This window comes from Equus asinus, chromosome 1 (genome assembly GCF_041296235.1).
Source record: "Equus asinus isolate D_3611 breed Donkey chromosome 1, EquAss-T2T_v2, whole genome shotgun sequence".
NCBI classification, from domain to species: domain Eukaryota; kingdom Metazoa; phylum Chordata; class Mammalia; order Perissodactyla; family Equidae; genus Equus; species Equus asinus.
This window is the reverse complement of record NC_091790.1, coordinates 203,469,524-203,953,624: the sequence shown is the minus strand read 5'-3', so window position 1 is coordinate 203,953,624 and position 484,101 is coordinate 203,469,524. Positions and strand designations below refer to the sequence as shown.

At 40.6% G+C, this 484,101-nt stretch overlaps 3 protein-coding genes and 2 long non-coding RNA genes across 19 annotated transcripts; 3 read left to right on the top strand and 2 right to left on the bottom strand.

The window, feature by feature from the left end:
* The first annotated feature begins 36,923 nt into the window (after positions 1–36,923).
* XRCC2 (X-ray repair cross complementing 2) lies at positions 36,924–70,230 on the top strand. 2 transcript variants are annotated; one of them, XM_044765686.2, is made up of 4 exons: positions 36,924–37,092; positions 58,482–58,565; positions 59,096–59,177; positions 69,217–70,230. In XM_044765686.2, exons 1-4 carry the CDS (start codon positions 37,054–37,056, stop codon positions 69,945–69,947), a joined length of 936 nt encoding a protein of 311 aa, XP_044621621.1. In that variant the 5' UTR covers positions 36,924–37,053; the 3' UTR covers positions 69,948–70,230. The 2 variants fall into 2 exon arrangements, with proteins under 2 accessions (XP_044621621.1, XP_014684506.1); XM_014829020.3 differs by lacking the exon at positions 58,482–58,565 and having other exon boundaries at positions 36,926–37,092.
* A 20,518-nt stretch (positions 70,231–90,748) lies between these two features.
* Positions 90,749–104,836, bottom strand: LOC139046001 (uncharacterized). The gene is made up of 3 exons (XR_011505605.1): positions 103,621–104,836; positions 102,944–103,021; positions 90,749–93,548 (listed from the first exon to the last, which is right to left on the bottom strand). It is a non-coding gene; the product is annotated as an uncharacterized lncRNA (long non-coding RNA).
* Positions 104,837–205,915: 101,079 nt separating this feature from the next.
* On the bottom strand, positions 205,916–208,158 carry CCT8L2 (chaperonin containing TCP1 subunit 8 like 2). The gene has a single exon (XM_014829024.3). It carries the CDS (start codon positions 208,023–208,025, stop codon positions 206,358–206,360), a length of 1,668 nt encoding a protein of 555 aa, XP_014684510.2. The 5' UTR covers positions 208,026–208,158; the 3' UTR covers positions 205,916–206,357.
* A 2,935-nt stretch (positions 208,159–211,093) lies between these two features.
* Positions 211,094–212,365, top strand: LOC139045999 (uncharacterized). The gene is made up of 3 exons (XR_011505602.1): positions 211,094–211,318; positions 211,751–211,879; positions 212,073–212,365. It is a non-coding gene; the product is annotated as an uncharacterized lncRNA (long non-coding RNA).
* Positions 212,366–215,049: 2,684 nt separating this feature from the next.
* On the top strand, positions 215,050–483,879 carry KMT2C (lysine methyltransferase 2C). Of its 14 annotated transcripts, XM_044765689.2 has the most exons (62): positions 215,050–215,099; positions 216,016–216,177; positions 285,907–285,995; positions 309,725–309,863; positions 314,286–314,486; positions 317,751–317,899; positions 318,896–319,005; positions 348,577–348,739; positions 355,761–355,932; positions 357,825–357,939; positions 368,978–369,147; positions 369,612–369,760; positions 370,574–370,687; positions 371,605–371,682; positions 373,419–374,134; positions 385,298–385,417; positions 387,639–387,755; positions 396,452–396,553; positions 396,765–396,869; positions 401,484–401,665; positions 401,928–402,092; positions 403,091–403,200; positions 403,682–403,747; positions 404,712–404,924; positions 411,001–411,129; positions 412,179–412,298; positions 414,872–415,002; positions 418,886–419,066; positions 423,535–423,639; positions 423,969–424,016; positions 424,997–425,176; positions 425,312–425,344; positions 425,443–425,568; positions 431,749–431,881; positions 432,109–432,323; positions 434,130–434,203; positions 435,611–435,793; positions 436,161–438,092; positions 438,546–438,838; positions 440,122–441,947; positions 443,062–443,173; positions 446,214–446,292; positions 447,837–447,900; positions 449,731–449,963; positions 453,504–455,228; positions 459,878–460,090; positions 460,797–460,961; positions 462,629–462,770; positions 462,913–463,060; positions 464,610–464,788; positions 464,930–465,066; positions 465,949–466,198; positions 467,232–467,371; positions 467,790–467,897; positions 469,572–470,691; positions 472,892–473,028; positions 474,279–474,421; positions 474,694–474,862; positions 479,159–479,275; positions 479,636–479,709; positions 479,955–480,063; positions 481,901–483,879. In XM_044765689.2, exons 2-62 carry the CDS (start codon positions 216,017–216,019, stop codon positions 481,991–481,993), a joined length of 15,072 nt encoding a protein of 5,023 aa, XP_044621624.1. In that variant the 5' UTR covers positions 215,050–215,099; position 216,016; the 3' UTR covers positions 481,994–483,879. The 14 variants fall into 14 exon arrangements, with proteins under 14 accessions (XP_044621624.1, XP_044621627.1, XP_044621630.1 ...); XM_044765692.2 differs by lacking the exon at positions 215,050–215,099 and having other exon boundaries at positions 215,769–216,177; positions 309,722–309,863; positions 411,004–411,129; XM_044765695.2 differs by lacking the exon at positions 215,050–215,099 and having other exon boundaries at positions 215,769–216,177; positions 309,722–309,863; positions 424,997–425,134.
* The last annotated feature ends 222 nt before the right edge of the window (positions 483,880–484,101 follow it).

The following is a 484,101-nucleotide window of genomic DNA, read 5'->3' as shown; positions in this document are numbered from 1 at the left end:
AGGAAGATGGGCATGGATGTTATGTTAGCTCAGGGCCAGGCTTCCTCAGCAAAAAAGAGGACTGGCAGTAGTTAGCTCAGGGCTAATCTTCCTCAAAAAAAAAAAAAAAAAACCTCACTCATCCTTCCAATTTCAATTCAAATCCACTTCATTTATTCATTCAACAAAACAGGATAATTGCTTCTTTGTACCTCTAATCAGAATCAATCATTAATTTTTTGTCGACCAGTCGGAATCTAGAAATGCAATCTGGAGCTATGCGTTTAAATAAGGTCTTCTTTTCTAAACAGTATTACGGTTTTATTTGTAACGATTTCCTATCCAATTCTTAGGGAGAACTGAATTACAATAATACCTTAGTCTACAAAGCATTTTCAGTACATCATCACATTTAATCTTCATAACAATCCCATCGGGTAGATATTATAAATACCTCTCAGTCAAATAAGAAAACTGAGGCTCTTACTTTTCAAGTTAGAATATATTAAAAATCTAGTTTTGTTCTGGGCACCTTCTTTAGGCCCTCTTGAGAAAACAGGAAAATGCTAAAGTGTTGCAAAACCAACATCTGAGAAGCATAGGTATGATGTATATTAGAGACAGAAGGAATCTCAGCTATTGGTCCTTCAGACAAACCCGGTCCTTTGATAATTTCAAAGATACTTTGAAAATTGTGAACTCTTCACCTTGAATGTTTTCTATTTCCAATAACAAATGCCCATGAACTCCCATTAGGCGATCACTATATATTCTAGAGACTGAGTGGTATCCAATAAAAATCTAATTCTTTTGCCAATAGGAATAAAACTGCTGAGTGTTGTAATTGGACGCCAGGCAATCTGGACAGAGCGTACTGCCAAAAGCCAGGTCCAAATGTTTTTTGCCATTGTGCAATCTCACAAGCAACAGGTCTTGGAGGAGTTGGCTTCCCAGGGGCCTCTCTTTTCCTTATTGATGTTCATTCTAGAACATTTTTTTAGAGCAGCACAGCAAGAACTCTTATGTAATTATAATAGAATGAATGAACCAAGACTGTGCCATTTCAAAATAGCATCACCGAATAATGACTTGGTCCTTTTGGACAGGAGAAATTGTGCAGGGAAACTCGAAGAGGTGGTGGCGAACGAGGTGGGACAGCTGAACAGTGACAGGCAGGAGGGTGGAGAGGGAGAACCCAGGCCTACTGAGCTCCAGTCTCTTCACCCAGCTGAAACTCGGGTTGCAACAATGTGCATCTGACAACTGGGTACAAAATTACAATGTTTCCACGCCTCAGCTTACTATTTCTTGTGCTTCCTTACTCATCAAGGTGCAAGATGAATTCTAAGCAAGAGTGGTTTGCAGAAAAACGTAGTCACTGTGTTCCTGATCATTGTAACTGAGGATAAATAGCTATCAGTTAGGCTAAAAATCACACTGCATTCTTGATCCAGGCATTTTGAGTTGTATTCATTTATACCAAAAAAAAAAAACTATAAAATTAATTTTACTTGTTTGGGTATGGAAAGTGCGCAGATTTTTAAGTCTTTCAGAACTGTGTTCAAATCCTGTCTCAGGAATTTAGATATGTTTCTGCATTAGTTAGTTAATATCTCAGAGCTTTAGTTTCCTTATGTGTATGGGTGGATTTTTCTGAGTTTTAAAGTTAGCTTATAAAAATACCAGGCACTGTAACATGGGAAGTGCTCAATCTCATTACTGCCTTGATTCTCAGCAGCTGCTTTCCTCTGATTAGTAATTCTCTTGACTTTAAAGATTTTATTTTTCCTTTTTCTCCCAAAACCCCCCGGGTGTGTATTTTTAGTTGTGGGTCCTTCTACTTGTGGCTCTCTTGACTTTAGATTTGTGTGGCCACAATCACATAGCTCTATTCTGACTATTTGAATTATAATTAAGGAATTTTTTCAATAAGGTTGAAATAGATCGATCCTTACTATTACTTAAGATTTGAGATGTTTTTCTGCTAGTGGAGGTGAGCTGTGTTGACTCATTCGTGTCCGCTTACCAGTTCTCCCTTGTGACCAAGGACTCTTAATTGTCATGTTGCTGAAGATTTTGTAATTCAGACCTAATTGGTCTCTATTGGTAAAAGGTACAGGCTTTGAAGCCAAACTGCCTGGGTTTGGATTTCAGCTCTGACTCTACACGTTTGTCATTAAGTACATTTCAGGTGGTGCCAGTGGGCTAAGTAATGGAGTGTAAGGACGAACCCCTGTAAGGGTGTGTAGAGGAGGGGGCCTGTGCAAGTCAGTCTGTAAACATGCTGGGACAGAGAGGGGACACTGGAGGGAGCAGAGAGGGGAGAAACATTAATTCTGACTACGAGACCCGGGATAAGCTCAACAGAGGGAGAAACATTTAAAAATAAAATAATGAGAAGTAGGAAAAGAAGAGCAGCATTTGCAAAGGCCCAGAGTTGAAGCAGGGTGCATTGGTTGAGAGGAAGTTAAGCAGAAGTGTTTGAGATCAAATTGGGTAAAAGCTTCAGCACTAACCTATGACACTTGTACTTTATTCTACGCAATAAATATCCAGAGATTTTTCGGGAGGGAAGTGTGTGTGTGTCTGATTGAAGGGAGTGGGCAGGGCGAGATTGGATGGGAGGAAATTAGTTAGAGGACACTGGAGGTTGTCCAAATAGAGAGTCACAATGGCAATAGGGATGGAAAAGACATGTCAGTGGTAGAAATACAGAAAGAAAAGCTCTCATGGACCAGTTGGATTAAAAAAAATATGAGGAAGACACAATAATTGCTACTTTTTGCTTGGATGGCTGTGTGCATGACGAAGCCATGATCTGAGATCAAACAAGGACCAGCAGGTTCCTTTTGAGTCCCTTCTAGCAACATCCAGGGAAAGACGCTCAAGAAGCAGTTGGAAACATTGGTCTGGAGCTGAGCAGAGAGGGCAGACACTGTTTGCTGGTCCAGGACCATAAAAAGGATGTTACAAACTCTCTGTCATGTTTGGAAGGGGCATGGTGAGCTGTTGGGTGTTCATCTTTGTCCTTGTCTGTGACACAGGGATATAGAAATGTCAAAACCCTTCCCGCTGCACTTGCAAGTCTCCTCTTTCCAGTTTGTCTGCCCAGCTCTTTCAGCTGCCGTATCTTTGGCAAGCATCCCAGTTTCAATTATTCAGTCCCATTGTCCCCATAAATTTATTTGTACTTGTCAGCTTATGTGTGACAATTTTTGGCTTGGACAATATGAGTACCTTAGTCATCAGTTATCCCTAACCCACACTTTCTGTTACTGGTTTGCACATACTTCTTGTTTCCTACAAATAATACACAACCCCTGACTTAGTCACTGAAAAGACACTTACCCAGCAGACATCCCAATTTTTACCAGAGTCCCTCCACCTTGCAACTATCTCTGAAAAAGTCCAAGGGCTTTTAGAAAAACTGGCCTAAGCAATGGAAGAAGGAAAGAAGTCACGAAGAAAACGAGATGAGCTTAAGAGAGATGATCCCAGGTCGAAGTTCCAGGTACAGCTGGTCTGCCTCAAAGCACCTTCGGCAGTAATGGTGTTCTGTAAGAAAACAGAGGGAGCAATTGGTCCTGTCTGAGGAGCACTTGAGTCTCAAAACAACGTTGTAAGAAGGGCGTTATTAACATCCCACTGGGACAGATTCTGGGATTGCTCTTGGGTTCACCGCCTGAAATTGTAGGTTCCATTTCTTTAAAATGTAAACGACTCAGGGAAGGTTAAGGGATTGAGGGCATTCACATATCATCATAAATTAGTGGTTGCTTTCCTGAGCCAGCTCCCGAGGAAATGGGGTGTTTGATGCAGGGCACAGAGGGCAAGGGTGACGGGGAGAAGGAGGCAGTTTGTTTTCGTAAGGTTTGGATGACGGCCAGAGGCACTGCGTGATGAATTACTGCTGCAGGAAGAGAACAAAGTTGAAGCAGAACACCTCCCCTAGAACGGGCACCGGATGCAGCTCGAGGCTCCAGACTCAGCGCCCGAGGAGAAAACCTGGGGCCATGGGAGGTTGTGCTGTGGCTCTGCTCCCTTCCCATCCTGCAGAGCGCCAGCCTCTGGGACACAAATCCAGGCCTGTCCTCTGTACTCGGTTGGCCACACTATAACAGTATTTGTGAGTAATCAAATAGAACGTCTGATATTCTTTACATGGACAACTATGTTTTGAGTTCAAACAACGGAATGTAAAATATACTTCTGGAACTCAATCCATGTTTAAGTTAAGAGCTGTCTAATAAAAATAGGTAACGTTATTAGACACTTACTAATCACTTTGCTAAATGCTTTATGTGGGCAATTTCATTTGATCCCCACAGTAGCTCTCTGAGATTCGTACTTTTTTTTTTTTGAGGAAGATTAGCCCTGAGCTAACATCTGCTGCCAATCCTCCTCTTTTTGCTGAGGAAGACTGGCCCTGAGCTAACATCCATGCCCATCTTCCTCTACTTTATATGTGGGACGCCTACCACAGCATGGCTTGCCAAGCAGTGCCATGTCTGCACCCGGGATCCAAACTGGTGAACGCTGGGCCGCCGAAGCAGAATGTGTGCACTTGACCCCTACGCCACCAGGCCAGTCTTAAAAGGATCTTTTCAGACACCATGTCTCCTCAGACAAGGGAAACAATAGAAAGAATAAACAAGTGGGACTTCATCAGACTAAAGAGCTTCTACAAGACAAGGGAAAACAGGATTGAAATGAAAAGACAACCCACCAAATGGGAAAAAATATTTACAAATCATATATCCAACAAAGGATTAATCTCCATAATATGCAAAGAACTCACATAACTCAACAACAAAAAATCAAACAACCCGATTGAAAAATGGGTAGGGGATATGAACAGACATTACTCGAAAGAAGATACACAGATGGCCAATAGGCATATGAAAAGATGCTCATCATCACTGATCATCAGGGAAATGCAAATCAAAACTACACTAAGATATCACCTTACACCCGTTAGAATGGCTATAATCACCAAAAATAATAATAATAAGTGTGGGAGAGGTCGTGGAGAAAAAGAAACCCTCATACACTGCTGGCGGGAGTGCAAACTGGTACAGCCTCTATGGAAAACAGTATGGAGATTTCTCAAAAAATTAAAAATAGAAATACCATGCGATGGGGCCAGCCCAGTGGTGCAGCAGTTAAGTTTGCACGTTCCACTTCTCAGCAGCCTGGGGTTCGCCAGTTCGGATCCCAGGTGTGGACACGGCACTGCTTGTCACACCATGCTGTGGTAGGCGTCCCACATATAAAGTAGAGGAAGATGGGCATGATGTTAGCTCAGGGCCAGGCTTCCTCAGCAAAAAAAGAGGAGGACTGGCAGTAGTTAGCTCAGGGCTAATCTTCCTCAAAAAAAAAAGAAAAGAAAAAAGAAATACCATGCAACCCAGCCATCCTGCTACTGGGTATCTATCCAAAGAACTTGAAATCAGCAATTCAAAGAGGCTCATGCATCTATCTGTTCATTGCAGCATTATTCACAATAGCCAAGACATGGAAGCAACCTAAATGCCCATCAAGTGATGAATGGATAAAGAAGATGTGGTATATATATATATATATATATATATATATATACATATACACACACAATGGAATACTACTCAGCCATGAAAAAGGACAAAATCATCCCATTTGCAACAACATAGATGGAACTTGAGGGTATTATGTTAAGCAAAATAAGCCAGACAAAGAAAGACAAACTCTGTATGATTCCACTCATATTTGGAAGATAAACACATGGACAGAGAGAACAGATTAGTGGTTACTGGGGGAAGGGAGGTGGGGGTTGGGCACAAAGGGTGAATGAGTGCACCTATAAGATGACTGACAAATAATAATGTACAACTGTAATTTCACAACGTTGTAAACTATCATAACCTCAATAAAAAAATTTTTTTAATGAGAAAACAGGCAAAAAACGAAAAAATGAAGGGTTAGACCGGGTGATTCTTCTCAAAAAATCCTTTAAGTCTACAAAATAAAAAGGTGATCAATACTAACTACCTCTGTAAATTCAGTATTATTCATAAATTTTATTTGTGCCTTCTTAATCTTTTATTTTAAAAAAGCGAAGAGAAAATATTTAATACTTTTCTATAGTCCTTTATTCATACCCTTTGGTTCTAGCCGCACTTCAGAATTCAGAACTGTGTGGATTTCGAGAGAAATGGTGCACACACAGACTGTCACGCCACGTCAGCAGGGCCTGGAGCAGCACCCTATCATCAATCACATTAATATGTCTGTGGTGAAACACGAATTTTCACGCTAGGTAGGATAAAGACTAAAAATAGTCTCACATCAGTTCAGGTCAAGCCAGAAAAGCTTGCCACGTACTTCACAAAAACCCTCCTGTTTTCAGAGCTCTTTTGGACTTCAGAATTGCTGCAAGGATTGTCCTCACTCATGCTAACTCCCCAGGTAATGTTTCTTCCGTGGTGTAAATCAACCTAACAGCAATAATTTCCAAGTATTTCACAACCTACTAGTACTTGTATTATTCAGAATTTAAAGGCAAAAGTTTGCTATAAATGACATCGCACACCTGTTCTCAGCTCTTCCAGTAATTAATCACTATTGTAGAAGAAAATTAGGGTCAGTGTGATGAAGAGGGTCCTTTATAAAACCAAGACTTTTGCAGGTGGCTTTCTGAACATGTTTAGAATTGAAGTTAAGTGGACGGGACCGTAATCTCTAGCTAGACCCTTTCTCCTCATTTTCTTAGTGTAAGCAGAGCATTTGTCTGTCAGCACCAACTCCTCCCACTTTGGGTTCCTAATAGCTAGCGTCCTGCAGCGTCTTGCACACCACAAGTTCCTGGCATGGAGTTAATGCAGAGCTGCCGCCAGAAACTCCACACGTCAACAGGAGGCGTAGGCATCTCACTCTGACGGGGCAAAAACAACCTGGGGAAGATGTGGACAAAGACATTCAAGTCTCTTTTCCTCTTCTCCTGAAAGAAAACTTCCCGAAGGCTCTGGTTTCATTTCTGCCCATAAACACTGAACAAGCAATCGTAGGTCTTTGCTCGAATGCTCCCTTCTACCAGGAATAAGTTCACACGTGTACAACCTTACAGCTCATTTTCCACTATCAACATGGAATGGTGGAGAAACATGCATTTTAACTGATCGCTTATTATAACCATCTGTTCTCAGAAATATTAAAAAGCAGCAAGATAAACTAAGGTTAATTTTCAATTACTTTTATTGTATTTTCTCAGCTCACGTTCAAGTGGAAGTCCTAATGGTTTTAGACTCTTACCCCGCGCTGGCTCTTAAGAGGAAGAGAAATGAGGAGCCTGAATCAGCCTCAAAATCAACAAGTGTAATTGTCAAGGGACCATTTACTCCCCTTACTTTATGATGCCATGACATCTAGAACAAAGAGATGTACCCGGAGGCATTTAATATGTATATTTTTTATTTATGCCTGCTGCTAACTGTGTTATTCAAAATATGAAACTTAAATGCTCCGTGAAAATCAAAATATTGCATGTCTGTTGCTTCACTATATCTAGCACTCGGAACTGTGTCACTCTGTTGGAGAAGAAAATTAAAAAGGACCTATGGGCCTTGTTCTCATAATTATGCTTTATAATTGATTGATTGACTGGTGTCAGCCATTGATATCACTCCACCGTCAGTCAACGTCTTAGAAGGATAAACGGAAAATTAGAAGATTTGATTAGTTAATATGAATACTTACAAGGATATAGTAAAATTCAACTAAAATAGTACAATATTTCCTTAATCACAAGGTGCGCCATCAATTTATAACAGCTTTTGGAAAAAAATAATAACTGCCTTAAGTAAAGTGTTTAGAAAATTTAATGAGTGAAAAAAATGATACCTTGAAATTGAAGAAAAATTTTAAGTGCACATTCCTGCAAAGTGCCAAACATTTATTACAGTGCCTCCTACTCAAGCGTAATCTATAGGAAGAATGAGTCAGAGAACATTCTCCTAGAAAACCCCTGGAAGAGTTTCTCCCCTTTGTGGCTTCAAAAGGACATGCCACTGCCTCTTGACCCTATTTCCAAGTTTTGGATGAGAGGTAGACATGGGAGTGAATCGTGAGCATTAACTATACACTTACTTGTAGAACTAAGACTAAATGTGAGTTGAAAAGGGAGGAATTCGGGAGACTTTTGGGATAGTCGAGGTTAAAAAAATTTCTTTACCGTTTTATTGATCATGATTGGTGGTAGAAGAATTATTGTTGTTTAGAGAGTGTTGTGTGTAATTATGAGGTATGTTGGTTCCAGGAGTAGATATGAGATATTCTAATTCCATCCGTCCCTTGAGAACCAAAATTCTCACTGTGGAAGAAATACAATACAAATGCAATATAGAAGAGATTAAGGGAAAACCCTGTAGTCCTGATTTTGAATTGGAAATACCAGTATGAACTCATAAGGTATTTTATCTTTAAATATATAATCTTAGCTCTGTCTGATGTAAAAGTCCAGAAACTGTGAACAACCCAGCAGCAAAGAGCATGCGTCTTTCTCATATCATAGTCTTCAAAAACCATTCCCTGTTAAAACCAATCAGAGCTTCGTGGAGAAATGCCTGGTTTAGGTGTGGGGCAGGAAATGTACAAGATCAGCCGCAGATAGTTTGTCATACTAGAAAGCAAAGAGGCTATCAAAGATTTTAGGGTTATGGCTAAAAGACTTAAAAGAGTCAATCTAAAGAGGCCCCCACTGGCCAGAGATGGGACAAGTTGAGTTTCAACAAAGATAGGAATTACAATGAATTAAAACCCATCAAATATGCTTAAATTCACGAGTTCATAATAATATTTAAAAAACAAATTGACTATCTTCTGAGGATGACAGGAAACCAGCTCATTATTTGGAAAATGAGTCAATAAAAGGAAATAAGCATTTATCCTGACGTTCCCGTATGAACTTTACTAATGGGTTACTTAATAGCAGATGAGGGGTGGCTTCTTACGAAAGCGGGTCAGCTTATAAATTAAAACGAAAGATAAAATTAGAATATCATCATTTTGCAACTTCTAAAGAATTAGTGGATCTAGGCATTGCATATTAATGGCTGCTAACAGGAAAGAAGAGTGAAAAGCAGAAATTTTGTGTGTCCTGATGAAAGAACACAACATCACCTCTAGTCTTGCCAAAGGGATCACATCTCAGTCAGATCAAGCATCTGGATCCAATTGTCAGTGTTGGGGAGGCTGCGCAACAACCAGAAATCTCATACATTGCTGGTATGAGTGTAAATTGGTACAGCCACTTTGGAAAACTGTTCAACAGTATTGATTAAAGTTTAACATATGTCTGCCCTGTGACCAACAATTCCATTCCTAAGTATACATCCAAGATTAGTAATACATATATCCTCCAAAGACATACAAAAATGGTCATGATGGCTTTGCTGTGATAACTAAAAACTGAAAATAACCCAAATGCCTATTTGCAGTAGAATGGATAAATTAATAATGGTGTAGTCATTCGGTGGAATACTACATAACAATTAACAAGTACCAACTATTGCTATACACAACATGGATTAATTTTACAGACATTATGTTGAGCAAAAGAAGCTCATCACAAAAAGTATGAACATAAGAGAACATTCTCGGATACTGGAAATAGTCTATACATCTTGTTTTGGGTGGTGATTACTCCACTGTACACATATGTAAAAATTCATCGAACTGTTTATACCGAATGTATGTTATATCCAAACAAGAAAGTATAAATCAAAACCAATGAATTTAAATATACATTCCCACAGTTTCCAATCCTCAGCTACCGTGCTAATACATTCTTACTCATTTCTTTATTATCATTTCATATTTACCCTACAAATTTGTCTACAAATTGGGTTAAAGTTCTGTTACAATTTGTCTTATCTTTCCCTTTGAAACAACAGTCTGCAATTTCCTCCCCGTCCCCTTAGGTATAAATGATCCCAGGACTAGCAAAGCAAACAAAACGAAAACATCCTTTCTAGGTGAAGCACCCAGGCCCTGGAAGTCGTAGACATGCTCATATTTTGGCATATCTTGGTGAATAACTGGCAAGTGGAGGCTTTAGCCAAGTGCCTTCATCCTGTGTGCCTCTCTCCTCCCAGGCCAGAGGGAGAGGGCAATAGCTACGCCGTCAACTTCTCTCAGAGGCGATGAGATTAAGTGGGGAAACGATTACAAACATGCTTTAGAAACCACTGACGCACTTGTCAAATGTAAGCTTTTATAACTAGTGCCTGTTACCACATAGAACACAAGATGAAATGTTCATCAGCAGCTGAATAATTGATTAACACTGGCCAGCTAGCTAGGCTGCTTCAGGAACCTCTAAAAAGACACCTAATGAGTAAAACTTATTTTAAACATTTCATTGTCAACACCAGTACCAAACTGTCGAGGTTGTTAAGGTTCCAAATCAACCTTAGAGTTTTTACATGAGAGGCAAACACACGATGAATTTATTGAACAGGGTGATGGGCCAGGACGCGCAGCATTAAGTCAGAGAGAAACAAGCTGGCACTGCCGTGTGGGTGGAAGGCTACTCTCGCCCCCACCGCAGGTTAGTACCAGCAGAGAAGAAAGAGATGGGAGCAGCCAGGGGTGCTGAAAGTCCGTGGATGGAACCCTAGGGAGCAGAGCAGCATTTTTCCCTTGAGGTCACTTGACTGGCTGTTGGACAGAGATGTTCTTTTGCCGTGTGCGGCTTTTGTCTCTTTGATTTCATACGTCTTAACTTTTAAAATAACCCCACCATTTAAATTCTTGCTGTTCTCTATGGTAATATTAACAGAATCCAGAAGTTTTCTGTAAAAAGAGAAGGTTGAAAATTTGAAACAACTGCCGCCCGTTAATTTCGTAAAACCAGCTGATATATTTCCTCTACTGGTTCACAGAGTTGAGATTTGACGTCATGAATAGAATTTTTTTCTCTCATCCATTCTCTCCTTCCGTTTTTCCCTCATTCCTCCTTTTCTTATCTCCTGTTTCCTCAGTTTCCCAGGATCACCAGTCCACTTAACAAAAATTTTAAGGTGTTACTTACTGATAATTAGAAAAATTTCTTAGTACTGACTTCTTCCTTAAGTAGAAGGAAGACTGGAGTTCTCCTTCTGCTACTCACTAGATAATTGACCCCATCAACGACTCATTCATCCTTGCCGTCAAGGAGGGGAGCTAACGATGCCTTCCCTACCCACCTGAAAGGATGATTGGAAGGTCAAATGAGATAATAAATGTGAAAGTGCTCTGACGAAATGAGAAGAGAGATACAAATGTCAGGTGTTATTATTAATAATTCATGAACTGAAACACCGACTAATACTCTCTAACCAGAGTAAATTGGTTCTTAGATTTAAGGTTTTTTTATTCCATTGAGTCTTATTAGAAGACGGCTTTTACTAAAAGCTGGAAATGTAAGGGTGGCTCACTCTCAACAAGTTGTTTGCATGCAAGACACTAAAAATTAAAGACTTAATATGTCAACAGAGACAATTAATTCAAGGCTAAAACCCATTGTACAACATCCAAAAAAAAAGAACAAAAGGCTTTTATGAATCTTCTCTGTTGAAGCTTTTGGGAAGGTGCTGATTGCCGTGGGGATCAACAGTCATTTAGCAGGATTTGATGACATCAGTCTGAGTCATGCTAGTATGTAAAACTGGTATGAGGTCATTTTAAGCTAATCAAATGGGTGGCTGGAGAAAGGTGCCATTCACTATTTATTACCTCAACTAGCAACAAAAGGACTGGATTTAGTTAATGGAACCCAAGGGCTTAATGAATCAGACTAAATAAGGAGGGTGGTGGTAATTGTGTCATTAAGACCCTAATACTGAGAATCTGTCTACTTCTTATATTGGCCCTAAGGCAGCTTTCCCAAAGGTGATTCTATGGTCATTAAAAAAGCTTTCCGCTTTCAACCACAGAGCTTTTCTTATTGCAGTCACTGAAAAGTGGTTTCTGGGTTACTGGGAGTTTGTTCTGGGTCATTGGGAATGTTTGTTATCGGTCTGCAAAAATGTTGGGAATGCCCATCAAATTCTCTTCCAATGGCAGATGTCTAATCAGCCAGTTGATGTGACCATACGAAAAAAACTGAAGCTGATTATATTGAACGGCTTCTGGAAACCAGTCTCATTTTCTTACTGTGTCATCACATCAGACAAGCACACAAATTATTATAATTCAAGGAAGGTGCCAGAAAGGAAGTATAAAGGGCTATGGGGGAGGGGAGAAACAAAAGACTGAAATTTTTTATGTCTGATTGGGGGGCTCAGGAACTGCTCTTTAGAAAGATGATTCTTATAGCTGTTTGTTACATTGATTAAAATAGAGACAGGAGGGAGAAGGCCAGAAGTAATGAGAACCTGAGAAAACTAGAAAACCATGCTATTAGAGCTGGAAGATTAGGGACGAATGAAAGAGATGTTTTAAGACGATCCACATGGAGCAGCAAAAGCAACAGAGTTAGAGAGAACTTCAGCTTTCAGTTTGGGCACATGAGAGAGAAATGAAATAATTAACCAAAATGCAGGAACCAGCGGGAGGGGCGTGTTTGAGGTGGGAAAAGACAGTTTGGGTTTGGGATATGTTACCTTGAAGAGGCGCGGACACCCAGGTAGAGAGAAGACAAACAGGCAGGGACGTGGACCCAGGGTCCAGTGTGCCCTCTGCAGTGGACGTGTCCTGATGTGAAGAGGGTGAAGAGGACGTGATTCAACTTAGGAGGCGTCTGAGGGTCCCAAATTTTGGTTGGCAATTCGAGGATGCAGAGAGGCGGGAAGGCAGACAGGAATGGGATGCGACATGCTGTAAAACAGTGGTTCTCAAACTCCAGCGTGCGTCAGAATCACCCAGAGGGCTTGCTCAGACCACGCGCTGGGCCCTACGCAAGGTCTCAGATTCAGGAGATCTGGAGCATGGGCTAGGATTCACATTTCTAACCAGTTCCCAGGCGCCGGTCTGGGATCACACTTCGAAAAACCCTGGTGTATGGGAGGAAGTATGAGCTCCTGATTCAGGAGAACCTGCGAGCGGTTTCCAGCACTGTCAAATCACCTAACCGATCTACAAGTTTCAGTTCTGCCAAGTGGAAAATGAAGAAACAAACCGTAACCTTGAAGATTAAAGGGTGTGTATGTATAGAACCTGTTAATAGTGTCTGGCACACAGTTGGTGTTCAACGTGTGATCTTATAGGCGGTCAGGTAGGAAGAAGATGGGACGGGAGACAGGTAGACAGTTAGGCAGGCAGCATGGTTGGTAGGTAGGTAGGTAAGAGACGGTCATATAGGAGAGCAGAAACCTGCCAGACACGGGCAGAGAGAGAAGATACGATGAGGAGTGCAAGGAAATTTGTGATCAAAAGGACGTGTGTCAGAATGATTCCCTAAGCCAAACAGCAATCAGCCCCAGGTTCTCTTGTACCTGATCCCTGGGCTTGCCAGCAGGGTTACTGACCAAAGATACAGCTGGGGAGCAAGAATAACCATGAGAGTGAGACAGGATCCAATAAGTGATAATAAAACAAACCATGATGAGGCTTGCGCCTCACCGTCCGGGGTGTGGAGTGACCACTGCAGGCGCCCTTCAAAAGACACTGTCGACGAAAATAAGCCATAAGCAATCTATAAATGAAAATTTGGGAGAGTTTATTCTGAGCTGAAATCTGAGGACCATAGCCAGGGGCCTTTCTTCCCAAAGGAAGAAAGGGCACCAAAGAAATGAGGTATACAGAGTGGTTATGTACCCCCAAACAGGACGTTTCACATATGATTGAAATGTCCCTCCCACAATAGTCACAAGATTGCCCTGTCAGCACAGAGCTTGATGGACACAGCAGGTAGTGGGTCGGCTATCTTGGTGAAAGTAGCAGGAGACAAATCTATTGTCTCGAGCTGGGTGGTCACAGGTGAGCGCAGCAATCAGTTTCTAGCCTAAGGAAAGATGCTTAATCCTTAAAGAAATGCCAACATTGGGAGGGGAGGGAAGTTACACCTTTATCTCAAGGGCCTTTGCTCTTGCCATAGGGAATCTCTAAAGCAGATATGCAATGCATGCTCAACGGCCTCGGTCAGGCCCTTTTGGAAAGACAAGGTCAGGCCGAATTAGGTTTACACAAAATGGCTTCCTCATATACACCAATATATCCTATTACTTGCCATTTTTATTTGTCAACACACACTCCTAGTCTCAGATGCTGGGGTCAGGAGGGACCCAAAAGATGGGTCCAGGCTACAGCCACCAAGACTTCTCTTTTTCTTGGCCAGATTCAGGGCATAGAATGACATCAAGAACATAGAGTATGCACAGGAAAGAGAGAGAAGAGAAAAGGGGCAAAGGTACAAATTCTATTAAATGAAGGACCAGCTACATAATTTTCAGGTCCCAGGGCAAAATGAAAATGTGAGGGACCTGGTTCAGAAAGTATTAAGGATTTCAAGATAGTGTCCACAGTGTTGAACCAAGTATGGGACCCCACCTAAGTGCAGGGCCCTGTTTGTACAGCTGTGCACCTGTGAAGCTGGCCGTGGCTACGGAACCACAGTCTTCCATATTGTGCTGTGGTATACACTCACTGGGAAAACAAGGAGCCTGTATTTGCAAGCTCTGTTGCCCAGTTCACTAGCTCTGACAACATCGTAGACTAAAAAAGAAACTCCAGGGGCTGGCCTGGTGGTGCAGTGGTTAAGTTCGCAAGTTCTGCTTCAGCAGCCCAGGGTTTGCCAGCCTTGATCCTGGGCGTGGACCTACTCATTGCTTACCAAGCCATGCTGTAGCAGGCATCCCACATGTAAAGTAGAGGAAGCTGGGCACGGATGTTAGCTCAGGGCTAATCTTTCTCAAAAAGAAAAGAAAAAAGAAACGCCAAGAGAAAGAAAATCTCTTTTCTCCCATTTAGAATCCTTTATGCAAACTGATGACTTAGAGTCTGATGTGGTCCTCAAACGTGTTTTTGGGCTCCCATGACATTTTAAAAATTGGGGAAAGTGAATGTCTTTATGAGGGGTGTGGCTTTGCCACAGCTCCCATGACCTCACTCCTACATGCCAGGCTCATGAAAGCATATCAGTTTGTAGACTTGGTTTGAATCCTGGTCATGAAAAGTCAAAAGTTCCTTGTTTAGAATTATTTTGTGATTCAACTTTTACATCCATAAGGTTTATGCTGACCGGTAAATACACACACCCCTACTCCAAAACCTCCCCTCCGACCCACCATGGTTTCGCGACCACATTTGTTAGGCAGTGTCTGTATTAGACACTAGGAGGCAGTGTTGTCTAGTTGTCTGTTTGTAAAGACGTTTCAGGGAATTTTTTTTCTATCTCAGTTCCGCTTGCTAAAGTGCTTTGAACGTTTGTTGTAAAGAGGTGTGGGGACACTCTTAATCGTCTACTTCATAGCAATTTAAATACGTTAGCTTTAGGAAGGACACTGCAAAAGAAAAATGCAAAGGTAATTTTGACAGCAGGGTGCCATTATTAACTGATTACAGAATTCATTCAATTTAAAACCACAGGGTCGAATTTCAGTTTGAAGACAGGCTGAAAAGAGATTCTAGTGAATAACTGTCTTGGAACTGAAGAAGAGCTCGGGGCTTTTTCCAGGTAAATTTGCAATGCAATGAAGCCCAAGCCACTGACTTTGACTAGAGGGAAGTTTCTACCTGATTCCTAAGGCCAGAGGCTTAACAGTTTTCCTTTGTTGCTAAAACAAAGTAGAATGAAGAAAGCTAGTAATAGTCTAGCTTCCAAGGCTATTCCTCAGAGCTTGGAGCAGGCTGCACTTCCACCCTCACAAGCACACAAACCCCTCCTGATCCCATTTCAGGGAAAAAGCCAGCCATCTGTGTCTGCTGGAAATACTTGAGTTCCTAGGATGGGTACAGAAGGAGCTATACATTGTTTCTTATCTTCTTGAGGGATATTAAAGGAGATAATTCACGTATACAAACAACTGTATCTGACGTTGTATTTTAGGAAATAATATGAATTGTACACTCCATGCCATAGGATTTCCAGGTGGGGTAGGGAGAGATCCCTTCAGACAGGAATAATGTGACTTCACAAAAGGGTGACACCTGAGAGACCAGAGGAAATGAACAGAAGAAAAAGCATAACTCATTAAAGGGGCAGTGGGAGGTAAAGCCCAGCTCTGTCTAGAAAGATGAGCTGTAGCATACTGTCAAAGGCATTGGATGTCAGTTTAGAAAATGTGGGGTTTAACGTGTGCAAGTCAAGAGCCAGTTAAGACTTTTAGAAAAGAAGTATCCGAGAAGTATCTTGTAGGAAGTTCTACAGAGGAAATAGAAGAAAATACAAGCAAGGAAACACTTTAAAAAAAAAAAAAGAAATATCCCCAAAACACAGCTGAGTCAGGGGAGAGAGGCTCAGGCTCTTTGCTGGTGAATTCCAAATCCCTCACTTTGGGCTGTGTGACTTAGGCAAGCTAGTCAACCCCTCTGAGCCTGTTGTTCATCTGAAAAACAGAGTTAATGAGAGCATGAACACCATACGGTTGATGCAGAGATTACATAGGTCGTCTATGTGAGGCACTTTGTACAGGGGTTGACATAGAGTAAACGCTCCTAAATATGCTCACGGCAGCCAAGACCATGGCACACCAGTCTGAGGGAAGAGGGGCTTTTATTGCACCATCAATTGGCAAGGAGACAGGAGGACCGGCTCTCAAATCTGTCTCCCGGGTGCAGGGAAGAGGGGAATCCTGGTTTAAGGGATGAAGGAGAGCCCACTGGTATGCGGAACCACTGGCTGGAGGAGTTTCAATTGGCAGATCAAAACTTTGTCTTCTGTGCACACTCCTAGCTGGCTCTCCGCCCTTGAAAGATAGCTTTAACATCACGTTGTTAAGATGGGGTCAGTTAGGGAGGTTACCAGGAAAAGCACGGTAAACCAGGCTAAAGTTGTTATGCAGATTTAAGTCATGCCTTCTCCGTTGATAAGAGTTTCTAGAGATTGAGTCATCCTCCTTTTCCTGGCACAGGGAGGGAGGCCCCCTTACAAATGGAGATTTCTTTTATAAATGTACATTTCCCTTACAAAAGGGTAACTTCTAGGTTTTCAGAGCTTTTCCTGTATCTGCTGTTTTTTTTAATAATTATCAGCTCAAGATAGCCCTATGCCAAAGAAGCATATTTTAGGGTGGCAAGTCCTTTACCTGGTCCTGTGGTTACATGATGATGAATTGCAGCTCAAACAGATCAAAAACTAACAAGAGGCAAATCTGGGACACAAACCGACGTCTTCTGACTCATCCAGTGTTTTTCATCCTTGCACATACATTTTAAGAATTTGGAAAAGTCCTCCCATCCTAAAATATCTCCTGTAATCCTGTGTTTTGATCTTTAAGTCAAAGCATAAATTCTTTCATAAATATAAATCCTGTAGTAGCTCCATTTTCATAACTCTGAGGAAGAAACCTAATTAATTATTACAGTTAACCAATTTCCAGTTAATAGAGATTTTATACAGCTGGGGATTTAAATCATCTTTCAGTTTAATCCCTTTATTTTCATTTCAATAGGTAAATTTGATAGTACCCAACAAGAGATTTTCACACGTTGAGGGATATGGGGTAAGTATTGGGGTTCACAGCTGATTTGGCTTGAAATGAAGAAGGCTGACTTATGGCCAATCAAACACACGGTGTGTCTGCTTTAACCATTAAAGAGTGCGCTCTCTCTAGATAAGAATGCAGACTGGCTTGGTCCCTTTCCCAACATCACGGTCGTGTTGACCTGCTAATTCGCACCTAAATACCTCTTTGAAACTTTGATGAAAATGTATCCTGGGTGTGTTTTTTGTTCTGAAACAATATAAGGCTGTATTGAAAACCACGCTTCTCCAGAATGTTTTCTAAGGCCTTCTCAGGTTATAATCCTCATTCTGGCTCAAGTAAAACTCACCTTATTTCTCTTATCTATAGAATGGTTATTGGTAATTTTGCATTGGCACATCTATAAACATGCTATACAATAAAATGCATTTAAACTTTTTTCCACTTTAGGAGATATACTGTACACATTTTTAAAAAGTTGTCTTGATTTTTAAACTTTACATTTCCAGCTGCAAATAAATTCATGTGAGTATCTGATCATCTTACTTATGCAAGTGTCGACGAAAATAATCCATAACCAATCTATAAATGAAAATTTGGGTGAGTTTATTCTGAGCTGAAATCTGTGGACCATGGCCCGGGGCCTTTCTTCCCAAAGGAAGAAAGGGCACCAAAGAAGTGGGGTGCACAGAGTGGTTATACACCCCCAAACAGGGTGTTTCACATATGATTGAAATGTCCCTCGCACAATAGTCACAAGATTGCCCTGTCAGCACAGCACTTGATGGACACAGCAGGTAGTGTGTCTGCTATCTCCGAGGGCGTAGCAGGAGACAAGTCTATTGTCTCGAGCTGGGTGGTCACAGGTGAGCGCAGCAATCAGTTCCTAGCCCAAGGAAAGATGCTTAATCCTTAAGGAGCCGCCAAGGTTGGGAGGGGGAGGGAAGTTGCACCTTTATCTCAAGGGCTTTTGTTCTTGCCTTAGGGAATCTCTAAAGCAGATATACAATGCATGCTCAACGGCCTCGGTCAGGCCCTTTTGGAAAGACAAGGTCAGGCCGAATTAGGTTTATACCAAATGGCTTCCTCACATTCTCCAATATATCCTATTGCTTGCCATTTTTACTTGTCACAAGTGAAATTCAGATAATTGAGATACATAAAGTTTTCATAAGGTAATCGTCTATAACCCAATGCTATAATAGCATAATATATACTATATAATGGCATACTGATGCTATAATAGCAAAAACAAGCAAACCAGACTTTCACCAGAAGTGTTTAACTTGTTTTGCTTAACTGAAAGCAAGCCTTCTACTCTCAATGCTATTCTTTGGCAAGAAATACATATAATTATTTTAATTCTACAATGCCACAGGAGAAAGAAAGAAAGTCACAATATTTTGGCCGGAAATGAATCGTGTGGTAAAGGGGTGGGTGATGGGAGAGATGGAGGGTTGGTGAAGATAAGTGATAGCTGTCTTGAAATTATTGTCGAACTATCATTGCGTAGAAGAGTTCAGCTCATTCTGTGAAGTTCTAGAAACCAAAACAAGGACTTCACCGTTTGAAATCCACAAAAATTCCAGTTCAGTTTTAGATAAAACTTTCTGTCAATTAGAGTGCTCAAAATGGAATGTAATACAGAATTGTGTTGTCGTTCGTATAAAAACGTGTGCGGTGCTGGTTGAAGGAAGGCTGCTACAGGCATATGAACACATGTACAAAACCCTCCCGTGACGATGCTTGGAAACTTAACAATGGTTGCCGCAGAGAGGACTGAAGCAGGATGGAGAATTACCCTGCTCGGCATACGCTTTTGTTCTGCACATGTTTTTTTTTTTTTTTTTTTTGGAGGAAGATTAGCCCTCAGCTAACTACTGCCAGTCCTCCTCTTTTTGCTGAGGAAGCCTGGCTCTGAGCTAACATCCGTGCCCATCTTCCTCTAGTTTATACGTGGGATGCCTACCACAGCATGGCTGCCAAGCAGTGCCATGTCCGCACCCGGGATCCGAACCAGCGAACCCCGGGCCGCCGAGAAGCGGAACATGCGAACTTAACTGCTGCGCCACCGGGCCGGCCCCTGTTCTGCACATGTTTTAATAGACAATAAAATGAAAATAAAAGGAATGCCCTAACAATTTTTCTGACAGTGATGGTGCTTATGCAGAGTCTTGTCAACCAGTTGATAACAATGTTTGGAAAGAATTGCTGCTTTGGGTAAGGACAGGATCACAACATGATCCCTAAGTTCCCTTTGAATTTAGAGATTCCAAGAATAGGTTAGTCGGTGGAGGTAGATGAGGTGAGAGAGCCAGGGAAAGCAGGGAGGGCTTGATCCACCCCCATTTCCTTCCAGGTTCCAGGAGGGAAGGGGCGTCAGCCTCTCAGATGCACAGCAACACAGAATCAGCCGTGGTTATCAGAGGCAGAGAGAAGCCCACAGGCCTGTCTTGATTTTTTCCTTATGCTTTTCTGCTTGTATATTTAATCCCTCGTTTAGTTTCAAATCAGCACAGTGGCAGATATTATCAACAACCATTATCCCTGTCCTGAGGTAGTTGTCAACCCGGGAGAGAAATAGGATCAACTCTGGGGAAATACCGCCTGGGCTTTGCTTCTGGTGGCTGTAATTGCCTCTGTCAGGAGAGGTATAAAATTCCGCTTCCCTCTCTGCCCACAGAAACCAGTGTGAAATTCTCTTCCCTTGCATTCCTCTGGGCTGATCCCCTTCCATAGGAGGCTGGCTCTGGACAAGAAGGAAATTAAAGCAGACTGCCCCAGTTATGGTGCCTCACCAGACCTTGCCAGCTGTTCCTGACCTGTTCAGGTCTGCCGACCTCCCCCAGGCACCGTGACCTGCTGACTGCCACTGCCATCTCACCTCCTTAGCGCATGTCTACCCTGTCTGACTTGCCCTGGCCCAGGCTTTGACTGATGTAGTTAGTATTGATCCCTGGCTTGGCTACAATCTTTCTTATGAGGTCACCTGCCTTGCTTGCCCCTTCAACCTGGTGCTGCCTATACTCCTGGCATGACATATGGTATGGACAACCCCAGGTCATCCAGGAAGTAAAAAACAAGTTCTGTCCTACTTGATGAAATACCTGATTACATTATGCTTTGTATAAAGATAAATTTGCTTCAGGGAACAAATAACACATAAATGCTGAAAATAGGATTGTCTTTTGAAAAGCAGAGTGTCTGTTCAACCTAATTTGGGGAATGTTTCTTTTATCTCCATTGTTCAGGTTAACTACACAGTTTGGAAACTAACCAGATCTTTTCCTTTATCTTCTTTGGCCATCTGCCTTGTGTCTCGGTTATTTATAAAGTGGTTTAATACATCTTTACCAATGAGTAAAGAAACAGAAAATGACATTTGGGGGGGGAAAAAAAATATATATATATATATATATCTATTACTATTAGCGTATCTGGTAAGAATAAAATTATAATAAAGATTGAATTATATATCTTCTGACCTAGCACCACACATCAGTCCCACACCAGAAGGACCTACAACTAGAATATACAACTATGTACAACTATGTACTGGGGGGCTTTGGGGAGAAGAAGAAAAAAAGGAGATTGGCAACAGATGTCAGCTCAGGTGCCAATCTTTAAAATAAATAAATAAATCAGGAGATAGGTCAGGAATAAATATCTAGTAGGAAGCACTGAGAGACAAAAGGATGGAAACCATAAAAGAGAAAGTAAGAGAGAGAGAGAGAAGGACTAAAATATGCGTAATTCTAGTACCAAGGGAGTGGAAAGAGAGAATGGGGATGAAGCAATATTTGAAGAAATAAAGGCTGAGAATTTTCCAAAATTGGTGAAAGATATCAGGCTACAGATACAAGCAGCTCTGTGAGCCCCAAGCAAGACAAACACAGAGAAAAAAATCCTACTTAGATACATCACAGTAGAACTTCTGAAAGCCAAAGACAAAAAGAAAAATATTAAGTGCAGACAGAGAAAAAAGGACTACCAAAAGAAAACAATAAGACTGACAGCAGAATTGTCCATAGAAATAATGGAATCCAGAAGAAATGAAATATCTTTGAGGTGGTAAAAAGAATAAATTAGAAACCATCTGATAAAAAGCAAACTTTATGAATTCTCTCAACCATCGTGCATCCATTATGTGCCAGGGAGCTAGCAGAGAAAAGGCACAGTGCTTCCCGCAAGAAGCTCAGTGAGGGTTCTCAACCTTTTCTTCAACAACTCTACTACACTTGAGCTGTATGACACATTCCCATCATTAACAGTGGTTTCCTTAGGGAGCTCCTCGACGAAGGTGGGAGTAGAGGGCACAAGTTAGAACTTGAAGTCTGTGTAGTTTGAAAAGCATCTCCCAAACGATAGGATACTCTCCCCTCGCCCCCTGAAGGACTTGAGAATTACTGATGGATCCGGAGAGAAGATGCAAACATTTGCACTGTGAAATAGTGAAGCCATAATCAATTAATTCACCCATTCACTCAACATTGTGCTGTGAGGACAAAGATAAATAAGTCCTGGTCACTGATCTCAAGATGTTTACAGTCAACGAGAGAAACAACCAAAAGAAATCACTAATTACAATGCAGTATCGGACCATCAAACCTCCCTACATCTCAGTGTTGCTGTGAAGATTCAGTGAATATATAGAAACACTTAGTACCATACAGAGCTTGGCATATTAACTAACTGCTTAATAAAAATTGGCTTTTTGATTACGAGTGCCAGAAATGAACTTTATGTAAATTGAGCAAAAAGAAAGTAGGACTTTTGTAAAGACACTGGCATATATCAAGGAACTCAAGGACAACAACGCATCTATTTTAAGCTATGGAAAAGGATTATGCCATGGAAAGCCATTGTGCATGGAAAACGATCAAAATAGAATAAAGGAAATTATTAGGAACCCACAAATTACTGTCTTTCCCTTTTCCTCATTAATTCTTCTATCCTTCTGAAGACTGATTTCTTTTTTCCAGTTACAAGGCCAATTGTGGCCACCCACTACCTTCTGAATTTACAGTTTATGGTCCAGCCATACACAGGGACTAAATGACAGTCTTACAGGTGCCAATTCTAAAATTCCTACTTGGGTCAGACATTCACTTCTGGTATGGTTAGTTTGGGGCAAATGGTGAGGTCAGGTAATACAAACATGATTGCTAGGAAATCAACCTTATAAATAATGAGGGGGGGCAGTTTGAAAGAAGAGGATATAGCTCAAGAACTGGGCATTCACTACAAATGAGAAAAGCGCTGTGATAGACGTGTACTCAGAAGGCTATGGGTGGAGCTAGGAGGGCTTTCTTCCAGACTTCTCAAAGCAGGAGTACCTCCCCACCACTTGGCACTTAACATATAGATAGATCACAATTATTCTTTACATTTGTGCCACTCCATATATTCTCTAAGATACTCAAGGATAAGAATAATGAAATAGTCCTCTTCAGATTCCTCCCTATGCCTTCAATTAAATCTCGCATTTGGTAGGCTAAGTATATACTTACTGATTGATGAATACAGGTCAATGATATGAGCTAGTCTAGTCTCCCTCCAGCACAACTAGAAAATAAGATTTTGCTTTAAAACTGCATAACAAGTCCTAGCTCTGCTCAAACTAGAATTCAGAGTACAGGTGAAGGTTGTCTGGAGCTTCCTCCTGGTGCTCTATTGGCATGAATTGGTGTGAACAGAGGCTTTAGTCTGTGAGGCTGATACGGGCACAAGGGTTGGGGGTGCATGGATGCCTTGGGAGAACAGGTAAAATGAGGATAAAGAGTAAGGGTAGGGGGCCGGCCTGGTGGCTCAGCGGTTAAGTTCGCACACTCTGCTTCTCAGCGGCCCAGGGTTTCCTGGATCGGATCCTGGGTGTGGACATGGCACCGCTTGGCACGCCATGCTGTGGTAGGCGTCCCACATATTAAAAAAAAAAGGTAGAGGAAGATGGGCATGGATGTTAGCTCAGGGCCAGTCTTCTTCAGCAAAACGAGGAGGATTGGCAGCAGTTAGCTCAGGGCTAATCCTCCTAAAAAAAAAAAGAGTAAGGGTGGCCCGGCACATGTCCCCAGCCACTACTGACTGAGGGGTTAGGCCCGAAAGTGGCAGAGATGTGTCCCAAAAGGCTCTAGCTGATAAAATTCTGGGTGAGAGCTATGTGGTCCTGAGGGCCAGCTGGCAGACTACAACGCAAAATTGGGAAGTCAATCCCCCGTGGTCTGCACATTCGGCCCTCTGAGGGCTCAGTGTGGCCACCTGCAGGGGACAGCTGGACCCAGTCAAGCTGTGCACTCAACAAAGGCACCCGTAGCAAAGGCAGGGCAAGATCCCTCAACAAGAACCTAGGCAGAAGAGCCTGACTGAACCCATTTCTGAGGACGTGACACAACCCTGAGAGATTCCAGAAATGTCCTGGGGAGTGGAGGTGGGAGGAATAAAAGATGCTTGGTTATTTCATGAGCATGTGGGAACTGAGGCTCATCCTATTTAAGGTATTCATAGCGTTACTTCAGTTACACCCTATTAGAGGAGGTCATCGAGAGGATGTGACCACCAATTGACCCCTGAGCTGGCCCTGGGCAATTGGAGGCTCCTCCCTGTCCTTGAAGTGTACTTTCTGCCCACTGTTGCCACAGTGGGAACCCTTTCAAGGACACAGCCTTGAGAGAACAATGTATGTTGACACCTTCTAGACGGTATACTTGCCTGAACTCGTTAAGGTCTCTATATGAACTTGTAAGATTCTGGCAGGCAGTGCAGAGATCTACTTGTCTTGTGGTCACTCAAGACAAACCTCACAAGTAAGTTTCCCTGCTTTTTAAACCTGCCACCTACCCCTCTGAGTGGGCTGACTTTCTTTGATCTCTCCTGGTATGGGGCCAGTTTGTAAACCAACACACCCTGGGTGGGGCCTGGGACTTTTGGAACTGAATAAAAAATAATTTTATGAATGAAAAATTTTCAGACAGATTCTTCTTTCATAAATGTATAGAAATTCAAGTTTTAAAAATTATCCTTTTTAAATTGGATTACTATTTTTTTGACTTTTCAGTTGTAGGAGTTCCTTATGTATTTTGGAAATTTACCCCTTGTCTGACATATGGTTTGCAAATATTTTCTCCCATTCTCTAGGCTGACTTTTCATTTTATCGATTGTTTCCTTTGCTGTGCAGAAGCTTTTTAGTTTAATATAATTCCACTTGTCTAGTTTGCTTTTGTTGCCTGTGCTCTTGGTGTCATATCCAAGAAATCATTGCCAAAAACAATGTTGCAGAGCTTTAAAAAATGAGCTGAAGATCTGAATAGACATTTCTCAAAAGAAGACATACAAATAGCCAACAGATATATGAAAAGATGCTCAACATCATTATTCATCAGGGAAATGCAAATCAAAACCGCAATGAGCTATCACCTCATGCTGTTAGGATGGTTATTATTAAAAAAACAGAGGATAAGTGTTGGTGAGAATGTGGAGAAAGGAAACGCTTAGACATATACTGTTGGTAGAAATGCAAAATAGTGCAGCCACTATGGAAAACAGTACGGAGACTCCTCAGAAAATTAAATATAGAATTACCATCTGACCCAGCAATCCTGCTTCTGGGTATTTATCCAAAAGAGTTGAAATCAGGATCTAGAAGATGTATGAGCATTCCAGTGTTCATTGCAGCATTACTCACAATAGCCAAGATGTGGAAACAACCTAAATGTCCATCGACGGATGAATGGATAGAGAAAATGTGGTGTATATATATATATACTGAAATATTATTCAACCTTAAAAAAGAAGGAAATTCTGAATATGTGACAACATGGATGAACCTTGAGAACACTATGCTAAGTGAAATAAGCCAGTCACAGAAGAACAAATACTTCATGATTCCACTTATATGTGGTATCTAAAATAGTCAAACTCATAGAATTGGAGAGCAGAATGGTGGATGCCAGAGGCTGCCAGGAGGAGGAAATGGAAAGTTGTTGATCAACAGACATGAAGTGTCAATTATGCAATATGAATAAATTCTTGAGCTCTGTAGTGCAATTGTCTCTTTTTTTTTTTTTTTTGAGGAAGATTAGCCCTGAGCTAACATCTGCTGCCAATCTTCCTCTTTTTGCTGAGGAAGACTGGCCCTGAGCTAACATCCGTGCCCATCTTCCTCTACTTTATATGTGGGATGCCTCCCACAGCATGACTTGCCAAGAGGTGCCATGTTCACACTCGGGATCCGAACCGTGAACCCGGGGCTGCCAAAGTGGAACCTGTGCACTTAACTGCTGTGCCACTGGGCCAGCCCCCGACATTGTCCCTATAATTAATAATACTGTACTGTACACATAAAAATGTGCTGAGAGTGAATCTCATGTTGGGTTATCATGATAAAATAATTTTTTTTAAATTATACTTCTTCAATTCATTTTGGAGTTTCTACTCTTAACCAGATGAAATTAGAAGGGAAGATTCTACCCTCAAAGGGGTTATGGTCTTACCAGAGAGACAGTTAGAGATTTTTTTTAATAGCAGGGTACATTGACTGTTTAACTAGCAGTGAAACTGACAACTGCTGTTCTTCTTCTTGCGTTTCACATTTCATAATTCTAATCCACAATGTCACTTCACTTCCCAATTCCAATTGACATCTTTTTGATGTACATTTTGGGCTGATGCCTAAGGACATTTAAAAACAGTTTAGTGCTGAGCAGAAGCTGAATATATTCCCAGAATTCCTGTGGTAATCAATTATTTATCCCTTACAAATGCTAAGATCAAAAATGAAGAAAAGTTATCTATTTCAACTTGACAGGAGGTTTGGGGAGACTAGCAGGAACAAAATACTTTTGAGTCTAAAGTGGGTAAAAATGAGCTTCCCAATTCTGTTACACTTTATCTAAACAAGGCAATGAATATTCTTTGCACTAATAGTTTAAAAATAAATTTATAAATTATGTGGAACTTACAATTTATATGGAATGTTTAACTTTTAGCACGAAAGTTATTGGGATTTTCTGATATAACTAGTAACCATACTGTGATATTTGTCACACTTTACCCCTTATTTTTTTTTAATATGAAAGGTGATAAAACACACTAAATTACCACTTCAGATACTATGTTTTTATCCATGAAATTCTCATCCTTGTATGCATGTATTTTTAAATAGGCTTTATTTTTTTTAATAAATTTACATTTATAGGAAAATTGAAAAATAGTACAAAGAGTTCCAATACATCCAGCACCCAGTTTCACCAATTATTATCTTACATTGGTTTGGTATATTTGCTGCATTTAATAAATCAATATTAAAATATTATTATTAAATAAAATCTATACTTTATTCAATTTTCCTTAGTTTTCCCTATTGTCCTCCTTCTGTTCCAGGAACTCGCCCAGGAAACCATGTCACATTTAGTCATCATGTCTCCTTAGGCTCTTCTAGGCTGTGACAGGTTTACAGACTTTCCTTGTTTTGGGTGACCTTAACAGTTTTGAGGAATCCTGGTCAGGAGTTTTGTAGAATGCCCTTCCACTGGAATTTGCCTGATGTTTTTCTCAGGATTAGACTGGGATTATGGGTTTTGTGGAGGAAGAACACAGAGGTAAAGCGCCATTCTCATCACGTCACATAAGGGTGCACACTATCAGCATGACATCACTGTTGATGTTGACTTTGACCACCTGGCTGAGGGCGTGTTTGTCAGGCTTCTCCACTGGAAAGTGACTCTTTTATTTCCCTCTTTCCTTACCGGCCTCTCAGAAGGGAGTCACTATGCACAGCCTCAAAAGGTGGGGAGATATGCTACAGCCTGAGAGAAGAGTATCTCCATAATTTATTTGGAATCCTTCTGTGCGGGAGATATGTCTTTTCCACTCCAATTATTAATTTATTCAATCACTTATTTATATCACTATGGAATCATGGCTATTTATTTTATACTTTGGGTTATAATCCAATACTACTTGTTTATGTTATCACTCAAACTGTTCCAGCTTGGGCCATGGGGAGCTTCTTCAGTTGGCTCTTGTACACCTTTCGCATAGCTCCATCAATGTGAGGATTTTTTTTTTTTTTTTTTTTTTAGCACTTCCTTACTGTTAACACTACAAGACACTCCAGGCTCATTTTGTATCTTTCCTGCTATAGTCCCAGAATCAGCCATTTCTCCAAGGAGCTCTGGTTCCTTTTACAGGAAAAGCAGATCTGGGTGCTATATGTTCTCATTGCTACCATAGTGTCATTTCTTTCAGACCTTCGTTTATGAGTATACTAATCTCTCTCTCTCTTCATATATGTATCTCCACACACATCTCTATAAATACTTATTTATCTTATCATCTGTATTTATATTAACCTAAACATGAGTTCTTACTAATGTCTCCAACTCTAATCCATTACCACATCAATCACTCCAACAATAAGAAACCTGGCTGCCACCATCTGCCATCCATTTACTTAACCATTCAATTCCAGTATATATACATTCATCTATAGCAGGACCATAAATTTAAACCAGACCCCTGTGGGAAACAATGTTATCAACTAGATGATACTCAAGTGCAGTACCCTTTGCTTTCAGTCTTAACAGATACTTCCAAAGTTACTAAGGGTGTACCTTTGCCCCAATCCCCTTCAGTGAGGTTGCTTTATACATTTGTAATTCACTTAGATTCTTTTGTCATAGTCTATATTCATTCCTGGGATTTTCCAACCTCACGGTTTTTTCTTGCCATTTAGTATGCCTTCTAATTTTTTATTGAAAGCTAGACGTGATATGTGGTGTTATAGGAACGGAGGTAAGTAGATTTTTAGTGTGAGTTTTTATTTAATCTGGCTAAGAATGCTTGCTGTTGTCATAGGTGACTGAGTCTTCGATTTCCTCTCGTGTCTTTGATTTTGTCTCCCCTGTTGGCTTTGGGTTTCCCTAGAGACTCCTTCTTGAAGTCTATTCCTGCAGCTCTTTCAGCTATTTCCACTGTTTTTCTACGGGAGCCTATTGACATGGTGGTAAGGTGTGGGGAAAGGGGAAGATTTCTATAGTCTTAAATGCTAGTCTTTTGGTGAACCTATGTCCTTGGGCTGTGGCATTCACATCTTTCTTAGCTTTCCTCTACTTAGTGAGACAGGAAGGCTAGAGGGGCCTGGAATTGGAAAAGGCCCTTCCCCAAGGCTGGATGAGGCCCTGGGAAAGACTTTTACCCCAAATGTAGGCCTTCATCATGGACAAGGCTCTGGCCCTACCTCACAATGGTTGCTTTTCCCCTTCCCCTGACCAGAACTGAAGGGGATCTTTCTTGGCTCTTCACCGTGAGAACCTAGTGGAATTGCTGGAGGCAAACCCCACAACTGTATGGGAGTCCTCTAGGACTGCAGCCCCTGGAGTTTCTCAGTCTCCTGCTCGTCCACACTCAGCCTCCAGCAATTCATCAAAATTACCATATAAGCGTTTCTGCCCATTTATGGGTCTGGCAGCTTCTGTTCCAGGCAAGCAGTCCTTGGCTGTGGCTCTGGTTTTGCTTGTTTCTCTAGATTTCAGAGTGATTTCCTCTGATGTTTTAGTTCTCTCATGGGTCTACAAGAGGTTGTTGATTTTCAATGTGTTCACCTTTTTTCTTGTTGTAAGGATAGGAGTGCTGACTTCTAAGAACTTTAGAAGTCAGACCTGAAACCGGAAGTTACACATGCAATTTTAAACCTGGATTACCATACATTTTCATGGAAGTTCTCTAAGCAATAAATGAAAGGTAGTGCATAATGAGTTACTAGAACACTGGAATTCAGAGTCCCAGATGTGGCACTGATTATGGGTTTCAGAGAAATCATTATCCCTAAGGCCTACCGTTAAGTAGCTGAACGTGAAAATAAAAGACGAGGCAACTCGAGGACTCATATCCTTTCTCTTTCTTCCAGCTAGGTCACACTAAAGCATTTCAGCCAAATAGAGGACAAGGACAATGTAGTGTGTACGTTTGTGTGTTAAGATTTTTTGGCTTACAAGTAAAAGAAAAGCAAACTCAAATTGACTTGGCTTATGTAACGGAAAGTCAAGATCTAGACTCAGGTGAGCTTATTCCAACGGTTCAGATGATGTCGTCCAGGATCCACCTTCTTTCCATCTCTCTCTGCCTTTAGGTGCTCAGTTCTGCCTCAGGCTCCACCTGATGCCGCCCTCCCTGTCGCCCGTCTTCAGCTCTCCCTTTGTGGTCACAGGCTGCTGTTGTTACAAGCTCAGACCTTCTGACCACACTGTGCTTTGCCTCTTGCTTTTCACCTGAATGATATTGTGTTCCTATCTTTTCCATACCCATATATAGAGCTACCTTCTACTATGAGTGCTATGTAATATTCCATGACATGAAATCACTGTATTTTATTAAACCAACCACCTATTTACACATATTTATATTGCTTCACTTTTTCTCTATTACACACAAACCTCCAGTATTTATCCCTGCACTTATTTCTTTATGTACCTGGGCTGGCATTTCTGAGGGATGGATTCCTGGAGGGGAATCGATAGGTCGAGGGAATTGGTTGTACTCTTAAACCTCCCGGAAACAAAGGTAGGACAGTCGTGACCCTGTTTTATCAGGCAGCTCTCATTTCTCCGTCATATTCACAAACTAAATGCTAAGTTTAACCAAAATATATCATGTCTATGACAGTTCCATGATATAAGGGACTTACTCATTTTTAGAGACTTATCTTCCTTTGGCTCTATTCTCTTTTAAATTGTCTACCCACAGGGTTATAGTTTTTTTTTTTCTCATCTGAAATTCTATTTTTAGGCCTAGGATATATCTGTCTGGACCCCATGTTTCCTCTAAGATAACATGGTCATTTTCCACTGCTGCCTTTCCACGTGGTCAGAATTAAGTTCTATATAAGAATTCCTGTCATTTAACATTTAAATTTGAACAATTTAATTTCCAATTAAGAAAGTAAAGGATGTGTCTGATGCTCTGCTTTCAACAGAATGAGACTTCCATCAATGAGCAAACAGTTCAATCCTCTCCATGTTTCCTGTCCTGGCTTTGCAGCTCATTTTGGGAAAGCATGACTCATTTTCTCCACGTGGCCTGGCAGTCTGTGGTCTACTCTCCCTACAACAAACCTTCTGCACCGCCCACACCCGTTTCTGCTTTCCTGAGCGCCTCCCACCATCTTCCCCACTAGTAAGTGTATTTCCACGGGAGGTGTACGTGTTTGGAGCCAGTTCACCTCTCTCCTTTAATATATGTGGTTCTTTGGAAAAGGTGTACTCCCTTATTTCCTTATTCATATCATGAATTTTACATCTCTGATTCTCCGTGACTTTTATAAGGTCATTTTTCATATCCATGTATGCAAAGTTCACTTTTTTTAGCACCCAGGTTATGTACTTGGCCATACCAACTGTTGCAACAATAAGGATTCATTTAGACCCTGTGATATTGTCCCAAGAATGACTGGAGCCAGTGTCCCTACTGGTCTTGCTCCTATATTACTGGCATCTGAACTGGCCTGGACTGAAACCTCCTTTTTTCCTGCTGCACTTTCAGTTTCTCACACAAGGCTTCAAAACCACTGGTAACACCTTCTAGCTTCTTTCCCGGCTTCTCAGTAGTTGAGGCTGCCAAAAAGGGTAGAAGCACAATACGTTCTGCATTTGCAGGCGTCAGCTGTAAGACCATCAGGTCGTTGTGAGAGATTTTCTTTTTCTGCTAGCCATTCCTCTCTGTTATTAACAGGGTTTCCATATTCTTACAGAGCAAAAGGAAATGTTTAGTTTTGAGGCACAGGTTTTTTACTTAATTTTTTTTCTGCTTTTTCTCCCCAAATACCCCCAGCACATAGTTGCATATTTTAGTTACGGGTCCTTCAAGTTGTGGCATGTGGGACACCAGCTCAGCGTGGCCTGATGAGTGGTGTCACGTCCGTGCCCAGGATTCGAACTGGTGAAAACCTGGGCTGCCAAAGTGTAGTGCACGAACTTAACCACTCGGACACGGGCCAGCCCCATGAGGCACAGGTTTTATTACTTAATCTTTGTACATATACCTAGACATCTGTGCACGTATTTTGAAATGTAATTATTAACTAATGATTCTATTAAAATGAAATGTGAAACCTAGTCAAAGGAACTGCTATCAGGAATTCCAGTGAACACTAAGCTGGCAGTTCACATGGTACCATCTAAAGACACCTGGGGATCCCCAAGACCTTTCAGGGGATTCATGAGATCAAAACTATTTCATGAAAATACTAAGATGTCATTTTCCTTTTTCATCGTGTTGGCATTCGCACTGAGCTGACATCACAACACATTGAATTCAGAAGCAGATATGAGATTCTCTGTGTCATTCAATTAAATCAACCATTAAAGAGATTTTTAAAAACGTAAAATGGGGGACGGTCCTGTGGCCCTACCGGTTAAATTCAGTGCACTCAGCTTCAGCAGCCTGGGTTTGGTTCCTATGTCCTTGGGCTGTGGCATTCACGTCTTTCTTAGCTTTCCTCTACTTAGAGAGACAGGAAGGCTAGAGGGGCCTGGAATTGGAAAAGGCCCTTCCCCAAGGCTGGATGAGGCCCTGGGAAAGACTTTTACCCCAAATGTAGGCCTTCATCATGGACAAGGCTCTGGCCCTACCTCACAATGGTTGCTTTTCCCCTTCCCCTGACCAGAACTGAAGGGGATCTTTCTTGGCTCTTCACCGTGAGAACCTAGTGGAATTGCTGGAGGCAAACCCCACAACTGTATGGGAGTCCTCTAGGACTGCAGCCCCTGGAGTTTCTCAGTCTCCTGCTCGTCCACACTCAGCCTCCAGCAATTCATCAAAATTACCATATAAGCGTTTCTGCCCATTTATGGGTCTGGCAGCTTCTGTTCCAGGCAAGCAGTCCTTGGCTGTGGCTCTGGTTTTGCTTGTTTCTCTAGATTCTTTTAAACTTAATAAATGCGTAGTTTTGTTAGATATTGCTAAATTCCCCTCTGAAAAGACTGTACGTGTTTGCATTTCTATCAGCAATTTATGAGCACCTCAAAGATTCTTTTAAAAGAGAAGTGATAGCTCTAGAGCATTAAAAGTGAAGTAATTTCAAAACCACGTTGTGCACGATGGCCCCCACAAACAGGTGTGCACTTAAAAACTAGCTCAGCTGACATGTCATCTTCATTAGGAACAGTGTGAGGACCAAGAAACTCATTTAGCGCAGAGCAGCTATTCAGTCGTAAAGCTTCTCAGATATTGATTTCCTTGCGTGTGAGGAAAGGTTTACTTTGTACAGAAGTGAGTGGAATGGAAAAGGGGGGTGACCTAGATATATGGCTCCGCATGCATGCGTACCCTCATTATGGAGGGTATACTGAGACAGTGGCTGCCTCCCCCGCACGCAGTCCTGCGTCTCCCCCTAACTGCTCTGATTTTGTTGTTGTCGTTATCGTTTACTGTTATCCAGACCTTTCCACAGAGCCTTTATACTTTGAAGGAATATACCTCCACCCCTGGATCTGGGGGTGGGGCTTGTGGCTCAGGCCTCAGCTAACCAGCCCAGTCTTATTCCCTGACTGTGTTAGTGTTTCAGGTGTGGACACACAGCCCTATAAGGGCCAAGAGAACAGGAATGTGACAAGAAAAAGAAAAAAAAAAGAAACCTAGATATTTATTGGCCTAGTTGAGCCCCTCAATTAAACTAACCTTGAAATCTGTCTTATCTCTGGACTTCCAACTGCATGACCCCCCAATAAATCCCATTTATTATTTAAATCAATAAGAGTTGGGTGTTCTGTGACTTGCAACCAAAAACATTCTAATTTACACAGTGAGCAACTTCAGTATTACCAATGAGAAATATCTCATAAGCACATGCTATTCCATAGGCTTTTTAAAGAATAAATGGGGGGGCTAGCCTGGTGGCACATCGGTTAAATGCCCACATTCTTCTGCTTCTCAGTGGCCCGGGGTTTGCCGGTTCAAATCCTGGGGGCAGACATGGCACCACTTGTCAAGCCATGCTGTGGTAGGCGTCCCAGGTATAAAGTAGAGGAAGATGGGCATGGATGTGAGCTCAGGGCCAGTCTTCCTCAGCAAAAAGAGGAGGATTGGCAGCAGTTAGCTCAGGGCTAATCTTCCTCAAAAAAAACAAAACAAACAAAAAAAACCAAAAAGAATAAATGGGTGAAAAATATGTATCTTTGCATGAAACTTTTTCATTCCACAAAACAGTTTATTTTTTATATTAGTGGCCAATTCTACTAGTCCCAAATTCTTGCCTCTTAGAACCCCAAATTGGACATTACTGTTACCAGACATAAATTTCTAGTTCCTCAAATCCTAAAAGTTTAGATCCAAACCTTTATCGAGAAAGCTTAACAAGGCATAAAAAGTTTTCAGGTCAGAATGAAAGACATTCTTCTATTTTGGCTGCACTTTGCCACCATTTCGAAATACAGTTTTCCTGCAATTACAATACAACCCTATTCCTGCTTCTCTGAGCTTCTGCTTTGCTCACTCAAAGCCTTTCATTTATCCTGTTACAGATTGTCTGGTGTGGGTTGTTAAGAACTGTAAAGAACCTGAGCTTTTATGCTTCCTGCAAGCTGAGTTGGCCTACAGCAATTTCATGGACGCTGACAGAAGACACAAAAGTGCAAGTCAGAGACAAAGGACTTTATTACTCACAGCAACAGGAGCAGCCAGAATATCAGGACCTTCTTGTACTGGTTACCGGAACTCCAGTAACCGCAGGGAATGCAAAGAGGGTAAGGTACACCTACACACGGAGTGGACTGCAGTACAGGAGAGGAAACTTCAGCTTGGGGAACCCACGTCTATTATAGTGGGCAGTAAGCATGACTTAGCTCCTGAGGGAGACACTATATCTATCTTCCACAGCTGCTCACTTTACAAATGTCTTTGACATCTTCTAGAATTAAAAAAAAGATAGACTTTACATTTCTAAGAGAGGAAATCCAGGACCCCAGTTCCAAACGGGTTATAGCTCAAGTCATCACTCATCAATGCCATCAGAATTGGGTTAAGATTTATCGACTTGCCTGGGGGAGCAAATAAGTTGGCACATCTTCTAAAGGATACATTTTAAATATTTGTCTATTTTTAGAGATCAGGTTCCTGCTTCTATGTACGGGAGGGGGTGAGAAGAAGGTGGAGTGGGTGAATGTTGGTGGTGGGAATGCATCAGCTTGCTCACCTCACCTTCGATCCCTGTCCACTAAACCTACACATGGGCACCAGCTGTCACTCAAGCATGTCTTTGCTGGTGTCTCTTTCACCCTCTTCGCAAGTGCCTTTTCTTCCTAACCACATACAGTGTTCTCCTTGAAAAGAGTTGCAATAAAAATAGTTTTTTCCATCTCATATTCTTGTGATATTTTAGTACATGGAGAGGTTTTAGCACCCTTTATAGGGTGCCACTCTCGACAACTGCTAGCCAGGCTCGTCTCTTAACCTGGCCATCGTGGTGAACAGGAGCTGTATACTGACTATTGGCTGTACCCTGGGCACTATGTTAAGTGATGGTCTAAGAAAGACTGGGAGGTAGGAAGGGAATCACTATTTTCTGCTAGGTGCTGTGCTAGCTGTTTTAAGTACATTATGTCATTTAGTCATCATAATACCATGATAACTAAGGTCCAGAGTGGTAATTAATGTGCATCGTGGTAATAAGTGACAGAAACAGGTTCAAAATTCTAGGTGTATGATATTAAAATCCATGGCGAGTTCAGAAAATTCATCTCGGAATTCAAGAAAACTGTAACTCAGGGAGAAAAGCTCTGTGCAATTAAAGAATAGTACTAACATCTGTTGAGTATTAAATGTGATTATTGACATTAAGTGCTAGAGGAAACTTCCTCTAGTTAAAATAATTACTGCCATACTCTATAATCTTAGGGGACTTCAGTTCTATCACCCACTGCTCCGTGTACTAGAAGGGACCACGAATGGTTTTGTGAGAAAGGTTTTAGCAGAGCCTGTAGCTGGGTAACACACGTTTAGGTACTTGACTTGGGTGCTCTCTTTAATTTTCACAAGAGGAATTAACTCGTCTTGGATTTCTACCACCTTGCTTTCTACTTCAAAGAAAAAGCATAAGCCCTCAGACTAGAACTTCCTCAACCTCTTTGAGGCCTCCCACCCCCAAATTTATCTGCATCTGCCCCCATTCTTGTCTCGTCTCTGTTCAAGTGGAAGAGACGCCCTCCCCCATCTAAAGGTGACCTCTACCCTCTTCCTCTCCAGGTCTGACTCCATCACATATTTCTCTCAGATCGTGTCTTTACCCATTAAGGCCCTATGGCTCTTTCCTATCAGCATAAAACATGCCCCAGACTTTGCCTTCTTAAAAGACTCTTCCTTGATCCTACATATTTTTTCTAGGTACCGTTATTTCCTTCCTTCACAGCCAAGTTTCTTTGAAGAGCTGCATGTATTTATGGTCTTTGCTTCCTACTTCCCATTAATGTGTCAACCCATTACAATGTGGTCAATGAAGTAATGTGGGCCAAAACTGTGCCTCAGTTTCTTCATCTGTAAAAATGGGGGTAATAACAGTTCCCCCCTCATAGGACTGTAAAGATTAAATGGATTATTATATATAAGGCACTTAGGACAGTGCCTGGCCCATACTAAGCACTAAAAGTGTTAACTATCATTACTATTATTATAATAATTACTTCTTAATTGCACAGCTGCAACTGTAAGGATAAGAAAAAAGAGAACCTGGAGACAGCCAACCTCACAGTTTTGCCCAATTAAACATCAGATAGAGCTGTTGGAAAGTGAGTTTTTAAAAAACACATTCCAGTAAATGACTTAATAGGTTGTAAACTCCACTCAGGCATGTCTCTTATCCTTTGTTGTGTGCCCAGAACTTGGCACAGGGTCTGGCATGTAGTAAATTCTCAGTATCCATCTATCTTGCTGTCATCTATGGATCTATCTATCTCAATGGATGGACACTTCATAACCAACAGTAAGAGAATTCTTCTACCGCCGAAAAGAAATTGATAAGTCTGCAGGCTCGGTAAAATTCTTTTAAATTTAGTGTACTTTTTTCCTTTCTTCAGAATTAACCATGCACAGCAGCTAAAGACTTTTAACCCAAGAACGTACAAAAAGGCCTGCTTGCTCAGTAAATGTTTTGTTAATAGTTAAAAAAAAAAAAGAAGTAGGTACATGCTGCCACTTTTACCTAATAAAAATAAATGCAAGTTTATGAGAGAGAAGAAAATAAAATCCCCAGCCGTCTCCCGGTCTCCTAGGAGACGGGGTCTGACGTCACCTGAGCGGGAGGGGGCTGGGGTGGGCGCGCACGCCCTACTGCGCATGCCCGCCGCCTCCCGGCCGAGGGCGGACGCAGTGCGCACGCTCGCGCCCGGGTCAGCGGGTCAGCGCGTCTGAGTGGCTGTGGGGTCGGCGCCGCCCGCGGTTAACGGCGCTGGTGGCGGGAAGCTTGAGTTCCTGGTGCGCCGAGCCGCCGCGGCGATGTGTAGTGCGTTCCATAGGGCTGAGTCTGGGACGGAGGTGAGAGCCGCCGGGGTGGGAGCGAGGGAGATGAGGGGAGGCGGGGCGCCCCGCCATGGGGCAGACGCCCTGCGCCCGGGGCCGTTCCCGCTGACCCGGGGCCCTCCGAGGTGGGCGGCCTAACGCGCGCTCTCCGAGCGCAGACGGAGAACGTTGTTCCCGTAGCTGCAGGACCTGCCGCGAGCACAGGCGGGGCCGAAATGCTGGCGTTGTGGTCCCGCCTGTCGCAAGCTCGCTGCCGTTAGAGGTGGTAAGCCGTGTCAGAGAAGCTGGGAACGGGGAGGGCTCGCCCCCTGGAGCGCTTGTGGACGCTTTTTAGGACGGGGGTCTTTGAGTAGGTTGCCTCCTCTTCTCCCGCTAGTCCACACGTCGCTGCCTGTGGCATCAAGCCCTCGATCCCACTTTACCATTCCGGCCTAAATACCTCCAGAGCCACACAGGCCGTTTCATGTCCTGTAAGACTTTATTTGGGAACTGAACCAACAGGTCACTAGTTAAGGAATAGGAGTAAGAAACAACTTCTGCCGTTAAAGAACGAGGAAGGGAGGCTGACTTAAAACTTAGAATAGTGTATGTAATAAATCATGCTCTCCAATAGAGGGACAGGCGTCCTGGAAAACTAACTGGGAGGAGACGATGACCGAACTGAAGTTTTTAAGGGCCGTTTGCCGTTGGTTTGGCAAGGAGGGGATGGCGCTCAAAGCAGAGAGAGAGCCTGGCAAATAAATTCTGCGTTTAGTGGAGAGCATGGCTCATTTAGGGGAGCTGCAAGAAGTTGTGTACAGTTGGAACAAAGCTAGTGGGAGAACGGGGTGGAGAAGTTAGCCCTGAGAAATAGGCCGGGGTGGGTTATGAAGGGTCTTTCATGCAGGTGAGGAGAGAAGCAATACTCCAGGAGTCAGCAGACTGTTCCTGTAAAGATCCACATAGTCAGTTTTGAGGCTTTGCAGGCCGTTTGGTCTCTGTTGCAACTCCGTACTCAACTGCAGTCCTGGTGTGAAGGCAGCCATAGATATGTAAACAAACGAGCGTGGGTGTGTTCCAGTAAAGCTTTCATTTTTCAAGCTTTTGGATTTGGCCCGCTGGCCATAGTTTGCCAAGCCCTGCTCCTTAAGGGTAGAGCCACTGCTTGGTACAAGAACTACTTCAGTTACAACATTACTTATTTAAATGATCATTTGAAACCCACCTTCAACTTGGATGACTTTTGCAGTTAGAACAAGCCTAGCATCCAAAAAATGGGATCCCAGCACCATCAAATCGTTGAACAAAGATTTTAGCATCAGGGCCAGCCTGGTGGCGTAGTGGTTAAGTTCGACTGCTTTGGTGGCCTCGGGCCTTGTGGGTTCTGATCCTGGATGTGGACGTGGTACTGCTTGGCGAGGCCATGCTGTGGCAGGTATCCCACATATAAAGTAGAGGAATATGGGCATGGATGTTAGCTCGAGGCCAGGCTTCCTCAGCAAAAAGGATTGCAGCAGATGTTTGCTCAGGGCTAATCTTCCTGAAGGAAAAAAAAAAAAGATTTTAGCATCATCCTTTGCCTGCCATGCCTGTCTGGAGATCCTAAGCCAGATTGCCTCGCTCAGGTTACTTCAGAGTGCAGTGGGTGGAGGGGGAAGAGTAGCGAGCTGGGCAACTGGTGCTTCTTTATCCTTTTCCTTTTTGTTCAAAACCGGCTAAGCAAGCCTCTCTGCCCTTAAGTGCTGGGCACTGTATGGCCATTGCTTAATTTGTTTGGATGGTGTTTTCTTTGTTCACACATTAGTCTACTTTGTGGGTTCTACTTCGAGGTATTGTGTTGAGGAGGATACCTGAAGTCACAAGCTATCCCCGGAAACTGAAATAAGCTGCTTTAAAATTGTAATTCACTAGAATTCCCACCATATAAAATAGCTGAGCTTTCCCACGTCTTGTGAGTGGGGAGAAGACATTTTATACAGGTTCTTCCGAGAAAACCAAGTTGCAAAGAATATTGTAACAGATTGAAGGGCTGCAGTTTGTGGTAGGTGAGAGCAAGGGGAAACTTGTATAGTAAGCCCTTGGTTTAGAGAAGACAAGCATTTGAATACAATTGACGAGAGGATAATCTGATTTTTACCTTGGTTTTGCACAGTAGCAATGGCATTTTTACTTTTATATCCCTCTGAAGATTAGAAAAGATTGAAGTGATTTTTTTTTTTAAAGGTTTGATTTTTTTTTTTTCCTTTTTCTCCCCGTTACCCCCCAGTACATAGTTGTATATCTTAGTTGTGGGTCCTTCTAGTTGTGGCATGTGGCACGCTGCCTCAGCGTGCCCTGACGAGTGGTGCCGTGTCCGCGCCCAGGATCCAAACCTGTGAAACCCTGGGCTGCGGAAGTAGAGTTCTCGAACTTAACCACTCAGCCACGGGGCGGCCCCTAGATTCAAGTGATTTTGGCAATATTTTGGTATCATCCACAAAATGGCTTCGTTTGCATATAGTTGTTAAATACTAGTTTATTATACGTTTTCTCAAAAATGCTGGTATGCCTTGAGTTTTAAAATAATGAATGGATAAAAAATAGAAAGTGTCTTGTTCAGTTTGGGTTGCCAGGTAGAACATACTGTTTGCTTTTTTCTTTAATTAATTAGTCCTATTTATTATTAAAGTAGTACATGCTGGTGATCGAAAATTCCAGAAGTGCTGAAGTAAAAAGTAGGAACCCCTCCCCCATTATCATTTCCCAAGGTGAATTTTTTTTGTACGTTCTTCCAGAAGTTCTCTAATGTCATAATTTTGGAGGCTGAGATGGAGAATGCTGCGTGAGAAGTTTGAAGACCTTGGTTCTAGTCTTGGCTCTGCCAAGAACAAGCTTTGTGATTTTGGATAAGTTCTTACAGCGTGGCTTCTACCTTTGTAAAAGGAGGGTGTAGACTCTGATTTCTCAGTTTCCCTTCAGCTCTGCCTCTAGGAGGGGGTCTGAGAGACTCCTTTCACTAAGCTCTGTAGTCGCTGCATAGTCAACACTTGATAAGTATTTATAGATAATAATGACTGGTTTTCTTTTCTTTGAAGAAAAGAGTAGAGTGGCCTTTTTGCCAGAGGCTAATATTAAATGAGACAAATATTTAATATTTATTGAATAATAATATTTTGGTTTTGTGTAATCGCAGACTTTTAGAACAACACTTATCCCCTCCATCTTTGCTTCGCTTCTTACCCAGAATGGAATCAGCGCTCCATCATTACCATTCCTCCATTATAGATACCATCAGCTTCCTTGCCTCTTCACACCTCTGACCTGCTCTCCTAATCGTGCTTCAGCCAGCTGTCTGCTTTTGCTGTCTCTACCCACTCGGCTGAATATTGCTGGGGAAAATCACCACTAGGCTGACGTTTCATTTTAAATTTCTAACCATCAACCTTGGATGGACTCCCAGGCCAACTAGATCTGCCTAGTAATTAGTTCCCTTTCTCACTGCAAAACATCTGTCATCAATCCGACCTTACCCCTAAGTTCCATACACGTTTGTTCCATTATCTCCTTGACATATCCACATGGATGCTTACTAGGCATCTCAAACTCAACATGTTCACTGTTGGTTGAATCCCAGATCCGGGGAAAATATAAGAAAGAGTATGTATTAAAGAAGAGTATTGTATTTATCAATCTTAAGTTTATGAGTGTGATAATTGTAGTAATGTATTTGTGCAGGAGGATACCTTTTTTCTTAGGAGATATAAAATATTTGAGAGGAAGTGGCTCAGCAAAAGAAAAATTTGGCCAAGTGTTAGCAATAGATGAATCTAGGCAAAGGTTTACTGGTGTTCACTCACTATTCTCTTTTGTTTGCATTTACCACATTTTATTTATCCATTCATCAGTTGGGGGACATTTGGGTTGTTTCCTCTAGTCTATTGCTTTAAAAAAATTTTTTTAAATTATTATTTCATTAAGGTCATATTGGCTTATAACATTGTGTAAATTTCAGATGTGTGTTATTAAATTTCAGTTTCTGTATAAACTGCGTGTTCTCCACCAATAGTCTAGTTTTTATCCATCGCTATCCATACTCCTTTACCCCTTTTGGCCTCCTCCCACCCCCTTCTCTGGTAGCCACTAATCTGTTCTCTGTGTGTTTATCTTCCACATATGAGTAAAATCATACAGTATTTGTCTCTCTCAGTCTGACTTACTTCGCTTAGCATAATACCCTCAAGGGCCATCCATTTTATTGGAAATAGTGCGATTTTGTCTTTTTTATGGCTGAGTAATATTCCATTGTGTGTATATACCACATGTTCTTTATCCACTCATCTGTTGATGGGCAATTGGCTTCCTTCCACGTCTTGACTATTATGAATATGAAACTGAAGTCTTGATTTACCACCACACGTGCACACCCATACCCCAACCTTCCTCCCAGGTCTTCCCTATCTTGTTAAATGGCGACTTTGTTCTACTTGTTCCCAAGCCAAAAACCTTGGAGTCATTCTTGAATCCTCTTTTTCTCTCCTGTCAACCCACATTCAATTCATTAGCAAATTCTGTCTGCTGTGCCCTCAGTATATATCAGGAATTTGCCCACATTTCACTGTCTTTATCGCAGCCATTCTTGTTCCTAGTTGCTGTCACCTCCTTTATTGCAATAGCCTCCTAACCGATCTCAGCTCCCACCCTTTCCATGCGTATTTACCCTGGTGTATGTTCCACATGGTATCCAGGGTGATCCATTTCAAACATAAGGAGAGGGGCCAGCCCAGTGGCTAGTGCTTAAGTTCACATGTTCTGCTTTGGCAGCTTGGGGTTCGCTGGGTCAGATCCCGGGTACGGACCTACACATGACTTAGCAAGCCATGCTGTGGCAGGTGTCCCACATATAAAGTAGAGGAAGATGGGCACAGATGTTAGCTCAGAGCCAGGCTTCCTCAGCAAAAAGAGGATTGGCAGCAGATGTTAGCTCAGGGCTAATCTTCAATAAATAAATAAATAAATAAGGAGACCGTACTGCTGAAAGCTTTCCAGAGGCTCTTGTATCATTTATAATAAAATCTAGAGTTCTTATTTCCTGCAATGATGCATGATTTGCACTTCTACATGATTTGCCCTTCAGCCCCACCCATACTCTGGTCTCCTCTCCTACTCTCCCTCACTTACTCTTCTTCAGTCTCACAGCCTTTTGCATTTCCTGTACACTCTGCCTGCATTACTGTGCCCTCAGAAATTCACAGGGCTCACTTCCTCGCTTGCTGCAGGTTTCTGCTCACAGGTCAACTTGGAAGCTTTTCCTGATCACCCAGTCTAAGGCAGTCCTTCCTGCTGTTAATTCTCTCCTTTAGTCTGTTTATTCTTCTTCTTAACACTTATCACACCTGACATTTTATATTGTTTATGTGTTGTCTTCCTCCCCGCCTCCCACTCTGCCATTTAAGGGGTCAAGAGAGCAGACTTTGTTGTCTTTTGGGTTTTCTCCTTTAGTCCCAGTGCCTAGAACAAGATTTAGCCCACAGTAGGCACTCATTAATTGTTTAGTGGATGAATTTCATACCTTCCTCCTCTTTTCTCCTCTCTTTCCACTTTGCCTCATATGTCATTGAGAAAAGAAATTGTTTTTCTGCTTTTTCTCTCCAAGTCCCCCCAGTATATAGTTGTATATTTTAGTTGTGGGTCCTTCTAGTTGTGGCACATGGGACGCCGCCTCAACATGGCCTGATGAGTGGTGCCATGTCCACGCCCAGGATCTGAACTGGTGAAACCCTGGGCCGCTGAAGCAGAGAGCACGGGCTTAACCACTTGGCCACGGGGCCAGCCCCAAGAAATATGACAAGAACTCCCTCATTTTTTCCTGTTGTCTTTCTGTTATGGTTTCTAGTTTGTTTCCATTATTGTCAGAGATCATACTCTGATTTCAGTTCTTTTAAATGTGTTGAGGTTTGTTTTATGGCCCAGGATGTGATCTTTTTTTTTTGGTAAAGATTTTATTTTTTTTTCTTTTTCTCCTCAAAGCCCCCTGGTACATAGTTGTGTATTTTTATTTATGGGTCCTTCCAGTTGTGGCATGTGGGACGCCGCCTCAGCATGGCTTGATGAGCAGTGCCATGTCTACACCCAGGAATCAAACTGGCAAAACCATGGGCTGCTGAAGCAGAGCACATGAACTTCACCACTCGGCCACTGGGCTGGCCCCATGATCTGTCTTGATAAATGTTCCATAGGCACTTTTAAAAAACGTATATTCTGCTATTGTTGGGTGGAATGTTCCATATGTGTCAATTAGATCCTGTAGGTTGTGTTGTTCACCTCTTCTGTATCCTTATGATTTTCTGTCTAGTGTATCAGTTGCTGAGAGGTGGGTGTTAAAGTCCCAGCTATGGGTTGGATTTGTCTGTTTCTCCTTTCAGTTGTGTTAGTTTTGCTTCATGTATTTTGAGGCTCTGTTTGATGTGTACACGTTTAGAATCATATGTCTTCGTGTTGGATTGATCCTTTTATCCTTATGTAATGTCTCTTTTTGTCTCTAGTAATTTTCTTTGCTCTGAAGTCTACTTTCTTTCTTTCTTTCTTTTTTTTTTTTTGAGGAAGATTAGCCCTGAGCTAACTACTGCCAATCCTCCTCTTTTTGCTGGGGAAGACTGGCCCTGAGCTAACATCCATGCCCATCTTCCTCTACCTTATACGTGGGATGCCTACCACAGCATGGCTTTTACCAAGTGGTGCCATGTCCACACCCAGGATCCGAACCGGCAAACCCCACGCCGCCAAGAAGCGGAATGTGCGCACTTAACTGCTGTGCCACTGGGCTGGCCCCTGAAGTCTACTTTCTTAAAGATTGGCACCTGAGCTAACATCTGTTGCCAATCTTTATTTTTTTTTCCTACTTCTCCCCGAAGCCCCCCAGTACATAGTTGTATATTCTAGTTGTAGGTCCTTCTAGTTGTGGCATGTGAGACGCCACCTCAGCATTGCCTGATGAGCAGTGCCATGTCCATGCCCAGGATCTGAACCGACAAAATCCCAGGCCGCCAAAGTGGAGTGCACAAACTAAACCACTCGGCTGCGGGGCCAGCCCCTGAAGTCTACTTTAATTGAATATTAATATAGCAACTCCTGCTTTTTCATTGTCTGTACTGATAATAATATATGTACTGATTTTCTCTGAATTCCCTCCTGTAAAATAGAATAAATATTTTTGCTTCTAAGGAAGGGCAACTTCTTGTGATGTGGATTCCGTCCATCCCATTCCTCTTCCTCAGGGACGTCACTCCTGCAGATATTCACACTCCTGTGGTCATTTTTCTCTCTTTTGTGCATCTTCAGTCTTTTCTACCAATCATTTCCCTCAGTACCCCAGCATAAAACACTAAAAACAAAACAAATACAAACCCTTAATCAGCCCCATTTGCTTACTCCTTAGCAGAGAAGAGAGGTGTTTGTACACTGTGCCTGTCCTTCCTTGTCTCCCATTCACTCTTTAGGCCGCTGCAGTCTGACATCTGTCTCCACTGTTCCACGAAAAGTGTTCTCGTCAAGGTTATCAGTGAACTTCATGTTGCCAAAGGCTCATTTCTAAATGCTGCTTGTACTAAAGTCTCGGAACCCAGCAGAATGTGTGCTTCCTGCAGGCAAGCTGTCAGCAGAGAGGAAGGGGCTGATCAGTGCGTGTGTAGTTCCCTCTCTCAAAATAACCTGTTAGAAAAATCTCTCCTTCCCTGGGGAAGAGAGCACGAGAGGATGCGAGAATACACCAGAAGTGTTTCCCCTCACACACGAGGGGGGAATGAGCATTCCGCCAACATTAAGCCCCTGCGGTTTAGGTTCTGTGCTTTACTGTCTCTTTCTGGGAGCTTGCATATACATAGTCGATTTTTCTGTCTAAATGAAATTTTGAAGCACAGTGATATAACTTCCTAATGAAATCTTAATTATGCATTTAATGGAATTACTAATTTGTTGGATTTTATAATTTAAAATTTAGTCCTTACGAATTCTGCTAGAAATTAATGCTGCTTAAATCGTCACATATATATAGGAGTTTTTGCTTGACTTTATATATTTATCTATTTTTCCTTTCCTCTTATAGGATTATTGCTTTAAAAAGCATTATAAAAGCAGCAACTCCTCAGGGAATATACTTGGAAACAATGGAATTTAACCATATAACATTTGGGTAACAGTTGACTTTTCTGTATAATTTAGACAAAGCTTTATGGAAGAGCCAGGCCTGGTACTCCGCCCTGAAAGGCTACTGAATTTTCACAGTGGCAGAGGAGCCTAATGTCAGATGTGAAGAAGAACTTCTCTAACTTGAGGGACTGCCATGAGAAGGGCCAGATTTTGTGTTGGCCCTAACACAGCTGCTGCAGTCTCTTGCCATTCTGCTCGTTCCAGCGTTGTAGTTACACACGTTTTTGCCTGGAGTGAATTTTCTCTGTCTATCAGTAGGAAAACTACTAAGCAGTGTACGTTTGTGAGTGGAAATCCAGCCTGTTAGAGGACAGGGGCAATATTTGGCTTAGAACGTTGGCTGCTCTAGGTAGCCTTTTGTACTTACCGGTTTGAAACCTTGCTGTTGGGTCCATCTGTAGACAGATTTTACTCACAGAAATCAGGGGAAATCAGCCTTTATCCAAATGAGTCTTACGTTCATGTTTGCCTTAATATCATTCATTGCTGATGAATTTGGTTTTTAAGCACGCCTTCCTGCTCTAGTGTGAACTCTTATAACTTACTAAATCAGTGTTTAAAAACATCGATAGCATATGTATTCTACTTAACAGCTATTGAAGGTATATGATTGCCTCTAACAAAATGAACTTTTGTTAGTGAGTGTTAAGAACTTAGGGGGCTGGCCCCGTGGCCGAGTAGCTAAATTCGGCACTCCACCACCTCGACCTAGGGTTTCACCACTTCAGATCCTGGGCGCAGTCATGGCACCGCTCATCAGGCCACGTGGAGGCAGCGTCCCACATGCCACAACTAGAAGGACTCACAACTAAAATATACAACTATGTACTGGGGGGCTTTGGGGAGAAGGAAAAATAAAAAATAAATAAAATCTTTAAAAAAAAAGAACTTTGATGATAGCCATAAGAATACTCATGGGCTTTTGTTTAGTAGAAGTTTGCATAGATTGTCCAAACATATGAAAATCTAAATAGTTTGAGGTTTTTTTCTACTCTCCTTCTTTCCCCCGATTCTACCTACCTATGCTGTTTACCTTCAATTGAACGGGCAGCTACCAAGTTCCTGCCAAATGTAAAGATTTTGGAATTGGTGGCAAGCTAGGATAGATCCCTTTCCGTTTAATCTTGAACATCGACATGCGGGAGACGGGCTGGTACTGTGTTCTTATGGATAGTAATAGCTTCATGAAAGGAAGTGACCCTGAAGAATGTGTAGAATTTTCCTTCGTTCAATAATCTAGGCCTTAGGGATTTTGATTACGAGAATAGGGAAAGGGCGTGCCAGGTAAAAAGGAAAAAAGCATTGCTCTATCAGTGCACATTCTGTATGTATCTGAGAAGACTATGTGCTAGGTCTCTCATTCAAAATTAAATATGCCTGTCACACGGATTAGAATTGACCATCCACATTTTATGCCTTCACAGCGCCCCGTGTGTATTTGTATTATAGCCCCTACAGTACTTTATTGCACTTTTTAAACCTTGTGACTCCCCCTCATTAAATTCTTAGAGGACAGGAACTTTGTCTGCTACATATGTATATCCCTAGCACCTCACTCAGTTCCTGGAACACGCTTGACTTGCCTGAAATGTTGATTAACGAATATCTGTGTATTATCTGTATACTTGGTCCAGTAAAGATGCTGCTATTGAAAACATTTGGGGCTGCTTGTTGCTGTTAGAGGGAATACTAAAAGAAATGGTTGAAAAAGGCCAGATTGGTTTGATCTTTAGCTTAGTAGATCCAAAAACTCTATTTCCTCCTTTCACTCAGATTTTATCAGACTCAGTGATACTGAGTCTACTAGTCTTTTCATCTTAAAAAGTAGAATAATAACAGAGTTAATGTAACAATTAAAAGAAATAATGTATATAAGTTATGTACTGCTGATACCACAGTAGGCACAAATAGTAGCTACTTTTATGATCATAAAATCTAGCAGGGGCCGGCCCTGTGGCCAAGTGATTAAGTTCGCATGCTCTGCTTCAGCGGCCCAGGGTTTCGCCAGTTCGGATCCTGGGCGCAGACTTGGCACCGCTCATCAAGCCATGCTGAGGCGACATCCCACGTGGCACAACTAGAAGGACCCACAATTAGAATATATGACTATGTACTAGGGGGCTTTGGGGAGAAGAGGGGAAAAAAAAGAAAATTGGCAACAGATGTTAGCTCAGGTGCCAATCTTTAAAGAAAAAATCTAGTGGGTACTGATTTACAAGCCAAATGCCAAATCTGTTAATTTACAGTATTAGTGAAGCTGTCAAATAGACTAAAATTATGTTGCCCACTGTGTCTTCTTTCCCAGTTAGGAAATTCAGTCTCAGAAAGGTTGCTTAGAGAATCAAGAGAAACAGTTGAATTATCTCAATGGTTACCATCACCAAACTCTGATTGCCTCATATGTGAGTCTTCACTAAAAGGATGAAATGGTCATGTCAAGCAGAAGTTATTTGGGTTCCCTTTACCCTGAACACTTAAACTCTTCTTTGCCCTTCTGAAACTCCAGATTGACTATTCCTTGCTTCTCTCAACTCATTCCTCAAATCTGGAAACATCATTTATTTTAATTTCTATAAGAGTCAATCACATTTGTCAGATTTTTAGGGTATTTTCTACTTGGGTTGTGAAGAGATCTTGTCCCATAAAGTGACTTCTGTAAGATGTTGATATTATCCGTGATTTTGTAAGGTTACGTCCAAGGGTAAATCTATTTCCAAGTTCTGGGTGGTACTTTCAATCGCTCTGTACTCAGTACACTCTGCTTCTGGCCTTACGAAACATTATTTTGAATATTCTCAATGTGGGAAGTTTTTGTCCTTTGAAAAAGAATTTGATTTTTTTTTATTAAGATTATGATAGATTACAACCTTGTGAGATTTCAGTTGTACATTATTGTTAGTCATGTTGTGGGTACACCACTTCCCCCTTTGTGCCCTCCCCCACCCCCCCTTTTCCCTAGTAACCACCGATCAGTTCTCCTTGTCTATATGTTAACTTCCACCTATAAGTGGAATCATATAGAGTTCGTCTTTCTTTGTCTGGCTTATTTCGCTTAACGTAATACCCTCAAGGTCCATCCATGTTGATGCGAATGGAACAATTTTGTCCTTTTTTATGGCTGAGTAGTATTCCATTGTGTATATTTACCATATCTTCTTTATCCAATCATCAGTCTCTGGGCATTTAGGTTGGTTCCACGTCTTAGCTATTGTAAATAATGCTGCAATGAACATAGGGGTGCATGGGACTCTTGGGATTTCTGATTTCAGGTTCTTAGGATAGATACCCAGTAGTGGGATGGCTGGGTCATAGGGTAGTTCTATTTTTAACTTTTTGAGAAATCTCCATACTGTTTTCCATAGTGGCTGCACTAGTTTGCATTCCCACCAACAGTGTATGAGGGTGCCTTTTTCTCCACAACTTCTCCAACATTTGTCACTCTTGGTTTTGGATATTTTTGCCAATCTAACGGGTGTAAGGTGATATCTTAGTGTAGTTTTGATTTGCATTTCCCTGATGGTTAGTAATGATGAACATCTTTTCATGTGTCTATTGGCCATACTTATATCTTCTTTGGAGAAATGTCTGTTCATGTCCTCTGCCCATTTTTTGATCGGGTTGTTTGTTTTTTTGTTGTAAAGCTGTGTGAGTTCTTTGTATATTATGGAGATTAACCCTTTGTCAGATAAGTAGCTTGTAAATATTTTTTCCCAATTAGTGGGCTGTTTTTTTGTTTCAATCCTGTTTTCCCTTGCCTTGAAGAAGCTCTTTAGTCTGATGAAGTCCCATTTGTTTATTCTTTCTATTGTTTCCCTCATCTGAGGAGTTATAGTGTCCGAAAAGATTCTTTTGAAACTGATGTCAAAGAATGTACTGCGTATATTCTCTTCTAGAAGACTTATTGTTTCAGGCCTAATCTTTAGGTCTTTGATCCATTTTGAGTTTATTTTTGTGAATGGTGAAAAAGAATGGTCAATTTTCATTCTTTTACATGTGGCTGTCCAGTTTTCCCAGCACCATTTGTTGAAGAGACTTTCTTTTCTCCATTGTATGCCCTCAGTTCCTTTGTCAAAGATTAGCTGTCCATAGATGTGTGGTTTTATCTCTGGGCTTTCAATTCTGTTCCATTTATCTTTGCACCTGTTTTTGTACCAGTACCATGCTGTTTTGATCACTGTAGCTTTGTAGTATGTTTTGAAATCAGGGATTGTGATGCCTCCGGCTTTGCTTTTCTTACTCAGGATTGCTTTAGCAATTTGCAGTCTTGTGTTGCCCCATATGAATTTTAGGATTCTTTGTTCAATTTCTGTAAAGAATGTCCTTGGGATTCTGATTGGGATAGCATTGAATCTGTAGATTGCTTTAGGTAGTATGGACATTTTAACTGTTTATTCTTCCAATCCATGTGCATGGAATGTCTTTCCATCTCTTTATGTCGTCGTCAGTTTCTTTCAAGAAAGTCTTGTAGTTTTCATCGTATAAATCTTTCACTTCCTTGGTTAAATTTATCCCAAGGTATTTTATTCTTTTCGTTGCGATTGTGAATGGGATTGAGTTCTTGAGTTCTTTTTCTGTTAGTTCATTGTTAGCATATAGAAATGCTACTGATTTATGTATGTTGATTTTATACCCTGCAACTTTGCTGTAGCTGTTGATTGTTTCTAATAGTTTTCCTATGGATTCTTTGGGGTTTTCTATATATAAGATCATGTCGTCTGCAAACAGCGAGAGTTTTACTTCTTCATTGCCTATTTGGATTGCTTTTATTTCTTTTTCCTGCCAAATTGCTCTGGCCAACGCCTCCAGTACTATGTTGAATAAGAGTGGTGAAAATGGGCACCCTTGTGTTGTTCCTGTCCTCAGAGGGATGGCTTTCAGTTTTTGTCTGTTGAGTATGATGTTGGCTGTGGGTTTGTCATATATGGCCTTTATTATGTTGAGGTACTTTCCTTCTATACCCATTTTATTGAGGGGTTTTTATCATAAATGGATGTTGGATCTTGTTGAATGCTTTCTCTGCATCTATTGAGATGATCATGTGGTTTTTGTTTCTCATTTTGTTAATGTAGTGTATCACGTTGATTGACTTGTGGATGTTGAACCATCCCTGTGTCCCTGGTATAAATCCCACTTGATCATGGTGTATAATCTTTTTTGATGTATTGCTGTATTCAGTTTGCCAGAATTTTGTTGAGGATTTTTGCATCTATGTTCATCAGTGATATAGGCCTGTAGTTCTCCTTCTTTATATTGTCCTTGTCAGGTTTGGGGATCAGAGTGATGTTGGCTTCATAGAATGTGTTAGGGAGTACTCCATCTTCCTCAGTTTTCTGGAATAGTTTGAGAAGGATAGGTACTAAATCTTCATTGAATGTTTGGTAGAATTCTCCAGAGAAGCCGTCTGGTCCTGGACTCTTATTTCTGGGGAGGTTTTTGATCACTGTTTCTATTTCTTTACTTGTGATTGGCCTATTCAGATTCTCCATTTCTTCCAGATTCAGTTTGGGGAGGTTGTAAGAGTCCAGGAATTTGTCCATTTCTTCTAGGTTGTAAGATTTGTTGGCATATAGTTTTTCATAGTATTCTCTTATGATCCCTTGTGTTTCTTTGGTATCTGTTGTGATTTCTCCTCTCTCATTCCTAATTTTATTTATTTGAGATTTCTCTCTTCTTTTCTTGGTGAGTCTGGCTAAGGGTTTGTTGATTTTGTTAATTTTTTCGAAGAACCAACTCTTTGTTTCATTGATCCTTTCTACTGTCTTTTTTGTTTCAATATCGTTTATTTCTGCTCTTTTTTTTATTTCCCTCCTTCTACTGACTCTGGGCTTTGTTCTTCTTTTTCTAATTCTGTTAGGTGTCGTTTGAGGTTGCTTATGTGAGCTTTTTCCTGTTTAGTGAGGTGAGCCTGTATTGCAATGAATTTCCCTCTTAGGACTGCTTTTGCTGCATCCCAAATGATTTGGTATGACATGTTCTCATTTTCATTTGTCTCCAGATAATATTTGATTTCTTCTTTAATTTCTTCAGTAATCCATTGTTTGTTCAGTAGCGTGTTGTTTAGTCTCCACATTTTTGCACCTTTCTCTGCTTTATTCTTGTAGTTGATTTCTTGTTTCATAGTATTATGATCAGAAAAGATGCTTGATCTTATTTCAACTCTCTTGTATTTATTGATGTTTGCTTTGTTTCCCAAAATATGGTCTATCCTTGGGAATGTTCCATGCGCACTTGAGAAGAATGTGTAACCTGCTGTTTTTGTATGAAGTGTTCTATATATATCTATTAAGTCCATCTGGTGTAATTTTTCATTTAATTCTATAATTTCCTTGTTGATTTTCTGTGTGGATGTTCTATCCATTGGTGTTAATGGGGTGTTGAGGTCCCCTACTATTATTGTATTATTGTTGATGTCTTCTTTTAGTTCTGTTAAGAGTTGCTTTACAAATTTTGGTGCTCCTGTGTTGGGTGCGTATATATTCATAAGTGTTATGTCTTCTTGGTGGAGAGTCCCTTTTATCATTATATGCTGTCCCTCTTTGTCTTTCTTTATCTGTTTTGCTTTGAAGTCTACTTTGTCTGATATTAGTATAGCGACACCTGCTTTCTTTTGTTCATTATTAGCTTGGAGTATTATCTTCCATCCCTTCACTCTAAGTCTGTGTTTGTCTTTGGAGCTGAGATGTGTTTCCTGGAGGCAGCATATTGTTGGGTCTTGTTCTTTGATCCATCCTGCCACTCTGTGTCTTTTGATTGGAGAGTTCAATCCATTTACATTTAGAGTGATTATTGAAATGTGGGGGCCTACTGCTGCCATTTTATGTCTTGTGTTCCGGTTCTTTTCAATTTCCTTTGTTTCTCATCCCATGGTTTAATCTCTTCTGATGGAGAGCTGCTACTCTCTGTTGTTGTCCTTCTACTTATCTCCTTTGCTCTTGGTTTTGTAGCCCCTTTCCTTTTTTTGATTTTTCAGGAATGAGGGTTTTCCTGAGCATTTCTTGAAGAGGAGGTTTTGTGGCAATGAACTCCCTTAATTTTTGTTTATCTGGGAAAGTTTTTATTTCTCCATCGTATTTGAAGGATATTTTCGCTGGGTAGAGAATTCTCGGCTGCAGGTTTTTGTCCTTCAGATTTTTGAATATATCATTCCACTCTCGTCTAGCCTGTAAAGTTTCTGCTGAGAAATCTGCTGATAGCCTGATGGTGGTTCCTTTGTAGGTTAATTTCTTCTGCCTGGCTGCCCTTAGTATTTTCTCCTTGTTGTTGACTTTTGCTAGCTTCACTACTATATGCCTTGGGTTTGGTCTTCTTGCATTGATAAAGTTTGGAGATCTATTGGCTTCTGTCACCTGAAGATCCATCTCTCTCACCAGGTTTGGGAAGTTCTCAGCCATTATTTCTTTGAATAGGCTTTCTGCCCCCTTCTCCCTCTCTTCTCCCTCTGGTATACCTATAATCCTTACGTTGCATCTCCTAATTGCATCAGATAATTCTCAGAGAGTTTCTTCATTTCTTTTTAGTCTTAGCTCTCTGTCCTCCTCTGCCTGCAGCATTTCTATATTCCTATCTTCCAAATTGCTAATTCTTTCCTCCATGTTATCGGCCCTACTGTTCAGTGCGTCTAGATATTTCTTAATCTCCTCTGTTGTGTTCTTCATTTCCAGTATTTCTGTTTGGTTCTTCTTTATAGTATCGAACTCTTTTGTGACATAGCTCCTGAAATCGTTGAGTTGTCTATCTGAATTCTCTTTTAGCTCACTGAGTTTTTTAATGATGGCTGTTTTGAAGTTGTCATCATTTAGGTTCTATATTTCATTGTCTTTGGGATTGTTTTCTGTGTATTTGTCATTTTCCTTCTGTTCTGGAGATTTAATATATTTTTTAATATTGCTTGATGGTGTAGATTTGTGCCTCCACATAGAGATAGAGTTCAGTTACTGCTTCCACTTGTTTCTACTGGTGTGGCGGGGGAACAAGGGTTTATACTTCACCAACCAGGAACCCTATCAGCTGTTGCTAACTGGGCCTGGGCCCCTCCTCGTAGTCACAGTGGCCCTGTGGGTTCCCTCTTCAGCTGTGGGGGCCATCACGGGGGCGCTTCAGGCTGCTGATGCCTACTGTTGCAGACCACCTAGATGTGCTCCCTCCTTAGGGTCTGCAGCAATGTTATGGGCTTTCCCAGCGGCCAGGGGCAGGATCACTTATATTTGCAGCTCCGTCACTGTCGGCACCCACAAAATCTCATTTGTCCACTATGGGTCACAGCAGAGCTATTGGCATCTTCTACAGTCTGTGGTTAGCTCACCTAGCTATGCTGCTTTTGTTCCAGGGTCTTCCAGCCTTGTGGTTGCTGGGTGGGTGCTCTCTACTAGTGCAGTGCAGAGGCTTTCGCTGAGGCTGCTGTGAGACTGTAGAGTTTCCCCCTGGGCCATGGAGCCGGGTCGCTGGAACTGCACCCAGCCCCAGTCCTCTCCCCCAGGATCTCGGGGAGCCTCTTGCCCTGTCTGGGGGATAGCCGGAGACCTTGAGTTCAGTGGCAGCTGGCTGACTGCTGCCCTGCCTGGGATTCTCCTCTTCAGGACCCTCCTGGCGTTGTGGGTGCTGGGCGGGGCCTCTCTGCTATTTGCGGGTAGAGGCTATGCCTGCTGCCAGGACGGAAGCCCAGAGTTTCCCCCTGGGCCGCGGTGCCGGCTGCCAGAACTCCACCCAGCCCCAGACCTCTCCCAGGAGATCTCCAGGAGCCCCGTGCCCAGACCAGGCGATAGCTGCAGTCAGTGGGGCCAGCGGTGGCAGCTGGCAGGCTGCTGCCTCGTTTGGGATTCTCTCCGGGAGCCTCCCAGCGTGTGGATGCTGGGCGGGCCCTCTCCGCTAATGGCAGGTAGAGACTTTGCCTGCTGCCCAGACGGAACTCTGGAGTTTCACCCCTAGGCCGCGGAGCCGGCCGCTGGAGCTCCACCCAGCCCCAGTCCTCTCCCAGGAGATCTCCAGTAGTCCCGAGTCCGGATCGGGCGACAGCTGCAGTCTGTGAGACTGACGGTGACAGCTGGCGGGTGCTGCCCCGTTGGGGATTCTCTCTGGGAGCCTCCCGGCGTTGTGGATGCTGGTCGGAGCCTCTCCGCTAATGGCGGGTAGGGCTTTTCCCCACCACCTCCGGTGTGTGACTCTGGAGCCTCCCTCTGGCCTTAGGTGTAATTGCGGGGGGCTTAGGTAGGGCTCTGGTCACCTGTTTCCACCGTCGCTCCTCTGGTGTGTGCTCCCTCCTGCCCGTGGTGTGTGGTGATGTTCTGGGGGCATCTGCTGGAAGAAAGCTGCTTGCAGGTACTGGGCTGTTCGTGGGTCGGGGTCAGAGAGTTTTCACCTATTTCCACCTCCTCCCGGAGGGAAGTCCGTCCGCCTTCCGATGTATAGCAGCGTGGGTCTCTTAGGCGTCCTGAGATGCTATATGGATATCCTTTGTTAAGTGATGAATGTCCAATTAGTTGTAGATTCGAAGGGGGAGAGACAAAGAAGACTACTCACGCCGCCATCTTGGATCTCCTCCCAAGAATTTGATTTTTTAAGAACAATGGAAAGTCAGATGCAACTTGGCTAAGTCAGCCAGTTTGGTACGAGGAGTAATACCATCTTTGTCCAAGAGTCATGTCAATAAAATGATAATACTTTCTTGTATACTATCTTACAAGGAAGTCTCAGAGGGAGGGTTCTAAAATATTTTGAGCAATGACAGAGTAAACAATTGGAGTAACTTCACAAGTTAGTCATTCTGATGAGGACGTTAGTCATTTGTGTACATGCTTTTGAAAACATTTTATAGTCATTTCATATGTTCCATCTTGGCCATGGAAGTCTCTGTCTTCTCCTTTAAGCTGGACTTTCAATCTTGTAACTCAGTAGTTCTCATTCTTTTTGGTCTTAGGACTGCATTACGTATGTAAAAATTATTGAGGATTCCAGAGAGCTTTTTTTAATTGAGGTATAATTGATATAACATTATATTAGCTTCAGATGTGCAACATAATGATTTGATATTTGTATATATTGTAAAATTATCACCACAATAAATCTAATTAACATCCATCACCAAAAGAGCTTTTGTTTATATGAGTTATATCCGTCAATGAAACTGAGAAATGTAAAATTTAAAATATTTACATTAATGTACAAGTGACAGTAGTAAACTTGTTGAATATTATCACAAATAACTTTTTTGAAAAATAGCTGTATTTTCCTAAATAAAAAATGTAGTAGTGAGGAGTGACACTGTTTTACATATTTGCAAATCTCTGTCTTTTTTTTGTGTGAAGAAGATTGGCCCTGAGCTAACGTCTGTTGCCAGTCTTCTTCAAAGAGACATTCCTCAAGCAATCTTCCTCTTTTTGCTTGAGAAAGATTGTTGCTGAGCTAACATCTGTGCTAATCTTCCTCTGTTTTGTATGTGGGACACCACCACAGCATGGCTTGATGAGTGGTGTGTAGGTCCACACCCAGGATCCAAACCTGTGAAACCCTGGGCTGCCAAAGCAGAGCACGTGAACTTAATCGCTACACCACCAGGCCAGCCCATGCAAATCTCTCAAATGTCTGGCTGAAGAGAAGTTAACTGGGTTTCCTTCTCTTCTGTATCCAGTCTATTACTGTATGTTGTTCTGGTTAAAGTGTATGAAGAATATCTGGCCTCTTATATAGTTGGAAAAGGAAAGATTTTTTTAAGATCTTTTGAGATAATTGTGGATAGTCTTCTTTGATATTATACCAAAACTTGACTAGTAGTAGTTTTCCTAAAAGTTAATTGTAATGTAGAGTATAGAATTGCATCAGTGAACTTTTCTGTCTTAGACTTAGAGAGAATCTTTTACCCAGGAATGATTTAACATCACGCCTTGGTCATTTGCAAATATTGGTCTGCTGAGTTATGTAGATCTTCCAAGTATTGACAGGTTTCCTTAAATAACTATCCCCACAAAAATCACATTCTTTAAAATCACCAGTGAGTTCACCAAAAAGGACCTAAAGTTTTGGGAAGCTATCACGCTCAAACAGTGGTGGATAAAAGTTTTCCAAAATTCAAATACTATCATTGGCAACAAATACTGTCAGTTATTTTCTTTGTTTTCAATAAAATGTCTGCCAGATACCAAAGTCTGGATAATCATAGTTTGTCTATCAGTTGTTCTTTCAAATAAAAGGATATTTCATGAATAAAAGCATCCAACTCAGATAATCACACAAGTGCTTTTCCTAGGGAAAAACCTTTGTACTTCAGTTTGGATCCTTATGTGTGTGTGGAGTTATGGAGAAGTCCCCAAGACTGTCTTCATTTGTGTCACCAACTGGAGAGTTCCAGGTCCCCAGGACCACCTTCAGGTGTAATAATTTCCTGGGACTCACAGAACTCGCTGAAAGCTGTCAGATTCATGGTTATGGTTTACTACTGTGAGAGGATGCGGATTAAAATCAGCCAGGGGAAGAGATGTAGTCAGACGAAGTCCAGGAGAATCCAAATGCAGAGGCTCCAGCTGTCCTCTCCCAGTGGAACTGTGGACAGTGCTGACTTCTCCCAGCAGCACTGTGGCGCTGTACCCACCAGGGAAACTCACCTCAACTTGGACGTCCACAGTCTCTGTGGGGCTCTCATTTAGACACGGTCACCTGCCCAAACAGCTACCTCATTCTCCAGCCCCTCTGGTCCCAGAGGTCAAGCTTCACAGAGTCCCCACCGTAAGTCACATTGTTAGACTGTCTGGTGTGGCTCAAGGCCCCAGGTGCATGAAGATGCTTTCATCAGGCAGGATATTCCAAGAGGTTTCCAGATGATCCCCCAGGAGCGAGGGCAAAGGCAGTACTTCTTCTTGGTCAACATGGAATTCTTTCCCACTAGTACGCTTTCCAGATCACCAAGAGTATTTTAAAAAGTACTCGAGTCATAATTTCATAGAACTAATACTTTTTACTCCCTCATCAGAGGCATTCTTCTGTAAACTAGTTTTGCTTGTTTGGGTGTCTTTCTGCCGGTGGTGAGGAGTCCCACGTGTGCTAACACAGCTTGATGCCGCTGCCTGATGGGCCGGGGCCAGCACTCTTACCCACCGTGGCAGCATCAGTGCAGGTGTCAACTTAGTGGAAAAGGCAAATAGTGTCTTCATATATGTGAAAATAGTCTTGACCTTACATGCGCCTTCAGAATCGCTGCTCTCGCACTTTCTTGTGTCATTAGCAGTCTTTACCTTGTTTTGTAATAAAATCTCATCTCCCGGAAGACCTAGACTGCTAGTTCTTTGAGGGCAGGTTGTCTTCCTCATCTTTGTAGTCTCCATTTTACCTGCCATAGTGTTTGTGGACGTAATAGAAATTCAGTACATGTTTGCTAAACTAATGTATAGAAGCTTTTCATCGCTTCAGGAAGTCTTTTCAAAACTTTGGCCTCAATAAAAAAACACGAAAGGTGACTGCTTTTCTTCCCATTTCTGATATGGTTTTTTTTCTTTTGTTGTATAGAAGGGTTGTCAAATCTGTGCTGATTTCCTTAGAGACTTGAGAATCAGCTTTGATTATGATTCCCTCATTGACATTTAAATCAGTACCCGAATTCTTGCTGTCCTCCTAACTAAAGACTGGCGGGCACTCCTCCAGGCTGGGTGAGACTCCAGCCTTGGCGTGGTTCTGGTCATACTCAAATCCATCCCCTACCAGCCACCAAGGTGATCTGTCTGAAATTCGGGTGATAATAGCTCAGCCTTACATAGTACTTGCTCTGTGCTAAGCACTCTTTTTTTTAAGATTTTATTTTTCCTTTTCTCCCCAAAGCCCCCCGGTACATAGTTGTGTATTTTTAGTTGTGGGTCCTTCTAGTTGTGACATGGGATGCTGCCTCAGCATGGCTTGTCAAGCCGTGCCATGTCCACACCCAGGATTTGAACCTGCAGAAACCCTGGGCCCTGAAGCAGAGCATGCGAACCCAACCACTCGCCCATGGGGCCAGCCCCTGTGCTAAGCACTCTTAACATATCAAATTCTCAGTGCCCTGTGAAGGACATACTGTTAGTTATCCTCACCTTACTGATGAGCCTCAGGCCCAGAGAAGTGAGCTGGCAGGTCTAGTTCTGGAGTCCCACTGTCTACTCTTAACTGTTCCAGACCGCTTCTCACTGTGTAGCTAAAACCCCTTGATCTTGTCTACAAGCCAAAGAGCAAGCTCCTAAACATGGCATCTAAGGCCTTCTGTGATCTGACTTCTGATCTTTTAGGTCTTCACTGTCACCTGCCTGTTTCGTGCTACAAGCTCCAGCACTTCAGCTCTGCTTATCGTTTGCCTACACACAGTGCTGTTGGTAACCTCCGCCCCTTGGCTGTGTGGTCCCCTCTACCTGGTGTGCCTGCCCCATTCACCTAACACATTCAGCTGGGAGTTCCTCAGGGAAGTTTTTCTCCACCTTTCTTTTTTGTCCCCTCCTCCCTACTAGATAAGGACAATATAATGGGCAGACAGATTAAAAGCTAATACCCGTATAACAAGTGTGGTAAGTATTGTGAGAAAGATAATTACGACACATAAGGAAGGTAAAAACTGCACTTAGCAGTTTGGTCCTGTATCTCAAACTACACTATCAATTCCGTTGAGGCCAGGGACTCATTTTGTACCGTCAGTATTTGGTACATAAACAAAAAATGAAATATTTTCTGAATAAGTGAACACAATTTTTTTTCCTAAATTATATTTTCTATTTCATAATTTCCTCCAAATCCTCAAAATTTTGAAAAGCTTTTTTATTGACTTTTGGAAAATTGTATAAATGTAGATTTCTAGGATTTTGTATTTTTCGGTAATGATTTTTCCTTCTCTCTTTTTTTCTTTTGCAAGCTCCTTGCCCGACTTGAAGGTAGAAGTTCCTTGAAAGAAATAGAACCCTATCTGTTTGCTAATGAAGATTCACCTGTGCTTGGTAAAAAACGATCTCAGATCAAAATATAGTGTCATAAGTTCTATAAAACATGTTTTTTATATACATATATTCCTAGCAAGAGACTATATAGGTTAAACTGTGAAATTAAAAACTGAGAAACAGATTGTAACAAAACCCTTGTAAGCCGTCCTTCTCTGTGTCAGATGGGGTAGAGTTTGGCTTGTCTGGTAAATCTTCAGAACAAACATTGACCCCTCTTATCCCAATACGATATTTGTGGGAGTCTTGTTATTATAATTTATGTTTCATGCTTCAGAAGTTAGAGAATCACAGGGAAGTCCTTAGCTGCCCTGTTGTTCTGTTGATGTTTCTACAGTAGAGAAAATACACGTCTCCTTGTTCTATTAGCACGTCCACGCTCGGGAAACCTTACAAAGCAGGTAGTGGGCTTAGGTGGTTTTTTCTTTTTTACTGTAACAGCTTTATAGAGATATAATTCACCCATTTAGGTGTACAATTCAGTGATGTTTAGTGTTCACACAGTTATGCAAACATCACCATAATCGATTTTAGAATATTTTCATCACCTCAAAAAGGCATGGCTATTAGTAGTCTCTCCCCATTTCCTCCCACATCTCTCAGCCCGAGGCAACTGCTAGTCTACTCTCTACTCTAGACTTGCCTTTGCTGGACTTTTCATATAATTGGAATCCTACAGGAAGTGGTCTTCTGTGACAACTGGCTTCTTTCGCTTTGTATAATCTTTTCAAGGTTCATCATATTGCAGCGTGCCTCAGTAGGTCATTCCTTTTTTACGGTTGAATAATATTCTATTGCATGGGTAGGTAGACCACATTTTGTTTATCTGTTCATCAGTTGATGGACAAATGGGTTGTTTCTACTTTTTGGCTGTTACAAGTAATGCTGCTATGATTATTTGTGTGCAGGTTTTTCTGTGGATATATGTTTTCAGTTCTCTTGGGTAATACCTACAAAAAGGACTGCTAGGTTTATGGTAACTGTGTTTAACCTGTTGTGGTACTGCCTATTTTCTAAAGCAGCTGCACATTTTACTTGCTACTAGCAGTGAAGCATATGATGGTTCCAATTTCCCCACATCCTGCAAACAAATGAGTATGAAGTGATTTCTCACTGTGGTTTTGGTTTACATTTCCCTTATGGCTAATGATGTTAAGCATTTTTGCATGTGCTTATTGGCAAGTTGTATATGTAATTTGGAGAAATGTCAGATCTATTGCCCATTTTCAAAACTGGCTTGTCTTTTTTATTATTGAGTTGAAAGAGTCCTTTATATAGTCTAGATACAAGTCCTTTATCAAATATATGATGCGCGGATACCCATTCATTCTGTGGCTTGTCATTTCACTATGTTATCCATTGAAGTGCAAAGTCATTAATTTTTTTTAATCCAAGACTTTATGTAATTATGACCCTGCACCAAGCCAAGGATGAGATGCATGTGGGAAAGTGAACCCCAGGATCCTCGGTCTCCATGCCCAGAACTGAGCCTTCTCTTCACTTCGCTGTCTCCTGCCCATCCCTCAGCCCTCACTATCACCTACACTCATCAACTGCAGTCCCCACAAAGTTATTAATTTTGATGAAGTCCAATTTATCTTTTGTTGTTCCTGCTTTTGGTATCATAGCTAAGAAGCCGTTACCTAATCCAAAGGCAAGAAGATTTATGGCTTTTTGTGGTGTTATTGACTTCTGTTTCCATTCTTTTCTGATCAGAGAACATACTTCTGTGATTTCAGTCTTTTTTTTTTTTCTTTTTTTGGTGAGGAAGATTGGCCCTCAGCTAATATGTGTTGCCAGTCTTCCTCCATTTTGTATGTGGGATGGCTCCACAGCATGGCCTGACAATTGGTGTGTAGGTCCATGGACGTGATCCGACCCCATGAACCCAAGGCCACCAAAGTGAAGCACATGAACTTAGCCACTGCACCACTGGGGCCAGCCCCTGTGAGAGAGTCTTTTAAAATTTATTGGGACTTGTTTTATGGCCACATATGTGATCCATCCTGAAGAATGTTCCATGTGCACTTGAGAAGAGTGTGTATTCTGCTGTAGTTGGGACTAGTGTTTTCCTAATGTCTCTTAGTTGTAGTTGGTTTTCAGTGTTGTTCAAGTCTTCTGTTTCCTTGCTGATCTTCTGTCTAGTTGTTCTGTCCACTGTTGAAAGTGCAGTCTTAAAGACTCCAACTATTACTGTCGAATTATTTCTCTCTCCCTTTTGTTCTGTCAGTTTTTGCTTCAGGTATTTTGGGGCTTCCTGTATTGTGGGGCACAAATAAGTTTATTATTATTACATCTGATTGATGGGTTGACTCACAATCATTATAAAATGTCCTTTCTCACCTCATACCCATTAGGATGGCCACTGTCGAAATAACCAGAAAAGAGCAAGTGTTGGTAAGAATGTGGAGAAATTAGAACCCTTGTGCCCTGTTGATGGGATTGTAGCATGGTAAAGCAACCCTGGAAAACAGTATGGAGGGTCCTAAAAAGATTAAAAATAGAACTCAATGCCACAACCAGAAGGACACACAACTAAATATACAACTACATACTGGAGGGGTTTGGGGAGAAAAAGAAGAAAAAAAGAATATTGGCAACAGTTGTTAGCTCAGGTGCCAATCTTTAAAAAGAAAAAAACAACTACTATACGATCTAACAATTCCGGGTACATAGCCAAAAAAATTGAAAGCAGGTTATTGAAGAGATATTTGCACACTCATGTTCACAGCAGCACTACTCACAATACCTAAGAGATGGAAGCAACCCAAGCGTTCATCAACAAATGAATGGATAAACAAAATGTGCTTTATTTATTTATTTATTTTTTTGAGGAAGATTAGCCCTGAGCTAACATCTGCTGCCAATCCTCCTCTTTTTGCAGAGGAAGACTGGCTCTGAGCTAACATCCATGCCCATCTTCCTCTACTTTATATGTGGGCTGCCTGCCACAGCGTGGCTTGACAAGCGGTCTGTAGGTGTGCACCCAGGATCCAAACTGGTGTGCCCCTGGCCGCCAAAGTGGAACGTGTGAACTTAACTGCTGCACCAGCCCCCAAAATGTGGTTTATATATATAATGGACTGTTATTCAGCCTTAAAAAGGAAGGAAATCCTGTCACATGCTGCAAGATGGATGAACCTTGAGGACATGCTGAGTGAAACAAGCCAGTCACAACAAGAAAAGTATTAGTATGAGTCCACTTAAGTGAGGAATCTAGAGTAGGCAAACTCATAGAAGCAGAAAGTAGAATGGTGGCTGCCAGCAGCTTGGGGGCAGGGAAAGGGGACGGGAGCTGTTGTTTAATAGGGACAGAGTTCAGTTTTCAGATGCAAAATTCTGGAGATCTGTTTTACAACAATATGTGTGTGTGTGTATATATATTTAAGACTGCTGAACTGTACACTTAAAAATGGTTAAGATGGTAAATTTTATGTTACGTGTCCTTTATCGCAATTTTTGTCTGAAAGTCTGTTTTGTCTGATACTAGTATGGCCATTTCAGCTCTCTTTTTAGTTACTGTTTGCGGAGTGTGTCTTTTTCTGTCAACCTATTTATGACTTGGAATGTCAAGCGTGCCCATTGCAGACAGCCTGTAGTTGGATCATGTTTTTTATTCCGTTCTGCCTATCTGCCCTTTGTTTAGACTGTTTAATCCATTTACAGTTAGTGAGTTACTGATAAGACAGGATTTATGGCTGCCATTTTGCTGTCTGTATTATATATGTCTTACGTCTTTTTTCTTTGTTCCTCCTTTACTATCTTCTTTTGTATTAAATAGAAATTTTCTAGTATACCATTTTAATTTCTTGTCATTATTTTTACTTTATTTTTCATGAATTTTTTTCCTGTTGGTTGCTCTGAGGATTACAATTAACATCTTAATTTATAACGATCTAGTTTGGATTAATACCATCTTAATTTGAATACTTTGTAAAAACTTTACTGCTGTATATCTCCATTTTTCCCCTTTGTGCTTTTACAAATTGCGTATTTATACGTTGTATGCCCATAAACACTTTTAAAATTATAACAATTAAAATTATTACTTAATGCAGTTCTTTCTTCTTTTTTTTTTAAAGATTTTATTTTTCCTTTTTCTCCCAAAGCCCCCTGGTACCTAGCTGTGTATTTTTAGTTGTAGATCCTTCCAGTTATGGCATGTGGGATGCCCCCCAGCATGGCCTGACGAGTGGTGCCATATCTGCGCCCAGGACTCGAACCTGCGAAACCCTGGGCAGCAGAAACAGAGCGCACAAACCCAACCACTCGGCCCCAGGGCTGGCCCCCTAATGCAGTTATTTCTTAAATCAGATAATGAAAAAAGTTACAAGTATAAAACACATTTATACTGTCTCTTACATTTACCTATGTAGTTATATTTACCTGTTCTTTATGAATTCATTTGTATTCAAGTTGCTGTCTATTGTCCTTTCATTCAGCCTGAAGGACTCCCTTTAATATTTCTTATAGAGAAGATCTGTTGGCAAAAAAAGTTCTAAACTATCAATAATAAAAGACAAATTTTGGGGGCTGCCCTGGTGGCACAGCGATTAAGTTTGCACGTTCCACTTCAGTGGCCTGGGGTTTGCCAGTTCGGATCCCGGGTGCAGACATGGCACCACTTGGCAAAAAAGCCATGCTGTGGTAGGCGTCCCACATATAAAGTAGAGGAAGACAGGCGTGGATGTTAGCTCAGGGCCAGTCTTCCTCAGCAAAAAGAGGAGGGTTGGCAGCAGTTAGCTCAGGGCTAATCTTCCATGATAGACAAAAGATTGAACTTTCTGGTCTTTCTGTCAGAAGGGATATTATTAAATTTAACTTTATGAAACTGACATTAAAACTTGGATTTGCAGCACAACTTACGTATTTGAATAGTACGTTTATAGAAACTTTAAAAACACCGTCGTGTTCAGTTAGTACCAAAGTTTACTTGAAACTATCCTAGATCTTATAGCTGTAAAGCTAGTTAGATGAATACTCGTTGGAGCAATAGCAGACGTAAGACTGGGATTATAAGGATCGTTTATCAACAACAGTTTATTAGAATTGTTATAGGGAAGCTCAGGTTGAAGCAGTAAGAAATTTAGGGGTTATAGGAGTCTCTAATGCTGTTGTAAACCTTTTTAATGCTTTTTTGCATAGTAGTTATTCAGTGCCATATACCAATTCATTGCCTCTTCAGTACTATAATGATTATAGTCTGTAAATTCAACCTATTTGTGACACAATTACTGGGTTGGTACCAAGATGGTGTATCTTTTGGCTTTTCTTTCTTGTCCTTATTTTGAAGGATCTTTAGATTCATAAACTTACTCTGACAATCTGTTACCCAGACCCCTTGCAGCATCCTAATTGTGAGAGTAACTATCAAGGCCAAACTTTCCAGATTTTTGTGATTTAGTTTAATTTGTCAAGTGCCAAACTTTAGAGGTTTTTTTGTTATTTTATTTATTTATTTTTTTTTACCACAAGTTGTCACGCTCAATCCTGTGGACTAGGCTGTGATTTTTTGTAACAACCCACAGAAACATATGAGATAGTGACTTCAGACAGTTAAAGGACTGTCTCCTCTGTAGAACACAATGTTGTTGTTTTAAAGGTTTTATTTTTCCTTTTTTTCCCAAAGCCCCCCGATACATAGTTGTGTATTTTCAGTTGTGGGTCCTTCCAGTTGTGGCACATGAGACACCGCCTCAGCGTGGCCTGATGAGTGGTGCCATGTCTGCACCCAGGATCTGAAGCGGCGAAACCCTGGGCCGCCAAAGCAGAGCACGGGAACTTAACCACTCAGCCACGGGGCGGGCTCCAGAACATAATGTTTGAATATTATTTTTGATCTTATGATTAGACAATAAATGTTTATAACATCAGTGAAACTGATTTCATTTCATCATTAAACATATTTCTAGGGAATCTAGTTCAAGCACCTTAGTGAAAATGTTCATGTGTAATTTGCAAGTTTGCTGATTTTACTTGCCCATTTGTTGTAAGTGACCTTTTAACCTGCCTTGCTATTAATCTGTGAGAGGGGCAGAGTGTTTTTATCTACCAGATCGTCTCTTAACCAGGGATTTGATCTTAAACTTGGCCCCAGTTTCTTTCTGTAGCCATGTAGTACATCAGCTGTTTCTTAGTGCTGCATGAATTTAGAAGGCCTTGGGAGACTGTAGGAAAGTGCCCTCAAAGACATATTCCTTTGAGTCCTGCTGGAAGATGTTTATGAGTACCACCTTTCTCTCCAAGAACATACTTGGCAGAGTTTTCATTTTTTCCTTATTCTGAGAATTCCCGAAATATCCAGAGATGTTTCAGTTGCCCTCTGACCAGTATCATGTATTTTTATCTCTCTGTGGAGTGCCTTCCCTTTTACCTCAGAATATGTTACATTTCTCTTACCTCAAATTATCTCCGTTTGACTCTCCAGCCTCACGAAACTGCTACTGAACTTTTTACTTACTAAATGAGCACAATCCGTTGTATCTTTCTTCCATTTCCTCACGTGCTCGCCACCTTCCTTCAGTGTGGTCTCCGTCCTTGCTGTTTCTCCAGAAGCGGTGACTGCTCCCGGTGGTGCCCTTTCAGGCTATCATCTGAGCGTCTCAGTTGTTGGCGTTTGGTTCATAAAATAGTATTTATATTAAATGTGCTTTTGTACGTTACTCATTTACTGCTGTAAGGTCACTATCCAGGACAATTCAATGATCTGTTATCTACCTCTCCCCCAGCATGTTTTCATTTTTAGAACTTTTCTGCTGTACTTAGTATTAGTACTATTTCATTTTCTTGAAACCTTCTTTTGTGCTCTGTGTCATTTTTCCTCTTGATCTTTCTATTAAATTTCTGTATCTTTGTGCTGACTTCTCTAACTCTGGATGTATCCCAAGAACTGAATTTTGGGCCTGTTATTCTTCATTCTAGATCCCCTCCCACCTGCCAAAGAGAGTTTTCTGTTCTCTCTTTCTGTGTTGCTTACTCCCAGATTGCTATATCCAGCCTCTCAGTACTGTCTTGACTCTTAAATCCTAGTGGCTGTAGGACATTTTTATTTTGTAACACCTAGAGATACATCTTTTTTTTTTTTTTTAAAGATTTTATTTTTCCTTTTTCTCCCCAAATCGTCCCAGTACACAGTTGTATATTCAAGTTGTGGGTCCCTCTAGTTGTGGCATGTGGGACATCACCTCAGTGTGGCCTGATGAGCGGTGCCATGTCCGCGCCCAGGATCCGAACCAGCGAAACCCTGGGCCGCCGAAGCAGAGCGTGCGCACTTACCACTGAGCCACGGGGCCAGCCCCGTAGAGATAGATCTTAACATACCATTTTGAAAGCTAAATTCTTTTTAGGATATTTACGTGAATTAAAAATCCCTGCTTTGCTCACGTATTTGATTTGTATGGGTACTTCTAAGCCTAACTCTTAGAACTTTTAAATCACTGCCTCAGGTTTACTCTTACCTTTGGAATCAGTGAAGGGGGCTGAAGACCTAACAGGAATTAAGTGTCAGAACTGCTTGGGCCGGGGCAGCAAGTAGGGCCTGGGCTAGCACTGGACAGTTTGTTCTTGTTCTTGCTTCTTTCCTGTCTCGGTCCCTTGCTCCAGGCCTTGGTCTCAGGCCAAAGACCTGCTGGACTCTGCTAACTGAAGCCCCCTACCTTTGACTCTCTACCAGACCTGCTCCCTTTCAAAATGCCATTTTCCAGAATTGACTTTTGGGCCTTTAACTCTCACCAAATCAGGACTTAGGTGTTTATTCTTTACATGTCTCTCAGGAAGTTCTTAGGAAGAAAGTAATCTGATGAAGTGTGTTCAGAAGATCCTGTGTGTTTGCTGGGGATGGATGGACTATTCAAGTCTCAACCTTAAAGTAGCTCCAGGAAATGTAATCGAGTAAATAGTCAAAATTATATGGCATGATAAATGTGATGATGGAAGATGATAAAGTTTGCTTTTCCTACCTCCAAGTCTTATTGTTGGGATCAAATGAGGTATTATAAAGCAGTCCCTTTTCACTTGTAAAGTACTATGGAAAGGCTAATGCTGCTCCTCAGCCTCTTCTGCTTGCGGGTCTGGGGAGAGGGGAGGGAGGGTTCGGTGCAGTCTCTCATCGCTTCCCGTGATGTTTCCGCATGGTCCGTGTGCCCACAGACCCCTTTCAGATTAATCCTGCTAACTGTTTTCAGCTTTCCTCCGCTCCCGTTCATGTTGGTTCTGTGTTAATGTCTCTTCATCTAGAGCGTGCAGTTTATTCTTTCTACAATACAGGGCGGTAAAAGACATGTATTTGGGGGCAAGGGGAAGCTTTCAGCTTAGCTCCTTAGTAATATAGTAGAAGAGAGTAAACTGAACATCTGGGTTTAATATAGTTTTAGTCATTATGTTGACTTTTAATAAGAGCATCCGTGAACAATTATTAGTGTGAAAATAGTTTCATTCCTTGAGGCTGGAATCTTTGGGGGCGGAAGGGGAATCTTTTTAATGTCAGTTTTGGACTGCAAATTATATATAAGATGGTAGTAGACATTGGCTGAAGTTTTATACTACCTTAAATATAGTATGGTGGCAGTTTGCTAGCTTAATTCTTCTCCATTATTTCTCCATTATTTCTCCATTATGTTCCAGCATACAGTGGTTGGTTAGTAATAACAAGAAATAAAGTAACTGGATTCTCAGATAGACTATGTACTTTGTTTGGGGCCTAAGAACAGGCATTTTTAACACAGTGTTTCCAGTTATGTGGTTCAGCCATAAATTAAATGGCAAACAAACTAGCAAGAATTGGAAGGCCACTGTTTAAAGTAGATTTTGAAAAGCTCTGGAGGCAGGACAATTTCCGCAGGTGTTTTATTTAATTTGTGTTGTCCTCAATGAAAGAGTTATTGAAACCTAAACAGAAAGAGATTTAACGTCTTTAAAGTTCAGAGTAGTTGACTTCGATTTATAATGCTAGGAATATGATTCACATTGCAGGTGTCTTTCCAGCTGGACGCAGTTTGAGAGAGTTTCATATAGCAAAGGATAACTGAAGGCGGTTTGGAAACATGTGGGGCTGTTTTCAGTTGAGGGATGCTGTTGGAATTTAGCGCCCGAGAGCTGTGGGCTCCACCCTGTGTGTGTGAAACTGCACAGTCAAGAATTGCTCTACCCATAATGCCAGTAACATTGAGAAACACCAGGGATTGTTTCAACTGCGAGTGGCAGAAGTCCAACCTAGTGGCTTGCCAGATCGTGGCTTATTTTCCTCACATCACAAGTGATATAGAGACAGGCTGTGCATAGCTGGTCTAGGGTTCCATATTTTGATCAAAGTCCTGGTTACTTCCTCTCTTCCTGCTCCACCATCCTTCGAGTCCACCTTCCTTAGGGTGTCCACCTTTCATCCTCACTATTTCAAGTTGGCAGTTTCATCTCCAGAGAACGGACCGGCAGAGTAGAACTGGTACCTGTATCTGGAAAGCAAAAGTTAGAAATCCCAACAGATGTCCCCTTGTGTCTCACTGGCTACAGCTATGATGCCTCGTGACTCCTCTTTGTAGGGAAGACTGAGAAAAATAGTTTTTAAGCTGGGCACATTCCCTTCCCCAGTTGAGGTGTTATGCTTAAAGGAAAAAGAGAGAATGGATTTGGGATAATCAATTACCAGACATAGTGTGTACCATAGTATTCAACAGTTTTGAAAGGCCCTAGACGTGTGGCACTTTATTCTTAACTCTCTAATATCACCAATTTAAGTGTGAGTGCATGTGGACTCAAGCCCAGGACATTGTTTTGGACCCCTTTCAACCTGGTTGTTCTGTTTTGGAAATTTTCTTCATGCTAATTAATAGCCAACTTCTTTCTCAGAGGTGAAACTTAATGATTTACTTTTAATTTCCTTATTTATTTGTATTTGCTTAACAGATCCATTTTGGCAAATGGATTTAGATCTTCTTTCACATTCTGTTGAATGTCTTTTTAAACATTTTTGCAGACTTTTCATTTTGTAGCCTGCTATTATTGTGCTGCTGCATTTTGATTGACATTTTTGAATTTTGCACAGGTGATATTCTTGAATTTCATGGTCCAGAAGGAACAGGAAAAACAGAAATGCTTTATCATTTAACAGCACGTTGTATACTTCCAAAATCAGAAGGTGGACTGGAAGTAGAAGTCTTGTTTATTGATACAGATTACCACTTTGATATGCTTCGGCTCGTTACAATTCTTGAGCATAGACTCTCCCAAAGTTGTGAAGAAGTAGTCAAACGTTGCCTTGGAAGATTTTTTTTGGTATATTGCAGTAGCAGCATCCAGTTACTTCTCACACTTCACTCACTAGAAGCTATGTTCTGTGGTCACCCCTCTCTCCGTCTTTTGATCGTGGATAGCCTGTCGGCTTTTTACTGGATAGACCGGGTCAATGGAGGCGAAAGTGTTAACTTACAGGAGTCCACTCTGAAGAAGTGTTCGCAGTTCTTAGAGAAACTTGTAAAGGAGTACCGCTTGGTTCTTTTTGCAACAACACAAAGTATAATGCGGAAAACCTCGCACTTAAGAGAAGGGCCTTCCTCTGCCTTCAGTCATCTGAGCGACGCGGGTGTGGACTACAGACCTTACCTCTGTAAGGCCTGGCAACAAGTGGTAAAGCACCGGATTTTCTTCTCCAAAGATGATTCTAAAACCAGCAACCAATTTTCTTTAGTTTCACGTCATTTAAAAAGTAACAATTTTAAAAAACATTTTTTTATTATTGGAGAAAGTGGGGTTGAGTTTTGTTCATATGTATCATAAAATGGTCTTTTTGCAGGATGGTGTGCAAGTTTTAAAAAGTCTTTAATAGGCTGAAGTGATTCCATTCTGAAGTTTTAAACCCCAGGGGAATTAGCATAACAGTGTTTCTACACAGAATGGATTTCTTATTCTAGCACAGTAAAACTTCAGACTATTCTGTACCTAGGTTATTGAAGATTAGTCAAAATTATATTGACAATTAAATTGTATGTTAAGCTTGTTTTTAAACTAAATAAATAATATACACATTTCAGCCTAAATAAAATGGACTTTTATAACTCTGTGTCACATTTCTGGAATTCACTTAAGCACTTATTTGTTTAGGAAGTTTAAATGCATTTCTAATTTCTCATGTATAACTCCTTTAGGAAGCTGTGACTTTGGAAAATGTTTCTGCAGAGCTATTATTTCTGTAAAGGGGATGAAAACGAGCTTACGCATCTGCCTTTCACACCAAAAACTATGGAAAATCAGAGCATTTTGATCTGTGACACTAAGTTCCAAGATGGAATTGCATTATGGTTGGGTTTCTATATAATTTTTTTTTTAAGATTTTATTTTTCTTTTTTCTCCCCAAAGCCCCCCAGTACATAGTTGTGTATTTTAGGTTGTGGGTCTTCTAGTTGTGGCATGTGGGATGCCGCCTCAGCGTGGCCTGATGAGTGGTGCCATATCCGCTCCCAGGATCTGAACCACCAAAACCCTGGGCCACTGAAGCAGAGCGTGCAAACTTAACCACTCAGCCACAGAGCCGGCCTCTCTGTATAATTTTTGAAACACAGGGAAATAAGATACGCATTCAAGGAGTTCTGTGAAGAATCTTATGAAATTTTTATCTCATCTTTGTTAAGTTATAGACAAATGCTAAAACTATATTAGAACTGTACGTTACTAGTATTACCCATTTAGAATAGTCCAGACATACCCTGAAATGAATCAAATCTTTCCCAGCTGAGAGTGGACAAGGCTCTGTGTACTTTGGTTCGGTGAGGGCCAGGATGGGGAGCACACGCCTCAAGGGATACACATGGTAATGTATTGTGGTGGAAGAAGAAAATTTTAGGACTTCTGTTTTTATATTTTAATCCAAGAAAAGATTAATTATATCAACATTTTGATAATTCAGATCGACCCTGGTACTCATTTAGTCTCTATGTAAGATTTTCTTATGTCACATACATATTTGAGGTATCCTGTAGGAAATGTGGAAAGAATTGACAGAGGTGTTCTCATTGGTATGTTTATTTATATGTTACCTATTTAGTTAAAACTATCTAATTGTAAATTCACTTATCTAACAAAGATTCTTTTTAAACTCTTAAAAAGAATCCTCCAAAGAAGCCAAGATTGAAGATAATATTCTTCATAATGCAAGCATAGCAGATGTAACATATGCTGTCTGTGCTCCCCCCATGTACCCTGGGCCTCCACTGGCTCACCATCAGTTTACAAAACCCGAGGACTTCTCAAGGTGTCTTCTGGATGCCAGGGCCTGCCGGGCTGCATGTGGGCTAGGCCGGGCAGTCCTAAACCAGTGAGGGTCGGGATTTGGTACATAAATACTCCAGCTTCCTCACCCCTCGGTGAGAGGACGCTAAGGTGTTTCTCAGAGTGGCCCAGTAGGATTGATTCCCAGTTGCTCACAGCAATAATTTATTCATTAACACACTGTTTATTGTCTTCCATCCTCCCTTTTACTTTCCCACTCTCATGGGGCCTCCTGGGATTGTCTCCCTAATGAATGACAAATCCTTGTCTAGGAACTACTTTAGTTTCAGGGTGAGGGAGAATGGAACTGTCAGCAGACAATAAAAAGTCTTCAGGCTGACAGCCCTTCCAGGCCCAATATTTGCTCTTCAGCCACATTATGAAATTAAAAATGACAGCAGTCTAATTGGCAATCAAGTTAAATTACATTGGATCACATTACAGTTTTACATCCACACACCTGTATGCCCTCAATAATGTTATTTTGCCATTAATTTAAAATATTATTTTAAAATATTGCATATTTTATCTATAGTTAATCCTTTTTCAATTTATATTTTTTGTGTATTACACACAGTGCATGTTACACATAAATGATTTATAAATATTTGTATTTTGGGAGGATATGCATGTTTTCCCCCCTGATAAGAGTATGTGATCATTATGATTGAGCATGTCCTGCTCTATTCTAGAGCACTCCTTTTAGCTGTTAAGAAAAGACAGCAGTTCAGTTACCTTCCCTGCCAAGCTCTGCAGTGTGGTCATGTCCGCCTTAGACGTGTATATGAAAAACTTAGCAACTCTTAGAATTCTAGCCTTGACTGTGATAGGATTCTTCATTTCTCCTCTGTATAAATGAAGTGTTAATTTAATGGACTGTTATTCACAGATTTATAACTTATTCTTTGGGAACATGATTAAAAAATAATGAACTTTTATATTAACTTAAATTATCAATTTTATATTAATGTGTCAGACCAAAGACTTAGTTATCTTAAAAAGATTTGTTATCTGACATGTTGGAAGGAATTACGATTCTTGGTTATTAAAAAATTCTTTTAAACTAAAAGTTATACCAATGGGATTTCTTAAACACTATAGAAATTTTAATACTTGTCAAAAGGATCAGACTTAAAGAGAGAGAAGTGGCACATCTTCAGTTAGATGGGCAGCAGATACCGGGGACGCTGCATGAAACCAGGAGAACGAGAGTGAGTGATTACACATCTTAGGATATCCCATTTGCCTGTAAAAAAAAAGGGGGGATTGTAAAATACTTCTTGTACAGGTGAACTTCTTAGGATTATTGTGAGAATCTAGTAAAACATGCGTATGAAAGATAGTTCAGACAATCATCTGATACATGCTATACTAAATTAAGATAATGCTTTATCACTTCCTTTATATGTATAAAGTTTTCAGCTTTCAACTATCAAATGCTATATTATTAATATAGTTCAAAAATTTTGATGTAGACCACTCTGCTATATGGATTATCTAAGAATGAGGGTGAAATAAAGACATTCTCAGGGGCTGGCCCCGTGGCTGAGTGGTTAAGTTTGTGCACTCTGCTTCAACAGCCCAGGGTTTTGCCAGTTCGATTCCTGGGCACAGACATGGCACTGCTCATCAAGCCGTGCTGAGGTGGTGTCCCACATGCCACAACTAGAAGGATCCACAACTGAAAATACACAACTCTGTCCAGGGGGCTTTGGGGAGGAAAAAGGAAAAAAATTAAATCTTTAAAAAAACCCAACATTTTCAGATCAACAAAACTGAGCATTTATCACCAAAATTGTCTCAATAAAGGAAGTTTTTTTTTTTTTTGGCTGAGGAAGATTCACCCAGAGCTAACATCTGTTGCCAGTCTTCCTCTTTTTTGTACGTGAGCTGCTGCCACAGCATGGCTACTGAGGAGTGGTGTAGATGTGTGCTCAGGAACCAAACCCAGGCTGCCAAAGTGGAGTGCACTGAACTTAACCACTAGGCCACCAGGGCTGGCTCCAGAACTTCTAAAAGATAGACTTCAAGGTGGAGGAAAATTATCCCAGAAAGTCTGAGATGTAGGAAGTAGTAGTGAGTACAGAAAATAGTACGCACTTGAGTAAATCTAAAGAAATGCTGGTAGTATAAAATAATAATACCTGATTTGTAGGAGGAAAAACAGTACAAAGTAAAAATTCTAGGTAACCTTTAGCCTCTAAGACTAGGGCATGTAAGGTTGGTAATTGCAGTTATATCACTCTAAAGATCTTGTATTATTCTGAGGGGCAATAAAGATACGGACCAACTTTCAACTTGATTAAGTATGAACCTGCCAATTTGAAGAGCTGCCTCTAAAAGAAACAAATTAATATATGTTCCAGTAGTGTATGTTAAGGAGGCAAAAGAGAAATGAGAAAAACAAAAAATGAACAGATAAAGACACTGGAGAAAAAGTGGATAGAACAAAAAGCACTCAATCCTAGGTACAGATAAATCCCATTGTCAATGGATGCACTCCTCTGTGAACATCTTGGGTCGTTAGACTAGATTTTTAACAATCCACTATAGACATGCTTTTTTCTTTTTAAGATTGGCACCTGACCTAATAACTGTTGCTGATCTTTTTTTTTTCTGCTTTTTCTCCCCAAATCCCCCCGGTACATAGTTGTATTTTTTTTTTATTAAGATTATGATAGTTTACAACCTTGTGAAATTTCAGTTGTACATTATTGTTACTCATGTTGTGGGTACACCACTTCCCCCTTTGTGCCCTTCCCCTCCGCCCCCTTTCCCCTGGTAACCACCAATCAGTTCTCTTTGTCTATATGTTAACTTCTACCTATGAGTGGAGTCATACAGAGTTCGTCTTTCTCTGGCTTATTTCGCTCAACATAATACCCTCAAGGTCCATCCATGTTGTTGTGAATGGGAGGATTTTGTCCTTTTTTATGGCTGAGTACTATTCCATTGTGTATATATACCATATCTTCTTTATCCAGCCATCAGTCGATGGGCACTTAGGTTGGTTCCACATCTTGGCTATTGTAAATAATGCTGCAATGAACATAGGGGTGCATGGGACCCATAGTTGTATATTTTGGTTGTGGGTCCTTCTAGTTGTGGCATGTGAGACGCCACCTCAAGGTGGCCTGATGAGCAGTGCCATGTCCTCGCCCAGGATTTGAACCAGTGAAACCCCGGGGCGACGAGGCACAACATGTGAACTTAACCACTCGGCCACAGGGCTGGCCCCTGTACATGCTTTTTGAAGAAATGCATCTAAAACAAAAATACAGAAATGTTGAGAGCCAAAAGATACCAGAGAAATATCAAAAGGAAGCTCTTGTAGCTGTCTAAGTCGACTTTTTTTACTGTTGTAACATTTTCTGTTTTAACAGAGATCACTACGTAATGATAGAAGGTTTGATTAATCATTTAATTTTTTTTAATTTATTTTTTTGAGGAAGATTAGCCCTGAGCTGACATCTGCTGTCAATCCTCCTCTTTTTGCTGAGGAAGACTGGCCCTGAGCTAACATCCGTGCTTATCTTCCTCTACTTTATGCGGGATGCCTGCCACAGCATGGCTTGACAAGCAGTGCATCAGTCCACACCCGGGATCCGAACTGGTGAACCCCAGGCTGCCGAACCGGAACATGTGAACTTAACTGCTGTGCCACTGGGCCAGCCCCCATCGTTTAAATTTATATGTCCTCAATAAGATAACTTCAAAAAATACAAAGCAGAAATCTAAAGAACTACACAGAGAAATTGACAAAGTCACCATTGTGGTAGTTGTTTTAATATGCCTGGGAGATCAAGTAGTTAAAAAAATCAGTTAAAGACCTAGAATCTGAACGTAAAATCAAGCTTGAGCTAATGACCATGTGTAGAACTCTGCATACACAATGAGAATGCATATTCTAAATACAAAAGCAAAACTGAGCACATGCTATGAGAAGACATAAGCAAATTTCAAAGAATCAGCAGCATGGAGACCATTTTTCTTGACTGTAATGCAATTGTCAGAAGTCAACAGCAAAAAGGATAACTAGAAAGTTTCCAAATTTAGGAAAAGATGTTTAAATTTTAAATAATAGTTCAAATAAGAAATCATTCTAAATTATGAGATACTAGCATGCAACTTAACTAGAAAAATAGAATAAACTCAAAAGGACATAGGAGAAAAACAGTAGAAATTAGTGAAATAGAGAGCAAAATAGGAATAACAAAGCCAAATGATCAAGAAGAGAAAGAGTTCAAATAAACAGTTACAGGAATCACCAAGCGGACATAACTATAAATAGAGCAGAGATTTTGCAGAATATTAATAATTTTATGTCAAAAAATTAGAAAAGTGAGATGGAAACATCTTACCAAAATCTCAAAACTACATATAAAGAGAAAAACTGAGAAATACTATAATTACTAGACTTGAATCCATAATTTGAACCGTCCCATAGTCATTTAGAGGGACTTCCAGTAATAGCAGAATATGTAATTAGACAAACCCCTGCTAAAGGTGGAAAAAAACTGGGTAAAATATGAACACATTTATAGTTAAAGCGTCAAAGAGTGAACGGGTTAGTGAAGAATCGCTAGGTCAAGACCCAGAAGAGGACGGGGACCCAGATGTCCTTGAAGCAGCTGAGGTAAGCTGTGCGTTTGTTGGTGGCACTGTGTTGGGGAACCTTAGTAAACTACACACCCCTTCACTAGGACCCTGAATGGTGGGACCCCAGGATCAGGGTGCAATTGAAGTAAACCAGCCCTTGCACACACTGCACTTAACCTCTCATCATCCAGGTGGCTCGAAAAAATCACAAACCTTAAAAAATAATTTTTAAAAGTGTATTTAGGGGCTGGCTCTGTGGCCGAGTGGTTAAGTTCATGCGCTCTGCTTCAGCAGCCCAGGGTTTCCCCAGTTCGGATCCTGGGCGCAGACATGGCACCGCTCATCAAGCCATGCTGAGGCAGCATCCCACATGCCACAACTAGAAGGACCCACAAGTAAAAATACACAACTACATACCAGGGGGCTCTGGGGAGAAAAAGGAAAAATAAAATCTTAAGAAATGGGCCGGCTCTGTGGCCAGGTGGTTCGCACACTCTGCTTCGGCGGCCCAGGGTTTCTCCAGTTTGGATCCTGGGCATGGACATGGCACCACTCGTCAAGCCACACTGAGGCGTCATCCCACATGCCACGACTAGAAGGACCCACAACTAACATATACAACTGTACTGGCGGGCTTTGGGGAGAAAAGGGAAAAATAAAATCTTTAAAAAAAAGTATTTAAAAAAATTTTTAAGTGGAAGGTATAGATGAAACAATAATAGTATTAAGTAAGGTGGTCTCAGACTTTTAGTGCCCCCATGTCCCTAGGAAAACAAGAATTGTCTCTGTAGGATGATATCATCATCCTAGGCCTCAAATTATTTCTAAAAGTGAATTTTTTTTTTTTTTAAGATTGGCACCTGGGCTAACATGCCCCCCCAGTAGATAGTACATTCCAGTTGAAGACCCTTCTGGCTTTGCTATGTGGGACACCGCCTCAGCATGGCCTGATGAGCGGTGCTGTGTCCGTGCCATGATCAGAACTGGTGAAACATGATTAGAACTGGTGAAACCCTGGGTCACCAAAGCAGAGTGGGCAAACTTAACCACTTGACCATGGGGCTGGCCCCTAAAAGGGAATTTTTAAATGCAATGTCCAAAATACAATCCATGATAACATGACACAAAAAGAGACGCCTCTCTGAGTGAGAAACCACAGAAACAAATGACCCCCAAAGAGGCACACAGAAATGCACACAACTCACACAGACTTAGAATACGTGGGAAGAACAACTTATGAGTTGAGAGTGCGGGTAAATGGACTTATTCGTGTTCTAAGTTCCTTACATTGAGAGAAGGAAAGGTACTAATTAACACTAGACACTGAAAAAGAGGTTGGATCTTACAATTTCTAGAATAACTACTCAAGAATGAAAAAAAGGATATAATGAAAATGAATGCAGGAAAACGGATAATTTAAAAACATGTAAAGAGGGAAAAGGAACATAGTACAGCAGGACAAATTGAAAGGACGTAAGATGGTATATTTAAAACCATGTATGCCGGTAATTACATCATATCTAAATGGACTAATCAGTACTCCCTTTAAAACAATTTCAGAGTGGATTTTAAAAATAGATATTCGCTATTTTAAAGAGACATGTAGAAGTAACAATACAGGAAACTTGACAGTAAGGAATGGAAAAAGATCCTCCACTGAACACGAATCGAGAAAGCTGATAGACGTGTAGTAAGACAGACGACAGATATTAAAGTGAGAAGCTGGAGGGTATCTTTACTAGAGATAAAGATAAAAAGCAAAGTTGATAAAACTTTGAATTCACTAGGATAATATAAAGTTCACAGAAATATATAAGGGGAAGAGGTAAATTCAGAATCATGGTTGGAGATTCTAACACCTGAGTAACTGGTAGAAGTAAACAAGGGCACTGAGGATTGAACAGCACCGTCAACAAACACCACCCAGCAAGTGCAGAATACATTGTTTTCCAGCATGTTAAATTTTGTTTTTAAGATCGACTCTGAGCTAAAATCTGTTGCCAACCCTCCTCTTTTGTTTTTTTCCCTCCCCAAAGCCCCAGTACATAGTGGTCTGTCCTAGCTGTAAGTCATTCTAGTTCTAAAGATCTCACAATGGGAAATATAAAATATTTTGAACTCACTAATGAAATTCATATCAAATTTGAGGAGTTTGGTTAAAACAGTGCTTAAGGAGAAATTTATAGCCTTAAACCCTTACATTAGATAAGAAGAAAGGCTAAAAAAATGAGCTAGATAAGCATTTACTTAAAGAAGAGAATGAATAGCAAATTAAATCTCCTTCCCCAAATAGAAGAAATGTAATAGAAGCAGAATTTAATAAAATAGAAAACAAATGAAAAAGAAAGTCAACAAAGCCAGTCTTTGGTTCTTTGAAACGACCGATAAAACTGATAACCCCCTGGATAGATCAATGAAGACAAAAGAGATAAAAGGCACAAATAACCAATATCGGAAATGAAAAAGCGGACACCACTAGAGTCTACTCACCTTCAAAAGATAAGTTATTAGGAATAATCTTATGCTGAAATTTTTTGAAAAATATTTAAATGGGCAAATTAATAGAAAAATATGGCTTATTAAAACCAGCAGAAGAAATTTTAAAAGCCTGAATGTCTATAACTATTACAGAACTAAGATCAGAAATTTAAGACCTAAGAAAATTCCAGGCTGTGATGGCTTTGCCAGTGAGTTCTAGCAAACATTTAAAGAAGAATGGTATCAATTCATTTTATCAGGCTACCAGCACTTTGATGCCAAAACTGGACAGAGACATTATAAGAAGGGAAAATAACCCATTCTTACTGATGAGCGTATTGTTACCAGCTCTTAGTTAATATCAGCCCTCATATTGGTTCCCCTACACTGAACCCAGCATATATGAGTTAAAACTAAAAGCACACATTTCCAGTTCCTTCATTCTTTACTTACACTCTATGTAAATGCTTGTTTCTTTAACCTCTGACGCCCTGAGCTATGGAGCCAAATAGAAGTTACAAATTGTTAAAGTCCAGAGGGCCTCAAACTGGGCTCCCACTAAAGTTGTAGCTAATCCCAGGACCTCTGAGTTCTTTTACAGAGAAACTAACGTCCGGAGAATATCAAGAAACTGAAGCTTCCTAGGCCCAACTTGGCTCCCTGACGTCAGAGTCTACCTTCCACCATGGAGATAAACAGCCAAGGACACTTGTCTGAGAAATCCTTTGTCTCCTCCGCTGGAAGCAGCCCCAGACACAGGCCGATGCGAAAATGCTGACCAAGAAGTCCACAGCCCCCTGCCCTAATTAAAACCCCTCCCCATTTCTTAATGGGGAGGAAACAACTTTTGGGGCACTGGCCTTTGCTTTGCTCCCTCTGCCTGGCAAAGTAAAGCCTTTCCTTTTTCTCCCAAGACTGTTCTCCTTATTTAGATTGGCATCGGGATCAGAGACTGAACTTTCGGTAACAATATATGCAAAAGTACTAAACATGATCAACAAACAATTCAACAAAATATAAATAGGTACTACCTCACGACCAGGGTGGACTTATTCCAGGAACACAAGGTTAGTTTAGCATTAGAAAATAAATCGATATAATTTAATTTGCCACATAAGCTAAAGTAAAGGGGAAACAGTTAAGATCATATCAAACAATGCAGAAAAAGTAAAAAAAAAGAAAAAAAACAACAAAGTATTTTTGTATTGCTTCACTTCACTTTGGAACCTAACAATCCGATTCTTAAATTTAGTAGAGCAAGGAACCAAGAATAGCCAAGACCTTTCTATCAGTTCAGATCTTCCAGGAGGCAGATGTCAAAATGTGGTTAGAAATCCAAGGTGTAAAAGATAAAGAGAAGAGGGAGCAGGATTAGGCAGGGAAAGCCTTCAGACTGTGATGCAGATCTGACACCTGTAGACAGAGGGAGGAGGGGGGAAGGATCGGCAAGAAGAATGCCGACTGGCAGCACAGCTCTGAGAAAAGCTTGGCCTGAACAACCGGTAGCTCCCGTGCAAAGATTGTCTGCAGAGGAGCCCCAGCCTGGGCAGCAGTGGCCGGCCTCAGTGCCCCTGCCTCGCTTGGGCGTTGGTTAGCTGCCTAGGAAGAGCGTTACCTCGGCGCAAATGCCGCAGCAGATCCAGGCGACGGTTCGCTGGAGGCTGCCGACTGACTCCACCCGTTGTGGCCGTTTCGCTCCTCGAAGGGAGATCTGAGCAGTGCGCCTACAGGGACGCCCTGTGTTCTCAAAGGACACTGAGGTAGGGAGGCTTACCCTGTTACATGGAAAGGTATGGAGCTCAAGTAATGAAGACAGCGTCTTGCTAGTACAAGGATAAACAAACAGAACAGAAGATTCCAGAAACCCAGGCATGTATGGAACTTAATATACGTCAGAAGTAGCAAATCATTGTGGAAAGGATGAACTCCTCAAATCATTTTAACAAGGAAGGATGATGCAAATGGAAAAATAAAACTGAATCTTTACATAATGTATATATATATTTCAAAATCCCTCCCATTGGTTGAAGACATAAATGTAAAAGCAAAACAGTAGAGGCTACAGTAGCCAGTAATGAGGATACATTTGTGATCTTGTAGTAGGGAAGTGCTTTCTCAGATACAAAAAGCAATAATCATAATGGAAAAGAGATAAATTTGGCCACATTAAAACTGAATTTTTATTCCTCAAAAGATACTGTAAACAAAAAGATAAGTTACAAACCAAAACTATATTTGCAAACCATGTGAACAAATGTTTAATATCCAAAACAATTTCTCTTTATATATAGCGTCCGTGTGTATATTCATGCGTGTGTGTATGTGTGTATATATGTATGTGAGGTACACACAAATCAGTAAGGAAAAATTAATGAATGGAAAAGTGGGCAAAACATTTGGAAGCCTCTTACAGAAGAAACAAGAGTGATCAAAAAACATGAAGTGAGGTTCAGTCTCATTGCAGTTGGAAATACAAATTAAGACTTCAATAAGATGTCATTTCACACACACTTGGATGACAGAAGCTTAGAGGCTGGCGATACCAGGTACGGAAGGGGATGTGCAACAAAGAGCCGCGCTTCAGTGCCGGCAGCAGCGTAAACCCACCGTGGGCAGCACTCGGGAAACTAATCCGGCGTTATCGCATGAAGTTAAACACACGTGTACCCTTTAATCTGATATGTATCCTTGAGAAATTCTTATATGCATATAAATATATTTATGTTAGCATGTTTGTCACAGCAAAAGCCAGAATCAACTAAAATATCCAGGGGCCGGCCCGGTGGTGCAGCAGTTAAATGAGCACGTTCCGCTTCGGCGGCCCGGGGTTCGCCGGTTCGGATCCCCAGTGTGGACATGGCACCGCTTGGTACACCATGCTGCGGTGGGCATCCCACATATAAAGTAGAGGAAGATGGGCGTGGATGTTAGCTCCGGGTCAGTCTTCCTCAGAGAAAAGAGGAGGATTTGCAGCAGCTAGCTCAGGGCTAATGTTGCTCAAAAAAGAAAAAGAAAAAAACAACTAAAACATCTATTCCTAAGAATGGATAAACAAATGGCGGTATGTTCACACTCTGAGGCACTCAACAGCATTAAAAACGAATGCACTACTGCTTGATGCATAAACATTAGATACGTCTTAGAAACATCATGTTGAATTCTCAAAAGATATTGTCAAAGAATACATTCAACACATTACCTTTTTTTGATAGCTTTATTGAGGTATAATTCACATTCCATAAAATTCACCCATTTGAAATATACTCTTTGGTGGTTTTAGTATATTCAGAGTTGTGCAACTATTTAATTTTAGAAGATTTTCATCACCCCCAAAAGGAAGCCTGTACCCATTAGCTGTCACTCCCCTACCCCACTCTCCCCAGCCCCTGGCAACCACTAATCTACTTTCTGTCTCTATGCGTTTGCCTGTTCTGGGCATTTTGTGTAAATGGAAGCATGCAATGTGTGGCATTTTGTGAGGCGTCTTTCACTTAGCATACGTTTTCAAGATTCATCCATGTTGCAACGTGTGTCCATACTTCATTTTTATTGCCATATAATATTCTGTTGTGGGAATACACCACTTTTTAAAAATCCATTCATTAGTTGATAGACATTTGGGTTATTTCCAATTTGGGGCTATCATGAATAATGCTGCTAGGAACATTCACCTATAATTTTTTATGTGGAGATTTTTTTTAAACAAGGTTCAAAACCAAGCAAAACAAAACATTAGATGCTAAAATTAGAAAAGCAAGGGGAAGCAGAATGACATTTGGGAATGTCCTCATTAGGTCATTAAGGTTCACTTTTAATATGACTCATAATTCGTTATCATATGTTACAGTAATCGCAACATATACACACAAACACATGTGGATAACGTGCGTGCTCTGGCCTCAACATTTTATAAAAATTCCATGATTGGACGTGGGAGGAACACTAATCTCCAAACACTGCAATCAAACATTGTGTTGCTATTGTCTCCTCTCCCCGTTTCTTTGTCTTTATGGGTTTGTACTTTTCCCCCTTGTCTGTAGTCTTAGTCAGGTTTCAGGAGGAACCAGAGATGAAAGGGCATGCTCAACTGCCATGGTGATCCAGGAATTTCACAGTTTATCCTGGGTCAGGCTTTTCTATTGCTTGCAGCTAAAAGCATCCTGATCTGACATGTTATCAACAGTATTTTCTCAGAGAAATATTCTACCATGTGCTATTCAATGGCTATGTAGTATTGCATCCTATGGAGACGTAATTATGTAAGCAATCATTCTTGAGTATTTAAGTAGTTTCCAATTTCCACAATTGCTTTTTAAAAATAGAATTGTAGAAGTAGATTTGCTGCAAGTTTTTCCTGTTATCAAATGTTATCAAAAGAAGGTTTATGGCAACTTACACTCCTGCCCTCAGTGGAGGAGAATATCAGTATCTTCACACGTGTAACAACAGACAGTACTTACTTTACACTTATACTTTATTTCCTAATTATATTTATTTGAAAAAACTCTAGGAAAGTGAAAAAGGAAGCCAGCCATACTCCCGCCATCCGGAGATCTCTACCATTAACATCTGCAGCACAGCCGGTCCCCAACTTAGGATGGTTCAACTTATGGTATTTTGATTTTGCGATGGTGCAAAAGTGATATGCATTCGGTAGAAGCCATACTTTGAATTTTGAATTTTGCTCATTTCCTGGGCTAGTGATATGCGATATGATCCTCCCTCGTGATGGTGGGCAGGGCAGCAGCCGCAGCCCCCGGTCAGCCCCTCTATCACAAGGATAAACACCCGATGCACTTACAACCGTTCTGCACCCACACAACCATTTTGTTTTCACTTTCAGTACAGAATTCAATAAATCACATGAGTCATTCAGCACTTTATTACAAAATAGGCTTTGTGTGAGATGATTTTGCTCAACAGCAGGCTAATGGAAGTGTTCTGGGCAGGTTTAAGGTAGGCTGTGCTAAACTAGGATGCTCGGGAGGTTAGGTGTATGAGATGCATTTTTGACTTACCATATTTTCAACCTATGATGGGTTTATCAGGATGTAACCCCATTGTAGGTCAAGGAAGATCACTGTGTTAGAATATTCTAGACTATTCTCTATACACCCATTCACATTGTTTTTTTGTTTTAAGATTTTATTTTTCCTTTTTTTCCCCAAAGCCCCCTGGTGCATAGTTGTATATTTTTAGCTGTGGGTCCTTCTAGTTGTGGCATGTGGGACGCCACCTCAGCGTGGCCTGATGAGCGGTGTCATGTCTGCACCCAGGATCCGAACCCGAGAGACCCTGGGCCACCGAAGCGGCGCACTTGAACTTAACCACTCGGCCCCGGGCCAGCCCCGACTTTGCTTTTGGTGTAGGGTTTTGCCTCTTTGTTTCGGGTTCTTCCTTACTGTACATACCACCTTGTACTTGCTTTGTTTACTTAACACTGTGCCGTGGACACCTTTCGACATCAATGTGTGCCGATTTTTCAAAGCTTTGTACACCATAGTTTGCTTACACCGCCCCTATTTATGGACATTGAGATTATTTATATTTTTTTCTAAATCCTTATACATATAGCTTTATAGGAGTCCAACTCTTTCCTTTAGATAAATCAAAAGATATTGCTTGGTGAAGGATATTTATTTTTTTGAGTTTTTGGTACGTTAATACGTACCACTGAAGATTGTAGAAAAAAGCAGAGACAATGTAAAGGTTGGGCATTGGCAGTATCATTTGATCTGATAACTCAAGTTCTGGACTTTTAACCTGTGTGAACTAATGAATTTACATCTGGCAGAATTTGTAATTTGTAATTTCAAACTCTTCCTAAACTAAAGAGAGAGGCACTTGACCAATACCTATATCAGTATTTCAGTAACATAAGGTTCAGATTTCAGCCGCAATGGGAACTGCAAAATGGTATGATTCATGTGAGTGCCAACAAATCATTCAAAATTTAGGAAGTGCACATCTGTTTTAAGCAGATATATCTAAATTAAGAATATGGGTTACTATTTAGAGTATTCTCACCCTGATGTATTATATTACATTGCATTTGAACTCTTAAATCGACATGAATTAACCTATACATCTTTAAATATTTGCAAAATTATATTTTATATGAGCCTGTAATAAATGACCATATTACAATTCAGAAGCTGAAAAGTGTAGTGAGAGTTGCCATGGGAACCTTAATGTGATATTCCCTTGCTTTCATTTAAATTTCATTTTTAATATTGCATTAACATTTTTGCATTTAATGGATAGATATTTGAATTAATATTGAAGTGTTCTCTCCAATATAAATAAAATATAAGAAATGAAAATGTGATTTTTCTTCCAGTGAACAAATGAACATATAATCCTAGATCTTGTAGAAATAACAGCACTTGAGTTTTAAATTATTGGATTCCATTCATTTATTTTGAAGTTTCCTAAAGGATCCCGTTTAAAAGATTAAGGAATATTTATGGGTAGTCACATAATTCATGTCTTTAACATTTCAAATGTGATCCAGAATTTTCAGAAGGCTATTTGGAGGCAATTTACTTCATGGTGCCTTAGTTTCTCCTTCTGCTTTTTTCTGACTAGATGACGTCTGAGGCCTCTCCTGCCGCTGTAAGTCCATATTACTGTGCTAGTCGTTTATAGGGTGATGCACTCAATCTTCCTTAAAACAAGATACTAACCATATTGCCAAATACAGGTTTGTCTATTTAAGTTCATTGTATAAAAATCTAACTTTTGCCAGAGATATAGGGTATTTTTTATGACAAAGGGTTCTTGACTTTACAAGGTATTCACACATAAGATTATATGTGAATAGTGTGTTTAAAATTGAAATAAATGTATAAAATTTGTGGACAACAAAACCTGTGATTGGAAGGACGCTTAGGTGTCAGGAGCCTTAGATTCTTTCTGATGCTCTACAGTCAACTAGGACTGTTGTGTAAGCAAATCATTTAATCTCTGATGTATAAAACAGAAGACAGAAGCAGGATCCCTGGGCTTCTTTTCTACTCAGATACTCCCTAAACGAAATTTGGAAAGTTATGTATCGCCTTACATCTTTTGAATTGACATTCAGATCTTTAATTCATAAGTTTAGATAGTGGCTAAAGGTTTGATTTCTGATATATTAACATTTTAAAACATTGGTTAAGTATATCCAGTGAAATCTACGTATGATAGCAATTTGATGCCCACTACCCATTTCTTAAAATGCAAAAGTAAAGCTGTATTAATCATGTATGATTCCACCTGTGGGGCTGAGTAGAGTAGTCCAACTCACAGAGACAGAAAGTAGCAGGGTGGTGGCCAGGGGCTGGCGGGAGGCGGAGAGGGGAATTGTTTTATGGGTACAGAGTTTCAGTTTTGCAAGACGAAGAGTTCTGGAGATCGGTTGCATAGCAGTGTGAATGTACTTAGCGTTACTGAACAGTACACCTAAAAAACGTTAAGATGGGGGGTTGGTCCAGCCCCGTGGCCTGGTGGTTAAGTTCGGCACGCTCCACTTTGGCGGCCCAGGTTCAGTTCCTGGGTGTGGACCTACACCATTCATCGATGACCACGCTGTGGCAGCATCCCACACACAAAATAGACGAAGACTGGCACAGATGTTAGCTCAGGGTGAATCTTCTCAAGCAAAAAGAGGAAGACTGGCACAGATGTTAGCTCAGGGCGAGTATTCCTCAGCAAAAGAGAAAAAAAGGTTAAGATGGTAAATTTTATGTTATGTGTATTTTACCACAATTTTTAAAAAACTAAAAATAGATTTTAAAAGGTAAAGCTTGTATTTAATAGTCAAAATTTTTACGTTATTACTAGTTTCCTGAATTTGTGTTTCCCTTCTCTTCCCCTACAGAATTTTAATCTAATATAGTATACTTTTTATATTTGAAAGTCCTTTTACTGACTTTGTTGGCTTCCCCAGTAACTGCCTAGACAGGCCAGGTAACACAACCTGGACATTTAGAGGCCTCATGCCCTTGAGCTGGCTTTGACTAATGAAAGTTCAGGAAAGGAAGGGAACCAGCATATAAGTTATTTTATTTTCTCTTCCTCCCCCTGAAGGGTCTGCTCCTACATGGAGTCCTTTATTGAACGCACTGAAGACATCCTGTGAGGCCAAGCCGAAGCTGTTAGCATGCCCCCCCGCCACCCCCCCCACCCCCCCCCTACCCCCCCCCCCCCCCGTGCATGCTCTCCCCTCCCCTCCCCGGTAAACTATCGGCATGCCATCTTTGCTTCACGTTCTCTTGCTGCGGAGCATGGGCTAAGACGGTGCTTGTACTGATGTTTTTCTGTATAACTATGATTAATTCTTTACACTAAATTCCTAGAAGTGTTATTGTTATTTAAAATAAGACCACTTTTTCAATTTGCAAATAATTGTATGTTTGATATTCTGATTTTAAAGTAATATTTGTTTGTTGCAGACATTTTACAGAATAAAGAAAATTAAAAGTTATATTAACTCTATTGGTATATATATCCTTTCAGATTTTCTTAAGCATTATAATAGTTTAAAAAATTATGTCACTAGTTGATTCCAGAGTTCCTCATAAGGAAAAAGAAAAATGTATTGGCTTAGAATTAAATCAATGTTAAATATGGGAGATGAGACCTAAAAGGCATAATCTGGAAAGAAACAGGAAAACAAAGACCCTTTTTTTCCTCTGTTTTTAGAATCAAAACTGGGATCATACTGACTGACAGACTTTTGCAACTTTTTTTTTTTTGAGGAAGATTAGCTCTGAGCTAACATCTGTCGCCAATCCTCCTCTTTTTTTGCTGAGGAAGACTGGCCCTGAGCTAACATCTGTGCCCATCTTCCTCTACTTTATATGTGGGATGCCTGCCACACCATGGCTTGACAACCAGTGCATAAGTCTGTACCTGGGATCCAAACCAGTGAACCCTGGGCCACCAAAGTGGAGCATGCAAACTTAACTGCTGCACCATCAGGCCAGCCCCCATAACATATTTTTTTGTCACTTAATATTTTGGGGTTTTTTTCACACCATTAAACTTTATGTGATTACAACTTTGTGTGTGCGTGTGAGGAAGATTGGCCCTGAGCTAATATCTGTGCCAATCTTCCTCCGTTTAATGTAGGATGCCTCCACAGCATGGCTTGATGAGTGGTGCTAGGTCCATGCCCGGGATCTGAAGCTGTGAACCCCAGGCAGCCAAAGTGGAGCATGTGAACTTAACCACTATGCCACCACTCTGGCCTCTGATTATGATTTTTAATGCCACATGATATTCATGGATCCATAATTTACCCAACCACTTCTCAATTGTTGAATATTTCTTTCCTTTTTCCTTTTAAAAATTGTTTTGAGTGTTTTGATGACATTCACATAGATAGAATCTTTGCACTACTGTCTAATTATTTTCATAGGATAAATTCTTCACAAAGGAAATGAATTTCTAAAGGAAAAATTGTACAGTTTAAATTCCTGGCAACTGTGTATGAGAGCATTAGTTTCTTTATGCACTTGCTAACCATGAGAAATTATCCCTCTCTTTGATCTTTGTCAGCCTGCTCTGTGCAAAGTGGATCTCATTTTACTTTGCATTTCTTTGGTTATTAGCAAGATCAAATACAATTTTGGATGTTCATTGGCCATTTCTATTTCTTTTGTGAATTTTCCACAATGTGGGTCTATTTCTCTTAATATTTTTATCTCAATTTGTCACTTGTCTTTGTTTATAGTATCACATATATTTTTCTACATAATTGCAGCCATTCTGAGAAAAAATGTAACAACTTTTCACTTATTCACAGTCATTCCTTTTAGAGAATTCTCTAGTCAAATGAATATTGAATCCTTCAAGGCCCAACTCAAGTGCTCCAGGAAGCCTTCCCTGACTTCCTCTGACTCACGTCTGAGTCACTCATTCTTTCCTCCGTGTTCCCACATGTACAGAGCTTCATTCAGACTTTCTTATGTTAACTGTGTTGTCAAAGACATCGCCCCTCTTTAAGTTTTTGAAAGCAGGAACAATACCTTATTCCTGTTAGTACAACTCAGGGCCCATTAAGGTATCCTGCACATAGTAGATATTCAATCCAAGGAGTTGAACTGATTTGTTAGTTTTTAAAATACCAATGCTTTTATATTTTCAAATATTTTTCAGAGCAGTATTTTTTCTTCTTCTTCTTCTTCTTCTTCTCCCCAAAGCCCCCCAGTACATAGTTGTATATTTAGTTATAGGTCCTTCTAGTTGTGGCACGTGGGACACCACCTCAACGTGGCTTGACGAGCAGTGCCCAACCAGTGAAACCCTGGGCCGGCAGGGCAGAGCACGTGAACTTAACCACTCGGCACGGGGCCCGCCCCAAGAGCAGCATTTTTGAATGAAATATTTGCATACTTTCTTGAGCAGTTCACTGAAAAACAACTTAGGATTTTTGATAACTTACACTTATGTAAAGATGATTTATAGGACTTCACTATAAGACACTGGCACCTTCAGAGGTTCGTAATGCTGTACCCTATTACTAAGTGTTTATTCCTGGGTGCTGATGGATTATGTGTTCCTCTCTAATGGCATCTCTCTGCTGACGGACAACTATGCCCAGCATTGTCCAGATGAGCCAATCTGTTAGAATTAAATTTAAACTTAGACTTAAAAACCTTTAAACTTATATCTAGGTTGGTTCCCAACTGGGTTCCAGGTCACTGAGGTTGCCATGTAGATAACCTCTGTACTCATTACTATTCACTGGAACATTTTTTGTGCCCTGCTTCTCTGAGTCTTGTCATTACATAAATCAAATCGTGTTTCCTCAGACTGTACGGAATGCACACCTGCTCTAACAGTGTTCTTTATAATTGGTACAATGTCGCCTGCATTATGAAGATCTACATCCTATTCTAGCCTCTTCTGAGTGTCAGGAAAATTATTCCAAACTTGGAATAGACACCAGAGATTCCTGGGTGCTCTTCCAGGGTGCTGCCGGGCTTGCACCTTTGCTGGACTATCTATTGACTGGGTGGCGTGATGGCTTTGTAGGAACAGAGATTAACTTGAAGATCCTTGTCCGGCTGGAGATGTAAATAGTTTCTGTCCAGTGGGAAACCCAGAGTTGTGGTTTGTGGCCCTGTTTTAACTAGTTTTATATCTTACCTGTAATCTTATCCTAACATTCCTTTATTAAATTATTATAAATACCAGCTCCTCAAATTCCCATTTGAGCCCCGTCTTTACCATTTCCCTCATTAGCTAATGAATTGAATAAAATCTTTGACCATGTGTTCTTTTTATATTTGTATGAGATCATGTTTGTAACCTTCCGAAAATTATTCTTTGGCATAATGTTAGAGACCACTTATTTTTACTTTAGCCTCTGAGTAGATTAGGTTGATTGGTAAAGAAAAAAATATTCTACTACTAATAAAAATAAGCCAAGTGGTAATGAAATCCAGCCTTCTTTTTTTCCTCCTTCTTTCACTGTTGAGTACTTTCTCTGCTTGTAACCTAGAAAAGATGGGCTAGAGAGCTTTGCCAGGATCATTCTTTTAGTTAATCCATCTGGCAGCAACATTTATTAAGCCCCTTGTGTGAAGAGTATGGCCCTGGAGGCCACAGTGAACACACAATGGAAAGGGGGATGTTGCTGCATAGTTTCATGTGATTGTTTTCAACTAGAATTCTGCTGGGCCGAAGCAGGAGGGAAAATCCACAAGGATAATGAAATAAAGCTAATACATTAGCATTTTGCCAGATACATAGACAAAGCTCCATGCAGCATTAGCTGGGTTATCATCCCAAAATGATCCTTTTCTTTACTGGATGGTTAATACCCTAGTAAGACTAATACATTTGGACCTTAGGATCAGATCTCTGACATGAGAGAATCCCAAGAAAATGTTTCTTTTGGGAAAAGCACAGTGAGAACTACGGCTGAGGGAGAATATTTCACTCAGGACAACTATTCATTCTATCATTTTGTTAAACTTAGATTGAGCTCTAATGCCCAGCTCCAATCCCACATGCTCTGCGCAGCTTCCCTCATCATCCAAGGCCAAGGGGAGCTCCTGCACACCTGTTTGCATCCCTCCTTTGAAACTTCTATGCTATCTTGACTATTATTTTTGTGTGTGTCTACTTTTTCTCCTGGACCAGACTGTAAATTCCTGGAGAACAAGTTTGTGTCCTATGCTTTTATATCGTTCATGGTGTTTGTTATATTGTAGCCACTCAAAAATCAATGGCCGTTGGTTGGTTCATTGGAGAGCAGATTTCTCGTGACCAATATAGACAGAAAGGGCACTATAGCCTGACTTTTTTAAAGACAATCAAATTCATTGGCAAATGATACAGTTATCCCTCTGGATGATCCTGAAGTGAGAGCACAGTCTTCTGTGCGGCATTTTCTCAGCTAAAAACCCATTATTGTTGTTTCCTTTGGATAGCACTATGCGTAAAGTTCTAGTTGTATTTCTTTAGCAGAGAGCTTCTGAAACTACTCTTGAATTTTCAATATAGTATCTAAATTTGATTCATCTAATGAAGAGCAATATGAGCACAGGGAAAGAACGAATCGAATTCCGTATAATTACATGCATTTTACATTTGGTTGAGTGAAACGTTTATTGAGGCAACATGCCTATTTCTCATGGCAGCTTGCTGGAGCCTGAAAAGGTCTCCCACATCAGAGTATTGGGGTAGAGTCTACCAGGATGATATCAGAATTAGTTCCTATTGTAAAGACAGCCTGTCTCCCCGTCACAAAAATTAAGGTTTTGTATAAGGGCTATATATCCTCCATAACACATGTCTTGGGACCTTGCTCACAGGAGTTTATGAAATATTCCTTGACTGAGCCGTTAGGTAAGCTGAGTACTGACACAGGGACAGCATCTGGGACCACGTTACCCCATGTGATCATGAACCCTCTCCCAAGTGCTTCCTCAGTCCAGGAACACTTTAGGGTGACTCTGTTGTAAAAGTCCTGAATAAGGCAAGATCATTATGGCATAAAAGGATAAAACTCTTGATGTTTTCACCAGTGCTTCTCAAACTTTAATGCATATACAAATTCCCAGGGCATTTTGTCAAAATGCGGGTTTTGCTTCCGTGTCTGGGGGCGGCCTGCAGTTCTGTGTCTGACGAGCTCCCAGGTGGTGCCGCTGGTGCTGGTCTGGGTTTGCAGTCGAATCGTCACTGCCTCAGAGCATCTGGGACTTTCAGACGTCCCGGAGCTGCCCTACGATCTCCCCTCTTCCTGGAACTCTTTTTCTCTTTCTCTTCTTTGTGTTCTAGCCCATAGGGCCATTGTGCCTTCTCCCTACCAGGTGTCCCTGTTATGTCACCCACGCAAAATAGGACTCAGCCCCCTTCCTCTCCAATAGTAAGACACGTGTGATGGAAAAATGGGGCAAGACTAGGAAGTGAAGTATCCGATGCTCCCCAGACAGGAACTCATTGCATTTGAGATCATGCACATGAAACAATGCTGGATCTTTCCCATCACAGGCAAGGCTTTACCTAAACCCATGGCGGAGTCTGACTGCAGCCGTCGGGCTGGAAGACCGAGCTGAAGCTGCGTCCCACAGGGTGGCTGCGTCCATTTGGAAGGTTGGAATTCTCAGAGGATGGCAACCAGAGGACTGTTTGTATGCTGATTTTCACTTGGAAAAGAACTCCCAACCACACTACAAAACATACAAATGGAGAAACTCCTTCATGCTTTTTAAAATTCTGGCTCCAAATATAAATTTCAAATATGTTTTAATGTGAGATAATGAAGAAAAACAAAAAGAATGAAAGAACAACACTAAATAGTCTTCCGCTAAGTAAGTACTTTCTAGCACAGATCCTGGGTTAATTTTAGGCCTCTGATGAGCGCCCCTGGTTACCTAAGACTGAGAAAGCTTTGTGAGGAGTTTGCACTGTGATCTTTATTTTGTCTTTATTAAGGAAAAAAATAAAAAGCTAAGAGCACTCCTGCACTGACATAAGGAACAACGCATCTGAATAAGAACTGGGAATCTCCCCGAGAAAATTCTCCTCAGCTGGCCTCATACTTCTTTGCTTTCCACAAGTCCTGAGGAACAGCCTCAGGTGATACTGCCATACTGAATGAGTACCCAGAGAATATGAGTAGGCAGAATGAAAGCCTTCTACGTTACCACTTCAGAACACAGTGGCAGTCTAGGAAAGAGAACTTGGACTTGGACTAAAGTAGGCTTGATGCGGACTTGCCACAGGTGGCAGACACGTCACACAACGGCAATGTCTTTACTTCTAGGTCTTAACAAGGCTGGGAGTGAGCATGGTTGTGCCTATGGGCGCGGCAAATTCCGTGCCCCCTTCATCTCACCTGCCTCTTACAACCGCAACCACTCACATCCGTTTCTCCCTTTCAAACATTCATTGTCCAAGCTAAAGCTTCTCCTGGTTACCACTTTCCCTCGCGTTACCACTAAGCGTGGTGAAGGAAGAGGTATGACATAAAGGTGTAGGAGATACTTTAGACGCATTTTTTATAGTCCCTCCCAACCCGCCCAGCAACCTTCTGCCAACAGTATCCTCTTTTAATAGTGACAATCTGACATCCAGAGATTAAGTAATTTACCCAAGAACAATAACTAATAAGTTGAGTTAAATCAAACATAGATCTGTTTAAGTGTGAGCCCTACCAGAAGAATGTGGCCGTCCACTTCTGACAGGATACAAACCCCTGGGCTAGATAGAAACATTTTTTCCTGACACGGTGCCTGTGTTGGCCCTCGCCAAGATGCTGTTCTGAGTCCTGTCACTGAGACGCTTTCCAGAAGCACACACTCAAAGACGTCACGTTCATATTCCTGCTGGTGTCAGCGCAAGGCTTCAGGGCAAGCGGATTCTGTTCCCATGGCCCCTCTCAGCCTCACCTCGCACCTGTTCCTCGAGTGAGGGGGACGCAAATTCCGTTTACCTCGAGGGTTTCGAAGGGCTCCATAAAGCGACGTCTGTTGGAGAGCAGAGCTCCCCAAAGTCCAGCTCTGAGTATGATGTCCGCTGTCTCTCCTAATTTGTCTCCTGCAGTTTGAGCAAATATATTTTTTAGAAGAGATTAATCTAATTATCCAGCTATATTAATCTATTCGTCCATCTATTTACTTTCTATCTATCTGTACTGAAAATAATAGTCTCATACACTGAATTATTCAGATCACATTTAGGTTTTTGCATTTAATTTAGGCCAATTTTATGAGACATTAAAAAAAGTGACTAGGATGTTTAGAGGTTCAGAAACTTCCTCATTTAAAGAAATATTAAAAGTTAATTACTTTTAAAAGAAAAGAGAAGGGCCAGTGCCGATAGCCTAGTGGTTAAGTTTGCTGCCCTCCACTTCAGTGGCCCAGGTGCACTTCCTGGCACAGACCTACACCACTTGTCAGTGGCCATGCTGTGGCGGTGGCTCACGCACAAAAAAGAGGAATATTGGCAATAGATGTTAGCTCAAGGTGAATCTTCCTCAGCAAAAAAAAGAAAAGAGTAGAGGGAGATTAGATGCCTGGTCTCAAATATTTGAAGGACTGTTTAATAAAAGAATCAGTTTATATGCTTTCAAAACTGTTACCAATTGCAGACATATTACAGGTCAAAATGAACTTCTATTAATTTAAGCTGCCCAGCATCAAACCAGTTGCCTGTGTAGGAAGTCATGAATTATTTGTCATCAAGGAGAGATTAAAGGACTATGATTCAAGCATGTTTATGTATGTCATTAATTGAGAGGTTGACCTTACTGACGTCAGAGGTCCCTTCCAAATCATAAGATACAATTTGTCCTAAATAGAACATGAGGTTTAAAAATAAATCTAATCTGAGGCCGCCCCATGGCTGAGTGGTTAAGTTTGTGCACTCCGCTTAGGCGGCCCAGGGTTTCGCTGGTTTAGATCCTGGCCGTGGACATGGCACTGCTCATCAAGCCATGCTGAGGCGGCGTGCCACATAGCATAACCAGAAGGACCTACAACTAGAATATACAACTATGTACTGGGGGGCTTTGGGGAAAAGAAGAAAAAAAAAAAGATTGGCAACAGATGTTAGCTCAGGTGCCAATCTTAAAAACACACACACACACAATAAATAAATCTAATCCATTGTGTTTTCTGGAATAGTGGCATGAGGAGCTCTGCAAACCCTCACCCTAGTGAAACAACTATAGCTGATAGAAATTACTTTGAAAAAACCAACTCTAGGGGCCGACCCCGTGGCTGAGTGGTTAGGTTCGTGTGCTGCACTTAGGCAGCCCAGGGTTTTGCTGGTTCGGATCCTGGGCGTGGACATGGCAACACTCCTCAAGCCACGCTGAGGCGGCGTTCCACATGCCACAACCAGAAGGACGCACAACTAGAATATACAACTATGTACCACGGTGCTTTGGGGAGAAAAAGGAAAAGGAAAATCTTTTTAAAAAACCCAACTCTTTAAAGTCTCTGAAAATGTGTTAAGGGCATACAGTAAATGAAGAAACATTGATTTAAGAAAATCTACATCTCGTAAGAGAATAGGGAGAATCTGTGTCATTTGAGGCACAACCTGCTGGCCTCCCCCTCTCTCCTCCCCAGCCCAGCTCAGTATGATGAAGCTCCACCCTGGGCAGATCCAGGCAAGAACATAGGGCTCTCTCCCTGGGTCCCAGCTGTGGGCTGTGGTATCTTCCCAGGAAGGACAAGCCACCAGCATCTCTCATTTTCTCCCAAATGCATGGTGAAGAATTTTGATTCCTGGCAAAAGCAGCTGAGAGATCTGGGTCTTTCTTCCTCCACTGAGTCCCCTCTCATCCGGTGGAAGCTCTACCCCCAGGTACAACAGCCCAAGAACACTGGGGCCCCAACAGCCCTTCCCTAGCTCATTCATAGTGCAGAGGATTCACGCCAGGAGAGAAAAGCCACGAAGGTCAGAGGCATGGCCCCCTCCCAGCACCCTGTTTATAAAGCAGGGGTGTCACTCCAAGAGAAGTAGGCACTGTCACTCTAAGAAAACTTCCAAAGCAGTGGCAGAGAAGCTATAAAAAGAGAGAGGGATCTGATTTTATTTGGAACAGAACGTGAGGAAGTCCAAGGCTAAGGGCACTCCCCAGAATAATGTGGCTTTTGGGGGTAAGCACTTAAAAGGAGGCTCGTGGATTCGGCAGGGAAGCGAGCCGAATTGAAAACCAGGCAGAAGCTCACCAGAGGGAACCAGGGAATGAGACAGCTGAAAAGAGCCCTTCTGGGGTCAGAACAAAATCCAAAGACCAGCCTCAAAGACTACTCCTGCAAAGGGGCCTGAATTTAATTGGATTACATTGTGGCAAAATGTACACCCCAAGGCATTACTGAAAACAATAGAGCAATTTGCAAGCAATTATTGAAGACTAGCAGGTAGGTGTGATACCAAAATGGGCAGACAGCTTAACAGAGATATCAGAAAGAGAGGCAACTGCATATGCCTAAGGCTTTGCCCCCTGATGAGCATCTTCAGAGGCTGCGCATAGGGAAGGAAAATAGATTTTAGTAAAATAGTCCAGCCAAGTTATGAAAAAAATAAGCAGATAGCTGTGGCAGACATCCCACATATAAAGTAGAGGAAGATGGGCACAGATGTTAGCTCAGGGCCAGTCTTCCTCTGCAAAAAGAGGAGGATTGGCAGCAGATGTTAGCTCAGGGCTAATCTTCCTCAAAAAACAAAACAAAACAAAACAAAACAGTTCTACCAAACATTTAAAGAATTAATACCAGTCCTTCTCAACTTATCCAAAAAATAGAAGAGGAGAGAACACTTCCATATTCATTTTATGAGACCAGCATTGCCTGATAACAAAACCAGACAAAGACATTACAAGAAAAGAAATTACAGGCCAAAATCCCTGATGAACACAGACGAAAAATCTTCAACAAAATATCAGCATACCAAATTCAACAACACATTAAAAGGATCATACACCATGATCTAGTGGGACTTATTTCAGGAATGCAAGGATGGTTCAACATGCCCAAATCAATCAGTGTGATACACCACATTAACAAAATGAAGGATAAAAATCACATGATCATCTCAGTAGATGCAGATAAAGCTTTTGATAAAATTCACCATCAACTCATGATAAAAACTCTCAACAGAGTGGGTACAGAAGGAACACACATCAATGTAATAAAGGCCATTTATGACAAGCCCACAGCTAACATCAGACTCAACTGTGAAAAGCTGAAAACATTTCTTCTAAGATCAGAAACGAGAGCGGATGCCCAGTCTTAACGCTTTTATTCAACATAGTACTAGAAGTCCTAGCCAAAGCAATTAGACAAGGAAAAGAAATAAAAGGCATCCAATTGGAAAGGAAGAAGCAGAACTGTCACTATTTGCAGACGACATGGTATTATATAGAGAAGACCCTAAAGATTCCACCGAAAAGCTGTTAGAACTAATAAACAAATCCAGTGAAGTTTCAAGATACAAAATCAATATGCAAAAACCTGTTGCATTTCTATACACTAACTATCAGAAGGAGAAATTAAGAAAAAAAATCCCATTTATAAGTGCATCAAAAAAAATAAAATATGTAGGAATAAATTTAACCAGGGAGGTAAAAGACTTGTACACTGAAAACTATAAGACATTAATGAAAGAAATTGAAGAAGACAAATAAATGGAAAAATAGTTCATGCTCATGGATTAGAAGAATTAATATTGTTAAAATACCCATACTACCAAAAACAGTCTGCAGAGTCAGTGCAATCCCAATCAAAATTCCAATGGCATTTTTCACAAAAACAGAACACATAATCCTAAAATTCGTATGGAACCCCAAAAGACCACAAATAGCCAAAGCAATCTTTAGAAAGAAGAACAACACTGGAGGCATCACACGCCCCGATTTCAAACTATATTACAAAGCTATAGTAATCAAAACAGTCTGATTTTATTGGCATAAAAGCATACACATAGATTAATGGAACAGAATACAAAGCCCAGAAATAAACCCACACATATATGGTCAATTTAATTTATGACAAAAAGGCAAAGAATGTACAAGGGGAAAGGAGAGTCTCTTCAATGACTCGTGTCGAGCAAACTGGACAGCCACATGCAAAAGAATGAAACTGACCCACTCTCTTACACCATACACAAAAATTAACTCAAAATGGATTAAAGACTTGAACATAAGACCTGAACCATAAAACTCTTAGGGTAAGCAGTAAGCTCCTTGACAGCATTGTCCTCAACAGGTCTTGACATTGATTTTCTGCATATGACACCAAAAGCTAAGGCAACAGACGTGAAAATAAACAAGTAGGACTACATCAAACTAAAAAGCTTCTGCACAGCCAAGGAAACTATCAACAAAATAAAAAGGCAACCTACTGAATGGGGGAAAAATTTGCAAATCATGAATCTGGTAAGGGATTGATATCCAAAATATATAAAGAACTCATACAACTCAATAGCAAAAAAACCAAACAATCCAATTAAAAAATGGGCAGAAGAACTGAACAGACATTTTTCCAAAGAAGACATACAGATGGCCAACAGGTACATAAAAAGATGCTCAACATCACTCATCATCAGGGAAATGCAAGTGAAAGCCACCATGAGATAGCACCTCACACCTGTCAGAATGGCTATTATTAAAAAGAGCAGCAATAACAAGAGTTGGCAAGGATGTGGAGAAAAGGGAACACTTGTGCACTGTTGGTGGGAATGTAAATTGGTGAAGCACTATGGAAAACTATGGAGAAGCATGGAGGTTCCTCAAAAAATTAAAAATAGAACTATGATCCAGCAATTCAATTTCTGGGTATTTATGGGAAGAAAACAAAAACACTAACTAGAAAAGATATGGGCACCCTCATCTTCATTGCAGCATTATTCACAATAGCCAAGATGTGGAAAGAAACTAAGTGTCCATCAATGAATGAAAGGATAAAGAAAATGCGGTATGTAAAAGTACCACGAAAAATGGAATATTATTCAGCCATAAAAAAGAATGAAACCTTGCCATTTGCAACAACATGGATGCACCTTGAGGGCATTATGCTAAGTGAAATAAGTCAAACAGAGAGAGACAAATACCACATGATCTCACTTACATGTGGAATCTCAAAAAAAAAAACCCCAAGCTCGTAGATGCTGAGAACAGATTGGTGGTTGCCAGAAGCAGGGCTGGCGGTGGGTGGGTGAAATGAGTGAAGCGGGTCAAAGGCACAAACTTCCAGTTATAAAACAATAAGTCCTGGGGATGCAATGTGCAGCCTGCTGAATGTAGTTAATGATGCTGTATTACATATTTGAAAGTTACGAAGAGAGTAGATTTTAAAAGTTCTCATCATAAGAAGAAAATATTTTTCTAACTATATATTGTAACCAATGTTAACTAGACTTATGGTGGTGGTCATTTCACAACGCATACAAATAGTGAATCATTATGTTGTACACCCAAGACTAATATAATGTTATATGTCAATTATACCTCAATTTAAAAAAATAATACGTAGCTACCCGAACATGATAGAAGTTTATTTATCATTCAATTGAATCCAAAGCAAGTTTTTTTGTAAAGGAAAAAAGAAAGAGAAAAAGAAGAAAAGAAAAGAAACTATGAGAAGATCTGAGGAACTGAAAAATAAGCCAATCAGAAGAGAGGCTAGAGTAAAACGGACCTTGAAGAATTAGCTTAGTCCCACCCATAACACAGCACTGGAGTGAAGACCCACGACTCCAGCAGCTGCTAGAGTTGCCTGGGATTCGGAAAGGCCTTCCGACTGCAGCTATCCTAACAGCCAGCTCCGTGGAGGCTTCTAGTCCTCTGAGGCCCGGCTGTTCCGTGTTTCCTAGGTGCTGGGGTACACACAGCCCTCCCAGAGAAGGTTCCTACTCATGTGAGGCCCACTAAATACCTACAATAACACAAAATAATATTTCCTTCAGTCTCCGCCCAAGAAATCAGCACTCAGTAAAAACACTGGATGTCAACAGTTTACTTTGATGCAAAGAGGAGAACTGAGTATTAGTTTGATTTTTCACAAATCTTAGCTTGTCCATCAAGCAATATTACCTTCCAGCTCCTTCATCCTGAGCAATTTCTTACTTTCCCAACATGTCAAACTTTTGGAATTAATACTACAAATAAACAATCAAATTTTTTTTTTAAGATTTTATTTTTTTTCCTTTTTCTCCCCAAAGCCCACCAGTACATAGTTGTATATTCTTAGTTGTGGGTCCTTCTAGTTGTGGCATGTGGGACGCCGCCTCAGCATGGTCTGATGAGCAGGGCCATGTCCGCGCCCAGGATTCGAACCAACGAAACACTGGGCTGCCTGCAGTGGAGCGCGTGAACTTAACCACTCGGCCACGGGGCCAGCCCCATAAACAATCAAATTTTTTAAAGTAGACATATAGAACAATGGGATATAATTGCGAATCCAGAAATAAACCTTCACCTTTTCGGTCAAATGAATTTTGACAGGGTGCCAAGATAATTCAATGGAGAAAGAATAGTCTTTCAGCAAATGGTGCTGAGATCACTGGACTGCCACATGCAAGAGAATGAAGTTGGATGCCTTCCTCACACCAATACCAAAAATAACTTATAATGGATCAGAGATCTAAATGTAAGAACTAAGACTCCAAGACTCTTAGAAGAAAACATACCTGTAATTACCCTCATGACCTTGGATTAGGCAATAGTTTTTTGAATATGACACCAGAAGCACAAGTAACAAAATAAAAGAATAGATAAGTTGAACTTCATCAAAATTAAGACTTTATGCTTCAACAGACACCCTCAAGAAAATGAAAAGACAACCTACCAAGTAGGAGAAATATTTGCAAGTAATATACCTAAGGGACTTGTATCTAGAATATATAAAGAACACTTAAAACTCAATAATAAAAAGATAACCCAATTAAAAAATAGGCAAAGGACCTGAATAGACATTTCTCCAAAGAAGGTATAAAAATGGCTAATAGTCCCATGAAAAGATGCTCAATGTCATTAGCCATCAGGGAAATGCAAATCAAAACCACAATGAGATGGCACTTCACGTCCTGTCGAAAAATAGAAACATTAATCACAAGTGTTGTGGAAGATGTGGAGAAATTGAAACCCTCATACATTGCTGGTGGCAATGTAAAATGATGCAGCTGCCGTGGAAAACAATTTGGCAGTTCCTCAGAAGGTTAAATATAGAGTGACCATAGGACTCAACAATTCGACTCCTAAGTGTATACCCCAAGGGAAATAAAAAGATGTGTCCCCGCAAAAACTTGCACACAGATGTTCACAGCAGCAGAATTCCTAATAGCCAATAAATGGAAACAATCCAAATGGCCATCAGCTGACGAAGGGATGAAGAAAATGTGCTCTGTCATGTAATGTGTATTTTTAGACAGTGAAGCGGAGGGAACTACTGATACGTGGCCCAACCTGCATGAACCTTGAAAACATTCAGCTAAGTGAAAGAAGCAAGTCACAAGAGTCCACATATCGTATGATTTCATTTACATGAAATGTCCAGAATGGGAAAATCTATAAGGATAGAAAATAGACTCAGGATTGACCAGAGGTGGGAGCTTGGGGGAAGCGGGGAGTGACTGCTTAATGGGTATGGAATTTCTTTTGGGGTTGGTAAAAATGTTGTAAAATTGATCCTGGTGATGCTTGCACCCCTCTCTGAATACAATAAAACTCACTGAATTGTATACTTTAAATGAGTAAATGCTATTTCTATAAAGTTGTTAAAAAATAAAATGAATATACTGTGTGAGAATGTTTAAACAGAAGGGAAAGTAGCACCTAATTTTTTAACACTATTCTGCTTTACTCGAATGTGAAAGATGAGTGTTTTGCCAGGATTTCAGACTTTTAATCTTGAAGTTGCCTTTCCTAGGACAGAGTCAAACCCTCTTTGTATTCATCTGAGAGCCGGCAGCACCTTCCCCGAGTCCTCTCCTTGGCTCCTTTAGTCCACTTCTTTTAATCTTTTGTTTCCCATTAACTCTGAGTCCATTGCTATCACTCAACCTCGTATGGTGGGCTGAATGTTTGTAAGCCTCGAGTCCTATTCACTGTGCAACTAAACCATGGCTTCAAGGACGATATTGGGATTCTTAGATAGAATGACAAGAGTTCAAATAAGGACAATAGAATCAGAGAGAAATTATAAGTAGCCAGCGAGCCCTGTTCTACTAAGCAAGGCAGGTACTCCTAAGAATGAGAGCAATTTAAATATCAGCTGTGTTTCAGAGGTCGTCACTTTAAACTAGAGCGCCAGAGCTCCTGAAATGAGGACTTCCTTTAAAAGTTACATACAAATAGAATGTGAAAGTTTAAGATCAAGACTTTTTAGCATCTGGATTTTTATTTTAAAGTTCTTCCTTATTAACTGCATAAAACTTAAGCATATGATCAAATACATAGAGTTTTGGATTCTAGTTACTAAATGGTAAATTTGTCCTGCAGTTTTGAGGTAGCAAAGTCTCTAACGCCTGATACCTTGGTTGACGCCTTTGTCAAGGCGTCCTCACACCCAGACTTCCAGGCAGCTCAACTACTCCTGGATTACAGGACGTTTACGTGGTTGAAAAGAAAAGGGACGAGAAAGTAGAGGGTAGAAATCAAAAGCATCCAACTGAGAAAAAGAACAAATGGGGAATGAAAGGAAAGGAAAGGAAGCAAAGAGGGGCCACTTTAGGAAAAAAACAGCCAGGTCAGAAGAGTAGTAAAGGCTCAGCGTTGGATTGGAAACTGAGAGAATCAGACGCGAGGACCAGCTGTGCTTTTAATACATTGTGTAATCTTGGGCAAAGCACTTTCCTTCCCGTCTCTGATTCCCGCTTCACTGGCCAACGTGGTTAGTTGTCTTCTTTTGGGTCAAATGACTAAGTATGAGTTCTGAGCACAGGACAACGAGATTTGTTTTCCTTTGTAGTTTATAAACTAGTCTCCTTACTCTATAATCAGGCTATTTTATGAAAACACTCTGAAAAAAAAATAGTATTTAAAAAAAGTAAATCTGGGGCTGGCCCCATGGCCAAGTGGTTAAGTTCATGCGCTCTGCTGCAGTGGCCCAGGGTTTCACCGGTTCGGATCCTGGGCATGGACTTAGCACTGCTCATCAGGCCATGCTGAGGCGGTGTCCCACATGCCACAGCTAGAAGGACCCACAACTAAGATACACAACTATGTACTGGGGGGTTTTAGGGAGAAGAAGGAAAAAATAAATAAATAAATAAATAGAATCTTTAAAAATAAATAAATAAATTTGCCCGTCACCAACAACTTCTATGCTCTTGATGGCTTCGAGCCCAGTCACTGAAATATATCTGTCTCTTTCAGGTCCCCGCATGCATGACCTCATCCCAATTCAGCAACACAAAATAATATATGAATTCACTCCCACCCAACAGTCCTCTAAACAAATAGTGTTTCGATAACCGGTAACCTTAGAGATGTAACCGCACAGCGTAATCCAGGTCATTCCAGCTGCAGTCTTTTCTGTTCGCCTTCTGCTGCACTTATCCTAAAAGAAAAGCCTCCAGGAAGTTTAAAGATTTCTCTATAATGCGGTGATGGCATCTGAAATAGTCGTATCAACTGAATAGCCATACTGTAACACTTGGGGAAAATCTGAATCTTAGAGTGTTTTAAGAGAAATGCAGGTTTATCCTTTCCTATATACACAGAGACTTTCCTGAGTTGCTGCTGCCTGACTTTCTTTAATAAATAGATTGTTCTTGTGATGAACCTGATTTTAAAGCAAATGAATACCCTTAAGTGCTTTAAAAAGTTGCTCTAGATTATATTTGGGATAAATAAATTAACACATCATAGAGCTTTTCTTACTTCACAATAGTTTCACTTTAATACTTTTCAGACTTCTTGTACTTTCAGTGCAAGAGGGACAAGAATGTCCCTGTGCACAAACTTGCAAAATAATGGTTCTCCCCTTATCTGATTTCCAGAAACTCTTAAAAAGATGCATGTTATTTCTGGGAAACAAACTCACAGCTTGGAATTTAATCTAGTCTTTACGTCTAATCTATGAAGGAACTTTCAGTTCCCGGACACCTGGTAAACAAGGCCTCTTTATGTGACTTGTGTCCTACTTGGGAAACTTACCTAAAGTGAGCTCACAAATGTATTTTCTCAAATAATACAATCCACATTTCGTTACAATATGTTTGAATTTCAAAATAGGTTAAAACTCAAAACTCCGTGTGTATGTGAGCGTGTGGTTCATTTTTGACAAAAAAAATCAATTAAAATTTGGTGGTCGTGGTGGTGTTAAAAATCCTATCTTGTTCTCAGAAGCAGTTTATATAGTCCTTCTGTCATCTCCTTTTTTTGAACTTGCATAGACCGTAGGATCCCTTGACGGCAAGTCCCAGATCTTACACCTCTTTGTATTCTCAGAACCAGCATACAGTTGGTTGAAATAGTTCCCATGAACACTGCCATCTTCTCTGGCACCCGGTCACAAATTTCAAACTGGCAAGGGTCTGAAGTAAGTTTTTTCAGCAGCTGCCAATGAGTCTGTGAACGAGTCTCCCTAATACAGAAGAACCGCCCGCACTCGAAGGCCCAGCCACAGCCCACACCTGGACCAAGCGTCCGAGGCGCCCAGGCATGTGCCCTCTGCACACTCCCCCGACACATTGCTTGGATCCCCAAGGAACGGTTGTCGTCATGCCATTCTTGGTAGAAACAGGCTTCTTTCAGTTATAGACCAAAACAGGGGGTAAAGAAGACTCTCTTTTGGGGTCAAAGGGAAACCACGAGAGTCCTTCTCAGCGTAACTGTCCAGTAACGCGGGCACGGGGAGCGCGTTCGGAGCACGCAGTCAATACGGGGCGTCTCCACGGACGTGCACGCTCGCCAGAAGGCAGGGTGTCCCTGCCCAGCCTTTCCCTAATGGATTTCCATTTCTATCGATCGGGACTTACATGCTGGCTAGCAATTAGTCCTCATCAGGCGGCAGGAGTTTCCTAAGGGGCCTGCCAGCCGGCCTAATTGCTGGCAGCTGTGGGGCTGCTCAGCTGCCAGGGACAGGCGTTAACCCCCGGTGTCCCAGGCTCCACGAAGATCTCTGACCTCGCAAAATTCCTCCGTGTGTGCGGTATGCGCTGGAGTAGATGGCGTGTCTTCATTTTGGAAAAGTCTGCTGAGACACTTGGGTTACTTTATCTCCAAAGATGCTCTGAGATAGAGTGACCTGCAGAGCCCTGCGCCGAAGCAGGAAGGACTTCATAGAGGAGAAACTGAAGCAGGATTTTACAAAAAGGTTCTGCTATGGAAATTCTGAAAGACTCACACAAGTAGAATAGTATAATAAGCCCCAAACATCCATCATCTAATTTTTTACATTCTGCCCTTCTTTTTAGTCTATCCCCTGCCTCCGTTGTTTTTTTTTTTTTCCTTTTCAATAGAGCATTTTAAAGCAACACTTATGAAATGTTTTAGTGTCTGCTTCTAATATAAAGATATTTTTAGGGGCCAGCCCCGTGGCCAAGTGGTTAAGTTCACGCGCTCCGCTGTGGCAGCCCAGGGTTTTGCTGGTTTGGATCCTCGGCATGGACGTGGCACTGCTCGTCAAGCCATGCTGAGGCGGCATCCCACATGCCACAACTGGAAGGACCCACAACTGAAAATATACAACTACGTACCGGGGAGCTTTGGGAGAAAAAGGAAAAAAAAAATCTAAAGATATTTTAAAAAATATAACCACAAGGACCCACAACTAAAAATACACAACTATGTACCGGAGGGCCTTGGGAGAAAAAGGAAAAAAAAAAAACTAAAGATATTTTTAAAAATATCACCACAACACTATTAATATACCCAACAAAATAAGTAATATTTCCTTTTTTTTTTTTTTGAGGAAGATTGGCCCTGAACTAACTACTGCCAATCCTCCTCTTTTTGCTGAGGAAGCCTGGGCCTGAGCTAACATCCGTGCCCATCTTCCTCTACTTTCTATGTGGGACGCCTACCACAGCATGGCATGCCAAGGAGTGCCATGTCTGCACCTGGGATCTAAACCAGTGAACCCCGGGCCGCCCAAGCGGAACGTGCACACTTAACTCCTGCACCGCTGGGCCGGCCCTGTAATACTTCCTTAATATCACCCAATATCTAGGCACATTCGCATTTCCACAATGCCTCAAAAATGTCTTTTTTGTTTGTTTGAATCAGGATCTAATCAAGGTTGCACGCTTGTATTTAGCTGTAAGTGAGTAAGTAGGTGGGCATTTGTTCTATAGAATTTCACATCCCACATTTGGCAGATTATATCCTTGTGGTGTTCTTTCATGTGTTCCTCTCCCATATTTTCTGTAAGATCTAAACGCTTCATGAGAATTAGATTTGAGTTTTTTTCAAGAAAACTTTATAGGTGGTGCTGTGAGCTTTCTTATTTATTTATTTTTTTGGTGAGGAAGTTTCGCTCTGAGCTAACATCTATTGCCAATCTTCCTCTTTTTTTGCTTGAGGAAGATTAGCCCTGAGCTAACATCTGTACCAATCTTCTACTTTGTATGTGGGATGCTGCCACAGCATGGCTGGTGAGTGGTGTAGGTCCGTGCTCGGGATCCAAACCCATGAACCCTGGCCCCTGAAGCAGAGTGGTGGAACTTTAACCACTCAGCCTCGGGGCCAGCCCCCTGTGAGCTATCTTTTGCTTCTTACTCAGGAGGCACAAAATGTCTAACTGTCTGATTTCGGTGATGTTAAAATTGATCAGTGAGTTCAAATACTGTCAACTTGATCCACCCGTTGTAAAGGTCCGTGTTAACATCTCACCTGACGCCCTCGGCAGACACTGATGATGGTTGCCTAGAATGATGATTTCACTAGGGGTTACTGAATGGTGGTGCTCTAATGTTTTCACTCCTTTGGCAAATATTAGCCATGATTCTTCTGCAGAGAATTTGCCCCCCAAGGTTAGAAAGGCAGGATAAAGACTTGACTCTTGCCCTTTATTTATCAGATTAATGAGTTGACTCCCTAAGCCACCTCATAATGTAATTGTGAAAAAAATGTTTGAGTATCGTTATGAACTCATGGATTTTGTATGTTTGATGTGTTTTAATTCCTTGCAGTCCTACTTTTTTAATGCTAAAATTATCCCAGGTTTAATCAGCAGTGCCTTTTCAAATTTGTTCTGTGCACTTTCAACTTGTCTCTGTTAGTCTTTGAAACTTCTCTGCTCCATGCTGGAATAACAGTTTTCGAAGAAGCCCTGGCTTCTTTTAGAAGAACTGGGCATTATGGGTATTCTTTGCTAACAGATCGTCATTGCTTCTAGTCCAACACATTATGTTTAAAGAGACAAAAGAAACCTGTATTGAATTCAGACTCGTATCAGCATCCTAGTGATGTAAATACATCTGCACTCATCTTAAACTTCCTCCTCTCTGGCCCCAAGGAGCAAGTGTCCCAAATATGCTTTTGATCTCTCCAGTTCCAGAACGAGCTCTGTCAGTGGCCCCCTCCACACCCCCTCTATCAGTGACCCTCTGTCAATGGCCACCATTGCTTTGCTGTCCCCTATCTTGTCTCTCAAAGTAGACTGCAAGCTTTTTGAGAGCAGGAATAGTTTCTGCTTATTTTGAATCCTCCACCATACTAAGCACAGAGTAGGTTTTCAATAAACTTTTGCACTGAGTTGTCAAAGGTCCCAATCTGTGCCACATACTCAGTGGTGACATTCCTTCCTCTGCTCGACAGCATTCTCTTATCCAGAGACTTTTTTTTTCAACACCAAAGAAGCATCATCCCACAGCCAATTTGTAGAGATGGAATAAAATAAAACTCTGTAATTGATTCTGTTCTGAAGAAGCCATGCATTAAGGAAGAAAAAACGTGCCTCGAGGAGCTCTCAGCTTCATTACGGAGTCCGCGGCAAGCCACGTGGGAAGACAGTCCAAGACTTTGTGAGAAGGAGCCAGTTAATGACCAACACCCCTCCCACAGCACACTTAAACCCCCACAGCTCCAGTGTGCTCACAGAAGCCAGGAGAGGGGAAGTCTTTCCCCAGTTCCTTAATATTTCAGAAACAATATACCGTTAATGATTTTTCACCTTTTCTAACTCCATATTTAAGGAAGATTACACATAGTACCTTGCCCAGGGCCCACCTCAGGTAACCACCTTTGCCTGTCTGTTTTCCTTTGTATCTTCAGCTATACATGGGCGTTCCTTAATTCCTAGACAAGAATTCTGTATTTGCTCCTTGTCTCCTGTGGCGCAACCACCAGCACACACCTCAGATGGGTCACTTCTCTCCCCGTGAGCAAGGAAGTTTGTCCCTGCGCAGTTTCTGGATTCGTTGTGGAGCCATGAGGGAAGGTTTTGATACAAACCTAACGTCCTGGGAGCCATGATCATGAGGGTGACTGTGAGCGTTTCTTCCGAGTCTGGAGGGAGGGTGGGGGCTGTGGCTCTCGCCAAGCTTGCGGCCCTGGCTCAGAGGCCCAGCAGCTCTGCATGAGGTCCCAGATTAGGACCCGCTTTTGAAGTCATCTTTCAGGGTATTTCGTAGTCTTTACTGTGCACTGGATGTGAATGTTCAATAAATTCTTGCTTGGATGTTGTTTAAAATGGAAAAAACCTTGGAAATAACATAAATGTCCCAAATAGGAGGTAGGCTAAATTTATTAGGTACATTTAGAGAATGTACTGTAGGCATCTGGCAGGTGGCAGAAACTTGGGGAACCGTCTGAAAGACATCATTCTAAATGGTTGCCTAATACTTGATTATATTGATAGAGCGTAACTTATTTATCTAATTTCTTATTTTTAAATACTAAGGTTGTTTTCAACTAAATTTGCTATTAAAATAGTAACTTAATGACAATTTTTATTTTTATTATTTTTTTTTCTTTCCGAGGAAGATTAGCCCTGAGCTAACATTTGCCAATCCTCCTCTTTTTGCTGAGGAAGCCTGGCCCTGAGCTAACATCCGTGCCCATCTTCCTCTACTTAATATGTGGGACGCCCACCACAGCATGGCTTGCCAAGTGGTGCCATGTCCGCACCTGGGATCCGAACCGGCGAACCCCGGGCCACCGAAGCGGAACGTGCGAACTTAACTGCTGCGCCATCAGGCCGGCCCCTAATGACAATTTTTTATATACAGTTTTCTATAATTTAAAAAACTTCCCTTGAGCTAGATTCCTAGAAGGGGAATTTCCAGATCAAAGGATATGGCTTTTAAGGATCTTGCCATGGATTTCCAAAGTGCTTCTCACAATGTTTGCACTGACTTTCCGTTCTACTGTAGTGCTGGAAAATTCAATTTCATTCTCTCCAAAATTATTATCTTTAATTGGCCAAAAATGATGTTTCATATTGTTTTAATTTGCGTTTCTGGATTACCGGTTAGGCTGACCATTTGTAATGATTTATGTGTGTACTTTCTGAGATACAATGTATCTGTTGATACATTGGGACCATTTCTCTACTGAGATTAGCGTTTTTCCCATTAATTTATGTAACCTCTTAACTAGGGCACTTTGTGCTCTGTGCACTCCCCAACCTGCCCGTGGGCCTTTGGAAACCCTTTGGTTCAGTCACAGCAAGTGACCACTGCCTTATCCCAAAGAGCTTTACTGCTAATCCCAAAGTAGAGACGTGGAGCTGGTGCATGCACAGAGACCTCATGCAAAGACTGTGTGGAACAAGAATGTATTTCCAAACAGTGTGAATAGCGTAAATGGCAATTCATTTACAATGCACTCCACTTCCATGGCTTGATATGTTAAGCCTGAAGGGATCAATAACATAAATTTACTTTTTGTGCAGTGATGTAACAAATCCATTTTATTTAGGCCATGGAATTGTAAATGATTTGTTGTTTTTGGAAAATGACAAAGTCCCAGAGCTACTATATCTATAATTTTGTCAGATTTGACATCAACAGGATATTTGGGGGATGTTTATTTGTGATAAACCACCAAAAAGTAGGGCAAGTAAGAGGCTGGACTGAAGATCGTGAGTGATCGTGCAGGGTGAATGGTGGCACCTCTCCATAAATGGTAGGATAGCTGAGAGTCTTGTCGCCACTCCAAGGCCCTAGGATAGCACGCGTGAAATATCAGTGGAGGTGCTGACCTCCATGGAAAATCTTGATTACTAAGTGGTGACTCTTAGAACCAATAAAATAATGCGGCATTGTTTAGGCAATGATTCGAAGGATCTAAAACTGATCTTTAAAAGGGGCCGTAGGATAAACACAAACTTAGACTTGAGTAGCGGTGCCTCCTTTTCCTGGTCAGCTCTCAGGAAGCATTAAGACGGAGGTGGGGCGGGTTCTTCAGTCTTCTCATTTACCTGAGTGAGCTTGCTTTTGCTTGTTGTGTACCTAACAGAAGATGCATAATACTTCCTGCTTCCTTTCTGCATTTTTCTTTTTATCATCCTCTTTGGGCAGATGCACACCATAATCATAATAACCTGCTTTTCATGCAGCCAGCTTTTTCTTACACTTCTTTTCCTGAGTAAATGCCAGCATCGTTTTACTCAGGTCAAAAACTCTGGAGTCATTGCTGACTGATCTTTCCTTTTCTCTCACATTCTACATCAAAATCATCAGCACAATATTAAAAATGTCTGCTGTATCCCACCGCTTCTCATCTTCTCCCGGCTGCCACCTGTCTCAGCCACCACTGCCTCTCATCTTTTCTGTAGCCCTTGCTTCCTAAGTGATCCTGTGACCACTCGTGCGCCTGGCAGTCTGTTCTCCACACAGCAGCCAGACTTAGCCTTCTAAAACACGAATCAGATAATGTCCCTGCCAGGCCGAAACTCTCCAATGACGTCTGATCAGTGAAAATATTATTTTAAGTCCCCCAATCCTCCCCCTCCTCCGAGACCCTCCAGGCCCCAGCCCTGACTCCTCGCTGGTTGGCCTCCTGGCACGCTCCCTTTGGCCCACCCACCCCGTCTTTGCTGTTCCCGGCGCATGCCAGCTCTTCTCCCCCTGGGGGGAGGACCTTTGCACTTGCTACTTCCTCTCCGTAGAATGTTCTTTCCCCAGATATTTACAAGACACTCTCGCACTATATTTAGGGCTCTGCTGAAACCTCACCACTCAGAGATGCTTTCCCGTACCACCTCATCTCAAATAGCAATTCCATCATCACCTGTGGCCTCTGTCGTCTTTAATTGTCCTCATAGCATTTGTCACCAGCTGATGTTATATTATATAACTCCTTATGTATTTGTTGTCGTCTGTGCACTGCTCCCCCTCCGTCTTGTTCACTGCTGTACCTACGCTGCCTAGGGCAGTATCTGGCCATATCATGGGCTCAATAAGTTCAGTATTAGTTGAATAAATGAATTTTTGAAACTGCTTATGCTTTTCACTTTTAAATCTCAGTGAATAGAAACTGGGTCAGCTATGGAGTGACCTAGGTGATAAGATGGATGGTAAGAGAATTTCATTTCAAAGAGCAGCATCCAAATGTGGGCTCTCACGGGCAGTGTATGGGACAAGAAAGGGAGTGGAGTTCAGATGAGTGGGCAGCGAGGGAATCAAAAGGAGAAAGGCAATTTGGAGAACTTTGGAATTAGGAACTGAGTTTTTAAATCTACATGTAGATGATGCCAGAGAGGTGAAGGGGATTGAGAAGGTTTAGATCATTTTGTTGATGTTAATGCCATTGAAGTCAACATTTCCATCAAGAGATTTTGTTAAGTACTTATTGGTATACAGTGTTTTTCTGTTTCACTGCAAAACACAAGCTAAACCAATATATTCATTAGATAACAGAATGAAGTGGAATTACCAAAGTGAGAGGGCAGGGGAATAAGGAAAATTCAATCCATGCAGCAAAGGGCAGGAGAGAAAAAAGCCAAAGCATGAAAAGCAAGATAAATAGAAAACATGAAGATGCTAAAAATTAAACCAGCCATGTCAAGGGTCATTAGAAATTTAAATAGACTAAGTAAAAAATTAAATAGACTACATTCTATTAAGATACAAAGAATCTTAGATTGCATTTTTTAAAAATTATATGCTTTTTGGGCTGGCCCCGTGGCCGAGTGGTTAAGTTCGCGCGCTCCGCTGCAGGCGGCCCAGTGTTTCGTTGGTTCGAATCCTGGGCGCGGACATGGCACTGCTCATCGAGCCACGCTGAGGCAGCGTCCCACATGCCACAACTAGAAGAACCCACAACGAAGAATACACAACTATGTGCCGGGGGGCTTTGGGGAGAAAAAGGAAAAAATAAACTCTTTAAAAAAAAAAAATTATATGCTTTTTACAAGAAGAACATCCAAAACAAAATTTCACAGGAGGGTTGAAATGTCACAAGGGTGGATAAAGGCAAGGAAAAATAAAGAAAGCAGAACTTGCAATAGTCAAGGCAAAAACCATTAATGGGACTAAAACAGATATTTATGTTAATAGAAGCTATTCATTAAAAAGATATAATAATAAGGATTCTTTTTTTTTTTTTAAGATTGGCGCCCGAGCTAACAACTGTTGCCTATCTTTTTTTTTCTGCTTTTCCTCCCCAAATCCCCCCAGTATATAGCTGTATATTCTAGCTGCAGATCCTTCTAGTTGTGGCATGTGGGACGCCGCCTCAGAGTGGTCTGATGAGCAGTGCCGTGTCCGCGCCCAGGATCCGAACCGGTGAAACCCTGGGCCACCGAAACGGAGCGAGCAAACTTAACCACTCAGCCACGGGGCCGGCCCCAATAATAAGCATTCTTTGTGAATTGTGCAACATAGCTTTAGAATCACAAAGTAAAAACTGTTAGAAAAGCTAGAATGTGACAGGGCAATGATAAATAGAGACGTGAAGTTCTTGAAAACAACTAAAAGATCAAGTAAATAAGGAAAAGAAATCTGTTGCAACTTTGTATCAATAAATTTGAAAATTACTTTTTAATTTTTTAATATTTTATTTTATTTATTATTTATTATTTTAATTTATAAGTTGATTTAATTTATAAGTTAATTCCAAAGTTTATTTGAAACAGTAGTGTGTGGGAGAACAGCCAAATATGTTTTAAAAAGAAGAATGATGGCAGAGAAGACTCTGAAATATCAAAATTTACTATAAAATCACAATAAATAAAACTAGTATAGAAAGAAATAAAGAATCCAACAGAAGAAATTAGAAGCAAGTCAGTTCACAGTAGGAATTTAGCATTTGATAAAGATTAAACTGCAAAGGAGTGGGAAAAAGATGGCAAAGTAAAGATTTTTCCCCCTCCTCTTTTTTTTCATTGAGATATAGTTGACATATAACATTATATTAGTTTCATGAAGTAAAGATTTAAACACTAGGAGCCAGCCCCGTGGCTGAGTGGTTAAGTTCATGCTCTGTTTTGGCAGCCCAGGGTTTTGCCGGTTCGGATCCTGGGCGCGGACATGGCACCACTCGTCAGGCCACGTTGAGGCAGCGTCCCACATAGCACAACCAGAAGGACCCACAACTAAAAATAATATACAACTATATACTGGGGGATTTGGGGAGCAAAAGTAGAAAAAATAAAGAAGATTGGCAACAGTTGTTGGCTCAGGCACAAATCTTAAAAAAAAAAAAAAGATTTAAACATTAAAAATAAAACTACAAAAATACCAGAAGGAAAAGTAAGAGGATATTTTTGTAATTCGGGGGTATAGGGAAGGCTTCTTTCTTTCAAGGCACTAAAGAAAAGAAGCCACAAAGAAAAGATTTTTCAATTTGGCTATAGAAAAAAAATTAAGGGAGATACATTCAACAGGAGAGACTGTTCAGTGGGAGATACCATAAATAAAATTAAAAGATGACCAAGGAAAAGCATATAATGATAAAAATAATAAGAGCCAACATTAATGTAGGGGTTAATATCTGTCGGGGATTATGCTAAGCGTTTTCCATGAATCATCTAATTACAACTGATAGGTATTATTATTACTATTATTCCTTTTTTTTTTTGAGGAAGATTAGCCCTGAGCTAACTACTGCCAGTCCTCCTCTTTTTGCTGAGGAAGACTGGCCCTGAGCTAACATCCATGCCCATCTTCCTCTACTTTATATGTGGGACGCCTACCACAGCATGGCTTGCCAAGCATTGCCAGGTCCACACCCGGGATCTGAACCAGCGAACCCCGGGCCGCAGAAGGAATGTGCTCACTTAACCGCTGTGCCACTGGGCCCCATTATTATTCCATTTTTACGAGTGGGGAAACTGAGGCTTAGAAAGGTCACATATGTGGTAAAAAGGTTACTATCTGTGATGCACACTTGTTGTTTTGGGTTGGTCAGGACCCCCATTCTCCGGCCCCATCACTCCTAGGACACGTGAACCAAGTCAGCTAATCAGAGTCTTCATGGCTTTGGAGCGAGAGGAGAAAGGTTCTTACCTTTGGACTTAGAAGGGCTGACGGATGTAAATTTCCTGTGGTTTCCTGTGGCCATTAACGTGGCTACATAAAAAAACCTAACTCCAGAAGGACCGAGTGGAGGCCCACAGACAAGCAGAGGTGAGAAGTAAGTGGGGAAAAGTCTGGATGTAATTGTTTGGGTCCCTGGATCCACTTGTGCTGAGTTTGGAGCTCCTCCTGGACTTCCAGTTATGGGAGTCAACGAGTTCCCTCCTTTCTTAAACTATCTCAGAAGGACCATCTGACCCTTAGAATACATATGCATAGTGCATAAAGACTCCTCTTAATAATTAAGGAGAAAAAAGACAACTCAATAGTACAATGGACAGAACATGTGATTCGAAACCTAACAAAGAAATACCAATGGGGGTTCATTCTGGAACTCCCATCTGAGGGGTCCGAGCCTCTCTGTGGTGGAGGGCCGGCTACGAATTCTCTCTGCTCCTCCTGAGGTCTCCCCAGCCTCAGGATCAAACGGGACACCCACAGTTAGTGTCCAGCGACTCTCTGGGTGTGCAGACGGTTTATCTTGGGATCACTTCTGCCTTATTTAATGGACCTCTTATTTGACTCTGCAAGATATAATAAAAACCAACTCTATGAGGGACAGGCTGGACTCTGAATGCGCTTACGGCTTAGAGGCGACAATGGGAGTGAGGGTTTAGCACGAGGAGAACTAGCTTCCTTTTGTGCGTGACTGTCTCTCGTCCGTCCGTCAGTCTGCTACAGGGTCTTCCAGCTCCATCAGGCAGAGAAGAGCGTCGGCTTCTGGGAAGGGGTGCTCAGTGGGCTGGGGCATTCAGTATACTCTGAGTCATTCAAATCTGCCCACGTGGCCCCATTCCCAGGCACAGGATCCTACTGTTTCCTGATGGGAGTCCTAACGCTCATGCAGTAACAGAGCTGTGCTTAGCCCAGGAGACGTCGTGAATGACAGGACAGGAGCCAAGGCTGCAGAGACTGAACAGCTCCGAGCTGCCATTGTTGGAGATTCCTACTCAGAATGGTCAGAAATACGCTAGTTCTGTGAAAATGCTTTAAGCCAAACTTTATGACTTTGAGTCTACAATCTCTTTCTCTCTTGTCTCCAGTGTATTTAAAAGCAACTGTACAACTTCACGGGATTTGACTATCTCGTTCCTATCACATTGTTCCATGGCTGTGGCCATTCATTTCCCCAAAGCCTTGCCTTCAATGGATGTCATTCCACTTAACCACAAAGTGATCATTGAATTAACTGATGCTGTGGGCTGACAGAGCCCCACCCTTTAACACTAAATGCGATCTCACAGTCTCAGGCCCACGCAGATCAGTTAACAAATCTTAGATCCCCATTTTCTCAAAGCTCTGTTGCCTGGCACCACTCCTGGTACCAATACTGTAAAGATCAGGATTTTAATTAACAAAATCAAAAAATAAAACAGAATCCACCATGGCTGATTTAAGCAGAAAAAGGCATGAGCAGAACAGGATTTACTAGAGATTTTAGGTAACTCACAGACTCATTGCGAGGGCCAGAGGAGTGGGTTTGAGACTGAACTTCCTAAAGCAACTCTCAAAGACACCCCACGGCCACAGCGCCTACTGAGAACCGAATGATGCAAACTCAACTTCCCCAGCGTAACAGCAGCCAACACGCTCGCACTTCCACATCCCGGCCTTGCTCTCGCCACGATGTCTGCCCCCGGAAGCCAGATGTCACAGCGCCCCCAGTGTCAGCAAAGCACAATCCCCACACACATAAATCCCCTATTTATCAACTGGTCACTGTCAAGGCAAAGCCTCGCACAGGTGCATCTGCTGGGTTCATCCCAGGAAATACGTCCATTTTTCCCAAAAGAGAGGCTAGAAATTTGAGTGTTGACTTTGGGGAGGAGACGCAGATTTCACAGTGTGGGAAGTTATCCAACCATAGAAACACATTCCAAGAGTGATGGGAGGTCCCAAATATGGTAACTGTCCACTCCCAGGACAGAATTGGAGTAGCGCATGTCAGCACTTTTGGGCTCCAGTTATGCCAGGACGTAGTGTCCTTTGGAAGACAGCGTGCTGGTGGGAAGTGCCTCAAGGTCCTGCTTCTCACCAGCAGTGCACTGGAAGGCACACTTGACCTCTCTGTCAGAGAGTTCATCTGTACATGAGAAATCTTTTTTTTTTTTTTAGGAAGATTAGCCCTGAGCTAACATCTGCTGCCAATCTTCCTCTTTTTGCTGAGGAAGACTGGCCCAGGGCCAACGTCCATGCTCATCTTCCTCTGCTTTATATGTGGGATGCCTATCACAGCATGGCTTTTGCAAAGCGGTGCCATGTCTGCACCCGGGATCCAAACCAGCGACCCCCGGGCGCTAAAGCTGAACGTTCGCACTTAACTGCTGCGCCACCGGGCCAGCCCCTATACATGAGGAATCTTAATTAGCTCATCTCCACCTACCAAAGTCCTAACGCTATACTCTCAGTGTAAACCCACCATACTGTAATTGCGAATGGAAGAAACATCAAGCCACTATTTGCACCTGTCACTGTCGCTGGAACTGTACAACTTGTCCAAAGAAAACATGGACCTTTCCCTCTAGAAGTTTATGTTCAAGGATCAACAAGAATTACTGGATAGGAACCCTTGGGAAATGCATTGTGCAAAGGTGTAAGGAAATAGACCACTCGTCATTAACATCACCTGAACAGAGCGTTTAATGACGGGATTTGCATGTTGAGGGGAAATAAGTACTTTTTTCCCCTCAGTTAATGGAGCATCACAGGTCATGTTAATGATGGAGGAACAACCTGGAACATTGAGCCAGCAATTTTTCTAGAGATGTCAGGGCTAGAATTCCAGCTATAGGTGTGTGACAAATGCATCAAGATAATATTAGATTTTTCTGGGAAGCATAAAAGAGGTGAGAGAGACAAATGCAAGAACACACAGAGGTGGGACGGGCCTGGTGGTGCGGCAGTGGTTAAGTTCGCATGTTCTGCTCCAGCGGCCCGGGGTTCGCCAGTTTGGATCCCAGGTGCGGACCTACACACCGCTTGGCAAGCCATGCTGTGGCAGGCACGCAACATGTACAGTAGAGGAAGATGGGCACAGATGTCAGCTCAGGGCCAGTCTTCCTCAGCAAAAAGAGGAGGATTGGCGGCAGATGTTAGCTCAGGGCTAATCTTCCTTTTTTTTTTTTTCCCAAAGATTAGCACATGAGCTAACAACTGTTGCCAATCTTTGTTTTTCCTGCTTTTTCTCCCCAAATCCCCCCAGTACATAGTTGCATATTTCAGTTGTGGGTCCTTCCAGTTGTGTTATGTGGGATGCTGCCTCAGCATGGCCTAATAAGCAGTGCCATGCCCACACCCGGGATCCGAACTGGCAAAACCCTGGGCTGTCGAAGTGGAGCACACAAACTTAACCACTCTGTCACCGGGCCGGCCCCTAATCTTCCTCAAAAAAAAAAAGAAAAGAAAAGAACACACAGAGGCAAGGGAAATTGAAGGGCACAGGTCAGTTTGGTGACTATCCAGAGCCATTGAGCAGGCCACTGGGGCGCCTTTACCTGAAAGGCCCTGGAAAACTCCACCTCCAAACAGCAGTCAGAGCAGCAAATGCGAAAACTGCCCGGGCGATCTCAGTACAGGGACATGGACAGTACTGGTCTGTGGCTCTAGCTTGCACTTTTAAAAGTCCTAATTAATCTCACTACATAAAAACGGGCAGGCCCGCTGGTACACATGAGGATCACAGCCTCCTTGCAATGCCGTGCGCCAGCTTCTCTGGGTCCCACGGTGATTTGCCTTCACTGTCTCAGCTCCATAAAGGGCCAATAATTAGCATTTGGAAGCTAAGCCACATTTTCCCACTGGATGCCATTTACTGATTGTTAGTTAATTAATTGATTGATTGATTGGCAGTCCTCTAACACTGGCTAGGAAAGGCCTCTTCAAGGCGTTCTCCCCCCAGCTCCCTTCCCGATGCCCTGGTGGGAGAAGGATTTCCAGAACCTCCTTGAAAGCAGAGCTACATCTTAGGCACTGTTTTGGTAGCTTGCGTGGTGTCCTGCACACAGAAGATACTTGTAGACTAACTGGTTGGATGCATGGATGAGTAGCCAGACACATGAACATAATGATATACTTCCTCCTTTTCTCTCATGTCATAAAAAATTTTCTAAACTTTAGATTGGGGACAGCCCCTGTGGCCTAGTGGTTAAGTCAGTGTACTCTACTTCGGCAGCCCAGGTTCAGTTCCCAGGCACAGAGCTTCACTGCTCTCTTAGCAGCCATGCTGTGCTGGCGGCCCACATACTAAAAACTAGAGGAAGACTGGCACAGATGTTAGCTCAGGGCGAATCTTCCTCAGCAAAAAAAAAAAAAAAAAAAACCACACACCCTTTAGATTGGAAGAGAACTTAATATCGCCCAATCTAATTTCATTTTAAGGATAAGAAAACAGATTAAGAGAATATATATATGACCTTGGCTATTAAGAATGTAGACTAGACCATAAATTCTGCTTTATTACACTAGAGAAAAGTGCGTGGTCTACTTCCCTTGAGCTCCTGCACAATTCTGTGTAGCTGATCCTAGCTGGATGCACTGAGACTCCTACAGGACATGACTGGAAAACGAACTAGAATAAGAAGTGCCTAGGAAGTGTGGGAAGATCATTTACGGAGGAGTGCCCTGGCTCGTGGGCAGCGCTGGCTGTGAGGAAATGAGAGACTTGCAACCCTTCAAAGAATTCTACAAGCCTTTCCCAGTAATAACGAAGCAGACGTGAGCACGGCCCCATCTGAGCACCATCCATACAGCCGCTCCTGCATTTGAGAGCCGCCCCAGAGGCATGTGGTCTATTTCTGTGTCTCTGGCTTTAGAATTTAATATGATCCTAGATTATTTAAAACCCATGAGGAAATTAATTTCAAGATGATGACTCTTCTTCAATGAAAAAAAAATTAAGGTTAAATTCAAATCAGCTCATTCAGGTTTCCTAGAAGATCACAAAGATTTCAAATTTTAAACTATTGGCCAAAAGAGGGAATGAGGCTGAGGATCATTTATCTTTGCTTTTCATGAGGCACAGATAATAACCCCTTAGATTTATGTTGCACTTTTAATATTTCAAATCTATTATCTTATTTGATTATCTGAGATGGGTACAGAAAGCGTCACTCTCCCGTTTTAACAGATAATGAAACTGAACTCTGGAAAGTGAAGTAAGTTCATCGTGAAATCACCAAGTTGGAATTGGATGGTTAGAATAGGAAGGGACCGTAGAAATTATCTATTCCAATACCTCTTTTTAGAGACAAGGAAACAAATTCCAATCCTATCTTTTACCTTAAAATAACATTTCTCTGGATGTCCTCATCTTCACCATTTACAGTAAATGACTTTGTATATTATTAGCAACTAACCAGCCTGATAACACTGGGATTAAACAAAGCTGGTACCATGAATTCTCATCATTCCGGTGTTAAAAAGATAATTTTAAAGGTAAAATTATTATTCTTGTGCAAGTATAAAATGAATACATGTCAAAGATTTAATTTAATTCATTAACTAATGAGGGAACCAGTAAGATGTTACAACTGCTTCAAAAGATAATTCAGCAAACAGGCAATGATATACAGTGATTTTACAGTATATGCAAAATTGGTCTGTCAGAGCGACTGTAAATTGCATTCCACCAGACACAATTAACTTGCATTTCTAGAGACAAGAATCGTTTGCATTGTTGTCAGTTTTCTACAATTTGCAGAGTTGTAAAACAGTTCAAAGACAAAGAAAGGCTGAGACAGCCTAGAAGCATGAGCTAGACAGGACATACCCGGTAAACTTTTGTGTCCATTTCAGTCTTTCACAATTTTCTCCTACACTTGTGAGAACTCACATTTGAATGCTACCAAATGTCAAAGGTAGAAATAATAGTAATTCTACACAAACTCTTCCAGAGAATCAAAAAGGAAGGAACACTTCCCAACTCATTCTATGAGGACAGCATTGCTCTGTTACCAAAACCAGACAAACACATTACAGAAGGAAAACTATTAACCAATATTCCTCATGAATATAGATGCAAAAATTCTTAACTAATCAAATATACCAATATATAAAAAGGACAATACATTATGACCAAGTGGAGTTTATCCCACGAGTACTAGACTGGTTTAAACATTTGAGAATCAATCAATGCAATTCACTATATTCACAGGCTCAAAAAAAACCCATCATCTCAATAGATGCAGAAAAGCATTTGACAAATCCATCCTCCCTTCCTAATAAAAACTCTCAGAGAACTAGGGCTGGAAGGGCACTCTTCAACCTGAAAAAGGGCATCTGTGAAAGACATACAGCTAACATCATGCTTCATGGTGAGAGACTGAATGCTTTCCTTCTAAGATCAGGAACAAAGCACGGATGTGTACTCCTGAATCACTTCAATTCAATTTTGTAGAAATTGACAAGCTGATTTTTTTTTTAGGAAGATTAGCCCTGAGCTAACTGCTACTAATCCTCCTCTTTTCGCTGAGGAAGACTGGCCCTGAGCTAACAGGGCTCGGCCGGAGCTCAGGGAAGTTTTCTGAAGCTCCAGGGATCTTAGAGGATGAAAATGACTTAGCCTGGCCTTCTTGTTGTTTGAGGTGGCCGTGGTTCCATCTACGTTGGAGAGGGGCAGCTGGGGGAAGGGACCAAGCGAAGTGATGAAGAGCCGAAACAGCATTTAGGTGCTGGAGAAGGGCTAACAGTTTGTTCCCAGGGGAAGGGTGAAGCAAGGAGCAGCAGGAATGAGGCTGGTTAAGACCCACTCATGGGGGCCGGCCTCGTGGCACAACGGTTAAGTGCGCACGTTCCCCGTAGGCGGCCTGGGGTTCCCCGGTTCGGATCCCAGGTGTGGACATGGCACCGCCTGGCAAACCATGCTGTGGCAGGCATCCCACATGTAAAGGAGAGAAAGATGGGCACGGATGTTAGCTCAGGGCCAGTGTTCCTCAAAAAAAGAAAAAGACCCACTCACGGAGGACCTTCTATACCCTGTTAAGCTCTTTTTCCCTAAGGGCAGGGGAAACCCTAAGAATTTTAAGCAAGGAAAAGCTTTGGGCAGATTTTTACTTTAACATTATCACTGTGTTGGCTGTGTAGAAAATCCACGGGAGAAAGACGAACTGGCCCCTGTGTGATTGGTGATGGAGGGAAAGAAAGTGGGTCTGACGGTGGTCAGGAGGATTGGTTGTCGAGAAGTGGGGACAGAAGCTTAAGACCTGTTTAGATTTGCAGGTGTTTCGGGGTGAGAGAGGCAGGGCCCCCAGACGCCTCCCCAGGCTGAGGCCGCACCCGTCCAGCTCTTGGCTCATTTCCTTGCAGGCCTTCCCGCACTGGCTTCTCCACTGCAGGAAGCACATGGTGGACGCTCAGAAATGCTACTGACTAGCTCAGTGAATGGAATAATTAATTGATTAATCACTCTGCTGAGTAAATTGCAGCTAAACATAGTCCTTTTTTTTCCTTTTCGCTGGAGTGGGAGTGGCGCAGGGAGAATCTGGGAGTCTGCTTCAGGTTGTTGTGACTGGAATTAAACATTTATGCGGTTCTCTGTGCTTGCAGAAAAGGGCTCACCCTGGGGTTGCAAGTAGGCGGGGCAGCAATGGACTCTCCCTCCCTATTGTCTGGAGCAAGTAAACCAGCCCAGGGCAGCCTTGTGCTCAGCTGTCAACCCCCGAAGCCAGGGAGCCAGGATTTGAACCCTCTGGGGCAGACGCGGGTGGAGGGTCCAAGGATGGTCCTTGGGGTCTAGGCGGTGCTTAAGTGTCTTAGACTGTTTTTCTGTTTGGCCTCAGAGGAATCATGGAACCACTGAATTTTAGATCCTCTGATAGGCTGACCCTTTCTTTTGTTTTGTTTTGTTTTGACGGATGAGGGACAGGAGGCCCAGAGGTTGACTAGCCCCAGGTCACAAAGCTGGTTAGTAAGGGAAAGCAGCCTAGACTCCAGGTGCAGCTTGACAGACTTTTCAGAGGCTGAGAGACAGGCTTTCCAGGATAGTGAGAGCTGCTCTGAGTAATGAAGAAAGATGGGACCCTGTGTGCACTTTATTCTGTGAACTCTGCAAAACCCACGACACTCCCCATTTGCAGGGAGGGGACGAAGCTCAGGCTGAGTGACTGAACACAGCTGCTCTGGGGCAGAGTGCCTCAATATTCCAGATCTTCTGCTCTGAACGGAGTTCACTGTGGCTCTGTTTTTCACTGTGTAAATTCCAGGCAATCTGGAAGACATCTCAAGGAAGGATACCTGATGGAAAGAGTAACCCTACCCATACACAGAGGCAGCTTCTGCAGCATTTTGATGGACTCCCGTGCAGCGTTTTTCTGTGGCCATACTCTTTTAGATCTATAAAAGGCCTCGGATATCCTGGGCTAATCCTCATTCTACAGATGAGCAGCTGAGGCCTCAGTAAGTGACACGGCCGGCCGTGGTCCCTTTTGCCTATAATGGCTGGCAAGGACCAGCATCATAGCACCTTGGAGGGAGAAGGAAACCTGCCATTTGGCCTTCTCCCGATGCAGGAATGCCCTGTAGCACGGATGAGACTGGCTGCTGTCCTTGCCGGGGCCTGTCTGAGCAGGGTGCCTAGTGGAGATGAGACGGTGATGGTTTAGGTTCAGTCCCACCCGGGAAAACATAGCATGTTCTCTTCCCTTCGCTTGAAACTCAGGCAAAATTAAAAATATAAAAGGTAACAGCCCCCACCTCCAAGAACCCTGAAATATGCCCCAGCATTTAGTTTCAACGTAATTTTCCATAGCTTCATAAAAATGACTTTTAGTAAACACAGAGGCTAATCAATAGATTGTTGGGAAGAGAGTTTAGTGACAGAAAACTGGGTGAGCTGTAACATAGCAAGTGCAAAAGCAGCCCCTCCGCCCCCACACCTTGTGCGCGACAGGAAGAGAACTTAAAGCCGACCGCTCCCATCCAGAGGGCCTCCGGACACAGCCCGCACTCAGAGCAACGCTGAGCAATTGGATGCAGAATCAGACGGGAGAAAATCTGATGGATGCATCTGGGGGGAAAGTTGACTTTTTTTTTTTTTTTTTTACAATTTCCCTGGAAAGAAATACTAAAGTTTTTAGCAAGCAACAGATGGTAAAGAGAAGTCTCGTCGTACATCAGCCACCATTAGTCATTTAAGATGTCGAAAATGTCATTGATATTCTCTTTACTTAAAGTGCTTCCTTTAATGCTTCATTTTAATGAAGGCAGAAAATTGTCGAAAGGTTCTACACAGCGTCGTCCGGAGTTTGCACCCCTCCTCTGCTTATTTTTGCTGCAAGTTGTAGAAACTGTAGAAGAGATAGTCTGCGTGAAATAAGGACAAGTGACAGAAAATCTCGAGTATCAGAGGGAGTTTGAAAATCGTCTTGCCCCTGTTGGCAACTGGGAGCGTTCTGAGTGGGCAGCGAAGGCATTGAAGCAACGTTTTAGGAAAATGTCATCAGCCTCAGTCTGACGGATGAATGGGTGAGGTGGGGAGCGGGAGAAACTAGAAGAGGAGCGCAGATCTGGAGGCCACTGCCACCGGGAGTGCCGCGTATTTTTTACTATTAGGGGACAATATATCATAACGGTGATGAGGACGGGCTTTGAAACCAAATAAAGCCTGGTTCCTAATCATGTGACCTCGAGTTAATTATTTAACCTAATGCTTTGGTTTCCTCCTTCACAAATGTGGGTTTATTACCTAAAACCCCTCTCCCAGGCTGGTTGTGAGAATACGCGTCAAAGCCTGAGCACAGCACTCGGAACACGGTCTATCCTAAACAGAAGGGACCTTTGGGGCCAGCCTGGTGGCGCAGCGGTTAAGTTTGCATGTTCCGCTTCTCGGCGGCCCGGGGTTCCCCGGTCCGGATCCCGGGTGAGGACATGGCACCATTTGGCATGCCATGCTGTGGTGGGCGTCCCACATACAAAGTAGAGGAAGATGGGCATGGATGTTAGCTCAGGGCCAGTCTTCCTCAGCAAAAAGAGGAAGACTGGCAGTAGTTACCTCAGGGCTAATCTTCCTCAAAGAAAAAAAAACAAAAACAGAGGGGAGCTTTTTATTATGGCTATTGTGTCACTTGTGACATTACGGAAAACCTTAGAAAAGTCTTTTCATGTGGCCAACAACAAGAACGAAAAGTCCCCAGATGCACCCACCTACGATCTCCTTTTTTCATACCAGCTCCCTGTCAGAAGGAAGCACAGATCTGCGTTGGTCGTGCCCTGGTTACCGCTAACCAAGCTCAGTCCTCCCCGACTCCGCGAGTTTGTCCCCGAGGAGACTCAAATAGCAGGCAGAGCAGCCCCCTGCACGGGCTGAAAACCAGCAGTCCCGAAGCACGGGGCCAGAAGCAGGGGTCAGGCCTGGACCCACGCTGGGCCGCTAGTCTCCCAGGAGCGCCCAGGAGAAAGCTTGTGCAATTGTGCTGGCTAGGAAAACTCAAACAGGGGTTCAGGTTTTCAGGCCCAGGGAGAAGGATGAAATCATTAGTTTCACAAACGTTTGAGGGTTGAGTGTCCATTCTCTCCCTGAATCTCAGAGCAATGGATGCAGATACCAGAGTCAGCTGCATCGATGACACAGCAGACACTCCGATCAGAAGCTCCGGGGCTGTTTGCAAAGCTGAAAAAGGTAACCATTTCTAATTCTAGCCGGAGGCTGGTTGACCTAGCACCAGGCTCTCAGATAAAAACCGGGGGAAAAGTCCGTTAAGAATCCAAATATCATTAAGTCATTTAAACCTAAATATCCAGACATTTAGTAACTTAAACAGTACAGTAATGTTTACTGGGTAAATATTTGCCCAAAATGATTGAAATTTGCCTTTGTTTATTTACTTCTGTTTTTAAAACTTGTTAGAAAACCACCACCATCGTATCAGAAGTGCCTGAAGAACAGACGGAAGAGGCTTGGGGCCCATGGACAAGTAGAAGACCCTCTCCTCAGGAAAGAGAAATACTTGGGCCTGGTGACCTCATAGTTCGGTTAATGCAGTGTGACTTCAAGCTAACTGTGGGCAGTCCCCGCATGCTGGCTCAAGTCAAAGAGAATCTGGCTCTGCTGTGGAGGGAGGCACTGGCGTCCTCAAACAATGGTCGGTGGAGGCCAGGCATTGCAGTGTAATCAAGCATTCATTCCCTCAACAATCGCGACTTAGTGGAAACTATCTGGCGGAAAGGCTGGGAGAAGGCAAGAACGTGGAGCACAGTCTTTGCTCCTCCCCTGGGCTCAGTCGGTAGGGCAAACAGGAATAGTTACAGCAGGAGGCTAAGGGACACGGGGGCACCACGGCTGGTCTGTAAAAACAGACCAGAAGCCAGATTTCCTCCCCCTCCCGCTTTATTTAAAGCTCTGGGAGTAAAAACCCTTTGAGCCTAAGGTCCCTCATCGGTGAAAGTGGAAATGAAATACCTAATCGGCCCAGTTACACTGAGTTCTGAAACGTGTCTAACACGTGGTGGGTGACTGCTCTGTCGTTTATAACGATTATTACAGCAGCAGAGCGGCGGACGAGGCCTGCAGAGGGCGTGGCTGCAGGAGCTGGAAAGGCTTAGTGGAGAAGGTAGTGTTTGAACTGAATCTCAAGTAAGATTTTAATGTCGGGTTCACGGGCCTCTGTGGAGTTCAGGTTACAGGCCTCAGGGAGTGTACGAAGCCTCTGAAATTGGGTTCCAAACTTTATGTCGTGTGCACTTGTAGTTCCGGAGGGGCAGAGGCTCCATCATTTTCAGCATGTTCTTAAAAGGATTAATGGTCACCTCCAAAGGTAAGAACCACCTATGCTGGTCTGGAAGTATAATTAGAAGTTTGCCAGGTGGGCAATGTCAGAAAGGTCATTTCAAGCAGAGCAAACGGTTTACAAAAAGCACGAACGTGATGCAGAAGCAAAGTGGCTCCGTGGAGGTGCAAGCTGTGCGGCCCCACAGAATCCCGCGCTCAGAAGGGCCCTGCACTCGGTTTAAGGCTGGCTATCACTGCCTTCAACTTCTTAATGATCTTTAACAAGAAGCCCTGCGGGTTTCCTTTTGCACTTGCAAATCAGATAGCCAGTGCCGAGAAGCATTTTCAGAGAATTCCCAACAGGTGGCGGGCATCGGAGCTGGAGGAGACTGGTGTGAGATGAAGTTAGAGGGAGAAGGACAGCCACGTGAAGGAGGTGACAGTCCAGCTAAGAAACTCAGAAATGGCTCCACAGGTGTGGACACAGGGAGGGACTTTACAAGTGAAGTGGCACGGCGTTTCACTGTTTCAAAGATCACTCTGGTGGCTTATAGAGGGTGGAGGGGGATTAACAGCTGTGGACAAGGAAACCAATGAGGCAGCTACCACAGTGGTCCAGGGAAAGAATAGGAGGGCCTGGATAAAACAGTAGCCGTGGGAAAGAGGAGGGGGCAGGTCAGGAGGCAGAACAACAGGACTTGGTGGCCGGTTGGATGCGGGCTTTATGGAGGCGGCCAGCATGGCTATTATAGAGCAAACGGGAGGAGGAGCAGATTTTGAAAGAAAGATCATTAATTCAGTTTGGGACCATGTTGGGGTATCTTTGGGTGTTCTAGGTCAGGAAGTCTGCTAGGCAGTCGATGTTTAAGGAGGGGCAGTGGGAGAGAGAGGGCGGGAGGGAGAGGTCTGAGCTGGAGTGGGAGAGTTCTGAGTCATCAGCAACGGTGGGAGCTCTCCTCCCAGGGAGTCAGAACGTCAAAGACCCAAGCCCGGAACTCTGGGGACACGAGCGGAGGGGAAGGAAGGAGAGCCTGAGAGAGACTGCGCCGTGAAGCCGAGGACCGAAGGGCTCAGGGGAAGCCAGAGGTGCACAGGGGCAGGGCACACTAAGGAGAAGCCCTTTCAGAAGAGACAGAGTGGCGGATTAGCCAGGGAGTTGAAATAAGATGAGAGCAGAGCCAAGTCCTGTGGGGCTAGTTATGGGATGGTCACTGGTGATCATTAGCAAGAGTGACGTCGGGAAAATCCAGGCGAGGAGTGAGGGAAGGGGAGAGCGGTGAAGACAGTGAGCGTGGACTCCTCTCTCAAGAGCCTCGGCTCTGAGAGAAGGGAGAGAGCGCACTGGAAAGAGACTCAGTCCAGGAAGCGGTTGTTGGTGTTCCGATTTGGGAGAAGGAGGAGGAGGAGGAGGGGGAGGAGGAGGGGGAGGAGGGGGAGGAGGGGGAGGAGGAGGAGAAGAAAACTGGCGATGGATATTAGCTCAGGTGCCAATCTTTAAGAAAAAAAAACAATATTCTTCCCCTGGATCTCCAATGTGTCTGCTTCCTTCTCACCAGTCAAATCTTCCCCCTAGTAGTTAATATGCCTAAAATTATTATCTTATTAAAATTAGACCTGTGTATCTATTTGTTTGTTTACACCTCTATCGTCTGTCTTCCCCCAGTGGAATGTGGGTTCCTTGCAGGCTGGGCCTCTACGTGCTTTGCTCCAGGTGTCACACTGCGTGGCACGTGATGGGCAGTAGATAAATATTTGGTGACTGGCGGCTGTGTAGGAATTGAGATGGCAGATGGTTTGGCTGAAGTAGGAACGTGGTTTGAAAGTAGCAGTGGAACGGTAGAATTTTTGCAAGAACCTATTCAGATATCACTTGTGTGCTTAAAAACGACTAAGTGCACAGGAGGGCAATGGGAAGCTAGGAAATATGCAGCCAAAATATGGTGAATCACACAATTTTAGAATTGGAAAGAAGCTTAAAGAGCATCGAATCACAATGGTCTCAGTAGACAGATTAGGAAATGGAGTCTTCTCCAGAAAGGTGACTGACGTGGCCCAGTCTCACTGGCAGTTAGTGACCCAGCCAGAGCAGACCTTCTATTGCCTTCCCCTGATTTTGAACTTTTTTGGAAACTCATTAGTTGTCTTAGAAATTAGTTGGGACATTCCAGATCTCTCTCTACGCTTTCTGAAGATTACAATGATCTCTTGCTGGGAAGTAATGCGTGGAATTTGCCCTCTCCTTGGCTCATGCCCCCCAACGTTGGAAGAGTGGGAGCGACGGAGTGCTTAGCTGTGCCTCGCATTGCAAAGCTTCTCTCCGTCTGAAACAATGGGGTCTAAGTGCCTCTCTGGGCTCCAGGTAATTATTTCCCTGTGAAGGCTCAGGTTCGGAGTGTCAGAACTGTATGAGGCGAGGAGGCACTGCATCAGACTTATGATTCCTTACCTTTTTTGGGGGTAAATCTTACAGAAAGCAGTGGTCTGTTTTGTAAAGGATCTAGACCCGATCTGGAATAGAGAGAGAGAATGCCCCACCTGGCACTCAGCAAACAGGACGGGTGTGCTCCCCAGCCGTGTGGCTGTCCTCTCCTGCTCTCACTCAGCAGCAGGCGATTGTTCAGGGCTTCTTGGCCTCAGACCCAAGGGCAGAGCTGCCAGACAGAGGCGTTTTTCCCAGAAGCCCTTGGAAGGAGCACAATCCAAACTTGTTTCTAGAATAGTGAGGCGGCGAAACCCTCCCTGGCTGCCCATCTCCCAGCTCACGGCTGAAGTGACCTCAGTGGATTCATGGAGGAGGTAAATCTCACTCTGTAAAAACGCTAATATTCCGGAAAGGCCACACACTGACGGGACCATCCATCCATCCATTCACTCATTCTTGCAGCAAGCAACTATTGAGCACTTGTTTTGTGTCGGGCCGATGCTGGATGCCGGGGAACAAAGGTCTACAAATGAGTGGTTAGATCTTGACTCTGAGTGAGCTACTCTTGCTCCCTAAGCCCCGGTTTCCTTCTGGTAACAGACTGTAATTCTAGAAGCTCAAAACAATTCGTAATCAATACTTATTACGCAATATCACTTTTGCTAATTTCTTTGCACACGTTGGCTTCTTGCAGCCCATTTTCTCTTCCAAGATTCATTTCTCTTCTTCTTGGAGAATGTCTTCTATTCATTCATTCTTTCAGAGTTTGTAGGTCATAAAGCGTCTCAGCCTTGGCAGCTCCAAAAATGTCTTTATTTTACTCCTGATACTGAACGGGAGATTGACTGAGAATACAATTCTAAGATCAGAGATGATTTCCTCAGCACTTTGATGATATCACTCCATTGTCTTCCTACGAGCCAGGTGGCTGATAAGCTGTTAGTCTATTCCTTGGTAGGCAATCTGCCGGTCTTTCTCCAATAGCTTTAGGATTTTCCCTTTATTTGTAACTATCACGTGTCTAGGCGTGGAGTTTTTTGTTTGGTTTTATTCTTTTCAAGACTCCACGGGCTCTTTTTTTTTTTAAGATTTTTTTTTTTTCCTTCTCCTCAAAGCCCCCCAGTACATAGTTGTGTATTTTTAGTTGTGGGTCCTTCCAGTTGTGGCATGTGGGATGCCGCCTCAGCATGGCCTGATCAGCGGTGCCGTGTCTGGGCCCAGGATCCCAAACTGGCGAAATCCTGGGCCTCCGAAGCAGAGCATGTGAACTTAACCACGCGGCCATGGGGCTGGCCCTCCATGGGCTCTTAATATAAGAACTATATGTTCTAGGACATTCTGAGGTCTTTATGTCTATACTTCCCACCCCTCCCTTCTCTCCTTCTAGAATTCCTATTAAAGGAATATTAGAACTTCTGTATCTTTCTTCTATGATTCTTACCTTCCATATGATAGTGATTTTATTTCATGCCGTAGTCTGAAAGAATACTTAAATGAAATCGTTCTAGGTCACTAATTCACTCTTCAGTCCTTCCAAATCTTTTATTTAGCCTATCTACTGAAATTTTAATTTTAAATTTGTATTTTTTATACTAAAGGTTTTTTAATTGGTTCTCTTTTTAATAGTAGGGTTTTTGTAACTTTTTGTTTTTGTTTATTGGCTGTGATTTCAACCTTTCAACATACTGACAAAATTAAATGTACTTGTTCTAGAATCCTCTTCCTATTGAGTTAACTCTTTTTCCTGGGGTTCCAATCTTCTATTTGTTGTATTTATTGTTTCTCTTTAATAGTGTTGATGTTCCCCAAAGTTGAGTGATTTGGGTGGAGTGGGGGGCTTATCTTGTACAGCAACAGTTCTCCCTGCGCAAAGCTTGTCCTGGCTGGGCACTCCTCGCTGGAACCCCAACAGCTTCCCTCTGTCGTCTTAGGAGTCTCCTGTCACCACCTCAACCTATTACTGTGGCCTCCTGTCTCCTTTCCTCCTTTTAGGGATCAGAAAGTATTCCCTTTCTCTTCAAGAGTGACTACACATGGGGCCGGCCCGGTGGTGCAGCGGTCAAGTTTGCATGTTCCGCTTCTCGGCGGCCTGGGGTTCACTGGTTCGGATCCCGGGTGCAAACATGGCACCACTTGGCAAAAAGCCATGCTGTGGTAGGCATCCCACACATAAAATAGAGGAAGATGGGTATGGATGTTAGCTCAGGGCCAGTCTTCCTCAGCGAAAAGAGGAGGATTGGCAGTAGTTAATTCAGGGCTAATCTTCCTCAGGAAAAAAAAAAAAGAGTGACTGCACACTTATTGATTTTTATCTCTTCTATTGTCTCTGTGTATAAGAAACAGAAAGGAGAGATTTCCGTGTGTGTTTACTCCACCTTCTTAAAACAGAAAGTCCACCATGGAGTTTGAGTTTTTTTCATCACAGAATTTTAAGCTGAGGAGGGAATGATCATATATGTGTTTTTGAAAAATTATTCATTTGGCATGGATGGTGAACTCAAGATAAGCATAAAGTCTTAAAATAGGAAGTTGTGGCAATGGCCTAGATAAAAAATGATGGTGGTCTGAATGAAGGCCGTGCCAATGGGATGGAGAGAAGGGAGCAGACTCAAAAACTGTAGAAAGACAGGACTGGGAGCTTGGTTGGGCAGGCAGGGGTGAGGGGGGATTGTATGATAAACATCAGGTTTCAGACTTGCCCCCAAAGCCAAAATGGGATTCCATCCTCTGGGAAAAATTATATAGAAGAAAAAGCAATGATGAGAGATGAATCCAGTTTTTGACATATTAAGTCTGAGTTTGAGGTGCCCATAAATACAGATATCCATCTGTAAATGTCTAATTGGCTCTTGGAAATAAGGATCTGAGCCAGAGATTGGAACTTGGGAATTATTAGTACACAAATAATAACTGAAGTCCTCAATATGGAGTCAGTCAACGAAGGAGAATATGTAGAGGGGAAAGAGAAGAGGACACAGGAGAGAAACTTGGGTACCAGCAACATTCAGTGAATGATTCAAGGAAAAGAAGGCAGAGGGCTTGACGACCAGGAAAGCGAATACTGAAAAATTCAAGGAAAGAGGTGTCGGGGAGGAAGACATTTCCTCTACCCACTCTAGGTCCTTCCGGCTGGACAACAGAGTAAATTGACATGAGACAGAATAACAGGAGAAAGTCAAACAAAGCTTTATAACATGTATACATGGGAGAGACCCAGAAAAACTGAGTAACTCACCAAAATGGCAGAGGTTCTCATCTTAAATACCCTCCTCAGCTAAAGGCAAAGGAGGATGTTGGGGGTGGGAGGAATGAGTTATGGGAGATCACCAGAAAAGCACAGTAAACAAGAGTAAGGTTGTTATGCAGATGTAAGTCCTTGTTTTCTGCATTGATGAGAGTGTCCAGAGGTAAGGTCATCCCCCCTTCTTCCTGGTACAGAGAGGGAGACACCTTTACAGATGGAGATTTCCTTTACAAATGTGAATGTCTCTTAACAAAGGGTAACTTCTGCTTTTCAGAGTTTCTCTCATGTCTGCAGTTTTTAAAAGTTACCAGCCCAAAATGATCCTCACGCCAAAGAGGTGCATCTTGGGGTGGCCAATTCCAGTCCCCCACAGAGGGATTTCAGGGAGGGAGGGACCAACATTGTCAGTGATGCAGAGAAAACAAATTGGATAAGGGCTGAAAATATGCATTGCATTTGGCCACTACAAGGCATTGACATCCTTAACAAGAATAGTTGTGCATTTTGGGAAGTAAAACCAAATTTTAGTGGGTTAAGTAAGAAATGGAAGTTGAAAATAGAGAACACAAGGGAGGGACACTCCAGAATCTGGGCAATGAAGGGAAAATGAGACAGGGTTAGAAGGCTAGAGAAGACAGGGTCAAAGGAGGACTTTTTAAGAAGGAGAAATCTGAACATATTTATAGTCTGATGGGAAGGCGGACTTTGAAGATCTAAGAGAAGAGGAGTAGTGATGGAGCAAGGTCGTTGAGGTTGTAGGGAACGACACTATGAGCAGGGGTCTAGGAGTTGGCCTTGGGAAGAGGGAGGAACACCTCTTCCTCTGAGCTGAGGTAAGAACAATTAACAAAGAGTTAGCAGTGGAAGCGTCAATGGGGATGGCCCTCTTCCGCGAAGGGGGAACCGGTGCCCTCCTTGCTTCCTGCGACGTCTTCCAACCATTTCTCCTCCCTCCTTCTTCAAAAACCCCAGCTCTTTAGAAATCCATCCTTTCCTCCTGTTGGATAAAATAACCCTCTCCGCTCCCACCAAAGGTGAACTCCCCCACATCTGTTGCGCATGGCCATGCAATCACTTCCTGTGGGGTTGCCACCCGTCGCCATCACACTAAAGTGATCCAGATGCTGACGACCATCAGTCCAACTCCAGCCGTAAACACTCCCCACTACCCCAGACTCACACACCTAACTGCTTCTCGATATCTCCGTGTGAATGTCTAATAAACAGCTCAGACTTGGCACGGGCAAGGCAGAATTCTTCACGCCCCACCCCCCCAACAACCTGCTCTTCTCCTGCTTATCCATGTTCTCTCACTTGCTCTCTTCCCCACACTTAATCCATCTACAAGCTGTATTAGTGCAAAGTTTAAGACAAATTCCAAGTCAATCCACTTCTCTCCCTCTCTTCTCACGTCTCCCTGGACAATTGCAAAGGCACCCTGACTGCTCTGCCTGCTCCCTCCCTTCCCTTTCCACAACCCCTGGGTCACATAGCAGCAAGTTACCTTTTAAGTATAAGTCAAAGTTTGTCACAACCACACTTAAAATATTCCAATGGCTTCCAGTCCCACTGGGAATAAAATCTAAACTTCGTACCTTAGATTACATAGCTCAACATAACCTGGCACCTGCCTACTTTTCCAGACTTAATGCTTGCTATTTCCCCCTCACCACTCTGCCTAGAACGCTCTTCCCTGGCCTTTGAAGAAGTAGACCTTTGGTTCATTCAGAACTCAGATTAAGCATCGTGAAACCATCTGATATGAAATAGCCACCAGCACTCTATCACGTCATCTTGTCCATTATCTTTCACCATCAACTTTTTACAGTGTGTCTGTTTGCCTGTTTGCTCTCTGGCTTCCCCCCAGCCTCCAGCAAGAATAGAAGCTTCTTAAGCTCAGGAGCCTCAGCCTGATGCACTGCTCTGACCACTGCCTCTGGAACGTCAGGTGCTTAGTGAATATTTGCTGCATGAAGATGGGTCTGCTGTGAAGAATGAGCTTGGGGGAAGGAGTAGAAAAGGAAAGGAGCATGAGGAGGACTGGGACATCACCTGAAGGAGAGCACGCTGGGCGGTGAGTGAAGGAAAATTAACAGGTTGCTGAATGGCGCAGGAGCGCTGAAGGCCCCTGGACTTGGCCCTCAACTTGGCAGTGACATCCATCTACTTTGCTCTGTGATTTTTTTCTCCCACAGGGTTCAAAAGTCCTGGGATAAGAGTGAAAAACACAGACGGCCTCTGTTTCTTCATTTGTAAAATGCAAGTGTTAACGTAGATAACCTTTAAGGTTGCTCCAGCTTTAAAAATCTGTGATAATTCAAACATACTCAGGAAGCCAGGTACTCAAAAAATCTTCTGTTAAGTGAATAATCAATGACTCCCCGTCTATTCTCTTGTCATTCTGAGTTTTACCCATTCAGTTTCCTTGATAGAATATCCCTTTTTACTTGTGGGTACACTTCCCCCCCAGCTTTATTGAGGTATAATTGACAATTAAGAATTGTATAAATTTGAGGCTGGCCCAGTAGCATAGTGGTTAAGATCGCATGCCCCGCTTAAGCAGCCTGGGGTTCGCAGGTTCAGATCCCACGCACAGACCTAGCACTGCTCATCAAGCCACGCTGTCGTGGCATCCCACATAAAATAGAGGAAGATTGGCACAGATGTTAGCTCAGGGCCAATCTTCCCACACACACACACACACACACAAAACTGTATAAATTTAAGATGTGCAGTAATGATGATTTGATACATTGTGAAATATTCATCACAACCAAGCTAATTAACATATCCATCCCCTCACAGTTATGATTTTCTTTCTTTTGTGTCTGTCTGTGGTGACAACGCTTAAGATTTACTTTCTTAGCAAATTTCAAATATGCAACACAATATTGCAAACTTTGTCACGTTGTTCCTGGCTCTACTTTTTAAATGTTTTCACATGCATCCGAAGTGTAGATGAGCTTACTTATATCTACATATTTTCATTTTGATTTGGCATAGATACACCTTCTTTTTCCCTTATAATGTAAATTCCTGAAGGGCATATTCTGTGTTTTAACTGTTTCATCAAACTTCCCCCGTGACCATAACAGCAATGTCACTCTGACAACTGGTACTCAGTGAAAAGAGGTTGATTATGTCAGACTCCATTAGTAGAAGAAGTGGTACAAGGGGCAGGGGCCCAAGGGGATGGTGTGTTATACAAATGGAAGGCATCTCCAGCCAGAACCCTTGGCACAGGAGAAGCTTAAGTTTGCAGATTAAGAGGTAGTGTTTAATGCGGCTGCTGGAGAGCAGCCTGGACTGCGCTCCTGATTTGGAGGGAACAAATATTCCAAACACCAGGCAGGTTCCTACTCTACAGTTATGCTGAACTTTTCTGTTTTTCAGTGCTATTGTATATAAATGCATGTATAACATATTCTCATATCTTTCATTGATTTATTCCCTTAATCTTTGTTAAATGTCTATAATATGCAAGACACTGTGGTAAGGGCTAAGGAGAATACAAACGAATGAAATACACATCCTGCCATCAAAAGCAAAAAGTACTAGGAGGAAGAAAAATGTCCACCAACCTCACAGCAGGCTGTGAGGTGCTTTGGAAGTTCAAAGGAGGGCGAGCTCACCTTCGGCTGGGAAAGGACTGGAATCACTTCACGGAGGAGCGGGTGTTGGGGTTGAGCCTTGAAGGAAGGATAAGCTTTCTAAAGGCACAAACGGAGAGGTGGGAAAGCTGCTCTGGGCTATGAGGGAATGGAAACTATCGCACAGGGGAGGGCTTCAGCTCCTCACCAGTGTCACTGCAGAGGATAAAACTAGGGCCAAGGATGAAAAATTTTAAATTTCAGTTTAATGTCAAACTTTTTGGCAAGTGGGTATCAAGCCCCTTGTGTGCCAGAAGCATTTCTTCAGTGGATGAAATGTTGGACCAGGTCTGTGTTTTCAAACTGAGTAGTGTATGGATTCATTTTAAAGGAAAAAAATTCTCACAAGTCACCAATATTATTTAATTAATTAATTTATTTAATTTCTTTTTTTTTCTTTTTTTTTTTTGCTGAGGAAGACTGGCCCTGAGCTAACATCTGTGCCCACCTTCTTCTACTTTATACATGGGATGCCTGGCACAGCATGGCTTGACAAGTGGCGCATAGATCCACACCTAGGGTCCAAAGTGGCGAACCCCAGGCTGCTGAAGCAGAACGTGTGAACTTAACCACTGCGCCACTGGGCTGGCCCATATTTTATAATAGTATTATTTTAAAATGGTAAATACGGGGGCAGGCCCTGTAGCCGAGTGGTTAAGTTCGAGCGCTCCGCTTCGTTGGCCCGGGGTTTCACTGGTTCGAATCCTGGGTGCGGACATGGCACCACTCATCAAGCCATGCTGAGGTGGCATCCCACATGCCACAACTAGAAGGACCTGCAACTAAAAATATACGGCTATGTACCGGGGGACTTTAGGTAGCAAAAGGAAAAATAAAATCTTTAAAAAACAAACGGTAAATACAAGCTTAGACGTAAACTCGTGACTATAAATCTTGTGCCACACGGAAACAAAGATAATTGCAAACATATACAAACACAAGTGCAAAGCAAATAAAAGTCAGATTAACAACTTTAATTGAATATAACACTTGGTTTCTTTTTTTTTTTTTTCCTTCTTCTCCCCAAAGCCCTCCAGTACATAGTTGTATATACTTTTTAGTTGTGGGTCCTTCTAGCTGTGGTACGTGGGACGCCGCCTCAGCATGGCCAGACAAGATGTGCTGTGTCCACACCCAGGATTCGAACTGGCAAAACCCTGGGCTGCCAAAGCAGAGCACACGAACTTAACCACTCAGCCACGGGGCCGGCCCCAGTTGGTATCATTTTGCTGAAACAAAATCACTCTTCACACAAGAATATAGTACAGCTGGCCCCTGCCTGGCATGTCCCGGCCACGGCTGTAAAAGGTCAGTTTTTCTGCTGCTTTTCTCGTTCAGACTTTATCTTTATGTGAACAGGCCAAGGCACAAGGTCCGTTGATGCTGAGCCTTCACTGGATGCGGATGATTCATTCCCAGATTCAGTCCATCTCTCTGCTAATTAGCCTGGGAAAGTGAGGCCCCCCCCACTCGCTGCCCGTAGCAGTCAGGACGCCGACAGAAGGCAGAGGGCACGCTCAGCCCGGCCAATCTGAGGACAACTCTCAGCTAAGCTGTGTGTTGGGGGGGGGGGGGTGGGCGGGGGCTGGTGCCAGGTGGGCTGTGTGGGGAATGACCGAGAAGGGCAGTTACCCACTCTGTCCGAGCAGTCTCGTTCCCCCTCCATCTCCATGCTGCGGCTCTGCTCTTGTGTCCAGCTTTGTGTCAGGGGCTCTGGGGAATAAGAGGGTTAGTGACGTATGGTGCCATTCTTGCACTTGGGGAATTGAGCTGAGGACACAGCACTAGCATCCATGAAATAATTGTAAAAACATTAAATAGGAAAGTATATATAGTGTGAAATACACGGTAAGTATTGCAGATCAAAGAAAGGCAAAGTCTTCTTGGGTTGAAGTATTCGGGAAGACTTCAGGGGAAATTTGAACTGGAATTTGAAGAATGGTTGGATGTAAACAGAAAGGAAAAGGGACAGCATTGCAGGACTGGGGACACTGTGTGTGAAGGGAGAGAAGTCAGGCTGAGTGGCGTGTGTTGAAACGACGAGACGATGAGCTGGCAGGATCAGGATAACTTGCTGAAGAATAGTGAGAGAGACGTGTTTGACGAGTACATGGTGGAAGGACTTGAGATTTATATGTCAGTGTTAATATATTTACTCTCAAAATGTACATGAGGGGCTGGCCCCGCGGCCGGACGGTCAAGTTCGCGCGCTCTGCTTCGGCGGTCCAGGGTTTTGCTGGCTCGGATCCTGGGTGTGGATATGGCACTGCTCATCAGGCCACGCTGAGGCGGCGTCCCACATAGCACAACTGGAAGGACCCACAACTAGAATATACAACTATGTACTGGGGGGATTTGGGGAGAAAAAGCAGGGAAAAAAAAAAAAAAGAAGATTGGCAACAGTTGTTAGCTCAGGTGCCAATCTTTAAAAACAAAAAATGTACGTGAGATGAATTAGGTGCCAGTAATTCAAAAGCTTCCTGCTTCCTGCCACGTGGAAACATGAGGACGAGTGTCTTAACCCCTGGAGAAGTGTTGGTCGAGACAGAAACTAAACATCCTTATTGTTCTCAAGGGGCTCCATCCTTGAGGAGGAAACTCGCACGAACATATCCAAGGAGGATGAACTTATTTCTACTTGCGATTCCCTCACCAACTCTCTCCTTTACAAGAAAATTGCTGCATTCTGATGGGATTTCTTTGTAATGGTGAGCCGCAACTATCATCATCGGATTTCAGAGGCCCCCTGTGGGTGATGATGCCTGCGAGGTACCACAGGGGAGAGCGGAGTCCCAACAGGTTCTTTATTATGGAGTTTCCTGCTTATCCTGCTTCTATTTTTAAGGAAAAATAACTTTTATTTTCCTATTACTAGATTTTTATGTGTTGAATTTGGAAAGAAACGTAATACAATAGACTCAAAGAAGAAAATTCAAATTATTCCATTGCTTAAGTTACCACTTGGTGGATATCTTTTCGCTCCTTTCCCACTGCATACATAAGCAATTGTCTTATTTACCAAAAGGAGACGATAGTGGTTTATTCTTATACTGAAACATGGATTTTTTTTCGCTTACATCATAAACATACTGCCATGGATTGAAAATTCGTTTGCACATTCTTCCCTTGGCTGCCTGGTATCCCACCCTGTGAATGTGTCCTTGCATTTAGTCAGTCTCCTAGGGTTGACAATGTGTATTCTTTCCTCTTTTCGATATCACAGCGACTCTACCATAACAACTCTGAATGTCTTTGCAACTAAAGCTTTGTGTGCGTTCTTATTTCCTCAGGATAAGTTCTTATAAAGAGCACTTCTGAATCAAAAAAACATGCACACTCTTTGGTGCCTGGTGCTAGCCTGCACTTCAGACAGGCTGCCGCCCGCTGTACACAGCAGAGTGCCTATTTCTCTGCGACTTCACAAGTCCTGGATTTTTTTCGGTTAAGGGTGAAAATAGATAGCGTCTCCGTGCCTCATTCCGCAGCTCCTGACTGCTGGGGAGCCGTCCCTCTCCCATCGGCCTCTCTTCTTGTCTGTCGCTGTTCACAAGAGGCCGCACGGGCAAGTGGTTGGGACGCTTGGTTCCACTCTGCCTAACTCATCGGCTGTTTGGTCTCAAGTAACAAGCTTAGGGTTAATCCTCCTCAAAAAACAAAAAACCAAAAATTTAAAAAATAATAAAATGACACTGTTTTCTCCAAATGTTATCACTATCAGTGTAATATTTGTGTCTCCAAAAGGAATTGTGTCAGGAAAGTGACCTCAAGACTGATAGGCTGGAGCTGTTCTCCTCGTGAGTGAGAGGCATGCCTCCGGCCAAGTGGACTCAGCGGGGCACTTTTTTCTTCCTGACTTTCCCTTCATCTGAGAAGAGATTGTCATAGGGACGAGTGACCATCTTCAACACTAGAGAGGCAACGATGTCGAAGGAAAGGAATATGTGGTTGCTTTTATTATCTGAAAGTGTAAAAGTTACCAGGAAGTAGGTTTAGGCCTATTCTAGGAAGGAACTTTTTTTTTCTTGAGGAAGATTAGCCCTGAGATAACATCTGCTGCCAATCATCCTCTTTTTGCTGAGGAAGACTGGCCCTGAGCTAACATCCGTGCCCATCTTCCTCTACTTTATATGTGGGATGCCTACCACAGCCTGGCTTGACAAGTGGTACCATGTCCACACCTGGGATCCAAACCGGCGAACCCCGGGCTGCGGAAGCGGAATGTGCCAACTTAACCGCTGAGCCACCAGGCGGCCCAGGAAGGAACTTTTTAACCACCAATGAGAGCTGTCTGGGAGGCCGTGACTCCCCTGCACAGACACAGTCGAGCAGGGTTGAACAGGAGCAGAGATTCCAGCAGCAGCTGGAAGCCTGGATTAAATGAACATGATGTCTCCTCATAACGTAAGATTTATTTTCCCCTAAATTCAATCTCTGCTGTAATATTCCTGGCTCTGTGCTGCCTGATCAGAAACTGTATCCACCTTATCTGGTCTCTCCCTCTTCCTTCCACCAGCCTACCAGACTCCCCAGGAGCTCCTGAGGCAGTGGGGTACCCAAGAAGGAAGAGGGGAGCGCTGGCTTCGCTTTCAGTCATTTGGACATGGCCACGTCGTTCCAGGCTCTTGTCTGCATAAGTCAGTTTCCCCCTTGTTATTCCGAAGAGCTCCCTTCCTACCATTGTTGAAACTCAATGATTTCAGTATTTGTCTGAAAAAAATGGCCACATAACAAGCCAAGTAATTTATTTGCAGAAACATTCAGAAAGGTTAGTTGGAGTAGTTACACACTCTGCAGGTGTACAGAGTTCCATTCTGTGTAAATGTGGCTAGAAATCCCAGACCCTAGATAGCATTCCATCCCTATCTCCGATTAGGATGACCTGAGAGTGAATAGGGAGCCACTCCTAAAACCTCACTATGGTGCACTCCAGGTGGGGTCGTGTCGCACGGTGACCCACCGCGGCTTTCAGGGCCTACTTGGAGATGGCTGTAGCTTGATATTTCTTACGCTATTTAGAACTCCTGAAAACGGATCGCATCTCAAGGCATGCATTACCTTCAGTCAGGCCCTAGGAAGGGCTGCTGGCAGAGCTCTCCCTGCTGTGAAGGAAACTGACGGGGTTGGAACCCACACGTGAGGCAGTGGACCAGGGAGCTGGGTACGAAAGTGAAAGGGAGCCCATGCGGGAGGAGATGGTGACAAATACTTCCCGCCCACAGCCACCCAGAGGTCCTGGCCAGCAGTCTCTCCCTCCCTTCCACAGTCCTTTTATCAAGGCCCTTCTGTAAATTTCTTCTTCCTTCTTTCTAAGCTGATCGTCTAAGTTGAAAGGGAGTTGGGAAGGGACAAAGCAAACAACGCTCCTCCCAGAGCCCCAGTCCCGAGGGAGAGCCGTACAAATGTAAATTGTCATCCTCTTAACTGCAATCACGGCTGTGGCCTAGAGCCCTGAGGCCCCCCAGGGCAGCCCTTCATCTGGTAAACAAGAGGATACAAACCCAAAAACATTCCTTGACTAATGGGAAACACTCCCAGAAAACAATCTCTTGGAAAAATGCCTCCTCAGCCAGGGGCATCCAGCCCTGGCCCGAGGCCTCCAGCTTCTCCTCTCCTGGCCTGTCTTTACGTCCCTCACACCCCCAGGTGGCCATCTTACGAGTTGAGAATAATTAGCCTTTGATCAGCACTGGTTGCATTTTCATCAGCTCCATTTCCAAATTCTTGTAATTTCCACTTCATCCAATTAGTATATTTTGGCCCATTCTCTTCCAGCAGACTGGGAACAGAGACATCACCCACACAGAAATAACAGCTGTTGGCGAAAATAATCCATAACGAATCTACAAATGAAAATTGGAGTTAGTTTATTCTGAGCCAGATCTGAGGGCTATCTTAGCCCGGGGCCCTCCTTCCCCAAGGAAGGAAGGGCACCAAAGAAGTGGGGTGTTCAGAGTGCTCATACACCCTCAAAAGGATGTTTCACATATGATTGAAATGTCCCTTTTACAATAGTCACAAGACTGCTCTGTCTGCACAGTGGTTGATGGACAGAGCAGGTAGTAGGTCTGCTGTCTCGGTGGACACAGCAGGGTGGCAGGTCTGCTGTCTCCAGCTGGGTGGTCACAGGGTGGGCACAGCAATCAGTTCCTAGTCTAGGGAGAGGCTTCTCCTTCAGGAAATGCCAATGTGGGGGAATCTGCACCTTTATCTTAAGGGCGTTTGTTCTTGTCCTTGGGACATAGCAAATGCTTAAAGCAGATATACAACGCATGCTCAAAGGCCACGTCAGGCCCTTTTGGAAAAGCAAGGTCAGGCTGAATTAGGTTTACACCAAACGGCTTCCTCATATCCTCCAACATATGCTATTGCTTATCATTTGTTTGTCACAGCCTTATTTCTAATAAATCAGATGACATTGACATTTAGGGTGAGCCCTGGCCCCATTTTTCCAAGGCCTTAAAAATTAACTTTAGGGGCCAGCCCCAAGGCTGAGTGGTTAAGTTCATGTGCTCCACTTTGGTGGCCTGGGGTTCTCAGGTTCAGATCTTGGGCGTGGACCCACACGGTGCTCATCAAGCCGTGCTGTGGCAGCGTCCCACACAGAAGAACTAGAATGACCTACAACTAGGATGTACAACTAGGTACTTGGGGCTTTGACGAGAAAAAAAAAAAGAGGAAGTTTGACAGCAGATGTTAGCTCAGGGCCAATCTTCCTCACCCCCCAGAAAGAAAACCATACAAGGAAGAGAAAAAAGTGAGATAAAAATTTTTTAAAAATATTAACTTTAGTTAACCTAGTATTCTAATTCTATCCTGAAATGGCTGCCATCTCAAGAAAGAGTTTACCTTAAATCAAGTTTCTGGGAAGAATATTTTGATGGAATTATAGTACTCTAATTCTAGTTCAGCTATTGAACGATACATTCATGAGCAGCTTTCTATTTCCCACACTCTGCCCCCCAACACTTACATTTTAAAGGGAGCTTCAGTCCTCTAACCCAAAGTGTGAACAGCATAACACTGATGCTATGAGCTCTTCCCCCAAAATAAGGTCCCCATGGCGAGAAGCTCTGCATGGCACGAGTCATATTACATGTTGATGAGCGTAAGAAGCCTCTGCTTCATCCAATCCAATATTTTCCACACTCCCTTGATGGTGGAACCTTTTGTGAAGGCAATCCTTAGCTAGGTACCCAGGCACTCCGTAAACATCTGTCGAATGAATAGCTGAACCTTCCGAAGAATGCACTCTGTGAGATGCTACTTTAGACCAGAGGATTAAGTAGCATGGGAATATTAAATTAAAAGTTCAGGAGCTATATTGTGGGATAGGTGGCCTCTTACAACTCCTCCCCATCACACTCAGAGGCCTGTGTGCACTGAGGGCAGCCCTGCTTTGGTACAGGCCCAGTCCCATTAGCCGGCCAACACATCCTTCCTTATCTATCCTAGCATGGAGCAGCGTGCCTGGTAGCTACTAGATGCTCTTAATAAATAAATGCTTAAAGGAATTAATAATTTAATTAATCAGTGCTTAGGGGATGAATAAATTAAATAAATATCACCCTTAGGATTAGAGACTCTCAGCTAAGAGAGAATTTCTTCTCAGAAATTCTTAAAAGTCAGGTATTCCAGCTCTTACTCTACAGCTGAAGGAACTGAGATCCATAGAGAATTGAGAGGTTTGCCCAAGGTCATGCGTTGAATTAGTCATGAAGGTGCTTTATGAGTACTCTTCCCAAAATAATACCTAATGCTGCGGCACTCGTCCAACCAGCTTGGGCTGTTTCAAACCGTCTACTGATACTGCGCCTCTTATTGCAAAGCAACTTCTTCAAGCAAGCCAACGCTGCATGCAGGCACCATCGTTAACCTATAATGAGAATACCAACAACTATATTACAAACATGTGTTTAATATTCTTAGCTGCAAGACCAGAAATGTTCAAATGTCTGAGGGATTTTTAACTTTGGTACCATCACTTTAACAATCGGATTATCCAGGAATTTTTCCCGTCAGTATTTCTTACTATTATGGAAGCCTTTTTTTTTTTGGCTCCCCATTAAATTCTTTGGAAGCTCAGAAGAGCTGTGTCTATTCCCTTCTGAAGCTGACTTCCTCTCCAGGGGATGGTGAGAGGTTTGTTTTGCTAGCAGAAGGATGAATGAGCCTTGACAAACTTCTGGCCTTTTCCTGGTAAAAAACTGAAGAGGGATAATTGTTTTGCTCACTGGAGTATTGAATTGGTCTACAGAAGGCCTGAGGGACTCTTTCTAACCTATCCATTCCAATTTTCTTACCTGCACAATCGCCAAATCCAAATAAATAAGAGATCCGGTGATATAATTTTAGGAGCAACAAATTGGCCCTTATGTCCAAAAATATTTCCTTCCTTATTTTCCTCAGTTGCTATATTCTAGAGTAAGATTTTAACAATTTGGATTAAAGCTTTGGCCACAGAAGTTTAGTGGTTAAGAGAACAAGCATTCAGCCAGACAGTAAAGAGTTTATATTCCAGCTCCGCCACTTATTAGAGGTGGAGCTACAGCCATATCGCATCAGCCTTTATTTCCTAACTTGCGAATGGGACTGATATAATATGCATCTCATAGAAATGTTGTGAAGACTACAAACAACAATGCGTGTAAAATCATCAACACAGTATCTAGCTCAATAAATAGCAGCTGCTATGATCCTATTATTATCTCCTTCCATCCCCTTATTTTGCCAAATTGAGAAAGGAAGCATTCAAAACTCCCAACTCCGTCTAGGACACATTACAGACCAGACACTCGAATGCTCTTCCAACCTTCAAGTGAAACCCATTTGTCATATGGTTTCTAACCTTGAGGACAAGCTGAGAACAAGCCCTTCTGAGAAGTGACTAGAATGTGAAAGGGTGTGTGGGGTGCCTGAATTTCTGAGAGAGCACCAAAAGCAAGGTAGGAAGCTTCCAAGACACATTTCAAAATGAAAGACAGATGTCACCAACCCTGCAATTTCACTGAGGGTCCACTCAGGCTACCTCTATACATGGCTCTTTTCTAATTGAGCCAATCAAGGATCAGTCAAACCAATCCACTTCCCATTATTAAAGCGAAAAAATCAGTAGATATATGGCATTGAGTTTGTGCCAATAGAGACTGCTTATCTTTCAGGTTCTTTCAATTACTATTGATTAAACAGGACTAGAGCACATTGATTAAGTTTACTACATGCCAGGCACTGGCTATCTTCTGGGAATACCAAGATTAACATGACATGAACCCTATCCTCACAGAGGTCACATCGAGAGATGAGACAGACCCATAAACAAATCATTGCAGTGTAACAGGGTAAGCACACTCAGGGAGAGAGGAAGAAAGGAAGTGCTGTGAGAACAAAAAAGAGAGGTCCTACTATTTCCTGAGCTCTTCCAGGAGACAAAGGACTCGTGAGTGTTTCTAGGTGAATCAGAAGCTTTTCTCAATTAAGACAGAGGAAAGGTATTATTGGAAGAGAGAAGAAAAATTGTCGGAATAGGCCATGTAGTCATGGTGAAGACCCAGGTTCTGGAGTGAGATTACCTAGTTGCGACACTAACTAGCTGAGTGACCTTAGGCAAATTACTTAATGTCATCATGCCTCAGTTTCTTCATCTGCAAAATGAGAACAATAAAGTGATGTTCTGGATCACAAACTTGGACAAGGAACCAAAATGAGCAGCAGGAAGGCTAGAGCTGACTCAAGGTAGATTATAGGAGGGGGTCAAACCCAAGTAACATCCAAGAGGATGTGGCCAAAAGAGAGCCAGGGCTGAAGTTGGGCTGATGCAGTGATGGCTCGAAATCCACAGTCATAGGAGCAAGGTGGCATATACAGAAGGATGAATTGCCATGTGTGAGCAAAACAAGCAAACAAGAAAACAGGCCATCATTAAGCATCAACAAAGCAGGCTAAAGTGGGAACAGAAGAGAAGCAAGAACTCCAAAGAAACTTTGATTCTGAAGCACATCCCAGGCCTGTCTAGATACTTCTTGAAGTCTTCCTGCCACGTCAGAAACTATCTAAAGACTTGGCCAGCCTCACAACTATGATCAAAGGCAAGAACTGCAATGGCATCTAGATACAGAAAGTACCTGGATTGAGAAATAGGGCAGACCCTCTACATTTCACAGACCAAGGGTGAGGCATCTGCTGAAATCTTTTGGAATGGGCCGCACCACATCAAGGAGGACCTGGAGGTTGAACCTTAGATACAGTAGTAAACAGAGCAGGCTCAGGGAAAGATAAGGTGAAAATGAGTCAAGAGCCACAAATAAAAGATAGATAAAAGTTCACAGTGAAAAGCTAAAACTTAGGAGCATTCATTTATTCACTCACGCAATAAATATTAACTGAACATCTTCTATGTACAAGGCATAGGTAATCCAAAGGCAAACAAGACATATTGTTCGTGACATCACAGGACTTTGAAGACTGGAAGATTCCTTTAAACATTGGAGGATTCCAACCAAAAAAATAAAAAATCATAACGCAATGTGGTAAGTGTCATAATTCAACATTCACAGACAAGGCTATGGTAATACAGAGGGGAATCATCTAACCCAAACTTAGGGCATTAGGGAAGTCTTCCTGGAAGAAGCAAGACTAAGCTGAGTCCTAAAGGATGAACAGGAGTTGGTCAGACAAAAAGCCTGGTGGGCGCAGTTGGAGGTGAAAGATAAATGGTTGGGTGAAGAGTGTTCTAATATTCCAGATATCCACAAATTTCAAAGGTGAGAGGCACACATTCTAAGACTCAAAAATGGAAAACTAATAAAGTAGACTTATGTCCTATACTTAAGTAAATAATTCAACAGAAGTACAAGGAGGAATAGTCAACTCTACTATTATCTTGGGAGATTCGAACACACCCCTCTTCAGTAACTAATAGAATAAGAAAAAAATCAGTAAGAATAGATATGATTTGAACAATAAGATGAAGAAGCTGACCTAATGAACATAAATAGAACACTCCACCCCAAAATTCCAGAATATATACTTTTTTCAAACTCACAGGGAACATTTACAGCAATTGATCATATCCGACCTCATGAAGAAAGTCTCAACAATTGTCAAATGACTGAAATAAACAGAATATTATGCTAGAAATCATTAATAAAAGTCTTAAATCTCTATATTGGTGGAAAGTAAGAAACATAATTCTACATAACTCATGTAGTAACAAAAAGAAAACAGTGTAAATTATAAAATATTTCACACTAAATGATAATGAAAATACTACACATAAATCTAGTGGGATACAGCTAAAGCACTATTCAGGGAAAATCCATAGCCTTAAATGCTGTATCATCAAAGAAGAAACACTGAGAGTTAATAAGTTGAGCGTCTGCCTCAAAAGTTAGAACAGGGGGCCAGCCCATGGGGGCAGCGGTTAAGTTTGCACGTTCTGCTTCTCGGTGGCCCGGGGTTCACCAGTTTGGATCCCAGGTACAGACATGGTACCACTTGGCACGCCATGCTGTGGTAGGCATCCCATGTATAAAGTAGAGGAAGATGGGCATGGATGTTAGCTCAGGGCTAGGCTTCCTCAGCAAAAGAGAGGAGGACTGGCAGTAGTTAGCTCGGGCTAATCTTCCTCAAAAAAAAAAAAACAGGAATAGCAGAAAACACCAAGTGAAAGTTGAAGGAAGAAAATAAAGTAGACAAGAATATACATTAATGAAATAGAAAATGAACATAAAATAGAGAAAATCAATAAAGCCAAACATTGATTCTTTAAGAATATTTGTTAAGGGGCTTGCCCTGTGGCATGGTGGTTAAGTTTGGCACACTCCATTTCGGTGGCCTGGGTTTGCAGGTTTGAATCCTGGGAGAAAACCCACAGCATTCGTCAGCCACGCTGTGGCGGGGACCCAAATATAAAATAGAGGAAGATTGGCATAAATATTAGCTAAGGGCTAATCTTCCTCAGGAAAAAAAATTATGAAGTTGATAAATCTCTGAAGAGACTCCTCAAGATGAAAAGAGGAACCAAAAAGTATATTTGGAATGAAAAAAGAGACATCACTACAGATCTTGCAAACATTTAAAAGATAATGAGTATACTACAAATAACTTCATGTAAAAGATTTGAAAATTTTGATGAAAAAACTGACACAAACAGAAATAGAAAACCTGAATAGTCCAACAACTGTAAAAGAAGTTAAATCTGTAATTTAAAACCTTCCCAAAGAAAACCACAAGCCCAATTGGCTTTTCCCATGAACTCTATCAACATGTAAGAAAGAAATAAAAACAATCTCACGCAAACTCTCCCGGATGACCAGAAAAGAGAAGACACTCTTCAACTCTTTATATGAGGCTATCCTAACGTTGTACCAAACCCTATCAAGGACATTACATGAAAAAAATAAAATAAAAAATTACAAGCCAATATCATTCATAAACATAGATGCAAAAATACCAAATAAAATATTTCCAAACTAATTCTAAAAATGTATAAAAAGCAAATACATCAGGGCCGGCCCGGTGGCTGAGTGGTTGAGTTTGTGCCCTCTGCTTTGGTGGCCCAGGGTTTCATTGGTTTGCATCCTGGGCATGGACATGGCAATGCTCATCAGGCCATGTTGAGGCGGTGTCCCATATGCCACAACTAGAAGAACCCACAACTAAAATATACAACTAAGTACTGGAGGGATTTGGGGGGGAAAAGCAAAAAAAAAAAAAAGAAGATTGGCAACAGGCAACAGTTGTTAGCTCAGGTGCCAATCTTTAAAAAAAAAGCAAAAACATTATAACTGATTTGAGTGTATACCATGAATGTAAAATTTGTTCACTAAAATACAGTGTAATTTACCACACTAACAAAATAAAGGAGAAAAATCATTTTAATAGATGCATTAAAATATTAGATAAAATTAACCTATGCAAATATACTTAATAGAGAAATGTTGTAAGTTTCCCCTTTGAAATTCGGAATGAGGAGAAATGCCCACTATCACCACACTATATTCAACATTTTACTGGCAGTGGTGGTGGTGGTCCCTCAGATAGATAGAAAGATAAGAAATTAGAGAGTAGCATTTCTGATAAGGATGCTATGTTCCAGGGATGGCAAGGTTCTGGCATACCATTGGAACAGGTACCTGGCTGAAAGAGAAAGGAGGCGAAGAAGACTATAGGAGTTGGAGGTGAAGGAACCTTGGGCTAGAATTTTATATAGATTATTCAGATGGGCACTAAAGTCACTCAGGATGACAGGACAGAGTATTAAACCTGTGCCAAAGCCTTCAGTGAATATGGAGGAATGGCCAGGATTTGAGTAGATGGCATGGAGGAGGGGTACAAAGTAACACAGCCGAAAGGTAAACCTTAGAGCACGAGGAGCTCACACTAGGGTAGAGGTGTAAAGATGTGGAAACACTGGTGGGTACCAGGAACCAAGAGAACACTGATCTCGAGTCCTTGTGACATGGGGTTTGCATAAACAAACCGCCTCTACCCACCACAGCTCTGCAGGGAGCCTTCCACTAAACAAGGAGGTAAAGAGTTTCCCGTGAGATGATGTACACAAAGCACCCTCGGCAGTGCCTGGCACGGAGGAGATGTTCCGTGTCAGCTAGAAGGCTCCACGGAAAGGGAGGAGGGTGGTGTGCAAACACAGGTCAGGGAGGGGCGGCCCTCATGGGAGGAGAATGAGAACACAGTCTTACACTTGGGTGGTGGTGGGATGACAGCGGTGTGAAACGCAGTGGAACTACGTGGCCTGATAGCAGGTTCCTAGCGTGTTCAGACTCTTTTGGGTTAATGGCTGGAAGAGGGACATTGGGGTCAGATTCTCTCTCTCTAAGGAGCTTGTGTGGGTCCCTAAGTTCAGTTGGTTGATAGGTTCTATAGTGTCTTCTTCCAGGATGTTTCTTATATCCCTTTTTCCTGTCTGTTTCCATTAACAATATCCCGATCCAGGCTCCTATCATCTCTTTTCTGGACTGCAGAGCCTGCCAACTGTTCTGTCTGCTTCCTATTACCTCTTATACACTACCTCAAAGTTAGTCTGCCATCATTTCCCTACTCAAAAATCCTCAGTGCCTCTCAACTAGAGTTGTCTCCTCACTTAAAGGTTGAGACCTTCCTCAATATGCTGATAACGTTTTCATCCTTGTCTTCTACCACGTCACCAGTTCCCACTCGCTGTTCCCCAAATCACTGTCTTATTTTGCTGCTTCTCTGCTTTCGTTCGTGTTGCTCCTGCCTGGAATGCCCTCTCCTGATTTTTACTTGTCAAAATCCCCTTCTTCTTGTCAGCTTCCCTCTTTCACCAGGAAGCTTATGAAGCCCCTTATCCCACGCACACACCCAGGCATGATATTGAAATATTTCACCACTGCCACACCATAGGTACCATCCAATCAGAACAAACTCTAGCCGTCGATAGAGGATGGGCTCTAGGACTCTGCCGGGATGGGCGTTAACCCTTTGTTGCTGGATTGGGGGTGATCTATGGGTTCCCCTGGAGGGAGACAAGGCAGGTGGAGTTGGGGGAGGACAGTGAGGGGCTCAGGGCAGAAGGATTTCAGTATTTAACAGTGGGCATAACAGTGCACAGCAGGTGAGCATCAGCTCCTTGCATGCCCTCATGCAATCATCCTCTTTTGGCAATTCCCAGTGTTCTTGGACTTCTGCAGCATCTAATGCACTCTGTTTTATATATAAGTTGTGCACATCTGTCCATCTCATTCATCCCAACTGCAACGAGACTATAAATCGCGTCAAAGCCTGTCCTGCTCATTGCTGTGCAATCATACCGCATCGTGCACATCGCAGACACTCGAACGTTCGTTCCTCTGAATTGAAGAAAGGAAGATTGCTAACTTTCAAATGTCAACAAAGTACGGTTCTAAGGGAAAAGATAAATAACGTTTAATGAATACCTACTCTGTAAATGTTATCTCATTCTATTCTCACAATAAACCCGAGAGGTTGGTTTTCTCATTCCCATTTTACAAATGAGTAAATCAAGGCTTACGCTTATTCATTGGTCCAGGGTCACCCAGCTGGAAGTGGCAGAAATGAGATTGCCGTCTTGTTTCTCTCACTCTAAGCTGAGTGTAGCTTTTTCGAAGCTTGTGTGTCTCTTCTGAAAGGTAATTGTTTTATTTCCTCTGTGGTACAAATCGGAGATTACATGAAATTTACAATGTGGTTGTAGTGGCTCTTTTCAAAGCTTGCTGGCTTCAGGTATAGATTTGAAAATAAGTGAATGAGAGCATTTCTCACTCTGGACTAGTAACCTAAATGAGACCTGATGATCGATTTAGTGGCAAGATACCTTTTATTTAGTCCTTTCAATTCTGTTATCGCCATTTTCTTTTTCACCAACTCACTTAACATTTGATAGGGATCTTTTGAAAGAGCTCTCCTTCTGAGTCTTTGCAAAAGGACAAATTTCAGCACAGCCAAAAAGTATAAAGGGAAACCATTTTAATTTTTTAATTCATGCCATTATTAGCTCCCCTTGCTCGCATCAGCTTCTTCTAATTATGCAGAAGTGCACACATCTGACAGAGTGCCTGGCCCTGACTCATGACTTACTAATGAGATCATATTTTTTATTACAATTCCAAAATCCCATCAATCTTTTCTTAATTATTTTTAAGCGAATCTGCTGCTTTAGAAAGGAAAGGGCGTATGTGGCACTAGCAGAAACTAGGAAAGTTTCATGCGATTTCAATTTCAGAAACTTTGTTGGCAGGATGGCCCGTAACTGTTGCCAATGTTAATAAATCAAATCTCAATGTCTAGGAATGGGTTTAATGCCACGGGCCCCCCATGTACCAGAACTCACTCGCAGATTCAATGAATCAGACCTTCAAGCATTGCCACACAGCAAAGCTTCTTCCAAATCTCTCTGCCAACACGTATTACAGTCATCAGTATAGCCAGGGGTGATACGCGAAATGTTTGACAACGGACGCTAGCTGTGACACTGAAACTGGGTCCTGGACGCCAGCTATGTCCAACTTAACCCTGTAGCAGCTGGATTTTAAGAAGCTCCAGGAGGTGCCTAGAGGGGGCCAGGAGCAGATTTTGGGGTGGGGGGAGAGTGGGAGTAGCTTCTACCTAACGGCTGGCACAGAAGTTTCAACAGTTTACTATGTGACCTGGTGCAGGTGCTTAGCCGCGTGCACCCCGCCTGGAGCAGCCCGGGCGTCTGAGCAGCCATCTCCTCAGCCTGGCTCCGAGCCACCTCCCAATCACGTCCTTGTTCGTTATGTCCAACACTCTGGGTGAGCTTTCGTTAACAGGATCGCACCTGGAAGTTTGCCCCCCACTTCCCCTCCACACCCTTACATCGCGTCAACTGCAAAATGAGCCGATGGTCTACTCCTCATCCCCGGGGGTCTATCCCGCAGATGCGCACTTGTCTGAGGTTTATGGAAATAAGGGGGAAACCACGTGGCCAGGGAATTTTGTCGGCCTTGCTAGCGCTGAACTTTGTTCTCCACACTAACTTTTATATTTTCCCCATGAAACCAAGGACCTCAAAAATGAAACTGCAGTTGTCTGATTACAAAGTTAAAGAGTTTAATTTAAAATTAAAAAAACATAAAGCAGATGTTCAATGTCAACGCCACCTCACGTAGCCCTTGGCAGTTCAGGAACTTGAAAAATGCGACTGGAGGAGGAAGTCAAATCTGTGAGCAGGAAGGGGGCCTGCCCGTCCCCACGACCAGGCCAGACTAACGGGGCTGGTTAGGGCGGAGGGGGACCACGAGCCGCGCGGAGGCTTCATCCACAGCTGCGACGCCCCCCGAGTTCCCTATCCTGGCAGCTCCGCCTTCACCCGCGCCCACGTCAATCCTTTGCCCTTCCTCGGAGCAGTTTTCTTTTCACGCGTCGGTCTACTGTGCACCTAGGCCAGGCCTCACTCACCCCTCACTCCAAATCAGTACTGTGGATAGAAATGTCAGAGGCTGGGGCAGCCAGAACCCCCTACCGGGAAGCTGGCTACCAGGAGACAGGCCCAGCCTCCACCCACTACCACAGAAGCAAGCCCGGGGAGGCGGGCCCAGGGAATGTGACCGATGACCTCCCGCTGATGTCACCCCAGGGCCAGGGAGCCCCACTCCCGCTCAGACTGCACTGCCAGGCCCGGCCTCCAGAGTCTTTCCTGCCCCCTTCTGTGTACTGTAATAACTAAGTCAACTGGAAAAGAAACACTGCAGAAAGACTAAGGGAAACAGCACACGGGCAGCCGTGGCCAGGAAGGAGAGCACGCAGCGAGGCACAAAGGGGCATTGTGCTGGGCGCCTGGGGCCGCCTAGGACTTGGCACCCCTAGTCAGCCAAGCCCACGATGATCCGCTTTCTCTGGAAGGGGCTCCTTGGGTCCCTGCTGAATGAACAGCAACGTGGGAGGAGGGCAGGGGAGGAGGGAGACGGCAGAGCAAAGTGGAAAGTTGAGTGAGAAGGAGGGCTGGGCCAGGGCTGGAGCACAGGGTGGGAACAGAGCCCTTCATCTTTTTGTTGTGTCCTCATGGCTGGGGTTGACCAGATTCCAATCATCTTGACCGCTGTCTACAGGGAGAGCAATTTGCCAAATGACCAGTTAACAAGTGTTAAAAGCATGCTCTTTCAGGAAAAGGGGGAATAGGAAAGAAATTTAGACCCCGCTGCTGCAATGGTCCGTTATGGGACCTTGACAAGGCTTTGCATTCCTGTATAAGACTGCAAGGAACGGGGAAGGGGGCAGAACAAAGGGGGCACGTCAGTTGTGGGATTTCTTTTTCATCTTGAATAACAGCAACTCCTCAACTTCCTGGTTTGGGTACCTGCTCCCTCCCTTCCTCCTGATTCTTGCCGGGGAAGGGAGAATAGAGCTGGGAACTGTCCTCCAAAAGTGACAACATTTGTTCAGGAAATTTGCTGAGGAAGTCAAGAGAAGCTCGGAGTCAAGGGCCCAAAGGGGCTTGGAACTTGAGCTCCCCTCGCGCGTGTCATCGCTCCTCAGCCCCTTACCACAGGAGTAGTCCACGGGGCTGCCATTCAGCCTCTCCTGCCTGTCCAGGGGAAAACCCAGCTCATCCTGGACCAATGGTTTGCCCTAAGAACAAGTTGGGGGTGGAGAAGACTGAGACGAAGCCAAAAAAAAAGTGTTAAGAGAGGAGGTAAAAGCTGGCACTGCCGAATGGAGAAAGGTTCCAGCAGCTCGAAGCATCTTGAACAGAATCATTAATCGGGTGCAAAACTCCTAAAAGGAGCAAAACCGGGACCGGCTCCTTCCAAGGGCAGCCTGCCAATCTCCGCCTTGCGCTTTCCTTTGCAAAGCCTTAGTGTCTTTGTATCAAGACTGATCCAAGAGCGCCTAGTCGGGAGCCACCTGTTCACGTCCCCTCCCACCTCCCTGACCTCGGAAGTGAGAGGAGAAACGATGGGAAACCCAGACAGCTGCTGCGACCCCCCCTCCCCCTCCCCCCCAAAACAAGCCTCCAGATTCTAGGAATTGGGCCAGACCCTGGCAGATGAATTACTCTCTGTGAGAAATGCTGCTGTAAGCACATTAACTCTTTCATTCACTAACTAACTCTCTCATTTAATAGAAGCTAAAATCAGGGCTAGGAGGAACCTCGTAGATCAAACCTAACCCTCCCCTCCTTGTTCCAGCCCAGAGAGTTCCAGTGACCTGCCCAAGGTCATGACACGGATTACCAGCAGAGTTATGGCAGCCAGCCTCCAAGATGGCCCCCAATGATTTCTGCCTCCCAGGACCCACAGCCTTGGAGTCCCCTCTTCCAGTGAATAGGGCTGGCCTGTGAAACCAATAGGATCCTGCAGAAGGGACAGTGTGACTTCCAGGGCTAGGTCACAAAAGACATTGCAGCTCCCACCTTCTCTATCTTCACTGTGTTGGGAGCCAGCTGCCACGTCACAAGGACACTCAAGCAGCTTTGTGGGGAGGCCCACATGGTGAAAGCCGAGGCCTCCTGCCAAAAGCCAGCACCAACTTGTCAGCCCTGCGAGGAAGCCGCCTTGGAACACTCTCCAGCTCCAGTCAGGCCTTCAGATGAGAACGGCCCCAGTCTCTATCGTGAGAGGCCTTGAGCCAGAAATTCCCGGCTGAGGCTCTCCTGAAGTCCTGGCCCACTGAGACTGTGTGAGCTAGTAAGAGTTTGTTACAGTGTCAGAGGGAAGCAGAGCAGCAGGGGAGAGAGACTTCCGCATAAACTGAGCTTGCTCCAATTTTTTTTTTGACGAAGATCAGCCCTAAGCTAACATCTGCTGCCAATCCTCCTCTTTTTGCTGAGGAAGACTGGCCCTGAGTTAACATCCATGCCCATCTTCCTCTACTTTATACATGGGATGCCTACCACAGCATGGCTTGCCAAGTGGTGCCATGTCTGTACCTGGGATCTGAATCGGCGAACCCCGGGGCAGCCAAAGCAGAACATGTGCCTTTAATCACTGTGCCACGGGGCCAGCCCTATTCATTTTTTTAAAGATTGGCACCTGAGGTAAATCTGTTGTCAATCTTCTTTTTTTTTTTTCTTTTTCTTCTTCTTCTCCCCAAAGTGCCCCAGTACAAGCTGTATATTCTAGTTGTGGGTCCTTCTGGTTCTGCTATGTGGGACGCTGCCTCAGTGTGGCCTGATGAGCGGTGCCATGTCCACGCCCAGCATCTGAACCAGCGAAACCCTGGGCCGCCGAAGCAGAGTGCGCGAACTTAACCGCTTGGCCACGGGGCCGGGCCCTGCTCCAGTCTTGATACCAGCCATCCCACATGTTACAGTGATTACAGAGCCTCAGCCAAAACACGCGAGACAGTTGGAGAGCAACCCCTGTCCGTGCCCTCGCTCCCATGATCACTCAGGGCCCAGCAGATAATTAATATACTTCCAGACTCAGCAGGCACAGCAGGTCCTTCCTCATTGCACACACCTCCCCAGGCAAAAGCCCTCCAAGTGGGTGTGTAATCTCACGTATGAAAGCAGTGACGCGCTAGTGTCAGGCATCAAGGTTCCATGTAACCAGCTTGCTGAGCATGTCCCACGTGTCAGGCAGGCTCTGACGACACAGAATGAGCATGCTCATCTCTGGCCTCCAGGAGCAGAGTTCTGGAGCCCAGTGGAAGCTTCTTATTTAGATTAGGTTTTAAGAGTCAGGGTTTGTCAAACGCAGCATGAATTCCTTCACCCATATTTTAAATGACTTTGCCCCCACTGAGCTGAGGGTCCCTTGGGAGCACAGTGGTTGCCAGAAACATTGATTCATTTCTTTAAGCAAAGGCCAGCATCATCATAACCATACACAGTCGAGGTGACGAGATGTTCACACACAGCCACCTGAATGGACTTCACCTTCTTTCTTTTAAGACATTGCAGACAGGTGTGTGCCCGCCATTTAGGACCAACTGGACGACTGATCAATACCATCAGCAATAGTCTACACCGGGGCGGCCATTCTTCTTAAAATGCAATCGGAGGCCCCTCGATAGACACTTGTTACTACAAACTTCTTAAAACCCATAAACATCCTTAACATCCATATTCAAGGCAGAGTGACAGTGGTGGTTACCCAGCAGCCTTAGAAAGCAGGGCCTTCAGCAAGACTCAGCGCAAGTACCACTTCCTTTTGGAAGTGTCCTCTAACCTCTTTGAGCAGAATTAAGTGTCCCCCTTCCGAGCTCAATGCCTTGTCATAACTCCTCTCCCCGCACAGCTCTAACTACTCGTCTCCATTCCACTGAACCTCTGATTTCAGGGACCCTGTGGTCCACCCGTGGACCTGGCGCTTGGAATAGTGGCTGGCAAGTAGTAAGCCCTTAACAATGAGTGTAGGATGAATGAATGAATTAAAAAAAATGTCCAGGAAGACAGCTAGTTATCCTTGAAGTAAATTCTAAATAGACAATAAAAAGTAGGCAGTTTCGAGGGCAGTCCACAAACTGTCAGAGTGATGGTCTAAAACTGAGGTCTAAGCCGTTTCTTCAATTTGGCCTGCATTTTCCCAAAGAAACACGGTAATGAAACCGTGGGCAGCGCAATGGTCAACCCACGAATCTGTTAGCCCACGATATCACATAATCACTATGTTTAGTACAGGTTCCAAACTACAAATGGACTTCATTCATTTGTTAATTTAGCAAAAAAAGAATATTATTCATAGGAGACACCTATTGTTTGCCAGGGACTAGTGCTAGATGGTGGAGACTCAGAGGTGAGAAGCAGAGTCTTGGGGCTGGCCCCATGGCCGAGTCGTTAAGTTCGTGCGCCCTGCTTTGGCGGCCCAGGGTTTTGCTGGTTCGAATCTTGGGCGCGGACATGGTCCCGCTCATCGAGCCACGCTGAGGCTGCATCCTGCATGCCACAACTAGAAGGACCCACAACTAAAAATACACAACTATGTACCTGGGGGAGCTTTGGGGAGAAAAAGGAAAAATAAAATCTTTAAAAAGTAGGCAGAGGACACAGCATTTTAAAAAGCACAGAGGTAAAAGGTGCTCAGTGATTTAAACAAACCTTTAGAGGCAGACAGACCGGGTTCCTGTAGGCCGCTATGCTGTCACGTTGTGCTGCTGTGGCTCTTTGGGCAAATTACTGAGCAATCTCCAATTAATTTTCCCAACTGTAAAGTGGGTAACACCGATCTCATGGGTTTTTTGTGAGCACAAAATGGGATAATGCATGTAAAATGCTCACTATATTACCTGACACGGGGTCTAGGCTGGATCAATTTCAGGGGAAAGCTCAGGGACAAGGGAAAAAATGGAAAAATGATTGCCACTCTGGGTAAGAATCAGGGTAGGTGCAGACCAGGAGGGAGTGAAGTGGGGTCAGTATGAGGGGGAGAAAGCAGCAGAGGCAGAGCTGTTAGGCAGCAGACAGGAAAGGGGAGATGGAAACAGAAGAGCGGGCATGTGATGTGGTGAAAATGAACAAGCACCCAACCCAGCGCCTGAAAAAGGAAGCTGTGGAAGCAGAGGAAGGTTCTGTGAATTGTGGTCCAAAACCTCAGCAGGAGAAACCGAGGCACTACTATTCCAGCTGCTTCTAATTTCAACTTCTCTGCACCTTTATTTTAGGTGCAAATTACCCAAGTGATTGGCAATTTTTCTTACAGCCATAGAGAATATGCCAAAAGTGGAAGAATTAAGCTTCAAAGACAAAAGATTTAATTAATTTTTAAGATCCCCAAATGGGCTCTTAAAAATGAAATGGGTCAAGAATACATTTAAACCAAAGTTAGATTTCAAAAGTCCTGGAATTGCAGAGGGGGACAGAGGGCACTGTCACGTGGAGCCTCGTGTGGAGCTGGGCCCCACCATCCAAACGCTGTCAGATCTGTCCTTAGCTGCTTTGGTCACCTTCTTAAAAATAGAAATGTCCAATTGCATTGTGAAAAAAAGTATACACAGGCATATATGTATGCGAACACAAAATTTGTATCAGTTAGCATCCTCAAACATCACAGTTTCTCCTGGGTGACACGGGACACTGACGGTGCCTCCTAGACAGCACTCTTGTGCAGACACACGTGCCTGGCACAGAAGAAACACGCAGGAACCATTGGCAATAAGAGTAACGTACCTCAAGCCTGTCCGTCTTGCCTCCCGAAGATCTCCTTCATCCAGCAGTTCTCCAAGCGGGTCCTGGGTCCCCGGGGGGAGGGGACGTTCCTGAGACCCTTTCAGGGTGTCCACAGGCCAAAACTCTTTTCATGCTAACACTAGGACGTGGTTTGCCTTTTTCGTTCTCATCCTCTCACGAGTGTGCAGCAGAGATGTGCAGAGGCTGCACGGCACGAGGTGCCGTGACAGACGACACACAGAAGCAGAGAGAAGAACCCAGCTGTCTGCTCATCGGCCAGACATCGCAGGGATTTGCAAAAATGTAAAACAATGGCACGTGTCCCCCTAAATTTTGTTTCTTTTGGGAAAACAGAGTTATTTCTCGTAAAAATTAACTTACTATATAATGGGCTTATTATTGCTTATTTAGAATCAATTAATAAAGATTTCTAAATTTTCTCAGTTTTAGTTTCTAATATGGTGCAACTTGAGAGCTATAACGGGCATAAACGAGTCATTCTGGCTCTCAGCAACTGTTCAGAGTGAGAGGGGCCTGAGACCAAAAGGCAGAGAAGTGCTGGTCACCCCCGCTCTCCTCTGGTCTTCACCAGAGTCAACCACAAGCGCCACCGCCCCCCACCACCGGCTGGGCCCCCCAACCTCCGGGAAGCTGCTCTGAGCCCAGTGCCCACCCTCCTTACAGAGCCACAGAAGGTGCCGCCCAGTACAGACACTGTGGGAGGAAGAGGAGATTCGAGGCAGCCATGGCCTTTCCCCCATGGAGCTTAAATGAGGACCATTAGAAACAAGCAAAACCAAGTCAAACAAATAACATCACTGCAGGTTGTAATAAGCACGATGAAGGAGGAAAGGATCACGGGGCTAAGACAGAACGAGAGGGAAAGCGTGGCTGGGCAGGCGCGAAGAGGAGATGCTTTCTGGTTCAGCCCTGGGAACCTGCCTGCACAGGGTGGGGAAAGAGCATCGCAGGCAGAGGGACCAGCTTGGGCAAAGGTCCCGTGGGAAAGGGCTTGAGGAGTGAGCCTGGGCTAAGCAGGGGCAGGTCACACAGCACCGTCCCTGCATGCCACACAGAGAGCGGTTTCATTTGCTCACATTGATTACCTCATTTCACTGGCTTCCTATTGTCCTTAGAATGAAGAGCAAGTCTTTAATGTGGCCTTCAAGGCCCTACAGATCTGATTCCTGACTATGCCACATCTAATCTCATCCTACTCTTTAGATTTCCCCTTCACTCAGGGGTGCTCACTCCTGCCTTCTTTCAGTTCCCAGTAGCCAAGTTCCCTTACACCACAGGGCCTTTGCACATGCTGTTCCCTGTGCCTTGAAAGTTTTCTCACCTCTTCTCCCCAAGTTGCCTAATTAAAGCTTTACCTAACCTTCACTAAGGCCAGGTGTTTAACACCCTGCACCTTTCCTTAAGAGCACTTAACACATTTTGTAATCAAAGATTTGTATAATCATATAATTAGTATATCTCCTCCACTAAACCACAAGCTTCTGGAGGACAGAGCTTATGTCTATTTTGCTTACCATCATATTCCCAGTACCTAGCATGGTGCCTGGTACATAATTAATGCTTAATACATATTTGTTGAACGAGTAAATGAATGAAAGCTTTTTTATACTGTCTTTAGAGATGCTTTTACAGTAAATTCACCCTTGAAAGCATTTAATCAATTGGATTGTGTGTCCCACCAAGACAAGAACACTCTATTCATCCTGGTATCACCAGAGTTTAATACTGTGCCTAGCACATAATAGCCAATAAATATTTACTGAATGAGTGAATGAAACACTATTAAATGTCTGCATGAAGTTGAATGAGGGGATACAAAAAGTTTAAGCCACGTTGGCGGTCCTCAAGCAGATGGCAGTACAGACCGGGGGAAATGTCGTGGGAGGAAGGGTTCCTGACCACGTACAGAAGGTAATAAAGGGTCCAGGTCACAGCCGAGGTCATTCAGTCCTCTGGGAGGTGAGGAAGGAGAGGAACTGAGGTGGCTCACGGAGGGAGAACGTCCCATCTGACAGCCAGCCCTGGGTGAGTGGCAGCAGCAGCCACGCCGACAGACAGGTGCAAGGAAAGAATCCAGAGACGCTTCCCTAACTTTGAGGCAAGAGTAGCAGAAGGAAGAAGACCATGCTGAGTGAGAACACAAGGAGCGATGGGAGGAACGGAGAAGACGGGAAGCACCGTGCTGGGCAAACTCAAGTACTCTTGAGGACAGTTGGAAGCCTGCTGAAAATGCAAATTTTCAGGGCCCACCAGCTGATTCTGGTTCTGTGGAATGAAGGTTGGGCCCAGGAATCTGCATTTTAAACCAATCTTGTAGGTGCTTCTGAAGAAGGTGTTCCACAGGTCATGCTTTGGGACACACCGACAGTTTTAGGTCGAGTCCTCATGGCTGGATGAGTGACCCAACCCAAGAACCCCATTCTGATACTGCTCCCGTCCAGCAGAGCCTGATGCAGGCATTCTGGCAGTGAGGCTTGTGGAGGGAGTGCACTTCAGGGAGCCCCTGTGAGGGAGAGAGTGACGCCCGGCAGGGAAGGAGAATGAGCTGGCAGAGATGTGATTTCGGGAAGTACAGTCTTGAGACAAGGGCAGCCCTCTGTGCCTCCACATCATGGCTGTGGGTTACCCTTGGGTAGGGGATGTGGGACAGCAAACACCCCTGGCCACCTGGCTCCCCTCAGTGGAGGACAATATCCCAGAGAAAGAGGCAGCTGGAAACTCCTGGCAACCACCTTCCTCACAGAGGCCGAGGTGGGTGCACTGGCCCAGAGAAGGGAACCTGGGGGGGTGCCTCACAGCTTCTAGCTCACTGCCTGGGAGAATAAAGTCCTCTGGAAATAAGACGGGAAAACTCTGAGGAAAGAGCGAACTAAAGCATATAAACAAAGCAGGGGGCTGTGTATGTCCAAAAGGATCTACACCCTTCACCATGTCCTGAGTGATGCAGATTCTGAGGTCCCCTTGAGGGTAACAGACCCCAGGTGACATCAGTCCCCCAACTTTTTTTTCCCCTGTCAGGACGACCTTCAGCCTCGGAGCTGAACCCCGACTTCAGTTCCTGCCTGGCAGCTTTGGGACAGACACCCTGTGCCACGTGCAGCTGACCCCCTACCTTCTCACACAGGCCAACCCTTAGCTAGCGTGCTTTGCATCTTCCATCCATCTTAACCTCCTTTTTCAACACCCTGGTTCTCACTGTTGCAAGCTTGTTGCTACTTCTCCAGCCCCTGGGCCAGCGCCAGACTTCTCAGAAGCAAGTACCAAGATGGAGTTCAAAGGCTGAGAGACTAACTGGGGGAAGGTCAGTGGAGGAGAAAGGGGAGAGGGGGCAGGAGTTGGCAGGAGGGGCTCCAGACCATGATGCAGGTCTGACAGCTGCGGCTGGAGGGAGGGAAGGAGCAATCAGGCTGCCAGGGAGCCCTGAGCATCTCCACAGGCTGGCAGTGAGCCGAGAGCCACAGGCCTCTGTGTACCCCATCTCCTCCACTCCTCCCACAGCCAGGTGACATGGGTGCAGTTCCTCCGCATTAAAGCTGAGAAAACAGAGGGTCCCCCAGGTTAAGGCATCCACCCACAGTCACACAACTCAGCTGGCACTGGCAGGGGCTCCAAACCCCAAACCTCGGCTAAATACTGGTTTCTCTTGTGTGTTCGTCTGTGGACGCCCTTCTCATATTACCATTGCTGATAAACTCCTTGAGTTTGGGCTCTGAATCCTACTTCCTTTTTAAATATACAAGTGCTTCATGGGGGCGGTGCCGTGGCGTAGTGGTTAAGTTCGTGCACTCGGCTTCGGCGGCCTGGGTTCACAGATTCTGATCCCACGCACAGACCTACACACCGCTCATCAGCCATGCTGTGGCGGCCTCCCACATACAAAATACAGGAAGACTGGCAGACGTTAGCTCAGGGACAATCTTCCTCAAGCAAAAAGAGGAAGAGTGGCAATGCATGTTGGCTTGGGGTGAATCTTCCTCAGAAAAAAAATATATAACTAAGTGATCCACACCATCCTCCACCCTATAGCTGGTTCGACCAGGCAGTGTAGGAGCAAGCCTGAGGAAGCCTCCTGTCCTGGCTGCTGACCAGCAAATAAATCATGGGTTAGTCCCCCCACGGCTATCAGCGGTGACCTTGCGGTGACCCCCCGGATCCTATTACTTGCGCCTAACCACCGCCACAACTCAGAGCACCCCAACTTCTCTGGTGTCCTCTCTTTCTTCCCGAGGCACATTAGCCTCCTGAACCAAGTGCAGTAACACAAAAATACCAGAAAACAAGCATCCAAAGAAAAAGTTGGCAGCATATCTGGGGAGAAGTTGCCAAGTGCAGCCTGGGTGGGTACGGGGTGCTCAGAGGAGAGGCAGTGCTGCTGGACCAGCTCCCGAGACCAAGGCTCGCTCTCACCCCAACATGCACTTGCCTCACAGATGCTTGTCTACATTTGGCTTTATGACTTGAGGGGAGTGGTTAGGGATAGACTCTGGATTCATCCTGCCTGGGTTTGAATCCCAGCTCCACCACTTACAAGCTGTGTGACCTTGGCCAAGTTCCTTCACCTCTCTCTGCTTCCGTTTCTCATCTGTGAAATGGGAATAAACAGAATCTTCCTCACTGGGTTGTTGTCAAGATTTCATGAGTTCATAAAGGTAAAATTATGTAAGACACAGCTTGCAATACAATAATAGTAATTTTATCATTATTATCAGGAAAATGTTCTCCTCCAAAACAAAACAAAGTTTTACACACGCAAATATGTATTTGTCGCTGTCCTGTAGTCTGCTGAAAATTGTAATCTCTTTGCACTGCTAGACAGACAGTTACACACTGGTTGTTATCATCAACTCTAACCTTTTTCTCCCATACGTGTTTTAAATTTTTTCCCTTTTTATTTTGCCTTGAGTATAGACATGAAATTATTCAAAATAGGAATAGGAAGGAAATCTTTAAAATTTCTGATGACCCTATTGTTTCACTGGTTATTTTATTATATATGCTTAATAATTCAAGAATTTCTGCTTTGGTTTGGATTTTCTAATTACAAGATAACATGAATCCACACATTCTTGTTGTAGAAGATTCAAACAGAACACAAGCCTGTGGACAAAAAATGTGACTGTCCTCTCTGCCACCCCCCCTTTGCACTGTCCCCAACTCCCCGAATTCATCACAGTCCTCACCTGAAGTGACCTGCAATCTGCGTTCTGTACCCTCACATCTATAGAGCTTTGCTTCTTTTCTATACATAAAACCATCTGTATACTGATTTTTCAACTTGCTTTTTTCCACTTCACATATCACAACAGCCTTCCATATCAGGACAAATTGAGCGGTCAGTAGACATTTCACTCCTGTCGGCAACGGCTGCTTTAACCGCCCTTCAATTCCTAGACATTTATTTCCAACTGTTGCTATTGCAAACAATGTTGCAGTAAATATCCTTGTACATATATATTTGCATCATTATGTTTTATATTTTCTTTATTTATACCCTGCTTACTACTAAAAAGGATTTTCAAAAGCTAAAAATTATTTTCTAAGTTGAATCCAAATCTAAAAGATGCCAGTTGTGATTTTAGATAACAAGAGTGGGGAAATCAAGCAAATGTCAGAAAATTCATAAGTGAATTAAGCTAAAATGCTAATTTGGAGAGGGTAAAACAGATGGGGCTTTGTAATATGGGATCCAAAGGTTTCTGGAGACACTTATGTTTGAATTAGAAGATGCAGCATGAGCTTTCCTGGCAGCAGAAATTGAAAGCAAAGTGATGTTAAATTGATTTTTTTCCCAAACAATTACTCCCACCAAATCATTCTTCATCATTCTATTTTTAAGTAGCAGTAAGAACATTATACACATTTAAAATCAGTGAATGTTATTTAATGAAGTTTTTATTTACGTACATTTTCCTTTTTTATATATATTTTCATACTTTTTCTATCTTTTCACTTCTTTTTTTTTTTTTTTTTGAGGAAGATTAGCCCTGAGCTAACTGCTGCCAATCCTCCTGTTTTTGCTGAGGAAGACTGGCCCTGAGCTAACATCCGTGCCCATTTCCTCTACTTTATATGTGGGACACCTACCACAGCATGGCTTGCCAAGCGGTGCCATGTCCTCACCCGGGATCCGAACTGGCGAACCCCGGCCAGTGAAGCAGAACGTGCACACTTAACTGCTGCGCCACCGGGCCGGCCCCTATATTTTCATTTCTAATGTTGCTACTCTCCTTGATATTAGAAGTTTTATGAGAACTTTGCCCTGTCCTCTGCACTAGCCCATTTGGAAAAAGGAATGGAGCTACCCTATGAGGTCATTGCCCACAGAGAGATGTACACCCATGAAAAATTGATCCAAGGGCAGAACAGAGCACTTCCAATGCGGGTCCCTTCCACCCGCTCCCAGACTCTGTAAGGAGGGACTGGGCAGAGATGGCACCGTAAGGGGAATCCTTCCAGGAGTTAGTGAGGCCGAGTCAGATTAAACTAAACTCCGGTGCTCCCAGGGTATACACCAGAAATACTAGTGAGGATGACCACAGCGGTAATGACGTTGTGGGAGGGGCGATGGGCAGAACACTGGAGAGAAATCCAGTTAGCAGTCAAATGGAATTTCAATACAAAGTAGGGACAAATCGGTTCTTTCACTATTCTACTTTTTCTACCACTCAATTAAATCATTTAAGTCCCCTGATTCTTTTTGCCAGCCTCCCCGCAGTTACTTCCCCTGAGCATCCTCAGAGGGCCCAGGCCCTATCCTTGCTCTGGGAGTCACTCCGCAACCTCCAAATCACACCGTCAGGCATCCAGTCACTACTGCCTCTTGTTCGCAAGGTCTTTCCTTCCTAAAGACTGTGGCCTCTAGGGCGGCAAACCTCAGCCGTCTCCAAGCCAGCTTCATCTGACACGACCGCGGCTGGACGCTGTCAACGTCACTGTCGTCTGAAGTCTGGGTCTTTGCTGGGGACTTGCAACAAAATGTTCCGTGTTGGAATCTTGGTTCCTTCCACCATAAACTAGATAGTACTGTACTGTAGCTCCTTTTCCTCGTTCCCCCATCGCTGTGACAATTAGGCCACTCACTTGAAGCGCTTCAGGATACTTGAGAGAAAGGCTGCGTCCACAGGTGAGCTGGAGCTGGAGGCGTGCTGGCTCTTCCAGCCCGCAAGAGCAGATGGTTACAATATTCTGCAAGCAGGTGCCTGTCGCACTGGCGGCCTGGAATCAGTCACGGCACAGTGTTTACTCCATGGAAATCAGCAAACACTACAAATCAGGGCCTTTTAATACATATATTCCGGAGAGCTGTTTACTAAACAATTACCAGCAAACCACGGGTCACTTTTAAGTTGTTGAGGCAGCTTTCTAACTGCGTCTCAACCAGAACTATGACGAATGGAAATGCAAATGGGTAAGGGGAGTCAGTAATTCTTCTGAGACTGTATTTTCAAAGATCCTACCCACTTTTTTTTTTTTTTTTTTTTACAGATTGGCACCTGACCTAACACTGTCGCCAATCTTTTTTTTTTCCGCTTTTTTTCCCTCCCCAAAGCCCCCCCAGTCTAGGAATCGAAGGGCAGTTAAAGCAGCCGTTGCCATGTCCGCGCCCAGGATTCGAACGGCCGAAACACTGGGCCACCTGCAGGAGAGCTCAAGAACTTAACCACTTGGCCTCGGGGCGGCCCCCCTACCCACTTTTCTTTTTTAATTGGCACCTGAGCTAACATCTGCTGCCAATCTTTTTTCTTCTCCTTCTTCTCCCTCTCTGGCCCCCTCCCCCCTCCGTCTCCCCCTCCCCCCTCCCCCTTCTTCTCCTCCCCAAAGCCCCCCAGTACATAGTTGTATATTCTAGTTGTAGGTCCTTCTGGCTCTGCTATGTGGGACGCCGCCTCAGCGTGGCCTGATGAGCGGTGCCATGTCGGCGCCCAGGACCCGGGCTGGCGAAACCCTGGGCCGCCCAAGCAGAGCCGCAAACTTAACCACTCACCCCGGGGCAGTCCCTGATCCTACCCACTTTCAATGAAATAAACTAGAAGCAAACTGGAAAGTGTGGGCGCTGAAAAGAACTGCTGTAATGCTCTAGAAGATTCTTCAAAGTCCTGGCTGACACTTGCACCTGCTTCTGAAGTCCTTTCTTAACACAACTGACCAGGATCTTCATTTGTGCCAGGCCATAAAACGCACAGGAGGAACAAAGTGTGCTTCTGGAGCTGGTTACGCAAGGCGAGGGGCAGAGGGCTGCTTCAAACCAGCCTCACTGGATCAGGGGACTCCACCGGCGGGGCAGAGGCGCTCCACTCCGGAACCGAGGCCTCACCTTGTTTAATGTTCCTACTTGTGCTTTGGAAGAGGATTAAGGAAACAGTTTTAGGTTGGAAAAAAAAGAAAAAAGAAAAAGAAAGGAACTACAGTGAGGTCAGCTGGACCTGAATGAGCCATAAATGTCTGGCTGGCTGTCCTGAATTTATACCTGTGGCACGGATGGCGTGCAGAACGCGGCTCGCAGTCAGCCTGCTTGGTTAGCGCCCCTCTCCCTGCACCACACTGTGTCCGCAGGCTATTTGCTCCCTCCGTGCCTCAACTTCTTCATCTGCAAAATGGGGACAAGAATAATCTCTAGCTTTACAGGCTTGTCTAAAGAGTAAAGAAGCAAATCCCACAAAAGGCGGGCTGCGCGGCGTGCAGGGAGGGCGGTGACGCAGGACCCGTGGGCAAGGGTCCACACTCGAATGAATGTTCTGCGGTCATCGTCTTGCAATTCTTAGTGTTATCTTTTGAATTTCTGTTTTGTAACTGAAGTCCCCTGGGACACGGGAGCTTGCTCCCGGGCTTGCAGGCTGCACTCATGCGTGGTCCCGCCTCCTGCCTCCCCCAGCAGGTTCTGGGCTGCCCGCTCCCAGGCCTCCGCCCCCGCCCGCCTGGCCGCCCTCCCCCACGCCTGGCCGCCCTCCACTTCCCCTCCCCCCTCCCCCTGCCCCTATCCCCTCCCCCTGCCCCTATCCCCACCCCGCCCCATCCACGCCCAGCCACCGTGCAGCGCTTCGCGAGGTTTGGCCGGGAGTGGGCCCAGGAGAGTTCAGGTCGGGAGTGTGGCCCGCGGCGTCTGTCCTGCCCAGCGCTGGCAGACCCCACCCCACCCCACCCCACCCCACCCCACCCCACCCTACCCGACCCCGCCCCACCCTCACCCCACCCCCCACCCCACCCCCACCCCTGACCAGCCACCCAGCAAGTCCAGGTGCAGATGTTGCAATGCCCTGGGAGGGGGGGTCCCTTGTCTGCCTGGGATTGGGTGGCAGGCTTCCTCACCCCCAGCCAGCACGTGATGCGCTGGTTTGGTGGCCTTGGGGAGAGGGATCCAGCAGCTGGTAGGTGTGGGTGTGAACATAGTCTGACAAGACAGGGCCCCCAGGCACCTGGGAGGGTCTGCACCCCCCGCCCAGGAGTATCCCTGTGCCCCCAGGGAGTGACAATAAGTAGAAAATAAAAATACCCTCCAGGTCCAGAGACAGACCGCAGAAGAAAGGAAAATACTTAATATTTCAGTACTTTTAGCAGCACTTTTTCTTTGGTTTTTGAACGTGGGGCCCCGTATCTTCATTTTGCGGGGCCCTGCGAATTATGTAGCCAGTCCTGCTGAGAACAGGAGCGCATACAAGTTGGCTCTTACAGTTGTTATAATCCGTATGTTCCTCCTGGAGTCGGGGGTCTGAAAGGCCTTTTCACATCTTGAGGGGCGAAGGTTGAGGGCGTGTCTGCTCAGGGTGCTACCAGGCCTGACACAGCCCTCTCCCACTGATATGGATGCCCACGGTGACAAAGCCCATCTCGGACATGACTATTACCATTGATTCTGACAGGTTAAACCACTGCTTTCTGTCAAATAGCCGAGCACTAAATCTTCATTGCATATCTACCTCAGGGAGCAGACTGTCTACCTGGATCTAGAGAGGGCAGCACACATGAATCCTTTAAAAGGAAACTCGCCCAAGTAATGGGCTGTGACCCCTCAGAGGGGTGGGAGTCTAGAGGCAGGAGAAAGCAGTGTGGCCTAGAGCCGTGACTGTGCGTCAGAGTCACTGAGCCCCCAGACACCAGTGGCTGGGCCCCCCTGCCCCTCCCCCCTCCCTCGCACCCCACCACCTCCGAATTTCCAACTTGGTAGGTCTGGGGTGGGACCTGACAGGTTCCAGGCCCTGGGGATGGGGGTAGGGGGTGCTGCTGTGCCCCATTTGAGAACTATGGGTTTAGACTAGAGAAGTCCTGAAGGCTTCTTGGAGGGGAATGTGGAGACTTGGGAATTAGCACAGTCAGGTGATGGGTGGGGGGAAGAAAGCAATTTCATACAGAAGGAATAAAGAAGAAAGGCACAAAACCCAAAATGAGAGCGGTCCTGGGAGGCATTCCGGGAGACTGGTGATGCACCCCTTCTGATGGACAGTAACAAGTAAATTGGTAAACTTTTATGGCTTATAAAACCTGTCATCAAACGCAGGGGATTGGACCCTCTGTGGATGTAATTAACCCCTTTCTTGTGTCTCAGAGCAGGTCAGAGCCCTGGACAGCAGAGGGGAAAAATCCCAGAGATCCACCCACTGGGATGTCCTAGTATTTTATTATTATGGTTGTACATTAAACGCAACTCTAAAACAATAGAGTTTCTACACAGATAAAATAAATGTTCCTTAATATCTAAAGTTATTAAAGTGTAGGGGTGGAAAAGCTTCCTTCTACCCTCCTAGGTTCTGTGGCTGCCCTAAGAATTAAAGTAACATTAAGACACATTAACAGGAGAAAAGCATAAAAGTTTATTTAATATTTTGATGTGTACACGGGAGTCTTCTGAAGGAAAATTAAGACCTGAATACTTCCCTGTTTTTGTTACCTATAACCAAATTATTTTGATAACCAGTGCATCACCCTGTCCTTAGCAATAAAAAAAAGCAGCCGGGCCGGCCCCGTGGCCAAGTGGTTAAAGGTCTGTGCACTCCGCTTTGGCGGCCTGGGTTCACAGTTTCCAATCCTGTGTTTAGACCGACTCTACTCATCAGCCATGCTGTTGGGGCATCCCACATATGAAGTAGAGGAAGATTGGCACAGATGTTAGCTCAGGGCCAATCTTCCTCACCAAAAAAAAAGTATGTATATTTCAAGTGGAAGCGTCATCCTGTGGGTTAAAAAATAGAGGTAAAGGTTTGTTTCTGACCAGCAGATACCTTGTGGTGGGAACAGCGAACAAGAGGTGGGTATGCAGCCCCTTTCACAGCCTGCACCTGTCACAGCACTTCCCTGAGAACTCTCCAGAATTATCCTCAACCCAGCACCCCGGACAGCCAACACCTGTCTGCTGTCAGAGCTGGTGCCCAAGATGAAGCTCATTGGCACTCTCTGCTCGTTGGCCTGGACAGCCATTCAGCCTCAGTTTTTTATTAGAAAATCGTGCCATGATAGTAGGATTTTTGACTTCCATTGTAAAACTGGTGTTATAAGCCGTAGAAGTAAATGCTATTTTTTCCTAACCCTTCTCACTAAACTGTGTATGTATAAAATATTAGATCACAAAGGACAAAAACACTTCTGAAATTAAAATATTGGTCCCTAAATGAGGTCAGCCCTGTGGCCTAGTGATTAAGTTGGGTGCACTCTGCTTTGGCAGCCTGAGTTTGGTTCCTGGGTAAGGACCTGTACCACTCCTCAGGGGCCATGCTGTGGCAGCAGCTCACATACAAAACAGAGGAAAGATTGGCACAGATGTTAGCTCAGGGTGAATCTTCCTCAGGGAAAAAAAAAAAAAAAATATATATATATATATATATATATATATATATATATAAGGCCAGCCCAGTGGTGTAGTGGTTAATTTCATGCTCTCTGCTTCAGCAGCCCAGGGTTCATAGGTTTGGATCCTGGGCACAGACCTGGCACTACTGGTCAAGCCACACTGTGGCAGCATCCCACATAGACTAGAGGAAGGTTGGCACAGATGTTAGCTCAATGACAATCTTCCTCAAGCAAAAAGAGGAACATTGGCAACAAATGTTAGCTCGGGGCCAATCTTCCTCACACACACACACAAAAGATACTTTCTCCTACATTTTGTGATTTTTTGAAAATTCAGTTTATATCACTGTTCTAATGTAAATATTCCCTTTAAAAGCCCTGTGTCTTTAGATGTTCTTAAATATTTATTCATCCGAGAGCTTCAGTTCAAGCTGTTAGTGGCTATTGATGTTTTGATTTAGTGCCCTTTGCAAGTCCTTTAATAGTCCAGCTGCCATCTTTCTAAACATTGATGGTAAGAAGAGTAATTTACTGAAAATAACAAGGGTTTTAGAGGAAGACCTGGTTCAAATCCAAGCTTTGCCACGTATTAGGAAATTGCTTAATGTCTCTGGAAAATAGAGATAATGACTCACATGTAGTCACGAGGGTGAGGTTCAGCTGCAAGTGAGAGCAGATGCCCCGGACAGTGGCTTCAGCAGGTGGAGGGTCACTTCTCTCTCAGGTCAAATCTTAGGCAGGTGGCTCAAGGCAGGTACGATGCTCTACGGGTGTTTGAGGCGGACTCCTTCTACCAGGTTCTCTGCTGAGCGTTACCCAGTTGGCCTCAACGGTCCAAGCTCGCTGCTTCAGCTCCTGCCTTCTCTTCTGCACCTTGGCTAGACAGAAGGAGAAAAAAGGCCAGGTTCCAGAAGCTGCGCACACTAGCTGTAAGAGGAACTGAGCATTGTGGTTTTCACAGCCACATACCCAGCAAAAAAACAGGGATTCTGTTGCTAGAGAAGAAAAGGAATACAGAAATTGGGGAGAACTCATTTAGATTATATTTGTAACATAGCAGCCACAGTGCTGTACAAAGACAGTCGCAAAACACTAATGATCATCATCACTGTATGTATTTCTGTTTCCCTTAAAAGGATCCTTGTCTAATTTCCACAAGTAAGAATTTCTCCAAAATGATTGACAGAAAATGTATCATTTCTTTCCTCTTGTGCTGTAGAACAACAAACAAAGAAGGGAAAATAAATAAAATATACATTCTACATAATTTACCAGATTGTATGCCAGAGATAGATAAAATACTCCTCCATCACTTAGGATGCTTTCTGCTCTCAGAAATGGAAAACCCAGTTAAATAACAAGTGAGCACATTGTCTTATTGTAACCCATTGTCTCATGTGACAAAATTTTGACAAGAAGTCACCTCTCATTCTTATTTTTCTTCCTTTGGACATATCATGTCATTGTCTCTCACAGTTCTTAAGATTTTCTCTTTAACACTAGTTTGATGCATGTCTATTACAATGTGCATTAGCGATGGTTTTTTGTTTCTTTTCCTTGGGGTTCATTACAGTTTTCATCAAATTCAGAAAAAATTTGGCCACTATTTCTTCCAATATTTTTGTTCCCTCCTCTCTGTCCCCTAATTCCATGTATATAAGGCCACTGAAGTTGCCCCACTTACTGAGGTTCTGTTCATTTTTTTAAGGCTTTTTTCTCTTTGTGTTTCATTTTGGATGGTTTCTATTGATATGGCTTCAAGGTCACTAATCTTTTCTTCTGCAGCATATAGTCTATTTATCTCATCCAGTGTGTTTTTCTTCTCAGACGTTGTAATTTTCATCTCTCTACATTCCACTTGAGTCTTTTTTATTTCTTTCATGTCTCTCCCTATGCTTTGATTTTTCTCAGCCTTCTTGAAGGTGTAGAACACTGTTAGAGTAACTGTTTTTTTATTTTTCTTTTCTGAGGAAGATTAGCCCTAAGCTAACATCTGCTGCCAATCCTCCTGTTTTTGCTGAGGAAGACTGGCCCTGTGCTAACATCCATGCCCATCTTCCTCTACTTGATATGTGGGATGCCTACCACAGCATGGTTTGCCAAACGGTGTCATGTCCGCACCCAGGAGCCAAACCGGCAAACCCCGGGCCACCAAAGCAGAATGTGCACACTCAACCGCTGCGCCACTGGGCCGGCCCCTAGAGTAACTGTTTTAATGTGCCTGTCTGCATCTGTGTCAGCATCATTGGTAATTTTCCCTTCAGCTGGCCATTTTACCCTTTCTTTGCATTCCTGGTAATTCTTTATTACATGCTAAACGTTGTGGATTTTACCTTCTTGGTGTTGGATATTCTTATATTTTTAAAAATATTCTTGAACTTTGTTCGGGACACAGGTAAGTCACTTGGGAATAGTTTGGTCCTTTTGAGGCTTGGTCAGAGAGGACCAGAGCAGCCTTTAGCCTCAGGCTGATCTTTCTCCACTGCTGAGGCAGTCTCTAGGTTCTCTACCTCATGCCTCTCGTATTACGATGTTTTCTCACTGGCTGATGGGAATACCGACTATCCTGGCCCTGTGTTGGCTTGGATTCCCCTGCCTGCTCCTTTCGGGTGGTTCCTTCCTGTTCCGTGGGCACTTGTGTCCCTGTGTGCACTGCTCAGATGAGGGGACTCTCTGCAGATCCCTGGAAGAGGTGCTCTGTGCAGCAAGCTTCTCTCCAGTGCTCTGTGTTGAAACTCTGTCTTGGCTTCTCTGGCCTTCCAACTCTATCTTCTCCTTTTAGGGAGACCTCCGAATTCTCCAGCTCCCGGGTCCAACAGCACTCACAGCAGGCTCTCGGCACATCTGACCCCTCTCTGGACATCTGCCCACCAGCCTCAGCTTGCCTGCATCTTGGAGATTGTCTTCCAGAGCCCTCCTGATGTGACGCCGGGCACTCCAGGCTTCCTGCTTTCAGCAGCACCCAGATCCCTGTGCATGCCCACCCCCTGTGCCCACCTGTGCACTCGCCTACCAGCACTGGCTCACTTGTGCCCCCCAGGGTTTCTTCTGCTTGCCTGGAAACTGGGACCAGCCCTGGCCCAGGCACCCAGGAACTTCTCTGCCATCCAGTGGGCTACAACTGCACCTTCTTCAGTGAGGTCTGAAACCTCTTTCCAAGTTGGTCCCTTAAGGCACCCTTTGGAGCTCTCTTTCCATTGTTACAGTTTACTCTCCCATCACAGCTTAACAATGCTTTACATTAAACTTTCCCTGTTTAATTTACTGTGTGGTTTCTGTCTCCTGGTGGAGCCTAGCGTGATACAGACACTAATTATCTTCATTTTTTGAACCTGGCACCATTGCTGAATCTCTCATTAGTTCCAATAGCTTTTTGATTTTGTTGGCTTTTTAACAGAGATGATTATATTATCTCAAATAGTGACAGATTTGATGCTCCTCTTCCTATTCTTATATCCCTTATATCGAGCTCCTCTCATTATATTGGCCAGGGCCTGCAATCCTGTGCCCAGTGTTGGAGATGATTGACAGCTCGGGTCCTTGTCATGTTCCCTTTCTTAAAGGAATGCATCTAAAATTTCTCTATCACCTATGATATCTGTGTCTAGATTTTTGATACCAGGTTAAGGGAATTTCTTTCTATTCCTAATTTTCTACTAATTTGTTATGATGAATGGGTGTTTAATTTTTTCCCATGCTTTTTTGGAAGCTTTTGAGATAATCCTGAAGCTTTTCTCCTTTGGACTACTGCAAATTTATTGATATATATTCCCCTAATCAGAGGATGGAGAAGGAGTACAATAAATTGTGGAGGAGATTCCAGTTAATATTTTAAAATATTGTCTTGTAACCTGTAGCTGTAGAATCTAGAAAATGTTAACCTATTCCAAGAAGAAAGAGATTCTGCTTTATATAGGATCCACACCTGCTCCAAGATCTGATTCTTGGTTGTAAAATATCAGCTAGGAATAGATTTTGTTCCCAAAAAGTCTCTAGTCTAACAATACAGCATAAGAGCTGGTGCTTTTAAGTTAAGAGTATTTTTTCCAGATATTGAGCAATGGGGAAAATTTTATTTTTTAATTAGAAAGTCTTAATGATGAAAGTAGCACATGCTTATCAAACAAAAATTAAGGCAATTTTCAAGGTACAAAGTAAACATAGAAGGTCTCAAACCGCCTCTTTCTTTCCCCATTCCTGTTACAGAGGGGTGGTTTATAATCCAGAACTTGGGAAAATAATTTTTTACTATCCCAATTTGGCAATATCACCCATCAATTTTCTGAAAACCAAACAGATAGTACGGCAAAGAATATATATTTGAAAAAACTAAGGAAAGCTCCATATAGTAATTCTCTAAAAGAATTTTAAGATATTATCATCTCTGTTGAATTCTTATTTTTATATGATAGCAGGAGCCCAGAGGAAGATAGAGAGGAGAGAAGTGTGCAATTGCCTCCTCTTGAAAAAATTCTTAATCATCTTTTCAGCCCCAGGGACATCTGAAAGACAGTCATTGTCATGTGAGATGAGTGGTACCTTGCATTGGTATGAGAGTTGACAGCTTTCCCCAGCTTGGAGAGGGCAGTGGGGAGGGGCTGAGCGGAGGGGTAAATTTGGGGAAATTCGACAGAACTCGAAGTCCTCCTGTATGAACCCGCCACATATGAGTTCATTCTTTTATCTGAAGTATTATCACATCCCCAAACTTCAGACGGGCCCAAATTCTTGTGTAATTACAAAGACTACCTTACAAGCCAATGATCAACAATTGTAGGATTAGTTGACACTTTGGGTTTACCCGTGCTGCTGTAAACGCTGCAATAAAAAAGAAGCCGGGATTTGTCAGCGAACGTTCTGAGTGGTATCAACCCCGATATAAACACTCAAACAAACGTTCAACGATAGCAGCAGCAGCAAACGACAGCCCGAGGACATCCACTCCACAGCCTCTAATTAATGATGAAACGGTAGCAGCATTAAGCCAGGAGGCAAGGCAAAGGGTTTAGAAAACATGCTGGATTTTGCCTTAGTCTCCATTATCCAGGCCCCTTCTTGTCATGATCAAAAAGAGGATAGAAAAATCCTTGGAAGGACAGCCAAAAGGATAGGAGCATGTTTAAAAGACTCCCAAACTGTAGTGGAGGATCCGCAAGATTAGTTTTAATTCCTGACCTGATGCCTTTCTAAATACACATTTCTTAAACTCACCTCAAATCGCTCACATGGAGTGCACCATGTTTTCCCACCAGGAACCTGACCAACACACAGTTCAGGTCAAAAATTTTATTCTTATCCTAAACACAATGGGGAGCCATTGAACGGTTTAAAGCTGAGAGGAGATGATCACATTTGCATTTCAGAGAGATCGTTCTGACTGCAGTGAGGAGAAGAGACTGGAAGAAGAAGTGGAGGAGCCTCATAGTCGTCAAGGAAAAGGGCGGTAGCTGGGACTTGAGAAGGTGGCAGATTGTATTTTCCAAAGATGAGGTTTGTGGTATTGCCCATCCTAGCAGTTCTTCTGCACTGTTGCTTGTCTGTTTCTTTCTCCACTCCCTAGACCCTAGGGGGGCAGTGGGATTGCTTTGACTAATACAATATGGTGGAAGGGACACTGCCATCAATAGGAAAAATCTTTAACTGGCCTGGCAGTGTCACAATTCCCACCTTTTGGAATACTTGCTCTTGGAACTCAGCTGCCATACCACGAGAGGCCCAAGTCGCATGGAGAGCCATATGTAAGGACTCCCACCGACAGCTGAGCTCCCAGCCCACAGCCATGTGAGTGGGCCAACCCAGACCAACCCTGCCAAGCTTTCAGATGACTGTAGCCCAAGCTGCTATCTGACTACAGCGGCATGAGCAAGAACCGCCCTGTTGAGCCCAGTCCACTCACGTGCCATGAGAGGTGAAAACTGTATTAGTTTCCCAGGGCTGCCATGACTAAGTACCACAAACTGGGCCGCTTAAACAACAGAAATTTATTGACTTACAGTTCTGGAGACTAGGAGTCTGAAACCAAGATGTCAGCAGGGTTAGTTCCTTCTGAGGGCTGCGAGAGAGACAGACTGCTCCAGCCCTCCCTCCTTGCCTTGTAGAGCGGCATCTTCTCCATCTCTTCATATCGTCTTCCCTCTATGTATGTCTCTGTGTCCAAATTCCCCTTTTTAATAGGACACTAGTCCTTGCGGATTAGGGCCCACCCTAATGACTCGGTTTAACTTGATTACATCTGTTAAGACCTTATTTCCAAATAAGGTCACATTCTGAGGTGCTGGGAGCTAGGACTTCAACATACGAATTTGAAGGGGACACAATTGAACACTTTTAGTATTTCTTAAGAGCTACCAAGTTTTGAGGTCGTTTGCTATGCTTCAAAATATAAGCAGAATAGTAGTGTGGAGACGGAAAGAAGTACACATTCCAGGAGACATTTAAAATCTCTACGGCGTAGCAGCTGGGTGGGTGTGGGGCTGCAGAGGAGCTGCACGCCTCCTACCCAGCAGCCATCCTTTTTGTTGTTGTTAATATCACTTCACTGGGTTCAGGTCTCCATTCTTTTCTGCTGGCCATGTGTTTCACTAAATTCTGGCCCCATTCACCTCTTAGAAGTTAAATCCTAATTAGCCTAAGCAAATCATGATAATTATATTCTTATTCTCAGTGACTGGATTAAGAAAAGACATGTGACTCAGTTCTATGAAATAGGAGAGAGAAGTCTGCTGAAGGTGCTCCCCTCTTAGAAGAGACACAAGGAAACAACAACCCTTTCTTTTCCTCTGGGTCTTGGTGTGTGAGGATGCCACGACTGGAGGGAGCCAGGCGATATATGGACAACGGCAGCAAAGAGTGACGGCGGCCCCCAGGTACATTTTTGAGTCACTGTATTAACCACCCTGGAGTCACCCCAGCTCAGGGCTTCTTGTTATGAGATTCTAAATCCTGTTGTTGTTTACGTCCTTTTGAGTTGAACCGTCTGTTCCTTACAGTTTGCACTTGTCTGTCAAGTAGGTAGTTGACTACTCAGGAGTTCAGAAGAAGTTTGGGAGGGAACCACTAGAAATTTTCTAGTCATTTAAATATGAATGGATATGGGTGCTTATAGGTAGATCATCAGGAAAAAGCAAACTTCAGTAGAACATAGGCCAAGGATATGTGGAGGAAGTTTCTATTCATTCACTTAACAAATATTTACTGAGTGCCTACTGTGTGCCAAGCACTTTTCTAGCCTCTGGGATAAAGCAACGAACAAAAGAATGCAGAAATCCCTGTTATCACCGAGCTTCATTCTAGCATTGGCGGACGGGGGAAATGCAAAAGGATAAGAACTGGAAAATGCTCCGCTTCAACCGTATTGAAGAGGTACACGTCACTTACATGTTTACACTCACTTGGCAAAATGTCAGCTCTTGACAGTACCTAGCACTGGCGATGGCATGTTGGTGAGACTACACCTCTGTGCAGCCTTACCGAGGATCAAGTGAGTAACAGTTATCGGGATTCCACCAGGACATTCACTGGAACAGGAAAACCCTGGACACTAGGAAAGATCCCTTGAGACGGCACTGCTCAGGTAGCATATGTGCAGTACACCTGAGCATGAAAGTACATCTGTATACGTTAACTTGGAAAAGCTTAAAGATACCTTATTAGATGATTAGCACAAAATGCAAAACATTATGTTTAGCATGATCTCTTTCTTGTTACAACTTCGTAAACATTGAAATTCGTATATAATAACATATATCTTAAAGTTTCCGGGGTTTTTTCTAGAAAGAATCACAAGAAAATGCTATTAGTGTTTATCCTTTAGGGACAGGAAATCACATCTATTTACTTTGTTTCTTAATTGTAGCAGACGCTGTTGATGGGTTCCCTGGTGTCATTCATGACCCCACCCCCTTGCCTCCCTCTCCTGGGACGGTGGGAAAGCAGAAATGCTCTCCTCCTCAGATCCCCTGCCACTGGGCCGGCCCTGTCGCTATGCAGGTATTCTCCCCAAGGACAGTAACGGAAGTCTCTGGGAAAGCCATTTAGAAGGGACTCACCTGAGCACACTGTAGCACCGCCCTGCCTTCTCCAGCAGCTGATGCAGGAGGAGGCTGGCCTTCGCTCCCATCGAGACTTCCCACACTAATTGAGACTGCAACCACATCAGAGCCTCTGGGAAAGAGCAGAAGGCACCCGAATCCTCGGCTGCTGCAGAGCCCACCCACCCGCCTTCGATGAGTCAGCCACAGAGGCCACCATCGAACTGACACCATCCAGGCAGAGAACAGTGGTGTGAAGATGGAGCAGTTGAAGGAACTAGAACTTATTCGAAAGAGCCAGTGACCAGAGCACCACAGGAACCAGCACCTCCAGGGAAGCATGGCCATCACCATGCTCATCCTGGAAATGAAGCAAGCGCTCCATTAGAGGGGCACTAGCCTGCTGCCCACAGCTTTCGAGAAGATTCCAAGGTTCAGAACCTGACATCTACACAAGAGAGTTGATTGTTTTAGAAAATTAGTGCAGTATTGCAGAATGGGGTTCCTAGCTGAGGGGACACATTTTTCAGCAATGCACCTATCCTGGAGAGGCTGGAGGGTAACTGACCTTTCCAAATTCTTGGGTGAGAGGGACATTTCCGGACTCTGTTGCACAAAGAGGCTCACCAAAAGTCTCTCTGCATTGGAGAGAGAGAAGCTTCCTGCACCTGCCTCCTTCCTCTGCCTTGAAACAAGGACACCGTAACTCAAGGTCCAGCAGCCAGAATACAGTCCTGAGGACAAAAGCCCAGTGCTGAGTATGACAGAGCAGGAGGTAGGAGCAGTTTGGAACTTGGTGACGTCCTGCACAACCACCTCCAGAACCTTTCATTGCGTGAGAAAAATAGACTTCTCTCTGTTTAAGACGTGTTGGTCTGGTTTTCTGTTGCTTTCAGCCAAACGTGATCCTAACGCCGCTAGATGTTTTCTATTTGCCTCTCCAGGTCCACATTCTGTCCTTCTCTACTGCTCAGGGCACCCGAGGATGGCTTGTCTGGACTGCATCAACAGGTTCACCTGCCCTCTGGCTTCTGGTTGGGCTTGGCCCAGAAATACTCCTGCTGCGAGTTACTCTGTTATATGCTTGCGAAAGTACGCCAAGATCATTTACAAGGACGGTCCCTGCAGTATTGTTTGTAATGGCAAAATTATGGAAACTGCTCATATATTCCTCAGTTGGAAGACTAGTTAAATAAAATAGTGTAGCATACCTTGGGACACTTTGTAAAAATGAAAAAGGGATGGCTCTGGAGGTGCTGACTTGGAAAGTTCTCCCAGATATATTTTAAATGAAAAAAGCTATGGTATGATCCAATTTATGTAAGTAAACAGGAGCGTATATGGATATATCTCTATATAGCTTTTCAGAAAGGATAAACAAACTGTGGCTACCTTTTTAAAATAATGTTTCTGAAATACTTAAATTTTCTTACCATGTTTGTGTTACTACTTTAATTTTTTTTTGTTTCTGGTGAGGAAGACTAGCCCTGAGCTCACATCTGTGCCAGTCTTCCTCTATTTGGTATGTGGGATGCCACCACAGCATGGCTTGATGAGTGATGTGTAGCCCGTGCCCAGGAGCACATGAACTTAACCACTATGCCACCGGACTGGCCCCCTACTTTAATTTTTATTATTATGTTGTTGAAATGTCAACAGGACTACCTGCCTAAGGCCTGTCCTCCCCTAGGTTCCCTGGAAAGTAGAGGCTGAAGCCAAGGCGTATATGGTCCTGCTTTAATAAGGAATGCAATGTCAGGAAAGTGGGCGCGAGGGACGGAGGAAGGAGGCAGGGAAGGAGGAGAGCCAATGGCAATGTGTGTCATCATGCTGACCACTAGGATGAGGGATTGTTCAATCTCACAGAACATTCTCTGAAAAGTGATATAACCTACCTTTCAGGATAATCTTCCCATGGCAGCAAGAGGGAAGAATTTGTTCGTTGAGTCCAGTATCCCAGTGCTCACAGGTTTGTCCTGAGAGACATTAACTGTTCCACTCTTGGGACTGTGTGTGTGTTTGATGCTGAGCAAGGCCACTCCACAGCATTAACAAGGAGCCCCTAGGACAGAAGCTGGGAAGTACCTGGTCAGCGCATAAAGTTGACCAGGGCCCTTGCAGACCTGGTGGTAGTAGCAGGAGCTGGTACGAGAAGCAGATAGGTCAGAAGGATTGGAGGCTGTGCACAAGTGTCTGATACATGAGTCTTCTTTAATTGTCTTCTCTCTTTTTTTTTTTCTGAAGAAGATTGGCCCTGAGCTAACATCTATTGCCAATCTTCCCCTACTTTGTATGTGGGATGCCACCACAGCATGGCTGCTGATGACTAGTGTAGGTGTGCGCCCAGGAACTGAACTTGGGCTGCCGAAGGGGACCAAACTTAACCACTAGGCCACGGGGCTGTCCCACTTGTCTTCTTGATATGTGTGTTAGTTTCCGAAGGCTGCCGTAACAAATTACCAAAAACTGGGTGATTTAAAATAGCAGGAATTAATTTTCTCACAGTTGAGAAGGCCAGAAGCCCAAAATCAAGGCGTCAGCAGGGTTGGCTCCTCCTAGAGGGCTGAGAGAGACTCTGTCCCATGCCTGTCTCCTGGTTCTGGCAGTTGCCGGCAATCCTGGCTGCTCCTTGGCTCGCAGGTGCATAAGTCCCGTCTCTGCTCTGTCATCGCGTGGCTGTATTCTCTCTGCGTCTGTCTTCATGTGGCCTTCTCCTCTTTGTGCGTGTCTGTCTCTCTGTCTCTTCTCCCCTTAGAAGGATGCCAGTCATACTGGATTAAGGGCCCGCCCTATTCCAGTATGACCCTATCTTAGTTTGACTAATTACATCTGCAATGACCCTGCCTGCAAATAAGGTCACATTCTGAGGTTCTGGGAAGAACATGAATTGAGGTCGGGGGTGGGGGGCACTATTCAACACAGCACAAATATGTTTTTGTATTTTAAAATTGAAATGAGGGGCCAGCCCAGAGGTGCAGTGTTTAAGTTCACACCTTCCGCTTCAGTGGCCCTGCGTTTGCCAGTTCAGATCACGGGTGCAGAGCTATGCACCACTTGTCAAGCCATGCTGTGGCAGGCGTCCCATATAAAGTAGAGAAAGATGAGCATGGATGTTAGCTCATGGCCTGTCTTCCTCAGGAAAAAGAAAAAGAGGGGGATTGGTGGCAGATGTTAGCTTAGGGCTAATCTTCTTCAAGAAAAAAACAAAAATAAAAAACAGTAAAATTGAAATGAAAAGAATGTTGCAGGGGCCAGCCCTGTGGCAGAGTGGTTAAGTTCGCTTGCTCTGGTTTGGCAGCCCAGGGTTTGGCCAGTTCAGATCCTGGGCATGGACATGGGACCGTTCATCAAGCCACGCTGAGGTGGCATCCCACATGCCATAACTAGAAGGACCTACAACTAAAAATACAAAACTATGTACCAGGGGGCTTTGGGAGAAAAAGGAAAAATAATATCTTTAAAAGAAAAAAAGACTAAAAAAAAGAATGTTGCAGAAACACAAGTCTCCCACAAAGAAATTCTCATTGGATGTGAGGGTGACTTGGTCACATCACCTGTCACCCACTGCTCACCTGGACAGCTTCGATCTGTCTGAAGGGACAGAAATCCCCCCTTCTCTTATCATTCCGTTTATAACCCCCATCATCAAGGATCTGTGAATGATTTAGTCTCCCACTAAAATGTCTGCTAAAATTTTGTTTCGGACTAATGTTTCAGATAAAAATTAGTTTACTTAGGGGCCGGCCCAGTGGCCCAGCTGTTAGGGTCACACATTCCGATTCTCAGTGGCCCGGGGTTCACTGATTCGGATCCCAGGTGCAGACATGGCACTGCTTGGCAAGCCATGCTGTGGTAGGCGTCCCACATATAAAGTAGAGGAAGATGGGCACAGATGTTATAGCTCAGGGCCAGTCTTCCTCAGCAAAAAGAGGAGGATTGGCAGCAGATGTTAGCTCAGGGCTAATCTTCCTCAAAAACAAAAAAATTCGTTTACTTAATGGAGTTGGCAAAATAGTTTGGAAAAAGATCCTAGAAGCAGTAACTTAGACCCGTGGTTCTGGACCGGCAGCATCAGTACCACCTGGAAACTTGTTAGAAATGCAAATTCAGGCCCATCAAAATCTATTGAATTGGAAAATTGGGTAGAACCAGTCCTGCAGGTGATTTGACGCATGCTCCAGTTTGAGAACCACCGGCCTAGGTCAACTGTGTACTTAACACCACCGCGGGAAGAAGTTTGAAGGCTGGAGAACTCTTCATTTGACAATTTTGACTTCTTTCCATCCAACGTGAAAACAATGTGCAATGTGGTATATGTTTCTGCTGGAGCCGAAAGTTCTCCACATAAAGTTTTCAAGTTTTTTGGTTTCAGAACAATTTTACACTCTTAAAAATTACTAAGCGTCCCCAAGGAGATTTGGTTGTGTAGGTTACATTTATCAACATCAGAAATTAAAATTGAGAAAATTTAAAAACATTTGTTTATTAATTCATTTTAAAGGGACAATAATAAATCCATTGCATGTTAATTTAAATAACACATTGTGTGAAGAATAATTATATTTTCCCAAACAAAAAACCATGAGGAGAGTGGCATTGTTTCACAGTTTTGTAAATCTCTTCTATCTGGTTTAACAGAAGACAGCTGGATTCTCATATCTGCATTCAGTCTACTGCAATATGATGTTTTGGGTGGAATTATCGGAAGAAAATCCGGCCTCACACGGACACGTAGTTGGAAGAGGGAGGGTCTCACAGACCCTCTCAAATGGTCCCCAGGATCCCAGGGCTCCTCTGACCACACACTGAGGACCGCTGTGCCGGAGCAGGGCACATCTTAACAAAGGTGGGACAGTGCTGGGGAATTAAAATGTTTACTCTGAGAACTTGGCATTAACGTGACACAGCTGTTCACAATTCAGTCATTTTCATGAGACTACAACTGGAGGTTGGAAAATTCTGTACCTGTCGATTCTTCCCCATATCCAACACGGCAGAAAAGTATAACTTAAATATCTTAAATAGTAAAATGAAATAAAGGGCTAAATGTGTAATTTAAAATACAGTTGTTGGTATTTCATGGAGAAAGAAACCGTATCCAATCATGTAAGTATTGAAAATATGAATAAATGTATAGATACATTTTTCCAATTTGTAAATTGGTAGGTAAGATATGTACCAGACACGTAAAAAACTGTGATTCATGGTTTAAATATTTATTTTTAAAATATATGAATTGAGTCATGAAAATAATAAAATTGTAGCATTAAACAGGATCTTAAAGATCAGATAGGGCAAGTTCTTTAGCAGATAAGGAAACTAGCTCAGCAAGGTTCAGATACTTGACCAATCTAATCTACAAATGAGTTGAAGCTCAGCTCATTTAAAAACAGTTGGCTTAATAAAAATCATTTTATTGCATAAAGGCTGAGGTAAGTAGAGCCAATGGGGAAAATCTTAAGTGAGAGAGTTTTATGAGGTTAATTTTGAACTCAATAACAATAATAGCTAATATTTAGTGGTGCCAGGAATCTTACATACAGCATATAATTCAGTTTGCACAAGAACCCAATTAATTTATGTTTTTGTCAATTCATGCTGCTATACCCTACAGCCTGGGTGGCTTAGATAGTTCTGGAAGCTGGAAGTCTGAGATCAGGGTGCCAACATGGTCAGGTTCTTGCGGGGACCCTCGCCCGGGTTGTGGATGGTAGTCTTCTAGTTGCGTCCTCACATGGTGGACAGACAGTGAGGGAGCTCTCTGAGGTCCCTGTAACAAAGGCAGGAATCCCATCCATGAGGGCTCCACCTTCATGACCTAGTGACCTCCCAAAGGCCCCACCTCCTAATACCGTCACATTGAGGGTAAGGATATCAATATAGGAATTTGGGGGGGGCACAAACAGTCCATAACAATATAGATATAGTCATCTCATTTCACAGATCAGAAAAGTGAATTTAAATAAGTTTAAGCAACTTCTCCACAGTCACACAGCCTGCAAGGGAAGAAGCCATGTCCCTCTGATTTCCAGGTCCTTACTCCGGACAACGCCTCACTGCCTCTCAGCAAAGCGCTCCTTTAGTTTCATGGTTTTAAAGTCATACAACTCACTTAACTTTTCAGGATCTCAGTTTTCACTTCTGTCAATTGAGAAGGTAGACCCATCTCTGAAAAAATTAGTAATTTATGAGATCCTGAAACGAGCTTGTCTCTTCACTTTTGTGGATTGCACGTATTAATTTATAAATGAGGTAATGTTGCATGTCATTTCTACAGCAAAGAAAAAAAGAACAAATATTTACTTCTATTTATACTTCAGTTACTAAATTGCTGGTTTAAGTCAGAGTTGCAAAGGCTGAATGGACTATATCCAGCCTCACAGTGTTTTAGCAACATAATCCGAAAATATCACATAGAAGTCTGGATTTCCAGCTTTATGGGAAAATTGAAAGATCAGGCGTTATTTGTTCCACGTTATGAAGTGGAAATAATGGGGGCCGACCCCGTGGCCAAATGATTAAGTTCTCGAGCTCTGCTTAGGCGGTCCAGGGTTTCGCTGGTTCGGATCTTGGGCACGGAGATGGCACCGCTCATCAAGCCATGCTGATGTGGTGTCCCACATAGCAGAGCCAGAAGGACCTACGACTAGAATATGCAGCTACGTACTGGGGTACTTTGGGGAGAAGAAGCAAAAAAAAAAGAAGAAGATTGGCAACAGATATTAGCTCAGATGCCAATCTGAAAAAAAAAAAAAAAGAAAGAAATGGAATTAATGACCCAGAGGTGACTAGCAGGGACCATCTGTAGTCCACTGTAGTTCCTGCCACTTTTCTGTGATCCCAACCCTGAGGACGAGTTTGGCCTGCTTCACTTATTTACTCAACTGGCCTGTCTTTATAGTCATGTGATTTTTTTCAATCCTTAGGGTAAGAAAAACTTTATACAGTTTTCAGGAATGATAACAATGTGCTATTATAGGCTGCACATGGATTTATATTATGAAATTCCAACAAGTCAATGTATTTGTGGATCCAACTGACATAAAATTAGAAAGAACTTCCTACCTCAATATTTCTCAAAGTGTGGCCTACAGGAACATCATTTGAAAAATATTTGCAGGTTAGTGTGTATTTCTGCTAGAGCATTAATTCTCAAACTTTGAGAATCTCTGGAAGTAGGCCGTTTTATTTTATTTTATTATTATTTTTTGGTGAGGAAGATTGGCCCTGAGCTAACATCTGTGTCAGTCTTCCTCTATTTTATATGTGAGATGCCACCACAGCATGGTTTGACGAGCAGTGTGTAGGTGCGCATCCGGGATCCAAACCCACGAACCAGGGGTTGCCAAAGCAGAGCCCTCACACTTAACCACTATGCCACCAGGCCGGCCCCAGGGATATGCATTTTAAACAAGTTCCCCAGGTGATCCTTATGTATGCTCAATTTTCAGCACCATTGTCCTTGTAAAGCAAGTAATTAGCTTTGACTATTAAAGTAAAAGCAGAAAAATAACTCATTAATTTGCAAATTGTTTTCCCTGCAGTAGCCCCCAACAGAACAGAAAAGAAAAGTTTGAAAATTCAGAGGAGAGAGAAATTACTCCTAGCTGGAAAGATCCGGGGAGTCTCTTGATGAATCTGTAGGATGCAGCCATGTGGAGAATGGAAGGAAGGGTGTTTCAGGGAGCAGAAGCTGCACGAGCAAAGGCACAGGGGCAAGAAAGTTGGGGCACGTATAGGCAAGGCAAGCAGTTGGCTTCGGTTGTCAGAAAGGTTCTTTAAAGAGAGTAGAGGGCATAAGCTTGGCAGAGCTGGAGCCTTATCATGGGCAGACATGACTGTGTGATTAAGGCACACGGCAGCAGGAGGGTGTCTGAAATGAGGGCTAAGGTGATCAGAACCGTGCATTGGGAGATCTGTCTAGCACGAGTAGAAGCAGAGAGCGCAAGAGGCCAAGAGGTGCTTTCATGATGCTTAAGCTGAAGAGAGGATACTGGGACCAGAAAGGAGATCCTTTAGGATAAGTCATAGACTGGACTTGTAGCTGCTTCGTTGCAAAGGGCAGAGTCGGGGATGGCCCCCAAGGCCTGGATAAGTAGTTTTCAACCTTGGCTGCGTGTTTGAATCACCCGGGAAGCTTTAAAAAATGCTGAGGGCTGGCTCTCACCCATATTCTGATGTCATTGGTCTGGGGTGAGGCCCGTGTTATCTTTTTATAAGGTTTCCCCCCATGCTGTTCCAGTGTGCAGCTGATGAGACCCACCTGCTGAAGGCCTGGGGGAACACCGGCAGTGTCACAAGTCCAGTCATGAACAGAAACAGAGAACACAGGAGATGTTGGTTTGGGAGGAAACAGAAAGTCCTCCTGGGCCCAGCGAGGCCAAGGTGCTGGTGGCACTTCCAGGTGGAAGCACCCAGTAAATGTTGGAAATGCAGACTAGGAGCCGTTGAGAAGGTGGGATTAGAAATGTAGATGTAAGAATTCACTGTGCAGAGGTGATCATTGAAAATGGCTGCTCTGCGTATTGCTTGAAAGTAGGTTGGGTATTTGGCAAACAGTAAGTGACAAAATCATCATGGGAGACAACGAGGGACAAAGATGGGCCAATGCTAGAAGCAGAGGACTGTCTAGAAGCAGGGACTCAAGAAAGGAGACCGTTTCAGTGTTCAACTCCCTTCCTTCCTTCCGCAGTGGAATTCCGTCTCATGTTGGGGCTTTGTATTTGTGCGTTAGGAAAAGTAGAATGTAGAGAGTGGTGAGTTATACACTTATATAATTAAATTCCCAATTTAGACCACTTTGGCCTCTATCCTGGGTTAGCTTTCCCAAAGCATTACACCATCCCTTAGAAAAAATCCTATAGGTGTGGGATTGACTGTGGGCATTGCCAGGTACGTTGGCCAGGAAAGGCTAGGACTCAACTGGAACTGATTAACTTCTCAGATGCACGGTAAAAAGAAATCCAACAAGTTCTTGGGCTTGATCACAGAGATCAGAATTCACTTCTTTTTGAGAAAACATTGGCTTATAAATTGTCTGTTAGCTATACAGTCAGTTCACTAACCCTCACTGAGAAGAGGCTCTCCCCCCGCTTCTCTGCTAGGTTTCCTGTTAGTACTGTGTTGGAGGGTATGCCAGACCTGGCCTCACACTCATGCTGTCCTTACTTTTACAGTGATTTCTTCATGGACAAACATCTTTATTAATTTTCTGCAAGGGGAGTTTCTTTCTTTTCTTTTCTTTTCTTTTTTTTTTTTTGAGGAAGATTAGTCCTGAGCTAACATCTGCCACCAATCCTCCTCTTTTAGCTGAGGAAGACTGGCCCTGAGCTAACATCCGTGCCCATCTTCCTCCACTTTTTAAATGCGAGATGCCTGCCACAGCATGGCTTGATAAGTAGTGCATAGGTCTGCACCTGGGATCTGAACTGGCAAACCCTGGGCTGCCAAAGCAGAACTTAACCACTGCACCACCGGGCCAGCCCCAGCAAGGGGAGTTTCTGAAGGGAGTGTGCCATCTTCAGCCATGGAGAAGGAGGTCTGCTTGCCACCTCGTCACCCTCTGAAGGGACAAAGGAGCACCTTTTGGCACCTTGGGGTCACAGGAGCCAACTCCGCCTGTGTAATGATTGTGAGGGAAGCAAGTCATGGCTGAAAAAAAGACAAGTTGGTTTTGCCAAAGGCTGACCTGGGTGCAGCAGTGAAAAGCACCATGAAGGACGACAGTATCTGATCCATTTCTGTCATGCCAAGGGACATTTGTGCCCTTTCTCTGGGACCCAGATAACAAGGTTAAGATTTCAGTGGTGGCTCATGTTGACAGACTTGTAATCCACCTGGATCAAATTTGTCATAAGATTGTAAAACTCTCTTATCTTGTGCTACCATCCCCATGCCCACCTCAGCCCTGAGATGTACGTAGCGCCGGTACTGTGTGCTCTCACCTAATAAAGAGAAAACCCACGTATGGAAAGTGGTGGTGATTAGCCCAAGTTCACACGGCCAGCTACAGCGAGATCCAAACTGGAGGGCAAATTTCCTGGATCCACGCCCCGCATGCTTTTCACAATGAACACTTAGCAAATTGCCATGTGCTCTGCCTGTCCACCACCACCATCCGTTGACAAGTGGAACCTATGGCCAGCCTTTGCACAGGTTCTCTTTTCTATCCAGGCTGCGCCTGTTCTGCAATAGAGAACCAGTTCAAGATAACCTCAACTTCTCAAATCAATAGGTTGATTGTGTAGGGGAGGAAGACATTTCCTCTACCTTCTCTGGGTTCTTCTGGCCGGAGAACAAATTAGATTCACATGAGACAGACTAGCAGGAGAAAATCAAACAAAGCTTTATAACACGTATACATGGGATAGGCTCAGGCAAGCTGAGCAACTCGCCAAAATGGCTGAAGCCCCCACCTTAAATATCATATCCAGCTCAAGACAAAGGAGGATGTTGGGGGTGGAGGGGTGCCGATCATGGGAGATTACCACACAAGCACAGTAAACAAACGCAGATTTAAGTCCTTGCCTTTGGCGTTGATTAAGAGTTTCTAGAGATAAGGTGATCCCCACCCTTTCTTCCTGGTACAGAGAGGGAGACACCTTTACAGATGGAGATTTCCCTTACAAATGTAAATGTCTCTTAACAAAAGGGCAAGCAAGTTCCACTCCTCAGAGCCTCCTTCCCATCCCAGTTTATTAAAAATAGCCAGCCCCAAATAATCCTCATGCCAAAGGGACATATCTTGGGGTGGCCAATGCCAGTCCCCCACAATTGCCTAATCTATGTTAGAAATATTCGCTACTGTCCTCAGTTACTAAATGTCCTCCATGGTGACTGGAAAACTGAAAAAAGTCCTCAGGCTCTTTTGCTCACCAAAATGGGCACAGCTGCAGTAAAACAGCACTTCCCTGTGCTGCCCACTGTGTGCCGGGCTTCTGCTTGGCAGTGGGACTTGAAGAGAGCAAGAGAGAGGGGCGTCCCTGTCTCATGAGTCCTTCCTCCTAGTGCGAGTGAAACTCAACAAGCAAACGAACAAACGCAGGCTGGGACGAACGCTTTTCTAAAAGTGCTGTGACCTGGAAACCGAGGGGCTTATTTTAGTCAGGGTGGATTGGGTGTAATTTCTTCAGAAAAGAAGGTCATAAAGAGGTAAATTTAGGTGCACACTGGGAGATGACAAGGGGACAGTCAGGTGCTTAGACAGGTCATTTGTATCAGTGGGCTTGGGCTGCCATACCATACTGCGACTTAAACAGACGGTTACTTCCTCACATTTGAGGGGTCTGGGAAGTCCAGGATCAAGGTGTCAGTGGATTCGGTGTCTGGTGACAGCTCACTTCCTGGTTTTCAGAAGGCTGCCTTCTTGCTGTGTCCTCACATGGTGGGGACAGAGCCAGCTCTCTGGTGTCTGTTCTTAGAAGGACACTAATCCTATCGCATCAGGGCTCCACCCTATGACCTCATTTCACCTTGGTTACTTCCCGAAGGCCCCCGCTCTGGATCCAGTCACGTTGGAGTTTAGGGCTGTGACCTATGAATTTGGGGATATAACTCAGTCCATAGCAGCATTGGAGATTTCCATGCCTCAGGACTTCCCCAAAATATAATTCCCATGAAGCCTAAATAAAAAGAAGTACAGTAGGAGAGAAAGTCAGTGTTGACCCAACGTCATTTGCTTATGCTGATTGATTTCCTTTGCGTTTCTACTAATGTGGATGTGGATGCCAAGCAGTTTTTTTACTTTTAAAGGTTTGCTTGAGTCCAACTAAGCAATTTAATATTGAAACAAGGAAGAGATTGTTGCTTGCACATGCAGGTTTCTTCTACTGAGGCAAAATATGGTGGTATTATTTATTCAATATATGTACCCTCACCTTTTCCAAAAGGGATCGGAGCCTGCCACAAAATGAAATGGAGAATTCTTTGGCTCAAATTCAAAATTCTCTTACTGCAGAAAAAGCCAAGGCAGGGTGGAATTTGTTTTATTGTTGTTTGTTTTTCCTATACTTGTCCTCGTTTTTTATTTTACCTTCCTAAGACTCTACTTCATCTTTCAATAGAGGCACTGCAAGAAATGTCCTAGGATGCATATTGTTTCTTTGCATTCTGACATATAGATGTTTATTCTTCACAATTGTTTTGTTGTAAACAATTGTAAACAGTTGTAAACGAAAGAATTCTTCATTCTTTACAATTCTTCGCAGTTGTTGGCTGGTGGCATAAATTTGCCTTCTAGTGGATCCCCTGGGTAGGCATAATATTACTCATATATCTTAAATTTTAAAAAGCATAAAAAAGCCCATTTAGGATATTCAACAGATCTGCTATTATCTTACCTCCTTTAGTTCTAATAATTTTTTAAGTAAGTTTTCATGACACTGTTGGAAAGTCCTATCCAGAGGTAGGCCTTAAAATTTTCAGTCCAGGGGCTGGCCCTGTGGCAGAGTGGTTAAGTTCGCGCACTCCGCTGCAGGCGGCCCAGTGTTTCATTGGTTCGAATCCTGGGCACGGACATGGCACTGCTCATCAGACCACGCTGAGGCAGCGTCCCACATGCCACAACTAGAAGGACCCACAACGAAGAATATACAACTATGTACTGGGGGGCTTTGGGGAGAAAAAGGAAAAAAACTTTTAAAAATCTAAAAAAAGAAAAAAATTTCAGTCCTACAAAATTTACATAGAGCCAACTGGACAAAAGTTTCTGAAAACACAGCTAACCACAGTTTATTAATTCTACTCTTGCCAAAGCTTTCCTTCTTTCCTCTTGAAAGCTGTTCATCTTTCTAGTCACACCACTTCTCTTACCAGTACCCCCAGCAACCTAGTCTCCATCCTTCCACTTTAAGAATAATCATACAAGATAAAGATTGCCACACTCCAAGAGCCACCTTCTCCACCAGCCCTCACCTTCTATTACGGGCTGCAATGTGTCCCCCAAAATTCACGTTGAAGTCCTAACCTCCAGCACCTCGGAATGTGACTGTATTAGGAGACAGGGGTCTTCAAAGAACTAAGTTAAAGTGAGGTCATTAGGGTGGGTCCTAATCCAATTAAGACAGGTGTCCTTACAAGAAGGGATTACGACACAGAGTCACAGAGGAAAGACCATGTGAGGACACATGAAGAAGGCAGCCATCCACCAGCCAAGGAGGATGGCCCCCTTCTGCAGATGCCTTGATCTCAGGTTTCTAGCCTTCAGAATTGTGAGAGGATAAACGTCTGCTGTCGAAGCCACTCATTCTGTGGGTCTTTGTTGTGGCATCCCCAGGAAACTGACACACCTTCTTATTTGCTGGGGATCCTATGCTTCTCCTTCCTCAAGGAAGTGGGGTACTAACAGGCTTCAAGGGCCGCAGTAGGGAAAATACTATATACCGTCCTTCTCTGCTCAAAGCTGACATCATGGATGTGGCATCTGTACGACGGGTACTTTGAGTTCCTTTTCCAGCACTGGGAGTAGGTTCTGCTCAGCCGTCTGTCCTCTCCTGCCCAGTCCCCTTGAGATCGTTGGAAAACACCTTCAAAATCTGGAGACGGTACCATCTGTAGCTGTAGTAGAATTTTGTAGTTTTTTCAAGGAACTAAAACTCTTTAAGTACATATTCTCAGCTTGATTTTTAGTTTTCCCCCTGGTTTTAATTATTTTATCTTCTTTTGATTTTATCAGTACTTTATGATCACCAGAAAATTTATGGAAATCCAGAACTACTACTGTTTTGCCATATTTTCTACTAGGCTTTTAAACATATTTATATAATACTTTAATAAAAAATATAAAACAGGGGTCGGCCTTGTGGCCGAGTGGTTAAGTTCGCGCGCTCTGCTTCTGTGGCCCAGGGTTTTGCCGGTTCCCATCCTGGGCGCAGACATGGCACCGCTTGTCAGGCCATGTTGAGGTGGCATCCCACATCCCACAACTAGAAGGACCTCCAACTAAAAATACACAACTATCTACTGGGGGGATTTGGGGAGAAAAAGTGAAAAAAATATATATATAAAACGATATTTTAACTGCTAAATATGTTTTTATACATAATTTTTTTTTAAAGATTTTATTTTTTTCCTTTTTTCTCCCCAGAGCCCCCTGGTACATAGTTGTATATTCTCAGTTGTGGATCCTTCTAGTTGTGGCATGTGGGACGCCGCCTCAGCGTGGTTTGATGAGCAGTGCCGTGTCCACGTCCAGGATTCAAACCAACGAAACACTGGGCCGCCTGCAGCGGAGCGCGTGAACTTAACCACTCGGCCATGGGGCCAGCCCCATTTATACATAATTTTATGTTTTGCTTTTTCTTCATTGAATACGGTATTGGGCCATCTTATTAAAACCTTCCTGAACATTCTATCATACAAAAGTACACGTTTTATCTAAACTTTCCCCCTTTGATGTATCTGGACTCTACCTGAATATAACTCTGCAGAGCTTGTCTACTTCACTCCCCGAACAAGCATCAACACCTAACCAGCTGGACACCAACAGGGAATCTTTTCTGGGTGGCTGCTGTTCTCCTTGGGCTTGTTGCTGATTTTGGTGACGATGTTGACAGGGGAGGAGAAGGTGGGCAGTGGCTGTTTCTGTGTCTGTCTCTGTCTATCTCTCCTTGGTGCAATTTAGCTTGCTTCTCTCTTTCTTCCAACTCCCTTTTTCTTCTTACCACATTTATTGCCTCAGTCTTGGCTGATTTTCTCTCTTCTCTGCCCTAGGAAGGGAACATTTCTTGCTGAGGCGAAAAGTCTGATGCCAATAGGAAAAGACACACAGACCATGTCAGGAAGAGGGCCAAGAGAGGACAAGCTTGAGGAACAGTCGGGAAAGGCAGGAAAGAATGAACATCTGGGCCCTTTTAGGACCAGAAACAGCCAAAGGTTGGTGCCAGGGTAAGGTACAGCAAATTACAGCACTCCCCTCAAGCCTGGGTTTTAGAGTGTCCAAGGCAGCTGCAGGAAGAAAAGGAAGGGGAGGTAGCCAAGAGGAAACTAAACTATAACAATGTTTCAGTTCAGAGGAAGCACTTAGAACAAGGTCCAGTTCACATTCATGGCTGCCATCATCCTTACCATTGTCATTCTGTAGCCCTTTGGGGAATCCTTGCTTCTTGTACATCTTTCACAATTGACTACTGTTCCTAGGTTCCATTAACCAAGACTTCCACTAATATCTACTGGAAACAAGGCAGCGACTTTCCAGGTAGAAAGTACAGCACAAAAACAGTATTTCCATTTTTTATTAAAGTTTTCACTTTTTTTTTTTTTTGAGGAAGATTAGCCCTGAGCTAACATCTGCTGCCAATCCTCCTCTTTTTGCTGAAGAAGACTGGCCCTGAGCTAACATCCATGCCCATCTTCCTCTACTTTATATGTGGGACGCCTACCACAGCATGGCTTGCCAAGCGGTGCCAGGTCCACACCCAGGATCTGAACCGGCAAACCCCAGGCCACCAAAGCGGAACATGTGCGCTTAACCACTGTGCCACCGGGTTGGCCCCTAAAGTTTTCACTTTGATACAGCCTGATCTTGCTAGGGGACTGATAAGAGAAATAATGGGATACATCCGGTTGCCATATACAATTCCAGTAACTTTCCATTTCTGAGCTCATCATATTTACTGACAACAAAAACCTAAGATCACCTCTTCTTTCTAAGTTTAACTTCTCTCTGTGATGAAGTCTTTCACGATTTTATAACCTAGAGCAGGTATTCCAAACACAGATTCCTCCAGGGGCCAGGCGGCTGAAATAAATAATTGCATTGAGCCCATGGATGGAGTGTACCCCTTGCCTGGAGGGGGCAGCAGCTAGTCAGCCACGGCAGCGTGGAACCAGGCAAGAAACGAGCCATATCTCTCCAGTTTTCAAGAGAAGCTACAATTGTGAATTTTTATCTGAAGTCTCCCATTTTTTAAATCTTGGAAACTAATTTTAAAATTTCTAAACATTGTGAGAGGCAAACAAAACACATCTGTAGACCACTGGTTTGCCACCTCTCACTCAAGGCACATTTATTTCCCATTCATAGAATCTTTTACCCCTTTAGGTTCAAGCTGAATTTCCAGTCACATAGCCCAGGCTGAGCTGCCACAAGGATGTCTTTACCCTGTGGTAAAGCCACCACCCTCCTCCCCAAAAGAAGTAAAGAGGTTGCCTGGTCTTTCCTTCCAGTCCAGGGAATGCACTACCAACTAAGAAATAAAACTGTGCCAAGACATTTTGGTAGGAATTATTAAAAGCCTCCGTACAGGAGGGAATTATACATGAAGTGTTTAGGCAAAACAGTAACTCCATTTATAAACGTAATTAATTCCCCAAATCTATTCCAAAAGAATTTGTTAGGAAGGGATACCACTGAGGAAATAATTAAGCCAGAATGTTTCTAATCTTCATATTTGAGGAGAAAAATGGAAGGAGTTAGCTTTCTCATGAAATTAGGAGTTAAAAAAAGATGTGACACACCATATGAAAACACTCCTTTTAGGAAACGCTGCCTTCTACCCTTTGTTAAAGGAGTGAAAATATACTCAGTAGTAGCAAGATGATAGTTTTAGTACTGCACTTTGTTTAAATTAAAAAGTCTCTTGTTTTACTTATTAATGTAATATAAGATATCTAGCGGCTAATTTCTAGCATGCAATTTTCGTGTGAGGATACACAATTCATTCTCATGTTTTGAGTGTTGACTTTCTGTTATTGACAATCTTGTGGTTTGTTTGTTGAAGTAAAACACTTATGGTTTTTGGGGTTTTTCTGTTTGTGAGAAACATTGGCCCTGAGCTAACATCTATTGCCGATCCTTCTCCTTTTGATTGAGGGAGATTGTCGTCGAGCTAACATCTGTGCCAATCTTCCTCTATTTTGTATGAGGGACCCTGTCAGAGCATGGCTCAATGAGCAATCCGATTAGGAATGGTGCTAGGTCTGGGACCAGGATGCGAACCCGCAAACCCCAGGCTTGGGAAGCAGAGGGCACTAACTTAACCATTGCCACCGGGCTGGCCCCTACACTTATGGTTTTATTGTCTTCTTAGTGAGTGTTAATTAACATTATAAGGATGGGGGGGGAAACTTTCAGTGGGAATTGATAACAAAACTTTCGAAATAAGATTTTTTTTTTATATCCCCGATGAGGGCTAAGAGCTTCTAACACTGCTGGGTTACCAATTGATCAAAACAGAACACTACTCTTTTTGGAAAACTAGCTGGCAGTAAGGAATTGACTATAATGAAACACATAAAAGGTCTTTTGTTGTTTTTCTAGATTTTAATTTTTATAATAAAGGTTGAACGTGTATCCCAACCCCTTTTATTGATAATTCCGTATTACAGAGTAATAAATATGGTAGTTCTTCAAGTTATTATGATGCTACTGCTAATCAATAAGTGAGCTCACGTTTATGTTGAATTTAAAGGACATTTTACTTTTTTTTTTTTACTTTATCCAGTTTGCTTTCTTGATGACCACGTTTCTTGAAAATGTAAAAAATTTACATCTGTATATTCTGACACAGATGATATAGTATATTGTTTTCTTCCCAATGCGGTAACTAAAATGCATTTAATTAAAGGCTGGACTTTAAAACGAAATAAAATTCTTTTACTGATGAATTACACATTTGGTAAAGTAATAAAAATGAGTACAATGCTTCGTGTATAAACACAAACAAATGTTTGAGCAGAATACTTGCATATACTATATTAAAGAAATAACATTTGTTATTTGAATGAAAATGAAATGTTTGTTCCATTTCACTGTAATATTGCAAAGAAACACTTCAAATAACTACTATGTCAAAAATTCAAATTTAGCATTCAAATTTTAGCGGCTTTAATCCACATTTTCCCTTCGATTTTTATACAATTTGGGAGAAGCGTACAGGAGTTGTCATTGTTAGTTAAAACAATGCATCACCTTTTTCTGGAGGAAAATTAACATAATTTGAATGGCCAAGTAGTAAAAACAAAAGCATTACATTTATAGTCTATTCAATACAAAAGTCCTAAGCAAATTTGCATCGAGAAATAATAAAGAACAGAATTAATATATTAAGGTAAGTATTGCTTAGAGATAGCACATCAACATCCATTTTGAAGACCTTAAAAAGACGGATAGAGCTCTATTATGGATCCACATTGAAGAGAATGGGCGCCTGGTCTAAGCAGAAGTAAGGGGCATAAATCCCACGAGGGGATGTTGGACCAATTCCACAACCCCGGGACTTGGATCAGCGCTGACTTCTAGCTGAGGCTTTCCCTGCCTTTCATTCGCCTGGAAACAATCCGAGAACTACGAGTCCAGCTGAAGTAGGGAGAAGTATCCGAAGGAGGAAGAGGCCGGGCCGGCGGGGGAGAGCTCCCCCCGCCCGTCACACGGCCGAGACACAAAGCGTCGCCCCAGCGCTCCCCCCCGGCCTGGCCCCTGGGCCCGTGCCCGCCGCCCACCGCGGGGGCCGCGCTCCTCTCCCGGGGAACAGGTGACGGGGAAGGAGGGACGCGGCGCGGCGGCCGCCTCCCCGCCTCCCCCCCGCCCCGCGGCCCCGCGGCCCCGCTCCCGCCGCCGCCGCCGCCGCCGCCGCCGCCGCGGGCTAGGACGGCTCTCGGCTCGGCGGCGCACGGGATCCCTCCGCCGCCCGCGGTCCTTCCGCGTCAAGTAGTGCGCGGCCGGCCGGCTTCCGCCAACGCGGGCCGGGGGGACGGGTCGCTGTCCCTCGGGAACCAGCGGCGTGCGGACGCCGAGGGTGTGGGGAGTTCTTTATTTTGAGGGACCGCTCGGGCGGGACATATTTTCAACTGCAAAGCCACGGTGGGCCCGGCTGTCAAGGAGAGACCGTGCGGCCGAGCGCCTGGGAGTCGCGGCGGGGCGGCGCGGCGCGGGGCCGCAGGGCGGGGAGGCAGGTGTCCCGGCCGGCCGGTCGCCCCGCCCCCACCGCTGGCAGGAAGAGGAAGCAGCCGGGCCAGGCCCGCGGGCCACCGCCGGGCCTCGCGGGGCGGGGGCGCCCTGGCTCCGGGAGGCGCGTGACCTAGTTCGTCCCAAAGTGGATTTGACAGGTTGTCAGCCCGGCTCCCCGCCCCCACTGCCTTCCGGGTCCCTTTCCCCCGGCGCCGGGCCGGCAGCCCGCCCGCGCTCGCTGGCTCAGCCTCCTATTGGTCTTCTCGCAACCTGGCACCCCGCCTCCGCCTCTGGCTCGGCCTCCCATTGGCCTCGAGTCGGCCGGCGCCCCGCCCCACTCGGCTCGCCTTCCCATTGGCCTCTCTCCTGGGGCCCCGCCCCACCCCGGCTCGCCCTCCCATTGGCCCGGCGCCCGGCGCCCCGCCTCTCCCGGGCCCCTCTAGGGAGCGGAGGCCGGCTGGGTGCCCGGCTCCGCGGCTCCCGGTGGCGGCCTCGGTCGCCGGCCTCCCCCCTCCCGCCGATCCTCGCTCCTGTGCCCCGCCTCTCCTCCGCTCCCAGCATTTACCATCTCTCTCCCCATCTTGATTCCGCCGCTCCGGGAGCACGACCCGCGGCACCCTGCGCCCCCGGCGCCGCCTTCCCCTGGGGCTCCGCGCCCAGCGCTGCCCACACGCTCGCTCCTGCTCCTTTCCTCCTCTTTGCATCACGTTGCATTTTCCTTTCTTCCTTGAAATAAGGGGCACGAATGCCTTCTCCAGGTTTCCTCCCGGTGTCCACTCTGGAGGTCCTGCTCCGACCTCCCCGCCCCTCTCCCCGGCTCCCCTCCCACCGGGTCTCCCTGAGCTCCTCGCACGACTGGGAGAGGGCAGGGCTAGACGTGAGAAATATCAACGTTAAGATGGCTATTGCTTTGGGGTTTTTGAAACAGAAAAGGAACTGGAACGCGCAGATTAACCCAGACGTAGGTTCAAGATTGAGTTCTGACAGGACCGAGTGAGACTGTAATGACAAAGTTGATTATTCCAGCAACATACGCGGTCTTTCCTGGGGAATGTATTCTTATATCGATTGTTTTTGCACTATTGTTATTCTAAGAGTTCAGCTTTCTTGTTTTAATTTATGCTACTTTTGTAAATGGCTGCTCATGGCTGTAAGGATAAATCGACTGATAAAGCTAAGGTTTGGAGCTAGTCCCCACACTAGTCTTTTGGCTTCAAATGCGAGATACCCTTGATTATTTAGATGAGGAAACTCAAGTTTCCCCAAGGTCATTAGAGTGGGAGAAATCAAATTTCAACCCAGGTCAGACTCCAGAGGTCCATCAGGGGACTCCATCAGGGCTTACTGATGTGTGTGGAAGAATGGCACACGGTATTTCTGGCTGCATTCCCAGCTAATACAGGGTCCTTACGGAGCCCCCAGCCCCACCCCCATGGCCTCCAAGCCCTGCCTTACAGGATTCCCCTGCCTCTCCAGCTCCCTCCCTGCACCCCAGGCACACTGACCACCTTCTCCCCTCCACCCCCACCCTCACCACCACCCCCCCGCCGCCCCCCCCCTCCCGCCCAGCACTTTTTGCCACAGAGGCTTTGCACCTGCTATTGTTTTCCAGCCTGTCTGGATCTGCTCTTCTTCTCGCATGGCTTAGCTCTCATGTCACCCCGGGGAGACATTCTGATACCCATGTAATCTAAAGTAGGACCCCTCCCACCTGACCAAGTACTTTCTATCAAATCCCCCTGTGATTTCCTTCAGAGCAGGCCCACAGTCCAAAATCATCTTGTTTATTTACTTGCTGTGATCTGCTCCCCTTCACCTCCCCTGGACCATTAAGATGTGAGCTCCTGGACACAGGGGCCTTTTCTATGTTTTCTCAGAGCTGTGTCTCCAGGTAGGTACTCAATAAATCCTTGATGAATAAGTGAATGGTACATTAGCTGTGATCAAATGGACTTCTCAAACTGTTCTTCATGGCTGATTCTACCAGAATTTTATAGACACACCCACAAGTAGGAGAATTGGAAAAATAACTATCCTCTTGGTAAATACTTTGTGTTTCTTTGATTCGTGTGCTTTATTTCTGGCTATTCTTTGACAAGGAGAGTGAGAAGCAAGGCCTGTTGCCCCAAGGCCACCCTCTTGCCCACCTCTTCTCCAGCTGCGGTCACTGCCTCGCCCTCACCCTGACCCCCGGCATGCAGATCCTTGGCAGGCAGCCATCCTTCCTCCAGGGCGGTCTTAGAGGTTCTTTGCTCCACAGAGGGTGGGGCTGGAGAAAGGAAGGAATCCTGACTCAGTGTTACCATCACGCTCAGTTGTGGCCATGTCCTCAGTTCTACCTTAGGCAGGAAAGCAGAACAGAAGGAAACTCCCTTCAGTTTCACCTTCTTCCCCCTCGGACATACTTCTCAGGTTCTGTGCAGCAGCCAGACCTCAGTCTGGTCTTTCTCAGGGATTCCTGTACCGGCTTGCATTCTCTATCTGCTGAGGCCAAGAGAACCCTGGGTCAGTTTCTGGAAAGCTGAAATCTAGTCCTAACCACCCTAAACAAGCAATGTGAGCCTGACCAAGTCTAGTAACTCTGTGGGTCTCAATTACCTCACTTATCTTTGCCTATATTTGTTCATAGTTTTAGGGATAGATTTTAGCTGCTAAAAACTATCAGCCCAACAAGAATCCTGTGGCTTCCCCTTGGGGCCACAGAGAGGCTGCCAGGAGCATTAAAGCCAATGCTTCCTAATTTATGTCCAGGAGGAGAGAACGCACTTCTGGTCCTGCATTCTAGGCCAGAATCTTCCAGTTCACCGTGGCTGGACCATTTGGGCCTGGGCCCAGCCTAGACCAGTGACTGTGGTCAAGAGAAGGTGAAGTGTTGATGAGATTAAACCAACCAGATCATCTCCTTAGAGCAGAGGTGGGTCAGCTCCTGATAAGTGTGTGTAGAACTGAAATCTAAATGCTTTCAGATGGGGAGGGGGAGGGTGCATGCAGAGGGCGTGGTCGGCAGTGCCCCTCTAAGTAATAGCACAGTGCATGGGAAATAGGGACAGTTACTAAATGTCAGCCAATGCTCTCGTCAGCAAGGATAACGTGGTGTGGGAGCATTAGCTTGGCACCAAAGGCATTCACCTGAGGCCTCTAATCTACTAACCACTAGCTTTGTGATTTCAGACAAATTATGGAAATTATAGTAATTTTAGAAGTGGAAGAGAACTTAGAGGTCATAGGGTTCAAGCCTTCATTGGACAGACTTGGAAACTGACACCGAGAGAGACTCATCTGGGTCTCAGTTTCTTCCTCTGTGAAGTGGGTCTAATAATGCTGGTGTTGTCCACATTCACAGTTATTATGTGGATCAGAGGAGGTAATGTTTCTACAAAGGGCTTGGAAAGTAACAAAAATGCTATTCTTATGCAAGGTATTTTATTTTTATTATCACTAAGGTAGTAATAATGCCTTATTAAGAGGAGAAAGGGAGAGCACATTCAAAGGGTAGCTGACTTGGTTCCCAGAAGTGAAGAATAACACTTGAGAAAGAGCAAAGTGTGTGTGTGTGTTCTTGTCAGGTGAGGTGGGGAAGGGGTGAGGCCGCAGTGCAGGTGTGGCCCTGCTGTACCATCAGGGAGTGGTGCAGGGAGTGGCTCTCCGGGTGGGAGGGAGGGTGTGGTAGCTGGTAATAAATTGAAGTTATCTCTCTGAGGGACTTTTGAGAAAAGGAGGGTCACTCACTGGAGAGGACAAATCTAGTGAAAGTGTAGGGGTCTGGAATTGGCCACCCCAACATATGTCTCTGTGGCATGATTATTTGAGGCTGGTTCCTTTGCAGACAGGAAAGCAACTGAAAAGTAGAACTTGCTTACCCTTTGTAAGAGACATTTACATTGTAAAGGAACTCTCCATCTGTAAAGATATCTCTAGAAACTCTTAATCAATGGGGGAGGCAAGGACTTAAATCTGCATTTGTTTATTGTGCTTGTCTGGTAACCTCCTGTGACTGACTTCCCTCCCCCTCCCAACCTTGGCATTTCCTTCGGGATTAAGCATCTTTCCTTAGGCTAGGAACTGATTGCTGCACTCACCTGTGACCACCCAGCTCAAGACAATAGACTTGCCTCCTGCTATGCCCTCCAAGATAGCAGACCCACTACCTGCTGTGTCCATCTTGTGACTATTGTGGGAGGGACATTTCAATGATATGTGAAATATCCTGTTTGGGGGTATATAACCACTCTGTGCACCCCACTTCTTCGGTGCCCTTTCTTTCTTCGGGAAGAAAGGCCCCGGGCCATGGGTCCTCATAAAGCTTTGTTTAATTTTCTCTTGCTATTCTGTCTCATGTGAATTTAATTCGTTCTCCAGCCAGACGAACCCACTTTGGATAGAGGAAAAGTCTTCCTCTCCTTCAAAAGGAAGAAGCAACCTGTTTCAGAGTAATCTTATACTTACATCTTCCCGTCCTGTGTTAGTACAGGTCCTCTGCAAAACAGAGGCTAAGATAAGACTGTCATGCAAGAGATTTATAGCAGGAAATATCTGTGAGGGAAGAAAGGGGACAGAATTGGAGGAGGCAGGGAGATCTGACCCCTGGGAAGCGGACGAGAGTGCAGAGTGGGTACGAAGGTCTCTGACCATGGGGCAGCTCTGAGATGGTTTTGGCTGGACTGACTAGAGTGATGAAGCCCAAATTCCCTTCCAAAGAATGTGGTGGTGGCTTCCGAGGATGGCAGCCAAGGCCCTCAGTCAATTACACTCCTTGCAGCAGATCTGAGCAGGGTATTTTCACAGTCCTATGTCAGGCAAGTTTGCCTGGTCAAGATTCGCTGCGCGTTGACCAAGTTGAATTCTGGTATATGGGTAGTTCTTTGGCCCTGAGCTAACATCCATTGCCAATCTTCCTCTTTTTGCTTGAGGAAGATTGTCACTGAGCTAACATCTGTACCATAACTCTATTTGTACATGGGATGCTGCCACAGCATGGCTTGATAAGCAGTGTGTACGTCTGTGCCTGCGATCCAAACTGGCAAACTCAGGGCTGCCAAAGCAGAGTGTCTGAACTTAACAACTACAGCACCAGGCCAGCCCTTGGATAGTTCTTAACACTGGGTTGGCACTTAATAAATGTGCAAATTGCAATAATAAATCCAACTGCACCCCACTATGACTTGAAACATAAACTTCCAGAACTCTCCACTCTCTACTATGCAGAAGGAGAGAAATTTTTAACTATCAGCACTTCTAAAAGCCCATTATTTGGATAAGTCCAAAATAGGAGTTTATGAGGGTTCAGTAGATAAAAGAAGAGGGAAACCTTTATGAAAGTAAAAAGCTGAAGAAATCAGAAAAGAGTGAAAAAAATGAAAGAAGAGAAATTTAATTTATGAAAAGGAAATCCAGATCTTGGGAAGAACATAGGGAATTATTGTTCTGAAACTGCCAGAAAAAAATAAACTTATCCAAGATGGAAAAGAATAAAGTTGAGCAGGCATAGGTGAAATAAAAGGCAAAGAAGATTAATCACTTATTGTAATAAGAACCAATAGAAATTGATGGAAAAGTAGAAACCATGGACAAAGAAATAAAGAAATGGATGAGAAAGATACAATTAGGAGTTTGAAATAAACCAGTGAAAAACACCAGCAGAAAATAAACTGTGGGAGGGAGGAGAAAAGCAATTTTACCTAATGAATTTCTAATACAGTAGAAAATGAAGTGAAATGTAATAAAGCGGCAAATAGGAATGTTTTCTCTGAGTATTCACTAATACTTCTATATTTTAAATTGTTAATGACATTATCAGTCTTTACTCCACAGTGCCTCTCATAGCTAGGGAGAAATAAACATTTACACAGAAATAGGAAAGCTTAACTTCTGACTGCAGCTTTAGCACATCAGTCTCTGCAGATCGTACCTTTGTGGTGTGCTGCTGAACATCTGAAAGGAGACTGTAAATGTCAATAAAGAACACATACAACTCAATAGCAAAAAATCCACAGACAATCCAATTGAAAAATGGGCAGAGGATCTGAAAAGATATTTTTCCAAAAAAGACATCAAATGGCAACAGGTGGATGAAAAGGTGCTCAGCATCACTAATCATCAGGGAAATGCAAATCAGAACCACAATGAGATGTCACCTCACATCTTATAGAATGGCTGTTCTCAAAAAGACGAGAGATAAGTGTTGGCAAGGATGTGGAGAAAAGGGAACCCTTGTGCACTGTTGGTGGAAATGTAAATTGGTGCAGCCACTATGGAAAACAGTTCCTCAAAAAATTAAAAATAGAACTACCATACAATCCAGCAATTCTACCTCTCGGTACTTATCCAAAGAAAACTAAATCACTAACTCGAAAAGATATCTGCACCCCTGCATTCATTGCAGTGTTATTTACAGTAGCCACGACATGGAAGCAACCGAAATGCACATCGATGGATGAGTAGATAAAGAAGATGTAGTATATGTATACAATGGAATATTATTCAGCCGTAAAAAGAAGGAGGGCTGGTCCAGTGGTACAGTGGTTATGTTTGCTGCTTCCCTTTCAGCACCCTGGGGTTTGTGGGTTCGGATCCCGTGCGCAGACCTACTCCACTCACCAGCCACACTATGGTGGTGTCCCACATACAAAAACATAGAGGAAGAGTAGCACAGATGTTAGCTCAGGGCCAAGCTTCCTCAGAAAAAAAAGGAAAGGAAGAGCTCCTGTCATAAGGGTCTCTCTTCATAAAGGACTCTTGGGAAGAGGTCCATACACACAAAGGATTAGAACAGACTGCTGACAACTCTTTCCTATTGTTTGAATCTTCTTTTCACAGTTTGGAATCACTGACTTTTTGTCCTTCAGAACTCCAGTATTTTTGCAGGTCCCAGTCTTGGGTCTGTGCTCTCTAGTGCCCAAAAGGATGATTGGTTCTCATAACTTAGCCCCGGCCTCCAACACCCAGGCCAGCACCCATCTCCTTCCTTCCCCAAGACTCAAAAGTTCTCATTTTCCTTCCCTATTTTCACCAGACCTTATTTCTTTTTTCTCTGCCTGCCAGATCAACTCAGAGCCCCATAAAACAATGTTGCTGAACTGCAAGGGATTTGGGATGGAAGAACAGACAAGTCCGCCAGCTGCAAGTTTCATAGAGAATGTGCTCTAGAAATGTTCCTTTCTGAAGTTCAGCTGCTTCTGGAGCACATCTTGGAGGAGAAATATGTAGCCAAGTTCGTGGGCATTTGGAGAACGTGAGACCCTGCTTACTAGGAAATTTTGGTCCTGTAACCTTGGAAGCAGGATCTGGATCCAGTAAAATTGAGGTCAAATTCTGGTCAACTTCTTCATAGTCAGTAGAAGAAAAGAAACAACTTGATGTCTGAGTCATATATTTTGATACAAACAGAATGCTTAAAGATGATATTAAAGAGGATACTTGATTTCTAGGCATAATCAAGATATAGCTTAATGGGATTATGGCTTAGGTCAGTGTTTCTCAAACTGTAATATGCACCCAGGCACCTCGGGATCTTGTTAAAGTGCAAATCCTGACATAGCAGGTCTGGGCTGCAGTAGGGGGTACCCTGAGATTGTGCATTTCTAACAAGCTCCTGAATGCTGCGATGCTGCTGGTGCATGGATCACACTTTAAGTAGCAAGAGCTTAGAAGGAAGGCTGTAGAAGAGGAGATGATCCTCAATGGATGCTAGAAGGAATTGAATAGCCAAACACTTTCAGCTTAAAATGAACTCTCCACGCTGGTTCTCTTCCCTAAGCCCTGTATGCTAGATGCCCCATGGTAGTCTCTTCAACTGTTGTGTGACATTTCCTTTCCTTCTGGAGCAGCTAATGCTCCTTGGATTACAGCTCTGGCTCACTCAAGGAGGTTTATTTGAAGGATACTTGGCAGTTCACAGCATTGAAGAACTGACCAACCAGTCTCAGGACAGATGGGAACCAAGTAGGGACATTCAGGGAGTCTCAGCACCCAAGCTCCAGAACCTCCCCAGCAAATCTCCTAAGATGCCTGAATCCTCTGTGTCTTCCGTGTCGTGTGGGTCAGGTGTCTTTACTTTTAAAGCCATCAGCATAGGCAAGTTAAAACTGTGTCTGCAGGGGCTGGCCTGGTGGTGCAGCAGTTAAGTACACACGTTCCACTTCGGGGGCCGGGATCAGGATTCCCCTGCCCGGATCCTGGGTGCGGACATGGCGCCACTTGGCAAGCCGTGCTGTGGCAGGCGTCCCACACATAAAGTAGAAGAAGATGGGCATGGATGTTAGCTCAGGGCCAGTCTTCCTCAGCAAAAAGTGGAGGGTTGGCAGCAGATGTTAGCTCAGGGCTAATCTTCCTCAAAAAAAAAACTGTCTCTGCCATACCTTTCTTTGTCCCTTGTAAGACTGTCCTTAATCATTTTAACTTGCATTTACATATATACAATTTTCTGTGTGCATCTGCCTGTCTAGGGGAAAAGGAGATGGTAATGAAATGTTACAATATGTTTTCTCCTCAAATAAATTACAAAAAAATCCCTTATGCATTTAGGACATTTAAAATATACTGTGTTACATTATTTGGCCTACGAATATCTTGAATCTATAACTAAAATATTCTCTGTGAGCAGGAACCATCTTTATTATTTTTTTTCACAAAATAAACATGGCTTTTTGTCTAATTTAAAAAACACTAATTGTAAATTTTCAAAGGGCCATTTTAAGACATGCTTTCTTCATAATCATATCTCTGAAAACATCACAACAGAGGAATTTATGATGGGGCAATAAAACAATGAATAAGAGAATGGGTTTTTCTCTTCTATTTACTATGTAACTTTGGCCAATTACTCAGTTTTTCTGAAGCTCAGCTGTGTCTCCTGCAACTGAGAGATAATCAAGCTTCTTATAAGTTTGTTTTGATGGTTAAATAAAATGTATATAAAGTGCTTTTGAACTACTTTATAAAGTTGACTGTTTCTATCATCATCACTATTGCTATGAAATTTGAGACTGCGAGAACAATAGGGAACTTGAGGGCAGGAGAGAAATATGAAAGCACTTAGTTATAGTCACTAAAATATAACGATGAAGACAAAACAAGGAAAGACACCTCCAGGGTGTTTGATAAATCTTAAATTAGTACTCGTGAGTATGGTTCTATATGTTTCCATTTGCTATCCTTGGTTTGCTAACAGCATTTCATGATTCACTTCTTCTGAGTTTCAAAAGAGTTTTTGCAAATTTGTTTTGCTTTGTTGCAGATACTATGCCCACTATAAGACATTTGTTTCTTGAGTCTGATTCTCTCTCCAAATGTTTAAAATTTTTTGTTTTGACTCTAAGAGATTGCAGCTTCCTGTCTCCCAGATTCTCCCCTAGGTTCCACTCTTTTCCCAGAGGCAAAGTAATTTGGGTGGATAAAGTGGAAAAGACTTTGGGTAAGGTGTGCTGCTCTGCTCCCAGCTCTGCTCAACCACCCTTGTTCATGCCCAGGGTATCCAGTCATAATTGGAGCCCCACCTGGAATATCTTGGTGCCGGGTGCTCCCCAGCTCTCTTTACCTACACAACCGCCTTAGGGCAGTTCTCAGGTGTGTGTTGTTATCTATGCCAAGGATACTTTTTAAAAAAAATTATATTTCTGCCTGCCTGCCAGCTCATTTTCCTTCCTTCTTTTTTTGCCTTAAAATATTATTCCCTTCTTTTTCTAAATAATCACAACAGGAAGGAGTGGCCACTCCTGCAAGTGGAAACTGAAATGTTTCAGATTGCTAAAGTGAGATCAAGACAGAAATTCACATATATTAGAATATCATGCGAGGAATACTCAAAGAGTTGGGAAGAGATTCCCGCACTGTTTTCCGCATCCCCAAAGCGCAAGTACTCAATTTAAAAATCTTCAATAGAATTGAATCCTGCTCTTATTGGAGGAAAGGAACAGAATCTGATGGAGAGAAACAGCAAACAACAAAAGCCAAGAATCTCAAAGGAAATAAAGCAATGAATAGGACTGTTATCATACAGTCTTTTACGTTGTTTTTATCAGAAGAAACGGACTCAGTACCAAAAATGGAGGGAATCACTAAGGCAAACATTCATTTTTGGGGTGTTTGTGCCCTCTGTGGCAATCCCCATTTTATTGAGGATGTTGCTTCTTATTTTTTCCGAGGACTTTGTTTTCTCACAGGAGATGGATGTTCCTTTGCCTTCTTAGGATAGGGACTCAAGTCCTCTTGAATTTTGGGACTTTTCTTGGCCACGATAATTTCATCTATGGTCAGGAGCTGCAGTGCCACATCAGCCGCGGCTCGGAGTCCTTGGGCTTTGGCTGTTAGGGTGTCCCACACCTCCTCCTCGACCACATTAATTATCCCTTCGGTTCCCACTCCTGTGAGGAAGTTCCCAGCTTGGTGAGCTCCATGCATTTCTGCCATCACTTCTGAGACAGCTAAGCCTGCGTTCTCTGCCAAGGTTTCGGGAAGAGACCTCAGAGCATGGGCAAATGCTAGGAATGCAGGACCCCTAGGCCCTTCCAATTTCCTTCCTTTATCTGAGAGTATTTTCACCAGAGCCATCTCTGTGGCCCCAGCTCCTGGAAGCAGCCTGGGATCCTGACACAACTGGAAATAGGCATCAATCCCATGGTAGGCAGCCTGCTCTGCACCACGCAGCCCCTCAGTCGTGGGCCCCCTGAGGACCAAGGTGAGGGCAGGGGTGCCTAGACACTCCCATTCAAAAACCGCAGCCAAACCTTCTCCCAGCTCCTGCCGGTACACCCTGTGGCACTTCCCTGGCTTCAGGGGAGGAAGCAGATAAGGCATCAAAGGTGTGCCCAGTACTTCACTCAGGTAAACCATCTCCCGCCGGGACTTCGCTTGAATCACCATGATGCCATGCTTATCAGCCTGTGGTAGGGTATTCTCGTCGACTTCCCCCCATACCACCGCCACGTTAATATCCGCGCTCGCCAGCTGGCCCACCTGCTTTTCCATCAATTTCTCGCTGCCTTCCCTGAACTGAGTTAGGTCGTCAGGACTGCAGAGACGGGCAGTTGCCGGTGCACTTGGACTGGCAGGACCGAAGGCGCAAGCGAAGAGAGCCACCCTGGCGCCTCTCGGCACCGCGGTCACCTTCCCGCAGGCCTTGCCGGCCACGGCCAGCCCCGGGAGCAGGCACGAGTCCTCCAGCCTTCCTCCGGGCAGCGCGCACACGCCCACGCGCTCGGGCTGGAAGCTGCCGTCCAGCTCCCTGGCCGCCCAGCAGGCCTGGGCCACCAGCTTGGTCAAGCAGGACGTCTGGCACGGAGTGTGGGTATTTATCGCCGAATAGAGGGCCCAAAACGGGTTTTCCAACGGCCCCAGAGAGCGGACGGCCAGGCCAGGCAGCTGGGCCAGCGTCTCCGCGGCGGCGGCGGCGTAGGCCTCCCGGAGCTGCGAGCGCGGCAGGCCGGCCCGCAGCAGCCGCTCGGCCCGCTCCAGCAGCGCCGAGGCCAGCAGGACCACGCAGGCCGCGCCGTCGCCGCTCTGCTCCGCCTGCGTTTGCGCGGCTTCCCGCAGCAGCCGGGCGGCCGGGTGCTCCAGCTCCAGGGCCCGGAGGATGGCCGCGGCGTACCCCGTGACCACGGTGTCTCCTCGGGCGGTCACCAGGAGCTTCTGCCGCCCGTGGGGGCCGTAGCAGGGCCGGATGACTCTGGCCACGGCCTGCGCCGCGGCCACGCTGCTGAGCACGTGCTGCTCCTCGGCTCCTGGACTCCTCGGGCGCTGCCCCGGGCCGGGCTCCAGCCGCTCGGGCAGCCCGGACGCCGAAGGGGCTCTGCTGCCCATGGCTCACGGAGAGGGGCACCACCAGGGCCGCAGGGGCGCAGTGGACTCTTTGAAAATGCTCAGGGGGTCTGTGGAAGGAGGAGCCAAACGGCCATCAGTTGGTATCTGGTGAAGCAGGTGCTCTGGGCTGGGGGCAACGATGTTCTGCTGAGAGCTCAGGACCAAACCAGCCCCGAACTGGTTTGTAAAGGAAGCCGGCTCCTGGGGCCTTGGAAGCTTGTAGCTGAAACATCTTATCTTGATGAAGTCACAGAGTGGCACGTGGAACTGGGGGCAGGTAATGAGGTCACAGAAGGGTGGTGTCTGGGAGGCCCGGGGCAGACAGAAGTCAGGCCTGGTTGTCCAGCAGCTGAGGGACACACGTGTGTGCCAGGCCGCAGAGTTTCCCTCAAACGTTGGAAACAGTGAAGAGGAAATCCGGAGAAAACACCTGCTGCTTCAAATTCCCCATGAAGCTGTGGCTCCTCTGTTGTTTGTTTCCGAGAGGGAAACAGAAATATGATGTCTGTGCTTTATTTTGTCTCATTTTCTTGTGCGGCACTGTAATACTAGCCATGTTTTGTTATCTCTCTGCCTTTGCCTCTTGCGCCACCTTATCCGTTTGTGCTGTTCATCAGGCTCCTTATGTGTCTACTGGTCTGTGTGTCTTTCAGGTTGCAGGTGTGCAAGGCTGCACGGTGTGCAAGGCTGCACGGTGTGCAACAACTGCTGCCAATGACTGTGATGTCACTGAGTTGGAAAAGGTAGGTTGAGACAAGGGAGGGAAGGATGCTGACCCCCTACAGACAGACTAATAGAAACGGATGCAGAGGGTGAAAGTGAGCAGCCTCCCAGTGGCCAGGAAGGTGGAAAACCAAAGTGAATGCAGTTGGTGTCCTCCCTCCCTTACCCTCACTCCTTAGAATTGAAGTTCCTTCCTTCCATTCTTCCTCCTTCCCTCCCTTCCTTGCTCCCTTCTTTCCTCACTGCAGGCTATTGGAGTCCCAGCTGCGTCTTTTTCAGTTTAACAAATATTTATTGAGCGCCCACTATGTTCATTTTGATGGGGATACAAAGATGACAAGAATACAGAGACTAGAGAGGGAATGTACCAAATGAACCCAACTGACTGCATCTGCTAAGATTAGGGAAAAGACATTCATTTTCATTTGGAAAAACCCTTTTTACCTTGTTTAATGGCAGGTGTCCCTAAGAAAAGAAATGGAACTCTGAAACTGATTACACCAGTTAGGAGTCATGATAGTATGGTGGGCATTGTTTTAATATTTCCACAGACAAGATGATAGCAAGAAGGAAAAGGAAAAAAATATCGCAGTGAAAGTTAAATATAATTAAGGCTAAAAAGGAGATGATTTTGGAGAAAAAGCCTTTGAACAACAACTTGATTGCTTTTGTAAAAATGATAGCTATTTATTATAAAAGTTAACAAGAAAAATACAAAGAAAGTAAATGTCACTTGGAATCCCAGCCCAGAGAGAATCATTGTTTATGTGTTGATGAACATTGTTACTTTACACATCTATGCATACATAGATAATTGTAGATTTACACAGTTTTACGTAAGCAGATTGTATGATATATATTGTATATGCTATTCTGTAATCATTTCCCCTCAACATTATCTGGGCTGAGACATTTCTAAGGACATATTATTTTGTCTGAAGACTGTGGACAACTATTTTGACCTCTTTTGATTTTGGAGACTCCATTAGAAACAGGTGTGATCCTCCATCCACGCCCAGGCTTCTGAAAGCTACTAACACAGAGAAGAGTGTCACATGGCAAATGTTTGCTTATAGGGGGCAAAGATGACTTGCCTGTTTCTTTATTGAAATGGCAAATGTAACGACCAACATAAACTGTAGCAAAGTATGAATGTATACATTGCCTATAAAGATACAGTTTCTTTTAAAAAATAAAAATAAACACTCCTGTAGAGGATCATCTTAGTTCTTTTTCTTACACCTAACATAGGTTTTCCCTTTATTTCATTATTCCACAACTGTTTTTTGAGCTGCTGCTGAATAATAGGGGTAAAGGGTGAATAAGGTAGACAGCAGTCGCTGTCTCCACTGAGCTTAGTGTGGGATACAGACAACTAACCAGCAGTTCATTACAGGCCATGAGAGCTGTGATGGGGAAAGCACAGGTGTTGTAGCAGCATCCAGGGGGACACATAACCGTCATCATGGAGAGAGCGGTGGTCAGGCATGGAAGTGAAGTCTAAAGTGAGAGCTGAAGAAAAAAAAGTAGTAAATGGCCAGGTGAAAAGAGAAGGGGGATTCTGAGAGCCCTGTCAATTTTGTGGTCCGCCAAAGGTAGTTCTGAAGGCTGGAGCTCGTGGGGAGGAGGAAGGGAAGCAGGGAGGGCAGCAGAGGAGCATTTTGTCTGAACGGTGGCAGGGGCTCTCCCAGACCTGGTGAGCCATGCCAAGGAATTTAGACTTCAACCTGAGGGGCGATGGATGGGACTGTAAGTTCCATTTCCATTGTAAAAGTGTATCATTTCAAGTTGTGAAATCCTCACCTGTTTGATCATGCAGTACAGGGGAAAGTGAGGATCTGATCATTGTCTTCGACCCCTAAAGACAGTCACTCTCATAAAACAGGCCCCACACAGTCCATTTGGGACTGAAATTTTTTGATCTACCTTTACATAGATCAAACTAACCAAGGAACTACTAAACTCAGTTTTACTTTTTACTGTGTGGACACCGTCATTGTTAAATTCACTTTGATTTTATTTATCCTTCAGATAAATTGATTAGATGTGAAATAAATGTAAATAAATTTTTGTGCCAAAAAGAGTTTGCATGCGGTTACCCATTATATACAATTTGCTAACAGTACACATTGTGATCTGTTGAAATGGGTAGGCATTCCTAGAGGCTGGTGGTAGTTATGTTGGGTTGAACACTGTCCCCCCAGCATTCACAGCCTTCCTGGAACCTCAGAATGTGAGCTGATTTGGAAATAGGATTGTTGCAGATGTAATTAATTAAGATGAGGTCACACTGGGGTAGGGTGGATCCTTCATCCAATATAACTGATGTCCTCACCAGAAAAGAAGAGACACACAGAGAACATCATGTGAGGACACAGACACACAGGGAAGACGGCCATGTGATGACGGAGGCCGAGATTGGAGGGATGTATCTACAAGCCAAGGAACGCCCAGGAATGTGGGCAACCCCCGGAAGCTGAGAGAGGCCCGGAATAGGTTGTTCCTCAGAGCTTGCCACAAGGAAGCAGCCCTGCTGACACCTTGATCGTGGACTGGTCGCTACCGGAACTGTGAGACAATAAATTTCTGTTGTTTGAAGCCCCCCAGTGTGTGGCAGTTTGCTGTGGCAGCCCTAGGGATCTAAAACAGGAGTCCTGCACGTGAATGAAGGAGAGGAACCTAAGAGAGTGTGTGTGTGTGTGTGTGTGTGTGTGTTTGTGAGAGAGGGAGAGAATGAGAGACGGAGGGAGGGAGGAAGGGGGGAGGAAGGGAGAGGTGGGGAGGGAGAGAGGGAGAAAGAGAATTTTTAGGTATTTATAACACTTCTGGCAGAATATTTTCCATGCCTCTTCTGAATAGACATAGCTGTCTGTGGACTTCTCCCACTCCTGCCCTTCCACCCAGATCCCCAGATGCATTTCTTTTAAAACTATGGTCTTGTACATAATGGATGTAAATATTTAATCTTTCTATTTGTACGTTTTTCCATGTTTGTTTTTCAGTTGCCTGTTGCCCTTTTCATGTTTATCTTGTTAAGTAGGGCCACGCTGAAAGTATAGACCCCCGAGGGCAAGATGCTATCTGTGTAAACGGAGCTGCCTCCTGCTCTTACACACAAGTTGTTTTTGAAGGTGATTGTTCTGTTTATTTCCTTCTTAGTTTTTTCCTTTAATTCCTCTGTCACACAGGTACACCGTATACACTACTGAAATAACATGTAAAGCAATATGAATTTTTAAAGCTAAAAATGCACTATAGACTAAATATGAACTAATTTTATTTTATTTTTTTTAAGATTTTATTTTTTCCTTTTTCTCCCCAAAGCCCCCTGGTACACAGTTGTATATTCTTCGTTGTCGGTCCTTCTAGTTGTGGCACGTGGAACGCTGCCTCAGTGTGGCTTGATGAGCAGTGCCATGTCCGCGCCCAGGATTTGAACCAACGAAACACTGGGCCGCCTGCAGCGGAGCGCGTGAACTTAACCACTCGGCCACGGGGCCAGCTCCTGAACTAATTTTAAATGATTGAAATTCTTTAAAAATTTTTTCCTACTGAAAAATAAAGGACAAAAAATGCTAGCCTATGACTGTAACTTTTTAAAGTGTAACTTTAATAGTAAAAATATGAACACAAAAATTATACGATCCAGAATTTATGTTTTCAGTGGTCCTTTTCCAACTGTAGAAATTTGGTTCCTAAAAAACCTTAAGGAATTTAAGACTTTATGGAAAAACAAAAAGAGAGGGACAACACTTAGTGAACCTATGGGAGAGCCTTAAAAATATTTTTACACTCACTAAAACAAAGCAATAGAGACACCCTCTAAATAAAGACCACATCGATGACATTACAGGCCTTCATTAGGAAGAATGGGTATTGGACGATGAATTTTTACTCACTGCCACTTGTTTGCTAGGCTCTTTGAGACTCCTTTGCTTAGTTTCATGAGACGTTGCTTTTTCTTTGTGGTAGATAGCAACCCTCACCCCCTACCCACATTTTAAAATATTTAATATATATTTTTGATTATACTACATGTGCTCTAATTCAAATACTATAGGAGAATGTAATATAGAAAGTGAAAGTCCCTTGTAATCCAGCCCTTCAGAGATGATTGCTGTTTATACTTTGGTACATAGCTACCATATTTTAAAAATACCTATGTAACGTGTGTACTTCTGGGGCCAGCTCCACGGCCCAGGGGGCTTGGGCGGCCCAGGGTCTCGCCGGTTCACATCCCAGGCCCGGACATGGCACTGCTGGTCAGGCCACACTGAGGTGGCACCCCACATGGCACAGCTAGAAGGACCTACAACTAGAATATACCACTATGGGGGCCTGCCCAGTGGTGCAGCGGTTAAGTTCGCATGTTCCGCTTCTCGGCAGCCTGGGGTTCACCAGTTCGGATCCATTGTGGACTCAGCGCTGTGAGATTTGGATAACGGAGATGTGAAAACCCTTTTTTATTTTGAATAAGTATTCCTTAACTACTTCCTCTGCATCCTGGGTTATATTTTATTTGCCCTGCCTATGATAACTTCATGCCGATGAGCCTATCAATCCTTTTAAAACAGATCCCATCTACTTGTCTGCTCTCAGTAGCCAAAGGAATGGAGATTTAAGGTTGGGCATCCTCACCTTCATCACCTTGTGTCTTGTATGCATCACTGCATAAACCTCTATTTCTACCCTTCCATTCATTCTACCCGCTTTTCTGTTCTCAGTCCCCAGTTGTTTCCTTTAAAAACTTCTCTCCAGCAGGAGTGACTTGCAATTTGCACATACTGACACTTTAAATTCTCCCAAGTGCTGAAGAAGTATACTGAAGGAAATTATCCTGATATATAATTTTGTGCATATGAAAGTCACAGTTGGAAATGACTATTCTAATTTCAGTACCGAACACAGATAAACATTCGGATCAATAATCCAACTTTTGAAAGTGTATTTTATTTAAAATGCAGAAAAAACGAAAGGGTGAGTAATAATAAACTTAAATATACCACTTCATAAATTTATCATTAGTCATGTATATATTTTATTTCTGTGTATAATAGTCAGACACTTTTAATCTACAGTTTGTATTTACCAAGCCAGCTTCTGTGCAATCTGAAAATTCCCATGGCTGGAAATATAGTCAACTTGAAAGAGCCGGCAGGGATTAAACCCTGAAGGAATTCAAATGACTGTCTTATTATAGTTCTCATTTCAGCCATTTCAAAAAACTATGCTTTTAGTCAGAATAGGCTCTGGAAATCAAACTGTGTGCATTTTGCCCAAATAGGAAACACAATTCAAAGTTTATATTCTGGTTGTTGGAAGGAAGGGAAGGTGAACAACATAGCTGGAAAAACCTGCATTTTTTTTTTTTTACCTTATACTAAAATTGTGTTGTAAACATTGAAAAAAAATCATAATCAGAAGGTGCCTAGTGTGACTGGCCTAGAACATTTGCTTATTAAATGATAGTTTATCCTAATCTTTTTGCAAATGGTCGAGAGGTCTTAAGACTCTCCTCCAATTCAAATCTATAATGTTTTCACTCCCGTACACTAATCAATAGTGGATGGAAAGGGAAGCACAGGAGAGCACCTCGTCTATTGGAATACGAAACCCAGAATTCCACGGTTGTCACTGTTCTTCCTGAGAAAGTGCCTATTTCAGATTTCTAATTCTAGCCTCATTTTTCTCTTCGCATTTTTACGTATTCTAAGGGGTGGCTTAGAAGTACTTCAGTTTTTGTCTCTTCATCACAACACACTGAACGTTAAAATCAAGTGGTTGGGTTTTTATTGGTTTATTATGTCTTTCAGCGTTTCTTCCCCAAAATGTCATGGTTCTTTTTGTCTGACAGCTTGCTAAGCCCCCTCTGGATCATTTTTTAAATGACGTTGTAACACCGAAACTCTCGCTGGAATTGGATTATAACGAAGTTGCACTCCATTTCTTTCTCCCCATAGACACGCAGGAAATCGAAAGCACACTGCTCGCAGCCTGGGGAAGTCCTCCGGCTCCGTCCACCCCGGGGGGCGGGCGTGGGGACCCGCCGAGGGCGCGCCGGGGGCGGCCTGCGCTCGACCCCCGCCGGAGCGTCCCGGGAGACCCAGCGCGTCTGGAGCGCGGACGCGGCCCTCCTCTTCCTCCCTCTCCCTCCGCGGAGTCCCTGGACCCCGATCCCGGATTCCCTCCTCCGCAGCTTGGCGCTCTCCCGAGCCGGAGCCGGAGCCCGAGCCGGAGTCGCGGCGCGGCCGGGCCGCCGCGTCAGAGGAGGAGGGAGCGGGGGCGGGGGAGGGGCGGTGAGGTCAGCGGCGGCGGCGCGGCCGCGGGCGGCGCATGCGCGGAGCGAGCCCCGTGAGTGGCAGGGGTGGCGCGCGGGGGGCGGCGGGGCCGGCGGGTGGGGGAGGGGGAGGGGGCGGGGGCGTCGGGCGGCCGTGTGTGGGCGAGACGGCGGCGAGCTCGTGAGGTCTGTGGTGCTGGGCGCCCGCGGCAGACCCGGCGCGGCCCTCGCGCGACGGCCACGCTCGTGTGTGTGTCTGTGTGTGGTACACGCACACCCGCAAAACTTCCTCCTCCCCTACCCGAGGGCGGCGCGGGCGGAGGGGCCGGCGCTCGCGCAGCCCGGAACCCACAACAACAACTGGAGCAGCTGTCAAAACTTCGCCGCCGCCGCCCGGCCTGACGCGGCCCGCACGGGGGAGGCGAGCCGGCGGGGACGCGACCCCGGCCCGCCCGCCCGCCCCGCGCCGGCCCGCGGGCCCTCCGCTCCCCGCGCCGCGGCCCCTTTCTCCTCCCCGCCGCGGGCGGGCGGGCGGGCGGGCGGTCAGGCAGGCGGCCGGCCGGGGGAGGGGCGCGCGGGGACCCCGGCCGGCGCCCTCGGCCCTCAGAGCCCCGCCCCGCGCGCCCGCCCGCCCGCACCGCGCGGCCCGCACCGCGCCCGGCCCCCGCCCGCGCCCCGCCCGCCGCCGCCCGCACCTCCCCGCCCCGGCCGGCCGGCCCCTCCCTCCGCGCCCCGCCCGCCGCCCCCCGCCCGGCCCCTGCGCGCCGAGGTGCGCGCGCCCGCGCCTATGTGTGTGAGTGCGTGTCCTGCTCGCTCCATGTTGCCGCCTCTCCCGGTACCTGCTGCTGCTCCCGGGGCTGCGGGAAATGCGAGAGACTGAGCCGGGGAGGAGGAACCCGAGCAGCAGCGGCGGCGGCGGCCGCGGCGGCGGCGGCGGGAGGAGCCCCCCCGGAGGAGGACCGGGATCCATGTGTCTTTCCTGGTGACTAGGATGTCGTCGGAGGAGGACAAGAGCGCGGAGCAGCCGCAGCCGCCGCCACCACCCCCCGAGGAGCCCGGAGCCCCGGCCCCGAGCCCCGCAGCCGCAGACAAAAGACCTCGGGGCCGGCCTCGCAAAGATGGCGCTTCCCCTTTCCAGAGAGCCAGAAAGAAGTAAGTTGAGTGTGAGGGAGCCAGGCCGGGAGCCAGCCGCGGCGCCGGGCCGGAGCTGTCACCGGCGCGCCCGCCCGCCGCCGCCGCCCCCGCGCGCCCGCCGCCCCCGCGGTGGGGGTGGGGCCGCCGCCGCGCGTCTCCGGCCCGGGCCCTCCCGCCGCCCGCCGCCCGGCCCCGCGCCGCCCGCCCGCCGCACTCCGCCCGCCGCCGCACTTTACTTTGGAGTTGGGCCCCGGCGCCGGGTTTCGCCGGGGCTGCGCTCTCCGGAGAAATTTCTTGTCGATCCCGCCCGGCCTAGCGAGCTGGGTCTCTCACCCCCGCCCCGCGCTCAGCCGGGCCGCCGGGTGGCCGCGCCGGGCCCGCGCGGAGCTGTCAAACGCCCGGCCAGGTGGGCGCGGGGCCGGGGGCGCGGGCGGCGCTTTGTCGGCGAGCGGCTGCCGTAACTTTCCTCGGCCCGGCCCGGGCTCGCCCCCCGGGATGGTGCGTTAGGAAGTCGTCGGACTTCCTCCTCTCCGCCCCCCGAGCCGCGCGGCCGCCCCCGAAAGCCCCGCTCCCGGGGGACCGCGCGGCCGGGGGCAGCGGGCGGGGGTCCCCCCGCAGGCCACGGTGGGGGACCACGCCGATCTGGATCGAGAGCAGACGGAACCGGGGCCGAGGCTACACTGCAGGCGTCGACTCCGAGCCGTGGCCGGGGCACGGATAGGTTTCGGTTGTTTTCGAGCGTGCCCCGGGTTATCCGGTGTCTAGAGCCGTCCTTTACAAAATGGTTATCCGGCAACTTTGCCTGGCCGTGGAGACGCCTCTCCGGGTCGCGGTCGCTCGGCTCCGGGGCCTCCGGAGGGTGCTGGGAAGGTCGGCGAGCGTCTTTCCAAGTTACAGAGTGGTGTGGATCGCTTACTCATTTCATTGTACGATCATCCCATTGAGCTGTTGGTGGCGGACGCGGAGGAAAGCAGCACATTTGTGGCTAGTCCGGGTTTTTTGTTGTTGTCCGGTGCATTCGTTCGGTAATGTGATTGTTGCGTTGGGAGATACATAGTAGAAATGAAGTGTTACTGAGGCAGAGCAGAGCAGGGTGTGGGAACCCCGTGGAGCCCTGCGCTGGGTAGGCTTCTTTGCTTGGCTGTCTTTTTACTATGAACATGATTCAGGCCTTCAACTTGCCTCCATATTTTGTTGCCAGCTCTTACTCAGCTGTGACAGACCGTGAGGGAAGCATGTACAGGATGTGTACGTTATTGCATTAGCTTCTTTGTGATACAAAGTTAGAGGGCATTATCTCACTTGGGTTATAATGTAACGGCCGGTAGAAAATGCCATTGTTTTTCCTGTATGAACTGAAATTTGGAGAAGGAAGGTGGAGTTTTAAGTAACTTTAAACTTCTTTGCCACTCTTTTGCGTCCTTTAAAGCAACACATATCAGGCCATATGATCGTTTTAATTTGATTGCTTCCCATTTTCACTATTTGGAAAGCGTTTCTTGGTTTCTTTCTAAACGTTACTTTGGGATTATCGTGTGTTTTAAATTCTTACTCTAGAAAGAGTAGACCTAGTTATGTTGTCACGCCCCTCACCCACTCACACCCACCCACCCACACACACACTCACACACACACTTCCCTTGAGATTCCTGGGTGCACTGAAAGAAAGGCTGATTTAGGGTATTACTACTTTATTTTAGTTTTTATCGTATTATGAACGAAGAAAATGGTAGCCATTTGAGAAGTTAAAAAATTTCTACACACTGCCACTGATCTAGCAATATAAAAACATCAACACTTTGGAAAAATGTTTAGAACAATTCTAAAGCTTAAGATTTGAGAGCTGGGACAGCATTCCTTATAGGAAATTAAGTCTAGTGGTAACTTTGATGGTCGCAGACTTTTCAGTGAATTCTTTAAAATTAGGAGTGTCTTTTGAAGGGAATGGAATCTCCAGTTGTTTTAGAAACATGTAAATGGGAACTAATATGTGAAATGGAAAGCGAAGAGAAGAGTTTTCAGTTGTGAGTCTCCACACGGTACTAGGATACACACAGGAAAAACCCTGTAGTTAGTTGGGTAGTCTAGACCCTGAAAGTGAAACTACTGTGTAACAAATGTAACTTAGATGTGTAAATGCGCAAGTTATGTGGAGTTGCAAGTAATTATTTAAGGAATGAAAATTTGTATTATTTGTGAAGTGCAATGGAGATAAAGGATTTTAAATTGTAGGTGTCATTTAGACGGTCACTAGGTGGGCTCTTTTACTGTGGGGAAGATGCGTTGTGAAGCTGTTCTTTTAAAAGCGGATTTGTGTGTGTGTCTTTGGGTTAAAAAAAAAGGTAACTGTGCACTGCTAGTTAGACTTTCTTTGAGTTTGAATTTTTGAGTTTTTAATAATTAAGTAAATAAGTTAAACATTTTCTTGTTTTGTAGTGTCATTTAGATAATTTTTATGTTTTAGCATATTTAAAAAGCATATGCTCTGTAGTTACTGGTTTTAAAGTGACTATTATTATTTTAAAATTACGTTTCCTATGTAAAGTCAAGAATTTTGAACCGAAGCTGTTAATCGTGGAGGTAGACTTTGGAAAGTAGATGTATAAATAGGGATTTCCTGTTGTACACATGTCAAGTGGAGCAGTGAAGTTTACATTTGTTTAGCAAGTCTCCTGAGCTCTAAGACTGTCTAATTATTTGGAGCAGCTCATAATCTTTATCAGAGGTACAGGTCTTCCCCGTGGTGAGGAAGCTTCTGCCGTGGAGTAGGCATGTACGAGGTCAATTTATTTTTCTATTAATGTTAAGGAAACTCTTCCTGAAGCTTTCATTTTAATTTTTCTTTCTTAAAATATGTATTCATGTTACTAAATTGGGGAGCCAAGGAAACGATCTACTGTATTTCTTACCAAGTCAACAAAGTTGCTGTTCGGGATGGGGTGGGTGTGGAGGGGGTGCAGAAGCAGCAGGTGGTAGGGATAGGATTTCTAAGGGACTGTCCTTGACCTTTTTTAAATGAACTTTGTACTCTGAACCGCTTTCTTTTCAGAGGGCTATTACTGTTGAAAGCCACGTTGAGCATTATTGTTGTAAAAAAATTAGGCACAACCAGTGATGTCATACAAGGGATCACCAAAAAATGGCTATGCCGCATGTGACTCTTGCTACTGTATATTTGTAAGCCCCTCCCCCAACAAAATTTCTCATTTCAATAGCTATGAACTGGAAGTAAGTAGGTAAAAAAAAAAACTGTTGCCTTATAATATATGCCGTTTCAGAAAACAGTGGTTTTAGTTGAGAGATATCATCATTATTCATGCTTTTTAAGATAATACAAATTTGTAATTTTTATGATAGTTTTATTTTTAAAGAAATTATATAAATGGATATTTTCTGTAATTACTGGTCTCTGGCACTGAAATGTTTTAATTTACTTGAAAAGCTTGTCCAGGAACGGCAGCCTCTCATCTGTTAGGTGGTTGTTCTCTAACCTGATCTCATTGTAGTTTGTTCTTGTACTGTTGTTGGTCTTATTCATGAAAACTCTAGTCTTTGAGAACGTGATGCTTTTAGTCTCATATACAATTTTATATTCAGTGTCTTGGTTACTGACATGTAAACTTGATAAACATAGATTTGCATGTAAATTTACAAGTATCAGAGCAGTTTATTTTTGCATTTTGAAAATAGTGATTTAATACATTTTTCTGTTAGCTCAGTTGATTCTACCATGTCAGGCTTGTAGTCAGTGTGCAGGGTGACCAGACACACTGCTTGACCCTCCCCCTCTCCTCCAACCTTTTTTGCAAAACTGCATGTTATTCCTCAGGCCACAATCAGATTTCCCTTGGGCAGATAGTGATTGTCCAACCGTGTATCCTTAAGCCACTTAGAGTTATGACTAAGGGGCTTCCATGAAACCCCACTGACCTTCCAAAATGAAAGTGGAACATAAACACTCTCTCTGTGCTCTTGCCTGATGGGGAGGTGTGAGATACTCTTGGTATGATTTGACGTAGTTTTTAATCTGTGAGGTGTCTGGACTGAAGACAATTTTTGGCTGCTATAGAATAAACTTGACAGTTATTGTATGTGTGTGTGTTTCCCTTTCTTACTTCTTCTTTTTTTTTTTTTTTGGAGGAAGATTAGCCCTGAGCTAACATCTGCTGCCAATCCTCCTCATTTTGCTGAGGAAGACTGGCCCTGAGCTGCCCATCTTCCTCTACTTTGTATGTGGGATGCTTACCACAGCATGGCTTGCCAAGCAGTGCCATGTCTGCACCCAGGATCTGAACCGGCAAACCCGTGCACTTAACTGCTGCGCCACTGGGCCAGCCCCCCCTTTCTTATTTCTTTATCGTTTTGGCTCATCTTTTAATTTCAACAAGCTGATTAATCCCTTCCTCTACTCTTAAAATTTTCTTTATTGTATTTGTGCTACAGCAGCTGTTTTCAAGGAGTTGCTTGGTAGCGTAAGTTGCAAAAGTTATGGAGTGAAATAAGAATGATTTCTTTTTTCTTTTGTGATGGCCTGTGTGTAAATATATGCTTGTGGTTAGTGTGAACATACAGTAGAAAGACCAACCTTGAATTTGTAATTGGAAGCGTCAGTCTATTTGCAGAATTTGAAGGATTTAAGAACACAAGAGAAGCAGGAATGACACAGCTCTTTTTGCACTTTCTCTAGAAAAAGCCTCATGTAAAATAGAGGAAAATTGTTTGACTTTGCTTCTGCTGTTAATTTTGTGACAGCAGTAACTACATGTGCTGCACAAATGCTGAAACTGGTTAAGAAGTCTGAGAAATAGACTCTTCTCTAACTTCTTAGATCTTTCGTTTGGCGCACGTTATTCCAAGAGCGTGTAAGTGCTGAATATATGCTGAGGTGGACCATCAACTCTGGACGAAGGTTCGCTGTGGCCAAGAGGGGTCCACGGTGACGTGGAGGAAGTAGTACTGGAATTAGACCTTGAAGGAGCGACCCGATTTAGCCAAGTAGTCACACGGTGAGAAGCGAGTGAGAGCGTGTTCTGAGGTAACAATATGAAGAAAATTATTGGGGAGAGAAGTGTAAAAGGTGTTTTCGTGGTGGAGTGTGACTAGGACAGAGGCTTAATGTGGGGGTTGGGGCCATGCTGTGAGGGTCCTCGAGTACCAGGCTAATGAGTTTTTCCTTTATAGTCCAGAGGTTATAAACTGTTTAAAGGGACCAGGCAGATAATTTAAATGAGTTATGGCAGCTTATAAGATCCTGGATGACACCTGACACTTAAGGCCTTGGTTGGGGAGAAAGTGGTGAGTAAAAACAGCCTGGAGATTCCTAGGGGTCTTTCTACTTTGCTTCGGTGCAACTGATAGACAATTCTGGCTGATGGTTGCCGTATGAGACTCTGAGATACTGTTTCTAGATACTCAGGTTTTTCAACAGAGGCAGCAAACTTGGATTTTTATGTGAAACCTCTGGGTTTTTAAGTATTTCCCATCACTTAAGATCTAAAACACTATTTGGGACTACGCCTTGTGGGCTAGGTTTAATCTGTGGATGACTAGTGGGCTGCAGGTCTTCAGCTTCTGCTTTATGCCCAGGTTATTTTATTTTATTATTTATTTATTTTAAAATGTTTTATTTTTCCTTCTTCTTCCCAAAGCCCCCCAGTGTATAGTTGTATATTTTTAGTTGTGGGTCCTTCTAGCTGTCGCATGTGGAATGCCGCCTCAGCGTGGCCTGACGAGTGGTGCCATGTCCGTGCCCATGATCTTTTTTTTTTTTTTTTTGGGGGTTTAAATTTTTTTTTTAATTGAGTTATTGATAGGTTACAATCTTGTGAAATTTCAATTGTACATTAATGTTTGTCAGTCATGTTGTAGGTGCACCACTTCACCCTTTGTGCCCACCCCCCACCCCACCTTTCCCCTGGTAGCCACTAAACTGTTCTTGGTCCATAGTTTTAAATTCCTCATATGAGTGGGGTCATACACAGATTATCTTTCTCTCGCTGGCTTATTTCACTTAACATAATTCTCTCAAGGTCCATCCATGTTATTGCAAATGGAATGATTTTGTTCTGTTTCGCAGCTGAGTAGTATTCCATTGTATATATGTACCACATCTTCTTTATCCATTCGTCTGTTGATGGGCAGTTAGGTTGCTTCCACGTCTTGGCTATTGTAAACAGTGCTCTGTGCCCAGGATCTTAACTGGCGAAACCCTAGGCTGCTGAAGTGGAGCGCATGAACTTAACCACTCGGCCACGGGGCCAGCCCGATTTTTATTTTATTTTTTAAATTAAAGTTTTAAAAGGAGGGGCTGGCCCCATGGCCGAGTGGTTAAGTTTGTGCGCCCCGCTGCAGGCGGCCCAGTATTTCGTTGGTTCGAATCTCCTGGGCGTGGACATGGCACTGCTCATCGAACCACGCTGAGGCAGCGTCCCGTATGCCACAACTAGAAGGACCCCCAATGAAGAATATACAACTATGTACCGGGGGGCTTTGGGGAGAAAAAGGAAAAAGTAAAATCTTTAAAAAAAAAAAAGTTTTAAAAGGAGATATTTGCAGTCTTCCTGAGGACAGAAATGTGATTAAATTACTTTGTATTCTGTGTTGCATTTTATACAGTTGAAAGTGGGTACTCTAATACTTGGTGACTTGATGATGGCTATTATAGGAAAATCACCCTGGTAATAATATAAAGAGAGGCGTTACCTGGAGGCAGAGATAAGAGGCTGTTGCAGTAGTCGAGCTGTGCAGTGATCAAGGAACAGGGTGGGTTTATAGTGTGGCTGGAAAGGAAGAGAGACTTCAGCCAGTGCAGAGGAGGAACTTTGGAGTTTCTAGCATAGATGTCTAGAAGATAGAAATGTCTAGGAGTATTTGGGGGATGTAGGATTGGGGTTTAGGAGCTAGATTAGGATATGCAGTTAAAGATGTGATTTACCCAAAATCGCTGAGAATATAGAGAGTGTGTGGAAAATAGTAAAAGGATTAGGCTGCTTACTTACCCTTTGGGAATGAAGGAAAAGAGACCAAGAAAGCCCATAAAAAGGAGAAAGGAAATCAGAATATATTCCCAGTACAAATGGGCAAGTATATACGTGAAAAGATGCTCATGGCAGCGAGAAAAATAGAAAACTAGTAGAGAAAAATTGGCAACAGCAAAGTACCAATCAGTGGCCTACCGTGTAGTTTCATCAGGACAGAGAGGTATACCTGTAGGTACCAAAGTGGGAGAATGTCTCTGGCACATTTGTTGACTTGAGGAAAAAATTTCCAAGAGTTGGAAAGTGTGTAAGTTTGGTACTAACTCTATTTTGTAAAAAGCATGCAAACCCAGAATATATATATAGTTTGTGCATAGAAAATGAGCTGGAGGGGCCGGCCCTGTGGCCGAGCGGTTAAGTTTGCGTGCTCAGCTTCGGTGGCCCAGGGCTTCATCGGTTCACGTCCTGGGTGTGAACATGGCACTGCTCATCAGGCCACGCTGAGGTGGCATCCCACATGCCACAACTAGAAGGACCCACAACTAAACTATACAACTATGTACTGGGGGGATGTGGGGAGAAAAAGCAGGGGAAAAAAAAGAGAAAATGAGTTGGAAGGATACATGGTAAATAATACTTCTGGGGAGTGTATACTTTCATGTGTACATCTATGCAGTTTTTAAAAAGCCAATAATTTAAAACCATAAACTTGTTTTACAAATGAGAAAACCAATTTCCGGGGACATCACGAATTCTGGGGTCAAGATTACCTGAATTCAAATCCAGCTTCCACTACTTATTAACTGTTTCACCTTGGATAGTTACTTAATTTTTTTGTGCCTTGTTACCTCTTCTGCAAACTGGGCGTAATAGCACCCCTAGCTTAGGATAGTTGTGAATTTATGTATGTGGAGAATTTTTTTCTTTTTGTTAAAGATTGGTACCTGAGTCAACATCCATTGCCAATCTTCTCTTTTTTTTCTTCTCTCCTCAAAGTCTCCCACTACACAGTTGTACATTCCAGCTGCAGGTCCCTCCTGCTGTGCCGTGCAGGACACCGCCCCACCGTGGCCAGATGAGCTGTACCATGTCCGTGCCCTGGATCCAACCCTGGGCCGCCGAAGCGGAGCACACGAACCCAACCACTCGGCCACAGGGCAGGCCCGTATATATATGTGTAGAATTTAAAACAATGTCTGGCACAAACTAAGTGCTATTAAGAGGTGCTGTTATAAGAATTTGCTGTTATTGTTATTGCCACTATCATCAATTATTGTCAGTCAAGCGTTTGACTGATAGAGAACTTGTTAGTGACAGACATATAATGAGATGCCAGACTCACTCTAAAAATACCATGGCATAAAATAAAGTAGTAGTCATTGGGGGTGATAAAGATTTCTTTTCTGTACAGATGTCCCTAATAAAGGGCAAAGAAGAAAGATAAAAAGGCTAAGTCAGCAGAAATCTCTATAGAATGTTTCTTATTATGAGTAACACATGAGAAACAACCAAAGCAATTCTCTAGAAGCTGTATATGTAGTAATGGTATTACAAAATCATTTAAAAAAATTTCATTACCCAGACTTGTGAATATTGTCATAGTGATCTTATTATATTACAACTCTGGTGACCACAGTTTTTTTTAGTAGGTCTCCCTAAATAAGACTTATTATTAGGTGATTTTAAAATAATTTCTTACATCTTTTATACTGGTTCACTTTTTTTTTCTGAGAAAGATTACCCCTGAGCTAACATCCATGCCCATCTTCCTCTACTTTATATGTGGGACGCCTCCCGTGGCCTGGCTTGACAAGCAGTGTGTAGGTCTGCACCTGGGATCCGAACCAGCAGACTCTGGGCTGCCGAAGCAGAATGTGTGTACTTAACTGCTGGGCCACTGGGCTGGCCCTATACTGGTTCACTTGTAATCTTTATGCCTCAGTGTAATCTATTTACATTAGAAGCAGCATAGTTGATGATCATAGTGAAGTCTGTGTGGTTTTGTTCTTAATTCCATCTTTTAGTGGAGCCTAGCAAAAAAAAACTTCCCCAATTTCCTGATCTTTGGGATCCTTATGACATACACCACATGCTTGGAGTAAGCACCCTGTTGCATATAAAATAACAATATGGAAAAAGAATAACCATATTCCTTTCCTTAAAGCTCACATCATTGAATTCTTCTACCAGGGTTGAAGCATTTGGTTAGTATGGCCGGGTTTTTCTCATATCAGACTTATGTACTTACAGAGTTAGAGAATATTAAAACAGGATGAGAATTCCAAGAAATTTAGTCTAATCCCTCATTCTACAGACAGCTGAGCCCCAGAAAGCCTGTAACATGCTAGAGGTCATGCATCAAGGTGCTAACCTGTATCGTAATTAAAGGGAGAGAAGGCAGCCTGTTCTATCGGTGACCCCCAGTGAATGTGCCTCCTGGCATTCATGCTGTTGTATAGTTACCTCCCCTTGTATCCTGGCTAACCTTATGACTCACTGTAACCAGCTGAATGCAGCAGAAATGAACGGTGCTAGTTTGGGGCCTAAGTTTTAGGCCTGGAAATTCTCCTTTTGCATGCTTGGGAGCCCTGAGTTGCCACACAAGAAGCTAGGTCGTCCCCTGCTGGAGAGACCACGTGGTGTGGGAGGGATCCTGAGAATGCATGGAAAGAGAGATGCCTGACTATCCCAGTGTCCCCGCTGAGTTCAGCCCTAGTCAACTTGCCTATTCAATACCGCTACAAAAGTGACTACCAGTAAGACTCGGAGAGGAACCAGCCAGGTGGGCCCAGCCCAGGTTGCAAAATTGTGAATAAATAAAATGGTGGTTGTCTTAATCTGTTAGAATTTGTGGTGGTTTGTTATACAGCAATATAGAGTAGAAGCAGTTTTGTGTATTAAGGGACTCTAACAAAAAATATTTGAGAAACAAATGATGAAAGTTGTTTTCTTTTTTCTTTTGATTTAAATTGTTTTTTATTTTTAGTGAGGAAGATTCACCCTGAGCTAACATCTGTTGCCAGTCTTCCTCTATTTTGTATGTGGGACATCACCATGGCATGGCTTGATGAGTGGTGTGTAGGTTCGTGCCCGGGATCTGAACCTCTGAACCCCAGGCCACTGAAGCTGAGTGTGCAAACTTAACTACTGTGCTACAGGGCCCGCCCCGTGTTATTGTTTTCTAACTTCTTTTATTGAGATAGTTAAATGAGGCTGCCCCTACCCTCTGCCTCTTACTTCACTAAGGTATTTTGAAATAGAGATGGAATTTTATTATTGGGGAATTTAAATGGTATTAAAAACATAGTTGTCACAGTGTAGATTGGACTATTGGACTATAATTAGATACTATATAATGGGAAAATAAAATAATTGATAATCAACCTTCAAAAAGGTATGATTTTTACTTTTTTGACTTATACAGAGATCTCATATATATTTGGAGTGTCATGGACTTTATGTCAGAATGCCTGGGTTCTATTCCTGGGCCTGGATTACATTTGTCTTTATGTGATAGAAAACCCCCAAATAATAATGACTTGAATAGGAGTGCTTATTTCTCTCATATCAAAGTCTGGAGGGCAGGTGCTTGGGCTGGTATGGTACCTCTGCACTGCAAAATCATGTAGGACTTGGCTCCTTTTATCTTGCTCTTCAGACTTCTCTAGGATACGGCCTTTGCTCTCAGATTCCATGATGGTTACTAGAGCCCTATCCATGTCCTATGAAGTAGAATGGAGGAACAGTATACCAAGGGAACAATCCCTCCCTTTAAAACACTCTTCTGAGAAGTACCATATGTTTCAGGTTATGTATAAACATGTAGCTGCAAAGGAGGCTGGGAATGTAATCCTTTAGCTGAGTACCTTGCTGCCTAGAACAGATTTAGAGTGTTGTTACTAAGGGTAGGAGTGGGCATTGTGGAAACAGCCAGTGGTTTCCACCACTTTGAGCAACCGGTTTATCCTCATAGGCCTAGATTGTCTTGTGTGTGAGAATGATGATATTGAACCACTTGGGGTGGCAGATAGATTTCATATTGAGGGCCGGCCCCAGCTGATTGGTAGTGACTGCTTGCAATGTGCTGTTGAAGGTTTTAAACAGAAGAGTCCCTAGGTTTTGGTCTCAGCAGGGTGCAAAAGTAGTAGAAGTATTTATTTTGGGAGTGATAGCATGCTGCCATTAATATACTACCCCTGTACCTTAGCCTTTTTGTGTGCCATTACTTCAATTTTTGAAATTTTTTCATTGAAAATATTTTGTTGTCCTGCTAACTGTTGAACTTTTTTCCCTCTTTAAAAATATTTGAAAATTCATACTCTGTTTAAAAAGTTTGCTAATAAACCTGAATCCTAACTTTGTGCAGAACATTCTCAAAACTAGAGATGGGGGTGATGTAGAGAAATACTAAATTCCTTTTTAGGTGTATGTCAGAATATCTAGAATAGGGCCAGCCCCGTGGCCAAGTGGTTAAGTTTACGAGCTCCCCTTCAGTGGCCCAGGGTTTCGCCGGTTCACATCCTGGGCGCGGACATGGCACTGCTCATCAGGCCATGCTGAGGCGGCATACCACATGCCACAAGTAGAAGGACCCACAACTAAAAATAGACAACTATGTACCGGGGGGCTTTGGGGAGAAAAAGGAAAAAATAAAGTCTTTAAAAAAAAATCTAGAATATGCAGGGGTAACAAACAACCTTGGTTCTTAGTGGCTTGAGTCAACAAAAGTTTATTTCTTGCTCATGCTACAAGTTCATCATGAGCTGGCTTGGGAGCTTTACTCCACAGCATCTCTACCCAGGCTGAGGGGGACAATCTCTTCCTTCCACAGTTGCCAAGGCAGGAAAAAGAGAACATGGTTGATAGTGCTCTGGCTCCTAAAGACTCTCCAGAAGTGGCATAAGCAGCTCTGTTTACATTTCATGGGCCCGGGGAAGTCGGGTGGTAGCACCTAACTTCAAGGGGGCAGGGAGAACTGGAAATATTTGGTGAAGAACACTAATGAACACCGCAGAGGGTCAGACCTATTTGAGCCCAAAAGTTCATCTTTGAATATGGAGTATGTTTTGTTACCTGTAATTGAATATCACCATCTGGTGCACTGTTGTACTACAACGTAATAATTTACGGGGTGTGTTTAATAATACTATTAGATAGAAAAACATTTGCCAGAGGGAGAAATAATATAGGAGGCATAGGGCTTGGCTTCCTGATTCTTTCTCTACTGTGTTTTGTGCTTTCTTTCTCCCACCCACATGAAAGGAGGGAAGGAATCAAATACTAAAATTGCTGTGTAATGTTAGTGAGATTAAGGGTGACAAAATCTTTTTTCAAAGTAAGTTATTAAAGCATGTGTTTTCTTTTCAGAGTTACTTTGTCCATTTGTTTTCTTATTAACCACCTAAGGAAGGTGTTACTGAGCATCTACTATGCATTATACACTGGAGAAACCAAAATAAGACACAGTCCCTACCCTCAGTTTCTGTCACTTCCATGCAAACTATAATGCACAACAACAAATGCTGCAGTGGAAGATTGCTCAAAGTACTGAAGAAGCTCAGAGAAGGAAGAACTTAAGACGGAGGAATTGAAAACACAAAACATCTAAGTTGAGTCTTGAAGCATGAAAACCAACTTCACTGAAGAGAATGGTGGGAGTGAGGAACTAGTACATGGCCCTTGTGGGTTAGGCACTCCTGTGTGTACGAGAAGTTAGCTCATTTGAGACTAAACAGTTACATGCAGTAGAATCTTTGGTTCCAGTTAGAGATGAAGGAGCCAAGCTTCAGGAAGATCACATAGCTGGTAAGTGATTGAGTCGCAATTGGAATCCACATGTGTCTGACTCTGGTCTTTGCTTTTTAAGAAATTCTAGTCCAACTTTTAGCTATGAAATGAATAATGTTTGAGGATATAATGTGAAACCTGGTGACTATAGTTGATAACATTGTATTATATAATTGAAATTTGCTAAGAAATAGAACTTAAATGTTCTCACCAAAAAAAAAAAGAAAAAGAAATATGTGAGGTGATGGATCTATTAATTAACTAGAGGGGAGGAATCCTTTCACAATGTGTGTGTGAAAGGATGATATCAAATCATCATGATGTACACTTCAAATATCTTAGAATTTTATTTGTCAATTATACCTCAGTAAAGCTGAAAAAAATAATAAAATGCTCGAGAGCCAAAAAACTAGAACCTCTAGTCCAGTATGTGAGAAAATGGGGAAGGGAAAATAAATTGGGAATTTTAAATTTTTATTGTAGGCAATAGGGAACCATTGAAGATTTTAAATAGAAGAGTAACCTTGTATTTGGGTTAGAAAAATCACCTGGGCAACAACTGGGAAGATGGTATGGAGGGAGTATATATCCCATTTGTCATGTCACAGGGACCAGAATGAGAACCCAAACTGATTGACTGTACTCTTTTTGTTTTTTTTTTTTGAGGAAGATTAGCCCTGAGCTAACTGCTACCAATCCTCCTCTTTACGCTGAGGAAGACTGGCCCTGAGCTAACATCCATGCCCTTCTTCCTCTACTTTATACGTCGGACGCCTGCCACAGCAGGGCTTGCCAAGTGGTGCCATGTCCGTACCCAGGATCCGAACCTGCCAACCCCGGGCTGCTGAAGCAGAACGTGCGGACTTTGCTGCGCCACCAGGCCGGCTACTGTACTCTTTTTCATCAAGAAATACTATTTGCCTCACTTTCATTTTCAAATTATTCAACCTGAGAACTAGAAAGAACCTCAGAGTCATGTATTCCAATGTTTTCTTTTCTTTTCTTTTTTTTTTGAGGAGGATTAGCCTTGAGCTAACATCTGCTGCCAATCCTCCTCTTTTTGTGGAGAAAGACTGGCCCTGAGCTAACATCCGTGCCCATCTTCCTCTACTTTATATGTGGGACGCTTACCACAGCATGGCTTGTCAAGTGGTGCCATGTCCGTACCCGGGATCCGAACCTGCGAACCCCGGACTGCTGAAGCAGAACGTGCCGACTTAACTGCTGTGCCACTGGGCTGGCCCCTATTCCAGTGTTTTCAATTTATGGATTAGGAAATTAAGTGCCAACAGGCAAGTTTGACATCTGAGATTACACTTTAAGATCAGGAGACATTAGTCTCTTTACCAATTACTGGTATTTATCCTAGGTTCCATTAGCTAACAACCGAATGTGAGACCTATGCCTGGAGGAGTGTCTGAGGTCTATCCATATTGTTGCTTGGAGCAACAGTTTGTTTCTTTATGTTGGCGAGTAGCATTCCATTGTCTGGATGTAGCACATTGTGTTTATTGATTCATTAGTTGATGGACATTGAGATTGTTTCCAGTTTTTTGTCCTCTGTGAATAATGCTGCTGTGAACGTTTGTGTCCGTGTCTTTGGATAACTGTTTTAATTTCTCTGGGTAGATACCAAGCAATAGAAATTGCTTGGTTGTATGATTAGTGTGTGTTTAACTTTTTCAGAAACTTCCAGTTTTCCAAGGTCCCTGTACCATTTTACGTTCTCATTAGCATTATATGAAAGTTCACATCCCTGCTAATGCTTGGAATTCTATCTTTTTGATTTTAGCCATTCTAGCTGGTATGTGTGGATATCTCATTGTGGTTTTAATTTGCATTTCCCGAATGATTATGATGTTGAGCATCATTTCAAATGCTTCTTTACCATTTCTTTGTCTTCTTTGGTGCAGTATCAATTCAAATCTTTACCCCATCTTGGGGGGTTTTATGTCTTGTTTTTGGGTGGTAAGAGTTCTTTTGTATTTCTATGTATACATTAGACTTTATTCTTTTTAGAGCAGTGTTAGGTTCACAGCAAAACTGAAAGGAAGATATAGAGATTTCTTACATACCTTCTGCTGCTGCGCCCCCTCAGGGCCCCCGTTATCAACGTACCTCACCAGAGTGGTACAGTTGTTACAGCTGATGAACCTGCCTTGACACATCATTATCACCCAAAGCCCATAGTTTACATTAGCGTTCACTCTTGGTGTTCTATGGGTTTGTTGTATGTCAGAACATGGGTTTTGACAAATGTATGATGTCATGTAACCACCGTTATAGAATACAGAGTAGTTTCGCTGCCCTAAAAATCCTCTTTGCTTCTCCTATTCATCCCTCCCTTTCCACTAAGCCCTGGCAACCACTGCCTTTTTTTTTTTTTTTTTTTTTTTTTTTTTTTACTTTTTCCGTAGTTTTGCCTCTTTAAGTATATTTTTGATACAAGTCCTTTATGAGTTATATGATTTGCAGGTATTTTCTTCCGGTTTGTGGCTTGTTCTTTTCATTTCTTAATTGAGTCTTTTGAAATGCTAAGGTTTCTAATTTTGGTGAAGTCCAGTGTATCATTTTTTTTCCATTATGGATTGTGCTTTTGGGGTCATATCTAAGAGCTCTTTGCCTATCACAAGATCGCAAAGATCTCCTGTGTTTACTTCTAGAAGCTTTTATAGTGTTGGGTTTTACATTAAGGTCAGTGATACACGTTGAGTTAATTTTTGTGTATGGTGTGAGGTAAGGTCTAAGTTAGTTATTTTGTATATGGATGTACAGTTGTTCCAGCACCATTTGTTGGAAAGACTGTCCTTTTTTCATTGAATTGTCATGGCACCTTGTTGAAAATCACTTGATTATAAATGTGTGGGTTTATTTCTGGACTTTGTTCTGTTCCATTGATCTGTGTGTTTATCCTTATGCCAGTACTACAGCTTTATTGTAAAAATCAGGTGGTGTAATTCCCCCAACTTTATCCTTCTTTTCCAAAATTGTTTTGCCTATTATAGGTCTTTTGCATTTCTGTACAAATTTTATGGTCAGTTTGCCAGTTCCTACAAAAAGTCCATCGGGATTTTTATAGGGATGACATCGAGTCTGTGGATCACGTTTGAGAGAATTGATAGCTTACTCTTCCAATCTATGAAATGACGCATCTCTTCGTTTTGGTCTTTAACTTCTTTCAGCAATATTTTATAGTTTTCATTGTATAGGTCTTATGCTTTTTTGTTGTTGTTAAATTTATTTAATTCTTTTTCATGCTGTTGTAAATGGAATTGTTTTCTTAATTTTTTGGTAAATTGTGGGTAGCATATAGAAATAAAACTTTTTTTAAAGATGATAAGACTTTATTTAGGGGTGCTACTACAGGGGGTTTTGCAGTAGGGGAGAGAGATTGGGCTCAACTCTTGAAGTATAATTGGTTTTGATATATGGGTCTTATACTCTATTCTCTTGATAAACTCACTTATTATAGTATTTCGTTTTTGTAGGCTCTTCAGGATTTTCTACATCCAAACATAACTTTTAACTAATCAGATACTTACCTTAAAAATCCCAAGCAAAGTCTTATCCTGGGACAAAGTGTCTTTCAAGTTCCTCTTTCAGCACTTGTGGTACTTAAGGTCTTTCTTGAATTGAGTGATTTATCTGTCTAATTGGCAGCCTGCAGAGAGTCTTTGACAGCAAAATCACGTAATTTTCTTTCCAACTAAAGTGAGGGTTCAGCAGAAAGACGTTAGCTAAGAGAAGTAGGAAATGTGCACACAAGCAAATAGCCATGTTTCATTTTGGGAAGTTTTACAATTTTTAAACAGAACAGCTGTGTGGCTTTTGGCAAATGGCTGCGTGGTGCTTTGGTTGTGTCCTCTACCAAGTGGGGTAGTAGTAGTACCTGTCTCATAGAGCTGTGAAAATTAAATCAATTAATGTGTTAGAGTGGCTAGAATGGAGTCTGGCGTGTAGTAATCACTTCATCAGTTCCTAAGTTTTATTAACATTAGATAGGCAGGAATCAAGCATGAGGATTAAGTGAGGAAAACTGCCTACCTGAGCTGAGTCAGATCATTGTAGTGTGAGTTCAGTTAGATCTTGGGTGGTTCTTAATCGATCTTTTGGGGCTACAGATCCCTTTGGATATAATAATGTGCACATCAATATAGATAGAGATTTTATATAATTTAAAGGAAGGAGTTCAGTGACCTCCTGAAGCTTGTCCAAAAGCTTTGTAGGGGTTCATAGCCCCCAGAATAAGAACGTTCCCTCTAAAAATACAGTGCCCTCTGAAGGAAACTGTCTTGGATGCAGAAGGGGATGGAGGTCTTTCTCCTCAAAGCTGAGTCCTTGAAGGGAACAGTTTAGGAAGTAAACACAGCATCACTGCTTTTTTCTTGTAGGAAATTACTTGACAGATGACCTTCAAGGGAAGGTACTCCCTTGTGAATAGGATCAGACTCCGGTAGAATGTGGGTAATGTGCATTTCAGAGTTATTTTATGATTGTACCGGAGAAAGCAGGCGGAAATACGAGTGGGTGGGAGGGAGGCTGTTACAGGGATAACCTTAAACTGCCCTAATTTATTTTTAAGTAAATTTTCACAAACTTCAGTAGTTCGAATATAATTAATAAGAAAGTACTTGTGACAAACCTTATGTTGCAGTGTTGAGACTGAAAACTGTTACTCAAAGTTCAAGATTTTGCAGGTAAACCAGGACACAGTTGAGGGAGATGGTAGACCAGACTTCACACCTCTTGAAGGTGGTGCCTATGGGTTTTCAACATTGTCTCCCCACTGAACAGAGTGCAAAGTTTTTGATACCCTTACATTTTTGTGGGGTTTGGTTTTTTAAAGAGTGATGAAAGCTGAGAACAAACCAAAGTATAGATTTTTCCCCCTCAAAGTAACTAATTTATATCAGGAATTATTATCCCTTTCTGTTGCTAGCCTCATTTCTTTGCTTTTATTTTTACTTTGTCTTTACCATCAACCCACTTATTAGCCTCTTTAGTGACCCTTTACTCTTTGAATTAACCCTTCTTTTTTAGCCCCTTTATCTTTTGGTTCATTCTTCCTATGGCAGGGAGGAACTGTTCATTAGAAGTAGCTGAGCTGTGGAAGCGTTGCAGTGGCATAGCGTTGGTGACAAGTGTGCTGAGATCTTTGATACTTGCCACTACTGCTATTGGAAAATGATGCTGGGTAAAGAAGTTAAGAACATTTCAGGTTTTAAAAAATTATTTTTAGGCTCTCATCATTGCCGGAATTCCATATTAAATACCTATTTCTGAGGTCTCTTATACTTTCTAGTCCTAATTTATTATTTTTTTTGAGGAAGACTGGCCCTGAGCTAACATCCATGCCCATCTTCCTCTACTTTATATGTGGGATGCCTGCCACAGCATGGCTTGCCAAGCAGTACCATGTCCGCACCCAGGATCTGAACCAGCGAACCCTGGGCCTCTGAAGTGGAGCGTTCGCACTTAACTGCTGCGCCACCGGGCCAGCCTCTAGTCCTAATATTTTTCAATCCTAATCTGGTTCATGGTACCTTTTATTTATTTGTGTTATTAAGAGGCTACTGTCAAATGTAGGCCTTTTCTTTCAATGTCTTCGGGATAATAGTGATAGGTTGACATTAATCCGAGTTTTGGTTAAAATAGAATTTGTTTAGTTTAAAATTAGCATGACTGGGATTATATTGTGATATAATTCTTTTCTAAAATTTTTGAAATATGACTAGATTATCCTTCTGCTTACTAAAACATGTCAAAACATTGTTGTCTTTTTGAGTTTGAGCCTGAATTTCTTATGCTATCATTATGTGACCTGTAGATTTCTATTGTGCAAATCTATTTCAAAAACTTAAATTTTATTTAAAATTATGTTTTTATTACAGAAAATGTAGAACATGGAGAAAAAGAAAAATTCACCTTTTTCACACCACTCTAACATAGACATACTATTATTTTGATCCCTTTTCTTTCTTTTTTCATGTGCATATTTTGTTTTCATTGTATTGGTGATGGTATATATAGAATTTTGTAGCTTACTTACCCCTTAACATGTAAAAGAAAATTTTCATGTTGTTAATCTTCATAACATTTTGAAAGGTGCTTAATTTTCCATTGAGTAAAGTTATGTAAACATCCCCCAATCACCCCTATTCCTCCACTTCTCTTAATATTATTATTATGATTTTGCTTATTATTACACCATGTAAAATCTCTGGCAGACATTTCTGTAGACAAAACCCTTTTCATATTTTGGATTATTTTTATAGGACAGATTTCCGTAGGCAAGATCACTAGGTTAAAAGAAAGAAGCAGGCCATCCTGGTGGCCCGGCGGTTAAGTTCACACGTTCTGCTTTGGCAGCCCAGGGTTTGCTAGTTTGGATCCTGGGTGCGGACTCATGTGCCGCTTGGCGAGCCATGCTGTGGTAGGTGTCCCACATATAAAGTAGAGGAAGATGGGTGCAGATGTTAGCTCAGGGCCAGTCCTCCTCAGCAAAAAGAGGAGGATTGGTGGCAGATGTTAGCTCAGGTCTAATCTTCCTCAAAAAAAAAAAGCATTTGATGATTCTTGATACAGACATTTAGAGGTAAGTGGGCTCTAAAGTCCAATTGCTGGGTCTCAAATTCTGGATCTATCACTTTCTAGTTGTTGGACTTTGTGTAAGTTATTTAATCTGTCTGTGTTTGTTTACTCACCTGTAATATGGGGATGATGATAAAAAGTCCCTGTCATGCGTTTATTGAGAAAATTAAAGAGGATGCATATTCAGAAAGCCTTTAGAACAGTGCCTATTACTCAGTAAGTTCCTACTAAATGAGAACTCATTTTTTAAAAAGTTTAAAATGTTCCCCAAAAGGACTGTTTCAAATTAGGTCAACAGCAATATGTTAGGACCAGTTACACTGAACTTTGGTCATGCATGGTATATTAAAACCCTTGTCTTACTTCTTAGTTTAATAATTGAAAAACAGTACTTCAGTTTTAAATTTTTATTTACTTGAGTTGTAGGACTATTGAACATTCTTGAATTTTACTAGTATTTCTATTTCTTGTGAATTACTCAGTCATGTTTTGTCCATAGTTTATTGGAGGAGGGGGAGCATTCTTAATGTTTTTCGTATTATTCATTTAATCTCTTTAAATAACATTTATTTTAAGACAGTTATTGTACGTATTTTGCCTCCTTTGCCTGTAAAGAAAATTATATTTTCTCTACTTAGGTTCTCTTAGTTTTTTTTAGTGCATTCAGGTTTTAATTCAGTTCTTGGTAGGAGAGAATTAAGAAAAATATTTGTAGATTAGGATGACAATGTATTAGGACTTTTGATTTTTTTTGAAAATCAAAGCCTTAGATTTAATGTCCTTTTTTGTTCAATCTCATTCTTTGTCTCATTAGTAGGGCATAGTACTGGGAGGAGAAAGTTCTTTAAATTTTAATCATGGTATTGTTTCTGGTTTTGTTTTCAATGACCTGGGACTATGAATCTTCTCTTTTATCAGTGAAAATATTGACAAGTTATTTCATAGTAATGAAAAATGGTCAGACATTTTGAGAGTCACAAATAACCATGTTATACAAAATCAGAGTGGTTCTATTTCTTTATTACTGTCACACGTCTCCTATTTTTCTTTAACTCTTACTGCTTTTCCTCCTTTAATATTTCTGTTGGCAGCTGCTAAAGAGCGCCCCCCCATGCTTCCACAGGGTGGTGGACTGCACTGTGCCTGTAATGTGTTAGCCCTTGTAGGTGATATTTAGGATTTTAGGGGAAGTCGTGGGGGAAGTAAGGGGAATCATGGAGTGGGGGAGGGGAAGTGATAAGTTAATTAAAGCCAGTAGTATTTGATTAATCTTACTGCTGCTGACAAGATTCTATTATACAGAATAAACCATTGTGCACATCTTTGTGTTTCGGTGGAAGGGCACAAAACCAAAATTGATTACGTGAAGGAAGTCTATTAATTGATGATAATAGAAATGCTTTCTCTAAATGCAGTATTTTTATTAAATGTTACTGAGTAGTTTTCACCATGGGCAAATCTTTGTGTATCATATAAATTTTCCAAAAGACTTTTGTAAATTTAATTAGAATAAAAACCTTGGGATTAAAATTTGTCTAGTATTTTATTCATGTTTGAAACTAAGTACTTCATTACAGAGGAAATAAAAACTAGAAACTATTTTGCATTGTGTCGTCTAAAACCATTTAAAATAATTTCACAGTTCATTATGGATGATTTTTTGGAATGACATTGTTTAACTTTGTTAGAATAAAAGAATAGACTTGTACTTTTCAGTTGTTTTCTTTTGACCAAAAAGCCTGGGTTTATCCCTAGTCTGTCAGTCTGCATACAAGCACCAATCATGCAGTCATTATTTTTGTGGAGGCTGCTTTCTTGGTTATGTCTTAAGTCTTAACTCCTTTAATTTTACTATTCTGAATTTTAGTGTAACTACTATAACATTTTAAGTTTTGAGAATATTGCATGTAAGATGATGATCTATAAATCAAGGTTCTGAGTTGGTAAGATTTTACAGGATACCAGATCTGCAAAAAGAAATTTCTTGACCTGGCCTCTATGGAATCAAGGGCAAGAACTTGACTCCCATTTACCCTGCTCTTCTCCCCCTCCCCCGACCCCCTGTTGAGAGTCTTTCACTGTTACATCATCATTTAAACTAGTTTATTAGAACAACAGAAGTGGACTACAGTTACATAATGTTTCTTTTTATTTGTTCAGTGCCGGGAGTAGAAAACACTTGACCAGTTTCATAGAGGATTAGAAAGTTTGAGGAGGAAAAGTAGAATTCTTTGTTTATTGAGCCGCAGGGTAATTGTCCATAATTACAGATGCGTGTTTTGAGGTTTGGGAAAGGTGGTTAAAAAAACTTACATTTAAATAAAAATCTGTGATAAACATCTATAAATAAAAGGAGGAAGAAAACTTTGGCAAAAATAGTTCTAGCATCTTAAGTAGTCTTGTTTCATGAAAAATTCCTTTTGTTAAATGGAAAAGCCCTGGTTTGGGAGAGAGAGACCTGAGTAGGACATTTTTGGTAAGCATTGAAGACCATTTTAGGTGGTTAATATTTCAGTTTTGACCTCCTCACTTCAGAGATATTAGATTAGGAAGGATTTGGAGGTTTACCGATAGGAATATCCAACATAAGGTTTTAACGTTGTGATGCAGAGTGATTCAAAATGTGTGTTTCCCTTTGTTTTAGATTCTCGGCTCCCAACAAAATTTCATGGAATGACATAAAATAATAAAATGTCCTTTGGTTTATTTGAAATTAAGCCTTAGAGGGGGAAGTTCCTGTAAACGGTTAGCAAAGAGTTAACCTCGGGGGCTTTCTCTGTCGGCGCTCTGCGGCGAGGTTCCGGATCTGGGCTTTGGAGAAATCCATCCCACCTTTTTGAGGCGCCTGCTACACACGGATCTACTTTCTCTGGTCTACTTCTCTGGTCGTGCTTTTTCCTCCTCCTACCTTCCCCCTCCTCTTTCTTGTAGGCTCCCCGGTGTGTGTCTGTGTGTGTGTGTTTGGTGGTGGGTGTGTGTGGCGGGAGGTTCTCAAAGCGTAGGAGATGGAAGCTCCGGGCTGGTTGGTTCTGTCTGGTCTGGGCGCTGCGGTGGGAGCGGGTTGGCAGCACCTGGGCGGGAGCTCGGGAGCCGGGAGCCGGGAGCCGGGAGCCTGCCCTACCGAGTCGAGCTGCCGGCGGTGGAGGGGGAAGCGGAAAGCGCTCTTATCCGGTGGCATTGGATCTGGCAGGGTCAGATGGCTGATCGAGCGGGGGTAGCAGCTTTTATAAGACGGTTTAGGTACAAAAATGTAAAGTGACAATAAAAAGAGCCAGAACCTCGAATGCCCTAAGGCTAAAAAGTGTTCGTTTCTTTTCAGAGGATCATGTTTTTGCATCTGGTTCCGGAGGGTGACTTGGCTTGGATTGTTACTGTTAAAAATAAACAAAGACAAGACTAACCGAAGTATTGTATTTCTCTATTATGTATTTAACTGTATTAAAACATTAAATGTGATGACACTAGATATTGAGATGTGTATTTTTATCATGGAATCAAATCTAGGTTTGGAAATAAGAAAAGAACAAAATGATCATAAAAGTTTTATATTCTGGATTTGGAAGTTGGTTGATAGAAGAGTAATGAGAATAAAGCAGTATCTTTAACCCCTCTCCCTCTAGTTCTCAAGATTTTTCACTTAATTTCTTAAGTGTTACATTAGCTAATTCTAGAATAATTCAGCATTTTGGTTCCAATTCTGTACTTAATATATACTTCTATAAAATATTTAAATGGTAATATGAATTTAACACATTTTGAAATATATAATGTGAAAACTCTCTGAAAAAACACTTTGACTCAAGTATCACAGGTTTGAGAATTTTCAACGTAGTTCTTCATGTGTGCTTAATTTCAGTTATAATTAGAAATGAAAAAAATGAGAAGTAAAATCTTTGGTCCCTTAACCAGTATTTAAACATGTCTCTTCTGGTAATCTGCTAGAATTTAATTAGATCAGAAGAAATTTAAAAAACTCAAAACTATTATGTAGCTAATGTGTTTTAGAGAACTTGTTTCAGGTTGAGAGAAAAACAGTTTGATAAATTAAGTACATGGCCTCTTTTTGTTAAGTGAAACTATGATTGTATAGGGTATAGTTAACCTCTTTATGTTCACAGTTAAACTCAGACTGTTACCTATTGTATTTAATATTTAGATACAATATTTACAGTTATGTTATTTGTTATATATAATATTTAGTATATTTAACCTTGTGGTATTAGTCACGTAGTTTTTTTATGAAACCTTGTAGTATATGTTAAGTATGATAGTTATCTCTTCTAGAATAATTTTTATTATATATTGAAGCAGCAGTGCTTAATTTATAAGTAGAAATATGTTTTCCTTTTTTTTTTTAACCAAGGTACAAAATCCTGTGTGGCCACTCTAAAAGTAAAGTTAAATAATGCTGAAGCATATGTTTTATTTGCTGTAGAGACTATTTATTTGGAAACAATGTATTGTAACAAGATAAATTAGAATTTTAACTGTTTGATAGTTTGTATTTCAGAATAAACAATTGCTGCTTCCAGTGTTCAGTGTCATATTTGTCATAAAATCATTATTGTTCTAGGGGCCGGCCGGGTGGCACAGCAGTTAAGTTTGCACGTTCTGCTTCTCGGCGACCCGGGGTTCGCTGGTTTGGACCCGGGGTGCGGACATGGCACTGCTTGGCAAAACTCATGCTGTGGTGGGCCTCCCATGTGTAAAGTAGAGGATGATGGGCAGAGATGTTGGGTCAGGGCTGGTCTTTCTCAGCAAAAAGAAGAGGATTGGCAGTAGTTAGCTCAGGGCTAATTTTCCTCAAAAAAAAAATCATTATTCTAGTTGTATAGTTTTTTTGTGCGTTTTTAACTTTTAGACCTATTTAAAATGTAAAATAAATAAAAGACTAATGTGATAGAGTTGTGTCCTTTGTAAACTACCTAATACCTTATTAAAGAACACCGAACCATTTTTTCTTTGCTGCATTTTAATGAGAACAAAAGTGTAATTTCTCTTAAGTGTTAAATTATGCAGTAGCTTTCTATATTTTGGTTTGAGAGGAGTTTGGTAAATTATTTTTTTAATGTTTCCTGGCTTTTTGTTATATTTCATGAATAATGGAAAAGTGAGTCTGACTTGACTGAAGTGTGCTGTCTGATGCATTCGTCTTGTGGCCATCACAGACACTTGGCTCTTAATGGGGAACTGAGACTGTTCTTCCTACGAACAGTTGCATTAATTCATGTTGTTTGACTGATATTGATGACACTCCATAATGTTAAAAAAAATAAAATGTTGTCATCATATGGGAGCTTCCTCACAATGTAGTTTTTTTTTTTTTTAAGATTTTATTTTTTCCTTTTTCTCCCCAAAGCCCCCCCGGTACATAGTTGTGTATTCTTCGCTGTGGGTTCTTCTAGTTGTGGCATGTGGGACGCTGCCTCAGCGTGGTCTGATGAGCAGTGCCATGTCCGCGCCCAGGATTCGAACTAACGAAACACTGGGCCGCCTGCAGCGGAGCGCATGAACTTAACCACTCGGCCACGGGGCCAGCCCCAATGTAGTTTGTTTTTAAATGTTTTATTAAAAAAAAAGCTCTGTTGAGTAGAATCTTGTTAAAATGGTTAACACTGTAAACCATAATGCTGTAGCATTTCCTGGCAGCTGCCTTCTCCCTACAAAAAAAAAAAAAAGCCACTGCCTCTAACAACAGAAAACAAAAACAAATACTCCTTTTTATCTGGGAAAACTAACGGCGTAAGATTTTCCTATAAGCAGTTTTGGTATCTCACTTGAATCTTCCGTCATAGGTTAAAATTGGATTATGTTTCTCCTACACTTTGGTTTTATTTTTGCCTTTGGTCCTGCTGAGAACCTATTACTCTGTAGTTTTGCATAAACATTCTTTGTTTTAACTAAATTGTCTGTTTTGAATAGTAATAAATGATAACTTGTTCCTTTTCGCATCTTGTGTTATATATAAACTTTAAGAAAGAGCTTTCCCCTTTCAGGTTCTGACAGATTAAGAAATAATGAAATAAACTTTATATTACCTAAAAGTGTCTTATGAAAAGTACAAAGGAAAAGATGGAATGAAAACTGAAGTAAATTTAGGTGTGTTGTATTCGAAATGCTGCTGTGTATACCACTCACACCGATAAAACCTAAAGCAGTCTAAAAAAATGGTGTTAAAGATACATTTCCGTATGTTAATATAAACATTAAAATTGAGAAACCATGGATGAATATGGGTGTTTTGTCTTGGTTGAAGTACTGTGAATTAAATTTGTAGTTATATTTTGCTTTAATGTGTGGAGTGATGATCCAATAATTTTGATGATAGTGATATATACATCCTGTGACTTGACTTATTGTCTGTAACTACCTCTAAAGATGGTTGAAAAGCCTCAGAAATTACCTGGTATTTAGGAATATTAGAAAAAAGAGGACGTTTTATCCATTATATTATGGGTAAACATTTAGGCAGGATGTATTATGCATTGTTTTTCATGAGGTCAGTATTCTTGGAGGTTTTTTCCTTAAGTCCATTTAAAAATTTTACAAAGTGGGGCCGGCCTTGTGGCCGAGTGGTTAAGTTCGCACGCTCTGCTTGGGTGGCCCAGGGTTTCCCCGGTTTGGATCCTGGGTGTGGATGTGGTAGCTTTCATCAAGCCATGCTGAGGCAGCGTCCTGCATGCCACAACTAGAAGGACCCACAACTAAAAATACACAACTGTGTACCAGGGGGCTTTGGGGAGAAAAAGGAAAAATAAAGTCTTTAAAAAAAATTTTTTTATAAAGTAATATATGTACATAGTTACTACATAGAAAGAAGTCAGGTAGCCCAGAATGCTTACAATAAAGATCAATAACCCTTCCTCACTCTTTAGTGCGACTTTCCAAAGGAAACGTTTTTTTTTGAGGAAGATTATCCCTGAGCTAACATCTGCTGCCAATCCTCCTCTTTTTCCTGAAGAATCCTGGCCCTGAGCTAACATCCGTGCCCATCTTCCTCTACTTTATATGTGGGATGCCTACCACAGCATGGTTTACCAAGTGGTGCCATGTCCACACCTGGGATCCAAACTGGCAACCCCCCGGGCTGCCAAAGTGGAACGTGCGCGCTTAACTGCTGCGCCACCGGGCCGGCCCCCCAAAGGAAACTTTTAAGTTGTTCTTTGTGTGGTGATATTGTGACTAAGTAATAAGCTTGTTTTATGATTTATCAATTTTAGATTGATTTCTGCTCTGATAAATGAGGATTTGGCTCCCTTATGTTTACTTCCCCAATAGATATATCACTTTTAGTTTCTCTGTCTTTTCAATTTATGTGATACAATAGACCTTTTCTTCATGACGATATGGGTGATGGCCAATCTTGATTTCCCAAGTAGTAAAATTGAGGATATTAGTACTTCTACTTTTCTTTTCACTTCCCCTTTTCCCTTTATGTCCTTATGTCTGTCATTTCTATTTTGGCCTTGTCAAAGTTGAGAACATTTATACTCAGTAGTGTGTTCCTTTATACTTTGCCTATGACTTGGTTTATTTTTTTTGAGGAAGATTAGCCCTGATCTAACTGCTGCCAATTCTCCTCTTTTTGCTGAGGAAGACTGGCCCTGAGCAAACATCCATGCCCATCTTCCTTTATTTTATATGTGGGACGGCAACCACAGCATGGGTTTTGCCAAGCAGTGCCATGGCTGCACCCGGGATCCAAACTGGCAAACCCCAGGCCGCTGAAGCCGAACGTGTGAACTTAACCACTGTGCCACTGGGCCAGCCCCTATGACTTGGTTTTAGTAGCTGAAAATCAATGAATAGTTTGTACATTATTGCGATGATATAAATATTGCTCACTGCAGAGACAAGGAGACTATGATTAGATTTCCTGTATTGTTTCTTGGCTTTTGGGTCTGTAATTGCCTTTTTTCTTGCCTTATTTATCACTATTCTTTCTTCCATGTTATCAGCTTTCCATGCAGTTTGTTTTTGTCACTATTATTTTCTACGTATGGATACTTTTCCCCCCCGAGGAAGGGCTTCTTTTGGTCCTTGTCCGGTTTGAACTGGATGTTATCTAGGCTGGTTGCCTATTGCTCTGGGTGCTGGACTTTGCTTCACTGATTTTGCACTTGGGTCTACTGTACTGGATCTGTATTTTTTCTTGAGTTGCTTCCTCGTTTTAATGCAGTACATCTTTATATAAAGTTCTAGGAAAGAGTATGAGGGAGATAAATTTTTGAATCCTAGCCTATCTGAAAAAGTCTTCACTAGCCCTTATAGTTGACTGGTATTATTTTATTCAAGCCAAATAAGTTGAAAATTAGTTCCCCTCAGAGCTCTGAAGGCGTTGCTCCGCTGTCTTCTAGTGTCCATTGTTGTTGAGGAAAAGTCTGATGCAGTGTGATTCTGGTTCCTTTGTGGGTGATGTGTTTTGTCTTCCCCCAGAGAAGCTCTTTAGAGTCTTCTTTTTATCCATTTTAAATGGACATTTCTCAAAGATGTCTAGCTGTGTAGCTTTTCCATTACTATTAAAGACTCATGTCTTTTAGTTCTTGGAAACCCTCTTATTATTGCTTTAATTATCTCTTTGGTCTCTCTATAACTTCTTTTAGTTGGTTATTGGACTTCTTGAATTAAGGACGCCCTCCCCCCGCCCCCCAACTCCCACTGGCCATCCTTTTGTCTTTTCCATCTATTCTTCTGGACATTTCCTCTACTTTATCCTTAGACTCTGTAATTTTACTTTGGCAGTCATATTTTAAATTTTCACGAATTCTTCTCTCCCCCCAAATCCTTTTCTCATTTTGTGGATTCATAATCTTCTTAAATCTCTCTGAAAATGTTAATAAAAGTTTTCTTTAAAGTCATCACCCTCCCCCAGTCTGTTTGCTCTAGGGTATTTTGTTGTTGATCTTGATTTCATTTATATTGTATGCTTTTTATCAAACATCTGCTGATCCTTGGTACCACTCAGATTTCAGAATTAGTAGAAGGACTCACAGGGAGCCTTTGGTGGGAATTAATGACTTAGGGTGACGCTGGTAATATTCGCTTGTATTCTGACATGTAGGAGTCCATCGTTTTACCCCAAATTGCCAGCACACACACTAGGTTCACTAGTTCTGTCTCCCCAGCCTGTGAGTTCTTTTCTTTAGAAGAGGTCTCTCCATTTTATTTTACTTTTTAAATAATTTTCCTTTTTCTTAAGAGTTCTTTTTACTACTATTTAAATAACCTTTTATTGAAGGGAGATAAATGTGTATGTTTGATCTGCTCTTTGAACTTGAAACTGGACTACACCAAAATCTGATAAATATTCAGGTATTCAGTTATCCAGTGTTTCGGAACGTGTTAGGTTGTGGAAATATAGTAGGAGCTTTAAGTTGTGTATGAGGTGTCCTAGGTGTTTAGAAAAGAGAGTACCCACTGTGTGTGTTTGGCTTTTTATAGCAGGTGGCAGATTGGGAAAGTTTCACAAAAAAGTTATGAATGTAATACATGCTGGCAAAAATATTCAAAGAACTCAGCAGAGCATAACTTAAAAAGTAAAAGGCCTTCTTCTCCCTCTTCTTCAGCCACATGTTTCAGGGAGAATTAGTTAACTCTTTATTTTGTATCCTTGTTGACTTTTCTGTGCATATACTTTTTGTATATAATGTGCTTATCACAGATGGGATTTTTTTGTGTCTATTGTTTCGTGATTTGCTTTTGCCACTTTAACAGTCTGTCTTGAACATTCTTCTGTTTTAGCATATACACATCACTCTCATTCTTTTCAAAAACTGCATTTATCCAGCTGATAGAAATCGAGTGCTTGCTTATGCCAAGGAGTGTTCTAGATTTTGAGGATTCAGTGGCGAACAAGAGAGACCAAGACCTTGCCTTCACTGGACCAATATTTCAATGGTGAGAGATATAAAATAAATGTATTCCTTGCAATTAATTTCAGATAGTGAGAAATGCTATAAAGAAAATAAACTATGGTAATGGTGTAGAGAGTATCTGCTAATGATTCTGAGAGAAAACAGTGCATGAGGTAGGGTAGTCAGGAAGGTCTTTCTGAAGTGATGACATTGAAATAGACCTGAATGATGAAGAGGAAGGTATGAGAAAAGTTAGGTAGAACATGGTTCATTGTGAGGCCTCCAAAACAAGAACGAGCATGTCATGCTCAAGGGACACTCCCTGCCTCCCAAAATAGAAGGCTGCGCTTACTGGACAATGAGGAGAGCTTCGGACTTGATGTCTGAAAGGTGAGCAGGGGCCTGATTGTATAGTGTCCTGCATGGTATGGTGAGGAGTAGGGTTTTATTCTCAGTGCAGTGGGAGCAATTGGAGGATTTTAACCCCGGGGACCAATAAGCCTGTTGAAGTCATCTTGGCAGATACAGCTCAGAGTAGGCTTGTAACCGAAAGGAGGTTAGGTTTCATGTGTTTTGAAAGCTACTCTCATAAGATCTGCTAAAAGACTTGATGAGAGGCATATGAGAAAAAGAATTAAAGTTGTCTTCTAGATTTTTGGCTTTCAGTAGCTTGGGTGGACCAGTAGTGTCATTTACTTATTAGATTAGAGAACCTGGTGGAGAAACAGGTTTTAAACTAGATTGGAGGTACCCTAAATTATTTAACTACCTTATTGATGGTAATTTAGTTGATTTCCAATTTTATTATTATCTTTGTAGCAAACATCCATGTGTTTGTGTAGTTATACGAGGGGGCATGTTCTAGAAGATCAATTTCTAGCTGTAGCGTTCTGTTATCAAAGAGTACGTATATTTTAAGTTTTGAGAGATGCTGACCAATTGCCCTTCTCTAAAAATGAGGTATTTACTTAGACTCCCGTAGCAGAGCATGTCTTTTCTCCTGGCACCCTCACCACCAGTGGATGCTGGGGGAAGAAGATGGGGACAGGGCATACCTTTCTGAAAATGGGAACGAAAGGTCTACTGGAACTTGTTCTTTCCTGAGTCATTTAAGCACGCTGTTCCCAGAATGAAAATCAGAGCTTGTCCTTTTCTGTATCCCTGAAGTCACGACACGTCTGTGGCTGGAGTTTCTTCCAGCTACTAGTCACACAGCTATTGGTCAGTCCTTCTAGCTTCTGTGACGTTTATGAAGTCCTTCATCGTAATTATGGCGATAACGATGAAAATACAAACTGTTGATTGTTTAGTGTATGCTGGGCTCTATCCTAGGTGCTGCACAGGTACTGTATTAATTTATTTAATCCTCACAACAATCGAAAAAGTAAATGTTAGTATTTCCAGTTTTTTCAGTTGAGAAAACTGAGACAAAGGACTTCTACCAATCTTTGTCTTTTCATTTCTATCTTTTTCTGTCAAAATGTTTCTTTCTGATAAGTTTGGCAGTGTCACTTGAATACCTTTTGTCAGAATCCAAACACAAAATAAATGGCAGATAAAAAGGCCCTGGAGGAGTAAAGAACACATTCAGTTTGGTAGAATACTCTGCTTCTTGGCCAGTAGTGTTTGCAGGATGTTGGGTTCTGGTGGTCAAAACTGCCTCGGTTCAAATCTAGCCTCGTAACTTAGTAGCTACTTGATTAGGGGCTGCTCATTGATTGTTTTTTGTAGCTCAGCTTCATCAACTTTGAAATGGGAGAACAATGGTACCTTTTTTGTGGGGTTGTTGTGGGCAGTAAATAATGCGTGTAACAGTGGATAGCACGTGGCCAGGTGCAGAGGAAGTACTTCATCAGAGTAAACTATTGTTTTTACATTATTGGCCAAGAGTGGACAGTCCTGGCTAGTGCTCAAAGTGTGGGGAAAACATACAGGCAATGGAATAATGTCAAGCTCTTTTGAGTTATATATGTTTATGTATATTAAAAAATACTAAATACCACTAGTGTGTTAATGAGTCATGTTGAATGGGATATACATATATTAAGCTTTTATGTTTTTGCTGGGTGACATTATTTTGACGCTGTTTTAATTTGCATGTCTTATGATTGAATTAAATTGAGTATATTTGCCACTAGTGTTTCTTTTTTTTGCAAACTGCCTACCTGTGTCCTGTATCCGGGTACTTTTTGGCTTTAAATAACAAAAATCTTAATTTAAAATGGCTAAAACAATGAGTAAAATTTGGCCTCTCATGACCAGAAGTCCAGATGTAATTCAGTAGCTCAGTGAAATCATCAGGGTCCCAGATGCTTTCCCTTTTCCTGCACTGTTATCTTCAGCTTGTTGGTGATGGTTGCTAGGTTAATCACTTAAATAATTATTCAGCACCTACAGTGTACCAGGCAATATTCTGTAAGTATGGGAAATAACAGCACTGAGCAAAACAGACCACGTTTATTGCCCTCAGGGAGCTTACGTTTTGGTGGGGGCGAGGGAGAGAGAAACAAGTAGGTAAAATGTGTAGTGTGTCAGAAGATGTTAAGTGTTATGGAGAAAAACAGAGCAGCAAAGAGGATGGCCAGGGCTGAGTTGGTTATTTTAAATGGGGTGTCGGAAGGCCTCAGTAAGGTGGCATTTGACCAACGTCTTTTTTTTTTAAATATCTTTATTTTTATTTTTATTTTTTTGGAGGAAGATTGGCTCAGAGCTAACATCCGTGCCCGTCTTCCTCTATTTTATATGTGGGACACGTGCCACAGCATGGCTTCCTAAGTGGTGCGTGGTTCTGAACTGCTGAGTGCTTGAACTTAACCACTGTGGCACCGGACCAGCCCCTGAGTAGAGTCTTAGGTGGTAAGAGTGCAAGGGCAGATGGGAAGGGGAGGAGCGTTGCAGACAGAGGGGATAGTGAGTGCACAGGCCCTGAGGCAGGAGTGTGCAGCACGTTCAGAGAACCAAAGGAGAGCCAGTGTGGCCCAAGCTGAGTGATGGCGGGACAGAGTAGCAGGGAGTCAGAGCATGCAGGGCCTGTGACCATCGTGAGATCTTGTTGGCTTTTATTCCGTGTCGGATGAGATACCTTTGGGGGCTTTTGAGCAGAGGACTGACCTTGTGACTGAGACTCTAAAAGGCTCATTATGCTGGCTGCTGTATTGCGTCTAGAATGAAGGGGATAAAGGCTGAAGCAGGCGTGCTAGTTAGTAGAATATCGCACGCAGCCAGGTGAGAGATGATTTGGAAAAAGATAGGAGTCAGAGAAGTGTTTCTGCATATGTTTGAAGGCAGAACTAAAAGGATTTGTTGAGTTGGATGTGGGATGTGAGAAAAAGAGAGGAGTCATAGTTCACATATCCAGTAGTCTGTCTGGCTACAGCTAGTAAAGACAAAGTATATTTGTTCATGTACATCTCTTTTATTTGGAACAAAACACCTTTCCTGGAGGCCCTCAGTGGATTTTTCCTCAGATCCTATTGGCTGTGGTTGACCATGCACTTATGTTGTAGGTACAAGTGGTGCCAGGAAAGCAAAAATCTGTTTTTTTCAGGCTTTATAATGGGAGGTGGCTTCTGACAGCAAGAACAAGTTGTGAAAGAGAGTGGCTGTTGGTTGAGTAAAGAATAGTGACTACTATATGTCATTGACCAACCACTTTTCTGTTAGGTTGGTCAACCTCTTATATTTTTCCCCCCAAGTGGTTTGTAAATACTCTTTGTATGTTAGGAAAATAAGCTCTTGTTATAATAGATTCTAAATATTTTCAAGCCATATATTTTAATGAAGTTTTTTACTCTCAGATCAGTTTTCTAGTTTTGAAATAAGCGAATCCTTTCAAAGTTACAAGTAGGGGGCAGGTGAAGGCAGAGTACGATGCATAATTTATGGTTTTTCCTACTCTGAGTGCAAGTGTCATTTTAACCTGAATGCTGGCTGGTCATTCTTTATAAAACTATCATTGTGGTCTTATATGGGCAGCACTGGGGTGGGTGCGAAAAACCAAGGCACCCTGATTCCTCTGTACCCCTTAGATCTCTCTTTGGTTACTGCCTCCTAGCGCTGAAGATGTGCGTTTTCACCTGAGGCCAATTCTTCTGTAAGACTTTCTATTCACAATTTTTTCCTGCTTCTCTTTTCAGTAGTCGTTATCTATTGACTTTCCTTCCTTTATTCCCTCCCTTCCTTCCTTCAGGTTGATAACTGAGTTATTATATAATAAGAGATTTTTGTTATATTGTACGACCAGTTGTTCATCCTTCAATTTCGAGATGGGAGTCAGTGTAGCTTTAAGATTCTGAGTGTGTTGTTTCTCTTCAGACATAGCAGAGCTTTTGAGCTTCAGCTCCACGGCTTAGCTGTGGGATCCAGACCACTTCATTGCATAGCTCCGTTCATGTTGTGCTGGGGATGGCCTTCACCTAAAATGCAATTCAGATGCTGCTTCCTGGAGTTGTACAATTTGATGGTTTTCATGTGACTTCAGGCAAGTTAGTTAAAGCCTGAGCTTTCAACCAGATAATGCATGGAGAATGCTAAGCACAGTGCATTTAAGACACTTATGGGGAAATGATGAACAGTTCCATAGCCTTTCATTTTTATCATTGACTAAGGGTTAGTTGCTGATAAATAACTAGATGAGCTACAAGTGGGGAGGTAGGGTCATTGTGAAGTAGCTGTGAGATATTATGGAAGGTGTGTTTAAAAAGTTGTATTTTTTCCTCCTCTAACTACTCACTTCATTGTTAAAGAAGAAATTGTGAGTTTATGAGTTTGGATCATTTCCACAGTTATACACGTGCTCTGAGGCCTTTCCAGGTCTCAGTTGTGTTGAAAACAGATAGGAATGCAGAGGCAAAGACAGGTGATAGACATTTGCAGTTTTTGCATGGTAGCTTATCAAGGCTTACGCAAGAGAGAGAATTCACTGGAGGCAAATAAAATATGTTCAGTTCTCTTTTTTCAAAGTGTTTGCTTTAATCTACTTTTGGTAGGATATTAGAATAATTTCTAAGTTCCAAGTTCTGTACTTAAAAACAGGGAATTCTCCAAGGAAGTCCTGGTTTAGTTTCTGTACCATGATGCGAATAGAGTTAGAATGCTGTTAAAGTAGTTGTTGGCTATCTAGAGTTATAGGGTTCAAAATAAATACACATTCACTGATGTGCTTTCTGTGCAGAATACTTTTTTTGTGAAGGTTGAAGTGTAGATTTAGGAGAAAATCAGTTTAGTATGTGTTATATGCACTGTATTCCTTCTGACCAAAATTTGCCAAGAGGAATGTTTCTCCAGGAGGTACAGAGAGGAGTGTAATGATAAATAAGATTGTTTTATTCTTTTTAAAATTTTATTGAGGTCATAATAGTTTATAACTTGAAATTTCAGTTGTACATTATTGTTTATCAGTCGCCATATATATGTGCTCCTTTACCCCATATGCCCACCCTCCAACCCCCTTTCCCCTCTGGTAACCACTAATCATTTTTCTTTGTCCATGTGTTTGTTTATCTTCCACATATGAGTGAACTCATACAGTGTTTGTCTTTTTCTGTCTGGCTTATGTTGCTTAACATAATACCCTCAAGTTCCATCCTTGTTGTTGCAAATGGCATGATTTTGTCTTTTTTTTTGAGGCTGAGTAGTATTTCGTTGTATGTATATACCACTTCATCTTTATCGATTCATCAGTCCATGGGCGCTTGTGTTACTTCCATATCTTGGCTATTGTGAATAGTGCTGCGGTGAATGTAGCAGTGCATAAGTCTTTCTGAATTGTTGATTTCAAGTTCTTTGGATATATACCCAATAATGGGATGGCTGGGTCATATGGTATTTCTATTTTTAATTTTTTGCGAAATCTCTACACAGTTTTCCATAGTTGCTGCACCAGTTTGCATTCCCACCAGCAGTGTATAAGGGTTCCCTTTTCTCCACATCCTCTCCAACATTTGTTGTTTTTTGTCTTGGTGATTATAGCCATTCTAACAGGTGTAAGGTGATATCTTGTTGTAGTTTTGATTTGCATTTCCCTAACAGTGATGCTGAACATCTTTTCATGTGCCTGTTGGCCATCTGTATATCTTCTTTGGAAAAATGTCTGTTTGTATCCTCTGCCCATCTTTTGATCTGGTTGTTTGTTTTTTTGTTGTTGAGTTGCATGAGTTCCTTATATATTTTGGAGATTAATCCCTTGTCAGATATATGATTTGCAAATATTTTCTCCCAGTTGTTGGGTTGTCTTTTCGTTTTGTTCATGGTTTCCTTTGCCTTGCAGAAGGTTGTTAGTCTGATGAAGTCCCATTTGTTTATTTTTGCTTTTGTTTCCCTTGCTCGACGAGACATGGCTTTCTCCATTGTGTGTTCTTAGCTCCTTTGATGAAGATTAGCTGTCCATAGATGTGTGGTTTTATTTCTGGGCTTTCAGTTATGTTCCATTGATCTGTGTGTTTGTTTTGTACCAGTACCATGCTGTTTTGATGACTGTAGCTTTGTAGCGTATATTTTGAAGTCAGGGATTGTGATGCATCCAACTTTGTTCTTTTTTCTCAGGATTGCTTTAGCTATTCAGGGTCTATTATTACCTCATGTGAATTTTAGCATTCTTTGTTCTGTTTCTGTGAAGAATGTCATGGGATTTGGGTTGAGATTGCATTGAATCTGTAGATTGCTTTAGGTAGCGTGGGCATTTTACTATGCTTATTCTTCCAATCCATGTGCATGGAATGTCTTTCCATCTCTTTATGTCGTCATTGATTTCTGTCAATAATGTCTTATGGTTTTCAGTGTATTGGTCTTTCACCTCCTTGGTTAAATTTATTCTTATATATTTTGTTTGTTTTGTTGCTATTGTAAACGGAATTGTATTCTTAAGTTCTCTTTCTGTTTGTTCATTATTAGAGTATGGAAATGCAACTGATTTTTATAAGTCGATTTTGTACCCTGCAACTTTGCTGTGGTTATTGATTATTTCTGATAGATTTCCAGTGGATGATATTGGTTATTGGTTTGTGATATATGGCCTTTATTATGTTGAGGTACTTTCCTTCTATACTCATTTTATTGAGAGTTTTTATCATAAATGGATATTGGATCTTGTCAAGTGCTTTCTTTGTGCCTCTTGAGATGATCATCTGGTTTCTATTCCTCATTTTGTTAATGTGGTGTATCACATTGATTGATTTGAGGATGTTGAACCCTCCCTGTGTCCGTGGTATAAATCCCTCTTGGACCATGGTGTATGATCCTTTCAGTGTGTTGCTGTGTTCAGTTTGCCAGTATTTTGTTGAGGACTTTTGCATCTATGTTCATCAGCAATATTGGCCTGTAATTTTCCTTCTTTGTGTTGTCCTTGTTTGGCTTTGGGATCAGGGTGATGTTGGCCTCATAGAATGTGTTAGGAAGTGTTCCGTCATCCTCAATCTTTTGAAATAGTTTGAGAAGGATAGGTATTAAATCTTGAATGTTTGGTAGAATTCTCGAGAGAAGCCATCTGGTTCTGGACTTTTTTTTTGTGGAGGCTTCTGATTACTCTTTCAATCTATTTGCTTGTGATTGGTCTATTCAGATTCTCTGTTTCCTCTTAATTCAGTTTTGGGACGTTGTATGAGTCTAAGAATTTATACATTTCTTCTAGATTGTCTAATTGTTGACATAATTTTTCATAGCATTCTCTTATAATCCTGTGTATTTCTGTTGTGTATGTTGTAATTTCTTTTCTTCCATTTCTAATTTTATTTATTTGAGCCTTCTCCCTTTTTTGTTAGTGAATCTGGGTAAGGGTTTGTCAATTTTGTTTATCTTCTGAGAGAACCAGCTCTTAGGTTCATTGATCCTTTCTACTGTGTTTTTGGTCTCCATTTATTTCTGCTCTTATTTTTGTTATTTTCCTACTTCTCCTGACTTTGGGCTTTGTTTGTTGTTCTTTTTTCTAGTTCTGGTAGGTATAATTTAAGATTGCTTATTTGAGATTTTTCTTGTTTGTTCAGGTGGGCCTGTCTTGCTATGAATGTCCCTCTTAGGACCACTTTTGCTGCATCCCATATGAGTTGGTATGGTATATTTTCATTTTCATTTGTCTCCAGATATTTTTTGATTTCTTCTTTAATTTCTTCAGTGATCCGTAGGTTGTTCAGTAGCATGTTGTTTAGTCTCAACGTATTTGTTACTTTCCCTGCTTTTTTCTTGTAGTTGATTTTAGTGTCATAGCATTATGGTCAGAAAAGATGCTTGATATGATTTCAGTCTTCTTAAATTTATTGAGACTTGCCTTGTTTCCCAACATGTGGTGTATCTTTGAGAGTCTTCCAACATGTGCACCTGAGAAGAATGTGTATTCTGCTGGTTTTGAATGGAGTGTTCTATATATGTCTATTAAGTCCATCTGGTCTGGTTTTTCATTTAATTCCACTATTTCCTTGTTGACTTTCTGTCGGGATGATCTATCCATTGATGTAAGTGGGGTGTTGAGGTCCCCTGCTGTTAATGTGTTCTTGTTAATTTCTCCTTTTAGATCTGGTAATAGTTGCTTTATGTAATCTGGTGCTCTTGTATTAGGTGCATATATATTTATAAGTGTTGTGTCCTCTTGGTAGAGTGTCCCTTTTATCATTATATGCTGCCTCTTTTTGTCTCTCACTGCCTTTTGTATCTTAAAGTTTCCTTTGTCTGATGTAAATGTGAGAACACCTGCTTTCTTTTGTTTGCCAGCAACTTGGAGTTAGCATCTTCCATCCCTTCATTCTGAGCCTGTGTTTGTCTTTGGAGCTGAGATGTGTTTCCTGGAGGCAGTATATTGTTAGGTCTTCTTTTTCAATCCATCCAGCGACTTTGTGTCTTTTGATTGGAGAATTCAATCCATTTACATTTAAAGTGATTATGATATATGAGAGCTTAATACTGCCATTTTCTCACTTATTTTCCAGTTGTTCTGTATTTCTCATTTCTTGTCCTGTGTATTTCTGACTGCCAACTCAATTTGGTGGTTCTCTGTGATGGTTTTCTCAGTTTTCTCTTTGTGTATCATTTGTGTCTCTCTCTCTCTCTCTTTTTTTTCTTTAAATTAGCCCTGAGCTAACATCTGCTGCCAATCTTCCTCTTTTTGCTGAGGAAGACTGGCCCTGAGCTAACATCCATGACCATCTTCCTCTACTTTATATGTGGGACACCTACCACAGCATGGCTTGCCAAGCAGTGCCATGTCCACACCTGGAATCCAAACCAGCAAACCCCGGGTCACCGAAGTGGAACGTGTTCACTTAACCGCTGCACCACCAGGCCAGCCCCTGTGTCTCTGTTCTGATTTTTTGTTAGTGGTTACTGTGAGGTTTGTATAAAAGATCTCATAGATGAGATTGTCTGTTTTGTGATAGCCTTTTATTTCCTTGGTCTAACCAGGTTCCATCCCTTTCCTCTTCCTCGTCTAAGTTATTGTCAACTTATTCTGTTTTGTGCTGTGATTTTGTGGTTAAAATGAAGGTGATTATGGTTATTTTTGATGTTTTCCCTCCCTTTTTCTTTAATATTATAATTGTTTGCTAAGGTGTTCTGATGGAGAGCTGCAATTTTCTATTTTGTCTGTCTCCTTGCTCAAGGCTTTTGTAAAACCTTTCTGTCTTTTTTTTTTTTTTTTTTTTTTTCAGATTTGAAGGCCTTCTTCATCATGTCTTATAGGGGATGTCTTGTGGTGATGAACTCCCTCAGCTTTTGTTTATCTGGAAAAGTTTTTATTTCTCTATCATATCTGAAGGATATTTTTGCTGGATAGAGTGTTCTTGGCTGCAGGTTTTTGTCTTTCAGAATTTTAAATCATTCCACTCTCTCCTAGCCTGTAAGGTTTCTGCTGAGAAATCTGTTGAAGGCCTGCTAGGGATTCCTTTTTGTAGGTTATTTTCTTCTGCCTTGCTGTTCTTAATATTTTTTCTTTGTCATTGATGTTTGCCAAATTTACTAATATATGCCTTGGAGAAGAGCCTTTTTACATTGGTGTAATTAGGAGTTCTATTAGCTTCATTTCCTTGTAATTCCAGCTCTTTCCCCAGGTTTGGGCAGTTCTCAGCCTATTATTTCTTTGAACAAGCTCTCTGCTCCTTTCTCCCTCTCTTCTCCTGTAATACCTATAATCCTTATGTTGCATTTCCTAATTGAGTCAGATATTTCTCAGAGAATTTCCTCATTTCTTTTTAGCTTAGTTCTCTCTCCTCCTCCATCTGAAGCATTTCTCTGTTTCTGTCCTCTAAAGTGCTAATTCTGTCCCCCATAGTATCTGCTCCAGATTTTTCTTTATTTCATTCATTGTCTTTCACCTCCAACATTTCTGATTTTTTTTATAGTTTCAATCTCTTTGATGAAGAATTCCCTTTGTTCATTAATTTTATTCCAGATTTCATTGGACTGTCTTTCTGAGTTTTCTTGTAACTCGTTGAATTTTTTATGATAGCTATTTTAAATTCTGTCATTTAGATTGTAAATTTCTGTGACTTTAGGATTGATTTCTGGGTACTTGTCATTTTCCTTCTGGTCTGGAGTGTTAATATAGCTCTGCCTGCTTTTTCATGGGGTTGATTTGTGCCATTGCATAGTGGTAGTATATGGTCGCAGATTTCACCTGCCACCAAGCGGAGAGTGGCAGGAGCTGTGTCTTCTGAGCCTGCTGTGATCCCTGGCAGCTGTACTTGTCCTTTGGAAGCTGTGCTGACAGGACATGTTTGCGTTTTCCCTCTGGCTACTGATGCTTTACACATGTGTGCGTGCGTGTGCTCTGGCAGGGATCCTTTGCTCTAGCTGACCCGCTGAGCTGGTGTGCTGGGGGAGAGCAGGGCACTTTCTTTCACGTGCGTGATCCTGGGTCCTCTCCTGCTCTCCACTCATTGTCTGCCCTCCTGGGCTGCTTGGCTTGGTGAAGATGCTGCCACGATTGCTTAGCTTCCTCAGTGTGGAGCATTTCCACAGGTTGGGAAGCAACTCCAAGAGTGAAGGCTTTCCCGTGGAGGGCTGTCCTTTCTCTCATCTATTCTCATGCATAGTCCTGTGCCCTAGATTGCTACCATTCGGGGAGGGAGAAGAGATCCCCTTACCTCCTTCCACTGCCTCTCAGGGGTTCCAGTATCTCCACCTTGAGACAGATGGCTGCTAGGGTCTCTCACATGTCTACTGTGTTGTATGAATGTGCTCTATTGGTTTATGAGTGTCCTTTTTGTTGTGTCTTAGCAGGGAAACACTAAGGGAAAAGCTCACTCCATCATAATGCTGATGTCACTCCTGTTTTATTCTTTTTTCCTTCTTTATTTATTTTTTTGCTAACATCTCTTGCTGATCTTCCTCTTTTTGCTTGAGGAAAATTTTGCTCTGAGCTAACATCTGTGCCAGTCCTCCTCTATTTTGTATGTTCATTGCTGCCATAGCATGGCCGCTGACGATTGGTGTAGGTCTGCACCTGGGAAGTGAACCTGGGCTGCCAAAGCAGAACTTGCCGAACTTAACCACTAGGTCATGGGGCCGGCCCAGGATTGTTTTATTCTTGATGAACTTATGTCTTAGAGCAAGAGAAAGATACCTAAATTTTCCTTATATTAGGCTTGTATTATAGTTTGACTTATAAACTCATAGCCTTAGATTTATAGAGTGGTTAGTAACCACCTGTCAGTTTGTGGATCTGGAAAGATGACAAGGTGAGATGAATGAATATTTGCTGAGAAAGATAGGAGTTATGTGTTAGCGGATGCCCAGACAGAAGGAACAGCTTAAGGATAGGTGGTGCAGAAGTGGAAAATTGCTAGGCCTATTTGTAGAGTGGTTCACTGTTAATAAAAATACGATGCATTGTATGTCGTTGCCATGTGGAACTTAACCATAACTAATGATATAATTGTAGCTCTACAGCAGCTGTCTCCAAACTTATATTTGAATTATGGCCCCATTAGTAAGAATTTGAAATGCAAGGCCTCAGCATTTATATGTTTTTTTCTTTTTGGTGAAGAAGATTCACCCTGAGCTAACATCTGTTGCTAATCTTCCTCTTTTATTTGCTTGAGGAAGGTTATCCCTGAGCTAACATTTGTGCCAGTCTTCCTCCACTTTTTCTATGTGGGATGCCTCCATGGTATGGCTGATGGATGAGTGGAGTAGGTCTGCACCTGGGATCTGAACCCATGAACCTGGGCCACCAAAGTGGAGCACACCGAACTGTAACCACTGTGCCACAAGGCTGGCCCCCATTTGTATCCTTTTAATTTTTCTTTTTGAAATAAATTGTATACATGTATCACAATCAAGCCTTGCAGTTAGTATGTATTGCCAAATTTTAGGAGAGCTAAATTTCGTATTCCTTATTATTGTTAATCTTAAATTCTAGTATTTTCAGGCCTATGATTAGGACATTTGTGTCTTGTGTGCAGTCCACTTTGGAGACCGGTACTGTAAAAGACCATGTTATAAAGAAGCTTCACAACGTTCATTTTTCTGCTTTGAGGGTTAAATAGTATGTAGTGTAGAAGAATGGGATAGAGTGAGTAGTGAGTGGGATCTTTGAATTCTGAAGAGGCCATTGGAGGAATCAGAGCATTGATGAAATAAAAAGTTCGTTTTCTGGGTCTGCCTAACTCTCTGAATGTTGTAAATGGATATGCGTATTTCATTAACATTCATTTAGTATCCACTGTGTGCTAGGCGCTGTTCCTGGCAATTTTCCATGTATTGCCTAATCCACAACCCTTTGATTGATTGATTGATTGAGGAAGGTTGGCCCTGAGCTAATATCTGTTGCCAATCTTCCTCTGTTTTTGTATGTGGGATGCTGCCACAGCATGACTTGATGAATGGTGTGTATGTGTCTATGCCTGTGATCTGAACCTGTGAACTGTGGGCTCCTGAAGTGGACCTCGTGAATTTAACCACTAAGCTACTGGGCCGGCCCCCTACAATCCTTTTATTAATGAGAAATCTAACTTGTAATTTTATGTAAATAAAACAGCCAGATTTTTTCCAGGTTTTTCACTGAAAGCTCTATGTTTTACCCTGTATAGTACAGCTCTTTTGAGGAGCTCTAAAATCTAGTTCTGGAGATAGGAGAAACATACATGCAACAGAATCTTTGAGGAGATTCCAAGTCCTTGAGAATAGTAACTGTTTCTTGGGTTATGACTCTATTGCATACATCCAGCAACATGCATATAGCAGATGTTTAATAAATGTTTGCTAAGCATTCAAGAGCTCTTAGCATCAAGCAGCATGGGATTTTAAGACATAGGGACCTGTGTTTCAGTCTCAGCACTTCTCCTTCCTGACTAGGACCTTGGCCAGTTACTTAATCTCTTTGACCATGAGATTCCTTGTTTGGAAATGGGGGAATCAGTCTCTGCTATGCTGGGTTGTTATGAGAATTAAATGATAACGTATATAAGATGCTTAACTCACAGGGTCTGATATGTGGTACCTAGTTGCTATAATGACTTTTTACCCCAATATGAGAAGGTTCAGTAGTTTGTAACTGTTCTCTAATCTCCAGAGAAGTGTTTAACAACAGAATTCTTCTCCGGTTTCTATCTCTGCCAGTTCCTTTGTGGAGCTGGTAAAAATTAAAAATATTTTATCATAGTCTGTTATTTTGTTTCAAATGATAAGTGGTAAGATCAGTGTATTTTTTGTGGCCAGATTATGGTAAACTTTTATGTCTAGCATATTCAACTGTATCAGTTAATGTAATAGCATTTCATTTTAGGTTTTTAAATACAGACCAACATGAAGTATAAAATGAAAATGTCCATAATCCCACTGTTCATGTTTAAGCTGGTTTAAGAGTAATTCCATGTACACGATTAGGACGTTTAAATACTATAAACTAAAAGTCCCCTGTATTAGTCAGCTTGGGCATCATAGCAGAATACCGCAGACTGGGGGGCTTAAATGACAGAAACTTATTTTTTCACAATTCTAGATGTTAAAAGTCCAAGATGAAGGTGTCGGCAGATTTAGTATCATCTGAGTCCTTTCTCCTTAGCTTGCAGATGGCTGCCTTCTTACTCCGTCCTTACCTAGCCATCCCTCTGTGTTGTCTGTGTCCTCACCTCCTGTTATAAGGACACCAGTCATACTGGATTAGGGCCCTCTCTAACAACCCAATTTTAACTTCATCACCTCTTGAAGGGCCCTGTCTCCGAGTACAGTCACATTCTGAAGTGCTGGCTGTTAAGGCTTCAACATAGGAATTTTGAGGGAACACAGTTAAGTCCATGACACTGCTCTACCCTTACAACCACTAATAACTTTTATTTTTTTTATTTTCAGAGAAACTTCCTGTCTCTACATCTGTAGGCATATGAATTTATATGCTTAGGGGTAATTAAGTTAGTTTCTTTGAACTCAACCTGATCCATATACATAGCAGCAAAGAATTACTCTAGGGTTGTGCCAGGTTGGGGAAATGAACTTCTTATATGGAACCAGACATGATGATGTATTTATGGGCGTGTGTGTGTATAGTATGTGTATGTAAATAGCAATATATTAAAGCCTCTTCAGTATAAAGTTGATTAGTTTCATCTGTCTTAAGTTTTTGATGGCAGTAAAACTTTTTGTGTGTGTCAATCTGTGAATTTGATTTGTTCATTCAGTACTTATTGAGCACCTACCACTGTGTCACGTACTCTGCTAGGCATTAGAAGTGTGCAGAATAAGTAGATGAGATCCCTGCCCATAAATCCTAAAGCTGGGCGAAGGGGCAAGGGTGGAGATATGTGCACACTTCTGAGTACTGAAAAGGAGGAGCTCGTTGTCCACTGAGGCTTGCGTGAAGCGTTTCTGGAAGTGGTAACACTTAAAACAGAAGCTTGTGAGGACTGTCCAAAAGGTATTTTAGGCAGAGGGAATAGCACATGTAAAGGCAAAGAATTTTGAAGGAGATGATCAAAGATTAAATAGGAATCAAGTATAACGTGTAGAGGAGTGACAACAGAGGAGGCTAAACTGGTTAGCATAAGTTGCATCATGAAGGGTCTTTTATGCTATATTAAGAAGTTTGTATTTCTGTCTCTGAGGCTTGGAGCATGTAACCAGTGAGGAATGAAGGGAGGGGAATGGCATCGTATTTGCCTTTTCAAAATCTCTCTCTGGCATTAGGATGAAGGATAAACGGAGGGAGATTGGAAGTTGTTGGGTGTTGGCAGGTGAGAGAGGAAAGAGTGCCTGAAATGAGACAATTTGAGGGATAATGAAGAGGAAACAGATTGAAGAGAGGTTTTAGAAGTAGGATTAATAGGAGTTATTGAGGAAGAGGAGAAAACTGAGATGATTGAAGTTTCTAGGCAGGTGGAACAAGTTTGGGTAGAAGCCGGATGATGACCGACTCAGTTTTGGATCAGTTGAAGTTAAAGTGCCTGTATCACATTCAGGGCAAGATGGTCACCGGGTGTTTGGATATTTGGATAGTGGGTGTGGACTGGAGAGCCGAGAGTCAGTGTGAAGGAGGAAGTTGAGGGCAGGAGAATGTGTCTAGTGAAGAGAGACATTGGGAACTTTACTGCAGGGAGCCTTAGTGTTTTCACACGTGGTCAGAAAGAAACACTATAAAGGAGGCTGAGAAGAACAGCCAGAGAAGCCGGGAGATAGAGATTTCTAGTGGGAAGGTGTCTAACGTGCAGTGTCAATTCTAGAGGTAAGTGTGGGGGAAGTAAAGACAACTTATAGAGTGGTAGATGTGACAGGCTGTCTGATATCAGTGAAATAGTGGGTTTGTTAATCAGACTGCAGAAGATTCGGTGGTGCGTTAGATAGAAGAGAAAGTACAGACATAAATGACTGATTAGACTTTCTGAAGGAGCTTTGCTCTGAACATGAAGCATGTGGTGTCTAGAGAGGAAGGAAGCAGGGTACAGGAATTATGGACGTTTAGTGGTAGATAAGGCTGTGGCTTATTTATAGATTTATGGGAGAGGACGGTGCAGGAATGGTGGTGTTGGGGAAACATTGAAGATAAACAAAAAAGGGAGGGCATTTTGGATAAGGGGTTGACTTGGGATCCAGAATGCATGCTGTGCTGTTGGTGAGTATGTAAGCACCTATAAGGATGGAATCCTCCATATTGCAGTCCTTTGATTTAAAAACGGTGCTACTGTGAATATTTTGGAGAGTTTTTATTCTTTATTTTTCATTTATTTTTTTTAAAGATTGGCACCTGAGCTAGCATCTATTGCCAATCTTGTGTTTTCTTTCTTCTTCTTCTCCCCAAAGCCCCCAGGTACATAGTTATATATTGTAGTTGTGAGTGCTTGTGGTTGCTACGTGGGAGCCACCTCAGTGTGGACTGATGAGCGGTGCCATGTCCACGCCCAGGATCTGAACCAGTGAAACCCCGGGCCCCCAAAATGAAGCGTGTGACCTTAACCACTCGGCCACAGGGCCGGCCCTATTTGTTTTTTCCTCCTCTGCTAAATGATTTCCTGAATAATCTCTAGAGTGTGAATTGGAAGATATTCCAAGGGACGAAGATATTCTGGTATCAGAAACTGGTTTCTTCTTTCATCTTCAATTGCACTTACATAGGAAGGGCTGAATTAATGAATCTGAAATGCTGAACTAATGAGTTTGGTACATAGTACTGAGACACTTTTCTGGTGATGGGGAAAGGAATCCAGCACTCTGAGTCAGCTTGTTACCCCGGGGAAGAGGGTAGTTGTCTTAGTTTCCTAGGGCTACTGTGACAGAGTACCAGAAACTGGGTGGCTGAAAACAAAAGGAAGTTTATTGTTTCCCAATTCTGGAGGCTAAAAATCCAAAATCAAGGTATTGGGAAGGCTGGGTCCTTCTGGAGGCTCTGATGGAGAATCTGTTCCATCCTCTCTCCTGGCTTCTCGTGGTTGCTGGCAGTCCTCGGTGTTCCTTGGCTTACAACTGCATCACTCCAGTCACTGTCTCCATTGTCACATGGCCTTCGCCCTGTCTATCTGTGTCTCTGTGTCCAAATTTCCTTCTTCTTAGAAAGACAGCAGTCATACTGGATTTAGGGCTTATCCTACTCCAGCATGACCTTATCTTAACTTGGTTATATCTGCAAGGACCTTATTTCCAAATGAGGTCATATTTCTCAGGTTCCAGATGGATATTAAGTTGGGGACACTATTCAACCCAATATGGTAGTTTTAGAAATGAAGTTCTGAAGTGAAATTTCATGCATCAGCTGAAGTTATATAGAAAGTTTTACTAATGCAATTGTTAAAGCAGACCAATTAGAGTTGTTTTAAGCTATTCAGGACTTAGGTCTCTCTGATTACAAGGTTTTAGTAATTTAAAAAATTGTATACCATTCGGATGAAATCTTGCCTAGAATCATCAATCTGAATTATAAATTAAAACTTCCTTAGTTTTATTATTTTTTTAAGGACAAGAATAGCATTGGTACCAAGGAGAGATCATTGAGGATTATCTTTTCTGATGAGAAATGTCATTGCATGCTTTTAAGTAGATGGTTGTAAAATGCTTGCTCTTGGATTCCCCTCTGCCCCCTAAAACCAGATTGGTTTGTTAAATAATAATACTTTTAATTCTAAATGTAGTAGAAAAAATAAATTTAACTCAGCCCGTACACGTATCACCTGAAGACGCAACCCTTCTCTTTTCCTGAGTTTCTTTGTATGTAATTTCTGCTTTTTGTTATGTTTTCAGTTTTCAGGGACGGTGGAGGGGTAGATTTTCGTCGTTACCCTGCGTTTTTTCAGAATTTGTCTCAGGCCTCGTCCAGGCCTCTCCGCTATGTTTCAGACCTCTGCTGTCCAAAGAACTTTGTGTACTGGTGGAAATGTTCTGTATCTTTGCCTTTCGATGCTGTGGTCACTGGAACGGAGCTGGTGGAACTGAAGAACTGAAATTTTAATAGTAATTAATTTTAATTAAGTTAAATTTAAATAGCCACATGTAGCTAGAGGCTGTTGTATTGCCCAGCGCAATTCTAGACTTTTCCCCTTTTTCTCTCTCTGGTCCTGCCTCCTTCTTCTCTCAGGTGGTCAGGTTATTAGTCTGGTGTCTCTTTGCCGATTTTTTTTGTCCATGTGCAAGAAATAAATGCACGTTTGAATATATACTGTTTTTAAAACAAAAAATGTAAACATTCTGTACATTGATCTGCAGCTTGTGTTTTTCACTTTGATATTTTCTGAACGTCTCCCTGGATCCATACAACTCCCTCATCCTTTTTAGTGGTTGCTCAGTATTATGGCTTGGATGGTTTGTTTTCTCAGTCAGTATTTTTCTTTGCCTCTAATACTTATTCATCACTTTTAGTGTATGGTGTGTATTAACTCGATCAGGTATGGAAGATCATTAGTTCCTATTAAAATCTAATAATGAAAGTAGAAATCGCTCATTTTAAGATGTGAACTTCTATTAGATTTAGTTAGATAAGTCAGCAGTAGTCCTCCCTGTTATATTTTGGCTTAGGTTTCCTCTCTCATCTTTGTCATTTCCTATGAGTTTACCTTTCTTTTGTTTTCTTTCTGTTTTGGTGAGGAAGATTGACCCTGAGCTAACATCTGCTGCCAATCCTCCCCTTTTTTGCTTGAGGAAGATTGTCCCTGAGCTAACATCTGTACCAGTCTTCTGTTTTGTATGTGGGATGCCTCCACAGTGTGGCTTGATGGGCAGTGTGTAGGTCTGCACTTGGGATCTGAACTCGCAAACCCTGGGCTGCCGAAGCAGAGTGCGTGCACTTAATCACCACACCACTGGACTGGCCCCATCCTCTCTTTTGGATTAAAAGTCACATCAAGGTTTATTACTTCTTTTCAGTGAAACTTAGTTTTGAGTGATGGCACTCAATTCTAATAACCAGGCTGATGGCTTTTCCTATTTACTTATAATAAAACCTTAAAGTTTAAAACTCCCAATCCTAGGTTAACTGTGGTTTTTGGAGAGAGGGGAGCAGGATGGAGGAGAATGGAAGCATGTAAAATTTTGTTTCTTTTTTCAAATAATTACTAGAATCAGAGAGACTGGGTTATGTTGATCCATATGAAATTGCCTTTTTTCTTTCTTTTTCTGTTTTGAGGAAGATCGGCCTGAGCTAACATCTGTACCCATCTTCCTCTACTTTATATGTGGGATGCCTGCCATAGCATGGCTTGATAAGCGGTGTGTTGGTCCACGCCTGGGATCTGAACTGGCGAAACCTGGGCTGCCAAAGTGGAGCATGTCAAGTCAACCACTATGCTGCTGGGCCGCCACCTGAAATTGCCTTTTTTTAAGGATAAAATAGTCAAATGTTGGCAAATTCATGAGAGTCAAACTAACTTATTTACTTTTTCCAGTTCACACAGGAAGCCTTCGCTCTCCTAACTCAAAGAAGGTTGCACAGGTAAACTGATTTCATATGGGGAAGCTCAGTTGAAGTTCGTGCATCAGTTCAGGGTTTGGTTACTTGAGCAGGGAGCAGGATCAGGACCATATTATAATTTGTACCTTTTCCTAAATCATCTTTTTTTCATAGTATGGCTTTATTTTTAGACATATTTTTATTTTGAATTTTCAAACTATCAGAAAGTTTCCCATACTTAAACAAGTAAATTTTAAAAACATTTTAAGGCCAAATATAATTTATTTTGAATGCTTGCTACTTTGGGTTATCTTTTCCATGATCTCCCCTCCATTCTGTTAACATGGGTAATAAAAATTTATTTACTGTTTCACTGTCATACAGTGGTATAAAATTCTAGGTTAGGGAAGCTTTATCTTAATATACTTTAATTACAATAACAACTAACTCGGGGCTCTTGACAAATGCTATTTTGATGAATGTGCTATAATCTTATATTAATCTAGACTAGTGCTTAGGACACAGTGAAGTCATTGATGAATGATATTTAATTTTGAATTGCTCTTTTCTGTTGAAAAGTCTGAAACATTTGAAGAGAGCCTCAAGACTAAAATAGTCCCCCAAACATTATAAAGTTTGAACCCAAAATGAGATCTGTCTTGTTAGCTTGGGGCTAATCTTCCTCAGCAAAAAAAAAAAAAAAAAAAAAAAAAAAGAAGAAAAGAAAAGAAATTGAGAAGTCTGTCTTAATATGTATTCTTATATATTGTTTTTCCTGATAAAATCCCAGGTGTTCTTTAGGTTAGGACTAAATTTCACAAAAAGGAATGTGCTTGATTAACTTGTCATCAAAATCCCCTGATTAGAACATGCTTATTTGTGTGCATGTGTATTTTATTTAAATAGGTTTACTTATAGAGGTATAAACACATGTATATATACACACATATGTGAGTGAAATTGGGCTACATTTATTTTCCCCAGCCCAGGTGCTTTGCTATATATCATGGTAATATGGGATTTGGGGAGTCGATCACTTGACTGTAAATCATAAATATATCTTTATTTTAAAGTATTTCTTATTATAAAAGCATACATGCTCGTTAGAAATTCAAACTATAACTAAAGGTATAAATCACAACCTCAGATCTGCTCCCTAGATGTGATCACTGGAAGCTTTCTTATGTTCTTTTCCTGATATATTTGGTTTGTAGATATGAGATGTATGTGCATGGAAAAAAAAATATAGACAACAGGTAGCTACGTTTTTTGAAAACAAATGGAATTATACTATAACCGCTGTTCTGTTAACTTGCTTCTTTTGCTTAACAGTATATCTTATGCGTCTTTTCATAGGTACATTTTGATTAATAAATAGGTGTAGTTCAGTGATGATTGGAATAAAATGAGTTTTCCGTTTATTGAATCCTGTTTTTAAAAATTACTAATATTAAAAAATTATTTTAGCTAATCATCAGTATATAAAGATGGCTCAGGTAAAGTCAAGGAGGAAAAGTTGGATTAAAAAATTAAGACTTGTGGGGCTGGCCTGGTTGTGTAGTGGTTAAATTTACATGCTCCGCTTCAGCAGCCTGGGGTTTGTGGGTTCACATGCTGGGTGCAGACCTACACACTTCTCATCAAGCCATGCTTTGGCAGCCTCCCATGTACAAAGTAGAGGAAGATCGGCACAGATGTTAGCTCAGGGCCAGTCTTCCTCACCAAACAAATAAATTAAAAAAAAAACACCTTGTACTACATGGCTGTTTGTGAGGACAAATTTGTGTTTGTAATGTATGTGGTATTTATTCTGATGTGTTTCTTGTCTGTTGTAAGACCCCACTTAAACTTTTGGGAGTCTATTCATATCTTTCTGTTTGAAGGTAACACTATTCCAGTGTTATTCTTCTGAGAGATTAAAGTGCTATTTTTAGGAGTACTTAACAAATTCTATATTAAATGTGTCTACTGTATAGAAATCCTGGTTCCACTCACAGGTCTTGAGCCTGCATTCTGTATTAAGCCAGTGCTGGTTCAGATCCTGGCGGCACCACTGACTAATCGTGTGACTGTGACGCTCTCCATGCCTCAGTTCTCCCCGTGTGAAATGAGCAGTGATGATTGTTGAGATGGGTCCATAAAGAGTACTGTGTTGGTTGAAGTTATGTCAGCTGCTTTAACAGATAAACCCTGAAATCTCAGGGGCTTAAGATATTAACAGTTTAGTCTCCTGGGACTTGTACTAATCTGTTCTCTGCTGTCTTTAACACGTGACTTCCAAGATTGCCCTGGGCATTGCTCTCCTGCTGGCAGATGGAGGAGAAAAGGGGTGCAGGAATGCATCGGAGGTTTTGGGGTGAAGCCTGAGGGTAGTGAAGAGGTATCTCTCACTTTTGCCCACATTTTGTTGTCTGGAACTGGGACACACGGAAGGGAAGTTGGGAAATGTAGCCAGGCTGCGAGCCCAGCACGAAATGTGAGTGGGGAATAGCCAGCTGGTCAGTCATAAGTACCCACCAGAGATGGTTCTAAAGTTGCTGCTAAGTCAGTCACTTCACCACCGCGGTCCGTTCCATCTGTAAAATGGGGAGGGTGACAAGGAGGAGGGGAACGGTTAGCGTTTATTGAGAACTTCTTTAAAGCCCTGGTTTAGGGGCACTGTATATTATAATTGTATTAACTCATTTAGTTCTCAGAAGTCCTCGGAAGTAAAGATGATTGTTATCCTCTTTTTCTTTTTTAACGTTTGAGGAAACTATGGCACAGAGTGAGTCAGAGAGCCAGGATTTGAACCCAGGCATTGTTCACTGCAGGGCCTGTGCTGCCGACACCGTGCTGAAAGCTGTCACACGTGGCCCCACTTAACCCCTGCACTCTGCTCTGTCCTGAATCTTCTTCTCGTGGTGTTTTTAGTTCAGCAGAGGTCTTCTTTGTGCTAAAATAATTTCTTCCAAGTTGCTGCCACCTCTGTCTCTGATCTTTTTTCCTTCTCTCCACTTGCCTTTATAGTCAGTAGACTTATGGTCACTCCTTTTTCCTTTTGGCTTTTTTTTCTTTTAACTTTCTGTTGTAGAAAATTTGCCCGTATACACATGTGTAGAGGACAGTATAATAACCCCCTGAGTGCTCATCACCTAGTTTAAACAGTTATCAGCACATGGCCAGCCTTGCTTCATTTATACCATTACCCACTTCTCTTGTGTTATTTTGAAACAGATTTCAGTCATAATGTAATTTCACTTATAAATATTTGAGAATGTATCTCTGAAAAACAGACAAAAAAAGAACAACACAAAACCTAGGGTCCGGCCCCATGACTGAGTGGTTAAGTTCGCGTGCTCTGCTTTGGCAGCCCAGAGTTTTGCTGCTTCGGATCCTGGTCGTGGACGTGGCACTGCTCATCAAGTCGTACTGAGGTGGCGTGCCTCATAGCATGTCCCACACAGCACAACCAGAAGGACCTGCAACCAGAATATACAACTGTATCCGAGGGGCTTTGGGGAGAGGAAGAAAAAAAAGATTGGCAACAGATGTTAGCTCAGGTGCCAGTCTTAACAACAAAAACAAAAACCTAGTGCCGCTGTCGTACCTAAAAATAATTAACAGTTAAATCCACAGTATCGTCAAATATTGTGTTCATATTAAGCAGGTGTCTCAGTTTTTTAAAAAAACTATTTATTTGAATCAGGATCTGAGAGAAGTTCTATGCATTGTGATTAAGTCTGTCTTAATCTCGAAGTTACCATCCTCTTCTTCTTGCAGTTTATTTGTGGGAGAAACAGGTCATTTGCCCCATAATTTCCCGTAGTCTGGGTGTTGTTGATTGTCTCCCTGAGGTTAAACATGTTTCTCTGTTCTCTGTATTTCCAAATCAGTAGTTGGAACTAGAGGCTTGATCCGATTCAGGTTCCCTTTTACTTTCATGCTGCTTCTGTGGTGGTGCATTCTTTATCAGGAGGCGCGTCATGTCTGCTTGTCTGTTTTTGTGATACTAGCAGCTACTGATGACCGGTGCTTAGATCTGTTGATTCAGTAGGGGTTGTAAAATGATGATGCTCTAATTCTGTTATTCCTTCGTTTTATTAGCTAGAATACTTTTTATAAAGAGAAAAATGGTCCTCACCTATTATTTGATTCCCCACTGTAACAGATTATATAGGAGAGGCAGGATAAATGTCTGATTCTTTCTTTTTCTCTACCATTTTGCAGTTAATTAGTTGGTTCACGAGCATTTCTCGACTATGATTGATAAGTTTTTATTTTTTTATGTTTCAGTCACTGTGCAGGAAAGTGTCTGGAAATTCACAGATAAAGGCACGACCCCTCCACAGCGTCACTGGCTGGTGGTGGAACGGTGCAGTGTGGCAGACGTAGTGTTGTGCACATAGTGGGGAGCACACAGCAGAGGTACATGGCTTCAAGGTCAGGAAAGGGCTCTGGAGCTGATCTTGAGCTGAAGGTTGAATGGCACTTGGTTTTTGCTGAAGGAGGTAGAGGTTCCTTTCCAGGCAGAGGGAGCAGCACAAAGACCCTGAGGAGTGAGTGGGTTTGTTATGGCCAGAAGCCAGGTGTGCTTGGTGTAAGAGTCAGGAGATGAGGCTGCAGAGGTAGTGTGGGTTTTAAGTCGGTTTAAGGAATAGTTTTGATTTAACTCTGAAGGCCATGGAGAGAGATTGAAAGGTTTTATCCAGGTGAGTGACATAGCAATGCGTTTTATGAAGATGGCTCTGGGCAGCACCGTGGAGAGTGGCTCAAGCTGCCCTTTTCTTGAACTGCTTATACAGGTTTGATCTTCTTTCTTGGTGTTACTCCCTGCCCGCCGCCACCCCCCTCTCCCCCCACCAGGCCCCAGGCCCCCTTCTAGAGTCCTGGCCCTTGTTCTTTTCAGAGCTTGGGTGACTGGCAAGGCTAGAAAGGATGCTGTCTAAAAGAAAGTGAGTGATGGTTGAGAAGTCACTGCTGCTGTCCTGGCAGCACAGCCCCTCATAGCGTAGTTGTAAGAGCAGTGATGGTAATAGCTGTAGATGACTGATGAGCACTTCACTGTAGAGCCCAGCTGTTCTCGGCATGCCCGCAGCCCCATTGTACAGATGAGCAGACTCGCAGGGGAAGTCAAGTGACTTGCTCAAGACTATACTTGTAGCAGAAGGTAGAGGTGATGTGGAAACTAAGCATTCGGCTTCTTCAGCTCATTCCCATAGCATTCCACTGTATTGCCTTTTTGGTTCGATGACACCCTTCTCATCTAAGTTCATGCTTTGTGCCCAGCGCACACAAAACGGTCCCCGTAGCTTGTGTCATATAACCCCTCCTCTCCCTGGGTTTCCTGGCATCTTTCCTTCCCCTTAGTCTTACATCAGCAGAGTCTTTCCTAGGGTTTCTGGTCTAGTAGCCGTCCTGCCTCTGTCAGTGAGGGAATCCTCAGTGTAGCTGATGACGATTTGATCATTCAACCATAGCGAGAGGTTTTAACATTCCTACTGAAAATGTTTTTCCCACAGATACATTAAACCAAGGTTTCTTAGGTTTTGTAAGATTCCCATTCAATTATAAATAGGCCTTAAAAATGTTTATTATATGAGAAAAAAATTAATACAGCTAAATTACAAATATTGATCCACAAAAGAAAATAAAAATATTTTATCCTATTATCTTAAGGTTTACAAACCTATTAGTGGTATGTTTGTTTTGCACATACCCACAAATTGTGTTTGTGTATACACGTGTGCAGAAAACATTCAGAAAAATGAAAAATTCATACTATATGAAGTCAGGTACATGGGATCATACTGTTTATATTTTTTCACTTAAGGAGGATAGTCATAAAAAGATTTCCATGTCGGGTGCTGGCCTGGTGGCGTAGTGGTTAAGTTCATGTCCTCTGCTTTGTCGGCCTGGGGTTTGCCGGTTCGGCTCCTGGGCACAGACATACATGCTGCTCATCAAGCCATGCTGTGTGGTGGCATCCCACATAGAGGAACTACAAGGACTTATAACTGGGTTATACAACTATGTACTGGGGCTTTGGGGAGAAAAAGAAAGAGTAAAATTGGCAACAAATGTTAGCTCAGGGCCAATCTTCCTCACTTAAAAAAAAATTTCATGTGAATAACCACGGTACTATGGGATTTTTAGTAGCTGCAGAGTATTACTTGCAGCTACTTAAATGCTGAAATAAATGGTTCATCTGAAGTCTTTTCTTGTTGGACAAGGACGTTTTTTTTTTCAGTCTTTGAGAGTTAGAAATAATGCGCAGATGAATATCCTTATATAGTTAAATTTTTATGCACTTTATAATTTACTCATGATAAATTCCCAAGTGGAATTCCTGGGCCAAAGGGTATATGGATTTTTAAAGACTTTTAATATTGACAAATATCACTATAACATAATTATATTGATTTATACTCTCACCAGTAATATATGAATATACCTGTTTATCTACTCACTTGCCAATTCTGGGAATTGTGATTTAAAAAAAATCTTTAGAAGAGCATTGAAGATTGCTTTGGGAATATAAACCCCGCCCCCCACCAGTCCCCATTCTGCCTACAAATGAATCAATCATACTTTTAGCTGTCTGCATATACAAGATAACTAGTAAAAATTAAATGACACATTCACTGCCAACAAGTAAAGTGGGCTGAGAGCCACCCTCTGGGGTAGTAGGGTGGGTGCGGTGGGCCAGGTGGTTGTGGTAGAGATGGCTGTTACGATGTTGTGAGAGTTGTTTGCAAAGATGGTAGATCTGAAGTGTAAGGCGAGTTCCTCGAGGTGGAAAGAGAAATAGGGGATGTTCTAAGTCAGAACAGTGGCGTGAGCTGAGGGATTGCCTCACGGGGAAGAGAACTGTGGGTAGATGAGGACTCCCTATGAGTTGATCCCTATGGCTCTTCTGAGTTTAAAGCATATCTTATCTGAATGAACTGTGAGTGGCTTTTGATTTCTCTAATTTGGAAAAGTTGTTTGTGTGCCCCAGAATAACTCATTTTTCTGAAAAAGGATATTCCTGAGGGGAACAGTGGGAAAAAGAATTGGAAAGGTGGATTGTGGTCATTTGTTGAAAACAGGCCTTGGATGCCAAGCTTCAGGACTGAGTTCTTATTTGGTATGTTGCAGGCAATCTTATGGAATTTTGAGCAGACGAGAAAACGCAGTGTCAGTGAGTAGCATAGCTTGGGAGGGAGGGAGACAGACACAGATATGCTGAGAGCTCCAGAGGAAACAGTGAGTAAAATATTTCAGGTGGTAGTATTGGGAGTAGGAAGGGATACACTGAGATGTGAGACGTTACGTGGAAAGAAGTGGCAGTATGTGGTGACTAACTGCTACAGGGACACAAAAGGAAAAGGAATAATCAGACATTCCCCTAAGCTTTAGCCTGAGCTTTTGAGAACACTAGACATCAGGAGAGGAAGACAATTTTATTTCTAAAAGTTACTGTAAAATTTAGCTTATAAAAATTTTTTAAACCAAATCTCAAGATTCATGGTATGTTTAGTTTCCCTTGCCAAATTTCGTGTTTGCATTTCTTTCTTTCTTTTTTTTTTTTTTTAAAGATTGGCACCTGAGCTAACAACTGTTGCCAATCTTTTTTGTTTTTCCTGCTTTTTCTCCCCAAGTCTCTCCAGTATATAGTTGTATATTTTACTTGTGGGTCCGTCTAGATGTGGCATGTGGGACGCCGCCTCAATGTGGCCTGATGAGTGGTGGCATGTCCGCTCCCAGGATCCAAACTGGCAAAACCCTGGGCCGCCGTAGCGGAGTGGCAAACTTAACCACTTGGCTGCGGGGCCAGCCCCCATGTTTGCATTTCTTAAGATATTTTAAGGCTTCTATTGTACAATAGAAATAGGAGAAAATAGAAGTAACATGTATTAAACAGTTACTTAGGAAGAGGGAATAGAATGTGCTGCTCTAGAGCTGTCTCTCATCCTTGGCACTGTTGACATTTTGGGCTGGCTAATTCCTTGCTGTGGGGGCCGTGCTGTGTGTTGAGGGATCTTTAGCAGCATCCCTGGACTCTTACCTGCTGGTGTCTTCAGACATTGCTAATTGTCCAGGGGCGGGGGGTGGGGGCAGGGGTAGGGGGTTGGAGGAGGCCTCTCCGGTTGAGATCCACTGCTCTAGAGTACAGAATCAGGACTACTAAATAAAAATTATTGGCGTGCCTACAACAGTGCCCAGCACATAGCCAGCACTCGAATATTTGCTGAGTAAATGAATAATCGGATTTTGCTTTTGAATTAAAAACAGGACAAAACTTGGTGACTGGCTGTTCAAGCTGCTTTACCACAGAATGGAATGTCCATTGAACAATTCTTTCAGGCCTCATCTTCTAACTGGATTATTAAATTGATGAGGTTATTTTTTCCAGTGTTTTCATTGGTTCAGATGCTTTTTTTTATTGAGTTAATGATAGGTTACAATCTTGTGAAATTTCATTTGTACAATAATGTTTGTCAGTCGTGTTGTAGGTGCACCACTTCACCCTTTGTGCCCACCCCCAACCCCACCTATCCCCTGGTAGCCACTAATCTGTTCTGTTTGTCTACATTTTTAAATTCCTCATATAAGTGGAGTCATACAGAGATTATCCTTCTCTAACTGGTTTATTTCACTTAACATAATTCCCTCAAGGTCCATCCACGTTGTTGCAAATGGAATGATTTTGTTCTGATTTACGGCTGAGTAGTATTCCATTGTATATATATACCACATCTTCTTTATCCATTCATCTGTTGATGGGCAGTTAGGTTGCTTCCATGTCTTGGCTACTGTAAATAATGCTGCAATAAACATCGGGGTGCACAGGACTCTTGGAATTGCTGACTTCAAGCTCTTTGGATAGATACCCAGTAGTGGTACCAGTACCATGCTGTTTTGGTTATTGTAGCTTTATAGTATGTTTTGAAGTCCCTCATTATGGTTTTAATGATCACTTTCCTAATGACTTACGATTATGTCTGTATGTGCTTGTCATCTTTACATCCTCTTTGGTGTGAAGTGTCTGTTCAAGTCCTTTGCCTAAAAAAATGTAAATTTCAAACTATTGTTGTTTTTATTGTTTTTTGTGAATTCTTTATATATTCTGGATGCAAGTTTGTTATTTGATTTGAAAATATTTTCACCTAATCTGTAGCTTGTATTTTCATTCTTTTTTTAAATGATGCCTTTCAGTGACTAAAAGTTTTAAATTTGGCTGCAGTCCAATTTCCTTTTTTCTTTTTTGGATTGTGTTGATTCATATGGATTGCTTTTGGTACGATGTGTAAGAACTCTTTGCCTAACCCTCATCATGATGGTTTCTTATGTTTTCTTCTAAAGGTTTTTTAGTATAATGTTTTCCACTTAGGTTTATAATCCATCTTGAGTTGTTATCGAAGATGTGAGGTTTTAGGTGAAGCTTCATTTTTGTGTGTCTGTGCATATGAATGTTTAATTTTTCCAACACCTTCTGTTGATAAGTCTAGTCTTATTCTTCCCTTGAATTTCTTTTACACTGTTGTCGAAAGACTCTGTTCCCTTGTTTGTACCTTCACTGGTGTCCTGCTGTCTTGATTACTATTTTATAGCAGACTTATATTCAAATAGTGAGATTCATTTAACTTTCCCAAGTTTTCCAGAATTGTTTTAGCTATTCTAGTTCCATTTGCTCTTTATGAACATTTTAGAATCAATTTGTCCACGTATTAAAAAATCTTCCTGGGATTTTGATTGGTATTACATTAAACCTACAGATGAATTTGAGGAAGAACTGAGGTCTTTGCTATGTTCAGTATTCCAATCTAAGAACACGGCACGTCTCTCCACTTAGTTAGACTTCTTTGATTTCTTTCATCAGTGGTTAGTAGTTTTTGACACGCACTCTGTATCTCTTTTGTTAGATTTATAATCAGATGTTTCATTTTAGTTGTAACTATTGTAAATGGAATTGTTTTTTAAGTTTCACTGTTCAATTGTCCATTGCTAATATTTACAAATATGCTTGGTTTTTGAACATAGACTTTGTATCCTAGGGCCTTGTTAAACTTACTTATGAGAAATAGGAGCTTTTCTGTAGACTTTTTGGGATTTTCTATATAAACAATTACGTTGCTTGAGAATAAGAACGATGTTATTTTTTCCTTCCCAATTTGTTTGCCTTTCTTTTCTTTTCTTGCCTGATTTACACTAGCTAAAATGCTGTTAATGAAAATAAACGTAGTGAAAGTGGGCATTCTTGCCTTCTTCCCCATCTTAGGTGAAGACATGCAGTCTTTCACCATCAAGTATGATTTTAGCTGTAGATTTTTTGTGGATCCCTTTTATTAGATTGAGGAAGTTCTCCTCTATTCCTATTTTGCTCAGAGTTTTTATCATAAGTAGTTGTTATATTTTGTCAAATGCTTTTTTTCTGTGTCTGTTGATATGATCATGTGATTTCTCTTGTCTAGACCAGAAGTCAGGACATTTTTTGGCAAAGGGATCAAATAGTAAATATTTTAGGCTTTGCATGCTATATAGTCTCTGTTGTAACTACTTATATCTGCTATTGTAGCATGAAAGCAGATGTAGACAATATGCAAATTAAGTGTGCATGGCTATATTCCAATAAAATTATTTCCAAAAGCAGGCACAGAGCTGGATTTGGCCTGTGGGTCATAGTTTGCTGACTTGTGATTTAGATTGTTAGAATGGCTAATTACATTGATTGATTTTTGAATATTGAACAAGCACCACCTTCCTGGGATAAAACCCATATGGTTGTGGTGTATTGTTCTTTTTATGTTCCAGAATTTGAATTGCTAATGTATTCTTATTTCTATGCCACTGTTGATTTGGGGTATTGGTCTGTAGTTTTGTTTCTTTGTACTGTCTGTCTGGTTTTGGTATCAGGGTAATGCTGACCTCATAAAATGAATGGGGAAGTGTTCCCTGTCTTCTGTTTTCTAGAAGAGATTCTGTAGAATTGGTGTTATCTCCTCCAATTCTGCAGGAGGAGGTTGGGTAGGATTAGCCATTGAAGCCCTCTGGGCCTGGAGATCCTTATTTCAAAAGATTTTATACTGTGAATTCAATTTCTTTAATAGTTATAATGCTCTTCAGTTATTGTTTCATCTCGGGTGAGTTTTGGTAGTTTATCTTTGAGGTCCATTTCATCTGAAGATGTCAAACTTATGTATGTGGAGTTGTTCATAATATTCTTTTATTTTCCTTTAATGTCTGTGGGGTCTATAGTGAAATCCCTTTTTCATTCCTGATATTTGTAGTTCGTGTCTTCTCTTGTCAGTTTTGCTAAAAGTTTATCAATTTTATCAATCTTTTCAAAGAGTCAGATTTTGCTTTCATTGATTAAAAAAAGTGGTAAAGTATATGTAACATAAAACTTACTATTTTAACTATTTTTTAGGTGTACAGTTCAGTGGCATAACTGCATTCCCATTGTTGTATAGCCACCACTACCTTCCATCTCCACAAATTTTTTTATCTTCCCCAAACTGAAACTTTATATCCATTAAACAGTAACTGTCCATTTCTGCCCTCCCCTCAGTCCCTGGCAGCCACCATTCTATTTTCTGCCTCTATGAATTTGACTACTCTGGACACCTCATTTAAGTAAAATCGTAGTGTTTGTCTTTTTGTGACTGGCGTATTTCACTTAGCATAACGTCTTCAAGCTTCATCCATATTGTAACATGGATCAGAATCCTTCCTTTTTAAGGCTGCATAGTATTGGTTGCATGTATATACCACATTTCATTTATCCATTCATCTGTCAGTGGACTGTTGGGTTGCTTCCACCTCTTGTTTATTCTAAATACTGCTGCTGTAAACATGGGTGTACAAATACTTCTGTTTGAGTTCCTCCTTTCAGCCTCTTGTCTTTTGAGAGTATGCAGCTTATTGTGTCCCAGGCCAGTGGAGTGAAATTCTGAGATGCTTAGAGGAGAGATGAACTCTGAGCTTACAAGATTCTTTCTCTTGCCCACTTTGATATGTGAGGGGCTGAGTAGTGAGGTTCTGACTAAAATTATGGTTTTTGGTAGCAAACATACACACTGCTCTAGATAGCTAGCTCACCCACCTCCAAAAAATGTTTTTTTAATTGAAATTTAGGAGGAATCAGTAGTTTTACAGACCTTAGCAGGGGGAGTTCATGGATATTCTCCCCAGTATGTTGCCCTCAATGTGATTTTTAGCTCCGGCCAATTAAGTGACTGTGGGTGACTTATTTAACCTTTCTGAATTACAATTTCCTTATCTGTAAAATGGGAACAATAATACCTACTTCAGTGGGATAGTTAAGAGGATTCAGTGAGAATAATGTACTTGAGTGTTTTTCAGCTTCATGTATTTTGAAGTTTTGTTGTTACGTGCACACACATTTATAATTAGAATTATGTGTTGTTGGTGAATTGACCCTTTTATCAATATGTCCTGTCCTTCTTTATCCCTGGTAATTTTTTTTTGTTTTGAAGTCTGCTTTGTATGATATTAGCATAGGCATTCCAGTTTAACTTTGATTACTGTTGTATCATATAGCTGTTTCCTTAACTGTCATTATATTCACATTGAGTTTCATATGGGCAGCATATAGTTGGGTCATGTTTTCTTACTCACTTCTGACAATCTCTGTATTTTAACTGGGGTGTTTAGACCACTTAGGTCTAATGTAATTCATCTGTTTTGATTTAGGCTTACCATTTAGTATTTGTTTTTACTGAGTTTTAGTTTTTGTAATTTTTATTTCTAAAATTTCTGCTTGGTTCTTCTCTATATCCTCTATTTGTTGACACTTTCTGTTTTAAATTTTGTTTTAAAAGTGTTCAAAATTGCTCATTTGATCATTTTATAATAGTTGCCTTAATGTGCTCATCAGATAATTCCAACCTCTGTGTTACACTGGCTTTTTGTTCATTGTATTTTTTCATGTGATTTGATATTTTTGTGGTTCTTTGTGTCCCAAGTAATTCTGGATTATTTCCTAAACATTTTGAAAATGATGAGACTGGGTTTTAAAAACACCGCCTGGAGAATGTTGATGTTTTTGATTCAGCAGGCACTTGGCCTAGATAGGTACAAGCTATAGGTTTCAGCCCGTCTTTTGTGGGATATGGTAAGGTCAGTTTAGTTTTCAAAGCCCCTGCAGTGCTGTTTCTGTCTGTGCTGTGTGTAGGATTAAGTGGTCAGTGTGGGACTGGGCCAGAAGTCTGTTAGCTCAGTTCTCAAAGTCCTTGTTACACTAATTAGGATCAGATCTACCCATGGGTACGTTGCACGCTAGCTCAGGTGAGCGCTCTTTCAGGACCTCAGCACTGCTGGGTTTCAGACTGCTCTGAGTTCAGGCCAGGGGATCCTGGAGAGGTAAAAAATAGTAAATTTAGTGACACTTTGGCAGTACTTTGAATTTTAGTGTCTGTTCCTGACCAATGTGCTTTTAGATATTTTTAAGGAAACTCAAATAGTTGTTTTATGCATTATTACTATGTTTTATACTTGCATTCAGTGAGAGAAAAAGTTTGGCATAATTCCCCCATGTCATCCAGAACTGGCACCCCTTGATAATCTTTTGTTTGAGATTTTTTATGTTTTTTTTTTAAAGTGAAAAACAGGCTGTAATTTTATTTCCTTTCATTATCGATTTTTTGGTTTGGGATGACAATTGTATCTGCAAAAAATGAGTGCTGGAGTGTTCCTCTTTTACTTCTGCAGAGTGGGTCAATGTTTATGATGGATATTGATTTTATATAATGTCTTTGATTTTGCTGTCAATGTAATGTTGCCCTCATAGAATGAGTTGGTAAGTGTTCCTCCATTGTTTCCTAAAGATAGTGCAGGGTTAGTATTATTTCTTAAAAGTTTGATAGAATTCATCAATAAAGTTATCTGGGGCTGGGGTTTTCTTTGGGAAGGTTTATACTTACAAATTCAATTTTTTAAGTAGACTTTTGGCTATTCACATTTTCTGTTTCTAGTCTTGAGTCACTTTTGGTAATTTGTGACTTCTAAGGATTTTGTTCATTTCGTCTGAGTTGTTGATTTATTGACAAAGTTATTTGTAATATTTTTTCTTTGTCCTTTAATTTATACAGTCTCTCTAGTGATGAACTTTCAGTTTTTCTCTTGGTAGTTTGTGTTTTTTTCTCTTGATTATACTTTTGCTCGAGACTCATCTATTTTAATGTTTTTCAAAGAACCATCTTTTAGTTTCATTCACTAAAAAATTCTCTTATTATTATTTTCCTTTTGAGGAAGCTTGGCCCTGAGCTAACATCTGTACCCATCTTCCTCTACTTTATATGTAGGGTGCCTGCCACAGCATGGCTTGATAAGTGGTACATAGGTCTGCGCTCGGGATCCAAATCGGCGAACCCCGGGCTGCTTAAGTGGAGCGCTCAAACTTGACTACACCACCAGGCCAGCCCCCTTATTTTCTGCTATATCTACTTAAATTTCCCTTTATTCACTGCTTACTTGAATTTTACAAATTTTGAAATGCTCTGTTTTCATTTTCATTTTCATTTAGTTAAGCTGTTTTCTAATTTCCTTGTCATTGCTTTATTGACTAATGGGTTATTTAGAACTGTGGGTTTTTTTTTTTTTTAACCATAGTTATAGTGGAGTATATTGCTTATATCTTTTTCATTTGTTTGTTTCCAGTTTAATTCCATTATGGCCAGAGAACATATTCTGTATGATTTCACTCTTTTAAAATTTGTTGAACTTTGTTTTAAGGCCTACAGTATGGTCTTCTCTGGGGATTGTGTGCTGGAAAAGAATAGGTATTCTGTTGTCATTAGGTGGGGTGTTCTCTGTCAGTTAGGTCTACTTGGTTGTTAGTAGTCTTAAGTCTGCTGTGTCGTTATTGAATTTTGTGTCTACCTATGTCAGTTATTGAGCAGAGTGATGTCATATCCAAGTGTAATTGTGGGTTTAAAAATTTCTCCTTTCAATTATCATGTATTTTGAAGCTTTGCTATTGAGTGCATACGTATTTAGGATTATTGTCTCTTTGATGAATTGACACTTTTATCATTATGAAATGTCCATCTTTAGATCTTATAATATTCCTTGTTTGAAGTCTATTTTGTTTAATTATATAGTTTCTGAAGCTTTCTTTTGATTACTGTTGTCATGTTGTGTCTTTGTGTCTCTTTGTTCTTTATTAGTGTGTATGTCATAGACGGCATATAGTTGGGTCTTGCTTTTTAAATTTGATCTGTTAATCTCTGCCTTTTAATCGTAGTGTTTAGACCATTTGCACTTAACATAATTATTGATGTGGATGGGTTTAAATCTGTCTTCTTGCTCTTTGTTTTGTATTTATTCCTTCTCTGTCCCATTGGTTTTCCTTTGTTCCTTTGTCTTTTCTGTCTTTTTTTTTTTTGGTTACTTGAAATATTTTTTAGGATTCTGTTTTATTGTCGCTTGACGCATAAGCTATAGATTGTTTTGTGTGTGTGTTTATGAAGGAGTTGCTCTAGGGTTTGCATTGTGAATTTTTAACTCATCAGAGTCTACCTTCAAGTAACATTTTATCACTTTGGAGGTAATATAAAACCTGTACATCACTATACTTTCACTTTGACCAACTGTGTTTTGAACTATTTTAATTTTATATTTATTATGAACTCCACAATAAATTATTAGTTTTTCTTTAAACAGTGAGTTAACTTTTTTTTTTAAAGATATTTTGTTTTATTTTTCCTTTTTCTCCCAAGGCCCCCAGTACATAGTTGTCTATTTTCAGTTGTGGGTCCTTCTAGTTGTGGCATATGGGACGCCGCCTCAGCATGGCCTCATGAGCAGTGCCATGTCCACGCCCAGGATCCGAACCAGTGAAACCCTGGGCCACCGAAGCAGAGCATGCGAACTTAACCACTCAGCCATGGGGCTGGCCCCCGTGAGTTAACTTTTAAAGAGATTAAAAAGGAGAAAAAATATCTTTTATATTTACTTACGTATTATCACTTGTATCACTCTTTTTTCCTTTCCTTGCAGGAATTTTGATCCAGATTTTTATTGAATATCATTTTCCTTTTGTCTGAAGAATTTTCTTAACGTATCTTGTAATGGAGATTTGTTGGTGAGAATTTGTTCAGCATGTTTGTTTGAAAAAGTTTTTAGGTTAATTTTGTTTTCCAAGGATGCTTTTGGCTGCATGTTTTGTTCATAGTTGACAGATTTCTTTAATTTTCTCCAAGCACTTTAAATATGTTGTTTGACTGTCCTCTGGCTCACAAAGTTTCAGAAGAAGCTTGTAGTCATTCTTATCTTTTGTTCCTCTTAAGTAATATGTCTTCTCTTTGGCTGCTTTTAAGATGTTCTTTTTATTACTCTGTCAGCAAATTGACTCTCAAGTGCCTTGTTGATGTGAGGTTGTGGTGTGTGTGTTTGGCATTTTGTTGATGTGAGGTTGTGGTGTGTGTGTTTGGCATTTTGTTGATGTGAGGTCGTGGTGTGTGTGTTTGGCATTTTGTTGGGCTTCTTGGATCTGTGGGTTTATGATTATACAGTTTGCAAGATTTACAGCTATTATTTCACTAAATGTTTTTTCTGTTCCCTTCCCTTCAACTCAGACCTCATGTGTGTTAGACTGGGTGCTCTTGTCCCACAGGGCACTGCAGCTGGATTTGTCTTTTTTTGTCTTGTCCTTTCTTTTGGATAGATTTTTTTTTTTGCAATGTCTTTAAGGTCAGTCATTTTATCTTTTGCTATTTCTAATCAGATGTTAATCTTTCAAAGTCAGATTTTCATTTGATATCATCTTTTACTGTTACCTCTATGAATTTCATTTTATTTTTCTAATATCTTCAATTTCTCTCCTCTCATTTGTTTTCGGTTACATTCTTGAGCATGTGAGGCATCTTGATAAAAGTTGGTTTAATGGCCGTGCCTGTCACTTCTGTTATCTCTGTTTCTATTCTTTGATTTTTCTTCTAGTTATGACTCACGTTTTCTTGCTTCTTTGTATTCCTTGTAAATTTTTATTGGATGCCACATGTGAATTTTTTTGTTTTTCCTGAGAGCTGAGTTTTGTTGTAATGCTTTAACAAGTGTTGAACTTTATTTTCCCAGCAGTTAAATTAGTTGTGGATCATTTCATTCTGTTGAGATTACTCGTTAGGTCTTTTAGAGATGGTCTAGAGTCTTATTTGTTCTAGGCTTCATTTAGCCCCATTCTTAAAGGTGTGTTCTACTCTGGGCTCTGTTGAGTGTGTTATGTTGTCAAGGAGGGCTTGGCACTGTGTCTGGAGGGAACATGTTTGATTCTTGGCTCACTGTAAGCTCTGGAATTTGTTCCTATTGCAACTCTTCTGTAATTGTTTTTTCCTTGGAAGCTGTACTTGTTCAGCCTGATGGGTTTTACACCACAATTATAAGGGTTGATAGTCAGATAAAAACTTGAGGTTACTCTTATGCAGATTTCTGGAACTCTTTCCTGCACAGTTCCTTCCTCTTGTGTTCTGTCCCACGGTTTCTAGCCTCCTTTAGCCTCCTGAGCTGATAATTTCTGTCTCCTTCTTTCAGCACAATTGCCAGTCTCTGAGTTCCCCCTCTCTGTGCTACAGTTGTAGATTAACTCCATGCAGGAAGCCTTTGTGATGGTAGGGTTCACCTTGTTTGTTTCCTTTTGTTCAGGGATTACAGTCCTGTGCCTACCTTTTGACCAATGTCTGATAATGGTGGTTTCTTATATTTTGTCTGTTTTTCTAGTTGTTTATGGCTGGAAGGTAATTTTGAACCCCCTTACTCCCATGTGGCTTTAAGTAGATGTCTTCTGTTATTTTAGGAACTCAAATTAGTTTTAACTTATAAGATTAATATGGAACATTGAATGTTTGGTGGAAAGTTTTCTCAAGTAAAGTTAGTGGTATTATTTTACTTCAGATTTCTTTGTAACAAATTGAATCCAAGAAAACTAAAATGAAAAGGTTAAGAGATACAAAGGAAAAAGAGAAAATAAGGAAAACCAAGGAAAGATTAAATAATCTTTATGCTGTCATTTATAATTAGACTTCAAAGTTCTATTGAAAACCAAAACTAGGAATATCTGAATGAAGAATGGAAATATAAAATGTATGCATCCGTTTTTCCATTTAAATATGGAAATTGGCAACTGATGTCCGTTTGACAAGTATGACCATTATCTTTTACATTCAGAGAAAACAAATTCAGTGTTTGATTAGTCAGAACAATCACTACCAGAAGCCTGTGAGCAGCAATAAAAAGATGTGATGAAATGTGGGAAATTTGAAAATGACATGATGTTGGTAAGTTGGTTCATTGACCAGAAGGAAAAGAATTCTCTATGTTCTCTCTCTTCTTTTTAAAAACAAGATTGGCACCTGACCTAACATCTGTTGCCAATCTTTTTATTATCTTTTTCTTCTTCTTCCCAAAGCTCTTTAGTACATAGTTGTATATTCTAGATGTAGGTCCTTCTGGCTCTGCTGTGTGGGATGCTGCCCCTGCGTGGCTTGATGAGTGGTTCTAGGTCCGTACGCAGAATCCGAACCAGCAAAACCCTGAGGTTACACCGCAGAGTGTGCGAACTTAACTACTCAGCCACGGGGCCGACCCCAGGAAAGGAATTCTGATGGATTGGTGAATGTAAAAACCATGTCTTATTGGTACCAAAACCAAGAATAGGAGAAATAAGAAGGAAAGAAAAAAGCAAAGCAAAAATTAAAAATTTTTTTGTAAGGGATAAGTACCATAATGCAGACAACCAATAGATTGAGATATTGATATTGATATATCTATAAAATAGATTTAACAAGTTTGAAATAAAGCCAGTTGTGCCAAAAAATGATAACTTAGTCATGGTCAGGATAGTGGAGAGAGAAACTTAAAATAGGGTAGACATTAGTTTGGAAAATTAAGTGACAAAGCCCAGCTAAGCTTGCAGTTTCTTCAGTAATGAGAATATGATAAGAATACTTCAGGTCTCTATTGAAGTGTCTCCTACTCATATAAAATTTTATTTTATAAAGTTTATTTTATAAATCTCTTATTTAAAATGGTAGCTAGTCCTTCATTCTTTGCTTTATTTTCTTTCCTTAGTATTTTCTTCATGTTATGTGTGTTTTTATTTGTTTACAAGAGTAACAAATATTTCTTCTCATTAGGATGTAGTTTCCTAAAGGCAGGGATTTTGTTTTGTTTACCTCTGAATCCTGTAGTTTAACAGAGCGCACAGGAGGCTTGACTGAGTCATCTAAAGAAGCTTGTTAAATATGTTCTCCACGTACTTGCTTAAAATGCTTTTAACTACAGTTTTTTATCTCTTAGTTTCTGAGAGTGGGATGTTAAAATCTCCCATAATGATTGTGAATCTCTCATTTTGTGTTTGTTGTTCTCTAAATGTTTGCTTTATGTAATCTGAAGTTCTGTTGACTTATGTTATCCTGGTGAATTAGTCTTTTTATCATTAAATAATGATGGCCAAGTTTAAGCCATTTATATTTACTGTGAAAACTCATATTTGTATTTATTTTTTATCTTATATTCTATTTACCATGTATTTAATTCTGTCCTTTACTGCCTGCTGTTGATTTGGTCAAACTTTTCTCATCCTTTCTTTTCCCTTTGATTATTTTAAAATTTTCTTTTAAATTTAAACATAACTACTTGACTTAAATTCTAAACGTAATAATTCTCTCTCTTTGTCCATGAACAATAAAATCAACCTTAGAATGCTTTAGTCCTGATCACCCTTTCCCCAGGGCTTCGTCTTCTCTTATTTAGTTCTGCTTCCCCCCGACCCCCTGAAGTTGGAAATGGTACTATTTTGACTGATGTGTATGTTATATTGACAAATTTCTGATATTAAATCATACCTGCATTCTGATTATATTTACTAATATTTAGTTTAGTGTTTTTTTTTTTTTGTTTGTTTGAGGAAGATTAGCCCTGAGCTAACTGCTGCCAATCCTCCTCTTTTTGCTGAGGAAGACTGGCCCTGAGCTAACATCAGTGCCCATCTTCCTCTACTTTATATGTGGGACGCCTACCACAGCATGGCGTGCCGAGCACTACCATGTCCGTACCTGGTATCCGAACTGGCGAACCCCAGGCTGCCGAAGTGGAACGTGCGAAGTTTACCCCTGTGCCACCAGGCCAGCCCCTGGATTTTTTTCATCCATAATTTTTTGGATGTATTTGTTAGAATTTTGGTTCAAATGTTTCTTTTTAATATTTTAAGGGGTAGGGATGACTTATTGACAGTTTGCAGTTGTTCACCTATAAAAACATTTGGACTTTAACCACTTTAACTAAAAATTCTTATGTCTCCTTTATTGGTTTTGATTGATTAAAATATACTTTAAAAAATGTGATTTAAATGGATTTTCTAATGTTTAAAACAGCTTTTTGCCTAATTTTTTATATTGTTAAGCCTTTGTTTCTTATTTTCTGTTCTTTCAGTGTTTTTCAACTAAATACTGAGTTCATTTCTATCCTTTCAAGTAATGAAATAATTTAAAGCTCTGAAATTATCTGAATATTGCTTTTTCAATTTCTAAGTTTTTAAAATATATAATGTCTTGTTTTTTATTATTTTATATGTTTTTAATTTCTTTTTGTTGACTCATTTCTCTCCCTTATTTATGAGGCTTCAAAAATTTAAAGGCATTAGTTTTGTTCTTTGTAACTGCCTTGGGTTAAAGAATCTCACTTTTCTATGATTCTTATGTTTATTTTATTTTACTGAAGTGTTTGTAAAGTAAATTTCATTACACTTGTAAGGTGGGTATGACTAGATCATGTTTAATATTTAGAATTCCTTTTTGCGTGATCTGAGGGGTGTGCATCACTTTCACCTGTGTAAGCATCTTAAAAATACATACATCTGGGCATCACTCCTATCACTCCTCAATTTCCTTAGATACAGTGGTATAACCTGATGTGTACACTTTGAAAAACCCCGTTAGATGGAAAAACCACTACTCTTGACAGAGGGAGTCATCTCAAGGTCAGCTAAAAGAGGGACAAAGCCTAAAATGAAGAGTACTTAAAGAAGTGAGTTATGATGACACAGATATGTTAATGTGGGCCTGTCCTCACATTTATGTGTAAGGAAGGGCTGGATTTGAGGGAAAAATGATTATGAATTGTGATATTTACTATTTGATATGGTAAAACGTAGGAAAAATGGCCTAAATTATTTTGTTCTGTATACCTTTAACTTGTGCTTTGTGTTGAATATAATTCTAAGCCTTAAAATTTAACATTTAAATATATGTGTTTATTTCTTTGTCTGTAGGCCTCGAAGTAGAGGAAAATCTACAGTTGAAGATGAGGACAGCATGGATGGCCTGGAGACAACAGAAACAGAAAATATTGTGGAAACAGGTATCAACACTTCAAAAAAATTTTAATACATAATAATTTTCTCAGTTAGCATTTGTCTATATACTGAGTTCTAAAATTTCCATCTATTGAAATAGTTTAAGTAATGACAAACTGAAAAAACAGAGTTCTTTTTTCCTCCCTAAAGCCCAGATATAGTATAAATTATTTAATGTCTGTGGAGAAACGTTTTGTTAAAATTAAAACTGGAATGGATAGTAATTCCAGGCCGTTAGTATGATAGCTCATGGTATATTTCTGGCTTACACACCATGTAGTGTTTGTTTAAGGCTTATTGTGTTAGCGTGTGTGTGAGGTAAAAAATATGTCCCATTAGTGAATAATATTGTGAAATGCTGGGTTAAACCAGACCAAATACTTTCTGGTCTCCTGGACTTTTAGGTGCCTTAAATAAGCTAATGTGTATTTGGCACCTCCAAAGGGAAGATAGAGTAGGTTGCCCAAAGTAGTTTCCAAAATTTCCATAAAGTTAGTGATTTAATAATTTATCAAAGGAAGTAGGTTTCATCTTCTATTCAGAGCATATCTATACGAGATGGTCTCTCATTGGCAATATTTTTAACAGTTGTTGGATAGAGTTTAGTCATAGTGATAGAACTTTTCTCTGAAGTTGAATGTCTTCTTCATGCTTACCGAATGTCATATAGTTTTTAGAGAAGAGTTAGAAATTGCCATATCTTTCAAAATATAATTTTCCATAAAATATTTTTGATTGTTAAATGTTTTGCTGTTATACAGCTATGATTCTTAGAAAGCCTTCAAATGTCTACAATTCTCACCCCTCTTTCCAACAGGATCTAGGTAGCTAGAATGACAAGAGTGTAGCTTGGAAGTTCAGAATTCTACATTTCGCCCTTTGGTGCACATTCTTTACCACGTCACTTTGAACTTGAATTTATATATAAGTTCCCCACTAGTTCTTTTTTATGTGATGTTTTTCCTTCATTTAAATTTTTTCTGAAGTGTATACTGTTACTTCCTAGTGAAAAGCCTTTCAAGTTTCAAGTGACGTTTTTCAACTTAGTGATTATTTACAAGTTCCTTTCGACCAGTGTCCTCAGACCGTACCACAGGTCCCTTTTTGTTGCACTTAGCAGCTGTCTTCTTGAGTACTCTCCCTCATTCTCTAAGATTCAGCCCCTGCCTTTCTGTTGTCCTCTGCTTCTCCCATTGTCAATTTTAATAATCTATTCAATAGCCAGACCTCTTGCCTCCTTGATTTCCTCAAAAATCTTATTCCCCAGCCCACTTCAGCCATTCATTCTTATGCTCATGATTTAACCTTTGTCATTGTATCACTTACTAGGACAATTGCTTTTTCACTTCCAACATCTCAGTTTCAACTATCCTACCCTCTGACTACTACCTTTTCTTTTCCCAGCTCACTTTCTGCTAATATCTACACCACAGTAATTCTTCAACCATATCCCATCCTCCAATCCAGTGATCTGACTGATGAGGTTTGTCACTGTCCTTTTCCAGCTCAAATTATACGACCTGTCATTGCAGTCATTCTCTTAGACACCCTGAACTTCCTCTGCCTTCCTCCCACTGTTTTGTTTTCATATCAAAAGCCAAAGTCTGCATTTTAGCAGCTGAAAAACATCAACTCGCTGACTGATTTCTCTTTTACCACCTTCTCTTCTCTCGGCAAACTTCAGACACCTCCCATTTTTCATTCTTTAGTTGATGATCTTGCTTTCAGTGAAAAAAGAAAAAATAGAAGCAAGCAGGAAAGAAATTCCACGTTCACCCACCATCAAATCTTCTTGCCTGCTTGCATCTCTGCCCATATATCCTACCTTCCCTACTGTTAAAATGGGATGAAAAGTCTCTGTGGTTATCTAAGGGCAGCACTTCTGCTCGTGTCCTGGATTCTGTCCCCTTTCATCCGCAGTCGTGTGCAGCATGACGACGTTTCGGTCAGTGATGGGCTGCATATATGATGGCGGTCCTGTAAGGAGAGTACCATATAGCCCAGGTGTATAGTAGGCTAAACCATCCAGGTTTGTGCAAGTACACGCTCTGCTGTTTGCACAATGATGAAATTCCCTGACAGTGCATTTCTCAGAATGTATCCCTGTCATTAGGTGATGCATGGCTGTATTGTGGACCTCGTGCCTTCAGTTTTCCTTGGTTTCCTGCATCATGAATTTCCTCTTTCAGGGAATCATTTCCATTAGCATTGAACGTGCTGCAGCACCACCCTTCTTATGCACAAAGAACTCTTGATCTGACATCCCCTTTCAGCTACTGTATTGCTTCTGTGCTCATCTTAGAGCAAAAATCCTTGAAAGAGTTGTCCATGCTCATTGTCGGTAGTTATTTTTGACCACTTTTTCCGTGAACCTACTTTAATCAAGCTTTCTTCCTCCTGCTGTACTGAAATTGTTCTTGTCATGTCATCCATAATCGTATATTACCAAAACCAGCTTTTATTCTTTGTCCACGTTAACTATCCCATATCATTTCATAGAGCTAACCACTTTCAAGAGTGAAACTCTTTTTTTTTATGGTAAGGAAGATTCACCCTGAGCCAGGATCCATTGCCAATTTTCCTCCTCCTTTGCTTGAGGAAGATTAACCCTGAGCTAACGTCTCTGCCAGTCCTCCTCTATTTCGTATGTAGGATGCCTCCACAGCATGGCCGATAAGTGGAGTAGGTCCATGCCCCAGATCCAAACCCGCGAACCCAGGCTGCCAAAGTGGAGCGCAGAACTTTAATCATTTAGCCCTGGGGCCGACCCCTGTGAAACTCTTCTTTTTGCTGGACTTTTAGGACACCATATTCTCTTGGTTTTCTTCTCACCTCACTGGTTTCTCTCCATTCTCTTTTGCTCATCTTCTCACACATTAGGTAGTCTCATTCAGTTTAATTGCTCTGAATATTATCTATGTGCTGGTGACTCTAAAAATTTATATTGCCAGCTCTTTTCTTGCTTTGAACACAACCTGTATCTCCAGCTTCCTTAATAACAACTCCTCTGAGATGTCTAAAGGGGATCTCAAACGTAATGTGTTTTCTATGGAGCTGTTTATTGTTATCCTGAAACTTTCTCCGCTTCCAGTGTTCCCACCTCAGTAAATGACATCATGTATTGTTTTGGCTAAAAATATGGAGCCCGTTAGAAAATGCTTTGGCCTTTACCCTCATAGTATATGCTCATTTCAAACCCTTTTCTTCTCCTCCACTGCTGTCACTCCAGAACTTGCCTCCTTCGTCCTTGGGTGGACTGCTGCAAGAGCCTCCTAACTGGTGCCCCTGCTTTTACTCCTGCCCCATTCTAGTCTTATTCTCCATAGTAGCCAGCGTGGTCTTTTCAGACCCAAAGGAAGAGTCTTTTACCTCACTTCTGTCAATCATCCACAGCCTCCGGTGATACTTAAAATGCAATCCGAAGTCCATACCATGACTACTAATCTGACCTTGGGTACCTGTCCAGCCACATCTTCTGTCCGTCCTGTCTCCTCCTGCTCCCTCCACTGGGCTCCACCCATACGACCTCCCTGCTATTCCCAGAGTTCATAACTGTGTTCGTTTCTCAGGCATTTACACTTTCTGTCATCTTTGCTTGGAACACCTTTCTCGCAGTTATTCATATAGCTTATTCACCTTACTTCAGTCAAATCTCTGGTTGCTCTCTCCTCAGAGGCCTTTCTTGACTAACCTGCCCAAAAAGCAACACTTGTCACTCTCTCCTTCTGCTTTACTTCCTCTGTTAGTATTTAACAAATAGGACATTACATTATGTATTTGTTTATTGTGTGCCTTCTGCTTTAGAATGTAAGCTTCATGAGGTCAGGGATTTATCTTGTTCATTGATTCATTCCTTGTGCCTAGAATACTTCCAGGCACCTAGTAGGCATCAATTCACTAATTGAAGCAGTGTTTATGTTCTTATAGTTTCCTTTTTATGTTTTCTTTTGGTGAGGAAGATTGGCCCTGAGCTAACGTCTGTTGCCAATCTTCCTCTTTTTCCTTGAGGAAGATTGGCCCTGAGCTAACATCCGTGCCAGTCTTCCTCTATTTTGTGTGTGGGATGCCTCCACAGTATGGCTTGATAAGCAATGTGTAGGTCCACACCCAGGAATCAAATCCACGAACCCTAGGCAGCTGAAAGTGGAGCATGCAAACTTAACCACTACGCCACTGGGATGGCCCCTCCTTTTTGTATTTTCTAAGCTACTGCTGTTCTTGCAGTATCACCACAAAACTGAAATTCTGGCATTTAAGTTTTTCTTACTTGAAGAATAGGAAACTTCTGAGTCCTTTTTCACATCATCTCAGAATATTTCAAAGCTCATTACTCTTTGGCAGCAGTAGTGTTGAGGCTCGTCTTTAATGCTCTCTGCCCCAAGATATGAGATCACCTGTTCTCTGAGGACTCCCAGTTCTTTTAGTGGAGAATAGCATTTAAGATAAGAATCTGGGCTCTAGGGATGCGTGTCATGTTGTTTCTGTTGGGAATTAGCTGTGCCAGTCCATTTTAGGGATATGCTGGCAATTACATAGGTGGGATGTATACTTGTGCTTATAAATACGAGTGCATATTGATAGTCTCAGTTTACCTCTAGCTTAATTTCTGTTTAATAGACATTAGTTTTTAGAGCAGTTATAGGTTCACAGCAAAATGGAGTGGAAGGCACAGATATTTTCCGTATACCTCCTGCCCCCACACATGTGTAGCCTGTCAATTATCAACATCCCTCACCAGCATGGTTCATTTGTTACGACTGAGGAAACTATATTGACACATCATTATCACTGTAAGTCCATACATTTAACTTTGGGCTCACTCCTGGTGATGTACCTTCTTTGGGTTTGGACAAAAGTATAATGACATGTATCCATCATTACAGTGTCATACAAAGTAGGTTTCACTGCAGTAAACATCTGCTGGCTCCACCTGTTCATCCTCCTTCCCCTCTACCCCCTGGCAACCATTGTTCCTTTTCCTGTCTCCGTAGTTGGCCTTTTTCAGAATCCCATGCAGTATGTCGCCTTTTCATACTGGCTCCTTTCACTCAGTAATATGCATTTAAGCTTCTTTTCATGGCTTGCTAGCTCATTTCTTTTATTGCTGAATAATATTCTGTCGTATGTATGTACAACAGTTTGTTTGTCCATTCTCCTGCTGAAGGACTTCTTGGTTGCTTCCAAGTTTTGGCAGTTATGAATAAAGCTGCTATAAACATCTGTGTGCAGGTTTTTGTGTGGACATAAGTTTTCAGCTTCTTCTGGTAAATATCAAGGAATGTGATTACTGGATCATATGGTAAGAGTATGTTTACTTTTGTAAGAAACTGCCAAACTGTCTGCACCATTTTGTATTCTTACCAGCAGTCTGTGAAAGTTCCTATTGCTCCACAGCCTCACCAGCATTTGGAGTTGTCAGTGTTCTGGATTGTAGTAGTATCTCATTGTTTTAATTTACATTGCCTGATAAACATGTTATGTGGAGCATCTTTCTTTCTTTCTTTCTTATTTATTTATTTATTTTTTTGGTGAGGAAGATTGGCCCTGAGCTAACATCTGTTGCCAATCTCCCTCCTTTCTTTTCCCCTCCCTCAAGCCCCAGTACATAGTTGTATCCTAGGTGTAGATCATTCTAGTTCATCTTTATGGGTTGCCGTCACAGCATGGCTTGATGAGCAGTGTGTAGTTCCGTGCTCAGGATTCAAGCCAGCAAACCCTGGGCTGCTGAAGTGGAGTGTGAACTTAACCACTCAGCCATGGGGCCAGCCCCTGGAGCATCATTCACCTGCTTATTTGCCATCTGTTTATCTTCTTTGGTGAGGTGTCTGTTAAAGGCTTGGCTTGCTTTTTAATTAAGTTGTTTATTTTCTTATTGTTGTGTTTTAAGAGTTCTTTATATATTTTGGATCAAAGTCCTTTATCAGATACATGTTTTGCAAATATTTTCTCCCAGTCTGTAGGCTTCTCTTTTTATCCTCTTGACAATGTTTTTCACAGCACAGAAATTTTATTTATGTTTTTTTTTTTTTGAGGAAGATTAGCCCTGAGCTAACTGCTGCCAATCCTCCTCTTTTTTGCTGAGGAAGACTGGCCCTGAGCTAACATCTGTGTCCATCTTCCTTTAGTTTATATGTGGGACACCTGCCACAGCATGGTTTGCCACGCAGTGCCGTGTCCCACCTGGGGTCTGAACCGGGGAACCCTGGGCCACCGAAGTGGAATGTGTGTACTTAAGTGCTGTGTCACCGGGCTGGCCCCAACAGAACAGAAATTTTTAATTTTAATGAAGTCTAGTTTATCAGTTGTTTCTTTCATGTATCATGCCTTTGGTCTCGTATCTAAAAAGTCATTGCCAAACCCAAGGTCACCTAGGTTTTCTCCTTTGTTATCTTCTAGGAGTTTTATAGTTTTGCATTTCACATTTAGGTCTGTGGTTCATTTGGAGTTAGTTTTTGTGAAGGGTGTAAGGTCTGTGTCTTGATTGATTTGTGTGTGTGCGTGTGTGTGTATGTCCAGTTATTCTAGCACTGTTTGTTGGAAAGACTCTCTTCTCTCCATTGTATTGCCATTGCTGCTTTCTCAGAGATCAGTTACGTATATTTATGTGGGTCTATTTCTAGGCTCTGTTCTGTTCCGTTGATGTACTTGTCTGTTCCTTTGCCAATACTATACAGGCATACCGTGTTTTATTGTGCTTCACATTATTGTGCTTTGCAGATATTGCATTTTTTACAAATTGAAGGTTTGTGACAACCCTATGTTGAACAAGTCTATCAGTGCCATTTTTCTAACAGCATTTGCATTTTTTAGTAATAAAGGATTTTCAAATTAAGATATATACATTGTTCTTTTAGACATAATGCTATTGTATAGTTAATAGACTATGGTATAGTGCAAACGTAACTTTTATATGCACTGGGAAAGCCAAAAGTTTGTGTGACTTGTTCATTTTATTGTGATACTGACTTGACTGCAGTGCTCTGGAAGTGAACCCACACTATCTCCGAGGTATACAATCTTGATTACTGTAGCTTTTTAGTAAGTCTTGAAGTCAGATAGTGTCAGTTCTCCAACTTTGTTCTTCTCCTTCAATATTGTGTTGGCTATTCTGGATCTTTTGCTTCTCCTATAAATTTTAGAATTAGTTTGTCAATATCTACAAAATAACTTGCTGGGATTTTGGTTAGCATTGCATCAAATCTATAGATCAAATTAGGAAGAACTGATGTCTTGACAATATGGAGTCTTCCAATCCATGAATGTGGAATATCTCTCCATTTATTTAGTTATTCTTTGATTTCTTTCATCAGTTTTGTAATTTTCATCAGATAGATCTTATACATGTTTTGTTAGATTATACCTAAGTATTTCATTTTGTGGGGGTGCTAATGGAAATGGTGTTTTTTCTTTTTTAAATTTCAAATTCCACTTGTTCATTGCTGGTGTATAGGAAAGTGATTGACTTTTGAATATTAACCTTGTATCCTGAAGCCTTGCTATAATTGCTTATTAGTTCCAGAAGTTGTTTTTGTCCGTTCTTTCGGATTTCTACATAGATAATCAAGAAATCTGTGAAGAAAGATAGTTTCATTTCACTCTTCCTACTCAGTATACCTTTTATTTCCTTTTCTGGTCTTACTGCAATAGCTAGAACTTCCAGTATGATGTTGAAAAAGGAATGGTAAGAGGGGGAAATCTTTGCCTTGTTCCTCATCTCAATGGGAAAGCTTCTAGTTGCTCACCATTAAATATGATGTTGGCTGTAGGTTTTTTGTAGCAACTCTATCAAGTTGAGGAAGTTCCCCTCTATTCTTAGTTTCCTGAGGATTCTTTTATCATGAATGTGTGTTGGATTTTGTCAAGTGCTTTTTCTGCATCTATTGATATGATTATTGTTTTTTAATCTATTGATGTGATGGATTACTTTAATTGATTTTCAAATGCTGAACCAGCCTTGCCTACTTGGGATAAATCTCACTTATTCGTTTTGTATAATTCTTTTTATACATTTTTTGATTTTATTTGCTAATATTTTGTTGAGGATTTTTACATCTATGGTCATGAGAGAGATTGGTGTGTAGTTTTGTGGGGTTTTTTTGTTTGTCTTATAATGTTTTGTTTTTTGTGTTAGGAGAAAGCAGAGCTCATAGAATGAGTTAGGAAGCGTACCCTCTGTTTCTGTCTTCCGGAAGAGGTTGTAGAGAATTAGTATAATATGTTTCTGAAGTGTTTGGTAGAATTCACCAGTGAAGCCAAATGGGCTGGTGCTTTCTGTTTAGAAGGTTATTAATTATTGGTTCAATTTCTTTTTACAGATATAGGCATATTCAGATTGTCCCTTTCTTTTTGTGATGGGTGTTGGCAAAGTGTGTCTTTCAACGAATTGGTCCGTTTCATCTAGGCTATCAAATTTGTGGGCAGAGAGTTGTTGATAGTATTCCTTTATCATTCTTTTAATGTCCATGGGACCTGTAGTGATGCTCCTTCTTTAATTTCTGATATTAGTAATTTGTGTCCTCTCTCCTTTTTTGTTAGTTAACTTGGCTAGAGGCTTATTGATTCAGAGAGCCAGCTTTTGGTTTAGTTGATATTTCTCTCTTGATTTTCTCTTTTCAGTTTCATTGATTTCTGCTCTAATTTTTATTTCTTTTCTTCTGCTTGCTTTGGATTTAATTTGCTCTTATTTTTCTAGTTTCAAAAATGGAAACTTAGCTGACTGATTTTAGATCTTTCTTGTTTTCTCATATGTGCATTCAATGCTATAAATTTCCCTCAAAGCACTGTTTTCACTGCATTCCGCAGATTTTGATAAATTGTTTTCGTTATCATTTACTTCGAAATATTTAAAATTTCTCTTGAAATTTCTTATTTGACCCATGTGTTACTTAGAATTCTTTCGCTTAACCTCCAGATGTCTTGGGTTTTCCAGCTAGCTTTCTGTTTGTAGTTTAATTCCACTGTGATCTGAGAGCAGACATTGTATGATTTCTGTTAGTTCAAATTCGTTTCATGGCACAGAATGTGGTCTATTGGTGAATATTCCGTGTGAGCTGGAGAAGAATGTGTATTCATTCTGCTGTTGTTGGATCAAATAGTCTATAGAGGTCTATTATATCCAGTTGATTATTTGATGGTGTTGATTTTAACTGTGTCCTTAAGATTGTCTGCCTACTGGATCTGTTTATTTCTGATAGATGAATCCTCATATATAGTAGTGGATTCATATATTTGTACTTGTAGTTCTATTAGTTTTTCCTAATATATTTTGACACTCTATTGTTAGGTGCATATGTGTTAAGGATAGTTCTTGGAGAATTGATTCCTTTCTCATTATGTAATGCTCCTCTGTATCCCTGATAACTTTGCTTGCTATGAAATCTGCTGTGTCTGAATTTAATATAGCTTCTCCTGCTTTCTTGTGATCTGAAATCTACACTCTTAGCAAATTTCCAGTATTCAATATAGTATTATTAATTATAGTCATCATGCCAGTACATTAGGTCTCTAGACTTATTCGTCCTATATAACTGCAACTTCATACCCTTTGACCAACATCTCCTCATTTCCCCCATCACCAGCCCCTGGTAGAACTACTGTGCTACTCTCTGCCCAACTTTACTTTTTTTTATTATAACTTTGACTGGTTTGTTAGTTTCTCTAGGCTATAGATTTTTCAAATTCCCACTGGGGGGAGCTTTTCACAAATTATCCGTGGTACATCACTTCCATTTTCAACAATCTAAAGAGTTGGTGAGCATTTGCTTGAATCCTTCCTTCCATATTTTAATTAATACAAGGTTAGACAACATCTTCAGCCTATACCGTCAACAGTTTTATCCAGCACTCTTAATTCATACTAGATGTGAGGCTTGCTCAGGGGACCTCATTTCTCACAAAGGAAGGGCATACTCAAACTGAGTGTGTGCCTGTGTCTTGGCTTTCACTTTGTATAGACCAATCTCTCAATCACTCAAGTCTTTTTCTAAGAATCACCTCTTCTCCTTGTCTCTCTGAATACCTACCCCATCCTCCTTTTCAGAAGTTCGGCCTGGGTCATTAGACTTGACTAAGCCTATTTGTCTAGAGTTTTTACGTAGCCTGAAGTGTCTGTACCTTACTTCTATGGGGAGACATTTTGAATGGGTATTGTTTCACCTTTAAGTCTAGACGTGATAGTTAATCATTCTTTATCTCTGGAAGAGTCTAGCAGATCAGGAAGCAAAGCTTGTCACTAAAAGCCCTAACAAGTTTTTGTTGTTGTTGGCCCTGAGCAAACATCTGTTGCCAATCTTCCTCTTTTTGCTTGAGGAAGATTGTCCCTGACTAACACCTGTGCCGTTCTTCCACGGTTTTGTATGTGGGATGCTGCTACAGCATGGCTTGATGAGTGGTGTGTGTAGGTTTGTACTCAGGATCTGAATTGGCGAACCCCGGGCTGCTGAAGCAGAGTGTGTGAACTTAACCACTGTGCCACCTGGCTGGCTCCCTAACAGGTTTTTGTTTGTTTAGCCTTGTTTGCTTTTTCCATTACCCTCAAAACTCCTTTGTGCTATCCCTTTAAAGTCACATCTTCCCCTCCCTAACCCCTGGCAACCACTGATGTGTTCTCTCTCACTATAATTTTGTCTCTGAGAATGCTGTATAAATGAAATCATATAAAATGTAACCTTCTGAAACTGGCTTCTTTCATTCAGTTTAATATCTAGGAGGTTTATCCAGATTGTTATATGTATCAATATAGGTTATTTCTATTTATTGCTGAGTGCTGTTACTTTGTATAGATGTACCACAATTTGTTGAACCATTCACCTGTTGAAGGACAGCTGAGTAGTTCCTAGTTTTTGGCTATCCGGAAAAGCTATGAACATTCATGTATAGGTTTTTCTGTAGAAATAGGTTTTTCTAAGTGTTAGTCTCCCAACTTTATTTTTTTTCGAAGCTGTTTTAGCCATTCGTTTTCCTTTGCCCTTTCATATAAATTTTAGAATCAGCTTGTCTTTAATTACAAATAATCCTACTGGCATTTTCATTGAAATGGTGTTTAAGCCTGCAGGTCATTTTGGGGAGAATTGCATCTTTACTGTGTTGAGTCTTCCATTCTGTGAACTTGAGAAGTCTCTCCATTTGGGGGCTTCTTTGATTTCTTTCTTTCATTGGTGTTTTGTAATTTTCATTATATGGATCCTGTTCATGTTTTGTTAGAGTTACACCAATTATTTCATGTCTTGGGGAGCTATTGTAAATGATACATTTTTAAAAAGTTATTTCCAGTTATACATTGCTAATATATAAAAATTTGATTTATTTTTGTATGTTTGCCTTGTACTTTGCAATCTTGATAAATTTACTTATTTGTCTCATGTTAGCTGTTGAAATTTTTGTGGATGTCCTTTCCAGCCTCTGGAGTAAATGTTTAATTCTTTAATTTTCTTTATTTACTAAAATGGGAAAAAAAAGTGTTTAAGGCTGGAGTCATCTTTTCTCCTAATAAGTTTTCTAGTGTTTTATGTAGGTTTGGATATTAATTATTTTTATTATCCTTAATTTCTAAATGCTTTTCAGTTGTACTTTTGATCACTTCCCTGACTTGGGAGGTGTTTGGGAAAGTTTCCAAGTATTTGTGTGGATTTTCTCCTTGTTTTTGTTACTAATTTCTATTCCTTTGTTTTTTTGCTGAGGAAGATTCGCCCTGAGCTTACATCTGTGTTAATCTTCCTCTGTTTTGTATGTGGGTTGCTGCTACTGCATGGCTGCTGACGAATGGTGTAGATAAGTGCCCCAGAACCAAACCCAGGCCGCCGAAGCAGAGTGCACTGAACTTAACCACTAGGCCACGGGGCCGGCCCCATTCATTTCTAATTTTATTATATTATGTTGGCTTTGTACACTTCTTACATTTTGGAATTTGAGGTTTCTTGAAGTCTTCATTAGTTTTGGAAAACTCTCAGCTATTGTATATTTAGATACTACTTTTGCATCATTCTTTCCTTCTTCTCTCTAGTTAAATGCTCTTTAGACTGTATCACTGTGTATGTTGCCATTTACCCTCTTTTTTGTATTTTTTATCTTTGCGTCCCTCTGTCTTTTATTCTAGGCAGATCATTTTAGCTAGATGTTCCAGTTTACTTATCCCCTTTTGGCTTTGTCTCGTCTGCTGTTAAACATATTACCTAAGTCCATTTACTATATTTTAAAATTTATTATTCTTTTAAAAATTTGCAGCATTATTATTATTTTTTAAGATTGGCACTTGAGCTAATGTCTGTTGCCAATCTTTAATTTTTCCTTCTTCTTCTCCCCAAAGAGCCCCAGTACATAGCTGTATATTCTAGTTGTATGTCCTTCTGGTTCTGCTCTGTGGGACGCTGCCTCAGCATGGCCTGATGAGTGGTGCCATGTCCATGTCCAGGATCTGAACCAGCAAAACCCTGGGCCGCTGAAACAGAGCATGCCAACTTAACCACTCGGCTACAGGGCCAGCCCTGCAGCATTACTTTTTATAGTTTCTAGTTCCCTCTGGAAAATGTTAATGTTTGGGTTTTATTACCTTTAACACAGTAAATACAGTTGGTTTAAAGTTTTTGTTTGATTATTCCAGTGTCTGGATTCTTTTGGCTCTGTTGTATTTGTTTTGCTCATTCTTGCTCATGTCTTCTTGTCTCCTCATGTAACTGGTTATCTGTGCTTGTGTGCTTGATAGTGTATTTGACAGTTTATTTGTAGAAGTAAATTGGTGTTTTTTTCCCCTCCAAAGACAGTTTTTCTCTGATTTTTTCCAGGTACCTAAGGGCACTAGTAATCTAGGACCACCTCCGTTCAGTTTCATGGCTGTAGTTTCTGTTCTAAGCATGTGACTTGAAGCTGTGCAACAGTCCTTGCAAGGATTGGTTTGTTTCTGGTTCACTCTTACTCTTACTGTCCAGCCTTTTGTGGTTCCTGCCATCCCTGAGCCCCTACCCCTGGATGGTTGTAGACTTCTGGGACCAGTTATGAGTCTGTCAAAAGTCAAGTGCAGTCTCTTTGTTGCCTCTTCCTGTGTGGCTGACACCCCCATGGGAATTGCAGCCCTGAATGCCCACCTCACGTTCCTCTCTGCTTGTGTCCATGAGCTTTGTCTGGCAACTCCTTATTACCTTGTTAGTTTTTTGATGCTTTGAAGACTTATTTACTTCTTAAAATATTTCACTCAACTTTCTTATTTGTCTTCAGTGGGAGGGTTGTTCCAAAGTACCTAGTCTGCTATTAGTGGAAATAGATGTTCTCTGGAGTTTTGTTTGAATCCTAATATGTGGTTAATTTACATAAATGTTTTCTGGGCACTTGAATATATAGCCCATTTTGTCCCCTTGGATAGTGTATGAAACTTGATATCCATTTATTAGATTTAGTCAGTTAGGATATTGTTATTAAAAGTAAAATAACTCAAATTCCAAGAAAGAAGGAAATGTATGGGTCATGTATTGTCATGTTCAGGGTGAGATGGGTTTGAGTTGGCTTAATTCAGGCTCACTGTTGTCACAAAGTGCTTGGTTTGTTGCAACTCTGGACCTTTTTTTTTTTTTTTTTGTGGCTGGCTCCTCTTGATGGAAGATGGTTGCCTGCAGTCTTGGGTGTTATATGATTTCCTGTCCGTATCCAAGCAGAGGGAGCATGTCTCTATCAGCTAAACAGGATTCTTGGACCAGTTTAGATTGTATGTCTGTCTCTTACTCAGTCCTTTCAAAGTAAACCAATCTGTGGAATCTCAGTGCAATAGTGAGAGCTCACTCCTGGAGACAGGAATAGGAGCAGCACGATGGCTTCAATGGCAGAAGCGGAGAGTGGATGCCAAGAGGCAACCTTGGTGTTTACTACATAGGTCATACTTAGAGATTATATTGTGGAGATCCTGCATCTGCTCCCTTCCCTTTTACCTGCTTTCTCTGTTAAGGGATGGGGCAGGTGGGCAGCTCATTTTTTCTGCTGCTTTGATTGATCTGCTTTGACCTGCAGATTTGATTTGTAGATTCCATCTTTATTTGTTTCAAGAATGTTTCCTTCCATAGACTCTTTGAATATTTTTTTCCATTCAGTGTGTTTTCTTGGTCAAGTAATAGCAATCATGCATATTTGTTGTGTGTTATTCATCTCCCTTGACTAATCTTCTTTCATTACTTCCACTGTTTTAGATTCTTCTATATATTTTTTCTAGTCCATCCTCCACATCACCAACATTGTTTTCAGAATTATTGTCGTTGCTTCATGTGGTTCCTCTTATTTTCAGTTCTGTAATTATTTTGTTTTCTTTAATTTCTTCACTTCAGCTCACACTTTTCACACTCTTCAACTAAGAGTGGTTAGCAGTTTAAAGATTTTATTTTTCCTTTTTCTTCTCAAAGCCCCCCTGTACATAGTTGCATATCTTTAGTTGTGGGTCCTTCTAGTTGTAGCATGTAGGACGCCGCCTCAGTGTGGCCTGACGAGCAGTGCCCTCTCCATGCCCAGGATCTGAACCAGTGAAACCCTGGGCCGCCGAAGCGGAGTGCATGAACTTAACCACTCGGCCACGGGTGCAATTAGCAATTTAGACTCTGGAGCCAGACCGTCTGTGTTTGAATCCAGGCTCCTCTACTAATTGTGTTCTTGAGCAAAGTTCCTTAACCTCTTACCTTGTTTCCTCCTGTATAAAATGGAGATGATGATAGTAGCTACTTTTGGGAGATAGTCTTCCATGGATCTCTTGCACCCTACACATCCTATTGGGTAAGGTGAGAATGGAAGGCCTTGACTGCTCTTCCTCTGGGCCATTTCTCAGGGTTGTGTTTGCCGTGAGCAGCCTTAAAGAATGAAGCAATGTCTTCCTCTGGGACCAAGAGCAGGCTTGTTTAATGCTCACTGCAAAAGTAGCGGGTTCCCCACGCTCTTTGTTCCTTCCTTGTAATGCAGTTCAGTGTGAGTATAGGCATTCATTTGGGCCCATGGTGATGCTCCCATGAGACTCGGGGGCCAATTGGGAACTGACAGTAATATTTTTATGCTTGTGCTGCTTGCTGTGTGATGAGTAATACAATCCTTAGTCTTTGATCCGGGAGTCTTGTGTCTTCTGCTAGCATCTGTGAAACAGTAACAGACTAACATAAGCTTGTGTAAAATCCCAGGTCTGGCAGCCACCTTCATAAGGTTGTTGTGAAGTTAGAGTTAATGCTTGTTAACCACTTAAAACATTGCCTAGGATATAGTAAACACTTACTCAAAGTTAGCCATGAAGATTCCTCTTTAAATATTCTTTTCATATTATTTGCTTTGAATTTTTAGGCCTAAATAAAGATAAGGCTCAGAAGAAGATTAAGATTACTATAAATAACTGTTATCATATGGTGAAGATTTATATTTTAATTTGTTGGTTTTAATTTAATCTTTCATTAATTGCAAAAAAAAAAAATGTCCATTAAAAATATTTTTTAAATGTCACATAGAAAAACTAAAGGAACTACTTTAAATAGTTAAACATCCAGAGAGCAGTTGACTTTTAACAATTCCTATTTCAGTTAATGTTGGTGTGTTTTTTCGCTCTTGATAAGTATTGGATTCTTATTCTTAATCCTTTTGTGCTTGCATTTAAAAAAATCACATTAAAAGTTATAAAAATAATGCCTGTTTGTGAAAATGTATGGAACTATGGATAAGTGTACAGTAGCCCTCCGTTATCCATGAGAAATACGTTCCAAGACGCCCAGTGGATGCCTGAAACTGGCTAGTACTGAGCCCTATTTATACTGTTGTTTCCTACGCATACATACCTGTGATAAAGTTTAATTTATAAAGTAGGCACAGTAAGAGATTAACAACAACAATAATAAAATAGAACAATTATAACAATAAACTGTAGTAAAAGTTATGTGATTGTGGTCTCTTTCTCTTTCAAAATATCTTAGTGTGCTGTACTCACCCTTCTTCTTGTGATTATGTGAGATGATAAAATGCCAGTGTGATTCCATGAGGTGAGGTCAGTGATGTCGGCCTCGTGATGTATCGTTAGGCTAGTACTGACCTTTTGATGACAGGTCAGAAGGGGATCATCTGCTTCCAGACCATGTTTGACCACAGGTAACTGAAACCACAGAAAGCAAAACCACAGATAAGGGGGACTACTATAAAGAGAGTAAGTTAGCTGTAAAAGTGTTAACTCCTAGAAAAAACCAATGTTTCACATTTTTGTGTGTTTATTTTTGGTTGCTTACGTTTTAAAGTCTGTACATGCTCTGTGAAAGTAGTGACTATCTTCATATTATTAATCAGTGTCAATATTTTAAGTCGTTTAGTGAAGAAAGATAGGGTAAATAAAATGATCGCTGTTTCTAGTGTAGTGCTAATTCTTTGGCTTTACACTGCATTTTGGATGTGTGGATGTAGTGAATTTTGGATGTAGTAAATAGACTAGCTTCAGTAGCATGCAAACACAACCAGAAAATGTAACTGTCAGAACGCAGACTTTTTTTGACCACTGCTATTCAAAAGAAGGAAAGGACGTGATTACACAATTTTTTAGGTATGTTTTCTTCTGTAGTCTTAGTATAAAGGAAGCATGAAAAATATTGCCATTCTGTGGAGGTAAAGGAAGTTAGGAAAGAGAAAAGTAAATTTTAGCCTACTTAATAGTTGACTAAAGCGTGGAAGTGTGTAAAATGTTTGGCTAACTAGTAGAAAATGAATGCCCGTTTTAACTAACATGATTAGTAAATACTAGCCCATTTAAAATATTTTGTGTATTTTCTCTGTGCTTTTTGTATATGTATGTAATGAGATTTATTCGCTTTCTTTATATTACATAGTATATAATTAATTAACTAATTAAACAATTACTGAACATCATCCAGGCTTTGTGATAGGCCGTGGTTTGTAAAACAGATATAGCACCTGCTGTTGTAGAGCACACAGTCCAGTGGAGTGCTGTCTCCTCTGAATATTACACTTTTGTGTGACATTGACCCCTTTGGCAGACTCTTCCAAAGAATGTTTTTAAATGACTGAAGCAAAATACATGAGCTGGCAAAAATAAAGTTATATTGAAATATTATCAAAATAGTAAAAAGCCAATTTTGTAATGTTTCTTTTTTTAAATTTACACTTAAATTGTAAAATCTAATTTAATAATTACTGTAATTTTGAAGTAGTGATGAGGGTAAGTGATATTTTGGAATATCTGCAAACACCTGAGTGTGATAAGAAATGATTTGCTTTCCAGTGGTGACAGAGACACAAGTATTGCTGTAGCACTCTATGTACATATTCACAATGAAATTAGTTGTTAGAATTCTAAATCTCAACGGTTATTAAAAATAAACATGCAATTTCTCCCACCAAGATCCTAGAGCCCCTGATTAAATACATTAAAATATTTATTAGAAGATAGGGTACTTTGAAAGAATGTACTATGTGTTGGTAAAGGGAGGCCATAATTGGACTCTGGAATTTTTGTTGACCTCTTATAGTTTATTATGCTGTCATGTTGGTGAGTTTGCTGAATATATTTGTAGGATTCATAGAGCCCTTTCAAAGAATTATTTAACCTTTGAGGGAAATAATTTCGTAATTGTCCAAATCAAAATGTTTCATTTCCATGAGCTTGGCTGTGAGGTGAATGTTCTCTCTACTTTTTAATGTTATTCAGTAGTGCTTATACAATAAAGAGAAAAACTCTGTATTTTCAGTTTTCATCTCATATTCTTCATAGTCAACAAATGATTTCTCAGTAACGTAGAGTCCTAGTAAAATATTAACATTTCTCTTTAACGTCAGTTTATTCATAGACCTTATGCGTGCAGTCGTGTGTCGTGCCAGCAGCGTGCAGCGGAGGAAGGAGCACCGTGGGCTTTGGAGTTATCCAAACCTGATTTCACTCCCAGCTTGGCTTCCTGTTAGCTGTGTGATCTTGAGCTTGTTGTTTAACTTTCAGACTTTAGTTTCTTCATCTTTTAAATGAGGATAAAATGTCAGATATTAGAATTCTTCTTTTAGGAGAGAAGTAGTAAGTGGGAGAACTGTCAGGCACGCTTCGATGTGTCCTTTTGGTTTAGCTGGGCTTGTGAGCTGCCGTCGCCACGTCTTCCCTGAACTCCCACCGTCCTTGGTACCTTCATCATGACAGTCACTGTAACCTGTTGTCATCATTGCAGTCTCCTGACTAGGTCCATTAAGGGTGGGGATCCTGACTATTTTTTTGTGCTACCATTGGAGTAGAATGTATGGTACATAGTAGGTAGTCAAAACTTTGTTTGGTAAAAAAATCATTCTAATATCATGATTTAGGGGCTGGCCCTGTGGCCAAGTGGTTAAGTTCGCGTGCTCTGCTTCCGTGGCCCAGGGTTTCGCCATTTCGAATCCTGGGCGTGGACGTGGCACCGCTCATCAAGCCATGCTGAGGTGGCGTCCCACATGCCACAACTGGAAGGACCCACAACTAAAAATACGCAACTATGTACCAGGGGGCTTTGGGGAGAGAAAGACAAAATAAAATCTTTGAAAAAATATAATAAAATAGAATAACGATTTAACTCCTCAGCGCAGAGTCATGAAGTACTAAATAAATGTTCTCTTTATTTCTATTACTTCCCTCAATACAATTTAATAATGTGTGATCTGACATCAAGAGTTCGATTTTTCCCAGCTAGATGGGAAAGTAAATACATAGTTAGAATATAGTCTGTGAATGTGGATAGTCAGAATAGCAGCCACATACCTTCACTTACTATGTACTTAAAGCATTAAGGGCTTTACGTCTATTATCTTTTTTGATCCCAAAGGCAGTGTTATACTAAGTGTTGTATGGTATCTTTCAAATGATTAGCAAACTGAGGTTGAGATGAGGTCAAGTAACTTGCCAAGGTCGCATTGCTAGCAAGTGACTGAGCTAGGATACACGTTCTGGACCATTTGATTACAAGCCTTTGTTTTTAACTAACGCAGCAAAACAGCCTTTGCTGTTAATTTTAAACTTTTTTGTGTCATGGAATCAACTATTTAGGATTCAGTGAGAGTCATGGGAGGTGGAATGGTGGCGTGTAAGGGCAGGCTTAGAGCTAATTTAGCACTGTATCCCATTTACCTTTGTGTCCTTGCAGATTTGCCCAGTGCATAGGCTATACCATTGAATGAAGTGTACGGGCTATCCGAGTTCTCTTGGGAACCTCTTACACATGACTAGGTTCTTTAGTATAGTTCCTACCACACATGCGCCACCTAGTGGTTCGAGATTAAGCACTAGGTGCTACGGATACCCCCCGCCAGCATCCCCAGGGTTGGAGCGGACTCTGCCTTTCTGGCTTTAGAGCGTTTAGTGACCAAGTGGCAGTGTCTGTATTTTAGGTCAGGCTCAAAGTAAGAAGAAAGATACACTGGGGATTTTATAGCGAAGAAAAATACAACACTGAAATGTTTAAAATATAAAAATTATCTGCCTGCTCCAGTTTCCACAGTTTTGGACTGTAGACATTTGAATGAATAGAAGCTCATGAAAGGCAAAAACTCTGCTAAGTAGCAGAGTAGCAGAGCCTGGGCTATTTTATTGTTGAATGGCCAGCTTCCTTGCTTTAGGTACGAGCATAGGATGGTGTTCAAGAGTGCATTCTTAGTAGTAGCCTGCAGATAATCAAGTACTGGCATTAGAACTGTTCCCTCAGTTGTCACCGGGTTCACAGTCATTTCATTTGGAGTATCTCTAGTTGACATCTCTGGATGGCATCTTTGGTTGGATGTTTGGATATTGTTTTCAACCAGAGCGGTTTGTTTCACATCCTGCTGCCAAACCCTGACAGTCACTTGAAGACCTGGGCTAGGAGAAGAGAGAGTCGTAAAGACCAGGTCAGTCGTCCTGCCTTGACTTTGATGGACAGTGATATTCAACTTATTCTGCTAAATGAAGACTGGCAGGTAAAAAGGAGAGGTCCTATTATGTGTAGTTTCATATGTTTAGGTATATCTTTTTCTGTTTCTGTTTGGTGGAACTGCTTCCTAGGAAGCAGTCGTAAGAGTCCTCCTTATTTTTTAAAGAACAAATCACCAAAACAACAAAATCTAAGCCAAAAAATAAAACCAAAACCAAATCCTGCCAATCCCTACTGTTTCTTTAGCAGATCCAGGTTAGGATCATGGGCAGAGCCAGTAGTGATAATAGCTGGAGGAGAAAGGAGAGAACAGAATGAACTCTTACAGCCTTTGTCCTTAGTGCTGTGGAGTCAGTTCCAGCTCGTAGGACCTTGTGGACAGCAGAGCAGAACTCTGCCTGCCCTCTCGTCTTCCAGTAAGCCTGCCTTACTATTATCCTCTTCGGGGATCAGGCCTGTTCCTGATCCTATTTCAAAAAAACAGTTTCTTGTGGTCTGAATCTATTTTTTTCCCCTCAGAAATGGAAGGAGCGTAATTTCAAAAGGGTGTACACCTGAAAACCTACCAAGCTACCATTAACATTCATGTTTAACCTTCACATTTCTTTCTAGGTCTATTTTGAGAGAAAAAGACAGAGACAAACAGACTATCCTCTGCCTATTTCCTCTTAGTTATAAGCAATTAAAAAGCCCCTAAAAATGTTGAAAGTGTTACGTATTTTATTTTTGAGGGTGACAAATATGGGAGTAACTGGGATTGTACTACAATTTGCCAGAAGAAGAGAAATTTTGACTAAAGGCCCTAAGTGGTAGATGGCAGCATAATCAGAGGGAGCAGACAGGTCGTTCCTACCGAGGGAACAGTTTGGGGTGGAGGCTAAATGGAGCTGGCTCTCAGGAGGAGGGTGTTCCGGCAGGGTAATGGCATGCGACCCTGGGCCATTTGGCTCATGTTTGTCAGCTTCTGAGGCACTCTTCTTATTCTTTCTTTAAAGTTCTCATCTCTTCTCTTGACTCTTACCCTTTCTTGTTACCTGGTAATAAGAGTAGTACAAAAAAGCATATCTCACACGTGCTCTGGGTATCTCTGGGTAGAAATGAAATACTCCCTTAGAGATATTTTTTATATGGTCATTTTATGGTACTTTGAATGCAGCAGACAAAGAGAATCTCTTTAGCAGAACTGTATTTCTTTTTCCCTTTGGTTGTAAAAGCACTTACAGGGCAGGCAACACAAAATAACTCTGGCTCTTCCTGATACTTTCCCTTAGAGCTACAGGCTCTGTAGGTACCTGGTCTGCTTTCCAAGTTATTGCAGCTCACAGTTCTACCAAATATTTTGATACAGCATAAAGAAGTTCAGTTGATTTCCAGACTCCAGTATCACTATTCTCATCCTCTGATCACCAATCTACCTATTTTAAGTTTTTGTTATGGCAGTTCCCCACCCCTGATCCTAGTTTCTGTGTTAATTAGGGCATGAATTAAACTGCTGTAACAGAGACCCCGAAGTACAGCAGTGACTTAAATAAAACAAATTTATTGTTCTTTCATGCGTTATTTCTGAGAATGAAAGGTCCTGGCTGAGGAGGTATCTTTGCTCCCTGTGGTGGTTTATGGACCGAAGTTCCTTCCATCTTGTTTCTCTGGCCTCTCCTAGAGTGTTGTTCTCATCTGTGTCGTTGCAGCTGGGTTGCTGACAAGTCAATTTTCCAATCCAAAGGAAAGAGGGAACATAATTTAGTCCAGAGCAAATCCTTCCTTTTAAATGATGTAGAAGTTGCTTCTGGTCATATTCTGTTGAGAGACTTGACATGCTTAGCTGCAAAGAAGGTTGGGAAATACAATCTGTACCTGAGCAGTTATGTTCTCTACTAAAACCTGGATAGTATAAAAGAAAGAGAGTATGGATTTTGTCTTTCGTCCATTTTTCTACAGGGTTGTGTGCCTTGTTTGTGGAGTTCATTGTATATTCTGGATTTGAATATCTTTCTGGGAGTACAAATATTTTCTTTCAATTTGTGACATATTTTTTCATTTTGTTCATGGGATCTTTTGTCATATGTATAGAAATTTAATATTTTAATATAGTAAAATTTGTAAATCTTTTTATAATCTTTCTTTGATACAAACGTATTTTATATTTGTAGATTTGATTCAGGGGTACTCCATATCAATTTTTTGTGACTTAGGGCAGACACTGTGATTGATAGGGTCCACAACCACTTAATTTATGGTCAACTTTTCTAATTCAGTTTAAAAAAGAAACATGTTATTTTAAATAGGAAAACCAAAACCATCTGTTTGCCTCATCTCATCATTAATTTTATGATTTGACAGGATTCACAATTATTTGTAGTTTTTCTAACTAAACGATTAATAGTTCTCAAAATTATTCGTCAAAATAGTTCCCTAAAATTCATTTTGAGTCTAGGAGACTTTTGATAGTCATAGAAATAGGGAAGTCAGATTGAAGTGCTAATCTGAGAGATGAGATCAAATTTGGTGTGAAAGTTGGCATTCAAGCTGTTAGATATGTCTGGTACGCAGTTAAAATAAGGTCTGAAACTCAAGAGAGGAGTTAGGGCTAGAGATGTTGATTTGAACATCAATAAGTCCGAAGGAGATTGTTGAAACCTGGATAATAATTAAGTTCATCAAATAAGAGCACAAAAGGACATACAGAAGGCTCTACATTGAGAGGTCTAAAAGATACAGCTGAAGAGACAGGTATTAGACCATTTAATCTTTGTTAGCAACCTCATGAGATAGATGGTAGTTTTCTAATTTTACAAGCTAGTAAATCGAGGCTGAGAGAGAGGACTTCACATAAAGTTGTATAGTTAGTAGAACTGATACTTGAGACCAGTCTTTATGACTTCAAGCCTCTAGTAACCCATTATATCTCCCAGCTTACAAAGGATAGAAGAGCATTTCACTAAGGAGGAGGTAGTTTCTGGTGCCAGACGAATTTCTAGAATGTTCGAGGGCCTGCATGTGGCCCCTGGATTATTCTATTGTGATCAGTGGTGGTGGAGAGAACAGTGCTGTAGTGGGAGGATGATGCCCCGTAGGAAGGGTTAGTTGAGGGGAAAGGTCATGGAGTCCAGTCACTCCAAAGTCCTGTTTCATGAAGTTTGGTGGTAAGAGGAAGGAAAGACAGAGAGGAGGAGCGTGAAGGACTCTAAGTTGGTTTTTTTGGTTATTTTGTTTTTTGGTTTGTGGATGGTGCAGGAAAGGTCGAAGTAAACTTCAAGTTAGGAAAGAATCCAGCTATGTCATTTTTATTCAAAGAGAAGAATGATATTAGGGGTGACAGTGTTTGAAAATCCTCTCAGCAGTGCGGTTGCCTCTTAAGAAGAAAGTGTTTGAGATGTTTGGAGTTGGAGTCTTGAGGATAAGTGAAAAAGGCAATGGAGTCAAGGTGTGTTCTTTCCAATAACTTAGCTTTTAGAATGGCTGGTAATTAGAGGGTGTAATGAATGTTTTAAATTAATGATAATTTCAATTTAAAAATAAGGAACTTTTTTTAAATGTCACATTGAAATACGTTTGTTCTGTCGATGAACTGATATAATCCTGAAAATAAGGTTGTTAACAGTTATTACTAAGATGAACTTCTCTGAGTCAATTGTAATTTGGGGACAAGGAAAAGTATGCCACGTTTTACAGTATTTTGATTGTCATTTTACAATACAGAATAAATATAAACAGTGCCATTAATTATGTACATACGTTTCCTGTATCAGTGAAGTATTGTCATTTGTTGTTTCATTCTTTTTCCTTTGTGACGTATACTTTATAGATTAGTTCACCAAAGATTGATGTAAATCTAAAAATGACTTTGTATTCTCTTGTTTACTGTTAAGCAGAAATCAAAGAACAGTCTGCAGAAGAGGATGCTGAAGGAGAAGCGGACAGCAGCAAACAGCCGATGCCAGCCCTTCAGCGTTCTGTGTCTGAGGAATCTGCGAGCTCCCTGGTCTCTGTTGGTGTAGAAGCCAAAATCAGGTTAGAGAACGAAGGCAGCTGCATTGGAGTTAGTGACAAGAGGAAGCGCAGTGAATTGACCATAGAGAAAATCCAGAGTACAAGCTCAGGACGTAAATCTGGATGGAATTTTATTATTTAGCAGCTTTAGGTTTGAGGCTGATAGCTCTGTGTGTAGTTGGGATAGAGCGTCTGTGTGGGCTCAGGTGATGTAGAACTGAGTGATAGCCTCGCGTGTTGCTCTACTCTCCTCAGCCCACAACAGAATATGACCAGTGTGCTGTTCCTACTAGGGGAAATAACTCTGAACTTTTAGCATAAGGATTGATTTTTGACATTTACCTGTAAACTTAAGTTTATACACTTGCTCCTTACCCTCTCTTCATTCTCTAAAAAAAGAAATACAGGACGTTATAACCCATCTGTGTATAATTCAGCTTTGAAGTCTTGTAGTTTTTAGACCTTATTTGAAAGACGTGAATAAAACTGTGAAATCATCCATAGTTGAATATTCCCATCTTCTTGAAATGTTTTCTCTTTTGCTTTTGGCACAGCTCCCTCCTTGTTTTGTCTTTTGATGGCTTCTTTGAGACTCCCCACCTTTATGATGTTGGAGTCCTCAGGCCAAAGTCTTCAGCATGTCTGCTTTTATCTCTAGACTCACTCCCTGGGAGCACTCGTTCAATTTGATAGCTAAATCCCGTCTGTATGCTGATGAACCCCACATTTATACTTCCAGGGCGCACCTTCCTCTGAACCACCAGACTTTCCTATCCCTCTGTCTGCTTGACATCTCCATTTGAAAGTATACTAGACACCTCACCCATAACATGTCCAAAACCACTCTTGATTTTGACATCACCCGTGCCCCAAATCTCCCCAGAATTTCTCCATTTCAATAGATAATACCAATATTCACCCAGTTGCTTATGCCAAAACCTTTTGAGTTAATCCTTGGTTTCTATCTTTTCTCATATCTTATATCCTAAAGTTCATAGCTCAGCTTAAGAAGATATCCCAAACAAGTCCCTACCCTCTTAACTTCCCTACCATCTTGGTTCAATCCCCTGTTAGCCTTAGGAGGCCATAGTTGCCTTTTAACTGGCCTCTCTGCTTCTTCCCTTTACTTCCACAGTCCAGATTGTTCTTAGCATAGTTGCAAAAATGATCATTCTAAAACGTAAATCAGGTCTCCCTGAACTCTCTTGAATGGCTGGCTGTTAAATTTAAATTAAATATGTAAATGATATTTGATATTTCAAATCCACACCATGTTTCACAGGTTGTGTTCTGACCTGGGCTACCTCTCTGACTTCACTTGTTACTTCCTGTGCTACCATCTGCCCACTGCTCCTCACACATGCAATTGTGATTCTGTTTGAGGGCCTTAGAGCTGGCTGTGCTCTCTGTCACATGGCTTACCTCCCCAGAGAGGCCTTCCCTAACATCCTCTTGTCTCAACTTAGTTTCAGTCAATTCAGGAAAAGAGAGCCCATGATGTGAACCTGGGGTAGGGGTATACAGGTGTTCTTATTACTGTTCTCTACTCCCCTCCCCCCATTTTGGAGAAGGTTTGAAAAGTTTCAAAATAAAAGAGGATGAAAAAAAAAGAAAACAGCAGGCCTCACCACATTTTACGCAGTAATCCCACTTTATTTTTCTTTGTGGCACCTATGATTTCCCAGCTCATTTGATTATTTCTCTCCCTTGCTGTCATGTGAGCTCTGTGAGTGCGATACTTTTTTCTGCTTTCTATTGGATTGATATTTTTTTTCTATTTATTATACATTATATTTTGTTTTTAAGAGGGTTTCCCTTAAGACTCAGACCTCATGTTTCTTTACCCTATGGAATTTAATTTTGAAAGAATTTCAGACCTACAGGTCTGATTGATTTCTTAGTCTTATTAGTACTTTATCATACTTTTCATGTCTCTTTGCATTTCTCATCTAGCATTCCATATTCTAGTAATTTTTTTTTATTTTATTTTTGAGGAAGATTAGCCCTGAGCTAACTACTGCCAGGGCTCCTCTTTTCACTGAGGTAGCCTGGCCCTGAGCTAACATCCGTGTCCATCTTCCTCTACTTTATACGTGGGACGCCTACCACAACATGGCATGCCAAGTAGTGCCATGTCTGCACCCGGGATCCTAACCGGTGAACTCCTGGCTGCCAAGAAGCGGACTGTGCGAACTTAACTCCTGCGCCACCGGGCCGGCCCCCATTTTCTAGTAATTTTAAATATATACTTCCTATTTCTGTTTTCTTTGTCTTGGTCCCCTAACTTTTTTTCCCATTTAAAAAAATTAAGCTTCAATTTACATAGAGTAAAATTCACCCATTTAGTAGTTTGGACAATTGTATACAGTCATATAACCACTATTATTATGATGATTATGATGTCAGTCTGATTGTTGCTCCTCATAGATAATGTTTCTAGGGGAAGAGACAAATCAGAAATGGGATTTGATGAAAGAAATGTAAGTTTAATAACGTAGAGAAAATTATAAATAAGAAAATTACAAAATTAGTAAGATACTAGCAAAGGATACTGGTGGTAGTATCTTTTAGGCAAGAAGAAAAAAAGCTTTTTTTCCTTTTTGGCCTTATTTTTCTCAAAATAGACCACATTTAATTATGTGTTGTTATATGTCTCAATATCAGTGGGCAACAGTTTATTATGAAATTGAAATAGGTAATATTGGAAAAATTTAAATAGGTAACTTTCGTAAACAGAAGATAATTAGTTGAAAGGCCCAATATGAATTTAGCTTAAGTTAAAAACAATCTCCTGAAAAGATTGTAGATTATTTCTATCACCTGTTAATGCAAGACATCATGAAAGTTTATGGGGTAAATAGTGCAGAGGTAATGGTGGAAACTTGAATACCTGAGAAGAAAGAGTTGGGTACCGCAGCCGTAAATGTGTTGTGAAGAGAAAATGTATCCAAGAGGAGTAGTTCTTTAAATTCTGTTTTTATAAGCATTCCTCGTTAGGCATATATCCTATAAATATATATTGGTTTTTTGTCCTTTAACTTTTTAAATGTTTTTTTAATTAATAGATTTTATTGTTTAGAACAATTTTGGGTTTACAGAAAAATTGAGCAGATGGTACAGAGGGTTTCCATTCCCCCCATCCCCCATTTCCGCTATTATTGACATTGTGCATTAGTGTGGTACATTTCTTACAGTTGATAAACCAGTATTGATATATTATTATTAACCGAAGTCCATAGTTTACACTAGAGTTCATTATTTGTGTTATATAGTTCTATGAGTTTTGATAAAGGCATAATGTCATGTGTCTGCCATTACAGTGTGTCATGTGAAATAGTTTCACTGCTCTAAAATCCTCTGCGCTCCACCCATTCATCCCTTTCCTACTCCTGTTAAACCCTTTCACTAACTTTCCCCCGTCACTAACTGCTTAACTCAGTAACTACTTGAATTTATATTTTGTGGATGTGTGTTTGGTATATGTATCATGCATGAAGGACGTTCCATCAAGTAGTTAAATAGAACTTTGTCACCACTTGTTTAGAGAGCTGGTACGGAACTGAGTATCCATTAAACCACCTTCTTCCCCAGCCTCAGCTTTACTTCCTTTATTCTCATTTATTTATTTATTTGGTGAGGAAGAGTCACCCTGAACTAACATCCATTGCCAGTCTTCCTCTTTTTTGCTTAAGGAAGATTGGCCCTGAGCTAACATCTGTGCCAGTCTTCCTCTATTTTGTATGTGGGATGCCACCACAGCATGGCTGGTGAGCGGAGTAGTAGGTCTGTGCCCGGGATCTGAACCCAGGAACCCAGGCTGCTGAAGAGGAGCACATGGAACTTTAACCACTCAGCCATGGGGTGGCCCCCTTACTCTTTTTTTTTTTCTCTTTGAGGAAGATTAGCCCTGAGCTAACGTGTGCTGCCAATCCTCCTCTTTTTGCTGAGGAAGACTGGCCCTGAGCTAACATCCATGCCCATCTTCCTCTACTTTATATGTGGGACGCCTACCACAGCATGGCTTGCCAAGCGGTGCCATGTCCACACCCGGGATCTGAACTGGTGAACCCTGGGCCGCCGAAGCGGAATGTGTGCACTTAACCACTGTGCCACTGGGCTGCCCCCCCCACTTATTCTTTTTAATGCTCTGTTTTCTTGAATCAGATTTAAATGAAAGTTGTTTTTATAAGTACAAACTAGAATTCTTTTAGTTTGCTATGTTTACTGCTTTACAAAATCATACTGTGGAAAAGTAGAATTTCAAATGTATAATTGTTACTAAACTTAATTGTTCTTATGGTATAGACGTTTAAAAAATTAGCTTGCACTATAGACATAATATTTAATTTTAAAGCACAAGTATCTGTAGTTGTCTGTCTCTTAAAATAGTTAAATAAAACTAGTTTTTCCTTTTCTGTCTTCCTTACATTTCATTTCTACCAGTGAACAACTCTGTGCTTTTTGTTACTGTGGTGAAAAAAGTTCCTTAGGACAAGGGGACTTGAAACAATTTAGAGTAACGCCTGGATTTATCTTGCCCTGGAAAAGCCAAACTTCTAACAAGAAGGACGTTGATGACAACAGCAATGGAACCTGTGAGAAAATACAAAACTCAGCACCACGAAAACAAAGAGGACAGAGAAAGTAAGCAATTTTGAAATTAAATGATTGGAATGCAGTAGAGTATATATAATTTATTTTCATTGCAATGTTTATGCATATTATAAACGGCGTTGTTAATGAACATTTTTCTCATGTTTTCAACATCTATAGGTTCATAGTAAAGCTTTATGACTCACCATTAACCCAGTAAACACTCCTTTTCTCAACATTTTCTTAGTTAAAAAAAAGTTTGTTTTACGTATATAAACAAAGTCACAAAAGTTAATTTTTACAGGAAAACTTTAAAGAACATAACATAAACCTAAAGGGAGTTCATGCAATTTACTATAAATGGAAAGAAAATAAAACAGGTTAATGGAGTCTTTCTTTTCTTCCTCTAAATTTTTAGTTGTTTGTAAGAAGATAACATAACAGAATAGCAAAACCAAAGTGTTTTTCACTATTCACATTCTTTGTGTCATTTATTTATTTATTTTTATGGTTCAGAAAATATTGATCTGTCCTGTAAACTCTTACCATAATAAATAACTTACTTTCTTTCTAAGTAAGTATATTCTGAGAATGCCTTTTCTAAAGCTAAAGAAGATACCCTTCTTTTAATGAAATAAGAATTTACTAATATATTTGTATTGACTATATACATTCATGGACATTATTGTTACCCAAAACGCTTGTCTAATGTGTTTGCTTTTGGAGTTAAATTCTTTTCTATGTTGTAGAATTTTGTTTGAAGGCCCTCTTAATGTGTGGACTGGCTCTGGTAGTTGAGGGCGTGGAAGTTTCTGTAGTCTATGAGAGACGTGTAAAAATTAATTTAGTTGGAAAGCTAACCAGCTCTGCTCCTTGAGGGTGATGATGTAATCATCCAAGTGGTTATGTGGCTTTTATCCAAATTTAAGTATTAAGGCATTGTTGTGTTGTACTGATTTGATTGGCTCCTTTGTTTGGACTGCTGCCAATGCCTTGAAGACCTGAAGTAGGAAATGAAACAATAACAAGAAAGATAATCTTTTAAAAGAATTTAAGGTGGAACAGCTCAAAAAGGTTTACAAGTACTATGTTTAGAGTCTTGGTGCTTTAAAGGCCGTAGCCAGATCAAATATAAGAGCTTTACCTTTTGTGATCAGCTCAATGCTTACATCGTAATAAAATATATCGAAAGTCCAGCAAACTTATAATGTCCATCAGTAATTAGCAAATTTAATGGATTAGATCAGGTTATATCTTATATCCTCATGCTCTGTCTTGAATAAAGGCAATTATATGTACTCGTGTTCTGGGAAATACAGTTTGGCTTCATTTACTTACTTATTTTATAAACTAAGTTAATTTTTTAGTGAGAACTTTTATAAGCTAAGATAATTATTTAAAAATAGCCTTTGTTTAATTAGTGTCTTTATATACACTTAGTGTTTACCAAGTTATTAAGTAATGATTACAAGCCAGTTAGTGGACCTTAGGAATAAAGCACATTTATAAAATTTGGAAATCATTTAGGGGTGGACAATTAGTTTAGCTTGGTAATGATTTTACATATTTATAAAATATTACTAGTGAATTATAAACCTAAATTATAAACTAGATAAACAGCTAGTTAAAATTTTTTTTTAACTTGAAAAGGAGGTTTTCAACATAGTTTTCCTCTCTTGGTGCACTAAATATAAGAATATATAATTAAGGATTCTTTTCCTCTTTTTGTTTTGGACTTAAAATTTGGGGGGTGTATATTTCAGCTGACTTCTCTTGATGATCTTTCCTAAGCTGGGTTGCTGTCATCCTTAGGATTGACAGCAGCATCTTACTGACATACAAACCAGCTGCAAAACCTGAAGGTAAAATTTGATTAAGCTGCTGGTTAGGAGCTGGTTAGTAATAGACTGGTTAATCATTTTATTGATTTTTTTTACCCATTCCCTCCATTAAATACTAGTGCAAAGAAGATATGTTAAAACAATACATTAGTCTTTGTAGATGAACTGTTAGCCTTTTTTTTCTCCCAATAAAATAACAATGATTAGTAATGAAGAATATATTCATAGGAATGGAAATTATATTTATAGGAAAGAGTTTGTTCTCATTTTACTGTGGGCCTTTATAAAAATGAGAATTTAAAGTTAGCATAGCATGCTAAACTTTTAGAAAAGTGAGTCTATGCATTTCTAATGCTGAACTTTAAAAATACTGGTTATTTTTAAATGGTTTGATATTTAAATGTACTTATTGAAATATGTTAATACTTTTTTTCTTTCAATGATTCCAGGTATAAAAAAGTTTAGTACCCTGGTCATTGTGCTGATTTTCTCTTAATAGGAATCATGATAAATATCCAGCATACAGAAGTGCAGTGAGTTATGATCTATATTCAATAGTGATTTAATCCAGAATTATGATCAGGTTAAATACTATGATATCAGGAGAAGATTAAAGTTTTAGTGCCAGTCATCTGATTTCCCATATTTAATGTTTAAACACAATAGTAGTCTTTGTTTACTTAATGATCTCAATTAATATCTGAAGTTGAAGGCCTTGAAGTCTGAAATCTCCCATATGTTGTATACTTTATTCAGTGTTCATTTTTATACTGTAGATTTTGCTGTTACACTATCTTCCTTATTCCCCAAGCCACTAGTAGCTACTTTGTTTCTGCTTTTTGCTTCTGATTGTGAGGTAGTCTTGGTAGAGAGTTCTTGCAACGTCATGTCACAGACCAGCTGTCCAGATTTGTCGAGGGGACCGTAAGAAAGCTCCAGCTGAGACATTGTGCTCCCACTACCTCCCTCTTCACACTTTGTAGTGGGTTTTCATTTCCCCTGGGAAATAACCTTTCTTTACATAAAATTAACTGCCAGATCTATTGTGGTAGTCCTCATGATAAAGTTAAAATTTCTGATTTGATTGGGTTATGTTTTTGTAAGCATTTCAACTAAGGCTAAAGGAAATATTCATTTTTTGTGATAAAATATGGCTCCTATTAGAATACTAGATGTCAATTTTTTAAAAAAAAATTATAGAATGGCAAAATAAATTTCCAACCATAATTTTTCATACTTCCTTATGGATTTGGAGACTTTTTTTTGTAGTTGTTGCTTACATGATAGACTATAGCAATCCAGTTTTACATTGTACTATGAATAATGACAGATGTATTCTAAAAGTTGTTTTATGACATTTGTGCCTAATAAATTAAAATTGATTTGGCAATTCATTATATTTAAGTTGTTATAAAACAAAACAGTTTTCTATTTATCACTTTTGCATCTATTTTATTTTGTTTTATTTTTCCAGAGAACGATCTCCTCAGCAGAATATAGTATCTTGTGTAAGTGTCAGCACGCAGACTGCTTCAGATGATCAGGCTGGTAAATTATGGGATGAACTCAGTCTGGTTGGCCTTCCAGATGCCATTGATGTCCAAGCCTTAGTTGATCCTACAGGTATGAACTGGTCTTGATTCTGTAAGCATTTTAAGTTTAGTGAATTCTCAACTAAATAGTAAATACTTTTCATCTAGAAATAATTATCACATTGTAAAAAATGTTGTTAAGTACGCCTGCTTAAAATAAATTGTGTAATTATGTTTATCTAATTTGTTTACCATCTGCATAGGGCCAGCACTGGACTGGATGCTTTATAAATATTTGCATTTACTCTTGTGTAGATAGCGATGCCATGGAGATCTGACAGTTGAGGAAAGAGAAGATTTTCAAGGGATCTGTGAGAACTTGGGGAACATGGCAGTCTAGGTCTGTTTAATGTAGGGATAAAGGACAATAGATCTTAGCCATGTGGGTATCCTGTTATAATGGGATAGTAACGCATACTCATGATGTGGTGCTGTTGGGAGTTTGAGTAAGTTTCGTTCTACAGTTGAACTGCATATTGATTGATAGTGGGTCAAGTGCCATGTGATAGAGAATTTAAACAAGCTTTTGGTGTGGGATGGAGCAGAATAGAGGTTTATATGTACATTATTTGCTATATATCCTCTTTGTCTTAAAGTATAAATAATGTTCTTTATATTTTATGTAAAGATACCAAATAAAATATCTTATAGTAATATTTAAATAAAATGACTAAAAACTAATTTTTTTTTGGTTGAAGAAATAATCACTAATTCAGTGATTTTCAAACTTTTATCTGCATCAGAATCACCTGGAGGGCTTGTTAAAACAGATTTCTGGATACCACTGCAAGAGTTTTTGATTCAGTACGTCTTGGTTTTGCATTTCTAACAAGTCCCAGATGATACTGATGCTGTGGTCCAGAGACTGGACCACATTTTGAGAAGGACTGCTTTAGTGATATCACAAATATAGGATACCATTGTGTATTTAGACATTAGAGTTAGTTCAGGGCTTTATGTCTTTACTTATTAGTGTTAATGTATTTAATGTTTATTCATTTGCTCCTTTTCACTTTAACCATTTTAGGCACTTGTTGGGCTCATCACCGTTGTGTGGAGTGGTCTCTGGGAGTATGCCAGATGGAAGAATCATTATTAGTGAACGTGGACAAAGCTGTTGTCTCAGGGAGCACAGAAGTAAGTTTAAGAAAGAAGTATTTAAACCACAGCTTTATAAATTTACTCTAGTCAACAAAAAGGTTCACTTGCAAGAACTATCTATTAAATGATTACTATAAAGTAAAAACTCTTAAAATAGGAAGTTATTAATTTATATCCAAGAATAGTTTGTGCAGATCACCAGAACATAATGTTAAGTTGTGCAGTAAATGTCAATCTTTAAAAATATTTTACATTCAAACCAGAAATTAAAATTTTTAGAACTGAAAATTCCTAATTAAGCTTATATGTCCATGTTGTTATTCTTTAAGACAGAACTATTTGATGAAGATTTAAAACGAGAGAGACAGATTTGACAGGTCTTTAGTCTACAATGTGGACTAGCTTTGTTTGATGTTTTAAAAATTGATTAAAATATTTCTTTTCAATCAAGTTGGCAGTTCAGTTCATCTCTTTGGCACTATCCCAAAGTAATATCATATACACACTCTCCCATCTTTTAAAGCTTTCACTGTGATTTTCATGTAATTTTGAAATGAGCACAAAAATAAATGCAATATTTACCTTCCTTCTATAAACCAACAAACGCTATGAAGTGAAATTGCTTTGCTGACTACAAATTCCCTTTGGTTTTTGACAAGTATATTTAGGAGAAATGAAACAGTCTTTCCAAAGGAATATTAAAAATAGAATTTTTGACTGTAGAAATTATATATATATAGATGGAATATAGGTAAAACTTTCAAAAATATAGTTGGGACAAGGACTTAGATTCAAGTAATTATTCAATTATTATAACATTAGCTTTACTCAAATTATCAAAATGATCTAATTTATATGGATGAGTACATCTCACCTCAAGATTAGTCACATTAGATAGAGTGCTTGTTTTGGAAAGGTGACATTACATTTAAATGCTTATGTTACCAAATTTTGAGCAATATAATGCATAATGGTAAATTCCACAGTCCGAACATACTGAGATGGCCAGATCCAGACTGTGATAGACCAACGAGCGCTATTTCTTCATGAACTACTTCAGAAGTAGCTTTGGATTATTTGGTGACGGTGAAAAGTTTTACAAGAAAGGCAATGAGCAAAGGCTAAAATGAGCTTTGTGGTGGCCGATTGCAATCAGAGGAATCAATATGAACTCATGGTTTTTAATATTTATACAAATACAGAAATATAGATCTATAGATGTGTGTATATGCTTGAGTCAGTATGTATACATGTATTTCCTAGCTTTCTTCACTAAGAAGATACATAAAAGAAAGCTTGCCTCATCCTGTCCTTTTTGGACAGAAGATACCATTTTAATTCTTTAAATACTTACTGAATAATATTTAAATGGAATTTAGAGATTAGGGCTATGCCCTAACTCTGACAGGAATCAAGGCCATGGAAGACATGCATTCTTTCACTTTATCTGGGTATTAGTATTGAGTGGGCCCAAGCAGGTAGAATGCAGATGGAGTACAGTCATGCGCTGCGTAATGATGTTCTGGTCAACGACAGACCACATATTTGATGGTGGTCCCATAAGATTAGTACCATATAGCCTAGGTATGCGTAGGCTATACCACCTAGGTTTGTGTAAGTGCTGTAGGGGAGGAAGAAATTTTCCTTTACCCTTCTAGGTTCTTCTGGCTGGTCTAAGAATTAAATTGACATGAGACATAGTAACAGGAGAAAGACAAAAGTTTAATAACGTGTATACATGGGAGAAACCCAGGAAAACTGAGTAACTTGCCAAAATGACCAAAGCCGTCACCTTAAATATCATCCTCAGCTAAAGACAAAAGAAGATGTTGGGCTGGGGAGAGGCAGGGACTTCAAGGGGAAGGGAGGAATTCACAGGAAGATGAAAAGGAGCAAACCTTTGGAAAACAAGTGTTTGGCCACACAGAAACAGAAGAGCACAGAGGGGAGCCAACAAACAGGCTTTTCTAGGTGCCTCCCTGTCTACCACCCAGATTGTGTTTTGCTAAGGTGATAGCTCTTCTCCTGAGGCAGGGTTTTTCATCTGAATCATTTTAGGCAGTTAAGGGTGAGATAAAAAGAAAAACTTTCTGAGTTTTTGTTTTTAAAAAATAATCAGCCTATTAAAATAATCCTCATGTTAAAGAGACACATTTTGGGATGGCAGATTTTGTTTCCCTTCAGTACACTCTGTGTTGTTCGCACAGTGACAGTTATTGCCTGATGATACATCTCTCAGAACGTGTCCCTATCATTAAGCGATGCACGACTGAGAGATGAGATTAGAAGGAAACTAGTGGCAGTATTGTCAGACCTTTCCTTCTCCACTACATTACTCAATCAAAACTTACAGTATTGTCAGTCTTTTGTTGCCATTTCTTCTGTTTTTCGGTTTTCTCCTTTATCAAATAGGCACAGGATAGATTACTTAGCTAGAACTATTTTAGTTTGCCCCTAAGAAAAGAAGAGTTTGTCTCACTGACAAAAATTCAGACATATAACAACACATTTGCTGATAAGGCTGTGGGGAAATAGGCACTATAGTTTGCTGGTGGGAATGCATATTGGTACATATCTTCTGGAGGGAAATTTAGCAATACCTAACAAACCCACATACGCATTTAGCTCTTGACCTTCCTGGGAATCTATCCTGAAAATGTACCTCCAGTAATACAAAATACTTGTGCTATTAAAAGTTAATAATTGCAGCAGTGCTTAGTTTGCAACATTCTGGAAACAACCTAAATGACTACACAGAGTAGAATGATTGAATAAACTATGGTATGGTTCACACAGTGGAATCCTGTGCAGCTGTAAAAATACGTTGAGGAGTATCTCTATGAACTGATGTGAAATGGTTTCCAATATATTTTTAAGTGGAACAAAAAAAGACTGCGAAAAGACCATTTATGGTGTGCAACCTTTTATGTAAGAAAGAATGAGATATAAGAAAATATACATGCATATGCTAGTTTTTGGAAAAGAAATACAAGAAAGATAAACTGGAAACTAAAGAGACTGGTTGTCTATGGAGGATGAGTGGGAAAGAGGTTAGAAGAAGACGATAGTGGGATTGTTGTAGCAGGGATGAAGTGTGACAGACACTTCTCAGATATATCTTTTTGCATAGCTCTGACTCTTAAAATGATAGAATTGTTTCACATACCCTCTAAATAAGCAGTTACAACCATCTAGAAAATGGAGAAACGCAAAAAGGAGTAGCAAAATTCACACTGAAGGGGATAGGGAGGAAAAGAGCTAACCTAAGTAACTGGAAAACAGTATCTTAACTGGGTACCCGTTGAGCTAAAGACAAGGAACTGCACATACTGTGTTATCTGGTGACACAGGTGTTTCTCACAGGGGTACGGGTTAGCAATTCTGAAACTACTTCATGTGTATACTGTAAGTGAGCAAATCAATGAATATATGGTAGACAATGAGAATTAGGTTTTTCAGTGTTGGAGAAAGGAGCTACAAATAAGGCTAAAATGAATTCTGTGGTTTTGGAATGGAATCAGAGGTATCAATATAAACTCATGGTTTTTAATATTTATGCAGACATACAGAAATGTAGATGTATGCACACGTGTGGGTTGGTGCGCATGCATATATTCCCCAGCTCTCTCTGCTGTGAAGGCCTGGAAGCAATGACCCCAGTAGCAGTGAGGACACCTTGTTCCCAGATCTTGGTTTCTAACCACTCTTCTCCAATAAAACGAACCTTGCTCGTTTTTTTTCTTTTGTTTTTTTTATTAAAAGATTGGCACCTGAGCTAACAACTGTTGCCAGTCCTTTCTTTTTTTCCCTTCTTCCCAAAGCCCCCCAGTGTATAGTTGTATATTCTAGTTGTGAGTGCCTTTGGTGGTTCTGTGTGGAACGCCGCCTCAGCATGCCCTGAAGAGCGGTGCCGTGTCTGTGCCCGGGATTCGAACCGGCGAAACCCCGGGCCGCTGAAGCGGAGCATGCAATCTTAACCACTCGGCCACGGGGCTGGCCCCCTGGCTCCTTGAGAAGTAGTTCATGCTGCAGGAAAAATAACAAGGTGAGGTGCCAGAAAGTAAGGAAGTGCTCAAAAAGATGGGGACTTGTTAGAAGCATAGGAGCCAACCTGAAGGAGATCCTAAGAGCTGTACCAATGTGAGCAACAATAAAAAATAATGATGAGGGCCTGGCCCAGTGGCCGAGTGGTTAAGTTCCTGTGCTTCGCTTCGGTGGTCCAGAGTTTTGCCAGTTTGGATCCTGGGCGCGGACATGGCACCACTCGTCAGGCCATGCTGAGGCGGCGTCCCACATAGCACAGAGACACTCACAACTAGAATATACAACTGTGTACTGGGGGGTATGGGGAGAAGAAGAAGAAGAAGAAGAAGAAGAAGAAGAAGAAGAAGAAAAAAAGATTGGCAACAGTTGTTAGCTCAGGAGCCAATCTTTAAAACAATGAAAAATAAATGATGATACTGGATTTTAATCCAAAGAATAAAATAAGTACTCTTGAGTCTGTATTGATATAAATAAATAAGCAGCATAAATCAAATCACATCACTCCTCTATCTAACACTCTTCAGTGACTTCCCATTTCATTCAGAGAAAAAAATGCCAGTCCTTCCTAACCGACAGGGCTCTCCATGATCTTCACCCCCCCCCACCATTACTAAGACATCACCCACTATACCTCTTACCCTCATTTGCTTCTTTCAGCCCCACTGACCTCCTTGGTCATCCTCAAATACACTAGACATAGATCCACCTCAGGGCCTTTGCAGTCCTTGTTCCCTCTTTGTTGAATATTCTTCTTAGATATATGCATGGCTTGCTCCCTCTTTTCCTTTAGGTATTTATTCAAGGGTTACCTTATCAGTGAGGGCTTTGCTGGGCTCCCTATTGAAAATGTCAAGTGCCTCCTCCTCCTCTAATGTCCCTGATAGATTCTTTCCTCCTTTGCACTTAGCACCATCTAACATAATGTATATTTACTAAATAATCTTGTTGATCTCCCCTCACTAGAATAGTAGTGCCATTGCAGCAAGGATCTTTTTCTGTTTTGGTCATTCCTCAATGAATATTTGTAGCCCAGAATAGCACTAAAGCACATTCATGCAATCGTTCATAATTATAAGAAAGAAGTCTGAAGTGCCAGAGTGTTAAAGCAGGTCACCAATATGGTTAATGTTATACAAGTTTATAAATTTATAATTGCCAAAAAATCTTAGACTAAATGTTTACAATTTTACATAAGCAGCTAGGGACAGGGGAGCAGTGACAGTGAAAATCTTTGAGATCTCGAAAGGTTCCCTAGGGGCAAAGTGTATAAAAGTGCTGTTGAACTTAGAATACTTTTTCATTTTGTTTTTTTCTTTATAAAAGCTTTATTGAAATATAATTCACACATTGTAAAACTCACCTTTTAAAAGTGTATATTTCAATGGATTTTAGTATATTCACAGAGTCGTGGAATTGTCACCATTATCTGTCTTTTGAATATTTTCATCATTCCAAAAAGAAACCCTGTACCCGTTTCTCCTTTCTCCTGGCACCTGGCAACAGCTCATCTATTTTCTGTCTCTGTGATTTGCCTGTTTTGGGCATTTCATATGTGAAATCATAGCATATGTAGTCGGCCTCCTTTCACCTCGCATGTTTTCAAGGTTCATCTGTGTGTAGCATGTATCAGTATTTTACAGTACATTTTTATTTTACCAAAAGACAGATGTTCTAAATTTGTTGACCTTTATTATGATATGTGGCCGAATGTATTATACCTTCCTCTGTTTTCAAAGAAAATAAACGTTTCATCTGCATCTTTAAGGTAAAGGTGACATTTCAACAATGAGAGTGTAATGACTTTTCAAAGAAACCTGTGCTGGAGGTTGAGTATTTTGAAAATGGCTGGTTGGAATTATTTCTTTTTTTTTTTTTTTTAAAGATTTTATTTTTTCCTTTTTCTCCCCAAAGCCCCCCCGGTACATAGTTGTGTATTCTTCGTTGTGGGTTCTTCTAGTTGTGGCATGTGGGACGCTGCCTCAGCGTGGTCTGATGAGCAGTGCCATGTCCGCGCCCAGGATTCGAACTAACGAAACACTGGGCCGCCTGCAGCGGAGCGCACGAACTTAACCACTCGGCCACGGGGCCAGCCCCTGGAATTATTTCTATTGATGTTTTATTGCCAGAAACAATGGAAGTCTGTAAAAAACAACCAGCTGACCAAAAAAATTGTTCTCATGTTTATTGCCAAAAAATTTTAGATATAGAATTCCCTGATCTGTTTAAAATTTTCTAAAAAGTTTTGGTATGTTTTACGCCATCTTGTTAAAAATTTAAAAAATGAATACTTTTTGATTACAGAAGGTGAAAATTTACTGGTTAAATTTCGATAATTTTGATTGGGATTGAAAAATGGTTGTGGAAATGATGCAGTACTTCTGTTTAGATCTATTTTTGTGAGAATCCTCTTTCTTTAAAAAAACCCCCAGACCTATGACAGACATTGAAATAAACTGAAGTTAGAATCAGGCCTTTCAGTCTAAGAAGGTGGAAGAGAACAAAGTACAAAGCTCATATGGAAGGGTTGCAGTATTCCCTAAACTTTCTGACTGTGCGCATCTTTCAATAAGAAATATTTGAGCATGCATGTATATTATACCTTCTCATTAGAATATGTATTTCTCCTTTATGTCACTTACCAACATTTGTAAATTTACATTGTGAGAGTCTTTTGTTAATTTTGGTCCCCCCCAACCAGGGCTGTAAGCACCATGAGGGCATGGATAATATCTGTTTTGGTTTATTATTTTGTCTCTAGTGCCTAACAAAGTACCTGGAACACAAGAGAGTCATTTACGGGATGAATGAGTGCATGAATGGAATTTACCAATGAAAGAGGATATGGAGTACATTAGCTTGAATGGAGCATGTGCTACTGGCACCTAGTGGCTGTTGTTAAACGTCCTGCAAGGCACAGAACAGCCTCCCACAACAAAGAATTACCCAGCTCAAAATGTCAGTAGTGCTGAGATTAAAAAATCTTGGTTTAATTAGTAATATTATTCCTATTATAAAATTAGTGTATTTAATATAATTTCCTCACATGTTAAATGGCATTCTTTATCAAGCAATTTAGTTTTTCTGGGATTTCCCTCAGATTGTTTTTCAGTTTTTCCAGGGGGGAACTGTATCTTTTGCTAGATGGAAGAATATGCTCACCTGTGAACCTCTGTTTCAGGAAGCGTTTTGGTGTTTTTCCTTTAATTTCCTCTTTGGAGCCCTGGGGGTGCTACCAACATCGTGGAAGTCTGGATAGTTTGAATATTACCAGGGGAGTAGTTTAATTCTGCATAGATGTTTGATCATTTATTTACCTGAAGCCCATCTTTCCTGCTCTCTGCTCATTGCCCCCCAGAAGAAATAACCCTTAAACCTCCAACTTGTGTTTCTGTTTCTTTAACTAGTTCTGAATCAAATGTTCTCTGCAAATAAAACATTGAAAAATTACTCATGTCATCTCCCTACTTAGAATTGAAAACTTTTTATGTTTTTCCACCCTCCTCTCCTGCCACCAGTCCATATTGAAATTCCATTGTATTACACTTATTTTGTGCCAGATGTCTGTGTAAAACCAACTGAGTTCTGTGAGAAGAGTTGTAAGCTTTTTATAGTTTGGGTTCTTTTTGTAGACTGTGAAAGAGAACAATATAAATAGCTTTTCTATAATAAAGTTGCGGTACACATTAAGAATGTAGATAAGCAATGTAGTATAAATGTAATTTTGGTAAAAAAAATTAATCAGTATACGGTAGAAGTCTCTCTCCACACCCCTCCTCTAACCAACTGACAGTAGGTTTGTATAAGATCATTTAAAATATTAGTCTGCCTCTTTATGTAAGGTGTGATTTGTAAGTCCCTATTTTAGCAATAATGTTGTCTAGTACTGTTTTTTATGTAATCCTAGTGTTTTGCAGTACAAATTAAAAAAAAATTATCAAAGTATGTATTATTCATTTTCTCCTGCAGTCTTTTAAGAGGAAGGAGCAAACATTCACAGGTCCGAATTCTCTTGTTTCTCTTGGGGGTTCACAAGACTGCCTCCACGCTGGAGGCTCACTAGAAGGACTCCTAGGGCTCCGCATAGAGTTACAGTTATGGCTGAGACTTACTGCTGGGATGTGGTAAGGATATGTAATGGAAGGGTTTCAATAGAAAAAGACATTGACAAGGTCTGGAAGAATCCAAGCGCAGACTTCCTTAGGCACTTTCCCTGCCATGAGGGGTCAAACAGAGCACCCTCTTCCCCCAGCAATGAAAATGCAGCAATGTGTGTGCAACGCTCCTGCCCCAAGAAGCTCAAGGTCTTTACTGGGGGCTTATCACATAGGTACCCTCTGCCTAGCACATACCAGAAGGAAAGCCACATTGTGTGCACAGATAGTCTAGGCACAGTAGACTGCCTTTGTCACTTAGGGAACTGTGGGAGCCCTTCTGAAATCCAAGTTCCCTGATGTCAGCTGTTCACGCAGGCCTTTCTAAGGAGAGGAGTCTCAGGCCTGCTATTGTTAACCCTTTTTTTGCACAGTACTAAAATTGGATTGTGTCTCAATTTCAATGTATTTCTGTCTACAGGACCGTAGTAGGTGGTTTTTACTATACAACATTGAATTATTCCCCATCATAGACAGGGTGTGATAAGTGTCATAGTGGTTGTGTAAAACAACTTTGTGACTTTGATTAGAGGAAAGATATTGATTAGGATACTTGTGACTGTGAGTAACAAAAAAATCCTGTATTTCACTCTGAAATCTGCTTTGTCTGATATTAATATATCCACTCCAGCTTTCTTTTGACTAGGGTAAGCATGGTATATATTCCATCCTTTTATTTTAACCTATTTATACTTTTATATTTAATGTGCATTTCTTTCAGGGACTGGTTTTGCTTTTTAAAATCTAATCCGGGAATCTCTGCTGTTTGATTGGAATGTTTCGGCCATGTACATTTAATGTGATTGTCTTCCTGTTTTTTTCTATTTGTCTCTGTTATTTGTTTCTTTTTTTCTTGCATTCTTTTGGATTGAGCATTTTTTATGATTTCACTTTATATCCTCTTTTGGATTATTACCTAGAAGCCTTTGTTTTGTTATTTCATTAGTTGCTTTAGGATTTGTAGTATACATCTTTCACTTATCATAGTCTACCTTCAAGTGATATTACATAGTTTCGTGTATGATAGAAATCTACTTCCATTTCCTTCCATTTTTAACCTCCTGGACTTTGTGCTATTGCTGTCATGCATTTGACTTTTTCATATGTTTTGTTAGTCTGTAAGATATTATTGTTAATTTTGATTAAACAGATATCTTTTAAATAGACTTAAATAATAAGAAAAAAATATATTTATCCATGTAGTTACCCCTTCTGGAGCTCCTCATTCCTTTGTGTAAATTCATATTTTCACCTGGTATCATTTTCTTTCTGCCTGAAGGATATTCTTTAACATTTCTTGCAGTACAGGTCTGCAGGTGATGAATTCTTTCAGCATTTATATTTCCAAAGTACCTTTATTTCACCTTCATTTTTGAAACATATTTTGCCAGGTATAGAACTCTCCTTGACTTTTTTCTTCCAGTTCTTTAAAGATGTTGTTCTGCAATCTTCTTATTTGCATTGTTCTGATGAACAATCTGGTGTCATCTCATCTTTGTTCCTCTATACATAACATGTCTTTTTATCTGAATACTTTTAATATTGTATCACTGATTTGGGACAATTTGATTATGTTATGCCTTAGTGTAATTTTTTGCATGTTTCTTGTGCTTGGGGTTTGTTGAGTTTCTTGGATCTGTGAGTTTATAGTTCTCATTATGGTTAGAAAGTTTTTGACAATTATTTCTTCAAATAATTTTCCTGTTCCTCCTTTCTTTCCTTTCTTTTGGGGATTCCAGTTACCTAAGTATTAGGCTATTTGAAGTTGTCTTGCTCCTCACTAATGCTTTTTTCACTTTTTTAGATTCTTTTTCCTCTTTGTGCCTAATTTTAGTTTCTGTTTTTATGTCTTCAAGACCACTGATCCTTTCCTCTGCAGTTTCTAATCTGCTGTTAATCATAGCCAATGTAATTTTCATTTCAGATATTGTTTTTATTTTATGCAGTTTGATTTGAGTCTCTTCCATGTGTTTACTTAACTTTTTGAACATATTGAATACACTTCTAATAACTGGTTTAATGTCCTTATCTGCTAATTTTAACATCTGTGTCAGTTTTGGTCATTTTCACTTTGGGTTGTGATTTCCTGCTTCTTTGTATGCCTGGTAATCTTTATTTGGAGTTTTACCTTGTTGGGTGCTGGATATTTTTCACAGTAGGAAATCAGGAGTTAGGTTGATGGGTAGTCTAGTGGCTTCATGATGCCAAGTTGATGGGTCCTTACTTTCTTTACATTGTGCATCCACAGTATACTGGTCTCTTCCTTGGTCCACTTCCTTTCATAGTCAAAAGATGTTTGCAGAAGCCCTAAGCATCATAGCCTCATAACATTTAGAGACAGAAAAAAAAAGAACCTTTTCTTTATTATTATTTTAATTAAGGAAAATTCTTTCCATACACTCTCCTCTACCCTAGCAGATTTCTCCTAACATCTCATTAACTAGCATTACCTCCTATGTTCATGCCGTAAACCAATCATCAGTGAAAGTGTTGGGACAACCACTGTTTGATTAGACTGTGATTCTCCTGTGGGGCTGGGAACAGTACCTACCCTTTCTGAAGCACATTGCTGCTTGGAGGAGGGGTGGATATCTGAATAAAACTGAGATCCTTAGGAAGAAAGGAGATGGGTTGGGTGTTTTGTAGGTAACTAACAGTGTCTATTATTGAAAACATATTTTGACTGAAAGGAACCTGAAAATACTTAAAAAGTAGGAAAGATTTAAGATGGTGCTTGGAGGATGGGTAAGTTTTGATAGGTTAACAGAGAGAGTCTAGAAAGGGTCATCTTGAACAAAATTTTAAAGTATGAGAGCATGTTGATTTTGGAAAAATAGCACATGTATGAGAATGAGTGGAGAATGAGTATGGGGGGAAGAGTGGGAAATAGGAATGGCTAAGGTTCCTATCTTTGCATGCCAAGGTGAGGAATTTCATTAATGAAGTTTCTTAGTAGGAAGAGCAGCATTAACAGATCTGAACTCTTCCAGCCTTTGTAGTTAAATTGGAAGAGGTGTATTTGAACACAAAAAGGTTTAGGATTACTGCTATAATTAAAGGTCAATGAATGTAAGTTTCTGAGTTTAGGTATCATGTGGGAGATGTAAAGATAGAGTGTTTTAGGGATGGAATGACGAGTATTGCATTCCTTATGAGTCAGATGGAGTTGCAGATGTCTGTAGTTTCAAGCCTGAGTATGTGGGAAAATTAAGAGTTTTGTTTTGCCTGTGCTGAACCTTAAACCCCACGAAACGTTGATGGAGCTAATGTTAGGGTTGGAATCATAGACAATTTCCTAACTAGCAGTGACAGCAGATCAAACTGCCAGTGGAGAACATTAAACAAGAGAAAAGAAGATGGAAGATTGACCCCTGTAGACAATGTTCAGAGGAAGAAGTACAGTGAAGAGATGGATGCGACATAGAATAAACGTTATAGGAAGTGTACTAGGAATTACTGAGTCTGGATTAATAGATTTAAGGAGGTAAGGTCAACGACTTCAAATGTGTATTTGTACTGTAAGCTTTTCTAAACAAAGCATAATTACATATTTAATGGGAGAGAATTAGGAATTTTGACTACTTCTTCTGTGTCTGACATTGTTAGCTAATGTCAGGTGACATATTCACCAAGTCATGCTACCTGTCTGTACTGTTTCTTCATTTGATATAGTAAGAAATTATATTGTCTCTTTCCTCTAAAATGCAAGGCTATAAGGAAGAAATCAAAGATCAATTATGGATTATTTTGTCAAAATACTAATTACAAAGTCTGGATACAGCAAGATAATCTAAGATTTGATCTTGGAATGCTGTGAGGTATACTGATACCTAAACATTGGTCTTTGTTTCCTTTTACCTTGTCAACTTGATTCTTAAATTTTTATTGGGAATTAAGTTGAGTGGAAGCTAAGAGGAAAACACAAATTTCTGTTTTGGAAGATTGAGTTTGATATGCCTATTTGGTAAAATAATAGTTAAATTTGGAAGGCTCATTCAGTGAAGATATCTTTGGCCTGACTTCTTTTCTCAGTAAATGTCATTCTTTTTAATCTTTCTTTTTAGTTTTAATTAAGTTTGTTTTAAAGAAATGAACTTACCTTTGTGATAAGGTAAGTGGTATTCTTTGATATTGTGAAGAATCCCTTTGATGTAAAGTGTAGGGGTTGGGGTGGAGAATAACATGAACTTACCTATGCATAAAATATCTTTTGAAGGCACATAAGAAACTGGTAAAATTCTTTGCCTCTAGGTAATTTATCCCGTGTGGCTACAAGATGACTTTTCATTGTATGCCCTTTAGAAAGTTTTGCATTTTGAATCATGATAATGTATTTATTTAAAGATTAAGACACTTAGTAGTTTCTAATGTGTCCCTGATCACATGGGAGTTCATTTCTATAGTTTTGCCATAACAGTTAAGTGTTTTTGATTTTTATGTATTCTGTCCTATAGGAGTCCAATTTTATCTTCTCACATATGGAGAGCCAATTGTTGCTATGTCATTTATTGAAACCTCTTTTCTTTTTTCCACTCATTTGAAATATAATTGTCATCTAACAAATGTTCAATATATGTGTGAATTGTTTCTAAGCTCTCTATTCTAGTTTTATATCCCAGTGACAATATCACACCATGGTCACTGTAGCTTTCTAATAAAATATAGCTTGATAGCTGGTAGCTCAAGTATTACTTCTGCTTCGACCTATAGCAGAAAAACTTCAACTAGAAAAGCTAGATAAAATGTTTTTTGAAAGAACTTCTTAAAGGTGTTAGAGGATAGACAGACAGGTGAAGACGTGAGGGAGTGAGAGCCCAGAGGGAAGACTTAGCTGAGTGATCAGCCTCATGTTAACTTTCGTTTTCTCCTTGAGGCGTTTGTTCAGTTCATAAAACACCAGCTGAGAAGAGTTTCTGGTAGTCCATAGAGGTAGGAAGACGAAACAGGTTTTAGGGGCCATTATTACTTAGACTTTCATTTGGGACCCCTAAAGGCTGCAGATTATGCCCTGTGGGTCAGATCCATCCCACTGCCTGTGTTTAAATGGCCCACAAGCCAAGGTGGCTTTTACATTTTCAAATGGTTAAAAAATTAAGAGAATATGTTTGATAACACATGAAAATCATGTGAAATTTAAAGTTTAGTATCCATAAATCAAGTTTTATTGGAACAAAGCCACACTCGCTCATTTGCATATTTTCTATGGCTTCTGTTGCACCACGGTGATAGAGTTGAGTTGTTGCTGGAGAGACAGCATATCCTTTGCACTCCTGTGGACATGCTACAAATCACAGTGACCAGTTATGAGTCATCAGTGTTTGATTACCACATGTATTGTCCTGGCATCTTACTTCTTTTATTGCAAACCTATCATGTTAAAACAAGAAAAGGAGAGAAAAGTGTACTTTATCTGTAGTGCTTTTGAGGCGTAATGGAGTGGATTCTGTTGTTATCAAATTAGGTGGCACATATATTTATTGTCGTGGGACTCTATAAGCTATACTAAAAGAATACAATGTATGTCAGCATTACCAGGCTGAACACTCATCACACTATTCCCAACTCACAGGAAAGTAACAATCAGAAAAAAAAGTAAATTAAAATGGACTATTTCATCACAGCAGAAGTTCTTTACAAAAGGGAAAAATGAAAATGAGGCTACAACTAAAGTAAGTTTGTGAGTGGCTCACTTATTAACCAAGCAAGGAAAGCTGTTTATCAGTGGTGAGTTAATTAAATCGTGTTTGACTACAGTTGTTGAAGAAATGTGTGCACAGAAAATAAACTTGTGTAAGGTTATTAGCCTTTCAACAAGAATAGTTGTTTCAAAAGTTGAGGACATTGTGAGCAGTATCAGTATTCATTGTAAAAACAAGGCAGGGGCTGGCCTGGTGGTGCAGCAGTTAAGTTCGCACGTTCCACTTCTCGGCGGCCCGGGGTTCACCAGTTTGGATCCTGGGTGCGGACGTGGTACCGCTTGGCAAAAGCCATGCTGTGATAGGCATCCCACGTATAAAATAGAGGAAGATGGGCACAGATGTTAGCTCAGGGCCAGTCTTCTTCAGGAAAAAGAGGAGGATTGGCAGCAGATGTTAGCTCAGGGCTAATCTTCCTCAAAAAAGAAAAAAATGCAAATGATTTCTGGTGGTTTTCCTAGGCTCCTGATGAGCCAATAGATGTTACTGCTCAGTTGTTGTTTACTCTAGGAGTCAGTGCGAAGTTTGAAGTGACTGAAGAATTAGTTTTGCTGAGTAGTCTGCAGGAAACAACTACAGAGAAAATATTTTCAGAGAAGTTAAGAATACACTAATAATTCAGTACAACCTGAAGTGGAATCTGCTAAGAGATGTTACAGCTAATGGTGCTAAAAATAAGTATGGAGCAGAAAAAGGCTTTAGTTGGACAAATTTACAAAGCTTGTTAAAACATAATGGTGTTTAAAAGTCTGTGCTTTTTCTTTGTATTCAGTTACCAGCAGGTACTTTGCAGAAGACATTTAAATCTGCCATGGATTATTAAACTAATAATGTCAATGATGAGTTTCATTCGAGGTTATGAATGTCACCATCCAAATTCTAAGAAGTTTTGTTAGAAACTGAAGCTGAATATACTGAGTTGCCCTATCATGCAGCAGTTTGATGTCTTAGCAGTGGTAAAGATTGGCGAATTTAGGGCTGAGATTAAAATTTTTCTGAATAAGAAGATTTTCGCCAACCCGTAAATCAAATATTTAATGGACTCGGAAGTTAACTTTTACTGAAGACTTTGTAACATTTCCTAATGAATGAACCTAAAATTACAAGGCAAAGCACTGCTTTTATGTGAAACTTATACTCTGTTAAAGTCATTTCTACAACTAGTGTTGTTTGAATCACAAGTCATGTCAAGCTGCTTCATAAACTTTTCATGTTATGAAAATTTAAAATAAAAAGTAAGATCTCCATTCCCACATAAATTTGGTACAGGTTTCCAAGCTCGAACTACAGTTTCAATGGCAGTTTTTGAACCTCAAGGCAAGTACAAAGGAAATTTACATATTTCAAATCCATTTGTGTGATTGAGGAGCTTCAGCCTGTCCTTGCATTGGAAGTGATTATCCTGCAATATAAGGACATACTAAAAGCAAAATCAAGAGAAGACTCCAATAAAGTTTTATAAATACCCTTCAAAGATGAATATGCTCAGATAAAATTATGTGCTTTTGAAGTGATATCTGTATTTGGCAGTACCTCTATGTGAAAAGATGTTTTTCAAAGGTGGATATGTAAAATTTCATTGTGTATCACAATGAACAAATGAACAGTTATTATAGTCCATGTTAATGGTAGTGAAGAGTAGCTTTCAACTCCAGTTAAGTGAAATGTTATCTTCTCTCCAGATTCCATTCTTTTGATTAATAGGCCTGTGTTACCCCCCCCAAAAAAATCGTACTTGATTATTACCATATCTTGAATAATAGTAGTTACAAGAAATTAGTGGAAATTTGTGTACTCTCTTGATAGATAAGTACTGATATAATATCCTTGATTTTGCCTCTTGAACCAGAAAGCCTAAAATATTTACTGTCTGGCCCTTTTCAGAAAACATTTGCTAATCCCTGGGCTGTACCCTCAGAATAAAGGAAAACTGGGGGAAAAACCTGTCTTCACAAGGACTTGAAACCCAGCTTCAAGTCAGCTCATGCGCAGATTGAATTAAAGTGATCTTTTCTGCCCTAAGTGCCTGTCTGAAGAAAAAAATAAATCCTTTCTTGTGGAAAATAATATGATCTAATGTCTCAAAATATTGCTACAGTTTTCCAAAGACAAACTTCAGCATTAAGTCCGAAATTACCAGGCATAGTATAAGATAAGACCAAATCACTGAAAATCAAGAGAAAGAACAAGTAATAGGGAGATGTCTTTGAGTTCTTTTTGGCCCTTTGCATTTCCACATAAAATTACAAAATTTTGAAAACATAATATAGGAGACTGCATTTTCAATGGAGTTCTTAAGACACAGCATTGACTATAAAGGAAAATATTGAAGGATTCAACTACATTAGAAGAGTTACTTCTGTTAATAAAAGATAAGAGTGAGAACACAAGCCCTAGAAAAGAAGAAGATAATAGCAACAAATATGGCCACAAAAGGAATCATTTCTAGAATATATAAAATAACTACAAATCAATAAGGAAAACAAAGACAACCCAATAGAGAAATAGCTAAAGGTCTTAAACAGGCAATTTAGAAAAGAGGTAATCCAAGCATATGAAAATGTGCACAATCCCATTAGTAATCATGAAATGCAAATTGAAACTGCACAGAGATAGCATTACATACCTATCAGATCAGCAAAAATTAAGTCTGAATGTAGTAGATGTTGGTGTGGATTTGGATCAGTGGGAACTCCTACACTCTACTGGTGAGACAGAGTGAAAATTGGAACAGTCATTTGGGAAAACAGATTGTAATTATCTAGTTAAGTTGAAGAGACATCTATTCTTTGACCCATCAGTTTCACTCATTTTTATATACCTTTATGACAGAATGTTCTCAAACTTTTTGTTCTGAGGACATGCACTCTTATTTTGAAACATTAGTGTCTACCTTAATAGTAGACAGCTGAATTCTCATATCTTCTTCCATATTGAGTATGTTGAAATAGGCTGTTTTGGTTGAAGCATATGAAAAAAATCCAGCCACAAAAAGATACATACTAGGAAAAGGGAAAATTATTTTAATGGCCATTTCAGATAATTATAAATATCCCTGTTTGATACTACACCAAAACTTGACAAGTAGTAGTTTCATAAAGGTTTGGTCCAATGTGGAATCTGAAACCTTATCAATGAATGTTTCTTTACTCTTTAATATTGTAATCCATTATCTTATAATTTCAATGTATCTTTTACCCACGTGTGATTTTATAACATTATTAATTGGTCTTTTGGAAAATATTGGTTCATTGAGTATTCTAGATGTTTTAAATATTGACACATTTTAATAAATAACAAAATTTACATTTGTTTTTATAACCCTGATCTCATCAGAAAAGTCTTGAAGTTTTGGGAGGCAATCAAACTTACTGTGGTAGATATAAGTTTTCTAAATTTTGTCATTGGCCACAAATGCTATCACTTATTTTCCTTGAGGTGACAGGGTCACTGTGTTCATTTTTGAAGAAATATCTGTCTCATAATCATACCTGAATAATCATTGTTTGGCAGTTTTTCTGTCATGTAAAAATGGGGTTCCATTGAGAAGCAGTTATTTCAGTTTACAAATCAAATGGCCATGGAAGTGCCATTCCTCAAGAAAACCTTCATAGTTTGGTGCAGCAGAATTACTTGGTGCTCTATTTCCCATTTTGTTGCACAAATATTTAAAAGGTATATTCATGGATTGAGATTTTAAAAATGAATAATGTTACTGCTTCATAAGTGATATTCTTAAATGAAACCAGCATTAGTTTTACTACACTTTTAGAGCTGGTTGAGAATGTAATAACTGCTAGTATAGCTTGGTGCCACTGCCTTGATGACTGCAAAGGCACCAGCAATTTTACCTACCATTTCTTTTGCACCATGTACAAATATCAGCACAGTGAAGATGGTAAATAATGTCTTATTATGAACATAGTTTTGGCTTGAAAAGGTGTCAGGGACCTATTCACCTCAGAGGTCTGTGGACCACTCTGAGAACTTCTGCTTAGGGAAATAGTTGTACGTGTGTGTCAGGATACATGTACAAGAATGTATAGGGTAGCAGTTTTTTTTCTTTTTAAATTATAGCTACAAACTGGAAGCAATGCAGATTTCTAGATAATTAGATTGTGATGTATTCATCCAGAGGAATGCTGTATAGCAATGAAAATGCATGGACTACAGCTACAGAAATTAAATGGTTGATTCCCACGAATGTATGTCGAATTGAAGCTAAGTCAAAAAAGAATTCCTGTGGTATGTTTCTATTTAAATGCAGCGGAAAACAAGCAAAATGTAATTATATTGTTTAGACATATATATGTAGTCAGTAAGAAATCTGAAAAAAAGCAAAAGATTAATTATCACAAAACCCATGATAGTGGTTACGTATGGAGAGCAGACAGGAATAATCATGTGAATGATTTCACTGGCCAGATTCCTTGTCTTATCCTATGTGTTGGTACACAGATGTTCTCTTGATAATACTTTAAATTGTAAAAACACACTCTTCTATGTGTCTGATATGCTTCACAATAAAGAAGCAAATAGAATTAAAAGCATACCATGTCCTTGGATAGGGAGTTGCTAATATCCCCTAACTTAATCTATAACCTTAATGCAATTTTTGTAAGATTTAAATTTCAATAGGCAACAAAGAATAAAAACAGCTGGAACTGTCCTTAAAGAAAAATGAAGGGGGAGTAGCTATGTGCATTAGGTTCCTGAATAAACAGATTGCTGGAACAGAATAGAAAGTCCAGGTGTAGACCAAATACATAATAAGAAGTTACTTTGTGGTCAAGATGTCCTTTCAAATCATTGTCAGTCTTATTTTCTCACTTGTTCAGGTTGGGTAATTTCTTCATTCCATTGTTAAGCCTTTTCAGTTAGTGCTTTAGTTAGCCTATTTGTCAGTTCTAAACTTTCCATTTGTTTCTTCATGATATCTTTAATTTCTTTGCCAAGACTTTGTTTCTTTACTGAAACTTTATTTCTTTTTTCATTTTCTTCAAGTTCATAATTTATTGTTGAAGCAGTTTTACATTGTATACTTTAAAATATTTGGCAGATGATTCTAACATCTGTCTTCTGAGTGTTCATATGTATTGGTTGTCTTTTCTCATTCCCATTGAGATTTTCCTGGTTCTTGTTACAGTGTAACAAGTTATTGTTTTGACTGAATCCTTTACATTTTGAGTATTATGTTATGAAACTTTGTATTTCATTTATCTTCCCCTTACCCCCTTTTACCAGGTTTTATCTGAAACTGTGCTTTTGGGGTAAAAAACAAAAGGGATGGTACCTCTTTGTTACTCTCAGGTGTGTGTATAAGTTTGTTCCGTAATTGGCTTCCATTGACATGTTGGGGAGGAGCCTCTAGTGAATGCTGAGCAAGAGTGAACATTTAGACTCTCTTCTGTGCCTCGCTGATATTACCCTGGCTCAGAAGGTTCCTGCTTTTCACTTGGCCCCCACTGACACTGCAGTTGGCGGGGGAGGGGTATGTTACCTCTGGGCAGTCGCTTAAGTTCTGATTCTCTAGTAGGCATCCCCTGCCACTACCCCAATGGGGAGGGGTAGGAGTAGGGGTACCTCACTATCATTGGGTGGATGTTGAATTCAGTCTCTCCCCACTTTTTCTCCAGTGGCACTGTGGAGGGAGGAGGCATTCTTGCTGTCCAGTGGGTATGAATGTCCTGGCTCCTCACCCAGCCGTCTGTGATACTGCCCTGTGTTGGGGGAAACAGGGGATGTCTTGGTTCTCCCTTTGGCCTTTGCTGATGAGTGTGGGTCTTCGGCTTCTGTGGTGTTTGGCTTGCATAGGTTGGTTATCGTCTAACAGTTTTCTGTCTTGCTAGCCTGCCACTTTCCTGCTCTTTTGGTTGGAGACAGCAGGTGTTTCTTAGGCTTTTTTTTGATGTGTTTACTTGTTAATGTTTCTGGGTTGTTGGCTTCTTCAGCAGCCCTTATTATCTATATCAATCATAAAGCAAACCTGCGGAATTTATGCTTTTTTAATTCTTCAGCACCTGAGGCCCTAGTTGGTCTGCTGCCTTCTCTCTACCTTTTAGTGTTTTCTTGTGTTTGTCTTGTGTGTCGTGTCCAAGGTTTTTAGCTGTAGTTAGTGTAAAATATAGGGAAAAGTGAATCTCCTTTATTTTGTCTAGAAATGGAAGTCTACATTTATTTTTGAAAGTGATTTTTCTTTTCTGAGTTTATAGTTGTGGATTGATGTGTTTTTCTTCTTTCAAACATTTAAAAGATGTTCTTGCATTGTTTCCTTTCTTCCATGGTTTCTGATGAGAAGTCAGGTGTCAATAGTATCATTATTCCTATGTATGTAATGTTCTGATATTCTCTGGGTACTTTCAGGATTTTCTCTTTATCTTTGGTTTTCAGCAGTCTGACTGTGATGTGCCTAGGTGTGATTTTCTTTGTATTCTTCATGCTTGGGGTTTGCTGATCTTCTTAAAACTGTAAGTTGATTCTTTTCACCAAATTTGTGAAAAGTTTGACTTTTGTTTCTTACTTTTTCTGTCCCATTTTCTCTCTCTTCTTCCTCTGCAACTCTAAATACATGCATCTTAGTGTTTGTTATTGTCCCATAGGTTACTGAGGCTCTGTTAATTTATTTTTCAGTAATTTTACTTTTAGTTCCTCAGAATGGATAAACAATTCATTTTTTTCAAGGTCATTGAACATTTCTTCTGTCATGTCCAAGCTCTTAAGCCCATCCACCGAAATTTTTAGTTTAAATTATTATAATTCCTGCTTGTAGAATTCCATTGGGTTTTACTTTGTAATTTTCATGTCTCTTCTGTTACTCTCCTCCTGCTTAGAGACTTTTTTTACCCTGTCATTTTGTGTTGAATGTTTTTTCCTTCATTGTAAGTCCCACTTTCCTATTTTTTCCCCATGTCTAGGAATTTTTAGTGAATACTGAACATTTTAGATGATAGGTTATAGATACCGGATTCTGTTACCTGGTTTTTATTCAATGTCAAGTTTTTTTTCTGGGAGGTTTGTATTATGGCTGGGCTGACTCTTCAAAGTATGTCATTCCAGCTGTCAGCAACACCAGAAATGTCTACTCAATTCTTTCAGCAGTTCAGCTGTTGCCTTCCCTGAGCTTCTTAGAGTCTGTGAAGGTATATTTTAGGGGTGTAACAAAGGTTTGAGAGTTTATTCAGATTTGGGAGCTCTCTTCTCTGTGGCTCTCTCCTTTCAAGGTTCGCCCTCAGTTTCCCACCTTTCTTGTATTGTTGAGCTTTATCTGTCCTCTCACACCTGTAAGGCTGAAGCTTTTCGTTTGAGGTCTAGTACTACCACTCTCCCCATTCCACGCACACTAGGAAATGCCATTAGTTGAAATCTGTTTAAACACAAATCTTAGTGATGTTCTTTTCCTTTTAAGGGTCCAATGTGCTTTGATTCCAGCCTACTTTTGGTTATTCACTAGTGACTTCAAGTAGTTGGGTTTTATGTCTTATTCAGGTTTTATATATTTTATTTTCAAGAGAGTTATTCTGATATTAGCCTGTCTGCCATTACCCAATAAATAAATAAATTTGTTTTCTTCTGTGTGAGTTATTCTTTTATTAAAGTGTATTTTACCTACAATATAATTCACCCATTCTAAGGGTACAGTTTAACATGTTTTGATAAATATGTACAGTCATGTATGTAACTATCATCATAGTCAAGAGATAGACTATTTCCTTCACCCCAGAAAGTTCTCTCATGACCATTTGAGGTCAGCCCTCCCACCACTCTAGCTCCTGGCAATCACTGATCTATTCCTCTCCCTATAGTTTTGCCTTTTCTAGACTGATATATAAATGGAATCATACAGTATGTTACCTTTTCTGTCTTTTGTACTTAGCATAATGGTTTTGAGAGTCATCCATTCACCAGTTGAGAGATTTCTTCCATTTTTGGCCATTATTTGTAAAGATACTATAAACATTTATGTAACATGATGTATCTGTTCATGTTTCTTATGCAGACATTTAGGGCTGGAATTGCTGATTTGTTGTAAAGTATATGTTTAACTTTGGAAAACAGTTTCTTCAAAACTGCCCATATTTTTTTCCATTTCCACCAGTAGGGTGTGAGAGTCCCATTTGTTCTACATAGTGGCTAGCACTGAATATTGTCATTGTTTCTAAATTTCACCTTTCTGGTTGGTGTTTAGTGATATTTCATTGTGGACTTCCTTTGCATTTCCTGATGAGTAGTGAAATGGAACTTCTTTATGTACTTATTTGCCAGTGTGTATCTTTAGTAAAGTGTCTGTTCAGATCTTTTGCCCCTAACCACCCACCTCAACTTCTTCCAATTGATTTGAGTTGTAAGTTTTTTTTTTAATATATTCTTCTACTACTGAGTAGAATATATGTATTCTATATGTTCTCCTTAGTATTGAGCTGTAAGAGTTTTTAAAATATATTCTTCATAGAAGCCATTTATTAGAGATGTAATTTGCAAATATTTTTGTCTAGTTAGTGTCTCATCTTCATTTTCATAGTGTTTTTTGAAGAGCAGGGGGTTTAATTTTGATGACATTTGTCATTTTTCAATTTTGTTTTATAGGTTATGCTCATTATAGCATATATAAAAAATCTTTGCATATTCCAAGGTTACTTTTAGGTTATTTATCCATTTTATAGTTAAATTATATGTATGATATGAGACTATGAGATGAGGTTCAAGGTTCTTTGTTTTCCATGTGGATATTAAGTTGTTCCAGCATTATTCTAAAAGACTAGTGTTCCTTTGAATTATTTTGTCTCATGGTCAAAAATAAATCTCACTTAGAAAAGAAATTTTTTTCAAAATCATGAGTTCATATTGTTTTTACTATTTATTTTTTTGAGGAAGATTAGCCCTGAGCTAACATCTGCTGCCAATCCTCCTCTTTTTGCTGAGGAAGACTGGCCCTGAGCTAACATTGGTGCCCATCTTTCTCTACTTTATATGTGGGATGCCTTCCACAGCATGGCTTGTCAAGTGGTGCCATGTCTGCAACCGGGATCTAAACTGGTGAACCCTGGGCCACCAAAGCAGAACGTGTGAACTTAACCACTGCACCACCAGGCTGGCCCCCATATTGTTATTTTTCAATTTAAGTCAATAGCACTTTTATAATATAACTTTAAAAAACTTTTACTCCTCTAACCAATCTATAATTGTATCTTTTATTTTTAATTAATTTTTCTTCTAACTTAAAAAGTTATTAAAAGAAAAATTACTGTTTATTTTGTGCAATTTAAAAGAAACCCAAAATAACTATACTAATATTAAATAATCAAAGCTAATAGATCAATAATGAAATTTAATATTTTCATTGCTTTTTGCCATCGTTTTCTGAGCCCAGTAGTGGTGTACAAGATACTTTGAGATATTTCAGTTATTTGCTGTGATTGTATAAATACTCTTGATACATAATTCAGCTGCTACAAGCATTTTAATTTATGGTATTAATGTTAATAATATTTTTCCTGATTGTACTTCTGTGATAATCATTTTTACCAGTAGTTCTTGCTTGGTAAGTAGGATTTTGTCAGTGAAGAGTAATGGAAGTCTGCTCTGGTAGTTCTCTCCGTGAGACAGGTGCAAAATGCAGTTTGGTTTTCAAAGTCATATACGGTAGTTTCGTTCATCCAGAATCTGGTTCACCTGCCTTGACTCCATGTGTAGACACATTTACTAGCTTTTCAAGTGTGTAATTTCTGTTTAGATAACCTCATTTTATCAGTGTACTGTTCCTAAGAATAGACGTTCTTGTATTATTACTGGAATCTTTTAAGCAGATGGGCACCCTTCTTTTAGTTTTAAATGTGGGCTAAATCTACCCGTTGACATCAAGGTTTTGGACCAAAAAGCATGCAAATATACCCATTTTTATGTTCTTAAAGGACGTGATTTAAATGCATCCAATTAAATTTGATTTTACTATGTCTGTGTTTACTTGTCCTCATGAAAGCTTTTAACTTCTTTCCCTGTTTTCTAAGTTTTTAACTCTTTTCTCTAATATGTGATGTTATCTTACTTTAATAGCATGTTAAACAAACATGTTTAAATTAAGATGTTTCATTTTTAAAAGCCCTAAGTTTCAAACAATCTTCTTGTTATAACGTAACTTGTGATTCATAATGTGTACCACTTCATTTTGTGCTTTTAGGAATAACCAAATAAGAGATGGTTCATGTGGTAGTTACCTGTGTTCATTTTGCTTTTTTGGCTAGGGACAAATATCTTGGAATTAGATTTACAGTGCATTCATCCATATGATTCTCCCAGTTAATATCTTAATATACCACACGTTACTTGAGAAGAATAAGAAATCTTGATCTACCTTTAGAAAGACAGCAGGTAGGGTACTAGTATTTATATAGAATTTCATATGAGAAAGAAAAGCATATATTTTCTTTCAAAAGTTTAGTCTTTATCTAAAATTCTCTTAATTTTCTGAAAAACTTCTTACAGAAGTATAATACATATACAGCAAAATGCATTTATTATAGATGTACCTTTCTAAGAATGCTTCTAAGATCAATACTCATAAACTGAAATCAGATTAGGAAACAAATCATAAGAGCACCCCAGAAATTCCTTTCCTGCCTCCTTTTGGTGAGTACTCATGCCTCCCCAGAGGCAAGTGCTGTTATCGCTGCTAACACCATAGACTGGGCTTGCCTGGTTTGTAGTCTGTGTAAGTGGACTCATGAAGTAAGTATTGTTTTCTATCTGTCTTTTTCCATACGCCATTATACTTGTGAGATTCATCCAAATTGTTGCTTACAATTGTTGTTGCTTGTAATTGTTGTTCATTAATTCTAATTTTTGTATACTATTTTGTTGTGAGAGAGTGGTTTATCCATTTTACTGTTGGGCATTTGAGGTCTTTTGAATTTGGGACTATTATTATGTTTTATGAATATTTCAGTATATTTCTTTTGGTAGGCATTGAAGATTAATATATCATGGAATTCTAATCCAAAAGTGGCTACCTTCTTTTCTTACAACCTAAGCAAAAGTGATTATGTAACCAAGACAAAATTCTCAGTATGTTCTTACAGTCAGTTAAAAGTGTCATTGTCTATTTTTAAGTTGTACTCATTTTTATAATTTATAAGCTTTACTTTTATATATCAGAATAGTAGACATTTGTAATTCAAATTGCAGGATATTTTTTATTTTTATTTTTATTTATTTATTTTTTTGAGGAAGATTAGCCCTGAGCTAACATCTGCCGCCAATCCTCTTTTTGCTGAGGAAGACTGGCCCTGAGCTAACATCCATTCCTATCTTCCTCTACTTTATATGTGGGACGCCTACCACATCATGGCTTGCCAAGTGGTGCCATGTCCGCTCGCGGGATCTGAATGGGCGAACCCTGGGCTGCTGAAGCAGAACGTGAACTTAACCACTGCGCCACTGGGCCGGCCGCCAGGACATTTTTGAAAGAAATTTTTTGTCATTTGATATTTTTTGAGATGTGTGAGTTTTCACCAGGTAAAAAAAGTTTTATGTAGTCAGATTTGTTCATGTTTTTATCATAGTTATGTTAAAGATTATGGCTATTAGGCAGCTGTTTGTTTAGGGCTTCTGATTCACGCACCTTGCTGTCAACTGGAGCGTTTACTATTTCCTTGACCCAGTAGGTAGAGGGCACATTTGTGGGCTTAGAATGCTTGGCTTAAGAAGGCTTATCTTAGGAAAGACTCTGAAGTTTTGCTTCTTCATTTCTAAAATGGAGTTTAAAGTATGTACCCTATTTACTTCATAGTATTGGGTGAGGAACATAGTGTGTAATGTAAGTATAATGTAAAAAAATTCTTAAAAATATAGTAATGATTTGGCAGAGACCAAACCATGGAGGGCCTTGAAATGCTCTGTTTGTTAGCTATTGCTGTCTAGCAAATTACCATAAATTTAATGGCTTAGAACAGCACCCATTTATTAGATGATACTTCTGTAGGTCAGAAGTTTGGGCAGACTCAACTGTGCTCTTTGTTTAGGATCTCACAAGGCTCAGATTAAGATGTCTGCCAGGCTGGGTGCTTATCGGGAGCCCTGCGGAAGAATCCTCTTCTAAGCTTGTTAGGTGATGGCAGAATTCAGTTCTGTGCAGTGGTAGCACTGAGGTCCCCATTTCTTTATTGGTGTTGGGCTGGGGTTGCTCTCAGCTCCTAGGGGCTGCCCCCTAGTCCTTGTTTTTGCTTCCTTTTATCCTCAAAGACAACAATGATTTTTTTTTTTTAATTTTCTTTTTTCTCCCAAAGCCCCCCAGTACCTAAGTGTGCATTTTTAGTTGTGGATCCTTCTAGTTGTGGCATATGGCATGCCGCCTCAGCATGGCTTGATGAGCAGTGCCATGTCCGCACCTGGGATCTGAACCAGCGAACCCCAGGCTGCCCACAAGCAGAACGTGCGAACTTAATCGCTGCGCCACCAGGCCCGCCCCCTCCGCTTTCTATTTTCATTCCTTATTACTGCATTCTGGGAGAATCCCAGCCGACTAATAAGAAATTTTTGGTAATTATTAAAGACAGTTTCATGTATGGGAAACCTAATAATGTTTCATATTTCTTAGAGCACTTAGCCCACTGTCATAGTTAATACCCAATAAATACTTGATAATTAATTGAACGAACCTTGGAATATCCGTAAACTTTTGTTACCATTTCATAACTCATCTGTTACCGCAATCTCTGAAATTTTGTTGCTTCTGTTTTGCTCTCTGTTACAGATTTATTTTGAGAGATCGTTTCTTATTTTAGTCTAGTGAAATAAGTTTTGGAAGTTCCTCAGACTCATTCTTAGAGTTGACAATATGAATTCTCATTGAGAGTTTTTTGTTTTGAATGTGTTCTTGGGCTAATGTCAAAGGATCTTATAACACTTTTTTTCTTCCTTTCCTTCACTTTTTACTTTAATAATTAAAACAAGTAGGAAAAAATGCTATTTAGTAGTTTTAAATATTCAGGTAAATTGTTTAGTTGATAAACCATTTAAGAGCTATTTACCTTCCCTTCCTCTCCCTGATTTGTAATATGTGGTATATGAAAGTGCTGATGTTACAGAAGTTCCCCATAGAAATTTATTCTTTGATATTTTCTACAATTTTACAAATGCTTTTTATTTGGTTCAAAAAGATATATTCCAGTCTGTATATAAAATACACATTTTCTTTCAATGCCAAGTGTCTGTCATTAGCTATGTAATTAGAACAGATGGCTGTGAAGCATTCATTTAAATGCAGTTAGTATTTTATTTTCCTTCCTTTACTCCCTGATATCTCTGTATGTTATTGTAAATTAGTATGTTGGATGCATTTCAGGACTTCTCATAGTAGTTTAGCTAATGTCATGTAATATTTTCCATTGCAAATGTGATTAAGAGAACATATTGATGTTTCTAAAATGATAGGGACATTGGGAAAAGGATCAATTTAAGTTATTTTGTTTCCTTATTATGCACTTAAATAAAAGTCATTATATTGTATTTGCCAAAATTATTTTTAGTGCTTCTGTGAAAGTTGACATATGCTGTAAAAATAAGTGTCTAAATTTTAACAGTTTAGCAGAAATTATTTTATGTTAATGAGTTAATATAAAAACTTCTCAGTGATTGATTAGACATATAAATGTACTTTCATCCCTCAACATTTTCTTGGCCTTCAGTAGCACAAAAGGATATCACGACTACCTGGATGTTATACATGTTGTCAATTCTGGGTTCTGTTAATATACTAAACATATTTAGGTACCTTGTGAATTTATAACATAAAAATGTATCCCATTTGCAAAAAGCTGGTCATTGCACTTTGTTACTGAAGAGAAGTAATGCTTTATTTCTTTTCTTCTGTCTTTTGTCCTTTTTTTTCCGTTTTTGAGGAAGATTAGCCCTAGCTAACACCTGCCAATCCTCCTCTTTTTTTCTGAGGAAGACTGGCCCTGAGCTAACATATGTGCCCATCTTCTTCTACTTTGGATGTGGGACGCCTACCACAGCATGGCTTGCCACTCAGTGCCATATCTGCACCTGGGATCTGAACTGGTGAACCCTGGGCTGCTGAAGCAGAACGTGTGCACTTAACTGCTGCACCGCTGGGCCGGCCCCCTTCTTCTGTCTTTTTAATGCAGTAACACCCTTGAGTACAAAAAGAGAACTGAAATGTGTGTTAGTCTGTGGTTTTGTGGACATTATATAATATTAAAATGCCACAAATATAACTAGTGTTTGTGAATTACTTAGAAGCTCCAGTGTTCTGTTAACTGCACTCAAAATTTGTAGAAGACACACCAAGAGAACTAAGCTTCTTTATGTTGATTCACTGTAATGGACTGGTGGTTGTGAGGAGGAGTTTGATGGCATGTGACAGATTTGTAGATTTACATGTGAAATGTTGAAGTTAATTATAATTTAAAAACTGTTGTATTCTTGGATTGACTAGCAGAAGATGGAATCAGTATATTAGTATCTGAAGGTATTCCTATTAATGTTAGCAACTCTCACTGTTACACGAGGCTCCATTTTACCAGATTGTCCCATTTGGCTTCGTTTGTTTCAGCTATGCTATTCCTGGCCACTCGTTCAAATGAGATTGCCAGAAGTGAAGTCTATTTAGTATATATAAATACGAACACCTGTTTATTGGGGTCTTTCTATGTCAGGCAGCACCATGGTGCTATGGATACAAAAATAGTTCAATCTGGTGCCTCTACTCAAGGATCTTGGACTAGAATGAAAAAAAGACAAATAAATAATTACTATGCAATGGCATAAATGCTAAAATAGAAGTATATACAAAATAGACAGCTAGGCATCTTCTGTAGAGAGAGAGATTTTATACTGTGTGATACAGGCCACCCAGCAAAGGCTGCACAAAGAGAATGATACCCAAAATGGACTTTGGAGGATAAGGAAGAGTTTATTAATCATCCTGAGGGAAAGCTGAGTACGTAAGTGTAGCATTGTCGAGAATTCATACTGACATTTTACACATTTAGTCATCCTTGACTTCCCCTGTGGTTCGTTTGGAGCTATTTCTTTGCTTGTAGCACTTGTTAAGAGAGTGGAGGCAGACTGGAATAGGAGGAGAAAATGGAGATACTCAGATGACTTCATTTTTCCACACATCCCAGCTTTTATTAAGAAACTTGAAACCGTTTGCTACAGTGAAGTGTGTAGATTTATATGTGTGCCTTTAAACCTAGAGATGTCCCTCATTAATTCACTCTGTGATCCACTAGTTTACTTCATGTTGATTTTTTTAGATAGGGTGAGAAATAGTAAGAGATTTTGTAAATAGTGTATACTTATATTGTCTGTCTTGGTGGAATTTAAATACTGTTAACCCTCAAAAAACTGCTTTTTAACAATATTACTACTTAAAAAAAATTGTGTGGTTTTGATGAAGTCCTCAGAAAAAAAGTGAATTGCTAACTTTCCAAACTTGAATGGAAGGATGAATCTGTATTATACCAAGCGCTGAACTGGGTATCTTAGTAGCTTTTATTATTTTTAACTGATCCGCGCTGAACTGGGTACCTTAGTAGCTTTTATTATTTTTAACTGATCCTTTATCTGGTATTCTGCAGGTTCAGATTGTTTTAGTAGTAATTTACAAAGATGTTTTTATAGCTTCCTAGCCCCGCCTTTGCATGTTCCTTTTCCAGGTTTTACAAAGCGCTTTCTTTCCCCTTTGCCCCCTTCAGCGATGTGCATTTTGTAAGCACCTTGGAGCCACTATCAAATGCTGTGAAGAGAAATGTACCCAGACGTACCATTATCCTTGTGCTGCTGGAGCCGGCACCTTCCAGGATTTCAGTCACTTCTTCCTTCTTTGTCCAGAACACATCGACCAAGCTCCTGAAAGATGTAAGTTCATACAGATATATTTTTATACATTTATCACTGTATTTGCTTAAAGTTACAAACATTGTAACTTCCATAAATGTTATTCTACTTATATTAAAAGGTGATGTTACATGACCTTAGTAATCTGTAGGATCTTTGCCAGAGTTCCTTGCGGGGAGTCTGTTATCAACGATATCGTTGAAGTTAAATCCAAAAAGTTAGTTCCTCAAAAAGTCAAAGATAGTTTGCATGTTTTTTATTCTTATTTAAAAAAATTTTAAACCACTGTAGAAAGATAGAAATACTGAGTATATGATATTTTAATATGTACTATAAAGTAAGTCATTTAACAAGTTAAACGGGGGCGGGCCCTGTGGCCGAGTGGTTAAGTTCGTGCACTCCGCTTCAGTGGCCCAGGGTTTTGCCAGTTTGGATCCTGGACTCAGACATGGCACCGCTCATCAGGCCATGCTGAGGTGGCGTCCCACATGCTACAACTAGGACCCACAACTAAAAATATCCAACTAGGTATTGGGGGGATTTGGAGAGAAAAAGGAAAACAAAAAGATTGGCAACAGATGTTAGCTCAGGTGCCAATCTTAAAAAAAAAAAAAAAAAAGCTAAACAGTATTCAGTGTCATTTACACTAAAAAGACACCCAGTTGGAGAATTAGAAGATGAATTACTCAGGTGTTATTTCAGGATGTACATTAATAGGATCACCATATACTTTTGGAATTCTTGGAAATTGTATAGCCCTCGAAGTCATGACGGAAACTTCTGTTAGTGCTTCTTCTTGATTCACGTGTCTTGGTTATCTATAATCCTCAGTTGTGCTTTTTTTTCTTTCTTTTCCAAACAATATTTTATAATTAGGTGAAAATGTTTAAGTGATGAAATTTATGTCATACAGAAAATTTTAACTTTTTCCTATCTTTATCGTTAAATAGGGATCTTACCTTTTTGTTACTACCGTCAGGCACCACATTGCTTGTTTCAGTCAACAACAGACCACACATATGAGAGTGGTCCCATAAGATTAGTACCATAGAGCCTAGGTGTGTAGTAGGCTATACCATCTAGGTTTGTGTAAGTACATACTATAATGTTCACACAATGACAAAATTGTCTAACAATGCATTTCTCAGAACGTATCCCCGTCTTTAAGTGACGTGTTTCTGTATATAGATTTCCTTTGAGCATGTATGCTTTGGCATCTTTTTCCTCCAATAAATTTAATTTCCAATCTTGTCAAATTTCTGTGATGCTTTATTCAGTCCTTTTGATGTCACCTCTTACTTACATAATTGTTAGCTTTTATCTGTTTCTTAGCAATGTTGATAAAGGCTTTTTTTCTGTCTTTTCCAGCTCTGTGAAACATAAATATAGCTACCTCAGACTTAAACTAATCTCAAATACTGTTGGGTTTCATAATCATTATTTTTTTATCTTTGCTCAGTACCATAATTTCATCTTCAGTTAAAATTATTTTGTTTTCGTGTATAATGGTGTGTATATATATATACACACTATATACTGCAGTGAAAAGTTGTCTTTACGTAGCTGCCTTGCAGTATAAAAAACAAATCCCACGGGGCTGGCCCTGTGGCCGAGTGGTTGAATTCGCGCGCTCCGCTGCAGGCGGCCCAGTGTTTTCGTTGGTTCGAATCCTGGGCGCGGACATGGCACTGCTCATCAAACCACGCTGAGGCAGCGTCCCACATGCCACAACTAGAAGGACCCACAACGAAGAATATACAATTATGTACAGGGGGCCTTTGGGGAGAGAAAAGGAAAAACAAAAACAAAAACAAATCCCACAAGGCAATTCCTTGTAACAGCCCTCAAAATCAGCTAGTGGTATAGAACCAAAGCCCCATTGAGTAAATTCTGTTTCTTGGGAATCTTAAACAATGCAGTCTAAATACACAGCTTTCTGACCATCTGTTCTAACCCAAGGACATGGAGACTATTGCAGATAGAATGTACCACAATAATGTAATATTATTAATATAATTATATTATAACATATTAATATTATAATATTGATGTAATTGTTAATTAACTATTAGAATAGTCTTCATTAAATCTTTCATAAGTATTTATAGCTGTCCTAATTGTGTGTCATAGCACAAGGAACTTTTTATGTTTTAAAAATCGGGATATCTTAAACGACAGCGTTATTATGAGGGTTAAATGACAATTAATGAAAATCATGTAGCATTGTACCTTGTATTCTCTCATTTGTCACTTAACAACTGGGTTATGTGCTGAGGAATACGTCATTAGGTGATTTTTTTGTCGTGTGAACATCATAGAGTGTACTTACACAAACTTAGATGGTATATAACCTACTATGCTTCTAGGCTCTATGGTACAAATCTTATGGGACCACTGTTGTGTATGAGGTCTGTCATTGACTGAAACATCATTATGCAGTCCATGACTGTATATTAATTGCTTTATAACAATGTAATTATTTTAGCTCTTATCTAAATCTCAAGTTATATGTATACATTGAGTATAATACTTCATGCTGCTGGTTAAGTAGATAGTAATGTGCTGTGATAGTTAGCTGAGTAAGGTTGACATCTTTTTATGAAAGTTGAAAAAATCTGAACAAAAACACAGACCTCATTAGAAAGAAACCCCAGCAAAGAGAGCATCTGTGAACAAGGGCAAGATTTTCCTTAGAAACAATTTTAGCGTGCTCTGTCATAGATAATTGCTGGTCATGGCTCCAACATTATTTTCATGTTGATGCAAGTGTATAGTAACCTGGTCTGGAAATTTTACAGTAAATATCCATCTAGGAGACATAGTCAGATATACTGTCTAAATAGTGTTTTGCCTCTCAGGGGAAGCTGAATGGCAGGGAGCCAACCATGCAAGATCAGATGAAAAAACATTCCAGTCATAGTGAACAACTACTGCACAGGCCTTGAGGAATGAGCTTTGCAAGATTGTGGGACAGATAGCTAGTCATTGTCCCTGGAACATAGTGTCTACTAGATGGATAGTAGAGACAACATCAAGGTGAACAAAGACTGGATCACGTAGGCCTTGTAAATGAGGGAAGAGGTTTGGATTTTATTCTGCCTGTAGTGAGAAGTCTTTGCAGGGTTGAAACCTTACCATTATGGGAATGCTGTATCTCTTAATCCATTCCCCTCCCCCAATATATTTACTTTCATTACTCAGCTTTAACTCCTTTTACTTCATTTAAGCTTTTACCATTAACCCCGTTTTCTGGGTTGTCTTTTTATCTCTTGACACCAGGTCCTGCTGCTTTTCTGTTACTCTAAATTCTGTCAGCCCCCTGGCCTGCCTTTCTTACCTACCTGCCTACTATATGGGCCAGCCTCTCTGGACAACATCCATGCCTTTCTTTTTCTTTCTAGAGATTCCATTTGATAGGCAAATCACCCAGCACAGTGTCTTGCCAATAATGAAAACACAGATGATAGGTACTGTGATGTTGATGGAAGTTACAAAGCTGTGTGATTTAGTCCTTCTGAAATTGACGTTGTCCAACAACAGTCTGACTTTCCTTGCTCTTCACCAGTGCTTTCATTCTTACGTGCTATGTGGATTTTCTTAAGTAGTAGTGTCACCTTGCAACTTGACCAAGTGTAAGGATCTGTGATATGCTTCCTTCTAATTTAAGCTCAATGTTTTTGTCTTTCCCTCCATCTCTTCTCTTGTCACAGCTGTCACTTAGGAAGTGACCTTGTCCAAAGCTTATTTTTCTATTTCTCCTGCTCTCTTCTTGCTCCTCCTACATCATTTAGCTTTTTTATTCTGTGCCTCTGCTGGCACTTTCCTTTCTACTTTTTTTTACATACTCAGATATTCTTCACCTTCTTTGCCCTTCCATTGGGAGTCAATATTGAGATTAGTAGTGACGAGCATGGACTTTGGAACCAAATTGTCCTGGATTTGGCACCTGTCCTCTCAGATTATCTTTAGCTTTGGTCTTTCACTCAATCTCTTTTGCTTTTCCAACTGCTTAAAGAAAAAATTCACTTAATTGTTTAATTATTGTTTCAAGCTGAATGTCTCTGTGGCTTGCACATGTTATGTATGTATATCTACATATGCTTATCCCTGACATGACACTTAAGCTGTCCAGTAATAGCATCTTAGGTATGACCTGCAAAAGGCTGTTTTAGTATTTCTACATCTGTCTTCTCCGTGTTTGGGGATATGGTTGGAAGCAACCTTGTTTCTTTATGTAGTACTTTTTTCTTTGATTATTTTTACGTAATGCATAGTAAATGTTTTTGGACCAAATGTATCATGTGGATGTTTTTCTTTGCCTAATTTATTAGGAGTGATCCATACTAATCAAACAACATGTTGGTATTGTCATTAAAGAATTGCTGGAAACTGTCGTAGAATAAAAAGTAATCTCTGCCATAGTGATAGACACAGTTCCGTAGTCACAGATTGGGCTTTGCGGTATAGAGCAGTGCTGTGCAATAGAAGTATGATGTGAGCAACAGAAGTAATTTTAATTTTTCTAGTAGTCATGTTAAAGTAAAAAAATGTAAAATTAATTTAAAAAATATTTATTTAACCCATTATATCCAAAATATTAACATTTCAACATGTAGTTAATAAAAAATCTTTGAATATTTGACATTATTTTTTTCCTAGTAAGTCTTTGGAATTTGGGGTGCATTTTATACATACAGCACATCTCAATTTGGACTAATCATATTTCCAGTGTTCAAAAGCCACTAGTGTGGCTAGTAGCTGCCATGGCAAGCTGAAGTGTCAAGAGTAGAAAACTGTGGAAAGTTTCACAGAAGCGTTTTCGACAGTGTTCTGGCAAATTACAGTAGAAAGATGAACCGAGTGTCTAATAATGAGTTCAGTATTTGCCCCAGTTTCTCTAAGTTTTGAAAAATCAAGAATTAGTTTTTAAATGTGCATAGCTTGAATGAGTATTAAGTAAATATAGTTCAAAAATGATCTAATTTATGACATATCCATTTTTAAATGAATGATTTATTTTAAATGCCTATCAATTAGGAAGCCATTTTAAAGTGATTTTAGAAGTAAGTCTTTCATTTAAGATATGTTTAATAAGACTTGATTTGTACTAGACAATTGAGGATACAAAGCTGAAAAAGACAAGGTGTCCCTATCCTTCAAGGGTTTACAGTATTGTGTTACAATTAATTGATTATATAACATTTTCTTCTAAGCATATGGAAAAAGGAATATTCAACAACTAAAGGGGTATTTACTTGTGGCAACATTAGATATTCGGGGAATGTGTTTCAGCAGTTTTGAAGGCCTCTTTGGAAAGGGCTCAAAGCACAACAAAGGAACAAAATTTTAAGCAGAGGGAACAGAGTGTGTCCATGCATGCAGGCATTGAATAGCGTGTTGTGTTGTGTGCACAGCAAACTTCTTGATACGAACAGGAAATTGTGAGTGGTTCTGAGATTCAGTTGGAAAGGGAGGCAAGGGCCTTTAGGGGTTTTCTTTTTGCCTCATACTAGAAAATTTGATTTTTTTCTTTTAGGTGAAAAGGGAGGTACTGATGAAGTTTTAATTTAAGCTGGGCAGGACAGTTAGATCCACAATTTTGAAAAATTGCTCTGCACGTGTAGAAGATGATTTAGGAAGGAGATCAGAACCGTAAGCAGGGACTGCATTCAGAAGACACTGCAGTTGCCAAGACTAAGTGTGATGGACTGAACTGCACAAATGGAAGGAAGAGCGATGTATAGAAAGTTTACTCAAGAAGAATTGGTGTCTGGTTGGCCTTGGGTCAGGGAAGAGCTAAGAGTCAACAGTGATACTAAAGTTTCTGCCTTTACCCAGCTGGTTGAGAAAAAAGGGAGAGGTTTAGGTTTAACAAACAGTTCTATTTTAGAGGTGTTGAGTTGGAATATTTTTAGAACATCTGGCTATTGAGGTCCACTAAGACTTGAAAGTAATGTTTTGTGGTTTAGAAGGAAGTTTGGGGCTGGTGATACAGATTTGGGAATTGTGGTGGTATTTTATGACATGGGATCACAAAGAGAAACCATGAGGAGTTAGAAAAGAAGGAACAGGACAAAATCCTAAGAGACTCCAGCGTTTAGAGGGATTGTGGAGGCACAAAAGCTAACACAATTTAAAACAGTCCCAAGATAATTGGCTAATCAAACTCGTTGAGAACATAAGCCTCAGATAGAGGCATATTTCTATAGATCATCCAATTGGTATGACTTTAGAATATAGTATTTTCCTTCTTATATTATAATATGCATGAATTTGGCAAGGCAGTTTATTCTTAGTTTTATTTTTTGTTTTAGATGATAAAAGAACTGTTAAAAAGTGCTGTTTCTATCCACATTTAGGGATAGATGGTGTCCATAATTATGTAGATTTTAATGCTTTTTTACTACTGGCAGTTGATATAGGTGAATGCAGAATTAGTATATGAAGTATTGTATTTGTGTATGAATATGTAGCTTCTAGCTTTAACATTCTCCCTCATGTGATATCTTCCAGTGTTAAAAAACCCTTATTTGATGTAAATAAAAATTAGCCTGTTTATGCTTAAGAAGCATCTTAATCTAATTGATATTAACATTTCTTAATTTTTCCTCTTATCTGATTTCATTAATTTCAAAACATATTTAACATCCAAATAAAATGTTTACTTTTGTATTGCAAAGCGTCTCTCAGTTGTTATTTTCCTGTTTGGTTCTTTTCAGCAAGGATATGCTGAGCATTAACTAGGTGCCCTGCATTATCATTGGTATTAGGGATATAAAATTAAATAAGAACTGCTGTGGTCTCAAGTAGATGTAGGCACAGATAATTGCAAAACTATATGATGAAATTTAATGTGATTAAATTTAGATGAAGTATATTACAGTGTTTTTATTGAGACCTTATTCTGATTGGATATCAATGTGGATAACTTCGTGTCTGAAAGATTTATCATGCAGATTCCCTTCAAGTGATTTTTAAACTGTAAAGTCAGAAAAATATTAAATTCTTATACAACGATTTCATGTTTTACTGTTAATTATAGCAAAGGAAGATGCAAACTGTGCAGTGTGCGACAGCCCGGGAGACCTCTTAGATCAGTTCTTTTGTACTACTTGTGGTCAGCACTATCATGGAATGTGCCTGGATATAGCGGTTACTCCATTAAAACGGGCAGGTTGGCAATGTCCTGAGTGCAAAGTGTGCCAGAACTGCAAGTAAGTTTTAATTTCAACTCAAAGGTGTGTATTGAGTTTGAGAGACCCTATTATTAGGTCCTAAAGGTTTGTGTAATATGATAAAGGTTCATACTGCAGCTGTATTCACTCGCACTGACTTCAATTAAAAAAAGATTATTAGATACTTATTAACATTTATATTACTTTGAAACACGTCTAAACAAAAATTAATTTTAATAATTTAAATTCTTCTGGTTGCCTGAAAAGCTAACTTAAATTTGCCAACAATTTTTAAATGAATGATATTAATAATTTAAAATAAATAAACATTAGAAAAATAAAGCAGCTTTTTTTGAGGGAGACTGGGGGCGAGTGTTAATAGGAGAATAAACCTCTAACTACGGAAAGGGGTTATTAGAGTGAGCCGAAGAACTGGTGATATGTTTGAATTTCCACTCAGGAAGAACAATTTATACTAAGAATACTGTTTTTAAAAAATGTTTATATCTATCTGAAAGAAAGTCACCTTTGATAGATCTTTGTCACCATAATACTGAAACAAAGTATTGTATGGCATTGAAACATTTGTAATGGGGTTATCTTCTCCTATTTGTGTATTCCATCTTTTGGTCATTTCTCTAGTCTTTTCTGTGATTTTTTTTTTCTTCATGCTATTAATTAGCATGATAATTTGGGACTATTACCTGCATCTACATTAGTCTTCAAATTGTTTACAAGCTGAGGACAGAAATTATGCCCAACAGTGTCATGATCAGTCTGTTTTATTGGTAATTTAATTTGATAATAATCATCAATATCTTAGAATTATGTGGAATAAATAGGACCATATGCTTTTATATTTTTGTAAGAATTAAGGAAAATACCAGTAAACATTTATTTGATACCCTGTATCTGTGCTTACTTTCTTGGTAAGGAATAAGAGAACTTGAAGAGTGTTTTTCTTCCAAGATCTTTCCATGTAGCTAAAGTGATAAAATATGCAATTTTGTATGTAAAATTTGTTAAACTGAATAAGAAATAACTGGAGGCCAACTAACCCATCTTCCTTTTTACTTCTGTTTATCCCCAGGTTTTATTCGGCAGTTCCTCTCTTAGCTCTTCTTGCATCACCCAGTTTTTCTTTTCCCCTCCTCTTGAATTAAATTCTTAGTATCTGCGAGTGGTTGATAGCCCACAATCAAGGCAGAGAGATCATGCTGTAGGGCAGGGGCCACATCTTTGGGGCAGAAGAGTGTTCAGGGAAAGATTTTAGGTTTTCGACTACAATTCTTAATAATTATGACAAGATTATTATTCTTACACGTACTTAGCACTTACTGTTTAATGGATATTATAAGCTCTTCAACCAGAATTAGAATTCTCACCGTAATCTTTGATTATAATTCACATTATAAATCTGAAACTAAGAGGACTGAAGTCTAAGGTAGTCAGGAGTCACGTAGCTAGAAAAAGAGCAGTCTGAATACAAATACAGGTCTGATGCCACATTTGATCCCCTTTTTATTATATGATGTCTTTCCAGTACACTGTGCCAAGATTTGTTCCTTTCCATGTAGCATCACCTATCAGTTATAGCATTTCCCCCAAGAAAGGATGGGTATGAGATGTTTAAAAAGTGAAGAATCAGAGTCATTCATCTTGTCTTAACCCCTCCTCCTTTGCAGGAATCCTAAAATGACTAAACGAGGTTCACCATAGGTGAGCGTTCACTAAGGATAATTCCTTAGGGACCTTTGGGTGTCTCTCTCATCCTCTAGGGGATTACCTCTATCATTATCTGTGTGTAGACAAAACAGACACTGAGGTATTTATGAACTGGGCAGTTCCCAGGACTGATTCTTTTCATGATTACTTATGTTGCAAACATAAGTTTAAAGATAAGGCATCATTAATGCTATCTTATTTTTTAGACAATCGGGAGAAGATAGCAAGATGCTAGTGTGTGATACGTGTGACAAAGGGTATCATACTTTTTGTCTTCAACCAGTTATGAAATCAGTACCAACCAATGGCTGGAAATGCAAAGTAAGTTGTTTATTTTTTTAAGAAAAATATCATCACCTGTATGTTTTTTATATAGAGCAGACAAATTGGATACCTATTCAAATCTATACATTACCATCAACTTTTTTAAAAAAACAGCTTTATTGATGTATAATTGGTATACACTAAACTGCACATATTTAAAGTCTGTAATTTAATTTGACACATGTATTCACTCATGAAACCATCATCACATTCAAAACAATGGACATATTCATCACCCTGGCAGTCTGCTGGTGCCCCTGGGGAACCCTCCTTGCCCGCTGCTCGCCTGCTCCTCCCCCAGTCTTCCAGGCAGTCTGCTTCCGCGCACGTGCATCAGTTTGCACATTCTAGAATTTTCTATAAATGATGTCACATAGTATATACTTCTCATATTGGTCTCGCTTTTTAAACTCAGCGTAATTATTTGGAGACTCACCTATTTTGCTGTGGGTACCTGTAGTGATTCCTTTTTATTGCCGAGTACTGGAGATACCACAGTTTATTGAATCACCTGTGGGTGAACTTTTGGGTTGTTTACAGTTTTAGGCTGTTATAAAAAATGCTGCTAGAAACTGTTAACTAATATATGTATAGTGCTGTATGGCTTAGATGTTGTTTTTAAATGATTTATCTTTAATCTTTCCAGAAACTCTCTGAAATAGGTAGTATGCCCCTTTGAGGACACTGAAACACAGAGATATATTTTTAAATCCATTAATTTAAAATCCAGAGATGAAATACATTACATTTTGATTGATTGATTTTAGGTGATTTAATGGTGATTTTATATGTACGTATATTTATGTGTGTGTGTATTTATGTTTATATTATATTAAATATTTGGAATCACATTGTATTTGCATATGTATTATGTATATTGTACCTCCCCTGTGGTAGTTTTAGTAAGTGATTATTGACATTTATTTTTTAGATGCTGTTTAAAGTTTCTCTTGGTTTTGAGAGAGATGATCTATAGATATTTTCCCACTTTTTCATTGCTTAAGATATCAATCTTTCTGTTTGGTGGGACACTTTTAAGATGTATTTCCAGTTATTGTTTTATCTTTTCTGGGTATTTTAGTCAGTGATTCTCCCTTCTTCCATTTATTTTGGTATTTGCATCTTTATGAACCTGAGGTGTTCCATGCTGGTCTCTTTAAGCTTCCTGAGGAACTTACTGAGGCTCTATCGTCTGTATCTCTAAACCCTGTAGGTTGGCTGGCAACTCTACCTTCTGGGCAGAGTCAGTATAGTAAGTACCAGGTAAACAACAACAAATTTTAGAATTATTTGTCCATGGAAACACCAAATATTTAAATCTTAAAATGATAGTAGAAGGTAAGAATAACTCGTTTACCTTTAATTCTCAAATGACTCAGTAGAATTTTTTTCTATTTACAAACAATATTTACTATGACCTTTCTTTGAATGTTCTCTAGAATGAATCAATCATAAAAATAGTTCATGTGATTCTTTTGAAATCTACATAAGTAAACTAACAAATTGTAGATTGATAGCTGGTGAGAACTTAGTGGTTAAGTAAATTGTCCATGTTTACTTATTTGTAGAAGCAGAATAGGGACAAAAACTCGGGTTTCCTGTCTTATAATGTAATGTTTATCTAATACATCACGCTTTCTCCCTGTGCTGTCATGCTGTACTTAACTTGAGTAACAGGGCTTTTCTCCCTAGACTAATTTAAGAAATATTTACTGATCTAATTTTCATTTCATATTAGATTGTATGTGCTAAGAAACTAAAGACTCTAGATCCATAGGCCATCTCTACACATTCCCCAGGTTATTTTTTTATTATAATCTTAATTTTATAGAACAGACATGAAGGGAGGCATAAACTTCATCTACAGTAGTTACACTGGCTTTTTAAAAATAAAACTAAATAGAATTTATAAAGTAAATATTAATCTAACAAATAATTTTGCTTTGAAACTAAATTGCCAACACTGTGTTTACTAGAAAGATATTTTCGCAGGTTCAGTTTAGTTCAGTGTGTAAGCTTTTTCTTTGGCTTTAATAATGTTGATACAGAGAATGCCTTTTGTGTAAATAAGTATTTGTATAAAAATAGTACTGATAATGCCATGACCATGTTTACTAGTTGAGTAATCAGACCTCAGAGTTTCAACAAGCAGTCCTTGAAGATTCGATGTAATGAAGTGTCACTTAGTAACTCTAGAAGGCTTTTTGTACACAGGTGCACCATTGTGGCACAGTTGACATCTGTAATAAGTGCTGTATCAATCCAATTATTTCTAAAATACGGAACAGAAGTTCCTCACTGTGTTACCGGTCTGCTGTGCAGTGAACTGTTGTTAGTTGTTGTGTGTGGAGATGAGAGTCCTGTGCTTGCTTTGTGGGTGCAGCTGCTGACTGCTGCGGTGCATATCCCTGTGCCATCCAGACATCTCGTTCTTCTGACCACGATTTTACCATGTAAAATATTGCATCTTACCGATGTCTTTGACAGCACTTGGGACTAAAAATAATAAACACAATGCTGAATGCAGGTATTAAAAAATGCATTATGGCATCCTTGAAGGCCAGTTAAATTGTATATTAATTTTTTTCGGTTAGCATTTCTATGAACACTTCTTTGGTCCCCTGCATCCTCACATTCTTGTCCCATTGGCACAGAAACGCGCCGCTGGTCCCTCTGCTCTGGCCCTTCTATTTGCCACCTGGTGTGTCGCGTTCTCGCCTTCTTCTGGGGCGGCCTTCCGGAGGGGTGGAGTGGAGATGGTCCCTGGAATCCGAGGCGCGCAGCAGCCTCCCGGCGGAGGCCTCCCGGGCTGCTGTGGGGCTGCTGGGCTCGCAGATTGCGAGGTGGTGGCCGCCCGAGGCTCCTTCCTGGAGCTGGAAAAGCGTGGCGGCCTGCGCAAGGGAGGCGTGGACCGGGGGTGAGGCGGCGGGGCTCGTTTGCCCTCTAGGGAGGGTCCTGGAAATGGGCGCGGTCTCACCGGGAGGTCCCCAGGGATGTGGTTCCGCAGATAGGGTGGCAGGAGACGCGGAGGGAGCCGAGCACCTGCGCCCCGCCCCAGGTGAGGCGCGGCACCTGGTTCTAGGGCGGCGGGCGGTGAGTCCCGTCCGGCCGCGGCCCGAGGGTGGGTCCGCGAGGGGAGGGGCCTCCCCCGGAACGGAGCGCCCCCGGGTAACTGCCCTCAGGTTGGCGGCCGGGGAGGAGGGGCCTGGGGCTGTGTGGGAGCTGCGGCCGGCCTCTCGCCGGTTCCCGTTCCTTCCCGTCCGCGGGACGAGGTGGTTTCGCCTGTTCTCACTTAGCTTGATTATTGGGCTAAGGAAAAAACCTGCCGTCGGACAGATTTGTATGTTTATACCACTTTTATCTCTACTACCATGCTTCTTACTTGCGTTTTTACTTTTCTGAAATAGGAAGTTGAATTTGTAATTCGTTTTCTTTACTTTCCTAAGGGAAAAAGGGGTATTTAAGACTATAAATTTACCTTTGATTATAGCATTGGCTGTACCCAAATTTGTTGTATTTGTAACTTTATATCTGTGTACGTCTGACCTGATAACTTTATCTTTCTTTTTTAGGTTGTGCTTAAGCAGTTTCTGCTTTAATTGTATTTAATCAGATGGTTTAATCAATGTAGTTTTCTTTTAAAAATATTTTGATACTGAAATAGTGAGTTTTTAAAGTGTAGTGTTTGTGTTTAGTTAGTTAGATGAAGTCCTTTTTCCTTATTTTTTGACAAGTTGATTCAACAACGTATTGGAATGTAGATAAAAATTGACCTCTGTAATTTTTCATAGCAATTTCTGCTTGTATTTTACTTGCCGTTTTTCTTTTGTCTGTTTTTTACAAAACTGATTTTGTGGCTGTTATTTAGCAAGTAGGTCAGGCCAGTGTTGATGTATTGTGCCTTTTATCAATGTAAAACCATGCTCTTTATCCTGTGTATTGCTTTTTTGTTTGTTTGTTTTAACCAGATATTTTGTTTTGCCTGACAATGTGGCCATGTGGCCACAAGAGGTTTTAGTTTACCAGTTGAATGTGATCTTTTCAAATCTTTTTATTTTGGATCCTTCTGTCATTTTAAATGTATCTTTTGAAAGGTTTAATAGAGTTAACTGTTTAAATTGATGGTAGTAATTGAAATGCTTGGCTATTTTAAGAGAAACTTGCTCTTTTGACTTCCTTTTTGTTTTTCTCTTCCTTTTATTTTCTGCACTGATTTGCAATTCAGAGTCTTATGAATGTTGTTATAAATACTGAAAATATAAATGTTTCTTATCCCATTTCCCATCGAAAATGAAGAAATGAGAAATTTTCCTTTTCCTTTCTCCTAAGTTAACCCGAACTATAAACCTTGTCACTTTTTCTTTGCAAAGAATTACTTCCTCTGTTAATTCCAATCTCATTTCAACCCCAATCTTTTGGACTTTTGTAAATTATCTGAAATTCTATGCATCTGAAAGTGACTGTTCCTTCAGACTACCACAAGGACTTGGTTTGGTATAGTTTAGCATTATGACTTTTTAATACTCTAACAGATTTTTTTTTTTCACCCCCAGAGTCTTCCCAGCTTGTGGTACCACAGAAGAGAAAATCTTTCTTTTCTTTTTTTTCATGGTTTACTTAGTTAAAATCCTTTTTTCTGCTTGAAAGCTTTGGGATCTTTATTTCTGTCTGTTCTCTGGATCTGCTTCCAGGATGTATCTGTAGTGTTCTCCAGAACACAGTGGTCACTGTCAGTCTCCAGTTGGGCTCATGGAAAGGTCCAGAGAAGTGTTGGTTTAAGTTTGCCTCTTTTCTTTTTTAAATAACTACCTTTTTACAGTCTCTTTAATAATCTTTAGTAATATCTAGATAATTTTGTTCTTACTCTTAATTCATTATCTTCTTTGTTATGTTTTTCGTTGTGTTGGAGAATGTCTTCAGAATTCCAGGTTTATTTCTCCAGGTGGTTCTCTGGCTTCCCTTTGTCCTGCTTTCTTACTAGTTTGCTCTCTATAAAGTCTGCTGTTCTCTTTCACAGTGACAGAGTCATTTATAATATTGCCAAGAATATGATTGAAGACTGTTGTTTTTTAAAAACTATTCTTTTCTATGGTGGTATTTATAATACAGTTAAGATTAGGCTGTGGAGTAAAATCTCAGCTTTTCTGGTTACTGAATACAGAATCTTTGGCAAATTCTTTGACTACCCTAAGCCAATTTTCCTCATGCAGAGAATGTTAATAGTACTTACTTCACAGGGGTTTTAGATTTAGTGAGATAATGCCTATAAAGTGCCCAGTGCGATGCCTGAAATAAGTACCCAAATAATCATCATGGACTTTTTCATGGGAAGGCTTATCCTCCGAGCAGTTTGAAGAGTGATTCTCTTTCTCTCCTGTTAAATTCTTTCATAGATCTCTACAGCCTTTTGTCATAATTCATTCATATGTTTAACATTTGAAGGCCTACTGTGTGTCAGACACTGTGGGGGAAGCTGGAGATGCAGGGGCAAACAGGTGTGCCCCACGGGAGTGAGTCTGGTGAGACTGCTCACACTGAAGTCAGGGTGACCAGTTCAGGAGCCACCATTGTCAGCTAGGTTTCTTTTCCCTGTTTCTCTTTCAAGAATGCTTGTGTATGTTTTTAAGTACTTTATTTGGAAATAATTTCAAACTTTAAAAGCTGGAAAAATAAAAATAATACCCATAGGCCATCTGCTTAGATTCACTGAGGTTCCAGCATCGTTGTGTATTCCCTTTCTCCCTCCTCCCCACCCCGACTCCCGTATGTATTTTTTTGCCCTGAACCATTTGAGGGTAAGTTATGTGCACTGTGACCCCCTTACCCCTAAACACTTCAGTGTGTGTTTCCTAATAATCGGGACACTCTTACATAATCACAGCACTGTTACCAGCTTCATAAGTTTACATCAATATAGTATTTTCATCTCATCTACCATCTATATTTCAGTTTTGTCGTCCCCCCCCCTCCACCCGGCCCCATGTAGGTTCCAAGCTCTAGCCTAGGATTAGGTGTTCCATTTAGTTGTCACGTCTGCTTTGACTCCTTTAATCTGGAAAATTTTCTAAGCTCTTCTCCGACTTTTTGATATTGACTTTTTTTCTTCATTTAAGAATGCTTGTTGCATACCCCTATGATTCACACACTCTTCCAGGCAAAAGGGGACATAGCAATGAAAAAAACATACAAAGTCTCTGTCCTCATGGCCTTACTTTTCAGGGGCTTCTGTTGTAGTATTGACAATTTTGAAGAATAGAGTTCTTCCCCACATTTCCTGGGTTTTTCTTTTTTTCCTCAAATAGAACTTTCTTAATTTTGTCTTTGACGTTTCCTTGTGATTATATAGAGTTATGCATTGTTGGCCAGAATACTACATAAGTGATTATGTGCCTTTGTTGGGGTATCACTGCTGAGTGCAGCTGATGCTTTGCTCTCCCTCACAGGTGATGTGAATTCTGATAATCTGATCAAGTTGCTGTCCAATTTCTTCACTGTTTTTCTTTTTCTCCCTTGTATCTAATAAGGCAGTATGTGAGGAGACACTTTAAGACCATGCGAATATCTTGCTCCTCCTCAAAATTTCCTCTAAGAACTTAGGAACTGTTGCCTGATGCAGTTTTTTGTTTGTTTTGTTTGTTTTTGAGGAAGATCAGCCCTGAGCTAACAACTGCTGCCAGTCCTCCTCTTTTCACTGAGGAGGACTGGCCCTGAGCTAACATCCATGCCCATCTTCCTCCACATTATATGTGGGACGCCTACCACAGCATGGCTTGCCAAGCAGTGCCATGTCTGCACCCGGGATGCAAATTGGCAAACCCCGGGCCGCCGAAGCAGAATGTGTGAACTTAACCACTGCGCCACAGGGCTGGCCCCCTGTTGCGGGTTTTACCTGTTGGTTGTAAAATGATGCTTTTCTAACTCTAGCACTCCCTTCACGTTTACCAGTCAGCCCTTTGTATTCTATTGTGAGCATTCTATTGTAACTCTCCCTTCTTTCAGATGTTAAAATTATTTATCTTATTTACTGCAATATTGACTCATAAATTCCTATTATTTTCAATAACTTATAATTCATTACTGTACCTAATTCTTTTTGTGCTCAGATTGTCCGATATTTGCCTTTATAGGCTCTTCATGCTGACCTCTATGTCCTTGACATGCCCTCATCATGTGTTTGAGCACTTCATTACATTTTGGCGTCCTAAGATGTTCCAAGCTCATCTTATACCTCCCCTGCCCCAGCCCTGGAATCAGTCCTCTTCTCTGTAAATCTGGGCTGGGTTCCTTCAGTGGAGAATGGCCACGAGTGTGTTCATTGCGACTGGAGTGTTTGCTTCTTTGCCCTTTCAGCAGATGGGGGCGGGAAATGCCTGCATATATATGTATACTTGCATACATACATAAATATATGTATATTCATACATATACCTAGTTTATAAATAATGAATTTACACCTGTATGTCCAATTCCCATCTCTCCCACCAAGTTTTTGCCTTCTTCCATTCTTGCACATCCATTCTTCTATAGTAAGAATCCTGGGTCCAGCAACACCAACACGTTTACTCAATTGCTCAATACAGTAAACAAACCAACTTCAATTTGTTCTCAGTAATAGATTTTATTCCCCTTTTCTTATTGATTTAATTTAAAAAATATATAGGGTATTAACATGCTTTCAAAAGTCAAAGTTATATAAAAACTCCTAGTCAGAGAATTGTCATTTCCTCTTGTATGACTTCTACCCCATTTCCTCCTGTAGGTAACTAACTTGTTTTCTGATTTATCCTTCCTGAATTTTTTTGTAATGATAAGCAGATGTATATGTTATTGTCCCTTTCCTACACTGGGTAGCGCATTATGTATGTTCTTTTGCATGTTGCTTTTTTCACTCAATAAAATCTGGACATCACTTCATAGAGATCTTCCTCATTACTCTTTATTTATTTATCCCACCCCTCCATTTTGTATCTGTACACAATACACAATACACAATATTGGTTGAATAGTTTATTCAACCAATGTCCTATACTTGGAAATTTAGGTATTTCCAGTATTTTACATTACAAGTGATTCTGTAGTCAGTAACTTTGTGCATACAGTTTTTTGAATTGTTGGGAGTAAATCTCCAGGGTAAATTCCCAGAAGTGGGATTAGTGGCATGGGGGGGGGGGTTAAATGCATATATGTAGTTTTACTGGATATTTTTAAATTCCCTTGGGCCTTGTGGCAGTTCTCGTTGCCACCAGTAATGTATGAGGGAACTTCTTTTCCTACATCCTTGCCGACAGATGTTTAGCTTTTGAATTTTTGCCTGTCTTATGGGTGAAAAATGGTATCTCGGTGTAATTTAATTTTTATTTGTCTTTTGAATGAAGTTGATCATTTTTTCAAATGTTTAAGGGTCACTTTTACCTCTTTTTTGTGAGATGTCTGTTCATGTTTTTTGCCTATTCTTGAAGATTTTACTCCCCAATTTAAGAGTTTCTATATGGGGGATATAAGCCCTTTGTCTGTATTATAGGAGGTACATACTTGCCTTTTGTCTTTGCCTGTGTTATTTTTTGCCGTGGAAAAAGTTTAATTTTTATGTAGTCAGATTAATCAGTCTTCTGTTGTTTCAGGGTTTTTGAGTTAAATGCACAAAGCCCTTCCCTACACTGAGGTTATAGACGTGTTCATATTTTCTTTAGTTTTTACATCATTCTGTCTTTTACGTTTAGCTCTCTAATCCATTTGGAGTTAATGCTTGTGTATGGTATGAAGTATTTTTTTTCCAATTGACTATCCAGTTGTCCAAAAACCATTCACTAAAAAGACCGTCTTTGCCGCAGTGACCTGAGATTCCAGACTAGAGTTTTAGATTCGGTTGGGTTTATTTCTGGAATTTCTTGTGTATTCCATTGATCTGTCTTTCTGTTCATTAACCAATACCATACTGTATTAATTTTAGAGGCTTTTGCAGTATCTGGTAGTGTTGGTCCCCCTTCAGAGCTTTTCCGTTTCGCATTTTTCCTAGCTGTTCTTCTGTATTTATTTTTCCATATGAACTCTGGGGTCAGCTTATCTAGCTCCATGAAAAACCTCATTGGGATTGCTCTAAATGTGTTAATTGATTTAGGGAGAAATGACATCTTGATGATATTAAGACATCCTAAATAAGAACAAGATATGTGGGCCGGCCTGGTGGTGTAGCAGTAAAGTTCGCACGTTCCACTTCATTGGCCCAGGGTTCTCCCGTTCAGACCCCAGATGCGGACCTGTGCACCACTTATCAAGCCATGCTGTGGCAGGTGTCCCACATATAAAATAGAGGAGGATGGGCACGGATGTTAGCTCGGGGCCAGTCTTCCTCAGCAAAAAGAAGACGATTGGCAGCGGATGTTAGCTCAGAGCTAGTCTTCCTCAAAAAAAAAGAAAACAAGATATGCTTTACATTTGTTCATTTCTAGTGTAGTGTCTTCTAGGAGAGTCTTATAATTTTCTTTGTATAGATTTTGGACATTTCTTAAGTTTATTTTTAAATATTTTATCTATTTTGTTGCTGTTATAAAATAGGATTTTCTCATTTATTATATCTTTAAACTGGTTATTTGTGTATGTGAATTCTATTGACCTTTCATTGCTAATTTTGCATCCTGCTACTTGCTTAAATTCTTTTCTTGAATTTATGATTCTGTAGGATTTTCCAAGTATACTATCTTGTCATCTACAGAGTTTTGTTTCTTCTTTCCGTATACTTCGTCCTGTGTTTTCATTTATTTCAGTGTTTTTACACTGGCTTCAGAACCACTTTAAATAGTACTAGAGATAGTAGGCATCCTTACTTTGTTCCTAACCTTGTTGGGAATGCCTCTAGGGTTCCTCAATTAAATAAAATGCTGACTTTAAAGGTATGTGTGTGTATATACATCACATTAAGGAAATACTCACCCTTTTTTATTTTCTCAACCATTTTTTATTAGGAATGAGTTTTGATTTTTTCCCAAAGGAAAAAGCAGCTATTTTTGAGCATCTAATGAAATAATTTATTTTTTCTCCTCAAACCTAATAGTACGTTAAATTTTATTAAAATGTTTTCTAATATTTAACCATCCTTGCCTTTCTTGTATAAATGCCACTTGAACATGACTTACTGTTTTCTTAATTTGTTACTGGGTTCTATTTGCTAGTAATATTTTATTCAGAATTTTTGTATCAATATTTATGAGTGCATCTGTTTTAAATCTGTAAGACTTTAGCAGATCTATGGTTCATGCTAGTTTCTGTCTTTTGATGAGCAAATCTTTCATATCAACCCAGCAGCTCAAAAAGATATCTGTTTTGTTGGTGTATTAGTTTGGAAAGTTGGGGTGGGTAGTGAGAGCCCCACGAGTTGTTAGCCTTTTGCTCAGGATTTTAAGGCATGCTAGCTCACAGGCACAGAAGAGGATTTTGGCGGGCCTCTGGCAGGTCTTGCACTTCCTAAACAGTTCTCCATTGATGTGGATAGTGCCATTCTTTGTTCTGAAAATCTGACAAGCCATAGTTGGGCTTTGATGTGGAGTGATTATTTTCACAATTTCAGACACCAAGTCATTTGGAGTGGGTCATGATGTTTCTTTAGTGCAAATTCTTCTTTTCATTTCCTAAGCTACCTATTAGCAAATGGAACACCCTATCAGCACCGTTTAGCTTTCTTCGGTAGGAGTTGAGTAGACTTACTCTACACAAGCTACTTCCTGATTTGGGATATGTTTCTTATTTTAAATTTGGGTTGCTATGTTCTCAGTTTCTTCTTCCCTATTTATGTTTTCTTGGATGTGTCTATCCCCTATTTACATTTTCCTGGAGATTTTATTGTAAATTGAGTGATATCTCATCAGATTGGTTCAAAACAAACTGCTTTTTCAAAAACATGTATTTTAAATTAGTGTCATGAAAATTAAAGTTTAATGTATAATCTACAAATGTTTCACTGATTTCAAAGAGGTTTTCACCAGAATTGCTATGCAAATGCATACCAAACTGTTTTTGTTTCATTTTTCCTGGTGTTTAGAATTGCAGAATATGTGTAGAGTGTGGCACACGATCTAGTTCTCAGTGGCACCACAATTGCCTGGTATGTGACAGTTGTTACCAACAGCAGGATAACTTATGTCCTTTCTGTGGGAAGTGCTACCATCCAGAACTGCAGAAAGACATGCTTCATTGTAATATGTGCAAAAGGTAAGAAGATACAATTATTCCATTTAAGTGTTTCGTCAGTTCTTCTATCCTTCTGGTCATTTACTCTTGTCATTTATCTTTGAGCTCTAACCTTTCATCACTCCAGTAATTCTTTTAGTACGGAGTACTTTTATAGATGGAATTAAATTACTTTTCTTTCAATCTGAATGGCATTAGAAAGTGATTGGACAAGAGATAATAAGACTAGAAATGAGCATTAAAAGGGAGCATTAAGAGAAAATAGTTTAAAAATATGGAAGTAAAAATAGGTCAACATCTCTAATGACATCCCAAAATGCCATTTCTTTTTCTAGAACCTTCACCAATTGCCAACCCCTGTAACCTGTCTTCTGCCCTCCTTAACCCTTCCTGTATCCAGTTTTCCAGCAATTCCCTCCCTTTTCCATAGATATTAACTTGACTTTAAGTTAGAGAATTTTATTTAAATATGTTTATCACTGCAGATGGGTTCACTTAGAATGTGACAAACCAACAGATCCCGACCTGGACTCTCAGTTCAAAGAAGAGTATATCTGCATGTATTGTAAGCATTTAGCAGCTGCTCTGGATCCATTACAGCCTGGTGAAGTGGAGATGGCTGTAGTCACTACAGGTAAACTGGAGATTTTTTTTAATGATTCTGTGCCAGCCAGTCACGTATATATTACTTTAGCACTAATGAGGGAATCCTGTGTATCAGATCCCATCTTATTCTCAATTTCTCGACTGTTAAATATACATGTGATCTTGTCATCTCTGAATCTGACGGCTAACATCTCATCTAGCTTCTTTCCGACCATTCTCCTAATACTTGAATTCCAGGACTAGTGTGCTTTACTCCAGTTTGTTCTTTGAGCCATTAGTGGAAGTTACTCAGTATTTGGCCATATGACCTAGTTTGCCCTTAATAATCTCAGTTGTTTCACTCCATACAAGTTTTAGTTTTATAATATCCTTCTTAAATGTTAATTCTCACCTTTGGAGCCCAAGATTTTGTTTAGGTATTTTTAATAGTGTACTGTTGATTCTTAGATGGTAAAGAAAACAGACCTGCTTACCAGATTGTTTCTCATTTTCATTAATATGAATGGCAACTTCAATAAAGGTGTTATTTTATCATCCAAAAAGGCTTCAAGTAGACATATCTTAATTACTAATATTTTGTTTCTAAGATACTGTCAGTATCCAGTTGTGGAATAGCCTTTTAAAATAATAATAATGCCAGTTACCTTTTAATTCATTATACTTTTCATGTTTTATAAAATGTAAATGTATATTTGGTTCAAAAAAAAGAATGTGAAGAATAATTTATGGCCTTTTTGGTGATAATTTACCCTCACTATATCAAAGGAATAATTGCTGACTTAGTTATTAACAAAAACAGAAAAACTCATTTGAGCTAAAGAATAAATAATTTTCTGTTAAGATTATAACAACGAAATGGAAGTTGAAGGACTTGAAGACCATATAGTATTTCTGGAGCAAGCAGTTAATAAAGATGTCGATGGTCAGGAATCCACACCTGGAATTGTTCCAGATGGTAAGAAGGTTTTTGATGATGAATATAGTGTATTTTCTGAAGAAGATGTGTATATACAGTGAATAGGTGAACAGCTGCTAAAACTTGAGTACCCATAAATGAAAATGAGCCAAGATACAGTCACTTAGGGAATTGTTTAGAGAGGAACGTTTTGGTAAAATAAACTTAGACAGAAATTAATAGGGGAAAGCGCATGTAGATATTTGTAGTTCAGCTGTAATCTAGACTTAATCATAAATAACTATTTTGTTTAGGGATTAAGTGATTTTCATTAATAAGCAATTTGTTATTTTCTCTTTCAGTATGCTTGTAATTACTAACTAGAGCTGTGGCTAATTGTGAGGTGTTTCATGCTGAGAGCAGGAAGAATTTATTGTTTTAGCGTCTCAGGAGTCCTATTGAGGATTATTTCAGTTATTTAAGTGATCTTTCAACTAAGTTTTTTGCAATATTGATAATACCTATTACTATACTTGAAGATCTGAAATTAATGAAAGACCAGGTTGGAGCAAAACTACTTATTAAATTTATTCTTGGGCTCATCTGACAGTCTGTGAGATTTTATGTGAAATTGTGTTATGTAGATTGAGTATATACAGAAAAAGCCTCTGAGATTTTTTGAGATTGTTTATATTTAACAACTCTCATTAAAAGCTATACATCATAAAGATGTAAAGTGAAGAAAAATAAGACAAAGTTATCTATAATAATAAATCTTATCATAGTGTATAATCAGATTCCTAATTTAATCTTCATATGCTACTTACTAATCCATAGTAACAGTATGTTTTGGGCTTTTATTGGAAATTGGCATTTGGCAGTGGGATAAAAATCTTACTCAAATTACTGTTGAGAGAGCTGTGCTTTAGAGAAATTTTGACTCCTTGCTGGAGATTCCATAAATGTGTTATTCACAGCAGTTCAAATACACGCTGGAGAGCAGCAGAGGAGTAATCCACCAGAAGGTCTTGACACACACAGTCTTCTCATTTCTGGTAAGCAATATGTTCATATTGTCTTAATTTGAGTTACAACATAATGCCTTTATGATTGCTCTGCACATTCGAATCACTATTAAGTTAGCTTTTCAAATTATTCCAAAGAATTGTTTACTATTACTATATACACATTACAGCAAGGAAATCTTTGAGTTAAGTGATCCTTTTCTTGAAAAGAATTGGCAATGGATTTCTAAAGTAGGTTACATTCTCTATAAAAAGTTGCTAAATCAAAGTGTTGATTATTAGGCAAGTTGAAAATCGTTGTGTAAGACTATGTAGTAGTTGACTGTAATTGAACTGCTTAGGCTGTAGTGTGTATTTACACTGTTATCTTAATACTTCTTGCCTGGCATAGAACAGAAACAATATACTCATGGTCTCTATGTGTATTGCACGTATTCCTCTTTGCCACTGAGAGTTGAGGTAATTGGTCTTCTATTAGCACATAATTTAGGCTTCATGTAGTTAGGATAAGTTTGTTTCCCTTGAGTCACTCAAATGATGGTACTTTCAGATTTGAACCATTGTGTTCACTCTAGACTTATGTGTATTTAATTTTCTGTTTTAAAAATCTATTTTTGTCATTCTTTTTTTACGTTAAATATTTTTGAAACATTTTTGTGTTTAGAAATATTTAGTGTGATCAGATCCTAATATTTGTTGTTATTTGATGTTTTTTCCTTTATCCTCAACTGTATTCTTTCAATAACGCAGCAATGAGAAGTGAGATTCATTTTGATATCAGAACATAAATAAATTTCAGTCACCATGGTAAATAGCAAATGAGGAAATTAGTGTCTCTATGAATGTAACTTAGAACTTACCTTGATGGTATTTGAAATAAGTGCTTTTATCTTCAGTAGTCTTACCTTGTATATAAAGCCATTTAAGGCTCATGTCAGTTGGACCTGTAGCTTAGTCTTAAGTAAGATAGGATTAAAGGTTAAAGACACTGGTACCTGGATTTAAAATTTACTAGTCAGTGGTTATATATATTTCTGATATCTAATCATGTTTATTGACTTGCTAAGATTTGTCTCTTTGGTTATAGATGATGAGGAAGAGCAAGGATTATATCCCAAAAATGTATTGAGTATGTTAGTAAGTGCAGCGAAGCAAAATAAGTCTTTTCTATCTGTGGTCATTACTCATTTGAGTCTATAGATGCTTTGATTACATCTGGGGTGTCTGCTATTGCAAACTATCTTTACATTCTAGACTAGTCTTTGCTCTTTAACTTGGGCAGCTCATGTAACATCACTGAGCCTCATTTTCCTAGCAGTAAAATGAATATAACTTTACCTACAAAATTTTAAATCTTTTTGTAAGTGCTCAGATTGCAAAACATCATGTATGCATAATAGAATTATATTAGGAATTAATTCTAATTTAATATTCTTACCAGAAATTACTGTAAACTCTGGGAATCCAGTAAGGCGATGTTTTTGTAGGTTTTTCTGGTCTGATCTGTGACTGATTATAATCCATAAACCCTGGTGTATTTTGGCCTTTATTAACTTAATAATTGCCTTTCTTGATGAATACCTTCTGATTTAAGAAATAGTTTAACTAAAGGTTAGTTTGAGGACCCTGGCCTTCCCCATTTTTTGCCCAAGCCTACTATTTTCAAGCCACAAAGTTATAGACATTAGTGTCTTATACCTACTCGTAGTTAGAGGTTTTTAAAATTCGTATGTAGATTAACATAACAAATATTCCAAATTTTGTAGAATCATCCCAAGATAAAATGAATCCTGAATTGGAAAATAAGATTTCTCATGAAGCTGATGGTGAAAAAATGGAAATGCCTTCTAAAGGGTTGCATATTGGTGATGATCAAAATGAAAACAAAATGGAAGTGTCAGAAAATGTTGAAGTCCTCGCACACCAGGTTGATGTGTCGCCAGAGGCGCTGCAGTTGTTGGCGGAACCTAAAGTGCTGGCGTCCACGGAAGAGTCAAAGCCTCCCACATTACTCAGTGAACCTGTCACTGTTCCACCAGAAACGTTAGTGTCCCTGTGCGCGGAAAGTACTTCTGCATGTTCGAAGGAACAGTTGTCTTTCGAAAGGGTGCAAGAAAAAGTGGAACAGACAGAAAATTCTGAATCTTCCACTGCATGTATGGACTTGGAAATGACTCCTGCAGTTGAGAGTTGTGTGAAAGATAGTTTATGCCAAGAAGACAAATCTATAAAATTACCATCTGAGACAGAGTCATCATTTCCATCCTCAGCAGACATAAGCAAGGCAAATGTGTCTTCCTCTCCGCCACTGTCTTCAGACTTGCCTTCCCATGACGTGCTGCCAACTTACCCTTCAGCTCTCCAGGCTTCTGTTGGAAACATCATGCCTACAACTTACATCTCAGTCACTCCAAAAATTGGCATGGGTAAACCAGCTATTACCAAAAGAAAATTTTCTCCTGGTAGACCTCGATCCAAACAGGTAGGGTGATTTTAATGAGGTTGACAGAAAAGAGTTGGAGCGATTATCTAAAATGAGAAGGTGTGTGTGCAGCTTTGATTTGGAGGACAGCTTTTTCTGTCTTGAAGTAGAACGTAGATGTGATGTTGACTTATGTTTTGGCCATTAAAAAAAGTGCTGTTAATGTAATTTATTAAACTTGAAGTGATCTTATTTGGAATTTTAGCCTGATTGGGACGTACAAATGAAATCTATAGCTGTATTGTGTAGTTTGATTATAGTTTCTGATAGAAAACACTTAAAAAATTCTTTTAGTTCTGTGACACAGTAAAATAGTCTTTAAAAAAAAAAGTAAAGTTTTGAGTATACTATAACTAACATTTATTTTTTTCCCTCTAATATATTTGTTTATTGATATTATTCATTGTATATATTTTTAACTGCTTAAGCATCAAAATTTTCTCAGGGAATTTTTCATGCTGGGAGATTTTTCATTTTGATTTTTCTATTTGCTAACTTTTTTGTGGGATTTTTTTCAAGTTAGGACTTATTTCAGTGGTTTAATGGAAAAATCTTAGACTCGTATTGTTGATCTTCAGGAAGTGAAGGGAGCTTTTTCTATGATTGTTTTAAGTAGTGTAGATTCTCCCCTTCAGGGGTGAGTTTCACTTCTTTTTAAGTGGGACTTAAGTGAAACTATGAGGCAAAGTGAAGACACAGTAGCTAAGAATGATTTTTTCCTACAAAATTCCTACTTTCTGAAGTTTTTATAAAATGATAGGATATCAAACCATGCAGAAGGTTTAGTCACAGTAATAATTTGGAGTTTCAAGTCTTGTAATTTAAATTGCTTTCAGGGATTAAAGTTTGACTTTTTATAGGAATAATAATATCTTTATCATCTAATTTTGGGATTGTAAGCTCAGAAGAAAAATAAAATCAAATTTTATTTTAATGTGAAAATTAGTTCCCTCAAAATAAAATCCAGATATATTTTATTCTCTAAAGACAATACTTTACACCAAAGGCAGAGTAATTTCCACTTGGGACTTAACTATTTCTCTATGGTAAAGACATTTGCAATAAACTAAAACACTCTATATATACCTTTCTCTAAGTATTTTCCTTGATATTTATTTTCTATTCTACCAAGAGGATTTTTCTTTTTTTAGCAATGGAAATTTGAATCTCAAATTTATTTTAGTTGAGCTATTTACCTTCTTTAAGGATACTGTATCATAAATGTTTCTGTTAAATTTTACTGTCTCTCCCCTTAGAGACTTCTGTTCAAACTGAGAAACTCTTAGGATTATTTCTCTGTTGACTTATGTTCCAAAATATTGTGTGTATGTATGTATGTGTTTGTATCTGAGTGTGTGTACTTGTGTATGTGTATGAAAGTGTGTATTTTTTCCCCCAGGTTCATCCACTTTTATATGAGTCATGTCCTAAACATTTGCTGTTGCTGCTGCTGTGTTCTCTTTCAATTCCCAATTCTGGTAGTATTCTACTTTCTATTTAGCTGCCCCTGTCGCTTTGCTGCTGATCTCATCAGCAGTTTGTAGGCCATGTTTCCCCCCCCATTAGCTTGGTTTTAGTTGTGTAGCAAACAACCTTCACTTGGTGATTCATAGCTTGCTAATATACTGCCATTTTTGTGGGGAGTAGGAATTGGATAGAACAAGGTAGCTCTTTCATTGTTTTAATCGCTGCTGAGGTAATGGGATCATAACACCAAGGAACATTCTATACCTAAACAGGGATGTGTGTATACTTATATTCTATTATGTGAATTTCTTTGATTTCAGGCATTTCTGTGTTATATTTTTTGTTTTATTTAGTGTTTATTTTGCATATTCTTGGCAGTAGGGACTGACTATAGAATGAAATGACTTTTCATGGCAGTGATTGTGATGTGAGTAAGATTCTTTGGTTTCCAGCTGTCGCTTTGATTAACATGACTGGTATTTCCATATTTTATTGAATATCATCAGTTCTATGATCTTTACCAGTATAGTGAATACCTTCCTAACCAAAGAACTGCACATTTCGTGGGTTAAAATTTTGTTTCACACTGGTCAAATCTTTATTTTTATCTTAACCTTTTCTAATATTACATGAGTTTTTCTGAGAATTCACTTAGAAATTAAATGAATACTTTAATTAGAAACAGAAAATCTGAAAGCTTTAAAGTTAGATGTGACAGTTAGCGACTGGAGTATTATCTGGAGATATGAGTTAGCCAGTCCAAGGGTAAGCCAGTGCTGCCCAGTAGAAATATAATGTAAGCCTCCTTATCTAATTTAAAATTTTCTAGTAGTCCCACTTAAACATTAAGAAGCAGGTGAAATAAATTTTAATACTTTTTTTTTTTAAAGATTTGTAAAATTTTTTTCTTCCCCAAAGTCCCCCAGTACATAGTTGTGTATTTTTAGTTGTGGGTCCTTCTAGTTGTGGCATGTGGGATGCTGCCTCAGCATGGCTTGATGAGCGGTGCCATGTCCGCGCCCAGGATTCGAACCAGCGCAACCTTGGGCCGCCAAAACAGAGCCCACGAACTTAACCACTCGGCCACGGGACCAGCCCCTAATAGTTTTATTTAACCCAATATATTCAAAATATTTTAGCTCTTAATATTTATAAAATTATTAATGGGATATTTTTACATTCACTTTTCATGCTAAGTGTTCGAAATCTGGTTTCAGACCAACTACATTAGAAGTGATCAGTAGCCTCATAAGATGAGTGGCTACTTTATTGGACAATGCAAGGCAAAAACATCTTTAAAAATATGAAAGCTTTAACTCCAGAGTTATTGATGAAATTAAAAGAAATACCAAATAAATTTAAGATTGATAAACTAAGAATGTTGCTGTGCTTTCACTGTTTCTTAAAAATGTTTTATTAACCAGAATGTTCTTCTTTCTTTCTTTTTTTTTTGCTGGGAAAGATCGGCCCTGAGCTAACATCTGTTGCCAATCTCCCCCCTCTCCCCTCCGCCAGCCCCAAGCCCCAGTACGTGGTTGTATATTCTAGTTATAAGTCCTTCTGGTTCTTATATGTGAGCCACTGACACAGCATGGCTACTGATAAGTGGTGTGGTTCTGCATCTGGGAACTAAACCCAGGCTGCTGAAGCAGAGCATGCCAAACCTTAACCACTTTGCCCCAGGGCCAGCAACTACTTTCACTGAGTTTTTAAAGATTGCAGTAGAAATACTTCAATTCCTCCAATTATTCATAGGACTCTTCTTAAAACAGATGATAATGAAACCGTTTGTTGTAGTAACACATCACTCCATGTACTTTCAATGTATATTAGTCAATATGCAATCCGTATATATACACTCTCACACTCATAGGTATTCATATGTACGTATATACACGCACATGAGTACATATGTACATGCACATACTTACACGCAGGTCTGTGTGTACTGATAGCAAGGTATGGATGGGTATATATTTATGTGTATATATTTCACTATTCTGAATCTGTAACATCAGGACACAGAATGGAATCTATATCTCAAGTATTGGAAGTCTGTTATCAAATGTCAAATTGTATAGGAGTATTTTCCCTTTAGAAGAGGTTGGTAACTGAAGTTTGACGTTTTATATTGTGCCTTTTATATGGAAGATTTTAAGTGTTATTTAGCAAGAAATATGCCATTTTCTTATGAGACGTTTCAAATATATCTCTAATGTGTGCTTCAAAACCTTACTAACTCCAGGAATAGTAATAAGTTTTTTTCTGATGGTTGTGGATAGAAAAAGATTCTTTCTTGCTTTCTTGCTCACTTCAGACACAGAATTTCACAAAGATAAGGAGGAAGAATTTAGACATGATGGGTAGTAGGAGAAGGAAATTGGTGGGAGTAGTGACAGGCAGCAAATTGGACATGGTTTCATACAAATTGTCCCAATGAATCCATTGTCTTTTCTCTCATCTTTTATTGAAGTTATGTGTTTATGTATGTTTTAGTATTTTACTTTCCATTATTTTTATAAGTATACCCACATTTGGCCTTGGGTTTAGAAAAGCGGTTATTGACTTTACAATATAACATAATCACCTTGGGAGCTTTTAAAACTTACAGTGCACTGACTCTGCCCTTCACCAATTAAAACCCAGCCTCTGACAGTCTTCTTTTACCTTAACCTTGGAAGGAGAGTCCAGGGCTAGAGAAATGTGTTACTCATTGTTTTGTTACTTTTATGCATTAAACATAGTAGTCTGAGAAATGCTCTTAAAAAGCAGTGGAAAACAGAATGGAACACTTTTTTATCATATCAAATCATTTGTGTTTTTTGGTTTCTATTCCATTTTTCTCACCCACATTTGTATTTATCCATTCTGATTTGGAAATTCTGACGTAATAGTAATCTTAGCTCCTCTTCTGTTATTTACCCTATTGGTGTCATGTCATTTTATGGGAAAATATTTAATGTATTCACACAACTGTGATCTACTTCAGACACTCATGTACTAATTGCTTTAATGATAGTATTGGAAGAGTTTTTATTAGACCTATGAAATATGTTTTCTTAGAAATGTTTTCATGAAACATTGCTAAAATATTTCAAGGAAACTTCATAAAACATAAGTACTCTTAACAATATTTAGAGTACTTTCAAATTCTGAGGATTTTTGTCTTCATTTTTGATTTTACCTTTCCACCGTTTTTTGTTGCTAGCATCGTATACAGTCATGCATCGCCTAATGAAGGGTGCATTCTGAGAAATGCATCATCCGGTTATTTCATCGTTGTGTGAATATCACAGAGTGCGCTTAGACAAACCTAGGTTGTGTAGCCTACTACACACCTGGGTTATATGATACTAATCCTATGGGACCACCGTCATATATGCAATCTGTCATTGACCAAAACGTTGTTATAGGGTACGTGTCTGTATATAGAAAGCTTAGGACTTACCATAATTGTAAGACTGATATCCTTTGAGAGGTACTCATAGAGAAGATGAAATTTCTTCATTATAGTATGTTTCCAAAGGTAGTACTTCATTAGATCATAACTGCTTTCCCGTTACATTGTGAATTAAATTTATTTTTCATCAATTTAAGTAATTTCACTATGAACCATAGAATTTTATAACATACTTGTGTACTGCAATAGCATTTTAAATGTGTTTCAAATTAACATATCAATTTCATAATCTATTCCTGTGAGAGAAAAGCAGGCCTCTAGAGTGGTGAGCTACAGAGGATCGTAGTTTTGTTAACAATTAATTATAAGTAAGCAATTTTTTTTAATAGTGGACACCATTTCTGGTTTGTAAATGCAAATCCATTAAGCAAGAAGCACTGTTGACATTTTTTGGGTTTTGTTTTTAGGATAAAAAAGGCAGATCTGTAAATCATATTGTTTAATTAATGAGTTTCAGTTCTTGATAAATTATTTCATATCCAGCTTTTAATTAAAATGTTTGAACTTTGAAATGTTGCTTTATGTAATGTACACACAATGGTATTGATTGAAGGAAAAGAAATTTTGCAGGTAGTTGTCATTGTCCATTCTTGAATACCTGCCAGGTAGAACCTACATATCTGAAACCTTGTCTTAGAACCTAAAGAAGATTTCATTAGTAAATGATGTATATTCTCTATTTTTTATGAGGAATAAAAGATGCAACGTGGATGCCAACAGTGATTTTTTCACATGCATTTTAGTCTAACTGCTATGCTGCCTTTTAAAAAAATGACTTTTAAGAAGTATTTTATATTGTTTATATCTATTTGTACTATAGTTACTTGTCACTAGAAAAGACTGATTAGTATATATTCAGCATGAACATTTCCATAGTGCAGTTGCTGGGATGCAAACCCTTGTTCGTCCTTTATTGTCTGTGTGACACTCAGCAAGTTCCTAGTGAACTGTCTTGATTTCTTCATCTGTTAAACTACATCATATGGTGGTTGTAGGAATTTAACAGTAACACCTGTAAAGCACCTGACACATAGCCGATGGTAAGTGCTGCCCTGCTTTCTTTCTTGAACTGCAGAATAACGCAGATATTCTGTGAAAATGGAGACTTGAGAAAGACGTAATAACCATGTATTAAATGCAGTTCTGGAGTGGTGTTCCTAAAACCAAACAGATTGACTAATAGCTGCTTGTACTAAAATGGGCCAATGAAAATAACTGCAGGCCTTGACTGAGTCAGACACTGGTCACAGTAAATACCATACATAGTAGGTTTCTTGCATTCAAAGCCAAATAATGGTTGCCCAGATTTTAGATCTCAGCAGCCCATTACCTATACTGTGTGCGGTATGTGTTGCAGTAGAAGACACCACAGGTGCTGCGGGAAAGCTGAGGGGGCCAGAGGGAAAGCTCACCTCGGGCTAGCAGTCCTAGGCGTGTTTTCTAGAAATGAAGACTAAACCCTTGCTACTCAAAGTGTGACCTGCACACCTACAGGAATACCAGAGTCACCTGGGAGTTTGTTAGGTGGAATCTCAGGCTCCACTTAACTTGAACGAAAATGCACATTTGAAGAAGACCCCCATGCAGGCATTCCTCTAAACCATTGGAAAACTGTCGTTTTAAACCTAAAAAATGTCTAGCCCTTTCGGTGTCAAGCTGCACACACATCAGATTAGAGGCCTCAGACTTTCCTCTTGTCTGTCATATTTCTGAAGCTATTACCAAAACCGTTGCAGCAGCAGCCAAATTCATATTCTTAAATTACTGAAGGCTAAGTCTGGTAACAGCTATTTCTGTACGTTTCTGTATCTTATCAAGTCACTGTCAGCAGTAAATTTCTTCTATTTGATGTTGAACTCAGTTTTGTTTATGAGATTTATTTATGTGAAAAGAATTCTGTAAGTCATAAGTGAGTTGTTTCCTGCTGTAGCTGTTACGTATGTGAGTTAATGTATGTACCAAAAAGACAAATGATACACTGTAATGTTTTCTGTTTCTCTCACTTGCTGTCCTCCTTTCTGCTCTACCTTCATTGTTTTTGCTTTCTCTAAATCAGACTCACCTTTTAATAGCAGTCTCGGTTTTCCGTAGTGTGTTGGGAGAGGCTGCGCCTGAGGCTGACTTAGGACTTGGAGGTGTGAGGTTTCCCAGGAGACATCAGCCCTTCCCTGGCCACTCTTAAACTGATTCGGTAGATTAGGATAGTCATGGGCTCTAATTGTGACATTGATCATATTTAACAGGATTTGACTTCTAACAGAAAGTTACCCATAATAGCCTATCCTCCACCTGCCATGATTGTTTCCATTTCCGTACCCTACAGTCCTTGTAACAGCTGTATAATTTACATGAGAAATTGGCCTCAAAGCAGAAAGAAGCTTAATGCTATGTTTAGATAGTTTTGGGGTTCAGTAGTTATTGTTGGAATCTAATTCAATCTCTGCCAAGTAGTATTTTTTAAAAGTTTCTATGTATAGGATTTAATAGCAAGTTGATTCCATTTAGCTCTCTTTACAGCTTAAAGTCTCCTGCTGGCTACATTTTGAATGCTTTGCTTTTAATTCAGTTTGTAGATTGTTTAAGAGTAACGGTGTTTTGAATAGCTTGGTAGTTTTTTTTTTTATAGCTGAGGAAATTGAAGATTCTAGGCTACGACTGGTGGGGGAATTAGTATTATTTCATATCGTAGGACAGTGTTTGTTGATGCATTTATGCATACATGCATGCAAAAAACAATATATGCTCAGTAGGAAAAAACAGATGTTCAGTATGCACTGAACAGAATACTTGACACAGCAGTGAACAAAAAGAGCATGGTTTCTGCTCATCAGGATTATAGGCCAATGGCAAGAAATAAATACAAGTGTAGTAAGTGTGAATTCAGGTGTAGCAATGATGTACAGCTGGTAGCAGGAGACGGGAGCTAACCTCTTCTGAATGATCTGTGTAAGTTCTTTTTGATCAAAGCTGAGATCTGATGGATAATTTATAACTAAAATGGATCATTACAGCTGTATTTTAGTTTTAAGGTCTAAGAATATATTAAATAATTTCGTCTCTGTCAAAACATCTAGGTGTAGTCATGATTTTTCTTTAGTTCCTATAAAATTGCACACTATCTTCCAATGTCTTATGATAATATACTTATTACAATTCATAATGTAGTTACCCAAGCTTTTATTATTTAAATCCTTCATAGTGGTTGAGTGCTTTTCTAATTAACTCAGAAATGGCATCCAAACATTCTTGATCTATAGAGCCCTTTGTTTTTTCGTCCATGTTATATGAAGTGTAAATGCTTTTTGAAGTGCTATATAATTTTGGCATCAAAGCCAACTTTTAAATTATGCTAAATAACATATTATCTTAGAGGATGACTTTTTTCTTTTTTTTTTTTGAAGATTTTATTTTTCCTTTTTCTCCTCAAAGCACCCCGGTACATAGTTGTGTATTTTTAGTTGTTGGTCCTTCTAGCTGTGGCATGTGGGATGCCGCCTCAGCATGGCCTGAGGAGCGGTGCCATGTCCGTGCCCAGGACCCAAACTGGTGAAACCGTGGGCCATGGAAGCGGAGCGCACAGACTTAACTATTCAGCCATGGGGCGGGTCCCAGAGCATGACTTTTTATGGAATGTTTTAAGAACTTTCTACTGACGTAACATCAAATGATCTATCAAAAGAAATTTAAGATATACACCAGCCAAATAGCCTCAGGGAAAAACCAGTGGAAATATTGGGAGAACTAAGTTTAGATATCTCTTGTCCCCACTCTCTACCCTAAATAATTATAAACAACAAAACATAAGACCCCAAATTGTGATGAATGAGAAGATGCAAAAAGTGTAGTAAGGGAGGTGATGGTTTTACTTGGAGTGCTGAGGAAGGGCCTTTCTGACGAGGAAATATTTAAGGCCGTACCTGGAGAGTCAGGAGTCAGCCAGCCATAAGCCAGGAGTTAGGTCGTTCTGAGTCAGTAGGGTCCCACTGGTGAATAACTGAACACGTGTGAAGGATCGCAAGGAAGCCAGAATAGCTAGGGCATACTGGCGGTGAGAGAGTGAGACAAGACGAAGCTGGAGAGAGGCAGTGGGAAAGGTTTGTATGCTAAGTGCAGTGAGGAGCTATTGAAGGATTTAGAACAGGGTAGTGACTTGGTCAGATTTACATTTTTGAAAAGTCCCTCTGGCTGCTTGATGAGGAGATGCAGTTGAGGAAGAAGCTTAAAGAGTGGTAGAGTGTTGCAGCGGGATAGGTGAGAGGTGATGTTGGTAGCCAAGACTGGTCCACTGGCATGGGAGTGCAGAAAAGTAGAATGATCAGAGGCAAAAGTTGAAGATAAAAGATACTGAGTTTACTGATGGTTTGGCTTGAAGGAGTGGAGGAGGAGAGGATTGAAGGGGCAGAAGGGAGTGATGAGGGAAAAGAGCAGATCAAATGACTCCCAGTTTTCTGACTTGAGGACTGGATCTGTTTCTAAAGATGGGGAAGATTATGAGATGGAACTGGTTAAGGGAGAGATTTTAGACATGGTAAACTTGAGAGGTTTTGTGTGACAAAATGGAAATGCTAAGAAAGAAGTTGAAAATCATGGTAACTTGGAGCTCTCAGAACTCGTTAGAACCAGAAATGTGACTTTGGGAGATAACAACATCCAATACAGTGTCATTATAGATAATCCCATTTAGCATGAGACTACATAGAGAAGGAGAGTTGTCCAGGCTTCAGCCCTGGGAAACACTGGGGCTTTAGAGGTCAGGTAGAGGAAGAAGTTGCTTGGGAGGCTGGGCAAGGTCAGCAAAGGAGGGCAGAGAAACATTCACAGGTGTCCTGCACCGAACCCGACAGAGTTGTATGTAGGTGTTTAGAGTTTGAGTAAAATAAGAACAGAGAAATGACTTTTGGCAGCAGAGAGGTACAGAAAACCCTGGATGCAGTAGGAAAGAAAACATAGGTATCGATGCAAGTTGATCTGATAGTGGAAAAGTGGGATAATTGACTTGTCAGTGAAATCACCATAGCCGTTAGCTCAGCTTGAGGATAGGTTAATTAAAAGTGAAACCATCTCTCCCTTGTGTAGTGTTTCTTAAAATACTGTGATTCCATTAACTATCTCCTCTGGAAAGGGTAGTCAAGCTCTTATTTCTGGCTGATTAAATTCCCAGTGGCATTTTTATGTGATTGATAAGCTACTACTTGTTAGTTTGATAATATTCTCGAAACCTGGTAAGTACTGCATTTCTTGTTTTAAGTTTTGGTCATGTAATTAGTAAAATTATAGCATGCATTGTTGAACTACCTAATTCAAAATAGGTTCTTTATTGTTTGAAATTTGTTTTGTGTTTTTCTTTAAAATGTTATCTTTGTGAGTAAACATTTTTCTTTATTCTGCTTAGCATCTTCATCAGATTAGTTCAGGTTATTGCTGAATGTGGTTATTTGGAAGTGAAATGTCTTAGTTTTGTTTTAACTGTTTTAATAAATACTATTTCTTGTGTAAATAATCAGGTACTTTAGGCATTTTAATTTGCAAATTTAGAACAATTTGCTTTAACAGTTTCTCACTTTTCAAATTAGTCCCTTAGATGTAATCTGGCTAAGGGAGAGATTTAGTATGAGTGTCCCATAAATAAAAATAAAAACCAAAACTCACAGCTAATGGTCACTGAAGGAAGGATTATAATGGTATTTGCATCTTAAGGTTACAAGCTAATTTTCCGCAGTTTAAAGTGAATGCATCTATTGATTGCTCGTATTTCTGATTGCATTTTTGGCTTACTGCTATGGTTGTTTATAGCAATAGGTATACATACATAACATTCTTTAAAGTTACCCATTTCTCCTTTCCAGTAGAATGATAATTGTTAGAAGAAAATAATCCCCAGATAGTTTCCTATGGTGTTACTTCTTAGAGTTTGATTGACTTTTTCAATTATATTTTCGTGCTATAATTGCAGTTTTTGAGCCAATGTCGATGTCATAGAAACCTTAACTTTTAGTATGTTTCATTGTACCAATGTTTCAACCAGAATAAAATATTTAATGTAAATTCTAACTGCAAACATTTAAGTATAAAGTCACTGTAAGTGATAAACTTATTTTCTCTACCTTGAAGCAATTTGTCCTAAATTTCCATACGTCTGCATTTGTTTTTGCTGTTCTAAAATTCCTTAGTTGCTGGCTTTGACCTTTTCCGTTGCTGAGTTTTATACATCTATTTTCTCACCTGCCATATCCTAGGGGGCTTGGAGTACCCATAATACAGTGAGCCCACCTTCCTGGTCCCCAGACATTTCAGAAGGTCGGGAAATTTTTAAACCCAGGCAGCTTCCTGGCAGTGCCATTTGGAGCATCAAAGTGGTAAATAAAATTGCATTTACATTCATACATCATTTCTTTCTGGTTGGTTTTGTCCAAGTAGAAGAGTTAAACCTTTCTTTTCTAGATAAATAGTTCAGCTTCCGCAGCCAGGTTTTTAATCTAACAATTTTGATGTGGAGCAGCAGCATGCTTGCACTTAAAGATCTGAGTTAGGAGGAGATTAAACTGCAATGCTACACGACTGATTTTAAGTATAAGTTTTCTTAATACGTTCTTTATGATTGCTTCCTTTTATGTTGTAATTACCAGTATTTCTATGGGTGGAAATCCTTGTCACACAGGCTATAAAGTAATTAAGGACTTGCTCATTTATGATATCATAAAATTTTGTTGCTTACAAAAGAATAAAAGAAAAACTACGCTAATCTTGTGTTCTAATGGACAAGAAATAGCAGAACTACAGGAGCTTTCACTGTCTGTGTTAATAACTTCAAAACATTAGGGCCTCTTTTCCATGTCATTGCTGGCTGACTCTGCTAGTCCTTGAAGTTAATAGTCCGGTTCATTTTGAAGGGTAAAAAATTAATTTGAAAAAGTGTTAATCATCTGAAAAGTTAACGTTTTTACTCATTAGAGAAGACAATTTTTATATATTTAATATAATTATGGAATGAGGCTGTTTAGACTACACTAATCAAGGATTTCAAGGGAGTTCTAGATTCCACTTTCTTATTTTCTGTCACCACTGGAAGAACTATTTGAAACTCACTCTAATATCATGCCAGGTGTTTAAAGTATAAATATTTGTTTTAAGAGTATAAAAGATGAGTTGTTTGACAATTTTGAAGCAAGTACTCTCGATTTTTACTTATTCTTATCTGTGTCATTGGATGTTGGGGAAAGATAAATTGAGAGATTACTATAGTCTTGATTTAATTTTTGGTTTAACTTTAAAAAAAAAACCAAGAACTATCCAGTTCAACCCTACTTTATCCCTTGTTCAAAGAAGCTCAAGAGATCTAAAAGAGAGGCCATCTGAAAACTGGAGGTTCGCTGTATTTGTTAAAACCAAAGGGGAAAATGGTCCCCCCTCCATTAAGTTATTGACTTAGAAACTATTTTGCTACATAGGTAACGAGCTCAGCATTTCAAACTATGATATGACATCAATTGAAGATATAACATACATTTAACTTGTTAAAGGAAAAACTATCAGAATTTTCTGAGTATTTTAATAAGTTTAAGTATACATAAAGTATGTGTAGATATCAGGACTTTTTAGGTAGTAAAAAGTTAGTCTGATTATAAACAAGAAAAAGACAACAACAAATAACCCTACTACTTATTTGTTAAAATATCAGGGAATTTAACATGTTTTCCCATGGAATTTTTGCTTGTGTTAGGTAAAAATTTAGAAATTATTTCCATTTCAAGTAACTATTATCTAGATGATTTAAACCACATCAACTTTCTTATAATCTTTAAATAAATTGTCCTCTAAATACTATGGTAGAATGAGGTACATGTTTAATTCAAATAGACAGCTATTGAATGGTAAAGGAAATTGACAATTTTAATGACAGGAAAAATACAGTTGTACACTACCAGAAATCAGCTTTCATACTATGTAGCAGTTCAGAATAGTGGTTAAGGATGTGGACACTGGAACCAGACTTGCTAGCTCTATGATTTTGGACAAGTTACTTAACTTTTTTATCCCTCAGAGTACTTATCTCTAGAATGGGGATAATAAAATGGTACTGACCTTATGAGATTGTTGAGAGTAAAAAGTGCTTGGAGCAGTACATAGCAAGTACTCAGTGTGTGTTAGCTATGACTGTAATTACTGAGAGACCAGTTAACAAGAGAGTCCTTCCTTCTGCTTGCTCTGTATTGAATACACATTGCTGCACATGCAGATACCTGGATGGGGTTGTGGTGGTTGTAGTTGCCTCGAATGTAGGATTAAGAAATGGGAAAATAATGCCAAAGTTTGCTGAGGCAAGGCATTCGCAATGATAGACCTGAAGTTTGAGTCTAAGGTTAAATGCTTTTTATGTTTATATATTTTTAAGTTGCAGAGTACATATTGAGAGAGACAAATAATAAGCCTGGTCTCTTAATATTTATCATCTGATCAAAATAAAAGAGAGAAGCAAGTATCTGTGTAACATTTAATAAGGCGTTTTATGTCACATTTGGATTTTAAAATTCTTATGGATGTTTTCAGAATGCTGACTTTTCCTTATCTGTTGTGTAGGGCCGTGGGTCGGGATTTCCAGGAAAGCGGAGACCTCGTGGTGCAGGACTGTCAGGACGAGGCGGCAGAGGCAGGTCCAAATTGAAAAGTGGAATTGGGGCAGTTGTCTTACCTGGGGTAAGGCTTGCTTCCTTTACCTCGGCTATAACCCTTCACATGTCGACTGATGGAGATATCTCATTTGTGGCAAATTAGGTAGATCGTAAGAGTCCTATAAGTAAGCTAAATAAATAAGTTAAAATTTTTATTTTATTTTATTCTCTCTCTACTTTGCACCTTTTTTAAACCTCTGGTCAGATTTTCTTTTGTATTTTCTACTTTCTCATCCTTTTTCTCTTTTCTTACCTTCCTTTTTGCCTCTTCTCTTTCTATCCCAATTGTTCCCCCAAGTTCAATGTGTAATATATTTGCTCTTTTATTTGAAAAAACAAAGTAAACTCCTGTTATATTCTTGAGTTTATTTAATAATTTTTAATTATGTTGGCTTTTTAAGTTTTTGATTGTAGTGGCTCTCAGTTTTATAATATGGCTAAAGAAGAAACTAGAAAGTTGCACATTAGTATGAACTCTGAAAACTTTGAAGATTTTATGATTATCTTTGACATATTTTAAAATTGATAAATATTTGCTCATTGGCATGTTAAGAGGTTTTATTTAAATGTGTATTGTAAAAGCTGTATTTGGCAAATAATGACAGATATTTCGTGCAGTAACTTTGCTATTTTACCAAAATCCTGTTTTTCAAATTCTCGTTGTCATTTAAAGTTCAAGAAACAGGTGGGTTTGTTCAGTTTTGCTACTAAAGGAGTAAAGAAACATGGATTCTGGTCCTTTTTTAAAAAAAGCAAATCCTCTCCCAAAACTGACATTGAGGTATAGTTGATATAAAATAAGGTACGAATATTTAAACTTTAGAGTTTTGTAGGTTTTGACATGTACACCCTTGAGAAGGACACCACAATCAAGACAGTAAACATATTCATCCCCAGAGCTTCTGTTCCTGCCCCGTCTGCTTGTGGTTGTCCCAATTGGCCGCCCTGTGTTTGCATGGGCCGGGCCACCGCGGCAGAGTGGGCGCCCCTGCGGACCGGGCTGACCCCGCGGACCAGGCTACCGCTGCGCAAGTGTGTGTGCCATCCCCCAAAGTTTCGTGTGCCCCTCCGAAATCCTTCTGCTTTCCTCCCTGCCTCCAGTCCTCACCCCCAGGTGCTGACTAATCTGACTTCCATTGCTGTCGATTAGCTTGCATTTTCTAGAGTTTATGTAGGTGGAATCATACAGAATGTACGCTTTTTGGTCTGATTTCATGCAACATAATTATTTTGAGATTAATCCATGCTCTTGCATATGTTAATAGTTCATTCCTTTTGTTGCTGAAGAGTATCCATATTATGGATGTGCCACACTTTGTATCTGTCTTCACTTGTTCAGTGACTTTGTGGTTACTTCCGTTTTGGCTGTTCGAAACAGAGCTGCTGTGAACTTTTATATTTGTCTTTCTATAGACGTATGCTTTCTTTTCTCATGGGTAAGTATCTAGGAGTGGAGTGGCTGGATATATAGTAGGCGTATGCTTAGCTTTTTAAGAAAAGGCTGTTTTTCAAGTTGGGTGTGATATTTTATGTTAGCAAGAGTGTGTGAGATTCCTCTTCCCTCCACGCACTCACCTACACTTGATATGGTCAGTCGTCTTAATTTTAGCCATGCAGCAGGTGTGTTAATGGCATCTCATTTGCATTTCTCTAGTGACTAATGATCTTGATCAGCTTTTTCATTGCTTATTTGCTCTCTGTATATCTTCTTTGATAAAGTTGCTCATCAAATCTTTAGTATATTTTTAAAAATTGAGTAGTTTTTTTAACTTGGTGAGTTTGGACATTTCTTTATGTATTCTGGACACAAATGCTTTATCGTATATATAATTTGCAAATATTTTCTTGGATTTTTTTTTGGTTTTTATTTTCTTAAGTATGTCTTTTGAAGAGCAGATGTTTTAATTTTGTTGAAGTCCAGTTTATTGTCCTTTTGGTGTCAGAGAAATATTTGTGTAACCCAGAGTCACAAATATATTCTGTTTTCTTCTAGAAGGTATATGGTTTAAGGTTTTGCATTGAGATCTGTGATCCTATTTGAGTTAATTTTTATGTGTGGTATGAATATGGATCAAAGTTTAGTTTTTTCCATACTGAATATCCAGTTGTTTTAGCACCATTTCTCTGAATTGCCCTTGAGTCATTCCTGAAAATTAGTTATTTGTATATTTGTGGATCTAATTTTGGAATCTCTGTGCTATACCATCGATCCATTTTTCCGTCTCTAGGCCAATACTGCACTATCTTGATTACTTCTACCCTGTAACTACCCTTGAGGGGCTGACCCTGTGGTGCAGCGGTTAAGTTCGCACACTCTGCTTCTGCATCCGAGGTTTGCCGGTTCGGATCCTGGTGTGGACCTACAGATTGCTTGTCAAGCCATGCTGTGGCAGGCATCCCACATATAAAGTAGAGGAAGATGTGCATGGATATTAGCTCAGGGCCAGTCTTCCTCCACAAAAAGGGGAGGATTGGCAGCAGATGTTAGCTCAGGGCTAATCTTCCTTAAAAAAAAAAAAAAAGTTTGTAACTACCCTTGAAATCAGACACTGTCTTCTGATTTTCTACTTTTGTCAGAGTTATTTTGGCTGTTCTAAATCCTTCATATTTCTATATGAATTAGCTTGTCAATTTCTACAATAAGCCTGCTAGGATTTTGACTGAGTTTGCATTCAAACAATAGATCAATTTGGGGAAAGTTCACGTTTTAACCATACTGAATTTTTCAAGCCATAAACATGTGAATCACTCCATTTTTTAGGTCTTTAAATTCTCTCAGTGATGTTCTTTAGTTTTCAACATACAGGTCTTTCACACAGTTTCTCAGATATCTCTCTTAAGTCTTCTATACTTTTTATGCTATGGTAAATGGTAGTGTTATCTTAATTTCAAATTTTGGTTGTTGGTTCCTCGTATCTAAAATACTACTCTTTTTTTTTTCCCTGAGGAAGATTTGCCCTGAGCTAACATCTGTTGCCAGTCTTCTTCTTTTTTTTTTTGGCTTTGATGTGAGCCGCCACAACAGCATGGCCACTAGCAGACAAGTCGTGTAGGTCTGCACCTGGGATCCGAACCCAGGCTGCAGAAGCAGAGTGCACCAAACTTAACTGGTAGGCCACCAGGTGCTACAAATATGATCCCAAAATGCTACATATATGATCATGTTGTCTGCGAATAAAGAAAGTTTTCTCTTTCTTTTAAATCTAGAGGCCTTTCATTTTTATTTTTTGTTGCATTTGCTATAACCTTCAGTACAGTATTGGATAGAAGTGATGAGGTCAGATAACTTGTGTTGTTTTTGATCTTGGGGAGAAAGCATTTAGTCTTTTATTTATTTCTTTATTTTTAAAAGACTTTATTTTTCCTTTTTCTCCCCAAAGCCCCCTGGTACATAGTTGTGTATTTTTAATTGTGGGTCCTTCTAGTTGTGGCATGCAGGACGCTGCCTCAGCATGGCTTGATGAGTGGTGCCATGTCCGAGCCCAGGATCCGAACCAGTGAAACCCTGGGCCGCCGAAGCAGAGCGCGTGAACTCAACCACTCAGCCATGGGGCTAGCCCCTTATTTATTATATTTGGTTTGTGGTAAAATTGGTTTATAACAGTATATAACTTTCAGGTGTACATCATTATATTTTGATTTCTATGTAAATTACATCATGTTCACCACTCAAAGATCAATTATAATCCGTCACCATATACATGTGCCTAATCACCCCTTTCGCCCTCCTGGTAACCACCTTCCCCTCTGGTAACCACCAATCCAATCTCTGCCTCTGTGTGTTTGTTCGTTGTTGTTTGTATCTCCTACCTATGAGTGAGATCAAACAGTAGTTGACTTTCTGCCTCTGACTTATTTCACTTAGCACAGTACCCTCAGGGTCCATTCATGTTGTCACAAATTTCATCATTTCTTATGGCTGAGTAGTATTCCTTTGTGTGTATATACCATATCTTCTTTATCCATTTATCCCTCGATGGGCACCTGGATTGCTTCCAAGTCTTGGCTATTGTGAATAATGCTGCCATGAACATAGGGGTGCATATATCTTTACACATGCATGTTTTCATGTTCTTCGGATAAGTACCCAGCAGTGGAATAGCTAGGTTGTATGTTAGTTCTATTCTTAATTTTCTGAGAAATCTTCATACTGTTTTCCATAGTGGCTGCATGAGTTTGCACTCCCACCAGTGCATGAGAGTTCCCTTTGCTCCACATCCTCTCCAACACTTGTTATTTCTTCTTTTATTAATTATAGCCATTCAGTCAGGTGTGTGGTAATATCTCATTGTAGTTTTGATTTGCATTTCTCTGATAGTGATGTTGAACATCTTTTCATATGTCTGTTGGCCATCTCTATATCTTCTTTGTAGAAATGCCTGTTCAGATCTTTTGCCCATTTTTTAATTGGGTTGTTAGTCTTTTTGTTGTTGAGATGTATGAGCTCTTTGTATATTTTGGATATTAACCCCTTTTCCCATATATGGCTTGCAAATATCTCCTCCAAATTGTTAGGTTGTCTTTTCGTTTTGTTGATGGTTTCCTTTGCTTTGCAGAACCTTTGCAGTTTGATGTCGTCCCATTTGTCTATTTTTTCTATTGTTTTCCTTGCCCAGGCAGCCATGGTACTTGTGAAAATATGCTGCTAAGACCGATGTCGAAGAGCGTACTGCCTATGTTTTCTTCTAGAAGTTTCATGGTTTTAGGCCTTACATTCAAGTCTTTAATCCATTTTGAGTTAATTTTTGTGTATGGTGTAAGATAATGGTCTACTTTCATTCTTCTGCAATTGGCTGTCCAGTTTTCCCAAACCATTTATTGAAGAGACTTTCCTTTCTCCATTGTATGTTCTTGGTTCCCTTGTTGAAAGTTAGCTGTGCATAGATGTGTGGGTTTACTTCTGGGCTCTTGATTCTGTTCCATTGATCTGTATCTGTTTTTGTGCCAGTACCATGCTGTTTTGGTTGCTGTAGCTTTGTAGTATATTTTGAAATCAGAGTGTGATACCTCTAGCTCTGCTCTTTTTTCTCAGGATTGCCTTGGCTATTCAGTGTCTTTTGTTGTTCCATATAAATTTTAGGATTCTTTGTTCTATTTCTGTGAAAAATGTTGTTGCGACTTTGATAGGGATTGTATTGAATCTGTAGCTTGCTTTAGGAAATATGGACATTTTAACTACATTAATTCTTCCAATCTAAGAGCACGGAATATCTTTCCATTTCTTTGTGTCTTCTTCGGTTTACTTTCAACAATCTTTTGTAGTTTTCAGTGCACAGATCTTTCACCTCTTTGGTTACATTTATTCCTGAGTATTTTATGCTTTTTGTTGCAATTGTAGATGAGATGATATTCTTAATTTCTCTTTCTGCTACTTCATTGTTAGTAGATTTAGTCTTTCATCATTAAGTATGGTGTTAACTCTAGTTTTGTTTTTTTAATAGACATGCTAAATCAGTTTGAGGAAGCTTCTTCCTAGTGATAGTTGGCTGAGATTTTTTCTTTTAATCAGGAGTAGATGTTGGATTTTGTCAAGTGGTTTTTCAGCCTTTACAGAGATGACCATATGGCTTTTGTTCGTATGGTGAACTAGTACATTGACTGGCTTTTGTGTATGCAAAAGGAATCTTGCATTCCTGGGATAAACTCTACATGGCGATAATATTTTATCTTTTTTACATATTGTTGGATTCAGTTTGCTAAAAATTTTAGGCTTTTCATGTCTGTGTTCATGAGGGATATTGGTCTATAGTCTTACTTTCTTATAATGTCTTTGGTTGAGGTAACAGCATAACATTGGCTTCGTAGAATGCGTTGGGAAATATATTCTCCTCTTCATTTTTCTGGAAAAGTTGTGTAGTATTGGTTGTATTTCTTCCTTCTATTATTTATAGAACCATTAGTGAAGCCATTTTGGCCTGAAGTTGTTTTTGTGACAAGATTTTTAACTACAGATTGAATTTCTTCCATAAAGTTTAGGGCTATTTAGGTTATCTGTTTGTTCTTGCATGAATTTATCTTGGAAGGAGTTTGTCCATTGTGTGTGAGTTTACAAATCTGTTGACCTAGAGTTGATCGTAAGTATTTCTTTATTGTCCTTTTAGTATGTGTAGAAGGTGTTGTGATGTCGTCTTTCTCATTCCTAATGTTGATAATTTGTGTTTTCTCTCTTTTTCTCATTGGTCTTTCTTGAGGTTTATCAATTTTATTGATCTTCTTGAGCCAACCTTTGCTTTCGTTAATTTAAAAAAATATTTTTTTCTAGTCTTTGTTTCACCGATTTCCACTTCGATCTGTATTATTTCCTTTCTTCTCACTGAAGTTAATTTGCGCTTCTTTTTCTGTTTACTTTTTTATGTTTCTGTTTGGAAATCCCTAACTTATCAAGTTTTAGTTAGATGTTTTGCTTATATCTGTGGTTCAGGAAAATAAAACTTCTGTCACCTTTAGGACAAATCAGACTACTACCTATGCAGGCAACAATAGCATATATTTTCTCAAAGATTGCCTTCTTCACCCTTGAGGTAGGTTTTATTTCAGTTTAAAGGTTATCAAATCATAAAGTGAAAATAATAGGTCACTAAGCTAGGTAACATTTTTCTTCTGTGTACAATTATCTGTTAAAAAAAAGTCTTGAGTTTTTTTCAGCACTTACATAATTTAAGTATGCTTCTCCACTCCCCACCCCCCACCTCCCCTGGTTGAATCTAGGGGATATTGCAGCTTTTTCTACAGACTTTGTTTCTGGTTTATACTAGGATGCTATATTCCACCTTGTTTTTCATTTTGAACAAAAGCATTTTCTGGTTAAAATTTCCTTTGAAAATAAGAATAATGTTTTTACCATTTCTTTTAGCTACTCACTATTTATCATCCAATTATAAAAGCTATTTTGTTTTCTGTGTTGGAGATGGGGAGATAGAAATGCATACTGTTTGTTTCAATATACTTGTGGTATCTATATTTTAGCCATTGCCACAGTTTTGTATTTTAATAATGTTCTCAGTGAATCATTAGTCCTCTGGTTGAATTACTGGTTACTTCACTCTTAGTAGGCACTTGATTATTCCTGATGGAATGACCATTCTACTTTTATGAATCATCTTGTTTGACTTGCTAAAATCTTAAAAAGCTGATTTTGAGATACACATATAATATATGAATAAATTTCCTGTATTAAAAACATTAAAACATTATATGTAGATCAGAATTTTCTCTACCACTGCTACCCCTTAAGTCCTGGTTTTCTCCCTGTTACCAGTTTGGTGCCTTTACGTATTAGGTTGATCTATATGAAATTGCCAACATTCAACCATTTTTGTCTGCGAAAGAGCAATTTCTTATGATTCAACTTGTTATATATGCCAGTAGACTACATATAATTGCTTTGTGTATTTTCATACCAGAATGCTCTACGTTACATATTATTCCACAGCTTATTTTTCTACTCAACAATGTAGCTTGGTGATATTTTTCATGGAAATTCATACAAGTTTCCACCTTGCTGTTTTTGAAGTACTGCATAATTTTCCAAAGTTTGAATTTGCCGTAGTATTAGTCTTTCCCCAGTGATGACTGTTTAGGTTGTTTACAGTTTTCTCTTGTAGTCTTTAGACTTTTTATTACTGTAAATTGTTCTCATTGTTGGCTCTATCATAAAACAGTAGGACCGTCTACTAAAACCGCATTAAACTTAGTTACATTGGAAAATATTTGTCTTGTAATATATTCCTTCTATTTAGTTATTCTTCTTTCAGTCATTCTTCAAAAACAGTAATTCTCTTACTTTATATATCGACCATAACCTGTTGTGTTTCAGCTCTGTTCTTCTGGGTTAGACAGTAAGCTTCTTCAGGGAAGAGTATCATGTTTTATAATTTTGACATTGGCCTCCTTGTTCTCTTTTTTACCATCTAATTCAGAGGTTTTTTTCATCATAAGCACTCTGGAAATAATTATTAATAAAACAGTAGGTACTTAATTTGGTTTAACCAAGTCCAGAAATGAACATCTTTGGTTGATAATCCTTTGGCTAATACTGAAATTTTGATAAGTTATTCAAAATAATATTCTCAAGCAGTGCTTGTCTAGAAGAAATATAATGTGAACCACATATCCAATCAAAAACTTCCTAGTAGCTACATTAAAAAAGGAGAGAGGAACAGGTAAAATTTAACTTTAATGCAGTATGTCTTTTGGTTCAATATATTCAAAATATTACCATTTCACCATGTAATATATAAAATATACATGATTATTTATGAGCTATATTTACCTTCCTTTGTTTGCTACTAAGTCTTTGAAATCTGGTGTGTATTTTATACTTAGAGCACATCTCAATTTGCCCTAGCAGGCTTTCAGAGTCCCTAAAACAGAGTGATTGCTCATGTACCTCTATGTATATGTATATGTGTACACACACAATGTAAGATTTTGTTTCTTGATTAGAATGTGTGGGTAATCAAGTTTTACTAAAGGTGGGTTAATACTTTCTCATTACTTCCTGAGCTCTGGGACTAGTAGCTCTGAAGAAACAGGTGAATAAAAAATGTCGTGGCTTACACTTTTATGCTAGTCTCTTGGCAATAATAATCTGATTTGGAATGGTTAGTCTAGATCCTGGGAAAAGTTGTACTTTAAATATGAGTCTTCTCAAGCTTTCCAGTTAAGTATAATACAAGTGAAAAATATAACTTCACGTTTTATGTATTTTGCTTTTTATAGGTGTCTGCTGCAGATCTTTCATCAAATAAGGATGAAGAAGAAAACTCTATGCACAATACTGTTGTGTTGTTTTCTAGTAGTGACAAATTCACTTTGCATCAGGTTTGAACTAAATTATTATTGTCTTCCACTTTTGAATTCCTCCTTGCTCATTCCTGCTTTATCCCATATGCACAGAAGTCATCTAATATTTAGCTCTAGAGCTTTATTAGCTAAGAAGGTATTTTTTAAAAATTATGAAATTAGTATATTAGTGTATTCTTTCTTAGCTTAGTCTACAGTTTAAAATATATTCATGTATTCTTAATTTCAGGATATGTGTGTAGTTTGTGGCAGTTTTGGCCAAGGAGCAGAAGGAAGGTTACTTGCCTGTTCTCAGTGTGGTCAGTGTTACCATCCATACTGTGTCAGTATTAAGGTAAATACATTTGTTTAAATGAGTTAACAAGAATGTATTGAATTTTGATTTGATTTGAGTAGTATCATGCTGCTTCCACTTCTTATAATTAATCAAGTATTGTTTTTTAAGATTATTATATATATGTGATAATATTTAAGTACTTTAAATATTACCTTTAATGCATTACCTCGAGAAATTAACTCCTGTATAAATCTGTCATCTTAAATTGTAGTAATTATCCTGCTTCTGTCTTGAAAAAGTAAAACATAAAAATGTATGCATTTAATTTAAAAGATACTTTATACTATTATTTGCTAAGGTACAAGGTTTAGTTGATTCCTTCTTTCTGTTGATTATAAAGGTTGAGAACAACTAGAATAGTTAGGAAAAAATTTATTAGCCCACCCTGGTCTCTCCCCACATTCTCTTTTCTCAACCCGCACCCTATACAAAAGGGCATTTTCTAGGCTTTTTGCGTCAGTGGGTTGATACTTTTAATCAATTTTGGAGCACTTTTGGCTATTATTCAATTTTTTTTCTTCCTCTCCCTACCCCCCAAATCTCAGTTGTGTGTGTGCGCGCGAAATTACTTGATACTATCCCCAAATCATGGACACTTGGTTGATTATTTTTTTTCAGTTGTTTTTCTCTCTGTGCTTTAGTTTGTGTAGTTTCTATTACATTCCCCAACTCACTATTATTATGCAGTATCTAATTTATTTTGAAGTCTATCCAGTGGAGTTTTAACTCAGATAATTGTATTTTTTGATCTCAGTTTCATTTTATAGTTTATAGTTATCTTGTAGTTTCAATTTTTTCTCCATTATGTTTTTCTCTTTCAAGTCCTTGTATGTATAATTGTCTACTAATTCTATTACCTCTGACATTTCTCATTGTACTAATCAATCTTTCTCCTCATTAGGATAGGTTTTCCTGTTGTTTTCTTTTTTTACATCCAGTAATTTTTGATTGAATGTTGACACGGTGCATCGTGATAGTATATTGTTGGGAGTCTGGATTTTTGTTCCTTTAAAAGTATTGAGTTTTTGTTTGGCAGGTAGTTATTTGTGGATAAGTTTGAACCTTTTGCAGCTTCTTTTTAAGCTTTCTGGGGTAAGTCTGGAGAGCCTTCAGTCCGAGATAGCTAGTCTCAAACTTTTTGTTCTTAAACGTTAACACTCTTAAAAATTATTGAGGACCCCATAGAGTTTTTCTTTATGAGGATAATAATTATTGAATATTGACCATTTTAGAAATTAAAACTGAGGATATTTTAAAACAAAAATATATAAGCACAGCTTGTATGATGTCAATGTAGTGGTGTTTTACGTATTGCGTAGCCTTTGCAAAACATCACTGTGGGTGAATTAAAGTGAAAAAAGACAAATGACATCTTAGTATTATTATGAAAGTAGTTTTAACCTCACGGACCTGCTGGGGTTCCCCAGACCACCCTGTTCTAGCGCTAGCTTAATCTATGCTTGAGGCACGGCCTGTATGAGATCTCTACTGGAGTCTCCCCGCTGCTCCCCTTTGGCCCCAAATTCACCAGTGTCTTTTCACACTGACTGGTTGCAATTCAAATGTCTTCCAGCATTGTGCGAGCTCTGATTATTCAGTTTACAAATTCCCAATAGTTTTTCTTTGCTCTGATTGTGGGTACTGGTTTGGCCTCCCAGATGTGCTGCTTGGTATTCAGCCAAAGACTTCAGGGAAATCCTTTATAGATTTCTGGAGTTCTTACTATTTATTGCTTCATCCTTTCTAGTACTCTGTCCTGCACATTCCAACTGCCTCAACCTCCCTGAACTCCATCCTGTGTCCTAACCTCAGGGAGACCGTTGTGCTCTGCTGGGGTTCTCCCTCCCTGAGAAGCATTCTGGAAAATATCTGCAGGTGGAATATCGTAGGATGCTCTTCGCTTGGTTCCCTCCTCTCAGAAATCACAGTCCTGTACTACCTGTTGTGCAGTATCTGAAAACAAGTGTTTCATATGTTTTCCCCAGTTTTCTAGTATTTTATGATGGGAAAAAGATCTCATCCCACTTACTCCATCATGGTTGAAGCAGCTATTCGTTATAGACTATAAAACATGTCTGTTGCAACTTTGGACTTGGTACCATGGGTAGAACCCTGGATAATCCATTACTTGAAAGAGCTCTTGAAAATAAAGACTAAAGCAGTACAGTCGGAGAAAAAAGAGTTGATAGTAGAACCCTGAAATGTATGCTAAAAGGGAATTTTAATGGGGGAAAAATTGTTCAAATGTTGAAGAACTGCAGAGAAGTAGAATAACACACACTAACATGTCAACGAGATTTGGGAGTAAACAGATTTTGACTGACTGACCTGGGCAGTTTCAGTGGGGGTAGGCGTAGTGACCAGATTGTAGTGTGTTGAAGAGTGAATATAAACTGAGTAACTTGATATTTTGGCTGTAAGGGACCACAGGATAGGTTATCTGTGAAATAGGAAAACGTAGTAGGAATGGAGATATATTAAAAAAAATTTTCTGCTGCTAGATACCTTGGATGTGTCTCCCACTTTATCTTCATTTTACCTTTCCTCTAAGCTAGGGATTGGTAAACTGCAGCACACTGGCCAAATCTAGCCCGTTGCCTGTTTTTCTAAATAAACTTTTATTGGAACACTGCCATCCTCTTTTGTTAACATATCTACACTGAGCTTCACACTACGGTCGCACAGTTGCGTAGTTCCAACAGACCAGATGCCCTGCAAAATCTGGAATATTTACTGTCTGACCTTTTACAGAAAGAGTTTGTTGGCTCTTGCCCTAAGCCACCCTGCTCTCCCTACCCTAGGCTCTTTCCTCCATTTGCATAAATAATTATAATTTGATGATCTAAGACTAATTTAAAAGAATTGGTAGGCTAATCAAGGTAATGAATATACATGCTTAAAAATCAAATGACTGTAAAAGCCTTATATGACTGACCAACTCCTGTCTTGTCTTACTCTGCTTCCATATCTGAGTCCTCTTCCCCACAGGCAACCACTTTTGATCCTTTTAGGTCCTCCTTCTTATAGTTAACTCTATAGCTCTAAATAATGTGCTAGTGCTACTGGTTTATCCATGTTAGATTTCATTGACTTTCTGCTATGAGTAGATAAATACTGAGTTAACTCTTAAAAGAGTACACCCCTGCCTCCTCCTAGCATCCTCCCAACACACTGTTTTAGTACATTTAGTTAATAAGCAGTAATGGTTTGACTCAGTAAATGTTCACTGGAGATGTAAATAGTGTACTGTGACTTTCTTTTTTTGTTCATGGAGCTTTTAGTTGCAACAAGGAAATAATGATTCATGATTCTCCATTAGTTCTTGTTGTTTGCTTTTACCTATTGTAGAAGCACCATCATGTCAGATATTGTGGCGAGTACCTGGTTTCTGGGAAGCGTCCCACCCCTTCCCGCCCTCTCCTTTCCCTCTTCTAATCTGTGCTCTAGTAGCTTCTAGGTCTGTTGCTCAGCTCTCATCCTCATACTTCTCTGGGCTGGTGTCCTTTGTTGAGTTCCTTGCTTTCTGGATCCCACATCTTCCTTTTTATTGGGATACAATCTCATTTTGGTCCTCATATCTCCAAGTAACTTCATGAGAATGTGGGAGCTGAGTTTTGAGTCCTTATATGTCTAAAAGGTATTCTGCTTTCACTTTTAATTGCTTGTTTAGCTAGGTTAAGAGTTGTACCTTGAAAAATTTTGTCCTGTAGAACCAGAAATTATTACTCTACTTAGCATCTAGAGTTGCAAAGTTTGATCCCATTCTGATAGTTGTTCCTTTACTTAAGTCTTTTATTTTCCTCTCAGGTAGCTTTTAGACTTTCTTATTTCTCATGATCTGAATTTTTATTCTGTATCGTGATTGCTTACTATTTCATTATAACACAGACACTTTGCGGTCCTTTCTATCTGTAGACTCTAGTCTCTTGAGATCTTTAAGTTGGTTCCAAATTCTTAATATTACATTTTGTGTCTTCTTTGAGGAATTTATCAGAAGTATAGAGATTCTCAAACTTTCCTACTAACTTACACACTTCAGGCTGAGGAGAGTAAACAGAGGAGTGAGTGTGAGCTTCACAAGTTCTAGCTTCGTAGCCTGAAATCCTCCAAGACCATAACATATCCTTGAGAACTCATGTTTTACTTTTTATGTTTTTATATTGATTTTAATATGCAAGTCCCTATGCAATGTGCACAAATTTCAGAAGCATGATTCATAAAATGTTGTAGATGGAAAGAATGTCAGTACATTTTCAAATCCTGTATTAAGAATAATGGGGCAATTTACTTGATTTCTTTAAAATCCAGTCACCACATCTATAAAGTGCACATAAAATATATAGCACAAAGTAGTTATATGGATGGACTTAAAAAAGGCATTAAAATATGTACCACTTTCCATTTTTCTGTCCAGTAAGTGGACTTCTAAAAGTATATGGGTGTACCCACTCCAGTATTAGCCACTATTGGTGCTCAGTAAATGTTGGTTGCTTGCCTCTTTTCTGCTTCTAGGTACATAAGCACCATATTCATTTATATGGTTTGTTTGATCATGCAAAATGAGGTGTAGGTTAATGTATAAATCACATGGATTGGTTGTTTCTTTTACAGATCACTAAAGTGGTTCTTAGCAAAGGTTGGAGGTGTCTTGAGTGCACTGTATGTGAGGCCTGTGGGAAGGCGACTGACCCAGGAAGACTCCTGCTGTGTGATGATTGTGACATAAGTTATCACACCTACTGCCTAGACCCTCCATTGCAGACAGTTCCCAAAGGAGGCTGGAAGTGCAAATGGTACTCTAGGATTTACGTTTCCCTTGTTAGTCTTTCAAGTTCAGAACTTTCCCACGTTACTTTAGTTTTTAAAAATTAGCCACATCTGCTTAATTGCATAATACATGTTTACTATGATGGATATCACTAATCAGATTAGAAACATTTTCAAATATGCATTAAATAATTTTCCCCTATTCTGTTCATGTGTAGCTTCTTGAATTACAGTAACCAAGTAACTAAGTAAATAAAATTGAGACTTGTGGGGGGTATTGGATTTCAGGTGTGTTTGGTGCAGACACTGTGGAGCAACATCTGCAGGTCTAAGATGTGAATGGCAAAACAATTATACACAGTGTGCTCCCTGTGCAAGCTTATCTTCCTGCCCGGTCTGCTATCGAAACTATAGAGAAGAAGATCTTATTCTGCAATGTAGACAATGTGATAGGTATTGTGCTGTTTTTTTCATCTTTTGCAAACTTTTCTCTCTTAAATGTAGCAAAAGGAGATTGGAAAATGACTTTCTTCCATCTTAAATTTAAGAAACAAGACTTTTGCTTTCCAGACTAGAAATTTACAGAAGTTTTCTGTTTTGAATTCTCAATTCTAGACTAAGGATTTTTAACTTGGGGCTTTTTGACAGTTTATGAATCCCTTGAAATTAGATGCAGAATTATTGCCTGCGTATATGTATTTTTCTATGGAAGGTTTCTGAATCTTTTATTAGATTCTACAAAGGGTCTCACACATTCTGTGTTCCTTAAACTACTTTTTCTTCAAGCTCTAGATACAGAATATCTAGGTATCAGATACCAGCTCCCACCCTACCAAGTAGTATATGTGCAGCTTCACAATCATGAATGTTTTCTTTGGTTTCCATGGTGTATTGTTGTGCTCTGTTCACAGTTAAGCACTGTATGTGTAATATTAGTAATGTAGTCTATTTCATCAGTAGGGCAGGATTCTCAGGACTCTGCCTACCAGTTCTTTGTTCTAAGGCAGGATACCTCCTTGTATTTCCCCTTACCATTCACCATCACTCACATGAGCTGTGTCTACTCCACAGTAGACACGTCACATGGAGCACGTACCTACCACACCATTTGCACTCTTCGAATTCCTCTCTGCTTGCCCTGACTGGCTTCCTTGCTGTCTCTGAAATAGTCAGTATATGAACATAACACAGTTATCCCATCTTCCTCATATAATGTGATTGTGCTTCCTTCCTAGTACTTGTTCTCATTCCTTTTTCTTTCCTTCTCAGCTCTGAAAAGTTTTTGGGTGAATAGGACTGGTCAGGAGAAAGGGTAAAATTGCCTAGATAGGAGGAGCATGTGAGGCTTAGGGTTTTGAGTTTGGAGACTGTCAACTCTGTTGTAATTTTTAAAAGGAAACCACACTCAGTACATTTCTTTTTTTTTAAATGTACAAATATGGTCTTTTTAGATGGATGCATGCAGTTTGTCAAAACTTAAGTACTGAAGAGGAAGTGGAAAATGTAGCAGACATTGGTTTTGATTGTAGCATGTGCAGACCCTATATGCCTACGTCAAATGGTAAGGAAGCGATTCCAGCCGTGTCTGTCCCCTGAAGCTCACTGGGCCCTGCTGACCACGGCCAGTCAGTGGGCTTCCCTCTGAGGCTGTTTGTTTTTTGTGAAACTATTATTTGAACAAATATTTTCTGAAAAATAAGTTATTGTTTTTTATAAATTAACTCTTATTATCCAAACTTAATATATTAAAACAGTTTACTTCCAAAAAGAAAGTAAATTAAGCATATATTTTATATATAATGTAATTTTGCTTTCAAGACTCATATAATCTTAGTTATTAGCAATATGTAGAAATCCAGTTCTTTACCAGTTTTTCTTCCCTTATGTGTATTTCCTTCCCCTTCACCTTGTTTCAACTCTGTTTAGTGTTCAAGCATTTATTTCAGTAAAATGGGTACAAAATAGAAATTTTAATCATATGCAAATCTTTAAATACACTTTACCTTTTCTCTAAAAATTACGTGAATTTTTTTTCATTTTAGTGCCTTCCTCAGACTGCTGTGAATCTTCACTTGTAGCACAGATTGTCACAAAAGTGAAAGAGCTAGGTAAAATCTAAAATGCTTTATTTGACTGTTCTTTACAAAAAGCACATAAATGCTTAATTTTTTCTATGTTACTTGAAACCTGCCCTAATCATATAGGTGTTCAGTCTAAATTCTCTAATGTTGGTAATCATTTCTATAATTGATATATAAAATATTCATCTTAGGCAGCTTTAGTGAGACATTATTCCTATGAATCTCAGCAAATTGGCAATGAAAATAGCCACTTTTAAAATAGTGATTAACTCTATACTTGCTTTGGTTTCATTGATGTATTACTGTGCTTAGTTATCAGCAGAAAATAAGGCCCAGTTAGCGAACAGATTCCTTCAGAATTAATTCAGTCTCTTACTATTTAATCTGTAATAGATCAGCCTGGAATGGTGATTAATATGATACTCTTATCAAACTATCATTCTTTTGCCTACTTCTGTTTGATATCCTCTGGTACAAAAAACATTTGGATAGTACAAAAATTGTTCTAATGAACAGCAGTTTTGTACATTTAAAAATTTGAAGGATTTCTACTTATTTACTACCTCTTCCTGTAAGTGATTATATTGATATTTGATTTCCAGATGGGCTTCTGGAGTATTCTTGCTTCTTGTCAAAATTGATCCTCACTTTTTAATCTGAAAGGATATTCCAGGAAGATGCCTACAGTCAAGGAACTGAAGCACTGCTTGTAGCTTCATTGCTTTCTCTCTGAATTCTCATGTCGATCGATGAAAATATAAATTCCAGGAAGACTATCTTTTAAAAACTTGCAACCTGTCTGCCAAGGAAGTTTGACCAATTATTTTTAGTATTAATTGGCTGCTAAGTGAATTATTTTGTGCATTTCAGAGATGATTGCTTTATAGAAGTCACGTTCCCTTAACGTGGGTATTTTGGAGCGATAATCGACTTATCAATCAAATTTAAAGTGAGAATTTTAATTTGTATCCTTGGGATATTATAATTTTAGATCCACCCAAGACCTATACCCAGGATGGTGTGTGTTTGACCGAATCAGGGATGACTCAGTTACAGAGCCTCACAGTTACAGTTCCAAGAAGAAAACGGTCAAAACCAAAGTTGAAATTGAAGATTATAAATCAGAATAGCGTGGCTGTCCTTCAGACCCCTCCAGACATCCAATCAGAGCATTCAAGGGATGGTGAAATGGATGATAGTCGAGGTAATACTAATTTGTTTTCCATGGAGTATGTTTGCAAGAATTAAAGCATATAAAATAGCTTTTAAATAATGTATGATTTACTAAGGATAAATTCTACTGACTTAGATAACCCTTGATGTGACACTTGACCTTTCTAAGTGAATGGTCTTATTGGACCTAGCCTTTTCAGATTTTCTTCCGTTTATATATCTTTTTAGAACAGACCTGTATTACAGAAATTTCCAGGAGCCCCCATATCTTTGAGGATCACAGATGAGAAAATTAGGAAGGCTTAACTCTAGTTTGCTAGATAGCAGAATAAACCTTCTCAGATGCTGTGAGCTTGGATACCACAGTGAAGTTAAAACAGAACTTGAGGGGCCAGCCCCATGGCCGAGTGGTTAAGTTTGCGCACTGTGCTTTCATGGCCCAGGCTTTTGCTAGTTTGAATCCTGGGCGCGGACATGGCACTGCTTATCAGGCCAGACTGAGGCGGCGTCCCACATGCCCCAACTAGAAGTACCCACAGCTAAGAATGTACCACTATGTACTTTGGAAAAAAATAGAACTTGATTCATACATTTCAGAAATGGAAAAACCATCATTAATTTTCAAGTATAAATTTGTATTTACAGATGTTCATCATAAATTATTTGTTTATAAACATTTTCTTGATCAGAATAAATATCAAGATTTTTCTAGCTGAATTCTTGAGATAACAAAATAATTTTAGTAGCATTAAATTCAATATGAGTTATATTTTTGCTTATCTCTGAAGAAGATCACCATAGTTTGCTTATTTTTAGGGTGGTTATTTCTTTTCAGATGATTCAGAAATAAAGTAATAATTATTTTTGTTCCGTCACGTCTTGTCATTCAACAGTATTTATTGAATGCATAGTGTGTCCCAGATGTTGCAAGTCCTATCTGTGACCAAAGCAGATAAAATTCTCTGCTTGGGGCCAGCCTTGTGGCCCAGTAGTTAAAGTTCTGCATGCTCTGCTTCACTGGCCTGGGTTCACAGGTTCAGATCCTGGGTGCAGACCTACTCCACTCATCATCCATGTTGTGGAGGCATCCCACATTCAAAGTAGAGGAAGATTCGTACAGATGTTAGCTCAGGGCTAATCTTCCTCAAGCAAAAACAAGAGGAGGATTGGCAATGGATGTTAGCTCAGGGTGAATCTTCCTCACAAAAATAAATTCTCTGCTTATGGAACTTAGATTTTAATGTTAGGAGAAACAACTATTAAAAAAATATATTATTATTTATAATGTAATAAAAATATAAAAAATAAAAATAATGTAATTAAAACATAATTATATGTGTTTGGCAAGTGCTATGGATAAAATAGAGCTAGAGAAGAGAAATTGGGAGTGCATGCTAATGTGAAGGATCAAATGAACTGAAAATATCTGAGCACAGACTTCACAGAGATCAGTGAGTTACCCACTTGGTTGTCTGAGGGAAGAGCATCTCTATCAGTGAGAAAGCCAGTACAAAGGCCCTGGGTGGGAGTGTGCCTAGCGTTTTTGAGGAATGTTGTGGAGACCACTGTGTCCAGAAGAGTGAGCAAAGAGGGTAATGGGAGGGGATGAGGTGAGACAGGTGAGGAGTGGAGGGATGACTCAGTCGATCAGGCAGGACCTTAAGGTGATACTTAAGGAATTTGCATTTACTGTGAATGGAATGGTAAGTCGTTGGAGGTTTCTGAAGAGAAGAGTGGCATAATCTTATTTATGTTTTAAATAATAGAAATTTAATTTATATCATTATATATAATATATATTCATATTCATATATATTTATTCATATATATATGAGTAGACTATTAGGCCCAAGAGTTGTGGCAAGTAGATCAGGCCAGAGGCTATTGCAGTAGTCCCAGTGAGAGATAATCTTGGCTGAGAATGGCTATGTCTTTTGTATATTCCTGAAATTTTATCAGTTGATCTCACATTTCTTTTGTAGTAGTGTGTTTTTGGGTCCCTGTGGTTGGGAGAAAAGCTTTCTGATGCTCACATATAACTGATGTTTAAATACTGTTGAACAGAAAATTTGATTTTGAAGTTTTAAGTGATTTGGGGCTTGTGAAGAAATAGTCTGTGTATCTAGGAGGAATTGATTAGATTGCCATCAGCCAGAGTACAGTGAAGAATTCTAGTTTGTGAAGATAGTAGAAAATGTCTGGAAATGGTTCCATAGTCGCTTAAATCTGGGAAATGCTGTATTTGATAAAATTTGAAAAGTTTCTTGATAGTACACGTTAATTCCCAATGTCTGAGACTATAGAACCTTTTAAGACAAAACAAAACATCAACAAAAAGACCTGAGAGGGTTTTCCTTGTGACTGTTGTTCTTTAGAACAAGACTGTGAGAAATGGTAGATATTTTTTCAACTGTGCTCTTTCCCAGTTGAGGCTGTCAGAAGGTAAATCCACATAGAAGTAATATTATAAATTATATGCTTAAGTATACCTAATATGAGATTCCACAGGAGTCTACAAAGTCCTAACGAACTTGTGATGCTCCTAAAATAGTGTGAAAATACCAGTGGCTTTTTTGTTGATTTTTAACTCTTCTGATAGATGTTTCTTTAGGAAAATAAGTCGTAAACAACCGCCTTAGCATATCAGAAACAAATTCTTTGTGCAATAAAAGCAGACTTCTTCTAATTCTGCTAGTGGGATCTGGATACCCGGTTAGTACAAAAAAAATCCCAAGTCTAAAGAAAACAAAAACCCTCTGTGTCCCCAGAGTGGGAACACAGTGCCCTCCCTCTCAGTAGCTGCCCCAGCGCGGGAGGTGTGCAGTAGGAGTGCACGTAGGCTGCGGGCCTGGGCCGAGCATGGAGCCGAGTGGGGTTACTTAGACTAGGAGAGAGAGGGAGGTAAGGCGTGAGCAAGCAGTCAGGTGGATAGTTATCACCTCCTGTAATGTTAATGCTGCTTCCCTCAACTTTGTAAATTTGATTTTTGGACAAGGAATACATTCACATGGTTTAAAATTGAGAAGGAATAAGGGTAAACAGTGAAAAGTGTCCTATCTCCCCTGTCCCCATGCCAGTTCGCTTCTCCAGAGGCAGCCATTCTTGTATATCTTTCCAGAGGTGTTTTGTTCATGTACAAGCAAATGAGTATGCATTTTTTCATTCCTTTTGTCTTACTGTTCTTTTCCTTGCCTTAATACTGTTTTTCACTTTTAACGGCCTCATTTTTCGTATTCCTTTGTATAGTTCGTATATTGATAGACCTTTCATTTTTTTCAGTCTTTTACTGTGAATGTCACAGTGAATAACGTGGTATTTATATAATGATGGGCTGGCAAGATGAACTCCTTGCTGAATCAAAGGGTGCATGCATTTGTAACTATTTTTGGTAGGTAGGGAAAGTTTTTCAGTAGATAATGCTTGTGCCTAATGTGAAAAATGCAAAGGGTTCAAAGAGTAAACAGTGAAGTTAGTCTCCCTCCCAGCCATCTAGTTCCCCTCCCAGGAAGAACCACTGTTTTCTTTTAACCTTCCAGAGATTACTATCTATAAACAAGTATGTATTTATGGGAGAATTTCTCACATTTGGGGAATATCTGTAGGAATCAGAGGCCATTGTTAAGATATTGTTTAAAAGAGACCTTAGCTTTCAGTGACCCTTGTCATGTTTGGGCCACTTTAGTCTAGGGCAGTATAGTCTATTATAGACTTTTCATCAGATAATCCTTGACTGTCCATGCATGATTAAAAGTGAGGAACTGAAAGTGGTGATTGGCTAAATAAATTGGTAATCTTCTTTTCTTAACATGAAGAACAGGAGATTAAAAACTTGATGGAAAGCTTCGAGTATGTGGGTGGTATTTGTTGACTAAGGTTTTATGATCTGTGTTCACTGTTTGGGGAATCCTCTGGTGTCAGTATGTTTAGACATTTTGCTTGAACTGGTCAGGTTTCCCAGAAGAATCTTTTCAAGTCTCCTGCTTGGAGAGTAGAGGTTTAGCTGCTGGCTGTCTGGGAGTTGAGTGGGAAAGGGCCCCAGAGGAGTGACAGGGTCGGCGTTTCTCCTGCCTGTGGCCGTGTGATCCTGTTTTCAGTCCATTACCGCAGTGTTCAGCTAAGGTTGTCCAAGAGTCGTCCGACCATCCTCTGGTTAGAGGGGCAGCCTACTGGTGTGTGAAGTTGGTAAGAAGGTCCTAGGGAGTGTGACTTGTGTGGTTAATATAAATGAAGCTCTCTCTTTGTTGTAGCTTCCTCTTGCCTATTTCCAAAGATACCTGGGTCTGCCAGTGCCTCAGCCTTTTGAGGACTGTGTTATAAATTGGATTTTTTTTCTTGGTTACTTCCACTCTCAACTGAGAATTTTCATTTGCCAAGTCAGTTATTCATCTTTTTACTTTTTCCTTCCAAAATTGTGGCTTTTCTCCTTTCCTGTTTTCTCTGTCTTTGTGGGTTTATCTCTTAAAAATAGATTGCTTCACTGTGGTTTTAATAGGGTTTCGGGAGAGTGAAATTAGATACGTGAATTTAGTCTACCATCTTAACCCCAAATTCCCTCTCACTTGTTTCAGTGAGTTTATCTTAAGGTAAACAATTGGTATTTTGTTATCTTTGGTGCTTGCTAAGTTTCAGTAAGTAAACATTTCTTTTCATGACTTAGTCTTAGCTATAGAGAGCAGTTATCAGATTGTTAGGAAATTGGCCTCAAACATTGACCTAATATCATCAAAAACAAATACACTGTTCATGGTTTTACAGAAATATGTTGTATATAATACTTAGTGAAGAAGAGAGTTAACAATTGAATCTTAAATGTATTTGATAACTTTTTTTCTCTATGGCACAGTATAAAGCACACAGAACTTGCAAAGGTTTGATTACAGTAGTGTTAAAATAACTTTCTTTTCTAAGAATTGAGCTTCTGTATGCATTGCTTAATTTCATTGTTTACTTCATTCAGTGTAATATTTATTAAGTATTAGGTACCGTGCTAAGGATGCAGCTGTTAAGAGTCTTAATACCTGTTTTCACAGAAAATACAGTCTATCAAGGAGACAGACATTAAAAGAACCAATTAAAATGAAGCATAATGCTAATGTACAGGAGCATATAACTGTGGAATGTAACCTTGTCTAAATATCAGAAATTCTTGAAGAAATTGATGGTTAGAATAAATCCTGAAAGTAGATGGCAGGAAGAGGTTGGGGAGGTAGTGGAAGAAAGAGCTTGATGTGTTGAAGGAATTAAAAATAGCTCATAGTGTTTGGAGTGAGATGAAGCTGGAGAGTTTATAAGAGACTATTATAATGGGTCTTAAAATTTGAACTTCATTTTGAGGCCACTGGGAAGACATTAAAAGATTTTAAGTGAAAATTGATACATATTTATAGAAAGATCATTTTGGTTGCAATGTAAAGAACTGATTTAAGAGGAGGGCAGGCTTGGAGACAGGGAACCTAAATAGGAGGAGGATGTTGCAGTAGGTCAAGATTGGACCAAGATGGTGGTAGACAGAAATAAAATGCTTTTGAGAGATATTGAAGAGTCTTGATTGTGGGAAAGAAAAGATTAGGAATTGTGAAGGCTGTCCCCTAGGATTCTGGCTTTTTCAGGGTACATTTCCATGCCTTTTAATGATGACAGGTAACACATAGAAAGGGATAAGGTTTATCTTAAATCAGGAGTTCAATTTTAGATATAGAGTTTTCAGTAACTAGGTAATATCCAATTACAGCTTTGGTTGGAGCTCAGAAGAGAGTTCTAGGCTAGAGTGACAGCTTTGGGGGCCTGGACCTGACGACAGAGTTGAAAGCAAGGAAATGATTTATTAAGTGCAGATAGATTTGTAACTGTCTAAAATTTTGAGCCTCCTCTCTCTCTGTTTCCCCTTCTCTGATTCTTCTCTTTCATTTACTGAGAACAATACATTCAGTAGCATGAGTTCTATAGGCATTTTGGGGCCTTCCCCATTTCTTTCTATACTTTCCCTACCAACTGGGATGCATGATTAGAATGGCTCATTGGCCACTTGGCTTTGTATTTCCTATTACATAGGAATTATGTATTTGATAGGTTTTTCCAATTTTATCTGTACCTTTACTTTGTTCCAGAAGGAGAACTTATGGATTGTGATGGAAAATCAGAATCTAGTCCTGAACGAGAAGCTGTGGATGATGAAACTAAGGGAGTAGAAGGAACAGACGGTGTCAAAAAGAGAAAAAGGAAACCATACAGACCAGGTATAGTGCCTGAGCTAGACATTTTAATATAATCAAAGCTTAGTTAATTTAAGAAAAATATAATATTGAGGGCTTCAATTATGATTAAATAATCAAGATGAAAAATAGCTTCTTAACAATTCTCTAAACTAAACTTAATATATGTATAAGTTACAGGACTGAACTATTTGAATATACTTTTTAGGTGACAAATTCCTTGGGTTGAGTATGGGAATGTTTCCCAATAAATCATTATTTAATACTTTATCCCAAATGTTATCCATTTTATTAAATGCTTTACTAGATTGGCTTTTATTTGTACTTGGACATTTAAATCCATTTAAATATTTTCCCTTGATGTATACTTCTATAATTCTTTTAATTTTCAGCATTCACTTTCTAATATTTTTGTTTTTAAAAACTTATTTCATTTTTTACGCAGGAGTGCCTGTAAGTGGACAACATGAAAGTGACATGACAGGGTTCTTATGTCTCCTAAAATTTATAGTCCAGTTAATACTATGACTGATTAAACACTCTCTCTCTTGTTTTCTTTGAGGAAGATTAGCCCTGAGCTAACTGCTGCCACTCCTCCTCTTTTTGCTGAGGAAGACTGGCCCTGAGCTAACATCCATGCCCAACTTCCTCTACTTTATATATGGGACGCCTACCACAGTATGGCTTTTGCCAAGCAGTGCCACTCCCGCACCTGGGATCCGAACCAGCGAACCCCGGGCCGACGAGAACTGCAACGTGCGAACTTAATCGTTGCGCCACTGGGCCGGCCCTAAACACTCTCTTATTTCCTCTCTGCCTCAGGGGTAGAGAGAAAAAATGTCTTGCTTGTCAAATTTTATTTGCCTTATTGGAAAAAAAATTATTGAGTTGGTAATGAATTTATTTCCAAACTCTTATATATTGCATAAAAATGAGATTATTGATTTAAATTAGCCCGTATTGAATTTGGGAAATGCCTCGCTATTTAAGACTAAGCAATTTCACCTTTCTTGCTTTGGAAATATAGGGAGAAATTAGTTGTTTACGAGGTACCCACTTTTATTTTTGGATAGGTATTGGTGGATTTATGGTACGGCAAAGAAGTCGAACTGGGCAAGGAAAAACCAAAAGATCTGTGATCAGAAAAGATTCCTCAGGCTCTATGTCTGAGCAATTACCCAGCAGGGATGATGGTATGTACTGAGTCTGTTGGGTTTAACCCCTTTTTCTTGCTGTCCCATTGAATAATAATGCTCCATTTACTACTGTGTTGCTTCTTACTGATCAAAGGATTTGAGTGCCTGTAGAGTTCATACCTGTAATACAGAAATTAGGTTTGGAAAGGAAACGGTTTAAACCCAGTAGACTCTATTCCTTTGAGAGTTTTTAACAAGTTCCTGTTTTCCTGTGTTAAATATAGACAGTTGAGGGACTGAATTGTTTAGTCACGTCAGGTACTTTCTAGTCACAGAAGGCCCTGCTTTGCCTGCCTTAGCTGCTTGGCATAAAATTGGAAACTTTTAGACTATTTAGTTGAAAGTGACAGGGTACCCCAATAATTTTTGACAAAATTGTGTAATGTTTTAGAAATACGTCTTTCAGTTAATATTCTGTCATCCTCACTTACGGCTTCAAAGAAAGCTAAAGCATTGTACACGCCGTTGCTTAAGAGTTGGTGTGAATGAAGACTTTGCAATCAGTACAGCCGTGATCCGTATGCTTTCTGTATGGTAAATGCTGTGGGTAGGGTGTGAAGAAAACTGAGACGTCGTCAGTGTGTGCTCTACACAGAGTTCCTCTTTTACTATGGGATGGAATTTTGACTTGTGAATTAATAAAAACTAGAAATTGCTGCACATTTTAAAAAAGAAGCGCTGTAATGCTTTTAAAGAAGTTTCTAATGTGGCTATAATACCCCCTAAGTAAGGAATGTGATCGATTCAGTGAAACTGTTTTTCGTGTTTTCCATTTCTGTCTCTTTATTCGGTTCTCTAAATAATTTTAGTTCTATCTTTTAGTTCAATATTTCGTTCCTTCATCTGTGCCATCCAAAGTCATCTGTTGAGTTGTTAATGTATTCCTTTTGTAAACTGCTTTGTTGATATTTTAACACTGGGTAGTTTCTTTTTACACCTTGCTCCTAGTTTCAGTCGTCTTTAATTTTTCACCTATCTGATTGATTTAGAATGTCAAATATCTAAAGCGTTTGCACTTCTGATTTTACTCTGTCTCCTGGCCCTGTCTCCTATTGTGTGAAACAGAGAAACATATATATGAAACAATTTTTTTTTTTTATTGTGAGCTCATGTTCTTTAGAACGTTCTCTGAACCTTTTGAGCACTGAATTGAAGGTGCGTTCTTTCACAGAGTATTTGCCTTGATTACTGCCAGGAGCGTGAGGTATTACTATCCTAGGAGTTCTTTAAGCTAAATTCTTAGCCTGAAGTTTTTTGGTCCACCTGTGTTATATAAATTCAGGTTTCTTACTCATTGGGGCTATATTGAGTTTATTACCTTTCAGGGAAGATTTTCATTTTTTGCCTTTCTGCCCAGCAGTTTTCTTTGCTGTTGGTGCTGGGAAGGGGGAGGGGAGGGGAATGGAGGCTGTCTTTCTTGTTAAACCAACCTTCAGCATGGAGTCCTTCAGGTGCCACCTTTATCCAAGGCACCTCTAGTTAATCTCTCCATCCAGAGGAGAGGCCTTAAGCTTTGTCTTCTGTTCCCCATTCCTCATGAGGCTCCAAAAACTGGACTTCAGAGACACTGGATTTTAGCAAAATTTCAGAGAGCTTTATTTAGTTCTTTGCTTATTTCTGTGGTCCATGTTTTACCTTAATTTTTGATCTTTGACGATGCTTTATTTTCTGGTACATTACTGGTACATTTAAAAAGATTATTTAAAAAATGTTTTTCCGCCATTTTTAGTTGTTCTCAGAAGAGTCAGTCCACCTATGTAGTCTACCAACAGATGTGCCCACACTGATCTTTGGAAGGGAAGTATGATTTCCCATAAGAAGTATTAGAGAGTATCATTTGATTGTTCTCTTTCCTGCCTTAAGTAGTATATTTGTTTCTTTGATAATTTCATAGTGCAGCATTTTTTTTATTTCCATTTCTTTGATTGAGCTTAACATTGAGCATTCATCGCATATTTATGAGCATCTTGACAGGTAGTCACATATGATCACAATATGTATGTACTACAGATACCTAACTTGCAATAAATCCCTAAACTTGGAATTACTGGATTGAAGAACACACATTTTTAAAAAGACTTCTGTTGAATAGTGTCAACAAACTCTACAAAAAAGTTGTACCTGCTAAATTCCCTTTAGTGTAGTGTATAAGTGGTCATTTCCCCATACTTAGGAGCATTGAGTATTTTCATTTTTGTTAATCTTTACCAAAATGTTGTTAACAAAAACAAATTTCTGCTTTGTGAGTAGGAAATACTCATTAAGAGTCAATAAGAAACATGCTGATAGTAAATAGACGTGAAATGAAATTTTTATGATACTTAAAAATTTACTGATAAACTTGCTTTGAGATCTTTTTGTGAAAAAGCTTGTTTGTCAACTCATGCTGTACACCTTAAACTCATAGAGTGTTGTATGTCAATTATATCTCAATACAACTGGAAGAAAAAAATAAGAAAAAGCTTGTTTATATGGAACTGTGTGTGTATCGGTAAGCAATAAAATTCTTTGGGCATATTTGTCTGAAAATTTTAAATAACGTGTATTTATAAATGTGACTGTTGTTTCAGGGTGGAGTGAGCAGTTACCAGATAGTCTGGTTGATGAATCTGTTTCTGTTACTGAAAACACTGAAAAAATAAAGAAGAGATACCGGAAAAGGAAAAATAAACTTGAAGAAACTTTCCCTGCCTATTTACAAGTAATAGCTTGCTTTACATTATTTTATGTAGTTTGTTAATGAAAGGACTGTAACTTACTGAGTTTTGAAAAAGAGGTTTGTTATTTTTGTTAATTTTTTACTTGTTTTTAATTAGTCATCACAAATGCAATTTTTACCTTCCAGGGGTCCATAAAAATTAACATTTACCTTTTTTTGTGCTTTGATACAGTTCACAGAGTGCTTTTTTATCCCAGGTTTTCACTTCTAAATAATCTGTAAGACGTACAAGGACACTTTGAGCTGAGCAAACCTCCTTCTCTCAAACCAGTCCCACCTGTCTGCTCCCCAAACCCAAGTCCTCTGGACGGGTCCCTTTGCCAGCCCAGATTACAGTCATTCTGTTCACTGAATAGAGATGGGTTTTATCTGCCAGAGTTACAGTTTTAATAATCACTTACTGCTGTTGAGACCTAGTGAACCAAAGATTTAAGCAGAATTGATTATGTTTTCTAAAATACTACATTAGACAAATAACCCTCAATATGAAGAAACTATGTTTGATAGATGTCGACTATGTGAAAATAGAAGTCTTTCTAGTTTATCTTGTAAACGTTAAGCCACAGAAGAGTTCAAGGCCCTATGATACATTGGAAAGAACCCTGTGTTAGAAATATGACTGAGATTAAACATCTGGCTGTGCCACTAGCTAATTGGAGGTTCCTGAGCATGTTATTCATCCTTCCTGGACCTCTACATCTTCATATGTAAAAACTGACTTGGAACAGCCTATCATTGAGTGTTCATCCTCATTTCAGTGTTTGTGAGTATCCATCTCATCTATCCCTCCCACAGAACTATGGCCTATGTGGATACCTCTTTTTTTTTTTTTGAGGAAGATTAGCCCTCAGCTAACTACTGCCAGTCCTCCTCTTTTTTGCTGAGGAAGCCTGGCCCTGAGCTAACATCTGTGCCCATCTTCCTCTACTTTCTATGTGGGACACCTGCCACAGCATGGCGTGCCAAGCAGTGCCATGTCCACATCTGGGATCCGAACTGGCAAACCCCAAGAAGCGGAACGTGCGAACTTAACCGCTGCACCACCGGGCCGGCCCCTATGGATACCTCTTGATTGCTTGAATTGTACTAATTTTTGAACCTTAATTTTCGAGTTAGCTATTATAAGTTTAATTGGTTTCAAAATACATTTCCTTTTAGTTAACATACAACTTCTTCAGTTTTCTTTGTTAGTAATTAGAAGTATAAAAATCAAATACTCATTTGAGTAAAAAGTCATCTATATTTAATAAATAAGACTTCTAAGCAGAATGACTTAAGGATATAGTAATATTTATGAGGGTAAATTTTTTAGATGACCAACATCGTAAAGGCAGCGTCCACTGTAGAGTTCAGCCTTTGCAGTCAGAGTCCCGCGTTTAAACACTGCTCTGCTACCACTTAGCTGTGGTTTTCCTCTTTTTAACATCTGTGGGCCCCACTTCTCTCACCTATAAAACTGTGATACTGTCTGTGCCACAGAACTGTGGAGAGATGAAACAAGAATTATGATGTGAAGTGCTTAACTCTGTGCCTTACATACTATCTATCTTTTAATAAATGTTTTATTTTCCCCTTACTCCTTCAAATACCCATTCATTCTGGTTTTGTACCTTTTTTTAATATACAACAATAATTGTATTGGTCAGAAAATAGGCGCATTTATTGTTTGGATTACGTTTAATTGCCTCCTTTTTGTTGTTTGCTGTTGCCTTCACCTCCCTTCTTCCTAGTCCTTCCTGGAGTGTTGAGTGGGTGACGTGCCCCTCCTCCTCATTTGACTCTTCTTTCAAGTGTAATGCATATTTAGGAAGCTTTCTTTAGCTGTTTCTGAGAGTATGAAAACTGACCATTTCGTACTTTGTCAAGGGAGCCATTGAAAGTAGTGGATGTGATTTCCTGATTATTCCTATCATCTTACTCCGTTGAGCTGCATTGTTTCCTCTGGTGTACTCATGTAATTCCTCTGGTGTACGTCAGTAATGCCTGACTTTTCTATTTGGATGTGAAGGAAGCCTTTGTAATGGTACTGTCGTTGGACATCTTGTGATAGCATTTGTATTTTTTTTCCCCCATTGACTAGGGAAAATACATAGTGACGAAACCTGCTAAGAATTCAGTAGCAATTTTTTCCAGTTATTCTTTATTCATCACAGCAGTCTCAAGATAACCTGTAAATAGTTGTATAATCTAACCAGTCAGAATATTGGTGCAGCCTACTAGGGGCTCGTGGTCTTTTGTGACCTTGAGAACCCCTGTAGTAGATCGAGAGTCTCCAGCTGGTTCTGGGAATCACTGACAAGATTGTCAAGTTAGAAATCATGTGGAGCCACTCCCTTGTGTTAACTACAGGAGATGAAAAGCCAGCAAATTAATAAGAATGTTACAGTTTTTGATGAATACCACTAAAGTCATCATGAAAAAATTCTTGCTAATGGTAGTCTCAGATTTCTTAAATTTGTACTGAAGGCATTAAATAAAGGATCTCTAAAGTTCTGAGATCTTTCTGCTATTCAACATTTTTCTTAATGGTGAAAGCATTTCTGGAATAAAAACTAGCTTTGTGGCTTTTCAAATTTCTTTTTCTTAGTGAATCAAAATGTGAAAATTTCAAGTAAAATTTATCATCACCTCTATCAGACGTCACATACCTCCTCCCTATCCATTTTCAGAAGTTAGCATTGTTCATAGTGTGGTGTTTATCCTTTCAGACATTTTTTATAATCTGTTTTTGCTTAGTCATAATAGTCTTGGTTTGTATTTTATGTCTGCTGGACCTGTCAGTCACTTACTTACTTTTAATACTGTGTTTCAGAGCTTTTCTTTGACAGCATCGTTCTACATCCTTTTTAAAAAGTGCTGTATTGTATTTCATAGTATGGATGTCTACCATTTATTTAATCATATGCCTTTTGACAGATACTTGTTGGCATTATAAAAAGTGCCTCAGTGAACCTTCATTGTGTGTTTATCTTTGGCAAGAGAGTGTTAAATGTTGATAGTTATTACAAAATTGGTCCTACAATGGATCCCTTTTCCAGGCAGACCACGTTACAGAAAATAGACTAAAGCAGAGTTGTTGGGTTGAAGTAAGTGAAGGGGATCCCAAGAGCTTCCTTTTGTCCTCTTTATTGATCCTTGAGAAATTTTGGAGAGATCTTTGCATAGTAAGGAACCCAGCTTGAAACATTGTTCTCTAGAGTAGAGAAACTATATTGAAATGGAGAAATGGTAATATGAGTAAATGAATAAAAAGCTAAAAGCCTTTAATAGCAATAAATTTTGTACACACAGTAAGGTTAAAATGACTATAGAAAGTCTGTCAGATTTATAGCATGCTGAGTCTTCAATGTGGTTATGTGAATCAATGTGAGATTACTCAATCTACATGAAGTATTTGTAAGCATTAAAGCTGTAGATCGAACCCTTGTGCTCTCGTCTGCCAGTGATCTATAAATGTGGGTAATATTCATGAGGCTTCAGTTTTTCTTGTAGTATGAATTAAGGTGCCAATAGTATTGTGAATTTTTCAATGTTTAAATTTAAGTGTAACCTAATCCCCCGGAATTATTAAATTATATACTGCAGTTGCTACAAACATATTTGACAGAACTGTGTGGTTTTTATTTGCATAATTTTATTTGTCTCTAATAAATATACAAAAAAATCTTTTAAAGTAAGGGGAATCAACAAACTGACAGGATATTTCTGTATTGTTTATATATTTCTATATTCAGTTTCTAATTGTTAAATACCAAGCTTTTCTGTTATTTCTGCCTTCTTGTTAAAAAACAGTGACAGAATAATCTGTCATTTTAGAATTTTATAACTAAATCAATCTTTTTCTTATGTGCTTATCTTTATCTAGGAAGCTTTCTTTGGAAAAGATCTTCTGGATACAAGTAGACAAAACAGGCTAAGTTTAGATAATGTATCAGAAGATACATCTCAGCTTTCATATAAAACAAACATGAATACAAATTTCTTGGATCCTTCCTTGGATCCATTACTTAGTTCATCCTCAACTCCAGCAAAACCTGGAACTCACGGTATGTGGAATAATTCACAGATGCTTTCTTTATCATATGACTTTCATCTTTCTTTTAATTAAAGCTTTGAAATGCTTAAGTTTGGCCTCATATGCATTTTAACTTTATTAAAGCCTAACTTGCATTCAGTAAATGCAACTATTTTAAGTGGACAGGCCTATAAGAATTGGCAAATAAATATATCTGTGTGACTACCACCAAAATCAAGAGTTGCAAAGGAAAATGTTTGGTTTACGATTTGCTGAGGGTAATATAATAGGGAGTGTAGTTTGGCTATAGTTGGTGCGTTATAAATATAGTGGTCTTCAACTTAAGTAAGATAGATTTTTGTTAATTATATAGCTCAAAGAAATTAAAAAGAAGAACCAAAGAATGCTGTAGTTGAGAACTGGCTGACAGACTGTTAATAAAGTGAAATATATTGCCTTCAGTCACAGTTTCTCGATACTGACCAACGTGGGCCAGATAAATCTTTGTTGGAGGAGTGAGGCTGTCTTGTGCATGCTAGGATATTTAGCAGCATCTCTATCTTCATGACGTAATCATGATCACAAATGTCTCCAAATATTCCCGAATGTCCCAAACTGCCCCCAATTGAGAACCACTGCCCTAGATAGAGTGGATATGGGGACTACTTAGAATCAGAGAAAGGTATGAGAATGTAAAATGTTTATAAAGTAATATTAACGTCAATAAGTTTCCAGGAGTTTAACCAGTTCGGTATATAAGAGTTGTGATCAGAATTTTTCCCTCACTTCTAGATTTTTTTTGAGGAAGATTAGCCCTGAGCTAACATCTACAGCCAATCCTCCTCTTTTTGCTGGGGAAGACTGGCCTTGAGCCCATCTTCCTCTACTTTATATGCGGAATGTCTGCCACAGCCTGGCTTGCCAAGTGGTGCATAGGTCTGCACCCAGAATCCAAATGGGCAAACCCCAGGCCACTGAAGCAGAACATGCCAACTTAATGGCTGCGCCACTGGGCCAGTCCCTTCCCCCACTTCTAGATTTTTACCTTTTTTTTTTTTTTGAGGAAGCTTAGCCCTGAGCTAATTGCTGCCAATCCTCCTCTTTTTGCTGAGGAAGACTGGCCCTGAGCTAACAACATCTGTGCCCATCTTCCTCTTCTTTATACGTAGGATGCCTACCACAGCATGGCTTGCCAAGCGGTGCCATGTCCACACCTAGGATTTGAACCAGCAAACCCTGGGCCGCTGAGAAGCAGAATGTGCGAACTTAACCACTGCGCCACTGGGTTGGCCCCTAGATTTTTATCTTGCTGTCAGTTATAAATTACTGTTCTTCTGACAAGCTTCCTTTTTGCCATTGATTACATTTGTTGCTCAGTTAATTTTATAAACTCAATTTAGAAAATAATCTTAAGGCACCCTTCCACTGAAAGTTGACTTGATGTATTAAATAGTTACAGCTTCATAAAATTGGCGTTATCCTGAACTGTGAAATACTGGTTTTTGTTTTTGATGTTAACTTCCTGAAACAATTAGAAGCAGTCTGATCCCCTTCTCGCGTGCATGCACATGTCCAGTCTTCCTCACTGTCAGCAGTGAGGAATTAAAGCACTGGACCAAAGGCCGTGCTTTTTTTTTTTTAAAGATTTTATTTTTTCCTTTTTCTCCCCAAAGTGCCCGGTACATAGTTGTATATTCTTCGTTGTGGGTTCTTCTAGTTGTGGTATGTGGGACGCTGCCTCAGCGTGGTCTGATGAGCAGTGCCATGTCCACGCCCAGGATTCGAACCAACGAAACACTGGGCCACCTGCAGCGGAGCGCGTGAACTTAACCACTCGGCCACGGGGCCAGCCCCCGAAGGCTGTGCTTTTTGTCTGTTTAATCTTAGCAGATCATTTGACTTTGACTTTTATTCTGCTCTTTTAAGTACCTACCTGCTCTTATCCATGTCAATATGTTTTTGAAATAATGTACAGTGAAAGACCTGTGGGTCCTTCAAAGGATATCTTACTGTGAAGGATATCTTATTTTAAAAATTTTGACGAACCGATAAAGACTTAAATAGAGGTTACTTGCATTTGAGTTTTTATAAGGAAGAGAAGTTGGACAGAAAACATACTGTGACAGGAAAGACGTTGATTACTTTATTTTTAGTCTTGTTTCCTTTATTTGAAGTTGGTTTTTTTTTCATAAAACTGCTGAAGAGAGAATGGTTTAATGATAAAGCCAAAATGTGGAGGACTAGAATAACACCTGTTTCAAAACCTCAATTAAATGTCACGTTCTTCGCAGTTGAACCTCTCTTTTGCCTTTACAATGGGAAATTGATAAGTAACTGCTTTCATTTCTTTACATTGCATTCAATATAGTCCATTACATCGATTTTTAATGATTTGTTGATAAGATATAAAATCTCTTTCTTCAGGTAGTGGTGAACTTTTTAAACATGGTCTTTTAAAAAAAGTTATCTATAATTCATGTAGTAGAATTCCATTGGTTCAAAACAAACAAGTACACACACACTACGTGACACCTGGAAGAATTATTCAGAATTTTTTTCCTTCAAGTGTACTATTGTGTAGAAAATACATTATTGAAATAATTTTATTTCTCAAAAGCCTTGTGAATATTTGGACATACAAAATTTACATTACCTTTCAACTTGAAATATTATAATATTCTTAAGTATGTATGAATTCTATTTGAGAAGTATACGTTTAATGGGACAAGACTATTTCACAGAGATATTTGATCTGGAATCTGGATTATAAATTTTATGTCCTCCCTCCCCCTTTTTTTAAGTAAAAATACGGTTGAAATGGATTAAAAAATTCAGATGTTCCTTATCTTAAATGACTAATATAATTACTGAAGCTAGCCTCAATATTTTTTGCTTGATTAGGTCACAAGCACTTATGGAGTCTTCCTTGACTTTTCACTGTCTCACATTCCACCTCTAATACATTCTCAAATTTGTCTCTGCCTTCAAAATACATCCCAAAGCCAACCACTTCTTACCTCAACTCTCCCGACCATTATAGTTCAGGTTACCCTCAGCTCTCATTTGGACTGCAGCGGTAGCTTGCTGACTGATCTCCCGGTTTCCAGTCTTGTCAACACTCCCTACTGCCATGTGTACACCCCCAGTCTGTTCTACACATGGCAGCCAATGTGTTTCCTTTAAACTGTCAATCATATACCTCATAGCCGTCAACTTTCCAACAGCTTCCCATTGTACTTTAGAATAAAGCTCAGTCTTCACCATGACCCATAAGACCATACGTAATCTTGCTTAGCTGCCTTTTTTATTTCCTACCATTCTTTCCCTTTCTTACTACAGCCACACTGGTCCTTGTGTTGGCAAAGCCCTTCCTGCCCCAGTCTCTACTTCTGCTTTTCCCTTTGCCTGGAGTGTTCTCCATCTTTGTGAATATTACTCCCTTATTTTGTTTAGCTGTATGCTTGTCATGTCCTTTAGAAGGTCTTCCCTGACTGCTTTATCTAATACAGCATCCCCACATCTTGTTCTTAATCCTTGTTCCTTATTTTCCTATCTTTAGAGCACTTATACTGATGTCATTTCTTTACTGCATAAGTCCCTCTGAGAAAGGAAGCTCTGTGAGGGCGTACACTTTGTTTCAGTCTCAGCTGTATTTCCAGGGGCTGGGACAATGCCTGTTAACATGATTCAGAGACATGGTTCTGTGGGTACTCAAATATGTTTTGAATAATTAGGTGAAGGAGTAGTTAGTACTAAGAGCAAAGCTGAAAGTAGACTTTTTTTTTTTTTAAAGATTGGCACCTGAGCTAACAACTGTTGCCAATCTTTTTTTCTTTTTCCCCCTCGCCTTTTTTTTTCTCCCCAAATCCCCCCAGTACATAGTTGTATATTTTAGCTGTGGGTCATTCTAGTTGTGGCATGTGGGACGCCGCCTCAACATGGCCTAGTGAGCGGTGCCATGTCTGCGCCCAGGATCCAAACCCTGGGCCGCCGAAGTGGAGCATGTGAACTTAACTGCTCTGCTACAGGGCTGGCCCCTGAAAGTAGACTTTTAACTAGATGGTGGTATCTGGTTTATACTTTACAATGAATTTCTAAATAATGGATTTCTTTCATTTTATTTATCTTCTGTGTTTTATTTTCTAAATGTTATTTTTAGAGATACTGCTTTCTTAATGGATTGTTTTGCTTTATTTCTTAAAGCATTCTATTTCATTTTTATTGCCTGTAGGTCATAATTTTAAATTTTATTGTTTATATATTAACCACATAAAAATAGTCTTAATTTTTAATGTTTTGTTATTCAAAACATTGGAGTGCCTTTTCTATGAAAATCCCTTACTTCAGAAGTAATGATCTTAGCTTTTTATGATTCTGTCACTTACCTCAGCATCTGCTATACTCTAGATATTTAGTAAATGATTGAATGAGTGAGAGTGTTTTAGAATTTAATGTCTAGGAAAATATTGAGACTTAAAAAATATACTTACTGTATTTAGGTACTGCTGATGACCCTTTAGCTGATATTTCCGAAGTCTTAAACACAGATGATGACATTCTTGGAATAATTTCAGATGACCTTGCAAAATCAGTTGATCATTCAGGTATATGTGAATACTATTTGCCCAGTGTCTGTTTTATGATATGAATGAGAGGTGTATTTGTGTGGAATAAGTTGAGTCTTTTCTGTGAAACTGAAAACAAAATTTTTGGGCATTGTCAATGAACTCATTGTTTTATTTGATCTATTTGAGCTTTCCTGCTTTAGGAGGGGAAATAGCAAATGAGTTGATTTCTGTTGCCTTTCTAATTGCATCAAATTTAAGTCTTGTTGCCTTACAGCCTTGCTGTATCTTGTCTCTTCTTCTGTTTGCGTTGCCCCCACTTCCCGCCCTGTGGTGATCATCCATTTTATTTGGTTTGGGTCTTGTAGGTCTTGATTTATGCACTTTCCAGGTTGAGAGCTCACCTTTTCCATTTGGTAAGAAACTGAGCCATGGATGATGGCTGCCTAGAAGTAGTCTTCTTTTTAATAGTTATTTCAGCTGAAACAGCCTGTAGGTGCATGCATATTTGTTCTAGTGCTAATTTGTCACTAATCCGTACCTTGCTCTTCTCTTTGTGTGTGCAGCTGAAGTGTGGTACAGCTCCCTGTACTGTGCTTTGAATGACTTTCTCAGTAGTTCTTTTCGTTTTTTAATGAATGGTTTTGTTCTTGTTAATATGTAACTTATAATATTACCCAAATGTTGTAGAATTAGTTCCTAATATAAGATCAAATAAGAGCAAACTAAATTTTACTTTTAATAGTAGTAATGTTGAAAAAGCGTGATAAAGTAGATGATATACCACTTTTAAATGTGACTCTTGCTTAAAAACCAATTTGTGTGAAATAAAGCATGATATGTTATAAACATAATCTATATCTTGTTTTGTGATTACAGAATATTTTAAAAATATGATCTGTAGTTGAAATTATTCATAAAAGGATAATGTTTGCTAAGCATTGAGACTTTTAGAGCCTGTTATGGCTTTATGTGAAACTTATCCCTCCTGTTTCACTAATGCATGTGAGGGTTGAACTATACGTTTAAAACCACTGTTTTCCATTTGTATATTGAATATTGGATATTGAATCGTCTCATAGATTCCTATCTTAATAATATGGTGCTTATTTTTTGGAAATTAGCCATTTAGAACCAGGTGTGTTCTTTTCTTCCTCAGGAAATGTATTTACTAGTCAAAATGTAACTTTAAGTGGCACCAGAGTTTACAAATACATTGTGCCTAATTTTTACTGATTGACTATCCAAATTGTTGTAAGAATCCTGATTAATTCAGAATTACAGACTTTTCATTGCTCTATTTTAATAATATTTTGTATGTTAATGCAGGTAAATAGTGTTATGCATTTTGTATATTTCAGATTCACTTTTTAATGTGTTTACCTTGCTCCTCTAGCTGGAATAGATATTGGTCCTGTCGCTGATGATCCTTCCTCTTTGCCTCAACCAAGTGTCAATCAGAACTCACGACCATTAAGTGAAGAACAACTAGATGGAATCCTCAGTCCTGAACTAGACAAAATGGTCACAGATGGTAAAATATTTGCCCTACATCTAGGCTTTCTAAAAGACATGAGTAAATATGATTTTCAAAGATTTCTGCATGCTTATTTATAATTTAACTTCTGATAATTTCTGTGTCAAATGCTATTTTGTATCAGTATATTGAAATGGTAGTACTTAATATTTCTATCTCTTTATTTTATCCTAGGAGCAATTCTTGGAAAGTTATATAAAATTCCAGGTATTTGTGTTCTGATTTTTTAGTTTATGAAAATGGCATTCCCTATACTATGGCTTTAATAGTCTTTTAATCTTATTATCGTAATAATCTTATCTCAGAGCTTGGAGGAAAGGATGTTGAAGACTTGTTTACTGCTGTGCTCAGTCCTGCAACCACTCAGCCGACTCCATTGCCACAGCCTCCGCCTCCCCCTGCACCACAGCTGTTGCCCATGCACAATCAGGGTATGTCACCTTTAGAACAGTTTCATAAGTATGGTTCTGCAGTGTGTAAGTGCATTCAGCCCTGTCCCTTAGTAACAATGTCTACAAACTGATAGAGAAAACTCTCTTTTATGATGATGGAAACATACTAATCTCTGAATTTATCTCAATCAGAGACCTGCCTCCCTGAAATTTTCTGGAAATCTGGGATCCACTTTGTGACCGGAATTCGTTTGCTCACTCTCTTGGCAGTGGGGAGGACGTAGCAGTGCCTGCTCCACTCCCTTCCCCCAGCCAGTCCAGTCCCGTCCCTTGCCCTCAGCCCTTTCCGCATATGTGTTTGGAGAACTGCTCCCCCTCACCTGGCTGCCTGTCCTCATTGATGCGGTCTCAGGTTCACTGTCATTTCCCCAGTGGTTAGCAGATCACCACCTCACACCTAGTCCGTGCATTTCACGTGTAGCTTGTGGTGCACATATAAATACCTGTTTGGGTAATTACAGTTTTCCCTTTAGATTGCGAGCTCCTTGAAGGCTTGGGTCATGTCTGTCTTCACCACCGTATAACCCCCCTCAGAATATGTGCTTAGTATATATGTTGATAGTAAATCAGTGACCTTTCTACTGCCAGCTGTGAAATTTCTAATTTTATGGAGATTTGCCTATTTTGTTTGATCAGTTTTCTTCTACTTACTTGTAACTAGTTGCCGGATAAAATAAGTTTAATTTCTCCCTCTTTCTGGAGAGCTGAAATCATAGGGCCTAGAATTCAGATGTGTGGGAGCCGATCAGGAGATGGTGCTGAGGATAGGGGACCCTCCTTTAGGAGGGGCTTGGACTTCTGGGCCGTGTGTATTCTTGATCATTTGAACATAGGGTCATTTCTCTAAATCCTGTTAGCTCTGCTTCATGATTATATACTGAATTGAATAATTTAATGATACTTTATAAACAGTTTTTGTAGAAGTACTGAAATACACAATTCGTTTAATGTTATCTTTACTACCAATTTTTGGTATACATGAAAAATTCCATAAGGCACATAATTAAAATATTTTTGTTTCTACCAGTTTAACCTCTAAACATAAATTTACCTTGATTTCTGCTAGACTAAACCTGTGATTTACATTTGGATAAAATAGACTCATCATAAGTACCTCTTGCCTTAATTAGTCCCATATGCTTTCTTAATGATTAAGAATTCTTCGGTATTTCTCTTCTCAACATATAAAAAAAGATGTTCCTCTATGTTTTCTGAAAGTCAAAGTATGTATTTTAGAAATCAAATCAGTTCAAGATGTATTCCTTCATAAAAGGTTTTAGAATCATTTCAACCATTTCACTCTGCAGCCTATATGAAATTTATTTTTTTATTTTGAGGTCATATTGATTTATAACACTGTAATTTAAGGTGTACAATATTATATATCAGTTTCTGTATAGACTGCATTGTGCTCATCACTAGTAGCTAATTTTTAGCCATCACCATACATATGTGTCCATTACCCCTTTTGTCATCCCTCCCACCCCCTTTCCCTCTGGTAACCACTGATGTGTTGGTTTATCTTCCACACATGATTGAAGCCATGTGGTGTTTGTCTTTCTCTGTCTGGCTTATTTTGCTTAAAATAATACCCTCAAGTTCCATCCTTGTTGTTGTAAATGGGGACGATTCTGTCTTTTTTATGGCTGAGTAGTATTCCATTGTATACATATACCACATCTTTTTTATCCATTCATCCATTGGTGGGCTCATGGTTTGCCTCCATGTCTTGGCTATTCTGAGTAATGATGCAGCGAACATAGGGGTGCTTAAGTCTCTTTGAATTGTTGATTTCATGTTCTTTGGATAAATACCCAGTAGTGGGATAGCTGGACGTACGGTACTTGTATTTTTAATTTTTTGAGAAAGCTCCATACTGTTTTCCATAGTTCCTTCACCAGTTTGCATTCCCAATAGCAGTGTATGAGGATTCCCTTTTCTCCATATCCTCTCCAACATTTGTTACTTTTCTTGCTAATTATAGCCATTCAGCCTGATGTAAGGTGATATCGCATAGTTTTGATTTGCATTTTCCTAATAATTAGTGATGTTGAACACCTTTTCATATGCCTGTTGACCATCTGTATATCTTCTTTGGAAAAATATCTGTTCATATCTTCTGCCCATTTTTTGATCGGGTTGTTTGTTTGTTTGTTGTTGAGTTGTATGAGTTCTTCATATATTTTGGAGATTAACCCCTTGTTGGATATATGATTTGCAAATATTTTCTCCCAGTTGGTGGGTTGTCTTTTTGTTTTGTTCATGGCTTCCTCTTCCCTACAGAAGCTTTTTAGGCTGATGTTGTCCGATTTTTTTTCTTTTGTTTCCATTCCCTGAGTAGACATGATATTCAAAAAGATGCTGCTAAGACCAATGTCAAATAGTGTGCTGCCTATGTTTTTTCCTAAGTGTTTTTTGATTTTAGGTCTTACATTCAAGTCCTTAATCCATTTTGAGTTAATTTTTGTGTATGGTGTAAGATAAGGTCTACTTTCATTCTTTTGTACCTTGCAGCCTTGTTTATTTTAAAGTTTTTGAGGGGATGGCTTTTTTTGCTAGCTGCTTATGTGTAGATGGGTAAAGCTGCCTCTCCACCACAGGAGTTTATAGTCCTGGTATTGTAGACTTCCAGGTATACAACTGATAGAGTAGAGCATAATTCACATTGAGCCTTAAGATTCACTAAGATTTCAACATTCATGTTTGAAAGAATCATAATTCTAATTTAAGGATAAAGCATGATCAGGTCACATAAAGAATGACAGAGAGATATTTAAGAATGGGAACTTTAATGTTTTTCAAAGCAAAGGAGTAGTAAGTGGGCAGTGTTAAGGAGGCAAAACTAGAAAATGTACATTGCGGCACATAGATTGTAATTTAGATGGCTATGAAAAATAGGCAGTGGCAGTTGGTTTTTTTCCTCCTGGTTTCTGAGAGGCATTGAAGACCTTACACCAGTGAAATGACCTCGTGAGTTACATGTTTTGGCAAGGTAGCTCTGATGTCAATACAGTCATGAGCTGCTTAACGGTGAGAATACATTCTGGGAATGGGCTGGTAGACGATTCTGTCGTGCGGACGTCATAGTATGCACTTACACAAGCCTAGATGGTATAGCCTACTGCACACTTAGGCTCTATGGTACTAATCTTTTAGGACCACTGTCGTATATGTGGTCCATCATTGACAGAAACGTTGTTATGCAGTGGCATGATTGTATTGGAAGTGAATTTAAGATGAGAAGAGTCATACTAATGAGTTCATTGTGGTTGGGACTAAGTGAGAATTTGGGTTCCATGTAAATATGTCTGCAATGCTAATGGATATGAGAGACAGTGATGTTAGAATAAGTAGGATTGTGCTACTGAATGGATGTAAGGTGTGAGGAAAAAGCAGGAAATAAAGTGAATTACGTTATATTTCAGCCAGCTTTCCTAGAGGATAACCAATCATGCTATAAACTAAAAACATGGAACAGAGAATAGCGTGTGTGTGTGTCTGTGTGAGAGAGGGAGAGTGAGAGGGAGGGAGGGAGATAGAGAGGGTAGTGGAGGTATAATAAATTTAGTTTTAAACCATTTTTAGTTTGTTAGAAATGAGACATCTGCATTGTTCTGACTTACGGGCATTTGCAATCGTTCAAGGCTATAGATGAAAATTTAGGAGTTATGAATGTAGTGGTACTAATTGAAGTTGTGGGAAGGGTGAGATTTCTTAAAAGAGTATACTGCCAGTAGAGTACAGCATCTTGTAGAACATTAAATGTGATGAGTTATATGCTTAACTAATCTGATTTATATGAAGTGTGTAGTTATATGTTCCTTTTCTTTCTCATTTTTAAGAGTTAGGTGAAAGTGAGAAAAACAGACATAGAATGAGAGGTACAGGATCTTGCACATGATCATTAGAGACAGGTCGGAAAGTGAAGTGGGATGAGTATGATAAGATTGTTGGTAATCCTCCATAGAGTAACTTGAATGGGAGTGGTAAGGAAGGGCAGCAGTGTGTAATGTGTTGATAATAACACAGAAGGGCAGAAAGCAGAGAAGGGAAATTTCAAGATTGAGATAGAGTAACTTGAAATCACTTTACATAAAAGTTAAGTGAAGTAACTTTTCAATTCTTACCATGATTCATGCCTTGAAAAAGATTATTTTATAAACTCGCATAACCAGTTTGGGTAGGTATTGTAGACTTGTGAGGGAGAGGGGAAAAAAAGACCAACTCTTAATTAAAGAAAAAATGTGGGGCTGGCCCCGTGGCTGAGTGGTTAAGTTCATGCGCTCCACTTTGGTGGCCCGCGGTTTCCCTGGTTCAGATCCTGGGCGCGGACATGGCACCGCTCATCAGGTCATGCTGAGGCGGCATCCCACATGCCACAACTAGAAGGACCCATAACTAAAATTTACAACCATGTACGGAGGGGGCTTTGGGGAGAAAAAGGAAAAATAAAATCTTAGAAAAAAAATGCTTTGCATTTACTTACATATCCTTGAACAAGTCATTTAACTTCTCTGAGTCTTTCTACTTAAGTGGAGCTACATGTAATAACCCATTTCATAGGGTTGTTGTGAGGATCAAAGAATTAATACATGTAAAGCTTTTAGAACAGCGCTTGGCATATAGTAAAATGCTTAATAAGTAATAGTTATTACTATGAAAGGTTTCAATATGGTCATGTTATGTAGTCAGTGCTGACAGCTACAGAATGGATCACATTCTCATTACCAATGAAAAAGCTTTTGATTATTCTAATTACATGGAAGACATTTGATATTTTTCAATGAAATCTCATATTCCTTAATGGAACCTGCTTGCACTGAAGTTGAAAACAGAGGTAGCACTCTGCTTTGAGTAAAATCAGAAATCTTGCTTCTTAATCCAATCCTTGGAGTGAACTTGTGTGTCCTGAGACACTTGTTCTTGCAGAGTCCTGATCCACTGGGCCCAGCTCTGCCATTTAGTATGATAAGACCTAACCTGGAGTCAGATGGCTCTAGGAAGTCCTTGAGATAAAATGCTGAAAGCCTGCCAGCATCAGTCTCAGTGTCCTCACATAGGAACTGAAGCTCTGTGTGCTTTAGAGTTGTACCAGTCAGAGGGTCTGGTTTCGGTGAAAGGACGTTAAGCAGAGTAAAACGTTACGTGGGCGAGACATTGCTTTTGGTTAATCTTTTTCCTAACGGTTTAGCAGAGTGATCAGGTTAGAAGTTCTCTCCAGTTATAGCATGTATGCCAACTGTTAGCCAATTGTATTACTGTATTTCCGTCTGTGTAATTAATTGACGATGTGGATTTCCTAGTGTTGTGCTGAGTTGTTATAGCAATTCACAGAGGCCATGTATTTATTACTTTCAAATATGTCTCTAAATTGGGAGGAGTTTTTGAAGGTACACACAAAAAGTTTATTTGCTGAAAAATTTGCCTAATATCTGTCTAGAAAGATGATCAGGTATTTGAAGCTTGTGAATAAGCTGGAATGAGAGCTAAAATGTTTTGGGGGGTTGAAACTGCAAGTAATGAAAATTATATCAAAAACAGAATGTATATATTTTTAACAATAATCATCTTATTGATAATGGTAGGTGAAATATTGCTTATTCTTCCAAACTGTTTCACAGAAGTGCCAGTTTAAGAATCATAGACGGCTGTTTCTATTGACAGGAATAAAAGTAAAATATAAGGAACATGTGTTTGTAAATTTCGAATGAAGAAGAGAGTATCTGATAAAACTTACTCACGTTTACTGAGGTGCATCCTTTTTGTAGAGCTAATATGTAATGAATAGTTACAGCGTACCAGGCACCATGCTGAGAACTGTACATACGTTATGTCTGTCACATTACAGAATACCTTCATTTTGTAGAAATAGTAATTGATTTCTGCTTCTAACAAGTAACGGAATTAAGATTCAAGCTCAGGAGTGTCGGACTCCAAAACACACTATTTCCAGTATACCATGATGAAGTAAACAGAATTATACAGACTATAATTCAAAATTTTGGAACCAAAAGTTATTCCTGTGGCAGTATTTTACAATATAATATTGAAAAAAATCCTACTTTTAAATAGCATTACAAATTTTTATTTAGAAATATTTTAACTGCTTTCTTATTATTTATGAATAATATGCCACCTTACTTGTTCTCTTCTTCTAAGATGTTTTTTCACGGATGCCACTCATGAATGGGCTTATTGGACCCAGTCCTCATCTCCCACATAATTCTTTGCCTCCTGGAGGTGGATTAGGAACTTTCTCTGCTATAGCACAGCCACCTTACAGTGATGCCAGGTACTTCCAAGTCTTCACTTTCTGTGGAAACTTAAATTACACTAATTTTTGTTATATAAATGTTAATTAGTCTAAGTCATAATGCGTGATATTAGTGCTATATTACCTTTCTTTTGACCTTTGCTAAATATCATCAAACGTTTTAGCTTTTAATGAAGTTGTACTTGACTGTAGTATTTAGAAAGCTAGTTTATGTTTATGAAGTAAAGTTGTTTATTATTTGCCAGGGATAAAAATCCAGCTTTTAATCCAATGGCAAGTGATCCTAACAGCTCTTGGACATCATCAGCTCCCACTATGGAAGGAGAAAATGATACAATGTCAAATGCCCAGAGAAGTACACTGAAGTGGGAGAAAGAGGAGGCTCTGGGTGAAATGGCAACGGTAGCACCCGTTCTCTACACAAATATTAATTTCCCCAATTTAAAGGAAGAATTCCCTGGTAAGTCATGGATATATTACTGCTATTCATGTTACATTACCAGCTTTCTTGCACGTGTCATGACTGTTTTTTCTTGGTCCTTTTTTACTACAATAGACAGCTCATGTATCATTACTGATTTTCAGCTGGGACGACCATGCTCAGTGTGAAGACTCCCTAGAGAATAGACACGTCTTGCATTTGCTTAGTGGTAGGCCCTGTGCTCATTTGCGTATTTCTCAAAAATTAACTTCAATTAATGAAATGGTCCATTGTCAAGCTCCTGGCAGTGTATAAATATATGGAAGTCAGTGTCGTGTTACATGTATAATTCTACAGAAAAGTTCCTAGAACAGAAACTTATCATTTAATCGGAAGTATTAAGTTAGGCTAAATCAGACTCAATTCTAAGTATTGTTTGTGTGGAAACTAACTTGATATTATCTCCCTTTGTCCCTGCCTGTCCAGCTTGTTTCAAAAAAGCAGATGGTACAATGGTGCCATTTTTGAAAATTTTGATTAACCGGAGGATGAAACGTTTGGATTAATGAAATGTCATGTATACAATATTTGCAAGCAAATGCTGGTTTATTATCTTGAGTTCAGGTTGCAAGACAAACCAGGATTGAAAAGGTCATTTGGATTCTGTCTTGCGAGTTTCCCAGCTGTCAACACATAGCTCTTTTAAGTTACTAGATGGGGACCGAAAAGTGGGTCTTCTCATGCATGAGCCCTATCCTTTAGTGCCTTCTGGGGTCAGCCTCCCTGTAGAACTTTATTCATTATGTATAAAAACAAATGATACCTTATCCAATAATAGAAATCAGTGGTTTAGTGCAATCTTTTAAAGCAATATACTCATTCTTCAAATGTGGGGTTTTTTTACCATACTTTTATTTACTGTTTATAGATGAGCATATCTGGTTATATTAAGTTACTTTGTGCCAATGTAAATTGTCCTTAGAGCAGAACTTGTTTTTTTTTTTTTTTTTTTTAAGATTTTATTTTTTCCTTTTTCTCCCCAAAGCCCCCCGGTACACAGTTGTGTATTCTTCGCTGTGGGTTCCTCTAGTTGTGGCATGTGGGACGCTGCCTCAGCGTGGTCTGACGAGCAGTGCCATGTCCGCGCCCAGGATTCGAACCAACGAAACACTGGGCCTAATAATTTTACTGTATAATTCTAGAACCTCGTAAAATACCATGTTAAGGCTGTTGGTCTGTCAACTGATTTCCATTTTCATTGGCTTTTTTGAAAGCTTCCTTTTTTTTTAAAATATGGACTAAATCATTTCTACATTTATCACTCACTGTTGATCTTAGTCAAACTTCATTTTGTATACTGTCCTGACACTGCGAATTCCATAGAAGTGGCTTGAAATCGTTACTTTTCCATGTCTTCATTGTGCACAATGCCAGTGAGGTGGTTATTTGTATTTAGGATTACTTTCCTTTCGTGAAATTGATAGACCTCTCTTGAGTACAGATGTTTGACAAAACTTGTAGCTTTGTGTCTGGTAGCATCTTAGGTGATCACAGGAATTTGTTATCTTGGATTAAATTTGTCTTGGCTGCTTAGCCCATTTGATGTAGAATCTTCCCAACTCTGCCAGTGAGATTGTTGATAAGGCAGTACTTCATTCAGCAGATACTTGTTTGGCCTACTGTGTGCCAGGAACTTTGTAGTGTACAAGGAACTTAATACAGGACTACTCATTTATGAGAACATGGCCAGGCCAAATTTAATCGTCAGCAGTTCCTCAGCCTTTTTATTGGGACACGTCCTTACCGTGGCTCTGTCAGTGTGTATACTGTGTTCTTTCGTTGCAGACTGGACTACGAGAGTGAAGCAGATTGCTAAGCTGTGGAGAAAAGCAAGCTCACAGGAAAGAGCACCATATGTGGTATTTAAAAAAAGACTCCCTATGTGTTCTATCTTAAACACAATACCTGAACCTTATTTCTATTGTCTTAGGTCAATAAAAAGATTTTCCATTGCAGAAAACCTATCTTAATCCTTGTACAACTAATAAACAGCTTTGTTTTTGTAAAGATTTCCTAACTCATTATGTCTTCATATAGCGTGTGACGTTTTTATAAGCTAGTAAGAGAACCAGGATATTGAGGATTGAAATCAGTTGTTTTAGGAGTGTGTTTAATTTGTTTCATCTCTTTGAAAAAGTGCTAACTTTTGAGGCTGCGTTAGTGTGCCTCAGTTTCTTCCGTCATCAGCTCTTTTTGTATTCAGTTTAGTTAGAGAATCTTCATGTATCCTGAAAGAGACATATCTAGACACCTTTAAGAAGCTTTTGAGATAGGAACTTTGTGAAGTGTTAGTAGAGTATAAGATTCACAGTTCAGATGGTGAATTGTTTTCTCCCAAAGAGTCAAAATTGTCAACTGAATCCAAATACTTGCTTTCATTTTAAACCATAGCAAATCTACATTATCGTTTTGAAAAATATATAGAGTTATTTTCCAGCGTGATCGTCAGCACACGTGTTGTCAGTGATACCTATTCCTTGGATAAAGCGAAAGTTTTTTTGATGTGTTGATAGTGCCTTGTTTGGTTTTACCCTGAATATAGTTAGGTAATAGGAAGATCTTTTTAATATTTCTCAATAATTTTCTTACATGTTAAGCTTCAAATTCCAAATTCTAGATTTGGAGAATGGATTGGATATTTTCTTTCCTTGTTTCTTTCTCTTTTTTTTTTGAGGAAGATTTGCCCTGAGCTAACATCTGCCAATCCTCCTCTTTTTGCTGAGGAAGCCTGGCCCGGAGCTAACATCCGTGCCCATGTTCCTCTACTTTATATGTGGGACGCCTACCACAGCATGGCTTGATGAGCGGCGCCATGTCCGCACCCGGGATCCAAACTGGCGAATGCTGGGCCTCCGAAGCGGAACGTGTGCACTTAACTGCTGTGCCACCGGGCCGGCCCTGGATATTTTCCTTTCCTCTAAATTAAGAGATTAATTTTAATTTTTCATTTTTGAAGGGTCTTAAGAAAATTAGCTTTGATGAAATACTCGATTACAGCTGGGTTCTCTAGCCTGGCTCAGATAGAGAGATGGGAACATGTCCTCAGCTAAGGTCACATGCATTCTAAAAGGGAGAAGATGAGACAGTGTCCAGATCTTTTCACATATGAGGTTGTAAGTTCTAAAGGATCATAGTTCAAGTATTTTCAACTATTTGACCTGACTTCTTCTTACTTTTATATTGTAAAGTTCACTATGGTTTGGGTTTTTTTCCTTAAAACGTGTTAACATATACTGGGAAATAATTTTCTTCTCCTTTTTTCAAAGCAAAAAGCCAGAGATAACAGAGCTGCTTTACGCATTAATAAAGTACAGATGTCAAATGATTCCATGAAAAGGCAGCAACAGCAAGACAGCATTGATCCCAGCTCTCGTATTGATTCAGATCTTTTTAAAGATCCATTAAAGCAAAGAGAATCAGAACATGAACAGGAATGGAAATTTAGACAGGTATTTTTTTTTTTAATAATTTGCTTTGTTATTGCATTTTTGATTTTTGAGAAGAGGGCTATTTATGTTATTTCAGAATATAGTTCTTATTAGAATATAAAAATTTGATTAAAAATAGACTTTTTTCCTCAGTAAAATATATTTAAGTTGATTTGGGAAGTTTATTGAAGTATTATAAACAATATCAGTGTAAATGAGATATACTATGATGAATAATAATCTCTCCTCTTTAGGGATTATAATCTAATATGGGAGCAAGCTGGCAGCTGATGACATCAAACAAATTAATTTTCTGTTGCTTTTTTCTCCCATGACAGTTCTGTTCTTCCTTAACCATATGAGTGCTTTCTCTTTCCTATCGCAACAGCAAATGCGTCAGAAAAGTAAGCAGCAAGCTAAGATTGAAGCCACGCAAAAGCTTGAACAGGTCAAGAATGAGCAGCAGCAGCAGCAGCAGCAGCAGCAGCACCAACAGCAGCAGCAGCAGCACCAACAGCAACAGCAACAACAGTTTGCTTCTCAACCTCTCCTGGCACAGTCTGGCTCAGATACACCAAGTAGCGGGATACAGAGCCCCTTGACCCCTCAGCCTGGCAATGGAAATATGTCTCCTGCACAGTCATTCCATAAAGATCTGCTTACAAAGCAACTACCCAGCACCCCTACTTCTGCATCGTCAGATGATGTGTTTGTGAAACCACAAGCTCCTCCACCTCCTCCAACCCCATCTCGGATTTCCATTCAGGAGGGTCTGTCGCAGTCTCAGACTACTCAGCCGCCTTCACCACAGATGTTTTCACCTGGGTCTTCTAACTCCCGACCACCATCTCCAGTGGATCCTTATGCGAAAATGGTTGGTACCCCAAGACCACCTCCTGGGGCCCATTGTTTTTCCAGAAGAAATTCTGCTGCGCTAGTGGAAAATTGTGCACCTTTATCATCAGTATCTAGGCCCGCTCAAATGAGTGAGACGACAGCAAATAGGCCATCCCCAGTCAGAGATTTATGTTCTTCCTCCTCAACAAATAGTGACCCCTATGCAAAGCCTCCAGACACACCTAGGCCTGTGATGACAGAACAATTTCCCAAACCCTTGGGTCTACCCCGGTCCCCTATAGTTTCGGAACAAACTGCTAAAGGTCCTCTAGCAGCTGGAACCAATGATCAGTTTACTAAACCACCTCCTAGGGCAGATGTATTTCAAAGACAACGGATACCTGACCCATATGCACGACCCTTGTTGACACCTGCACCTGTTGATAGTGGTCCTGGACCTTTTAAGACTCCAATGCAGCCCCCTCCATCCTCCCAGGATCCTTATGGATCAGTGTCGCAGGCACCAAGGCGATTGTCTGTTGACCCTTATGAAAGGCCTGCTTTGACACCAAGACCTGTAGATAACTTTTCTCATAACCAGTCAAGTGATCCATATAGCCAGCCTCCCCTAACCCCACATGCAGCAATGAATGAATCTTTTGCCCATCCTTCAAGGGCCTTTTCCCAGCCTGGAACCCTATCAAGGCCAACATCTCAGGACCCATATTCCCAACCCCCAGGAACTCCACGACCTGTGGTAGATTCTTATCCTCAACCCTCAGGAACATCTCGCTCCAATCCAGACCCTTATTCTCAACCTCCTGGAACTCCCCGGCCCACCACGATTGATCCATATAGTCAGCAGCCACCAACCCCAAGGCCATCTACACAGACAGACTTGTTTGTTACATCTGCAACCAATCAGAGACATTCTGATCCATATGCTCATCCTCCTGGAACACCAAGACCTGGAATTTCTGTTCCTTACTCTCAGCCACCAGCAACACCAAGGCCAAGGATTTCAGAGGGTTTTCCTAGGTCCTCAATGACAAGACCAGTGCTTATGCCAAATCAAGATCCTTTCCTGCAGGCAGCACAAAGTCGAGGAGCAGCTTTATCTGGCTCATTGATAAGGCCACCTGAGGTATGTTCCCAAACACCTAGGCCACCTGGACCTGGTCTTTCAGACACGTTTAGCCGTGTTTCCCCATCTGCTGCTCCTGACCCCTGTGATCAGCCTCCACTGACTCCAAGATCTCAGTCTGACTCTTTTGGAACAAGTCAAGTCGCTCATGATGTTGCTGATCAGCCAAGGCCTGGATCAGAGGGGAACTTCAGTGCACCTTCAAACTCTCCAATGAATTCTCAAAGCCAACAGTTTTCCAGTGTCTCCCAACAGCCTGGACCTGTACCAACTTCAGGGGTCACTGATACACAGAATACTGTAAATATGTCTCAAGCAGATACAGAGAAATTGAGACAGGTAAACACGTTGTATGTTCTTAGATGTTTTAAATGTATTCTTTGAGAAAGCTGTTTACTTCAGCAAACTGAGTGATTTCTACATCCATGTTAAAGTTTATTGGTTTATTCTGTAGAATTTGTTGTGCTGTAAAGAAGAAAAGTGAAATTGATAAAATTAACACCAATTGAAATGGGTTTATTCTGTATCTAATTTCAATCTTCATGAATTTGTAAGGGCATTCTTAAATATGAAAGCTTTCAGTTTTGTCATAGTTGTCTGGCAAGGAAAAGGACCCAAATTATCAATTTATTTTTTATAACCTATTGAATAATTAAGTGCAACTAGTGTTTTATCGAACTTTGAAACATTAAGATACTTTAAACATTACCATAGTCACATATTGGAAGCATTAGGATTCAGAAAGCTGTTAGTTATCAGAAATCCCACTCATTTTTGTTTCTTTCCATTCAGCGGCAGAAGTTGCGTGAAATCATTCTCCAGCAGCAGCAGCAGAGGAAGCTGGCAGGTCGGCAGGAGAAAGGGTCGCAGGATCCAGCAGCAGTGCCTCATCCGGGGCCCCTGCAGCACTGGCAGCCGGAGAGCATCAGCCAGGCTTTTAGTAGGCCTCCACCCCCCTATCCTGGGAGCATGAGGTCGCCTGCTGTCCCTCCTCTAGGACCTAGATATGCTGTTTTCCCAAAAGATCCGCGTGGACCCTATCCTCCTGATGTTACTGCTATGGGGATGAGACCTCATGGATTTAGGTAATGCTTTTAATTTCATGCCAGATTTAAATTGCTATTAGAAGAAGGGAATAGACAAATGAAGCTACTTTTAATCCAGAAGTTGTTCCTGCTTTTTACTTCTTGATCCCTTTGAGATATAATCGCTGTTATTTTCCACTAATGAGAGGTCATAGGTTTTTTTTTCCTCTAAGAAATCTAAAAATATTCCCTTTTTTAATAAGTATTGGCTGTATTAGCATTACATTACAGCTAGAATGATATTGTTCATTATACCAGCCAAGTCTCTGACATGTAATTACCACGTTCAGTCAAAGCCTCCTGTGACATGATGAGTGAGAATTGTCCTCTCCCCAAATTTTAATTTACATTGTAAATATTTGTGGAGATTTCCAAATTGAAAGGTGGTTTTCTTTAGGAACTTTTGGTGATGGGATACGGTTGTAAAGTTAGTGGTTTCCCTTTTTGAAGTGAAGTTCCCTTTTTGAAAGGTCAAAGCCAAATTAGTTATTATTATAAGGAGATAGTTCTCTATGATATGCTTTTAGTTTTATCAGATATGCTTTTTAGTCTAATACCTAACTTCATGTTATAGTCATACCCTTATTTTCCTTTTTTCTTCCTCCTTAGTTATTTATGCCTGTTGCTTTGTTTTATACTTACTTGTAAATTATTCTTTCTAGAATGAGGTACAATATAAATAATAAAAACAGTATAATTTATTCATTTACTAAATCTTTACAGATGATGCCTGTCATTTTTTATCTCTTAGTACCTTCTGTCCTCATTCCTTCCAAGCAGATAGGTTGGTCTACCTAGTCATCATGCCTGTCTTTGTCTTCTCATGTGCTGCAGAGGCCTGTCAGTCTCTCTAGGACCATTTGGTAGACCTCCTACCTTCATTCAAGCATCCCCCTCAAATCAGCTTCCTCTATATAGCCTCCCTAAATGTACAAAAAAGAGATGGACTCTTATTCAGCTCCAGTAGTATTATGCTTATTTCTAAATAATTGCTTCCGTCTGCTTGGTGGCTGTTCCTTTGTCTCCATTTATGTTATCTGTCAGATCATGTCTTTAGAGGTCAAGCTTGGTCTTCACTGTGGGTACTTAGTAAAGATTTGCTTGCATATAGATACTTTATAAGTGCTTTCTAATGGTGATAATTTTGCTTTTGCTAAGTCATTGTATTTGGCAAAATTAATTTTGTATCTCAGTTTAATCTAAAACTTTTCCTCTTTCTCAACCTAACTCTAAATTCAACATAATCGTATTAACTAGTTGCTTTTTTTTTTTTTTTCTTTTAGATTTGGATTTCCAGGAGGTAGTCACGGTACTCTGTCATGTCAAGAACGCTTCCTTGTGCCTCCTCAACAAATACAAGGATCTGGAGTTCCTCCACAGCTGAGAAGATCACTATCTGTAGATATGACTAGGCCTTTAAATAATTCACAAATGAGTAATCCAGTTGGACTCCCTCAGCATTTTTCACCACAGAGTCTGCCAGTTCAGCAGCATAACATACTGGGTCAAGCATTTATTGAATTGAGGCATAGGGCCCCTGATGGAAGGCCACGGCTGCCCTTCACTGCTTCTCCTGGCAACGTTATAGAGGCCCCTTCTCACCCAAGACATGGAAACTTCATTGCTCGGCCAGACTTTGCAGGCCCTAGACACACAGACCCCATGAGACGCCCTTCCCAAGGTCTACCTAATCCGCTGCCTGTACATCCAAATTTGGAACAAGTGCCACCATCTCAGCAAGAGCAAGGTCATCCTGTCCATTCATCTTCTATGGTCATGAGGTCTCTGAGTCATCCCTTAGGTGGTGAATTTTCAGAGGCTACTTTATCATCATCTACACCAGCTGAAACAACATCTGATAATTTACAGATAACCACCCAGTCTTCCGATGGTCTTGAAGAAAAACTTGATTCTGATGATCCATCTGTAAAAGAACTAGATGTTAAAGACCTTGAGGGAGTTGAAGTCAAAGACTTGGATGATGAAGATCTTGAAAATTTAAATCTAGATACTGAGGATGGCAAGGGAGATGAATTGGATACTTTGGATAACTTGGAAACTAATGATCCCAATCTGGATGACCTCTTAAAGTCAGGAGAATTTGATATCATTGCATATACAGATCCAGAACTCGACCTAGGAGATAAGAAAAGCATGTTTAATGAGGAACTAGATCTTAACGTTCCAATTGATGATAAGTTAGATAATCAGTGTGTATCTACTGAACCAAAAAAAAAGGAACAAGAAGACAAAGCTGTGGTTGCTTCTGATAAACATTCTCCTTGGAAAAAATCCACTGTTACCAGTGAGATAAAAACAGAAGTACTGTCTCCAAATTCTAAAGGGGAAACCAAATGTGAAAGTGAGAGAAGTGATGAGGGTAAAGATAATGTTGACACTCCCTGCTCACAGGCTTCTGCTCACACAGACGTAAATGATGGAGAAAACCCTTCCCTGCAGTCTTGTGATACAGATTTACTTGAGAAAAGAACTAATCGAGAAACTGCTGGCTCCAACACAAGTGCTGTTCACGGATCTACTCAGCTGCCTGCTGAAGATGTAATAAACTCTTGTGGCATAACTGGATCAACTCCAGTTCTCTCCAGTTTACTTGCTAATGAGAAACCTGAGAATTCAGACATTAGACCACTGGGGTCTCCACCACCAACTTTGCCAGCCTCACCATCCAATCAGGTGTCAAATTTGCCTCCCCCTTTAGTGACACCACCTGGTCATATTTTGGATAATACCATGCCTTCTAACGTGACGGCAGTCTCTAGGGTAAATCATACTTTTCCTCAGGGTGTGCAGGTAAATCCTGGATTCATTCAGGGTCAGTCAACAGTTAATCATGGTTTTGGGACAGGAAAACCTACAAATCAAACTGTGCCTCTAACAAGTCAGTCTGGTACCAGTGGCCTGTCTGGACCCCAGCAGCTAATGATTCCTCCAACATTAGCCCATCAGAACAGAGAGAGGCCCCTCCTTCTAGAGGAACAGCCTCTGCTTCTGCAGGATCTTTTGGATCAAGAGAGGCAAGAACAGCAACAGCAGAGACAGATGCAAGCCATGATTCGCCAGCGGTCAGAACCGTTCTTCCCCAATATCGGTAGGAATTCCCACGTTTCGATAATAAGTACTGTGGGCATTAGGCTGGTGTGGGGTATGGTTGGAAGATTTCAATACTAAAATTACTGAGGGACTAGAGCACTAGGGGTCATATTTCTGTTCCTCCTTCAGCTTTAAAATGAAAAGTGATTAAGAGTTTTAGATTCCTCCCAGGTAAATCAAGAGATTCAAAACTCGAGTTTCAGACCTCCTCAGTTCTGTTACTTATGGTATGGTTTAATAGAAACAAGAGGCGTCTTCTTAATTATTTTCTTCTAACCATTCTTGTAACCATTTCAGAGTCATTGAATGGTGAATTTAAAGAAATTCTGATAGAAGTAAACTACTTACTGTCCTTTTGTTTATGATAAATGCTTGGCAATTTTTTGTCATATAAAGCTCTCTGACTTATTTCCAATAGCTTACTAAATCGGAAAATCAAAAACCACAAAACAGCAATGTGGTAAAAATACCTAAGTGCCCCTAAGAGTAAGAATTAGCAGTCAAAGGAGACATGTCTATGGCATGCTTTCTTCTAAACAATAAAATTGACCTTCTGTCCTATATATGTTACTAATTTCATCATATTGGTCCATTTCTTTTTCATTTATATGCAAAGATATCTTTTCTCAGTAGCCTATCCTTATTGCAAGGATATACCCCCAAGAAAGTGATATATTTTTCTCTTAAAGACTGATAACTAATTTAGTGGCATTCCTTAGTTTTGGAAATACTTGGAAATTCTCATTCGTGATGTTACATTACTAAAGAAGCAATTCTGATTAGCATTGCAAAAGTTTGCATGATAGGAATTGCATTGCTTTAGATTGCTATAATCTCCCTTAAATTTGACAAGCTTCTTGTTTTGATTCTTGCAGGACTAAGGTATTAAAGCATGCTTCAATTATGGATCACTGAGATGGATTAAATTCAGAATAAGGTTCTTACCATCTCATAATTCCTTACCTAGTGTAGAAACCTATGATAGTGATTATTAAATAATAAGGAATAAGAATCTATAAATTATATAATGTTTTGATAATTACATTTCCTCTTAGTGTAACTTGAACCAAGTACTATGAAATATGTAACTTTAAAATATATTTCTTCTTTAGATTTTGATGCAATTACAGATCCTATAATGAAAGCCAAAATGGTGGCCCTTAAAGGCATAAATAAAGTAATGGCACAAAACAATATGGGCATGCCACCAATGGTTATGAACAGGTAGGTGAAGATGTTTCTCATTCTTACTGTGCATCAAGAAGTGCGTGAAATTATTACTAGTTCCTAGAAAGAGCATTTAGTAACTCAAAAATCTGTATTCTAGGAATGAACAATAAGTACTTAAATTGGTTGTGATGTCAGCTGGATAGGATCAAATGTAAAATCCATACCAATGTAAGGATTTAATTTCCATTAATTTCAGGGTAAACATAAAACATTAGAAAGTTTGGAAGATTGACTTGATTAATCAGGAATCCAAAATATTTAAGTGTGTGTTCTTTTAAATACCTTTAGAATGGTTTAACACTAGCTAATAGCTGCTTGGGACAGAAATCTTTCATCTTCAATAGATGAAGATGAGCAGGAAAGTAAAAATTAAACTGTTCTGTGTCAAGAAAAGAAGATCGTTTATTTAAGCTTGTGAATAATTTTTTTTCCATTGACGGAACAACACAGAGAAAACAGTGGGACATTTCAGTGAAGATACTGAGTGATTAAGGCAACTGTGAATTTGGCTCTAAAATAAAATGTCCCCAAACTGAATTTGAATCAAAAAAAGTTGTGAGGAGTAGATAAGAGGACATTTGAAAGTTAGCAGTTAGAGAATTTCTAAGCTTTTTCACTGTTAGCAGAAAAATGGAAATTATGCATTAAAGAACTTTGACTATAAGAGTTGTGTTTAACTATCTGAATTTCTGAAATTAGAGTACTTATACCCACTAAAGGGTGTTAACCACAGGGCAGTGTTTCTTAAGTTTTGGTCATGGACCACCATCAGAATTATGTGGTAGTTTTTCAAAGAAAATGCAGGTTCCTTTACTCAGGCGCAGACCTGCTGAGTCAGAGTATCTGAAGGGGTGGCTGGAGGCCTGTGTTTTTAGTGAGTGCTGTGAATGAGTCTTGTGTGTATACTGCTCTTTGAGAACCTCTTATCAACAGGGTAGGCATAAAGCCCCAGGTTAGCCTAATGATCTGTTGAACAACTTTTTTTGTAAGAAGGAATGTGGATGATTTTGGAACTGAATATAAAACCTACATGAATTTAAGATAAACGTGATACTTCAGCTAAGTTGGGAATCCATGAAATTATAGCTCTTTTTGGTTGTTGAGATACTTCGAAAATGGTTAAGAAGCATTGTTGAGATCAAAGTAGAGACAATCATTTCTAAGGATTTTCATTATTGGACAGCATCTATTCACACCATTTCTCTATCATAAAGCTTCTTAACTTTTCTATGTCATGAACTTTTTGACATTCCAGTGAAGCGTTTGAATACCTGCTCAGAACATTTTATATGCAAAACCAAAAATATGGTATTACAAAACAAATCAATTATATTTGAAATATAGTTACTTAAAATTTAAAATTATGGTATATGTGCTTCTTAATCCATTTAACAAATTTAGCAGTAGGTCTGATAGCATAATTCCAAAATAATGATGAACCTAAATGACCTATTAGGTATGTGCTACAACTTTTGTTATGAAAATAATGTGAGTTCTGTTAGTGACAAAGTCATGGTACTGCTAATAATACTGTAGTTTCCTGCCTATAGTCAAAATAGAAGGAAATGCTAAATTTCATTTAGCACGTAGTTTAATATATGGGCCTCAGAATTAGAACCCCTGCTCTTTCAGCATTGTACCTCTACCAGTTAGACGTGGTGATGTAATAGTCACGTTAGGCATGTTGTTTGCTGTTTGAGTGTTTTGAAGAAGTGGAGGTGGTCGTCTCTCCTTAAAGTAGTGTGCTGTGTTGAATGAGGTCAACAGACAATGGAGTGATATTTGGATTAAGAGATCACTGCAGACTAGGGCTGTAATGAGGGCGGGGGGATAGATGAATCAAAAAACTGAGTGAAAAATTAAAAAGCATGTGTTCTAAATTCTATTAATATGTAAATACTAATGTAAAATATTTGGTGTATAATTTGGAAGTTGTGCCGTATGTATATCTTATGTTGAAGCATTTGGTAACTCTAGAGAAAGTGTTTTCATTCAAAAAAGTAATGTTTCTGTGAAGTATTCTAATTAGAATAAGTAACATTTTGCCAAATATTTTTAACCATATAGACTTTTTCTTGGTCAGAAACCAATTTTTGATTGGATTTAACATTAGATATAGAAATGTACAAAAATGTATGAAACTTCTTAATTGAGATACATCTTTTGTCTTAGAATTCAAAATATCTCAGGTATCCATTATTTTTAAATACAGATTGGAACAAAAAATTATTTTCTTAGAATTTATTTAATAAAACTGTGTCTTCACTATATTTTTTATCCAAAAGACTTGAGTTTATCTTAAGGTATAATGAGGCATTTAAAAGAGAGTGAAGCCTCTGGAGCAGCCTAGTTGGCTGCTTATCGCAGCCTCACTAGTCATTGTAGGGGCAGTTACTTACTCTCTGAATCTTCCTTTTATCATAAGGAAAATGAGAGGAGTAAGAGTCCACCCTTCACACAGTTGTTTGTTGTTAGTGCCGTCCGGTCGATTGCGACTCCTAGTGCCCGTGTGCACAGCAGAGCGGAACCCTGCCCAGTTGTTTGCACCACCCTCTCACCTGCCAGCCTGTATCAGACAAGCTCCACTGCTGTTCATAGGGTTTTTAACGCCAATTTTTTCAGAAGTGGGTGGCCAGGTCCTTCTTCCTAGTCCGTCTCAGTCTGGAAACTCCACTGAAACCTGTCCACCACCAGTGGCATAGCTTTCAGCATCACAGCAACATGCAGCCGCCACAGTGTGACAACCTACAGACTGGTGGTGTGGTTCCCTGACCCGAAAACAAACCCAGGCCATGGCGGTGAGAGCGCCGAATCTGAACCCCTTAGACCGCCAGGGCTGGCTGGCTTCATGCAGTGGTCGTGAGGATTCACTGTGGTGGGTACACCAAAAATAGGGTTTTAGTAAAATGTTTTTGATGAGGAAGACATTCCCATTAATTACTCTTTCTTCCTTGGAAGAGAAAATTGTTCATCACTTAAAATAATTTTCATTCTAAAGGCTCATCATTTGATAATTACTCCTTCCTTTCTGTAGGTTCCCCTTTATGGGCCAGTCGGTGACCGGAACACAGACCAGTGAAGGGCAGAACCTCCTGCCACAGGCGATGGCTCAGGTATTGCTGCTTGTAGTTACTCGCTCCAGAATGCACGTTTTCCCGTTTCTCACCAAACGTCTTCTGTATATTGAGACCACTTCTAGAAAGTAGTACAAGCCTTAGAACACTGCCAGAATATATTATTGGCTCAGCAGAAATAGACATTTTATTACTCTTTTAAGGGAAAGACAAATTAAAGTTTAAAAATTGACAGTAATTTCAGAAAAAGACCTATCTATTTAAGAGTAGACAGTCACTTGGAGGGAAACCAAATGCTTAGAGTTTTGGTTTTGCTTTTATTTACTTTTAACTCTACAAAAACATTTTCATCTCCTACGTTTTAGAATTAATCTATTACATTGAAAATGTAAAACTGCTATAAACATTAGAAAATAATGATTATAATCGTTCTTTTTAGATATAGTCAGGTTCTACTATTTATTTCTTGGAATAATTCAGTTTTTTGAATATTCACCATTCATAATAATCAGCTTTAAGTGTAAATATTTAATGTCAAGCAATGTCCAGGAAAATAGAACTGCTCATTTCATGTAGTGTTTTCTTCAGTGATTTTTTTTTTTTTTTCAAGTATCGGCCTCAAAAAAGAAGCTACTTACTATGTGTCTTTTTGGAATTTTCTTTTTTGCCCTGCCAGTTGTGCTTTAGATTTATTATGCTGATAATTATATATTTTTCATTTTTAAGAGAGACACCATCTGATACCCTGGAAAAAGCATAGGCTTCAATAGCTGAGTTAAAAAGAAAAAAAATCTCAGTTCCACTATGAATTTACCGTGTAACTTTGGGCAGGTTCTTTAAGCTCTGTTTTCTGATCTGTCAGCTGTCGCCTCACCTGTGCTGTAAAGATGGGGTGTAGTACATTCTGGCTGCCACTTTGCAGTTGTTACCTTGTATACAGCTCATGTCTAACAGAACTTGTAACAACTGAGGAAATGTTTTTTCAAAGTTAATTTTATTTATCAATTGTTACCAGGGAATTGTGAGATTAATAACTGTTTATTCAGTCACCCTGGAAGAAACAAGACATTTAATTAGAAAGTAAGACTAATATTTTTAATTAGTGTGTATTTGTTGTAGTGTTTGTGCAGGTTAAAGACGCTGATTCTTGCCTATAAATAACTTTCTGTTGTGGGGTGGAATTACGTCCTAAATCCGGAACCCATGTTTATGTCTTTAATTGAGAGGCAACCAGGTAGATTTCATCAAAAAGTGGGCTTTTATGTGGATCTCTAGCTAAATACTAACAATATTTGATTTGCCTTACTATTATATTTCTGATGAATAATCTCTTACCTCAAACATAATTGTTTTTCAACTGAAATCTAGAAAATATAACAGTTCAGAGATAGTTTTAAATTTTCAGAAATTAGGTTGTCACCACTAAATTCATTCTGCTTTAAATAAAAAGCATAGCTTTAAAGATGTCTTAAGAAATTTAAGGGTTTTTTTCCCTTCCATTTCTTTTTCTTTCTTTTTCGTAAGTTTTTTCCCCTTTAACTGAAATGTGGAATAAACCTATTTGTAAATTTTACTTATTTTAGGATGGCAGTATAACACATCAGATTTCTAGGCCTAATCCTCCAAATTTTGGTCCAGGCTTTGTCAGTAAGTATAAATCTGCTAAGTTACCTGTTCTCTGGGATTGCTTGTGTGCACTCTATCTGTCTTCTTCTGAAACCGTGGCTTAGGTTAGGTGTGCTATTTTTAACTCTGAGTGCCCTCATCTTTTAGGAAATATCACTGCCCTATTAGGACTCTTTACCTCAAGGCATGTATTTTCATTGCTTTTTTTCTCTGTGCATGAAGAATTAGAGATAAATATTTTAATACAGAAAAATCATCTTCCCCATTCTCTTCAATATTGTTGTTGCTCTTTTTGTATGTAGATCGGGCACTTTACAATCTGTAAAATTAAACCACTTCTTGCTCTAATGACTGTCTACCTAAGTGACAAGGACACTAAATGGGAACAACAAAGGGAATATGCTTAGAAATAAGTTGGGTTAGCAGCATGGTGTGAAGCTCGAGGATAGGATGCCACTGAATCCTTCCTAGTTATCTTCAGGGGTCCCACGGTGGTGCAGGATAGTATTTAAAGTTCTCCCCAAACTCAACCTTTCTGAAATCTTCAGACTGTTTAGCTAACATTTTTTTCACCATTATTTTTCGTTTTGCTCACCTCTGCTCTCCTGGTTCCAGAAACCAGAAAGGCTTTCCTTGCGGTAGGTCTCATTCTACCAGAAGCAGAACTTCTGAAATCTTGTGAAAAAGCCTGTTCTTGAAAAATGCCCTTCAAATTTAGTAGACTAGATTTCCAGTTCATACATGTACTGGAACTTGTGGGTTTAGGAACAAACCCAAAGTCTGACCTTTTGAAATTACCCCTGCATTAATTATTATTATAATTTGAATATATATATGCATTAAAAGCAAGTAAACTACTATAACCAACTGGCTTTTTCTGGCTTTATTGTGCCCATTGGCTTTGGTTGGATTCTTATTGTATAACAATATTCTGTTATCATTGATGTAATTTTTCAGCTAATGTCCTTCTTGGAATTGTATTTATTCATTTCTTTGTCTTATAGTGAGTCAAAAAGGTATATTCTGAATTTCACTGCCATAGGATGACTTTTTTTTTTTTGACTTGGTATCAGTGAAGTAAAGTGCCCTTAAAGAATAAAGAAGGAATATTGGTACAAGATGAAGAGATATAACTATTTGGGGAGATATTAATGACAGTCATAAAAGTAAAAAAGATTTTACTTGGTTAATTTTTCCCTACCTTTGCTTATTTATAGAAGTATAAATTAGAAAATTTATAAAAATTACCAATGTTTTTATCTTATAGATTTCCTTTATAAAGCATAGACTTCATATTGGTTCTTTCTAAAACATTCTAGGTTCCCTCCCTCTCAGTTTATGACAGTTTTTCAGTATTAAGAAATAGGGAAACCTTATAAACTTAGGTAAATCAGCATGGGAAATGACAACTAATCCATGCTCTGGAGCTTTAGTGAGGGTATATCTTCTTACTTTGTCTCTTCAAAATCTGTAAAGTTGAATTAATAAAATACACATATAATTTAATATGTAGTTTGGCTTGAGGGTTAGAAAATTTGATAGTTTGGTAGACAAAAGCATTCCATTAGATAGAAGTCTTCTGCTTTTTAAAGATTGGAGTTATAGTATTTTTACGTATGAAGTTAACCTATGTGCTAAGAACAAGCATTCTTTGGTTTTCTCAAATAAATATTTTTCCGAAATCTCCTATTTATAGTTACATGCTGGTCTAATAGTTAGTATTGTGTTTTCAAAGTATTTATTACAAGGTCATGATGAAACTGTGTTTCCTTACAAAGTGGATTTGTGTAACTTTTGTACTGTTAGACTCTTTAGAAAATTAACACAGATGAATTTTTAATTTTTCCTCAGATGATTCACAACGTAAGCAGTATGAAGAATGGCTTCAGGACACCCAGCAGCTTCTTCAGATGCAGCAGAAATACCTTGAAGAACAAATTGGTGCACATAGAAAATCTAAGAAGGCCCTTTCAGCTAAACAGCGTACTGCCAAGAAAGCTGGGCGTGAGTTTCCAGAGGAGGACGCGGAGCAGCTCAAGCACGTCACTGAGCAGCAAAGCATGGTTCAGAAGCAGCTAGAGCAGGTAATACACAGGTTTGCAAAATGGAAACAGTTCTGTGTTTTTATTGATATTTTAAAGATTTTATTTTTTGTTTTTCTCCCCAAAGCCCCCAGGTACATAGTTGTGTATTTTTAGTTGTGGGTCCTTCTAGTTGTGGCATGTGGGATGCCGCCTCAGCATGGCTTCACAAGTGGTGCCATGTCCGAGCCCAGGATCCGAACTGGCAAAATCCTGGGCTGCCAAAGGGGAGTCCGCGAATTTAACCACTTGGCCACGGCACCAGCCCCCGAAACAGTTGTTATTGAGTAGATGTTTGGGTCTGTCATTCATTAATGCTAGAGTATTTTGGTTAGTGTTAAATGGCATACAAAAGTACACTGTGAAAAGTGACAGCTCTCAGACCTCTTACTCACTGAACACATAGCAGCCCCAGTCCTTTCCCTAGAGTAATGGTCACACAGCATGTACTTCCTAAGTGCTGCTGGATAGGTTAATTCTCATAATCCTGACTTAGCACAACTGTTTTCATACTTTGATATGAAACTGGTGTAGTTGGTATAGCTTGGGAAAACTCAGTTACTTTCCCTGCACTGAGAAGTCACCATGCAGGGTCTTCAGCTTTCCTGAGGACGGAACTCCCGGGAGGCCCTGGGTTCAGGCGGGAACAAGAGGCAGGGCCCGAGAAGTGGTTTTTCACTTGGGTTGACCTTTTCTTTACTGTCTCCTTTGGTCCCCGGGTTTTTAGTGGAATTTCAGATACAGCGTTTGAGTCATTCTGGTGATTTTTTTCATTGTATGTTTTTATTATTTCTTCTCAATATTTTGGTCTTAAAATACATTGGTATATCTTATGTAACAGACTCATTCCTGAAAAGTGAAATCATTTTGCTGTTTTTTTCCATTATAAACCACGTGTTTCTCAAAATGCTCTGGTGAAATAAATTATACTTAAGTAAAATTTAAAATTTTTATTGAAAATAAAACAATAATAATGTTCAAAATGGGTTAGGAGCACACTCCTAGAATTTACGCAAGTGAATTAAAAATAAGTTCACACAAAAATCTGTACATGAATATTTATAGCAGCTCTATTCCTAGTCACTAAAAACTGGAAACACCCCGGTATCCTTGAGTGGTGAATGGTTGCACAAGATGTGGTAAGGCACACCTCAGAGGTACTGCGGGTTCAGTTCCAGACCACCACAATAAAGCAAATATTGCAATAAAGTGAGCCACGTGAATTTTTTTGTTTCCCAGCGTGTATAAAAGTTATGTTTACACCATAGTCTACTAAGTGTGCAAAAGCATTATGTCTAAAAAACAACACACACACCTCACCAAAATGTGACAGATACATGAAATGAGCCAATGCTATTGGAAAAAATGGTGCTAATAGACTTGCTCAATGCAGGGTTGCTTTCGATTTTTAAAAACACTATCTGCGAAGCACAGTGAAGCGAGCTGTGCCTGGACATCCATACAGTGGGTACTACAGAGCAACAAAAAAGAAGGAGCTGCTGATATCACAGCAGCCTGGGTGGCTCTCAGAGTGTTATGCTGGGCAAAAGAAGCTAGTCCCAAAGGTTGTATACTGATGGCGTTTATTCAACATTCTTGAAATGACAAAATTGGAAGGATGGACAATAGTTTTCGTGGTTGTCAGGGCTTAGGGATGGAGGGAGGAGGGTTTGACTACAGACGGGTAGCATGAGGGTGTTTTCTAGGGGGTTAGAACTCTTCTGTATCTTGATTGTGGTGATGGCTACGCTAATCTCTGTGTTAAAGATCATAGAACCGTACACAAAAAAAGTCAGTTTTGCTTTTGTCAATTTTAATATTTAAAATAAAATTGAAAAGTGATCCAAATGTTAATAGTAGAAAAGGAGGAGGAGTTCAGAGTAGCTTGACTAAATAAAAATCGGAGTGCTTTCTGTGCAATGAACACTCTGGGACACACATTCACATACATTGTCTGATTTAACCTGCCCTTCTGAAGAAGTCAGTGTTACCCCCATTTTACACATGACGAATCTGGTGAGTCCTTGCAGACGTGGGTACCATGTTTGCTCGTAGCTGGCTGTTGGATTAGGGATCTGGACTCCAAGCTGTGGCTACCACAACAATGTACCAACAGTAAAGTGATTGTAATTCCTATTGTTTAAACTAGGACCATTCTAGAATGGGAGGTTTCTTTTCTCTTTAAATTTACTCTCTGGATCCCTGTTCATTGCAAGCAAATATTCTTTTAAGGATAGGTATTTCTTATAAGGTATTTTTAGTACTTTTATTGCCTTCTGGTGTATTTCTATAAATTCTTTATGATGAGGGCCTAGTTTTTGCATATCCATGGATCAAATCCTATTTAGAAATTGATACTGTACTTGGAAAATGGGACACGTCATCTGTTACTATATAGTTGCCAACAATCCAGTGTAATCTTATTAAGCAATTGATAACATTTTTTAACGTAGTTTAAAATGTCATAGGAAAAGCACAGACCACTCTCTGTATCCCAGATACTGTTCTAGGTGCTTTGTGCATATTCATACTGCTTCAGCAGTCCAGTAGTCATTCCTCAGTGCTAGCCAATAAACTGGTCAGGAAAGACCAGAAAATAAGATAGCAGTCATATACTGGGGAACAGGCCAAAACCATTACGTGCAGAGAAGATGCTAGTCTGCCTGGGAAACTGAAGAAAATAAATTGAAAAACTCTTAGAACTACTGGGTTCAGTATACTAGTATAATATATATCCAAAAATAGAATGCTTTTGAAGGATATGTACATCATCTTGCATCCCTTCCTCCCCGGTTCCCCGAGTGAGCTGGTACATCCTCAAGACGTGGGTTGCATTTTTACTGAGAGTGGTTCATAGTGTCTGGCACATTGGGGCACAAAGGTTTTTGGAATGACACAAGTCAGTCATTATATTAGGAGCCTATTAGGAACTATTCAAAACATCACCTCAGAGCTTGTATATATTTTGGAAATTGTAATTTGGTATGTTGCCCATGAAGTTCAGAGAGTCTAGTCTGTTTACCTGGAGGGGAGGATGTGGTATACATGCTAGTAGGTCCTCTTGTTTTAACATGTTGTGCAATTTTGTATATTTAAGAAATGAAATCTTAATGCGTTTAAATGGTTAAAGTTTGAGTTAAATCCCACAGTTATTCTAACCTTTTGTATTAATGGAACTTCTAAGGCATCCTGTGTAGCTTTTGTTTATTCTTTTATCTTACTTTTTGATGTGTAGTTTAAATAGTTTCCTGTTCACAGTAAGGTTTTTCTTAAAATTTATTTCAGAAAAATGTGTTTTGAATTTTTCAGTATTTCATATGTAAAGAAGTAGAAAAATTCTGTTGTGAAGAAGATTGGCAGTCTCTAGTTAATGTTTATCAGTCTAATTTTTTGTGATTTTTGCCGTTGCCTAAGCAAAATATTTTTGCCTCTACAAGATCTAACTGCCTTCTGTATAACCCTCCACCATAATTATCAGCCACTGTTTTAGTTTGATACCCGTAATGTATATAAATGGGTTAAGATTTAATTTTGTCATTTCAGATTCGTAAACAGCAGAAAGAGCATGCCGAGTTGATTGAAGATTACCGGATCAAGCAGCAGCAGCAGCAGCAGCAGCAGCAGCAGTGTGCACTGGCCCCGCCTGCTGTAATGCCGGGTGTCCAGCCACAGCCTCCCCTAGTTCCAGGTGCCACCCCGTCCACCATGAGCCAGCCCAGCTTCCCCATGGTGCCACAGCAGCTACAGCACCAGCAGCACACAGCGGTCATTTCTGGCCACACTAGCCCTGCTAGAATGCCCAGTTTACCTGGATGGCAGCCTCCCAGTGCTCCTGCTCACCTCCCCCTCAATCCTCCTAGGATTCAGCCTCCACTTGCTCAATTACCAATAAAAACTTGCACATCAGCCCCAGGGACAGTGTCAAATGCAAATCCACAGAGTGGACCACCACCACGGGTGGAATTTGATGACAATAATCCCTTTAGTGAAAGTTTTCAAGAACGGGAACGTAAGGAACGTTTACGAGAACAGCAGGAAAGACAGCGAATCCAACTCATGCAAGAAGTAGATAGGCAAAGAGCTCTGCAACAGAGGATGGAAATGGAGCAACATGGCATGATGGGCTCGGAGCTAGGCAGTAGGACACCTGTGTCCCAGGTTCCATTCTACACTTCTGACCTGCCTTGTGATTTTATGCAACCTCCAAGACCTCTGCAGCAGTCTCCACAACACCAACAGCAAATAGGGCAGGTTTTACAGCAACAGAATATGCAGGGATCTCTTAATTCACCCCCCACCCAGACTTTCATGCAGACCAATGAGCGAAGGCAGATAGGACCTCCACCTCCGTCATTTGTTGCTGATTCACCATCAATTCCTGGTGGAAGCCCAAATTTCCCTCCTGTTAAGCAGGTCCATGGAGGTCTTTCTGGGGCCAGCTTCCAGCAGTCCCCGGTGAGGCCTTTTACACCTGCTTTACCTGCAGCACCTCCTGTAGCTAATAGCAGTCTCCCGTGTAGCCAAGACCCCGCTGTAACCCATGGACAGAGTTATCCAGGATCAACCCAGTCTCTCATTCAGTTGTATTCTGATATAATCCCAGAAGAAAAAGGGAAAAAGAAAAGAACGAGAAAGAAGAAGAAAGATGACGATACAGAATCCACCAAGGCACCATCAACTCCCCATTCAGATATAACTGCTCCCCCGACTCCGAGTATCTCAGAAACTACCTCCACTCCCACAGTGAACACCCCCAGCGAGCCTCCTCAGCAAGCAGAACCCGAGTCGGTGGAACCGGTTGACCCATCGACACCTAACATGGCAGCAGGCCAGCTGTGTACAGAATTAGAAAATAAAGTGCCCAATAGTGATTTCTCACAAGGAACTCCAAATCAACAGAGTTATGCAAATCCAGAGGTGGATAAGCTCTCCGTGGAAACGCCTGCCACAACTGAAGAGATGAAACTGGAGACTTCTGAGCTGGAGCAGTGCCCAGGCCAAGAGGGGCCTAGATTGGAGGAACAGCCCGGGAACAAGGCTGAAGAGAAAGCTGTGGCCGGTCGTGTCTCCTCAGGGCAGAGTCCTCCCCATTCAGCTGGGGCCCCTGCCACCAAAGGAGATTCAGGCAATGAACTTCTGAAGCATCTGCTGAAAAATAAAAAGTCCTCTTCCCTTTTGAATCAAAAACCTGAAGGCAGTTTTTGTTCCGAAGATGACTGTACAAAGGATAACAAACTAGTTGAAAGGCAGAACCCAACTGAAGGATTGGTAAGTGCGACTCATGAAAACTACTCCAACTTTCTTTTCCTTTTATTTTAAATTATAGCAGATTAGTACCAACCACTATATTAATTTCAACACTTTTGTACCTCTTTACTCTAAAGGACCAATTTTTATTTTGTTATTTCTACCTCCATGGACCCCATGTTTGACTTATATCCATAAATTAAGTAATAATTTGTTTACCATATTTTTCAAAAATCAAAGACATGTAGTAATGCATGTCATATGTAACGTGTGCTAGTCAGCTGATGACTGCCATATTGAGTTGATCTAACCAAAGCAAAGAAGTAAATGTCTATGTATCTTTATTGCAAATAAGTGTGCAGTTTCCGTTAACCTCTTTGAAATACAGAAGGTAGCTCCTGCACCCCATTAATACCCTTGGGGTCCCTCAGGGATAACCTGTATTGGGAGTCCGTCATGTTGCAATGTATTACGACTTAATGTTATACAAACTCAATCTTACATGTAGATCCTCTTTTATCTTTGTAGTTTTCCATGTATCAATATTCTGCTCTTTTTAAGTTATAAAACATTGGGTTTGATTTTGTGTTTTCATTTGTTTGAAGAGTTTCCTTTTAAATATACCTTTACAAGTTTTCATCTCCTCCATTTCAGTGAACTTCCTTGCGATATTTCCCAAACTGGGGTTTCTGGATCTTAGGAATTGGTCTGCTGGATGGCTCTTGCTTCCTTATCTTTCAAAAGCTGCAGTATCATTACTGGTGTATTCACAAAGCTTTCCCTACAGTGCTTCTCAAATTGGATTTTATAATCTTCATCTTTTAATTGGATGGGGGCGGGGTGTGGTATTTAGTTGTCTAAGTTTGCTTATTTAAGATTGTTAATGAAGCCTTTCTTTTTACAAGTGTTTTCAGTAGAGGTTGAGTGTTAACCGAATAGATTCATGTCATTTTTGTAAATTTTAGTGGTATTTTCAGTTATATTTGTCACCTGCAAGTATGCCCAGTCTCTAGCCACTGTGTCCATTGCGTCCTGTGTCCCTAGGAGTACTCAACCACTTGCAGGCCCCTGCATGTCCTTCTGATCTCCATACATGGCCATACGCTGCTGTTTCTGCCTGCTTTGTGCTCCCTTCTTTTTTACATCTGATCAGTAATCTTTTTGTCTTTTAAAACTCAGTTCTGGAATCATCTTCTCCAGATAACTTTCTCAGCTCAACCAATCTCAAATATGTGTTGATACCCATGTGTTCACATAGCAGTTTCTATAGTACCACTTAACATAAATAGCTCCTTGAAGGGCACAGACTGTATCTTAAGCACTTTTATATCCTCAGTACCTAATATAGTACTTAGCACATAGTAAGTATTCAGTGTATTGAAGTTAAGTCCTAATACTGGTGATTATATATAAGAAAATAGAGAGAGAGGGTGTTATGATAGGAAAAGGGATGAGATCATTGTATATGTATATGTATAAAGGTCTGGACTCTGGCACATGTTCTCATGTCCATTTGGGAGGGCGGCATGGGGGAGGGGCACTTTATTACTAGGGGTAATGACTCCTTACCACAGGCCAGGTGTTGTGTTATGCTGAGCACGTGCCCCTAAGATACCCTTTAATCATATGGCAGGTACAGTTATCCCCATGGTATAAACAATGAAGTTCATTTACTTTCTCATCACGCTTAAGGCAAAATAACTGTGGCCATAGTTTTAGACCCAGTTTTTCGCCCTTCTGATCTGTTTTCTTATACATAAATTGCAATTAGGATAAGAACACTCTCCTAGTTGTAGTGGAGTGGTGAAGCCTTCTTGCGCACTTTGAGAGGTTGAACCACTCAGCCTGCGTTAAATCCATGTTTCATCACTGCCTGGTGGTGTGACCTGCACAGGTCAGCCTTTCTGTGCCTTGGTTTCCTCATCTGCAAAACAGGATTAATACTCCCTATTGTGTGGCGCAAACAGGATTAATACTCCCTATCATGTAGCGCTGGCACAAGGGTAAGGAGTTAAAAGACACATTGTGCTTATAATATTGTTGTAAAAGGTGCATACCTTTGACCTAGCAATTACATATTTAGGAATCTGGCATAAGGAATGTAAGAATCTAATATGTGCAAAGATGTAACTGCATGAGTAGCTAATATCCTGTCTCTACTAACAGAAAAAATGAGAGAAAGAAAACAACCTAAATCTACTACACAGTTATTGATTAAATTCTTATTTCTGTGGATCTGTATCTGAATAATATACAGATTTTTTTTGGTAGCACTTAAAATTTATCCTATATAAGAATGTTTAATGTCACAAGCAGCCAACCATATGTCAAGTTTAAAAAGTAGCCACTAGGGGCCAGCCCAGTGGCACAGCGGTTAAGTTCGCACATTCCAGTTCGCCGGTTTGGATCCCCGGTGTGGACACAGCACCACTTGGCAGCCAGGCTGTGGTAGGCATCCCATGTATAAAGTAGAGGAAGATGGGCATGGATGTCAGCTCAGGGCCAATCTGGAGGATTGGCAGTAGTTAGCTCAGGGCTAATCTTCCTCAAAAAAAAAAAAAAGCCACCAAAATAAAAGAATACAAGGTGTGGTCCATCGTGTCTTTAACAAAATATATATAGCCATAGGTAAAAGATCAAAAACAGATACTTTACAATGTTAACTCTTTTTACCTCAGGCAGACTTTTGGATGATTTTTAATCTCGTGTGCTCTTCTATGATTAAAAGTATTCTTTGAAATGTATTCATGTCTGCCTTTTAAGGTCGTGGTGAGGATTAGAGATGATGTCTGTACAGCACTCACAGTGCCTCACCCATCCATACCTAATAAGCAGTTGCGTTATGAGTCTCTTAGAGGCCAATAAGATTCTTAGACCCTGGCTGCTCGAAGTGCAGTCCTCAAGGATTAGCGGTGTGGACCTCACCTGCAGCTTTTAAGACAAGCAGACTGTCATGCTCCGGCACAGACCTGCCAGTCAGAATGAGTGTCTGAACAAGGTCCCAGGCGAGTCACATACATATGAATAGACAGAGGCACAGCGCTCAGCCTGCGGTTCTCAGAAGCACCAGGAGGGCTTGTTAAGACACAGAGCGCTGGGCCTCGCTCCCAGGGTTTCTGATTCGGTAGGTAGGTCTTGGGTAGGACCAGAGAATTTAGTTTTCTAACCAGTCCCAGGTGTTGCTGCTTCTGCTGCTCTGGAGCCTGACTGCCCTTTGAGAACCATTGATCTAGCCCCAGGATAGGCAGTTTGCGCCAGCTTCCACCTCTTCCCGTCGTTCTATGAGCTAAGAATGGTTTTCAGACTTTTAAATGGTTGGAAAAATCTAAAGAAGAGTAATATTTTATAACGTGAAAATTATAGGAATTCAAGGTTCAGTGTCCGTGAATTTAAAAAGTTTTATGGGAACACAGCCAAGCTCCTTCGTTTATGAGTTGTGGCTGCATTTCCAGGACCAGAGCAGAGAGTTGAGTAGTTACAGCAGGTGCTGTGTGGCCTACAAAGCTAAATATTTGCTATTTGACCCTTTACAGAAAAATTTTGCTGCCCATGCTCTAAGCCATTTAGAATATATCTGGAAACTATAATCTTCAAACCCTCAAAGATTCAATGCAGAATATATTAAAATAAGTTCAACTGGGGCCGGCCCGGTGGTGCAGTGGTTAAGTGCACACGTTCTGCTTCGGCAGCCTGGGGTTCGCTGGTTCGAATCCCGGGTGCAGACATGACACGCTTGGCAAAGCTATGCTGTGGTAGGCGTCCCACATATAAAGTAGAGGAAGATGGGCACTGATGTTAGCTCAGGGCCAGTCTTCCTCAGCAAAAAGAGGAGGGTTGGCAGATGTTAGCTCAGGGCTAGTCTTCCTCAAAAAAAGAAAAGAAGTTCAACTGTAGTTGCCTTTAGCAAAGTATAACTATCAGATTTAGAAATAATGGCCCCTAAAAAATACTCCTATATTTTTAGGTATTGATAGCTCTACCTTTTAAAAACCTTTTCGAGGACTGGTTTATTCTCACCACTTCTTAACCATAAAGCAAAGACAAAAGTAAAGGTTTATTTGCTATCATACAGATCCTCTTTCATTGATTTCAAGTAGATAGTAGTTATTATTCAGTCAAATGTCTAATTGTGAGCTAATCTGAAAGACCAAAGTTGTTTTTTATTGATTCCTGTGGCTAGCTGTTCCTCTCACCTAAGAGGCATCAGCTGTGAAGCTTTCCTGGCGCCTGTCCATTGTTTCTGCAAACTTGAATTTCACCCACTTCTAAGGGAAGCCCAAAATTACTCACCCAGACCACTGCGCAGAGGCCCCACAGCCGCCTGGCTAAGAGCACCCCCTTCCTGCACAGCTTCCAGTGAGCAGGAGTAAGGGGCTGTGGGCTGCCACTGGCACCAGTGTGGTCAGGCCTGAGGAGTAATCCGTCCTCTGAAAGGAAAAATAGCCACACTTGAGAGCTCTGCTCTTTGCTCAGGCTTTGCAGGTTACTGATTTCCATACTCGAGAATAGTGCTTGAGAAAAAAGAGACCATTTGATGCCACCGTCTTCCCACCTTAACTTTTAGTACCCATATTAGGAATGTGTGTCATAGGATGGAAGTGGATTTGCATGAACTGAAAATCAGACATGTGAATAGTTCACTTATTTCTTGACATTTCCAATTATATTAGCAAACTTTGGGGGCTCAAATGCAAGGTGGTTTTGGATGTGGCAACAACCAGTTGCCAAAAGCAGATGGAGGAAGCGAAACCAAGAAACAGCGAAGCAAACGGACTCCGAGGACTGGGGAGAAGGCAGCGCCTCGCTCAAAGAAAAGGAAAAAGGAGGAGGAGGAGAAGCAAGCGGTGTATTCTACCACGGACACCTTCACGCACCTGAGACAGGTGAGTCCTTCACTGCAGCCCCTTTGAAAATACAAGGAAGTGAGACATCAAATGCTTTTTCAACCCTATGAAACTGAAACTCTCTTTATTGCCATCATTTCCTAATTAGAGAGTTACAGGGATAAAAGACATCTCAACAAGGAACCTAATAGATTTCCCATTTGCAAGCAAAATTGCACCTTATCCTATTGGCATCTGAAAATTGTAGTGAAATGGATTGGTAGGTGATGGTCAAGATTTACTTATGTTCAAAAGGAGCAGCCTCAGCACCAAGAAAAATTCTGTCCGCATTACTTGTGACTCTGGATGAAAGGAAATGCAGCTGCTGGTCTCTCTGCATAGTAACCTCTACTCTTACACCTTTGCGGTTGTTGCAGAATGGGGGAGACAGCCACTAAGAGTGCCATTCATGGTACCTAGCCTCAGTTCGCACCCTGATTCTTGCTGAGCAAAGATAAGGAATGTGTTTTTCTTGTTAGATGCCGGGCAGCATCTCTTTAAGACAGATAAGAATAAAGCTTATTTTTAAATATATCTCAAAGATTCTGTAGTCTCTCTCACTTATTCCAGCATTTTGATACTTGAAATTTTTAAGTCTTACTTTTCTCAAGCCTTATTTGACTAAGTTGCCTTGGGTCTTAGAAAAGTTGAGAAACACTCTGTTTTGTTTATCGTGTACATTACTCTTAAATGTGTTTTTTAATAGCAGCTCTCTCTGCTCCCTCTAATGGAACCAATCATTGGAGTGAACTTTGCGCACTTTCTTCCTTATGGCAGTGGCCAATTTAATAGTGGGAATCGACTTCTAGGAACTTTTGGCAGTGCTACCCTTGAAGGGGTTTCGGATTACTATTCTCAGTTGATCTACAAGGTATGTTTCTTTGCCAAGGTGTCACTTGCTTCCCTCTTTGGATACCGTGTCAGAATTGGTAGAGCGTGTCTTGTTTTCCATCTAGTTTACATCTAATCTTCCAAGTTTCAATGAAAAGGTTAAAATTTTACCAGGTGAAGTGTTTTTAATATGAACATTTGAAATTTTTGTATAGGTAAGAATACAAATTGTGGAAAACATTCATTATATATTTCCATGGTAGAGAAAATACTTATTTCCCTGTAACCTTCATTAACTCTTTTTTTTTTTTTTTTTTTAAGATTGGCACCTGAGCTAACAACTGTTACCAGTCTTCTTCTTTTTTTCCCCCTGCTTTTCCTTTCCAAATCCCCCCAGTACACAGTTGCACATCTTAATTGTGGCATGTGGATGCCGCCTCAGCATGGCCTGACGAGCGGTGCCCTTTCCGCACCCAGGTTCCGAACTGGTGAAACCCTGGGCCTCCGCAGCGGAGCAAGCGAACTCAACCACTCGGCCACGGGGCCGGCCCCTATTAACTCTTAAAATGAATCCAAATTCGCAGTAAATAAAATAAAAAATATAGTTAGGAATTTACCCAGAAAATGAAATCAAAAAATTAAAAAATGTATTTTTTCTTATAATTTAGTTACTACTTGCAACTATGCACTAATTCTTAGCCTTCTAAAATAATATCAAACTAAATCAAGTTTATCTTTTGGTATTTTTTTAAAACATTCTTTACTTCACATCTGACTTACATAAAATGATCTTTTTTACAAAAGTATTTGAGAGGATCATCAGTTTTCCTGAGGGCTTCTCTTCTTACTTTAATATTGAAATCATTCTCTTCTGCTGCTCCCTTTATTACTGCTGTTGGCTTTTCTCTTTAGTTAGAGTCTGTCCTAACTCTCGCAAATACCTTCTCTTCTGAGGCAAGCTGTTCTCCAGCACAACTTCTTCATCTTCGTGAAATCCTAGATCTTTGCAAGATGTGTAACTGTACCTTGCACTCGATCTGCATGGTCGTATTGGTAGTTTTCACCAACCCCTGAGAGACTAGTCCGTCGGTAAATGACAAATTGATGACACGTTAAGCAGGGGGACGTGTCTGCAGGGCCGCACATTTGTTAACGATTCACTTATTTTAGTCTTACTGCTGCTACTTTTGCTTCTTTTAGAGATTTTAGATAATTCAGATTCTAATATCTAGGTTGTGAGTTGCAATTAGAGGATTAAGACTACAATTTCTCAACTTTTTTGTAGAACTAGGGCATATCTTAATGAAAATTTAGGAAAGGAATTTTTGAGAACTTTTGACAGCTTCTTGGTTGAATTTTAAAGCTAGCCTTCACTGGCTGTAGCAATGAGACTGGAAAAGAGTTGCACAGAATAGAATCAGGCATGATGTAAATTTGCTTCTTAATTTCAAAGCTGAGTACTTAAACTGGGCAGAATAAGCAAATGGATATGTGTTCATACAGTCATGAGTATTTGTGTCACTAAGAAGGCTCGTGGCCTTGTACGTTTGTTTTCTTCTTGGTGTGCATTTAGGAATGAAGGTGCATCTTGAGTACATTTCTGTAGCCTTGTTTTCCTGTGCTAAAAATTCACAGAACTAAGTTTTAGCAAGGTCGTGGCGTGTTTGCTCAGTAGCATATAATTTAAAATTTTTTGGTCTCCTGCAGCAGAATAATTTAAGTAATCCTCCAACACCCCCTGCCTCTCTTCCTCCTACACCACCTCCTATGGCTTGTCAGAAGATGGCAAATGGTTTTGCAACAGCTGAAGAACTTGCTGGAAAAGCTGGAGTTTTAGTGAGCCATGAAGGTATGCTAAGCCTCCATGTTACACCGCTGGGGAGGGTGCCTTTGCTGCTGTGTGTGGTGAAGTGGCAGTGGCATTGTAAAGTTCCACCCACTTACTAATTTTGACTAAATGCATTTATGGTTTTGTATTTTTGCTTTTCCAGTTACCAAAAATCTAGGACCTAAACCATTTCAGTTGCCCTTCAGACCACAAGACGACTTGTTAGCCAGAGCTATTGCTCAAGGCCCCAAGACAGTCGACGTTCCAGCTTCCCTTCCAACGCCACCTCATAATAATCAGGAAGAATTAAGGTAGAAGTTCCCTTTTTTCCTCAAATATTTGTTAGTTATTTCATTTTTTTAAAAATGTGTATACGTATGTATTTAGCGTAATGTCTGTGGGAATGGCATGTAAATACATTTAAGGGGTAAAATTTGGCCAATAATTTTCTTCAGAATTTAAAGTTTATAAAAACGTTCTTACTCTTAGATTAGTTTGTGCATTTTTAAAATCTTAAATGATCTAGGAAGTTCAAGCAGTAATAATCGAATAGACATTAAGGCATGGGAATCTGCGTGCAGAATATTTCAAAGATCACTGTCCTTTATAAGCTAATTAATGTGATTTATTGAGTTTATTGATGTTTGCAGGTGTCTTAACATAAAAGCGCGATAGTCCCAGATAGAAGAGAATGCTTTTGTAGAAGAGCATTTAAGGCTGTCTTGTCCAGAGTTTGTAACTTCTTGGTATCAGATTTGTAGCCCCGAGATTCTGATTGGGGAGAATCAGTTCCTTTCGTGGGCACTCGCCACCCCAGTAGTCAGATCCAGGAGCAGTTCTTACACACTTCATCAGATTCTCTCTCTTCCTTGGAAAATGTGGTAACTAGCATCTATTTGATGAGACACCGTTTAGACTAAGTTCCCCACTTTATTAATGACAGAACTGTGGACCAAAGAGGAGAGGTAACTTGTCCAGACTTAGAATCCAGGTCTCCCTGTTTTCTTCTGTACCTTTCTGCTAGAAATTGCCAAATCGGTGAATCGGGAGCAGGTGTGGGAGGCAGCCTCCTAGCTCTGTGTGTTTGGTGCCCTAGGGCAGGGATCTGCTCCTCTCCTGGGTTTCACAGGGACTGTTGGAAGCCTTGCTTGGGTCTCTAATAATGCTGCTTCTCACGTTCTCCGTCAGCATGACAGTGTCTCCTCTTGGGGGGAAGCGGGTGGTTCACCAGGTTCACAGGGTGGTGTACGATGGTTAGCCTGAGACCACGCTTTCCCTCCAAGCCCAGTCTCCTGGGTAACCTCTAGCTTCTTGGGGTAGACCAGTCTCTTCTTTTTTTCACCTTATCAGTTAAGAAAAGTAAAGGCCTATGAAGCCACAGTGACCAAGTTTTCTCCCGTCTTGCCGCAATAAACAGCAGCAGCAGGAGAGCTGTGCTGTCAGCGACACAGTGGGTGTCGCTGCAGGTGTGACTTGGGTGTGTGCATGGACTGCTCTTTCCTTTTCCAGCCACAGGAGTGTTCCCATCACCTCAGTGATCTGGAACTTTGCAGAGGTGTGTGTATTCATCCTTTCTGTGCTATGTTGTCACGTGAACATCGTCTGTCTTTGGCAGATCTCTAAACTTTAATGCTGAAGCTTTAGTTAGAAGGGAACATACCATTTAAATTACTTTATAGTTAAACATATTTTTCCCCCAAGAAATTTCCTGTTTGTCTCTGAACTGCCTCATTGGCTTATGTTATTGCCATTGTCCAAAGGAATTTGCAGTCACATTCCTGGGTAGGGCTGCCTTGGTGCAAGTGACCCCCCAGTGGTGGATTTGCCCGTGTTGATGGGCTGTGTCTGTTCTTCTCTCAGGATGCAGGATCACGGTGCTGATCGGGATACTCCTGACAGTTTTGTGCCCTCATCTTCTCCTGAGAGTGTGGTTGGGATGGAAGTGAGAAGATACCCAGATTTGTCATTGGTCAAAGAGGAGCCTCCAGAGCCTGTGCCATCTCCCATCATTCCCATTCTTCCCAGCAATACTGGGAAAGGTAGGGAAGATACCTGGCCACGTGATTTCTCTTTACATATGCTCATTTACTCATGTTAATGTTTTGATTTTGAAAAGCCATTAACACTCAAGTGATCTTTCCTCCTCCTCTTTTTTTTTAAATTCTGTCTTCCTTTTTAAGTTTCGGAATCTAGAAGGAACGACATCAAAACCGAGCCAGGCACTTTATTTTTCCCATCACCTTTTGGTTCATCCCCGAATGGTCCCAGATCGGGTCTTATCTCTGTCGCAATCACTCTGCACCCCACTGCTGCTGAGGTAAGGATGCCAGGGCTTTTTTACATGGTAGCACACGTCCCCAGTTTAAAGTTGTGCCAGGTGACTTGCAGTGAAACATGTGCAGCAGGGTCACGGAGGAAAACAGGCTGAAGTTAGGGGTGGGATTCAGTCGTTTCAGACATCCGGGCTGCTTTTGAGTACTGTAAATAAGCATTCAATTATCTCAGCCTACCTCAAGGTGAAAGGGCACAGTGAAGTTTGAGCTCTCGTTTTTTAATTAAAGGACGGGTACTTTGGAGAAGTCTTTAGAGAGAAACTTTTTGATAACTGTTTACACATAGGAAATTAAGCAGTAAAGAGATTTATCAACAATAAAAGTTTTACAGAAGCCATGTAAATGTTGTTCAGGTAGCAGTTGCTTGCATCAAACACTAGGAAAATTGCTGAGGGTTCTTTTTTTAAACTCTTAATTCTGTGAAGACGTTTTGGTCATTGACAACATAGCAGGAATGTGGCACTTGTGCATTCTCATGGACTATTTCAGACTTCTGCCCAGAGCGCACTGAGTCCGCTGGGAGGAAGCTTTCTGAGCAGCTGTAAAAACTGATAAGGTTCATTCCTTGTGGTTTTGTCCTCCACACCTGTTAGATATTAAGATATCCAAATGAGTTTAATGCTCTCTCGAATATTTAATGTTAATTAGAATCTCTTTATCAAGATTTCTGTTTATGAAAGCTTTATTTGGATATTGGTCCATTAAAACAAATTTTTTCCCAGAGACTCTAAGTCAGTCTAAGTAAAAGTTGTTGGATTTGCCTGCAATATGTGTATGCAGATAACGTTTATCTGAGTGTGAGTTTTTCTTCGGGGGTTCACTGCTGCCTTGTGGGTGGGTAACACAGTGTTTGCGCTTTGTTTTAGAACATTAGCAGTGTTGTGGCTGCATTTTCCGACCTTCTTCACGTCCGAATTCCTAATAGCTATGAGGTTAGTAATGCTCCAGACATTCCATCCATGGGTTTGGTCAACAGCCACCGAGTAAACCCGGGTGTGGAGTATCGACAGCATTTATTTCTTCGTGGGCCTCCACCAGGATCTGCAAAACCTCCCAGATTAGCAAGCTCTTACCGGCTGAAGCAGCCGAATGTACCATTTCCTCCAACAAGCAATGGTGAGCTAGTTTACATTTTGTTAACCCCTAATTCATTCTCGACTCAAAAGATGAGCTTATTCTCTTTTTAAAATCTAACTTTAATTTTTAGCAGATAACAGGTCACGTTGATGTGTAACCCTTGGCAAATTAACCTTCTTTTCCTTTGCTTCTACGCCTCCCTCTTCCCTTTCCTCTTGTGCCTCAGCCCCGTCTCGGCAGGGCTCTTTTCTCCCCTGGGTGCGCTCAGGCCTTCCCCGCGTCTGAGGGAGTGGGCCGTTTGCTCAGACCTGCTAATGCAGCTCTCCTCCCATCTCACTGGTCTGGTCCCATCCTCGCCCCTGCTTCCTCCCATCTTTCTCTCACTTGTTTCTGTCCTTACCCTGCTCTTAGAACCCAGCAGCTTCTCAGTTCTCAGCTTTCAGTGCTCCCTGAGAGTTGCCTGTGTTGGATTTTGAACTCTTAGCCTCTAGCTGCTTCGGAAACACTCATTTTTTCCCTGCCACTCCCCTACTGCCTTCACACCCTGCAGGAATGATGCCCTCTGAGTATGCCTCAGGCTTTCTAATCTGAGTCCTGACTTACGTTTTTATTTGGCCCTGGAACTTTCCTCATCCCTCTTTGACTTTCCAAATCACACTCATTTAAGACTCTTGAACTGATACCTTTTCATCTTTCACAAAACATTTTTGTATTGTCTTAACCTTCAAGCAAAAGCAATATCTCTACCCCTGCCTACCTGACTCACTTTGCACTGAGCATGAGTGTTAACATGTGGTGGTGATTTGGTTTTCCTCCGTCCTCCCTGTATACTAGCATTGTTCTCCCAGCTGTTTGAGAACAGGTGTGTTCCTTTGTTTGTACCCCAGTGCCATCTGCGTAATAGATGGCCCATAACCGTTGCTTAGAAGATAAGGTTTTTATTAATTAATAATAATATAAGGTAAGTTAAATGAACCATGTTATAGTAAGTTGATACAACACAATTTTACACCATGTACCGCCTTGTGTAATGGGTTAGTTTTAATCACTAAAAAAGGTCTTTTGCCTTTAGGTCTTTCTGGATATAAGGATTCTGGTCACGGTATCGCAGAAAGCGCTGCACTCAGACCACAGTGGTGTTGTCACTGCAAAGTGGTTATTCTTGGAAGTGGCGTGCGGAAAACCTTCAGAGATCTCGCCTTTGTGAACAAGGTACCTTGACAGCCCTCCCTGACCGCTGCGCCTGCCTCCGCTGGCCGTGTCCGGGCCATGCTCTGTTCCGGCAGCAGGAGGAGTCCACTTGGGGGCCCGCGACACAGTTCCTGGGGTACCTCAGCATGTGTTGGATGTGCTTGAGCATAAAGCCAGATGGCTACAGCAGACTGTTAAACTGCACGTTATGAGAACCGCTGTTTTTTAAATAGAGTGAAATATGGATAGTAAAGTTAATTTTTGTAAATTTCTCTGTGGCTAAATTATTATGTGCTAAATATTGGCACATGGTTACTTTTTTACTCTTAAGATAGCTGCTTTCACTTTTAATATAACATAAAAAACCGCAATGTATAGATCTTATTTTTATTAAATTTTGATTTGTGGAGATTCCCACACATTTTTCTTTGCTTTTCAGGATTCTCGAGAAAGCTGCAATAGAGTGGAGAAGGACATTGTCTTCTGTAGTAATAACTGCTTTTTTCTTTATTCATCAACTGCACAAGCAAAAAACTCAGAAAGCAAGGTAAAATTAGGACAATCTTAGTTAACCAACAATGTAATGAGTGCCCTGTCTTCTGGGGCTACTTAGTGAAGAAAACAGAGAGCTCTCTGTCGAGGGAATCTAAGCAGATGCCACTTAGTCAAGAAAGAGTGTTTATGAAGAACTTGTATGCATGTTGCCATTTCAAATTGAGTAAGTTGTGCTTACTTGAGAAGAGTGGGTGGACTTAAATTATATCTCAAAAGTTCAGAATTGAATAAAACTCTAATATTAAAATCTTTAATTTTACTTATTTAACTACAAATATCTTAATTTAATCCAACCATAAAATACTGCTTTTGTTGATCTTATTCCAATGGGAAAGCCTGTTCACAAACACAATTTAAGTCTGTTCATGTGTTTTGGGGAGAAAGTATTTTGCTCATCCCACGGTGGGAAAGTTCTGCTTTACCTGATTCTGTGTGATTTAAGTATCTCAGTGTGTAGTCGATGTGGAGGATATATGTCTGTTTGCCCTGAAGGAAGTTTTTCCCGTCAGTAATACTGCCAGTCACGCCTCCCTCCAGATCGTCGCTCTCCTGCGTCTTTCTTGGAAGAAGGTTCTAGGGAGTCTTTCTTTTTAACAGGCAGTGGTCCTGAGGATAATGAGATCCAAGCTATATGCCAAATAACCTTAGACTTTGAATTAGAGTACATGAGCCTGTGTGAGAGGAGGGGCTCTTCTTTCACCAGACAGTCACGTCAGTGTAAAGGTCCTGCCTGCTTCTGGGTTTTATATGAGGCGTGTTTTTTTTCAGGTACTGTGTAGGATCGGGGTGCATGAGAAGAGGGGAACCTGTGGGTTTGGTGTTTGTTAGTTTACGACACTCTGTACCTAAAGAGAAACTACTGGAGCTTCTCCCTCAGCTCTCTCAGCAGTTGGATCAGGCCTGGGCAGCCTCCGAGAAAAGCTGAATATCATTTGTTTGTTATCAAGGGACTTCTTCCACTTTTACACCGATTAATTAAGCCTAAGATTAACAGACAGGAATTTCAGAGAGTAGGGATAAACTCATAGAAGATTATGTTCCTAAGTTCTTATTTGGTTTAACAAAACCACTGTTCCCTTGTACAAATTAAACTAGCTAGCTCCTGGGCCAGCCCCGGGGGCCTAGTGGTTAAGTTCAGCACACTCCACTTCGGTGGCCCGGGTTCAGTTCCTGGGTGTGGACCTACTGCACTTGTCTGTCAGTGGTCATGCTGTGGTGGTGGCTCACGTACAAAAAGAAGAAGATTAGCAGCAGGTGTTAGCTCAGGTCAAATCTTCCTCAGGGGGAAAAAAAATTAGCTAATTAGCTAGCTCCTGGACAGCATTGATTTTTCTGGCTTTATTATGGTTAGAAAGAGGGGTGTCCAAGAAGGTTTAAGAGCAGAATATTCTCAGGAGTTACAGCTTGGTAGAGAAGGCCTGGGCAGGATCCACAGACAGTGCCCTACTGTCATAAGCCCTCTCGCGATACTTAAATACCTTGGCCGTCCGGCATCAACTTCTGCTGTCTGTGAGTCCTCACCACTTACTTAGAGACCCTTCTCCTATCTACCCCCCAGAGTCACACACCCTGTTAAAACCCTATTGCTGTGCCTTTTGTTTTAATAAGAATTGCATTTAGGGCTGATGAATTACTTTTCTGTTTCATATTTCTTTTTATTGCACAGGAATCTGTTCCTTCGTTGCCACAGTCACCTATAAAAGAAACACCTTCCAAAGCATTTCATCAGTACAGTAACAACATCTCCACTTTAGATGTGCATTGTCTCCCGCAGCTCCAGGAAAAAGCTTCTCCCCCGGCATCACCTCCCATCACTTTCCCTCCTGCTTTTGAAGCAGCCAAAGTGGAGGCAAAGCCAGATGAGCTTAAGGTGACAGTCAAGTTAAAGCCTCGGCTAAGAACTGTCCATGGTGGTTTTGAAGATTGTAGGCCGATAAATAAAAAGTGGAGAGGAATGAAATGGAAGAAGTGGAGCATTCACATTGTAATCCCCAAGGGGACATTCACACCACCCTGTGAGGATGAAATAGATGAATTTCTGAAGAAGTTAGGCACTTCCCTTAAACCTGATCCCGTGCCCAAAGACTATCGGAAGTGTTGCTTTTGTCATGAAGAAGGTGACGGATTGACAGATGGCCCAGCAAGGCTGCTCAACCTTGACTTAGATCTGTGGGTCCACTTGAATTGTGCTCTGTGGTCCACGGAGGTCTATGAGACCCAGGCTGGTGCCTTAATAAATGTGGAACTGGCTCTGAGGAGAGGCCTGCAAATGAAATGTGTCTTCTGTCATAAAATGGGTGCCACCAGTGGCTGTCACAGATTTCGGTGCACCAACATTTATCACTTTACTTGCGCCATTAAAGCACAATGCATGTTTTTTAAGGATAAAACTATGCTTTGTCCCCTGCACAAACCAAAGGGCATTCATGAGCAGGAATTAAGTTACTTTGCAGTCTTCAGGCGGGTCTATGTTCAGCGGGATGAGGTGCGACAGATTGCTAGCATCGTGCAGCGCGGGGAGCGTGACCACACCTTTCGTGTTGGAAGCCTCATCTTCCACACGATTGGTCAGTTGCTGCCACAACAGATGCAAGCATTCCATTCTTCTAAAGCGCTGTTTCCTGTTGGCTATGAAGCCAGCCGACTGTACTGGAGCACACGCTATGCCAACAGGCGCTGTCGCTATCTGTGCTCCATCGAGGAGAAGGACGGGCGCCCGGTGTTCGTGATCAGAATTGTGGAGCAGGGCCATGAAGATCTGGTCTTAAGCGACAGCTCACCCAAAGGTAAGATCCACCATTTGTATGCTCTGCAGAGCTATTTACTCTTAAGCTAATGAATGTTTGATGTCAATATTTCCGTGTTTTTTCTCATGTTTGTTTAATATTTCATAACAACAGATGTGGATTTTTCATTTACAAATACCTATCTATGTTAACTTCTTGGTATTGTTGTACCTTGCTCTCTCTGCTGTTCAGTTTTCTAGACACTTGCTAGACTCACTCTAAATCAGAATATGTATTTGAACATGGAGTTGATAAAATAAGTAGAACGATTCGTAGATGAGCGTTGCCTGTCGTTTACTGTGGGGACCCTCTCACTGTCAGCTCGTAGGCAGGAGCCATCTGTGGAGCATCGTGTGTACATTGTCTCATCTCAGGAGCATCAGAGACTAAACAAATTTAGAGCAGAAATTAGACACTAATTTTGACCTCTGGAGTTAATCCTAGATTGCCTTTTTTTTTTTTATTTGTGAAATTACAGTTGTACATCATTATTAGGCATGTTGTAGGTACACCACTTCACCCCTAGTGCCCTCCCCCCACCCCCCTTTCCCCTGGCAACCACTGATCAGTTCTCTTTGTCCATATGTTAACTACCACCTATGAGTAGAGTCATACAGAGTTTGTCTTTCTCTGTCTGGCTTATTTCACTCAACATAATACCCTCAAGGTCTATCCATGTTGTTGTGAATGGGACGACTTTGTCCTTTTTTATGGCTGAGTAGTATTCCATTGTATATATATACCACATCTTCTTTATCCAATCATCAGTTGCTGGGCACTTAGGTTGGTTCCATGACTTGGCTATTGTGAATAATGCTGCAATGAACATAGGGGTGCGTGGAACTTTTGGAATTGCTGATTTCAGGTTCTTAGGATAGATACCCAGTAGTGGGATGGCTGGGTCATAAGTTATTTCTATTCTTAACTTTTTGAGGAATCTCCATACTGTTTTCCATAGTGGCTGCACCAGTTTGCATTCCCACCAACAGTGTATGAGGGTTCCCTTTTCTCCACAGCCTCTCCAACATTTGTCACTCTTGGTTTTGGATATTTTTGCCATTCTAACAGGTGTAAGGTGATATCTTAGTGTAGTTTTGATTTGCATTTCCCTGATGATTAGCATCTTTTTATGTGTCTATTGGCCATCCGTATATCTTCTTTGGAGAAATGTCTGTTCATGTCCCCTGCCCATTTTGTAATTGGGTTGTTTGATTTTTTATTGTTGAGTTGTGTGAGTTCTTTGTATATTATGGAGATTAACCCTTTGTCGGATAAATAACTTGTGAATTTTTTTCCCAATTAGTGGGCTGTTTTTTTGTTTCAATCCTGTTTTCCCTTGCCTTGAAGAAGCTCTTTAGTCTGATGAAGTCCCATTTTATTCTTTCTGTTGTTTCCCTCATGTGAGGGGTTATGGTGTCCGAAAAGATTCTTTTGAAGCTGATGTCAAAGAGTGTACTGCCGATATTCTCTTCCAGAAGACTTATTGTTTCAGGCCTAATCTTTAGGTCTTTGATCCATTTTGAGTTTATTTTAGTAAATGGTGAAAAACAATGGTTGATTTTCATTCTTTTACATGTGGCTGTCCAGTTTTCCAAGCACCATTTGTTGAAGAGACTTTCTTTCCTCCGTTGTATGCCCTCAGCTCCTTTGTCAAAGATTAGCTGTCCACAGATGTGTAGATTGCCATTTTTATTGATGCAGAAATGGGGAACTGCTTTTTTAAAGTTTAGCAGTTTAAAAATATGTATGAAAATGCTCTAAAGATAATTCCAATGGAAATAGCAATTTCATATTTTAATTTAAATCTGAGAGGAAAGGAACATATCTACAGCAATTACTGATCGGACTAATCCTTTGAAAATCTAATATGTTATATGGCCAGTATGAAAATGAGTTGACTGCTTGCATTAACTTCACTTACATTAAACTTTTCCACTTTTATTGTTTCATTTTCTTAATGCAACATATTCTTTTCCCCAAAATTTCATAAAGTCTTTAAAATAAACCGCTGCTGTCTGATAAGCAGGTAATACCAGGCTTGTTAGATCACTGCCCACCAGGGTTTACTTGGAAACTGGTAAGTCTCTGCAAGTGGTCAGTCCTCATTCGCTCCTATTGTCATACTGCATCCTGTTTTCCTCTCTATTGAGCTGAGAGCAAGTTTGTCATAGAAAATCTATATGTTTTTGTCCATATACAGGTGTTTGGGATAAAATTTTGGAGCCTGTGGCATGTGTGAGAAAGAAATCTAAAATGCTCCAGCTTTTCCCAGCATATTTGAAAGGAGAAGATCTGTTTGGCTTGACCGTCTCGGCAGTGGCGCGGATAGCTGAATCAGTGAGTGCCTCGAGCAGGACTCCACGTGGGGACTCTCCTGGGTGCACGCGGTGTTGCTCAGTGTGGCCGCTGTGGCACACTTAACTTGTGCTGTACTAGCCTGGAGACTTGGAGGTGGTGACTTGGCCTGTGGGTTAACTCCTGTCTCTCTCCGAGAAAACGACGCGTCCGTGATTCCACGGAGGCCTCAGTAAAGCTAACGTCTATTCAGTGAGGGGCCACAGCCGCAGGTTCTCTGAAAGCGGGGAGGCGCCGCACTCTGTTTTCCCGTCACGCTGGGCGGCTGAGGGTCCTCCCTGCTTTGCTTCCTCGAGCTCTCCTGTGCTCCCCAGCGTTAGTGTGCCCACTCCCTGACCCGGGGTGTTTCTGGCCACTTTCCTGCCCTCGTCGTAGGGTCAGTCGGATACCAGGAGCACTTAGGTCTCCCCTAATGTCTGTGATCTCATACAATGACAAGCATGGCCCAACGAATCTAAACACAGTGCTTCTGGAAAACTGCATGATTATAAGGCATTATCTTCAAGAATAAGAAATCATTGATGAGTTTTCTTTGGAGAGGCAGAGGGCACCCCAGAAGCCGTTGAGTAATATGCCCAGTTGCCTCCTTTGGTATAGAGACTTGCCTAAATGATATGTATCTTTTATGTCTCTAGAGAAATATGTTCACAAGAAATATATTCTAGAAAAGGTCTTTAACATATAGATTATTTTACAATTAAACCTTAAGCTACCACCTGTACTCCCAGGACATTGAGAGAGAGAACACTGTCACATCACAGTCAAACTGAAACAAGTGAGAAACGATTAAGAAAGTAAACCGTATAAATGCCTTTTAACTGTACTTAATTTAAAAATTCCGAACAAAGATATAAATGTTGGCATTAACCTAGCTGATCGGACTAAGCTGTGAATTAGTACCCTCCCCATGTTTGGAAAGGTTGGAACAGTCTGATCCTAAAATCCCACAGTCGTGCACATTGGTTGGTATGTGGTTGTCCTGTGGGTTAATCTTTTTCTTCAAGGAGCATTTCCAGCTTCCTAAGTTCTGTTTTGAAACTGAATTTGTGTATTCACACTTAAATAGATCTGAGTGCAGGCCAATTATGTAAAGACCATTTTGTTACCAACATTTTGAAAATGTTGACAAGTTATCCCCTTTGAAATTCGAGCTGGCCCATCCTGTGGCCAGCTCAGCAGAGCCTGAGGTCTCAGCCAAGCGGGTTACCTTTCGTCTCTTTGCTTCTTTCCAGCTGCCTGGGGTCGAGGCGTGCGAGAACTACACCTTTCGATATGGCCGCAATCCTCTCATGGAACTTCCTCTCGCCATTAACCCCACAGGTTGTGCCCGTTCTGAACCTAAAATGAGTGCCCATGTCAAGAGGTTTGTGTTAAGGTATTTTGTTTTAACTTCACATAGTACAGCCCAGGGTTTCTAGGCGTATTCGTGGTTTTTTGTGCTTGATCTGTCTGCTGCTTACAAACCCTGCTGTCTCTGGCTGTGTCTGTGCCTGACCACATCAGAGAACTCGCCGTGTGGCTCTGCTAGGCAGCTTTCCATGTATGTTCCTGTCAGTAAGAATTTGAATCAGCCTGGCTTCAGGCCTTATTCAGAGATATCTTCAGTTTTCCTTTTATTTTTTTCTGTTGATATGCCATTGTCTGCAGGCCTCACACCTTGAACAGCACCAGCACCTCAAAGTCATTTCAGAGCACAGTCACTGGGGAACTGAACGCACCTTACAGTAAGCAGTTCGTGCACTCCAAGTCATCGCAGTACCGGAAAATGAAGACGGAATGGAAATCCAATGTGTATCTGGCCCGGTCTCGGATTCAGGTGAGGAAATACATGGTCCTCAGGGAGAGGAGAGACACAACAGGATCTGGCAATCAGAAGATACTGACATCTAGTATGTGAAAAAGGATTTCACATGGCTGCAGGAAGGGAATCGCATTTTCGAAATCGTATCAAGTCGTGTGCATCTGTAACACTAGCTGTTCAGCACATGGTCTTGGAGCAGGATGCGTCCCCTCCCCGAGTGGGATGACAGCTTTTGGAGTCCACATCTTTGCATCCTGATGAGAACTCATGGGGAGCCGGGAGCAGTGTATTTTGTACATACTGGATTTGTGGAGAGCTCACTAGAGTTATTTCACACACTTACAAAGTGAAGAACACAAAATATTTTCAAAAGGTGCTCCAATTTTGAGAGTTATCTTTTGGAAGCCGCCTTTTCATGAAATCATTATATATTCTGGTGGATAGATTGTGGACTACCTTACAGATAAAGCCATCCATACGCTAAGCATTTAAATTTTTGTCTGTAGTCCATTCTTTCTGAGCTGCAGACCTCAAGGACCAAATGCCTATTCAGCGTCTCCCCTTGCATGTCCTAGAAGGGACTTGGAAAGCTCTCACTTTGCTAAACTTCCTCAGTCCCTAAGCCTGATTATTCTTCAGGATCCTCACGTTACCGAGTGCTGTCACCATCGACTAGTGTACGTTGGCTTCCATACACCCGGATCCAAGGTGTCAATCAAGTTCTCTTGTGTTTTTTTTCAGTCCCCCACCCTCCTCTACAAAGTTCTCAGATCCACTCTCAGGCTCTGCCTCCCGCTTTAATCTAGCATCTCATTCGTCCACACCATTGCAGACCCGCCTGTCTCCTCCCATCAGGTCCCACTCGGAGCCAGTGCCATCTCTTCCAAATATATAAACCCATCTACAGTCCACTGTCTGTACTCATTCCGATTCTTGTTCCTTCCTTGGAACCTTTTTCCTCCTCTGGAAGATTCAGGATCTTCTCTGTTTTTGATATTTGGGCATTTTACAAAAATGTGCCTGGGTTAGGGTCATTTTGATTCATTGCTTTCCTGACTTGAGCCATTTCAACCTGGAGCAACGTGGCCTTCAGTCTGAGAAATGTTTTTGTATTAATTCTTTTGCAAGTTCCTACCTGTTTCTGTTTGCACCTAGAGACAAGTACTGGACCCCTGAGAGCCTGGGTCTCACAGTGTGGACCCCAGACTGGCAGCATCGGCACCTTCTGGGGACTTGCTGAGACCTCAGGGCTGGAGGCCCGGCCTCACTGACTCCAGCCTCTGAGGGGACCCCAGGTGGTTCTGGCGCCTTCCCGAAAGGATTTCTCTCTCCCCTCAGTCCTCTTGTCCTCCTCCTGTTTTTGGTTTCCTCATTCTCTTCCTTGTTCTGAGACTTCTGTTTTATCTGTTAATCTTTCTTCTGTGTTTTAAAATATCAGCTAAGAGCCCTTTCTGCTCTTGATCATTCAATTTGATTTCTTGTTTTCACATTGTATTCTTGTATTCACAAGAATACAGCCTCTTTCTCTTCTTTCTGTGGTTGCCTTGAGACCGGAGCCTCTCTCAGATTCTTGGGGAAGTGAGTGCTCTCTCTGCTCCTGGCAGTGTGTCTGTCTTCTCTGCTAGATCTATCACTTTTCCATTTTAAGGGTTTCCAAAGAGCTCATTCACTCTTTTTTTTCAGATTTAAAAAAAATTTTTTTCCTTTTTCTCCCCAAAGCCCCCGGTATATGGTTGTATATTCTTAGTTGTGGGTCCTTCTAGTTGTGGCATATGGGATGCCACCTCAGCATGGCTTGATGAGCGGTGCCATGTTCGAACCGGTGAAACTCCGGGGCGCTGAAGCAGAGCGCACGAACTTAACCACTCGGCCACGGGGCCGGCCCCTCATTCACTCTTTACCATTCCTGTTCTCCAGTGTTGGTTTTATTCCCTTACTGTCATTTTAATCGTTGCTCCACTACCTGTGTTCAGTCTGTCATCTTTAACCTGAAGCGTTTTGTGAGTTTTCGTTGTTTGATCATCTTTTTTCATCCTTCGTTCCACCTGCCTCCCAGCTAAGCATGCCGATGATTTAGTGTGTAGCCTCTGTTTTTTCTGTGCTACTATCTTAACAATGTGTACATAGCTGTGTGTACAGATGAAACTGGAATTGTGTCATATACACTTTTCTACTAGTACTCAGGAGTCCACTAGATAACCTGCAGTGGCTCTGCTGCATTCTCTGATCGCTGTGCGCCGTTCCACGATGTGGATGACCTGTAATTAACCAAACCATTACACCACTGATGAGCATTTAGTTTACTTTTTTTTGTTTACAGTGTTCCCATCAATATCTTGTACAGTTTATCCCCACATATTGATAGCTTCACTCCAACGGGGTATATTTCCAAAAATAAGATTTCTGTACAAAAGTGTATGCACTTTTCATTTGAGTGGATGTGGCCAATTTTCTTAAAAAGGCTACTATGCATGTGTTCCTGCGGTGTGTGAGGCGGGTTGCTGGTCTCCCGTCTGCAGTGTCACCACCCTCATATCTCTGCGCCAGCCTGGCAAGCGTGAGCTGAGCCTGCTGTCTCAGCTGCGGATCCTGCCTCCTGAGGAAGGAGCAGCTTTTCATCTTTGCCATTTGGGTTTGCTCTCCAGTGAACTGCATATTCATATCCCTTGTCCACTTTTCAATTTGTAAGAACTTGCACTACTAGATATTTTCCCCTACAAAACGTCCTTTGCCTGCCAAGAAATATGGTATCTTTTTTCTTTGAACAGCTTTAATTTTTATAGTCAAACACATGTAATTTTTTATAGCTTCTTGGCTTGGTTAAGACAAGATCGTATATATAGTCTCATAGACTTTTTCTTTCAGAAATTTTATTTTTTATGTTTAAGACACTTGTATTTTCTTCCGTTGAATAACCAGTTGCTGAAGCAGCATCTGGTAAATAGCCATCCATGTCAAACTGAATTTTCACACCACCTACCACTGGACGTTGCCTTCCACGTGTGCGTGATCTCTCTGGGTTCTGTTGATTTCCACTGGTCTTACCTGTTGTACCAGCTGTACTGAGCTCCATACATAGTCTTTGTTGGTGTTCTGTTCACCTGTGAGTCATATCTGGAATTGAACAGATAAACTGCATAACTCTGTTTTTCAGAAGGTAATTCGGTTCACATACCGAAACCTGTAACAGGCCCTGTGTCCTGTGTGCCCCGAGGGGCTGTGGGCCTGGGGCAGCGCACCAGGGAGCACCTGCGCGTCTTTCTTCCCTCTCCCCTGCCGCCGTCTGCTCAGTTTTAGTGGAGAATGCAGAAACTCAAACTGGGACAAGAAAATACAAATATTCATGGAAATTATCCATATTTGCTTAGTATGTTATTTTTCCAGAATATATCGTGCAAAAAAGTTTAAGTGGTACATACAGTGTGTGACTTATTAGGCTCCTCGCATAGACAGTACGAGCTGCTGAGAGAGAGGCTCCCCGTTTAGCCAACTCAGATACCTGTACATTTCTCTAGCAGCCTTCGAATTTTACGTTAGGGAAAAACAGTGCCTTTCCCAAGGACTTCATTTCTTTCCAACTTTCCTGATAATTAGAGCAAAGTGACTTTCCCTGTTTTTCCTTTTTGTCCTGGCTTCCAGGACCCCATAGCCAAATCTGTAACCCGTTTCTAGTATTATTAATAATCCCTTCAGTAAGCCTTATTTCTGGTTTATTAAGCTTGTTAATATCAGTCCTTTTAGAGACAGCAGTGGGATAGAATAAACACCAGACGCCATCACCCTGCTTAGTTGGTGGGACCTCAGCATGATATTACATGGAAGATAAGATATCCTGATAAAAACGTGGCTAGGCAGTCAACAGTGTTAACTTTGTAAATAAAAGACACAAAAACAAGGTAGTGATGGCATGGCTTTCAGTGGTAAGATTGTCTAGTCTTCAAGTTTCAGAGGATAACATATTCAATTAAAAAGATCATTTGAGGGGCCAGCCTGGTTGGCGCAGTGATTAAGTTCTATGCTTTGCTTCGGCAGCCCAGGGTTTACGGGTTAGGATCTCTGGCATGGACCTACCCACTGCTCATCAAGCCGTGCTGTGGAGGCATCCTTCATACAAAATAGAGGCAGATGGGCACAAATGTTAGCTCAGGGACAATCTTCCTCACCAAAAAAAAAGATTGCTTGAGTTCAAGTGAAATCTTCGTTGTGGCTTTTGGCATGACCCAAGGGTAATATCCTTGTGTGAAAGAGAATGCAGATTTGTGGTCCGAGGAATTGAAGTGTTTTGTGGTTTATACGAACTTTCTTTTGCAGGGACTGGGCCTGTATGCTGCTAGAGACATCGAGAAGCACACCATGGTCATTGAATATATTGGGACTATCATTCGAAATGAAGTAGCAAACAGAAAAGAGAAACTTTATGAGTCTCAGGTCAGTGCCACAGCCGTCCTCTGTCTGTCCCCATGTCGTCCAGACCCCTGAAAGCCAGGGCCACAGCTGACTCTCATGCTAGGGTCAATTTTGAGCAAAAGCTGTACCTGGATATTCTTGTATTTTGTTTCCCATCCATCGGTGTTATTATTTGTGTAGATATAACTGTAGATCGATGAGCCCAGTTTTCCCTGCCAGTTACTGACCTCCCTTCAGACCATGTGAATGTCACAACTGTGGTTAGTGTGACATCCACGGCGAGTGTGGTTGGGGTGTGTTTCACTCAGTTCCCTTCCGACTGGGCCTTCCTGACGTGGATGGACATGGACGTGGACATGAGGGGCTTTCTTGCTCTTTCAGAACCGGGGCGTGTACATGTTCCGCATGGACAACGACCACGTGATCGACGCGACGCTCACGGGAGGGCCTGCGAGGTGAGAGGGCAGCTCTGGCCAGGGAGGCCTGAAGCTCCATGGGCGGTGTGCTCACTAGTCCCTTAGTCGTAAAAATTCAGGGCACCTAGGTTTTGAAAAGAATTTTTATTTAAAATTGTGTATTTTTATTGTTCTATTAATGGGCAAGTAGAAATGTAATTAGGAAGAAGTCTTCCTTAGGAACTGAGAGTTTTTAAAGCTTCTCCCAGTTGTTTCACAATAGTTTCTGAAATGGTGGCTTGCAGATACATCAACCATTCATGTGCCCCTAATTGTGTGGCGGAAGTGGTGACTTTTGAGAGAGGACACAAAATCATCATCAGCTCCAATCGGAGAATCCAGAAGGGAGAAGAGGTAAGAGTGTGGGATCGTGTCTGCTGGGTTCACGTCCCTGCGTGGAGCCCCCTCCATCGTACGCGTCACTGGCTCAGTTGTTTTCCCCTTCTTTATTGCTAGGAAAATTCTCCTCGTGGTAGTCACACTTTGCCAGCGTGTTGTATTTCACCTTCCCACACTTTCTTCCACATGGCAGCAGTGAAAGTGTTAGATGCCAGCCCCCCAGGCCCTCATTCTCTGTTCCACAGTCCGCATCCCTGCGTCACTCGTGTGGCATCGTTTCCCATGTCTCAGGCTCCTTCTTTTCCCCCTACTCCTGGTCACAGTTTGGCAGGATCCGTCTCTGTAAAGAGTATGCCTGTCGTCAAGCTGATGACGGAGAACAGCAGGGACTGTTACCTCCGTGGTCTCCGGGAACACATGGCTCACGCGAGATCACCTAAGGCTGCGGGCAGCACACTGGGGGCGCCGTGTGGCTCCAGATTGCTTGTATTCACACTTAGGATCAGTACACACTTACAGGCTTTTCACGTCAACACGTTTTCAAACAGTCTGGCTGTTTTATTATTTTTTTCTTTGCTTCAAATGCTGAACTCGACATTTGTTTCTCTGGTCTCACAGAGGCCTGTGGCCCAGCACGTCACTTGTCGAGATGACCGTAGTCTCGAGTGCCTCCTTTAGGGTTCTCGCCTTTCACAGTGTGATCACACGTTTCGAAGGGTGCCAGCTGCCCTAGATCTGGGGCTGTGGGTTTCTGTAGCACACGCCCCTGTGCGGGGGGTGCAGCCTGCAGGTCTTCACTTTGTTAGAGCCGCCAGCCCTTCGTGCACACAACTGTGGGATTATACTTGTATTTTTTGGTCTTTTTGGAATTCCCATTTTTAAACCAAGAATTGACATGAGGCCCATTTTGCACAGCTCGAAGTAACTTTAAGAGAAAGATGTGAGAACCCCAGCATGATGCCAGGGACCCTCGGGGGTGGGGTAACCTGGCGCTGGGACAGACAGAGACCCCACTGAGCTGCAGGCCGCACTGCCCGCTCCCCCTTGAGTGTTCTTGAATAGGTCGCTTAACCTCTCCAAGCCTCTACCTCCTTTTATGTGAAATGGAGAAAATAATTTCCTCACTAAGAACCTAGTAAATACCTAGTAAAAGGCAGTAGAATCCTTACGAAGAGAAGCAGCCCTCAATAAACACTGCTGGATTCCCTTTCAGTGTGGAAAGGAGTCTTTCCAAATAGTGTCCCAGGATATCTGAATCAGAGGGACCTTACCGAGCCTCAGGGTCAGATTCCCCAGGGTTGGGGTCCAGGGGTAAGCGGGGTGAGGCTTGTACCACGGGCATCGTGCGGCGCCCACACCTTGACAGCGGGGTTGGTCTGCGATGTTGATAATTGGGTCACCCCTAAATAGAGAGACATCTTGCAAATACTCTTTTAAGGGAGGAGAGAGGAAGGAGGAGAAAGATTGGCTGGTGGGGGCTGTGGTCTCTGTCAAACTTGCCCGGCCGGCAGGGGAGGAGGAGGGGAGCCTTTGGGGTCTCAGCGCACTGAGCGGGCCTGCTGGTGGCCTGTGCGCACGGGGCGGCTGGCAGGAGTGGCAGAAATGCACCTTCCTTAGATCTGGCTCGGCCTAAAGGTGCTGCCTCCCAGTTTCATGCGTCCCCCTGGGCCCCGGGTGAAGCATGGCCCTGCTGGTTTCCTCACTTCTTTCCGAGGTTCCCCGTCTCCCGCCGGGTCCCTTGGAGCCTCGGCGAGTCAGTCTTTTCATTTGCATCTGTTGTGTTTGCTGGGTTTGAGCTCTGGGCGGCTGGGGCGGGGCGGGCCTTTCTCACCCTGTGTCTTTGCTGTGGCAGCTTTGCTATGACTATAAGTTTGACTTCGAGGACGACCAGCACAAGATTCCATGTCACTGTGGAGCTGTGAACTGCAGGAAGTGGATGAACTGAAATGCATTCCTTGCTGTCTGAGCGGCGGCTTGTCCCTAGGAAGAAGCGATCCAACACGCCCTTTGGATTGGCAGACAGAAAGATACTTTTGTTTTCTGTTTTATGACTTTGAAGACTAGCTTCTGGGAGTTCTGATTTCCTCAGTCCTTTAGGTTAAAGAAGCACCAGGAGGCGAGAGCTGGCGGAAGCGACTTTCCTGGCCTTGCTGAGGTCAGCCAGAATTACAGACGGTCCAGCACTTTTGTTTTTTTTCTTTTTCCTTCTTTCTTTTTTCTTTTTGTGGGTGGGATTTGTTTTGTTTTGTTTTGTTTTTTTAGTCTCACTAAGGAGAAACTTTTACTGGGGCAAAGAGCCGACGGCTGCCCTGCCCCAGGGCAGGGGCCTTCCTATGAATGTAAGACTGAAATCACCAGCGAAAGGGAGACGTCCAAAGTGCTGGCCACGGCCTTATCTGAAAAGGGGCAGGCCCTCTAATTTAAAAATTTTTTAAAATAAAGTAGACACCACTGAACAAGGAATGTACTGAAATGACTTCCTTAGGGATAGAGCTAAGGGATAATAACTTGCACTAAAATACACTTAAATACTTGATTCCATGAGTCAGTTTATTGTAGTTTTTGATTTCTGTAAAATAAGAGAAACTTTTTGTATTTATTATTGAATAAGTGAATGAAGCTATTTTTAAATAAAAGTTAGAAGAAAGCCAAGCTGCTGCTGTTGCAGAACTAACAAACTCTGTTACTTTGTACAAATATGTAAATATTTTGAGAAAAAAATACAGTATAAAGATAGTTATTGACCAAATGCTCCCAGGCGCTGCAGCAGCTCGGTGCTTATAAACGTTCCTGGGGATGCGACAATATGACTGTGTGACTGACTACGCCATTTAATTACGTAATAACCAAAATTCCAACCTAGAGTGTGTGGGGTTTTTTGAAACTACGCTCTTCGTACCGAATTGTTTTCTACACCTGACTTCTGACAGAGCGCGTGTGCGCTGCGGCTCCCACTTTTATAGCTGTTTTGGGAATTGGAACTAATTTTTCATATTATATTGTTGCATCCCTACTTCCTCAGTCAGGTTTTTTGTGCTTACAATTTGTGATAACTGTGAATAACTGCTTAAAAATACACCCAAATGGAGGCTGAATTTTTCTTCAGCAAAAGTAGTTTTGATTAGAACTTTGTTTCAAGCCACAAGAATCATGTAAACGTACTAGGATCATGTAGCAGGAACTCAAGTCTAACTCTCTAGCCTTCTGTTTAACACAAAAGTTTGAAAAATGAAAAAAAAAGGAGAGATTGATTGTGCTTGCAGCTGCAGGATGCCGGCAATAGGGTTTTGGAAGATGTAATTTTAAAATGTGTTTGTATGAACTGTTTACATTTCTTTAATTAAAAAAACACACTGTTTTGTGTTTGCTTGTAGAAACTTAATCAGCATTTCGAACCAGGTTAGCTTTTTATTTTGTACTTAAAATTCTGGTACTGACACTTCACAGGCTGAGTATAAAATGAAGTTTTGTGCACAATTCAAGTGGGCTGTAAGCTGTCGGCAGATTCAGTGATGCAGTTCTGAACTTGTAATGTATATGGCATGATGTATTTTTATCTTACAGAATAAATCAATTGTATATATTTTTCTCTTGATAAATAGCTGTATGAAATTTGTTTCTTGAATATTTTTCTTCTCTTGTACAATATTCTGACATCCTACCAGTATTTGTCCTACCGGGTTTTTGTTTTGTTTTCTGTTCTGTATAATAGTATCTAATGTTGGCAAAATTTGAATTTTTGAAGTATACAGAGTGTTATGGGTTTTGGAATTTGTGGACACAGATTTAGAAGATCACCATTTACAAATAAAATATTTTACATCTATACAAGCTGCCGGCATCTCTGTCCGCCCCTCTCGTGCCCTGATGGGAGCCCTGAAATGACACTCGCCTGAAAGTCACCACCCGTCCAGTCCGCCTTTCAGAATCACGGGCCTGTTGATGTAATCAACTTGGTTCTCTCTCTTTCCTCATAAAAATTTTAGATGTGAGTTTATAACTCATGCCAAATAGAGACTCTCTCCTCCCTGCAGGTGGATAAAGAAGGGACCT

Bases quoted from the DNA above. Each gene is read 5' to 3' on its own strand.
- CCT8L2 (XM_014829024.3), bottom strand. From the start codon at position 208,025: ATGGGCAGCAGAGCCCCTTCGGCGTCCGGGCTGCCCGAGCGGCTGGAG.
- XRCC2 (XM_044765686.2), top strand. From the start codon at position 37,054: ATGTGTAGTGCGTTCCATAGGGCTGAGTCTGGGACGGAG. The intron at 37,093-58,481 runs GTGAGAGCCGCC...CTGATCTTTTAG, and splicing joins GGGCTGAGTCTGGGACGGAG to GTCTTCACTGTCACCTGCCT. The intron at 59,178-69,216 runs GTAAAAAACGAT...AATTTTGCACAG, and splicing joins TGAAGATTCACCTGTGCTTG to GTGATATTCTTGAATTTCAT.
- KMT2C (XM_044765689.2), top strand. From the start codon at position 216,017: ATGTCGTCGGAGGAGGACAAGAGCGCGGAGCAGCCGCAGCCGCCGCCA. The intron at 369,148-369,611 runs GTAAGAAGATAC...TTATCACTGCAG, and splicing joins CATTGTAATATGTGCAAAAG to ATGGGTTCACTTAGAATGTG. The intron at 455,229-459,877 runs GTAAGTGCGACT...CAATTATATTAG, and splicing joins AGAACCCAACTGAAGGATTG to CAAACTTTGGGGGCTCAAAT.